The sequence below is a fragment of the Bombus terrestris genome, chromosome 4 (genome assembly GCF_910591885.1).
Source record: "Bombus terrestris chromosome 4, iyBomTerr1.2, whole genome shotgun sequence".
Classification (NCBI taxonomy): domain Eukaryota; kingdom Metazoa; phylum Arthropoda; class Insecta; order Hymenoptera; family Apidae; genus Bombus; species Bombus terrestris.
Window position 1 is genome coordinate 13,912,598 of NC_063272.1, and position 453,272 is coordinate 14,365,869.

General features: G+C 40.0%; 7 protein-coding genes across 17 annotated transcripts; 4 read left to right on the forward strand and 3 right to left on the reverse strand.

The window, feature by feature from the left end:
- Positions 1-261: 261 nt before the first annotated feature.
- On the forward strand, positions 262-200,356 carry LOC100651036 (glutamate receptor ionotropic, kainate 2). 8 transcript variants are annotated; one of them, XM_048405375.1, is made up of 21 exons: positions 262-1,338; positions 8,608-8,891; positions 77,328-77,489; positions 86,152-86,403; positions 91,234-91,409; positions 96,554-96,607; positions 100,805-100,969; positions 103,279-103,431; positions 176,505-176,708; positions 177,611-177,814; positions 179,681-179,785; positions 180,338-180,595; positions 181,997-182,176; positions 182,779-182,916; positions 186,647-186,844; positions 188,724-188,949; positions 190,214-190,378; positions 194,789-194,889; positions 196,030-196,237; positions 199,611-199,899; positions 200,214-200,356. In XM_048405375.1, the coding sequence occupies exons 2-21, from the start codon at positions 8,819-8,821 to the stop codon at positions 200,218-200,220; spliced, it is 3,318 nt and encodes a 1,105-aa protein (XP_048261332.1). In that variant the 5' UTR covers positions 262-1,338; positions 8,608-8,818; the 3' UTR covers positions 200,221-200,356. The 8 variants fall into 8 exon arrangements, with proteins under 8 accessions (XP_048261332.1, XP_048261325.1, XP_048261327.1 ...); XM_048405368.1 differs by lacking the exon at positions 180,338-180,595 and having other exon boundaries at positions 199,614-199,899; XM_048405367.1 differs by lacking the exon at positions 180,338-180,595 and having other exon boundaries at positions 263-1,338.
- Positions 200,357-203,923: 3,567 nt separating this feature from the next.
- LOC100645073 lies at positions 203,924-214,014 on the reverse strand. The gene is made up of 14 exons (XM_020862830.2): positions 212,922-214,014; positions 212,604-212,757; positions 212,424-212,517; positions 211,977-212,113; positions 211,766-211,906; positions 211,605-211,678; positions 211,408-211,528; positions 210,589-210,756; positions 210,301-210,521; positions 210,062-210,227; positions 209,846-209,982; positions 209,553-209,769; positions 209,286-209,479; positions 203,924-209,187 (listed from the first exon to the last, which is right to left on the reverse strand). Exons 1-14 carry the CDS (start codon positions 212,996-212,998, stop codon positions 209,097-209,099), a joined length of 1,992 nt encoding a protein of 663 aa, XP_020718489.2. The 5' UTR covers positions 212,999-214,014; the 3' UTR covers positions 203,924-209,096.
- Positions 214,015-214,229: 215 nt separating this feature from the next.
- On the forward strand, positions 214,230-229,028 carry LOC100644958 (sialin). 4 transcript variants are annotated; one of them, XM_012307919.3, is made up of 12 exons: positions 214,230-214,446; positions 220,168-220,236; positions 220,786-220,844; positions 221,023-221,234; positions 222,677-222,913; positions 223,055-223,139; positions 225,299-225,519; positions 225,764-225,913; positions 225,988-226,120; positions 226,206-226,361; positions 226,441-226,526; positions 226,818-229,028. In XM_012307919.3, exons 2-12 carry the CDS (start codon positions 220,214-220,216, stop codon positions 227,040-227,042), a joined length of 1,587 nt encoding a protein of 528 aa, XP_012163309.1. In that variant the 5' UTR covers positions 214,230-214,446; positions 220,168-220,213; the 3' UTR covers positions 227,043-229,028. The 4 variants fall into 4 exon arrangements, with proteins under 4 accessions (XP_012163309.1, XP_048261333.1, XP_012163308.1 ...); XM_012307918.3 differs by lacking the exon at positions 214,230-214,446 and adding an exon at positions 216,953-217,485; XM_048405376.1 differs by lacking the exon at positions 220,786-220,844.
- Positions 229,029-229,159: 131 nt separating this feature from the next.
- Positions 229,160-232,106, forward strand: LOC105665661 (cylicin-1). Its single transcript, XM_012307923.3, has 3 exons — positions 229,160-230,627; positions 230,713-230,844; positions 231,018-232,106. Exons 1-3 carry the CDS (start codon positions 230,623-230,625, stop codon positions 231,736-231,738), a joined length of 858 nt encoding a protein of 285 aa, XP_012163313.2. The 5' UTR covers positions 229,160-230,622; the 3' UTR covers positions 231,739-232,106.
- Positions 231,918-249,997, reverse strand: LOC100644841 (cubilin). Its single transcript, XM_020862831.2, has 52 exons — positions 249,843-249,997; positions 249,610-249,739; positions 249,333-249,518; positions 249,191-249,232; positions 248,967-249,107; positions 248,784-248,887; positions 248,545-248,692; positions 248,221-248,463; positions 247,777-248,089; positions 247,393-247,712; positions 246,945-247,301; positions 246,720-246,873; positions 246,460-246,641; positions 245,709-246,372; positions 245,104-245,326; positions 244,712-245,029; positions 244,466-244,626; positions 244,043-244,375; positions 243,318-243,811; positions 242,846-243,238; positions 242,495-242,768; positions 241,789-242,022; positions 240,692-241,197; positions 240,162-240,375; positions 239,738-240,103; positions 239,467-239,660; positions 239,237-239,388; positions 238,964-239,152; positions 238,691-238,872; positions 238,355-238,567; positions 238,126-238,272; positions 237,990-238,065; positions 237,815-237,923; positions 237,587-237,746; positions 237,275-237,505; positions 236,954-237,027; positions 236,648-236,877; positions 236,182-236,382; positions 235,964-236,099; positions 235,377-235,713; positions 235,112-235,297; positions 234,861-235,017; positions 234,607-234,784; positions 234,259-234,501; positions 234,028-234,190; positions 233,736-233,950; positions 233,583-233,660; positions 233,396-233,460; positions 233,078-233,318; positions 232,834-232,996; positions 232,347-232,597; positions 231,918-232,251 (listed from the first exon to the last, which is right to left on the reverse strand). The coding sequence occupies exons 1-52, from the start codon at positions 249,908-249,910 to the stop codon at positions 232,138-232,140; spliced, it is 11,253 nt and encodes a 3,750-aa protein (XP_020718490.2). The 5' UTR covers positions 249,911-249,997; the 3' UTR covers positions 231,918-232,137.
- Positions 249,998-251,797: 1,800 nt separating this feature from the next.
- On the forward strand, positions 251,798-448,868 carry LOC100644715 (polypeptide N-acetylgalactosaminyltransferase 2). The gene is made up of 10 exons (XM_003394894.4): positions 251,798-252,084; positions 402,439-402,608; positions 403,242-403,361; positions 440,412-440,510; positions 441,807-441,874; positions 442,096-442,347; positions 443,339-443,554; positions 443,632-443,851; positions 444,867-445,077; positions 445,613-448,868. The coding sequence occupies exons 1-10, from the start codon at positions 251,995-251,997 to the stop codon at positions 445,880-445,882; spliced, it is 1,716 nt and encodes a 571-aa protein (XP_003394942.1). The 5' UTR covers positions 251,798-251,994; the 3' UTR covers positions 445,883-448,868.
- A 12-nt stretch (positions 448,869-448,880) lies between these two features.
- LOC100644598 (KRR1 small subunit processome component homolog) lies at positions 448,881-450,298 on the reverse strand. The gene has a single exon (XM_003394893.4). The coding sequence runs from the start codon at positions 450,012-450,014 to the stop codon at positions 448,992-448,994; it is 1,023 nt and encodes a 340-aa protein (XP_003394941.1). The 5' UTR covers positions 450,015-450,298; the 3' UTR covers positions 448,881-448,991.
- Positions 450,299-453,272: the final 2,974 nt, after the last annotated feature.

A 453,272-nucleotide genomic window follows, 5' to 3' on the forward strand; every position in this document is an offset into this window, starting at 1 on the left:
TGGTTGGTTTAATTCGCAGCTTGGTCAGGGTCGACGTCGCGAGAGAGTCCAGTAACCCAGATAATACAGTCGACATAGGTTGTTCCTGTCAGGGTATCTTCGGCCCATGAAGCAAAGGGGCTAAAGATTCCGTGCGTTGCGTGCGCGCCAGCCTCCCCTTTCGCTTCCCGTCGCGCCGCGTATCCACCCTGTTGTCCCTCTTTCTCGCACGGCCACCCCTCGAAAGCCATCCACCACCTCCTCCGATAGCGGTCCGCGCACTCGTCCGGGGGTGGTAGATCGTCCTGGCGCAGCCAGTGCCCGCGCGTCTTTCGCGATCGTCGGACCGCGCGTACTAAAAACGGGGAGGTGTTCTCGATCGCGTGTCTGTTCGACCCTCGAGGATCGGATGCATTCACGAAGGTGCGCGTAGCTTTGTTTCGGGACCAGGGAAATTAATCTACCGAGTGTTACAAGAGTGTTTATGGAGAGAGTTGGAGGGAGATCGACGAAGGGGTTGAAGTGGTTGTAGCGGAGAATTCTAGGCGTGTTCTAATTAATAAATCTCGAGGCTGAAACTCATAGAGGGAAATTAGTCGGAAGGGTTATTTTATTTCATGTATTTTAATGTATTTTATGAAAAGGTGACGTATCAGAGGATGAATGGCGAACATGAGGGCACAATGAAGCTTGCTCGTCGATTAGACGTCAGAGATTAAACATCAAGTGAATAATATTTAGCTCCAAGTATCTCGAATATTTGAAAGATATCGCGTATCGGTTGCCCGCGTGTACCGCGATTATCGAAATCTACCGCTTTCCAATGGAAACTGCTATAATGTACGAGCGTTAAGGAAAGTCCTGCGAGATCTGAGAATTTTCGAGCCGATCCGCCAACCCGCTATGACAACCCGCAGGACAACGAGAATTCGCTGCAGATAATACTCAGCTACGGTTATCGGGATGAACATATCCGATGATCACGTACGACGAGGACGATAACGACCGGTGTAACTGGCCTATCGTATTGGATCGACGTGGTTCGATGGTACCATCTCGCGTTAATGAGAAAGAATTGACTAGATCGTCCTGATAAAATTACTTTGCCTCCCTCTTTCTCACCCTGTGGTTCGTTGCGAATCAGATTTCCGGCCTGACATCCGATCGCGGACCTTCGATTCCGGCGTGAAGCATGCTACGCAGGACAAGCCTCGTGCAGTGAACGTTGAAACGCGAGTGTCTAGTGGTTCAAAGCGTCGACAGGGTGCTTCCGTAGCAAAGTAGACGGACGAGTGAAGTGAGGACTCGTTACCTGCCTTAGATGAATATTTGACGGTGTCTGGCGCGAAGGGGAGAAATGTGAGTATTCGCGTATAAATGTTTGCAGACAAACATATTCGCGATAGTTTTTTTGTGGTTTTTGCAAAGTTCCGACAAGAATTTAAGAATAAAAACGAGGAGAACGTAGGAAATTTATGAACAAAAGGGATTCTACGCTGGCCTTGAACCAAAGGCAATTTGTTTACTCGACGATCGAAGCGATACTCTTTTTATTTTTTTCCGAACCGCTAGTAATCCAGGTGTTGATGTGTGATCGACGACTAACTATGCGTTAGTGCCATCAGTCGCGATTATCGATAGTTTTTCACGCGACGATCAGCAGTATTAGCCATGTTCGTGGTTTATGTACAGCTTCGGCTGAAACGCAGAGATACGCGTGAATTTCCAATGGTTTCCGACCGGTTAGGATTAATGGTCAATGAACCAGCCTCCCACCCTCTTTCCCTTCTCTTATCGCCTTCCTCTACTCGTCATTTTCATCGTCGTTTTCATGCAGATACAATTTCCGTTGGCAAAGTTTAATAAGACCTCCGCGAACGCTCTCGATAAGCACGATCGTTTGCAAAACTTCGATTTCTAGCGAAACGAGTTCGCTCAAGTTTCAATATGAATGTCGTTTATGTATCGATTTAGACGTTGACGGCGTTGAACGTTTTTCAATGGACGAGTCGATAGGCGTTCGTCGGTGCGCACAATTTGCAAAACAAAACGGATCGTAATTATAATTCATGGTTGATGGCGCCATGCTGTCTCTGGAAATTCGACGCTTGGCTTCCGCTAGTAAAATAACTATTATTGTTAACATTATAACGAGATAATCATATATATAAATTGACGCACGATCGATGTTTAGTAATTCGCAGATATTTCTCATGCTTTTGACGAAGCTCGAGAATCTTCCGCTTTCAACTTTGGCGACCTCGACACACAAGCTACGTATGTATATCTTTGGTAAATTTCTGGTCACTACCATCGAAGCAATCTGTGCGACTATTTACGAACAGGGTTGAATCGTTTCGAAATCGATTTCGGGTCAAAGGCACGGTACGAATGGAACCATTGCTCTAACTACCTTTCGTCTAATTTAATTACATCCAACGAATGCTTTAAGCGCGTACCTACTGTTCAACGTCTCTATCTGTGGATCAGCCTTACTTTCCTCAGAAAATTCATTATGAATCACGACGGTTGCACGGCCCTTTTCTCCCGCGGAGAATTAATTTCGAAATTATTCGAAAACCATCCACTCTGCTAACCAATCCCTCTTCGCACAATTCCGCTCGAATTACGATATTGTGTTACGGAATTTTGTTCGCGAGTGCAGGATCACGTGTCGAATGTGAATCGAATTAAATACCAAAGACTCGTAAAATGGCCCTCCAAAAATATAAAACAAAATTGTAGAACACGCGTTCGTGGCAACGATTCGATCGTTGTGATGGCATGTTCAATTCGTATGAACGAACGAGCGTGTTCGAACCGCACGATAGGAATGTAGTCTTTTTAACTTGTTTACTCTCTCCTTCCTCCTCTCCCTTTCTTTCTCTCTCTCTGTCTGTCTGTCTGTCTTTCTCCCTCTCTCGACAATTTCTCGGGCTTCCACGCAAGCAAAATGGGTTTCGCCGAGGACGAGACACCCGAAGAATAACGACAATTACCGTGCAACCGTGCTACGACGTTTCCAACTTTGCTTTCGTTTCGACAGTTTTAGAACTTCCTCCATCTGTATCTCGCTAGCCGCGACTTTTGCTCGCGAGGCTTGCCAGATATAGTTTTTCGCATTCTTCCGGAAAATATATACTTTTCAAATATATACGATAGAAGTTAATTGAAATATACTTCACTTTTGAAACATTTCCATGTCTCCTCTGAAGAATTGTATTCGATCGTTGTTAGAATTTCAAGAATCAGGAAACGAATGATAATTACAATTGAAATGAATACCTATATCGTGAGCGGGAAGTACGCGGATAATTTATAGCCTCGCGTGTCAATAAATTAATGCCAGAATCTATTAACTAGGTTCGGCTCGAAATGGAATTATCGAATGGAACTATTTTATTATCCCTTCTGACTTTGTATTTAGTGCGTACCGTAAATTAGCACAATTGCATTTGCGTTTCACGTGAAGGGATTGTGGTGCCTATAGTCGCCTGAAAAGAATCGCTTACTGTAACTAAAGTACATTTTCTATTATAATTAAATTCTAATATTTCATTACGCAACGATACAATTGTTCTTTTCAACGATCCTATACATATACAATACACTGGTATAACAAAATAAGGACGAAATTAATATACTTATTAAGCGTTCTATTTAACGGATATTTATATATAATTTTCTACATAATTAAGGAGTTAATCTATGCCACTGAAACGCTGCGCCACTCAAAAAGCTCAGTTCATATTCCATTATAACTTTTACGCATTGCACATCAAGTTCCATTTCTCTTTCGATATATACATACCTCCATTCTTCGCTTCCCTTTTCATGCCTCTAAATCCCAAACAATATCATAATATGAAAATAATTAAAATTCCGAACCGATCTGAAAAGGAAAAGAGAAGAAAAGTGAGCGTGTCAGAAAGGAGACGATCGACAAAAGGATATACAATTCCGTGGAAGCTTTGGAGGTGATAAAACGAGTCGAGCAAGTACATGTAACGTGTAGCCGAGTTTCGTAGCGACGACGATAAAGTTCACCGATCACGAGGATCGCTTACATAATAACTTTTGCGATTTCTCACTCCTTTTGTATCTGTCGATGACGCCCTGGAGATCTCGGAATTCTTCTGTCGGAATAACTTTAGTTTTGTTACAAAGCAAAAGAATATTGAAGTGCATGTTTATTAAGAAGAAAATTCTGTTTCTAACAAAGAATTTTTCAGTAGCAATATTAATTAAACCTTCTTGTACCTTCATTTTCCTTGCGAGAAGGTCACATGTTATATCCTGAAACTGTTTATTACGTCAGTAATTCACTGGATTCTTTATTTTACGAGCGAGAATTGCATAAGCCGGATGATGCTAATAAACTGCCTCGCAACAAAATTAATTAAACCATCTCCTCCTCCGCCTTTTTTTGCCCGGACGCCTTTGATAACGAAAGCCTCGTCTCATCGTTGCTCCTCTTTTCCTTGCCTTATCTCTTTTTCATGTTCACTTTTTTCAACCTGGAGCAAAACACAAGGACGATGAACCGTTACAATGTATCGTTACTGCTTACTGTCCGATCTTCGTTTACGAATCACTGCTTCGCTAGGTTAATTCTATGCGGAAGTAAAACGTTAGGCGAGCAACAAAAGAATATCGAAGTTTTTCTCAATCTTTATTCACCGTTTCGAATCAAAAGTGCCTTAGTTACATCTCCTCGAAACGTACAAAGGAAGTTAACTTTACGCTCCCCAATGATGTTCAGCGTTTTTTTTCCTTTTTTTTTTTTTGTCGAGGGAAACCATCAAACGTGGCTTTTTAGTTGCATTAAAAGGCTGTATTAAAAATCGTATATCAGGAAGGTTACAAAATATTAATGTCGAGGGGGAAACGTTAAGTAGACAGGTGTCTGGCAGCTGCCCAACACATATCTGTTAAGATACGTTTTTATTTCCCAGAAATCGTACGTTACAACCCTCGGAAATGGCAAGACTGTAGAACCGATACGTTCTCGTGGATTTGAAAAAATTCAATTGCTTCCTCGCTATTTTTCCTTGCCAGTCGAAGAATACTTTACGCGGCGGTCTTCGAAAATAAAAGAAATGTTTTTTACGTACAATATCCACCGATAATAATAAGAATGAAACTGAGAGTTGTAAGACAACGATCGAACTCACCAAGTTTCTTCGTTAACGTTGACAAACTTTCAACCCCCTCGATGAAATCCGATGGTAATTGGCGCAATCTTACTGCGTGATTTGCCGATCCCGAAGGAATGGGTCCGGCAAATATTTCGGATGATCACTGTTCGTCGGAGCGAGCCGATCAAATTTTCTAAATTACTATGAGCGATTTCATTTACTGGTGTCGCGTATTGTAACAAATGGTGATGGATTATCGATCGATTGAATTCACGAGCGACCAGAAATAAAACCGCAATAAATGATCGATTTCGTCGTTTACGTCGATCGTCGACGAAGCGTAATCCTCGGGCCTCTGCTATTTTGTCGGTAATATTCGCTGGGATACACCATGAAAAATCGCTAAAAAGAAGGAAATGACTTCGGTTGGTAAATGTCAGCGAGTGAGTCGTAAACCATGTGAAGTTTCGCGATGGCTGATAAAATCTAGCCGAATAGAGACAGAGGAGTCACCGAAAGGGAAGATAATGGCGGAGTTGACGTTTCTAAGGAAAAAGAAGAATGGAGAATAGGAAAACAAGGGCGATTCGGAGACAGACACGTAATCAAGCGACGCGCTTAAGGCCGGCCGTGGAGAAACGGCAAACAAACACAGCTAGGGGCAAAGTTACCCATCGCTAAATTGGGTTAGCTTAAATCCGTTTAGGTTAACTCTAATAGCGGAAGCGTGAGCTGCATGTGGCAACGACACCGAGCTCAGTACTCTGCTATGAAGGCCCTTTTATACGATCGGTGCGTTTCTATCGATCAACGCTGATCAGTGGAATCGAACAGCTGCGAGATTTTTATCCAGAGATGATCTTACGTGTCGTAGTCCGATGGTTTCCATGATCGAGACCGTGTAGACGTGATATATTAAAGTTCGAAATGTAATTGTATCTCGAATGACAGCTGCAAGACACTTTATCGAAATATCCGACAGATACGTTGAAGAAATTTCTTCTAAAAGTGTCAAGTTTCTCTGCAGACAAGTTCATTTTGTGATCTCAAAATGTCGAGGTGGAAACGTTATGTACAGTAGGTAGGCGCAAAACCTCTAAATCATAGACGATACTGATCTTATAACAACTGTATTTGAGAAAGTACTTCTACTTGCTGTTACATAAAATTTTATATAGAAATGAATCTTCAGAAATTCTTTACAGTGTTATTTGTCTGTTCTTTTTCCTGCTTTGTTAATTGTTTATAGATATTTCGACAAACGCCCCGATTAAATTAATGTTTTAACTGAAAACTTCCGAAGAAGTGACAACAAATTTAAAACAACGTTAAGCGTCATTATATTCATTTAAAAACACAGAACATCTTCATTTCTTAAATGGTTTAAGATCCTCGCACAGTACTGTAACTAGAAGTAAATATCACGAAGATAGAAATATAAAATTAAAACAAATTCCTTCTATAATTCCTACTCAAGTTCTCTACAGAAATAACAGCTAATTTCTAATTATCATATCGGAATATAAAAGAATCAATTTATGAATCCTATCGTGCCGAAATTGCATATTCTCGCGGCTGTTCCTACTGCGTCGTGTTTGCGGAAACGACTGAATATATAACTATTATTGTTGGCATAATTAAGCGTTCTGTTGGCACAGATTACATTTCACTGTTAACAACAAGACGCAGCAAGAGGACCGTGAGTTTAAACAAACGATAAATCCCTCCATTATCTCGCCGTAGGTATAACAACAGTTAACCTTAATAACGGCGGCGAAGCGTTTTCAATTACGTCAGGACAAGAGTACTTTTCCTATGGTCATTAAAACACTTTCAACGAAGCCTTTACGTTGGCCATTAGACGAATTATACAGGTTTGCTCGTTTTACATCGAACCGAACGCAATTATAATTGTTAATTGACACGTACCGAGTACATTCTCGCGATATTCGCGCGCCATTTTCATCGATAACTATCCCTACACGTGTCGCACGTTTGCAAATTGCACGCGTAATCGCGTTAACGTTTCACTTGACCCGCATGCAAATGAACCATGCACGGTCCACGTGACTTTTACGCCGCATGTGTACCACGCAACTTTTTACCTTATACGCTTCCATTGTGATTAACGCCTAAGCGAGTTAATTCGAGAAGATGGGAGCTCGTTTGCAATATAAACACCAAATGGCTGATTCCCGAATGGAAAAGAAGTCCCATTAGATTTGCTCATTATATAACTATCTTATTAAACATCGTACTCTATTATTCTCGAATGCACGAATAGTAAAAAAATAAGTGTTGCGGGAATTTCAAAGATTCAGTTATAGAAAGGAAGTACTCTTCCCCCCGATAATCTAGATTCTTCGATAGAATTATATAATCCTTCTTTCGCTAAAACGTATCCGCTGAATTATGAGATATATCTTCAAACAGACGAAAAAAAAAAAGAGAAACGAGGAGGAGGAATTCCTGGAAAGTTCAATTACCAGAAGATATTGCTCGACCACTTTCAACGAAAACGCCACTCAAACAAAACCGACCTTTTCCCAACGAATCAAATCGAACGGAACTCGCTAGTGACAATATCGCTTCAGGAACGTTTTGTATCGCGTTGAGTTGTGTTGTTTTTTCGAGCGTGAATTCAATTGACGCATCGTTGCTCCAAGATGCACATAGTGATTTATGCTCGTAGCTTACACACGCTGGGAAGCTTCCTATTAAACTGATGGCGTGCATTAGGTCTCATCGACGAACTTATACACATGCAGAAGATGGAGGTAAAGTTCATACGTGATGTCCGCGAAATTATACCGGATAGCCAATGATACCCGAGCGGTCTGGCCTGCATGATTCTACCAACACGATTCCCTGTGTGCACCTGGTCTCCCTTTCGCATAATGACGGATCATATGTACACGCGGCGATGCGGCCACCATTGAGGCTTCCAAAGAGACTTACTGATGTTTTTCGATAATCGATACCTACCTAATGAGAACGCCGGCTCGTCTGACATTGCCTCCTCGTTTTCCCGAAATTCTGCCCACTTTATCTAGAATTCGCGTTCTTTAATATCTCGGAATGAAAAGCAGATCGATAAAAAGTTGGATATGGATGACATGGACAGTACAGCTGTTTGTAAAGTTGGAATTAATGGAAATATTCATATTGGTAGATTTTATGCAGAGAAAATAAATTATTGGTAAATTGTAAATTCGTAAGCACATATTTCAACTGAAAAATTTAAAAGTACAAAGGTGCACCGAATACTCGTGATATGCAAATATATTTAAGATATTCAAACTGCATTAGTTGCGTCTATCGAATAGGCGAAACAAGTTTCTGTCGAGGGCCTAATTTTTTAAGTGCGCACATAACGGTAGAAATTTGAATGTATACTCGCAGTCCGATTATTAGGAATCAAGAACAAATAACTTAAAATAACTGGAACAGGCGAATTTCATTTTCAATAGAATATCTTGTATCGTTTCAGGTGTGGACAATGAAGGTCTTCTGAGGATTTGCATCGATGTGCGCGGCGAGGCTCCGACAATGTGCGGTTCCGTGTTAAAGTGTTCGTGAATAATCCTAGTTTTCGTGTATTCATATGATTCTTTCGGCTGCTGGTATCGCATTCTGCCCCGAAACGGAGTACGCAAGAACGATGTCATAGTGAGGTGCGAGTTGAGCTTACGTCGAGCACAATGGCACTGTTGTTCGCCATCATTGTCATCCTGGTCACCACTGCCATGTCGCTGCCACCGGTCATCAGAATCGGTGAGTCGAATCGATGGCTACATTTTTTAAACGTGTTATCAATAGCGATCAAATTAAAAATTACCGAAAAAAGTTGAAAATTAGTTGGCGAATGTTCGTCTCATGCAAATTTAAATAAATGCAAATTTACGTAATCCTTGTGTATCGCGTTAATTAGATATAAATCCTGAGAGATTTTTCGAGATTTACGCTCCTCTATAATTGACAGGAACGAAATAATTTACAATATACGTGGTGCGATGATTGGTCGCGAGATTGGGACGAATTTTATACGATTATCTATATATTGGACACGGTTACGCGAGTAAGGATGTTGTGGTGAGTAATTAAATTTATCTCGCGGCACCTTTTTCACGGTGGGTTCTGCTCGTTAGGGGCGAACGTAGGGAAAACAAAAAGAAGGAAAAAAATAAGGAAGAGAGAAGAAACGAAAAAAGAGAGAATGTTCCACGGTGAACATTTATTGAATGGGTCGAAGTTAATCTTTGATAGACGGATTGGAAGCAAACGAGTTTTAATTACTTCTACGACTAATTAACGAGCACGAGATTCTTTTCTCTTGTGCCGTACTTCTGATCCACGAAAATTTCGCACGGTGGCTGACGAAGGTACACATCTTCGCTCTGATACACCGAATTTAACAGCCTGACTAATTAACCGCCTCGCGAGTTAATTTAGCAACTAGTAGTGCTGCGAGTGCAAGTCTACGTGTTGCTTCGATACACATATGCACGCATATATGCCTTTTCACCCGCTCTGAAGACTGTTTAACCAACGAATTAATCTTGAAATATACATCTCGACGTGAGTAGAAAATTCATCAATCGCAAATATATGTATAATACATCCACACACAACGTTATATCCGAAATTTGCCCCTGGGCTTCCACGCCCGTTTCGTTATAATCTCTAGAATTGCCTTTAGCTTCCAGCTCCGCGTGCATTTATCAATTAATATACTCACTCAACTGATTAGTTACCCAATGTGGAAAGCTTGTTAAAAGCTTTTTCAGGAACAGAGATCTCGATTTGCATGCCGCATACGAAGCGGTCGGGTAGCAAGTAAACGATTCTCTTACAATGTGATTCATCCTTTAAACCGAGTACCTCTTACCGGTTAAGTCGCCTCCATGATCTCTAAGAGCTTTCCCGCTCAGGGGAAAGTTTCCATAATGGAGGACGTAACTCCTACGAAACAGGACACTGAAAAATTTAACTCGCTGGCTGGCCGCTACGTGACCGCACTCTCGAGCGTACGTTCTGCCACAGAGAGAATCAGGGAGGGCCCCGCAAGGTGACTACAGAGGATCGAATCTTCACCTGTTACCGGGATCCTACGACTTCATCAGTCCACCCTCTTTGCTATTCCGCGCACAGCTTCGACGAGAGGACCGTGCATCCGAAAACGTCGCCCCTCAGAGGTACACACGCTCACCCCTGACCATCGTCGCGTCCTGGCCACGCGACCAAAACTTTCCTCCCGGTGTAATTGCACGAATTTCAACGCGGTGAACCGCCCCGGGGAAACTTAGCCGCAATTTGAACCATACTATGTTGACGAGAGAGGCCAGACCGTGATTAAGAGGGTGCCAGCGTGGGGAAATCTAGAAATGGGGTTGCTGGAGTATTCTAATCATAGGAAGGATGGAATTTTAGGGAAATTCTGATTTGATTAATTCAATTTGGAAGAAATTAAGATAAGAGAGACTCTACAGAATAGTTCAGCAAAGTATTCGAATACTTTCGAAGACCAGAGAAGAAAAACACGATGAATCACGTTTTTCGTTTTATTGAGACAACATCTTTTTACTCAATTTTCAAATTACGTATTTTCACCAGCCTTCTTTTTTTTTTTATAAAACTTAGTGAATTTTTATATGTCGTGCCTATGCCAATTTTATGTTAACGAATATTTCGTAATATTTTATATGCAAGTTTTCTATGACAATTGTTCAAGTATTTACGTGAGCTAGTCGATATAGGGAAATTTCAGAATTAATTAATTAATTTGAAATAGCTCGGCTTTTGATCAAAGGGGAAGATTTCAAGGTAATATGAACATAGACCTGATATACAAGATACCTATCAATTAATGTACATTTATGCTATACAGTGCTAAGACTACTAGCTATTGTCACTATTGCAACATCCAGTATTATGGATTTGGGTATTGCAGAATACAATTCCAATATTGACAGTAATTAAAACTGGACATTAATTAATATTGGGTACATAGAAATTGTGTCTTTGATTTTACTATTCTGATATAATATAGCGAAAACTATAATTTTTATTAATAAATTATTTTTTGGGCCTACTTTGTATATTAATTAATCCTATAATTAATCTCACAAATAAACAAAAAGCATTTCCCCTAAAATGCATGATACAAAAAAAGATGTAGCAACGATTTTAAACTAATAAACTAGTTTTAACTGAGATAAAAGTTTAAACTAAACGCAATTAGGCCGTAGTTATCTTGGCAAAGAGTTAATAACATTTTCTCTAAGAAGTATCGCAAGTAAATAGGATTTCCTCCTTATTCGACTAGAGTAATCAGCTCGACGCTGATGTACGATCTCGGGGAGACAGTTTCTTCCAGCGGAGACAACATCGATCTTTTGATACATTGTCATTCGTGCACAAGCTTCGGGAATTCTATTCCCTCTCTAGCCGTCAAGTTGGAAGCGAATCTTATTCAGGATCTCGATGAGAAACAGCGGAACACTGTCGTGTTGCACCTGAAAAAGCTCATTCTCTACACGAATCGTGTGAATAGCTCATCGTGAGTCAACACACGGGACTTGCTTGGATATCGCATGACTTTCGTCGATGTCTCGAAACGTTTGATTCTTCGAGGAAAACTCACAGAATCAAAATTTCACGTGACCAGTCACTGCTCGAGGCGAATATTGTGGATTTCTTGGTGGGAATATATTTTTATTCAATAGTTTGGTTAAGATATCGTAAAAGTCAGGATTACGTACACTGTATTCTTCAGCAGATTAAATCGATACAACTGATACAAGATTTATAGATCATATATTTCCAGTTTGCTTTCGATTGATTTATCGAGACGATGAAACATATGTACAAAGTACGATACTTGGCAGATTTATTCGCTATTATAATTCATAGACACTCTTACTAATTCTCTGTTTAATAATTATCTCTTAAGTCTATCATAGAGCAGACTTCCTTTTGAAAACATCAAGTGAGCAAGATTCGTCAACATATTTATCCATACCAACCATAATAAATGTCTAGCGTAAAATAACATTATTTCCAAGTAAGTCTCAAACGACATTTTTGTATCCAACATTTTCTCATCGTTTTGATGTTCAGAACCGACTCTATAAATATCCCAAACATATTTTATGATATCCTGTGTAATACTCAGAGCCGGGTAAAAGCTTCGTCACATAGATCTGTGGAACCGTGTCACGTAGAACGAAAAGGGGCGAGCTTTCGCCTTCCATCCCCGGACGACGTTCGCGAGGCACGTTCCGCAAATATAAGTTGGTGAATTTCCGACGAGCACTCCCGCGACTTTAATTACCCTCGCGGCCGTGCGAATCAGTCGAGTTGCTAGCATTAGATTCGCGGATCGATATCGTTAACGACGAAGATGCGACGCGTCATCCTCCCTTTCCGACACTCGCGGAAGGTCTTTTCGAGAGGAGGCAGGGGGTCGCGGGTCGAAAAATGCACTCCTCCGTTAAGCCTGTGGATCTCTTCCTTCCTGCTGAATATTCCACGTCATAAAATAAACCCTAATGAAGTCCGGAACGAAGGCGCATCGCTGTGGTGCTAACAGTATTAAAGATTTATAACTCGACTACCGACTACGGGGAATTATAATGTGCTTAGAAGCTCTACGAAGGTGTGGTTGCTCAGTGTCAGAGAAGAAGCCGGTATTCTATGACGATCTTGCCGTATTTCCAACCAAGAAGCTCTGCTTTATGGGAGCATGGCTGGGTCGAAGGGTACAATTTAATTGGATGTATCTTTTTTAGAATCGAAGTACGTGTCACGACTCTCCTAAGTTTATAATCTGAGTATATTTCTGAGCGTTCAAATATTTAGTTTATTGTAAGTACTGTTCGCTTTAGGACAACGGAAGCGTCGGAACTTAATTGTTGTTTAAGCGTCCGTAATCTTATTCTCTTAGGGTTAAGGACTAAACTTTGGCAACTGTATGGACTTTATGGGAAGGAACATTTTGAAGCTTTTGGTTAATAGGTCCAGTAGTGATCCATACTGAACATCTCATTTCTATAATGACTATAAAAAGTAATAAAATCATGAAAATCTTTCTGGTCTCATCTTCTATACGCAATTATAACGTACCTTGCAATCTTTTATGGATCAAAGTTTTTTCTCTACGATAATATTTTTGTAATTTTCTAACCATCAGGGAGCACAATTCATTTAACAGATATGACACATATACCACGTAGATCATCGATGACATATCAATGACAAATCACATGAAATCGGTGCAACACGGAACATGTTAAAATCGTCGATCGAAGGATCGAGAATCGAAGTGATTCGAATCTGTTAATTCATGCAAAGAGCGAGATGATTACTCGAGTAGTCGATAAAGCATCTTTATCTATGCGAACGGCAAGGCGTCTCCATTAAAGTTTCGCGAAAATTGCTTGGAACGAGGCACTTAGATTTTATCATTCGGTTAAGTAGTTTTCTCGTGGCTCTGAAATTTAGTTCGTCCTTCTATCGTTATCCTACTCATTCAGATTTCTCTTCCTTTGAATCTAGCTGCTTCTCGATAATCGCGTAATACCCCGACGACGCTATCGAACTGTCCGTTATTTACGAGTATTTGACCCGTTTCTCTGTGTTTTCGATTGTGTTACATGAAAGTCGAATGAAAAGAAATAAATATATCGCCGTTCGATATTCGATTGAGCAGATGGAGTTTAAGCCGATTGTTTATTTTCGTGTTTATTCGAGCGTCTACACCAAAACTACGCGATATTACTTTATTACTGATTGGAGTTTGTTTTAACTTTGGAATTTACACAATCGCCGATCGGTGGATTGCATATTTTCTATCGAAATTAAGTTTCATGTTTGTATGTTTTTGTCTGGTTGTAAACGCGTTTTTTGGACACGACGAAAAATAGAATAGTTCGTAACAAAAGCTACGTAGATATCAGCAACAGACAAGATTCGGACGTTATTCCAGAGTCGGATAAAATCAATTTCGTAGCATATGTTCGACTATGAAACGCGTTGCGTGTGCTTTCCGAGAGGAGGAAATTATTCGTAATAACACCTTTCACTGGAACTTCCAGCCAACAGTTCGAGCGTTCCGCCTTAACGATATCTTATTCTCTTGACAATCCCTGAATACCAGCGACCCGATCCGGTACGAAAGAAATAATGATAAATGTCACGGGAAAAGTCTCAGGAATGGAAAATGATCGCTCGACTATTCGCGTTCCGCGAGATTCTTATCTCGAGCGACGAATAACTCTATAAATATCCCGAAAACCGGATCTAATTCCGTAACGTATTGTATAAAACGCAGGGCGAAAAGCGAAATCGTGAAACAAAAACCATGAGACCAGTTAAATCTTGCGAAATCCGTTAAATCGCTCCTCGACTTTTACATAGATATCAGCGAAATAGTCGAGAGATTAAAAACGATTCAAGACATCGTTTTGAATCTAGATAAAAGGTGTAAAAAGCGTGGAGCGCGATCATCAAAAAATTCCTCTTACTTCTCCAGTGTCCACGTGACACTGGAAGAGAGAAAAAACGGGCACACGATAAACAGCCACTCGCAGGTTCCATGAAACCACTTCATTCTCGGCGAGTGCTCGAGACAATGCGTCGTCACTTGCCTGGCATACACGGCTCCAAAGAACGCGCTTCGCCAACGAGATAATTCATCCGGGCGAGATTGCAATTCCCGTTCGAACCGACGCGCTCCGTTCCAGCGAAGTGGCCGTAATTGCGAGTGCAATCGCGCGACTTCGTTGCCTCGTGAAATTTATGCGTCCCCTTTCAGCGTCCACGCGAGCCACATCAAACCGAACGTTTTATTTCGTGCGTCGACGACGAGTCAACTTAGAGCAGAGATAGCTGCCAAGACAACGCAAAAGCTCCAGAGTATCCTTGGCTTTTAGTTCATAGGAGTTGCGACTTACGACGCATATAAAGAGCGTCTAGGGAACGCTCCGTTGTTCCGAGATCGTCAACGATCAAGCCACTCGTTTTCCCACCTTTGAAACAAATTACTAAAGAGACGCTCGTTATTTGTTGCGAAAAGTGGCCAGTCGATGAGGTTGTTTCTTTTAGCTGATGAATTTTAGCCAGCGAGAGAATGTTGGACGCAAGATCGATCGGGGAATTTTATTTGTCTTTATTGGAAAATGCTTCCCTCCCAACAGAACGTATTGGCTGAACGAGAAGGTAGGACGGTGGTTTGATTGGTTTCGTGTTTTTCGGCGGAAATGAGAACCCCACCAGATTTCGTGTTGCAGGAATGGGCAGCCAATTAATTTAATCCTTTAACTATTATTGAAACTATGTACAGAAGAACATGAAATTCAATCTGTTCTGCCCGACCATCGATTCATCTATCTAAGCCCCAACCACTTCCATAACGTTCAACCAAAATCATTCCTAGTCCTTGTAAATCCAAGGCTTTACAACAGCTCGCCTCGTGACAGTTAAACAGCCACCCCTCACGGTGCCATGAATAATTCAATTTTTAACCCAGAATCCGTTAATCGAACGCGATACCTTTCATGCAAATGGCAGGAACTTCGCTGCACGTCTCTCCCGGTCGCTTCGAACCGTTCGTCCGTCAAACTACTACTCGTTAGAACGTCCACTTCGTGTGTTCTCTCAGTCGTGTGTTACACAGGCTCACGAAAGCACTCGGACAATCGTAGTCATCTTCTACGAATATGTTACGTGTGTAACACGAAACATTTTGAAATTTCGTTAGTATTGTTATCACGACAATTGATTAACATGATTATATTGATAAAATATCAAACATATTCAAAGATATATATATATATATATATTATACCTCAGAAAGGTATTTGAATCGACTGTCTATTATATGTTAATACATTTAATGGGATCTAATTTAATAATATAATATAATTTAATATAATCATGACAGTCGAGTCTCGTTACACTGCTAATGGAATTTCGATATGCTTAACGAATCACATAAAGCGTACACATAAAATCGTTGTATGGTTAGTGTCCAAATACTTTGCTGAGGTGGTTTTCGTGTTTGCTTCGAAGTATTCATTCGATGTGTTAGATTCGGCGCGGCAGCGTGGCGTGTTCGCTTTTAGTCGAGTACTCGCTTTCGCCTGGCAGCACACATACATCGAGGACACATGCACCTAGTCGATTTCACGTGCATACGTATGTCCGCACCCAACGCGACACCGGCCATGGTAGACTGGGTGGGGAGGGAAGGGCGCGCTGGGTGAACAGGGTGAGCTCGCGCGCGAAACGCTGAGTTGCAATATCGGAATTCCTAGTAGGTAAGCATCGACACGGGCCTTGATCCAGATTGCGCACAGAGCCGAGTATCGCCGTGACTCGTACGCCAACCTGAAAGAGAAAGAGAAAGAGATCATGTTGAGGCGGCTTTTCAAACGACTGCCTCGTATTTTTCAAGAGCCTTCTGATTCAATGGTGATGCGCCTTCCAGTTCGCCCGGAACTCGCCTCGAATCAAGGAGTACGCTTTTCCTCTTGCCATCACATTCCTTGTACTCTTCCTGTTTTGCCTGACTTTCTCGCCGAAACCGTTTTTTTTTTTTCGGCTGAATACGCGTGAAACGACGAACACGTTTGTGTCAATGTTTCATGAGGATACTTGAATGGTCTGTTTGGATATATGGATAGTCTCTGTTTTCATACTGATTTCAAGGAATAATAAGGGATTCTGGAATATTGCGTGAGACATCTTATTTCGTAATTAGAACGTGATAAGTGATTTCTATTAGTATTAATTAATTTGGATTTGGGAAATTTGTATGACACGATCAAGCAGATTTAACACACTTCTATGATGAAATTTCTTGAAACTTTCTAAATAATTATAAACTTATTTATATAGTAACCTCCTTTCTTTTCTCTATATTTGTCGACGACGGTAATAACATTAATTTTCCATTTGTTCAAGAGTACCATATGTATACTAATATTTGACAATCAGAAAACTTCGCATCTATAGTTGACTCAATTTGCGTTCAATCTTATGAACCGGGCTTATTAAGAATATTACATTCATACGTGCAAAAACAAAATTGCGACGGGGCTTACGCGCTAAATAAATTGTAACAAAGCTTACGCGGGCAGATTCAATTAATGCGCGCGAACACTCTCCTTTCTCTTAATCCTCTTGGAATTTCACCGCAGAAAACAATTTTGCTCGCAATGTTCCGCGGAACTGATACAGCCTGAACAATAAGCGCAACGCTTACAACCTAGCAAAAGCGATCCTTGGCGAAATTATCAAAGCAAATGCGTATAAATTCAGGGATGCTCGAGAGAAGGGGGATGGAAGAGAGAGATAGAGAAAGAGAGGGAGAGGAAACCAGGAAGGGAACATTTGAAAAAAAAATACGAGCTTTCAACGGGACGACTAGGAGGATGTTCGTTTATCAACAAACAGAATTCGTATAACTCGCATATAAAAAACGTTGCGACGATTTATTTCGTCGAAAAATATTCATATATATTTGTCTCGGTAAATAATACATGTTATATCGTGTAACCTACAAACAATGTAGCAATTTATCGGGTTGGCTACTACTGCTATTTACATACAAATTTGTTTGGCCAGGCATGTGCGAGTTAGATAACGCGTCCTACAATAAATATCATCTAAGTGATATTAGATTGAAAATCTGTGATGCGTGTTCCTTCTCGATCACCGATGATAAATTTTAGAATTAGCAGGATAGTAAAAAAGTAACCAAGTTCTGAATAATTTTTTATAGGAATTCTATAGATTTTTGTAAATTCTAAAGAAATTTTAAAGAAAATTTTCGATTAAATCGACTCGTTACGCCTTAATTAGATATCCTACACTCTATATAGCTATCTGAAAATCCAAAATGTCCATTAAAATTAATATCGTTTTTTTATTTTTCGTTTAAGTATCAGAACTTGTTCCTATTTTCATCGCAAAAATTGTTCTCTCCATGGAACTGTATTTCTGTTTGTCTTCAGCTTGTTGAAACTGTCTGTTTTCGTATCTGAAGCACAGCGTCGCCGGCTGGGATATAACGAGCCGATATCGTGCGTCGTTCTATGCAACGATCGCACTTCGAGCGACTCTAGATTACTCGCGCGAAGTCGTAGCTAAGAACGGTGCTCGGAACTCGGCGAAGAATTCTCATATCGACGCGACGCGATGGTACAGTACAGGGGGTTTGAAGAATTTTTTGAATTGATCGCGCTGTTATGCGTTCCACGCAAGGAATTTCGGCACTCTCGCGTTCCATCGTTCGCCTCGGTTCGTTAGGCGAGATAATAAGGACAGAGATTATCAGACGACTGTGCGAGTTCTTTTGGGATTTCCTTTCTCTGTGAACGTTCGTCATAACGAGATGAACGAGACGAGACGAGACGAGACGTCGCGTCGCGTTGTATTTCGACGTGCGCGCACACGTAGTGAGTTCGTCATGCTGAAAACTGAGGGATCGTTTCTAAGAGAGGGATTTCTAAGGGAAATCTCCCAGCTCTCGTTTAGATCATGGTAGCGTAAACGAAATTGTTCCGCGATATTATTCAAAGCGTCAGTTTAATTAAATTTACTTAAACTTATTCACGATCCTTTTTCTGTAATCCGTGGAATAAATTTTTAAATAACTCAACCCTCGCTTGGAAATAGTGCAAGGAAAGATATGGAAATATTTGGAAAAAACCTAAAAACGAAGGGTTAGATTATACTTTTTTCTTGTACAAATAGCGATAATTTATATCCTGACGGAATATCCGCGATACGTGCTCTAGCGGTGGTCATAGTCAGGCATCGTGTTTTAACGCTATGACCCCTTGGAAAAGCCAAGCGATTTATTCGAGGCGCAGACCCAACTGGCGCCTCGAAATTCCGACGACGACCCGCTTATTTCATCAAGAATTCAATAAGAGAAATTTTTTATAAGAAAGGGTATGAAATATTTCGCCAGGTTTGAAAAGGGTGGTTGAACATGACTTCTTCTATCGCGTATTGATACGTTCGAGAATACCATTTTCATTCTACTATTAGAATTTCTATGATTCTTATATGTATAAAAAGAAAACTTCGTTTCGTGAAAGCCCAAGGTACCAGTAGATTCTTTTACTGAAAGTTTCATACGACTTTACTACGCTCTTGTAATCTCAGAGTTCTTAAAGCATTTTGTATAAAAAATGAAACTTTGTTTCCTGAAAAATCTGCATATCTCCTTTGGGTAGCGAAGACTTACAGTTCTATTAAACATTTTTCTACAGTTTCTAAGACGTTTTTCACGAGAATAAAATTTCGATCTTACAAGAAATAAGTATCGTGCAATTCTGTCATAACCACATAAGTTTGCTACGGTTCAAAGATTTTTTTTATGAGAATAAAACTTCGTTTCCCCTAAAATCGACGTACCAGCCGATGAAAATTTCATAAAATGCTACTACGACCCTATAATCTTCCCTACAAACTCTATGTATTTTCATAAATCACAAGCAAGTGATCGTACGATGTCACGATATCTATCTGCACCCAAGTGGGAAAGCTTTAATGGAGAAATTCTATCGTCGATACGTGAGGAGTGCGTTCCTGTAAAAAGGAGCTAACCGAAGCAGAGGGGATCGCCCAATCGTCAAATATTTGGCGATCGACGTCGAGCAATATTTTCCCTCGACTATACGCCGAGATTCCTGGTTAATCGATCCCTTTTTCATCCCATAAACGCGTGCTCGTACATGCGTAGGAGGTCGAGTTGATCGAACGACGTAACCTATTAAAAAGAGGAGAAACGATGAAAACGTCCCACGAGATAAAATATCGGAGCGAGTAGCTGCGATCCGAGTCAACGAGCTTATCCAGAAGCGATTGAACGTAATCCTGCTACGAGACAAATGATGTTTCGTGCGGGAGACATATCCGCCTGCCTAGAACTCCGGCTATCTCATTGACGGAAGTCAAAGAATAATCGTAGAAGTGGAGTTAATCGCTCCAATGGATTCGCGGTTTTGTTTCGCGATAGTAATTTGAGTTTTATAATAATATTTTAGAAATTAATATTAGCTCTTTCACTAAGAGAATTCCTTAATACAATTTTTTCAGGAAGCTCCTGTTTCAGATAAAAGTACGTAAATAGGATAAGAGGATCATGGAATAGAAAATGGGAATCAGGAATTAAAAATACACTTGGTATATACGTATGAAATACTGGATAGATATAGATGTAATCATTGATGTATAAACAGCAAACGCAACATAGGCTTTCAACTAAATTAAATATAAAGCAATTGCTCGCGCACAATTCCTTTCTCAATTCCACATTAATGCCTGTGTAAATCCTTCTGTTGTTCTACATCCTTCCTTGTTTACGTGTTCAATGCAAATCTCCAACAGGGTCGAAATTGATTCGCGCTTGCTGATTTAGAGCCGAAGATACATAGGAGTAAACATCCGGGTACTAAACAAGGGTAGATAAATTTCATTGAGAAATGCTTCTTTAAAGCGGACGATCTGACACTAGGAAAGTTTCTATCTGGGAACCTTTTAATTGGATTGGTTTTACTACTTAACAAATGAATTTCGTGAATTATTCTTCGTAAAATTGACATACTTAGCGCGCAATTAGGGACGGCTGTCAGTCAAATTAAGCAGCAAATTTAAAATGAAATTCGTCGTAATGATCAACTTGCATCCCTGTCTATGACCGAGATAGGAGAAAGACAGATATTCTCGATTAAATTTTTAATTCCGAACGACTTCCTCTTAATACCGAACATCGTTTGCTTTAATCCATCTCGGGAAAAATTGGACTCGTAATTATCCGAGCTTGTTTTAACATAAAAATGTGAGCTGATTGTGAAAATACAAGGAAAATATTTTTATCAGCAAAAAACTCAAGAAATTTAAACTATGATATTAAAAATATTTGTTTTAGTACGTTACAATATTAAGATTCAGAAAATATAGAAAAATATCGAGAAAATCACGAATAATAATAGAGAAAATCCTTGCAACATGAATAAACTGCGATAGAGCTATCAACAAACTGGTCCCTGTGTCCACTTCTTGAACATAAACGATACGGGTCGACAACCGTATAGATATATCGCGTTTCATTGTGAGCGAATAGAATCGACAATGCGATCGAAAAGCACAGAAGCTGGGATTTCCACCGAAGGGGCAGGGTTAGCAGGCTGATATTGTCGGGCGGGGTGTGGAACAAGTAGTCATTTCGGCGATGAGATCAGCCTGTCGAACCCTGCGCCGTGTTTTATTTGTTCGATTGGTCGAGCGTCCTGCGAGAGAATCCTTTTCCCATGTTCCACGTGGTTACGTGGCACTCTGCAATTCAGAGGGCTGTAGACAGTCTAGACTCCGTTAAATCCCTAACACATGTAGCAAAAGGACACCGGATTATCATGCGACTATTCATTTTCGTTTTCGATAGTCTGTATAACATTTGAAGCAAGATTCTAGCAAAGAAAAGAAAATATATTTAATAATAAAAATTCGCCGTTTTTAATCTTTTTGCTACAGTAATATCAACCGAATAAAATTACTATAAAAATTATTATACGTATACAGAGTTGCTTGATCTACTATACTGCAGGGATACTGGGTTGCATGCAGATTCCTGTTTGTCAAATATAAAATAAAATGATGAAAAGTATATTTAATAAAAGAAATTCCAACTCTCTGAAACTATGCTTCTCTGAGGATTCGCGGAGGATTCTCTTGCTTCTGAATCACATACACAATACACATTCCTGCCACGTGCTGCCTAATCTCTATATGACATCATGCACAGCTATTTTCACAGTAGAATCACAATGTGTGTTAGAATAGATACAAGCGCAAAACGTGTAAATGAAACAGTTACTGAACATGTGTTCACTGAATATGTAGCAATATAGTTTACATGACCATATTACCTAACCATGAAAAAAAACTCTGTTCATTAAACAAATAATAAAACTAAATCAAAGATGAACAGTATGTATAGTGGAGCTTGTTCCCAGTACATATCTGTAGGCCAATATAGTTTTTGAATGACGACTGAAGCAAAGTTAGTAACGCGAAAGTTAATGAAGCATCTAGCGTAACAACTTGCAACAACAAGCATAAATTCTAGAAATAGTCAAAGTTTATCGTAGACAATCCTCATTGTCTTCGGAGTTTCCTTCCGTGTCACTCAGGAATGTTCGTACCTTCCAGACGATTAACCCTGTACTTCCTCTCGAGTTAGCGTCTCTAGGTCGGTTTCCTTCCTGAGATCACAAAACCAACTAAACATCGTCGTACGCCGATTGTATTATCTCTCACCGTTTCAAAGCAATCCTCATCGTGTTTGTCGCAAGAAGTTTCGTCGGTCATGGCTCGCGGTCTTCGCACGTCTCTGATACACCGACGTCATTATGCGAGATTAGAAGTCAATTATAGAGTTGGCGCAGGTTCGTTCGACTGGCAAGAACCGGCGTGAACGTTCGCCGCGATAAGCGGCCCGCTTCATGCTTCGGAAACGACGTTGTCAGACACAAACTTCGCTCTTTGTGCGGGTTCATTCGGAAGTCGAGAGTTGTTGTATCTTCTACTTGCTGCGTTTGCGTTTCAAAGCGCGCGTGCAGATTTGCAGTTTGTCAATTATTCACTTTGCGTGTTAGTTCTCTTGATTTCTGGTAATTGCAGCCGAATTTCACGGTCTCATAATTTCGAAATTACGCATAGAAATATGCTATAGAAATACCGTAGCGAGTTACAATATGCCACATACTTTTGTCTCGAGATATGTATTTTCAAGAAGTATTTCTAAAAGAATTTTTTAAAGTATAATTTTAAGAGGTATTTTTAACTACATTGGCTAATTTCTAGAAGCTCCAAGCAATCTCTCAAATAATTCTCTCAGTTAACTACAAAGAATTTTAGTTTCCCAAGAGAAACTGAAATTGGTGTAGCAACATTCCTTGGTGCGACTGATTAGGTTTGTGTCATGAACGATCTTATAATTGATAAATATGTTGATTTTTTCTGCCAACAGCTGTATTATACTATCGAGCTATATATACCTAAATCCACTTATAGAACACGCTCAAATTATCCCTTATGCTAACTTTACAGTCAGTAAACCGTAACTCTATATCAACCCTATATCAGTTTTCAAACCTAAATTACATGAAGCTTCCGAGTCGCATTATTTAATTAATCTACAGTCAACTTGTTATACTTGTATTTGTTTCATGTTACAACACTTTTTTATATTCACATGTGCCTAGCGTCACCACCTGTGTGTGTACAAAAATAAAAAAGGGACTAAACCCGTTTAGATAAATAAATAAATAAGTACATAAATAAATAAATAAATAAATAAATAAATAAATAAATAAATATATACAAACATAAATAAATAAATAAATAAACATTGCCACGATAGTTGCGTGTCGCAATTCGCAACCTGCGGCGATGCAAAACAATCAGTGAACGACGAAGGAAGCGCGGTGTTGCAGCAGCGACAATGTAATACAGCGTTGCGACTGTCACCACGTGAACTGTTCGTTGTATTTCCACCGAATTAATACGATCTGCGATATTCGTGTTTCGTTAACAAGCGATTAATTCCTTCTTGGTAGTTGACATCTCATCCGCGTTCCCGCGAAATCCTCTGGTTTGTCATCAGCGATCAATCCGGAGTGAAATTAAACTGAGTGAAATTAAATTAGCCTTATATTATCGAGGAATAATAGGAAAATATTGAAAATAATAGAGCAAAAGCAAGAAGTTTCTGATTAATGAAATAACTTAACTTTTAACGCTAAGACGAACGATGAACTAGTTATTATTTCCAGGCGACTTCGAATCGTGTTTCGAATCGAGCTTTGACACGGACAAGTTTGGATTTCGACTCTTCTGCTTTTCACGTCGAGCTTTCGCTATTTGCTTCTCCATTGGAAATTGCTAAAAGCATCGTAATCGATACCTGATCGAAGTTGCGCCCGATACTTTTTAATTAGAGATACCAGCTGCAATTTAAATGACGGATGAGTTGAGTAACGTGGTTTGAGGATCGTCGTAACGAAAGCAGAGAAGGGCTTGCTCACCCTTCGTTAGTTTGAGCTTGGCTTCTGTTTGCCTTGCGTTTAACTGGATTGCAAACCGTAACTTAAGAGGCCAATGGAATTAAAGGAACAGTTACACAGAGTATATCGAAAGTAGCTCCATTAAAAGAACTTCACAGTACAATATCGATCGCCAGCCACTCGCAATTCTAAATTTCAATGCTTCTAATACAGGTCTATAGGCTTATAAATATGCATACGCATATACATAGATGTACATATACATTATGCGTAGCAAGGCTATAATAGAAATTAATCACGTTGCTATGGTGGTGGGTTCGTTAAAAGCGATGAATTATTATAATGGGGACGAATTTACGAGCATTCATAGATGAATTCGGTGGAAATCATTGTTTCAACTCGTGAATGATTCAAAGTTTAAATAGCTTGGTGCCCCAAGTGTTTAAAATTATCATATTATGATTGTGTGTGTCGCGTTGCTCGTGGAAACTGATATCAATCACGGAGAGAAGGGGAGAACGAAGTGATATCGGATGACGTGTTTCACTAAAATTTTGCGAAATATATAGCGGACAGACGCAAATTCGCGGCGAGATATTTGCATAAATGTCGTGGAAAATGCGGTGATAAGCGGTGTATTTGACAAAGCATGCCTCTTCGACCGCGTATGTTTATGCATGATCTAATGACCACGATAAATATTTATTACGGCGGCGGTTATGAGCGTAAATATCCGGGCAAAACTCGTTAAAATATGCATAAACGTATTTACACGCGGAATTAAATGTAAATAAAAAGTAAGGTCCATGCACGAGTACCCTCCGGTCGCGAGGGGTGAAAACGTTAAATTATGGTCTCGTTACCGCGTACACGGTCCAAAAGCTTGATCAAGTCGTTTCAGTTCTTGACTATGATTTTCCTTCGAAGAAAATCCGGCATATTTCCCGGAGGAAACTGCTATTTCTCTCTTTTATTGGGCTAGAAGAATAATTGAACGCCTCCATTACGAAATGGAATCTCTGTAACGGTGACTAATTCGACCAAGTAATCCCACGATGGATTTCGATTTATCTTCACGAGTTATTAACTCGTTCTCGCCGACGAATTCAATCATCAACTTATACCGTGATTTTAATCTATTCTGGTATTCAAATTTTACATTATAATCTAGTCGCAAATAATCTTATCCTTCGATTTAAATTCGTCAACTTGAAACTATGTATTCGATGTACCATCCAGAGAGTTGGAAACCACCGTTTTCTAATTATTATTCCACCAAAAGATCAGCAAAGGCTTTCATTTCCTTTTATGAAGTTCCTCGCTTCTCTTTCGAGTCATTATCGATGTTAAATCGGTGCCATTATCGCGAGACGCTGAATGCTGTTTCTATTGACACGATAAACCGACGAAGATCGTTGGTAGACGAGCAGATTTTCGAACTCTCCAAGAATCTTTGACTCTTCGTTGCGAGCTTTTATGTCCCGCGAGAGCAGGGAAAAAGGCAAAACCGTCGCGTTGAATATTTTACTCGGAACCATGCAGCGTTCGCGGTTAAGGGAATAATAAAACGGCGTGTCGTAAAGGAAAACAGTACTTTAAGCGTTTCGAGAAGCAACTCACAGGAATCCCTGGGGATAATGAATTCTTCGTAGAAAAGACCCTCGACGAAATTTTAGATTGTTTATACTCGACTGTGTATATTACTATTACCCGTGTGGAAATAGAAAGATTGAATTGGGAAACTGAAATATCAGCTCTGTACGAAAGGTCGGGATCTATCGATGCAATGATTTAAAGAAGCTGGCATTCGCGACATTTTCTAATAACAAAAGTAAAATACTTCCATCGTACGTCTTTATTTTCTATCTGATTATTCGATTGATTGAGTCGTTTGAAAGCCAGCGCCGATTAGTTTCATAAATTCCAATATAAAGAAATAATACAAAGAAAGTAAAGTAGGTCATTATCAGAAGTTGGAAATCTTAAAAAGCTCTTTACACGCAAAAGAAAACCCATCTCGCGTACACTTATCTCGCGGTTAGAATTTCAAGAAGAAACTTCTCCTATGTATACTCTTCTTTTCAAGAAATATCCTATTGACTCGGAGCAATCGTATTCTCTTTGTATCTCTCGGTTTAACCGTCTCTTCTCACATTCAAATTCCGCGCGTCTCACGCTCCCATCCACAACACCTAAAGTAATTACGCGAAACAAGACCTGGTTGGCGAAAAAGCGATAGATAGCCTTCGAACGAGTCTCCAAGGAAGAAAAAGTATGACGGAAGAACGTGTTTAGGTCTCTTCGAGTCTCAAACGAGAACTGCGGTCGAAGTCAGAAGGAAACGGAGTTTTTTCTTACTCTTAATCGCGACGACGTAAGAAGTTCATTAATCTTGGTCGCCTTTGAGACGTTCCTTCAACCTTCCGAATTACCTGCTATGGTTTCCTCCCGACTTTTCACCAGTCGTCCAATTTCTGAACTTCATCGTCTTATGGACGTCCCGTAATTACTTTCTCGGGTTCGCGTTATGCTAGTTGCGTTCCACGGAATAGGGGTTCCTGGTCCTATCCATCTTCATTCCAACGACGATTGTCTAAAAAGAACGAAGTTTGCTTCTAATCTAAAACCCTTTTATCTTTTAACGAGTAATTCGTGTTCCGTTCGTGTCACGACACTTCAGATTTTAAAGTCATTGTTGAATTACTTGAACCGCTAATTACTCTATACACCCTATATCCTTCTCAATTCACCATTTTCTTTTTCAAACTCATACACCTTTCTATCCCATTATCACGTACGCGAGCTACGAATTTTTAAATTCTTCAAGTTCCATTCAAGCGAACGCATTGAGCCTCGTTCAATGAAACCAGCCAAACTTCATTCGTTCGTTCGTGTATTACGAAAGGGCACAAAGGAGATCTTTTGACTGGCGTGAAACTACCCTCGGAATTCTCCGGCGTTTTTCTCAATCTCTTCAATTTCAACGCTCTGGTAGAGAAGGATCGCGATTCTCCGCGAGGAAAGGAATTACTCGTAGGAATTACCTCGGGAAACACGAGGAATTTGCGCTCCGTCTTGATACATGTGCTTAACAAACCGCTTTTAAGAATTCTCATCAGGCGTGCAAATGACGCCTTTTTTCCGGTGCTGCAAAGTAAACGACCAACGTTAACGAAGGCAGCAAAGATTCGCGTCAGTGAATGTGTTTTGAATGCACTTGTACCTGCCTGTGTGTACACCGAAGAACCTTCTAATTAGTCAGCTGGTTATCTTTCGAGTAACCGTTTCAAATAGCCATTTGCTACGTCAGCTAGCTCGTTATGTTTCGACTATTTTACTTGTAATTCGTGAGTCTTATCGATTCAAATGACGATAAGACTTTAATCGTGTAAGTGCTGCCTCTTTTTCCGAATCTTTTCGTACTTTGTAAGAAGTTTTCTTGTACAGTAAGCTGTAACTAAAAGAAATCGATGTTACGAGGCTTTCAGGACGACTGTTTGTAACAATATCAATTTATCTGATTGCATATACAATTGATTGCGAGCAGAGATAATAGGAGTTGGATGGATTTAGTTCTCACACAAAATAAGGAAGTAGTTGGGAGAAACGAAGAGATATAGGGTGTATAGATAGATGAAGAAAAGCATTAGATTTGCGTTGCCTCGTTTCGGAAGATACGGTTAATAAGATATTTAATAGCAAAGTTTCGTCATTTCCGTTGAATGATCCATCGCTGCCTGTATCGTAGATACTGTGGCGCCAATTTAGGAACAGATATTTCGTATATATAGAAGAGGGCTAACTCCGAAGATGCTGTGATTCAGAGAAAGAATATTCTGATCTGTATATTATACACCTGCTTAATCCTTTCTTACGCTTGAACTGCAGAAAATGCATTTGATCGATGCAGAAAGTTTCACACGAGTAAGAGCACTTACAAAATCTGTCCTTGACAGCCAAAGGCAACTATGAAGCCAGAATATCAAAGAAAGTTCGTGCAAAAATCCGACGAACTCTGTTCTGCGGTAAGCAGAATAGTGAAGGAGTTGGGTTTCGTGTCTAAGAGTTTAACGATCGTGGAAGAAGCGTTCGAAGGTCGATAGAGTGATCTGGAAGCCAGTTCAAGTTATTTTGGGCGCAGGTAAGAGGTTCTCTCGGAGCTAGCAGCTTCGACAGAAGCCGATAAAACCCACTCCGAATCTCTGGAAAATTCGATTTTCTCCCTTTGTTGACGATTTTTAATTCCTCGAGGATTTAACACGCGCAAAATTTATCTCTCTTTCTTCTTATGTAAGCAAACAGCTTTATCGAATAGGGAAAGTTAAATTTATTACAGAGGCGGATCCAAGTTTCTATTACTCCCTGGTCGTTTGGTTCGCGAGCGAACTCCATTCGGACGCCTCGAAAATCCAATCAATCTTTTCCTTACGAGGAGCGAAGTTAACCGAAAAGTTTCACTGTTCGCGATTCAGAACAGAATGTAGGACGTTCGATCGTTCGCAGAGGGATGAGACTGGGGGAGGATTGCATTCTTCTTTGAACGGATTATAGCGGAAAGAATTCTCGCCTGGAACTCGGAAAATCGTCGATAGAGATAAAGAGAGCGAACGAAGGAGACGAGGCGACTCCTTAAGTCCTAAACGCGCCGTGGTATTTGGCGGTGAACGCGCGCGCCAAGATATCGCAAGGGATCACGGTCATTTAGATAAAGACGGAGCTTTATTAAATTTACACCCTCGATTGTGGCGAGGGGCGAAAATTGCTGGGGGGAGGGAGAAGGGATTCGGAGCAGGACAATATTATCGACGAACTTCCAAGAAACCGTGTTCCAACAGGCTCAATATCAAACGTGAGGAAATTTACGAGGGTACAGAGTGTCTGAAAACTCATTCAACCGTTTCTTCCATTATTTTCTGATTATTTTTTAATCGGTCTTGTAACAATAGTTACATTAATCAAATATTGTTGCGGCTACAGAATTTTTGTATACTGTCGGAATTCCGTTGGAAATTCAGATTATTCACAGTATAGTTCCAATTCTAATAATTTGTATTTTGTGTAAACGTCGTTAGAGAAATAGAAACTTGAATATTTGACTGATCGAATTTGAACTTGGACTTTATTTTTGAGTATGATGTACGTTCTGTGTACGCACCTGTAAATCTCTCACAAACATTTTCGGTCTAATAATAATCTAATAATAATGCATAACACAAGAAATTTGTGGTGTCATGGTTGGAAGCTTACCTAACTCTCCTTCGTGCTACGGCTCTGTGAAATCCCTAATCCCAAAGGGTTAATTCCCCAATTAGTAAAAACCTAGAGACCTAATAATCAATTGATAAAGTGAAGCATTAAACGACTATGCGCGTTTAAGCTGCCTGAACGATTTGGATTCGAGACAAGAGGAGAGAAATGAACACTGTGGAAGATATTATGGCCGGGTAAGATCAACGGTATTAAGGATAAACGGCGATGATATTGCAAAAGTGTCGGCCAACGAGGGTTGTTTTAGTTAATGCAGTGGCGTTTTAATAGGGGAAGCTGGCAGAGTGGTCGGCGGAATTTGTACAATTGCACGCATTAAGGGATATTTACGTTACGAGCGCAAACATGATCACGATGAATGGGAAACAACAGCGTATTTATTACGGCAATAAAGATACCATATTTTCGCGATAGGGGAGCCGCGAGGACACGCTAATATCTTTTCCGCTCAAAGCAGGGCAGTTTGAGTTGCAGATTTGCTTGGTGCCAAGTGAATTTACAATGGCCATTCGGACGCAAGAACAGCCGAAAACCAGAGGAACAACTCGATTTTTCGAGTCTCACTTCAGATTTATCGGATCCTCTTTCGAATTCGAGAGTTTATTCAGTGTAAAACGTTGGAATGGAATCGCGAGCGTTTATGCTTTCGTAGCATCGATTTTCAATACACATTTAACTCAATAGTTGGAGAATTTTTCCATTTCTTCAACAGAAATAACTGTTACACGATGCTTTTACAAGGTTGATCAGGATTCTTCTCTTCAGCATGACTCTCTCGTTATTGTTCTTTGAAAAGAAAGAAGTCGATCGTTTTAATTGAAACTTTTATTAACTGTTCTGCCAGATATATTATTCATTGTTATTTATCTGACAATTGTTCATTATTTATTCCGTTACTGTTGATTCTCTCACTTTTTCATTAAAATATCCTTTCAGCTTCCTTACAACCTAATTCTCAGTATTGAATATTCTTCCTGTCAGTCTTTCTATACATTCTGAGTCGTTGTTTTCATTAGTTTGACAAAAAAAAGTTGCAACTAGGTTGTGTCTATCAAGATGCACTAACCAAATGCAGCAATTCCTTACAAATCCATAAAAATAATTGCGTCTTACAGTTGTTACTACTTCTCTAGAATCTTTCTATACGCATCGACAAAAGATCGCGAAACCCGGTGAAATTTACAAGAAGCCGATAATGAACGAGCGCGTTAATGACGCCCTTATCTGGTGGTGGCGTCGCGTACAAGTGGCTTCATAATTCACACCTTATCGCCAGCACTGGACGCGCCGCGGCCTTTTCACACGGCCGATTTTCCCCAATCCCCTGTCGGCTCGTAAAATTGTTTCAACTTTTCTTATAAACTGTACAATCGTTCTAGAAATCGTTCTAGAAAAATTGAAAACGCTCGAAACGCCGACGAGCTCGCGCACAATGCAAACATTCGACGCGTTTCATGATCCGTGCATCTTGCCTCTTCGTGTTTTCCGTAGATCGGAAACGCGAGTAATCCTCCACTGCGAGAGGATCGAGATTTATCGTGAAAAAAATAGAATTTCCTTGTGGAATGCTTTTAACGGGACGAAGATTAGCGAGAATCGATACGTGTTGCTCGTAGAAGAGGATGAAAGCGCCTCGATGACGATGCATCTGAAGCTTCTTTGTTCTTCGATGATCGTACTTTTACAGGGATATGGAAACATTAAAAATATTTCTCTACGATGCTGGAAAATCGTGGCTTCGTGCAGTATGCACTGGCGCAGTTTTAATTTTAATGTTGTCGAGTTAAAAGTGTTTGCCATTTACAGAGGAAATTGCAACAAAGAAATAAAAATTTTTATTCCTACATCTGAAAATTGTACTCTGACAGAGGCGTAGATATACGAGGACGTTATTACAAGCGTTTCTGAAATGAAGAAAATGCGCAACGTCTTGCGCGAGCCATTGTTAAGTAGTAACAGTCAGCAATAAAGCGTCGAAACCCTATATCCAAGTGGAAACGACCAGAATATAAAAGGCAGACGTATAACCGATGTAACTAACGAAACATAGTCAAACTTCAGTGCATAAAAATTCGTAAAATACCTCCAACTGATTTGCATTTGAGAAAGGAGGACCGACCAGCAATGGAAAGGGAATGAACTAATCCTCGCCGAAAGGACGACGAAAACATTACGTACGAACGAAATTGCGAATTTGCATAAGTTTCGCCTCGGCCTTTTCGTGTTCCGTTTTTCAGCAGTGCTTTGGCTGTTCCATCAGCTAGTCGATGGTAAAAGAAAGGAAAAACGAAGAAGCTTATATCTGCCTTTCGGGTGATTTTATTCCACGGAAATAGCTGGCAACTAATGGACTTCCGTGGTTCTCGTTCTGAGGCCATCTCGTCCAATTGTTCCATCGGTTCTTTGCTTCTCATAACTTCAATGAAGTTGCCGTACTCGCCAATAAGTAATTCGAGGAAGGGACAGAATCTGAAATGTTAGGAAATCTTCATCGGCCACGAGTAAGCGTTGGCATTCAATGCAGACCAATCTTGCCTGTTGTGTACAAGTTTTCTGGCTGAGTTTTATCTTAATATTCCGGACGCAGCAAGTTCAGATAGTCTTCCGCGAAACTAACTTTTCACGGTTAGTCTGGAATTTAAATTTCACGAATATAAAGCCGGTGTATTTAAATATTTTTTAATACCAGCCTCGGCTTATTGACGGCGATAAAAGCATAGATTGGCGTATTAATAAAAAAAAAAGAAAAAAAAATACCAGCGTTCCCATCTGTGAGTTATTAACCAATTTTGTTCGTTACACGGGAAAAATAATTTCGCCTTAATCTGAAAATTTTTTTGCGCATGAAAATATCACGCTTCTTCTTCCCATTGCGAATTGAATACCCGTCAAATTTGAATCAGGAACCGTATTGCACGCGCACGTAGAAGGATAAAACAATGCCTCGTCGCGTAATTAAACTGTGCAAACAGCGTCGCGACTCGAAAATTAATCGGACGACAAACCGAATGAGAGAAATTCTGCTACAATATTTCCTGAATCAATACATAATTGTTTTTCCAAATATTTTGTTCTTTTTTCATCACCCCTCTTGTCCGAAAACCTGTAACACCGAACAAGGGGAAACAAATTATTTCTTCATTCAAGTCACACACATCACTGTGAACAAAAAGGGGGAGAAAAATAAAGAAAAAAAGAAGAAGAAAGGGGAGAAGAAAATGAAAAAGAAAATGAAAAAAAAATGAAAAAAAGATGAAAAAAGAGGGAAATGAGACAAGGTATGACACTGAATATTCCAGAGTTGTTAAAATGGCTATTCTGTCTCACGCACACGACGCAGGAGAGTACGGATTCTTACATTTGGCAGTGTTCCATTACCGAGTGTCGGCGAGATGAAAAGGCTGCGAGAGAACAGCACTGGTGATAAAAAGTGCCCTGCCTGACTGTCCTTTTGTGAAAGAGAAGATCCTGTACGGCCTTTCAACCTGACACTCTCTGCCTAAAATCTGACTGGAAGGAGTTGAACCTGCAATTAATTATGCACGAAGGCTGAATCGGGGTATCTTATGTCCCCCAATTCGAATAGATGATTACTCGGTTCGTTAGGCTGTCCTTGATTCCCTCGTTTGATTATCGAGTTTATTGGGGATAAAACTAGACAGAGTTTCATTTGGAGAAAATGAGAATCACGGGGTAATGGTAAAAGGTTTTTGTAAAATCCGCTGCTTTCACATTCGCCAATGAAATGCGAACTGTTGATATACAGAGTCTGCGTGGATTTTTCGCCCGATTTTCTATGAAATACTGTTATTCGGGTATTTAACTAATACATTTAAGTACCAGATTATATGTTCAGAAATAAGAGCCCTAACTTTTAATGTTCTGGCCTGTTGTCGTTTTAGTTCCATCTTTTGTTTATTATTACAAAAGATTATGCTACGAAGATATTAAGACATAAATGTATTTTTTGCATAGACGAGGTATATGATATAAGCGAAATATTTATTAAACGTAAATTAAAAGACAACAAGATACGTATTCAAATTTACTCTTGCTTCAATTCGAGACTTTGTTCGTTATTACAACGAATGAATTTTTTTTTATAAACGAGGTACACGACGTAATCGCGGCTATTACTAAATATAAATGACAAAACAACGAAACTGTCTGAGCTCGGTGGCTTGTAAACTTCCCAGCCGACAAGAAATTAAATGTAAATCGTCGGACGAAGCGTTGTCGACCGGGGTAATTCGAGCCACGATAAAACTCGGCCTGCTCGATTTAATTAACAATTTAGTGGCCGCTAGATAGAAGCAGATGCCAGAGGGCTGACGCAAATGAATTTTCATAGAACACTTGCCTCGCAGGATTTACAATCGGTTTGATTAAACTCGGCCGCTAATCCATTCGACCTGGTCGCACATCGCTGAAGGAAAGTTATTTGCCAACAATTCTCCGACAGTTTCTCAAGCCTTCGATTTAATTTCACCGGCCAGTGCAATGCCAGAGGATCTCTGCATTCTGACCACATGAAATTATACGTCACAGAAACTCAATTGATCGATCGTAACGATTTTTACGCCGTAAAATTGGCAGTGCTCACTGGTAAAGTGGTTTTGGTCTGTTTCCCCGCCTTTTTCTCTTTCAACCCCTCTTTACAATTGTTCCGATTGCTTTGTTTCGCTGAGTTGTTCTCTTTCTGCTCGTTCAATGGACTTTCCTCTTTGTCCCGTTTCACTTCTCTGAAAGTGTACGTTGAGAAACTTCCAACTAAAAAATACTTTACACGTGTATCGCTCTTTCTTTTTTCCTTTCGTCTTTGCAGCATTATTTGATGAAATATTTCGATGGGATTGCCAATTTTGTTCTACAATAGCGTTAATGATATTATTCGATGCAGTTATGAAATGGGAGATGGTTGCTTGAAACAATTAATTAAACTGTGTTACAGAAACTTGTGACACTCTATATTAAACGGGAGGGGAAGCCGGAAATTATTGGAGAATCAGGGTCAATCAATGGTTTAAGCGTCACTCGATATTCCGTGGATGAATTTTCGTGGATAGATAACGTAAATCGGATCACGAAAATCCCTGTCTTATAGGTCATGATGGCCAATTAACGCGAGATCGTAGGAGAGATTGTTCGTGATCAATGGTTTGATCGACGACGGTTTCTTTCGTCAACTACACACAATTCGTATTGTACATTCTGTCGCGTACAATATTTCCACTCTAACATCGCAATTGTAAAGAGGATAAAAGTTTTTATCTGTTATGAATGAAATAAACTTCTTATTCTTTGTTTGTCAAATTTTCGACTCAACTCGATTATCAATTAATAGGCTCAATGTAATCATGACAGTAGTGTCTCATTATAAAACTAATTTCAAAATGTTCCACATAACATGTATAACAGATACAAGAAGTTGCCCATAACAAATGTTCAAATCACTATCGTGAGCTGATTCATATTATTATAATATGCTAGAGATCTCACAAACCTATTTTCGACAAATCCTATCGTTGATCTCACGGGTTTCACGGAAAGTCAATCACCACGTAGACGCGAAGTCATGAAACTAAATGTGGAGTCCCTAGAGAGACGTCTCCTAGAGCGGTGTTCCATGTCCTTGGGAATATACTCACCAGCGGCATAATCTACGGTTAAATCTACGGTATAACCTGGATTGTTCGACTAAATCAATCTTGATTAATCCCCATGGCTATCCTGCTGGGTCATTAAAACGTTCTGAAAGGCGCAACGATGTTTAATGATCGCCTGTTAAAGGGATTTTCGTTCACCACCGGTCATAATAGGACATTAATGGGTCTGTGGGTGAATGCGCCAGATATTTCATTTGCATACGACGAAGGACTGTGGAAGGTAGTCGTAAAGACCGGGCTCACTGCCGTCAGCTTAAGACTGCGCAGTCAGAAGATTCAAGTAGTAGCGGATGACACTAGTCAGGCAGCAGTACCACTCTATTTCGGCGGATGTTTCGAATAGTTCTTTGGATGATTAAACTTGAGACGTTCCGTGTTTAGTCACTTAATAATTTAAGAATGAATTCTGTACAACTAAGTAAGTTGAAACATCGTACATAGCATACATTGCATTCATTTTGCTATATACTTTGACTCATTTTCGAATGAATTGTCTTTATATCGTTATAACATTTTTCAAATTACGGGGATGATATTAATAATTTGTTACATTGTTTCAATTTTATATTGGAGTTTTTCTTCAAACACTGTGAATAAATTGAAACATGATTCGCGACACGATGAAGATATTCTAACGCCTCTTATGTTGCATGTTAGCGTAATTCATGGTAATTAATTATTGGTCAATTGGGCTCTACAAAAGCCAAGCGTTGAATTTTCTTTGAAAGTTCATTATCCAAACTAATCGTTTGTCTCTCGAAAAGATTCATCCTAAATTATTTAATCTCCAAAGGACATTAATATATCTCTCCGCTGACAGTTTCACGATGATCACGTTCCGCTTTAACACGGCGCAAGGAAAAATCACGAGTCGCCGAATAACAAAGCGGCACTTTGTTGCATTAAAAATAAAGCCGGCGGTGGCTCTGTAGCGAGCGAGGCTATTTTTTTCCCTCGGCCGGATTATGTAAATAATGCATAAGTCAGAGCACAGGGGTGAGGCGTGCGACACACGAAGAATCCACTTCGCCGTTGTAATTCAGCCCGTAATTAAAACGCATAACCTTATCTAACTGCGTGTAACGCGCGAACCGGAGACAACTCGAAATTACGAGAGGGTCCGTGACATATGAAAATTAGCCAACGTGCCACGGAAAAGGTGCTGGTGTCGTTCGTTGAAACGTTCGTCGAAATTCTCACCCCTCGCGAACTTTGTCGCCCAAGAACCGGAAAGCAAACCAAACCTCATTAAGCTACAGAAACACCGGTATATTAACTTTAATTGGAAACGTTAATCGACTACCGGTGTCGGTTCTTAAACTCCCTAAAATGTGACCAAAGGGACGAGAACATCAAAGCCTGGGTCGAAACGAATTAACATAGATCAACGGTTCGTTTCCCCTTTTTGTTTCATCGGTGGTTAGTCTCTGATACTTCTCAAAGTTAATTAAATGTTGAGATACGTTTGCTGAGCGATTCGCCGATAAAAACTGGTTGCATACGAATCGAGATGATTTCCTTGATAAAATACATTCCTGGTTATAAGTGTCAGAATACCTATATGGATATTAATATATTAAGTATCAATATACTTAGTTATCCAATTTATTTGGATATATCTTTCATTGCTTTTACTTTATCATAACATTATTATAAGGCTGTCATTTTATTAGCATCATTAGTCACGTATTTCAACTTTTAGTTGCTCTTCATCGAGATTTATTTATATTTTTCCCAGATTAATTATTCATTTCCTGTGTTTATATTGTGAAATTTCTGTGTGCCAGAAAATTGATTATCCCGTTTCGGCTGAGCACACGAGGTTCCTCATAAATTAATTACTAATCGTTCAAACGAAAGTTGAGTTCGGCCATGTGACAAATGCAGTTATCACAGGCGCGAAGTTGTTCTGGAACAAACGGCGAGATAATGCGCGTCGATACGCGAGATGAACGTGCTCGTTCACTCTCGAGGAGGCGAAAACTACAACTAAGCTCGACGCGTAAATCATGATTCTCGTTAGCCCGATTTGAGCCGATTACTGCTCAACGGAGAGAGAAAGATTTCACGACAACGGTGTTATAATCCGAATTGGATTAAAACACATAGGGTGTACCATTTTATCTCAGATCTAGAGATAAATCTGTTTAATTGTACACCGCAGAATCGTTTTAATTGTAAAGCTTTCTTCGCTTCTTATCTGATGAAGATATACAGGGTGGTCCATGCAGCTGTTCCATTTTTTAACTCTGTTACCAGTACAGTTACAGAAAAATGCCAAAGGAGAGAGATGAATGGTTCAAGGAGTACTACATCCATAGGATTATATTTTGTTTAGAAGTGCAATGGTGCATGTGCAATCAACAATTTCATTATTTTTTTAAATGGTAATGCATGCTTTTTTTACATAGATATATTTTTTTCGTCATTCTACGAAAGAGAATATTGATGTAACACGGTCGGTTCTTCGCCTTATTTCATTCAGTGTTTATCTTAGAGCTAAAGAAGTAGAGTATGATTTTATACTTATACCTTTCATTTAGTAGCATTTCTATCTACGTCATGCAGTTTACGATAGAATTCCACTTATACATACTTTGTTATTGAGTCAGTTAATGGGCTTAACAATTCTGTTTCAGGTATACGAACGATAGTTAAATTTCCAATATCCGAACGGCTACGATCGTTCGGAGCTACAGTTGTACGAATCTGAATGAAAATGTATCTTTATAATGGATTTATAATGTGTACGTTAATTTGTGTTCAGAATAAATTGCATGTACGTTGGAGAACAATTAATGAAATTTCAATACTTAGTATCGAAACTAATTACGATTAATGAGAAGAGATTGAGAGAATTGTATTCATTTAATACCAAAACATTTCTACAAGATAAAAATCTGATCCGGCCTTGATCAAGTTTTTCCACATCTCCTTTCGCAACACAAAGAACAGAATTAATTTAACAACTCTGCAAATTTAGCGCTATAAATTTTTAAATAATCTCTCTTGTGATCTGGAAGCCTTAACAAAAAGGAAAGGAAAGAAAGTTACGATCGCTTTCGAATATAAAGAAATGTTTCGTAGCACGCAAAGACAAAGCGCTGCAAGAACGTATTAGCCAGGAATACGCAGGCAATTAAACGGCAGGCCGCTTAACGCGACCAAGAACGCATGACGTGAAATAACGTACGTGCTGCCTAAGGACAGTGCCGGGTATCCGTCGTTCCAACGCGAATGGCCGGCCGTGTAATAACTGCTTGTATTACGTATTAATGCCAGGTCCCACGCTTTCCTCGTTTCCAACCTCGATCTCGTGACGCAATCGGTGAAAGTATATAATAAGCGAACGAACATAATCGATTAGTCAGGGTCCGAGTGTTGTTTCCTCAACTGTGTGTTGCGTCGACTATTCGTCTGTTTCGCGACGCTTTTCATTCCGTTACTAGAACGAAACCACACAGCTACAGCTTGTCGTCGAATTACAAGCAGGAAAATCGGACGTGACGATGATTACAAAGCCGTCGCGACACAGCAACGCATCTTCCCGTTGACGAGAGGAGACAGACTCGTTCCTCTGTTCTTTCAGTCGTGTAATTACTGCCATTTTCAACCGTTCATTCGTTCTGACGTGCCCCCTAATTTGATTGACCGAATCTTCTACTTCTCTAACGAAATTTCCTATTTTTGTCGCCGAATCCAGTTGCGCTGTTTCCTCCGGATAACACGAGAAAACTGTTCGCGTCAGAGAAAACTCTTCCGGATGTAGCGCGAGATCTATCAGAAAGAGAAATTATAAACTGTTATTCTGCGAAAGAAAGAAGTACGAAATGGAATTAACGGTTGATTACTTGGTAATTTTATAGACTAAGTAATATGAATTACTCTTCCATTAGTATTCGTATAGTTTCTTTACTCAGTTACCAAGACTTTCTTTTTACTCAGTTTCTCTTTGAATTACAATTTTAACCACCAATCTTCTGCCGCTTTTAATTAACTTTTATTCTATTGCAGTTAATACGATCAAGTTTAATCCTTCGTTACCTTAAATCAATCATACCTCGATATTATCAGCAAATTATAGCACTCCATAAGTTGCAAGTAACTCTGGATCCCCAAACTGAGCAGCCAACGTTGTATGCAACATCGCAACAAATACTGCAAGTAAATCGCTAGCTCGAACAAAATGTACTGACTCGTCGACTTGCAGCCGTCGGTCGGAAATTCTGCCTTCGTTTTCTATTTAACCAGACAATCCGTGAGAGGCTGAGTTTACGAACAGCGCAGCTGCTTCTTATCGGTGTGTAATTATTGTTGTCCGAGACACTGATGTATTACGGTGGTCAGCAGCCACGTGTTTTCCGCGCGGGCCTCGGTATTTCTTGCAGTTTCCGCAAACGTATGTTTTCGTGGACGGTTTACTTTTTCCCTCGGTGACCCGTTAGTGTGGAAAAATCGCTCGTTTCCATCTTTCTCGTCACACTGTTGCGCAATTTACTTTTTGGCGGAAGACGTTCTCGCGAGAACACCAGGAAACCAGGCGTTCTATACTCATTAAGAACCACCTGGCTTCTTGCATTTCTCTCCTCTTTATTCCCTAGGGAATACAGTTTAAGATTATAGCTTCCTGTTTCGTCCTTTTTGATTTCTACGTAGAAGGAGAAATTAGAGAATTCCGGGGATTCTAGAAATTCTATAATTACAGAGAATCGCTCGAACGATCGATATTTCTCGATTGCAAAATTATTAGAAAGTTAATAAAGACTTCGAACGAAACGAATGTCGTTCATTATTCCTGAATGTATGCAATTTTTCTTATTATTATTTGTTTATTAATAAACATAATCCCTTTGATATTAAAGACGAACAAGTACTGACTTTCTTCCCTTACTTTACATTACTTTAACCTTCCATTAATTTAAACAAATCTGATTTGTACAATTAAATATTATATTTTATATATTATATATTTTACGTATATTTTATATATTGATTACATCCTAAATGATGGTATAAGATCTATGTTTCCACTGAACATATATTTTATGTTTGAACGCAACTAATCTGTTATATAATATTGTACGATTGACAAAACTTTTGAATAACCCGCTTTCAGCTGCTATGCTCCAAATTAATTCAAACTTCGATAAACTGAAGTCCTTGTATCAAAATGCTTTGCAATAATTTAATCGTTTCAATCGTTTCAATCGATAAAATTCTCCGTGAAAAGCCGGTAAAAAGTTCTTGCAAACGACGTCGGTCCGTTAATCTGAAAAGTCGGCGAAAATTTAACAGCACTGGATTAAATGAGTGTGTTTAATTAAGAGGTTCCGGGAGCGAATAATGGCTGAATCATCGAATCCATGCGCAGTAGTAACGTCGAACGAGCTTCTAAGCCCGACATCGTTCTAATCACGCGTCATTATTTATGAAAATAATATCTCGGCTAATGGCCTAAATACGTACATGCTTATCGCGGCACGTCTATATTTCACGGTTAATGCGCTGTGACTGCGGTCGAATCAGTAGATTGCAGCCAGCTGACGCCTGCAACGCGACCTATTACCCCTACGAATCAATTGCCTCGCGTTCTTCGATAACCATCCGATGGAACGAGCCCATCGTGGTCTATCGGTGGTTCAATTTCGATTTACTGCGAACTTTGTCTCCTACACCGGTCATGTAATGTCCAATATTCTTCTTTCTTTCAATCTGTATATGAAACTTTGTCTAAAACGTAGATATTCTTGTTTTTCATTTGAAGGAATTCCCATTAAAATTCATATTTGGAATATTCATGTAAGAATTATGAATGTCCATTTAAAAGAACGCTTTTATCAATTATTTTAATTGAAGTCCCGAGGTTTGTATTCGAGATACAAGGATTATTGCTTTCTCTCAGAGAATGTATTAATCAATATCTGGAATTTTTATTTAAGACACAGGGATTATCGACCCTCTTCCGAAACCATTTCGATTAAGTTTAATACCCTCTATATCGAAACTAATGAGAATGCCTATCGATCCTTCTGTAATATTCTGTTAAACCTGTCAAACCATCGCCAATGTCGATGCTGTTAAATTCACCAATTTGCAAAGAGATCGTTCTCGTTAAACTGACGAAGAAACGCGTATTATCTTCTTCGTACATCTTCCAGCAAGCTTGAAATTGAAACAGGGGAAAGTTAAATCTAACTACTCGGAAAATTAGGTTAACAGGGATTGAGCTCTGTTAGAGCTCTATTCGGAAATACGTGTTCGTTGATCAACGCTAGTTCACCACTTCACTCTCTGCGGCCGGTAATAGGAATTAGAGCGTGTTCCGAGGTACGTCCACTAAATAATAAATAGGAAAGTTGGTCATAGGGAAGATCGAAGTATTGCAGAAGCCATGGGCCACTATTTATTCGCTAGTCTGCGGCAACTGCACACCTGTGGCAGCGGAAGTACATCAGCGAGCACGGATTTCGGTCGCACAGAGTTCCAGGAATGCCACTGGCGGATTAACTCTCGCGAACGAAATCGATTTTTCAGGTACCACAATTCCCTGTCCACAAGAAAATCTCTTAGAAATTTAAATTTAAAAACTTTTTAAAATTCCAGATGACAAGTCGTGGAATTTTTATTTTGAACATTATTCAGTTACGGAATGCAGCTTTTAATTGCGAACCAGTAGTTTCTACGAGAAATCTGAATTTCTGTTCCATTTTCCATTTTTCACAATCTACCGGGGGATTTTAGTACTTTTAATTATAAAAAGCTTTAATAAATTACATCATGATATCATTAAATGAAATGGGTATATGAGAATAAGTAATCTGAAAGATTAAACGTCGACAATTTTATGATAGAAGCTATGAGGAGAACGATCGTTTTAGATTTTTTTTTTTTTTTTTTTTTTTGTTTTAAAATACACTCGTGACGTTAAATCTCACACAAGAATGAAAGGAAAGGCAAAACTTGCTGAAAAGTCGTCGACAGTCTAAAACAAATGGTAAAAATTGACCTTGGCTTTATTTAAGGGGCTACTCCTAGGAGAGTTCCTCCAGAGACAGATCTTTAATTTACTACCTTTTTACGATCCTGGACTTAACCTTCATCTCCTCTAACTTTATCTCCCAGTGGTCTACCTCGATAAATTCTATCACGTCAAAGATCAGTTAAAGATAATGTCGTTTTCTAAAACAATCTTTTAAATCTTTCATTCTCCTTCAATAATAATGCAGCTTTAATCTCGCAACCCAGCCAGCACGCCTTCTATTGTTCGATTGGTTTTTTTATTTTTAATTTTTAAGGAATAAAAGTTCACGAGGCACAACAAAGGAAAGAAGAAGACGCATCTCAGCGTGAAACCAAGTTTCTTGAGGTGAAAACTGAAGAGTTGAGACGTTTTAAGTTGCTCAGAGAAAGTGCACAAAGGAAGAGCGGTTCCAGATGTCGTTCACACACGAAGAAACTCTGCTCCTTCGGGCTGAGACACTCGAACCTATTCGTCGTTTGGTCTTCCTTGGTGATGAGCGATTGGAGAACCACGTGAAAGAGCTTTTGTGCAATTGTCGCGTGAATCCAGGCTAGAAACGGCGCTCAATCGAGCCAATCGAATTATCGCGGACACGGCTGGTTTCTACAATTAGACCAACGCAGCGTGTAACGCAGTTTCTATTCGTTTGACAGGATCGATGATCGTCTCGGTTGCTTCTGATAAATTCAACTCATCGACAGGAATTCATCGATCCGCCTGAAAATAGTACAATGGACGTTCGTTGGCCGGATGCGGGTGGATTTGGTTGGAAGCGTCTGTGAAAAATGCCGTGTCATCGTGGAAACGATAATAAATCGACTTTTCTGGAAAGTCTTCAACGTCTTTGATCTTCTATCATAGGTCTATTCGAATCATCTTCTCGTCACTGATATTTCTTCTGGCTGAACCTTAAGTACGTGGTATTTTCTTATTCTTTCGTTATCGCGTTCAAGATTATTAGTATTTCATACTGTACAACAAGTTTAATTATTTTGTGCGTAGATTCATAAATCGAACTTTTCTATATATGTCGAAAATTATAATTGTAAATCAACTATCGAAACGCATTCTAATGCTGATTGAATTTCGTCGAAAATGATTGAGCTACCTGTAAACCTGAATGTCTGAGAAATTTAAAGAATCATACGCGCGGAATCATCCGTTAGGGATGTACAGGGCGGATACAGATTTCATTATCTCGATTCGGTCGTTATTTTATCGAACTGTTGAGGAGTTGACCGAAGACCGGCGCCTTTTGGGGACCGATTCAATTGATGGAACGCGGCCACGTAGAAACGGCAGTTTCTACTTGGTCGCAAATTTCATTAGATTCGGCGAAATCGATAAGGCAAATCCCACGGGGTATCGAGGACCTTATTGCGAGTGGCCGTGTCACGAACATTTATGGAGTTCTCGAGTACTTTCCGCTTTTCGGATAGAATAGCAAGCAACGTCTTATTCTGCTGCTCCTACATTCCAATATTTCTCGAATCGGTGCTCTCCGAAGTTACGAAATTAGACATCTCGATCGTAAATCGATATCACGAGGACGTGGACTACTACGAGGCCGAATGGAGTTCCTATTAAAACCAGGCCTATATACGTCAAATATAATGAAAATACTTCAAACAATAAATAAGAGCAATATTAAACTTTATTGGATTATCCCAATAAAGGAATATATGAAACTATCGTACAGAAAAATATCAAAGATCAAACTTGCTGCCAAATTAATGAGCAGTATTAATGTATCTGACTTCTTTCTTTTCGATGGATCTCAACTAATGTGTAGCGGGACTAGGTCGAAAAGAACAACTCTCTTTCCAACGGTTTCGTCGGTACATAATACAGCATCGCTGGAAGACTATTTATGAAAGAACGACGAAACATATACAAGGCCGCGATAAACCGTAAGTGCCGACAGGCCTAATGGACCATCGATATCCCTTTGGTCCTTCCGTCAAATACTCGGAAGAAGACGTACGTGACCACGATCGTGGACGCTTACGAACATGTGCGTAGAGGGAATATCGAAAGATGGCAAAAGGGAAGAAAGCGGATTAACAGTTCAGTTGTCAGTGAGTAATTGTCATTAAGCAATTGTCAGTAAGCAGACTTTAACATAAGTTGAGAGTTGAGAGTTGTAAAGAAGTTGCTAGTCGAGTTAATAAACAAATTGTTAAATAAAATACCGAGTATTCATTTGGCACCTTACACGTCCTATACCTCAAATGTATCCTTCTAGTTCCTTTGAAGAACGCAGGATGACGAAAATATTTGAAGATAGTAATTGTATAGAATTTCTAGTATGGCAATGCTTTCTTACTATTTGTTAAGCTACTTCGCATAAAGCTACACGAAAAATTGTAACCTCGATTTCAACACTAGAACTACAATACCAGTCAAATTGACTGGTTTTACAATTTTATTTTAAAATTCCTACTTCATGTTACATCTTTTTTCCGCTATGATGTAATGACTTTCGCAACGATAACTAAAAGAATAATATAATGAATTTTATTTTGTTTTTTATGTATTCAAACTGAAAACAATTTTGTATGAAGGCTACTTATACCAATACCAGTCAAAATGACTGATACTTATCGAAGCGTAAAAGAGCCCTGCAATCTATTTATCGAACCCCAATTAACCAGTTTCCTCGTTTCGTACAACTTCCCACACGTTTTTTAAATTTTTACTGGGTATCATTCAATATGACGATATAAGTTATCAGAAAAATTTTATAAATGTGTCAACCCTTAGATATCATGGTCCCAGCTGAATTAATAATACCAAAAATGTATTACATAACATGGAATTCCTTCTGTAGGAAAGTAATAAATCGAAAAATATAAAAATATTCTATCATTATGTATTTTTTAAAGACCAGTCACTTTGACTGGTTGTAGTAAAAACAGCTTCGTGTTAACTATCGGTAGTTCTAGTATTAATCATAATTATTGCTCGCTAATAAAAAGATTTTGAAGCATTTCGGCCCAGTTTCTTTCGTGCCTGCTAACATCCTCGATAAACCAGGTCAACCGAATCAGACATTGTTCGAATCAATAATCCTCGACGATCTTTACTCGTGAAATAATCACAATATGTCGACTCTGCCGAGGTACCCTTATCGGGTCCGTACGTCTCTGAATTAGGCGTGGTTCGCGAATTTTCCTTCATTCGCGTCAACTGATACCTGATACCGGAGCTGATATCCGTCGGCTGGTGACAATATACGCGAGAACGGTAGCAAGAATACAGGCGGATATTAAGCACGGCGCTGAAGTAAGTTTAATCCGCGCCGTCTCTTGACTCCCTTTCCAATGGCGGCACGTGAAAGGACCCGGAGTTTCGACCGAGCTCGCGTGAATCCCTTTCATCATCGTAATGTGCACCCGCCCCCATTTCTTCCTCTTCCTCCTTCTTGCTCCTTTTTTTCTTGCCATTCGTGTGCACCTTTGTGCACCGTGCCGGGCCGCACATCGAAACAAAGGGCTGCTCGAAGCGCGCCGTGACGTTTCTTCGTCTTCCTCAAACACACGAGACCGCTCGAAACGGATAGAGTTACAAAAGGGAGAAACTGTCGTGGACAGGTTAACCATCTTCTTGCGTTCTCCCGCGTAGCTATGCAATTAATCCAAGGTAGTAGCCGTTGAAATGTGATTTCCGTTCCGCAAGATTAAAGTACGTGTATCGCTCTTCCAAGAACCGAGGATGGCGTCTTAAGAGACTCAGAGAAAAGAAGCCTTCAAAGCGAGAGAACATTTTTGAAACTTAAAAATGTCTCGTCCTTATATTCTTGTGGGAGAATTGCGTTTAAAAAGTCGACTTGGCCGACGTTACACCGACTTATTCTACTTAAAATTCTTGCCTGCTTTTGTCAAAACGAGAATCTGACAAATCCGACATTCGCGAACAGGCCATGTAGTTCCAATGCTTCCTCGAGAGAAATTCCATTCCGCTCCGACGAATTTTAAAGAGACAGCTACGGATTTTCTTACCTGGATGCGTCGCTGAGCAGCGTAAACTAATTTCCAGCTTCTTGTGCGACTCGACTGCGACGTCATTCCAAGAATTCGATGCTCCTGATTAAATCTCGACGATTGCGAAGCCGACCGACGCCTCCCTACCAGATCGATAAATGTCGAGACGTGGGAATAAGTGATCGATCGAAGAATTCTTTGGTCGAATTTTTCTGGACTCGTCAGCTATTCACCACGAATTCAAGTCAACGAATTTATCGGTACCTGAGTAGTAACGCTCTGTGAGGATCTATAGAAATACGTTTTATTCCATGCGAATAAGTGCTGATCTCGTTAATTCGTGTCTTTAAAAGCCTCGGGCCTCGGTCGCTTAAAAGATGCAAATTAATCTTGTCTTTGATTAAATTGTAAATACTTTTCAATATTATTTGTTGACAGTCAAATAATTCTATCAAAGCGAATTATTTATTCGACGTCTAATCAGATACGCTCACAATCTGCTTGATAACTTCTTACAAAATTAATTATCTTCGAATTAAGTATCAACTACACTGTTCTTATAGCAAGTCAAATAACTAGCACTTTCGAATCAAGCCATTCATTTAGCGTCTTATCAGCTACCCCAACAATCTATTCCTCCAACGAAAACTACAACTTCCTCGACTCCTCCGGTTTCCCTTAGACACTTGCTAAATCGTTATTATCGCCTTATAAGCAATTCAAATCAGCTTAAGTACCCATCTATCCCAACCTGCACCAACTATGTCTATAATCTACTTTCCCGACACAAGACTTCGTAACAGTGGCGCAAGTTCACTTGGCCCGACTACGCGTCCAAAACTTGAACCCCGACCATGCGACGTCTAAACTCAGTTATTATTGCTTGGTAAGCGATTCCTGTCATCTCGGACGCTCGTCGAATGTCTTGCCAGGCACATCCATAATCTACTCCTCTCTCCAAGTGGAACACGCTAAACGATCAGGCTGGGAAAAGCATTGATCAACGTCACTGGCAGAAATCCGTTTCGCAACGGTTGACCGAACCGTCGACTGTTCCTTACAGTGAACATCGTCTCCATTCGCATTAAAAACTCCTAAACACCGTTTGGTGGAAATGGCAATAGGTCGAGTCGCGCACGACCATCGATGAATCGAAAGAGGAGTTCGCAGACCGTGAAAGATCGAGGACCGCGTTGTCGGTGGTGTAATGGACCGTTTTTTCCCAAACACGCTGGCAACGATCGTGTCGCCTTTCCACGGGACGATTTCGCTTTATCGAGCTCGCTTCGACGAATGCCTTTTCTCGCGATTTTTCTTCCCCACCCTGGAACCTATCCCATTTTCTATTGATTCACGCGCCGATGCTAGAATTGATAGGTAAAACTTTTCATCCATCCACTCACGGCGAATTATGTTCTTGTAGTATCCCTGTTTTCTGTCTGTTTCTCTTCTTTTAAAGTAGGCTAAATCCATCGACTGCACAAGATGTTTGCGAAGGTTTGTTAATGTTTCACCCTTTCATAATCACGATGTTAAGACACCTAAGTACGTACGAATATCGAACAATTGTGAATGATTTTCAAAAGCTTGAACTCTCATAGCAGTGTCAATAGATACACCGAGGAAAATTCGACGACAAATGCTCCCATATGGATTTTTGCTTCCAAGCATTTGTTTGTCCAAGAATACTTCACAAATGTTTCTCTGCAAACGTTCTCGAATATTTTCGAGCATTTGTTACAAATGTTCGGTGGGTAGGTGATTTAACAGAATAAACGTATTCTCGCGAGACTAACGATGATCGTAGCATACATTTTCCTATCTTTGACCGTAATTTCTACGATCCGGAAGCTACTGTCCTATTTTTCATCCCTCGCCGAGCCAGCAAAGAAAGGTGAAACACGAGTGGCTACCTAGCGTGTATCTCGAAGTGGTGCTATCGCGGGTCGGTGCTCTTTTGGTCTGGTCCGTGGTCACGGAACGGGTTCACGTTCACGCAGGAACCACGATCGTACGTCATTTCGAGGCGATAACCGTTGTGTTACGAAGACCGTGCGGCGCTGCTTGGTATAAAGCCAGTTTTCCATGAAGTTTGAAGATAAAAGGCTTGCGTAGAAAACTGGACGAAGAAATCGAGGATTTCTGAAGGACGAAATAAATGGATGAAATTGCTTCTTCTCTCGTTGGTAAAAGGGTCTATGATTGTTTCTCAGGAGAGAATTTCTTAGTGATCATTTCACCGATATTTCCGATATTAATACTTCTTTTACGGTTTATCGCGTGGAGTGGGAAGCTCTTTGGTTTATTGTACGTTCGATTCGATAAGGAACTTTTCAAAAATATTATTACATTGGGAATCACAAATACAAAAATCTGTGAGAAAAACGGTAAAATTTGGCTTTGAGAATATCAGATGAACCGCTACGAACACTGCACAGGTGGAATTATGCGTTAAGGGGAAACGTATTCCATGCACGAGTTCTCAAAGCACCCGCGGAGAAATCTGGCTTCAGAACTTCTGACCGGCAAACTTAAGCGGTATTCAAAACATTTAACGGTTTAAGTGTCAAAGCGCAACGATGAAACTTATCGTCTGCAGCTGGATAATATTCCTGCTTGAGAAAGTATATTGCGAAAGTAACTTTATTCTCTCTTAATATTCGAACCGTTTATTCTCTTCTACGAATGAGTTTCCGCTATATATGAAGGAAAAGTCGTGAAATAAACGGGAAAATTGTTTACGACATACAACCGGAGTATAATTAATCGACAATGGTACAAACTAGTCCGAAAGACAATATAAGAGAGAGAGAAAGAGAGAGAGAGAGAGAGACGAAGCTGAGATAACAGCAGAAAGTAAAGTCGAAGAGAAAAACGTGGAAAGAAACAAGACATGGGGGAGAGAGGAGATTGCGAAGAAAAGAAGTTGCCATGAGGAGAAATTGACGCAGTTGAGGGAAAAGTTGCAAGGTAACGGACGACGACGGCAACGTCGAGAGCAATGTGGGAGCTGAGTTAACACGTACACGGGTGTAGCCGAGGTATTTGTCTTACTTTCGAAGACACTTGCTCTTGGACACCAGCAGACAAAGGACAGAGCCAAGCCTCCACCTACGAAGCGTTAAAAAGAGTAAATAGCGGAAAGTTCCCCAGTACGTTACACGGGAAAGTAATTTGTTTCACCGATGAATTTCTCCTTTGTGCCAGTATCTGCCTTAAACGATCGCACCCGTGTGCCATAAATACCTGTAAGGAAAAGCATTAGTGCCGAGAATGTGACGACTCGGTGCATAAACGTATTTGCTTCCCTAATTCAGTGGCTTGAAATCGACTCCAACTTGGTGTGAGAATAATTTTTAGTGGGAAAATTTCACTTATCAATTACATCTCTGATGATCGACGTAACCCATGAATAACTAAAGCTTTAAAACGAATATATCCAGTAACTGCAGGACACAGAAATTTTGGACACAACGTAATTCGTATCTGCTCTTAAAATATCCAAAAATCCTTCAGTCTGAATTATTAAGTAAACTGAAATTAGCATCTGGAGATATCCAGATAAATACCAATCTTCTCTGAATATATCCACGCTAATGGAATATCCGAGAGTGAAGTATCCAATCTGTATAATTACATTAACCTGAATGGATATTCTTACGGGTCAAAGTAACATCAGATCAAGATATAATCAAATTCTCCGGCTCTATTCGCACCAATTAAAATCCCAAACGACCCAAATAACTTAAACCTGAATTACAATATATTTCATAAGGATCAATAATTTCGAGTAACCCCGCGAGCCAATTGAGTTAGCTTCCAACAATTATATATCAGCAGCGACTAGGCGCGATTACAATAGTCGCAAGCGTAACTGCATCAATCAGCGTCACCAATGAACCGCGCACGCACCAACTACGTAATTATACAGACTGAACAAGGACGAACAAGATAGATAGATAGATAGATAGATAGAGAGAGAGAGAGAGAAAGAGAGAGAGAACAGGCTCGCCAAGCCGCGCGTTAGCTACGTAGACGTAGAGACAGCAACCGTTGTCCTTGCCGTATTAGCCGTTGTTTAGTGACCGTAGTTAGTTCATTATTGCGCTCCAGGGACAACGGAACAACGGACGACCGGAGATGTCGAGGAGACGCTCGACGTCTCTAAGCGTCGTCAGCCTAAACAGAGAGGAGAGAGAATGCAGATCATGTAGCTAATTGGTCAGATAGCCAAAGTGGCGAACTGTCGGTGATGCGCGGCCAGCTTGTTCTATACTTGGAACATTCGCTTGGAACATTCTATACTTGTCCCCTACCGAAATTTGCGTCGTTCCATTAATTAATTTGCACGACTTGTCGAACGTGTGGTTCTAACAAAATGTCGGGGACAATGTTGCGGACATACCGAGGGAGAGATCGTCCATTTCTGCCCATCTGTACAGACACAATTTCCCCCGGTAATAATATGTGAAAGCTATAAATGAAGAAAACGAGAGATAGTATTTGCTATTTGTTACAGGGAAATAATTTTAAGATTCGATAGGTTGTCAATCAATTGTGTAATATGAAAATCGATTTTATGAGCGAACACGATAAATGAAATACTTGATAAGCGATTTTTAAATTGTCATCAAATATTCTTCGTCCTATTGATCGTTTCCAACATGATTCTTTGTTTAATCGTTTATAAAATTTCTTAAATTTGTCAGCTGTTTTCAGGAAACTTGTATCTGTGGATCTTGTAAGTTGTCCATGTGGCATCAAAGTTAAGAAATCAACGAAAATAGGTATCTTGTTTTTGTAATCTTCATATAGTATTCCTACAACAATTTCAGTCATAAAAGCCACGTGTAAAGTTCCTATCAAAGTTATTCTTCCAACGTAGGTATAATTCTCGAACCAAGAAGCTTTAAGTGTATCAAGGATAACGAATAATCTCCTTCCTTTTATGCAAACGACGATCTATCTCTTGAAATTAATTACAGTTAACTACATATATCCGAGCAAGAAAGTTTCTTCTCGTTAACAAGATTAATTGCGTTAATCGAGCTCGACGGAGGAACTTCGTTGAAGGGGAAAGGGATTTCAACTTAACACGATTCCAGGTCCGATTTCATCGTGGACCTACAAGTGTCCAAAATTCGAAACCTGTAGAACGGACGTGCAGTTAGGATTCCGGAGAGAGCTCGTTTGCAGAACCCAGACAAGCACTTCGGCTACGTCAACAAGAATGCTCTTAACTAGTCGCGCACACTGTTAGGCGGTGTCTTGTTCGAATCTTGGATCGTCGCCACAACCCGCTTTCAAGCTCTTCCAGAAATTGAAAGATGTCTGCCCGCGCAGATACTCATCACTTCCATTAGAACAAGTCGCGACTACGAGAGCTTTTACACCGCGTTAACGCTATACAGGACACGCTATACACGACTGGAATCAGAACTCTTGAGTAATTTATTTTTTACGGACAACTAAACAATGTTCTATCATATTTCTCTTTGCTTCTTTTTTATTAATAAACCTCACCAATTTTTTCTACAAATTTTTCAAATCTCAAAAATCGATTAAAAGCAATTTGGGAATCGTTACGCTGTTGAAAATTTAATCCTTGATAAAAATACGCTAGTGTAGCGTATAGATTTCGCGAATAATTGAAACGTCGAACAATCATCGATTAACGCTGACTGAATGTAAAATTCATGATTCATATTTTGGAAGATTGAAGGCGTGCTTTTCTTAGATTCATCGTTCTGCGGAAAAATCCCTGGTTGGAGAAGGCAGGTGTGACGAACCTTCAACGCAATGTGCATACAACCACAAATTAATGCTTTCTGTACACAGCTTACTAATAATGTAGTATCGTGGACAAAAGGCCTAAGAGATATCGAATAAACCATAAGCAATATCGCGAGAGCCGAGGCGCCGTCGAGCCCATCAATCAGTCGTCGGTCCTTCAATTGAATAGTTTCTATTCAGAAAGGCCTACGTGACCCTGGCCACAAGCAGTTACGGAATACGTGCGTGGTGGGCCTAAGAAAAGACAAAGGGATGCTAGAACAAGCACTGTCAGTGGAGAAGCCAGAAAGTGTGAATCGAGAAGTCAGAGAGTACGAGTTGAGTTGTCGAGAGAGTGTGGTCCACGTGACAGAGAGAGCGTTGGATCCGTGGTGACGAGAGTTGCGAATTAACTATTGAGTTGTCTAAATTATAGTACGTTATCGCGATTAGTTTATGTTAAACAACCATCGTTTTCTATTTAATCAACATCTGTACAATCCATTCATTGTAAATAAATAAATCATATATATTTGCGATACTACAATAATAAATTGATAATTACCACGAAACGGAAAAGAGCTTTGGTTGTAAGCACCTGCGGATAGATTACATAGGATCTCATAATATTTGTTGGATAGGTTTATATGTACATTTATGTATATTTTGCATGAATTTCCACTTGTAATCGTCGCAGAGATCAATTTCCTCGGATTGGATTGGTTACCAATATTTACCATAGCTGGAAACAACTTCCACATCAAAGCGAAATCCGGCTTCGCTTGACTCCGATATCAGCAAATTTTCCGTTAGAATATTCGTGATCACGGGCAAACATCGAGATCTGTGCGATAGCCTCAAAGGAAAGAAATAAGCAGCTGCCAGAAATCAAATTCTAACTGCAGAACACTCTCATAACTGAATCTCGAGTATGCTCGTAGAATTTATCTCTCGACTTCGCGAAACTAACGGAAAAATACAAAAGTGTGTGTATATATATACACGAATTTACAAATCTTTCACGAGAGAAATAAAGAGGCCTGTAATTAAACAAGCTTTCAGTTTCGAGTTGCCGGAACAAAAAATAAATCTTGAAACTGTCTGGAACGAAGAATAAAGAAATTCTAACTGTGCAGCTTCCCTCGTTAAAATGAGTCTCAATATCGAGTTTCTCAACTAAACATATGTTCAGCGTCTCTCGTTTCGTCGAGGAAAAAGAAGCTGAACCGACACGCGAGCAATAAACTTCGCAAGACGTATCTCGCGGTTGAGTCGACGAGATTGCAACTAGTGGCAAAGTAGAGAAACCTTCTTTTTGGTCGTGGAGTACTCTTAGACTGAATTCGAAAGGTATTTCGGGGCGCACTGGTCGTGCAACTTTGATTCTGCATAGCAAACGATCCTTAAATAACTGATGCGGCCCAAACACAGCCTAAGACCTGTCAGATGTCACGCTCTCGTGCATTTTATGCATCGAGCCACCGACCTTCCTGTCCGGGGGAATCGCTGAGATCAAGAAGCAACTTTGAGCATCGAACTCTCCGCAAACTGGCCTCTTTGTTGCTTCGTCGTTTGCACGTGCCTCGTTGCATGCATTATTCATTGTGGATCGATGACTGATATCGGCGACGTGGCATTTTTATCGAGATTCCGCTTGCGGCTCACAGCTTCAAGATCGTCGATTTTCAAGCGGTCAACCTCTTTGGGATTGACCGTATCTCGGTCTCTCCATACTCTTGCTGTTTCGAGGTGTCTTGAAAAGCTGGGATAAGAAATGGAAGATAATATTTCTATAAACAACGTTCTTATGGCAGTCAATGTTGAAGTTTTAGCTGCATAGTTTATGACACGATATGGTTTTGAATAGGAACGCTTTTGAACGTTTAGGAACGTTTCTGAGAATAGGTCTTGCATTAGAATCATCACGCATTTGGCAAATGCCGAAAATAGCTCGAAAAATTAAATACTTTGTGAGGAGTTTCCATATTTCTTGTCTTGGATAGCAAGTCGATAGCAAAAATGTTTCGCTTGGATATTTGTATCTTAATAGAACAACAATTATTTGTAGTATTCATTCGCATTAACATATACATTACTGCAATAGTCTTTTTCCAGAGACATATTAATTTTATATTTCTATAAAATAAATAACATATAACTTATGAACAATTCGTTATAATTTTCTCCCCATACCAAGAGGTTCTAAGAATACGAATTATACCATCTTACAATAAAATGAACGAAAAATTTTTGTGAACGTTGATAGTTTCACGAATGATTTAACGTGATTTCGTTTCTCGTCAGGACGCGTTTTACGAGCTTTTCGTCAGGATAATCCAAGCGGCTTCGATTTGGAAAATTCTAGAGCACCGCGACCTGGTTTACTAAGATTTGTTTGCTTCCACCGTTGAAAATTCGCTCGCGGGAACTGCCAACTGGTTGGATCTGGTTTAAACTGCGTTCTTGGTTTCTCGAAGTCGACTGCCGCGTCGCCGGATTGCCTCGCTGAAAAGGGAAGGCAACTGGCTTATCGCCTTTGACGAACAAACCAAATTGTATTCAACCGACGAACCGCGTTCGCATTCGAAAGCTGCCTCGCGGTTAAATCATTTAACCACTAGTTACACGTATCGTGCCTGTTCTATCGCGAAACTTTGCTAAATAGTTTCTCCCGTTTCCTTTGACTATATTGTATCCATTGGGAAGCCTCGTTCCCTTTCTAAAATTGATTTTGCTGTAAAATTTGTCAGTAGACATAAAGGGTTGAATTATCAGAGACGCCGGGTATCTAAATATCTATTTTATTTTATCGTTATATGCGGAATCTTGTCAAGATAATTGTATATAAAAATGAAAACTTACGAATGATTCGATATCCAAATTTCTGAAAGTAGTAGCTTCAACAAGTTTAGGATCGAAATGTTCGAATAATCCTATCGATCTTTGTAAAATCCTCATTTCAATAGCGGCATAAAATGATGGAGCGTGCGGATCGATGTTAGGTTTTTTCACAAGGCGTGCAGTGAACAATTGCCCCAATTAGCGGTTGAAGTGAAGCTCACTCGAGTAACGAGTCATACAAAAAGTTGGAATCAATGCCTTCCAAGTGAAGTATTCGCTAAAACGTCGTACAACGCGTGTGCACAACACGCCGCTGCTGTATACCTCGAGAAATCATTCACCAGATAATAGCTAAAACCAAACCGCGTGCACAATCCCATTATCGTAGTCTCGAAAAATTAAATTAATAATCTCGAACAGCAGCTGCTCCATTTCAACGGAAAAAATTAAAGATAAGGCAAAACACGCACGCGTCTTACGGTTGGACAAACCGAGCGATATTCTAGACGAAACAGATAAATAGCTGACATCAGAACGTCTCTGCAGGAAACGCTAAGTGATTATGAGGAACCAAGGGGGACGTAGATAAACGACACTAGCTCGCTAGAGAGGCAAACGACCGTCTTTCCTGGCGAAAACCTGATTCGTAGAAGAGGCTATGAGAAACGAGACAAAATCAGTTTTAGCGGCATAATCAAATTTCCAGACTGGTACGTGACCTATCCAAACGTGTTCAGTTCAGGACCTACCCGCATCGTGAAGTGTTTCGATCCACTCTCAGGTATTACGATCCACTGATTGTGAGTGGAGGACGATGGCGTTCACAAAGCCGCAAATTTACAAGCACCTGCTCTCAAAGCGTCTATAGTAGCAGCAGTGCCTTTGTTTGCATCCGTGCGAAAACGCCTCGCGAACGACGGCTGACAGTTACCTGGATTACCTCTGCCGATACTTCCACTCCACTGAACCTACATAACACATCAACCTGTCTTCCTAGAAGGAGAATAGGATCGAGTGCTCGATACAATAGCGATCCTTCCATGGCAGACGTGGCAGACGTGGCAGACGTAACTTCTCTTTAAGCACTTGTTTCGAGAAATTGTTACGAGAGCGTAACTTTGAAGTAAAGAGAAGAGAAAGGTGGGGACCATTGTCGTACCTGTTACGAGGTTGCAGTTAAATTTTCATTAGAAGCGTAGATACGATTTAGAGAGTAAAATCGTTAAGTATACTCCAGACAAGAAGTTCGCTTGGGAAACTCTTAAGTCATTGACGCGTGGAATTCCACTCGTCGGATAAGTAAATGAGACTTACATGGAATATATTGGACAAGTTTTAATTGCTTCTGTTAACTGAGGAACGAAGAAGCGGAAGGTAGTTTCTGCATGCAGGAGGATTAAGTTCCAATCGCGATCTTCCTCGATTCTACGGAGCACGGATATCGACTGTGTTCGATTCTGCTTTGGGATACCTTCTGGTCGGGTAGAAATTCCGATCGGACTTCCTTGATAGCATTTTACTTTGGGACGATTTTCCATCAATTTACGTGCATCCACGTTTAGAAGCACTAGATATGTTGGCCAAGGTAACTTTAGACTTCAGATTAAGAGATCCATATATGATCTCATCTATATCATACAATCAACATAACTTGCCAACATGTTACTTGCCATAAGTAATATTGTATCATGAATTTAAAATTATTTGATAATTCTAAACGTTAGATTAATTGGAACGTGTCATTTACACAAAAGTAACAAGCATCATAATATAGATAATTACGAACTCACGTGCATGTCACGGTTACTCCAAAAACTCATAGTATCTTTCAGCAACATCTTGTCATAATGGTTACTGTCATCTGTATTCCGAAAAAATTAATAACCGCAGAGATAGGGATCTGTATGGCGAATATATCTTTCAGAGGAGCCGGCACGTGTCTCGGGGCGAGGTAAATAACAGCCTAGACGAGAATCAGTCTCATCTCGCTGTGTCTGACTAGAGACCGCGCATTTTCCACTGCAAAGAATCCCTTTCAGAGCTTCATGACGATGATAACAGTCGACCAACGTTTTCCTCCTCATGAATTATTCCACGCACACGTGGCATTTGCTCCATACACCGTTGCCTGACATCTCCAATGGCAATCTCGATCCGGCGCAGTGCATTTGATTCCTTATGATTGCTGAATTTTACGGGGTAAACGTTCGTGTATTCCATCCACGAAATTCATCTGTTCTCGTCCATCTTTGTCACCAATGAGCTAAGTTGCTCCGGGTGACGAGGATTTCCTATTTAATCCACTTTTTACGCTGCCATGGAATTTCAATTCTGTGACACTCAACGCAATCGTTTCGAATATACTTAGTTTTATAGGAAGAAGAACGATCGTGGAACCGTAAATAAGCCTAAATTCAAATTCTTCTATTCATTTTTTAACTTTTTCTTCGTAAGAATTAAATTTACTTTTGTTTCGACTGAAACGATGAGAAAGTGTAAGTTCTTTTCCGTGTTCTTACCAATAGAGCCGCGGCGAAAATGGAGGTTCGTTATTAAACACTCTTCGAGGGCGTTGGTTTGCAGAAAAAGAGAAAACACTGAGGATCTGTATAGTAAAAATCGTAAATTTCTGCGAGTTCGTGCGAATGGTTTCAACGGATACGAAATGAGCGCAAAACCTTCTTTCGCGATCGCAGTAAACCACGCGACGAGTTTCTGGAAGCATGAAGTGCCCTTAAAAGTTTATAGACGCCTCGGTCTTTCTCTTTTTCCTTTGTTTCATTTTATTTTTTTTTATTTTTTTTAGTTTCTCCGCCCAGTACATGGGAAAGTCAGTCGAAAAACGTGCAGCGGCCGACGTAGGGAAATCGAGCACCGTTTCGTTGGTCGTTTAATGAAATCCAATACTTTCCGCATGGTAGAGTCGATTTGAAGGGCTTCGATCGACAATTGCAAAAGATCGAACAACGCTGTGACTCAACCATCTCTGTATATGCTCGGGAAATAAAATAAAAAATTACTTTATCGACGTGCAGCTATTGTACATCGTCAATGTTGACATTGTTATGTATGGAATTTGTGGTGTCGCCTGGTGACACCCTGAAAATTTATTCCCTTTAAATCACCGTTGTGTTGTAACTCGAGAAACTCCATTCGAAAGGGTACTTGAATCATCAACAGTGCGGTTTGAGTGGAGATCCATAGATTTCACGCGAGGTTGCATCGCTTCGACGGTTTCAGTCCACTATAACAACAAGAGGTTCGGTTCACGAGATTGAAGTTAAAAAGATAAGTTGTCGGTGCTTGGATAAGGCTGAGAGAAATATCGAATGCTCGCACAGGTGTCAAGAATAGCTGGCGAACACCGTCTATTCCTTCATGAATTTTGTTAGAATATATTCGATGGAAATGGCGACGATTGGAAAATATAAAAATTCCGTTCGTGGTGCCTTTTATTTCGATGAAAACTCTATTGGTTTATACGTTTCGCTTCGTATCTTTTACGACCCTGTTTATCAAACATTTATTAACATTAATTTTCTGCATGTTCATTAAATTTTTATTTAGTTCGTATATTTCTTATTGATTCTATCGCGGCCTTTATTAATAATATTTTATACAAATGTTTCAAACAGCCGTCGTAGTTATTCATAATTTCTACGAAAGTTCCACAGTTTTTAACAACAGATATATCTCAGTGATATATTTGTATCCAACGTGAAACTCTACACCCTGTATAACGCTTTATATAGGTGGACGTCGACTTAACTAATCGTGTAGCGTGGGGCTTCTCCGGCTTCGTTCGTGTCTGACCCTACGGACTCGTACAGCGCTGCAAGGTGCACGCCATTCTGTGTGACCACGACATATTTATTAACACTCGCCGTCAAACCTATCTCCACGCCTTTGAAACATTTAGCGTTCTTAATTGCACAGAGAGCATAATTTTCCTAACGTGCAACGGAATCGTGCATTTTTTTCCCTGACCATGGAATCCTTATAATTGGATTCGTAATTAAATTTTTATAATGAAAAATAGAAAAAAGAAAAGAAAAGATAGACATTCTCCGTTTACGATGCAGTACACATGAATATGACTACTTACTCTTTGAAATGGGATTCACCATTGAAATTTCTACAATCGCCTGACGTAAATAAAAGTCCCGAATCCAAGAGAACGAGAGAGTTCATGCGAGATGAATCAATAAATCCGCATTCATCGGTGATTTTAACGCGACCAGGTCGTTAGTAAAACGTGGTTGGCTGGATTCATAATTTCGTGTAATATTTTTGCGGTCCCTCGATCGCGTTGTACAAAACTGCAATAGCGAGCTGGTCGAATTACCGGCATAATCGAATGACAAATCCATATGCGGCTTGGCCGTCGAATTTCTGCTCGGGACCGCGTTTCAACCAGTAACTACGTTATTCCCGGCCATTGTGCAACCCCTCCCCACCGAATGAAATTAATTTTTTCAGGGAATATACGAATTATTTTCACCGGGATGCAACAAAGCAGCTGGTACTCCTATTGGTCGTAAGAGTATTATATCGCATACAATATTCCGGAATTCGTGTCCGGTAAATCTCGAATAACGGCGTGGATGAATATGTCAGCAGAATCGTAATACAGAGACAGTGTACGGTTAGAATAATCAACGCGGTTGCTTTTCAATGAGCGACCGTTTATATTTTATATCAATCGGTTTCAATTGTTTTTGAATGTATTAATCTATGTAAAAGTATGAAATACGTTTAAGGATTATTGAATTGTGGTAAAAATGTTTCAAGCGTTTTGTACACGGTATTACGGTTGCGATGATGGTATCTAACAGATAAAATATTAAAATAAAAATAATTCCATTTTATGCAAAAATGTACGGGCGTAAAAAATGTATATGTTTGTGAGGACAAATTATTCATTGCTATTCGAGGAAACACATATTATACTGGTAAAAGAAATTAGATACACACTGAAATACTATTTGGAACTTACAATTTTTTTGTAAAACTGGCACGAAGGATTTTCTACCTTCATTATCTTTGTATTATTTTGCAAAAAATGCATATTTCTTCGCCTGTATTCGTCAACGTGATTACAAGTGCCAAATTCGTGCTTTAAACTCCTCGTCAAAGGCGTAGGAAAATGAGGAAATGTCGCAGTTCTCGAGGATATGCGTCGACTTTTGGTCAAGGATGCGACTCACGTATTAAACGTTACGAAAAGCATTAAATGGTTCTTTTAACAGGAAAATTCCTCCCTCTAGTGGCATTTCGTCGCACTATAGGATGCAATTCCGAGAACGAAAACGCAGAGGAACAGAGAACAGAAATGTCGTTGTCGGAATAAAAGAGGAAAGGAAACGGGGAAAAAAAAACTACACGAACCAGCATTTCCAGAATTATCCGGAGTTTTGGATCCTCGTGGCTCGTATCTCTGACGTTATAAAGCCACCACAGGGACAGGAATGGGCGGATAACGTACGAAACGGGTGGAGCATTCGCGTTTCCGCCTCCAGTTGACTATCGTCGCGCCTTCACTGAATGCAACATCTTAACTTACGAGTACTTCCCTCGAAACCTGCTCGCTCCTGAATGAGACATCGAGGAGGAAGTTGTAACTCGTGAAGTTTGCCATAAGATCTGTATTACAATACAACTCTTAGAGGAATTGGAACATTTTTAAACAAATAAAGAACATCAATTTGTTATTTGTATTCTGAAGTAGCTGTAACTGAATTTAAAGCTTTAGAGAAAAGAAATTCTATTTTATCTCGATAAATCTTTGGATAAACGAAGAATATCAATTTATTATGTCTGTTCCCTTGTTGCAGTTCGTAAGGAAATAAATTCTACTTCATCCAGAATAGGTTCAACGACACGGTATTCCATTTAAAGATCGCCAAATGTTTCTATATTTGTTTCCCAAAATATACGCCGTCCCACTTACGTTTTTATTCGAAGGACGACCACTTAACCCAGCCAACGATTTTCATCGCGATGCATGTGGCGCCTCGTCGAAAGGACCGCGTTCAAACGAACGAAACAGAAGACGACGCCGAACAGCGTGCGGTTAAGTCTCCAAGACGCTTGGCAGCGATCGTTGCCAAGAAATGGTGCGGAAAGTAGCGCGGGTTAAAACCAGTCTATCGAATGAGAAATGTCCTAAGGATGAGTTTTGCGTCTGCTGCGCTTTTATGATGTGTTCGCGACAAGAATTTCTTAATATCGTTGACTTGACGCACTTCCTACAGTATCGCAGTACGCGTTGTGCAACGACGTGGCTTTCAAGCCTGGATAAAATCGATGCGCCGCTCGTGCTCTCTTTGGGATCGAGATTATACGATTTTTGTACGGGTCGTCTGGGCGATTCTCAGCCAATCGCTATTACATCCACGATAGTGGTGCAATAATAGCGGCTAGATATTTATCTTGGAGATTGCTAAGCTGGATATTGTTAATTTTCACGGTGAATGTATCGTTTCTCCCATGTAAAATTCAAGAGGCATCGTCTTTGCGCTAGAAAATGCATTGGAAGTCATCCTATTCCTACAGGATGAAGTAAAATTATAATAATATTCTATTATGGGATACGTTTCTTGTTAAATAAAATTTCAGTGTGTACATTTTTCATGTGTGTATTATTCACTTCCTAACTGTTTTCAATGTGCTCTATAATGTCGAATGCGGCGACAGTTATATCGAAAATCATACCGTGAAACGTTTCTTTCGAATAGCGTAATTAAAGAAAGATTTTTATTTAATGGAATATTTCTCTTGTAAATTAGCGCTTCAACGTTCAACAATTAAGCCAACAACGTTAACATCTTGCAGCATCCGGTGAATTATTCACCCGGAATGCTATTCGACGCGTTGCACTTCCGTGTGCCATTTTCTAGAACCATTCGCGAACAATCGTTGTCCGTGCTCCTAAAGCCGTTCCGTTATTGAATCTCTAAATTACAGCCATGAGAGGAAGCGGCGTAATCGGGGTGGCGCGTGCCACGATGCATTCGTAACCAGAAACGAGGAACGAGAGCGAGGAAAATGTAGAGAGAAAGAGGGCTCGGATTACGGGGGATGCTCGAATTGCGAATCAAAGGGGGCTACTTTAGCGTCGAATGCAATCACTTTGCTTGTGAAACGACGTGAACGATAATCGCACATAATTAACAAACCGGCCATTAGTAACTTCTGTTTAATTAGATTATCATATCCAAACATTCCATTAATTAAATTTCATAAAGCTGTTATAATAGCGAAACAATCGAATATAAATAGTGTCAAGCATAAAAGTAGTAGGGTCACGAGAATTCTTCCGGACCGTCTACTCTAGAGCTTACCATTTAAAATAATTGCCACTCGTGCACGTGGGTACTTCATATCCGGAGAAATTGTGTGTTTATACCATTCTGACAGCGTAGACGGTAGCTCCTTCACAAAATTGAAGTGAGCTCTGTGGCACGGTTAGCTAAAAAGTTCCTCCGTGTTTCTTTCGTTCACAAGGGCACTCGTGCAACCATTCAGAGTCTAATATCTGACTTGCTCGAAACGTGCATTTGACCGTTTTCCCGGAGCAATTCTCTTGCCGCAACGAAAATGAGAGTTTCGTCTCACAGCGCAGGATAGAATGCCGTTTGCTGCAATTGCAATCATCAGGAGCATCCCTTTTTGCCCAATTTCATTCTGATCATCGACTTCGAGTCGGTACGCTTCTTCAGGCGATACAACTGATTCAGCTTCGTCGCGTTAAAAATGGCGGAAAACGAATTGCGTCGCCCTCGTAGCAGCGAGCAATCAACCAATTAGCAATCAGCAACGTCTCGTTTCTCTTGGATTTTTCTTACTCAGCTTGTAGATAAAAACGAAGATAAAATCTTTGAAGAGGAAGGAACAACTAAACTGTCTGAACGTGAAATTTACTCGGATTCATATTTTAAGGCGAGCGATGATCTTTTTCAGCAATTCGCGATAATATATCGTCTCACTCTGTTCCGTCCTCTGTTATTTCTTGAGCAGTGGTTTAGTCCTCCGTTTAAAGAGTAAGTTACGAGCGAGCGTTGTCTCGTAAGAAACAACCGTAACGACTGGAATTTGTAAGATCAAATGCTTTCTAGGAAGATCTTTCTACGGTAGAGATGTCAGAGGAATTTCAAGAAGCTCTTGTATGTGAAGATGGTATGTAACAGAGGGTCGTAATGTTCATTTTAATTCTATGACTTTAAGACCATCATTGTGAGCTCGAGCGTCCAAGTACTGAAACAGAGTTGATTTATCCAGACAAACGTGTCTTAACAACATCCAAATCCGTGAGTTACAAAAGCTTCGAGCGACAGAAAGCATTAACGAGCTGCTATTTCCAACGCAAACAACATTTTTCAAAGCGCCGAGGGCCGAAACTTTGGCACCGACGCCAGTTTCACGCGCCGTTTGAAAAATGTACGTAAATCTGGTCTCTGGTCATTGTTTATTCTCTTCTGTCACAAAGTTTCATCAACTATTCTCTATACACGTTTCATGTCATGTTATTTTTCATTTAATATTTTTTAATTAGATATCGTTTTTTGGACTGTTTCGAGTTTCGGCTTCGTAGCACCAATGGACCGTGCTAGCGTAGAATATAGGACAAAATGTTCCTGAAGCAGTTCTTGATCGTTCACGGGCGCGCAGTTTGGTAGGATTCCATGGACGATGTGTCTCGCGCCACGATTTAAGTCACTTGGCCCTGTGCCAGTAAACCAACAAGGATCCTCGCTTTCCTTCTTCGTTAGTTTGCAACGGATCCCAGCCACTTTATCATCGGCCTCTGCACCGGACTTCGCCGGCCTCGGAACGTAATTCACAGTAACGTAAAAAGTTACGGTGGATAAAGTGTGATACCGCTCAGAGCTCACGAAATCGCCGTCAAAATTCTATTAACAAGCAAAGAGTGTTACTGATATATCGATGGTATATCGAACGTCTTTGGATCCGTGTTCTTGTGTTAAATGTAAGACGTAAAGCATAGATTATCGGATTATGAATGTCTGAATAATGTGATTAGATAGTAAAGTGGCTTAGTTATGGGTTGTAGTAATGTTAATTCTAGGTACGCTAACCAAGTGCCCACGTTAATTTAAATCTAACGAAAACTGGCTTAAGATTTGCTTTCCATTGTCGTCTACTTTTATTTTTTCATCCTGTAAATTCTTAGAATAGCTTGTTATTTGTCACCCCACTCGCGCGATCTTGTCATCTTTCATTGAACGTGCCTAGCTTCGAGGTACTGCCAAGTCTTTCCTTAGCCGTGTCAAGAACGCGGACCGGTGAATTTCGTGAGAGAACTGTAAAGATTCGAAGCTGAAGGAAAAGTTAGCAAGAAGCCGACTGAATCGCAAAGCGTTAAGAATAATGGCACACCTCAACGGTCGCGGTTTTTCTTGCCTTAATACCCTAGCGTCGCGTCGACGAGACGGTCGAAGCTAGAACTTCTTTGCCTTTATAGGGAGGGCCGTAAAAGAAGAGGAGAACCCAGGTCGGGGTGCTTTAAAAGTAGAACTCGTAGCCAGTTGTACATGCCTTCACCTCGAGTAAATGGATTGTAGCGACGTTCGTAAAATGTTGTTGCGTGCTTCAACATATTCAGCTGGTAATCGTGTCTTTTCACTATTTCCTGACACCACTTATTCAATTTCTGTTCACTTCTCTGGGAAACGAAATATCCCTTCGCGCTCAGTTTTTGACGTTACAAATCACCGCACTTTAGTAACGGTCGCATACATTGAACGCTATTGTGCAGGCGCGTATCGAATCGATAATGAACACTCCGAGGTACAGCTTTTATCGTACTACTTATTTATATAAATATAAATCAACGATAGAGCATCATGTTCAGCCTTCCTCATTTTATTGGCAAAACATCTTTCAAAAGTATCAACGCCTTGAGAATTCTTTATCCTACTCTAATCTCTCCTCGCTTGGAGTATTGTCTTATTATTTGATCGCTTTATCATTGCAATCTCCGCGATAGATTAGAAAACATTTAAGTCAACAGAAAACACTCAGAGCTACACACATTTTTATGTCCAGCTGTCTATTGTCTGGGCTATTGCACGTTGATTTATGTCCGTAAGTTTGCAGGGCTGATTGGCTTTTTCTTGCGGCCTGCCCATTTATCAGTGACTTTGACACATTTGTAATCCTTGTCTACGTATTTATCCATTTAATAAATAATAAATAATAAATATACCTCCGAAGTGGCAGAGGGCCAATATATTTCACCGTTACAGTCGGAAAGACAGGCGGAGAGGCGGGTGCGTAGGAAACGGATATTCGAGTTTGGCAGCGTAGCGGACGCGGAAGGAAGGGTAAAAAGCCCTCTGGCTGAAGGTATGAATTCCAAAGAAGCAGCAGAACGGGGTGAAGCCCGATAAAGCGTCGGTTCGTGCGCCTCGTACACGCCTTTGCGCGCGATTTTATCTTATTTCCTCGGCTATATCGAGCCTCTTTGAGGCGTAAGTGCGCGTTCTCGCGTGCAACACTCCGCAAGCGTAGTTTATCGTGTTTCCCGATGCTGCAGCGTTTAAGGCGCGCCCCCAGGGACCCACTGCCTTTTTCTTCTCGTTCGCGGCCCTGAAAGAAAGGCTGCCAACGCGATGATATCGCGAATAAATCGTTCAAGGGTCTTCTTACGCAATGCGAACGATCGAGATATTAAACGTTGTTGCTGACCAATTTTTCCACAAATATAATAAAGCAGAAATATTGTGATACGATCTTTTTAATCGCTGTTCAATCGATTAGACCGATTATCCTGGTTCCGTTGTTGGTTCTGGGTCAATTAAGGAGGAATTATATGGACAGGCATATTCAATAGGCTTTGATCATTTCCCTTCTCTTCTCTTCTATATTCAGACAATTAATTACGGGCTGAAATTATGCGCTTTATTCGCCAACATATTTTACCGACCGTCTATTATAGCGCGTATTATAAATTTCGAAGTGCATTCTTGCTCGAGCGAACCGATAACAATGATATTCTTTCTGAATATTTATTCAACCTTATCGATAAACCATCAAAGAGTATCTATTGCGGTAATTACACTTTCTAGAACATTTCTTTCTTCGACTCTGTATAGTCCCTGAGAAAATACAAACATAATGATCGTTTAGAATGGGATGGCAATAAATAAGTAGAAAGGGAAGAGAAGATAAGATCTAAGCGAGAGTAAACAAAAATAGAAACGGATCAAGGAGAACAGTAGGTGGTACACGGTATCATAAAATGGCGTTCTGAAAGCAACATTACGGACAGAATAGCATAGAACAGAATGAGTCTGTATGACAACGTCCGTTCCTCAGCCAGAGCGGGCACATCGTATCGTATAAACCGCCCACGTAATTGCTTTTCGGTTCAGCCCCGGAAAACCGTTGAGAAAGCTCGAGGCTTTCTCGATACCGACAAATACAGTCGTACAGGAAAGCTTTTGTCGCGAGAAACTTCTTTAGAAACGCGAACAAACTCGGATTATCGTTTCAAATTTAAATTCAAATTGAAACAAGAACAATGCACATTATTGGGCAAGTTTTGATTGGACAAATTATATATCTTGAATGACATTACATTGCGTTGATCGGAGAATTCTGCTGGCTTTTTTTTTAAAGAACCAGCTTTCTTAACTTCCCTCTATTAGTTATTAACAATTTATTCATTCTGTCTCTATAGAATTTTTCATTTTTGTTATTAAAATACCTTCGCGTGTCTGTAATATCAAAGATGCGCTTCATGTAACTTTGAGTAACAAAATAATGGCATAAATATATGAATAGAAATCTAGTGAAAGTATTTTTCTATCAATTTAATAATTAAAAACGTATGCATAGCGGATTGTACATTATGTGAACGAAATAATTTCGTTAAAAAATTTAACGATAAATTTTCTGCTCCGCCGTTTCAACGTTTCACATCGAAAAACTACATGTTGGAAGAAAAATTCAACCAAGTCTCATGACTGGAAACGTTCAACTGTCAGCCGCTTCCGGCTCGAGCGAAACGAGCACGGAAACGCGAACTGGCGGATGGGAGTGACGAAAAAAGAGGAAAAAAGAAGCTCTCGTTGCCGTGAAGTCTGAACACCGTTGAAATATAAGCTACTAACCGGTCGCGTTCGAGCAAATTCTCAATTTTACGAATAAATCTCGATTCCGCTGACCGGCTTTTCACGTAACTGCTGCATCCAATATTGCGGTGGTTCGCAGTTTCCGGACCGATATGCAAGTCCACGTGCACGTGGAATTGTTCCCTGAGTTCGACACCAATACCAATACCGCTAACTGGTAGTATTCATCATCGTACGTTCCTACAAAAGCTTCGAACGGAAACGTTCCACCGTTTCCGACGCGTCTGCTCCAAAACGAATATTTTTCTTAGGCACTGTTATTTAAGGACCTCGATGTGCAATATGTAAAAATATAAACCAACATTTTGTTAATTCGTAATACTCACTGACAGAAATGCAAAATATTGAATTTAACAAAAATCTTCTGAGAACAGTCTTTCTGATATCGTATCAATTTTGTATTGATTATGCACGTGAATTAAGAAAAATGGTATCAATTGATTCTGTATCGAAATAAAAGAAAGAAACTTTTTCATAACATGGTATACAATAGTAAAGCAAACAATTCCTTCCCTTATGATTGATTGACTTGTATTTTATCCAATTTTACATATCAATTTCATATCGGATGACATATTGACCGATGCAAAGTCAATAACTTGTATTGTACGAACAATAGATGAAGGAGACGACTGTTTTAAAAATTCAAACGAAACACGAGTACCAGTATCTACACAAAGCCACCGTAATTCGAAATAATTATCAAGTATATTTCCCTTTATACCATTTCATATTTAATTAGCAAAATACAGCAGCATATCAAGTTGCTAATTGAAACCAGAAATAAACGAAACGCTATCTGATTTTACGTCGTTCGACCGCGAAACAAGAAACTTCACGGTATGCTAGAATTTTCTCTGGCACAACGAGGTGTTTTTTACTCAACCGACACGTTATATTGTTGATTAACGAGCCGAGCGGAGGGTAATGAAGAGAAGGATCGCCCTGGTTCGTTCCGGGTGTAAGTATCCCTTTGATCGATGTGTCGTGGCATGGCGCGCAAAAATTCCACGATATTAACGAATAAGCGGAATTAACGTAGCCGCCGTATTTCCATAAGGACGCTGCGGCTTGTGAAACTTGGATGATTTATGTCGATGGATTATTTCGCCATGCATTAATCCACGGATGGACGTGGAACTTTTGGCATATTTCAGAGCATAACTTTTTCCGCGAATAATTGCTCGTTCTTCTCTCGTTAAAAATTCCTTCACTGATTTCATCCACTGTCGATCCTCTTTGTTTGCATTTCTGTCTGCCACGATTAAATCGTGAAAGATTTCAGTCTTTTCATTGAATACGGATTCCTCGATGAAATCGTTCCGCGAATCCAGCTCGCACTGCGAGAAACAATAGTGGTTTGTTTGAAGAAAAAGGCCAATGTCTTGCGAATTATTTTGGTGACAGAGTCAGGATAAGATTAAATTAGTAAGATGATGAAAAGATTCGTGAATGATATTTAAGCAACAGAGAGGGGAAACCACGGCTGGAAATAAAAGCGAGGATCTACAATTAAACACGACGATGAGTCGATGTTCCAATTAGCGAAATTGTCTGTTCGATGATACTTGGAAAGATTTGTCTTTTACTTTTGGAACACCTTCTTTTGTGCGTTGTCAAACAAGACAGTTGAAAGAAAAACGCCACCTTAATTCATCGACGTCGGAACGAATCGAAGGAAACGGTTCGAGAGGCTGCTTCAACGAGAAGGAAAATATTTTAGTTCCAATTAACACTCGGACCGACGTTGACGCTAAGCTTTGTGTGTTTTCGTGTAAGAATGCTGTAAACTCTTTTCACATTGTTGGTAGGTATATTCAATTAAAAAGACTGTAGAAAACGAAGACAAATATGAAGAAATAACTTTAAATACATAAATGGAACGAAAATAGGCTTTATCGTCAATACAATTTCTAGAACGTTTACGTCAAAGATGAGTCAAAGGCTAGGGAAGTTCGGTGACGTGGCGAACATCGACTGGGCTTCATCGATATCGAGGGTCTAGCGAATTTGACAAGATTGAAGTTGACAAGTTCGCGCGAACTCTAACCGCCTAGCCGCAATGGTCAAGTTTGTCGAAGGTGTATTCAGTCTAATTTGTCAAAGACAAAGTTACCTTCGGTGCTGAGCCGCGCCGAACCAAATGATGTGTCAGCTTGTCTGCTGCAATTCGTCATCCACCTCCCTAGGGCTTTAACTCGTTTAATTGGACGAGTCCCTTGTCCAAACGAGAAGTGCCATAATAATATACCAACAAGAAGAATTCATTGCAATTTATTTACGCAAATATTCAATATTTAGTTTACCATACATAAATCATTCAATTTTAATATCGAGTAATGTTTCGGAAAATTAATTCTTCGTAATTTTTCATAAACTCTTAGTCTTATTGATAGTTACTGAGTCTATAGATAAATGGAAAAATCTGGTACAAGATTTTGAGAGCCCAATTGGCGTTTCTAGCTGTCCATCAAGTACAGGAAGAAGAGGAAGAAGAAGAGGACGAAGAAGGGGAGAAAGAAGCTTAAACAGCTAGCCGTTTCCTCAGGACTGGCGTGGAACTCGAGAGCAAGTCCGCTAATTACGAGTCTGACTTATCATTGTCCGTTATACGGACTTCTTCTCTTTCAGCAGGTTCGTTTCTTCAGTGGCGAGTTCGCGTCGAGAAACTTCACCGCTCTTGATTATGTCGGTGGCGCGCGCCTCGCGAAACTTTTTCTTCGGAAATATCATTCGTATCGTTTGTTTCTCGGCTTGGAATCGCTCGTTTGTTTCATTCAAAGCCTCTGCCATGGTTCGTTACTGGCTCTCGAGACACTTTCGGACTTTTGACATGCAAAACTTGCTCGCTGCTACTTTATTAAATCGTGCTTCTTTGAAATTTTCGCGTGAATTCTCTCTTTAACTTTTTATTGCCTTTATCATATGGAGCGTTGGCCGTTGAAGTTGATAGAAGAGAGTGCAATATTGCGGTGTAATACACATAAACTTCCTACATACACGAAAAATATTGTACGCTCTTTGAAAATTTGGAATACATTATCAAAGTCGTCTGGTTAAAAGATATTATCTCGGACAAATTTGCAGCTTGGCGTTGCTAATGAGCTATTAAATTGTCCTGGCCCGACTTTCTGGTTAGAAGAAGCGACCAAGTTCGCTAAACAGCGGGAGCGACGATAAGAAGTTCCTCGTGCAAATCTCGCAACTTGTTATTATGGTATCGCGGTGAGCCGCGTAATTACGATTCTCGCTGGTTACGATTATGCCGACGATGTACCTCATCTTTCGGCTAATTATCCCCTCCCACGATAGTTTATCAACGGATCATGGTGATAACATTTCGGTTACACTCGAACCTACCAGATTTTTCCTTTTACTTTCACCTAAAACCGCGATAAGAATGCTCATTCCATTCGTATCCAACAAGTATCATCGCTCGCGCATCCAACTGTTACGTTAAACGCTCAACTCGACTGCAAATAAAATGTTTGAACAATCTACAAAGGATATTCTCGAGGGGATCGTTGAATGTTAACTGGACAAAGATCGCAATCGATCGCTAATCGAGTACAATATTGGGTTACGCTCCCCTGTCGATCGTTCAATCGCGATACGTCACAACTGTCTACGAGTAAATATCCTCCGACCTCTCGCATAACTGCCGTCATCTCGTGCGACGCCACACACTAATAAATTATTAATCCGTGGAATAATAGCGCGGCAGTTGATGATCCCGCGAAACTGTTCACGTATTCACATTTACATGAGGCTACGCCACTGATCCCTCCAGAAGCCACCAACGGTATTTCCCTTGGGCATTGCATCCTGGCTACAATAATTCCAGCGGTCGACCACCAACTCGTCGGAGAATTACTTCCATCGACGCATCCAACTCGATTTTCGACGCTTAAGTTGTCGTTCCGGCAGATTACGAGCGGCGCGGAGGACAAGCCTGAGTGGTTCTCACCGGAAACTCGGTCAAGTTGCGACAAATCGATCGGTTTCACCGAACCACCTATAGAACGTGCCCGTTTTCGTGCCTCTGGATCGATCAAATGCTCCTACGATGAGACAGTTATTTTCTTCGTTGCGTAGACGTGCTCGTTGCCTTCGTTTACTCTTTTCATTCACGTGCTTTTCATTGGAGTTAGTCTTTCCTTTCTGTTCACATTTACGCGTCATTTTTTACGTTAAAATAAAAGGAATAATTAACGAATACACGTCGTGATATATAACATAACAGCGCATCGTCATTGCATTGTGCACACTGCACGCTTGGAAAATCAGACGATCAAAAAAAGAATCCATTGCTCCAACAACATAATATACTTATTAATAAATTACGACGTACTAGTAGATGAAGATTCAGCGTATTTTCTGCCCATAAAATTTGCGAATTTTTGGACCCCACGAGGAACAAAATTCAATTACGTCAAACATCCTGAAATATTTCACGCCGAAAGCAATTTAGGCTTCCTTTCCCGTACACAGAGCGATCAATTTCTAAACGTCAAGATATTTACATAAATGGAGCTTCCCTTTGTCCCTTCGAGGCATTCCCTCGGAATGTTTTTATAGGCGACGCGTCTGCATGCATTCTTTTGGCGATTTTCGCGCTGGAACGAGAGCTCGAGCGCAGCTTTCGTCACGCGAAAAATTCTCACGGTGCTAATGATCATCAGAGTCACGATCACACCAGAGGTTTGTCTGGCAGACAACAATTAAGACGGACTTCTTCGTTTCTTCTTTTATGCTCTCCCTCCCCCCACTACTTTCCCCTCGAGACGATATTCTTGTTCCAAACGAGATCGCCCACAGCTGAACGCTTTTTCATAGGAAATTCAATGGAATCTCGCGAGGCATTTATGAATCTAACGCGTTCAGGATTTCCAGACTTATTCTTCAGCGTAAGATAAAGGATTTTCTCTATCGAACATCTTCTAGGGCCGGTTGTCTCTAAGCCAAAGATACTATCGAGAAATCACAGTTTTCGATCGGAGGGCTGGAAAATTTGAATAATACGAGGAATAAGGAGCTTTATTATCGCGAAGAAATTTCTTCTCCGTCCTTTTTTACCTCTTCCTTCGCTCCTTCTGCTGCTCTTTTCTTCTTCTTTACGCCTCAACGAGCCGTTTTCCATCCGCAGTCGAAGCTCGCGGCTAGAAGGATATTCTGAGAACATGTTCAATGAAAAATTCAATGGATCGGCTGAAAATGCTTATACATTTTACATGGCCGTAGAAAGAGAAAGAAGCTCGATGGAAGAATGGACTTCGATCGAAGATTTTCTCGGGAAACGACGGATAAACGCGAGAACCAAATTCCACGATCGAACTTCACCCTTAGGCCTCCTAACTGTGGATAAACGCACAATAGCTGCTTTTCCGCCGTTGTCTCATAAAAGCTCCCAGTGAATGACTTTTTCCCCCAGACTTTCAAATTTTTAACCCAGATTCAAAATAAAACGAGAGGCTTGTATTTTTTAAAACGTCCGAGCTGAGGCTCTGTCGAATAATTATGAAGCTTCTTAATCCCACTAGAAACGCATTACGTCTCAGCCATTAGGCCCATCAAAGTTTTTGACTCGAACTGCTCTTTCTCTCGCTCTTTCCCTTTACGCCATTCCCTTAGACGTATTTGAGAATTTCCACAACAGAAATATGTTGCTTGGCAGGATTGTCGTCGACCGTAAACGCCATGATTCTTCTTTATTCCTTTGAGATTACAAATACAGCAGCTCGTAAAAGTGCTTGTACTCTTATCACAAAAATCTTTTATGCATAGGTATATGTCATATAAAAAAATTTCGAGTTTCATTAGTATTATAGCGAAACAGAGCAGGCTGTTATGCTTTCGTTGGTAAAATTTAAACTACTCTTTATTATAATTTTCTTTCTCTCTTTTTTTTTTGTAAAAGAAGTGCGTGAGGGAATAGATAACTCCAGGCAACGTTTGGAAGTTCAATCTTCGTTAACCACACGTGTGTTCAGTAATTTGTATTTGCATGGAATGAGGACGCGTCGCGCAAAAGAACTCATTAATTATTCACACTCGTTAGAAAGCAGCGTGGCGAAACAGAGTAAAAAGCGTCAGTTCGCTTACGGTTAATTAAAAAGTACCGGCTACCGTGTACCTCTCACCTACCGTGACATCTTGACGAACTTTCTGAAACAGAGGCCTTTATGATTCCCTGAAAGAGCAATTTCATCAATTAAATTCTCCCTGGACGACATTACACCGCGTCGCCTCTGTGACGTAAAAACCTCAAAAGCCTTTGGAGTCTCCATAAAAAAACTTTTACGTGTACTAATATATTCTGCTTTTTGAAAAGTATAGGTGTCGATAATAACGCAAAGATAAACGTATTTAATACCATCATTGTTATCAACGCGTCATTGTTTTATCTCTATAAATTATTCAACAAAACATTCGACAGCAATCAAAATTGAAATTATACATGCGCGTAAACTATTGTATATTCGAATTGATAATCAGTTTCAACAAAGAGTGACCCGCATACGGGAATTACAACTGGTTTCATTTCATATCCCCTATCTTTTTTTTATTTTTGTTCTACGTCTCTTTTCCTATTTGTTGGCCATGTCGCTCCGAGTGAAATATTATGAGCAAAATCGTCCGGTCGAGCGCGGGTCGCATTTAAATGGCCGTGGGCGCGCAAACAAACGCGGTAACTCAATGTATCAGTTCCATATATCGCGGGTTAGCCAATATAATACCAGACTATTCGATGGACGAACACAATAGGGGAAGGAAACACTTTGGAATTCCGTCGCGAAATATTTATATTCCGATATCACTATCTATCTACAATCGAGGGGTTCATACGCAAGTACGTCTGAAACGCTAATGTTGTTCACGGAAGCACTCGTTTCAATACAAATCCGATAATCTGTCAGATATTGCCACGTTGACGTTGGGAATTTTGTGAACGTAGTTTAGACCAACTTAAACTGTATAATTATTCTGTTATTCGCGTAAATCCCTCCTAATATCTCGTAACAAATCCAACATCTTGATTTATACGTTTTCTGGAGTTCATCTGCATTTGATGGCAAAAACGTACAATCCCGCCTTATGGACATAATTCCTCGACTTCCTGGGACAATCAGTGGATATTCCGAATTTAGAGCCACGGAATTCTTGGCAAGACAAGCAGAGAAACTTGTTTGCTCGAATCCTGTTCAGCTGAAACACTATCGACGCTGTTGTAAGTCGGTAAACGGAAGCTTAGGCGCATTTTCCCGTTTCCTTATTGTTTGACATAAGTATATTTCCTGTCTATCAGAATTTTTCTTAATGTTATATTTACGAAAGATTACATTTTTTTTATAAATGAAAAGGAAATGTTTTCCTCCGTGTTCGACAAGATGAAAAAGTTTCAAACAGCAACGTTGATTTCTATCCGTGGCGTCGATGCGATGACGTACTCAATTTCAATAAGAGTTCTCCAAGGAAACGTCTTACTGCGTACACCGCTAGAACGATTTAGAAAGCACACGAATACAATCCTTCGACGAACACGACTTCTTCAACGTTCCCCTTGAGAGCGCGGCTGAAGCGAAGTTCACACCGAGCAAGTGGAAAGAGGCCGCACTGATCAGCCGTCGATTCCCCTAAGCGCAACTTTGCTGAATCAAACCGTATCGCCTTTTATGAATTTTTACTCATATCACAGCCATTTTTCCATTTGATTACAACCGCTACAAGATTCCCAAAATTATTCTCCTGACTATTAGAAATAAATATAAATAAAAAAATAAATATAATGAATATAAATGTATAAATGTATAAATTGAAATGAAATCATAAATGTATAAATTATACCTACAGATATAAATGGAAAAATAATCTCGATCCAGATTGTAGTGGAGTGCTATCGGTTTCTCATGTCTCATAGTAAAAAATTAGGAAAATTTTGTGTACGTACGATGTGAACAGGACTTCAAGCGAAGAATACAGAACACACAGATTGCATGGCACGTGCAAACAGGAAAGTGCATGAGTTTCTATCTATGGGATCTTTATCGAGACACCGGAATCCGAATATACTGAATCCAGGCTCCTCCACGTTTCCCTCTAGTCTCCGCTAGTATTCCTTAACGTGACTTTGAACGACAACCAGCGGAACGCAGAAGGGAAATATACACAGTACATTGAGACAATGGATCATCCTAATGGCTGTTGCGATCGTTAGCAACAACTTTATCAAAATCGACAAACTCCTTCAACAATCCCACGGCATAAACTTTTTACATTATCCGATTAGACTACCTCTATCCTTTTATCTTTCTTCTATGAGAAAATTTTAATATTGCGAAATAAATTTACTGTAATTTTTATATCGAAATCAATATGAAGGAAATATGAATAATTCAGAGGGCGCTATATTTTTGAAAACTTAATTAGGCGATGGAACTTTCGTAGATCGTGAAATAAATTTCCGAGAATATGCGACACTCTGTATTCATCTTCCATGCATATCATACATTTTTATTAGAATCGCGATGCTTTAAGCACCGACGCGATGGAAGGATCGTCAGTTTGAAAACTAGAAAATCGAATTAATCTTTTCAGCTAGCGATAATTAGACAGGCGAGGGTGTACTCCTGTCTAAGGATCGTTTAGAAACAATTAATTCAACTTGGTCAATTATCGTTGATGTCGTTTCGGAAGAGCGATGGAGATCGATTGGTTTGAAAGAAGTTCTCTGCTAGGGAAACTTTCGCCACTGACGTAGATAAATTCGACTACCGTCGATTACATTTCAGCCTACAATTTCACCGTGTAAATTAATACCTACAGGCCTTTCCAGCTTAGGGGCGGTTAATAAAGGAATTGTCCTTCGTGCTTTTAGTTATTTGAAACGAAAGAGAAACATGGAACGTGAGCAAAACTCACCGAAGGTACAAAATTGATGGAACGATGAAATAAAGTAACAAAGTAAAATAGAAGAGAATTAAAGTAGTCTGACTGGCAGACTGCTCGAAAATGGATCATTCTTAATAAATTCCTTAACGCACGCTACACGTAAAGTTTTAAAAATGAAATAGAAAAACAGAAAAAAATATAAAAATAAGAAATAGAACGAAGGACGAAGAACGAAACTTCATCTTTTATCCGTGTGGAAGCATGCAGGGATTGATATAACGAACCTCGGCAAATAAAATTGATTACCAGAGTTGTGAAAGTTGAAAGTTTCGGGCGCGTATAATATTATGACCAGGAAAATGACGCTTGGCTACAGAATCTCGTTTATATCTTCGCCTCGTTTGAAATCCCCCATCTGATCAAATTATATCCTGGATTACTCTGTCAGGCTCGACGTCGATCACAGCTCATAATCGTTATTTTTTCACTTAACATCTTAACAACTAATGATAGTGGACGAAATAAGGGCCATGGAGAGTCACTGAGACCACGAAACTGACACTTTAAATCATTTGAATGTCGCAAGGGATCGTAGAGATTGCGAAATGAAGTTGACAATGAGAATCATTTGAAGATTCTGAGGGGTTACAAAGATCATATCAATGATAGTCATATCAGAATTGCAGAAACCATGTCAACGACTTTAGACGCCTGTAATGCTCGTACAACGCGATACGTAAAGCAATCTATTAAATATCAACATGACTCTTTGTCGGAATTCTTAGTATTCTAGAGATACGACAGCTTTCCGAATAATCTATTGATTAATTCTTCGTCCAAAGTTTCTGCAGCCATTTACCGTGATTTTAATTTAATGGCTTCCCTCTCGCGAAATGTACGTCGTCGGTATTGGAAATGTTTCACTTTCTTTGTAAAAGAAACTTTTGTTGTTCCTCCCCAAAGTTTCGCGGATTATACGGCTCAATTAAGTAATTGTAAAGCAATGAAGCGCACATTTATTTTCAATCGTTGCTTTCAGTAGACGTTAGCTCGCGGGCAAACGCGATTATAAACGTTTCGCTCTTACGAAGGTGTAATCGATCGTCTGTAATTGCGTCCGTTCAACTTGTCAGGGGTCTAATTGATATAATGTAATTAAAAGGTTGGTGGAGAAATATACGGAACAGAGAGACGATGTTTCGAGTTAAACGTGTTGCTAACATCGAAACATTTTCTTGCCAGCGTTAGTTTCTTACGCGACCCTGCCATATTCGATCACCGGAATTTAATTAAAGATTGATTCTCCATGACTCTACTATAAACAACTCATTAAACTGAATACAAAACGATCAACTAATGACGAAGCGTACGTAAATGCTTCCGTCAAAGTATCTAAAGATATTATTTTGACCGCTGGTTATTTCGCCACAAAGTATTACTACAAACAACTTATACTACAAAAATTATTTTCCAAGTTTTCGAAGAATCCCAGCATCTCAGTTATTGATGGTTCGACTTTTCTCAATGTTACAGGTGCGATTTTTACGGAAGATCAAAAGGACAGCCCTTCGGAGCTGGCGTTCAAATATGCCATCTACAAGATCAACAAGGACAAAACTCTGTTAGCGAACACGACGTTGGTCTACGACATTCAATACGTTCCTAAGGACGATTCTTTCCGAACGTCGAAGAAAGGTAAATCTGCAGCATTGTCCTCGCTATTTCCACCATATTCTCCTTCACATTCTTCACAAAATTATACCAGAAATCTACGCACTTATATCTCACACATCCTGTAAGTCTTCTACATTCTCCATCATCCTAACACTGACACTGCACTAGTTCTCGTTTCAGTCGCAGCGGAACGTATTTAACACCTAGAAACGTCTAGGGCAAACATCTCGACACTGAAACGTTACAGCGCTGATAAGGCACGGATTTCGTATCTGATAAATGGGAGACGCACTCGAGTGCACGACTCTTACTATTTCAGAGCTTAATAAACTACAGAAGGTTCAAGGTGTGCCAGTCAGACGAACGTTTGTCGGATTTCCATTCTATCTACTATTTCGAGCTGATTTCTATCGTCGATGCCATCTTCGGTTCCATCGGCCTCGTAACTTTTCACACTCGTCGAGAAATCGGTATTCCGCGACGTGTATGGTGAAAGTTGGAACGTAGAGTCGGAAAAGAGATCGTCGTTCCCCATTCTCGAGACAATAATATCGATCGACAGACGCGGTAAGCCAGACACAGCTCGTATTTATTTCCATACGATCCCACGGACCGTGTGAATTTTATAGCAACTTTTTTTTATCAGAAATGATGGAAATCCTCGTTTTCAAAGGGATTATTCAGCGCACACTGCCACCACAAAGAAAAATCATGGATCTTCGAAGTGGTAGAATTAACTTCGTCGCATTAAGCGTGAAGAGCGAAAGTAGAACACCGAATGTAATTGTGGCTGCGGAAATCCTTAACTTAATCCCACCCATACGGACAAGCCGACCCCTCGAATCCTCCAATAGATTTCTCTGTAGAAACTTGCGTTACCAACCAATTTCATGTCGTAAAATATTGCCATTCCAAATTTAATTTCTAATATATTTTTTCTGTCAACCCAAAGTATTTCAAAACTTGTTTTTCAATCTCTAATTACTGCAATAGTAATTAATTTAATACGTTGAAATGAGGGAAAAATTACGAATAGCTTTTTCTAACATTTATAATTATCTTTATAGAAAAAACAAATTCGATTCTTTACAAATTCGATTCATCAAAGATGAGACTAAGTGATTTTTCTTTAAAGATATTAATTAATAATTATCCGTCTGGTTCGTGAAATTGAGAATTTCATGAAAAGTGGAATTGGCCAATTTATTATCATTATTATTAACATTACGAATAATGATTATGGATAATTGTAAACAAGAAAACAGATATCGTGCGCGCTACAGACTAATTCGTTTTCGACAATAGCTGGAAGTCGATATTTCAGTGATTTGATTTCAGAGAGCAGAACACGAAAACAGAGAGGATAGAGGGAGCGGGTGGGCGCAAAGTCATAAGATGAAATTTATGCAAAATAATTCCGTAGGCAAGTCGGGGTGAGCCGTCGCGAAACCATAACAATGTTTCTTGCTGGCCGATCGTAGGTGGCCGGCGAGCGTAAATTGCAAATCGTAAATCCGCACGGACATCGATAAATTTGCAACAAAGTTCTATCCGCTCCGAATATCTATTTCGTCGAGTACGCAGCTCGGATTATTGAGACTCAAAGACACTTCATTTCCCATCGCATCGCGTCCTTTTCACGCGAACGTATTTCACAGCTGGACAATGGGGAGAGTCGTATTTTCGAAAGGATGCTCTTCTGTTCAAGAAATCCCATCGCTCGGTTTGTAAGATACAGTGGAAATACGTAAAATACTGTTATTGTCTCCAATGGTCGTGGTCATTAAAGCTATATAATACCCAGATTACTTTTATTAAAATACGAAGTGTGGATGTAATCTCTTGCAACGCGATTTTTCATAGTAGCTACTTAACGTTAGAAATTAAAGGACCGAAATACAAATCAGCCATATTGATGATCTCGATCATCCATCTTGCTACTAAAATTCAGAAATTTTCAAAAATCAAGTTAATCAGTCTATCTTCTGAATGGTTGAAACATTTCTTCTTGAATGTTTCTTCGAACTAAATCCAAACAGCAGGCGCATCCTAATTAACGTTAACTCGTAAAACAAACAGCGCTCTGAAAACAATCACATCATAATTCCGCTACAGCGATTCTCCCACTCTCTACCTACATTAATCCCGAGTAAATTAACCCCAGAATCTACCCTTGTCCATGGAACAGGATCGGCTTAAAATACACTCGTTGGAACGACTTGGTAGACCGCATTTACTTACAATCAACCGCGTGTGGTTGCCGACACCCTTTCTAGGATCTCAATTTTACCAGGACGATTCTGCTCACGTCATAAATATGCTGGCGACGAGCCTTTGCAGTCTGACATCTCGTACCCACGTTAGCTTCCGCGTTTAAAGGTATTCCAGCCTCGTCTGAAAAGATTTTCCATTTTCAGTAGCCTGGCTGGATACCCAGAGCCACACCATCGTTCTCCATTTTCCTCAGTCCCTTAGCCTCTCCGTTTGCATCTCTTCTTCTCGTAATAAATCCACGACGCCACGGGACCACGAGTCGGTACGCACTTTTTTCCTCTTCGTCTTGTCAAGTCCTTCGCGACGCGGACTTAACGTCGTCTACCGACTGGCTTAAATCCCCATGAAAGCTAATGTCCTGATTTGCTGATGTAGATTTATGAAGAACGGGATCCAGGTGTTGACAATGCGACGTTTTGTTTGGATAGGAATTTTGAGAGTCGCCCTCCGTGAATGAATGGGGGAACTCGCTCGTGAAATTTCGTGAAATCGCAAGTCGGATTTGTGCTCTGACGTGGAGTTTTGTTCAAAATGAAACACATGGAAAGTACAAGCGTACAGTGAAATCTTATGACGCAGAATAGTATAAAGCAGAGAAAATATCGCGACAATATTCATGAAATACGATAAATTCCTCTATACGTCGCCTATTATTTAAATTCTCAAATTTCCTTATTATCAAATTTAGAACTTCAACTTTCTAATTTCCTAACTGTTTCATTTTCTAACTTTCAAATCTCCTAACTTTTTATTTTCCTAATTACCTAATTTTTAAGTTTAGTTACCCAAAATTCACGTTTCAAAGTCTCACAATTCTACAAAAGTATCAATTTTTATCTTTCCTTCTTTTCATTTTTCTCGCAATTAACTTCCGATGCTCGTATGCGATCAGGAAAAGTATGATTTCACGAATTGACCGGCGCGGCGTCGATGTTCCGTCTGACCAGAGCGATGTCAATCGCGCGACAAATTCAGATCAGATTTATTCACCGTTAAACGTCAAATTCTGGTCGTAGTTTCGACCCCTTTTACGATCTCAACCCGATTTAAAATGCAAAAAAAATCTGATGTAAAAATACAAAAAAAGAGAAAATGGTGCTCGTTCTACTGATTCCTTTCTTCAAAATTCATCATTCAGAAGCTCGTGTATGTGGGCAGAAAAATTGTCGTCCATGCCGGAAACTAGCCGTGTCTGCACGAACCACTGAAAGAGAAGACAAAGCCGACGAACATGGCGAAAATTGAATTCGCGAAGGAGGGAAATCAGCTTGGGAACGGCGCTCGATGAATTTCTGAGAACTGCCTGTTAGGATTATAGACGACGCGTATATTGGCGCCGCATTAGAGCGGAAAGGGAAATCGACCAGCGAGGAAAATTAGATTTTCAAGCGAAACTCGGTCGATCTTCCGCGGGAAAAGTTCCTTGTATCGCGAAATATAAGAAAAATTAAGTGAAAATAGTTTTTGTTTAGATTTCCATATCCTGCCGACAGACAGTAGAGCACTATGCAAAAACCATAGTCAACTTATGGTTTTGTAGTAATAACTGATTCCTTAAAAAATATTGTACATGATATTCTCTCCTTCATAAATTTTTTAAAAATATTCTCCTGAATAGATCCATAAATGAAATATTAATTGTTTCAATATTTATGGATGTTATTTAATAAGTTACCAATAATACCCAAATTAAATATTTTTAAAGAAAAGTAAAATATTTCCGCTTGGTAGATGGTCTATGGGATTTACAAAGCAGATATCGCAGCTGCACGTACTTTAAATTCGTCCATTTGTTTTCACTGACCAAATCGATAGTAATTGAAGCATTCTAATAATTATTTATATCTGTATCTGTTATTACTCTAATAATAACCTGTTTGATGTATATTTAATGACTATTGATCAAAACGTTGAAGTAGTTTTTGTATTAATAATCTATGATACGCGACATGTATACATAATAATGTGTCATGTAATCGTATTATATTTCCATTCAGTTCCGACAAATCTTTGATTTTGTTTCGCACAATGAGAAAGGCATTCGGTTTTATACAATACCATGTAATAATGATCATAGTTAATAGCAGAACCGTCCGTACGAGATCTTATAATACCAGTTCCATCTCAATAAGGAACTCTTTCGATGCTTTTATCAATATTTAGCGAGTCTTCGCAACTTCGTTTCAAGTGTATTCGATTATGCTCAAACTGGCATACAAGAAAGCGGAAGATACAAAGAACCGGAGAAGTAACAATTTCTCAAAATTCATTGAATAACTTACACCGAATCCCTTTGATCTCTCGAGGCGGAACATTTTAATGGAAGCTTTCGTTTATTACCGGCAAACTCTCTCTTTACGTTATAGCCATTTCTTTGTGGCTAGGATCCCCGTTCATCTGCAGCACTCACTGATTTGCCGGAAAATCTTCCCTCTCAGATGTTCAGCTTCTTATACACGTGCCTCTCTGCAAAATTCGTGTAACACCTACGACAATCGTTCCCTCGCGATAAAAATTTTTTTCGGTTGATATCACGCGAGAAATATACTACTTTCGGATAGAATAATTTAATAGAGCACTCGAGTCACGAATCCAACGGTCCTCGACGATCATTTTTTATCATCCCCTCTTGCGGAGAAGCCAAGAGAAAGGAGACACGGATGCGACCGATGTAATTCGTTTAAAACGGGGAAGTGCACTTGAAAGCGCTGATGGAGAACTTTTTTTCGGCAGACAGCTAAATGGGACCGTTTAAAATCCGGATGACACGCGAACACCCGTTGTATTTTTAATTTACTGCTTTCCCGTTGGACACTCTTTTACTCCCATTTCGTCTCGGTATTCCTATGCTCCGGACAAAACCTCTATACCTTTGTTCGCGCCTCTACAGAAGGACCGGTGATTCCGCAGAGAATTCAGGTCAACCGGAACGCAAGATTGCTAACATTTCGCTTTCTACTACGTCCGAACTTTCAACGAGATTTCCGCGTCGCAATTAAATCAGTATTCGTGATTCGGGAGAAGAAAAAACGAAAGAAACACAAGAAAAAAAGAAAAATATATCACAGCAGAAATGGTAAAATGTTGCGATTCGAGGGTTCCGATGCGGTTGGTCACTTTGTTAACCTTCCATTTTTCCCTGTCGATCTGTAGAGGTACGAGTTCCCATCCTCGAGATGACCAAGAAAACTGAAAAGGCGATATTTAACGCAGATTTAATCCCGTGTTTCCTCTCGTTACCATTTTGAAAGCGTTTGCGGATGAGAGCCACGATTTTGCTCGGTGAATTCATGCAACGTGAACGTTAACTCCACGTTGTTACGTAATCTTTGGCCCTGCATTCCCCGTGTACAAATGGTGACTGCGACGAACGAACGAACTACGGAAATTAGTGACGAAGCCATTTCTGGATGTCAATGCACTCGGTGACTATCGTCGATCGTCGCGACGCCGTTTCTCCATCGTTAAACGAAAACTAAACTACGGTGGGATTTTACTTCGCAGAGAGACGTATTTTTGTATGAAATTATCGTTGCTTATTTTCGATTAATAACTCGAAGGAAGCAATTTTAATGATCTGGGTGTAATAAAGATTCATGTTTAATCTGCTATTTAATTTTTTAATCCACTTTGTCTGCATTATTGATGACACTATAGTACATCTTGTGTACCGAGGTATTCTCTTTGGCATCTGATGTTGAACAACAATTGCAATGCAGATCCGATCATTACAGAATGTATAATATGTTAAATGCCACATCAATTTTGTAAACAATATCACAAACAATTTTGCAGAAATTTTACGCGAATTCAAAGCAATTGCTATGAAAGTAATGAAAAGTAATTGCTACACGAGAATATTTGATCTTTACGAAATTAGTTATTGGTGTTTTATTCGTGAAGGTAAACCTTCTCCAGACTTTCTGAAAACCGCACTCTGCTGGGAGTGCCTAGAGAGCGGAAGTGAGCGGCCTGATAACTGATCATTCGAAGCATTTCCGCATTTGGCGTGTTGAAACGGGGGGCAGTGTTGGTTCGTTAACCGGAAGAGCTTCGGAGAGACTTCGTAACGAAATAGCGAGACTTATTTAGCAACGTTGAGAATACGACTTAATCAAGAAGGGACGACGACGAGAGAGGAATTTCGAATTATTCGTGGTGGAGCAGTCAAAGAACCAACTGAGTCTTCTGTTTGTCAGACGCAGAGATCCAGGATTTTCGTTGCACCCTTGAGGATACAGATACCGGCGAATTCAAAGAAAATTACGGTCACTGGACAGCAAGAGATCGATCTTTATCGAAGAATAATAAAACGCCTCTTACTGGCTAATAAATCTTCTTAAATTAGTTTCTTCGATTAAATGGAAGATAGCGAAATTATATGAGCAGATACAATCTCGAATTAAACGACAATCCTCAAGAACGACATGGAAGCTATTCAGAAAAATTAAATTTCGAGTTTTACCGTTCCTATATCACTCAGCACCGATCAGGTACCCAGGCGCGATCGATTCAATTAAATTTCTTTCTCGAAAGGTATTACCTTCCGTGGCAAGAATTTCATTGCCTAACGAGTTTTCGATCGCGCGTTAAGTGAAACCGGCAACGTAAACGAAGAAACGATGAGTCAGATGTCTGACATGGCAGCCGATCGAAAGGCAATGGAAAAAAAGACGAAGTCACGTGAATAATTCAGCGAACACGTAGCAAACGAGAATACTTAGACACGCCGGAATCCCACTTTCGAAATCGAATTCATCCATCGTAGCGCGGAGTCGGCCGCTCTCTGCACGCGTGCCAGCCACGATCCTTTACGAAAGGAGAACAGCCGTTCTGAAGGTATATCGCGGATAATGGATCAGGAAGCCGTCGGTCTGATAACGTATCAATTTCCTGTCCATTTTCTACGATGCTCGTACGCGCGTACAGACATCGAACTCGTAAATCATACGGTCACGTCGCTTCTATCGGGTCCATGAATGCTCGATTAATACGCGAGCCGTGCGTCGAATATGTACGCAGTCGATGGAAAAGTATCACGAGACGGTATTGTCGCGAAAAACTAGCGGCTCGGTTAAAAATATCTGTTCCGATACACGCCTTTGATTGCACGTTATGATTCGTAAGTTGATACGGTGACATCCGGCCGTTTCGTTCGTACTGGCATCGTTAAACTTTCAACGTTTCAAAAATTTGTTCCGATCCACGATTCTGATACGTTGTGATTTGCTAGTTGATACAGTGACATCTGATCGTTTCATCCGAACCTACATCGTTCCGACAATTTTCACTAACTGCAATGGTACACGTGCACATGATCCTATACTGAAGGTAAAGACTATATAGTATTGTAAAAATAATAATATATTGGGCAATTAACTGTATCGAGTTTGCATATTTATCTCTAACTATATGTCTAACTTCCAGTGTTTCGACAATTATCTATTAACTTTGTAATGGTAACACATCATATATCATCCTATACTATACTAATACTATACTAAATTAATACTATTATATTAGGTAACTGACTGTCATATAGTAAAAGAGATTTTTACAAGTAATCCGGTGTGTCGGCACCCCGGATTGCAGTTCCGAACCAGAGATGCTGGTAATGACGGAATGAATGTCCATTGAAAAGTCGTAATGCAAATGTTTCGTCGTGGAACTGATTCTAGACGATGGGAACGCGATTACAGAAAGTAGTGGCGCAACTTGTTTACTGACGAGGAAAAGAGGAAGCGGCAAAGTTCCGCGCCAATCTCTTTCTCGCCTGATTCGCGCCGCGACCACGATGAAAGTTTACGAGAAGATTACCAGGAAATAGTGTAGCAACGACGCGGTAAGGGACAAAATCTTCAGCGCGGCACAGCTTTCCGCGATGTAAAGATCCCGAGTGTGTCTCGCCTGGAAATATGAAATCAGTGTGTCACTGGCACTCCTCCCCGTATTTCCATTTCAACACTTTTCTCTACCGCTTACCTGCTTACCTTCTAAACTCTTCTTCAACTCCATTTACGCAACACTAAAGTAACATGGAGGTGTTAACCTATATATGAGCCACTTAAAAGCCAAATGGAACGACTCTATTTTCTGAAATATTTGTTGCTTTCAATGGCAGAGTACATGATTTGTTTTTAATACTTCAAAACTTGTAGGATACATATGAGCGTTCAAATGTTGATCAACTTTATAAATGAAACGTAGAGAAAGATATCAATTAACAAAAAAATAATATTCAAAAGATAAATATCATGTCTCAAGATGTGTCTTGAAATTTTCAATTATTTATACTATGTGCATGGAAATAAATTCTTCGTATTTTGGTATACCAAATACTGATTGTAAACATTCGTATAATAATTGCTTCCGAGTAAATTTAATTAAGTTAGTGTATACTAACTTGCAGCGTGCAAGCAACTGTCCAGATCGGTGCAGGGGATCTTCGGACCGTCTGATCCTCTCCTCGGTGCCCACATCCAGAGTATCTGTGAAGCTCTCGATGTCCCGCATCTGGAGGCAAGAGTGGACTTCGAGCCAACGTTCAAGGAGTTTAGTATAAATCTCTATCCGTCGCAGGACCATTTGAACAAAGCCTTCAAAGATCTCATGTCCTTTCTAAACTGGACCAGGGTGGCCATAATTTACGAAGAAGATTACGGTAAATATCTAATCTTTTATATTTATTTTATTATACTTCTCATGCGATACCTAGTAAAAAATTTTCCTTTCCCTTGAAAGAATTTACGTATCACTTTAGGCTACCGCCGGAATTGTTCTACTCGGTCCAGGATTTAAATTTGTAACAATTAGATGACAATTGTCATAACCATGTTTCATTTGAGGATGGCTATTGCTTCAAGCTTGCTTGTACCCAATTTGTTTGTACACACTATTTTTGTGTAACCATCCAATCCTAAACCAGAAATTCACCATATACTTTACATTTATGTCCTTGTTACCGTTCAAAAATCGTGTTATTCAAAACACGTTGCTCGTAAGCATAGTTATACACATATTATGTTTCGTGGGACGATGGGAAATAAAAAGATACGACGAAAAGGAGAACCATACCATTGAAACAATGGAGCAAATACCCTAGGTGCTGGCAGATTTGCAAGCATATGAGTGGCGCTCTCCAAGGAGTCACGAAACAGCGCTTTCGCGGATATCGTGCCGTGGCGTGTCATACAGCCTAGTTATTACGCTGTTCCTCCTTTTTTCTCTGCTTTTGTTTTGTTTTGTTTTTCTTTTCTTCTTTTTCAACAGCTAACTCCACGTGTCGCGTCGCGTCGGCTGGCGCGATGCGTTCCTATGCAAATAGAACGTCGGAGTCAGCCGGCGGAAGTGGATGCCAACGCGACGCTGAAATGTACGCCTGTCACCTGCACGCACACGCAACCAACCTATTCCGCGTGTAAAATCACACGATTCGTCATTATCGTCGACATTTCTTCCATCTACTTTTCCTACAAGCGTCACTGAAAAATTTTCGATTTCTACAATTCGAAAGTCTCTAAATACAAATATATTTTTATATTAAATTTCAATATTTCGTGTCGGATACAGTGTTACAACAATGAGTATCTAAATATTAACTAAATAGCTATTAGAGAAATGATAAAAAAATGATTATATTTCTAGAACAATTAAATGTATAGTGAATCCTAAGAGACCAAAGGTTTTAGTTCTACTATCGTTGATATCGGAGTTTTTGCTTACGGGGTTACAGCTTGCTGGAATTTGAAGTTTCAATATTATTCCTTTTCGCGAATGAACTTCTTAGACTAGGACTTCTACTCTTGATATTTTTCCTCTGGCTTTGTTTTTCAACTTAAATATATAGGATATAATCTTGAGATCGGAGGAGGATTGTTTAATATTTGAAAATTAAATATCATTGACCCAGAGCTTTCAGAGCCCAAGCGTATCCAGTGTAACCTAAACCTGTCTGATCCTTGGTCTTCTTCTTGACCTCGTACTTTCGAAGGCCAAGGTTTATTAACCTTGTGTTTTCGAGGTCAAAGCGCTCCTTCACCTTGCTGCTCCAAAGTTACTCTCATTTAATTAACACCTTCTAAAGTCAACGTTCTCCTGTTCCCGAGCTCGCAAGTTTCCACTTCGAGCTTTTTGCTCAAGAATGGCAGAACATAATACGAAACAACTTAGCGAATGAATTATAGTCAAACATTCGTTGAAATTTATGCCATTCCTTCAGCGTGCTTCAAGTCTTTAATAACTTATGAAAGTAGTTTTTCCAAATTCCTGCATCGTTATGAAATTTTCATATTTTATATGAAACCAAGGCGTTTCCTAATATTTATAAAAAAAATGGTGGTTAAAATATCGTAGCATCGAAAGTAATCTCGTGTAGTCAATGAATTTCGCAAAAAAACTTTTACGTTAAACATTGATCGAGTGCGGGAAAAAATTGATTGCACGGCTCAGTTTTTTCGCCGAAAACGAAAACCATGTTTTATGGTGGTTTACATCGCTTTCATTTATATTTCGTTTGAAAAAAAAAACCAGTACAATATTACATTTTTAACTGGTTGGTAATTGGGCAAGGAAAAAAAGGTCTTGTTATCTTAAGTGAACTATTCAAACTTCGTTCAATTTTAAAAATTACACAATGGTCGAAGGAAAGGAGAGTGATCATTCTTCGAAATTACTTCTCCTGATTAGACGACGTAATCGCTTACGGAAGGGCGTGCAGGAAGCGGAACGTTTTCTGCTAAGACCAAGAAAAGACCTTAGGAAGGATGTCCCTTTTTTTACATCCTGTGACAGCCATAAATTTCCCGGCAGCGATTCCGAATAGAGACGTTTGAAAATTTCTTCTCGCTGAAGCATGTCACTGAGCATTTCCTCGATATTCTGTCTGATGGAATATATTTTTCAGCTCGGCTATTCATCGAAAATGCGGCAGAATTTTGCCTTCCGTAGCACGACAAAGCTTTCCCGCGGGTCGATCGTTTAAATGTGAATCAACGTTCTTCGCTCGAGCCGGCCGTGCTTCGCGAAGCAAAAGAAAATGATCTCTGCTTAAACTCTTGCATTATCCCAAGGATTTCGATCTTCGGACTTCTCTAAATCCAATTAAAATGTAATCTAAGAAGAAGCTCCATCTGCTATAGCAATGTCGCTTCTGTATAAACTCTTGGAAGAACCCTCGGTCTTCTTGAATCTTCCTCAAGGGTCCCACAAAGGCGGTTCAAAGCTTTCTATACCACAAAGCTCCTTTGCTCAAGACCCCTAATAATTCTCACCTGCTAAATGCAACGAGCAGAACAACTCTACGAGGTGACATGGTTACAGCAACAAGCCTTTATTAACGTTTCACCGTTGGTTCTCGCTGTTTGTTACGGAGAGAATATAGGCAACGCGAGGCCTACAGTTACAAATGTGCGCATGTATGTAAATCGGGACAGGCTAGACGTCTCTGTCGCGTTCATCGCGCTTTGTGCCAGACCCGCCAATTATTCTTCCACGGATTAATTACCCGAGCCATGCTTTGCCTTCGAACAGGATGACTCGGCTCTTTGGCTGTCGCGAATCGAGTCACGACACGGCGTTAAGCTCGCATGAATAGACGCTTGAATCTCCGCATCGAAAGCGCGCCATTGTGTCCATGTTTTCGTATAACAGTACTGCAATGGTTCTGCACGAAAATATTAAACCGCAATGGGAAACGGAGATGAATGGTTCTTTTCAACATTGGTTTGTTTTAACATTCATCGAGGTTGAACACTCGAAGAACTCCTTTCAGACCCATTCGAACATACGTACGAAGGAAGATGTTGATGATTCTTTGGTATGAATGAAGTGGACTTTGGCGGCCCTTGAGACGACGAAGTTACGTTTCAAATAGAAGGAGTGTTTCGATAGAAGTTTTATTTAGGTTCTTTGGAAATGGCAGGTTAATCGATTTGGAATTTAGTGAATTGAATAACTTAATGATCTATAGCGTTGCCATTTGAATATGTTTCTATCGGACGAGAAATCTGCATGATAGATGATAGACAATTTTATTAAATTTATTTAATATTTCATATTTTGTTTCATGACAAAAAAATTGTATGTATTATTCATACGTGTTCGTGTCTCCATCAAAAAAGTTTGACAAGGGAAAATATTTTTAATACATAGTTTAAATAAAAATACAATGTCATCTTCTGGTAATAAATGATCTCAGAGTTTCCGATATACATATATCAAAATACTGAAAATAAATAGTAATTTTATTCACATTAACACGAATTTTTGTGAGCAAGCTAAGTAATCATCAAATCGAATACTCGAACGAAGCAAATAAACTCATATTTAAAATGGCATTTGGAAAACGCAACGGAGAGGATGCAAGTTTTCTAAATTCTTGACTGTTTCATGTACTTTTTATATCGTGGAAAACCGCCATAAATTACCAGCCACGAAAATCGTAAAGGTCGCGGTACCACAGAGTCATTCCGCAAACTAGTCTCACCCCCATACGTTCGTTCTCCACCCTCATCTCCAGCCAACCCGTTGTTACTGGGTATGTATACATGAGTACAAAGGGTCGGCCGACGTGAACGCGTTGCACCACGTCAGGGCGGTGTGATAATTGAAAACCGCGTCTAAGAAGCGGTTTGTTATTTTTCAATTTTACGTTTCAAGCAAACCTGAGCCCATTACTTAAATGGCATTCTTTCACTTCGGTTACCTCGTATTTTGCTCAAAGGAGTTTTCTTTCATTTCTTCTCTCGAAATAAAATTCATTGCCCTCGAATGAAAATTATTGAAATACCTGTTTTGATTAAACGAATTTAATTAAACGTGGTATTTTATATAAATTCAATTTCGCTCTTTGAGTTATTCAAAACGCGCGATGTTTGGTATTAGTTTAATAACGGCGGAGCCATTGAGGAATTGTTTGCTGTAGAAGGAAGCTCTCGATATTCATAAAATAGAAAAAGCTGAAGGGATCAATTTTCGGAGTTCATTCAGTCGATAAATTTTATTTCCAACTCGATACACGAACGTATATGCCACGATTGAAACCGGTAAATGTCGCGAACCTATATTTTCTGAGAATTAATCAAATCGATTCTTACATTCGAAACTATATCACGGTGCTCGAAAGACTGCCGCTCGTTTCGTACTTTCGCGGATGATACGGGCGGAAAAATGTGACGACACAACGGCAAAGGATGAAACTGGAAGAGAGTCGAAATGAAAACCGACCGGCAATAAAACCGAGATCCGATTTTAAATAAAGTTTCCCATCCAACCCCTACGAGACCTGTAATTTTTCGCGAATTTCATTTCGAACCGTGTTCCCTGGCGACACACTGAAACGTTTGCCATCGAATCTGTTAGATTCGACGAATTTCGATTTTCTTTTGCTTGTGATATTCGGATCACTTTTCTCACCATACTCCACTTAAAGGTGAAACAAAAGGATGTAATTGATGGATGAAATATACACGTGCTTCTATCTGTTTCTTGGCAGGTCTGTTTAAGCTACAAGATCTCGTGAAATCACCGCCTTCGGCGAGGACCGAAATGTACATTCGCCAGGCAGGACCTGGTTCTTATAGACAGGTTCTTCGAGAAGTCAGACATAAGGAGATCTACAAGTTGATCGTCGATACGGATCCTGCGCACATGCAACAATTTTTTCGAGCGGTGAGTCAAGATGTTTTAATTACGAAGCTGTTGTCGTTTATGTAAATATGGGTTTTGATGAAACATGTAGCATAGATAGAAATTTATTTCACTCTTTAGATACTGTAACAAGTACTTCCTTTTAGACATTTGTTTAAATTGAACATTTATTCGCATTTAAATTTTTCATAGATACATGAACATTCGTAGCCTAATAATTACTTAATTTGAGGATACCGTGTTAAATTTTCTAAACCTGTCGTAGGCGTGAAGTTATAATCGTTATTGTATCCATTTCGATTACGATTTGCATATGATTGTATCCTCTAAGATTATATACTTTTACTTTAATATTCGCATCAGTACCTGTATCAGTTATCAGAATCAGAATCGATCAGTATTCACGTGAAAGATTCAACGAAACAAGTGGTGGAAGATTTAAAAGGTCGAGTTTCTCTACTGGATAGTTCCTTTATCGTAGCACGGGACTAGTAGCGTCTATACGAGGCGAAATATTATACCGTTACGTGCTGCATCAAGGAGCTCGCTACAGATCTCTGGTACGCAACCTAGGAACCCATAGAAGCTTACATCCTTACTCGTAGGAGCGGAAAAAGAGAACGACTGGTAGAAGGGGAGTGACGTCCATCGATCGATACCGCAACTACAATGTGTATAGCTTCGGGATAGACACAGAACGAAGACCCATAATACTTGCTCGCGGGGTATTTAATCTCCGAAGTCTCCGTAATGCTATCGAGGACGATACATCAGGGGAAAACGATTTATAATTCGTTTGCGGTCGGTGAAAAAATATTCTCCGACCGATCTAGTGTCCTGGCTTGTTCTATGAAACAATTGAATGAATTATGTCGATCGATGTTATTAGAATTCGCGTTTAGGACTACTGGGTAATTGTAGCTGATTTATCGATTAACAATAACGAGGAGGAAAAACATGATTATAGAATATTTCCTACTTTTTACAAGAAAGCAATTTTAAGAATCACTACGTTGGCAATTCTTTAAGTTCAAATATAAATATTTCCATGTTTCTCTACTTCATCTTAATCAAGACAGACAACGTTTCTATAACCAGAAATTTAATACAATCAGATTTAGCCGCAAATGAAATAACAGAGAAGTATGACACGGAGAAAATTTGAAAACCACAAGGCAAATCAGGTAAATCCTTCGCTGGTAATTAGAACACGTCTGCATCTCGAAACTGATTACAGCCGGAAGAAGCCGGACATTTATTTAGAGCGAGTGTCGGATGTCGGAACGAAAGGGGCGAGCAACGCGAATTCGTTTCGTTACTTACATCGTTATCCAATTGCCAAGGGATTTTCTTATTCATCCCGTGGCCGTAATTTTCACGAGAAATAATAAGATAACAGAGCCAAAAAAGATACCAGAGACGAAGAGAGATGCAATTTGCTCGGAGGAGCATTGCAATTAGATTTACCGATAGCCACCGCGATTCCCCAGCATCCAGTCGAACTCTAGTGTGATATTCAACGATACGAGTTGGCTCCGTTTACGAAACAACGCCGCCACCCCAAAAATATCAACTATTTAAACAATTCCTCTGGATGCGAAGTAAATTGCGCTTCGCTATCCGTTTCACTGGATTATAATCAAAATAGGAGAACTTTAATGCGATTAGTGAAGCCAACTTTGAACTGAACAGTAATACAAATGATTAATCGTTTTTATTCACGAAATTAGTATTCGCATGGCGAGAATTCTATTGAAAGTATTCGTTCAAAGAACAGTCACAGGACGCTGTTAAATAATATTCTCGATAAAACCATTATAGGAATAATGTATTGTACTGGCCAGGCACGGTATATTGAAATTTCTCTAAAACACTCGAGATTTGTATCGAACAGAAATAACAGTGTGGAAGGACATAGAGAAATATCTACACCGATCCATAAAATAATTCGCGAGTTTATCTCGTGAACAACGATAGACGTTCGGCCTGAACAAGCTCTGAATGTTTGAATTCTTGTTTGCAGCTGGCGAAAAAATGGTAACGTTGATCAAACAGGTTGAATTAGAGAGGCATAGGGGATGTTAGCCAGATGAAATTGCCTCGAATGCATCGCCATCGTTCGGGCTTGACCTCGAACTTTTTGGAACATGGCGAAGCGACGCGAGAATTCGAATACGCGGCAAACCGTTGCAAAGGGTAATTTGCTTGGTGGGAAATTTGTTACCGCGGTGACGTTGGTATTTCTGTTCCGTTTTTAATTTCCGCGCTGCACGCTATTGGTAACACGCGTTGTTTTGCGGTAACCTTTCAATTTTTATTCCAAAGTTTTTCTCGCTCTTTTTCCTCAATTTTTGTCGAGCAAAAGAGGAGAAGGAAGGGGAAGGACGTTTAGTTGTAGCAAGTTAATGGAATTTTTTATCGCGACAGCAGCAACCAGACCACCGGAAGGCCTTCGCGAAGATCCTCAATTTTTCAACGAATATATTAAGGCAACTTATACCGTCTTTCTATAAAATGCTGTTTAGTCGCTTTAAAAAGACATTACTCCTGCAAGCAACTCATCGTCCTACAGTGCACCGGCCCCGGTATTCCAACGAATTCATGAGTTTGTCCGTGGCTTTCGCTCGCCGGGGGACTCTTTTCTTTCAGCGTTACTTGCCATTGTGCGCTTTTTAAAAAATCTTACAAAGAAATCCCGTATGCTGGAAACCGTCATAAATATTCATTACAATAAAACAAGATGGACTTTTCATTTCAAAGATTGCGCACCACTGATGAAGATCTAAAAACTCTAAAAACCGTACAAACTAAAAATGTCATGAAACAACAGGTATATCCTAAAATATGTACTTGCTTTCTTTTTCGTCTGTTTCATAATACAATATGCAATACTTTTTTTTTAGCCACAGTAAGTAGCATAAAAGCTAACAATTTGACAAAAATGGATTCATCATATTTTCCCTGCGCGGTCTTTAAATATTGCAAATATTCATACGGCTGAAATATACCTCGCACAACGTTTCGAATGCTCAATAAAAAAAAGAAAAAGAAACAGTTTACCAGTACCGATGGAAACGAAACGAGCAACTAACAAATCCAACAACCAGTGCCACTATTTTTTTCTCGATTCCGTAATCAAAATCCTATAGACCAAAATCCTGTAAACTGAAATCACTGCGGTTGCAAGCTATCGATGAAACGACGCGCGAGATTTCGGTGCGTGTTCGACGGGACGTTCGTTGGAACAATGACGAATATCGTCGTTCTCGACGATGGTCTGTCAGTAGAATTTGCGGCGATATTTCCAGGGACAGGTTTGTCCCGTCGTCATTGACGCGATACCGTGCCGTCCATGTCGAGGAGACGGTGTTTTTCACAATTTTCGACCTTTTACCCGCGTGACCGAAGCGCTGTGCCGGGAAATAAGCCACGGAAGCATAGGCGTGGTGGAAATTGCACGGCATCGTACACCGTTTTGCGTCGAAACGGCCCCGGCCTGAAGTTCCACGTTTTTTTCGCGTGTTTCACGGGAAAATGATGAACAGAGTTTATACGCGGCAGCGAATTCACGCGACAAAAATTAGCGCGGCTGGTTTTTACGAGACTCGTAAATAAACGGATTACCGTGAGTGGTTTAGTGCTGACAGATTGACAGCTACGATAAAGAAATTGCTCTCGTAGTTAATTAATAGGCGATTTTATCTTGCCTTTCCCCCTTCCATTCTTGTGACGTCATTATAATAGCTTGTGGATTGTGGCTTGTCGTTGAACTGAGATAATGACGACGCGTCGATGAAAGCAGAGACTGGTTAATTGAATTGCCACGATATTCTTGGTTGTAGGATAGTCACGGATAATCACGTACGACGCGTTCGAGTATCCTAATGATCGAAACGTGATTCGTATTAAGGGTCGTCGATCGAAAGTGAGAGAAAAGAAATTCATTTCCCCCGTTGGAATGAGTTTCCGCCGGTGATATATTAAACTGAAAGATTATTCTTTTAAATGGACCTCTCCGTATCAACCGGATACAGTGTCTACGTATAAATAAAATAAAAAATAAGAGCATTAAAATTTGATATGGTACCTATCACCAATAAAAGCAAAAAACAAAAACCAGAAGTGCTACACAATACTTCAACTTTCAGTGTTCATTAAACGAAACCGAGATTACAATGATGTGTATGAAATTTCTTTTTAATTGCACATTTTTTGGTCCACTATTATAGAAAACCGATCGATAGAAACGATCGCGAAGTCGAATGCCACGCTCGATCCTCCTATCCCCTTGCCTTCGGTCGAGAGGCAATCTTAGTTCAAACGTGGTCGAAGGAAACTGGGTATTTGCATGCCCCGTCCCATAGGGATTCCTGCGGATATCCCTTCGTTGCTTGAGTAATCAAAAAACCTCCCAGCTTTCATACGGTCGTCTCCTCCCCCATCTTCCTCGCCTTGTCTCCTCCCTTTGTGCGTTCAGCTTTCTATCATGCTTGTTTTCCTTTCGTTTCTTCCCGTTTCTCCGCACGCCTTAATCTCCTGTCTCTCCTCCTCGAGGAAATCCGTGCACGTTTCCATTTCTGCGAATGCTCTCTGATTTCAAATCGTGACTTTGGTTGACGTGTGGGATTAAAGTTGGAAAAAAAGGGCAGAAGATAATTTAAGGATCATTACGATAAAATACTTCGCGCCTTTAGGCAGGCAGTTGATTTAACAGACAGAACTGGTTTGATGAGTAAAAGATTTCTTCTCGTTGAACGTATTAGATTAATACCATAGGTACGTTTTATGCGATTGTCCAAAATGGTTTAATAAAGAAAGGAATATTTTAGGATAGAATCCATAAAAAATATCGGAAAATCTTGACTCTTCCGTCAGGAAAACTTTATTTTTCATTTTCATGTAAAATTTATCTCATCAACATTCCTTTTTGAAGGGATCACAGACGTTTATCGTCTCACTACAAGAATTTACCAAAATAAATTTTCAAGAACTTTCCATGTTAAAGTAATTTACAATCTTTTCCCTATTTCTACAATAAATCCTTCACGAATATTAAATATTAAATAGGACTAAATGAAGACGCGGTATCCTCGAAAAGCGCGAACGTTTGCGCCCGAAATCGGTGGTAATCACGTATCTAATTGCCGTTTTTCTGCGTGTTACAGATTCTCCAACTGCAAATGAACGATTACAGATACCACTACATGTTCACCACGTTCGTAAGTATTGAACATTGCATCGATTTTCCATATCGCGTGTCCACGTGCAGCGATGAAAATTACAAACGAATCCTTTTAACCAAGTTCGTTTTAATACGGATTCGCGGAAATTGCTTTAGCTTCTTTGAAATGCCCAGCCTAAAGTACATGTAAATTCGTTGCTCTCGGTACTTCTCGACTTTTCTCAATGAAACGTCCAGTGGACCAGTGGACCGCCGCACCGATAAATGTATCATCGAGATCTGAATTACGATTTTAGTAATCTCAATGCAAACGCTTAATTGGCGTTCCTTGATGTTTTTATGGAAAAATAAATTTTTATAAAAATTAGTGAACGTTATCGAATACGTTAATTAGGTTTATCGTTAAATACACGAATGATCTCATTTTTCTCTTCTCTTTAAATCGAGCTGGTTCAAAGCTTGACAAACGTTGCAGAGTTTATTTAAGCGGAAGGTTTCAGTTTCAACGGCAAACCGAAGCAATCCTGAAATTAAACGTCAATTCGGTGTCAAAACGCACCAGTAGTTCACTCGATTTATGTTTTTTTTTTTCCAGAGCATCCTGTTTTCCCTTGTCCTCGTCCATGCTTCACTTGGAATTCGAGCATAGACTGTGTCCGACTGCCGCGCTGGAAAAACATTGCCGATAGATATTTCGAGCACTTTCACGAATAATTTCGAATGAAATTACAGGATTTTCGACAGTGACTCGGTACATCTGGTTTCGAAATGCCATTCATCGGAAACGTTCGGAATTTTTGAACACGCGCCGCTGCTCGTTAAAATCAATGAAAAGTATTATGAAAAAAAATATGTATCACGAATATTCAAAATGATACGCTGACAGTATCTTCCATGAATTAAAACAGATATAAAGAGAAGTCAAAAAAGAGTGTGATTTGGAAGTATCGTATTTGCAACGAATCTATAAAGCAAAGCAGACTTAAAAATATGTGTTTTTATAAACGTTTACATAAATATCGGATTGCATATTTAATTAGACCATCGTTAAACTGTCAGGATTCGAGAAACGTGACAGGGTATTAAATCGTGTAGCCACGTTCCACGATCGCGTACGAATCGACAAACATTTGAATGAGTTTCCCTATAAGATACGGAGCATCGGTATGTAATCCGCTTTAAGGGTCGGATCGTACATCCACAGGACGATTAATGATTGAAAATATGCAAGTTCGTGTCGAAGTTTAATGTTTAATGAGGAATCGAGACGTTACAATTTGATGCGTTTCCGTGTATCATCAATTACTGCTAATGGCCTTTTACCATAGCTAGAATTGGGCAATGTATCAGAAGACGAAGATAAACAAAAGTACTCAAACAATTTATGATTAAATTGAAAGATATACAATATTATATAACAAACAATTAGCGTAAAATGTTATGTGACAAATCCTTTCCACACACTTCTGTTTGATTTTTCAAAAGTCTGCGTTGCTTACATTTTCAATTTATTTATTTCTCTATTTTCGCTTATTTGTTTATACTCTTGCTTTTCTTAGACATTGTTTATTTACACGCTCGGTTTGTTTATATCTTGTTACCTGTTTATTTATCTTCTGTATAAGGTAGAACGTGTTTATCAAACTTTAACAAGAGTTCGCGAGTTTCCTACGAAAATAGGTATCGATGTGGAGATGTTTACTTGTATTCAGACGGGTGAAATAACGTCCTCGTTAGTTGACAAGTTGATCCGACAGGATGAAACTGGCTGATAATTATGACATTTATTAACAGGCAAACGTTGACCGAAATAATTATTCACGATCAAACATAGAACGTTCGAGCAAGGCGAGGACAGTGTAACAAAGGGTCGTCTATGAATTTCACACGAGTGACGGGGCGACCATTGTTAATGTTGCACGTGCCTCGCACAGTGGTTCGGTATTACCTTTATAATTGTCGATCATTGGAAACGCTACTCTGTGTCAGTCGTTCGAATTTGGAACATGGCGAGTCCATTAATATTATGTCGAATGAAACTTTTCGATAGCATGACACCAGAATCCAAGAATCATATTCTTGTGTAGCAAAATGGTGATAGGTTTATTTATTGAGGAAGTTAAGTAAGAAAGAACAAAAGATAAAATATTGAGAAATCTCTCTCATCAAACAATCTTTTCATATATCATGACGCTGTTTACTAATTTTAATAAGTCTGCGAAATTACTCAGAATATTAACTTGAATAGCATGCGTGTATTTCAAAATCATCGACGTCAGTGAAATATACCGTATTCTATGTAGAATCATTTTTATCAAAATGGATGTTAACATTAATTAGTCTTCACGTAGCTCCACATGAAATATTTTACTAATGTCGTAGTCCAAAGTGACGATTGCTTAGATAATAGTCTTTCGAATATATCGCAAATTCTCGAATAAACTGGTAGGTATTTGAAGCGTAGAATCAAAGAGATGAATCTTAATTGAGTTCTAGTTCAGTTTTGATTGAGAATTAAGCGTCTCGTATACGAGCAATGATTGCATTCTAATACGTTCTAGATTAAGTCAACTTAAATTCTGTTTGCGTCTCTGAGTACTGCTGTTTTTCATCAACATTGCCGTGATACTATTGATTCATCTATATTTTCTTCAAAGTAATTTAGTATCCTACTTTTTAATTGATTTATTTTGTAAAAAGATATCTTCCTGATAGTTCAGAGGAAGAAGCAGTTTCATTTTTCCTATCTGAATGATCCGTGGAATTTAATACATAGTAGACAATAAGCATCATATGTCAACGGAACTGTAATTGCTGATCACGTGTGACTCAGCTGCCGGAGGTTCTGACATCCAAGTTTAACGCAGGTTCTGTCTAATTGCCGTTAAACTATCTCGAAACTATTGTGCGCATGCCGCGTATTAGATATATTATGCGTGCATCCTATGTATATCATAACGCTATTAAACTAAGCAAATCAACGTTCAGCACGCGTCACGTGTCTGTAATTCTTCAAAATCCATCGTCGATGTGTTAACAAGATTTGCATACACATTCTGGATTCTGAATTCCCAAGTGGAGTTCGACTCTCGCTCTTATCATTCTCCCAGGACACGGAATCGCAATAGGAATTCTTCAACGTGTTCCATTTCGGAACACGTTACATAAACATAACCACGAGTCGTCGAATAAATCACTCACCCGGAACATTGATGGTTTACGACGACAGACTTGTTCACGATATTACGACTTGAAGCAAGAAAAACGTATTTGCAAGAGGAAAAGAAAGACGAAAATCGGTAAAAACGACATAGAAGATCAGTTGGGAGTCGACGGAAGTTCGTTGGATGCGGAAAGCAGCTTTGTCTGTCGGGTTTCTCGTCACAACATAGGTTTCCAACCTTTTTAGTTCACTTTGTTTACCTTAACGATTTTCCCGGAGCGATACACATCACTCTGTAATAATAATAATTATAAATCATATCCAACTGGATTCTTTCGCGAATTAAGTCTCGAAAAAGTTGGTCCAGTCGACAGGAATTGAAAGAGAAGCAACTAAGCTTCCGTAGACCCCGTAATAATTGTGCAGTTCGCAATAATGTTTTTCTTCAATTCAGAAACCATTTCATTCGGTCGGATAAGGTACCTCTGGCTGGAAAAAGTTCAATAGATTTTCGTTGACAAAGGAAACTCGCCCGATGTTGGACCGTATTCCTAAAAGAAACTGGGTTTCCCAAGTTATAGAAAGGATCGGTTGCAACAGGATGATTTTCAACGGAATCGTAATCGGTCGAACGCGTCCAATATTGGAGAATACAGTAGCAACTATATCAGAGTTTTATTAACAGAGTATATTACGTGAGTTTATCTAGTGCGGGCGTGACTGTTGCAGACAACGTTCCATTCTGGCGCAATAAAGTGCGTCGAACGAGGGTAACGCGTTATTGACGGTTTTGCTTTGATGTTCGATCCGTAAAAATAACGAATTGGAAGTATAATAAAAATGCGGTGAAAGTTGCGTGAAAACTAATCCTTCGATAATTAATTTCAGGTATAATAATTCGTGAAAGTATTCAAACACTTGCAGAAACCCTCTATGAATGTATTATGACACACTATAACACTTATAGGAAACATTAAAAAGTTTCATTGCCAATTAAGGTGATTGATCGAATACTTTCGCGAATCACTCCACATGCACTTGGACTAAGATGGGAAAAATATGGTTCTATAGGACATAGAGACGTTCGATTTGGAGGATTTCAAGTACAACAGTGTTAACATGACTGCGTTTCGTCTGGTGGACCTGGAGGAACCGAAGGTTGCCGAAGTTTTGCGGCAGATGGAACGCTTCCAACCGATTGGCCACGCGATCCTCAACAAAACCGGAGTTATACAGGTTGGTTGAAAGTTCAAGTAACTCTGTGGTATGCTCGCCACCGGAAATCGCTATCTATCGTCCCAGAACTCGTCTGTTCGTTGCTTTCTTGTCTGTCGAAACGGAAAACGGTTTTCTGGTTTCTCACAATACAATCGCGCGAAGTTTAAGAAATAAGAGCCGATGCCTCGGCATTCTTTCGCAGGGATGTTGACTTAAACCGCGTAACGCGAAAATATCGCGCATGACTGGACAAGAGACAGCGCCCACAGGCTAAAAGCAGTTTCGGGCGGAGAAATAATTTTTGTAGAAAAGAAAGAGTAGATATGGCGTAAGAAAAGTAGCGTGAAATCGACTCTGGATCTTTATCAGTGTTCCATTTAATCTTGCGATTAGGAAAATTGGGAAACTTTTCTTTGCGATCTACGTGAAATACACAAGGGATAAATTATGTATCTATGTACTTCTTCTTCACATATATCGATCCAACTATCAGTTATTAAAACATAATGTTACGGTAAACATTTTCTCACGAAATTACTCTCACTAAATAAAAATTCTACACGAAATTACGAGAAAGCTTCTCAAAGATTTTACAAGCTTCTCCGAAAATTCGAAGAATACAATAAAACATTAAAAACCCCCTGTCTTTCTCTACAAACGTGATACGTATCAACGAATAAAATATAATATTTCACACCATTTGCACTAAAAATTTGTCCATAAATGTACCCTTGGAACATAGAGGGAAGTGTCCCTCTTAAAACGTCGTACTTTGTGTGAAGTCGATACGACAACAAGTTGCCGAGATATAAACCTTCAAAGCAACCGTGTACGGCTAGATAAGATAGCGAATGGGGATGCTGCGCGAAATTCCAGGAAAGTGGCGTGACCTAGTTTCAGTTCTGGGAACTGCGTGCGTAGCGGGTATGTAGTGGTAATGAAAAGACACGCTGTGTCATTGTCCTGCATTGACCATCGCGCACGTGGCGCGCTTGAGATAGGTCAGTGTTTTTGGTGCGAGAGAGGCAGATACATCGAGCCATCAAAAATTACGGTGCGATTTGGACGATGATATCTCGGAAATGGATCGTCCGATTTGAATAAAACGAAAGCGATTTTAAAGAGGGAGATTTACAGATTCTAATGGCATCAGTTTCGATGATGGATAGCCATTTTCGAATGAGTTATAGAACAGAGAAAGAACGGCATAGTCTGAGTTTCTAATCGCCTCAGATTATTCTACTTCAAATTATTGATTAACCATGAATGAAACGCTATATCGCGGGTTAACACATCGTATAATGAGGAATATGCATGTATGCGAGTAAATTGAGATTTTATGCGGGATAAAGTCTAGAAAATTATTGAAATCGGCTCGTACACTCGGTAGAAAAACGAATACGTTTGCATTAAAAGTTCCATACAATAAGGCTATTTCGATCACGAAATTAATATGGTAAATCTATTTAATTAGTTCGATATTTATGGAAATTGGCCTGTATGTGTGTTCTATCATGCTCCGTTAATTCGCTAGCGTTTCGCTGCAATTTACGTCTTTATTGATATTACTTGTTAATATATAATTTTCGTTCAGTGAGCCAAACACTGTTTTCTCCCTACTCAGTGAAAATTAAAGTGTAACATAAAATCACAACGTATACTGTACACAGGAAGTATTAAACTGGTAGAAATGACGAAGGAAAAGAGCAGACAGAACTATCGACAAGTCAATTTCTAGCTGTTTTGTCAGCATTTTCAGTAATTAAATGAAACTCGTGGCGAAAATTGCAACGAAATTAAGACCGCTCGATCGACCGCGCTCGAAACACGGCCTAGTTTCCTCGTAAGAGCTTTAACAATCACGGATGGATTTTTTATTTGGAGTGTTCTTCGCATACAAAACAAAAGTTCTCGATCAAAAAAGTGTAATCGTTACCTAATTTTAACAAACTTTCTAACTCCATTGAGAATAAAGTTCCTGTGCTGCGGTAAACACTTACAACGAACAATTTGAATTCGTAGATTCAATAATTTTCGAACGATAGATTTGAAGTGTGATTCAAAAAGATCTCTAAACTCCTTTCGTCGTTCTGTCGAAATCTCGTGTACCACTTTTAGCGTTCATTATTCGATAAATTTACTTCACTGTAAATCGACAATGGAGTTTACAAAGTAAAGTAAACCTCTACTGTTAAGAGGAACTTTTACAGAGTTTTCCACTCATCTAACTAACTTTATCCAAAAACGATATACTGTATCTTAAGTCAAGGAAATCGAGATGCATGAACGCAAACAACTTTTCACAAGAGGGGAAACGTATGTTTCAGGCAGAACCAGCTTTAGTGTACGACAGCGTGCAGGTTTTCGCGCACGGTTTGGCAGCGTTGGATCGCAGCCACGACCTCAGGCCTGCCAATTTATCGTGCGAGAAAGAGGAGCCTTGGGACGACGGTCTGTCCCTTTACAACTACATTAACGCCGTACGTACGTTCTATAATTTTTCATTATCGAGTCAGCTCGCTTACCAGCGAGACCGCATTGCGCAACACGAGCAATTCGAGAAAGAAATACCAGTAATAATAAAACACAAAAAATGCGAATGAAAGAAATATAGTAGAGTAAAAAACAATACAACGTTATGAAGTAGGTTTATGACAATGTCGCCTGAGGAAATTCTTAAAGAACCTCTGAAAATAACTCGTTACAAATTCTTATTGCGAACATAAAAAATTAAATTCCAATCAATTTTACAGAATGATCTCGTAAAGTTTGACTTATGCAAAGTACGTAAGAACCATTACGTACGTAAGAACAAGGAAACTTATTCGCGGGAAATCGCGGGGCGTTTTCACGCGGTAATTGAAGGAAAACAGTGTTACATTCTTGTATTATTATTCGCTGAACTTCCATTTCAATATCATTGGCGATCATTCCCTTGAGATGTACCGTGCTTAATTCCATTTCCGCTAACAAAATCAATTAACAGATTGAAACGCGCGTTTTGACGATTCCGCAGAGAAATTCACAGATGGAATGTTTCTTGATTTTCCATCGACGCGACGCGACGGGACTCAAAACGGAAATTAAAAGCAGAAATGGAAGCTGTTACGAATGGACAGGCTGAAAGTTTCTATCAATTTATTGGCGTTTCATTCACGTGCTTATTCAATGTTACCTTCGTTCACATCTCTGGTTTGAGAAGCAACCAGTTTTAAACGCAGATTTGGCTAGTGAAATGCGTGTACATTGATATCTACGTACGATTATATAAACATTTCGCGAGCAATTTCTGCGAAATTCCTTCATTTTCAATTCTACAGGAGTTATTCTTATTATTTGCCATTTTTCAAAAGTAGCTGATATAAATTGTCAGTTACGGAATATTCTCGATACCGTAATATTATGACCAAAGATATTTTGAATATTTTTATTCGGATATTAAATTTTGAAACTGCTTTTTTATAAGCAATAGAAAATGTGATTTACCATGTTGTTGTACTGTAATCTGCAATTATTGGAGCCACAAACGATATATAATGTGCAGCATAATCTTTTATGAACTTCTCGAAGCTTTTTTTCATTAGCCATTGCATAGTATCCGAAAACGATTGGTACGTTTACAGTAGGAAGAATCCTGGAGCCGCAATAATTTTCTTCCGGCTCGATTCGTCGATCGACGACGTTATTGCCGATCCGGCGTATATCACGACGGAAGTCGGTTGTCAAACGGAGGGTGAACACAGGGAATCGAGTATATATCGCGAAAATTTGAACTATAGGCTGGCGCCGTATATCACAAGGTGCTTTACGAGTGAATCTCCTTTAACGAGCAGTCCACTCAAACAACAGAGCATGTTACGTAACACCTCGTGATTTTGCTTATTTATAGTTTACGGAGCAATTTTCTGAAGCCGTTAAATTTACCACCTGTTCTTTTTTCATCCACATCGATCTCGTGAACATCACCTTCACGATAGTTCGATGCTGAATTTCGAACGTCCTTTTATTTCGAATAAAAGCGTAAATTGGTCGTTAACGAGCCACGAGTTCGAAATCTGGTTTAACTAATGAGGAATTTATAGCATCGGTAAAGCGTTTAATTTCGTTTATGGACACTTCAAGACAGATTGTTGATCATGGTTCATTTAGTCCTCAAAGAAAATAGGAAACATGCATGTTGGGTAAACGCGTAAATTAGTGATTTAACATATTACGACCAGAAATAATTACAAGCCTTTGAGCCTTGCTAGTTACTGTGCTCATAGGAGATTTATGATGGCCTACGAACGTATTTGGACGCTTATCATAGAAAATCATTATGTATATACTGTATACGTTATATAAATTTTGATATTCCGAAACACGTAATGAGTATTAAAGATAATCCTACTGAATACCGAGGCTTATTAGTATAATGAATAATTAACTGTTTAAATAAATTTGTGACTCAATACCTTGCAACTTCTACATATGTACATTTACAGATTTGTTTTAAGGTATACCAATATAAATGGACATGAAATGAATACTTTCGTGAGCTACTGTATGCAGCTGCATCCCATTCTTGTTACGAGCTGTTAAATTTCACGTGGAACCAAGCATCCTAGACTACGCGTGAATTTTCCGAACCGCTCTTTACATTTTCCGAATCGGCCCTTGCGTTTTATTAATACTCCAACATAAATATTCACACAATTCTCGAAGTCTTATCTCCACAAATATCTCATGTTATTATGAGCTACAGTCCACTATATTCAAACTACATACACATTAATTCACGTACGTACGTTCGCTATTAAAACTATTTTTTTTTTTTTATTTGATAGACTTTTTACTATCAATTCTCATTGGAAATTATAAGTAAATTATAATTAAAACTATGAAAACATATTAAAGCTATGAAAATGTATCTAGTGAGAGCGTAGGAAATTAAAATGCTCTGTGACATCAGATTTCAGGACTGTCGTGTATATAAAAATATTTTAAGAACTAGCCGAAAAGTGATTTTGTTTCACTACTCGAGCAGCAGCAGCCAAAACTGCCATATAGAATATAAATGCAGACTGGAAGCTACAGCGTCGCCATTCGAGTGGGATATTTTTCGGGTCCAGCAGTATACTAGAGAATACGAGAATGATTTACGATCCGTTTAGGACACAGGGACAAAAGCCAAGCTTCGGCTCAGGTTCCGTTAACAATTCCATTCTCCTTAATTGCATCGTGCTGTATAAACAAGAAACGAGTCCTGGGTCACGCCTAGTACGTCTGGTATGAACAGAAGAGGGGAGTGCAAAGAAGTTTGGGAACTCTCTTGAGCATTTTCCGGGCGAGAAAAATGACTCTCGAGCACCCAGGCACTTTCTACGGTGTCGCAAAAGCACGTAACGCGATCAGGAAATAAATATCACCCTTTATTCGCACTCGAGTCAAGCGTCACGAAGAAACCGTGGACTGTATCCGTCTCTTGTTTACCGATCCCGACTGGATACGATGTTTACCGCTTCATAGTCCAGGAATACGCGAAACCCGAGGGAATTCAATCGATACGGGTGCCTCAACGAAATTTTTATTCGAGCAAGAATGAGAGGAATCGCGATTTCCTGAATAGCGAGATCCAGAGAAAACCTAAAAGCTTTCAGAAGTGGGTTCCGCTACGGATTGAAAGGAATATCGTTTCGTTGATCAAACGATGCGGAAATCAAGTTAATGAAAATTGTTTTTCACGCGATATGGTGCGCTCGCAGTAAGAGTGCAACGGATGCGTTAATCACAGAAAAATTGTTCGATAAAAATATATCCCTGCTTGTTTGCCAGCGGCATAACAATGAAAAACAAACGGCTATGGGAAGCAGTAAATAAAATTCTGTCTGTTTCGATTAAATCTCGAACGTGATATTAGAGCGTTCACAACACGGCGGTGTAATATTTGATATATAGGTAGTACACTGCTTAATCCGGATCCGGGACAATGAAGTACTTCATGTACAGGTAACACTAGCTGTCGCGCTTCTAATATACAGGTGTTCGGCTACAGGTGTCAGGAAATATAAGGAGTGATTCTTAAAGTCGAAATGAGAGGAAAATCAAAAATAAAAAAATTGCGTTTCAGCTACGTTTTTTAATTAATGACAATTAAAATCGGACAAAATATTCCTGCACGCGAGCAATCTTCCTTACACGAACGAAAAGAGGTCAGCCTAAGCAGCGGTGCGTAAAGTAATCCTCAAATCGAACGACACATGGGGTGGCAAGTAACCTCGTACAAGTCGTAGGGAAAAAAGCTATGATATTCACAAACATAAACGACCCCGCTCGACGTTTTGCAACAGGAATGACACACTAAACATTAAGCCAGCCTGCTCATGGAAATCCATAAAAGCATATCGAAAACCATTCTATGAAATTTCCGAGTAGAGGGAATTAATGTTTCCTTTAATCCCTTGCCTTCATAATTCACAGATAAAAAAGCACAACATGCCAATGTGCATATGCAATGATCATAAAATGCTCACATAGATGAATGAATATTGATATGAACACCTAGTCAGGATTGCAGCCAATTATCCCATATTACTTGCCATATAATTAATAATTATACCAGTAATACAGTTAATTGCTTTGTTGTGTAGTGATACAATTAGTAATTATATATCAAATAATACTGATTGCCCAGCTCTCACCGCGAGGAAGTGCTGCGAGTGGAGACCCACCCTTTCCCTTTTCTACCTACGTAATAATCTAAACGTAAAAAAAGAGAAAGTGAAAGGGAAGGGATATTGTATAGAGTATGAATTCTCTTCACTGGATGTCACAAAAAATCCTGAAACAATTAGAATAAAGTGATTAGTAAATTAGAATAAAAACGGAAAAAATGATAGGAAGGAGAATAAATCTTTGTATTTCGTTCCAAGTCAAATAAGTATCATTGTACAGAATGGACTCACGATGGACTTAACATAATTAAGACTTATCCCACGGTATCCGACAGTGTTCAGCGATGTCCCACGTTGCAATGCAGTTTAGATCATCCAAAATTCTATCCGTAACTTTTGCTGATCCAAACTTGACTGGTGCGTAGTTCTTAGCTTGGCATCGTTTACCAAAGATTAATCAACTGATTAATTTTTGGAAAACGATGCCAATTACCAGGTCTCACCACGAGGAGGTGACTACGCAAGAGACCCGCCCATGGGTTATTTAACTTTATACATTCATCTCGACATTCGACCCATTGGCAGAATGTCGAGTTCTGACTCTACTTGTCCATGGGCCTGCGTAAAGAAATAGTTGTTTCGTACCCTAACTGCGAAACACATATTTCCAACGCAGCGCTTACATGAATCTTTACAAACGTGGAGCAAAGCATACATAACGCCACAGCTATCTCCCACACACCGATTACATAGATCAGTACAAATATTGTACAATAATTGGTATCCCTACTGGCAGCATTCGGTATCAAAGACACATTTATCTAACTTGAAACGAGTGAAAGAAAATGAAGCTAAAGAACGTACTATCAAACCTACGCGACGTACCTCCGTGCACCGGATAACCCCAAGGATCAGCGGAAAGCCCAAGAATTGGCTCATAACTCTATTCCTGATTCGCCGTTCGGAACTTATACGAGTCGCGGTCGATGGCGCCGACCGATGATGCCAGTGATCCGCTGGTGATCCAGCCGTGGATCCAGCACATAGGCCGGCAACTTAACACACTCCAACTGAACATGTGGAACCCGGGGAGGGGCCGCTGAACAGGATTACGAAGGCATAGGCCTCAACTGAACAGTGGGGCCCACCCCTGTGGAGGGGCCGCTGAACAGGATTACGAAGGCATGATCTTCAACTGAACAGTGGAACCCACCCCCGCGGGGCCGAACAGGATTACGGAGGACGTGAAGTTGCGGGTCCATGACCGAGTACCGAAGTACCAATCGGTCAGGACTGCAGATCCACGACTGAATCCCCAACAGATTCGCAAGCATCACCGGCGCGACGACAACTCCCGCGATCCGATGCGAACGTCGAGCAGTCGTCGAGCAGTCACCAAGACTGAGGTGTGCTTGAGCCGCCTTACGAATCCAAAGAGTTGTCCAGTGCACGTTGACCCGCACGTACCCGGAATACGCACGAGCGAGTACGTCACGCGACAGTTTGAAAGAACTGAGTGATCGCGAACCGACAAATCGCGAGTACAATTTCTCCAGTGTGGTAAGCGACGGGAGAGAGACGAGATTTTTCTTTTTTCGTCCCAAGATGGATAAGTATCGTTGTACAGAATGAGCTCACAATGCACTTAACATAGGTATCTATCTTACGATTAATTAAGCCTAAAACGCACGCATTCTACGGTGTCCCCCGGTGTCCAACGATATCCAACGATGTCCAACGGTGTCCAACGGTGTCCAACGGTGTCCAACGGTGTCCAACGGCGTCCAACGATGTCCAACGGTGTCCAACGATGTCCAACGGTGTCCAACGACGTCCAACGGTGTCCAACGGTGTCCAACGATGTCCAACGGTGTCCAACGATGTCCAACGGTGTCCAACGATGTCCAACGGTGCAGTCCAGTGTAGATCATCCAAAATTCTTTTCGCGGCATTTGGAGATCCACACTGAACCAATGGTGTCCCACGTTGTCCCACGGTGTCCCACGGTGTCCCACGATGTCCCACGATGTCCCACGATATCCAACGGTGTCCCACGATGTCCAACGGTGTCCCACGATGTCCAACGGTGTCCCACGATGTCCAACGGTGTCCCACGATGTCCAACGGTGTCTCACGGTGTCCAACGGTGTCCAACGGTGTCCCACGGTGTCCCACGGTGTCCAACGGTGCAGTCCAGTGTAGATCATCCAAAATTCTTTTCGCGGCTTTTGGAGATCCATACTGGACCAATGGAATCCCACGGTGTCCCATGTTGCAGTCCAGTCTAGATCATCCAAAATTCTTTTCGCGTTTTTTGGTGATCTACACTGGACCAACGGTGTTCTACGGTTTCCAGCGTCGTCCCACGGTGTCCAGTGGCGTCCAATGTCGTCCCACGGTGTCCAATGTCGTCCCACGGTGTCCAATGTCGTCCCACGTTGCAGTCCAGTTTAGATTATCCAAAATTCTCTTCGTGGCTTTTCGTAATCCAAAATGGACTGTATTAGCGTGATTCTGAGCTTGGTATCGAATTATTGTGCAATGTTTGTACTTATCAATGTAGTCGTTTTCTGAAAATTAATCAACTGATTAATCTGCGAAAACAATTACATCGATCGGTAGAAACATTGTACAATATTTCGCAACCGTACTGGCAACATTCGGTATCAATGATACATATGTCTAACTTGGAACCACAGAAAGGAAATGAAAGTACTGACACTGTATATACAATTTAGAGTTTTGCAAAAGAGACATACGACTCGTTGTACTAAGCATATGAAGATATCGAAAAGTTATATACTCCAACGTGACCGCAATATTCTTCTTTTAAAAATGGGAAAACGGGAAGAAGCCTGAACAATCAGACGATGGAAGAAAAATCATTTGGGTATCTAGCATACATATTTAATATGCTATGAAATGTTCATATATGTAACTGAAACGTATTTTCTGTAAATTGATAAATCTGAGACAAACTCATTTACTGGATTTGGTATATAGAAGAAACAGACATCTTTAAAACGAGAACATTTTATGAAACATTTTATGAAAAATACACTATTAATAATGGTCAATTATAGATCAAATTACTATTGATTAAATTTTAGCAAATATAGAGAATCGTGTGTATCTTTTAATCGAAACTAGGGTTACGTTGGAAACAAGAATTTTAAGTAATTGAATTTAAACTGAATTAAAAATTGTAACGTTCATTTGGAATAACTAAGATGAGAGAAACCCCGGTTATTATAAAATCACTTGCTTTATCTTTTAACTTTTAACAGTATCTGTTAATTTCTACAACAACATAGTGATTTGCAACGTAATAAAACGAAAGGTATGTGCATAAGCCATTTTTTGCAGAACTTTTGCTACAAACGTGACGATGCCTTTGTTTCGTGACGAAACTTTTGTTTCATGCAAATGAAATTCGAATATTTATAAAATTCTACATTACTGTTAAAAGATTGAAGTGAAAATATCGCGGTCGAAAAAATTCTAAAAGTTATGGTTCTAAGAACGAACAATCACCAGCACTAATTCCAATTGCAATGAATTAAATTATAAAAAATATTTCAAGCCTTCATAGCAACATTAAGATATTTCGTTATAATACTTTGTTGCGCATGAAATCGCTCACAATTTCATACATGTAAATATATATATATATTATACATTCGTAATAAAGTTCTGTATTTTAGCAGTCATGGTAACGTTAACGCTGACAAAGGAATATGTCTTATAGCAGTATTTTCAGTAATAAACGTAGTAATAAGGGGCGCATTAATAAGGGGCGTTGAAAAAGAAACAAAGCAGTAGCCAGAAGGGCTACTAAAATTCGATTGTCTTCCACTCTATATAAACCCGATCAACACGCCGAGAGTGGAACTGAATATTCTTGTTTCGCAACGCTAATTTACTACTAATATTTATGAAGCAGAAAATTCTCAAAATCAAACGCGACGAGTGCTTCGTTATATTTGCAATATCAATTAATCTACCATTAAAAAGAAAAAGAAAAATCTGAAAATTCCCGATATCTAATACGCAACGCTAATAAGTATAAATCTACGCACTCGTATTTAAGCAATACGCAACACTAATAGCGAGAGATTGCAGTGCAACCATTTAGGAGGTTGCCGATGAACGATCACACTTGTACAGCTCTTTAGGCTGTACGTGTGATCCAGGAGCAGTGTCCGACAAATGCAGTCGGAGGGTTTGGGCAGTTTGTGAACGCAACACTACTTAACAAAACGCGAGCATTCATTATCGCAACGCTAATAGGAAAAATAAGTAGAACTCGCGATGGAACAATGTCGCAACGCTAATTCTTAAAGTGAATTTAATGAAAATTACTATTTACTATTTGAAAAAGCTACTTTAAATATCCTAGTATTGCTACTTAAACAGAAAAACAGAAAAAATTCTAAAAATTGCAAAAGACAATCGCGATATCGTAATTCGCAACTCTAAAACAAACGCGATTATCATTTTATCGCAACTCTAATTCAAACCGTAATCATTCTCTCGCCACACTAATGAAAAATAGCGATATTATTTCGTAACTCTAATACAACCCGTAATTAACTTGTCGCAACACTAATAAGAAAAATCGCGATTTGCCCAATGGGACGATGGACCGATATATACATCGGCCAAAAAAACAAAGACTACTACTACTACTACTACTACTACTAATACTAAAATCGAGCATAGTGACAAAGTAGTAACAATAATGACTTCCCATGCTCTGGATGACCCAGAGGATGGGGAGCCATTAGTAGTTGCCCTCTTGAGTGGCAGTTTGCCGGGCCTCTTCAGCATATAGCCTCTTCTTTCTTCGGGCGCAATGCCCGCTGAAACTTAAATCTAAGCTCGAGACTTCTACATCGCAAACAAAAAAAAAACTTATAAAATAAAAATATAAACCGCGGAAGCTGATGGAAGTGCATATGGACTGACCAACGATCACAACAGTGATCGTTGCTCACTCGCATGTGCGTGCTCGAGCAATAAACGTTCGTTTCGAGCCCATTCGCGACCGCGACCGCGAAATTCGAAAAATCGAAAGGCAAAACCAGAGACGAGTGCATGCTCTACTCGTGCCAGTTTCACCGTCGATTTTTCAAATTAGATTTCCAGAAACAGGTTGGTCACACGAAAACGCGCCTACCCGACCAGAGACTGTGCCAACCTGCCCGGCCCTACCTACTTATAATTAACAGTCATACCAGAAAGTATACTACCTATCCTACCTAACGCTATATTTAAAAAATGGCAAAACAGGCACACCAACACACTCACTCCACGGTTCTCACACATACCACTCGGGTGCAAAGGTCCTACACTAGAGAGGACGTCCCGGGACGCCTCCGACACCCGAGCTTAATACAACATTCACACTCTAAGGTACGTACCTTTTTCCTGAAATCGACTGACGAAGGCTAGTGACCATTGCGTAATACGTGATAAAACACGTTTGAGAAAATTATATTTTTAAAATAGATATAAGTAAACTTGGAATTATAATTGCGATTGATAGCGATATTAAGAGTATGAGTACACTTAGTCGCGTGGATGATATTATCAGAAATTCTAATTGTATCGAGACGTAAATTGAATCGATATATGTCTCGACATTTTTAATATTTCAAGTTTTAAGGAATGAGAAAAAGCGACGCAATTCCACGACCTAACAACACACACACACACATAATGTGGAAAATACGTCGTGCACGATACACTAACGCATGGTCAGTCGCTGAGAAATTATTACATTACTTAATTCTAGGTCATCGTGCCCAATGTCTTTCTCCCATTCAAGTAGCACCTGGGCACGTGAATGAGATCCTGACAATGGGCACGGAAAGGGTTAAACCTGAAAATCCTGATCTAAAAAGATGATTAGTTTGTGTAATTTTTATTTAACGGACTAACGTTCTTTGAGTTTATATTTTACTACTTTGCATCTGATTAAATTTACTTTATTAATTTAAAAGTAACTAAGTAACTCTACTTTATTAATTTAATAAATTAGAACAAAATTTTAATATTTCGAAAAAAGTAGCGTTAGTAGAAAAAGACTGAGACTCATGCAAATAGAATTATTGACTCTAAATATATTACTAAGAAAGAAATAATCTCAGGCGATCTCTTTATCAAAGCATATACTCGAAAGTGCAGAAGCAGTGTTCAAAATTATTGCTTTGATTAAAAAATCTGCCTGTCGCGAAGTGTCTTCTTGCACGTAAAATTTTGCACATTTTTGTACGGAAAAAAATGAATTTTGACTCATATTTTAGATTCTAACCGAAATGAAATAAACGATCGTGACTTAAGATTGTCACGATCAATTCATTGCTTAAGATCAAGTATATTCGTGTCATACAGATATATTCGTGTAGATATTTGCCATTTGCAAATATTCATACGGAATATTAACATGCGTATTTATAACTAACACGAATATATTCTCAAGTGTATATGTTTAACCTAATTATTAAAAAACTAATTATTATAATCGCGATGTGCAAGAAGACCTATCCTAAACTAATAAATTTCAAAAAATGAGTGTTACTACTCACGGGTATAAGAAATACCCGTGGTCACTATGCTCGCAAAAAAATTCTACGTAATACAACCGATCACCCGTGCCGATTCGGACCTTTCATCCTACGACATGATTGAGTGACCGGAGGAACAGAAATGCATGCGACTCACCGTTCGAAGCGGAGAAACAAAGGACGTATCGTGGATGCTGCGCCACCCCAGCGAATATCATCAGGAACTGTGTAGGGTCCAGTGGTGGAAATGGAGATTGCGAAAAATCTGTTACAGAACAAAACACGATGAGTGATTGCTGATTATTTAAAAAGTTGGAGATAATGAAAAATGAAAGTTTATTAACTTTAGTAACTTTGGTAATAATAAAGATTGAAATTCTAATAAATATGTATATTGGAAATCTAATATAAAAATTTGAAAACAAATATTCAGTGATTTTTTATGAGTATCAGACAGTTTTACTGTACTTTAATGTTAAGACTTCAAGACTTTATTTCAATTAAAAAGTGCATTTACAGCTTTCTAAATCATCGATCATTTTTATTTTGTAATTAACGACATTTCAAACAAAATATACTAAATAGAACAAATTGAAATACAATATATAAAACTACTTACATTCTTGAGCTCCTGGAGAGGCTTTATCCTCTTGAGGGAGGCACTGACTCTAATACCGAAACGAATATTCAAAAAAATAAATATATAAAAAAAGAAAAATAAAAGACTACGTTACCGCGACCGCTTAAATTATGATCGGCGAACAATAACTCTAATATCGCGTACAAATTTGATTGATAAAATTTTATTATTTTCGCGTGTGACTATTCGATCGAATTTGATCAAAACTATCGTGATTTTAAAATATTGAAAAGAAACTATTGCGTGGCAAACACTGACTCTACAACCGCATTGCGCGCGGTCACAAATATTTCCTGAAAATAAAGCAGTTTAGGGGCGGGGGTGGGGTGGGGGGTGGAAAAGAAGCGAAACGTTGTTTCGACAATTTTCTCCTTTTTCCTATTGAACGTTTATTTAGAAAATACTGCTATTTCTTTACACTTAAAAATTATTATTAAGAAACTGGAACAAGTATGAAACTATAAGTTGGAAATTGTGAGATATTTCTCGATCACAAACAAATGCTTACGAATACCGTGAATGCAATGCAATCGTTTTCAAGAATTATACTGTTCGCAATTAGAATATATACTGTGAATTTTCGTTATTAGAATACGAAATACACATTGCACTAATACACTATAGTCGCCTGTTATAAATATTGGAAAATATTTGCAAGAATTCAAAAGTTCGCCACTAAATATGTTTAAAGAATACTTGTTTCGAGGTATTTGAATCTAACTGTTACTATGTTGCAAGTTTATGACGTTAACTGTAGCAAATTCACATAATACAACAAAAAAAATTGAATTCCATAAGTGAATTATTGAGATATAACTCAATTTGAAACAATAAAATAACTTATCAAAAATTCGTTTGAAATAAGAGAATGATCTCATATATCGGAAATAGAACAATAATTTATTTAACCGAACCTATTGACACTGCATACACAATTTCGTGTTCTGAAAAAGGGACATTCGAGTCATTGTTCTAAACTGTTTAACATTCTATTTTCGCGGCTCAAAACTTTTGAATATATCGAAGAGTTATAAACTCTAACATGACCGCAATAATTTTCTCTTAAAAATGGGAAACTAAGAAGAAACCCGAACAAACAGACAATGAAAGAAAAATCTCGGCGCGAACTCGTTCGTTCGCGATCTTTCCAAAGAATCAGTGGACTTACGCAACGCACTCCCGTGCACAAAATAACCACAAGATTCAATGCAAAAGAAGAATCGATTTTTATACTACATTCCAAGTCAGATAAGTACCATCATACAGAATGGGCTCAGAATGGATTTGAGAGACAAGACATATCCCACGGTGTCCAACGGTGTCCCACATTGTCCCACGTTGTCCCACGTTGTCCCACGCTGTCCCACGTTGTCCCACGTTGTCCCACGGTGTCCAACGGTGTCCAACGATGTCCAACGGTGTCCCACGGTGTCCAACGGTGTCCAACGATGTCCCACGGTGTCCCACGGTGTCCCACGGTGTCCCACGGTGTCCAACGGTGTCCAACGATGTCCAACGGTGCAGTCCAGTGTAGATCATCCAAAATTCTTTTCGCGGCATTTGGAGATCCACACTGAACCAATGGTGTCCCACGGTGTCCCACTGTGTCCCACGGTGTCCAACGGTGTCCAACGATGTCCAACGGTGTCCCACGGTGTCCAACGGTGTCCAACGATGTCCCGCGGTGTCCCACGGTGTCTCACGGTGTCCCACGATGTCCAACGGTGTCCAACGATGTCCAACGGTGCAGTCCAGTGTAGATCATCCAAAATTCTTTTCGCGGCATTTGGAGATCCACACTGAACCAATGGTGTCCCACGGTGTCCCACGGTGTCCCACGGTGTCCCACGACGTCCCACGGTGTCCAACGTCGTCCCACGGTGTCCCACGGTGTCCCACTGTGTCCCACGGTGTCCAACGGTGTCCAACGATGTCCAACGGTGCAGTCCAGTGTAGATCATCCAAAATACTTTTCGCGGCATTTGGAGATCCACACTGAACCAATGGTATCCCACGTTGCAGTCCAGTGTAGATCATCCAAAATTCTTTTCGCGGCATTTGGAGATCCACACTGAACCAATGGTGTCCCACGGTGTCCCACGGTGTTCCACGGTGTCCCACGACGTCCCACGGTGTCCAACGTCGTCCCACGGTGTCCCACGGTGTCCCACGGTGTCCCACGGTATCCCACGGTGTCCCACGGTGTCCCACGATGTCCAACGGTGTCCCACGGTGTCCCTCGGTGTCCCACGACGTCCCACGGTGTCCAACGTCGTCCCACGGTGTCCCACTGTGTCCCACGGTGTCCAACGGTGTCCAACGATGTCCAACGATGCAGTCCAGTGTAGATCATCCAAAATACTTTTCGCGGCATTTGGAGATCCACACTGAACCAATGGTGTCCCACGGTGTCCCACGGTGTCCCACGGTGTCCCACGGTGTCCCACGGTGTCCAAAGGTGTCCCACGGTGTCCCACGGTGTACAACGGTGTCCCACGGTGTCCCACGGTGTCCCACGGTGTCCCACGGTGCAGTCCAGTGTAGATCGTCCAAAATTCTTTTCGCGGCATTTGGAGATGCACACTGAACCAATGGTGTCCCACGTTGCAGTCCAGTGTAGATCATCCAAAATTCTTTTGGCGGCATTTGGAGATCCACACTGAACCAATGGTGTCCCACGTTGTCCAAAGTCGTCCAACGGTGTCCCACGATGTCCAACGGTGTCCCACGGTGTCCAACGGTGTCCCACGGTGTCCCACGGTGTCCCACGGTGTCCCACGAAGTCCAACGGTGTCCAACGGTGTCCAACGATGTCCAACGATGTCCAACGATGTCCCACGGTGTCCCACGGTGTCCCACGGTGTCCCACGGTGTCCCACGGTGTCCCACGATGTCCCACGATGTCCCACGATGTCCAACGGTGTCCCACGATGTCCAACGGTGTCCCACGGTGTCCCACGGTGTCCAACAGTGCAGTCCAGTGTAGATCATCCAAAATTCTTTTCGCGGCTTTTGGAGATCCATACTGGACCAATGGAATCCCACGGTGTCCCACGTTGCAGTCCAGTCTAGATCATCCAAAATTCTTTTCGCGTTTTTTGGTGATCCACACTGGACCAACGGTGTTCTACGGTTTCCAGCGTCGTCCCACGTTGTCCAGCGGCGTCCAATGTCGTCCCACGGTGTCCAATGTCGTCCCACGGTGTCCAATGTCGTCCCACGTTGCAGTCCAGTTTAGATTATCCAAAATTCTCTTCGTGGCTTTTCGTAATCCAAAATGGACTGTATTAGCGTGATTCTGAGCTTGGTATCGAATTATTGTGCAATGTTTGTACTTATCAATGTAGTCGTTTTCTGAAAATTAATCAACTGATTAATCTGCGAAAACAATTACATCGATCGGTAGAAACATTGTACAATATTTCGCAACCGTACTGGCAACATTCGGTATCAATGATACATATGTCTAACTTGGAACCACAGAAAGGAAATGAAAGTACTGACACTGTATATACAATTTAGAGTTTTGCAAAAGAGATATACGACTCGTTGTACTAAGCTTATGAAGATATCGAAAAGTTATATACTCCAACGTGACCGCAATATTCTTCTTTTAAAAATGGGAAAACGGGAAGAAGCCTGAACAATCAGACGATGGAAGAAAAATCATTTGGGTATCTAGCATACATATTTAATATGCTATGAAATGTTCATATATGTAACTGAAACGTATTTTCTGTAAATTGATAAATCTGAGACAAACCCATTTACTGGATTTGGTATATAGAAGAAACAGACATCTTTAAAACGAGAACATTTTATGAAACATTTTATGAAAAATACACTATTAATAATGGTCAATTATAGATCAAATTACTATTGATTAAATTTTAGCAAATATAGAGAATCGTGTGTATCTTTTAATCGAAACTAGGGTTACGTTGGAAACAAGAATTTTAAGTAATTGAATTTAAACTGAATTAAAAATTGTAACGTTCATTTGGAATAACTAAGATGAGAGAAACCCCGGTTATTATAAAATCACTTGCTTTATCTTTTAACTTTTAACCGTATCTGTTAATTTCTACAGCAACATAGTGATTTGCAACGTAATAAAACGAAAGGTATGTGCATAAGCCATTTTTTGCAGAACTTTTGCTACAAACGTGACGATGCCTTTGTTTCGTGACGAAACTTTTGTTTCATGCAAATGAAATTCGAATATTTATAAAATTCTACATTACTGTTAAAAGATTGAAGTGAAAATATCGCGGTCGAAAAAATTCTAAAAGTTATGGTTCTAAGAACGAACAATCACCAGCACTAATTCCAATTGCAATGAATTAAATTATAAAAAATATTTCAAGCCTTCATAGCAACATTAAGATATTTCGTTATAATACTTTGTTGCGCATGAAATCGCTCACAATTTCATACATGTAAATATATATATATATTATACATTCGTAATAAAGTTCTGTATTTTAGCAGTCATGGTAACGTTAACGCTGACAAAGGAATATGTCTTATAGCAGTATTTTCAGTAATAAACGTAGTAATAAGGGGCGCATTAATAAGGGGCGCTGAAAAAGAAACAAAGCAGTAGCCAGAAGGGCTACTAAAATTCGATTGTCTTCCACTCTATATAAACCCGATCAACACGCCGAGAGTGGAACTGAATATTCTTGTTTCGCAACGCTAATTTACTACTAATATTTATGAAGCAGAAAATTCTCAAAATCAAACGCGACGAGTGCTTCGTTATATTTGCAATATCAATTAATCTACCATTAAAAAGAAAAAGAAAAATCTGAAAATTCCCGATATCTAATACGCAACGCTAATAAGTATAAATCTACGCACTCGTATTTAAGCAATACGCAACACTAATAGCGAGAGATTGCAGTGCAACCATTTAGGAGGTTGCCGATGAACGATCACACTTGTACAGCTCTTTAGGCTGTACGTGTGATCCAGGAGCAGTGTCCGACAAATGCAGTCGGAGGGTTTGGGCAGTTTGTGAACGCAACACTACTTAACAAAACGCGAGCATTCATTATCGCAACGCTAATAGGAAAAATAAGTAGAACTCGCGATGGAACAATGTCGCAACGCTAATTCTTAAAGTGAATTTAATGAAAATTACTATTTACTATTTGAAAAAGCTACTTTAAATATCCTAGTATTGCTACTTAAACAGAAAAACAGAAAAAATTCTAAAAATTGCAAAAGACAATCGCGATATCGTAATTCGCAACTCTAAAACAAACGCGATTATCATTTTATCGCAACTCTAATTCAAACCGTAATCATTCTCTCGCCACACTAATGAAAAATAGCGATATTATTTCGTAACTCTAATACAACCCGTAATTAACTTGTCGCAACACTAATAAGAAAAATCGCGATTTGCCCAATGGGACGATGGACCGATATATACATCGGCCAAAAAAACAAAGACTACTACTACTACTACTACTACTACTAATACTAAAATCGAGCATAGTGACAAAGTAGTAACAATAATGACTTCCCATGCTCTGGATGACCCAGAGGATGGGGAGCCATTAGTAGTTGCCCTCTTGAGTGGCAGTTTGCCGGGCCTCTTCAGCATATAGCCTCTTCTTTCTTCGGGCGCAATGCCCGCTGAAACTTAAATCTAAGCTCGAGACTTCTAAATCGCAAACAAAAAAAAAACTTATAAAATAAAAATATAAACCGCGGAAGCTGATGGAAGTGCATATGGACTGACCAACGATCACAACAGTGATCGTTGCTCACTCGCATGTGCGTGCTCGAGCAATAAACGTTCGTTTCGAGCCCATTCGCGACCGCGACCGCGAAATTCGAAAAATCGAAAGGCAAAACCAGAGACGAGTGCATGCTCTACTCGTGCCAGTTTCACCGTCGATTTTTCAAATTAGATTTCCAGAAACAGGTTGGTCACACGAAAACGCGCCTACCCGACCAGAGACTGTGCCAACCTGCCCGGCCCTACCTACTTATAATTAACAGTCATACCAGAAAGTATACTACCTATCCTACCTAACGCTATATTTAAAAAATGGCAAAACAGGCACACCAACACACTCACTCCACGGTTCTCACACATACCACTCGGGTGCAAAGGTCCTACACTAGAGAGGACGTCCCGGGACGCCTCCGACACCCGAGCTTAATACAACATTCACACTCTAAGGTACGTACCTTTTTCCTGAAATCGACTGACGAAGGCTAGTGACCATTGCGTAATACGTGATAAAACACGTTTGAGAAAATTATATTTTTAAAATAGATATAAGTAAACTTGGAATTATAATTGCGATTGATAGCGATATTAAGAGTATGAGTACACTTAGTCGCGTGGATGATATTATCAGAAATTCTAATTGTATCGAGACGTAAATTGAATCGATATATGTCTCGACATTTTTAATATTTCAAGTTTTAAGGAATGAGAAAAAGCGACGCAATTCCACGACCTAACAACACACACACACACATAATGTGGAAAATACGTCGTGCACGATACACTAACGCATGGTCAGTCGCTGAGAAATTATTACATTACTTAATTCTAGGTCATCGTGCCCAATGTCTTTCTCCCATTCAAGTAGCACCTGGGCACGTGAATGAGATCCTGACAATGGGCACGGAAAGGGTTAAACCTGAAAATCCTGATCTAAAAAGATGATTAGTTTGTGTAATTTTTATTTAACGGACTAACGTTCTTTGAGTTTATATTTTACTACTTTGCATCTGATTAAATTTACTTTATTAATTTAAAAGTAACTAAGTAACTCTACTTTATTAATTTAATAAATTAGAACAAAATTTTAATATTTCGAAAAAAGTAGCGTTAGTAGAAAAAGACTGAGACTCATGCAAATAGAATTATTGACTCTAAATATATTACTAAGAAAGAAATAATCTCAGGCGATCTCTTTATCAAAGCATATACTCGAAAGTGCAGAAGCAGTGTTCAAAATTATTGCTTTGATTAAAAAATCTGCCTGTCGCGAAGTGTCTTCTTGCACGTAAAATTTTGCACATTTTTGTACGGAAAAAAATGAATTTTGACTCATATTTTAGATTCTAACCGAAATGAAATAAACGATCGTGACTTAAGATTGTCACGATCAATTCATTGCTTAAGATCAAGTATATTCGTGTCATACAGATATATTCGTGTAGATATTTGCCATTTGCAAATATTCATACGGAATATTAACATGCGTATTTATAACTAACACGAATATATTCTCAAGTGTATATGTTTAACCTAATTATTAAAAAACTAATTATTATAATCGCGATGTGCAAGAAGACCTATCCTAAACTAATAAATTTCAAAAAATGAGTGTTACTACTCACGGGTATAAGAAATACCCGTGGTCACTATGCTCGCAAAAAAATTCTACGTAATACAACCGATCACCCGTGCCGATTCGGACCTTTCATCCTACGACATGATTGAGTGACCGGAGGAACAGAAATGCATGCGACTCACCGTTCGAAGCGGAGAAACAAAGGACGTATCGTGGATGCTGCGCCACCCCAGCGAATATCATCAGGAACTGTGTAGGGTCCAGTGGTGGAAATGGAGATTGCGAAAAATCTGTTACAGAACAAAACACGATGAGTGATTGCTGATTATTTAAAAAGTTGGAGATAATGAAAAATGAAAGTTTATTAACTTTAGTAACTTTGGTAATAATAAAGATTGAAATTCTAATAAATATGTATATTGGAAATCTAATATAAAAATTTGAAAACAAATATTCAGTGATTTTTTATGAGTATCAGACAGTTTTACTGTACCTTAATGTTAAGACTTCAAGACTTTATTTCAATTAAAAAGTGCATTTACAGCTTTCTAAATCATCGATCATTTTTATTTTGTAATTAACGACATTTCAAACAAAATATACTAAATAGAACAAATTGAAATACAATATATAAAACTACTTACATTCTTGAGCTCCTGGAGAGGCTTTATCCTCTTGAGGGAGGCACTGACTCTAATACCGAAACGAATATTCAAAAAAATAAATATATAAAAAAAGAAAAATAAAAGACTACGTTACCGCGACCGCTTAAATTATGATCGGCGAACAATAACTCTAATATCGCGTACAAATTTGATTGATAAAATTTTATTATTTTCGCGTGTGACTATTCGATCGAATTTGATCAAAACTATCGTGATTTTAAAATATTGAAAAGAAACTATTGCGTGGCAAACACTGACTCTACAACCGCATTGCGCGCGGTCACAAATATTTCCTGAAAATAAAGCAGTTTAGGGGCGGGGGTGGGGTGGGGGGTGGAAAAGAAGCGAAACGTTGTTTCGACAATTTTCTCCTTTTTCCTATTGAACGGTTATTTAGAAAATACTGCTATTTCTTTACACTTAAAAATTATTATTAAGAAACTGGAACAAGTATGAAACTATAAGTTGGAAATTGTGAGATATTTCTCGATCACAAACAAATGCTTACGAATACCGTGAATGCAATGCAATCGTTTTCAAGAATTATACTGTTCGCAATTAGAATATATACTGTGAATTTTCGTTATTAGAATACGAAATACACATTGCACTAATACACTATAGTCGCCTGTTATAAATATTGGAAAATATTTGCAAGAATTCAAAAGTTCGCCACTAAATATGTTTAAAGAATACTTGTTTCGAGGTATTTGAATCTAACTGTTACTATGTTGCAAGTTTATGACGTTAACTGTAGCAAATTCACATAATACAACAAAAAAAATTGAATTCCATAAGTGAATTATTGAGATATAACTCAATTTGAAACAATAAAATAACTTATTGAAAATTCGTTTGAAATAAGAGAATGATCTCATATATCGGAAATAGAACAATAATTTATTTAACCGAACCTATTGACACTGCATACACAATTTCGTGTTCTGAAAAAGGGACATTCGAGTCATTGTTCTAAACTGTTTAACATTCTATTTTCGCGGCTCAAAACTTTTGAATATATCGAAGAGTTATAAACTCTAACATGACCGCAATAATTTTCCCTTAAAAATGGGAAACTAAGAAGAAACCCGAACAAACAGACAATGAAAGAAAAATCTCGGCGCGAACTCGTTCGTTCGCGATCTTTCCAAAGAATCAGTGGACTTACGCAACGCACTCCCGTGCACAAAATAACCACAAGATTCAATGCAAAAGAAGAATCGATTTTTATACTAGATTCCAAGTCAGATAAGTACCATCATTCAGAATGGGCTCAGAATGGATTTGAGAGACAAGACATATCCCACGGTGTCCAACGGTGTCCCACATTGTCCCACGTTGTCCTACGTTGTCCCACGCTGTCCCACGTTGTCCCACGTTGTCCCACGGTGTCCCACGGTGTCCCACGGTATCCCACGGTGTCCCACGATGTCCCACGATGTCCCACGGTGTCCAACGGTGTCGCACGATGTCCAACGGTGTCGCACGATGTCCAACGGTGTCCCACGGTGCCCAACGGTGTCCAACGATGTCCCACGGTGTCCCACGGTATCCCACGGTGTCCCACGATATCCCACGATGTCCCACGGTGTCCAACGGTGTCCCACGATGTCCAACGGTGTCCAACGGTGCAGTCCAGTGTAGATCATCCAAAATTCTTTTCGCGGCATTTGGAGATCCACACTGAACCAATGGTGTCCCACGTTGCAGTCCAGTGTAGATCATGCAAAATTCTTCTCGCGGCATTAGGAGATCCACACTGAACCAATGGTGTCCCACGTTGTCCAACGGTGTCCCACGGTGTCCCACGTTGTCCAACGGTGTCCCACGGTGTCCCACGGTGTACAACGGTGTCCCACGGTGTCCCACGGTGTACAACGTCGTCCCACGGTGTCCGACGGTGTCCAACGGTGTCCAACGATGTCCAACGGTGTCCCACGGTGTCCAACGGTGTCCAACGATGTCCCACGGTGTCCCACGGTGTCCCACGGTGTCCAACGGTGTCAAACGATGTCCAACGGTGCAGTCCAGTGTAGATCATCCAAAATTCTTTTCGCGGCATTTGGAGATCCACACTGAACCAATGGTGTCCCACGGTGTCCCGCGATGTCCCACGATGTCCAACGGTGTCCCACGGTGTCCCACGGTGTCCCACGACGTCCCACGGTGTCCAACGTCGTCCCACGGTGTCCCACGATGTCCCACGATGTCCCACGGTGTCCAACGGTGTCCCACGATGTCCAACGGTGTCCCACGGTGTCCAACGGTGTCCAACGATGTCCCACGGTGTCCCACGGTGTCCAACGGTGTCCAACGATGTCCAACGGTGCAGTCCAGTGTAGATCATCCAAAATACTTTTCGCGGCATTTGGAGATCCACACTGAACCAATGGTGTCCCACGTTGCAGTCCAGTGTAGATCATCCAAAATTCTTTTCGCGGCATTTGGAGATCCACACTGAACCAATGGTGTCCCACGGTGTCCCACGGTGTTCCACGGTGTCCCACGACGTCCCACGGTGTCCAACGTCGTCCCACGGTGTCCCACGGCGTCCCACGGTGTCCCACGGTGTCCCACGGTGTCCCACGATGTCCAACGGTGTCCCACGGTGTCCCACGGTGTCCCACGGTGTCCCACGACGTCCCACGGTGTCCCACGACGTCCCACGGTGTCCCACGGTGTCCCACGACGTCCCACCGTGTCCAATGTCGTCCCACGGTGTCCCACGGTGTCCCACTGTGTCCCACGGTGTCCAACGGTGTCCAACGATGTCCAACGGTGCAGTCCAGTGTAGATCATCCAAAATACTTTTCGCGGCATTTGGAGATCCACACTGAACCAATGGCGTCCCACGGTGTCCCACGGTGTCCCACGGTGTCCCAAGATGTCCAACGGTGTCCCAAGATGTCCAACGGTGTCCCACGATGTCCAACGGTGTCCCACGGTGTCCCACGGTGTCCAAAGGTGTCCCACGGTGTCCCACGGTGTACAACGGTGTCCCACGGTGTCCCACGGTGTCCCACGGTGTCCCACGGTGCAGTCCAGTGTAGATCGTCCAAAATTCTTTTCGCGGCATTTGGAGATGCACACTGAACCAATGGTGTCCCACGTTGCAGTCCAGTGTAGATCATCCAAAATTCTTTTGGCGGCATTTGGAGATCCACACTGAACCAATGGTGTCCCACGTTGTCCAACGTCGTCCAACGGTGTCCCACGGTGTCCCACGAAGTCCAACGGTGTCCAACGGTGTCCAACGATGTCCAACGATGTCCAACGATGTCCCACGGTGTCCCACGGTGTCCCACGGTGTCCCACGGTGTCCCACGGTGTCCCACGATGTCCCACGATGTCCAACGGTGTCCCACGGTGTCCCACGGTGCAGTCCAGTGTAGATCATCCAAAATACTTTTCGCGGCATTTGGAGATCCACACTGAACCAATGGTATCCCACGTTGCAGTCCAGTGTAGATCATCCAAAATTCTTTTCGCGGCATTTGGAGATCCACACTGAACCAATGGTGTCCCACGGTGTCCCACGGTGTTCCACGGTGTCCCACGACGACCCACGGTGTCCAACGTCATCCCACGGTGTCCCACGGTGTCCCACGGTGTCCCACGGTGTCCCACGGTGTCCCACGGTGTCCCACGGTGTCCCACGGTGTCCCACGGGGTCCCACGATGTCCAACGGTGTCCCACGGTGTCCCACCGTGTCCCACGACGTCCCACGGTGTCCAACGTCGTCCCACGGTGTCCCACGGTGTCCCACTGTGTCCCACGGTGTCCAACGGTGTCCAACGATGTCCAACGGTGCAGTCCATTCTAGATCATCCAAAATACTTTTCGCGGCATTTGGAGATCCACACTGAACCAATGGTATCCCACGTTGCAGTCCAGTGTAGATCATCCAAAATTCTTTTCGCGGCATTTGGAGATCCACACTGAACCAATGGTGTCCCACGGTGTCCCACGGTGTTCCACGGTGTCCCACGACGTCCCACGGTGTCCAACGTCGTCCCACGGTGTCCCACGGTGTCCCACGGTGTCCCACGGTGTCCCACGGTGTCCCACGATGTCCAACGGTGTCCCACGGTGTCCCACGGTGTCCCACGACGTCCCACGGTGTCCAACGTCGTCCCACGGTGTCCCACTGTGTCCCACGGTGTCCAACGGTGTCCAACGATGTCCAACGGTGCAGTCCAGTATAGATCATCCAAAATACTTTTCGCGGCATTTGGAGATCCACACTGAACCAATGGTGTCCCACGGTGTCCCACGGTGTACAACGGTGTCCCACGGTGTCCCACGGTGTCCCACGGTGTCCCACGGTGCAGTCCAGTGTAGATCGTCCAAAATTCTTTTCGCGGCATTTGGAGATGCACACTGAACCAATGGTGTCCCACGTTGCAGTCCAGTGTAGATCATCCAAAATTCTTTTGGCGGCATTTGCAGATCCACACTGAACCAATGGTGTCCCACGTTGTCCAAAGTCGTCCAACGGTGTCCCACGATGTCCAACGGTGTCCCACGGTGTCCCACGGTGTCCCACGGTGTCCCACGGTGTCCCACGAAGTCCAACGGTGTCCAACAGTGTCCAACGATGTCCAACGATGTCCAACGATGTCCCACGGTGTCCCACGGTGTCCCACGGTGTCCCACGGTGTCCCACGGTGTCCCACGATGTCCCACGATGTCCCACGATGTCCAACGGTGTCACACGATGTCCAACGGTGTCCCACGGTGTCCCACGGTGTCCAACAGTGCAGTCCAGTGTAGATCATCCAAAATTCTTTTCGCGGCTTTTGGAGATCCATACTGGACCAATGGAATCCCACGGTGTCCCACGTTGCAGTCCAGTCTAGATCATCCAAAATTCTTTTCGCGTTTTTTGGTGATCCACACTGGACCAACGGTGTTCTACGGTTTCCAGCGTCGTCCCACGTTGTCCAGCGGCGTCCAATGTCGTCCCACGGTGTCCAATGTCGTCCCACGGTGTCCAATGTCGTCCCACGTTGCAGTCCAGTTTAGATTATCCAAAATTCTCTTCGTGGCTTTTCGTAATCCAAAATGGACTGTATTAGCGTGATTCTGAGCTTGGTATCGAATTATTGTGCAATGTTTGTACTTATCAATGTAGTCGTTTTCTGAAAATTAATCAACTGATTAATCTGCGAAAACAATTACATCGATCGGTAGAAACATTGTACAATATTTCGCAACCGTACTGGCAACATTCGGTATCAATGATACATATGTCTAACTTGGAACCACAGAAAGGAAATGAAAGTACTGACACTGTATATACAATTTAGAGTTTTGCAAAAGAGATATACGACTCGTTGTACTAAGCTTATGAAGATATCGAAAAGTTATATACTCCAACGTGACCGCAATATTCTTCTTTTAAAAATGGGAAAACGGGAAGAAGCCTGAACAATCAGACGATGGAAGAAAAATCATTTGGGTATCTAGCATACATATTTAATATGCTATGAAATGTTCATATATGTAACTGAAACGTATTTTCTGTAAATTGATAAATCTGAGACAAACCCATTTACTGGATTTGGTATATAGAAGAAACAGACATCTTTAAAACGAGAACATTTTATGAAACATTTTATGAAAAATACACTATTAATAATGGTCAATTATAGATCAAATTACTATTGATTAAATTTTAGCAAATATAGAGAATCGTGTGTATCTTTTAATCGAAACTAGGGTTACGTTGGAAACAAGAATTTTAAGTAATTGAATTTAAACTGAATTAAAAATTGTAACGTTCATTTGGAATAACTAAGATGAGAGAAACCCCGGTTATTATAAAATCACTTGCTTTATCTTTTAACTTTTAACCGTATCTGTTAATTTCTACAGCAACATAGTGATTTGCAACGTAATAAAACGAAAGGTATGTGCATAAGCCATTTTTTGCAGAACTTTTGCTACAAACGTGACGATGCCTTTGTTTCGTGACGAAACTTTTGTTTCATGCAAATGAAATTCGAATATTTATAAAATTCTACATTACTGTTAAAAGATTGAAGTGAAAATATCGCGGTCGAAAAAATTCTAAAAGTTATGGTTCTAAGAACGAACAATCACCAGCACTAATTCCAATTGCAATGAATTAAATTATAAAAAATATTTCAAGCCTTCATAGCAACATTAAGATATTTCGTTATAATACTTTGTTGCGCATGAAATCGCTCACAATTTCATACATGTAAATATATATATATATTATACATTCGTAATAAAGTTCTGTATTTTAGCAGTCATGGTAACGTTAACGCTGACAAAGGAATATGTCTTATAGCAGTATTTTCAGTAATAAACGTAGTAATAAGGGGCGCATTAATAAGGGGCGCTGAAAAAGAAACAAAGCAGTAGCCAGAAGGGCTACTAAAATTCGATTGTCTTCCACTCTATATAAACCCGATCAACACGCCGAGAGTGGAACTGAATATTCTTGTTTCGCAACGCTAATTTACTACTAATATTTATGAAGCAGAAAATTCTCAAAATCAAACGCGACGAGTGCTTCGTTATATTTGCAATATCAATTAATCTACCATTAAAAAGAAAAAGAAAAATCTGAAAATTCCCGATATCTAATACGCAACGCTAATAAGTATAAATCTACGCACTCGTATTTAAGCAATACGCAACACTAATAGCGAGAGATTGCAGTGCAACCATTTAGGAGGTTGCCGATGAACGATCACACTTGTACAGCTCTTTAGGCTGTACGTGTGATCCAGGAGCAGTGTCCGACAAATGCAGTCGGAGGGTTTGGGCAGTTTGTGAACGCAACACTACTTAACAAAACGCGAGCATTCATTATCGCAACGCTAATAGGAAAAATAAGTAGAACTCGCGATGGAACAATGTCGCAACGCTAATTCTTAAAGTGAATTTAATGAAAATTACTATTTACTATTTGAAAAAGCTACTTTAAATATCCTAGTATTGCTACTTAAACAGAAAAACAGAAAAAATTCTAAAAATTGCAAAAGACAATCGCGATATCGTAATTCGCAACTCTAAAACAAACGCGATTATCATTTTATCGCAACTCTAATTCAAACCGTAATCATTCTCTCGCCACACTAATGAAAAATAGCGATATTATTTCGTAACTCTAATACAACCCGTAATTAACTTGTCGCAACACTAATAAGAAAAATCGCGATTTGCCCAATGGGACGATGGACCGATATATACATCGGCCAAAAAAACAAAGACTACTACTACTACTACTACTACTACTAATACTAAAATCGAGCATAGTGACAAAGTAGTAACAATAATGACTTCCCATGCTCTGGATGACCCAGAGGATGGGGAGCCATTAGTAGTTGCCCTCTTGAGTGGCAGTTTGCCGGGCCTCTTCAGCATATAGCCTCTTCTTTCTTCGGGCGCAATGCCCGCTGAAACTTAAATCTAAGCTCGAGACTTCTAAATCGCAAACAAAAAAAAAACTTATAAAATAAAAATATAAACCGCGGAAGCTGATGGAAGTGCATATGGACTGACCAACGATCACAACAGTGATCGTTGCTCACTCGCATGTGCGTGCTCGAGCAATAAACGTTCGTTTCGAGCCCATTCGCGACCGCGACCGCGAAATTCGAAAAATCGAAAGGCAAAACCAGAGACGAGTGCATGCTCTACTCGTGCCAGTTTCACCGTCGATTTTTCAAATTAGATTTCCAGAAACAGGTTGGTCACACGAAAACGCGCCTACCCGACCAGAGACTGTGCCAACCTGCCCGGCCCTACCTACTTATAATTAACAGTCATACCAGAAAGTATACTACCTATCCTACCTAACGCTATATTTAAAAAATGGCAAAACAGGCACACCAACACACTCACTCCACGGTTCTCACACATACCACTCGGGTGCAAAGGTCCTACACTAGAGAGGACGTCCCGGGACGCCTCCGACACCCGAGCTTAATACAACATTCACACTCTAAGGTACGTACCTTTTTCCTGAAATCGACTGACGAAGGCTAGTGACCATTGCGTAATACGTGATAAAACACGTTTGAGAAAATTATATTTTTAAAATAGATATAAGTAAACTTGGAATTATAATTGCGATTGATAGCGATATTAAGAGTATGAGTACACTTAGTCGCGTGGATGATATTATCAGAAATTCTAATTGTATCGAGACGTAAATTGAATCGATATATGTCTCGACATTTTTAATATTTCAAGTTTTAAGGAATGAGAAAAAGCGACGCAATTCCACGACCTAACAACACACACACACACATAATGTGGAAAATACGTCGTGCACGATACACTAACGCATGGTCAGTCGCTGAGAAATTATTACATTACTTAATTCTAGGTCATCGTGCCCAATGTCTTTCTCCCATTCAAGTAGCACCTGGGCACGTGAATGAGATCCTGACAATGGGCACGGAAAGGGTTAAACCTGAAAATCCTGATCTAAAAAGATGATTAGTTTGTGTAATTTTTATTTAACGGACTAACGTTCTTTGAGTTTATATTTTACTACTTTGCATCTGATTAAATTTACTTTATTAATTTAAAAGTAACTAAGTAACTCTACTTTATTAATTTAATAAATTAGAACAAAATTTTAATATTTCGAAAAAAGTAGCGTTAGTAGAAAAAGACTGAGACTCATGCAAATAGAATTATTGACTCTAAATATATTACTAAGAAAGAAATAATCTCAGGCGATCTCTTTATCAAAGCATATACTCGAAAGTGCAGAAGCAGTGTTCAAAATTATTGCTTTGATTAAAAAATCTGCCTGTCGCGAAGTGTCTTCTTGCACGTAAAATTTTGCACATTTTTGTACGGAAAAAAATGAATTTTGACTCATATTTTAGATTCTAACCGAAATGAAATAAACGATCGTGACTTAAGATTGTCACGATCAATTCATTGCTTAAGATCAAGTATATTCGTGTCATACAGATATATTCGTGTAGATATTTGCCATTTGCAAATATTCATACGGAATATTAACATGCGTATTTATAACTAACACGAATATATTCTCAAGTGTATATGTTTAACCTAATTATTAAAAAACTAATTATTATAATCGCGATGTGCAAGAAGACCTATCCTAAACTAATAAATTTCAAAAAATGAGTGTTACTACTCACGGGTATAAGAAATACCCGTGGTCACTATGCTCGCAAAAAAATTCTACGTAATACAACCGATCACCCGTGCCGATTCGGACCTTTCATCCTACGACATGATTGAGTGACCGGAGGAACAGAAATGCATGCGACTCACCGTTCGAAGCGGAGAAACAAAGGACGTATCGTGGATGCTGCGCCACCCCAGCGAATATCATCAGGAACTGTGTAGGGTCCAGTGGTGGAAATGGAGATTGCGAAAAATCTGTTACAGAACAAAACACGATGAGTGATTGCTGATTATTTAAAAAGTTGGAGATAATGAAAAATGAAAGTTTATTAACTTTAGTAACTTTGGTAATAATAAAGATTGAAATTCTAATAAATATGTATATTGGAAATCTAATATAAAAATTTGAAAACAAATATTCAGTGATTTTTTATGAGTATCAGACAGTTTTACTGTACCTTAATGTTAAGACTTCAAGACTTTATTTCAATTAAAAAGTGCATTTACAGCTTTCTAAATCATCGATCATTTTTATTTTGTAATTAACGACATTTCAAACAAAATATACTAAATAGAACAAATTGAAATACAATATATAAAACTACTTACATTCTTGAGCTCCTGGAGAGGCTTTATCCTCTTGAGGGAGGCACTGACTCTAATACCGAAACGAATATTCAAAAAAATAAATATATAAAAAAAGAAAAATAAAAGACTACGTTACCGCGACCGCTTAAATTATGATCGGCGAACAATAACTCTAATATCGCGTACAAATTTGATTGATAAAATTTTATTATTTTCGCGTGTGACTATTCGATCGAATTTGATCAAAACTATCGTGATTTTAAAATATTGAAAAGAAACTATTGCGTGGCAAACACTGACTCTACAACCGCATTGCGCGCGGTCACAAATATTTCCTGAAAATAAAGCAGTTTAGGGGCGGGGGTGGGGTGGGGGGTGGAAAAGAAGCGAAACGTTGTTTCGACAATTTTCTCCTTTTTCCTATTGAACGGTTATTTAGAAAATACTGCTATTTCTTTACACTTAAAAATTATTATTAAGAAACTGGAACAAGTATGAAACTATAAGTTGGAAATTGTGAGATATTTCTCGATCACAAACAAATGCTTACGAATACCGTGAATGCAATGCAATCGTTTTCAAGAATTATACTGTTCGCAATTAGAATATATACTGTGAATTTTCGTTATTAGAATACGAAATACACATTGCACTAATACACTATAGTCGCCTGTTATAAATATTGGAAAATATTTGCAAGAATTCAAAAGTTCGCCACTAAATATGTTTAAAGAATACTTGTTTCGAGGTATTTGAATCTAACTGTTACTATGTTGCAAGTTTATGACGTTAACTGTAGCAAATTCACATAATACAACAAAAAAAATTGAATTCCATAAGTGAATTATTGAGATATAACTCAATTTGAAACAATAAAATAACTTATTGAAAATTCGTTTGAAATAAGAGAATGATCTCATATATCGGAAATAGAACAATAATTTATTTAACCGAACCTATTGACACTGCATACACAATTTCGTGTTCTGAAAAAGGGACATTCGAGTCATTGTTCTAAACTGTTTAACATTCTATTTTCGCGGCTCAAAACTTTTGAATATATCGAAGAGTTATAAACTCTAACATGACCGCAATAATTTTCCCTTAAAAATGGGAAACTAAGAAGAAACCCGAACAAACAGACAATGAAAGAAAAATCTCGGCGCGAACTCGTTCGTTCGCGATCTTTCCAAAGAATCAGTGGACTTACGCAACGCACTCCCGTGCACAAAATAACCACAAGATTCAATGCAAAAGAAGAATCGATTTTTATACTAGATTCCAAGTCAGATAAGTACCATCATTCAGAATGGGCTCAGAATGGATTTGAGAGACAAGACATATCCCACGGTGTCCAACGGTGTCCCACATTGTCCCACGTTGTCCTACGTTGTCCCACGCTGTCCCACGTTGTCCCACGTTGTCCCACGGTGTCCCACGGTGTCCCACGGTATCCCACGGTGTCCCACGATGTCCCACGATGTCCCACGGTGTCCAACGGTGTCGCACGATGTCCAACGGTGTCGCACGATGTCCAACGGTGTCCCACGGTGCCCAACGGTGTCCAACGATGTACCACGGTGTCCCACGGTATCCCACGGTGTCCCACGATATCCCACGATGTCCCACGGTGTCCAACGGTGTCCCACGATGTCCAACGGTGTCCAACGGTGCAGTCCAGTGTAGATCATCCAAAATTCTTTTCGCGGCATTTGGAGATCCACACTGAACCAATGGTGTCCCACGTTGCAGTCCAGTGTAGATCATGCAAAATTCTTCTCGCGGCATTAGGAGATCCACACTGAACCAATGGTGTCCCACGTTGTCCAACGGTGTCCCACGGTGTCCCACGTTGTCCAACGGTGTCCCACGGTGTCCCACGGTGTACAACGGTGTCCCACGGTGTCCCACGGTGTACAACGTCGTCCCACGGTGTCCGACGGTGTCCAACGGTGTCCAACGATGTCCAACGGTGTCCCACGGTGTCCAACGGTGTCCAACGATGTCCCACGGTGTCCCACGGTGTCCCACGGTGTCCAACGGTGTCAAACGATGTCCAACGGTGCAGTCCAGTGTAGATCATCCAAAATTCTTTTCGCGGCATTTGGAGATCCACACTGAACCAATGGTGTCCCACGGTGTCCCGCGATGTCCCACGATGTCCAACGGTGTCCCACGGTGTCCCACGGTGTCCCACGACGTCCCACGGTGTCCAACGTCGTCCCACGGTGTCCCACGATGTCCCACGATGTCCCACGGTGTCCAACGGTGTCCCACGATGTCCAACGGTGTCCCACGGTGTCCAACGGTGTCCAACGATGTCCCACGGTGTCCCACGGTGTCCAACGGTGTCCAACGATGTCCAACGGTGCAGTCCAGTGTAGATCATCCAAAATACTTTTCGCGGCATTTGGAGATCCACACTGAACCAATGGTGTCCCACGTTGCAGTCCAGTGTAGATCATCCAAAATTCTTTTCGCGGCATTTGGAGATCCACACTGAACCAATGGTGTCCCACGGTGTCCCACGGTGTTCCACGGTGTCCCACGACGTCCCACGGTGTCCAACGTCGTCCCACGGTGTCCCACGGCGTCCCACGGTGTCCCACGGTGTCCCACGGTGTCCCACGATGTCCAACGGTGTCCCACGGTGTCCCACGGTGTCCCACGGTGTCCCACGACGTCCCACGGTGTCCCACGACGTCCCACGGTGTCCCACGGTGTCCCACGACGTCCCACCGTGTCCAATGTCGTCCCACGGTGTCCCACGGTGTCCCACTGTGTCCCACGGTGTCCAACGGTGTCCAACGATGTCCAACGGTGCAGTCCAGTGTAGATCATCCAAAATACTTTTCGCGGCATTTGGAGATCCACACTGAACCAATGGCGTCCCACGGTGTCCCACGGTGTCCCACGGTGTCCCAAGATGTCCAACGGTGTCCCAAGATGTCCAACGGTGTCCCACGATGTCCAACGGTGTCCCACGGTGTCCCACGGTGTCCCACGGTGTCCCACGGTGTCCCACGGTGTACAACGGTGTCCCACGGTGTCCCACGGTGTCCCACGGTGTCCCACGGTGCAGTCCAGTGTAGATCGTCCAAAATTCTTTTCGCGGCATTTGGAGATGCACACTGAACCAATGGTGTCCCACGTTGCAGTCCAGTGTAGATCATCCAAAATTCTTTTGGCGGCATTTGGAGATCCACACTGAACCAATGGTGTCCCACGTTGTCCAACGTCGTCCAACGGTGTCCCACGGTGTCCCACGAAGTCCAACGGTGTCCAACGGTGTCCAACGATGTCCAACGATGTCCAACGATGTCCCACGGTGTCCCACGGTGTCCCACGGTGTCCCACGGTGTCCCACGGTGTCCCACGATGTCCCACGATGTCCAACGGTGTCCCACGGTGTCCCACGGTGCAGTCCAGTGTAGATCATCCAAAATACTTTTCGCGGCATTTGGAGATCCACACTGAACCAATGGTATCCCACGTTGCAGTCCAGTGTAGATCATCCAAAATTCTTTTCGCGGCATTTGGAGATCCACACTGAACCAATGGTGTCCCACGGTGTCCCACGGTGTTCCACGGTGTCCCACGACGACCCACGGTGTCCAACGTCATCCCACGGTGTCCCACGGTGTCCCACGGTGTCCCACGGTGTCCCACGGTGTCCCACGGTGTCCCACGAAGTCCAACGGTGTCCAACGGTGTCCAACGATGTCCAACGATGTCCAACGATGTCCCACGGTGTCCCACGGTGTCCCACGGTGTCCCACGGTGTCCCACGGTGTCCCACGATGTCCCACGATGTCCAACGGTGTCCCACGGTGTCCCACGGTGCAGTCCAGTGTAGATCATCCAAAATACTTTTCGCGGCATTTGGAGATCCACACTGAACCAATGGTATCCCACGTTGCAGTCCAGTGTAGATCATCCAAAATTCTTTTCGCGGCATTTGGAGATCCACACTGAACCAATGGTGTCCCACGGTGTCCCACGGTGTTCCACGGTGTCCCACGACGACCCACGGTGTCCAACGTCATCCCACGGTGTCCCACGGTGTCCCACGGTGTCCCACGGTGTCCCACGGTGTCCCACGGTGTCCCACGGTGTCCCACGGTGTCCCACGGGGTCCCACGATGTCCAACGGTGTCCCACGGTGTCCCACCGTGTCCCACGACGTCCCACGGTGTCCAACGTCGTCCCACGGTGTCCCACGGTGTCCCACTGTGTCCCACGGTGTCCAACGGTGTCCAACGATGTCCAACGGTGCAGTCCATTCTAGATCATCCAAAATACTTTTCGCGGCATTTGGAGATCCACACTGAACCAATGGTATCCCACGTTGCAGTCCAGTGTAGATCATCCAAAATTCTTTTCGCGGCATTTGGAGATCCACACTGAACCAATGGTGTCCCACGGTGTCCCACGGTGTTCCACGGTGTCCCACGACGTCCCACGGTGTCCAACGTCGTCCCACGGTGTCCCACGGTGTCCCACGGTGTCCCACGGTGTCCCACGGTGTCCCACGATGTCCAACGGTGTCCCACGGTGTCCCACGGTGTCCCACGACGTCCCACGGTGTCCAACGTCGTCCCACGGTGTCCCACTGTGTCCCACGGTGTCCAACGGTGTCCAACGATGTCCAACGGTGCAGTCCAGTATAGATCATCCAAAATACTTTTCGCGGCATTTGGAGATCCACACTGAACCAATGGTGTCCCACGGTGTCCCACGGTGTACAACGGTGTCCCACGGTGTCCCACGGTGTCCCACGGTGTCCCACGGTGCAGTCCAGTGTAGATCGTCCAAAATTCTTTTCGCGGCATTTGGAGATGCACACTGAACCAATGGTGTCCCACGTTGCAGTCCAGTGTAGATCATCCAAAATTCTTTTGGCGGCATTTGCAGATCCACACTGAACCAATGGTGTCCCACGTTGTCCAAAGTCGTCCAACGGTGTCCCACGATGTCCAACGGTGTCCCACGGTGTCCCACGGTGTCCCACGGTGTCCCACGGTGTCCCACGAAGTCCAACGGTGTCCAACAGTGTCCAACGATGTCCAACGATGTCCAACGATGTCCCACGGTGTCCCACGGTGTCCCACGGTGTCCCACGGTGTCCCACGGTGTCCCACGATGTCCCACGATGTCCCACGATGTCCAACGGTGTCCCACGATGTCCAACGGTGTCCCACGGTGTCCCACGGTGTCCAACAGTGCAGTCCAGTGTAGATCATCCAAAATTCTTTTCGCGGCTTTTGGAGATCCATACTGGACCAATGGAATCCCACGGTGTCCCACGTTGCAGTCCAGTCTAGATCATCCAAAATTCTTTTCGCGTTTTTTGGTGATCCACACTGGACCAACGGTGTTCTACGGTTTCCAGCGTCGTCCCACGTTGTCCAGCGGCGTCCAATGTCGTCCCACGGTGTCCAATGTCGTCCCACGGTGTCCAATGTCGTCCCACGTTGCAGTCCAGTTTAGATTATCCAAAATTCTCTTCGTGGCTTTTCGTAATCCAAAATGGACTGTATTAGCGTGATTCTGAGCTTGGTATCGAATTATTGTGCAATGTTTGTACTTATCAATGTAGTCGTTTTCTGAAAATTAATCAACTGATTAATCTGCGAAAACAATTACATCGATCGGTAGAAACATTGTACAATATTTCGCAACCGTACTGGCAACATTCGGTATCAATGATACATATGTCTAACTTGGAACCACAGAAAGGAAATGAAAGTACTGACACTGTATATACAATTTAGAGTTTTGCAAAAGAGATATACGACTCGTTGTACTAAGCTTATGAAGATATCGAAAAGTTATATACTCCAACGTGACCGCAATATTCTTCTTTTAAAAATGGGAAAACGGGAAGAAGCCTGAACAATCAGACGATGGAAGAAAAATCATTTGGGTATCTAGCATACATATTTAATATGCTATGAAATGTTCATATATGTAACTGAAACGTATTTTCTGTAAATTGATAAATCTGAGACAAACCCATTTACTGGATTTGGTATATAGAAGAAACAGACATCTTTAAAACGAGAACATTTTATGAAACATTTTATGAAAAATACACTATTAATAATGGTCAATTATAGATCAAATTACTATTGATTAAATTTTAGCAAATATAGAGAATCGTGTGTATCTTTTAATCGAAACTAGGGTTACGTTGGAAACAAGAATTTTAAGTAATTGAATTTAAACTGAATTAAAAATTGTAACGTTCATTTGGAATAACTAAGATGAGAGAAACCCCGGTTATTATAAAATCACTTGCTTTATCTTTTAACTTTTAACCGTATCTGTTAATTTCTACAGCAACATAGTGATTTGCAACGTAATAAAACGAAAGGTATGTGCATAAGCCATTTTTTGCAGAACTTTTGCTACAAACGTGACGATGCCTTTGTTTCGTGACGAAACTTTTGTTTCATGCAAATGAAATTCGAATATTTATAAAATTCTACATTACTGTTAAAAGATTGAAGTGAAAATATCGCGGTCGAAAAAATTCTAAAAGTTATGGTTCTAAGAACGAACAATCACCAGCACTAATTCCAATTGCAATGAATTAAATTATAAAAAATATTTCAAGCCTTCATAGCAACATTAAGATATTTCGTTATAATACTTTGTTGCGCATGAAATCGCTTACAATTTCATACATGTAAATATATATATATATTATACATTCGTAATAAAGTTCTGTATTTTAGCAGTCATGGTAACGTTAACGCTGACAAAGGAATATGTCTTATAGCAGTATTTTCAGTAATAAACGTAGTAATAAGGGGCGCATTAATAAGGGGCGCTGAAAAAGAAACAAAGCAGTAGCCAGAAGGGCTACTAAAATTCGATTGTCTTCCACTCTATATAAACCCGATCAACACGCCGAGAGTGGAACTGAATATTCTTGTTTCGCAACGCTAATTTACTACTAATATTTATGAAGCAGAAAATTCTCAAAATCAAACGCGACGAGTGCTTCGTTATATTTGCAATATCAATTAATCTACCATTAAAAAGAAAAAGAAAAATCTGAAAATTCCCGATATCTAATACGCAACGCTAATAAGTATAAATCTACGCACTCGTATTTAAGCAATACGCAACACTAATAGCGAGAGATTGCAGTGCAACCATTTAGGAGGTTGCCGATGAACGATCACACTTGTACAGCTCTTTAGGCTGTACGTGTGATCCAGGAGCAGTGTCCGACAAATGCAGTCGGAGGGTTTGGGCAGTTTGTGAACGCAACACTACTTAACAAAACGCGAGCATTCATTATCGCAACGCTAATAGGAAAAATAAGTAGAACTCGCGATGGAACAATGTCGCAACGCTAATTCTTAAAGTGAATTTAATGAAAATTACTATTTACTATTTGAAAAAGCTACTTTAAATATCCTAGTATTGCTACTTAAACAGAAAAACAGAAAAAATTCTAAAAATTGCAAAAGACAATCGCGATATCGTAATTCGCAACTCTAAAACAAACGCGATTATCATTTTATCGCAACTCTAATTCAAACCGTAATCATTCTCTCGCCACACTAATGAAAAATAGCGATATTATTTCGTAACTCTAATACAACCCGTAATTAACTTGTCGCAACACTAATAAGAAAAATCGCGATTTGCCCAATGGGACGATGGACCGATATATACATCGGCCAAAAAAACAAAGACTACTACTACTACTACTACTACTACTAATACTAAAATCGAGCATAGTGACAAAGTAGTAACAATAATGACTTCCCATGCTCTGGATGACCCAGAGGATGGGGAGCCATTAGTAGTTGCCCTCTTGAGTGGCAGTTTGCCGGGCCTCTTCAGCATATAGCCTCTTCTTTCTTCGGGCGCAATGCCCGCTGAAACTTAAATCTAAGCTCGAGACTTCTAAATCGCAAACAAAAAAAAAACTTATAAAATAAAAATATAAACCGCGGAAGCTGATGGAAGTGCATATGGACTGACCAACGATCACAACAGTGATCGTTGCTCACTCGCATGTGCGTGCTCGAGCAATAAACGTTCGTTTCGAGCCCATTCGCGACCGCGACCGCGAAATTCGAAAAATCGAAAGGCAAAACCAGAGACGAGTGCATGCTCTACTCGTGCCAGTTTCACCGTCGATTTTTCAAATTAGATTTCCAGAAACAGGTTGGTCACACGAAAACGCGCCTACCCGACCAGAGACTGTGCCAACCTGCCCGGCCCTACCTACTTATAATTAACAGTCATACCAGAAAGTATACTACCTATCCTACCTAACGCTATATTTAAAAAATGGCAAAACAGGCACACCAACACACTCACTCCACGGTTCTCACACATACCACTCGGGTGCAAAGGTCCTACACTAGAGAGGACGTCCCGGGACGCCTCCGACACCCGAGCTTAATACAACATTCACACTCTAAGGTACGTACCTTTTTCCTGAAATCGACTGACGAAGGCTAGTGACCATTGCGTAATACGTGATAAAACACGTTTGAGAAAATTATATTTTTAAAATAGATATAAGTAAACTTGGAATTATAATTGCGATTGATAGCGATATTAAGAGTATGAGTACACTTAGTCGCGTGGATGATATTATCAGAAATTCTAATTGTATCGAGACGTAAATTGAATCGATATATGTCTCGACATTTTTAATATTTCAAGTTTTAAGGAATGAGAAAAAGCGACGCAATTCCACGACCTAACAACACACACACACACATAATGTGGAAAATACGTCGTGCACGATACACTAACGCATGGTCAGTCGCTGAGAAATTATTACATTACTTAATTCTAGGTCATCGTGCCCAATGTCTTTCTCCCATTCAAGTAGCACCTGGGCACGTGAATGAGATCCTGACAATGGGCACGGAAAGGGTTAAACCTGAAAATCCTGATCTAAAAAGATGATTAGTTTGTGTAATTTTTATTTAACGGACTAACGTTCTTTGAGTTTATATTTTACTACTTTGCATCTGATTAAATTTACTTTATTAATTTAAAAGTAACTAAGTAACTCTACTTTATTAATTTAATAAATTAGAACAAAATTTTAATATTTCGAAAAAAGTAGCGTTAGTAGAAAAAGACTGAGACTCATGCAAATAGAATTATTGACTCTAAATATATTACTAAGAAAGAAATAATCTCAGGCGATCTCTTTATCAAAGCATATACTCGAAAGTGCAGAAGCAGTGTTCAAAATTATTGCTTTGATTAAAAAATCTGCCTGTCGCGAAGTGTCTTCTTGCACGTAAAATTTTGCACATTTTTGTACGGAAAAAAATGAATTTTGACTCATATTTTAGATTCTAACCGAAATGAAATAAACGATCGTGACTTAAGATTGTCACGATCAATTCATTGCTTAAGATCAAGTATATTCGTGTCATACAGATATATTCGTGTAGATATTTGCCATTTGCAAATATTCATACGGAATATTAACATGCGTATTTATAACTAACACGAATATATTCTCAAGTGTATATGTTTAACCTAATTATTAAAAAACTAATTATTATAATCGCGATGTGCAAGAAGACCTATCCTAAACTAATAAATTTCAAAAAATGAGTGTTACTACTCACGGGTATAAGAAATACCCGTGGTCACTATGCTCGCAAAAAAATTCTACGTAATACAACCGATCACCCGTGCCGATTCGGACCTTTCATCCTACGACATGATTGAGTGACCGGAGGAACAGAAATGCATGCGACTCACCGTTCGAAGCGGAGAAACAAAGGACGTATCGTGGATGCTGCGCCACCCCAGCGAATATCATCAGGAACTGTGTAGGGTCCAGTGGTGGAAATGGAGATTGCGAAAAATCTGTTACAGAACAAAACACGATGAGTGATTGCTGATTATTTAAAAAGTTGGAGATAATGAAAAATGAAAGTTTATTAACTTTAGTAACTTTGGTAATAATAAAGATTGAAATTCTAATAAATATGTATATTGGAAATCTAATATAAAAATTTGAAAACAAATATTCAGTGATTTTTTATGAGTATCAGACAGTTTTACTGTACTTTAATGTTAAGACTTCAAGACTTTATTTCAATTAAAAAGTGCATTTACAGCTTTCTAAATCATCGATCATTTTTATTTTGTAATTAACGACATTTCAAACAAAATATACTAAATAGAACAAATTGAAATACAATATATAAAACTACTTACATTCTTGAGCTCCTGGAGAGGCTTTATCCTCTTGAGGGAGGCACTGACTCTAATACCGAAACGAATATTCAAAAAAATAAATATATAAAAAAAGAAAAATAAAAGACTACGTTACCGCGACCGCTTAAATTATGATCGGCGAACAATAACTCTAATATCGCGTACAAATTTGATTGATAAAATTTTATTATTTTCGCGTGTGACTATTCGATCGAATTTGATCAAAACTATCGTGATTTTAAAATATTGAAAAGAAACTATTGCGTGGCAAACACTGACTCTACAACCGCATTGCGCGCGGTCACAAATATTTCCTGAAAATAAAGCAGTTTAGGGGCGGGGGTGGGGTGGGGGGTGGAAAAGAAGCGAAACGTTGTTTCGACAATTTTCTCCTTTTTCCTATTGAACGGTTATTTAGAAAATACTGCTATTTCTTTACACTTAAAAATTATTATTAAGAAACTGGAACAAGTATGAAACTATAAGTTGGAAATTGTGAGATATTTCTCGATCACAAACAAATGCTTACGAATACCGTGAATGCAATGCAATCGTTTTCAAGAATTATGCTGTTCGCAATTAGAATATATACTGTGAATTTTCGTTATTAGAATACGAAATATACATTGCACTAATACACTATAGTCGCCTGTTATAAATATTGGAAAATATTTGCAAGAATTCAAAAGTTCGCCACTAAATATGTTTAAAGAATACTTGTTTCGAGGTATTTGAATCTAACTGTTACTATGTTGCAAGTTTATGACGTTAACTGTAGCAAATTCACATAATACAACAAAAAAAATTGAATTCCATAAGTGAATTATTGAGATATAACTCAATTTGAAACAATAAAATAACTTATCAAAAATTCGTTTGAAATAAGAGAATGATCTCATATATCGGAAATAGAACAATAATTTATTTAACCGAACCTATTGACACTGCATACACAATTTCGTGTTCTGAAAAAGGGACATTCGAGTCATTGTTCTAAACTGTTTAACATTCTATTTTCGCGGCTCAAAACTTTTGAATATATCGAAGAGTTATAAACTCTAACATGACCGCAATAATTTTCTCTTAAAAATGGGAAACTAAGAAGAAACCCGAACAAACAGACAATGAAAGAAAAATCTCGGCGCGAACTCGTTCGTTCGCGATCTTTCCAAAGAATCAGTGGACTTACGCAACGCACTCCCGTGCACAAAATAACCACAAGATTCAATGCAAAAGAAGAATCGATTTTTATACTACATTCCAAGTCAGATAAGTACCATCATACAGAATGGGCTCAGAATGGATTTGAGAGACAAGACATATCCCACGGTGTCCAACGGTGTCCCACATTGTCCCACGTTGTCCCACGTTGTCCCACGCTGTCCCACGTTGTCCCACGTTGTCCCACGGTGTCCAACGGTGTCCAACGATGTCCAACGGTGTCCCACGGTGTCCAACGGTGTCCAACGATGTCCCACGGTGTCCCACGGTGTCCCACGGTGTCCCACGGTGTCCAACGGTGTCCAACGATGTCCAACGGTGCAGTCCAGTGTAGATCATCCAAAATTCTTTTCGCGGCATTTGGAGATCCACACTGAACCAATGGTGTCCCACGGTGTCCCACTGTGTCCCACGGTGTCCAACGGTGTCCAACGATGTCCAACGGTGTCCCACGGTGTCCAACGGTGTCCAACGATGTCCCGCGGTGTCCCACGGTGTCTCACGGTGTCCCACGATGTCCAACGGTGTCCAACGATGTCCAACGGTGCAGTCCAGTGTAGATCATCCAAAATTCTTTTCGCGGCATTTGGAGATCCACACTGAACCAATGGTGTCCCACGGTGTCCGACGGTGTTCCACGGTGTCCCACGACGTCCCACGGTGTCCAACGTCGTCCCACGGTGTCCCACGGTGTCCCACTGTGTCCCACGGTGTCCAACGGTGTCCAACGATGTCCAACGGTGCAGTCCAGTGTAGATCATCCAAAATACTTTTCGCGGCATTTGGAGATCCACACTGAACCAATGGTATCCCACGTTGCAGTCCAGTGTAGATCATCCAAAATTCTTTTCGCGGCATTTGGAGATCCACACTGAACCAATGGTGTCCCACGGTGTCCCACGGTGTTCCACGGTGTCCCACGACGTCCCACGGTGTCCAACGTCGTCCCACGGTGTCCCACGGTGTCCCACGGTGTCCCACGGTATCCCACGGTGTCCCACGGTGTCCCACGATGTCCAACGGTGTCCCACGGTGTCCCTCGGTGTCCCACGACGTCCCACGGTGTCCAACGTCGTCCCACGGTGTCCCACTGTGTCCCACGGTGTCCAACGGTGTCCAACGATGTCCAACGATGCAGTCCAGTGTAGATCATCCAAAATACTTTTCGCGGCATTTGGAGATCCACACTGAACCAATGGTGTCCCACGGTGTCCCACGGTGTCCCACGGTGTCCCACGGTGTCCCACGGTGTCCAAAGGTGTCCCACGGTGTCCCACGGTGTACAACGGTGTCCCACGGTGTCCCACGGTGTCCCACGGTGTCCCACGGTGCAGTCCAGTGTAGATCGTCCAAAATTCTTTTCGCGGCATTTGGAGATGCACACTGAACCAATGGTGTCCCACGTTGCAGTCCAGTGTAGATCATCCAAAATTCTTTTGGCGGCATTTGGAGATCCACACTGAACCAATGGTGTCCCACGTTGTCCAAAGTCGTCCAACGGTGTCCCACGATGTCCAACGGTGTCCCACGGTGTCCAACGGTGTCCCACGGTGTCCCACGGTGTCCCACGGTGTCCCACGAAGTCCAACGGTGTCCAACGGTGTCCAACGATGTCCAACGATGTCCAACGATGTCCCACGGTGTCCCACGGTGTCCCACGGTGTCCCACGGTGTCCCACGGTGTCCCACGATGTCCCAAGATGTCCAACGGTGTCCCACGATGTCCCACGATGTCCCACGGTGTCCAACGGTGTCCCACGATGTCCAACGGTGTCCCACGGTGTCCAACGGTGTCCAACGATGTCCCACGGTGTCCCACGGTGTCCAACGGTGTCCAACGATGTCCAACGGTGCAGTCCAGTGTAGATCATCCAAAATACTTTTCGCGGCATTTGGAGATCCACACTGAACCAATGGTGTCCCACGGTGTCCCACGGTGTCCCACGGTGTCCCACGGTGTCCCACGGTGTCCCACGGTGTCCCAAGATGTCCAACGGTGTCCCAAGATGTCCAACGGTGTCCCACGATGTCCAACGGTGTCCCACGATGTCCCACGACGTCCCACGGTGTCCAACGTCGTCCCACGGTGTCCCACGATGTCCTACGATGTCCCACGGTGTCCAACTGTGTCCCACGATGTCCAGCGGTGTCCCACGGTGTCCAACGGTGTCCAACGATGTCCCACGGTGTCCCACGGTGTCCAACGGTGTCCAACGATGTCCAACGGTGCAGTCCAGTGTAGATCATCCAAAATACTTTTCGCGGCATTTGGAGATCCACACTGAACCAATGGTATCCCACGTTGCAGTCCAGTGTAGATCATCCAAAATTCTTTTCGCGGCATTTGGAGATCCACACTGAACCAATGGTGTCCCACGGTGTCCCACGGTGTTCCACGGTGTCCCACGACGTCCCACGGTGTCCAACGTCGTCCCACGGTGTCCCACGATGTCCCACGATGTCCCACGGTGTCCAACGGTGTCCCACGATGTCCAACGGTGTCCCACGGTGTCCAACGGTGTCCAACGATGTCCCACGGTGTCCCACGGTGTCCAACGGTGTCCAACGATGTCCAACGGTGCAGTCCAGTGTAGATCATCCAAAATACTTTTCGCGGCATTTGGAGATCCACACTGAACCAATGGTGTCCCACGGTGTCCCACGGTGTCCCACGGTGTCCCACGGTGTCCCACGGTGTCCCACGGTGTCCCACGGTGTCCCAAGATGTCCAACGGTGTCCCACGATGTCCCACGATGTCCCACGGTGTCCAACGGTGTCCCACGATGTCCAACGGTGTCCCACGGTGTCCAACGGTGTCCAACGATGTCCCACGGTGTCCCACGGTGTCCAACGGTGTCCAACGATGTCCAACGGTGCAGTCCAGTGTAGATCATCCAAAATACTTTTCGCGGCATTTGGAGATCCACACTGAACCAATGGTGTCCCACGGTGTCCCACGGTGTCCCACGGTGTCCCACGGTGTCCCACGGTGTCCCACGGTGTCCCAAGATGTCCAACGGTGTCCCAAGATGTCCAACGGTGTCCCACGATGTCCAACGGTGTCCCACGATGTCCCACGACGTCCCACGGTGTCCAACGTCGTCCCACGGTGTCCCACGATGTCCTACGATGTCCCACGGTGTCCAACGGTGTCCCACGATGTCCAGCGGTGTCCCACGGTGTCCAACGGTGTCCAACGATGTCCCACGGTGTCCCACGGTGTCCAACGGTGTCCAACGATGTCCAACGGTGCAGTCCAGTGTAGATCATCCAAAATACTTTTCGCGGCATTTGGAGATCCACACTGAACCAATGGTATCCCACGTTGCAGTCCAGTGTAGATCATCCAAAATTCTTTTCGCGGCATTTGGAGATCCACACTGAACCAATGGTGTCCCACGGTGTCCCACGGTGTTCCACGGTGTCCCACGACGTCCCACGGTGTCCAACGTCGTCCCACGGTGTCCCACGGCGTCCCACTGTGTCCCACGATGTCCAACGGTGTCCCACGGTGTCCCACGGTGTCCCACGGTGTCCCACGACGTCCCACGGTGTCCCACGACGTCCCACGGTGTCCCACGGTGTCCCACGACGTCCCACGGTGTCCAATGTCGTCCCACGGTGTCCCACGGTGTCCCACTGTGTCCCACGGTGTCCAACGGTGTCCAACGATGTCCAACGGTGCAGTCCAGTGTAGATCATCCAAAATACTTTTCGCGGCATTTGGAGATCCACACTGAACCAATGGTGTCCCACGGTGTCCCACGGTGTCCCACGGTGTCCCACGGTGTCCCACGGTGTCCCAAGATGTCCAACGGTGTCCCAAGATGTCCAACGGTGTCCCACGATGTCCAACGGTGTCCCACGGTGTCCCACGGTGTCCAAAGGTGTCCCACGGTGTCCCACGGTGTACAACGGTGTCCCACGGTGTCCCACGGTGTCCCACGGTGCAGTCCAGTGTAGATCGTCCAAAATTCTTTTCGCGGCATTTGGAGATGCACACTGAACCAATGGTGTCCCACGTTGCAGTCCAGTGTAGGTCATCCAAAATTCTTTTGGCGGCATTTGCAGATCCACACTGAACCAATGGTGTCCCACGTTGTCCAACGTCGTCCAACGGTGTCCCACGATGTCCAACGGTGTCCCACGGTGTCCAACGGTGTCCCACGGTGTCCCACGGTGTCCCACGGTGTCCCACGGTGTCCCACGGTGTCCCACGAAGTCCAACGGTGTCCAACGGTGTCCAACGATGTCCAACGATGTCCAACGATGTCCCACGGTGTCCCACGGTGTCCCACGGTGTCCCACGGTGTCCCACGGTGTCCCACGGTGTCCCACGGTGTCCCACGATGTCCCACGATGTCCCACGATGTCCAACGGTGTCCCACGATGTCCAACGGTGTCCCACGGTGTCCCACGGTGTCCAACAGTGCAGTCCAGTGTAGATCATCCAAAATTCTTTTCGCGGCTTTTGGAGATCCATACTGGACCAATGGAATCCCACGGTGTCCCACGTTGCAGTCCAGTCTAGATCATCCAAAATTCTTTTCGCGTTTTTTGGTGATCCACACTGGACCAACGGTGTTCTACGGTTTCCAGCGTCGTCCCACGTTGTCCAGCGGCGTCCAATGTCGTCCCACGGTGTCCAATGTCGTCCCACGGTGTCCAATGTCGTCCCACGTTGCAGTCCAGTTTAGATTATCCAAAATTCTCTTCGTGGCTTTTCGTAATCCAAAATGGACTGTATTAGCGTGATTCTGAGCTTGGTATCGAATTATTGTGCAATGTTTGTACTTATCAATGTAGTCGTTTTCTGAAAATTAATCAACTGATTAATCTGCGAAAACAATTACATCGATCGGTAGAAACATTGTACAATATTTCGCAACCGTACTGGCAACATTCGGTATCAATGATACATATGTCTAACTTGGAACCACAGAAAGGAAATGAAAGTACTGACACTGTATATACAATTTAGAGTTTTGCAAAAGAGATATACGACTCGTTGTACTAAGCTTATGAAGATATCGAAAAGTTATATACTCCAACGTGACCGCAATATTCTTCTTTTAAAAATGGGAAAACGGGAAGAAGCCTGAACAATCAGACGATGGAAGAAAAATCATTTGGGTATCTAGCATACATATTTAATATGCTATGAAATGTTCATATATGTAACTGAAACGTATTTTCTGTAAATTGATAAATCTGAGACAAACTCATTTACTGGATTTGGTATATAGAAGAAACAGACATCTTTAAAACGAGAACATTTTATGAAACATTTTATGAAAAATACACTATTAATAATGGTCAATTATAGATCAAATTACTATTGATTAAATTTTAGCAAATATAGAGAATCGTGTGTATCTTTTAATCGAAACTAGGGTTACGTTGGAAACAAGAATTTTAAGTAATTGAATTTAAACTGAATTAAAAATTGTAACGTTCATTTGGAATAACTAAGATGAGAGAAACCCCGGTTATTATAAAATCACTTGCTTTATCTTTTAACTTTTAACCGTATCTGTTAATTTCTACAGCAACATAGTGATTTGCAACGTAATAAAACGAAAGGTATGTGCATAAGCCATTTTTTGCAGAACTTTTGCTACAAACGTGACGATGCCTTTGTTTCGTGACGAAACTTTTGTTTCATGCAAATGAAATTCGAATATTTATAAAATTCTACATTACTGTTAAAAGATTGAAGTGAAAATATCGCGGTCGAAAAAATTCTAAAAGTTATGGTTCTAAGAACGAACAATCACCAGCACTAATTCCAATTGCAATGAATTAAATTATAAAAAATATTTCAAGCCTTCATAGCAACATTAAGATATTTCGTTATAATACTTTGTTGCGCATGAAATCGCTCACAATTTCATACATGTAAATATATATATATATTATACATTCGTAATAAAGTTCTGTATTTTAGCAGTCATGGTAACGTTAACGCTGACAAAGGAATATGTCTTATAGCAGTATTTTCAGTAATAAACGTAGTAATAAGGGGCGCATTAATAAGGGGCGCTGAAAAAGAAACAAAGCAGTAGCCAGAAGGGCTACTAAAATTCGATTGTCTTCCACTCTATATAAACCCGATCAACACGCCGAGAGTGGAACTGAATATTCTTGTTTCGCAACGCTAATTTACTACTAATATTTATGAAGCAGAAAATTCTCAAAATCAAACGCGACGAGTGCTTCGTTATATTTGCAATATCAATTAATCTACCATTAAAAAGAAAAAGAAAAATCTGAAAATTCCCGATATCTAATACGCAACGCTAATAAGTATAAATCTACGCACTCGTATTTAAGCAATACGCAACACTAATAGCGAGAGATTGCAGTGCAACCATTTAGGAGGTTGCCGATGAACGATCACACTTGTACAGCTCTTTAGGCTGTACGTGTGATCCAGGAGCAGTGTCCGACAAATGCAGTCGGAGGGTTTGGGCAGTTTGTGAACGCAACACTACTTAACAAAACGCGAGCATTCATTATCGCAACGCTAATAGGAAAAATAAGTAGAACTCGCGATGGAACAATGTCGCAACGCTAATTCTTAAAGTGAATTTAATGAAAATTACTATTTACTATTTGAAAAAGCTACTTTAAATATCCTAGTATTGCTACTTAAACAGAAAAACAGAAAAAATTCTAAAAATTGCAAAAGACAATCGCGATATCGTAATTCGCAACTCTAAAACAAACGCGATTATCATTTTATCGCAACTCTAATTCAAACCGTAATCATTCTCTCGCCACACTAATGAAAAATAGCGATATTATTTCGTAACTCTAATACAACCCGTAATTAACTTGTCGCAACACTAATAAGAAAAATCGCGATTTGCCCAATGGGACGATGGACCGATATATACATCGGCCAAAAAAACAAAGACTACTACTACTACTACTACTACTACTAATACTAAAATCGAGCATAGTGACAAAGTAGTAACAATAATGACTTCCCATGCTCTGGATGACCCAGAGGATGGGGAGCCATTAGTAGTTGCCCTCTTGAGTGGCAGTTTGCCGGGCCTCTTCAGCATATAGCCTCTTCTTTCTTCGGGCGCAATGCCCGCTGAAACTTAAATCTAAGCTCGAGACTTCTAAATCGCAAACAAAAAAAAAACTTATAAAATAAAAATATAAACCGCGGAAGCTGATGGAAGTGCATATGGACTGACCAACGATCACAACAGTGATCGTTGCTCACTCGCATGTGCGTGCTCGAGCAATAAACGTTCGTTTCGAGCCCATTCGCGACCGCGACCGCGAAATTCGAAAAATCGAAAGGCAAAACCAGAGACGAGTGCATGCTCTACTCGTGCCAGTTTCACCGTCGATTTTTCAAATTAGATTTCCAGAAACAGGTTGGTCACACGAAAACGCGCCTACCCGACCAGAGACTGTGCCAACCTGCCCGGCCCTACCTACTTATAATTAACAGTCATACCAGAAAGTATACTACCTATCCTACCTAACGCTATATTTAAAAAATGGCAAAACAGGCACACCAACACACTCACTCCACGGTTCTCACACATACCACTCGGGTGCAAAGGTCCTACACTAGAGAGGACGTCCCGGGACGCCTCCGACACCCGAGCTTAATACAACATTCACACTCTAAGGTACGTACCTTTTTCCTGAAATCGACTGACGAAGGCTAGTGACCATTGCGTAATACGTGATAAAACACGTTTGAGAAAATTATATTTTTAAAATAGATATAAGTAAACTTGGAATTATAATTGCGATTGATAGCGATATTAAGAGTATGAGTACACTTAGTCGCGTGGATGATATTATCAGAAATTCTAATTGTATCGAGACGTAAATTGAATCGATATATGTCTCGACATTTTTAATATTTCAAGTTTTAAGGAATGAGAAAAAGCGACGCAATTCCACGACCTAACAACACACACACACACATAATGTGGAAAATACGTCGTGCACGATACACTAACGCATGGTCAGTCGCTGAGAAATTATTACATTACTTAATTCTAGGTCATCGTGCCCAATGTCTTTCTCCCATTCAAGTAGCACCTGGGCACGTGAATGAGATCCTGACAATGGGCACGGAAAGGGTTAAACCTGAAAATCCTGATCTAAAAAGATGATTAGTTTGTGTAATTTTTATTTAACGGACTAACGTTCTTTGAGTTTATATTTTACTACTTTGCATCTGATTAAATTTACTTTATTAATTTAAAAGTAACTAAGTAACTCTACTTTATTAATTTAATAAATTAGAACAAAATTTTAATATTTCGAAAAAAGTAGCGTTAGTAGAAAAAGACTGAGACTCATGCAAATAGAATTATTGACTCTAAATATATTACTAAGAAAGAAATAATCTCAGGCGATCTCTTTATCAAAGCATATACTCGAAAGTGCAGAAGCAGTGTTCAAAATTATTGCTTTGATTAAAAAATCTGCCTGTCGCGAAGTGTCTTCTTGCACGTAAAATTTTGCACATTTTTGTACGGAAAAAAATGAATTTTGACTCATATTTTAGATTCTAACCGAAATGAAATAAACGATCGTGACTTAAGATTGTCACGATCAATTCATTGCTTAAGATCAAGTATATTCGTGTCATACAGATATATTCGTGTAGATATTTGCCATTTGCAAATATTCATACGGAATATTAACATGCGTATTTATAACTAACACGAATATATTCTCAAGTGTATATGTTTAACCTAATTATTAAAAAACTAATTATTATAATCGCGATGTGCAAGAAGACCTATCCTAAACTAATAAATTTCAAAAAATGAGTGTTACTACTCACGGGTATAAGAAATACCCGTGGTCACTATGCTCGCAAAAAAATTCTACGTAATACAACCGATCACCCGTGCCGATTCGGACCTTTCATCCTACGACATGATTGAGTGACCGGAGGAACAGAAATGCATGCGACTCACCGTTCGAAGCGGAGAAACAAAGGACGTATCGTGGATGCTGCGCCACCCCAGCGAATATCATCAGGAACTGTGTAGGGTCCAGTGGTGGAAATGGAGATTGCGAAAAATCTGTTACAGAACAAAACACGATGAGTGATTGCTGATTATTTAAAAAGTTGGAGATAATGAAAAATGAAAGTTTATTAACTTTAGTAACTTTGGTAATAATAAAGATTGAAATTCTAATAAATATGTATATTGGAAATCTAATATAAAAATTTGAAAACAAATATTCAGTGATTTTTTATGAGTATCAGACAGTTTTACTGTACTTTAATGTTAAGACTTCAAGACTTTATTTCAATTAAAAAGTGCATTTACAGCTTTCTAAATCATCGATCATTTTTATTTTGTAATTAACGACATTTCAAACAAAATATACTAAATAGAACAAATTGAAATACAATATATAAAACTACTTACATTCTTGAGCTCCTGGAGAGGCTTTATCCTCTTGAGGGAGGCACTGACTCTAATACCGAAACGAATATTCAAAAAAATAAATATATAAAAAAAGAAAAATAAAAGACTACGTTACCGCGACCGCTTAAATTATGATCGGCGAACAATAACTCTAATATCGCGTACAAATTTGATTGATAAAATTTTATTATTTTCGCGTGTGACTATTCGATCGAATTTGATCAAAACTATCGTGATTTTAAAATATTGAAAAGAAACTATTGCGTGGCAAACACTGACTCTACAACCGCATTGCGCGCGGTCACAAATATTTCCTGAAAATAAAGCAGTTTAGGGGCGGGGGTGGGGTGGGGGGTGGAAAAGAAGCGAAACGTTGTTTCGACAATTTTCTCCTTTTTCCTATTGAACGGTTATTTAGAAAATACTGCTATTTCTTTACACTTAAAAATTATTATTAAGAAACTGGAACAAGTATGAAACTATAAGTTGGAAATTGTGAGATATTTCTCGATCACAAACAAATGCTTACGAATACCGTGAATGCAATGCAATCGTTTTCAAGAATTATGCTGTTCGCAATTAGAATATATACTGTGAATTTTCGTTATTAGAATACGAAATATACATTGCACTAATACACTATAGTCGCCTGTTATAAATATTGGAAAATATTTGCAAGAATTCAAAAGTTCGCCACTAAATATGTTTAAAGAATACTTGTTTCGAGGTATTTGAATCTAACTGTTACTATGTTGCAAGTTTATGACGTTAACTGTAGCAAATTCACATAATACAACAAAAAAAATTGAATTCCATAAGTGAATTATTGAGATATAACTCAATTTGAAACAATAAAATAACTTATTAAAAATTCGTTTGAAATAAGAGAATGATCTCATATATCGGAAATAGAACAATAATTTATTTAACCGAACCTATTGACACTGCATACACAATTTCGTGTTCTGAAAAAGGGACATTCGAGTCATTGTTCTAAACTGTTTAACATTCTATTTTCGCGGCTCAAAACTTTTGAATATATCGAAGAGTTATAAACTCTAACATGACCGCAATAATTTTCCCTTAAAAATGGGAAACTAAGAAGAAACCCGAACAAACAGACAATGAAAGAAAAATCTCGGCGCGAACTCGTTCGTTCGCGATCTTTCCAAAGAATCAGTGGACTTACGCAACGCACTCCCGTGCACAAAATAACCACAAGATTCAATGCAAAAGAAGAATCGATTTTTATACTAGATTCCAAGTCAGATAAGTACCATCATACAGAATGGGCTCAGAATGGATTTGAGAGACAAGACATATCCCACGGTGTCCAACGGTGTCCCACATTGTCCCACGTTGTCCTACGTTGTCCCACGCTGTCCCACGTTGTCCCACGTTGTCCCACGGTGTCCCACGGTGTCCCACGGTATCCCACGGTGTCCCACGATGTCCCACGATGTCCCACGGTGTCCAACGGTGTCGCACGATGTCCAACGGTGTCGCACGATGTCCAACGGTGTCCCACGGTGCCCAACGGTGTCCAACGATGTCCCACGGTGTCCCACGGTATCCCACGGTGTCCCACGATGTCCCACGATGTCCCACGGTGTCCAACGGTGTCCCACGATGTCCAACGGTGTCCAACGGTGCAGTCCAGTGTAGATCATCCAAAATTCTTTTCGCGGCATTTGGAGATCCACACTGAACCAATGGTGTCCCACGTTGCAGTCCAGTGTAGATCATGCAAAATTCTTCTCGCGGCATTTGGAGATCCACACTGAACCAATGGTGTCCCACGTTGTCCAACGGTGTCCCACGGTGTCCCACGGTGTCCAACGGTGTCCCACGGTGTCCCACGGTGTACAGCGGTGTCCCACGGTGTCCCACGGTGTACAACGGTGTCCCACGGTGTCCGACGGTGTACAACGTCGTCCCACGGTGTCCGACGGTGTCCAACGGTGTCCAACGATGTCCAACGGTGTCCCACGGTGTCCAACGGTGTCCAACGATGTCCCACGGTGTCCCACGGTGTCCCACGGTGTCCAACGGTGTCAAACGATGTCCAACGGTGCAGTCCAGTGTAGATCATCCAAAATTCTTTTCGCGGCATTTGGAGATCCACACTGAACCAATGGTGTCCCACGGTGTCCCGCGATGTCCCACGATGTCCAACGGTGTCCCACGGTGTCCCACGGTGTCCCACGACGTCCCACGGTGTCCAACGTCGTCCCACGGTGTCCCACGATGTCCCACGATGTCCCACGGTGTCCAACGGTGTCCCACGATGTCCAACGGTGTCCCACGGTGTCCCACGGTGTCCAACGGTGTCCAACGATGTCCCACGGTGTCCCACGGTGTCCAACGGTGTCCAACGATGTCCAACGGTGCAGTCCAGTGTAGATCATCCAAAATACTTTTCGCGGCATTTGGAGATCCACACTGAACCAATGGTATCCCACGTTGCAGTCCAGTGTAGATCATCCAAAATTCTTTTCGCGGCATTTGGAGATCCACACTGAACCAATGGTGTCCCACGGTGTCCCACGGTGTTCCACGGTGTCCCACGACGTCCCACGGTGTCCAACGTCGTCCCACGGTGTCCCACGGCGTCCCACGGAGTCCCACGGTGTCCCACGGTGTCCCACGATGTCCAACGGTGTCCCACGGTGTCCCACGGTGTCCCACGGTGTCCCACGACGTCCCACGGTGTCCCACGACGTCCCACGGTGTCCCACGGTGTCCCACGACGTCCCACCGTGTCCAATGTCGTCCCACGGTGTCCCACGGTGTCCCACTGTGTCCCACGGTGTCCAACGGTGTCCAACGATGTCCAACGGTGCAGTCCAGTGTAGATCATCCAAAATACTTTTCGCGGCATTTGGAGATCCACACTGAACCAATGGCGTCCCACGGTGTCCCACGGTGTCCCACGGTGTCCCAAGATGTCCAACGGTGTCCCAAGATGTCCAACGGTGTCCCACGATGTCCAACGGTGTCCCACGGTGTCCCACGGTGTCCAAAGGTGTCCCACGGTGTCCCACGGTGTACAACGGTGTCCCACGGTGTCCCACGGTGTCCCACGGTGTCCCACGGTGCAGTCCAGTGTAGATCGTCCAAAATTCTTTTCGCGGCATTTGGAGATGCACACTGAACCAATGGTGTCCCACGTTGCAGTCCAGTGTAGATCATCCAAAATTCTTTTGGCGGCATTTGGAGATCCACACTGAACCAATGGTGTCCCACGTTGTCCAACGTCGTCCAACGGTGTCCCACGGTGTCCCACGAAGTCCAACGGTGTCCAACGGTGTCCAACGATGTCCAACGATGTCCAACGATGTCCCACGGTGTCCCACGGTGTCCCACGGTGTCCCACGGTGTCCCACGGTGTCCCACGATGTCCCACGATGTCCAACGGTGTCCCACGGTGTCCCACGGTGCAGTCCAGTGTAGATCATCCAAAATACTTTTCGCGGCATTTGGAGATCCACACTGAACCAATGGTATCCCACGTTGCAGTCCAGTGTAGATCATCCAAAATTCTTTTCGCGGCATTTGGAGAACCACACTGAACCAATGGTGTCCCACGGTGTCCCACGGTGTTCCACGGTGTCCCACGACGACCCACGGTGTCCAACGTCATCCCACGGTGTCCCACGGTGTCCCACGGTGTCCCACGGTGTCCCACGGGGTCCCACGATGTCCAACGGTGTCCCACGGTGTCCCACCGTGTCCCACGACGTCCCACGGTGTCCAACGTCGTCCCACGGTGTCCCACGGTGTCCCACTGTGTCCCACGGTGTCCAACGGTGTCCAACGATGTCCAACGGTGCAGTCCATTCTAGATCATCCAAAATACTTTTCGCGGCATTTGGAGATCCACACTGAACCAATGGTATCCCACGTTGCAGTCCAGTGTAGATCATCCAAAATTCTTTTCGCGGCATTTGGAGATCCACACTGAACCAATGGTGTCCCACGGTGTCCCACGGTGTTCCACGGTGTCCCACGACGTCCCACGGTGTCCAACGTCGTCCCACGGTGTCCCACGGTGTCCCACGGTGTCCCACGGTGTCCCACGGTGTCCCACGATGTCCAACGGTGTCCCACGGTGTCCCACGGTGTCCCACGACGTCCCACGGTGTCCAACGTCGTCCCACGGTGTCCCACTGTGTCCCACTGTGTCCCACGGTGTCCAACGGTGTCCAACGATGTCCAACGGTGCAGTCCAGTGTAGATCATCCAAAATACTTTTCGCGGCATTTGGAGATCCACACTGAACCAATGGTGTCCCACGGTGTCCCACGGTGTCCCACGGTGTCCCACGGTGTCCCACGGTGTCCAAAGGTGTCCCACGGTGTCCCACGGTGTACAACGGTGTCCCACGGTGTCCCACGGTGTCCCACGGTGTCCCACGGTGCAGTCCAGTGTAGATCGTCCAAAATTCTTTTCGCGGCATTTGGAGATGCACACTGAACCAATGGTGTCCCACGTTGCAGTCCAGTGTAGATCATCCAAAATTCTTTTGGCGGCATTTGCAGATCCACACTGAACCAATGGTGTCCCACGTTGTCCAAAGTCGTCCAACGGTGTCCCACGATGTCCAACGGTGTCCCACGGTGTCCCACGGTGTCCCACGGTGTCCCACGGTGTCCCACGAAGTCCAACGGTGTCCAACAGTGTCCAACGATGTCCAACGATGTCCAACGATGTCCCACGGTGTCCCACGGTGTCCCACGGTGTCCCACGGTGTCCCACGGTGTCCCACGATGTCCCACGATGTCCCACGATGTCCAACGGTGTCCCACGATGTCCAACGGTGTCCCACGGTGTCCCACGGTGTCCAACAGTGCAGTCCAGTGTAGATCATCCAAAATTCTTTTCGCGGCTTTTGGAGATCCATACTGGACCAATGGAATCCCACGGTGTCCCACGTTGCAGTCCAGTCTAGATCATCCAAAATTCTTTTCGCGTTTTTTGGTGATCCACACTGGACCAACGGTGTTCTACGGTTTCCAGCGTCGTCCCACGTTGTCCAGCGGCGTCCAATGTCGTCCCACGGTGTCCAATGTCGTCCCACGGTGTCCAATGTCGTCCCACGGTGTCCAATGTCGTCCCACGTTGCAGTCCAGTTTAGATTATCCAAAATTCTCTTCGTGGCTTTTCGTAATCCAAAATGGACTGTATTAGCGTGATTCTGAGCTTGGTATCGAATTATTGTGCAATGTTTGTACTTATCAATGTAGTCGTTTTCTGAAAATTAATCAACTGATTAATCTGCGAAAACAATTACATCGATCGGTAGAAACATTGTACAATATTTCGCAACCGTACTGGCAACATTCGGTATCAATGATACATATGTCTAACTTGGAACCACAGAAAGGAAATGAAAGTACTGACACTGTATATACAATTTAGAGTTTTGCAAAAGAGATATACGACTCGTTGTACTAAGCTTATGAAGATATCGAAAAGTTATATACTCCAACGTGACCGCAATATTCTTCTTTTAAAAATGGGAAAACGGGAAGAAGCCTGAACAATCAGACGATGGAAGAAAAATCATTTGGGTATCTAGCATACATATTTAATATGCTATGAAATGTTCATATATGTAACTGAAACGTATTTTCTGTAAATTGATAAATCTGAGACAAACTCATTTACTGGATTTGGTATATAGAAGAAACAGACATCTTTAAAACGAGAACATTTTATGAAACATTTTATGAAAAATACACTATTAATAATGGTCAATTATAGATCAAATTACTATTGATTAAATTTTAGCAAATATAGAGAATCGTGTGTATCTTTTAATCGAAACTAGGGTTACGTTGGAAACAAGAATTTTAAGTAATTGAATTTAAACTGAATTAAAAATTGTAACGTTCATTTGGAATAACTAAGATGAGAGAAACCCCGGTTATTATAAAATCACTTGCTTTATCTTTTAACTTTTAACCGTATCTGTTAATTTCTACAGCAACATAGTGATTTGCAACGTAATAAAACGAAAGGTATGTGCATAAGCCATTTTTTGCAGAACTTTTGCTACAAACGTGACGATGCCTTTGTTTCGTGACGAAACTTTTGTTTCATGCAAATGAAATTCGAATATTTATAAAATTCTACATTACTGTTAAAAGATTGAAGTGAAAATATCGCGGTCGAAAAAATTCTAAAAGTTATGGTTCTAAGAACGAACAATCACCAGCACTAATTCCAATTGCAATGAATTAAATTATAAAAAATATTTCAAGCCTTCATAGCAACATTAAGATATTTCGTTATAATACTTTGTTGCGCATGAAATCGCTCACAATTTCATACATGTAAATATATATATATATTATACATTCGTAATAAAGTTCTGTATTTTAGCAGTCATGGTAACGTTAACGCTGACAAAGGAATATGTCTTATAGCAGTATTTTCAGTAATAAACGTAGTAATAAGGGGCGCATTAATAAGGGGCGCTGAAAAAGAAACAAAGCAGTAGCCAGAAGGGCTACTAAAATTCGATTGTCTTCCACTCTATATAAACCCGATCAACACGCCGAGAGTGGAACTGAATATTCTTGTTTCGCAACGCTAATTTACTACTAATATTTATGAAGCAGAAAATTCTCAAAATCAAACGCGACGAGTGCTTCGTTATATTTGCAATATCAATTAATCTACCATTAAAAAGAAAAAGAAAAATCTGAAAATTCCCGATATCTAATACGCAACGCTAATAAGTATAAATCTACGCACTCGTATTTAAGCAATACGCAACACTAATAGCGAGAGATTGCAGTGCAACCATTTAGGAGGTTGCCGATGAACGATCACACTTGTACAGCTCTTTAGGCTGTACGTGTGATCCAGGAGCAGTGTCCGACAAATGCAGTCGGAGGGTTTGGGCAGTTTGTGAACGCAACACTACTTAACAAAACGCGAGCATTCATTATCGCAACGCTAATAGGAAAAATAAGTAGAACTCGCGATGGAACAATGTCGCAACGCTAATTCTTAAAGTGAATTTAATGAAAATTACTATTTACTATTTGAAAAAGCTACTTTAAATATCCTAGTATTGCTACTTAAACAGAAAAACAGAAAAAATTCTAAAAATTGCAAAAGACAATCGCGATATCGTAATTCGCAACTCTAAAACAAACGCGATTATCATTTTATCGCAACTCTAATTCAAACCGTAATCATTCTCTCGCCACACTAATGAAAAATAGCGATATTATTTCGTAACTCTAATACAACCCGTAATTAACTTGTCGCAACACTAATAAGAAAAATCGCGATTTGCCCAATGGGACGATGGACCGATATATACATCGGCCAAAAAAACAAAGACTACTACTACTACTACTACTACTACTAATACTAAAATCGAGCATAGTGACAAAGTAGTAACAATAATGACTTCCCATGCTCTGGATGACCCAGAGGATGGGGAGCCATTAGTAGTTGCCCTCTTGAGTGGCAGTTTGCCGGGCCTCTTCAGCATATAGCCTCTTCTTTCTTCGGGCGCAATGCCCGCTGAAACTTAAATCTAAGCTCGAGACTTCTAAATCGCAAACAAAAAAAAAACTTATAAAATAAAAATATAAACCGCGGAAGCTGATGGAAGTGCATATGGACTGACCAACGATCACAACAGTGATCGTTGCTCACTCGCATGTGCGTGCTCGAGCAATAAACGTTCGTTTCGAGCCCATTCGCGACCGCGACCGCGAAATTCGAAAAATCGAAAGGCAAAACCAGAGACGAGTGCATGCTCTACTCGTGCCAGTTTCACCGTCGATTTTTCAAATTAGATTTCCAGAAACAGGTTGGTCACACGAAAACGCGCCTACCCGACCAGAGACTGTGCCAACCTGCCCGGCCCTACCTACTTATAATTAACAGTCATACCAGAAAGTATACTACCTATCCTACCTAACGCTATATTTAAAAAATGGCAAAACAGGCACACCAACACACTCACTCCACGGTTCTCACACATACCACTCGGGTGCAAAGGTCCTACACTAGAGAGGACGTCCCGGGACGCCTCCGACACCCGAGCTTAATACAACATTCACACTCTAAGGTACGTACCTTTTTCCTGAAATCGACTGACGAAGGCTAGTGACCATTGCGTAATACGTGATAAAACACGTTTGAGAAAATTATATTTTTAAAATAGATATAAGTAAACTTGGAATTATAATTGCGATTGATAGCGATATTAAGAGTATGAGTACACTTAGTCGCGTGGATGATATTATCAGAAATTCTAATTGTATCGAGACGTAAATTGAATCGATATATGTCTCGACATTTTTAATATTTCAAGTTTTAAGGAATGAGAAAAAGCGACGCAATTCCACGACCTAACAACACACACACACACATAATGTGGAAAATACGTCGTGCACGATACACTAACGCATGGTCAGTCGCTGAGAAATTATTACATTACTTAATTCTAGGTCATCGTGCCCAATGTCTTTCTCCCATTCAAGTAGCACCTGGGCACGTGAATGAGATCCTGACAATGGGCACGGAAAGGGTTAAACCTGAAAATCCTGATCTAAAAAGATGATTAGTTTGTGTAATTTTTATTTAACGGACTAACGTTCTTTGAGTTTATATTTTACTACTTTGCATCTGATTAAATTTACTTTATTAATTTAAAAGTAACTAAGTAACTCTACTTTATTAATTTAATAAATTAGAACAAAATTTTAATATTTCGAAAAAAGTAGCGTTAGTAGAAAAAGACTGAGACTCATGCAAATAGAATTATTGACTCTAAATATATTACTAAGAAAGAAATAATCTCAGGCGATCTCTTTATCAAAGCATATACTCGAAAGTGCAGAAGCAGTGTTCAAAATTATTGCTTTGATTAAAAAATCTGCCTGTCGCGAAGTGTCTTCTTGCACGTAAAATTTTGCACATTTTTGTACGGAAAAAAATGAATTTTGACTCATATTTTAGATTCTAACCGAAATGAAATAAACGATCGTGACTTAAGATTGTCACGATCAATTCATTGCTTAAGATCAAGTATATTCGTGTCATACAGATATATTCGTGTAGATATTTGCCATTTGCAAATATTCATACGGAATATTAACATGCGTATTTATAACTAACACGAATATATTCTCAAGTGTATATGTTTAACCTAATTATTAAAAAACTAATTATTATAATCGCGATGTGCAAGAAGACCTATCCTAAACTAATAAATTTCAAAAAATGAGTGTTACTACTCACGGGTATAAGAAATACCCGTGGTCACTATGCTCGCAAAAAAATTCTACGTAATACAACCGATCACCCGTGCCGATTCGGACCTTTCATCCTACGACATGATTGAGTGACCGGAGGAACAGAAATGCATGCGACTCACCGTTCGAAGCGGAGAAACAAAGGACGTATCGTGGATGCTGCGCCACCCCAGCGAATATCATCAGGAACTGTGTAGGGTCCAGTGGTGGAAATGGAGATTGCGAAAAATCTGTTACAGAACAAAACACGATGAGTGATTGCTGATTATTTAAAAAGTTGGAGATAATGAAAAATGAAAGTTTATTAACTTTAGTAACTTTGGTAATAATAAAGATTGAAATTCTAATAAATATGTATATTGGAAATCTAATATAAAAATTTGAAAACAAATATTCAGTGATTTTTTATGAGTATCAGACAGTTTTACTGTACTTTAATGTTAAGACTTCAAGACTTTATTTCAATTAAAAAGTGCATTTACAGCTTTCTAAATCATCGATCATTTTTATTTTGTAATTAACGACATTTCAAACAAAATATACTAAATAGAACAAATTGAAATACAATATATAAAACTACTTACATTCTTGAGCTCCTGGAGAGGCTTTATCCTCTTGAGGGAGGCACTGACTCTAATACCGAAACGAATATTCAAAAAAATAAATATATAAAAAAAGAAAAATAAAAGACTACGTTACCGCGACCGCTTAAATTATGATCGGCGAACAATAACTCTAATATCGCGTACAAATTTGATTGATAAAATTTTATTATTTTCGCGTGTGACTATTCGATCGAATTTGATCAAAACTATCGTGATTTTAAAATATTGAAAAGAAACTATTGCGTGGCAAACACTGACTCTACAACCGCATTGCGCGCGGTCACAAATATTTCCTGAAAATAAAGCAGTTTAGGGGCGGGGGTGGGGTGGGGGGTGGAAAAGAAGCGAAACGTTGTTTCGACAATTTTCTCCTTTTTCCTATTGAACGGTTATTTAGAAAATACTGCTATTTCTTTACACTTAAAAATTATTATTAAGAAACTGGAACAAGTATGAAACTATAAGTTGGAAATTGTGAGATATTTCTCGATCACAAACAAATGCTTACGAATACCGTGAATGCAATGCAATCGTTTTCAAGAATTATGCTGTTCGCAATTAGAATATATACTGTGAATTTTCGTTATTAGAATACGAAATATACATTGCACTAATACACTATAGTCGCCTGTTATAAATATTGGAAAATATTTGCAAGAATTCAAAAGTTCGCCACTAAATATGTTTAAAGAATACTTGTTTCGAGGTATTTGAATCTAACTGTTACTATGTTGCAAGTTTATGACGTTAACTGTAGCAAATTCACATAATACAACAAAAAAAATTGAATTCCATAAGTGAATTATTGAGATATAACTCAATTTGAAACAATAAAATAACTTATTAAAAATTCGTTTGAAATAAGAGAATGATCTCATATATCGGAAATAGAACAATAATTTATTTAACCGAACCTATTGACACTGCATACACAATTTCGTGTTCTGAAAAAGGGACATTCGAGTCATTGTTCTAAACTGTTTAACGTTCTATTTTCGCGGCTCAAAACTTTTGAATATATCGAAAAGTTATAAACTCTAACAGGACCGCAATAATTTTCTCTTATAAATGGGAAACTAAGAAGAAGCCCGAACAAACAGACAATGAAAGAAAAATCGCGGCGCGAACTCGTTCGTTCGCGATCTTTCCAAAGAATCAATGGACTTACGCAACGCACTCCCGTGCACAAAATAACCACAAGATTCAATGCAAAAAAAGAATCGATTTTTATACTAGATTCCAAGTCAGATAAGTACCATTATACAGAATGGGCTCAGAATGGATTTGAGAGACAAGACATATCCCACGGTGTCCCACGTTGTCCCACGTTGTCCCACGTTGTCCCACGTTGTCCCACGTTGTCCCACGTTGTCCCACGTTGTCCCACGTTGTCCCACGTTGTCCCACGTTGTCCCACGTTGTCCCACGTTGTCCCACGTTGTCCCACGTTGTCCCACGTTGTCCCACGTTGTCCCACGTTGTCCCACGTTGTCCCACGTTGTCCCACGTTGTCCCACGTTGTCCCACGTTGTCCCACGTTGTCCCACGTTGTCCCACGTTGTCCCACGTTGTCCCACGTTGTCCCACGTTGTCCCACGTTGTCCAACGTTGTCCAACGTTGTCCCACGTTGTCCCACGTTGTCCCACGTTGTCCCACGTTGTCCCACGTTGTCCAACGTTGTCCCACGGTGACCTACGGTGCAGCCCAGTCTGTATCATCCAAAATTCTGTTCGCGGCATTTGGAGATACAAACCGGACTGCTGCGTAGTTCTTAGCTTGGTATCGTTTTCCAAAGATTAATCAACTGATTAATTTTTTGGAAAACGATGCCAATTACCAGGTCTCACCACGAGGAGGTGACTACGCAAGAGACCCGCCCATAGGTTATTTAACATTACACATCGATCTCCACATTCAACCTAGTGGCAGAATGTCGAGTCCCCACTCTACTTGACCATGGACCTGCGTAAAGAAATAGTTGTTTCGTAGCCTAACTGCAAAATACATATCCGCAACGCAGCGCTTACATGATTCTTTACAAAGGTAAAACAAATCATACGATAGCAATCGAACTCTAATATTACTATTAATGTTGCATTAATTTTCTTTTATTGAGAATAGTGCTTTATGTATTATTATTTCGAAAACGATACCAATTACCGGGACCCACCAGGAGAAGGTAACTACACTCGTGTCCTATTTACGTAAAGAGTACGTAAAGCTTTTAAGCAACGGGAGTAGAAAACGTAAAATTATTTTACAGCAATAGAGCAATGCGTATTGATATTTATTAATTGTAATAGGTATAATATATGGTCCATATTTGAACATTGAACCTAACATCAAAAAAAGGAAACCACGCGACTTAGCAATTGTAGTACACATAAATGGGTGATGAGTTCTCGTTACCTTCTGTGAAATTGCACTTGTTTTTCTAGTCCCATAAATACGGTGTCGATTCCTTAGCTTAAGTGGAAACGAAGAATTACATTCCATTGGTAGGCGCCTAATAGTTACATTTTACATTTAAAATTCAAGAAAGGATTTGAATAAATATAAAATACTATATCAGGGACTTCAAAGATTTGGTTAATATTAAATAAAGTAAAATAAATAATTAATTTAGTCCCTACGAATTGACAGTATTAATTTAAATGAATGGTACAATTGCCACCGGTTAACGGTATAAAAGTTATAAATTAAGAGTTAAATATTGTTATAAATTATTGGTATTATTGTTAGAAGTTAATAAAGTAACAATTTTAGATAAATAATAAATTGTTATAAATTAACAGTGTAACTATTCTAAGTTGTTAGTTTATTTGTCATAGATTAGTGGTTTAAATATTCTAAATTAATAGCTTAAATGTTATAAATTAACAGCTTAAATGTTAAAAATTAATGGCTTAGATATTATAAATTAATAGTATAAATGTTGGAAATTAATGGCTTAGATGTTACAAATTAATAGCTTAAGTGTTATAAAGTAATAGTTGAAACGTTATAAATTGATAATTTAACTCACCAATGTTTATCTTCGATCTTAACTGTACGGTGGCGCACACACAAATGAGCTCGCGCGCGAGTCGCGTGTTTCCTATATACCTTTTGTTATACGTTTGACAAGGTTGCAGAAAATGAATCAAATGATAACGGTTTGTTGATGTCATCAAAGGTTCTTCCATTACAACGCAACCGAATTTAATAATTTTTTAATTTTTATTGTAAATTGACGCCTTCAACAATTTATTACAATAACCATTTATATAATTATAATAGTTTTTACAAGCTGAAATTAAATTCACACGTCTGTGATACTAGTTTTTGATTTAAAAATGTGTTAATTTATATTGAATGCCAGATTATGATAAAAATAACTGCACTATATATCAAATAATATATATATTGCATATCAAACGGTGTAACTATTATAAATTAAGAGCATAATTATTTTTAATTAATGAGAGCATATTGTTATAAATTAAAAGCATAATTGCAAAAAATTAATGATATAATTGTTTTAGATTAATAATAGATTGTTATAAATGAATAGCGTATTTAATATAAATTATTAGTTTAATTGTTACTAATTAAATGTTTAACTGTGAGGAATTAAGAGATCAAGAGTTGTAAATTAATAGCTTAGATGTTATAAATTAACAGCTTAAATGTTGTAAAGTAATAGTTTAAATTTTGTAAATTAATGGTTTAGATGTTGTAAATTAATGGTTTAGACGTTGTAAAGTAATAGTTTTTATGTTATAAATTAATAGTTTAATTGTTATAAATTAATGGCTTAAATGTTATAAAGTAATAGTTTAAATGTTGTAAATTAATGGCTTGGATGTTATAAATTAATAATTTTTATATTATAAATTAATAGTTTAAATGTTATAAATTGTTAGCTCAAATGTTATAAATTAATGGCTTAGATGTTAAAAATTAACAGCGTGAATGTTATCAAGTAATAGTTTAAATGTTGTAAATTAATGGTTTAGATGTTGTTAAGTAATAGTTTTTATATTATATATTAATAGTTTAAACGTTATAAATTGATAACTTACTTCACAAAGGTTCCTCTCCGATCTTTGCGGTACGGGGACGCACACACAAATGAGCTCGCGCGCGAATTGCGTGTTCCTTATATACCTTTTGTTATACGTTTGACAAGGTTGCAGAAAATGAATCAAATGATAACGGTTTGTTGATGTCATCAAAGGTTCTTCCATTACAACGCAACCGAATTTAATAATTTTTTAATTTTTATTGTAAATTGACGCCTTCAACAATTTATTACAATAACCATTTATATAATTATAATAGTTTTTACAAGCTGAAATTAAATTCACACGTCTGTGATACTAGTTTTTGATTTAAAAATGTGTTAATTTATATTGAATGCCAGATTATGATAAAAATAACTGCACTATATATCAAATAATATATATATTGCATATCAAACGGTGTAACTATTATAAATTAAGAGCATAATTATTTTTAATTAATGAGAGCATATTGTTATAAATTAAAAGCATAATTGCAAAAAATTAATGATATAATTGTTTTAGATTAATAATAGATTGTTATAAATGAATAGCGTATTTAATATAAATTATTAGTTTAATTGTTACTAATTAAATGTTTAACTGTGAGGAATTAAGAGATCAAGAGTTGTAAATTAATAGCTTAGATGTTATAAATTAACAGCTTAAATGTTGTAAAGTAATAGTTTAAATTTTGTAAATTAATGGTTTAGATGTTGTAAATTAATGGTTTAGACGTTGTAAAGTAATAGTTTTTATGTTATAAATTAATAGTTTAATTGTTATAAATTAATGGCTTAAATGTTATAAAGTAATAGTTTAAATGTTGTAAATTAATGGCTTGGATGTTATAAATTAATAATTTTTATATTATAAATTAATAGTTTAAATGTTATAAATTGTTAGCTCAAATGTTATAAATTAATGGCTTAGATGTTAAAAATTAACAGCGTGAATGTTATCAAGTAATAGTTTAAATGTTGTAAATTAATGGTTTAGATGTTGTTAAGTAATAGTTTTTATATTATATATTAATAGTTGAAACGTTATAAATTGATAATTTAACTCACCAATGTTTATCTTCGATCTTCACTGTACGGTGGCGCACACACAAATGAGCTCGCGCGCGAGTCGCGTGTTTCCTATATACCTTTTGTTATACGTTTGACAAGGTTGCAGAAAATGAATCAAATGATAACGGTTTGTTGATGTCATCAAAGGTTCTTCCATTACAACGCAACCGAATTTAATAATTTTTTAATTTTTATTGTAAATTGACGCCTTCAACAATTTATTACAATAACCATTTATATAATTATAATAGTTTTTACAAGCTGAAATTAAATTCACACGTCTGTGATACTAGTTTTTGATTTAAAAATGTGTTAATTTATATTGAATGCCAGATTATGATAAAAATAACTGCACTATATATCAAATAATATATATATTGCATATCAAACGGTGTAACTATTATAAATTAAGAGCATAATTATTTTTAATTAATGAGAGCATATTGTTATAAATTAAAAGCATAATTGCAAAAAATTAATGATATAATTGCTTTAGATTAATAATAGATTGTTATAAATGAATAGCGTATTTAATATAAATTATTAGTTTAATTGTTACTAATTAAATGTTTAACTGTGAGGAATTAAGAGATCAAGGGTTGTAAATTAATAGCTTAGATGTTATAAATTAACAGCTTAAATGTTGTAAAGTAATAGTTTAAATTTTGTAAATTAATGGTTTAGATGTTGTAAATTAATGGTTTAGACGTTGTAAAGTAATAGTTTTTATGTTATAAATTAATAGTTTAATTGTTATAAATTAATGGCTTAAATGTTATAAAGTAATAGTTTAAATGTTGTAAATTAATGGCTTGGATGTTATAAATTAATAATTTTTATATTATAAATTAATAGTTTAAATGTTATAAATTGTTAGCTCAAATGTTATAAATTAATGGCTTAGATGTTAAAAATTAACAGCGTGAATGTTATCAAGTAATAGTTTAAATGTTGTAAATTAATGGTTTAGATGTTGTTAAGTAATAGTTTTTATATTATATATTAATAGTTTAAACGTTATAAATTGATAACTTACTTCACAAAGGTTCCTCTCCGATCTTTGCGGTACGGGGACGCACACACAAATGAGCTCGCGCGCGAATTGCGTGTTCCTTATATACCTTTTGTTATACGTTTGACAAGGTTGCAGAAAATGAATCAAATGATAACGGTTTGTTGATGTCATCAAAGGTTCTTCCATTACAACGCAACCGAATTTAATAATTTTTTAATTTTTATTGTAAATTGACGCCTTCAACAATTTATTACAATAACCATTTATATAATTATAATAGTTTTTACAAGCTGAAATTAAATTCACACGTCTGTGATACTAGTTTTTGATTTAAAAATGTGTTAATTTATATTGAATGCCAGATTATGATAAAAATAACTGCACTATATATCAAATAATATATATATTGCATATCAAACGGTGTAACTATTATAAATTAAGGGCATAATTATTTTTAATTAATGAGAGCATATTGTTATAAATTAAAAGCATAATTGCAAAAAATTAATGATATAATTGTTTTAGATTAATAATAAATTGTTATAAATGAATAGCGTAATTGTTATAAATAATCAATTTAATTGCTATTAATAAATAGCCTAACTGTGAAGAATTAATATATCAAAAGTTGTAAATGAATATTTTAAATGTTACGAATTAATGGCTTTAATGTTGTAAAGTGACAGTTTAGGTGTTATAAAGTAATAATGTAAATGTTACAAATTAATGGTTTAAATGTTATAATAGTAGTTATTCAATAAAACACTGACCACTACGTTTATGGGAAATATCGTATACTATTGTTGACGAGATTTTGTTGCATTGTGAAATTGAGAAATAGCATACGCTTTGTGACCAGAAATTTGGAAAATTACTATTAATTATCAACGTTTACGCTGATTGGAAACCTGAAAATTAACAATAGCTACTACAATAATACAATAGTACAACGATAAGAAATTAAAATAAAATTTTAGGAATATTAAATATGAATAATTGCAGCAATATTGCAACTTTGGTCTTTCAAGGAAAATAAAACAATATCGATATCACCATGAAATTGCTCTCCCTGGAGGCTCAATTCCTCAAAATAGAAAATGTTCCTAAAAATCATACTCACGGACAATCATAACAGCTAACCTTGCACATCACGTACAGAATGTCAAAGTTAGCTAGACGCAACAGGGAATGACCGTCTAATGCAAATGCCGTGTCATACCGGAAGCTACGGGGAGCACAGTAAATTCTGCGCGGAAAAAACAATGCACCGAGCCTGAAGAATACGAGGAAATCGTGGATATCCCGACAAATGGCTGGAAGTGTTCCTCCAGCTGGAAGCAGCCGGATTGGTAGGCATCCAATGATAAGCCGCAAACGTGCGCGGAGAGACGGAGCAACGTTGACACATGAATAATTGAACAGCGTATTTAGTAAATAGCTACGGAGAATGGACCGTTCCTATCCCCCTGTGTCTTCCCTCTGTCTTTCCCTCGTAGCCCATACTCGAGTTTCTCTCTTACTCTGTTCCCTGTCCATCGTATATATATATTCCCCTTCCTTCCTTATCCGAACTATATCGCGTCGGGTAACTCGGCCCTCAAATTACCTCTTTTTTCTCTCTGTTCCTTGGACTCGGAGGATTTCCGGATATTTGTGCGATCGTTCGTATGGCATTTTAGGAAATGCAGAAATTGAATAATACGTTCGGGAATGCTTGCTTTAAAAGGAGATTGGGTTCATTAAAGGACAGGCAATCGATAGTAATTTCGGAGATTTTTTCCGGTAGAATCGTTTTTGATACGGTGTAATGTTTTATAATTCTGTTTGACATTCTGTTTGAGAGAGATACGGATTTCGTGTAATTCGTAAATTTTCAAATCATTTTTAACGATCGCGTTCACTGATAAGAACAAATCATTGCTATTTACTGGGGAGGGGAAGGGCCGTTTATTACGTTTTGTTTAACGAAATAATTGTTTGCAAATATAAAATAGTTTACGGTATACAGTTGCTGGTGAAAATATTCGAAACGCTTCGAAATTTTATTTCTTTCATTTTATGACACTCCACACTTGACTATATTTAATTATAAATTTGATTTAATAACAAAGTTTGTAATAACTATGAATATGTACATAGTCAAATATCCATTATATTACCAATATCGACCAACAGTCGTGTCTCGTTATACAGTGCTAATGAAATTTCAAAACGTTTTATTTTACAAATACGACATACTTAAAGGCTTTTTATGATAAGTGTTCAAATACTTTCGTAAGCTACATTATATAAAATTTCTGGTAGTATTTATTAATCTTGTTTGATGCTTTGTTCCTTTGATCAACCTTTCTTTCGACAAAACTTCCAGGAAGACTATATTTCTTATCAACCACGACACTGTTCTCCAATCATTTCTTTTTATACCCTTCCCTCCAACACATCTTTCTACAGCCCATTTCTCGCGATTCATTCGAACAATTCTGTTTCCTGGTTGCATCCTTCGACGTCCAAGTTCTGCACGACTGTCCTCTTGCCATGACACGAGTAACACGTGTTAGACCTCGTAAGGATCTCAGCTCACGTTCGCTTGGCCAACGCTCGTGGCCAGGTTTATTAAGTGAATATTGTTCCGACGTCAAATTTCCGGCAAGTTCAACCAACATAACGATCCAAATACTCACACATTTCTGGTCAATGAGCTCAGAATTAGATCTTATCTTCGCTTATTAAAGGAAATCTAATCAAAGGAAACACGCATTTCGGATGTTTTGATAAAGAAACGTTTGCAACAAATAATTCTCTGGTGGCTCGTTTTAATTTTGCTCGAATTACCTATTGCATTCTCGCGTTAAATTAAACGAGACCCAATTCACGAATTGGAGTCGTAAACAGATATATAAAGATAAAAAAATAAAATACGATCTTTAGGAAAGAATATAAATACTGTATGTATGTGAAATAGGATAAAAATCCGTTACAATAATTTATTTTAGCCTTTAAAAAATCAATTATCATACGTACCGACTGATCTATGGTTGAAAAAAACGAAAAAATATTTATTTATAAAATATTTATGAACTTAACATTCGTTTTCCCTTTAAATTCGTAAAAGCGGCAAACGTTGAAAATCCATAGTATATATAGATAATGTTGCTCTTAAAATTAGTAAAAATGCATTTGTCGTTTCCATCGAACTTAAATCGTTCCAGCTATTCAATTATTCAGTCGAAGAATAGCAACGGTATGGACAATGCGGTTGCTTCAATGGACTTCGGTAATAATGGAGAACTAATACAAAACTAATTGTTTAAACAGTGGCATTCAATCGCAAAGAATATGCTAATCAATCTGTAAAATCAAGTTGCGTGTATTATCTTTTCATGGTATATACAAATCTCATTGAGAAAAGACTGAAAACTGTCGCTGAAATACATTCATCGTCTCTTTCAGTAAAATTATTTCATTAAGTTTTAAAATTATTAAAAACGAAGTATTCGAATGGAGTTTGGTGCACGTTATGAAAGTTCATGACAAAGAGGAACGTGGCACACGTGGCACATGATTCATCGATGAAATCACAGAGCGGGTGTCGTTCGTTATACGGCTGAATATCGATTAATGAACTGCGCCAAACATATTCTGCGTAAATTAAACAGTTTCCTTGATAAATGAACAGGAAATTCAGTGCGCCGATACGCAGAAATAACTGGCGTGTCGTGCAACGAGACTCGAGCGCTTCCAAATCCGCCATAAGGGGATAAGTTGATTGTTCCCATAGCTGCTCGATAAATAACGCCATCAATGACGTTTAATCGTTCGATATTATTTACTTTCGCTCGTTGTTAACTCGGTGATAAATGTTGTTGCCTTGCGGCTCGATATCCTCGTTCTCCGAATTTCATTGGGATACTTTTTAAACGGAAGAAAAATCTCATGAAATATTTTTATTTGGGCTAAATTATTTTTGCTTAATCCAAATTCGGAAATTTTCGAGCACCAGATGTGAAAAATAGAAAATCAAGACGTCTGACAGAAAATCGAATTCGTCAGGTTGATCGGTTCACACAGGGGTTCTCGTCATCTACGATTCTAAAATTGAAATGCAAAACGACGCGGCTATTTTTGGAAGTGAACGACAGGATGAATGACCCCTTCGATCAGTCTGTACCTTTCCAATGGCATGAAAACCGTATTGACAGATGCCAGTGAAAGAAAACCGAAAACGCAACGACATCACGTCAGAAATAGGTTGCAGGTCCTCGAACCGGAGAACGTGTGCCATAGAATTCACAAAACTATACAATAGTAGTTTTTTGTATATTAGCCAGGTACTTTTTCTCTTTTCTTCTGCTCTTCCATTATAAAGTTTCTCTTTCTTCGACAAACTTTCGAGCGGAAGTTTCGGGAAAATTTGCTTCGTTCTGTCGTACAGCAGCGATCCTGGGAAGCGTGGTGACTTTTTTCAAAATATTTTTCTCATCCACACATTTTCCACCGCTATTTTGTAGACCTTTGTAAATTATCGATTCTTTTTTAATACAATCTAGTACGTTACACTGACTGACTTTTATCGAGTTAGTTAGTTCTATACGTGTTCCGCGTGGTCAAACTATAACCGGGCCCGTGCCACGTTACGATTTTTTCATTGGCTAAATTGCAATCGAACGAAGTTACGCGAAGCGGGTGATGACACCGAGCCAGTGATAAGCGAGATATTTTGAAATCTTTGCAAACGAATCTAAAACATGAAGTCTCTCTGTGAAATAGTGACGTTTGTGCCACAGGTAGAACTACACATTTCATGGTTAGCACATAGTACAAAAAATAGCAACCATGGTGTCATATTCAAGTACAGATTTGGTCAATGATACTAGTCTAAAGGTAAGGATTTACAGATCGCAATTTGGACAAAATCTTGAAGAAATTAAAGTTCTAAATTCATAAACTTAAAAATAAAACATAAAATATAAATATAAAACTACACAAAGATTCTAAGAACAGAGCAAATATTCGTTCCGAGCGTCAATAGGGAAGTGGACGTCTGTGGCCAGACATCCAGTGGTCAACGAGCTCTCAAAAAGACATTCTTGTGCAGCCTGGAAAAAAAGTCGAAAATCAAATTTTACGAGACTCGAAAGATTTTTGATAGCGATATTGCTTTTCCACTGCTCGGTATTCCTTCCACGCACCTGATTTTTCCTCGAGCAAACACGAAAGTGTTTACCTATAACCTCGACCTCGCCTAGCTCGCGAAGCTCGAGAGAAATTTACAGGGATGATATAACTTTGCAAGTTCTTGTTCACGTTTTCGTTGCTGTCTACAGTGAGGCGTTGCTAGGCGAGGATAAAAGACCGGATAGCTAAAATATAGCGCGCGATGCAGAAGATTTGCAACCAAATTTAGAGGAGCCGCAATGAAAGTATAAGTCCCCCTGTTAAAATTTATCTCTGGCTAAAGAATTAAAGATACAAATGGTCCGACGAAACTGCGTATGTTTATGCATATATGCATAATTCAAATGTTCAAAAATGTATAGAATATATTATAAATGCATGTTCACTATATAACCAAAGTACTCGTATAATATTTAGATAGTGTAACAAATTGAAATATGAATTTGCATAAATATTCCTAGTCTAGATATAATTGATCACGCACGAGGTATTTTGTATGCTAAGTAATATTAGAAAAGTGAGAAAACAGAAGCTGTAATATTTTTATCTGTCAAAAATATAACTTTTCCGAAACACCTTCTCATAAATCACTTTCCACAGCTTCGAATTACCTGTCACGCGTTATATACCTTCAAAAAGAAAAAAGAAAAAAAAAATGGAACATAAAATATTAAAATACCAATTTCGTTATGAAATACTTGTACCAGAAAATATAGTACCAATTTATTCGAGATTTATTCAAGTCGTCAATGTACCTTCGAAGTGAAGTTGCCCGAAGCATTCGACGAGGCGAAAACAGTCGAAAGATCGGCGTGTTCCTGTTTCCAGGACAGTTGGTACGTGAAAACGGGTTCACGATTTTACACCGGCATGGACGTAGATGCAAAAGCAATTAACAGACGAATCTGCTGGATGAGTAGCAGGGCGTGGGTTTGCGATATACGATGCTCGTTGTATAGGTCACTTCCGGTCGGTGTACTTTCCAATACGATTCGAGAAACAAGCGCGTCATATTACGGAAGACTTAGAATCGACCCCTTGTGATTATATAATTCCACGCCGCCTGGAAGAAAAAAAATAATCTGTAAAGAAGGGAATTAAAATTCATGAAACTACAATAGATACGAGTGATGACAAAAACCAGAAAAGAATAGAGATTAAATTCCCATTGTCTCCCACGAAGTTCGTGGAACCACGAAAACGATAGCTGGTCGAAACGACGAAGAAATTGGGTTACGCTGTTTCGTGAAACTCGAGCCATGAGCTCAATAAAAACACTGGTCGGAAAATATAATTGGTCGGAGTTTGGTCCGGGGAAATTCTGGCGATTCTACGAAAAAAAAACATCTCGTAAATTAAGCAGACTGCGATTACCGGGTGGTAATTAACGGAGAGGATTTCCAAAGTTCTTTCGCGTACCCGCATTGTAGACGATGATCGTTCGTGTGCAAAAGCAGAGAGCAGAAGATACGTTGAAGAGAGACTATCAGTAATTTGCTGGAACATTGAACAACGACACGTTGTCTCATTATCGAGTGATTATGCGCTGGAGAATTGGAGCGGTCGAGTCGCGATCCGACGATTAATTATGCCACACGAAACAAGTCCAAGCTTGGCTATCCATTGTTGCGGAAATGTTTGGTGAAATTCTCATCTGATGAGAATGGTGTTTCAATTCAGGAAAATGTGGGTCGCGAGAAATTTGCAGAAAAATTTTGAAAGATACAAAATTCTCGATTATAAGATATAAATTTCTTTATATAGGATTGTTTCGTACTTTCTTATACAATTTCTGAATGGTATCGAGTAAACTTATAGAGGAAAAGCTAATGGAAGGATCATTTCGGCGTGGAATTTAGGGTTACGAACATTTCTGTTCGCAGGCAGGTTTACACGGCCTAACCGGACATATCGAGTTCAACGAAGGGAAGCGTAATAACTTCAAACTCGACCTGCTGAAGCTGAAGAAGGAGGAGCTGGTGAAGGTGGGCGAATGGAAGCCCGGATCGGGCGTTAACGTGACCGACGTTGGTGCTTTTTACGAGACCAGCGCCACTAATATCACCCTGGTCGTTATGACGAGAGAGGTAATTAGTAGGATGCTCGTGTAAGCGCCTGTCACATTACGTTCCCCGTGAAACACTATCCGTACTACATCATCGAGTCAATATAGTACTTTGTACCAAACGTGAACAAGTTCGTAATAAGTTTTATTACATTGCACTATATAATTTCTATCGCCCTCTATTATTTTCTTTCACGTTTCATCAGTCTTTTAGTCCTGTCTTTATAGAATTTTTGTGGTCTGAACGAGACATAATCTTGAAGAACATTATTGGTCTTTACATACTTCTTTTCAATTCTTTAAAGAATTCTTCAATGATCTTAAATGGTAATTGTATGTTATTAAATCTGCAGTTAAGCGTTACTTTGATAAGAAATAACGAAATTAGCAACGCTCTTCAAAACTGTTTTTCATCTAAATTAATTATTCAACAGAATAATAATTTTCAAGACGTCGTTTCTCTCAATAATAAATATAACGACGTTACTATTTACCTTTCGAATATCCTTTCCTGCTGGTCAGAAGCAGAAAAGCCTGTTTCCTCGAAAGAAACTAATTTCACTCGGTTCCATGGACAGAAAGAAATCGTCGCGAAGATACGACGTAGTCCCGCCCTCTCCATTTTCCAAGATGAAAAGGACGAGAAAAGGAGAGAGAAAAGTAGAGTTGGAAGCTTCCATTCGAATCGTTCGAATTAGAACGCCGAATGACACCAAACGCTATACGTTTCATACCGTCGATGCTGGTTCTTATCGTTGAATAAGAATCTTCTTCTTGGGTAAAAGAAAGCCGAGTTCCATCCCCTAGACAAGTTTCGTAGCTGCCATTTTCCTTTTTCCATTTCGCTCTTCCCTTTCGTTTGTCTGTTTATCTTACGACACTCGCGTGCAGGTGATCCATCAAAGGAATCTTATCTTCTCGTAGGAGAAACCGTACGTCATGGTAAAGGAAGACAAGAATCTAACGGGAAACGCAAGGTTCGAGGGGTTCTGCATCGATTTGCTGAAGTGGATCGCAGGTCAGGTCGGGTTCCAATATGCCATACGACTGGTCCCCGATCATATGTATGGCGTTTACGACCCGAAAACCAAGGAATGGAACGGCATCGTTAGGGAACTTATGGAAAAGGTAAACTTCTCCCCACATTTGGAAAAAACATTATTTCTGTCTTGTCTGTGAATTGTGTTGACGTTGTGCGTTTCATGATCGATATTAAACAGAAACTGTGTATAAAGTTGTCAAAATGGTTCAATCATGGAATTGGTCTGAAACAGCAGTAGAAAGCAGAGAAGCAGAATATGAAGAATATTCTAAAAATTGGAAAATGTAAGTCAGAAATTAGATATTTAAATTTCTGGTTTCGATATATACTTGAATTCAACGCTAGAACCACCAAATCTTCCAAAATGACAGATTTTTAATATTTCTGGCGAAAAGAAAGCTTTCAGACTGACACAAAATATCTAAATACACAGTATACAAGCTGATTGTTCGACTGTCAATGCAAAGTTTATTACAGAAGAGGAAATATCTTACCATGTTTTCTCGAAGAGCGCATTCTGTTACCAATGTGATTCGATGAAATTGTATGTCTTCGCGAGCAAGGAAAGGAAAAAGTAACAGACGCGGGAGGAAGTGGTGCGGACAATTTTATATGTAAAGTAGCGGTCCGATGCTGTCGTAATAAATCCATCCCGTCTAGACTTTCATTATGCATGCTCGGAGCCTGAGAGGAGCATCTAATTTGGCGTTTTCTAACGGGCAGCCACGTATCGGATATTCCAATTCATAGAGACCATCGCATCGGGCAGATGTTACCAGATGACATCTGAATTGTAAAAGGACACGGTTATTAAGTTAGAATCTCATGTAGCCGACTGCTCTAACAGCCGTCGGATAATTTATAAAGGCATCTAGCCACGGCCGTTACTATCGATTGGTTCGACCAAGGATTTTCCTCGAATATTAATGTCCCGTTGCAAAAATTCGTCGAGTTTAATCTACGGCAAAGCTCTCCGTACACACGATATTATACTGAATTATTAAAGATCCAACAGAAATTAATTACATCGCCGTTAGTCGTTCGCTATTGCAACGCAATGTGCTTTATTAAACTGCTGCTGAATTCCCTGTAATTTCTATTACCTATAATTCCATCCTCTTAACGGTAATATCTAATACAGAATGATTCGATCGAAGCAATACCATATTTCATCTTACGGGCGAGCAAACGAAACTAGGAAGGTCTCGGACCTAAGTAGTATAACCCTGTATTTGGTCTGACATCGACCGAATGACGCACCACACAAAAGACATAACTTAAGGCGACAGAAACGCTCGTGTACAAAGTTGAAGATATAAAAGCGAGAATGCAAGATGAAAGGAGAGAAAAAGCTGAGTATTTTCTGTGGTGGGAAGATAAGCGTCGCGCCTTCGGGCGCCAAGGTTGCGGATGGCTCGTGGCCGTATTTCGTACGTCTAACCGCAACTGCGATACAAATAGACGGTGGATTTCAAAGATTGTCGGTTCGTAAAAGATGCAGGGCAATCTGTACACGATGAAAGCGCCTGCCGCCTTAACCTAGAAACCGGCGGGTCTGTAAGTAGATCGTCTTGAAGGAAAGACGTCATCGCCGGTGACCTCACTGTACCAGGTTTTGGTCTGCTTATAAAAGATGCATTCGCTATTTTGCAAGGCAAACGTTTGCCTAGGTGAACATTTGCCAGGCGAGTCTTTGTCGATGATTTTCGTCGAACGACAAACAACGACCCCGCTTTCCTTCTTTCTACTGCTGCTGGAAAATATTATGCCGAGAGTGATGCATATAAGAATCTTCGTTTTGAGTTGTAGTCACAGACAATACTGATGAGGTATCGTTCAATGAATTTCAATTTCGAGTATTTTCCATTTGAACTTTCGGACGGGTCGTGTTCGACGAAACGTAGACAGAGAACTCTCCGTTTTCATGCGAGAAATTTCCCTTTTGCCCACAGAGAGCGGACCTGGCTGTTGCGTCTATGACGATCAATTACGCTCGGGAGAGCGTGATAGATTTCACCAAGCCGTTCATGAATCTCGGTATCGGAATTCTGTTTAAGGTGAGTCGCTGTTATCGTTCGTGTATTCGATGATGATGAACTAACTTGTAACTTCCATTCACGATGCAATGTAGTATACATATACCAATCTTCGAGAATCTCGATCTCGTACGAGCCATTCAGAATCCAAACTGATCAATTCCACGACCCGTAAGCATCTTAATTTCATTAACTATATACAAGATCGGCGTTTCTAAGAAAAATTTTCAAAAACAGTATTTCTATCTCCACTTTGCCATAATTTTCAATTTTTATAGTTGATCGATACGGATTTTGAGCAGTTCATAAGTATATCACGCTTTGCAAAGATTCACAAAGATCTTGAAAATTATATTTTCTCTACGATCAATTCCATACGATTCCAAGCGATACGAATCATCGTAAAACTCTTTTGCACTCTTCGTACGGCATTGGATTGAGTCGTGATAGAGACGAGATTCTCGATGAAATCGATTCGCTGGCGTAGAACGTTGCTGAGAAAAAGGCCCGCCGTACGGCGGGAGAGTGGCATGGGATCCGTTTTAATTAAAATCGTAGCGTAACGTAATTTAGGTGCCCTCCAGCCAGCCAACGCGGTTGTTCTCCTTCATGAACCCGCTGGCCGTGGAGATCTGGCTGTACGTGCTGGCCGCGTACATGCTGGTGAGCTTCACCCTCTTCGTTATGGCTCGATTCAGCCCGTACGAGTGGAACAATCCACACCCGTGTCTGGCAGAGAGCGACATCGTCGAGAACCAGTTTAGCGTCAGCAACAGCTTCTGGTTTATCACTGGCACGTTCCTCAGACAGGGCAGCGGGCTCAACCCCAAGGTACATTCAACGAGATGCTCCGTCACTGGGCTATTTCTGCCGTTCAATTACTTCGTGTCACGAGGACCCCAGACTAAGCTCAGACCCTTGTCCCGCTCCTTTTATAACTGCTCCGAAGTTTGTGGATTCTTAGGGGATTTCTGTGGAGTGATGGTCGAATCGAAAGGAACAGATAAGAATGTCATACACAAGGTGTCTCAGTTGTATTCCGCTCTAAAGCTTTGAAAGGATGTTCTATGATTGTAGAAATGTAGGTCGTTTGAAGATTTATTGGAGAGCTATAAGAAAAGTAGAAAATACGATGCGGACCATATCTAGTCTTCAAACGTCGTTCGATTTCATATCTCTTGGTTTCATATCGTTTTATGTGTAAGTAACTTTAAAGAAAAGGATACAGAGTAAATATTAATATGTGTAACGAATTAATACGATCGGTTTATCAAGATAAAACAAAATCGAAATAAACGTGCTTGAATAATATATTAATATTTTACCGATATTAATATTCTGTCGATAATCTCGGGATCCATTAATATTCCCCTCCGAATTTCATATTTTTCTCGCAATTTTTCTAAATGACCTTATGCAGTATATTTTTCTTATTTATATCTCTGTATTACCCTGACGATGCTTGGCCAAGAAAACTGGCACACCCAACAGGAATACAATTTCTTTGTTCATACAAGATCGACAAATTCCTAAATATTCTACAGAATCCACAAACAATTTTGCGAATCCAGCTATCGATTTAGTTCCACCTGGTCCTTCGGATCCATCTTCCATTACTTATCGATGATCTTTCGTCGAGCGAATAACAGAAATCAGAAGCTGTCACGTCTGGGAGCACCGATTGTCGGCGGTTTCTGTGGACTCTCGATGGCATTCGAAAACGCTGGGCTAGAGACGAACCGTATTACGGTCCATATTCGCTCGAGTCGCAGCCCAAATCACGATGATTCGCGCTCCAGTTTCGTCTGATGGGTGAAACGACCGGAGAAAAAAGAGAAACGAGAGGATAAAGGAATCCGTCTACCGGTTAAACTTCTGCAGTATGCTGAGACCGGCTATTGTATTCCGTGGCTAGTGACGGGCCAAAGAATAGAAAACGGAATCTCCGATTTCTCAGCGAGATAAAGGATCGTCTTGCGTTACCATTCACGAGGCTGGCAGAGGAATGTAGCTGAAATAGTTATCCTCGAAAAAGTGATTTTTCGCGTGAAAAAATCGTGAATAAACGACACGGAAAAGACGTAGAATGGTTTCGCCTGGGGACCACGAAACGAGGGGAAAATCGGCAGATGAGAAAATGGATTGGGCTTTACCGGGCGATAAGTGGGTAGAGGGAGATATAGAGAGAAGAATCGGGGATTAGTAATCCGGAAATACGTGTAATTGCTGCAGGTTTCCGGGCGAATGCCGTCGAGGCTGTTCTCGTTCATGAATCCCCTCGCCGTGGAGATTTGGTTATCCATGCTGGGCGCTTACGTGATGGTGTCCCTAACGATTTGGATAGTGGCGAGATTCTCGCCTTACGAATGGATTGAACCGACACCCTGCCCAAGCTGCAAATGTCCGCTACAGGTAGGCTCTCGTCGAGTGGTGCTAATCGACTACGGAATTGAATCGAGTGAAACCGACGCAGAAAGGTGTCGTGAAAAAATAGACGAATTCAAATTTCAATCTCAATTTTTTTTTCAAAATTTAAAATTCAATGCCCTATAACTGCAAAATTTAATATTTGTGAGTTTTGTAGTGAATATCAAGTCTGTGGAAGAAATGATAACTAGATTGCGTATTGATCTATTAAATTTCAAGTTATATTCCCAGTCTTCGCAATATCTCAATGTATAATATATTTTTAAAAATTGTTTCAATCATTCAGGTTACCAAAATTAATTGTATAACGTTGCTATGAATTTCCAGAAGTATGCACGAGCAATTGGAAATTCTTTTGCATTACTGTTACAATACTGAAAATTATTCTAAAGCCATCATAGAGATTCTTAGTCAGCTGTAGCATGGTTGAAAGTATTTACACGATCAGAAACGTCGCATTGTTGAACAATCCTATTCGATACTCACGACCCTTTCGATCGCTCGAATAACCATTAACTACTTACGGACAGCTTGTGTAATTGTCCTTGAAATTTCGCACCACTTGGCGGGGGTCCCGATGTCATCAGGGTAGTCACGTGAGCGCGTTGGATCCTGACAGCGACGACATTCCTCTACTGAGAACGGTCAACGAGTTCACCCTGGCCAACAGCTTCTGGTTTACAGTCGGCACGCTTATGCAACAGGGCAGCGATCTCAACCCCAAGGTAAACGTGTCACCACAGAGTCCGGCAGTCGAGAACAATCACTCGTACAAATAAAACCTTCGTAACACACAATTGGAAGCTCGTTGGTTTCTATGAATCCATTCATCTCGAATGTATGAATATACAACCAACGTTATTCGACGAACAAACGACACATTCGCGTGAATTGTTAGAAGAACGATTCCTCGAAACGATTTATAAATTTTATAGGTTGTCAAACTCGCGATACATACAGTATAGATCCGACGAATGAAAAATCTCGGGCCGATTGATATAGAGTTGGCGATCAACGCGGTAATGCAAGTTCTCGTGATTTAAAATCGACTAAAAGTATCTGGAGACACATAACTGAGCTAACAACGATATCACGAGACTGTAAAGTAACTTGTATTTTGTAACGATATTATCCGCCATAAAGGTGACCATTTAAAACAACCTCGTGAAATTCGTAGTATTATCATAAAGGTAGCAAGTGTGGAGGCACAAGCCGCGTGCTCTTAACTGCGTGCTTAGGACCGGGCCACAGGAAAGCCCGGTTTTATTTGCCAAACAATTACGGAAACAACGCAGCTTTGCCCTCGCTCTGGCCTTTATTTTCTGGTTTCTTTGTTTCGTCTTATTCGGTCCGTTTTGAAGGGAGGGGGGAGGGGGCGAGGGAATGCAGTTTCTCTAATTTCTTCTCGCGTTTCTGAGGACACTAGTTTTCGTTGTTTTTAATCTCAGTGGAAGTGTTTTCATCCCTTTTGATGCGCTTTCTTTGGAGAAATTAGGTTTCTAATTCCGTTCGTTAAACTGGATTCCTGGAGAACTTAATGTATGTTATGTTTGAATTAAAGACACCCCATAGAGCATAATACAAAGACAGGGTATTTCGAATCTCGTGTTTATCTAATATTTCATTATATTTCCAAGACCGTGAAAGCGAGTGGTCTCATTTTTCGAAAAGTTTCAAAGGAAGATGATCCATCAAACTCGAGTCATAAAATGGGACGAAGTCTAACGAGCTTCCCTATTTAACAAACGAGAAACACCGTACAAAGCGCAGAAATGTTTCAAGCACCATATGAGTACATCGTGTGACTCTAAACGTAGACAAAACGAGACCAGGAAACAGATACGTTCGTTTACATAATCCGCGGATAAAATTGGAGGATCTATTCACCGTTCTATTTGTCTAGTCTGCCTTTTAACTTCACGTTGAGAATAGAAGAGCAAAGTGCCTTATTCACCCTAGTGATATCTCTTTTTGTTATCGATTACGCAGGATCTTAAGCAGACGAAAGATCTTTTCTCATTCAAGTAGCACGAATTGAAATAGCATGGATACTTTAGTTGCACCGACGAACACGACAGGAAATCTCGATAGAAACAGAACGATCGAGTATCGAGAGATCGCATGTCACCCCTGCATGCACATAGCAGCCAAGCACCTTACATTTCGTTCGCCTCACTTCGGTCGTATCGTTTCCGCTGACAGCTTCTCCTTCTTCCTGTTAGTCCGACTAAATCCAACGGAATTCCCGCTAGAGCAAATTTCTTACGATTTGAAAAGTTTTCATTCGCAGGCTTAAGAAAATTTCTGCACGTCATTCGGAAAAGTCAGTCCTCTTTGCGCGGGGAAAGTTCGAACGTGGAGCAAGTAGTTTCGCGTAGAACTCGACAACGAACTTCTCTGCTAGTCGAGATTACTATGGGAAATCTTCGTTTTTAATCTTTTCTAGTCCATGTGCGAAGTTTTATAGATTAGTAGGTTGCATAAATGGAGCGATAAATATTTGATGAAACAGCTGATAACTTCGAGAACAACATATTTTTGCAACAACATATTTTATAATCGCTATGTCCGTCGTAAGTGCTACGTCCGGCGATAAAAACTGCATGTAATAGCTGTTTATGAAGCTACATTCGCAGCAGGGGTTAAAATGCTTTATAGGGCGTAAGTTGAAAATTTGCCTCGAGCCTGATGTAATAACGTTACATGATCCACGATGCGGTTAATTCATCTTACACGCTTGGTAGCAGTTTCGAAACCCGCCACTAAGTAGTTGCAAAGCAATAAGAGCGCTCTAACTGCATAAGATTTATTTTAGAACCCCTTCTGATTAACACCATTTTCCAAGCAGATGAGAAATAGTCAAAAAGAAATCCAATTTGTACCGAATTACACACAGTTAGAAATTGTTCGTGAGCCAAGAGTTTACTATATACCCTTTTCCACTAAATTGAATCTTCCCTGTGGCCACAGACATAATACCCAGCGAGGTGAAAATGGTTTCTAACGAGACGAGAAACACCTGTACGACATATGGTGCTAGCCGGCTCTGGTGGCATGTGTGTACATGCGGGGTTGTCGTTGCGAAGTTCGAGGAGAATGGCGATTCGGCTGTGAGCTCGATGAATCCCAGACATCCGCGTAAAAAGGTCGGATTCGAGAGTGCTCGAGCGAGATCGCGATCCCCTCCTTTCATTGAAAATGCTGGAATAAACGGGAAAGCGCGGGAAGAAGCTCGCGCCGCGCGGGTACCGCGAGAATTCCTCTCGCTGGAAACTTATCGTTCGAGAGATTTTCCAAGTCGTATCGCCGATGTGACACGGCGAAAGAGAAAATAGAGCAGCGTAATCCTCGAGTCTGCGAGATATTTGCCTCGACACCGCTGGCGATATGAATAAATATCAAGAAACGGGCAATTTCTTTTCTACTGCGGTGGGTATAGCGAAACCAGCCACTTCTATTCCATTTCTTTCATTCTTTTCCTCGCGTTAACAGCCAAATGTCTTTATAAATATTTCTAGAGGAAAATTAAAGCAAGGAAAATTATACTTTATAGAAGATATTTGAAAGATCTATAGCGGCTGTAAAACACACACTGGCTCGTGAAGGTATTTGTATACTTACCACAAAGTAAGTATAATACTTACTTATATGGTAATTTGAATAACATCTTTCATATCGTAAAGTAGAAGGAATTACATATTAAGAAATGTTTCGAGTCACGGTAATCGTTAGCATGAACCACTTGGTACCACGGCTAATGGAACGAAATATGCCATTAGTGGGCTCAGAAGGGTGCAAATGAGACCGCATATTGCATTCTTCGAGTGGAACGTAGCAGAGACACGAAGCTCTTAAATCGTCTCCCGACCTCGATGCTCCACTGACGTGGTTTCAATTGATCGTCGAGGCTCTTTATGGGCTTCCAGGGCACGGAGATGCGATATCGAGGCGACATTCGCAAGAAAACCGATTGCCAGACGCACGCCAGTTATTTCGATACAATGTTTCGTTGTAAATATTTCATTACGTTATATGCGATAAATCTTCTTAATCTTTAATGTAAGTGAAAAATTTTATAAGCTTCAACGTTTGTACATTTTCCACTTTAATTAACAAAATTTAATAAATAAAATTATCAGGTAATTTGAAAATGTATATAGTGATAATAACGAAAATATGAACTTCACTTAAGAATTAATAAATATTTAACAATATGAAGAATTCATAGAATGACACAAATTTCATAATAGATATTGTGAAAAATTTATACGCACCCGATTTGGAAAAATAATGAAAGAAATTGGCTAATAACAACTTCTTGTTTCGTTATTCCACTTGGTCGGTAGTTAAAGGGTTGCAATTTCGAGGCGGCTCGAACGATTTCCGAGAAGGAATTGCTCGCGAGAGGGATGCAATTTTCCATTACGTAAGAGGCCTATCGATCGTCATTATCAGGCAACCAGCACGAGAATTGTTGGCGGAATCTGGTGGTTCTTCACGTTAATCATCATCTCCTCTTACACGGCGAACTTGGCTGCCTTCCTCACTGTCGAGAGGATGATCACGCCGATCGAGAACGCGGCAGATCTCGCGGAACAAACGCAGATTTCCTATGGAACTTTAGAGGGTGGAAGTACGATGACTTTCTTCAGAGTAAGTATCAAAGATTATCAAATTGTTTAAAATGAAATTTAAATAGGAAATCAATAGATGCGAGAAGTTGTGAGTGACGGATTTAATGAACATCTTCGTAGATACGCAAAAGTTTAGAACACGTTGTTAGCAACTAAAGCGAAGTTTAACACAGTTGTGTTGAAACTTACCTGCATGAAATTCTATACTCGAGGATCAAACTAGTTAAATCAAGCCAATTTTTCTAGAATTTGAGTGGTAGACTCGAAAAATGCCGAGTATAAGTAATGTAAGTCCATTGCTTTATAATTGTCCTCTTTCTTCTCGTATATCCGATAGAATCATAGGATTAACGTGGTCTCTTCGTTCGGCCTTCTTCTTCTCTAACACAGAGAAAGATATAAATTCATTGATATTAATTAACGTCACGTGGCTCATTGTCTACGTAGCAGCTAGCATTCTGCAAGAGCCACGATTTTCATTCGCATTCCAACCGTGTCATACGGATATTTTGTTGGACGTGAATCGCGCGTATATTCATAATTCGTTCGAAATATTAAAACCATAAACATACCGTTCATAATGCGAGACAAATTCGACTAATTATCACGAGAGGTGGCTTTCATACCAGCGAATTCGTCGAATATCCAACCTTTAACACCGACTTTTAACGTTATTAAATTCGAAACGACATTTTAACAACGCGTACCCGCTAAATTATATTAATATCGCGATATTGGAATAGCACTTTGCGCGCCACCATGGTCACTGATTTATTCTCAGGACGTACGTTATTACTAAACTCGGCACGCGCCGTATTCGAATGACTGGAAACACGGTCGGAGAAATTTGAAAAAAGCATCCTTTGTAGCGTTGATTGTATCCTCTTCGTTATTTCGTAACCAATACTCTTGAAAAAAATATGCACCGATACATATACAGCCTATCCGTTTTATCTGCAAACACGTAAATATCTCGAGAACTATGGATGATACAAAAACCTTGAAAAGTCTTATGCAAATTATGTTTTTTATCCTATATCCTTATAGTCTGCAACAAAATATTTTCAAAGCACCACATACTTGTATTTTTTGCATAAACCACTGTCGAGATATTAAATTCTAAATTTGATATGCCGGAGGCATTGGCGTTACTTGATGTACCTACCACCACAGGGCATATATATATATATATATATATATATATATATATATATTATGTATAGTATGAAAAAGAACCGATTACGTATGTGTGTGTGTATGTGTGTGTATGTGTGTGTATGCTAAATACTATTCCATCCTCCGGCAGAATTAATATCTCGGTAGTAGTTTATGCAAAAAATACGAGTAGTGTTTCGAAAATATTTCGATGTGGGTAACAAGAATATGGAATAAAAAGATATACTTCCCATTTAAAATATAACCGTGATTTCCATATGGCTTTTCAAGGTTATTGCAAAGTATAATAAATATCGGCATGATACGTATCTACCGTTCGAAAACGTGCGACATTTATTTCAAACATTTTTTCGTATTATTCGTAGTTTTCGAGATATCTGCGTGTTCCCAGATAAAACAGACACACTCTATATTTCTAAATGGCAGAAGACACACCGCGGATATACTATGCTTCACAAACGTGTTTGATTAATTCGAAATAGGGTAAAATTAAATTCCTTCTGCGCTTGTTTTAAACGAATATTCAAATGATAATGGAAATGAAAATAACCAGTTGCGGAACAATTAAACAGAAAACACGTCGCGATACTGGATCTCCTCTCATAAAAAAATTAGTATACGATTACAGTGTGCCAAATTACCTATAGTCCCGATATGATATACATTTTTAGGAGACGCACACGCAAACAGGCAAACGATAATTGTAATATTTGTAATAACAGGACTCGAAGATTGGAATATACAAAAAGATGTGGGAGTTCATGGAAACGAAATCGCCATCGGTATTCGTGAAAAGCTACGAGGACGGAGTGAAAAGAGTGCTCGAGGGTGACTACGCTTTCCTGATGGAATCCACCATGCTCGATTACGCTGTGCAACGAGATTGCAACCTCACGCAAATCGGCGGCCTGTTGGACAGCAAAGGTTACGGGATTGCCACTCCGAAAGGTAATATCGGAAAACAATCGAAGCCTATTTCTGCGGTTCGATCTAATCATAAAGAAATTTCCATCTTCTTTTTTTTTCGTTTTTTCATACTCGCAGAAAAATTCACTCTTCCCCGACATATCCATTCTGTGTAAAAAAGTTGAAAAATTCTTGATGAAGCCTGCCAGAAAATATGATTCTCTTTCCCGGTGAAGTAATAAATTCACGATTGTTTATTTAGAAAATATTTTGTAACCGCTCGGTTTGCAATGCAAGCAAGCTTCTTCGCGTTATAAAACATCCCTCAAAGTGTTTAGCTTCGTGAAAATTATGCTACCATTTTGCCGCGTTTTGTTCTCACGTTTAACGTTTTGCGGTCTTAATTAACACACATGCATTGTGAATAGAAACAACGAGCCTGGCAAGCGTACAAAAGCGTGTCGAACGCTTCACTTTCGCGATATAATGGCCGGCTTGGTACCGTTCGAGCGGTGTACCACGTAAGAAAACTTGCTACGCGGCGAAACAAACACGTAAATATCGTTCGCTGTTAATATCGCACGGCGGTAGTTTGCAGCGCGAGAAATTGCACCGGAATTTAGTGGCAAGCGGTGAGAAAGAAAGGCGTGAACAGCGTTCCGTGGCAAACACCGTAAAGTTCAAGGATTTGTAGCTCGCCCGAGTATAAAATCGCGCTTGAATGACTGTGAAACGGAAAGAAACACAACGACTAAGAGATCCGGCGTTTTCGTTGCGAAATTCGGCGAAGTTCGTCGCTCGCGCGCTCTTTCGTCGAAGGAGATTTAATTAACGCGGAGACGACACTGGGTCCGAGTTTTAAATCCGTGTAATTCGGTTTCTCAGCGGGCGGACACGAGCTGAAAGTTACGCGGAGCTGCTACATAGTCAGACGAGACTGGTCGCTAAGCAATTTCTTAATTGGAATAACGTGTCTGCGTTTTAACTCACTCTTTCGACGCCTTGTTTTGGGTCCGTTTTTAATAACGAATCGTCGGTCGCGTGACGAACATTCGCAAGTTTCCTCGCAAGCTTGCGAGCGAAAACTGTCGTACGTCTTTTGGCTTTGAATGAGCGATTCGTAAGAATTATGAGAGGAGAGAAGAGATCCAGTAGCTCTCCGTTCCGTTTCGTAGTCGCCTCGGGGAACTAAGAAGGACCAGTCGGAGCAATTTCACCTTCTCGAGACGCTTCTCTGAAGTCGGGACGTTTCAAAGACGGGATCACCGGTTCCTTGACCAGCCTAACGAAGTCGTTTTATATGCAGGCTCGCCCTGGAGGGATAAGATATCACTGGCGATTCTCGAGCTGCAGGAGAAGGGCGTGATCCAGATTCTATATGATAAATGGTGGAAAAATACCGGAGATGTGTGCAACCGGGACGAGAAGAGCAAGGAGAGCAAAGCGAACGCGCTGGGAGTCGAAAATATCGGTGAGCCCAACGAGAATTAGCAAATTTGACAATGTGTTTCCGCGTTTAGAAAGAAGGCCAAGATTGTGAGAAAGCTGTAATTTATCGCCAGGAGGAAAGAAGGTATGGAGATAACTTTGTCCAATTTTTAGGTAGCCAAATATCGTGTGAAGAGTTGGAATAATATTATTCCAAGTCATCGGTGATGTTTCTTAATGATAAAAAGTTTCGTTAGTTATCTTCATGTAAATTTAGTTAGGAAGACTGGAGAAGGGAGGATAAGGTTGAAATATCGGGTGAAGTGTTAAAATCTCTACTCGATATTATCAATAGTGTCCTTTGATGATAAAAAGTTTCGTTAGTTGTTTTTACTGCAGATTTTATTGGAAAGAATAGACAGAGAAGAACAGTATGGAACAATGCCTGCTGCGAATAGAGAAAACGATTTTATGCAGAACATAATTGGCACGGTGTGAAATGTTTGAGGTGGAGAATTTTCATATAACGAATGTTCCGTTAATTAAATTCGAAATACTGAAACAATGCCATCGATGTCACTGGCGTGAAACGGCTGTCTGTGTCGGAACGGGTCGATCCAAATGAATTCATTTCACCGAAATAATTTGGAAGCCCTATAAAACGTCCACGTCAAATAATAAACGTTGAAATAAAAACGTAATTATAAAATAATACGAATAAAATTGAATCTACTTGACGTCTCTCTATTAATGTATAATAATAGCGAAGATATTTCTCGATAATAATCACGATAACGATCATATCGGTAATTTGAGCCGTACAATATACATATAATGGCAGAGGTGCTATAGAATTTTCCTGAAAATTTGAATGACTGAGTATCGTTGATCTAGACTTGCTATAATTATACTCTGCAATTTACGAACGTAAATGAGGTCGATGAAACGTGTACGGAACAGTGGCGTCGAAATCATTAGGTTCGTTCCGATCGTTTCTGCATCCCGCGCAGTGTGTAACTAACTTAATTTGTGGGCTTTCGGCGAGCCTGTCAGGTTACATAATCAACTACGGATGGATTTCAATCGAATATAGTACAGTTACGTAACATGCCATTTCCAGACTGCCAAAACCCTTTTGCGAAACTCAAGGAAGGATATCGATCGAGAGATAAGAAAGGGAATAAAATATAATAAAATCCTAGCTATTTATTTCTATTTGTACGGAAGAAAGAAAAATCAAAATACGCTCTTTTGATTCGAAAAATCAGTTCATTAGTTGCGGACACTTCACACAACAAACGCCAACAAAGAGAGTAAAGTGTCGACACGGCGGAAGTGCAACACAAGACCTGGAATGCTTTCAAGCTCAGAGAAATCTCGTGAGATGTTCGTGGAGAATTTTTCTTGGATGTCCCGTGGAACCCTTTCCGGATTTTATGGAAGTCACAACAGATCCTCGCTTTTTATTTTCTCCTGCCGGTCCTTTGTATCCTTCTATTCTTTTTTTCCTACTAGCGGAGAATTCCTGCCATTCATTCTTTCTCTTCTTTTTCTCCTCTCGCTCCTTGTCGCTGACTGGCCTGCAACTTAGATAAGTACCCACTTTGCCACCAGCGCGAACGTACTCGTCGAGACAAGAAAAAGGACAAACGATTCTCGTACACCTCGTGAAATTTCAGTCGCACCATTGCTAATCGCCATTTTATAAGACACGCCGGTTATTTGTAAAACAAGGGATGAGAAGGAACGATAGGAATCTTCATCCGCAGGGACTTCAAATTTTACATTCTTACGTATTGTAACATATGAGTTTCGCATGTATCTACATTCAAATACCATGCCCTTTAATTTGATAAATCCCTAACTATAATACTCGTCTATGATGAGAGAATTCTAAATTTTTAATTTTTGTATTTTACGGAATAATTACATAGCGATTCCACATTTTCGTCTGGCAATGTTTAACCTTACCAAATATCTTCTCTCGCAAAATCAATATTAAAGCTAATACTGAATACTAATACAACACTGAAACGAACCGAGAATAATTAAGCTGTAGCCAAAATTACTCGAAATAATCAGAATTACTGAGCAAACGCAATCATTGGATAAACGTTCCTGCCCTATTCCTTCTAATTGCTTCATTAAACGACCTGAAATCGTGTTTCAATTTCGTGAAAGGCGTCGTCTACGCTGAAAGGTACTTTTCGACCTGACTCGGTGACGAATACAGAAGTTATCAACGCGAAACATGAATCGTAGCGTAATAGCCAGACGTTAAGACGTCAGCGTCGTCCCTCAATTTACCGCGAAATCGTGACGACAAGAGAAACTGGTTAGAAAATAGAAGCGCCGACCACGCGGGAGACTCTGCTATCTCCGGCGAATTGTCCTTTAAATCGCGACGTCAGCGTAGTTATGTAAATATGGCCGATCTGTTGAAGCCCATTACGTTCCTCCGCCAAATAATGCCGATGACGAAAGGACGCGTTCCTACTTAGCATACAGATGAACTTACACTGTGGACATCGAGCAAACTATTTTACACCGTCGTCTATTTCTATGTGGCGGATGCACCATTCTTTGTACTTATCGTATTGCGAAATGAAACGGTGGTTGAACTTGTACCGATTTACTTAGATCAATTGGAAAAAGTATCGTGAATTTTGTATACCAACCAGAGGAAATTGGACAAACTTTGGAGAAAAATACGAAACGCGGGTTAATTTAAGAAAAGGGCATAACAGCCGGAGAAATAGAAAAATCAAGGAATTTGTGTATAATTATCAGGTAAAATAGGAATTCATCAGTGAAAAAAACGTACAATTTTTCAAGAAAAGACGCGTGAAGTTGTTGGATGGTAGATTTTTGAACCTTTCTTGTTGCTGCAACGAATTTTCTAGACAATCTAACACTAATTCCTGAACTATCTCTGGAGAACATGAGGCAAAGCGAAGGAATTTTAATGGGAAATTGTTTTACATAATACTGCAATGCAACAGCGCACTGTAGCATATAGCGCTGAGAAACGAAGGTAAAAGTAGCAATACCCGTGCAACGATTAAGTAGAAAGTTAGGCGAGCCGATTCGAAAGCAAACAAACATAGCAAAGAACTGGCCTACGTGCAGAGATACGTAAAGTTTAAAGCATACATATGGATTTGAATTTCGGGAATCCCATCCAGTTAAAAGAGGAATGAGAAAACGCCTGGATTCGTATAAAGACGAAGTAGATATCCGATGTGACGAGGGAATTTTTCATAAAGCACACTAATTGAGTCGTAATGACGATTTATTAATTTATTTGAGACTCAAAGGTATTACCGAGTATCTTTATATTCAACGTTCCTTCCGCTGTGATATAAAAATTGACGAAAGGATGTTTCACGGCTGAACTGCTCCAGACGGACTTCGTAATTTACAGAGGATCGAAAGTTTTGGCGAGAAAACTTCGTTGGATCCAATATCGAGACGAGGTGCAACCGCGCGAACTATACAAAATGATCGGCATAGAGAATAAATTCCAATAGAATCCCGAAAACTCTGTAGGATTATTCTAACTTCACAACTTTATATCTAGCAAAATATAATCAGAATTTTTTGAACAGGAAATGAGATATAACTGTGTGAAAAATCACGCGATATGACACTGTTGAGTTAACTATCCAAATAAGCAATTATCAATGGTAAAAATAATAGAAACATATATATCTATTGAAAGATACAAAAAATGATAATACTCGGAACAGCAGTGACAATGAGAAAAACGCTACAATAGTAACAGAAGATCATATAATCTTTAATACCATAAAGTCATGTAATCTTTACACCATACAAGTGCGAATAAAGCTGTTCGCATGAAAATGATAATAAAACGAAGAAAAATTACATATTTTTTGATTCGTAATTATCTGATAATATAACAATACTTTCCCTTCCTAGTCGTATAATTTTCATGACGAAAAACTTTTCACTAAATTCAAGGGAAGCTCCCATTGAATTGTACATCCTTCAGACTATGTTTATGAGATCGCGATACACAAGCTTTCTTTCACAGCGTAAATCTTTTTCTTCTCGTGAAAGTTCCAGGCCAACATCGAAAGGAGAGTGACGAAAGGGAAGAAGAAAACGAGTAGATTCAGACAGGCTAACAAAAACGTTGGCCACGGGGGGGCGAAGAATGACGTAAGCGTAAATAACGATAGGGTCGTATAGATGGGAAGCTAGACAGATGGATAGATAAATAGATAAATACATAGGCGTGGAAAGGGCGACGAAGGATGAAAACGGTAGGTCAGAGGGTGATAAATAGGAGGACAGATCCCAGGGACTGGGTGAGTCCGTTGGTTGACAGCTACATTAACCGTGAAACGCGCACAGGGCAACACCAGAAAAGAAGCAGAGACAGCCTGCGGCGATAAAATAATGAGCTTCCGGTTTTCCTCGTTTCCAGGTGGTGTCTTTGTCGTGCTGGTTTGCGGGTTGGCCCTGGCTATCCTCGTCGCAGTCCTCGAGTTCTGCTGGAACTCCAAGAAGAACGCCCAATCGGACAGGGTAAGCGAACGAAGTACCGAGATACTTGCGTGCGATTTCGTGCTTCGCGTGTATGTGCTGCATGAGTGTATTTTCCTCTTCTTTGCGTGCAAGGCCGCTCGTCTCATCATCGGTGTGCTTTTTTTTATCATTTTCGCATTTTGTATTTTTCGCCTGTTATATCTCGAAACTTCGATGAAAAACGACTGCATGACATATCGATGATAAAAATGTACCGTTTGATTTTTAAGTTTTTGACCGAGCGATTTGCCTGTAGAACGACAGAATCACGTTACATTTATTTGATTACACGTGGTATAGCCGGCTCGTCTGAGCACGCACGTTCCCGTTCTACTTGTTTGATTTAAATGCGATACTGTTCCACATAGCGAGTTAAACACCAATCAAACAGCTTTCATATCAATCCGTTCGATGAATTTGCAAACAGATGAAGCATGCTAAACATTACACGCTTCCAAAAGCTGTGTCGTGTATCCTATGTAAAACCAGTCAAAGAATAAACGATTATGAAACGCGAAACTCACCAGAGATTCGATACACAAAGAATTATTTATATTATACGATAAGAAGGTTTTTTTGAAGCTTTTGTAGTATTTGGATCTCTTTGAATATCAACATAGGATAAGAAATGCAATATGAAACCATATCGCTGTTTGAAACGAAACCCAACTGTTTGGAAAAATTTCACTTCTCAATACGTATAAGATATATCAACGCGCAATAAAAAATATAAAGGCGCAAAAATTTTCGTTTTAATCGATGACAAAGTTGAGAGTATAAAACATCAAACACATTTACCTCTATATCTTGTCCTAACACAAAGTTCTGTAGAATTTTAACTTTACGTGACACAATGTTACTAATGAAACTGTTATTTAAATACCGTCTCTAACTCTTCCTCAATCCTATCGTCATTTACAATTTGTAAAGAAGCTCATCACAAGCATACCATGATTCACATTGAAAATTCACGATGAAAAGCGGCCTGGTACGCAAGAGGAATCGCATGGTATCGAGCTCGTCTGGTGCGATCGTCTTTCTGTATCATTTGTTGGTATTGTTGTGCCTGTTCTGCCGGTCCCTGTCCATGCATCGGTGGCAAAACGAAAAAAACGTCGACTCGACGCCGCGGCACGGCAGTCCCTGTGCGCCGAGATGGCCTCGGAATTGCGGTTCGCCGTGCGGTGCGGCTCGCGGCAGAGGCCAGCCGCGAAGGCGCGCAATTCCGACGCCGCGGTGCCGTGCGACCGTTGCAGCCCGCGTGCCACCAGGAGGAGAACGCGATATTGTTCAACCGGCCACGAAGAAACTACCTACATTCCGAGCATCGAGATACCACGGTTAAATGGTGTAAGTCTTGTCCCTCACGACGGGCTCGTGACGATGGCCTCTCTTCCAACTTTCCTTTCTCCCTCTTTCCATATCCTATTGTTATTTGAAAAGGTAGTTTACCCCTATATCTACTTGTTCTATACGTACACGTGTATCACACGTAAACGTGTTATATCGCTCCGTTCTATTCTAAATTCATCGAATTACAAAAGGTTTTGTCACAGCCGAGAAGAGAAGCCATCGGTTGAACGCGGAGCTGTGCCACTTTCACGGTAATTCGATCTCGAAGAGAATAACGTGTAACGAAGACACCCACGTGAATTATTATCAACGAACGATTTGACTCGGGAACGTACCTTGTTGGTATACCGACGCCAATTTTCCAGCGTAACAATCGAAAGATTCGATTACCGTGATATAGGGACAGTCCCCATGGAGCCTACCAACAGATCCGTGCGTTTCTTTCATCAAGCTTCGAAACACGTAAGAACGCACGGGAGAGAAAACGCGAGAGGCCACGAACGCGAGAAGGGAGTATTGCAAATAGGGAAGTGCTTGCGCGAGAATTGTCCCTTGATTGTCCTTTCGTGTATCTTTTGTATCTCGTTTTCGTACGTTTTTTTTTTTCTTCTTTGTATCTCTGTCTGTCTCTCTGATAATACTAGATTCAAATATACGTTCTGTTGTACATGGAGTAAATTTATTTATTTATTCGTCTCTGTACGTGAATACGTAAATACTGTATGTTCTGCATTTTGGCACGGTCCAATGTATCTTGCTACTACTAGCGAAACGAGCACCGCGCGTTTAATCACAACTGGCGCGGAGCTCTCAGTCACGCACGCTTACATTCGCAGTAATCGCTTCGACATACGCGCCCTTGTGTACGGGCGCGTGTATAAAACTTGGTTGCATGCCTCGTATTTCTGTTAAACGATCGTAAAACGATCCAACGCGACGACGACGTCACTTCAAATTCGTCGTCGTACAGTCGAACGCCTCTAGCCAACGTTTGTTCGCTGCCTCGCCGACATCTATCGTTTTGCCGTGCATGTTCGAATTTGTCGAATCGCCCGTTCCAAGTCGAGCAAACGAACAGTCGTGAAGGGAATCTAAGAACAGTGCCACGCTTGGTACTTTATATCGATACCGGAAAGGATAACGAAACGTTTTGAAATTGGAAGAGGAAGGAATACCATTTTCCAAATTATTTCTATTTTCGTTATTTCTTTATTCGAAATTATCTTTTCTCTGTGTGGTACGAGAAGGAACATTTGGTTTTAATAGGAAAATTCTCCGGGCCATTGGGATATCGATACGATACCATAGCGTTAAGTAACTCGTAAAATTTGATTTCGCGAAGTTGCTTGCCGTTACAGTACGGCGAATATCGGCTCTTCAACACGATAGAATAGAGTGTTCGTTAAACAGCGATCGGAAAAGGAACGTGGCCGACGCGAAACTATTCGCCGTGCTCGAAAGCTCACGTGAATGGTGCTTCTGATCGTGTCGGAAGTGATTTTTCCGAGCTACGTCACATTTTCCAAGCTCGTTTCCACGTAGCCAACCAGCAGGTCCTCGGAATATCTCGAAATGTGCGTAACTACGACTACGAAGAGAACACCGATCATCAATATTCTGTTAGAAAAAATAACAAACTAAACGAAAATTATCAAACTCGTTTCCCTCGTATCTTTGCTGTCGAACAAATTCCACGGACCCGGACGGAAATTTTCTCTGTTACCTGGCTTAAATCTCGGAAAGTTGTGTAACAGTGATTATTGGATTTAATTAGATCGCGATGAATTATACATTTGCAATGTTCAATTGAAAATTAATTATAGAACAATCGTAACCGGCTTCGTTATGTCGATTTTAAAATGAAGTAAAATTTCCCTTACTTGATAGAAATCAAATTCGAGATAGATTTTCACTTCGAGATCCGCTATTCAGACTAGAGTTTAATTGCAATTTAAACGAGACAGGATCAGCGGCTCGGTAGAATTTCGTTGGAAAATTCCACGGCTTAAAACTATGAACCAATCGGATTTCCAGTTTTGTAGGTTTCAGCGAGAACGAAAGGAAAGCTTGGGTCTCGAATTCCGAATTCCACTTTCGATACTTTAATCAGCGACACGATGCTTATCGATACGGCAAAATCCACGAAGAATATTTATTGCAATGCTTTAAACCTCTCGGAAGTTCGCTGACGATCTTGTTTTTCTATCGTCTCATCCGTTGATTCGTTTTGATAAAAGCAAACGAATTTCTCGTCATTCCATGAGGGATGGGTGTAGATCAATATTTCTCAATAGACATTGTACGATTTGTCTAGGCTAAGAGTGATTGGAAACTTAGAGAGCTCTCCCTCGATCATTTCTTATGGACTCTGCTTTATTCGTGTAGTTGAACTATTCCACTTCTATATGCAGTAAACAATTTTTCTAAAGTTCTAAAGAGATTTTAGGAATACCACTTTCGATTCGAAAGCTCGGAAACAACCTAAGTAAAAAATTTGGTGTCAATCTATTTTGCTCTACGTTGTTTTTTAGCTATTCGCGTAGTTTAATTACATCGTGTATCCAATAAAAAAATTTTCTGGACTTTCGAAGAGATTGAAAATCGGTGTTTCCGAGTCGAAAGTACCGAAATAGTGCCCAAAAATTCAAACCGAAAAATTTAGTATCAAACCGTTCTATATGCAAGTTTACTCTCTCGGACAAAACCGAAACGTTCGAAACACAACGCTTCCGCGCGGAAGCGCGGACCTCGCTTCCACCGAACTAGCGGTCTGCGTTTCGCACGGTTCATTCCCTCGTTCCGCAACAACATCGCTTTTTCTCTGGAACGGGAGGGGGGGAAGAAAGAGAATCTATGGTATATGCGACTACAGTTTCAGGAAAGTCCCTCTCGCCTTTGCTCGCCGATATTTTATTGAATTTCGATCCTCGCAAACGTATACATATTTTTATCACAAATAAGTTCTTTTTTCGGGAAGTCGCAGCTGGACGTTGGTCGTTCGAATCGATACGAGGCAGATTCCGTAAATCTCGGGAAAATTGAAGCGTCAGCCGATCTAGAGAAAAATAGAAAAAGAGCATGCACGGTAACGAATCTAGAGACGATTGCAGTAGAGACTCGTTGGAACGAGGCGAGGACGAGACCATAACGCGTAACGATTTCGATACGTAGGCCCACGCGAGGCGGAGAAAATTCCTTTAGGAGCTTGGAAAAAGTTATAACAAGTTTTAACGAGACCTGGCAACTTTTAATAACTCGCTCGCTCGCAGCTACGAGACGTAGAGAGGCCTCGGGGTGACCGAAAAGGATTACCCGCGACCAATCACCACCCCGATATAGCTAACACCTTGTGCTTCCTCTTTTCTCAGCAGGAGGGTGGTGCGTTGTCGATGACGGAGATGAAGAAATCATTGAGCTTCGATCAAGTGGGAGCGGCCCGTGGCGGGAACACCTAGCACAGGCCTCATCCTCATCTTCATCCTCAGCAGCAGCAACAGCAACAACAGCAACCACCACCGTGCAAAGCCACGCCCACGCACACACGTCACACACACTGCCACTCACATTCACACAGCCACAGTCACAGTCATACGCACAAGCACCAACCACCCCCACCGAGGCAGAGACGGGGCTCTTCAAGCATCGTCTTGGGTCAAGGTTAGTTACTTCCAGATGATTCCCTACGCGTGATACGAGTACCCGCACGAGTCCCAAAAGAACTAAAATCATTTTTTTTTCGTTAGATCTTGAAATTGCTCTCATATAAGAAACAGACATGTATCATACGTGATCTTCATTTCTAAAACTATAAATTTCGACGAAATATTCGATGAAAGAAACAGAACATTAATAATACGTTAAGATAAAAAATTTTTTAACGGAAAGAACAGTGAAGCGTCCATATTTAAATATGAAAGAGAAAAAGAACTACTTACGAAAAGAATATAGGAGAAAATGTCTTTAATGCGCAGGAGGTGACCATCCTGAGAGTATTCTCTGGAGATTCGACTGCGACCTGGCGGGTGAACCAGACGTGGTAATATCGCCGCCACCGCCACCGCCTCCGCCCTCGGCGGCTGTATCAAGGACCACGACCCTTTGACCAATACTCGAGGAGGTGCCGACAGGTGTGCCCGTCCAAAAGGAACTGCCCACCCAGGCCTCGGTAGTAGTGAACGTGGTCGACCAAAAGGAGACCTGCTTATAGCATATGTAGTCGCCGGGGCGGCTGAGTCGACCACAACGCGGCCCGGCTTTTGCCATCGGCGACGTTGGATCATCGATCGATCGACTATCCACGTGACGACACAACAATGTAGATTCGTTTAGTAAAATACAGAACGAACGTGGACAAGTTGCGACGTGTGCCAAAAAACCGGTCCATCGGTATGGATCATCTAGGACGAGAGATCGTGTCGAGGACCATGTTACCAATACACGAACAGAGACGTTGATAGAGATGGAACGCGATAGAGATACGTCGACCATTCTACAAAAAGATAAAAAACGAACGGTGGACATTGGACGAAGTTCGCCCGAAATAGCGAATGAAATTGTCGTGCTGATTGCAAATGAGAGATCGATCGTAGAACGAGGTGTTTGATACGAATAATCCGTATTGTTCGATGCCAGAGGTGGATGCTCCTCGAGCGGATGTTAATAAAACAGGATCGATTGCACGGCGACCGAAAGGCGTCACCGTCCAAACGACCGCGTTCCATCGACCTGACGAAGCTGAATAGCAAATGAAACACCGTGTGCAACGCCAATCAATCGGGTGAGCGAATCGTTCGCTACTCGAGGCGAGGACTTTCGAGGCTGGGGGGAAGGGGGGTCGAATAGTGGTTAAACGGCCGATTCAATTGCCCGGACTGCCCGACGCGATGGGTTCGGGCCGATTTCCAAGCTAAACATATCGATAATGGAGCCAGAAACGAGGTCGAGAACTCGGGCGGTGGGTTCTCTTTTGGCACGCTGAAGAAGTAGCCTCATACGCAGCCAATGATGGAAAAGAACCATGTTACTATCGATCAACGACCACGATACGTGTGATTAGACTCGGACCAAAACTCATAGTGATCACTGCCAGCAGTTAGCCTAACATAGTCAAACGATCTAGTACGATGTGAACAAAGAGGAAGCTTTAATCCGGCCGCGTGTTTATTCGAATTCACGGCCTAAAACCTGATCCTTGCGTTTACCTTCGCGAAAAATCGATTCTTGAGAGTCGACGTGACCAACGAAGATTTTTCGATTCGGAAGATCTCGATCGCAATGTTACACGAAACATGCACAATGAAGTACTATTTAAGAAGAATGGAACGAAGAATATACGTGGGATACGTTACAACGTTTAGAGAGCAAGATTTAGATAAACGACGTGTTTACGAACGAAGATTAATGGCCTAGGACGGGTGTACTGTCGTCATCTTTTCGACCAAACGACCAAGGCGATCAGAGATAACTAGGAAGAACGAAGATGAATTAAAATTTATCGTCTTATAGACAATTAGAAAAAAAGAGAATAAAAAGGAACAACTAGAGCAGCCTCGGCCGTTTCCTGCGAGAAGCGAGACGAATCGGAGGACGTAGTACAAAATTTCCAAAGCGTTACCTGAGTGTTTACGATTTTGCATCCTGAGCTTTGTTTCCACGCCGTTGTGTCCGCGAGCACAGTCGCCAACGATGGACTAACAACAACTTTGCGAGTCCTACTGCGCCGCGAAATAAAATTTTTCACGCGTTTTATACAACGGAAGGAAGGACGAGGAACAAATTCTGCGAATGAATTTCTCGGCGTGCCAGGCAGCCTCGGAAGATCGAATACAGGGATCGATCCTCGCTGTTACATGCATCGTACGAAAATATTGTAGAAAACGGACCAGAGCATCCTGTCGACGAAGGAAGCGTGCTTGGAGAAATAGTTCGTTGATTCGACGGCGTTCTGTATTATAATAGACACGGTTGTACATGATCGAATTTGTTCAGCGATTGGTGATTCACGATAGAACATACTTTTACCGGACGATTGTATAAAGGAAAAGATCACACGTATGGACGCGTACACGACCACGTTGGTACACTGTGTACGCGCGCATACCCGTGTCTTAAATTTAGTTTACATGTAATGCCATAGGTAAGTGCGTAGCCACGTAAGAAACCTAGTCATATTTTGACACGATCGACAGTTTATTATCGAGACGATACGATACGTTGTACAGTGACCGTTTTTTCACGAAATTCGAACAACTGACGCCGTTATCGAGAAGCGTATTCGATGGCGTTTTTAGTGTTGCGCACCGCGTCGTACACATACAAACAAACACAAACATACAAATAGATACACAAAACACATACGTACTGTGAATATACAAAAGGAACTATGTTTGTTGAAAGAAAAAGAGAAATGAACGTCGTTCGACGGTTTTATTAAAGCGTTATTAACGATATCAAAGGGAAGGGGATGTAAGGGTGTATGATTGAGCGCATGTGATAAGAAACAGGAGCGAATCGTGCCAGAAAAAAGGATAATCTATACTGATGTCATGGATGACAAACAGCAACGATGATTTTTAAGTTACGTCAGATTATCGATCGCGTGACGTTGCGTAATTGATAATGAGACGACCGATGCGACCACAAATTTCCTCGCGAACGTTTTCAAACGAAAACAGCGACGTATATTGTGATTGCGCTGCCAAAAAATAAGTATATTCTCATTTGCATAGATAATTTTAATGGGAGCGTAATTGAAAGTCGTGGATATTAATCAACACATTTGTCGAAACTTTATCACGTCGTTGATGAAGAGTTCATTTTGTCGGAAGAGAATGAAAAGACACGGCAAGAAATTTTCAATGGTTCCCGAAATAATCGAGTCTCTGGTATGAGATGCTCGCGTAATTGCCTTCGGAGGAACACTAATCCCAGCCTGCTGATAAATGAATTCTTCGTCCGCGTCGATTAATTAAGAGACTCACCCTCGTCAAAGTCGAGACACGTGGGTTTATCGAACCGACGTTCGTTCTTCTTTGTCTGTTCTCGTGTCTCTCATTTCGGCTCGTTCGTAGGTCGCGATCGGAATTTCGATTTGCCTACGCCGGAAGCGCATAAATTGCGGGCACGATTCGTTCTCGAAGAGAGGGCTGACTAGAAATCATCGTGATTGCGATATTTCGATGAAATAAAATTGAAGAGCGGAAGCGTTTGCGGAGATGAGGGGGATATTATTGCGACGAATATTACATTGCCGGGAGGGAATGAATTGAGGCGTGAAGTGCTGGTTGGGAGAGTGTTCAACAGTTCATAACTACATACTTGTCGCGTCATCACTGGTGTGCCACTATTCAATAAATAAATTTTATTTACTTAATCGATCTAGACATTTCTACATTTGGTGTAGCAATTGGAAATACGTTGACTTTCTTTTTGCGATGGAGGCTCTGAGAGCTCGAAAAGGAAATTTCATTTCGTCGATCAACGATTGCAAGAGTTTCTCCTCTCTCGATTCTCAGCTCCTCGATCGAGTGAATGTGATACGCAGTGAATCGTCAACTTAAACATATCTCTCCGAAATAAGACAGACAATTAAATGTTGTTATATACATGTTTTACTGAATATTATCACTTTTTCTATCTCCGTGCGAAATTCATCCATTCTTAGTCAAACCACGATTAAAACGATCCCATGTCCCAAACCCTCGTGAGACGAATTCCACCTATCACTCGCAAGTTTTACACGTAATCCTTGTATGTACCTTTCCCTTGACAGCTTCCTTTCTTTCGTAGCCGAGCGTTCGACGAAAACGATAATAAACGACTGGAGCAATGAACAGCGATTTCGTTTCTCTGCTAACAAATTCATTGATTTCATCGGAAGCAGGACAGAAGGCTTACAGAGGGACACAGCGATGTCATTGTGGACAAAATGACAAGTGAACCGATAGTTCATCAATCAACATCGCTTATTCCTCGATACATATTCAGATCGATCCTACGTTCCTTTGGCCAACGTAATTTCGTTTACCACCACCGCTACGTCAATTATGCAAATCTCATTTCCTGCACGGGACTATCAAGCCAGCCTATCGATGTCTCTCGAATATCACCGTCTTCCCACTTAATAGCGTGTTCGTTGACTTCAATCACCACTGACCCAATACGAGTTTCCATCTCGTACATCGAATCATGGAAATTAATGAGAATCGTTTCCAGGGAAAGTTTCGTTCGGTGTCGAAACGTTTATTGGTCAAACAACACTTGCGGCTTTATTTAATTCCGCGTCGCGTAAATTTCGATTATAATTAAGTGAATCCAAAGTGCAATTTAGGATTGAATTTGAAGCCTGCGTTTGACAACAGTGCGTTTCATAAATAATTTCAATTTGCTAAATGCTGCATTAAAATTAATTATTTTTTATTACTATTCAAGCACATTGATTATCAACGCTTTAATTTGCAATTCCATGTGACTTATACTACCATTAACATTAATCAAGAATTAGTTTTCCGCTTTTAACGAAGTAAAAGATTTAAATGATATAAGAAGATACATCAAGAACGCTTTACTTCCGGCAACTACGTCGAAATATCATTTCTACCAATGGAATTGGCTCGAGATTGTTCGAATATGCTCTCTTCTATTTATAGCGTTTCCGACTGTTCGCTCCTTCAGGATCTCAGGCGTGGAACTAAATTGTCACGACGAAGTGGCTGGCTTCCATCGCCCCATATTGAAAATTGCATTCATTTAACCGCGCCGCGTCAAAGGGAGCCCGTTAAAATCTGGGCCATTCGTCGTTCCTTGCGGAGGGCAAAAAGATAAAAAGGGAGAGAATCGTCGAAAGAGCGGCCTGCCGGAAAAGGAATAAGAATCGCCGTCGGTTATCGAGCCTCAGCCGGTTCCCAATCGACGCGTACTCGTTAATTCTTGCGATATCGTTACGCCATAAAATGAATCTTCTTCCCTTTCCATCCTTTCCTGCCGCTTCTTCGATCGTTAATGGGAATACGAACAAGTCGTCGAACGTTCTGCTTCGTCGTGAATGGAGAACACTAAGTCTTGTTATCCACGATGAAAGAAGAAACGCTGAATGGATCTTACGGTGGAATTTTGGAGCAGTAGATTTTTAGTAGAACAGAATAAATAGAGACAGATAGAGGACGAGACAAAATCAATCGCGTGTTCTTTTGATTAGCGACACGTTGCGACGTAAAGACCAGAAGACAAAATGTCTCGATTTTCAGGAACCTTCCTTTTGACAGAATTTCCCCATTTTCCTTCAATCCTTGTCTGTCACGTTTCGAAACGATAAAGCAAATTGAAAGCTCGTCTAATGTCCCGATGCTTCAAAGTATGCGTCACTATCTTCATCTACAATCTTCCGTGTCCGATCGTTTGGGTGGCTCGTTAGTAAATTACAAGGAGGAACGTGTTATTTAGCACGACGAATCGATCTTTCGCGTCTAATTTGCGAATAATGGAACGAAGGGAGTGGAATTGGTCTAAAAAGGGTTAAAAAATTGGACGTAAGGCAGATGCTTGTTAACGTAACGACGACAGCCGTTTGTATCGAACGATTATTTCTTAATAATTCATCTTCGAGTGGCGGCGATTTAATATATAGCTCGTTAACGTTTAACGGACGAAAGAGGAGCGACGAGGCGAGAAGAAAAATGAGAAATAACGAGACGGAAGATCCTGGCAATCGAACGATTCGCCCGTCAATTTCGAAATTTCCTCAAACACGAAATTTCATGTTCCGTCATTCTTTACGATTAGATTATAACGAGTGATTTATTATCGCTAAACTGGCACGTAAGTACTCATCGATATCCATACATTTTAAGAAACAAGAATGTCAGATTATTACGAAAAGGTATAATAACCTGTGTCAGTAACTTTTTTCAATGAATTTCTGTCATCGTTAACAGTTCGATGATCAGCCATAAAATCGCAGCTTCCAAAGTATAATTTACAGTCTTACATGGACCAATTTTACGTCCAATCTTACTATATCGCTTCGTTCAAGTATTATATATCCATAACTCCATTGAATCCCTGTTAGTGAATCGAGAATGTGGAATCTATTTCCTCGTTTGTTAAGCGCGAAGAGAACGGACAGAATCCTCATCGAGGGTTCCCGTGGAAAGCTTCTTTCGAGACGTTTAATCAGACCGGACGAGTAAAAGTTTCGTCCCTGGGGATTCGACCATTCTCGGCAACGTTGTGGTAATGAACAGAAACGAGACGGAGATAATACGCGAGGAAAATGCCGGCTGATTAAATTTAAAGATTCCCCAAGGGTGGCGTGGGAACTTTCGATTTGCATGTTGATTGACAAACGCAGTCTCTCTTTGGCCTCGTGATGGATCTGCACGGGTTGTGGTGACAGTTCCAGCAGCACCGTTTGGCCACGGATTGATGGAATTATCGATAAAAACGACAAAGACCGAAAGAGCAATCCCTGCTTTCTGCCTTCTGTATCGTTAAAAGTAAGAAAGTCGAATTGATTCAGCGATCGGTTATTCAGCGATTTAATCAGACGTCTCTTAATGAAAGGGGAATACGATGTTAACGGGAATGAATGGGTAAAGTGATTGAAAACTTCAACGTCACATAACTTGGAACAATCTTATAATTATAAGAGTTGGTTGTAATTTAATTGTTCCTTCCGCGTAATTAAAACCTAAATACGGTCGAGTTGCATCTTTATTCTCATTCTATTTGCGCTTCTTTGTCACTTCATCGAATTACGATGTTGTCGAGTAGAAGAATCAAATGGTAGGTTCGTTTCACGTGGCAACGAACTCGAAACAAACCGATAACCAACACCCAAAACGAAAAGCGATGGTTTTCGAGTCGTGTTTCATCCCGATCGTTCCTCATTCCAACCGTAGCAGATAGGTCTCACCTAACCTGCTTATCTCTGACCGAGTCCATTGCGAAATGTAAAGGATATCTATGTTTCTTTGAACTGCCGTTGGTCAAGTAAATCGAGCGTAACGTAACGTCCTGAGTTTTTACGTGGGTCGTTATCTCTCTGGCATTTACCTCACGAGACTATCAGCCTTTTTTCGGCGTTACCAGGAAGGAAAGGGGAGAGTAAAGAAGTCTCAATCGTACGAAATGAGCGGAACGTTTAAGGAGTGGTTCTTGGTCTGCTGTGTCTGTAGGCTACCATCGACGTGTACTTGAAAGAAACGGCACGCTTCTACAGCTTTAATCTTTGCTGAAGACAAGTGGTAGCCGATGAACTCTTTCCCGCTGCTCTGGTCGCAACCAGTAATCGTGACTTTCCGGAAGACTGCCGCGTTATCGCCTGGTAAAATACGAGGAACGACTGGGGCCATTGGTCAGAAGTTCTTCTTATCGTGAACATGTCGATGTTAAATATTCGTCGATCATTATTATCAGGTTTATGCTCAGATATAAGACGATCCATGACACCTTACGAATTTTGATACACATAAAATAAATAAATAAATTATTTTTAAAACAAATAGGCCAGATATTCTAAAAATAAATGCGCCAATCATTCTGGAAATAAGTGGACCAATAATTCTAAAAAGCAAGAATTTTAACAGTAAAAATAGTGTAAAAAACGCTGCAATAGGAATTTCCTGGAAACGTTGAAGGCTTATCTTTTCGGCGCAAGGAACAACTTCTAAAGTAGTAGGGAATTCGTCGTTGTCTCAGCGCGACGTTTCGCCTTCTAAACTTTTTGTAACGATTCAACTTTCGTCAGGCACAGTTTGCGTGGTTGAGTAACGAGTGGAAATTCTCTGGCACGACGAGACGCATGGAAAAGTTTGCAACGGCATCGCTGAATATTCCATTATCGGCACGCAAAGCTCGAAACGTTTCTAGAGCAGGAAACCATCGATATTTCTAGAGATTCGGATCTTGAAAACGAGTAACGAGATATCAACGTCACGAACAGTCGGCAGCTTCTTTAAAAGTCTATGTTGCGAATCATGGTATAGCTTTGCCTTTTCACATCAACCATCAGCGAAAGCACGAGGAATTCGCAATTAAATTTCTAAAAGTAGCTTTGTGAAAAGCGTCTTGATATTAAGCTTTGAAGCGCAGCTACGTTGAATTTTCTCTCCCTCCTTAATATTTCTACAAATTCCGCGTCATTAATCTCACCGTTTACTTAATCTAAAATTTAGAAAATTTATTATCTAATCTATCCCTAAAACGTTATCCTTTCTATCGCCTCTGGAAGCCTGGATCGATAAGAGTGAATTATCATCCTGAAGATCATAAATTTACATTGTAGCGTTATGAAAGATAAGCGTCTGAGGTTCCATTATTGTAAAGGTATGTACCTAGCATCTCAGGAAGGTACGTGTACACTTAAGTACATGACCAATAGGCTAAGCATAAATCAACGATCCTCCAAAACATGAGAAGACTAGTGTTCTGAAATTAATTGCTATACGCTAGTGCATCACCTTGTATTTATAGTCGTATATTTATGACACCGCTTTCAGGTGATAAATATTGATAAAGCAAACAATAAAGCATTGACTAAGTACAGGACATAACACTATATGAAACTTCATGTTTCACGTTCTGAAATACCGATCTTGAGAAGAATGAGAATATTTCTTACGCCCTCTGCGATTTACTACGGCGAATATAGGAATTATATCACATTATATCAATATCCAGCAATGGTAAAATGCCGTGAGATTCTTTTATCAACCATTGTAAACTAAGATCTCGCAACTTTACTTATCATGCAACGATAAAAATTGATTTTCCTATATTATAATATATTTTCTACAAACTTAATATTTTTACAATATTTTTTCCTTTTAAACGATACAAATATAAATGTTGCAAATTCAATCGTTCACTAAATGCAAAACGCTGTCTCTAGTGATGCCAATTTCTCTTAAAGTTGTCCCTAGATGTTCCAATCTTCTCGGTGAATAACTGAGAATATAAAAATATAAATAAACATATATATTCTGAAATTAAGAACTCTCGAAGGGAATAAAATTCTACGACGTAAATGGTGGACAAATCTTTACCCGCTGAGAACAATTTTATATCCTCGAGGGACAGTTCTTGCCATTGTTCTATCTAACAATTGATAAAGTCGAGCTATTGGTTCGTCGGCAGACACGTGTACCAGATAAACAGTACCGCCGTTCAAAGACCTGACTTTCAATCGGAATTCGCCTGGTTTTCCAGACGGTTCATTGATTTGATGTAGAATAGGAGGCTGAAAAGATTAAAAAGCCATCGAAAAGATTTACTATTTCAGTCACCCGATTACAAAAGAATTATATTCTTACTGCATTCCTTCCTGCATTCTTCCTAACTGGTGCAGCAGACCTTGGAGCACGTTGATTTTTTCTAGCCGTACTTTGCTGATGCACTTGAGAAAGTGAAAATTGCGAAGTATCGGCGTTCACCTTCGGTGCTGACCTTGACGTAATGGAAAATCGGGAGTTTGGTAGGCTGGCGGATCTTGATCGTTGCCTGAGAATCTCATCCGCGTTATCCAATCGACTAAATGAAAGATAACGTTGTAAAAATAGACTGATATCGATCAAAGTTATTATATGATTTAGTAATTAATTTTTACTTTGGCGATAATTTGGACGCTCTATCGGTGGAACTGTGATAACATCTACCAGAGCTTGGAAATCTCATAATACCTTTGGATTTTAATGAGATCTCCCGAACCGAAGTATCGAAGTCTCCGTTTTTAGCCGTGTCACGCTTACGAAACAAAATTGTAAATGAACCTTACGAACGTAGGAGGTTCGTTGATTCGTGAAAGAGATTCATGAAAAATTACTTTTTCTCTTCGAGTCGATTTCTTTTCGCCCAAACCGAGTTCCGCGTTAATATGCGACTGTAAATGAGTGTCGGAGCAAATATTGTTGTGAGATGCCAAAATTTGGGAACGAAGAACATACATCTCTAAAGGAGGAGCTTCTGAGGGAGTTTTTGGTTTCATGGACCTATCAACGAGTTTTGTAATCAATCGTAAATCACTAAAAGATTATGTATTTAGATTTAACCGAATCTTTATACCTAGCTGTGGCAGGCGTTAGTTCCCTAAAAAGATCAAAATTATATAGACTATCCTTTTCTCTTGTAAAGGTACCACGACGAGCCGATTTCTGATTATTAGTAAATCTACGAGTGGAAGGTCTAGACGACATCGATGTATTATCAGCCAATTCTTTTCCCAATCGATAACCTTGGCCAGGAAAGTCGGAGTTCAAGAATACTTGATTTCTCTGATCCTCTACCTAACAGAATACTTCTCAAAGTAACGCGTTCCTTTTTTCTTAATAGAAATTAAAATTGAAATTTCACCTTGAATGGCACACCCTCTGGATAAGTTTCTTGTAACTCAGAAGGAAAATAGCCGTCCAAGATATCCCGTAGAAACGATATCGTGGTTGGATCGTTGTAGGATCGTAATGGGCCGTCTTGAACTATCATTCCATTTTTGTAGAATTTTAATGACATGCAAGATGCGGTCTTCAAACAATTAAGGGACATATTATATTATTAAACTCTATCTTGATAATACACGTTATATGTATTTAATTCTTAATTTATCAGCAGAAAAACAAACGCTAAAAAATCGCTACTGACTCACAACAGCTGTAGGCCAGAATTGCACCGTAATTATTTGCCGAGCTCGTAACTCATATTCGATATTATTATTTGCACAGGTAACCGGTTCTGTCGATCAACATCAGCTTTCTGTGTTACATTAGAATATGTATAGTGTACATCCGGACCAAAGAATCGACGGTGAAAATTGATACCGACGTTACGAGTGCAAATATCGATGTAACATGCCTATTAGCGTCTCATAAAATGTTCAAAGTGAAAAACGATCACGTAACCCTGTTTTATGAGAACATGTAATATAAAACAGCATAGGAATTCATCTATCTTACCATTCCTGGCAAATTATATAAATATCTAGAATATACATGTGTGTACGTGTATATATATATATATATATATCTTGTTGTTTTATACTTTATAAATTGTGGGAACTTCAAAAATACAAGATAGGAAAAAATAGAATTCAAGGTAGATTCACGTTTAACTGGTCGTAAACTATTTTATACAAGATAAATTTTGCTGTGTGAAAATACTGCATAAATAAATATTTACTTTGAAGGTGGCCCCGTTTCCTTTTTCGTTATGCTGCACGTGAACTTCACCCTTCCCAGCGGCCAGGTTCAGCTGGTCAATATTCGCGATAATCTGCTCGTAACAAGTCTCGATGGTGTTGCTAAAAGGCACGGCTAACTGATCATTAATTCGATCGGGTGCCGATCGCTTGAAATAGTAACGTATACTCGATTTACTTGGCTATCGTTTCAGGATGCTTCGAACCGTTCGTATTGCCGACCCAGACCAAACCATAATCGGCCAGGAATTTCTGTACGAAAATGAAAACACGATGACGTTGAAAGAAATAAGAATGCAATTCTGGCAATAAAACGTTTTACGTGCACATATAATTAACCTCCATCTCGTAAATTCTTTGCTCGAGCATTAAACATCTTCTGTAGAGATATTCCGAATGATCGGCTTGCATGCGCCGCTGCTGCTGTTCCTTCTTTCGTAGTGTTTCTTGATTCTTGCTCTTTGTCTCCCACTCCTTGACCTGTAGCAATTCGTAAATCGTTATGAAAATGAAAGGATAACAACAACGAATAAAGGAAACAGCGAAGAACCTTCCGTTTCAATCGGGAAATTTCCTGGTCCTTTAACTTTATTTGCTCTTCGCTTCTCTTTAAGTTAGACTGCACCTTCTGCACCTGATTTTCGACCTTGTATAACTGCTTCGTTAATGTATCGATGAATTCGCTCTCTGAGATAATTAGTTTCTATGGTTAATCAAAAATTAGAAACATTCGACCTCGAAGCTAGAAACCTGTTCCCATCTTCGACAGGTTAGCAATGACGCGTCAATAACGAGTGTCTGCGGATCAGGATAGAATTTCCGATCGCAATCGTCGATTTCCACGACCAATTAAGTTTTTAATTAATCCAACAAAGAGCACGTGATTAGATGAATGAATACAACGATACACGCAATCAGTCACATGTCAACGCCAAACGAGACCAGCGTTTTTATTCTCTTCGCGTGTATTTAATTATCTCTGTTTGTAACAAATTACCTTCTTGAATTACGGAGTTTTCCGGTACGTAGATGTTTGTTGGTCTAGCGTGACAATTCCAAAATTTTCTGCCACTGAATGCTGTGTTGGAGGTCTAAAACGATGCGTAAAATAGGCCAGGTAAATTAAAGTTGGACGATGCCATTGAATAATGAAGGATATCGATGGTTGCGTAATTACCGTCCTATCGATTCTTCTGTTGATATGATTAATGTCTCTCTGACGATCCCTAGACGCCAGGATACTTGCGTTTTCTAACGACGCACTCTGCAGTCGATCTATACATTCATCGTCGTCGACTATGTAAGTTGCGGTCGAGGGGATTCGTTTTAGCCTACAAATAGTAAGGAAAATGTAAAGGCTTAACCTAGAGATTTCTGTCCGCTCGTTAAAATTATATTTATATCGCGTTAGAATGTTTGTTCTTCGATAAAAAACGGGAATATCATGAAGCATATTTCTTTAACTATGTTCGTAAGTGTACAATGTTAAAAATACTTGTGATGCGAAGTAGTAGTCGGAGAGCACTTTGCAGGTTTTTTTCGTGGATGGGCGAAATTATTCGATTGGCTCATCGTGTATGTGACGACATTTAAAACGAGTTTGTCATCATTCACATTGGAAATTTTTATATTGAATTTTCCGAAAGCGATTCCGGATGTTGTATTTAAAGTACACGAGGTGCAGGGAGGGATCGATCGTGAACTCCGCGGTTGGTGACAGTTTATGATCGAACGAACGATCGATGTGAAGTTAACATCAACCGTTGAAGCGTATCTACCACACACTTTGAATATTTTATTACTGCAAAATTCAGTACGCTGGATGGCCTCGTTCGGGGAATTTTAATTAATGGTAATGTTTATAGTTTATGTGGAATAAAAATCCCTGGAATCCGCCGTTAGAAAATACAGGCTGTAAAACAGGAAAAACACAGAACTCTCGATTAGTCAAGGTGAATCGATCAGTCGATAAATCTTCTGAAATAGTTCGAAGCAGTGAAAGTACGAAACCTTCGTGTCAAATAGACTTTGACCTATTTAATGTAAATATATGTGTAATTAATTCATTTCTGTGTGAACAAAGAAAAAATGCATTATCATAACGCTATTATAGTTTTTCAGTGAATTCATTAGCGTACAAAAAGATTACACAATACAAGTAAACATTTATTCTCACAGTTGTTTCACATTACACAGCATAAATTTTTGCAATATCATATCAAGAGTGCTAACTGTTTTAGCTACACTTTCCATTATCTATCAACTATTTCTATTAATTACTTATATCTAAAATTTAAAGTTTAACTTCAAAAAAATTGTTATTAAGTTTCATTTCATCCTAACGCTTTTCCACATTAACACATTCGCTACTGGCAACTGAATAGAAATATTAATGAACGAAATCATAAGATAAGAATTTGGATAATTTGTTTTTAATTATCATGCTTCGTATCACTTATTATTAATTCAATATCTTTTTCCCTCCTTTCCTTTGAGTTATTAATACCCAGTCATAATTTAAGCACGAAAGAAATATTACGTCATCGGTCGTTAGATGACAGAATGAAATTTCATTTTCAACCTTGTTCGCTCAAACACCTCCGCAACTACGTCATTCGAGCACAAAATCGATGATGGACGTTTCGTGATTCGATTTGAAGCAATAATAGCAAAGAAGGGAACGCAGCGTCGTGTGACGACGACGCAACGGTTTCAAATCGATCGCTGCGCGAGCGTATTCGCGCCTGCGTCACGTGACCATTACGCCTCGGTACAACGAGCTTTCCAGAAACGCCGTATCGTTGTACGCCGTGATTCTATGCTGTGTAAGTGAACGTGTGTTTCGTGTGTTCCGTTCGAATGTCAGTTCCAAGTTCTTGTGTTCACGATCTCTTCTGCCACCAAAGAAATGTTGGTGAATGCGTGAAGCTTGGCGGAACGTCCGCTCTCGGTTAAAAATGTGAATCAGAACGAGCACCGCGGAACTCAACAACTCTTGGCCGGAAGTAAACCTGACCGGGGTGAGTCACTATCACGATCGATTGTTTTCTTTCCCCTGTTCTCCTTTCTGACTACGAAGGCCATGGCCACGTGCCGCATCCGTCCCGAGAACACCGTTCTCGTACGGACATAACCTCGAAATCACGGACAAGCGTCAATACGAGGTTAGAATCCGTCGAACTATTGACACAGTAGTTATATTTCGAGAATTTTTATTTATATCAAACGATTAGTAGATGAAACGAAATTAGTTCCATGGTCATCGATATCTTGGATGATGTAACCTGTGGCACCTTCGTAGCAAACTAATTACGTGTCAATCGTCTTATGATTGCTGCGTTGATTATCGAGATTGCTGGTCTTGCTGTATACACGATGTTCTCGAATGTTTCAGTACCTATAAATTGTTCATTATGTATGTATGTATGTTATTGAAGCATAGGTTTTTATTTATAACTAGACAGAATGTTCCACAATCGATCCCAGTTTATATACATTTATAATTCCTAATCCTTCATTTTTCTTGCAGCATGAAATCCTTACGTCAGTTACAGGAACGAGATAACTGTGTGCGAAATTAACTAGGCAAGAAAAGTCGAAGATTGTGTTCCTGTTACGTTTCAATTATACAAGCTACACGTTGCATGTGTGCGTGTTTACTTTCCGTCACTTAGATAAGCAAATAGACATGTTGCTTTCTGGAAACCGATAAATCGGAGAATTGAGGTCAGTCAATAATGTCACGAGAACTAGTCACATGTCTAATTTGACGCCGCGCCGGCCGGTTCAAGAATTTCCATGCAGCAAATTGTGCGACTCGACTTACTCATACAGCTTAATAGGGTCAATTAAGAAATAATTAAGCTTAGTGCAACCGAGAACAAACTTTAGCGTATAAATATTTCTTCCACCTCATGCAATAATCGGGTTTGGTTTTCAAACAAATATTTAATTGACGAAGTTGAGGAACAATCCTATCTTTTCCCCTCTTCACGTTTCTTTATCATCGATAATTTTTTACATTTGCTTTTTTATTGCGACAGATTTTGTTAGTTATGAAGCGCTGTATTTCTAGAGCTTCCATTGATCCAGATCAATTATGGAAAACAGGAATATGTTAATAGAAAACAGAAAAGTTTTAAGGATAACGTGCACCTATAGACTTAGTGAAAATAAGTATTATTGTTACATCAATGAACACTTACACAAACACCCTTATTATGTAGTATTTGATAATAAACATATTACAGCATTTATCAAATGCTAATAGTGCATTTCTTATTAACCGTATATCGTTTGGCGATTATAACCGATTTCCGCATAAAGTTTCTGATGACATAGCGCATATGAAATGAAACATCAAGTGACACCTGTTGTACATAATGGTCTATGTATCCAATGCAGAAAGCGAACGAGTAGCACGCCTTCCACGTAGTCAGTTGGTTAGTTAATCGATCGGCGAAAATTGACCCGCTCCATAGTGACGACCTTGCGATTTCACGAACGCCGCTCGTGGCGTTCAAGCATGGCCGAAAAAGAACAAAATTTTTCATCTGAATCATGTCGATATCTCGAAAAATTCAAGGGTCGTGTTCCCTCCTTTTTCTTATGTTATCGTACCATTGATAACTTATTAGGAAACAGAATAAGTTTTATGAACTTGAACAGGTTTTGCCATAGTATAAATATATATACATATATGCACATTACATAATCGTAACGTTTCCTAATGCTTGATCTACGCCTCAACTTTTACCTTCATTTTCAACATTGTTATATTCCAAACATTTCCATACCGGAAGACTCATACATGCAAAATATATTTGATCAAAATCACACTCCCTTCGCTTCGTTAATCGCGTGTTTAGATCATGCACATTGCTACAACACACATGGACCTTTCAATTTCAAATTGTTCCAGTTCGAAAGCGAAACACGTGTTCGTGTAAAATTAGGAACGGTCGCTGCGACGAAGGCATGGATACAAATGTCAAACAAACTGATTTACTGACTACCCTTTTCATGTTTCATATATACTACCTTCTTTATACTTTACGAGTATTCCAAATGAAAGGAAGTTCATTGAAAGTTTCTATCGTGCGTTATTGTACGTCTAGTAATTCTCTAAACGCAAAAGGACTCGGGACAAGATCGGCCCCACGATGCGCGAGTGGCGACAAATTTCATCAAGTTTCATAATGAAAAGTAATAAGCAGCTGGAATGGTCGCATGGTTCGCCTTCGAACTCCAATTAACACCTATTATTCTTTGTCGTATTGGACATTGTTTACTTGATCACGTTGATACGACATCCGGGCAGGGAGCATCTCAACGTTATTTCGCTATGTAACAGTCGAGCTATCATATTATTGTCAGGTTTCCTCGCTCGCAGTGAGCTTGCAATCCTTGCGGACTTCCTACCCGACAGACAGTCGATTAAAACGAAACGGTGGTGGGGCCTGGAAGATAGTCAATGCCTCGTGGTCTGGTCGCCTTTCAGTGTCGGCTGTTCTTCTCGTCCGGGATGATTCCTTCGACTCTTCGAAGTCTCTAGTATTTCTGCTTCTTGACGCCAGTCATCGAGTATTGTGATTCGTATTTATCAGTCGGAGACTTTTGTTTCGACCTGACTCTTCGAACTGTAACTCGAAACCTCTATTGTTTCGCGTGTATTCTATTGTAGTGAATATTTATTATCGTTGTATAGATTTGCGTATTTCATCGCCAAGAATAGAATCTACGATAAAAAATTTAATTGGATAATCTTCCGACTTATTACATTTTGATTCGTTCAATAATCTGTTAGATTATTTCACTTGAGCAATGAGAGTGGGCAAATTGATAGTGTTGATTTATTTGCGCTCGCCTTCGTATCATTTGTAATAAGAGGTGAACTATTTAAAAGTATAAACGTTGCTGTGGAAAGTACAGGTGTGCTCGTGCCACCGACTCATTATTTCTTTGGAAATTGATTCGAGATTCGTCGTTTTGGTGTAAATACTGTCGGCAAGGGCGGACATTGATCAAGAAGACTTGAATTGGCCACGTGTTTCGACGCTGTAAGTAGTCTGTCTCTCGGTTCATCGAAGAACTAATATGAATTTAATTTCGCGATTAAAAATTCTTTGTAATTTATAATAGAAATAATTATTTCTTATTTCTATAATAAAAATAATTAAGAAATTTAGAATCGCGAAGTAGAAATAATTTATTTGTTTAAATAATAATTAATTTACTTTATATATGATAGATATAATTTATAATAAAAAGCTGTGTTAATCGAATTTGCGTCGCATTTGTGCTCATTGCTTGGTTCCCTAAAGAATAAACGTAGTAAAATACAGCCTGTATCCACCTGGAGAAAATGTACTTCTACAAATGTACGATTACAAGTCGACTTAATAATTTCTGAGATTACCTCAAACACAGACATACTTATGTACAGGTACAGACATTTACACTTCATAATGTTAGTATAGATCTGTAATGAAATTAGATTACGATGGACGCGATTACATATCTGTTTATTCAGTATTACGTTCGATTTCCTTTAATATTCTTTTATTTTTCGCAGACAGATGTGAAAACAGAAAAAGATTTCTACGAATAACAAAGTTTTATTTGATTAAATCTGCAAACTTTTTCGCCTCATCATTATCCTGCTTCGAATATCGGAGTCTCATGAATTTTTCAAATCAACTAGCCGAATGATGTTGTTCCAGCAGTTTTGACACAAAGATAATATAATATCAGAAGGAACCGCGATTAAGATTTTGATGACATTGCTTATTCACAGCTGTAGATAATTTTAAGAAACAAATATTTCATTTCGTTTACATCAGTATTTCAAATGAAAACAATTCTTAAAATTATAATCTGAATGTAAATTGAATATGATAAAAAGTGCAGCTAGAAATTCAAAGAACTATTCGTATTAATTAATCGTAACTCAGGATGTATAAATGATCCACGCGATGCAGGTTGATTCGATACCCAAGTTGCATGCTATATCGTGGATTGTCCCACCGTGAAATATAAAATATAATATCGTGATAATATGTAACGAAGGATTGTTGTCAATAATGCTCGATTGTGTAATATCAATAGAAGAGCAGAACCCATGCAAAACCAGATAACAGGACTATATCACTCGAGCATGTGTTATTAGACACTCTGTATAGGAACAAAGATATTATGAAAACTCGTCGCGATTTCAATACTATAGCTTATTACGTACGTAGTATACTTCCTGTGAGAATGTACTTGTGGAATGAATCACACGTGGAAATCTGATCGCCGAGAAAGGCACAAAAAATATACGACATTAAATGTTATTGCTTTCATTCTTTTCTAGCAAACAGAGCTAGTCGTAAACAAATAATAGATCACTGTGCTTGTGGATTAATCTAATGATATACTGTTATCGAAGTAATTATGCTAACATAGTAGTCAGTAATATATTTATAACACTTTAGTTATTATATATATAATATACTTATTGTTAATCAACTAATATATTTCATATAGTTGTCTTCGATCATCCTTCAATGCGATTTCAATTAAAATCGTTTCATCGCAAACAAGCTAAGTGCGAGAATGCTATGTACGCGATTGTTACATAGTCATTACAGAAAGCGCAATACAATTTGAGAAAACGTTCCCAGGAACACTGCGGCAACGTTTCCTCGAAAGGAATATTTCAACGCGGTCGGCCAATGCATAAGCTTTTCTGCCTTGTCTAGCGGTTCAACCTTCGATAATTCGCGAGGGCGGTGGATCTTGAATAGCGTTCATTGGATGCCGCGTATATGAGCTTCGTGTCGGAATTTCATCGTGCCCTAACAAGCACACTATTAAATTCTGAACGTTTCATTCCTTATCGATTCCATTTCTCTAATAAGGACGCGTGACATAAGCTAGTCAAGAAAACTAATCGTTACGTAAAAAGAAGTCGAAAACGGGCTTCGTTTGTCATCTCGCATATGTTTTGCAAAATACCATTTCCATATTCATTTTGTGTCGTATCTATTTTTATCTAGAAGATAGATAAATAGAGACAAGAAAAATAAACGCATATTGTTACCAGGTAACTTTGAAGCAATAATCGCGAAGTTAATTAGAGCCAGCAACTGCCACTATGTACAGCGTTTGTATAATTACAATCGAATTATGTATAATTGTTATGCGAATGGGACAAGGAATCTTGATGAATGTATAATTGTGAGGAAGTTACATAAAAATGTAATAAATCTTTATAGATCGATCCGTTGCGAAAAGTTGCTATATCATTGTATCGTGATCGCTGTAAAAGTGCGTAGATAAACGATTGCACAGTTTCACGTGAATCGATTATGTACGTTAATCGGTTAATAGACAGTCTGATTGTAGTATGATAATGAAGATATAGATAGAATGAATATAATGTCTAAATTGTCGAAGCGATTTAGCCGTAGTATAATGATGTCCATTAATTCTTACTAACATTCCAGTGATCTACCACTGTATAATTCTGTCTAACAACCGCCCAGGCGCTATTAACATATAATATAATTTGATTAAGATCTAATTTATCCAGACATCAGGAGATACCTTTGATTGATCTTTATTTAATCCTGCGGAATCACGCGGATATAATAAATCCAATTTCAATTTCGTGTCTGTTCATCGTTCTTTCTTTCTGTTTAATTAATCTTCTAAATATCAACGATTTAATTTTTTCACCTTCTCTTTCTGAATCGCAGGTGCCCCACGACCAGATACTTTTCAGTGGAACAGCTATCAACCGGCATGAAGATGGAAGATTCACAAAGGTAAGGATGCTGATATTTTTACTCATCGATGATTGATTGTAACTCGAGTAGACGAGTATGACGCTGTAATCATTAAATATCCACTGTCATTAAACTGGATTGTTTGCCGCGAGTCGTGTATCCTTACGTCACAGGAACAATAGCATAAAGAGAAAGGACGAGTTTGAACGAATCTATTTTAAGATCGAAGAATAAGTAGATTCGGACGGCCACCTGCCGGACACGGCAACTGAGAAAATATTTTCCTCCTTCGATTCACTTTGATCAATTCTCTTGGACTGGCATTCTTGCATGGACAGAAACGTCTCTTTCACACGATTCCGAGTATCCAAAAAGTTCGACAAAGAAACGAATGAAGGAACAGCTGCCTCGCTAGGACGTCTCGTTGTCGACAATCTGAATCTACTTTTTTTCCGATCCCATTTGCCATATAACCGTCGTCGTCGAGACACTTCTTTCTGTTCTTTTTTTGTCTCCTTCATTCGTTCTCTATAACTCAATTGATTCCTTGGTTTCCATATAAAAATATCAATTGTATCTATTACGCAGATACGAAGATCATACCATATATAAGACACGATCACCCTGCAGCCTGCGAAAACTGAGAGGTAAAGGACTCTTCAAACTATCAAACGTAAAAAAAAAGAAAAAAAAATTTTTGTGAAATACAGTAGGAATTTCGTGTGAGAAAAAATGTCGAATCGTTAAAAAAAGGGAAAGAGAGCATTTAAAAAGCTCGAGCTAGGGCGATGGTACATGGATCACAGAGCATGCTCGCGTTTCCAGACCTGGTGCCGGCACGGGTGGTGCTCTATATGCTGTCGTTCTCGGGATTCACGGTCTCGTTCATGATGAGGAACGATATCAACATCGCCATGGTGGCGATGGTGAAACCACCATCCACGACATCGGATACCAATGTTACGGTGACGTCCCAGTATTGTTACGTAACGCCGAACACATCGTTCACCAACAACAGCGCACCAATCAGACTTGAGGTAGTATCATTATGGATAAATGAGAAATCGTTTATCGTGTGGATTCTTGAGCCACTTGGCGCCACACGAATGTCTTTTTAATTGCAAAATCAACGAGGCAAAGTCAAGGTCGTATACGTCTATTACGAACGAGCATCGTTTCTTGAAATGTGCCTTCAAAGAGTACAGTTACACACAAAGGAACTCTTACAATATTAAAATTTATAAAGTTCTTCGTTTATTTTTGTCATGTCGAATCTTCGAAACATCATACATATAATTATAATGTTGATTTTTTTCTAAGAAGTCCATAGTTCGATAGATGCTTTGCTGTAATGGCGGCACGTAACATGATTGCGTTACGTAGATCGCATCGATTACGATTGATCTTAACCAGCAGATTAGAAATGTTGTCCACGTAATATTACGTGACCGATCCTCTTCGCGAAAAGCGTCGAAGTTTTATTAAAAACAAGACTTAACTGTCGTGGTAAATTCCGCCTTCGAGTTGTAATCGACATGGTGATTAAAACTGATATTATATTACACTTACTATATATCAAACGTAATTAGGCAGGTTGTTCACAAAGTACGTACCTTTTTACGTAATTGTGATAGTTTATCAAAGTTTATCAAATTCGGTGATAATTACAACCGGTTAGCGCTGTCATTTACAAAATGAGTCAGTAAAAGTGATCACCTTAAATAATTCATTACCTATTGGCTGTATACAAAAACTGTTCGAAATAGGACGTATTGTATTCAAGAGGCCTGACGAATTAAATAAAATCATAAAATAAATGTTTGAATAGATTTTCTAATATTTTCCTAATATATTTTTTGACATATTGAGATGACCATTATTTTTTTGGTGTTTATGGCGATTTAGATGGTGTTTTGGGACACTAGTTGATCCAGTTGATATTCTCTATAAAAGAGTATGAATCTATTTATACAGAAAGATCATTAATTTAGCATTCAAGTAATTGCATCAATTTGACAAATTTAGCGTATGAAAGACAAGGAAAGACGCGAAGCGGTATTCGTATTTTAACATTATCTTCATACATTAAATTTGAGAAATTGTAATAAAAATATCTGTTAAACTAATGGTCTTTCGGTATAAATAGGACTGCAAACTTTCTTGTAGAGAATGTCCAACTGGATCGACTAAGGTTAAAACAAATATACGGTACCGTTTAAAAAATTACAGGTTACCTTAATATCGCAAAAAACATAAGATATTGAAAAATCAAACTATATTCACCCGATTAGGTCCATCGAATACAATGAATTTTATTTCAAACATTTCTTGATAAAGCGAATAAGTTACGAGTTATATCAGGTGATCATTCTTACTGATTCACCCTATATAATGTCTAATCTTAGATGCAATTTTTTGCAGAAACAGTATTGAAAACTGTATTCATAAAATGAGAAACAGGTATTATCTTTTTACGCAGGATCAAGGGGAATTTGATTGGAGTCCAACCATACAGTCAGCCATTAGTAGCTCATTCTACTGGTGTTATATCCTGTCACAAGTAGTCGGTGGCGTGTTGACGCAGTACTTTGGCACGAAGACAGTTTTTGGTGGTTCGCAGCTGATCACGGCGATCTGTAGTTTACTGATGCCCTCTGCAGCGGGAATTCATTATGGAGTTATGATCGCGCTGCGTAGTATACAGGGCATTGCTAGTGTAAGTCTCCTTTTACGATAAAAAAGAAAAATAGATGGAGATATAAAGAATCTTGCATGAAGATGAAATTCGATCGAAGATCGATGATCGATGATCGGTGTTATTATGACCGTCCGAAACATGTATATTACGTGTGTACAGGGACTCACGTGGCCTGCGATGTACGCCATCGTCGGGCACTGGATTCCTCCAGTGGAACGGTCGCGTTTCATGTCTTCCTTCCAAGGTGAGTGCCATCGGCGCTAATAACCTTTCTTCTTGTGTATTGTAGCGAAATTCCAACACGCACGACGCCGGAATCACGCGGGTGTAATAAATCCAATTTCAATTTCGTGTCTGTTCGTCCTTCTTTCTTTCTGTTTTTGCTTTCAACGATAATGCACTAATATGATCTGACGCTTCTTTCAGAATACGAGAAGCGGAAGTTCGAATGAGAAACACATTTTATCCTGTTCGAAATGAAAAAAAAAAAAGAAAAAGAAAAAACACGAGAGAAATAAACGAAAGATTTTGTTCTTTTCAGTTAAAATTCACGGATCAACAGATATGCTTATGTGCGTGTCAGTCAAATTTTCTATTCAGAAATAAACGGTTCTTTCATTTTGTTGTCTGATTGCTTTTTAAGCTCCACGTGGTTGCATTCGCCGGACCGAGGTATACTCAACAGCAACCGCTCAACAGCATGAGAAAGGCCGAGTATACTTCCAGCTGGTTGAATCAGTCAGGCTCGGTGGCAACATGTTTTATGTACACGCTAATATTTCTCATCGTTATCCATTTTATTCTATGCTAGTTCTGCCGCCTCGGAGAATCTCGTACACGCCTCTGTTCACGATCGACCGATACAGTTATCATCCTTCTCACTCAAACTTTCCCGGAAACGATCGATAATGTTTTTTATGTAACGCAACGATATAACATATAGCGATGTTTCATGTCGTCTTCTTTATTTTTTCTTTCCGTTTGTTTTCATTCGCGTCTTAACGGCCTAGCCTTGGTGCGTGCAATATCTCTCTGCTGTTGTCGATTACACAAATCGCCCGTGTGGAATGTCTTTTATTTTGCTGATCGCACGTAATACAATCGTTATTTTTTGATTACAATTGATATATGCGAGTTAACGTATCAGCAGAGGGACGGAAGATCATATTATTTTCCATGAAACACTGTACCATGTTAATAATCAAGGCTGGATTTCAGATAAAGAAAATTATCTTGAAAAAGATTCAAGAGATCAGAACGATCCAGTTTCTATCGAATCTTGCACGATGAAAAGAGTAATATTTCGCAAATTTTATTGTTACTCGATAGCATATATATCTCAAAATATGTTATTCAGGTGTGGTTGAAACTGTGAAAGGACTGACTTTCCTCCTAATTTCGATGATCTTTTAATAGATTGTGGAAATCGATATTTTGAACAATTTCTTCCAGTGTATATAAGCGCTGGACTCGCTTGGATGACACGATCGCCAAATCGATGCTGACGCATATGCTGCTACAGACGCACAGTTACAGGCAGAATTCACTATAGTGATATCGGCAGTTTTTTGCAAATATCTCAGAAATTAAGAGAGTTCAGCGCTTATGTGTATAGGAAGAAATTTCTCGGAATATCCATTTCTACAACGTATCTAAAAATCATTGAAATCGGAGGAAGTCTTTCTACAGATTGATCCAGTACTGCGATAACATCAAAACCATCAAAGATAGATTTCAACAGTTAAGAATGTTCCTTGAATTCTTTTTCTTCTACAAACATTATGTGTTTATTGAATAGTTTTCTGTAACCTTTTAAATTGTTTCTCGGTTTACCAAAAAACTTGTTTAATTTGTGTCACTTTCGAAGTACATACGTGTGCAAAATGTTAAATGAAATCAACACTCGGTCTTACCTTATGGTTCTTTTCATTCTGCAAAATTGGACAAATATACTTTTCTATTTTAAAGAAAAGAAACATGGATCTACGTGAACTTCCTTGGCATATCAATTCGACATACTATTGATCGTTCCAATGAATCGAAATGTTATTGAAAATATACAGTGAGAAGAATGTCGGTATAATATGCGTATATGCGATATCGCGTAGGTTCGTTGCACTTTGCTCTTGGCTCTTGATATATTTTCAGGTATAGAAGTTTCATTGTCCCACTGTAGCCAGCATCGTCACGTGCGTTCATCCTCATCCTGTCATACTAAGTCTCTACTTGAATCGCTTTACAGGGTGAAACGCTGTATATGTATACGCCACCGCTGAAGAGCGATCGTCGCCACGCATGAATCGTACACGAGCCAAGGCGAAGCCATTCGACAAGCATCATGTTTCAGCTTCCTCCCGGGTCGTGGGGTGAGCTACTCCTAATATCTAGATTATCTATATTCAGGGTTCAGCTTCGGCATTGGCATAACCTATCCACTGTGCGGATTCATCATCGCGCATTTTGGATGGAGAGCGGTCTTCTATACGACCGGCACCATCGGTACCGTCTGGTGCCTTTTCTGGTACTTCTTCGCCTTCGACACGCCAGCTGCGCATCCCAGAATATCCCAGCAAGAGCTACGATACATACAAGGCAGCGTAGCAAATCAAGTTCACGCAAGCGAGGTAAGAGGTTGTTTTCGCCACTACGATATCCGAGTCTTTGTGCTACTGCGAAAAATTACTCTATTGGTTAAAAATTTGCTGTTACTTTTCCTACTGGACCTGCGATTAATTTTGTTGATTTTGGAAAACAGAGCTTTCTCTAATTGTAAGCTTACATTTTTCAAAATTCGTTAAGTTAAACGTAGATTCTATGCTAATGATTCCAAACATTTGTTTAATTAAACGAATTTTTTATTATTCGAAGAGCATGCCGGTTCCGTGGAGTTTCATTCTCAGATCCTGGCCAGCATGGTCTATTGGGATTACCACATTCGGAAGGATATGGGTGCATTACATCTTCATTATTTCTGGACCAATGTACATGAAGACAGTCCTAGGATTCAGTATCCAAGCGGTATATGTTTAAAACGCTTTTTTCACGCCTTGTTAAATATCATCTTCTTATTATGAATTTTGCTATTGTTTTAGAACGGAGTGCTGTCTGGTTTACCGTTTATCTGTAGCTACTTCAGCTCTGTTGCCTTCTGTTATATAGCTGATGTTCTCATGACGCGACAGATTTTGTCGTTGACGAATGTCAGGAAAGTTTTCACCGCCTCTTGTACGTATTCTATAAAGACCACTTCAAACTTTAAAAATTCTTGTTCACCACGAATCAATTAACACTGGAATTGTTTGTTCCGCAGCGCAAGTAATTCCCGGAATAATGTTAGTGTTAATCGGCTACCTGGGCTGCAACATTGTTCTCGTTTTAGTGGTGTGGTTCATAGCCGTTACTCTGATCACTGCTGCTTACGCAGGGGCGATGGCCAACATCGTCGATATCGCACCAAATTTTGCTGGTAAGTCACAAATTAAAAGTCAATCTTACGCATTATATCCTGTAAAACATCTCTTTATCGTATGACTTTTTGGTACCAGGTCCAGTATTAGCATTTGCACAGACAATTCACATGACCGCCAGTTTCTTATCTCCAGTAGTGGCTGGTCTTCTCACAGAAAAAAGCGTAAGTGAACATTTTATTTTAAGTCCCGCTCCCTTTCATTTTTTCCATATAAATTTCCCTCGCGTAAGATGAATAATCGTATTTAGATTTTCTACATATTCCTGGATTGTCTTAACTACTTCGCCTTATAATAATCCATGAACTCTTCGTTCGTAAGCTTTCAATCTATACATTTATCATATATCTATAAAGAAATCACCTGCTCATGAAGAGGTTAAGTCTAGTTTCCTCGCGCAATATCTGCAACAATTAGTCTCTGTATACAAAAATAACAGAGAATTCTCTTCACAGCAAACTCTCGACGCATGGAGGCAAGTGTTTGGGGTAACTGCATGCGTCGCATGTGGCACTTATATCGTTTACCAGATTTTCGGTACGGGTGACATTCAAGCATGGAACTATCCCGACCAAAAGTATCCACAATCCATTCAAGAGGATTCTCAGCCTTTAAACGAATCACCGGAAAAGAACGGGAAAATTGTCAAATCCCGATCAAATACTTCTGAGGAAGCGTAACGTAATCGGTATTCACTCGTTGAACAGAGGAAGAAAGCACACGAGTTATGTTTCAGATTTTGAACAGCTATAAATATGTACTCTTTTGGTTGGTTCTTGAATGAAAGGCAATTTAAGATTATATACATATATAGGTACATACGTACGTATATATATATATGGGAAATATGTCTATTTTTTTCGTAATATCTCTGTATCTATGTAAATAGAATTGGTAGTTGGTCCGTATCGAGAGAGAAATGATATAGCACTCAGGGTAATATACGTTGTAATGTTTCAAAGAATATTTTTATGAAAATGTGTCGAATAATGCGCAAACGCTTCGTTTCTCCTTGCTCCTTCTTGCGTTTCACTTTACGGAAAGTTGTATGCCAGAGTGAAAGCACAAAAACGATATGTTGATCCACATCAGCTTCAGTTCTCTCTCTGATCATTTTTTCTGCGCACCGTCTCTGTGATCAAATTTTTCCTTCGTATCTCACTTATCGGGTGAAATAGATCTCGTCTAAGCAACAGTTTCTAAAATCAAAACTGGCAAAAATGTAATATTCACTTGTCAGTCTCAAACTAAAATTTGTATATATAGAACAATGATTAAATTCAATTTGCAACTCTGAATTGAAGTTCTTGTGAACAGAAGACTGATGTTATTAGATTTTTTGATAATATACGAGCTTGCCTAATTGTTTGGAAACCGTTGCTCTTTACATTCGCACTTGTTGAAATAATTTTCTCTACTTGAGACTTGATGTTGATTTAACTGCGAGGTTCATAACTTTAACTTTCTTTTATCGTAAAGAATATTATCACATGCTCTAGTGGATTCTACATTATTCCGTCGTAAAATCGTTCAACTGTAATTAAGAAATTATCGTGATAAGTAATTTCGCTCTACAACTTTGCCGGTGATATTTTAGTAACCTGTTAGATATAAGGAAAGAAAATAAGCTGTTTCTAAAGATTTCTTGTGATTTGTACTTAGACAGTGTTCGCAGGAGCGTCACGAATGTTGAACGTTAGATACACCGTGAAATAAATGTAGTACAATATGTAAAATGAAAAAAGCGAAGACAGAAGAAATTATATACACTATACTAATCGATGCCTTGCAATCAGTACACGGTTCTCGTTTCCTTTTATTAAATGGATTTCAAAATGGTACTTACGTTTTATGATATATTAGTTTCATCACTTTATATCACTTAACGTTTTACTAGTCACATTTCACTGAAAAAATTCAACATTTAAAAAATGGATATGTATCCAAACAAGAACAAAGAAAGGAAAAAATGTTATATAAAAGAAAGAATTTGTCGTGCTCTCTTTTAACTCGACTCTTAATGATTCCATTCGTGTAATGTATATCTTATTAAGGGATGATATTTTGCAAGTATTGTAATTTTAATTACTTTTATATTGGCGTCGTTTAGATTACGATAAGCCATACTTTTCCCTTTCTTATTTATAAGTACATTAAGTTAAACGCGAGTACTTAATCTGTAGGGAACGAATAATTAAAAAATATATATTACATACTTTGCGCAAAATTTAAAGATTATATATTGCGCAGAAACTTAAAATGAAAGTGGCCCCTCGCATTAATACGTATACAAAATGGACACGAACGACACGTGTAGAAAAACAGTCGCTTTATCTTCTATTTGAGAAGTGAATAACCTACGTATACGTTTTCGTGTTTCTCGTGTGCTATTGGCGTGATCGGAAATTGTAATTCCAGAATTGTTTGTAATTTGAAATTGAGTCGACACACTGTCCGCATGAAACACAGCATGCATAAAATCTCGATAATTTTGGTCTTCAAAAGTTTTGATAATATCGATGGACCATAAGCGTCTTTTTTTTAAGCAAATCACATGTTATTTTGTAATGAGATCAATCGATCGCCACGAAATTCATGGCACGAATTATTGATACAGATATAAAAATAAATGATAAAAATATATGATTACATATAATTTCAGTAAACACCGCATTCTTAATTGTGAAACCTTGCTGACTCAGAATCATGAGATTATCAATCCAAAATTTCATATTAATTCTATTTACGTAAATTCTGTATAATTTTTGTCGTTGAGTCTGCGTCATATGGAATTATCGCACTCTGATTCTAAGATAAATCGGATAATAAACGAAGTCTTCAGATACATGTTGGCGTTGATAGCTTCGAAAAAAATGGAGCTTTTTCTAAAAAAACAAAAAGCAATCGAATGATAACAGCAATGCAAACGACCTGGTGAATACGACAAAAAACGAAAAAAAGGCCTTTATCTGCTCAAGATATCGCGATGATATTTGCTAGATGTACTCATTGAGAATAGATATCGTATTGCAGAAAGTAAATAGTTCGGTGACTCGTTTGTTACTAAAAACCGATCAACGAAAACTGGCGAGATTTATGGATCCTCGTAAAATGGGTATTTGCGTCTTTTAATAAGCAAAGACGTCTTCAGTTGCTTCGAAAAATGCACGAGAAATCATAAAACAAACGCATTAACACACAGACCTATGGTTTCACGATCTTTCACAATTTCAAAAATAGATATACGTGTTAAAAATAGCCAACACATTCTTCAATTTATATTTAAATTAGCTTTTAGCTCTTCAGTTTCTTGCTCCTAGAGTACTTAATATACATAACGCGGAATTTATTCAACGAAAATCAATTCCCGATTGCCACACCCGAATTCACGTTTAATCTACCAAAGATATCGTACCATCGTAATACGACGCAATCGTGAAATTTGGCTACTCGGGGGAATCACAATTGGATCAATCTCACTTCAGCTTGTTTATATTACCACCTATGGAAGCAGGAGCAAGAAGAATTGCGTGATGAGCCAAAATCTGCCTCTAGAAGCTGCATTCTGGACCTTTAATCCAGTGGCGTCATAACTCGATAAGAGTAACTGGGTCCAAACAAAAGACGTGAATGGTATAAGTCGCGTAATATTGAAAATTACCTGCCATACGAATGCTTGTTTGTCACAATGTAGAGCTTCCTTGAGTGGCCCCTGACGTCAGAGACCGTCAGTACGAAGATTAGATATGAACCGACCTAAATATCTCGTTTCGTGGTGGTGGAGAGACGGTAGCGGTTAAGCGAAATGTCGGAAACAGGACGAGAAAAATGTGGAAAACTCGCGAAAATATCAAGGATAGAAGATTGGTGCGTAGGATGTGAATAGTCGGTTTTGCTATTTCAGGCACAGGCTGTTCTAGGTCAAGAACGCACGATACGTTGAAGCGAGGAAGAGTTACATACTCGAACTTCGAACTTTCCGCGTTACGAATTCAGATCGCAATTATTCGTCCACGTATTGCCGATAGATTTTACACTGATATCGAGACCGATACCGTAAGAGCCATTCACTAACTGCGCGATCATCGAGCCGTGAGGCAAGCGTGTTTATCGAGATATGAATGAAGACACAGTATAAGATATAAGAGGACCGAAGAACAGCAGTCAGTATTGCGCTGAATCTTGATTTCGGTCGTACGCGATCTCCAGACTCGATACGTATCATTAGAGGATCAAGAGTGATTCAATCGCGGAGCAGATATGCGGTGAGGAGAATATTTTAGTTTTCACGCGGTTTGGCCGCGTTAACGTTAGAAAGCGATCATTTTAATTCGTGGAACATTTCTTCAGGATCTGGGTACTATTTACTATTTTGTTGATTGTCACGGTGCTCGTCTCCGATACGTTGGCGAAGAAACCTGGCAAGGAAGTGGAGTCGAAAAAAGGCCATGAAAGGAAAAAGAAGGATGTAGCGTATTCGAAGTGAGTTTGAAAAAGCGCAGTATGATGCATCGGATCGTATGCGTCGTGGCGTCAGTTACGCAATAATCGCTTTGCCCTCGGTAGCTTTTATCTGGTCACGGGTGACGGACGTTGCTTCTGCATCATTTTCTCGTGACTAAGTTCTGCCACGATGCTGATTTTCGTTGTTTTAGGGAAGGAAAATGGAAGGACAGAGAGGGCAAGAACTTACAGTCGAGGAAGAGGAAGAACAGCGCGTCGGAGGAAAAGAACGCGGAGAGCTATTCTGAAAACGTTGTTGAAAATGAGGAATCAGGAAAAGGGCACAAGTCGAAGAACAAGAAACTGAAAGGGAAGGAAAACGCCGACCCTCGAACCAATTCGAAGTATGAGTCTAAGAAGAAAACTAAATACTCTGGTGAGTCTCAAGAAGCGCACCAGAAAGATTCCAAGAGGTTGAAAGATAAGAAATCGAAAGATAAAAAAGTGGAAGAACAAAACAACTTGGAAAATGAAAAGAAGTCAAAGCAGAAAGTGGAAAGTGAAAATCTGGACAAATCCGAGAAGCTAACGAAGGAAGGTAAGAAGAAGAAGGTCCAGAAGAAAGAAAAACAAACGAAGATCGAGGAAGTAGAGGAAGCACCGTTGGAAGTGGAAGAAGAGGAGACTAAAGCGAAGTCGGTGTCGAAAAAAGACAAGAAGAAAGCTGAGAAGAACAAACGCGAGAAGAACAGGAAGAAACGAGAGATACAAAATGACGAAGAACTAGATACGGAAACTCTGCCAGTTGTGGAAGAAGATCCGAAGATAGAGGAAGCGAACGGAAAGACGAAGAGCTGTTCAGTGGCGGAACTTGAAGAAGCGGAGGACAATGATACGAACGAGAATTGCGTGGATGAATGCAACGAAGCGTGACGTTTGATTAGTTAAACCTGAACACATTCGAAAATATCATATTATATTATTCATGATTTATCGATAGGATATTGAGAAGATCGTTGAATTAATTTCGCACGAGTCAACAATGCTCGGCGGTATTGGTTCTAGCCAATACGATATCATAATGAATTATCGACCAATAACAATACGAAACGTTGTACGAAATCTGATTTATTTCATCTCTACCTATATCGCATAAACATTACGTTATTTACAAATAATAGTTGTCGTACAATCGCCTTAATTCGTTTACCTTTTCACAGCGCGCTACCATAAATATACTGCATTGTTAACAAGCGAAATATACATACACTTTGATAAAATAAATATATTTGTAAATCGTTCTCTGATGTTTACACTCAAACGTCTCTTCTCTTAATCCTCTCGGCCATCGAAATTCGCTCTCCAACCTGTTCCAATATTGTTCACCGATGAAATAAATTTCACAATCACCCGATTGCTGCTGGCTACGAACGGTGCCGGATCATCCTGCAAAGACAAATAAAAATTCGATGAAAAGATCATTATCACCTTGCTCTTCAAATAGACTCAGCAATTGTTCTTATATTCTGATATCGAATTACCCCTCCACAGTAAGTAGTGGAAAGAACTTCCTCTCCAGTCGATGTGATATCGTAGATTTTCACAACGTTGTATTCGTAAGAACAGCTCCTCTTCGTGCCGATGTCGAATACTGGGAAAGTCAAGGCGGCTTTCAGGCCATTTGGTACGGTAATGTCCCAGACACACACCGTGTTATTGCGATATTCGTTGGGGTACATAGGTGACGTAAACGATCCGGCGTAATTAAATATACGACCACCGCAGCCACGACCTGTATGTGATTAATTATTGCATACAACAAATAATTATTTTACGGTGCGTGGTTTCCTCACAGAATTATACACCATTTCCCACTGTTTTCACTTGTTTCATTCCTATTTGCCCTTCCCACGCATGATGCTTCCCACCTCCTACAAAATCTTTATCTATTTCCTAATACGCTCACGCAACAATTCTCAAACAACGCACTGATTTTCAGTATTAATATCGAACACACTCTGTTCTCACCTGCGTCCGTAGTGGTATATGTGATGTCGTAGAACTCAAAGCTAGATGACCATTCGGACCGAGAATGTAAACTCAGCTTGTTTCCGGTACTGAAAATAGGACTAGGCAGATCCATGGAGCACAACGACGCTACCAATTTATCAGTCAAATCACCATCGAACACCTAAGTGAACGCAACATGACCAAGTAGAAACAGAATCTTTGTCAGAGGATGTATAAATAGAAACGCGATTAGAACACTTGCTTGTAAGGAGCTCTTGGTGCACTCGTCCGGGTCGTAGAGCGAGAATTGGTTAAAATATAAAGAGATTGTGCGGTTTTTAGGCGCTGTTATCGTGATCCAACAATCAGTGATACCTTCGTGCACGATCCGACCTTGTTCCGCGGTGAAATTCCGATCGCACGTCGACTTGCTATATTCGAGTTTAAAACCTTTGTGACCAGTGCTAGAACCTTTGAACGTCACGTGCAGTTCGGTGCTGTAACTGTATCGACAAGGAAATTTAACTTTTTATGTTCAATTTTTGTACGTTTGGATTCTGTTTGACAACTCGTTACCTACCTGTAGAAATCATGAGGCAAATTGTTGCCACAGTATTTGTACGAAGTGGATGGCGCAAAACCGCCCTATAATTTATTAAACCATAAAAATTTGACAATATTAAATAATAATTTGGAAACAACAGTATACAAATATACATATAAAATTTTAAAACGTTATAGCTATTAAAAAAAATAAGTTTCATTACCGAATCATAAATTTCTGTTAGCATATTTCCATTCCAAATGAAGTTCTCGCCGTAGCCCTCCTCGATGTACTTTCGATTCTGTATGAACATCGTTTCATGACGATACGATAACGATATTTCTGAACTGGGTAAATAATACGTTAAGCAACTTACCCTGCTGTCTATGATTTCAACGTAGTCATCTTCGCACTGGCGAGAGTCAGCCAGATCGAAGTCTAAAAATTGTATCCTTAGTCTTTCGGTGTATATGTCTTCGGAACTTATCGTCCAATGACACCTTGTATTTGATTCGTAATTATTCGGATAATTCGGCGAAGTCAGTGTAAGTCTCGAGTTGTTCGCTATTGGGGCGGCATAGGCACATAACGCTGGAAAAATCGAAAAATCGAAACCATTAAGCATCGAGTATATTCTCATTAATTAGTCGATATTTAATTGATTTTACCATCTAATGTGTCAAACGTGCCATCGACGCCAGCTCCTTCGAGCGTACCATCGCTGACGAATCGTATCCAAAGAGTGTTGGAACCGGATAATATAGGAAGCGGAGGTTGGTTGCCACAGAATTTTCCTAAAAGCTGGCTAAAAGGTCCGGCACCGTCGCGAACCTAAACGACGTAACAAGAAGTTAAAGACATAACAATACAAAAATTAGTAGCGGGTGGGAAAATTGTACCTCAAGAAAATCGCCAGTGCATTCATTGTCGATAGTGTCATTTTTATTGATAGTTTTATTCTTGATATCCATGCTGTTGATAGTAAATTTGATAATTTTTCCCACTGATGTTACCACGTTCCAGTGACAGTCTTCTAGGCTATCGTACGTCGAATCTTTCTGTGTCTTGAACGTCTGACTATGAGGAGTAAGCAAATGAATGACTCCGCCGCAACCTGCTTCCACACTTTTCACAAAAAGTACCTGAGATAACCAAACGATTTGAAAATTAAGCGATTCTAGAAGAAAATGGTATGTAATACGATTAAAGAGACTGGAAATTCTAATTATAAACTACGTAGAAGTTACCTTTGCGGTAAAACCAGAATAGTGGCGGCTGTAATCCGCGTGGAACGAAACCCGCATGGAACTTGAGTTGGACTTTATGACTGGCAAATGTTCCGACAGATCTCCGCACAGTTTAGCTAGTCTATTCTGATCGTTTTCCTCCAGGCCTTCGTAGATTGTCACGACATCGTATAAACAGCTGCAAGATTTATAGTGTTATCGTAAAATACCACTGTCACTATAATTCCTTCGAACTTGAATATCGGATAAGGTACCTGTAGCTGGACTCGAGTACGAAACTTTCGAAACGGAGAACGACATTCTTGTCTGAGGGTGCTTGGATTTTCCAGACACAGTCCGTCCCTCCGAGGTATATGCCATCGCGTGTTAAGAGCTTAATGTCTCCAGGCTCTGTTATCGTTCCGCCACAGTCTTTCGAGATAGAAAGAGAAAAAGACATCATTAAAAGACGAATTCTATTGAAAGTTTCGAATTCTTATTGTTTATGATATGTGGCCATGAGTACCATTGAGATGATATTCGAATAGAAAACCGCTTCGTTGAATGAATCTATCGGTTCTAAAGATGATCTCTGCTTTGTTTGTCGCCTTTATTAAGGGTGGCTTATTCTCTCCGCAATAAACATTCTCCTCCATTACATACGTGTCTTCGTATAAAATCGTCACATTGTCGAGGTTACAGTCCCTGCGACCTATGATTAACGGAAACACCAAATGATGAATTTCAGTCGTATCTGTCACGTTCTCTTAGCAGTATTTATTCCTGCTTACTGTGTTCGATCTGGAATTCCTTGAAACTGATTATTATGCTTTCTTCTGGCGCCACGATAGTATAATTACAGAAGAAATTTGGCGGATAGAAATTCGGATACGATGGCGATGTGATAATCTTCCGGTGAGAGGTGGCTTCGAAAATTCCACCGCAGTTTTCCTGCCAAACGGCGCGAAATCCGTCACCCTGGATCGCCTCGTTCGAACGGAAGATAACTTTCATACGATTGCTGGTCGAATTGAATGTCAACGGCGTGTTTCTACCGCAGACTTTTCCAAGATCCTTCCACATTCCCGTGGAAGATTTATTCTTTACGTCTGTCACCCAGTCGAACATCTACATCAGACAAAATATTCGAAAGATAAAATCTTCGACTATCTCGAGTTTGCAACACGTCATATCCCTACTGGTTTCGTGTCTATCAACTGCTTCATTTCTTACCACGCTGGACAACGATAATAATAAGACCAAACATAACACACTGTCGTTACTTTTCATGCTAACATGGTGCGTCGACGAAGTTCGTCGTCCGGGTGCAACGGAAACCTATTGCACAATTTCATTACCATGCAAATTTCTCACGCACCTGTACGTAATCCTTCTCGCAGTTAGGGCTGCTCTCCAAATTGAAACGATCAACGAATACCAGGCCGACGTGATAGCCGTTGTCCGCTATTATTTCCCAGATGCACTCCGCGTTGTTGGGATATTTCGCTGGGAACCTGTAGATATACGAAGAATATGAATGAATCGCTCAATCAGATATTTCTCTGATTCATTTTGAATTATCGTGCTTTCATTTACTTAGGGGATGATATTTCGCGACTGTTGCCATGAAGTGTGCCTCCACATCCGTCGTTCTCTGGTTCTAGGACAAACTCGAAGTCACTGGGATCCTCTACTGCTGTGTATTCGATCCATAATTGATTAGATATGCTGGTGATGTTATTAGGTTGCACGTTACCGCAGAATTTGCCGATCTCTGGCGAAAGTGGACCACCGTTCCTAAGAAACAAGCACATTGAAGAATTTGGAAGACGTGTAATCTTGAAACTAGAAGTGTCGGAATGGTTTGGAATAACTCCAGTTCTCTTTAACGGACACTTACTATGGTGCATTTTGGAGGATTTTCGGAGACTTTTGTTTGTAAAATATAGGTACGTGGACAAAACTTTGTTTCTCGTACTAATATCTTTGATCCAAATTTCACATTTCAACTAGTTCTAGAGATTTACAGAGGTTTATAGTGAGTTATTTGTTTCCAAAGTACCTGATACTGATGTAATTCTTGTCACAACCACCCAAGTGTAGTCTGTTGAAGTGAAGCTTGATCATTTCTCCATTGTCTGGATAATTTGCGTGCCAAACGCAATTAATAGGATAGGATATATTTTTAGGCGCCTGTATCACGTGCGTCAATCCACTAAGAATGCCACCGCATGGTTGCCATTCGTACTCGAGGGTGAAGCGCATCGGTACACCGAAAGTACTGTTCACTATCTATAAATTTTAAACAGATATACGCTATGTGCAAAATGTATGTAACACCATCGTGTTTCCTTCGTTTGAGACTTACGGTCAACTCGTTCATCAGTTTGGGACTTCTCAAATACACCGGTTCCGAGAAGTTGCCGCAAATCATACCGATACCTTGGAAAACAAAAATATGTTCCACCACTTGTCGAATTTTAATGTATGTGATATAACGTGTATTTAAGTCTCACTTTCGTTCTAATCGTGCAAAAGATACTTTTAACGTTTGAAATTTTTCTACAAACTTTTGGAATAAACCTTTTAAATTCAAGAAAATTAACAACAATTCTTTCGTATTTTCCACGATTTTAAAAAATCGTCCAGCGATAGAAAGACACGATTCGGTTGACAATGACAATCTTACCACTCAAAGAGATGACCCGGTCCCGGAAGCAATTCTTGGTTAAGGTATATCCACGAATTCCGCCAATTAGGCCAATCGCCTTTATCGATAATGTCACTCCAAGATGACTGCTGTTTATTAGACTGTTCGGTGCTGCTATGTTCCAGAGACAGAAATAGGACGACTCGTTGAAGGGTCGATATTTTGGTGGTGACAGACTACCTTTGATTTCTTGTATCACTCCACCGCAGGCTGAAAGTTTGGATAACAATATTGTTCACCGGACGATTGGATCTTTGATCTATCAAAGAAATATTTCTTTCGCGAACGTACGAGGATTCGGTTCGGCATGGTAGCGCAATTTGAAACCACGATAGCCTGGTGACGAATAATAACCGATCATCATGGTATTACTAGAGCTTATTATTATTCGATCTGTTGAATTCGATCGTATTGTCTTGATCCTGGATTTGAAGCGGAAATCGTTATAAAACTGAAAAAAAGATCAGTTAACGGTTGAAATGGTAAAATGGTAAAAATTGTAAGGTTGTTGATAATTACCATTACTGTGTAACCCAGTCGTGACTGAATACCGGGCATGATATCCAAGTCCTGTAATTCAGCAACTACGTGATATCCTACTGGCAATTTAATTCTCCAGTCACAGTATCTGCGAAAGAATAGAAGTAGACAAAGTACAGAAGGTTTAATTTAACAGAAATTTTCAATTGCTTACTTTGAACGCGTTGCGATATTGGGATAACCATTCGGCTTGATCGTGCCCGTCATGTCAGTGATTTCACCTCCACAGACTGCAATAAACATTATTTATTATCGTTTCATTTCCATTTCGATTCTCATTTGGTACTCACTTTCTTGACTAGCGGTAAAGTTAAGATTGAAACCCCGGTAGGATACGTATTCGATATCATCGCTCATGAACGTCACTACCGCTTCGTTGGATGCCGTTTCGACGGCTTCGGGTTTCACGAAACCGCAATACTTGCCAATTTCTACATCTGATAAAAAGTAAAAAAAGGGGAAGATCATAGAAAGCGTTCATCCGCGTTGGGTCTAACCTGTAAGTCTGTTTCTACTTACTCGTTTTATTCGCCAGCATCACTTCCTGGATCTGCACGTAATCCTTGCAAGTATGGCGGTTAGGTAAGTTTATGTCTAAGAACGTGAATTTCAATGTGTGATCTGCTGGAGCAATTATTCGCCAAGTGCAATTATGATTTTTGGCGTAACCCAACGGATAATTCGGTGATGAGATGAAGCCACTGAGACCTCTGATGATCCCACCGCATAAATCTACAAGAAAAGCAGCAGACTTTAGACAATTATTTCAAAGGTTTGAATTTGTATGTATAACTCTGATTCACGAATGCAAAATATTTAGAACGAATTAAATTGCGATATTACATATCATCTAACCTTTGATAGAGAGCACAGCTTTGAAACCATTCTTGGGCTCGGGGACGTCCGTGTAAAAGTGAACGTACATCATATTTTCGGTACTGACCATGCTGCTGGGAGCTGTGTCTTTACAGTATCTTCCTAACAGTCTGGAGTTACTCGTTCCACCATCCCTGATTTCAACGTACTCCTTCTCACAGCTGAAAACCGTTTCCTCTCTTACTGTTCACGGAACTTGCGTGATTTAATATAGTAAGTTAGCTGCTCACTGTTGGTACATCCAAGACTCACTTTAGGGAGGAACTTAAATCGAATCTTTCGATGAAATGGACGAATATCCTTTCTCTGCCAGGTGCTATTGCCGTCCACGTGCACTCGGAATATGTTGGAGGGATGTTCGGGTAATTTGGGGTGGCGATTTCCCACTCCTTCTGCTTGCTCGTCAGGTAGAATTCACCTCCGCAATTCATGCTCACTTCGCTGAATAATTCATCAAATTTCTTCAGAAAATTTGACTTGACAGATATGGAACGTATTAATGGATAAAAAAATAGCCGTGATCACCTGTAGGTTAATTTAAAGTAGATATTGGGCTGAATACCGTGCGCCTTCACGTATAGGCGATTTCCGGTGGTTTGGAGAGGGGTTGGTGTCACGAAACCGCAGTATTTTCCAGCTCCAAGTAAAGGTGACGCAATCTCTCCACCATTTTTCAACTATAAAAACAGTTAATCACGTATTTCAAGGAATTAAAAGATTATCATTGACACATTTAATATTGAATGGAAATTTACCATAAGAAAATTATTACTGCACGTCGAACTGGGATTTTGTATGGACATCTCAACGATAGTCACTTCTATCGTTCGCCCAGGCCTCACTGTGACCACCCACTCGCACGAAATATCCCAACTATGCGACTGCAACCTCGATGTAACATTATTGATCTCGATCACTCCGTTTGGTCCAGATAGCTTACCACCGCAAGCTGAGTTACATCGACAATGAACACCCTATATCGTGAATAATGTCCTCGAATGCAAGAGTACTTGAAAATATTTTTACCTTGGTAGACGTATGCGCTGAAGCCTGTTTCGTTCAAGTAGCTATCTGATTCGAACTTCACCGTCATCACGTTATCCGTCTCTATTATCATCGACGTAGAATTCGATAGGCATAATTTGTGCAATAGATTCGCGTTACTCTCGTCTGTTAGGGCATTGCCGTTGTAAACCGTGATAAAATCTGCCACGCAATCGTTGCTTTCTTCCAGATCCATGTATAATATTCTAAAGACCAAGTGAGTTCCAGGTGGAGAAGTGAAAATCCATACGCAACGAAGATTATCGGCATAGCCGTGCGGCCAGCCGGGCGACGTGATATCGTATCTACTGCTGTTCTGTAGAGCCACTTCCATACTGCACTCTGACACTGTGGCAAGATACAATGTTACGTTTTAATCAACGACATTAACGATGTTCGAACTTACGTTTAACAGCTTCATTTTCCGTATTGCCATCATCGGTGTTTCTTGGTATTTGAAGCCAATTAAGGGAGAACCAGCCACCATGTCGAAATACAAGGTTGACATCGATCGAAAATTCTATATTGACTACATTACCAGTGGACGTGACGGACTGAGCTTGATCAAAATTGTGAATTTCCAACAAAACTGGCGCATTGTAATCGTAACCATCGTACACCTGTTCAAAACACGTAGTCGTTGTTATGGATTTAAAATTATACGTGTTAGTTATGATGTGTTCTTCAAATTGTTGAGGCCAAGGGTTGTTGCGCCATAGCTAGTGACTTGAAATCTTGTAGCTATGGCATTCCTTTAAAAAGGAGAAACATTGTTCTTAGAAGAACTAGCGACGGATTGAGGATGACAAGGGTGGTTCCTGATAAAAGGATAGTGAGGAACAGTACTTCTGGAATCGTATACGTGTTTGAACGATGCCGAGCAACACTTTTTCGTCTGCTATCAAATACTTGAAATATATATGTTCTTATATGTACCTTGAGAGAGTTGACGCCAGTATCGAAATTGTTAATGTATATATCCGTGATATCGATTCGAATCATCGACCCAAATTCGACTGTGATTCTCCACATGGTGTAACTCTGTTTATAAGGAATCGGATAAAGCGGAGAAGTGATTGTTCCTACTGGTCCACTTAGTTCGTCTCCACCTATCACTTGGAAATGAGCTCTGAACCCCTTCCCTGCGCCCTCGTCGTCGCTCTTGAACTTGATCCATAATTTTTTCGACGTTTGGACTGGTTCTGCGTTGGTTCCGCAGAAAGTATTGATCAGCTTCCCGATCCCACTGTCCTCGCGTATCTCCAAATAATCCATGTTACAATCGTCGCTTTGCTGCAGATCGAAGTCGATGAAATTCAGGCGAAGTCTATTTCCGGGCGAGTTGTCCAGGATCCAGATGCACTCGGCGTTTAAGGGGTAACTGTCGGGGTAGTTCGGCGATGCGATCTCTCCTTTATACGTCTTGTACGTTCCGCCGCATGCTGCAGTTCGATCAATAAGATTTAACGTTCGATAGAGTTAGATAAAGGAAACTCATATTTATTGATTTGACGAAATTGATCGATCTGTTTAGCATCGAAGCTCACGAAAGTATTCGAGCATTCGTGGACACATTTAACGAATATATTATATGCGTCATACAAAATATTTTGACATTTCATAAGCATCTATATTGGAAAAGCTTGAAACAAATCTGAAAATGAATTATAAACGACCAATTATATATTATATTAAGTCGCAAAATTCAGTGAAACTATCTGTTACACTTAATATTAACATGACTATTCATGTTGCGTACTAACTTCTTTTTCACTAAATGTATTTTTTTTTTATTTGTAGTAAATATCTTGTAACTTATATGCATTTGTAACATATGCATTTCCAGATTGGTATCAAATGTATAATCGTATCTCGTCACAGTGCATACAAAACCGCACAAAAATTCGCAGATTAGTTACTACGAATGCAGTATACATTAAATATTCAATGTGTCGCGTAATAAATCGTTTTCAGTATCGAAAGTTTGCCAAGAAGATGTCAGAAACGATAAAAAAAGCGGTCGCATCAATTACCTGAATCTAATACGGAATAGGTGAAGGAAAAGCGTGCTAACAATTCGTAGCTTGAGGTCACATGCACGGTAAGTGCATTGCCGTTACTGGTTATCGGCAAGGGTACAGTGTTGGTACCAGCATCCCAATGGCCTCGAGATGGCCCATCCAAACCTTCACCTTCGAACACCTCTAGATGAGTCCAGTCTGCCACGTCTAGATCCAAATACGTGAATGTCACGGTGACATGATCGGCTGTTTTAAAAAATTGAAAAAAGAATTAATAATTGGAATACTTATTACGTGAAAGTCACAGGGGAACAAATCTGATAATTCGTTTTTTTATAAAAACTTTATAACTTTATAATTGCTAAAGTAGCCTTTTAATATTTTGTAACAGAAAATGGAAAGAATCGGTTAGAACCAAAAATAGCTGATAGACTGACAAAATTTCGTAAAAACCTATCGCGAATCAATATTTTAATATCTTGCAATAAATTATGGAAAGATCATAAAAACTAAATGATAAGAAAATTTTGGTAACACAGGATTAATTGATAACGTACTGAATTTAAAAATTGTTCCCTTGTAAAAAAAAAAAAAAAATGGGAAACGTGACTTATCATCTTCTTTCTCTGCACGTTTCGTTAAAAATCTAAACAGATTATCTAAGAAAAAAGAAAGACTGCTTATGATGGGACGACTATCTAATATGACGAAACTTTACCTTGATCCTCAGCAACCAATATCCATGTACAGCTTCCATCGGAGAGAGCGTCGGTGGTGTAAGTTGAGTATGGAACGACGTACCCTTGATCACGTACAATGATACGTGCACCACAGTTTTTACGATATTGCGCTTGGAATCCTTTCGCTCCTAATATTCTGTCTGTTCTCATAACAACTAACATCTCATTGCTGGTTGATTCGTAAGAGGGTGGCAGTTCGTTTCCGCAGTGGGTGCCTAATAACGGCGACTCCGTTGTCGGTCCATCGTATATCTGTTGCAAAAGTCACAATTTTCTACAACTTGTCCCATTTACATCTACCAACTCCAAACAAATATTTAATGTATAACCTGAACATAATCGTCGGTGCAATTCCTACTGTCCTCGATATCAAAGTCCAAGAAGGTGATATTAACGATGTAATTTTGATCAACTTGTATCAACCATTTGCAATTTTGACTAGGCGGATAGTTTTTCGGGTAATTCTTGGAAAATATGATTCCTGTATCGGTGGTAAATCTGCCACCACAGGTGATGGGAACGCTTTTGTAACTGGCGTTAAATCCACGGGTCGCATACGAGACGTCGGAATGGAATTTGATGAACATCTGATTCCCGAAGCTGGTGTACACTACAGGTTTAGGCGAGTAGCAGATTTCGACTAATTTCGGTGCGCTCTCATCCTTGCCGCTGAAAATTTGAACCTTGTCGAAGTAGCAGTCCATCTGCTTCTCGGTGTTTATCTAGAAGAATAAGATTAAATACGCGAGAGATTTTTATTCGTCGTTGGCTGTCGGAGAACGTTCATCTCAAGATACCAACATCGTGGAGAGTGAGTTCGATGCTGTGCGAGAAATCGACCTCGATCAACCATTCACAGTCGACGTTCGACGGATAAGCGGACGGATATCCGGGTGACGTGAACGAGTCGAAGGGCCTTGTCAAATGTCCACCGCAACCATCGACAACCCATTCCAGTCGGAATCCGTTGGAATTGAGGAAACCGTCGGTGACGAATTTCAGGTGTACTTGGTGGTCCGACGAATGAATTTTGGGTGGAAGGACGTTGGAATCACAGAATTTCCCGAGCTGCGTATGAGGACCACCGTCGTAACCTTCGTACACCTCCAGATAGTCATAGTCGCACGAGTTGGTATAGCTCGTCCCTTCGAGGTCAAAATGAGAGAAGGTGATGTTGATCTTGTTACCTATGGGGGCGTCAATCGTCCAGCTGCAGTTCGCATTCTTCTCGTACGTGTACGGGAAATTGGGAGATTCTATCACGCCGTAGAAGCCGTGTAATGTGTTTTGGCATACTGTAAAAGGAATGCGTTTTGTTACATATAGATACATTCAATAATTACATAATGAATAATTAAGGTCCATTAGTTTACCACTAAACCTATACAAGTAAAGAATTGGCAACGTGTAGGAAGAAACAATTTGACATACAATACACGTACATCAACAGCACCGATGCAGATGGATCAATGCCAGATTCGTTTAAGGGGCAAATTTTTACGCAATCGCCGAGGAAAGCGACTCACCTGTTTCATATTTCAGATGGAAACCGCGACCAGAATTTGTAAAGTCGGAGCGGAATTCTATGTTTAGCATGTTACTCTTCGACATAATGATTTTTGGATAAGGATATTGGCAGTATCTCTGGCCGTTTCGACGATTGCTCCCCTCGTATATCTCGATATAGTCGTATCTACACTTCGTGTGCTCCTCCAGTTGCAGATCGACTACTAGCAACCGTATCAAACTGCCCGCCGCCACCGCGATCGTCCATTTACATTCCGCCCGGTGCATGTACGGTTCCGGATAATTCGGAGATATGATGTCGCCGGTGACGCCGTTCATAGTTCCACCACAGCCTGAAACATCGAAAAAAACGATCTCCGATCTCAGAAATATTCTTTAATCGGTCGTTAAAATTTGTATCTTTCGAAGAATTCATCTTGTACCTATGGTCGTGCTGTCCCATTCTATACGGAATCCGCTGAACGATATCGTTTGGTCAGACACGAATTTCAGGTACAATTGACTGGTCTGACTAATTATTTCCGTGGGGACATCGGTTTTACAAAATTTTCCGATCAATGGAGAAGTTGCATAGCCACCGTTCCTAAGTTAAGAAAATCGTTTGTTGCATTAATTTCTTTTCGGGGCATTTGAGTATATATTAGAACATTCAAAGTTCTAAAGTCTACCTGATTTCTAGATAATCGAAATCGCAATTTGGATGATTTTCCAAATGGAAGTTCGTCACATTGAGAATCACCTTTTGCTTGCTTGGAGCTTCGATCACCCATGTGCATTCCCTTCTGTTTGGATAATTTTTCGGATAATTTGGCGATTGAATAACGCCCGTTACCTTAACGAAATGACCACCACAACTTTTCCTGGCGTCGAGGAAGAGATACGTGGCAGTAAATCCTTCGCGGGTTATCGTCGAATCGGAACGGAAAATCAAAGTCAATTCGTTGCTTTGCGTCATTATTATCGGCGGTTTGGTATCGCCACAAAAGCTATGAAATTGAAGAACAACATTGTTATTGACAATTCCAAATCGTCCGATTGTCATATGAAAATTCAAACATACGTTCCTATCTCCTCTTTATTGGTCATGTAATTTTCGTATGCCTTGACATAGTCGTGTTGACAACGAATTTGTCTTTCCAAATCGAATGTCAACCAGGTGAGTTGCACGATATAACCTAGCGGGGCCTGTATCGTCCATATGCATGTTTCGCCGTTGCGGTAGTGACCGAACTCGGTGGTCGTCTGAATCGTTCCGCTGGTTTCTGTGTATAATCCTCCACAATCTTTGGAATAAATCATGTGTTAGGAATTCATCGGATAACTCACAATCCAGAAACAATTTAAGAAAGAAGCTATTCGTTTATTTTGGAAAATATCCAATTCGTTAAATCGTTAAACGCAAAGAAGTACTACCATTAAATTACGGATTTTCATGCATTTTCCGAAAATTTGAGGGTGCAAAAAATGCACTTAATATGCGAGAGTATGTAAAATATTCAAAGTATATCCAGTTATAGTGTTTAGTTATATAATTTAGATTCATTCGTTGAATGATTTTCATAAAAGTATAAATTTGCACAAAGATCTGCAGTTTCGTTATCATCTGCACAAAATTCTTAGAATTCCTCGGTATTCTTATATTTGCTCCTGCAATATTCCACTTACTGTTTGTAATCGTCGTGTAATTTGCCCGGAAATGGATTTGACTATGGACCCAAGACTTAGACTGATACTTGAGCAACATAACATTTTGTGTGGAATAGTAGTTTAAACCGTCGGAGGATGCGACAGCGTTACAAAGATGAGCGAGACGCGGAGCGTTCTCGTTGGGGCCGTCATACACATCGAGAAAACTTGTCAAACAAGAGGGTATCCTGTTTTCTCCGAGCATCGCGTCGTCTTCAAATGGCCAGCTGTATGTATCCTGCCAGTTATATCTCTCTGGCCAGCTGAAAGGGGAAAGTCCCCAGTGATTCCAATGATGAAATCTAATCGGCCTCAGGCTTCTATATGGAATCCTCGGCTGAGTACTAATATTCATCTCGAGTATATTTAATACGATTCTTTTGTTAGGCGGTTGCTTGATCTCGTAGACACAGTCAACGGTATTAATCCCGTCTGCAGTCGTGAATGATTCGATAATTGCTGAATCGTCGGTGAATAGCTTGCCACATACTGTGTTATAGGAGAGAGTGAAGCTGCCATCTGAATACATTTTTGATGTGAAGATGATTAGCAACACGTTCGTGCTCGACTTTATCGTGGGCGGAGTCATAGTACCACAGTATCGTTGGAGCAATGGAGATTCGCTGGTATCTCCATCGTAAATCTGATAAAAAAATGAATAATGTTAAAATATTTCTATCTTATAAAATTCATTTTAGAGTTCGAAAGTGAAGATCAGGAGAGAAAATACCTCGAGCTTTTGCATTCGACATTCGGTATCCGAGAGCTCTAACTTAGGCCAAGTAATTTCTATCCGTTTACCAACAGCCGTCTGGATTTTCCATTCGCATTCTATATCTCGAGTATTTGTGATCGTAGGACTACTAACGGTACCGGTAGGAGTGGTATATACGTCATTACAACCAGGAACGCCTGAAAAAATGGCGATTTACAATTTTGGATGACTTGAAGGAAGTAGAAGTTCGAATTTATTCTTGAAATTTCAATTACCTTCGATGGCAGAATAGTGGATTTGGAAGCCAGCATCTTGTCCAGCACTGTCAGAGTGGAAATAAATTACAGCTTTGGAAGCTGGCACAACAAGAGGCGGCGGATGAGTGTGATTACAATAAATCCCCAGTCGTTCGTTATGTATAGTGCTGATCTGTGAACAATCGACAGAAATACGAATATATTTATACGAACGTGGAGAGTGACTCGACAAATCACATTTACCTCGAGGAAATCGGCCTCGCAGGATGGATGCTCTTCGAGCATCAATTGCCCGAAATGAATCTGTATTCTCTTTGAGGATTTAACGGTAATCGTCCAGTAACAGTCTCTGTTCGGCGGATACCTTCCCGGCGATCCGGGAGAACTGATCGTACCGTAATCATTCGTCAAAGTGCCTCCGCAAACGGGCTCGATACTATTCCATTCAAACGCGAATCCGTCGTGAGATATGCTGTTATCCGAATGGAACCAAAAGTATAGAGAGTTGTGAGAGGACACGATATTTCCATTCTTGAGGGGGAAAGTGTTGCCGCAAAATCTGCCAATCATCTGACTACCGGCGTTCCTGCCGTCGTGTATCTAAAACGCGTCATCCAATTAACGGCTTGATCGACGATACGGGTAGAATATGACGAAAATAAATGGAAATATAGATCGATCGACGCGATACCTGTAAAAAGTCGTATTTACAGTCGGTCGAATGTTCTAGGTTGAAACGGGTGAATGTGACGTTCAACACGAGCGAACTGTTGGTGACTAGAACCCAGGCACAGCTCAGTCCGTGCTGATAAACATTTCCACCGATCGGGAACTCGAGATGTCCCAAGGGATTACGCGACACACCGCCGCAGGTCTGCCGTGGCGTTTCGCATCTGTTGCCAGTATATGTCGACGGACAATCGCAGGTTTGCACGCCGTTAGAAATCACGCAGACACCGCTATTTTTACAGGGATTCGGTACACATGGATCTCTGACGTCACACGTGCTCCCTGATATAATTCGAAATATTATTAATCGCTGGCTAAATGGCAATTAGGAATAATATATTCTTACCAGTGTATCCAGCATTACAGATGCAAGTATAGGTGGTGCCATGGATAGTGCACTTTCCATGCACACAAGGATTACTAGCGCAAGGTGAATGAGCAGATATCTCGGTCGATTGACAACCATTCGGGCCGAGTCCATCGCCCACCATACCGGCTGGACAACGACAGATCACGTAGGCGCTCGTGAGAGCTGGATTCTCGATGCATGTGGCTAACGGATGACAGCCGCCGTTGTTGATGGCGCAGCTACCAACGTAGACACAAGTGACACCGTCACCGCTGTACCCTCTGGGACAGGGACCGCACATTCTTGAACCCTGTTTAACATTCTAGCTCGTTCAAAAATTTCTTCAATTTATCCCGCTATACATTGATATATACGATATCTCAATATGTATTTTATTTGACAAATACTATTACTGGAACTGGCATGAATTTTCTAAATTACCATGGTATTGATGCATTGAACTCTGGGAGCTGTACTGCAACCTCCGTTGTCGATCATACATTCGTCGATATCAGTACAGTAATAACCATTCCCTGAGTATCCTTGAGGACAAGAATCACAGAAGAACGTTCCAGGAGCATTTCGACAAGCAACCCAAGGATTCACAGAACACGGTCTATGGTTTTCGGAGCATTCGTCCACGTCTTTGATACAAGCTGGATTAGTACCCTCGGATTGCCAACCCTGAAAGAATACAAAATTTTGATTGCATACCAGAAATGATGAAATCATGATAGATGAAATTAGATGTTTCGTGGTATATACTTGGTCGCAAATACAGGTGTAACCAAGTGGAGAACCTTCTTTGCTAACGCAAACACCGTGACCACATAGTTCGTTGGAGTTCTCCGGTTTGCAAATGGAAGACTTCTTCGTGCAGTGGAGACCGTACCATCCTGCTGTGCAATCGCAACTGAAGAATAAGTAAAATAAAGTTAGTAAACGTAGAATATCGTAAAACACTGGTATAACAGTTTCTCATGAGAAACAAACTGTTTAAGAACCTGTATGATCCTGGAAGATTGTGGCAGGTGGCTCCATTTTGACATCCAAGATCTGTTCCTAATAGTCGGACGCACTCATTTACATCCACGACGCAATTTGGACCCTATGGCGTGCACGCAAATAAATATTTATATAGAAAACTTAGAAAAATTAGTTAACTCCGTTAATATTTTACTATTTACCTCCCAATTTGATGGACAATGACACTGGTATCCTTCGTAAAGATCCTGACACGTACCACCATTCAGACAAGGATTGCTACTACATTCGTTTGTCTTCAGCTTCGATTCTATCGATTTTACTTTTTCTTCTATTCGCTTTACCTAGACATATTTCAACAGTTATTTGAATATTCTCTGCTAAATATACGTCATGCAAAATATTTAGTCGAAATTTTTGTACATACTCGAGCCATCATATGAATTCTTAAGTTCATTCCAGGTGTAGACTGCAAGTGATCAATTGAACGAAGTGTTAATTATTGAACATCGGTTAAGTTCAACGAAATGATTCGTCGTAAAGAGAACCTTATTTCAGGAGATACTTACTCGATTTGCTGATTGAGCTCCCGGCTGCAACGTGCTATTTCCTTCTCCAAATCCTCTCATCATGGCTATTCTTTTCTCCAAACCCTCGGGACCCTCCACAACCTGTATCAATCGTTGTAAATTCGATTCCACTTCGCTCAGGTATCCCATTCTCCATCTTTCGATTAAACGAGTCGCGCTTACCGCCTAAAAAAAAAAAAACGAGACGAATTACGTCATTAACGAGAAAATCATCCGTACCACTGTTCAGTTCTTGAGGAAAATAGTGTCTCCATACAGCGTTCGCGACTTCAAGCAAATTAATTTCGTTCACGTTTAAGTGGCCATCTCCCAAGATCTTTAGGGTGATGTTCTTGTCCTTCGCAGAGGAAATGAACAGATTTCCGTCCCGAGACTCCAACACAGGCCTGGAAAGCGTTAAAAATTACGTTTTATGCAATGTGGTACGAGCAGAAAGTTTTTTTTCTTTCGGATGAAGATCGGATCTGGCGGAAATTGTGTTCTCCAGACCTTTCGTCCATCCATGCCGCGCAGAATCCCAACCAAGTCAACAGCAGCCATTGCGATCTCGTAGCCATGTCGCTACGATGGTTTGAAGCATACGCGATCGAATTTTTATTATAGCATCTCTTGCCGGATGCTACACGTGATCTTTCTCGTTTTGAAGTTCGTCGAAGACTGCATCGAATGGTTAAAAACGATGCATATCGTGGATCGGATGTGGGCGTATTTCAGTACACTTATCGAAATCCACCCACTATCGGTTACATGTTCATTATTCGATTCGTTTCTTTTTTTTTATAATATATTTCGTTTTACTAAAAATGTTCGTTTAAAACCGCAGGTTTAAGAATTTTATTTGCCTAATTTAAGTTTGATAAGTTCCTTCTAACTGTCGCTAGGACACCGTCACTTTTCGGTTTCTTTCGTTTAAAACTTTCTTTATCTCGCAACGTATTTAAACGTATATGTTGTTTTTAACCGTACAAAGGATTTTTAAATATTTCTTTAACGTATCGAAATATAAATAAATTTAAAGCTTAGTTTATCACCGAAGCATTATTTCGACGAACTGATTTCATTTGAAAAATGGCTTATTAGAGGATATGAAATAATTAATGAAATATTATTTATACAATTATTTAATAAAAATATACAGCATTAAAAACATCATGAGAGGATTGCTTTATAGGTGTACGAACGTGTATAATATTGAAAATTAATGGTGATATTTAATTTCATCAATAACTTCGTGCCAATTAAAAGTTTAGTAACACGTTCACCGGCACATGGAAATCAAACATCGACCATGCAACATAATTTTTGATCACGTGCCAATCTTCTAGTTTAATTTTCCATTTCTTTGACATACGTGAAATGAGAAGGAAGCTGTGGTCACAGTGATTTCGATGATCGGTGAGTAGGCTGCTTTTGGTTTCCATCAATGTGCTTAAAATTTGGATCAGATTTTAATTTGGATCTGTAAAAATACATTTTCGCAACTTAAGCAAGACGATCCGAAAATATACAAAAATAAGCTTTGATAACGCAGTTGCTCAAGGACCGTATTGCGTATTTTCTCACATTTACATGATTCACCATGAAATCAAAATAACCAAAACATGCATAAAGAAGTTTTCAGAATAAACGAAGGAATTATAGTTGAAGGTCTAGAAAAGGCCTTTAAGCGAACTTGCTTTTCTCGAGATACGACCGTTAAATTATTCCTTCATTATGCGATACGATTTGCGTATACACTCGCATATAAATATTCCAGCATTTACTATAAAATACTTTTATGTACATATTGTATGTGATTATACGTAAAACATTAATACATGTAACGTGACATAACTGTCATGATTATAGTGATAAGATTTAAAACTAATCCGAAGATGTATATGGAAATTACAATATATTTATTTCAAACATATATATTTATAAAAATTAGTATACGGCATGATTACTCATAAATGTTAAATATGTTTCCACTGAATATTGAGACTTATTAATATAATAGATAATTTACTGCTTAAACACTTTTGTGATCTCTATATGTATATATATATGAATGAATATCTTAATTCTTACGTATATTTTCAGATTAGTTTCACACTTTATTAATATGTGAAATGTAGTAGTGCTCTATAATATTGCTCAAGGTATTTCCTATAATACACATAATATATTCATGAAAGATATCTATAAATGTTGGAATACTTTCGTGAATCAGTATATACGAAAAGATCTGTGAGCAGTTGCATCACATTGCATAGAGAGGTCAGCATGAAACCTATATAAGAATTCGGCGGGTCATACTGTGAGATTCGAAATTTCGCGCTAACGAGGCCAGTGGGCGTCATAGCCTACAAACTGCGCTTGAGGCGCCGCCTGGCGTGGGGATTGGGAAGCTTCGGCGCGTTCGCAGTGACCGCATAGCCGCCGTTCTCGTCGAAGCCGGACAGTATGGCTTCGGCTGCCGGTTCGTTCGCGTTAGTGGTGTTTGTCCACGGTGTTGCGGTGCGTACTCGGCGGCGGGTGTGCGTGGTCCGTTTTTTCCGAACGAAACACCGCGCGTGAAACGTGGACATACGAGGTGGTACAAGATCACCGACCGTAGACGAGGACGAGGGGCGAGATTGAACGAGATACACGACCAGAGATGCGGCGAAATGTGAAAATTGTATTGCTGCTGTCATGCGCCTGGATGTTCGCCTTTGTTTATTACTACCACACGTCGCGAGATACTAAGGTATGTCAATGAATTGTCTTTTGTCATGAGCGTAATTCCGGTTGCGTGATTTTGGCCGCCATGTGCGCGACGTTCGACGATCGGAGCGCAGCCCCACGCGAAAGCCACGCTCCCCTTTCATTGTAAGCACGCGCTACTCGAATTTCTGTGATTTGCGATGCATCAAGGAAAAAAGTCGTGACATTCCTCGAGAGAGGCTCTGTTATTTACAAACATCAAATGTCAGAAATTCGCATAGCCTAACAGTGTTTATGTTTATGTTTATGTTTATGTTTATGTCTATGTATATTTAAAAGTTACAGCTTTGTAATAGTATGTAATATGTTCAGTTTGTATACTATTATATTTATTATAGCGTTTATGCATGTTAAGCCCAAAGTTATATCAAGATTCGTATTATTTGGTAGTACTTTGATACGACTACATAAAATTAATGTTATGAAAAAGTAATGTGGATACTGATAAACGCTTCATCGAAAAACAGTAATATGTACAAATACTTTTTCTTGCCACTGTATATACTATATTTATGAGACGTTGAACTCTGTTTCATAATATCTTTCTATTTTCGCGTGGTGGATCGCGATATTTTAATAATGGAATCGGAAGCGATTCTGCGACGACGAAAATACGATTCTCCGTCCAAATGCTTTGTCGTCGTGTTCGTCGAGCCGTGAAACGTGGAACGTTGAATGTAGAAGATGTGAGCATTCGTAACGTTGTCTCAATTTTCTTCGTGATATAATACGAAAGTTATCTTTCGCGGTGTCATTTGAATCGATCTTGCGTTTGAATCTGGAACGGTTATCGTGTGACCCGTTTACGTGTCATGCGGAGGTTGGGAATTAAATGAGTTCACGGGGAATGTAACGCGAAGTATGGCAAATGGTTAACACGCGGCAAGTAACGACGGCGTTTGCAGCCGGATTCTGCCGCTTGTTATGCCTTTATTAGTAACATACAATCGTTCGTGCGGCTTTAGAAACAATACCAATGGTCTGTTCCAGCATCTCACCGATTCGAACCTACACTCACATTCGCAAATTTTATATGTTGATTATATATGTAATCAACATAGAAAATAAATAAATAAATAAATATATATATATATATATGTTTACGTCTCATGTCATACTTTATTTGATATTGTATGCATATATGTATTTGGTATATACAGAATGTTCCCTAAATTGTACAATTACTCAATAGGTTTTAATTGAGATTTCGTTTTCTAACTTGTTTCGTGCGCATCTTTCTTTCTATTCATATTTACGGTTCTAAGTGTGATTAACGTTGGATTTTGTTATCTATTAATTCCAATTTCTTAATAGTACGAGCTGTTCAGCGTATCAGTATCCCAGTTAATTACACACGTACTTGATACATTTTAAAAATTGTCTTCTTAAAAGCGGAGTCCTATTTAAAAAACTTTATTTATTTATTCTTTATTTTCGATTAATTTTTTCGTACAGTGATGTTACAGCGTAATAGTTATGATCATAGTAATTGCTTTATGTATATTACATATTATTATGAATTTCTATTGTTAACAAAATCTCTCAAACTCGTAATATGATAATATCAAAGAAACTCAACGTGATATTAATTACAAATGACAGAAAGTTTAGTATCCTTTGATCCTGAAACTCCTCTAAGTTTTCTTTTAGGAACGAAAATTAACTTCTGTCTACTGCACTTTAAATTGCTTTCCTACATCAAGGCATATTCATCATTCGAAAACCACGATTTTCCACGATTTTGTAACTCGCTCCCAGCCCGTTCTTATTACTTCTTCTCGTAAACACGTTAATTAGAGGCAATGCAGCGAGTAACCCGTGCGAGTCGCGGAAAAGAGAGTGAAAGTGATTCTCGATGCTATTCAGCCACTCTGGTAACAGATATTTATCTTACGCGGTGAATAAATCGCGAAGCCTTGCTTCACGAGCCGATGATTTCCGCGAACCATTAGGTGCGATACTTGAAAAGAAACGTGGCAAATTATAGCTCGTGCATTGCTATAGAAAGAATTTTATACGTCAAACAACGTGGCAAATGTTTTTCTTCCGTGCATTTTAAAAGCGTGTTAGCACTATAAAACCTTAATACTGTTTAAATTTATTTTGCATTTCAAATTTGACGCATAATAAATTTTGTATTTCAAATTTTCCCTTCGTAATTACAAATTCTTAATTTCCAAATTAATAGAACGAAGTTTGCTGGAAAATTTCCTGCATATTTCTGTATTTTAAACCTTTGAATTTTCATAGAAAAGCTTTTAAATACGTGTGCTTGTATATCATACGTACACACATAGATCTTCGAGAACGCGATTCAACGAGACGGTATCGGAAAATTTGCATTAGCTCTTGTAAAGACCGTTTACCCTGCATGCATTAGTGCGACTGCAGGCTTGAAAGATTGACTGATGTGTTTACGGCCTCGTGAATGGACCCAGCGAGCGTGGCACGTGCACGCGTCCCCGGTAGTAGTGTATTCAACTTCCAAGCAACTGGTGAATAAAGCACAGAAACCTTGCGCGAACTTATTTTTGACTCGCGTAACGCCACGTATGTCTGTCATGGTGTTTAAAAATTAATTATTTGAATCGTAATGGCGAAAGAAAGTGGAGGATACGTAAGTAGAAATGTAATTTTTACATTTTATAGCTGTTTTAATTATATCTCCGGATAGGTTGAAAGCCGATGTAAATTCACTTTTACGAACAATTTTGAATGAAAATTTTGATCGACTCGAATATTTCGTAATAGGATGCGTTTGGTACATGAAAAATTTTCGAATTTGTTGTACCCGAGTTATTTGCGTGCAATATCTCGTGAAATTAACGCGGATGTTCACCGAATTTTTCCGTGATTCGTGCTTCAACCATTTAGGAAAGATCGACAGCGAGGAACGCTGAAATATTATTCGATCTTTTATTTCAAACTTAATCATTCCTCGGTTATTTTGTACTCTTTCATTTTTATTATCGAAACAAAATGAAAGGAAGGAAGTCAATAATCATAATGATATTTTTGAGTGCAATATTAAAACGGTCTCGTGTATCGACGAACGGCATTTCATATACCGCAACATTTTCTGATTTATAGTCCTGTAATTTTCTGGTTTCGTTCGACCTGGAATGCGGTGCGTTGCGACTGCACCGTAGATGTATTAACGTTCTTTCTTCTGATAAAATATCGCCACGTTATTAAACCATCGTCCATATAAATCCAAATTCATCTACATCTGTGTCGTCAGATTTTCGATTATTTTTTCAATAAACGCTATTTGTTTTTTTCCTCTTGATCGAAATTCAGGTCATGCAATTTCACGGAAGAAAAAGGTAAAAAAGAAAGGAAAGTACAATTGCGTTGGAGGAATGCATAAAAAATTAACTCTCCTCCACTCTCGAGTATCGTATCGACTCTTCGTTTCCTCTTTCTGCGTAATTTCACTTTTCAACATTCTCATATCCATTCGCGTCCATGTCGCGTTGTCATCTCGATCCAGATTTCGAACGATCGAAAAATCTACCGTTACCAATGAGAAACGAACGTAATGGGCGATCCGTTACGCGTTGGGCAGCAAAGTGAAAGCGATCCCGACAGTTTCGGAGAAGTTCCAAATTATGGTGACCGTTATCGGGACGGTTTTTTGATTCACGAGTCACGAACTATTCGTCGAACGTTGTTTGTTTCCGAAACAACGACTGTCGTTAGCGGAAACATGTAACGCAAGATAATTTTCTCGTCCTTCGACAGATAGCTTTTACATTTTTCCACGAGTCGTTATCGTTAGAACAAATGACTCGGCTTTCCAGGATTATCTATAGGAAGTAATTAACCATTGAAAAGATACAACATTCCTTACAACGGCCAGAAATGATCATTCGTTCGAATAAAATTTTAAGCGACTTGCCATCCCAGTATCCTTGTTTCAAAGTAAAGTTCTTACTATTATTCGAAATAATGTAACGGATTGAATGGTTCGATAAAATGTGGTCGATCCGGTCGCAGCGATATTACTATTAAAATTGGAACGTGAAATTCGTATTTGAATTGGTAGCCAATACTAACTCGTTTTGATTTGACGTTGGAATTATTAGTTGCGTGAATTATGGAGCTTCAAATCGACACACTGTTAATCGTAGTAATCGAAGAAATTGAATTTTTCTATTAGGAACGACATTAAGTCCTGTTGTTGTAAAATCGCTAAAATCTGATCGGTCTCCATTGACGATGTGTAAGCGAGTAACGAAATCGCGGTTGATCCACTTTTACGACGAGGCTGAAAAGGCTGCCGCGTGACTGCGTTTTTTCCCCCCGGGCCTGGAAAACTACGTCGTCGATCCGGATCCATGCGAAGAACGATTCCTACCGTTCGACCACGATTTTCTATCGTCGGCAGCGCAGCGTTAATCGCTGACGCTCTAATGGAGCGGACTAATCGCGCGATCCTGCAGGAAACGATTCGGCCATTAAACTCGAAAGCCACGATAGAAACGTTTCCGCGCGTCTCTGTCGAGTTACGATGATTGCATCATCGAGCATTCGGGACACAAGCCTCGTGGATCCGCGAAAACCATTTTCCTTTCTCCGTTACCTTTCAAAAATCTCCATTCCATCCTTTTGTCTTCGTCTTTAATTCCATAAAGAACGATTCGGCCATTAAACTCGACAATCACCAAATTTCAATATTCACTATCTTTCGTCCAATTTATTCATCGATTACGATAAACCATTGAATTATAATTGCGCTACGTAGCTAGCTGTGAAATTATTAAAAAGAAGTCACCGATATTCGAACAAATACCCGAAGGAACGGCGACATGGCAAAACTCTTTACGAAATATCGACGTTACGCGTCCAACGTCTCGTAAAGCAACCGATGCTTTGATTGTGCACGTGGCATCGACGGCTGGTTAAAATTTCTGAGTAGTTTCCTTTTGACAAAATCATCGATAAAAATTAGAATAAAATAAAAAACGATGCGTAGAAGACGGTAGAGAACGTAACGAGTGCGAAGTACGTGTTGTTAGGAAATGGTCCGACGATGTGTTCGCGTTACCGGATCTCGCTAAACGGTGATGTTTATTCCCTTTGGCGTAAATCGTGTGGAATTCTCTCCGAAAGTTTGCAACGAAATCGTGTCTCACAGTATGTATTTCATCTTTCGTTTATTTCCTTGAATATATTTTCTTTTGTACGATACGCATTATCGTTGGATCCTTTTTATCGAAATTGAAATCCATATCAGCCGTTTTATGCAAGATTTATAAAGTTAAGTACGTTTATGATTCATCGAAATTTGATCGTTTCTAAAAGGTCTTTTGCAGCGTTTATTAACGTTTTAATAGATGGACAATAGGAAGACGGAGACTAGAGAGTTATGCAGATATAAAAGCGCATGAAAAAGGTTGAATAATGGACGCGGTTGTCCCGTTCCGTTGGCCGTGTATCGTTTTTATCGGCCCGTTCTGGACTTTAATTTCCGTCCATCGATTCCATCTAACCCATGTTATCGGACGATTGTAAGTATTTCTTTTTAAAGAATACCCTTTATTGGACGCAAAAGCGAGCAATTGGCTTTCAATATTATCTACCCAACGAGAATGCAATATGCGGTAAAGCGGATTTTTCAAAGGAAACTTTCGGTCTTAAAATCTTTCACTCGTTCTAGAATCAGGAGTAATAAAAATCTTTTTTTAAAAAAAAAACTTTGTACTTTCGATCGAATGCAATACAGACTATACTCCTTCGAAACTTCGAAACTCAAATGCTTCTACGTTGCTTTCTATTTAAAAACTCTCAGCATCCTTTCCACTCGTTTTAAAAATACGGTTCTCCCTTCAGAAAAGTCGCGCTTACATCCGTTATTCTAATTTAGCCACTCGTCTAGACGCATTTTTAAAACTTCTGCTAGACTTGTTCTTTATTTATCGATAACAGAGTATTGCGAAGGGTAAAACTGTCGGATGAAACAAATACAGCAGTATAAAACAGGATGTAAAGTAACAGAACGAATGAAATACGCGTCACACATACAAGATATCCCAGGATTTAGCAGATTCTGTCAGTTTATTCTATGGATATAAACAAACAGAAAATGTTATACAAATATAAGTTACTTAAAGCTTAATTTAAAAAAATATAGTTAAAGAGTTGAAGCGCATGGGGGACAGTGGATTTGTGGTTAAGCATCCTGTATATCTGTGCCAACTAAAAATGAAAAAAGGAATTAAAATAGCTGCTTCTTGTCTAAAAGCTTCCTCCTTACGTAACAATAGAAAAAAAGAAAATGTAACAAGTACAACATTTTGCCAACACTTTCCATGGATCGTATTTCAGTTTCTCTATCGAATATTTCAAATATCGTATTGTAGCTTAGTTTCGTTTATGTAATATCCATTCGCGAGCTATACATTTCCTCGAAATTTCGAAAAGCAATTTGCTGATTCGTCGCACACACGTTAACACGCGTGCTCACCTGGCGCTTGCTGCTCGCTAGTACGCATTTCGCCGTTGTTCATTAATCGGTGAAGCCATTAGAAAGCAACGCAAATTCATCAGCATGCCTGTGCGCACACAGTTTAGCGCGCTCTGCCTGTGGGTGTCGAATTACATCAAAGGGAGCGTATATGCATGCACTCAGAATCTGGAAAATAGGGTTGATCGTTGGAAGACCAGTTCTACATTTTGGTGACCCTGTTCTACCGTGATCGGTCGCCCACGCACGCGTGTGTCTGTGGCATGCGTGTATAGTCATAGAATGTACATCGTTGAATATGTCAGCTATTCATGTTCCATGAAACGACGTTCATGTCTGTTTTATGTGGCAAAAAAAAAAAAAAAGAAGAGAAAAAAGCGAAGGGAAACGAGGAGAATGAACCACGTTTCCGATCGTGTCTATTAATTAGCTAGTTGGTAAATCTCAGAGAAGGTTTTCATAGAGCAGAAGATAATGATTGGTTTCTCTGTTTGATACGCGTCTCGTTTCTGTTTTTTCGTTGCCGATCCGCTCTATTTACGAATTCGAGTAACAATGGGATTTGTGAAAGAGCGTCGAGTTTCGATTCAATTTCTAGAAGCTGAAAGTTGCACGGTAAAGTCAGAGTTTCGAATATTTCACTCCGCTGGAAATTCGTTTCGCTCGATCCACATATAAATCCGTTTCGCCTAAAAGCGGCTGGTGCAAACACGATACAGTTTCGAAGATGCGATGCAATTAAACGCAATAGGGTTCGCCAGGCGTGTGCATGAGTCGTGTTAAATAACCGGAACGCAGCGCGCATAATTGGTTACGTGTAATTGCCACTGAACGCGTTTGTCTACGGCCCAACCGTAGCTGGTCTCTGTATTATTTGTAACCGATGCGACAGAGCCCGTTTAAATTCGCTTTCTGCGCGGATTGTTACCATCCGTTCGCTACGAAACGAGCGGTCGCTGTAAATCCGGCATCGATTTGCCTTGTGAATTTTCTAATGAACAGTTTGTCACTAGATTGCATCGCAGCCGGAAACACCTGTCGATTTATCGATAGTTGTTCGCACCACGCGGATAGATTTTGTTCTGCTAAAGAAAACGTTAAGAAAGAGAATATTAATTTCGTCGCGCTTGTTAATAACGTAGCTTATTAATGACAAAGCCGCCTCTAACATTACCAATGATAGTTTGCTTGAACGCCGTTTCAGTATCGATTAGTTACTCCTCCAGTTTGTCACTATTTGGGGGAAACTTGGAGCTTCCGTGTATATGAACGGTCTCGTCCCTTTCAAACCGTTAATAGTCTTCCAGCTGCATTAGCCCCGTGAAAAGCTAAGTTTCGATAAACAGTTAATCGGTTTATTTGCCAGCTTGTCTCGGTCTTGGCAAACACGTTCAAAATTAATCTCGATCGCGCTCTGGGCTGGTACTTATGTACTTGGTCGAGCGTTCCGTGTAAATATTTAATCGACGGCTATGGTCTCGATCCGGGTCCCCCGGCCAGGAGGAAACCAAGACGGTTATCCTCGACGTCACGCGAATTTGCATATGCATGTAGCGCGCAGCCTCTTGCTTTTACTTAGCGTTCCTTCTATCGGACCTCGACTTGCCCTTTCGTTCAGCGCCGCGTCTCACGTGATACGCAAATACTTTTTACTCTGGCGAGAATATTCGGTCAGTATCCAACTATTTGTTCCACACGATTGTCCGCGTCCCAAGTTCCAACAGCGAATTTTTATCTGGCAACGAAATTTTCTGACGATTGACAAAATACATTCGACGCATAGTGGGTTATTTTCGTGGGTTTTAGTGAAGCGCAGGACGCAATTTACACGATAACAATCCTAAAAGCAGCAGAATCTTTCCGGAGACGGAATAATATCGCGAGCCGGGTTGCAATCGCGACGCGAATTGTTGGAATTACAATGCGGTTACGAGACTGTAATGTCGCACGTCAACTCATCTCCTCGTCGTCGCAAATGAACCATGAGCCGCTTTTTCACCTCTCCACGCCCGTACACGTTTTTACGCGCTTTAATTTCCGCGTGCTCGCAAGTACATCTACTGGCGGGAGAATGCTCCCGGAGATATGTACGACCGCGAGATGAAGCGTAATGTGTCCAGGATGAATGCTTTTTATCTCCGACAACGATCATCTTTGAACTATAAAATAGTTGAAACGCGACGTTAAACAGATGTCACACACCACATCGTTGGAATATTCACGTATTTTATTTACGGTATTTAGTCTACCTATAAGAACAAGAAAATTTACAAGGCGTTGTTGAATATTATTTAATTTACAAGGACATTTAACATGGAAAATTTATACGCCTATAAAACTTTTATGTTTCATATGACATACGTGATATATTCGTAAAAAGTTTCTGCGAGTATTCGAATATTTTCATGCGCCTGTTTATTTAAAACAGTGACTCGTATGAGAAATTAAAACGACTGAAAAAAATAATTCCATTCGTGTTCCAGCGAAACTTTCTCCGAGTCCAATTTTCTCCTACATTCGCGATAAACGCGCATAATTCTCTAAAGCTGAACGAATTCCTGTTTCCATTTCACCTTCCTTAAACATCCGTTCCGGTGTGTTTCGTTTCGCTTTATGCAAAACGTTCAGACACGGCGTGCTGACTTCCCAAGGATAACTGTGATTAATATCTTGACCTGGCTTGGTAATAAGTAATAGCTGGCCTGTAGACACGCGTGCATACATCGCACGTGTGTTTACACGAAGCTGTGCATTTCTGCCTGAACAATGTCGGACTAACGCGCTACGGCCGACACATATACGCGTACCCAGCCGAGACACGAGCCTGATGAAATTGCTCGCGTTCGTTCATCGGGAATCGCAGCGCCGTCGAAATAGGATTTTCCGCGTAGAATCTGCCGGCACGCGGCCGATTTCAACATGCTCCGGCTCAGGGATCACGCGTCAGTTCATTGGCGACCCCTCTTGATAGCTAAAACGAATGGCTGATTAGTTTTCCGGGTAATTAGAAATTCTGCGTTGATGGAGCTTTGATCTCCAGACAAGGAGCTTTGGTCTTTGTCTTGTTCTTTCATAAAGATGTACGTAGACCTCGTAAATTTGAAGCGATACGACAACTTTATTATTCGTAGCTACTTTTAAAAGTCTTATATTTTCAAATTTATTGAATTATTTCCCCTTTCAACTATTTCATGTTAGTGATACAGATGATAGAAAATTGAAAATGGACTTACCACGTCTTGTTGTTTTCTTTGTCATCTTCAACTGTATCTTAGCTCTTTTACGCAATTTTAAACAAGTATTATTAGCGAAGTTTTACTTTCTTCTATCTATAATAGTTGCCTTTATGATAGTTCCTAAATTACTAATAATCTGATTATTCTATTCGACGATAATTGAAAGAGAAGTTTATAACCTCTCTCTATATTCGCTAATATTATTATGTAGTTGGTAAATTATTATGCCCTGATATCACCGAGTACTCTGTATTTCATTTATTTCTCCGCGAGATTTTATTCATAATTTCATAGTTACAAAACGTGCAAAGTGCGCCATGAACTCGCACCGGGGAACGATAAACCGCGATATAAAGTCGCGCAAGCGGAAATTTTGGCGATTTGAAGGTTCAATAACAGTGCAGACAGGAACGTCGCCGATGAATAGAGCCCGTCGTCGAGTTGTCTTTTAACGGGTTTGCACACGACGTTACGGAAATTGGGTTCGCGGATCCCCGTTTCGCGCCTTTGCTCTTTATACTCGCTGCTCGTTTTTTCGCAAAGGATTACGCGTGGAAACGGAAGGCAAAGGCGCCGCATAAAAACGAAGAAAAATACTCGACGAGCTTCTCCTATTCCTCAGCAGGAAATGTGTCATTTCCTGGAAATTAAATTATTTTTCGCTCGATGAGTACCGGTTCCGTTTCTCTGTGGTTCCATGGGAGGTCATAGCGTTCTCTGATTATAAGATAACGTTCCACCAGTGCTAGAACACGACGTTTGATCCAGTTTCCCAGGCGGATCAGTCCCGTGTGATTTGCATGGCTGTAAGATCGGTGCCAATTATCAGTCTCGCGTGTTTTACTGCGCTGCGGCCACCAGAAAGAACCGGAACACCGGGGTACTTGACCTTTGTTCCATTTACGGTGCATCTGATAGATTCGTCCGCCTGGACTGACGGTGCAAAATGAGACGAAAAGCCTTTGAGCTTCGTCGAATTTCTTTAACGGATAAGACATGCTCATCCTTATATCACTTTTTCGATCAATATTTCGTTAGATGAATCTGTCAGAAACTAACCTCGTCAAATCTACTTTTGGGTAATTTTTTAATTTCGTTACATAAATTCCAAGATAAGTCTAAAAAATAGCTTTTGTAATATCATCACTTTTCTGTACTTCTCGATTTATGGAGTTGATTAAGGTGGTTCGCGACAGGCTAAAAATCACATTAGAAATAATGCGCGGTTTTAACCAGAATATTATTACTATCATCATTACGGGGATTCTACTGTGTGATTCACGACAGCTTTAAATAGAAACTACGGTTCTCACTCGCTATCTACGAGAGAATATTAAGCTGTGTGCAAGTTCTGCCAGCGACAAAGATTCATCTACGCTTTTCATTGGTTCGACGAATTCAGCAGATCCGCAAAATAAAACTTGGTTCCCGGTGTGGAGAGTCTTACGCGGAAAGAGGATGAACGTGCTGTGGATTTTATTAGGTCGTCGGACAGAGGAAAGGTCGGGGCGGTTTCGGTATTCTTCGTAGTCCAAGGAAAATCTGGACTAATTAAGGTGGCAGCGTGCACGACGGCGCACAGTTTAATCGTACTTTTCTAGCCATGGCCTCACCATCTGCCATGACTGCCGCCGGCGTTCGTTAATAGTGTTAATTCTTCCGTGGCTACGTATGAATCAGCTGACACTCGTTAATTCGCCCCCGTGGAATTGTCCGGCGACGTGTAATGGTTCTCTCGTGAATTCGGCTCCAACTATAACGAAATCGTTTTTTTCTCTGCATGAAAAAAATGAAAAAAAAAAAAAAGAAAGAAAAAGAACGAGAGAAAAAAGAGATCCTGAAACGCTGCTCTTGTTCGATCACGCATGAAGAGGGTTTAATTAAATATAATTAACGTGGGTCGTGGCGAACATTTTTCTGAAGCGCGGCAAACGAACCTGCGAGAAAAAAGGGAACATCACCCAAGGAAATATAATTTCGCGTTTTCATCCGTTTTCCTTTATTCGCTAATATCCGCGTGAATTCGGTAATTCGGTTAATCAGCTCTTTCGTTTTGCGAATCGTTACTCGCGCAACCATACAGAGCTGTATCAGAGCGCCCAAGGCTCGGAAGACGGCGACCCATCTTTTTCTCCCTCCTGTTTCTCGTCAACGTTACGACAACCCCGAGGGGAGACTTTCGACCGAACCAATTGGAGGACCCTCGTCATTCTCCATTCCTCTCCTATATATGTATGTATATATGTATACATACTGAATATGATTAAAAAACTGTTTAAGATTTTAAGCTGTTAGAAGCTGAGAGATTATACCTGTACGAACATTACAGTTATTCGAGAGCAGAGAGCCGCTAGTTTTTCGTTTTTATTGGCATTCCTGTGCCGATAGCTGTATGAAACACATCGCAGTTTGTAAGACATGTTAGTTAATAGAGTATGTTTGTATCGTGTATGTATTAGGTTGTCCAAAAAGTTTCTTTCGCTTTATAAGGAAATGATAGACGCACAATATTGTTTGTTTTATATTAGTTTATTGAATTATGCACGAATATAACAATAGAAATAGAACGAAATGAGTCTTACCTAATTCAATAAAATAATATAAAACAGAAATTGTTGTTCATCTATTATCACCTTATGAAACGAAAGAAACTTTTCGGACAACCTAATATAATCCAACTCTTTGCTTTTCTTATCTACCTTACATAGGTGAACTTCTGTCACTTTTCTTCTATCTATTCCATACAAAATTCTTTTAATGTGATTTGGATTACTGTTGTAGGGAATTATAGATGCTTACGTGTATGATCTTTAGTACATTACTCGTATGTTCCTCTTACTGTTGTAACTAATAAAAATTATTCTTATGAATTCTTGCATCGTTATCTTGCGCAAATGCAAAATCCCGGCCGATTAACGTTTTCCTTGATAGTTTAAACTTTAAATTATAGTGATTGAAAGCGTAAGGTGTCTCAATATTTACGAACAAGAGTGTACGTTTCGAACCTCGAATCCTCGATCTTCGCGTCCATAATTATGCTCGACTGTGAGCAGAACCGTTCGAGGAGACCTGGCCGGAAATCTAGCCAAATCCAACTTGACTGGCTTTAAATGTTCAACCCTGTAATTAATGAATGCAAATGCCGGCCGCCTCGCGGCGTTCCGAGTTTTCGGTTTTCAGACGAAAGACAATGGACGGCGTTTTCGCTCAACGAACTGGATAGCGATGGAAAACACCGCAGTTCCATTAGTTTGGAAATTGTATTTCGAAGAGTTCACTGGCGCGCGGTTGACGTGAAGCCTTCCCTTTTCCCGTTGCGCGAGCCGCCGCGCCGTTCAGTTTACGCGTCTCGTCGTATGCGACTCGTTTCGGTTCGTGAAATGCCCGTAAGCTTTCTCCCGGCGAGGTATTTGCGCTGAATTTTCCGTAATTCCGCGCCAGCGGTTTTTACAAACTCTTACCTGCTGCCTTAACCGGCTTGTTACTCGTCATACGAGTATGATCGCAGAACGAAATGGTTCCGTAAAAGATGATTATTCCGTCGAAGTATACGACCAAAGCGGATTCGCGTCGACTTTTCCGCAAACGATCTCGGAGGATATATTCCAGACGTTTCGAAATACCTACTTTACCTCTTGCTAGTTCCTCGCTGTAGTTGATGCTTGTTGAATTCCGCAAATTGCTGTCTAATTTCGCAATTATACGGCGGAGAGCTCAAGATTGTTCATAAATCGTTCGATATTCGAGAGGGAGCGATTCGACGAGGTTAATTGTCAAGATTTATTCGAGCCTCGGGTCCAACAATGAACTAGTTACACGGACACTCGATGCGTCGTTCGGCCACACGACAATGCCTTCCTAATGTACCCGATACCTGACATAATTTGTCCCACGGTGTGTTCCAGCCTGCAGCTTTCGCTGAGTGGTATTGTGTGCGGTAAGGTTTCGACGTAATTGACCCGGGTAACACGAGCGAGAATTGCACGGAATTGTGTGCCTTCGTGCTCTGCCCAAAAGAGCAGAATGCACCGGCTGCCGTAAAACGCTATTTTCGCGTTTATGGGAATGTAAACAAGCTCGTGTTTGAGGTTTTTCCAGTCTCGAGGACTGGGTCTTCGTCGGGGAATCGTGCTGGTTACAGCCGTTTCTGGAACGGCTTTCAGAACGGCAGCGGCAGATCTTAAAATTTTTTAACGATCCTCCGGTGACCTGTGCACACGATGTTCCTTTCCGGCTGTCGATGTTTTCGTGGAAGCGTTCGTTGGCCGATGAAGCCAGGTATACGGAATTACGAGGTTACTCCGAACTATCGATCGACTCTGAGTTGATCGGGTAAGCAGCTTGATGTTACGTTGAAATATCGAGATAGTTTAAACGAGCTTAAATAACCAATATGCCACCATGGTTTTTAAACCGCCATAAGAAGATCATCCTTGTTCGCAGTCGCAAGAAGTTTTTAATAAAAGAGCCTTTGTCGAGGACACTGGGACGAATGAGCAGAAAACACACACGTTAATCGAGCAAAAATGGGTGATGTAAAAACATTAATTGCTTTTCTCCGACTCCGTGCATCATTGTTGTTCAACGATTAACACGATAACGGATATGGCAAGGAAAGGACATGCTGACCGTAAAACAGATTGATTATGAAGATTTAATATCACGTCTCCTTACTTTTCGGGACTCGTATCATTAGGGAAATATTTTGTTTGGTGAAATGTTTTCTGGGCATTCGCGTGACCGTTGTCGGCGGTTACGACTCCGAATTCGACGACGACGACGACGACGACTAGAAGCGAGGAGGAGGAGCGTATTTCGTCGCATGAAAATATGAGGAGTGGTTTTCGTCATTGTGCATGGAGTCGAACGGGCGCGACAGAAAGGCGAAACGTAGGGAGGAAGAGCTAGGGTTAAAAAGGGACACGTACACATACATAGTGGGAAGGGGTTGTTCGGAGGTAAGCAGAGTGGTTTCAAGTGGGGAGAACGGGGTGGCGTGTGTGCAACCACCTCTGGGAACGCGGCGAATACCGCAGTGCGCAGTATTTATCTGTTTTAATTTTATTTCACCGGCTGTAGCCTCCTCGGTTGCACGTTAATCACAATTAAATAGGATCTCTCCTCCCGGCCGTCTGAGGCCCGAAGAAAAACAAAACAGCCGAATTTACCCCGACCTGCCTCCCGCTATTTGTTTAGCTCTTCTTCCCTCCCGCGGGATATTCGATAAAACCCGGGGATGGCTCGAGCTCTAATCACGAACTTTTCCCATTTTTATTTTATGAAACTTCGTTGGTCTAACCGTTATTCGTGTTTCCATTATCATAGGAACTTTCGGATGAATTTAAAATTCATTTTTAATACGTTTAATACGCTGTTAACTTCTTACGCAGGTGAAGTAACGATGGAAAATACGAAGGTTTCTCCTCTAGTTTTTAGCGTGCGATTCGTATTCCATACCAAATCGCACCACTCTTAGGGACGAATTTTCTTTTGCCAAGAATTTCTCTTGGAACAATAAACTGTAGATCGTGATAAATAACAGGGATACAGGGGGTTTGCGGCATCAACCGAGTTAATTTTTAACCCCCTCAGTAGCCTGGCGAGATTTATCGTGCGCTACCCTTTTGTTAAGCCGAGTCGCGTACGTGTGTGCAGGCTGCGTGCACGGTCGATGGTGTGCGACTACGTCGCGAAAAAAAGTCGCTATATTTCCACGGAAAGCCCCTTTATCCGGCCCCCGGTGCAGCTTACGCCGACATTCGATCTCGCAAATTGAACGATTGTTATCTTGCCACCTTCTCTACGTATTTTTTTTCACGTTCGAAAACATTCGTCGCATTGTTCATACTTGACAGTTTTTTTTTTATTTCCCATTTAATTATTGTTCTTCTATTTCAGTTGAATAGACTGACCACTATTTACTATAGTTAAAATTTTATTTTGACATGATTCATTGCTCGAATGTATTTTTTAATGAATTAAAGAGCAACAGGAACATAGGTGTTTTTTCATGACACACACGCGGCGTGACATGTACTTTTTAACGTTACAGTGCATGATCTCATGTTAGTATTAAACCAAGTCGCGTTACGACGGTGACCAGCAGGAATTTTATGGCAGTTTAAAAATTTGAACGGACGCCGAATGGTTGGAAGTTGGTCACGGCGAATTTTGTTTAATTAAAGCTAGCCCAGAAGTTCGGTCACCGTAGGCTTCCGCTAATTTTTCCACCGTTAATCGCAGACATTCCTATGACAAGCATTTACCTTTGCAGCAGGAAATTAATATTATTCCCACATGTAATTCATTTAATTTGATCATTTCATTTTACTCTTTATTTGCCTTGTGAAATGAAATATTAATAAGCAGCTTGAAAAAGGAATAGGAATATCACGAACGAATTTCGGAGATCGGTCATAGTTACGTTAAAAAATTCCGACATAGTGCAAGTTGTGAGTTACGCAAACGAAGGAAATTCAGTTCCATTCGGTTAGATATTCCGCCGCTGGGTGATGCATCGCCCCGTCAACAGGATACGGTAAATCACTCGCCTATGCTGTACGTGGCCCTGTTTCACTGATTTCCAATCGTTAGCGTGGTATTTGCAAAATAGGATGTACCCCACGCGTTCTCGGTATCACGCGGCTGACCTGAACCTGCAGGGCTACAAAAAGGGTGGAACAATGCACGCTTTACAAGTGTCATCTACGTCCTCTAAATCATAGCATCCACCGGCGGCCTGTCTTTTTACGCTCGGCTTACAGGGGCTCGCTTTTCACCCCTCGGAGGTTGAAACATTAAACGAACAAGGGGCCAACTCGATTTCACTCCGAAATTCAACTGCGTTCGTGTAATTGGCGTCAGTTACTGTGATTCGTCGTTTGTTCGGGGCAATTAATTTTTCAGAGTACTAACGAGAATTTATCGATGTCAAATTAATTTAAAATTTCATTCCATGAACTTCGTTAAAATGAATACAAATGAACAAATACTTTATAACAACGTGTGATTTAAAAGTTACATATTCACGTATCTGCGTATATTTTATAAATTTTATTTTATTTGCCAATTAATGTATTATCGCATTGTGACATTAAAACATTTATTTACGACAATCATGTAAATATTATTTCGTATTCTGTAAGCTGAGAGAGAAAAAGTGTAATCAATTGCGATCGTTCTTCTGAAAAGCAAACTACGAAATATGTTCGCTTCATAATTGCACTCATTGTTAAACAAGCGAGATTCATTTTGAAAGAATAATTGGTTGATTCATGCCTATCAAGGATTACGGTGCGTCAAAAAAAGATCTCATCGAAGACTAATTACATCCGATTGTCCATTTCTCTTCTGCGCGTGTTCCTTGCATGGCAGGCTAAACACCGCGGCTCGTTTATCCATCGCGCGAATAGTCTGCCTTAATTAGAACAAAATTACTCATTACACAGCTGCCGGGCTATAATTAATTTTCGGCCTGTTCAGCATGACTGTTTCGTCGTGATGCACGTGATTTCCACACGTTTCTTTCTATCCTCCATCTTTGCCAATCTTTCTCTCGTTCCTTCTCCTGGTCGTTCCTCTTATTTAAAGTAATTTCACATGGCACGAGCAACCTGGAATATCGAATATATCAAACCGAATTTTGGTGCAAGAACGAGTTAGAATCGCGTGTTCAATTTGATTATGAAATTTCCAAACACTACATCGCGATAAGTGTTCAATGGGCACACGATAATCCCATTATTTCGCTATGTCCTGTTCATTGCAGTCGGGCTATATGAATTTCACGATTTAAATGCATGCGTGCTTTTGTGCCAGTTACAAATGATACGATTATATTAATTTACCCGACCGATTAAATACGATTAAACCTAAGGCGAATCTTTTGACAGGCTTCGTTTAATTCGTTGTTTCATCTTTTATGTTCTTCTCCGTACTATTTCCATAATGCTCGTCAATAGATAAAAAGTCAGAGACACTGTTCGCGAGCATCTAAGTTCGTTTCTCGCTCGGTGGAAGAGAATCGGGCGACATTGTCGAGTCGATGGTTAACAAAACAACGAATCGGTGCAATTTCCTGGTGCGTTCGACCGACAGGAAACGCGAGCCAGAGTGCTCGTGAGTTGCTAGAGTCGTCTTCGATCTAGCGCAGTCTCATCTTGCGTCACTTTTCTTTCGCGGCCATCGCTTTTCCTCTTTCTCCAGACGCAGCTCTATTCGCCGTGAAATTCATCGCGACGCGCTGGAACAGCCGCATAGTCTCGCGTTTTACGCAACGACGACTCACTTTTCTTCTGCCGTGAGAAACGACACTGCGCCGGCCGGAAGAAACCGCGGTGCTCCAAACCGATCTCAGTTTTTGTCGTAGAATTTCTTGTAAACTCCTTTTTCTGTGCTCGTTAATAACGAGCTACCAGGAGTAATCGCGAGATCGTGGCGCAATTTTTCGCCTATTTGGCCGCTGGGTTGTCCAGCTTTGCCGAGATGGTGAGGTAGTATGAATTTTTATAACCTTGAACGTTGGCGTCATCGAGTTCCAAGAAAACGAGTATAAGTTTATTAAAAGAAAAAAAAAACTGTAATCCGTTTAATGCTGGGAATTTGTAACTCGAAGACACTTAAATTTGTCGAGTTGTCACTTTCACGACAGCGATGATAAAATGTAAATGTAAATCCATTAGCTGACGAACGTTCAGAATCCTCTCTCTTTCTCTCTGTCTCTCTTTAGAAGTTACTGAGTCATCGTAATCAAGAACCAAGACCAGTGGCAATTAGCACAGTGCTACGAATGAAATGTTGTAACGAGGTAATACTGATGCTGGGAAAATAGTATCATCGTCGTTTTATTTCTTGGCGAAACGGGTCGAACGAAAGACTGAAAAGGCGGAATGTTCGAAAACGCCCGTACTAACATTCGCCGCAGCCGAGATAGCGTTTTCGCGGTAGTCACGTAAGTTCCTAGTTAATTAAGGCAGTGGATATCTCCCACGATTTCTACTCCCCCGCCGTTAACGACGCTTTGTTCCTCGTGAAACGTTGTCACGTCGCGGCGAAGGTACGCGAATACCGATTTACTTTCCTCGCTGCGTAGAACGCGTGAAAACAATTACGTGAGATACCGACGCGGTGAACAATCGAACCATACGCGATTTCCACTGTTTTCGTCTCTTCCACATTTCCTTGTGGCACTTTCTTTCGTCGCGAAACATCGCGATTTGTTTGTCCGATTACAAGCGGAAAGGAAACCTTCTTGGGTTACTCGAGTACTCAGGAACATCAACATATTTTATTTTTCCGATGTTGGAATTTTCGAATTTTCGACTGTTGCAATTTTTCAAACTCTCAAATTTTTATGGATTTAGAATTCCAAATTTTTTAAATATTCAAATATTTAAATATTTAAATTTTCAAATGTTCGAATTGTACAATTCCAAATTTTTTAAATATTCAAATATTTAAATATTTAAATTTTCAAATGTTCGAATTGTACAATATGAAATATTGAAATTTTTAAATTTTCGAATTTTTTAATATTCAAATATTCATATCCGCGAAACTTGGAACGTCTCGGAGCGCGTAGTACGATTAGGTACCTAAGAAACGTCGAGCATCTCCGGCGCATTTCTTTATCCACGTTGCATGGTAGCTGTCGTAGCTCCTCCTCTCGTCGAGCTAGTCCATGAATATTCTATTCGCGTGCTTTCGCGGGCACGATTGCGCAACAGAGAACGTCGACGGGAACGCGACTTAAGGTTGGAAACGCCGAATCACTTTCATTCTCGGTTCCGGTTCAGGGTCGTTTAGCTGAGCTGTTTCAGGGTCACGAGGCTCAGGACGCAGGAAGCTCTACTTAAACGCGTTTGTCTCTCCACTTGAAACTGTTCTTAACTGCCGTGTATTATGATAAATTACTGCCAAAAGTTTCCGGCCGAACTATAAATCTATTTCAGTTTAAATTACATATAAATCGATAGAATCCCTCTTGCATAAATTCGGCATATATATTTCACCTATGCTTACGTAATACAATTTTGCTTCTTCAAAAAGAAGTTGTTACTATTGTTGATGCCATACTTCCAGCAGACGTTGTGTATTTTCGTTACTTGAAATAGTTCTGTTCGTTTAGCCTTTCGAAGCATTCTGGATAGGTTCGACCTTCTAAAATCTAAAACGTTCCTATACTACTATAGTGGATAAAACGTAGTGAAAGTAAAAGGAAACACGTAAAAGAAATACAGCGCGATACAAAAGCAACGTATTTTCAAGATACTACACTTGGAAGTATATATTACGAATAATAGAAAATTTCTGTAATTTGTAATAATAACAATGGTGTAATTGAAGATGAAGCACCTTTCTTTCTAATTAATCGCACAGTACGTCTGATGTACAGAAATTGTGAAAACAGCTATAGATGGTTAAAGCGAACGAACCTCAACTGTTGCGTCAAAAAATGTCGAGACGTATCTATTTATCTCGCAATTACAGAGAGCATGATCGATGAAGTCACCACGCTTCAGAGGCACTTGGCTGCTCGGCACTTTTTGCCGAGATTTCACGTGTCGTATTCGCGAGTCCCGCGGCCGCTTTAATTAAACGTACGGCTATCGATCGAGTTGCCGTTGCGTATATGGAATCGTGCGAGTGAAAACAGCAAAGTTAACCTGGAATGCGAACGCGGAGAAACCGCAGTCTACTCGGGCCGTGGTTGCTCGCAGCATTTACGTGGAAATGCGGACTGGATACGATAGACCGACGTCGTGTCACTGTGTTTAAAATATCCACTGGAAACGTGGCCCGAGCTGGAATCGTAAGAAGAAACGATTGCCGTACTTGTTAGACGATTCGGTGTTAGGATCGATTTGGTTGGTTTAATCGCGAGAACGAGCGGGAATTTAACGCCCCAGTAACCTGGTCACGCGCGTGAAATTCAATCGCGCACAATCGGGGCCGGGCGAAACGAGAACGCGAAGAACCGTTCGGAGATCCTCTCTGCTTCCTGATTGCCTCGTTGAAAATACAGCTTCGGGAGCAGCTCTTGAAATAAACGAAAGTACCTCGAACATACTTGATTAGATTTCACAAGAGAACCGCTGAGGCTTTTAAGATATCGGATATTTGATCGGTAGAGCGTTAACTTGTCTATTTACAAGTGGTCTTATTTTTACTTCTCTGCTGTATGCGTATCTTATTGAATAATCTGGTTATGATGACAATGTGAAATAGAAAAGAAGAAGTTTATTAATGTTTTCGGTATTACGTATGGTATATCTGTGGCACACGATATAGAGCGCAGAAAATGAAAATAAACAATGGTATAAATTGCTATAAATAACCAAATGCAAAATATGGAAATACGAATAAACATATGTAATAATTTGTTACGCGCGTTATTGCTAATAAGCGAATCGAGAATGTAAGCAAACAAACTGAGAACATAAATAAACTGTAATGTATTTAGAAATAAATTGAAAATTGTGCAACATCGATGTTACACGCGATCTGGCCAAATTATCTTCAATTTCAACATCGATACTTTGAAAGCGTATTTCAAGATACCTTTCGAGGCAGAATTAATGATGGTGTCGAGAGAAAATCCGTATCTGCTACGTAGAGATAATGCTATCCTCTATATGCGGATCCGATAGGTTCGCTGCAGTACTCGATGCTTTCCAACACTGCTCGAATTTGTTGGAGATTCTTTGATTTCATGAAATTGAACTCTAGTCGTTTCGTTCTCGAGTAAAGGTTGCAGGAGGGTAAGAAGGTTGGACTGGATCGTAAAGAACCGAGGTGCTACGTTTGATCGATTCCCTTCCGCGAATACACACCAAAGCAAAGGAAAGAGTCTATGAAATCGTAGTCGAGGGATTGATGTGTGATCTCCGCGTTCGCTGGATAATTTGCATGTCGCTTTGAAGATGATTCAATCTTCCACGTGTTAAGCACGACTACCTGAATTTCGAGTTTCAAGATAGAAGAAAATATTTTAGAGTAAAAATGTTTCGATCTCTGAAGCTAGATTTGACCGTTTCATGCATTTGGGTTGTGTTTCAAAGAAGGATTATGAAACGCTACTATCGTTATTCTATCTTTATTATAGTTATCAAATGGACATACGAAACTTGGCTGTATCATCATAAAATAAAATGCAATAAGGCGAAGACTCTTACGTCTTTGCGATAATTAAATGTGATCTTCCCGAGAACGATAATCCAACTTGTACAAGGATTAATTCAGTATACAAAGCTGAAAAGTTTCTAAAATTTCACAATAAATTACACGATCTTTCGAAAGTAACACAAAAGCTTAAACGTGACCGGTACAGGATTTTCAAGTACAAGGTAGATTTTCGATATTATATTCTGAGTATGATGTACAGGAAAATTACGTGTCCATTTTATGAAACGGACGTAGAGTATGTTCGCGCGAACTTTATGCCAGTCATAAAGAAGCGCGAACCGAGCTTATTAAACCGTTACTCGGTACCGTAAAGTAAAATGTCACGTTAGGGGAGTGGAAAGAAGCCAACCTCGAGAACTGTATCGTCGTAATTGCATGCAAATATCGAGGACACACGGAAGCACGAGTTTCCGTCTTATGTACCGTTCTGTCAATCTTCATCATTTCCCACTTAAAAATTGTTAAAGTGTATCTTTGTATCGGATCCTCTTTCGAAAAATTACTACTAATATTGCTAAAAGCTCTTACATATTTCCACTAACTACAGAAACAAACAATCTGAGATCCGTATCGTTTTAACCGTCTGTTTTCCCATTTCCAATGTAAACAATTCTCTTCTGTGATCCTTCAACTTTATTCCACGCTTCTTTCCAATGCACATGATTATATTTCAGTGAAAATCTATTATTCTAATTTCGTATAAGCTAGCTGATACCAGGACCGGTTTCAACAAGGTTTCGAAAATCCGCAATTCACGGGTGGCCGCGAGAGCTTTAATCGTTCCGCTACGCGTCATTAATTACGCGATCACGACACGCGATATATAATCGATCTTTCCGCTGTCCGCGCGGATCGATCGCAATGGCCGGCACCGCGGCTGGTTAATTGATTCTGTTGGACGTTCGAAACTGCTCACCAGCGATAATTATCGTGCGCTCGAGTTGCGCTGTCGCAGCACGGAAACACCGCGGAGGAACAGCTATGTCAAGCGGTTTTTCCGCTGGACATCGGCTACCTTTCGTCGGTTGAAAAATGATGGATCCGCTACGTCGTATCGCGTTCGCATTCCGTGTTTAATCGCACCGGATCAATTTCGTTCTTGCTTTAATTGCACGCGACGGTCGGACCCCGTTGGCTAAACAGATCTTTCGATTATTATTTTTATTGTAATATTTAGTGGACGATGCTGAATCTGCTGAATCACTGTTTTAACGTCTTCGTTTTATCAGAGTTGGATGTTAAGATTTTGCTAGAGAAATATGTAGGATTGGCTTGTGGAAATTTATTTAATTTTTTGTGTACTAATTTTTAAGTTTTCTTGGTGAATCGTATGTGACGTCTGTATAGTCAAAGTCTTTTCAATTCTTTATTGTTCCAGATATCCTCGAACTAGAGTCACGGATTTGTTTCAATCTTTTATCAATGGCAAAAAGATATGTCCTGAAAAATGTAAATGTCCGCTTTGCTAACAAACAAAATGGATATACTAGAGATACATATATATGTTTATCAATCTTATGGTCATTATTGCATAAAGTCTTCTATTTCGAACGTCAGTACATTTCAAATAAATATTAAATTATATTACACATTTCTCTACTTTCACGTATTTTGTGCAAGTTATATACTTGTTTGAAATTATTTCTATCTTTTGTGGATGTTATAATTGAAGAACGTTATTATAATTACTCGTTACTTGCGAAAATTACACGGTGACCAATATATATGTAGATAATTAGATTCATTTCGCACACATACAGCAGTGTTTTAAACACAGTATTAAATTTGCTATATCGAAACGAGAATCTGCCATATTATCTCACATTCGAGCTTACGCACATACATATTGTAGTATCGTGGACCTAAAGACCTAAGAGATATCGTCGAACTATAAACAATGTCGCGAGAAGGCCAAAGTACCGACAGGCTCAACAATGTATCGTCGGTCCTTCAATCGAATAGTTTCGCGGAAAAGACCTGCGTGATCCTGGCTACGAGCGGTTGCGGAACACGTGCGTTGTGAGGCTAAGACAAAAGACAAAGGGATGCTAAGGGACAAAAACGAATTAAGAGTCAGTGTCAGTCGAGAAGTCAGAGTGTAAATCGAGAAGTCAGAGAGTGCGAATTGCGTTGTCGACAGAGTGTGGTCTGCGTGAGAGAGAGAGAGAGAGAGTGTTGGATCCGTGGTGAGGAGAGTCGCAAATTAACTATCTAGTTGTCTTAATTACAATACGTTATTGTGATTAGTTCACGTTAAACAACCATCGTCTCCTGTTTAATCAACATCTGTTTAATCTATTTATCGTAAATAAAATAATTGTAGTAAAGATTCTACAATATGTTGAAAACATCGTTATCTGGTTTACGCCATTTATGCTAAATTTGCACAATTGATTTTAAGATTGTAACATCATTAACATGATTCGAAAAGTTTCGTGTGCAAGGATCAAGGAATCGATCGTCTGTAAAATCCAACAGCCCGTGGTATTATTTACAGCATTATGTAGCGTAGCACGTTTATTTCCCGGCACCGTTCGGTCAGTTTAGTTTCGCGCTGGTCGGTGTTGCGGCTTGCCACGCCGCGCCGCGGCGGAAACCGACGCGCGGAAAATGGATTTGCCGACTCGAACTTAATGCGTTTTCACAGGCAGCTGACTGACCCTTACAGTCGACTAACTTGAATTAACGGAGTAACGATTACCAACGACCCGGTGCATACCTGCTTGAATATATCTGTCCGCAGAATTCATCTCGCACGACTCCAAACCGACCACTTATCGCTTCTAATGAGTTTCTGTCGCTGCTCTGTTCCGAATGGATCTCATACGAACTAGACTGCGTTGAAAACTCGGCGTGCAATTCAAAATTGAACCGCTCGTTTCCATCGAAATGATATTCGTGCTTTATATTCCTGCGTTTTTGTTTTCAAATAGTAGCGAAAAAATATGAAACACGGATTTTTCAAAGTACCTTTGATGTTACGTCGCGTGAGATGGTCCGTACGACGTCCCTCATGGTCTGGCCGCCAAGGCACACGCATTGTTATACAGACCCTCGATAAACCTAAGGTCCCACCACAAACTAAATCTTATTAGCTTGCAGGAACCTTTAATCCTGCAAGTATTTTCGGTTTATGGATGGTCCTTAAAACAGTCCTTAGGATTATTGCACGTTCTTACAAATTACAGAGAAAGCGGATATTTGTCTATCGGAAAAGCAGGTTTCCCCATAAACAATGATACCCACCAGCCACGTTGGCAAGAGGCTTCATTAATTAACGTTGGTTATAACCAATGGACATCGCGAATCGTTACCCTCACTTTCCTAACTAAAAGTGTGAACAACGGACCCGCGTTCTTAGTTCAAAAGGCACACGCACACCGAGCTTTTCTTCGTAATAACACGAGAACGGACTTCGCTTCTTCTACGACACTAGGAGAGTCAACTCAACTGCTTCTACGACATTAGTTCAGTCAATACTCCGGCACCAAGCCGTCAGCTGACAAGTCACCGACGGATCAATCAACATCTCAGACTGCTTTTACTACATCACTACATTCAACTGCAAAGGGATTGTTCTACTACGACAGAATAGTCACTGTCTCTCTATCGGGTCTTCACCCGTCAAACACTCGTCTACGATATATATCGTATGAAACGGCGTAACTCTTTCTTGTACTAAGTTGTTGGAAATATAGAATTTATAACCTGCTAAACACCTGCAGTGTTATACCACATCAATCACCCCTATTATCCCAAAAGAAATAAGGGGATCGACCTGTTCGTGGTGTCGATTATTATAATCGTAACGGGTATTTACGACTCCCGTTGACGCGCTTCCTCGCGATCGCGTCTCCCCGCGATTGGTCGAAAATACATCGATAATAATCTGAGGTCTATAAATCACATTAAAGTGAGATGGATAATCTCCCTCGAAGGTGTTTCAATTAAATCCAACGATCCTTACATCAGTCCTTTAATTATACTAACTACGAAGCAATTTCCTCGCTACACGTTTAAAATTACAATTCCCTGGCTCATCGTTTCCTGTTCGCCAGTTCACCAGATTAAAAGATCCCGAGAAACCCGTATAGAAGGGAGCACGTGCTGCCACTATACGAGGCGGTCAATATCGGAGCTCGGGATGAACCGTTTCGTTTCGTCGGGGCGTCAGTCGGCTCGAGAAAATCGCGACTTCGAAGCGAGCCACGACATCTGCAGCAACTCGACAGCCTCCTGGCACGATTCTCCGAGCGAGCGAGCATCGAGTGATCGCTGATGCCGAAATAAAGAGAAATCTCCAGAGGGGAACCTTTTATTGGTAGCTACGGTACTGGCTGCCAGGCACGGAGTATGGGCGTCGAATGCATAGTGATCGCCTTATTTCGTCCCGGCCAGCTGAATTTTGTCCATTACCGTGTCGTTCCCCGCCCGAATCGGCTCAGCTCGAGTCGTCTGGTAAAAATGGCTAGGCAACAGGAAATTCTACCGCGTAGCTCGCGGACACAAAACGACCACCGTTATATGGCGGATCACGTATGCTACTCCGGAAAATACAAACGTTTCGCTTTTTTACTGTCCTCCTTTTGCCCCGGAGATTGCTTCCGGGGAAAATTCGCACGATACAGGGGCACGAGAAGCTGAAAGAATCACTTGGAAACAGCACCGAGAGGATATTAAGGTTGATAACGAACAGCGTTAGCCGAACTTTGCGCTCGTCAAATTTTCCTATCTATCCTCATACCTACACAAGGCTCCCGAACGTCTCGTCATAACCAGGAATACCAACAAATCTGCATCGAATTATTATCCTTGTCGCTTCTGTATATTTGATGGTTTTACGTGTATTCTATAGAAGAGTGACATCGCGCGACCTGTTACACCGATGTGCGTTTGATGAAGTCGCTTGTGGCGAAGTATTAATTCATTGAGAGTCCTCCATTTGGTAATTGCGCTTATGAACGAGTTTCATAATTCAGAGAGTCGCGTCGAAATAATATGTGCCGCTGCCTGGAACATACTGGGTCATTAAGAATTCATCCGGTCGTCAGGATTGCTCGTTACCGAACTCACGACTCCTCGTTGGTCTATCAACTATTCATAAGGTAATTCTACGTAGCAATATATTCATGCCTTTTGCTTCTTTCTTGCCTTGAAAAGCCTTGTATCATATATCGTGAAAAAAATCGAAGTTTCCGTGGATCCTAATTTTTCATTGATCGAATAGCGGTTCTGACTCACCCCCAGCGAGTTCAACGCAAAGACGAAGCACAAAAGCTTCTTCATGCCATGTCGTAAAACTTTATTCCACGTCTTTTTTGTTTTTTATGCCCTTGATATCGGAAACTGAAGACGGGAGGTCGCGTGAAATACGACAAAGCTCCATTCGTAGCCGGCGAGGCGAGAAGAATCACGCGCTGCGGGAAAATCGAATCACATCGATTTCATCGAGCAGACTGAGCGTGGAGTAACCAGTACGTCGCTTCTTTTATCATTCTTTTTCTTCCCCCTTTTCTTCTTTCTTCGCTCGCCAAACGCTCAAAGAAAGGAAGACACGTTTCACATGCGAACAGTCAATCACAGAAATTAGACGATACAGTTATGAGTGACGGAACATGCGAATCTAACCACAGTTTCGAGTACCGTTCCTTTCGAAAAATACAATGATTACGCGCTAGGTATACCGTTGCATCCTTCTACCTGTTTTCTAGTAACCACTCTTGCGAAAACTGTTGCTTCCTGCGTTCCTGGATACTTTGGTGTCACGCTACCTGTAATTTAAGAGGTTCCCGGTTGAAAGATGACGCGCAGGATAAAATCGATAGAATAGAACGCATTCTTCGCCTTTTCCATTTTCTTTTCCAGAAAACAGGAGACTCTTTATGCAACTTTCCAACGTTAAGATAGGCAGCCTCTTTACAACCGCGAAACACATAAATTTTCTACGCTGATAGTACAGCAAACCAAGCCCTGCTCGAGAAATGTACATTTCATCTCTCCACTTACATCTCGAAAACAAAGCCTCTCGGAGAAAGAATTATTCCCTAGTTTTCAACGCTCTTCTGCAAAACTCGTCATCCCTTTCTTCCGTAAGTTTTATCGCAGTTTCGACTACTTGTCTTGCGGTAAACGCGCAAACAGCGCCGCTTCACAGGACAATACATATGGCCAGCGTCGGCCGCATTAGAAATATTCTGATACTAGTTGGACAAGCAACGAGCGATACTCGCTTTTCACTCGTATGACGAGAGGGTAGCAGTCGTTATCGCCAACAAGGTCTTTAAATTTTCCCATCCCGTGTGTCCTCCATGGACAACGGTTAACGGTAAAATACGGGGTCGTTTGATTCACGGTCGATTGATCCACGCGATCGTAAATTTGTTCGGCGAATACCATGGCGGGTGCAAATTGCCTAATAGTTGCATACTTTTGACATCAACGGTACACACGGCCGAATTATCGCGCGGCAGTGAATTAATCTTTCGGTCGCTTCGGGGAGTTCGATAAACCGTTGTAAATTCATTGTGCAGTTATTTCGCGTTGGCGCTTTTATTTATTTTTCTTTTATTTTGCGTGGATTTCTCCGTTCTCTCTTTTTTTTCAATTTTCGTGCCCGGAGTCCCGGTGGAAATTGCTTTCAATAAATTCCTGGCGCCACGCGAAATTATTCGGCCCCCTCGAACCCGAAATCGCCGGGAAATTTTCCCGGGGAATATTATGCGGTCCGTGTTTTCGATTTTTCATTACCGGCTAGCATCGTTCGCGGTGAAACGTTATTGGGTGGTCTGCACGAGCATCGCATTATTATATCGGCCATGTAGCTTTTTACGATTTAAATTCGATTGTTTGGTCGAAGAGTTTACATTAACATCGTTTCGACATTCTACGCGAATAATGGAAGCCTCTAAAAATGAAATTAAATTACCCGATGAATCTTGTCGAGCGTAACGCGTTTTCAAATACAAAACTGTCTGACTATCCAACGTATCGTATCGATATATCGCCGAACACAGTGTCCTCAACCACCCTTATCATCGTTCAAGCCTTCTTCGTAAATTCTTCTGGAATATATACACGATATAATCCGAGTAGAGAATTCCATCAGGTCGAGAGAGCCGGGTATACGATAGATGGGAGCTTCGATCGATGGGATGGAGCTGATCTGAGTCAATAAAGAGGAGAAAAAAATCTTAGTTTAAGGGGTGGGGTAGTCATCAAGTGGTACACTGGGGTGTCGGAGATGCTGGTGGATTCGCCCAGAACCACTCTTTTGGAGGGTGGTGTCGGTACGGGTTAGAATCTCTCGAACAGGGCAGCTTATTGAATGCGATATTGGATTTTTGCCGACATTACGACCCTCCAGCTGATACCCAACCGCAAAACGACAAGGGAAATTTAAAACTCGTCACGCCACGGTCAACCACCCTACAAAGATGGACTTTGGTACTTTTTCTCGGAATAACTCTTGAAGCGAATTGCGTTCGTGGGAATTTCGAGCTTCATCGGGTGACAGTAGAGTCTCGTTTTCCTCCTTCGCGGTCCCATCACGCCGACGTAGAACTTTATCTCTTGTATCTTGAAACTTCGCCCGATGGTTATCGCCTCTGCTCAATAGAAGTCCTCTAGACGTCGAGCTTCAATGTTATTTTCCCTCCGTGAATCAAGTTACGTTATATCGATTCTCTTTGATCGTTTAGAAAACCAAAGGATCATGCTATCGACAGACGGCGTATCATGACGAGAAAGAATACGATCCCTGCTCGAACGGTATGATAGGTCGACCGACAACGCGAAACTGACGTTCGCCGTACTCGTCCCCATTTTAACGTTACAACCTGTCTAGACTGATATGATTAATAACGGACCATTCACGTACACGGTGTGACTCCTGCCGGTCTTGTCCGCATATAAATGATTATATAGGCGCGTCGAAGCCCTCATGTACATGTACATGGATATACGGAAAGGGAGACTGAACATTGTCAGATTGGCTGCCATTGACGAGACGCTGAATGCATTATCGAGTGACAGTAGTGGCAGATCGTCAACTCTGGGGAAAGGAAACACCCAGAGGAGGATGCACAGAGGTGCACGATTCTATGAAGGGGATGAGTTATGTTCCAACAACGGCGTCGAACCATCGGCAAACATAAAGATCAGTCCTCGATCTCGGTTAGCCCAATAACGGTCATTCGCGAATATCTCCCACTCGATAGGCCATTACAGAATAACGTTGTCGATTATATGGAATTTAGAACCGTATCGAAGATATGCGATTAAAACTATGATAATTCGAATGATCCAGATAACCTTTGCCTATACCTCTATGTCTCTTGCAACCATTTAGATAACCCGAAATCGTTTCTAGACGTGCAAGTTTCCAAAGATTGCCAGACAGAGAGTTGAAATTCCTCGACGCAACAGAAATAACCCCAATTCTTTCCTTCGTCCCCTTGTTTCGCGAGTCGCAGACAAGTATCTCGGCAATTTTTCGTAAGGATCTCATTTCCACGGTAAGACGAGACGGTAGACGAGAACGGGGGATGCGATGAATTGCACGATGAGCATCGAGAAGGGGTTAAGAATGAGAAACGACGTGTCGGGCCTAGTGGAAATTGCTAGCTCAAAGAGGGAACATCACCGCAATATTGTTCCTGGATCACGTTTTCTACTCGACGCAAGTGGGCGATTGATCATGTTGAACATCGACGCAGGGACCGTATTACGGGGACGTGTCGCCATTTTTCTTCGAGTCCGCTATCTGCCTGTCTGTCCGTCCGTCTGTTCGTGCTCTGTTATCTTCGCGTCAACCCTCTCTGCTCGCGTGTTTGGTTTTGTCAACAAGAATGCTCGCTGTTATATATGTATATATTATACATGTCCCTGCTTATCTGCGTGGAACGTGAATTTTTAGGCGTAAACGAGGGCTACGTTTGATCGATGGTCGGGGAAATTAGCTTTGTGAAATTGATCGAGTTGTTCCAGACAGAGTAGGATATTACATTGTCAATATTTCTTTTACTTTTCTTTCTTTGTTGAAAGACTTTGTTTGATTAAAGAATAGAGCTGGAACCCTGATAGATTCGTGGAACAATTTCGTATTCCTATGAGAATCGGACGCAGTGAAGTATTTCCATGAAGTTTCAGCGAAAAATTCATCACGTTCATTCCCGTGGCGGATGGCGATTTGGGATTTACTTCCGTGGTTACTTTCAGTCGACTTTAAGTTTTAACGAGATCAGTGGTAAACTCTGCGTGACGAGGATTGTCGTAGTCGTCGTCGAGAGACCATGCCTGGGACAGTTTTGCACCCCTTCCTTCATTTTCCGCATTTCAAACATTCTTGCAGCAAAAAAAAAAAAGACAAAATAAAACAGAAGAAGAAAATCCACTGTCATAGCCATCAGAGGCACTCCAAAAGTTTCCTCGACAGACACGTCACTTTTATAATACTGAACAAACATAGCATATACTTTATTACACTAAAGAAACATTTTGTATGACCATTTTACATTTCTTCGTATCTTTGAAATACGTTTCCAGTTTGATACAAAATTTATTACAATATTACGCGTCCCATTTTCTTTTCTCCCTGATTTTTCTTCGTTTTTATTTGTGTGTACCGTTCCGTTTCGTGGTAACGCTACTTTTATGCCATTTATTACGCCATAGTCTCTCGCACTCGCTCACGTTAAGAAAAACAGACTGCTACCGTATGGTAACGCGAGATGCAGCGGCTTTTATGCGAACCTGGACAAGAATTAAAGGCCGTAGAACAAGAGTGGCGAACACGGGGCGCTAACCCTTTAATGGCTCGTTAAAATGATTTCGCGCGGCATAAAGCGAGAATCGCGCACGCGCGCGCAAATGGAAACGTAATAGCGGACACGCGATAACCCGAAGCGGCGTGCGTGTTTTGCGGCCGCGCCTCGTTATCGCGCCACCAATAATCGCGATTGATTTTGCCCCGCGACGACTTGTAGTTTCATGTTCCGCGACCACAACCAGCTCGCTTGTAACCACACGACAGATTAACGATTCCTCATTCGTTTGTCCACCTTCTTGCATTTTGCAGCGTGGCATTGTTATCTAAATTTGTGGAATTTGCGAGATTGTTTGGGAAACAAACCAAGTATCTGTTAAAGAACTTGGAAAAGAAGTTAAGAATTTTTCCTGCATAGGAAAACTATGATGGGGTGTGTCTAAGGACACGAGATCATCGGATTCGTTGAGGAAAGCGTTGGTTCGGAAAGTGAGGGAAATGGACGTCGCTGTTAATCGGCTAATTTTGAGTTGGTGGTTGGAAAAGGATGCTAACCATTCTCGAAAGAAAGTTGCTAGGGGGAAGCGTCGTACGTAAGGAAAGCAGGTGTCCAGTATCTTTCCCTAATTGGTGGTAGGTATAGATACTGTTAGGACAAAGACTATTTGTCCCTTTGGAGGACCTTAGCTAAATAAATCCTAAGATTTATGACGGGTCCTTAAGCTAGCTGAAAATATTCTGTAAGAATGTATCGACATCTGGCAATCGTCTTGTCCGAAGGATAGGGTGACGGGACAGAAACCGTTGGAAAGTTTGCTGTCGAGTGCCGTTACATACTTGTCGATCATACTGTCCTATATTTAGTGAAAAATGGGAAAAAATACGATATGATAAGGATTTGAAGGAAATCATTTAAATCTATCTGAAGATTCTTTTTAAATAAAGCTACCTTGACCTTCCTAGCTAGAATAATGTTATAGAAAGAAACAACGAATATATTATTCCGCTATGAATTTCTCAAACAACTTGATATTAACATCTTGGTTGGTTTTCTTTAATATGAAAACAAGATTTGGAAAAATACAGTAGAACATTTTTGAATATATGGAAACCTTTCACAAACACGTAATCTTAACAATATCTATATGTTAGGAAAAAAATTATTATCTTCCTGTTCTTAAAAGTCTCCGAAAAGAGTAAAAGATTCTATATATGTAGCTAAAATGCAGCTACTCCGTGAAATTATTCTGCGACGGTACAATATTTTTATTACAAATATAACGAAACGTAAATATAGAAAAGAAAAATCCATGGACGATTAGTTCTGGCGGAGAACCCCATCAGACCGTAACGATACGCTGGCAAAACAGCGCGGAACGTCGCACAGTGTCGCGTGACTATCCGGTCACGAGGATAAATTTACACGCTGGTGTCCATTCATAAAGCCATTTCCAGGTGCGCCACTGGTTACCACCACTATCACGTCGGTCGCCTACAGTGCAATGGGACAGCGCGTGAAACCGGCGCTAATAGTAGTAAAACGAAACGCCTTTGGCACTGTGAATGAAAGACGTGTGTTTAACTCTAATCACTCACGGCAAACTCTATCCGGCTAATCGACTGTGTACACAGTCGGCGATGTTCGTGTCGCTGGGCGATTGTTCAACCAATTCGATACCCTGGCCGATGCGTGCGTGCACGTTAATGACGACGTTGCCACGAGATTGATGACGCCGGATCGTCAGGCATGCGAAATGATTAGGATTATCTTAACCAACACGAATCCGTTCCGCTATTTGCGATTCGCCTCTGTTTTCACATTTACGTTATACGGTGAACGAACTAATTCATCGTTTTTCTTACACGTAGACCTTGAGTCCCGTTTTCATTTCTGTTGGACTAATTAAAGACGAGGGGAAGTTTTGCTTGCAAATCTCATGGGCGTAGTTCAGTTCGAGAAGTCATTGGATGTAGTACGTACAAGAAGTACATACACATTTGAAAATTATAGTGTTCTTACTTTAACTATAATTGTCACTTTACAAGGTAAACTAGTATTGTCTTACATATATTGTATTTATCGTAATATTTTTCGTCCCCATTCTTTCTGTTCGTTAAAACTCGTCTCTTCTTGTTGCGGATTGTTTAACTGCTAAACAATTATAACGAAAAATTCTAACAAGGTGAACGAATCGATCCATGAATGTTTGCACATGGCCAGGTTTCTGCAAACTAATTTTACGTTGCAATTAAAAACGCGAAACATTCGACGCTTTAATTGCCCGACATTCAATTACACATAACCTCAGCGTTTCGTTAACTGATTTTACGAGGTTGTCATAGTCTTTGCCCGAGTAAAGAGTAATTCTCTTTCGGTCGTGGCCGTCTCTTCCAACGATTGGTCGCTGATGAGACCACGTAGAAGAAGGAAATAGCTCCTTGTCGCTGGGAGAATTGCAACATTGACGTTAGCCTTATGGCTCCATCGATGTTGCGTTTTCTCTCAGCATCCAGTTTTATAGATTCGTCTTCCATTTGCTGCTTTGGCACAGATTGCACCATACGATCGATTCTGTTTTTTTACGAACGATTCCGTCGCGACATCGATCTTGCTGGATCGAGGAAAACGTATTCCTATCTTCCTCGTAAATCATTGGTTTTCCGAGTAGTTCCGATATAGAGTTCGTTGCTCGTAATGGGATGAAACTTGTACGTTTTCCTATCGGTCTTGATCTGTTGCTGATTCTTGGATACTCCATCTCGAAGCCCTGCTAATCTATTCCCCCGTGGGGATTTCTATTTCAGAAAGTCGGTTTCCGATGTATTTGATTACAGGTTAATAGAATCGTTCGGTAATCCTTTTACCATATACTAATACGCGAATTAAAAATAGATTTGGCTTCGTAAATATGGTGTATTAGTTTTGAGATTTACGACTTTCATCATTTTCTTCGTGGATATATATGAGTCTGTCAGAAGTCTACTGGTTAACTTCATGTTATTCTAAACGACAATTAGCAACATCATTTTTAAGAATTCACCTTATTTTGAGACTTAAGGCTGGTTATGCTACTTGTGGTAATTAAATTCATTTTTTTTTTTTAGAAATGTTAAACAGTAATTCTGCAGCTGATCGTGAGTAATGAGAGACTAAAGAAACATTATTTATAATAGCTTTCATAGTAAAGCGAAGTGTAAAAATATTAAACAAACAATAGAAACGAAATATTAAAATATTTTACGTAATCCATAGTCTTATAATCTTTCATTAAAAATTATAATTTAAAAACTTAAAATTCAACTTCGTTATATTTGATCCTTAATACATATTCTGTTGTGACTCGATATTGTAAGTGAAGATGGATTAATATAGGAGAGACGAGGGATCAACATAGATTTGCTCATAAAGTATATAAAATCGTCGTTCCTTCCGGAGAAATGCTAACAACTTGGAATACCGATTTTAAGTCAGCGTTCCCGGGCGCAAACATGCATCGAATATGCGCATAATAAAAGATTAAAGTATACATCGGCTGTGAATCCGACGCGAACTCCGGCGGGTGGCATCTTGCAAGCGTGTCACGCGTCGCCGAGAAAAATGTGTACCATAGGCGAACCGTTCCGGGGCCAAGCGTTTCTGCACTTTACATATTTACCTGTACGTGGGAAATACACGTGCCAAGAGGTCGCTCGGCTTCATTGAATACCGTAATGCCTTTAACCGATTTAATATCATCTTTCAAACATTCAGAGACCGGCTTCTGCTGGTTAGGACACAGATTCTTCAAAAAAATTACTCTTTCTTATACAAGCAAAGATCGTAATCTGTCGAATGAGACATAAAGTTTATCGATTCAAAAGTCTGGTGTCTGGAGTCCTGAGTATTCCAGAATGAATGGATTATTGGTATCCTAAGTAAAAGGGAACGGTACTGAAACCAAAAGCTTCCGAATAACACAGAAATCCATGACACGAACTCACTATTGTAGAAATCACTGATTAGTGATCTCTATAGAGTTATTTATTATAATTTAAACAGGAAGCGATGGTTATTTAACGTGAACTTAATACAGTAATCTGATATAACTAAGGTAATTAAATTAATAATTCAAAATCAAACTCACAACTTACAATTAACAACTCATAACGACTCAGCAACTTACAACTACTCGCTATTGCAACTAGTCGCAACTGACTAACGGCTTCCCTTCATACCACGATTTCGGCATGACTAACACGGAACATATGTTCCACAGATGTGGATGATCCATGGTCAAGTACATCCTTTTTAATTACCTGATGTCGTAAACGGCCACAGGCATATGGTCCACCGGGATTTCCCATCTTTCCCAGCCCGTCAGCATTTTTATTGTTTTTTTACCTATAGTTCATTGGGATTTTCCCCGATACCACACTATTCTAATAAAAAACCATAAAGCTACCACGACGAAAGATTGAAAATTTATAAGCCAAACTGGCAAAACTTCACTTCGAGTTACTTTGTATCTTCAACATCCGAAAGACTAATCCAATTTCTTCGAAGAAAACCAAGCACATTGGCACGTTTGATATAATTTCGGACTGTTGTAAAACGATACAATCCGTTAGACCAACCGTACTTACACTTCCACGAGTCCACAGGTATACGCTGATACACACGTTCTCTTTATCCTTGTGTTCGTTTCACCGTGTCTCGGGTCGGTCGAGATACGCGAAGGACTATGCATTTACACGGAGCCGCGCATAGATTCGCATAGGCTGCGTGTGTACACAGCAAAGGGGTGAATATATTTCGACGGCCACTCTCGATAGTCTCGTTTGTCACTTTCGTTTCGCCTGGTCCAAGCCGGCTGCGCCAGATAGCCTGCGTGAAATTCTGCTCTTGTATGTTAACGGGGCGTTAACGCTGTTTGCCAGGACGTTGGCGGGTCTTGCGATATCCTCGGCGGTTAAATACGAGCAGGCATCTCGCAGGCGTAAATTCACAGGCGCATCGAGCTGTTCGGAAGTGGCTCTCGAACCGACCTGCAATATGCAAACGAAGGGAGAAGTTCCCTTGGTCAGGAGAATATGAGGAATTAATCGTTAAATTAATCCTAAAATTGGCAAGTCGGCAAGTTCCGTAATGGAGTTTGAAGTTTCATGAGCTTGTTGAATTAATTGGGAAACGAAACAGGTGCCTTCGAGGTATGTTGTGAAAGGTATTTCAAACAAGGAATTTTAACGACGAAGAGAAGAAACGTCCAATAAAAATCAATACAAGCGTCGTAAGTTCGTCTCTGTTGCAATCGATTTTTTATGGTTAGATCGCCAACTATCCTGGACACGTATCTACAGTGAATTGTATTTTGTTAACCATGTGGCATAGTTCTTTTTTGATGAATATATTCGTTCTTCGATTGGGAAACTTCGTTCGCTATTTTCTCTATAAACTAGACTCTTCAGGGTTGTTATACATTACTTTAAATCGGCTCAACTGTAATATTGTGGGTTCCGTCTTCAGCTATTTTGATCCAGGAACGTACATCGAAAATCTTCTTCCAAGTTAATTCTTGGCGACTACGTTTCGACCACGACTGCCTGTAATCATGTACGCGATTTAAGGAGTTCCTTGTTAGCACTCTTAGCGAAGTTTGTTAACAGTCATCCACTGACATCCGAGCTTGTTCGTTTTGCTCTGTACTCGACTATGTGCGTCATCTTGAACTATTTGATCTTCCAGCTGAGCAATTATTTATTCTGTCTCGCAGAGTAGCCCGTGGCGCGCGTACGAGCCCAGCCAAGCTACTAGCGGGAAAACTACGACGGAACCGAGTCATACTTCCTTCGACTTGGACATTAACTTCCGGCGTAAACGGCACCCGCTACGAGGGCCATGCTCGAGGACAATTGTTCTGTTTCTCTCCAAGAGCTTCCTAAAGTACCAACGTTTTTTGCTGTAAAAGCTGCGAAGGAAATGTTACGCGAGACCTTCCTGCTCGTGAAATGGCGCTCTCGATGCTGCAGTTCATTCGCAAACTTTCTGCGTTGCGCTATATTGGCGAATCTTATGGTTTTACTGAAATTCGAGAGCCGTGGAATTTATTAAATGAAGGGTGTGGTGGAGAAGAGAGGTGAGTTAATTTATGAAGGGTGGGTTTATGGAAAATTTCACAGATCTATAATAAACTGTCAGTAATTATCAAAAGACAGGATGTTTCTGCAAATTCATATCATTATGAATACACGCAAAGAATTCCACAGATGTATAATAAGCTGTCAGTAATTATCAGAAGACAAGATGTTTCTGCAAATTCATATTTTTATGAATACGTGTAAAGAAATAGTTGAGATCTTTTCGCCCGGTAAATATTACAAAGAATTTCGCATATTTTATATATTTTCATATACCATGTGCACTTCGTGCATTTTAAATTGCTCACAAACAATAAAATATTATTAAGTCTTTAATAAATAACGAAGCAGTGACGATTCATAATTATTTCAATGTGTTTCGTTCAATCGTAAATTTTCAAACTACAATACCTATATAAATAGCAATGTCGTTTGTCGTGGAAGGTTTTCGATCGTCAAACACGCGACTGTTCACCGAAAAGCGTCCCATTCAGATTCTCCGGCACTTTTGCTGCAGAATTGTAAACGCGGACGAGTTCGTTCGCGCGTGCAAATAATAAAGTCCGGCGTTTCTGGTTAGCAAGGGGGCACGGAACTCGGCGCGGGCTCGTTAAGGCTTTTAAAAGAAAGCAACGTCGAGAAACTTTGCAGACCTCTCGGCGAGGAGGAAAGACGACGACGAGGAGGATGGTCCAGCGAGCTTCCTCCGCTTCACAGACCTCGTTATGATATTATGAGGGAAACGCGCATTTAAAGGGGCGAGTCAGAAGGGTAAAGCACGAAGAAGAGCAATTGGAGAGAAAGAAAGGAAGGAAGAAGAAGAATCGGAGCACCTTACGGTCTAAGTGACGCCACTGCCAGGCGAAATGTAAAGATTTTTATCGTCAGTCGTCGAACTTTAAAAGCGTGCTCCGATTAGGCGTCGTTTAGTTTCCCTTCTCCGTCGATACGTCGCTCGTGTATTGTTTGAATTGCACAGAAGCTATTTTGACGAAGTCATCCGAACGTTGATTCGATTTCGGGATTCATGAAAAATCAGTAATGTCTTTGCAGCTCCAATCTCTTATTCAGATACGACGGAGAAACAAACGACGTCTTTAACCATTTCGCTATCAGAGGTTATAAATTATCGTTCATAAGTTACGAAACGATTGGCATGCTTGACGCAAACATAAGTTATAATTACAGAATGAAGTGGCGAATGAAAAATTTGCGCATCTCCGGTAACTTATGAATGAGAGTATTTATTATTCCAACATCCAGAACTGGGAGGAGTTTTCAACGTTGAGAACTCGATCGAGGAGCGATGGATCAATATAGATTAAACGTTCGATTAATGTTTCAATAGTTTGGAACGGCTGAGAGACTGGAACTCATCAGGTTTAAACGTGATCCTCCCAGTGATGTTTAGTCATTAGGAATTTATAGTGAAAATGAAAAATTGGAAACTGCGTTCTCGTTCTGGTTAATGAAAAATTGATGAAGTTACGACACAGATATACTGAATGCTCGCTGTATTCGTTGCGTCCGGTGAATAGTTTATTAGAGAACGAACATTTATTTGTTCGTCACCAAAATCGAATACAAGCACGAAAAGGAAACAAATTGCATGTGGTTTGCCAACTGAATATAGGCTGAATTTATCGTCCTTTGAGTGTTGTAACACGTACTATTTTAATCTCTTCGAGAATGGAATAATTTTGACCTCATTTTTTTCGGAGAAATAGAAAGTATATGTGAGAAGTTATTGGCCGTTGAACGGGTTTTTTCATAATAATATTAGTTACAGTAGAACTCTATTTAGCTGAATGAAACTATTCATATGAGTGAAATTCATATAATAGAAGTTAACGATAACATATAAGTGAATTCCAATCGATAGAAGTTCACTTAATCGAGTATACTTCGTTCCAAAATTTCGTTTCAGTAAATGGCATTTCAACGCATATCTTTTGGAAATATCTTTCAATTAAAAGACACTTAAACGTATTTATATGCTACAAATACATATGCTACAAGATTTTGAAAGTAACTATAGATGATAATTTCAATTTCTTTTTCTCTATCATCTTGATCCTCTAAATTCTGCTATAATCTCGTCGAAAAGCAACAAGATGGACGTTAACTTAGAGCGTTGCGAACGGTGAGCAGTTTTCAGGCAGATCGCTAGGCGGTTAATTCCATTGAGGATTCAGCGAGGCACGATTTCCGTGGAAAGGCGTTGTCGGTCACGCTTACCCTGGACTGGCTAACGAGATTCATTGCAGACGCGTTGTCGGAGGAACACGAATCAATGGCCGTTGATTCCTGCAGAATTACCAGCATCCCTGGAGAGGTCGTCGGCCGGTAGGTAGGTTCGATCTGGCTACGAATTGAAACCGTAACGGTCGTATCTAATCGTCTTCCCTAGAGTAGCGTTAAACGTGATTGCTTGTAGAAACACGCGAGAGAAACGCGGCTGAAAAATGGGCAGGATCGGCTAACTCGTAAAACGTTCCCCCGACAGGGACAGCCAGGCACAGTCGACGCTTTTCCTCTTTTTCTATCGTCGACATGATATCTCGTTTTGCTCTGTTTTCGCAGCTGCGTGAGATAAAGCGATTTCTTAATCTGTTCCTCGAGGAAGGAGTTCCCGTCGACGAGTTTGTGGAATTCCTCTTTAGGGATAGGAAGTATAAAGGTAGTCAAAGATGGAGTTAGCGATGTGCTTGATGGAACCGGTAATGGAAAGTTCGGAATTGCAATTTCCCCCGCCAAGGGGAGAGGCTGTATCGCTTTGGAGTTTGAAAATCGGTGCTCGTTAAACCGTCATTTGCACCCTTCCAACTCTGGCAGTCACCCTTCGATCGATTCATTATCGGAAAGTAAATTACAAGCGAGCGGACCGCGGTGGAGTTCGTCATTTGAATATTACTGGCTGATGGGATGGGTCTAAAGAATTATGAATTCCTCCTCAGAAGGGTGTAATTGATTACCAATGCAAACTATAATTTACTAAGGTCATTCTATTTTTATCTGTTCGATCCGAAACTCGAATGCTCATTACTTTACCGCGTTGCTGGAAATGTTCAGAAATTTACAAAGCTTTCCTCTGTGATAACACGAGACCGAACTTCACTTGATCTCTAGACTTGTCACAAACAGTAACATTCTAGTAACAGTCAAAGCTCATCAGTAACAATTAAAACACAGTTCGAGGAACAGAGGGAGTCAGAAGTCAAGTTAGCAGAATCGCCAAGTCGAAAACAGTCAATCGACAAAAGATACATCATCACAGTCGCCAACACGAAACGAGTCTCGGGTCGTACTCATTCTTAGTTTAGCATTCCACATACGCAACAAGTTGAAGTTGTTGGATTGTTGAAAATATATTAACCTGTTAATATCAGCGTTATATTCATTCAACCACCCTTATTATCTGAACCGAAATAAGGGATCGCACGATTCGTGGCGTCGATTATTCAAATCGTAACTTACGATTTACGAAATTTACGACTCCCGTTCGCGCGCTTCTTCGAGATCGCGTCTCGCCGCGAACGGTCGAAAACACAATATGTTAATTAACACTATAACAGCACATACTAGACGCGTTTCTACATTATCGCATAGGTGGAAATTTTCTTAGAAATCAATTATGGATTGTATGAAGTTTCCATGCGAAATCGAATTTCGAAACTATTTTATTGTCGCAATTTTATTGTCGAAGGTCAGCGAAGCCCAGGTCTTGTCTGTTCCTTTACGACGAGAAAATTGGAAAGAAAATATGTGTATACAGTAGCCAGTCAGAAAGTGTCTCAACGATGCACAGTATGCGTTGAGTGTTTAATCGCGTTATCGGTATTTGTTTGCCGTCCATCTATAGATATTCCTCTGCGATCAGCGTTAGAACGTTTGCGTGTGCGCGCCACTGTTTACCAGGTAACACAGCTTCGAGCACGCACGCTTCCTAACCAGCGCGTTGCGGCTAATTGCACCTGTCAGCCAGACATAATCGATCCCATGCAAAGAGGGGACGACGAAGGGGTGGAAGGAACCGAGTGAAACATTGGCCGCACATGATGAATGATGAACCAAGTCGTTGATATCGTGGGCAGACAATGGATGACGTTGGGGTAGATGTTTGTCTGTTATTTGGGTTACGTCTACTGTTTTCAAGGGTGGAAATTAATCTTGCGTGCGAACTGGCGAACTATGATGGAATCGAGAGGAAAGGCAAAGCAACTGTGGAATCTCATATATCATAGAAATCTAATATCTTTTATTGAACATAATTACATGTCTTTTTATTCAATGCAGTTGCTATAGAGGTGAAAGTCGTTTTTTTTCTTCAGTTGATCCTCTGTGACCATTTTTATATAAATAATAATCCTTCCTCTCGTTCCTCTTGTATAATAATTTATTAACTAATAATATTGTTGAACGAACAAGTAACAAGTTACAGGTTACAAACTTCCAATTTATAATCTTCCAATTTCTTCTCGAACTACATTGTTAGAGGGTTAAATGAAGAACATTCGTTGTGTTAAATCTTCATTGAAGTTACGGGACTACTTTCTAGTCAATCGATTTTCTCTTTCAAGGAGTAGCCGGAAGAAAAGTGCAAATATTGTTCTAAAATTTTCAAACAGTTTTTCCGCAACAGTGGTTTGTCCATCGTTTGTCTATCTTGTGTCCAAGTTTTTATTTTCAAGTTCTCGCGCGCAAGCACGCGGTCAATATATCAAAGCGCGACCGTGTACGTGTAGATTTTTCTGTGAATCAGTGAAAATATCGCCGGAATCCCTGGGGGTAAAAATTGAAGTTTGCCGTTGCTCTCGTATCGGCAAATTCACGAGTCGTCGGTATTCCTCTCGAACGCGCCCGCGTTTGTCCGCCGAGAGAGCTTGACTCTCCAGTCCCATACAAAAGCGTAATCGGGCAGAAAATATCGGAGAACTTTCGAATGTAGGGGAGGTTACCGATGTATTTGAAAACTTTATACTGCTTTTACACTCCACTATTTCGGCCGAGCCGCGACAACGCGGCGCGCGAACTTGCCCATTTCGACGCCGATCGAAGTTTCGCCTTCTATATCCCCGAAAACATGATCGTCCCGTTTCGAGTGCATTGCATTCATAAAAGAGATCAGACTTTGGTATCCGTTTGAAATCGTACAAAATGACGAAAGATCAACTTCCGACTTTAGAAATCTTTTCCTTCGAACGTTTTGTCCTTGGACTCTTCTTCGATTTTTTAACTTTACTAGTTGGCTGGAAATGGCACCCTCATGGTGTGGCGAGTTTTTACAAAAATTCGTTTGCCTACCATTTGTCTACATTTGTCCAACCAAAATTTTCGTTTGTACACCTTTCGAAAAAAAGTTACGTCCAACTGAAAATTTAAAAAATTGTACATCAACGGCCCATGAACTATTCCATCCATTTTTAAGGGAGACTCGATTGTCCACGAGTTGTCCACGTTCATCCATTCTTCAAAAAAAAAAGTTATGACCAAACGAAAATTTGAAAACATGTTACATAAGCTGCGCATAAACTTTTTCATTGTTTCGACTTGACATGAAATAGCAAAATGGAGATTATGAAACATACTCGTAATCTGAGAATGTATTTACGCATGTATGAGTAATTCGTACGCGCAGAATGCTACGTAACATGCAAAAATACGCGAAATGTCTAAAACAAAGTAGGTATTCGTTACGTTATTTAGCGGATGAAAGAAATCTGTAATTCTTTGGTTGCGTTCTACAGAGGAATATTTTACTCATCTTTTCCTTTTCAAACATTTCACCTTAAATTTTTCTTCAATCTTTCATCGTTTCATTGATTCTAACTCAAACATCTACCTTACTTCTCGCCATTCAGAGATGGATATTCTCAAGTAATTGTTTCCATTTTCTTCTCGGATTGAAGGTTTCTATTACAGAATTCGTCTTTAATACAGATATTGAGATATGTATAATTTTATGTGCTGGACTAGGTCAGATGCGTAGTAGAGATACTTGCATGTGAGTATCAGTGTGTGGAAGTATGTGTGTGCGTGGCGTCTCGAAAACAGATGAATGCAAACAGTTCAGTCGGTTAACAGTCGGGTATGGAAGAAAGTGCTGAGACGCGTGCAAGTGTGTATCGATGAATATCTCAGAAATCATCCATAAAATAAATATATAATTATTCTAATATTAATTCCAATTGTAAATTTAATGTTCCTATACCATTATTTCGGCTATCAAGATTCACAATTCTCAACAACAGAATCTTGCACAAATTGCATATCAGCAAAAGGATTGATGGAACACGTGAAAAATACAGGGAATGCAGGGCGTCGTGTCGTATGGAGAACCGTGGCGTGGATCATTAGGAACTAATGCAGCTGCTCGAACACGTGTTCTGAGGGCAAGCGTAGAATGACCGTAGTAAAGGCACTCGGTAAACTGCAATATTGAGTGAGTTATTCCATAATGGGTATTTACTGGGCAGAGCCCGTGCATCGTCCGGCTGGCCGATGCAGAGAACACATATACGACATTATGTGCATCGACGAAGCATACGCGCTATGTATGCGCGGTTTATAAAGAGAACCGGCTGGCGAGCCACATTTGCCAGACTTGCTGGTACTTCTATATCGTCCTATATCGTTTTTGTTTGCACTGAATTTTATGCGCATTATCGAGCTTCGTAATGTTGTTTTCCGAGTAGTTGTGAAAACTGCAAATCCTGGTTCTGCTAGAATTTGAAATTTAACGTTGCAATCTTTTTTTCTTTCCTCCCGTGGATTTTCCCATTTCTAAAGGTTTTGTTGAATAATTCAATTTCGACGACGATTTATGAGGAAACTAGACAATATTGTCCTGTTGCAAGAGAAATTCGATTTACGATCGAAAATCTAAATAAATCTATCTAGAGTATTTTCTTGCTTGTAGATTTTCGTTTTAAATCTTTCATCTCTTTTTAAATTGTATATGAAAATTTGCAATTAGAAGAATTTAAGAATATCTTCTACCAGGAAAGTTCGATTAAAAATACATATTTTAATCGCGTATAATATACTTGGGATATTTTTTTTATACTGAATAGACCGCGAAAGTCTTCCTACGCTCATTCATTGACTAACTATGTTTTATAGAATAAAGATCATAGAAGGTTAACAAACCGGCTCCGTCTGTAGCCGACGGAGAGGAATGGCGGACAGCTGCAACCTCTGGTTATCGAACGTTTTTTGGTCAAATTACTTATTTACCGGTGACTAATAGCGAACATTCCACGGTGGAAGTAACGCCAAGCTGTGACTCGACGGTCCTATCGTGGGCAAGCGCGCGTCTGTTCGATCCAACGATCTCGAATCCGTGAAACGATCCTTCTTCGTTCGTCCTCGTTGGTTTCCACCTGTTCGCAACATTCTGTCGACATTTGTCACGCAAAAACGTCCATTCTGACGAATGTGTGTCATGGAATTAACAAATATTTCGACGCGTGGGCTACGTAGAATCGCGACGTGCTCGTTCCGCCGGATGGAAACGAATATACATACAAAGTATCCGTTACACAGAAGTTCGACTTCCTCTGGTTGCCGCTCCAGTTTAACGACTGGCGTGGTTATAGCATAGCAAGTAATAACGCCATACGGTAATAACCGTAACTGATACACGCTGCATGTCGTGCATTCGCGCAATTATATTGTTTCCTTGATATCGCGGTATTTGGATTCTCGTTTTCTTTGTTCGAATCATTTTTTTTTTTTTTGCATCTTCCTCCTAATTAAACTAAACTTTCTTCAAATACGATTTTAAGAAGATAGTGTAAATATAAAGCAAGACAATAAATGGTTCGCATAATTAACAAACTTTTTCGTGAAACTTCAACGATAGTAGCAATATCGTCTTTCATAGTGTATCAAGTTTCCCTACACCTGTTGTGAAAAGCACCACGTTTTTGTTACAACCTAGAACATGTTATAGCCTGATACACCGACTATGCACAGCTCTTGTACATTTTCTATTTTCCGCATAGGAAATCTGTAATCTGAGAATAAACTCATAGACCATACTTTTATCTTTCGTATTCTTGTTGTCTGCGAGCGAACGAATCCATTGAGTTGAATTCTCGTAGCTCGTGTATATGAACTCGGCCTTTCCCTCAGCTTCTTCGATGCAAATGAGGGAACGTAATTTTCAAATACGCGTTTCACGTGGTTGTGGCTCAAAGGAGAAATTGCATTTCGCACCGAGTCGACGAATAATCACGAAAGGGAAATCGAAGGGTAATTCGAACGAAATTCGATTGATTAGACGATGTCTGAAATTTTTTCGCTCAATTTCACACAACATTTCAAACGAATGTATTTTCTTCGAGAAACGATCGATCCTCGTGGTACGCAGTTACGTTGTCTCGCAGGATCTGAGCCAAGAGGAAGGAAATTACAACAAGCTCCAAATTATCGAGTCATATCAACAAATTAGCTAGTTCGTAACCACCGCTTACGTTCCGGATCCTTAAGCTTCCGCCCCGTTACAAACTCCGATGTATTTTGCCTCGATCTCTAGTGCGTGTAGCACGGTGAATCAATACTTTGCGCAAAGCAGCGTGTGCAATCCAATTAAAAGTTGCCGCTGGCATCTCTGCGTCAGACAATGATAAACTTTCCTATCCACTCGGAAATGCGTGCGACTTTTTCGCATAAACTTTGACAGCTTTCTCCTTAAAGTGGATCACCGTCGGGTAAATTGGATCATTTGACCATTTTTGTGACTCTTCGGTGACGGAAGCTGATAAAAGTTTAGTTAATTTCTCTCGATTGCTTTTAATACGCTGGATGAAATAAATACCTTCGAACGATTGATGTGAATGTGACTAATTATTGTAAATTTAATTATACTGTCAAAACTTGTATAAATTGAGAGGAATAAATATTTTTGATAGGTTCGCGGGTTTTCCCTAAACGAATAACAGCCAATGTTTGGACAAAGGATCGATTGTTGTTTTATAACGATGAGTATTTGCACTGTAATCGATCTGCATTTCCAAACTTTTTGTATAAATATAGCACGGTAAGTTTTAACCGGCCGCAGTGGAATGGCCGGGTTGTGGTCAGACGCCTGGCAACCGGGCGAGTGTTTCAGGATTACTCGAGGCACTCTGCTTATACAATCAATTCCACACTTTTGTACTCGAAGAGAACTTTGAAACCTAACATTTATTTTCTTTTCATTCCAATAATATTACTTTATTAATTAATAATATTATCGCCACCCGATACTGTAATACTATCTATTTATAATACAATTATAATACAACCCATGCTTTCATAATATTACGCGTATAATATGGATAAGTTTTAAGCAGAAATTAAAGTAGATGAACAAATCAAACATTAGTTGTTCACACGCCGTGAGTTTTCGCTCTTCTAAGAACGTTGTTTAGTAATTGATACACGTTACGAGATGATTATCGGGAGGAAGATAAAAATTGAAATTACTAATAATTAAGCAAGTTCCGCATGACGGAACAGAATTGCCAAAATACTGTTTCGGTGAATCTCACGTTGTAACGTCGCGAAAGTTAACCGGTTCGCGTGCATTCGGCAATTAGGTGCCTGCGAACAGGTTCGCGTGTTTCCGGTTCTCCGTAACAGCTACCGAGTCCTGATAAGTTTCGACGACGTTCAAGTTGTCCGGAGATTTCGCCGCCTCAGCTGGAGCTGACGTTTACTTCCGCCACGGGAATTAAAATCCACTTAACTTGGCCCTGTTTCGGAACATAGATGTACATCGCGACTCTGAAGAACTTGCCGCGAGTTTATTTCAACACGAAATGACGCGTAAACTGGAATTTATACAACATATTCGGCATCTAATATGATTAGGTGCATGTTTCTGTATTTATTGGAAATTTTATTACATGCGAGACAAGTGCTTGAATTAATCGTTGAGTGATAATCTTGGAAATCAGTTTAAATTTTTTTATTTTATATCGTGTTGTATTTTATACTTCAAAGTTGTTTGAAATATATCCAATTACAGATTCAGTTGATTATCTTCGCCGTTTCATCTATCTCGTTCCTATTTTTTATTTTTTCATATCTTAGTCATATTTAATATCAACAAATTTTGAAAATAGATTTCACCAGCAATCGTACATTTACCAAGAGTTTCGATTTTCAGAAGATTACTTTATCCTCAAAATGAGCAAACTGTTGCAACCCTTAATCGCGATCTACCGATGTCTTCTCATTCTCAATTCTACCACAACGGCTAACAAATTCTATCACCATCATCAGAGAACGTTTGAACTTTTTCCGCTAGAAAAACTTGATAAATCCTCGCCATCGGAAACAGGTTGCGCATTAATTAAATCCAACTGTAACGAGAACCGAAGTCGGGAACGATCATCTAATTTATGGATGTTGGATTTTCATTAAGACCTGGCGACGCGAACGGTACGATCGATCGAATGGATCGATTAGGTTTTCCGGAAATCTTTCTCAAGCGGGTTCAACGGCGTCGTCGTTAAGAAGACGAATTACCTTCCACGGAGACGGAATCTTCAATAAACGTGGTTGGCTCGCGGAGTAACTCATTTCTGCCTGCGACGGCTATTAGTCTTCTTATTCGTTAAGCTGAGTCAGGTTTTATTGACCGAGTGGAGACAGATTCGTCTAGTCACCGGAGAAATTGTCGCCGTGACGAATCCCTGTTTTCTCCGTTGACAGACCAGTAAATAGCGTCTTCATCCATCGTCCTCTTCGTCCATTAACCTGACGCTATTGAACGCTCCGGGCGGACGTATTTTTACGGCGATTCTTCCCTGTAGAATGCACCAACTTGTTGCTGCCGCCGCTTTTCGAATTGCGTGTACACTCGTCTGTCCTGCCTTTCAATTGATTCTCCACGGAATCCTCCACTTTGTGAATGTTACATCTAACTTCACGGGTACTGGAGTAAATCACTATTATTAGATTGTTCGAAAACTACATAAGAAAACTTAAGAAAAATTTTACATATCGTATTCTCATAGGAAGATTTTCCTTTCCTTCTGAAAGCGATGCACATTTTATTAAATAATGTCAGACTTTTTCTTTAACTGCTATATTTGACGATCAATCGAAACCAACATTTGTTAGGCAGCTTTTTTCTTTTCGTTAAAATGCATAATACAAATCGATCGATCAGAAACGCTAGGAACTTTTTGCACAAGCCAATCAGTTCTAGAAGACAATCTCGAAACTTAGATTTCCGTTGTCCAGATATTTCTGGAAATTTCAAAGGGAGTTATCATAGGAACGCGTATGAATATTCGAACCAACGCGATAGAATTAGCGTAGACTCGTTAATTGCTCGAGCGGTTCGCGGCTAGGCAAGTTCCCCAGGGGAATTATCGAAAAATTTAATATGCAAACGAGCGGAATGCGTACGAGTCGAGCTGCGAGGAATCGACGGAATCGAAATTTTCGTTTTCGCGAAAAATCGAGCTTCCCGATCCCCTACTTTGTTCCCTGGTATCCGCCGTGCTGGCAGGTTTGTAAAATACAGGCGCGCGCGTCATCCAGCCGCAATCTGAAGGGAAAATTTTAAATTCCGCATTATTTTGCATAGTTACGAGGCTACCGGCCGCTTTCGTCCACACAATCTTTATGCATAAGGCGGCTGCGAGTCGATTAATAAGAACGTTAAGAATGGAATTATTGTTAGGAATTCTTCAGGGAATTATTAACCTCGCGGCTCTATCGGAAGTTCCGTGTTATAGTTCCGATCGATATAATCGCGTTAAGAGTATCGTTGCTTGCCGGAAACGTACATCAGGTATTAAAAACTTGAGTCATTTTGAAGTTATCGTGGACAAGAGGTCTAAGAGATACCGGCGAACCATAAACGAACCATGGCCAGAAAGCCTAAGTGCCGATAGGCCCAACAATGTATCGTCGGTCCATCAATCGAATAGTTTCGCGCAAAAGGCCTGCGTGACCCTGGCCATGAGCGGTTGCGGGACACGCGCGCAGTGGGGCTAAGAGAAAAGACAAAGGGATGCTAAGGGAGAAAGACGAATTAACAGTCAGTGTTAGTTGAGAAGTCAGAGAGTGTGAATCGAGAAGTCAGGGAGTGCGAATTGCGTTGTCAAGATAGTGTTGCTAGCATTGTCGAGGTAATGTTACTAGTGTTGTCCAGAGAGTGTGGTCCGCGTGACAGAGAGCGTTGGACCGTGGTGACGAGAGTTGCAAATTAACTATTTAGTTGTCTAAATTATAGTATGTTATTGTATTTAGTTCACGTTAAACAACCATCGTTTCCTGTTTAACCAACACCTGTTTAATCCATTGAAAATAAACTAATAAATAAAGATCCTACATATTCGAATAAAAATTACACACATTATTATTATTACCGCCTTTAGCAACATTGTTGCATTTTGGTAAACTTCTGATATATGTAACTGTGGCGGCACTCGACAAGAAATACCGCCACTCGACACTAACACCGACCAAATTAGCGCCTTAGGTTACGAACGTTCGGGACCCGGGTTCTTCAAATCCCGGCGCCCGTAGTCCGATTTTTCTTCCACGCATCTAAATTAGAAGAAAAACAGCAGTACCCCAGCAGCGACATCTACAGCCAGCAGCTACAATTACCACGGACAGCACTTACACCTCATAACTATACAAGCATATACAAGGTGATCCAGTTTTTTCTCGGTAAACATTATTAGTATATTTTATAGGTCAAGATAAGAAAAAACTAACATGTCTCATTGAAAGCGTTTGAGATTTATAACAAGGAAATGACATACGCAATGAGCGGCTACGAACCAAAGTACAAAGTATGAACAGATCAGGAATATTTACATCTATAATTGGTTTATTGAGTCGAGATGCGTAGTCGTGTTTCTTAATTATCGTAATTATTACTCTTCACGTAAGCTGACTACGGATTTAGGGGACTGACAAATTAGTCCCTGATGTAAACAAATGACTAACGTTTGACAATAAGTGTGAACCAATAATTAGGTCTATTTGTCTCATTCATGTGCCTCAGAATGTGAGTATTTTCTTTGTAGCTGGTATCTCGAATCTTTGAATGGACTTTAATAGTAATCAAAGGGTGTCATAATACGTACTTCTACAACTTCGTTTCAAAATGTTTACGTTTCAAAATGATTGGCAGCGGCAAAAAAAATGAATTTATTACTCTTTGATGTTCTTGTTTATTACTCGTTGAACTTGGAATCGTAGTAGAAGTATTATGATACTTTTTGACTAATACCAAATATTCCTGATCTATTCATACTTTGTGCTTTATATCATAGTAACGCACGTTTGTCGCCGCTCATTTCGTATGACGTTCTTTTTGTTGTAATTTTGTTAACGCGTCCAATGACATCTTTCTCTTATCCTGAACTACAGAATACACCGAAAATGTTTGGCGTGAAAAAGCTGAGACACCATGCGTTATATCGGAAAAAGTTATCGATTAAAAATCAATTTTGCAAACTTCGTCGTTTGTACCACTACTAACTCCTCTCGAAAATTATAGCTGTTTCAACAAGACAAGTCAGGCAGTATAAATAAAATGACCGCGCGATATTCACGTGATCGATACTGCGGCTGCAGTTATTGGCTGTCAAGGGCCTGCCGAGGGCCTTTAGCCCGGTCGAATAACATTTTTTCCAGAACAAACTGGAGCTGGCTTTGTTCTGTCAATGCATCGAGTACGTGCACTTGTTTGTATCTATTGACTTGCCTCGTTGAGTCGACTATAGGCATCGTATATAATATAATAAAAGAATTTAACAAGCATATCATGCGCTATGAAACACTCTGAAATACGAGTGTTCCTATTGAGATATGTATAATTTTATGTGCTAGACTAGGTTAGCTGCGCACTAGTAATACTCGTATGTGAATATCGGTGTGTGGAAGTAAGTGCACGACGTTTCGAGAACAAATGAATGTAAACTGTTCAGTTGGTTAACAGTCGGGTATGGAAGAAAGTGCTGAGACGCGTGCAAGTGTGTATCGATGATTATCTTTGAAATCGCTTATCAAATAAATATACAACCATTCTAATATGAATTCTAAGTGTGAATTTAGTGTTTCTATACCATTATTTCGGCTATTAAGATCCAAAATTCTCAATAGTTCCAACTTTCCTATCTCAAGGTGGTTACAAAAAAAAATTACTCAGTCGAATAGTATCGTATGTCCATGGAACAGCGTCTGCTGCTGAAGCAGGAAATAGATCGGTTGCTAGTAATTGTCAATCGCTGAGAATGTTGGTGAAAAGTTTTTCCAGTCGGGTTATTATCGCTCGGATGTTTTCTACGAGAGATCTTTTACTGTGCCTTTATTTCGTGGTCGAACGATGTAAAAGAACTTGGTAATGATGTTTAAAATCTTTTCAACTTAACGTCAACTTAACGAGCGGCTTCTTGTTTCGCGTTTCGTATTGTTGAGACTTCCTCGTTGAATGAGAAGCGTCAGATAGAAACGATCCACGAGAGCTGGAATAACGTTCCCTGGTTTCCTTTATTCGTCTTCCGTAACCGGCAGACGATAAAAAATATGGTTCGTTGAAATTGTGTCGAAGAACGACGCATCCCGTTGAACAGCGGTAGAATAATGACGAAGACCGCTGCTATTAGCAGAGACTGCGCGCGGTTTATGACACGCTGCTGAACGTTCTAAATCGCAATCGCGGAACTGGAAGTCGTTTTCGGGAGAGAGATCGCGGTTTATTACGTAGAGCTTATGTTGTTGCCTTTTGTGTTGCGACTGGTGCGCGTAAACGTTGGAATTTTTTAAGCATATGCTCTCTTTCAAGTATGTTACTCTAAATATACAGATTGTCTAGGTTAATAAATATCTCATACCTAAGAAAAACAAATAGTTCTTTATCGTCAATCGAATAACATCAATGATAAGATCAAATAGAAAGCGAGGTCAAGATGATGATAACATCGAGTAAGAACTTATCATCAGACTTAGAATGGTTGGTTTTAGAAGAAATGAAAGGTAAGAGGAAAAGAGGGAAAGAAGGATGAACGACGTAAAAGCTGGAAAAAGGTGGAAGGATTATGGCATAAAAACTGGTGGTTCAATTTACAGTATAAAAAATGCCGGTTTCCTCAATACCGTAGCGCAGAACAAACAGAAGGTGATGACAGAAAGTGGTGGGTATGGATTCGTAAAATATCCATGAAAATTTATCGCCGATGTCTGCGCAACGATCGTTGGAACACACGGTTTTATCGTGTAACATCAACAATGTTGTCGAGTAGTGGACGAAACGCGAAGAAAGCAAGAAAAAAAGCACGACCGTAAAGCGTAAGTCGCCATTGGCAACTGTGAAAATCTGTAATTCAATAACGGCTAGTACTCCGTCGACGTTTTTCTGCCGACAATTCGAACGGAGTTCGTTCGGCAAACGTTCGATAAGCCGTTTGGTTATAAAATTTTCTGTCAGAGCCAAACGGGTAGGTAGTGTAGCTTACAAAATTTATGAAAAATACAGACTTCATCAAGAGTGATTTCTGGAAAAAGTGAAATAATCGCTTAATTGCCACGATAACAGACAAGCTATGATAGATACTTGAATCAAATAACAATTCTATGAAACTTCTATTACAGTACTTCGGTCTCTATTTCCTTGTTAGCACATCTTTTTATTTTTTATTGATCCTCTGTGAACATACAATACCTGATTGATGATAAATCCCGTAATATAAACTCGTTACTCTTCGCGGATAACCCACAATCGCGCGTCAACTGTTCGTCAATCAATTTCTTTCATGTTGACGCCTCTTGTATTCCAGGCTTAATTCATCTCGACAATTATTATACGCGCCTTTATCAAATATCGCCCACGTTGACCCAAATACTCGACTCACTTTTCCCCTTTTTCTTCCTAGTTTTCATTTTCTCTCTCCGTTTTCTGTTCTCCTAGGTCGGTATCCTGTTCCCCTCTCGTTCCTGTGTACACCTCTTTGACCCAGGCGAATAGCCGCGAACAAACAAAATCGTTGAACCGACGTTAAATATTCCACGATTGCCAAACCGAGCGCATAATTTTTCGGCAAATCGTTTTCCCATGCGCGAGAAATAAACGAGCCATCCGGTACAGTCGGCCTAAATGGAACACCCGGTACACACGGCGCTTGTCCGCAATTATTTTTTCAGCACGATCATTTGACTATACGGATAAAATATTAATAATCGCTTTTGCAAGCTTTGAAATCCGGACCCTGAGCCGCGTTTCAAATCTGGTTCGCGCCATTTCTCTTCCTTTGTTTTCTCGCTCGTGCTCTCCCGCCCCTTCTTTTTCCTCGTTGCTCTCGACCGAGCAATCGTTTCTAACGAGAGGTAACGGCTCGTTTTCGAAGCCATGTCCCGCGGAATTCCAGTCGAATTGAAATTAATTAGCGATAAATTCTCGAGGCACGACGCGTCGATGGTTCTCACCCTCTCGCCCCGCCCCATCCTCACGTCCCCGGTGTTCGACAATGAAAAAACGAATCTCCACCCGTCCCTCCCCCGCTGTAGCTAAATAATCGCGAGCAAACGATCGCGCCGATGAGTACGCGAATTTTACAGGGGCCAATTGGATACTGGACGCAGCTCGCCTCTCACATTAGATTTATCGTCGCTGGATTTTAAAAGTTCGATCGATTTTCGTAGGTTGTCGTCGTTCGGAGAAATTATTACAGTGAATACGAGAAGTCATTGGTAAAACATAATATTTATTGTAGCATTTACATATTAATTAATTACGTTGAAATAAATTAAATTTGTTGTTATTTGGTAATATTTTCAAGATTATAACAATTTGGTACCACGAGAAATGAAATGTAGCACCTGATAAAAAAAGTGTTTCACGGGGAATAAGGATATGTGCCTAGGAATAGTCTACCTACATTCAAATTTAATTTTTCTTTGAATTTTAACCCTTTGATCCACCGAGAAACGATTTTTTTTTTAAGTTTTAGTATACCAAGATCAGTAGAATGATAAGCAACGATAAAGTGCAGAGTAACAATAGGGTAACAGAATCTTTGAGAATGATTCCTAACAATGAAGCTTTCGCGTTCCCGTTGTAGGTTGTCCCGGAAGTTTCTTTCGTTTTATAACAAAATATTAGATGCACAATACACACAATGCACAGATACATTTTGTTCCAATAGAATAATTCAATAAAATAATATAAAACGAGAAATGTCGCGCATCTATTATTTCCTTGCAAAACGAAAGAAACTTTTTACTAAGAGACCTATTACTTTATCGCCAGTGTTAAATAGTCGAAGGCGAGTAAATCTCGTGATCTGAAAGTGGATTAATGAATTATATCTGCAGACGTCGACATAAATCGTGGAAAGTTATAAGTGCAGTGGCCGAATATTCATAAAAGGTCGAAGTTCGCACCGAGGAGACAGCCAAAGCGAAGTGATTTTTGCCGCGGCTCGATAAATTATTTAACGAGATGGTGAAGTATCGTACGATGTTCACCGATCGATAAATTATTTATCGCATCGCTTTCTGCCCGTCAGACTTTCGCCAATTCGACTTCCGCGGGCCCGTGTTCTCAGATTTTCTGGCACGATGCCGCGGCTTCCTTCTCCGAACGCGGAACTGCATCAGCGCATGCAATATTTGTAAGCAAACTGCCTACGAATGATGCAATGCCACGCTGTTCGCGAAAGTTTTCGCTCTCCTTTTCTTCGAACTCGAAGATTTAGGCTAAATTCTTGCACTTCTTCCAACTTCTGAGCTAGGCTTTGCGCGACCCTCATATTGCGTCCAGGCAGTTTATTAATTTGAGCTTCTGTTTCAATGTGTTTCATGTAGATTTCAATGTAAAGATTTTGTGTTTCTGTAGAGTAGAGTACCAGCAGAGATAAGTTCAGTAGATGCTCCTAGTAGTTTATTATTTAGAATATTCCGTTCCTGAGTTAGATTCCTTTACTACAGTTGCTACTTTTGTAATGTAATCTTGTACAATAATGCACTGTACCTAACAAAAGCACCAACAAATTTAGTAGATCCGTCTACTGGTTCTTTCTGTAGGATATTCTGTTATTCTCGTGACAAAGTCTTCAGTTGTGTCCCTTTGCTGTATCTGCTATCTTTTTGATCCAATTCTGTGCGGTATTCTATATCTGGTGTCAAATTGCTTATATTTTGCATCTTTTGTAGACTCTACGCAAAGAAACACTGTACAAATCAAGAATATTTTATTTCTTACGTGAAATCAATCTCTTGCCTTGTGATTTTTTTACTAGTTACGTGAGTCAGTGTTACTTCGTCCCTGCCGCGACATCATATTAAAGTATTTGTGGCACGCTTTGATTTTCTTAGAATCTCTTTGACGATATCTTATTTAGTGTATTACCTATACATGATTCCTAGAGAGCCTTTACCAAAATGGAGATATTAATTAATTCAGTTGTTCTTCAACAAAGCTGACAGTTTTAACATCGTTAAAATCGTTCGTACAAAGTTGTTAAGAAATTAATATGGTGTAAAACGGTTAGAGAAATCCTTTAAAAAAATCAGCTGCAACCTTGCTGTTTTCGAATAAAAGTGTGAAATGCTCAGTAATCTAAGTGCCGAAAGTGCAGTGTGTATTATGTTAGCGTGATCGCGTAGAAAGTGTGGACAGTCAAGAAATTGACAAGACCCTCAATGTGTTTTACTTTCGTGGAATATCGTCGCGCTATAAATATGTTAAATGACACGTTATTGAAATACGATAATTAATTTTTGTATTCGATAATTTCTAGCCACGATTAATATTTATCTTCTTAAATGTTCGGTCAATCAGAAATAAATGGCATAAATTAATCGTTCATTTCAAGGCAGATTTTAATAAATCATATTTGTAACATCATCATGTTTCTTCCCTTCTGACTAATGGAGTAGATCAATGTAACTTCTGAGTGGTGCAAGTGAAGCTGTAATTCGAACTAAAACTAAACTTTCCTAGAAATCGAACCTGCTTTTAATGAATTAGTGCTATGAACCATAGCACGAATGGTATTCGATGTTATAAGAAATTGAAATAATTCTCTGAATAAATCATCTAAGAAGGCACCAAGAGACAGAAATTGCTAATTAACTCGAATGTTCGCTTTCTACCAACACGTTTATTGGACTTCGTGAAACCGAACACCTTGCAGCGCGTTGTGCAAGTATACCCTATGCATTTCACGGACGAGAGGAAACGCGAGGCACTTCATCGGAAGAGACGATCATATAGCAGCGTGGTGTAGCGTTTCCAATTGACTCGCACTCGACTCCATGCCTTCATTCCGCGTATCTTCGCTTCTCTTTTTCTGCACGAGTCCTCAGATTCGTCGCGAATGCCTTGCAGAATACTTCCTCGATATCGACTTTCCGTTCAAGGCGAATGCAAATATACCACACGAGCAAACACTCGATGTTCCTCCTTGTACATCATTTTAGCCCAATTTCGTCGCGAATTCTAAACAATTTTCGATGCCTCGTTCTCTGTAATTTATCGATCCAATGTTTGCAAGTTTGAGATCACCGGTTCTTCGAAAGTTCTTTCTCCCGAGTAACATTTGTCTTTGGAATATAACAGTTGGAATCGTCGGAATTCTTGAGATGACAAAAGATGCATTCGCTGTGTGAATTAAGGCCCTGAAATTTATACTTCCTTTAAGAATATATACGATAGACGCGAGTTTACACTTTGTCGTATACTCTGGGGGTTGACTGTCTTGCGACGCAATAAAGTACGAGTTCCTCTCTGTCCCTTGGCGCTTTAGAGAAAAGGGAACGAATGTTCTAGGCCAGTGACTTGCACATCTTTTCGGTCGATATCGAAATCCTGATTCAGAATTACAAGTCTTCTATCCACCTACTACCATACACGAAGAGCAATTATTCTTTTGTAAATCTTGGAAATTCCACGATTAGCTTGAAAATGTTTAAAACGAGTTTTTCAATCTTCCATATGTTATGTAGCGGTATGATTCATATTCACTAATATATTCATATTCACACAAATTCATATTCACTAATAGTACATCATATATTCCCAGACATACAAAATTCAATAGTTCGTAGTAACCAGCCCAAACTAATTTCAAACCACACCCTCGCCAATATAGAACTATAGCATACAAACAGCGCAACACCGACCATCATCATCAATTTGAAACAGATCATATCTTCGCAAATAGGTTACGTTGAATCTGTGTTATTTGTTGTCGAAATAACAACATTTATCTACTAAACAAACGAAGCACGTCCCATTAAATTCACACGAATCGCCGTTTGAAAATTGTCGTGTCACAGTTGCATGTTCACAAAATCGAATAAGCTAGAATTTCAAGTAATGCAATCCGTATGTATATACCGTATATATCCGTATACATATACTGTATGTATATATGCGTGTATATATATATTAAAAATTGGAGAATGAGGCTAACTTAGAATTCTGTAATCTCGGGAAACTCTCTGCTTAATAATCTGGCGAAAGAAAGAAAATTTCTTTTTATATTTCGATATGGCAACACCAACTTTTTAATTCGATTTCTGTACATAGCATAGAACAGAATCTCCAGTGAGCGTTTCTATGTTCAGGCTAATTCCGAGAACTACTGCATGGGTTTGATGTTATTTTCACCATTTTAAAGAGCATTACTCGAGCAAGGTTTTGGGCATATGACTTTGGGAAGCTTCTAAAATATGGATCTCTACGATATAACCATAGGGGATTGAGCAGGAACAGAGAATATGAACAACAGACACTTCACGGATATCCACATGAACATCCTCCTTCGCTATGATCATGTTTTGTTTATAATCTCTGTATAGCGAGGCAATATGATCCCCCTTCGAGCGATGCCCCTCTGTTTCCGGCGTACAGCATGTCAAAAGCTTCACGACTTCGCTGTCTCACGGTGTCGTTTCACAGAGTAGAGAACGTTTACCCAGCCAACAGAAATTTCACAAAATCGTTAGTCATATTGTTAGAACAGATGTATATATAAGGTCTTGGGAAAAGATCGGGTACATCAACTACTACATAAATACAGTTGAAAAAGTGATTAAACAATTCTTGTATATTGCGTCTCTGTCTGCAAGAAATACATTGATGAATGAATAGATGATAATCCCAATTCAGGTTAGATTATCTTAGACACGCATCTAGCGTTCAGCTCACGCAGCAGGCCATTAGATAACACGATCGTGCGAATCGCGACACTTTGAGAGCTGTTTAGAACAGTTAGCAGGCTGCCGCGTACGTGCGTCGCCGGTTGCACGTGTCGAATTGCATATTCGTCCTACAGGCACGCTCCAGCGTCTGGCCGGACATCGCGGAAGTTGCTACTGATTTATAATCGCGGTTCACCGACCTGTCACGATTCGAAGTTGCCGCGAAACAAACGCCTTCGAGTACGTGACTTTCGCGCGCCAACAACTATGCGAAACTTTCATCCGTTGCTCTTCGGCCCGATACGACGCGATATTCTTCTCCCAGTTTCCACTCCATTTTTAACATTCACCGGTGCGTTCTTGAAATATGGAACGACTTTTCGGGGACGGAGCATGAACTCTCAGTCGTGGTATTCGGTTGTTGGTCTACGGAGTTTACGTGAAAGGAACTGGAACAGACTTCTAGACGACAGGAATGAGCGCATTTTTCTGTTACTTATTTGACTTTGTTACGATCTTCAAATTTTTATTATACGTTCCAGTCTTGTTCTCGTTTCGATGATTAAAGGAGCTTCTAATTTGAAAAAGAATCGAGCAAAATTTAAAAACTCTTCTTTCATATAACTGTTAAGTATAACACATTTTGTATTGAGCGAAAAATATAATCAAGTCGAAGCAGCAGGATTAAAGAAATGAAAGATTTGAGAAACTGTGAACTTATTTTACAAAAAGCTTCAACATCATTGATCATTTGTGAAGCATCCTAAGTATATACAAAAATAATTATCGCAATAATCGAATGTTACATAATATTCACATGAGCAGATAACTGAGAACCTACACTACTCGCCACGTGATCGTACGCCGCAGTAGAATAAGCCAGCGCTCGGTCAGACGACGAAGTCAGACGCTGCGAATATTTCAATGTTTTAGGGTACAAATAGCATATTACCATGAAAATTGGGTTCAGTGTTATCGTAAATAAATAAAACCGACATACTAAGCAAAAATCAAAATTTGTAATTTCGGAAGTAGGTCTTGTCTCGGTCCTCTTTGTTTGCCTATTTCTCTTTCTCAAAAGACCGCGAAACTTTTTTCTTTTTGTCTTCCCTATTCCTTTTTCTTTTTCTCGTTTCCTGCAGCTCTGGAAGAGAATGGCAAGGTGAGAACGGTAAGACCGTCGAGATTCTCTTGAATCTTCTTTGGCACGCTCTTGGTCGAGTGTCAAGAGAATAGACACGGGCAACCACCGAGAGACAGGGTTGCGAGAAAAAGCAAGATAGAATGGAAGAAAGGAAGACCGCAGAGAGGAAACGGAAAAATGGGTGGTGGAACGTATTCGTTATTTTCTTCCAGGCTGTAGCAACTCGACGGGAAAAATAAGTTGTGCCTGGTTGGCGATATCTTATCGCAATTCAGATGCAAGATAAAGCGGCGGTCTTCTGATAAATTCTATAGAGATCATGTTAACGGCGTATTTAACGATATATAGTCGTCCGTCTGGAGGAATTCCGATAAATCGATAGAAGTCACGGAAACTTTTCGAACGAGAATGTCTCACTCTCTCATGCATTTGATCTCCGCTCTAATAAATATTTCTTTCATACTAGAAACATTCTATCCGTGGTGAAACTTTGTGAAACTCGATAAAACTTGGCTTTTTTAATATACAGTTGCGGCTTGTGAAAGTATTTGGACAGTTGCCATACAACATTTGTATATATTATATAAAAGATTCTGAAACTTCACTAGTACTACGTGAGACGCAATTGCCATGATTATATCGACAAAACTTGAATAAATACTTGGTTTAAATACTTTCGTGATCTCTGCGAAATATACATTTCTGTCAAATATGTTATATTTTCTACATGTATCTTCAGATTTGTTTCGAACTTTACCAACGTTATCACGACAATCGTGCCTCGTTGCAATGCTAATGAAATTTCAAAATGTTTCACGTAACACGCACGATACATTCAAACAAGAAACACCTTCAAATACATTTATTCGTTATTGTATCTTCAACTTCTCCTTATGTTATATAGAGAATTACATTATAGTGGAAATATCTCGTAGAAATAATCCTTTTATTCCAAAATTCGAGTTTCAGCGGACGATCTAAGCCCAGCTGGTAATAGCGTTTCATTTGTCTCGAGAATAGAATAGATGCTTCCAGTGGAGACGACGATCGTTCTATTCATAAGCTCCACGAGCTCCTTCCGGCTCGTGGTTTCGATCATCGGAGGACAATCGTGTCCGACAGCCACATAAAAGTCCATCTGTGGTAAATCATCCGTTCGAAACGTCAGCTAAATCCCGCTTACTTAATTGCCGGCCAATTTCTCGCGATCGCATTAGAGCCTGACATTCATCTCGTTTAATGTTCAGCAGCCGAATTCGAGGAGCGTGTTTGCTCGCACGGGACACGTTAAACTTTAGCTGCCTGTACAGATTCGACTAACCAGTTGAAATATGCAAGGATGGTCTTGGTACATGCTCATATCGGAGCGGTGCGATGCTTCGAGGTGACTTGCAGAGTTGCTCGAGGATTTCTCACCCTCTTCGAGGCTCGAAGTTTCAACTCGCGTAGGAATTAGTTACACTCGAGCGATCGACGTGTGCAAAGCTAATTTATTTTACTTGTTGGCAAATAAAATGTCCTAGTTCTTTGACGGAGATGTTTCTGAAGCTGTAGCACCGAAGAATATTTGGAATATTTAAGTGTGTCAGATCGTGTCGTAAATCGTGCAGTACATAAAATGTGGATGATACGCTCCTTAGAACTGGGTGAAAAAGATCAGTAAATTCTTGTTGAAGTATTGTTTTCGAATGGAAGAATCATTAAACAGAAATACGTATGGAAATGTGGATACGATAGTAGGACACAGAAAAATTGTGCGAGGTTTTCAAGAGCACGATTGCAAATATACGATTGGAAAGAGAAATGGCTATTGGACCTTGTACAAATCGCTGTGTTTAAATAAAATTCATAACCATTCGTATTCGACATTTCGGATTTTCCATACTTTACCCTTCGTTTTGGTATAAAATCGCTTTTTTGACCAATCTGCTAGCTGATCATTTTCCTATTGCGAAAGCGGCCGACATATCGATTTATCACTGCCTAAGTGTCGCCTGGTAATCGCTAGGCCGATAAACCGACGGCCGCTGCGACATGGAAACGATCTTTCTTAGCAGAGACTCATAAGCTGCGGTTACCACTTATCGCGTCGAGAGAACGCCGCGATTTAACGATAATGGCGTGTTCTGCTCGCGTCCGGGTACGAGGACGAGGTACATTCCAGATGAGGTCTTCGGTAACTCGGAGGAGGAAGGTCGCGGAACGACGTCCTGTCGTCGTCCGCCTCGTAGCTGACAGTCATTGTCCTTACTTATCGCTTAATGGACTCCTTATTTCGCTGCATCTCGAGATAATCGTGAACCCGCGACATCTGACGAGGCTAGGGGAATTCTGACGGCGGTAGACGTTGGGCTTTCTGGGGGATTATTTCGAAAAGGGTTCGGAGGACCGCCTAGTGATTAATGGCCGGGTCTAATTGGAATTTCGTGTTGTGCCGTCTGCCAGATGTCTGGAATAAAAAAAAAAGAGTACAACGCGGCATCAATTGTAGAATAAATAACTTTTTCATCGTTAAGTTTTTCTAATTTATTTTAAGAGAGTTGGATAACTTCGTGTCACGAAATTGTTAAAGAATAATCGCAACATCTGTGGTTATGACTAACGTACTATTGTATCGTCATTCTATTTATTTGTTCAAGAATGTAGCCAGACCTGATTATCCTTATCGTATTGGTAGTTTAAAACAAATCTGGAAATATGTACAGAAGTTACAAAATATTTGTTGTAGGCATACATTCCACAGAAATCATCAGAGTAAGTATTTAAACAGTTAATTAATAATGAGACTATTTGTAGTACTAATAATGTTTAAGACCACTATTTACACTGTGTAAAAATCATTTGCGCGATCTCTCGTGCGAGTTGATCTTTTCTGTTCGTGCTTTGATACGTGTAATTTTATTTCATGTTCCAGTTATATAATTAATAAATTGAAATTTATTAATAAATAGTTGATGTTAATAAATAAATGATATTAATATATTAATATCAATATATGTGCAATCAATAGGTATCTTGTAACTTCTATTGTAGAGGAAATTCAATCCATGATAGTCAGATATCCCTTTCAAATAGGGTAGAATCAAATCGAATTTTATTAGAATTCATCGATTGCTTTAAAGTTGAAGAGTCCATTTCCTAAGAAACTTTCTGAGCCACTGTGCAGGAGAAGTCGAATTCCCGAGCAAGATTATACAAACGAGTCAGCCTTTAAAGCAAATTGAAAACCACCAAGGTAACTCGATTAACCGTTTCCCACAGAGATTGTCCAAGCTCGAAGGATGGAAATCGAAAATTCAATAGGAAATCGCGACGAAGCTTGGCTATTCGGCTATTGGTTATCGGGCTAGACATTCAAGATTCTCTACTTCTAAATGAACGCCATCCTTGACCTATTTTGGTTTTCTCAGCGTATGAAACGTTTCTAAGAATCACGTCCCTGTTAAAGGGATTCAACAGTTCCTCGTTGAAACTTCTCACGGAATGGCACGAAAAATTTGCGCAACATCTGGTGGAATTGGTATCATTGGAAGGCAAGTTCGACAATTGGTGTGCCATGATCGCTTCACTGGCGCTGGTTATTGTCCGGTTGCAAATAGAAAAGTTCTCGTTATGAAATTTTCCAACGACCGGGTATATGGTTTCTTGGCGAATTCACCATTTGCAGGTTTCATCTGTGTGTAAGTTAAAGATACGAGGCTATGATGATCTCAGCAACGTGAAATTACATCATAAACTGATTTTGCATAGCTGCGTGTTATGTTAGTTAGCGTCTGACCTAGAGAGGCCTTAATCCCCTTAGCCGCTGTATGCTGATTTCCAAGATTCTCGGGGTAATTCTGCAAAAGAGAAATTATGCGAATTTCATTCTTCGATCGGTTAGACCGATTATACACAGAGCAACATAGTTGCAACGAGTATTGCAGATGTTTAGTAGAATGTTGCGGTTTTTACTGTAAAGTGCAGCGTAATATTAGAGAGCGTAATCGCGTGATATGAAATACAGGCTTTCGGATGACATTCGACTTACGGCGGCTCATTTACGAAATTCTGATTTTTTCTTGGATAAATTTATCGGTTTTTGCTAGGAGGATTGAAACGTTGCCGAGACAGGTAATGGCAGGATAAGTTGTGTAACTACTTTTCAGGTGCTAGATTGGCGAGGTGATAAATGGTCATAAGCATGATAAGATGGGATAGGAACGTGTTAATCACGAAATCTGAATATTCATTAAGAAATTTCAACGTCTCTTAATAAAATTTGAACAGTCGAGCTTGAATTTAAAAATTTGAATTTGTATTAAAAGAATTTTAATTTTAATTGAGAAACTTAAACCTGGATTTGAATTAAAAAATTTAAGATTATTTAATTTATTAATATTCGGTGATCGGTGTATTTATCTCGAATGGGAAGAATAGAGAAAATTGCAAGAACGTGCACGGACTCTGCTAAACAATGGAATAACAGTGACGATATTTGAAGAAAATTTCTAGAAGAGCCAAGCGCTTATCGCTAGCAATATAAAAATTCCATACGTCGCGTAGCCAATTTTGCGCGTTTCGTTCGTTTGCATGCCAACTCTTATAGCCGGCTTTTCGGTCGCCCAGTGTAACTCAAGGAGCACGTAAACTCGCAGTCATAAGATAGAGTCTGCTCGTCTTTCTGGCTGCATCTGTTTCATGAAGCTTTAACACGATGCAATTTTACGCGACTTTAGATATTATTAAAATTCAAGTGGACCGTCTGGGTGAAATAGTTCTCTGGTTATTCTTTCCCTTTGAATTCGCATCGTGTCCTTTACAAAATTCGTATTATAAATCTCTATGTATTTCAACTAATGAAACGTTCGAACAAACACTCTTATTTGGATAAATTTCAATATGTTGAATTTCATATAACTGAGAAATTGTGAATCTCAATTGGAATGTAATTTTGTCGTGTTTTTTTTATAAAACAGTCGAAAGACACAGGGAAGAAATGAAATGCTCTAAAAATTGGTAAAAGCTATTCGAAGGAATTCATTATCGAAGAAGACGAATTACTTTTCAAGAGGAAGCTCTTGAAGTTATAAATGACAAAACGTTTAATTCTACTTAAATCTTTCTCAACTTTAGCTACGAATGTTCCGAACAGTTCAATAGTATTTCGGTATTTTGTTAGCGTCTTTGAGTGTTTAACCGAAGTTTGGACATCTTCTGTCATCCGTGGAAGGGATCTGTACTACTATTACAAATCATTGATCCATCGAATACCCTTTGAGGAGAGGAGACTTTGAAAGTGCATGCCGGTATTTGCGAAACTTGGTGTACCTGATGATCCTACTTGCAAGTGAAACCTTTACAGGAAATGTAAATCATACAAACACCTTCGTACCTACAGAAGCATCTCTAGGAAAGGGTTCTAACCTTTAACGTTGGTACCAGTTATCGGACAAGCGCTGGTAAACACGAACGAATTGAAAGATCTGACGTCAAAGTATCAATGTTGAGCAGCTTTAAAAGTCTCTGAAATGAAAAGACGGTAGCCTTAAGTAGAAAAGGAAAAACGGCGGAGAAACGTAGTGGATTTAAACTTTCTCGCATGCTGTTCATTACGAATGCAAAAAGAAAGGATTGTTGAGAAGTTCCGAGTGGTTTTCCTTTGCGTGTAACGCGATCACGTGTGAAGGAACAGGTCCCATTTCGAGGACAAGTTCTCGTTAATGCCGTTTACGAAAGAGGTGCTTGGCCAAGGAGCGCTGATTGGTTCCCCGGTGATCGTCCGTGCCACGAATCTGCGGCACGACAAGTAACAGGATTCAACGATTATTCTCGATCGCGACGATTTTCTGTCGCTATGTGTCTGAAAATTGAAAATGCGTGAAGGAATTGCGAGATTTTACCACGAGAACTAGACTTCCCTGACCGGTATGTGGAAAACAGGAATTTGCGAGAAAGTATTCGAATATCTATGTTATACGAAACTCTTTGAAATTTCATGAGATATTTAGATAGATATTTAGTATAAGTATACTAATCTTCTACTGGATATACATGTTTATAGCAAGTATCTCGTAACTTCTCTCTGTACATTTTCAAATTGGTTTTAAATTTGACCAATATGATTATGACAGTCGAGCCTCGTGACAGTGCTAATGAAATTTCTAAATGTCTTAAATTTCACTCACATATACGCGCGCGTAATACTCAACGCGCTGAATATATGTATACGAATCTTCTATGGTAAGTATTTGAATACTTTCATCAACCACCGTGTGTCTGTGATTTGTGCGATAAGAGACAGTATTGTGGAATAATACATTCGTTAATTTTCGACATGCGGGTCCTTTGATACTTTCAAAGAAGCCGGAACTGGAATAATGAGGTGCAGAGAGATGACTTGTACTCCATTCAGGATGCTTTGAAACAGTTTAGTTCCAGTTCTTGGTACGGAAATTCTTGCGATTCCAGCGGATTTCATACAAGGGACTTCCGACTTTGTTTTCGGTTGCGCCACAAATTTCTTCACACGCGGAACATAACACGTTGACGAAACAATTGTGCGCTACTCTCTGTATCTCTCTCTCGCTTGAAATTCTCCTCACTGTTTGTCTGCTCCTTGTTTAACCTCGGTAGTGCATACGATCCGGACTCTGAGCCACGATGCATTCCTGAAAAAAAAAGAAATCTCGTTCTCACCTGTACGCGTGAAACCAAGCGGATAAAAAGGCGAAAGCTTGTTGGCGAAGTCGAGGATTAGGACGCGAAATCACGGCTACGTTAAAGGGCAAAAGAGTTTGGAAATTAGAAGTTAAATTAATGAATCCGAGTCAAGAGCGAGAAAGAGAATGGCGGAGAAAAGGAGGAGGAGTGAAGTTCTGGAAGCACTCTAGATGCGACGAGGGTCGACGATATAATTATTTCAAAATCCGGAGCTCGGTTAAGCGACGCGATTACATTTCAAAGCGTCTACGGAATTATCTGTTTATCGGAAACGACTTTATTTCAAGCTTGTTCTATCCACTGACTGCACGCATCAAAAATACCGTGTAACGAATATCTTACAAGCAAAGTATGCTCTTTACAACAAGATCGAATAAATGGTAATCATCGTAACTACGTTTGCAAAGCCGGAAGCCGATGGTCACGAACGTACTCCATTACCTTGTCGGCTATTTTCTCTGCGATGTAGTTGGAATCGAATCCCAGGACTCCTGCATTTTACCTGGAACTAATAACAAACCTCAACAACGAATCTATTGCAATTTTCCGCAGAATGTATCTCAGAATTGTTCAAGAATCCCACGATGATCATAATAAATATTCCTATAACGGAAAACATCTGCTTTTACGATCTTTCCTCGCGTGATCTTTTCAGGCCGTATCAGAGGAGTCGGAGTGTCGTAAGCTGCGCGAAAGTAATCTAACTTTAGATGACCAGAAGTTGCCGCGTCCAGCATTCCGCGCGGTTTGTACGGTGTGCAGTCGAACGTGCTCGTCGATTTCTCTTCTCGGAGAACGGTCGAGTCCGAAAGTGGGCCGATCGCGCAGCGACCTTAATGCTACGCGATCTCCCGTTCCTTTTGCGTACCATTAACTTTCTAAAAAGGCCAAACGATCCCAGGTTGCGCTGGGATACTGGACTGGATTACGCGCGATCGCTGCTCAATTGTCCAATCGAAATCCGAGAACCTAGTCCTTTGTGTCGGTTCGTCGAGTTGGTCGATCTGTCCAGGATATACGTGAATATCCTTTCTTTAAGCTCCCTGTTCCTCGTATGATTTGTACTTCGATTGTCTGGAAGCTGACTCGAGCATCTAACCTAGATATTATATAACATGTCCTTTTATTTGATCCAAGTTGAGGATATAGTCGAGTAAAATTGTATATCGAATAGAAATTATATTATTCAAAAACTCATCATTGGATATTCCTTAGAAGTAAACCCTTCTATGATTCTGTATTGCAACGATAAAGGTGCGCTAATGGACGGAAGAAACGCTAAAATATATTTAACGCTAAAATATAGATTACAGGACACTTAAAGTTAGCTTGATTTTCTAAATATATAGGTGCATAAAAAATAACTATAACATGGATAAAAATGAGGCGTATTTACTAAAAGATACACAGTAATTGTATCATATTATGATTAATTATCCCTTGTCCGACGTCGCCCCCTTAGTAGTATAATACTTAGCTGAAAAATTGCCTATATTCTTAATGGACCATTATTCAACACGATGCATCAAGATATTCCGACAAAAGGCGTTATATGTTCAAAAATATGAAAAGTATAAAACCGAGAGTTAACATGGAAGAGGAATGACAGAAGAAGAGTGGTTGCACTAATGCAGTAGCACTAATTTCGTATAAGAAGCTTAAGTGACTGGTTGTCGGATCGAAACACAAGTCGACACACGGAACGGTGCCTGGTCGGACTGGTTTGGAGGACCATCGGAAGTTTCAACGCCAGCCGTAAGGCAAGACTTACCCTGTAACACCACAAAGCTTGACCGCTTGTGAAAGTAGTTTTGCTCCTACGGGAGAAACTGGGACGTACAGGAGGAGTTTATTCGTGCGCCTCGATCTTGTGTACAGAGGCTTTCCCATTTGACGAGTGCAGTTATAGCCCTTTCGAAGACTGAGAGCAATGAGAGGACCTTTTATCCGGGGATCACGGATTGCCAAGCGAAATAGCTGTAATGGATGTTTGTACAGACGGTCGGCGCGTTTCGTGGAAGACCTCGAGGAAGATTGATCGGCTAAAGATCAAACGATTCGAAGTGATGGATCTCGTTGGCATCGCGTCGGTATCGAACGAGAGCGTTCGTGGGAAATGAAGGGGACAATTAATGGAGGAATAGCGTGGGAGGGAGAGGCAAGGATAGAGAAGAGATACGAGAGCAATTGATGAAGTTTGAGTCATCTTCGAGCAGGAGTTGCTGAACGTGAATTCGAGATGTCGTTGGTTGTGGTAGGGTGGGTAACCTTGACAAACAAACGGATTTCGTACGCGCTATATCTATCTAGAAATGCAAGATGTCGTCGGGCGATGTTTCTTAGAACGGTGGAATTAGAACAACGCATCCCTTATCTAACAGCATTTGCAATTCCATTTAGCTCCCTTTCATTTACATGCGTGCTTGATGAAGATACATCGTTCCAGCTCGCGTGCAAAGTGAACTTACATCATCAGCATCGAACCACGTCGATAAAATACCGTGGAGTCCCCGCGAGATTGCCATAATGATGACTTTGTCTTGACAGGCGAGGATTATTATTTCCTCTGTATTTGCAATCGCTACGAGTGTCCGCAGATCTGTTTTTAATAATTTTGGATGGAAATTCTTCGAGAACAGTTTCTGTGACACAGCTGCGTGAGAAAATATTGTAGTCGTTCAAAGCGAGTAAAAAGGTAAGCATCATTTCTTTTTTCCCTCTTTTCGTCGTCCCCGTTCGTGCTGACGCACAGAAGCGTCGCACGAACGCGCTAGATAGCGAATAATTAGCGCGGCACTCGTGGTGAATACATTAGCATGCATCAATTTAAAATAAGCGGAGTATCCGGCGTCGAGACGCATCAATAATCCCCGCATCCTTTATCCTGCCGTTTATATGTCGCTGTGGACGCATTTTCTTACGTAGTAGCGCCACCAAGGGTACATACCTCGATAACGCGATTAAAGCTATAATCGAGTTTCATAGTCTGTTAAATGATGCTACAACGATCGAAATCGAACTCGTTTGTTCGTTATCTTCTTTCCATGTTCACTCAAGCTTTTTGTCCGAGATTCTCAGATGCACTGGTAATTCATATATAAAAGACAAACTTTATACTTTCAAATCTTCTAAATTTTTTATATTTTTCAATAATATCACTTTCACATTGCATACATAGGCAAGGGACAAGTATCGTATTTCCAAGGAGAAAGCTAAAGAATTGGAAATTCTGTTAAATTCGTGTAATATCGTCTCAACTTCATCGACTCGTACCCTCTCTCAATTTTCCCCAAATCTCCCATCGAACCTAGAAAATCCAAAAATCCTACTCCTAAGCAAACCACCCCAATAACGTCTCAACCCCCAGCTATCCAATAATTCCTTACAACTCAAGACCCATATTGGTGCAGCTCCAGCAACAAAGTGGCGAAGCAGTCAGGTTAAGTTCCTCAGTCAAACATCCAGGTTGCCGAACGGTTTCTTAATCAGCACCAGACCTAGTACCCAATGAGTGCAGTCAACTTGTCCATTTCCAGAGCGTTTAACCCGAGCGCGACTGAACAGAGAAAACTGAGCGCAGCTAGCAACGAAACTTTCCGAAGACTTTTCGCGTTGGAAACTCTGACTATGGAGGGTCGTAAGAAAGAGCAAGAGAGAAAGAGAGGAAGGATGGAATGGCGCTGTGGGTGAAGTGGCTGAAGGGGCGCACGACGACTCTCCGAGGCGCACACTCAATTTTCCGAGGCTTAGCCGGTCCGGTGTTTCTTCCCTTTGGACCGATCGAGTTGCGAGACGCAAAGACTTTCTCGTTCTCTTCGTTTAGTTCGCGCCACGACGGATTTCCGCAGTGTCGAAAGAAAGAGGCGACGCTCTGCTCTCGCGATGAACAGAGCGTGGGTGGAGGTAATACTCCGATTCGTTTTATCCGGTCGCTCCATCGATTACGTGGTATTTTCTGAAGATTAGTCTTCTTGGGACAAGTTCACCATAGTTTTGCCATTCCTTTTGACAGTTGGACTACGCTTCTTCCTCTTTCGACGCGCGGACGATTCCTTCGAGGGTGAATAAGTTTTTTTTATGAAGTTTTATGAAGTTTGACTCGAGGACGTTGTTCGAGCGAAAGCATGTCGATCCTTCTTGTTCCTCGAGATATAGAGAAAGTGTTTCGTATCGTATAGAATCGTGTATATGGAGGAAAGTGGATAGAAGGTTTTAGAAATGTGGAATATTCCGAGTCAACTTCGTGACGGAAGTTCAGCACATGGTTTGAATGTAAAATTCAGCGGATTTTCTTGCGAGAGGTACGCGAACTCTTGAATTTTCCCTGTTCCATCGTATTCCCTGACATTCCCCGAGTCGCGCAGGATGATCTGGGACAACTGGCTACAGCTGCCTTCAATTTGCACTTGTATTTTCAACTTTATATTTAATCCACTTGCGATAATATCTTCGAAATGTGGTTTTGCTGCAATACGACTAATATTTGTTTAAGAAATCACATTTGTGATACAAGTTCTTACCCTTCTTAATCTAAATTCTACAATTTTAAGAGTGCTTGGCGGTTTTACTGGTAAACGTTGATTTCTCAGCGAGATTCGTTTAACTCGAGCCATGGCGTTCTATGGGGGAAATCGTAACGTTTAATTCTGAGCTGGAAATTTTGTTACTTTTACATTTATTTCCATCACTGCACGGAAAGAGCTCGAGTATGTTCAAGACATGCATCGCCGTGATCGATTAAATGACGCCCTAGAGACACTGAATTTAGGAGGTGAAACTTTCCTTTCCAGGATTTTTACACCGAGGACGGAAGTACTGCGTTACCTCTGATCAAGGTTACTCGTTTAAATAAAAGTTCCTTATGTTAGCCATTCAGGCTAAGTCGTGAAAACGCCTGCTACTGAACCAGGAATCTTTTATATCTGATCAACATTTGTAATTTAATAGCCGAGAAGATTAGTTCCAGCACTTCTATTTTCCGGAGCAAGCAGTTGTCCATTAATCTTTTCCCCTGTGGTAACAAAATCTTTTCTTAGCACAAACAAAAAAGTGCACAATAAAACAAGAATGATCTCCTAGTTGTTTTGACTAGCGTAGCGAAAATAATACTAAAAAAGTACCAGCTTTTCTATTAATCTAAAGTATATTTCCTCCAACTGGACTACCCGATATTCCTATTTTCAATTTTTTGCTCCCCGGCAAGAATCTTCCTAATATACTAGAACCCTAAAAATCTTCTTTTACCGATAAAAAGACACAAAAAGAAAGAAGAAAAATCCAAGTGTATTGGTCAGCCAAGCAGCCTGCGGCAACCCGTTAAATCATCCCTCGAGTCTCATCGACAAATAAGTCCGCCAGGAGCGGAGTTTTTTGAATAAAGCCGCGGTATGCTCGTGGAATTGGCTATTCACCGGCTTTCAAGGAGCAGTCTGGAGATTTCTCTACGGGGCGAGCCGCGACAGTGCGCGTGTATACATATATCCACCCCCCGTCCAGGGAAGAAAGGGTGGATTAGGTAGGTTTAACGTGCGATCCGGTGGAGACGTCCCAATCGCAAAACGCGTCAAGGGGGATCTGTTGGTTGAACGTTGCTCTTGAAGGCTCTGTTCAGATGGAGGCGACGATTAATCGAAGAACGACGAGGGACTGACTCTGCACCACCCCTGGCCGAATTTACACGCCACCCTCGACCGTCTTATCCTCCGTGGCTTTAGCCGTCGTCATTCTTCTTCGCTGTCGCTGCGCTTCGATTCCGTGTCCTTTCGGCGTCGCTGCAGTCTGAGCGGATTTACCTTGATGTCGCGACGGTGAATCTTGGTTTTATGATGAACAAGCTGGCGTCAGGAATCTAAACCTGTTTCTGAGGTTAAGAGTCCTTATTGATAGATTTGGGGATTCGAGAGACGAAGTTTATATTTGTAACTGGAAAGAATTAAGACTAATTTGTATATGAAAATTTGTTGGAACATTCTTAAGGGTTGGATAGATTCTCAGATTTGTTTCTTTGAATGAGAAAAGTTTAATAAAATTATTGTATCAATTATAGAATTGGTATGAGGTGAGTGGAGAGCATTTAGGTTAGATAAAAATAAAGAGAAAATAGTGTTTCGTGTAGGTTATTAGAGATGTGGGAAAAGAGTGTTTGAATCAACTAGATGTTTTCTTAGAAATGCCTTAGAAATTGGTTGAAAAGGTATCTGTGCAAAAATAAATAGTTGTAAAAAATGCGTAAGTTGGTACAGAATGAAGCTCAGTCAGAATCATCTGATCATGCAATCATTTCTGAAACAGAAGGTATTTCCAATATTTTGAAGGAATATCCAATATTTTGTTATATCAATATATTTTAGTCCATTAATATATCATTATTTCATGAAATATAATAATCCACTTTCTAAACATGTCTAAACCAAACATCTCCAAACTACTCAAACAGCAATCGATATTAACCTAAACTTGGTTGTTTGCAGGTGAGCCCATTAAACTATGTCAGACGAAATTTCCCGGGTGATCAACGTAACAGTAAGTGACTCCATGAATACGGGTTCACGCGGTAATTCATTAATCATCGACGGTGCAATCGTGCCGTTTACCTGCAGCTGATATTATTTATGTGCTTAATAGCGATCGTATGCAACGCGCTAGTTAATACGGGGATCTATACGACAGTTGAAAGCCGTGCAAACAAAACGCGGGCCTCGACCAATCGGAATGTCGGTTCTCTCGCGTAATTACGCACGCCTGCGCACGCTCCACGGCGTCTTGTCACCGCAACACCGTGGAAACATCGATGCTGGAAACGCGCCAATACCATCATCGATGGCTTTGTTGCGTGTGGCAATTACGCGAGCTTCCCAGCTCGCTTTGTTGCCACGACTTTTGCACCGACAGATATAATACGTCACCGTCCACACCGTACTGGTTTCCCCTTTGTTCGGTTCACCGCCTCCTATATTTCCCTATCGCCCACAGGCAAAGATGGTTTCCAGGTGAACCGAATGAACCATATAGAGAAAGTTTAAATAATCCTTGATTTCCGATTTGCATCGTGACGATCGACAAATGGAAGATTAGAGATCAAAAGGATAAAAAAGATTCTAATGTGCGTGGGTATATACATTTCGATTTTTAGATATGTAACTTGTCAAAACAAATGTATTTACTCTAATCATAGTTTATGTACATGTAATCATAGTTTACGAAGATTACGGAACAATTAACATTGCTATACGTAGCATTGTTGGCGATGCATCGGTGTGTCCTTTTATCGCTGATAGAACTGCAGTGTTAACGAAAAGTTGGAAATCTTGGACACGACTTACACCCCATAGCGTTAAGCGGTATTAAACGTAGCTATATTATCGATAAGACTGACAAGCGTAACAGTGTGATTGTGACCGCAAAAGTCTTAGGACTCTAAAAATATTAAGAGAAAGATATTTCGATCCATAAATCCACCAATACCGATGCTTTTATATGTATGAGAACAAGAATCGTGTACAAAGGTAATTCCAATCAACGTCTTGTCGCCTCAACACGGGTATTTGCAGCCCTCGAGAAGTAAAATAGCACAAAGCAAGGTGCACGTCGCTCGAGGAGACCAGAAACACCCATCTCGTTACACGGGCGCGCATAGAGAAAAGAGTACAAGAGGGGTTGTGCAGGAAATTCCGTATCGAGCCACGAATTGGAGACGCGCCAGTTTTTCCATTCTGTCGTATATTTTTCACCTGCGCGACCAGCCTTTTGTTCCCAGCCAGGCAATTACACCGGGTTCTGTGCCGCGTTACGGTCGCGCGGAGAACGCGAGCGGAGCACAGCCGACGGGGCTATGGTTTTGTTTCGCCTGGTGCGTCCCGAAAATTTCACGAGCCTGGATACAGCCTCTCCGCGTTCCACAGGCCTCTTTGTACGCTTCGCTTTTCGAGAAAGGGGATCGTCGATATATTCTTTCCGCGTCACCCTCGCGAACGAGAACGTTCTCTTTTTTCTTTTTTTCGGCAATTTCTCGTCACCACGAAAGACTCCTCCCTTTGACGAGGTCTTGTTTGTCCGCGAATTTATTTCGATTTCTCTGCACTTCTCACCGCTTTGGAAAATTCCATCGCGCTTTCGACCGGTCTAACCAACGATTGGTCTCTATTCGCGGCCAACCAAACGGAAAGGAATTTGTTTAGCGGCGAATTTATTGCCTTGCGACTGATACCGATATTGAAAGGTGCAAGGGTGCAAGGGTTGCACACGATAGCGGTGATTGTAAATTAGTTCGATATTTTTGTATAGGAGCTATCGAAAATTATTTCTTTCTTTTTTTTTTTTTTTTTTGGTTTGGACCGAGGATTCACTTTTGAGAGAGAAAATGGAAGTAAATGGAATGTGATAGCAGAATGACTGTTACAGATTGAAGCTTAGCAAGAAACTATTTGTTTCCAAATATACGATTATAATATAATAGTGTTCCTTGATTTATCATGACCAAGGATCTGATCAGCTATTATGTGTGATCCACTGGTATTGCAAATTGAACGATGATGGTCAATTAACTGTCTAAAGATCCATTTACATGAATTTTGATGTCTTAAATTTATCAAAGAGGTTCAAGTAGCTGATTGTAATTTGGTCAGCAATCTGACAAATTTCATCTTGCGTCAGTTTCACCATTTAACGATTGGAATAAACTACCTAAACTTTTGCGACATGTTTGATTCGTCTGTGAAACGATGAAAGGAAATTGCACGCTTTACATAAGTAACGTCTCGCGTTCCATTTTCCGCGCGAAAGTCGTGATTCGCATTTCACTTTCAAACAGATATCGCGGCCAGCGTGGCTCGTGTCTGGTTAGAACGCGTTAAAGTATGAAAATCACTATAATCTACCGACAGATCATATCTGGTGGCTGGTGTGATTATTATATATAGACGATATTTCGTCACGAGTTCACAATGAATTGTCGAGGACATTTGTACTACCTAACATCTTCTCGGTTAAATCTCATGCGCACTACGTTACTTGTGTACTATATGTTACCTAACGTAGTTATTCGTGCAAAATAGATCAAGCTTCTGATAAATGAGAGGTTTGCACTTAGTGTAACTACTACTTACTGTAATGTCGGTAGAACTGATGAAGTGGCGATAAATGTTGGATTCACACGACGATGACGTTTCAAGAATATAACATACTGGGAAGTTTAAAGTTGAGAAATGAAACAAATTGGGAATTTTTAAATGATGAGATGGAACATTCAAAATTACGACGTTAAAATTTAAGAAGCTCGGACATATAATATGAAACATTACGTAATTTAGAAATGATTTGTTATCGATAACATCTCATGAAACTTATGAAGTATACTAATATTCCTTTCTTTGATTAAGATAATTAAAGGAAATTATCAAAGGAAAAGAAGACGAACAAATTGAGAAAGAAAGCAAAGATAAGATCAATTCCAAATTATTTAGCATTAAAACCACCAAATAGGTTTCATCAAGATACTCTCATTGTTCGACATTGTATCGTGCAGCGTGGCTCCATTAAAGTCAAAGTAAATCTTATCGAAAATTGTTAAGACGCCGATGCAACGTAATGCCTACTGATTAGGTTCCATCTGAGCCAGACCATCGACTGGATGCGACTTTCCCGATAAAAAGGTATCGTCTGGTCCGATCGAGGCAAAGAAGGAGAAAAGAGGGTGGTTCATGAACCAATAATCCCGCGGAAATCCTCGATCGCTTTCGAGATGCTGCTACTATGGAGAATGAAATGAATTCTATCTGCAGACTGTGGATAAGAGGACGAAGGCATGACGGGCTGGAAAGCAGTCGAAAGAACAGAAGAGAAAGGGTCTTAATAGAAAAAGGGTGCGTAAAAACGGCACATTGAGGGTGTACGTGTTAGCTACGTCGCGTTTCAATCATCTTTGGAGGAGATGGAATGTTTAATTTAGTCGATAGACGATTGTCGATTTGAGAATGAGATAACGCGACGAGGAAGATCGATGCAGCGATGAATTGAATACTAATATTTATTTCCTGCTCGACTACTTCCATTAATTGCATAACCTGCTAAAAATAATTATTAGAGACGGATGTGCATGATTATTGAATTAATATTAAATTTTATCGGAAAGAAAGAAAGAAAGAAACTTCGGTTCGTTTGGTATTAAACATTTGTAGAATAATAATTATGGAGATATATTACGTATATAATGTGAGTAAAAGTAAAATATTACAGAACAAGCAATCGTGTTGTAACCCATTGTACCAACGTTGACTTGTTAAAGTCGGTAGGTAGTAACTTCGTAAAATTTCGAAGTTTCGTAGTCGAAAAATTTCCAAGTTTCGTAGTCTGACACGGACGACTCTGACTCGACAATTTACCGCTATAGCCAACCATTTTGTATCTCAGACGACTCAAACTTTCGGGCATCTTATATCAGTATCCATACGAGAAATTTTACCAAGTACTTCTATTCGGAAGCTGCTTTCCAGTGTAACTTTTCTCCCCCATATTCACCACGTGCTACGTTTTACGAGATCCTTAGAAATTTCCGAAGTTAGATATTACAAACTTAGGCCACTCTCGGTAACCACTAGAAAATCGACTTTGATGCGACGACGAGTTTCGGCATGTAAGGAGAAAAAATTTCCCTCATCGTGTCTGGATAGTTTCATTGCTTTAATGCAACCGCGTAGGAAGCTGGAAAGATACGACCTACAATCCCGGATCGATGATCCCCTCGTCGATTCTTTTATTCGCTGTGTCCTTAAATGTATAAATCTACACTTTCCAGCAACGAGAATTCGATGGCTTCGTTCAAAGAAATTAACTCATCCTTTTCGACGACGAAAAGCCTTTTTGCTCCTCCGACTGGAGTTACACTTTGAATTAGTTTCCTTGTGGACGACTGCATAAACAGAATCCCGCCTTTCGCTCGAAATTAACACCAGATCCATACCTTCGACACTGTCGTGACTGTCTCCTGCCTAGCTTCATCTTTTTAAGATACTGTTATACTATTAAGCATTTCTAATCGTCATCTTGCTTCTCGTTTCCATGACGAAGATATAAAGAATAGATAAATCTGCCTGTCTTTAAATTTATTGCGCAATTTGCAAGTCACGAAACTATTGGATAGGAAGCAAAGATTGAGTATACGATATTGTCCGCTTAAATACACACTGTCCACAGCATAGAACTGAATAGTTAGTTAGTGGAATGGTGACTTTCCATGAATGGGATTCCATGAATTGCACTTAGATTTGATGAATCGAAGATAAAAGAGGATTCTACTCATCCTACAGAATTCATCATACAGTTGAAGAGTTATATATAAAAATAGAAATTAATTTATGTGTGTTAAAGACTCGTCATAATCATCTGGCTGAGTTCAAAAATCCATCAGAAATTTTCATATGGAATTTGAAAGTTTTGCTTTGAAATCTTATATGGACTATATCGATAAGAATAATATCAATGTTTCAAGTATACATATCTACCGAAGGAACACACAGACTTACTATTGGAGAATCACTATGAATTTCTTCGTGTGCATCCGCTTGAAACTTTGAAATTTTTGACGACGTCCCTGAATTTTCGAATCGCGACAGAAACCACGCAAGCGACAGACACCAAAGACGAATCGAAACTAAGGTTGAAACAGCGAGGATCAGTGTTTAACTCGGAGACGAACGCGTGACGCGAATAATTGCGAGAAGCAGACGATTCCATCCTTCGTTCGCGACGTTCTTCGTGTGTCGCGGCTCGCAGCGGTAAGTGCTTTTCTAACTAATTAGCAAACTCCCGGACAAGTTATAATTATTATTTATCGCGCGTCTGTACCCGGCATCGCCCGGTATCGTCCAATTTAGCACTGATTAATGTCAGTGGGTCGAAGAAGTTGCTGGCGCGGTGAAAATCGCATTAATTAGCGGTAGCCTCGAGGTTGCGACTCGTTGGGCGCCAAATGCACCGAAATATTAGTCCGTGAAAAATTCTTCGATTATGATTCCTCCAACACTGGCGCAAGAGTAGAATTTTCATTAACCTCGAAGTATTACAATGATTCTTCCATTAACTGTTTCTAACAGATGGTAGTCTTTCCTTGTTCCAAGGTGGTAAGACCAAGTTTAAACTAGTTTGAAGTGTTTGCTGAGTTAGTGAAATTATATTTCTCACTCATTAGAAATCTGCTTTTACTTACTTTCGTGGTATATAGATATAACATCGCAGTATTAAAACGAAAGATATTTTCTTTACGTTTTTGTTAAGAACCAGAGATACAATTAAATGGAGTGAATTGAAACGAACTATTTCAGCGGATTAACTCCTTTGTTCCCATTATCTTTGACGTCCGAGTCATTTAATGGCAGTGTTAACGATCATCGTTAACACGGTTTATTTTACGGCTGTGGTGTTTAGAGTTTCTGGGCAATTTGAATGAGAGGGCACTTCCAGCTTACAAAAGATAGTTTCATTCCTTGCCACGCACAGCCGTGCCATAAATTAAATAGCCTGAAGTGTCTCGACTGGCGTCAAGCACTGGCTTCCATTGTTGGAGCTCGCTGGAAAATTCTCACAGTAACCGAATCGGCTATTTTCAGTAACCGTAGCCGGCTATTTTCGATCATCCCTCGAATCATTTCACTTTCGCTCTAGAAGGAACAGATTTTTCGGCCCTTGTTTTTTGGGAAGCAGACCAATCAGCAGCCTTGAAGATTCTCGATCAGGAGGATGTCTGCTATCGGGTGTGATCAGGAAGACAGTTTTAGTTTTCCGAATCAGTTAAAAAGTAAAAAGCCATCAACAAGAATGAAAAGAATCATCGTCAAAGTAACATCCAGTGAAGTTCGATCAGTTCAGCAAAGTCCATTACATCTCATAGTTCAATCAGTCTCATTTAAGAGACAGACGATTTTCAAGTATAGAAACTGTCACGAGAAACTTGAACTATCGTCGAGCAACTTCCTGATTCCAATAGATGGAATTAATTTATGCAATCACGCTTCCTGCACGTAGCACCTGTTAAAACAATCGCTTTCGGCTGCGTTTTAATCGCAAATGATCCGGTTGTGTTATCGTCGGCGTTAAGCTCGCAATGAAATTTTACGAAGATGAACTTAATAATCCGCGATAATCCTGTCTATCCATTTTTTCCCTGGAAAAAGAAATCGACGAATATGAACGAACAGCTAATAGATTAATGGAGGTAGAATAAATTATTTGAAAGTAATGATTTTTTTCTCCGTGGTATTCGACGACGTCAGGCATGGCCAATTGCGGTTAAGCCAAACGACAGAGATTAAATTAATTCGGCTGATTTAATTGATTCGAGCGGCGGAGTTGATTCAGCTGGTTCAACACTTCAGGAAGCATTAAGGGAATCGAGTAGGCAAACGAGCGTATTTGTGGGAACTGACCGAAATCCATCGATCCACGTTTCCATAATTGTGGCAGATGATTCTTCACTTACGCTCTTTCAAACTATATATCCTTCTTAAAAGAGATAGCAGGAAATTCGAAGCTTCGATCACTATCGCTCAATATACTCTTCAATAGATGAACCGTGTGACAGTATCTATGTAGCCCAAATATTTTCTGAAATTTATTGATTATTTTTGAAGAAGAATTGTTCGAAATTTTCACAAATAAAAATTAACGCGTCGAAATTTTACGTTGGTTATATGTCAGTCGAACTTTGCAAATCTTTGCACTGTCTTTTTAATTAATTGCATCATTCTTTGAGGAAAAATATTAAGAACTTCTAAATTCTGGCAATTATTACTTTTAATAGAAGATTACTAGCTAAGAATGAAAGTCTACGCGTGGAAATTTCATATAGTCTATAGGTTTATTCACGATCGATTAATCAAGGTTAGTCGACAGACCGGTTACGTGAGTCGCATCTATTCGATCTGCGACATTATCGCAGCATCCATAACTGAGAGGGCTGATTAAACGTGATCAACGCCATTTCGCTTGGTTCCACCCCGCCAGTACCGCGTCAATTTCATCCACCTTATTTCCCTTCCGCCGTGGCTAATGATCCGTAAACAGGATTCTTTACAAAGAAGATTTAACTGGCGGCGAATGTGATTATTTCCTTTGATCGTTATTTCGGTCACCGTGATCCATTTTGAAATATTGCCGGATATTTTCTAAGATTTTTAGAGGCAATTAGGAGGGGAATGTCTTACTTCGCTTGATCCCTAAAAGACAGGAAAGTTAAATTAAAGTTCACTTTTTGGCAAAACAAAAGTTTAATTAAATAAGTTTAACTCGGGACGAGTTAAATTCATGCTGCCAAAGGAGCCAAAGTCAGAATTTGGGCTTTTCCTTCTTTGCTTGAAACAGTAGATAGATACGCTGCTACAGCTGCGACCAATTATCGTTTCAAGCGTAATTATCGCGACTCGGCTCGTTCTGTCGTGCGCTCTGTGTTACGACGTGTTACGAACGAATCGCGATAATTAGTGAAAGCGTTAACCATTTTTGTTCAACTGTTCACGCGTGCATCCAATTAGTTACGTCTCATGAGAAGTTTGTTAGTAATCCAACGATTAGGTGATAAATTGAATACAAAATGTGATACAATCTTCTCTCGACAGAAATGAAACGACATATAAATAAAGCGTCGGATTCCTAAGGCAAAGAAATTATATTTCCAGAGATTTGCAAATCGAGTGACGAGTTGGTTAACGGATTAATTCCTTTTCACTTCCGAATCGGCATGATGGGAAATTCGAAAGGAATTTCAGGGTGTACGCGCTGATGAAAATTATTATTACAAGAACACGTAAATGCGACGTTCAATTTTAATCCACTCGAAAAGGCGCAGCAACACCTCCTAAGAATTCATTAAACGTTCCACGAGAATTTTGTTAGCCGCCATAGCGACGGCTAGTCTCTTAATTTGCGAATCTAATGCAATCCAATTCCAATCCCCGTGCTTAGAATTTAAACAGCCTGATTTGGATCTATTATCTTTCTGACCTGTCTCTTTCTCCAAATTCGTTCGCTTCGAACGATCGAAGATCCTTTCAGCGGCGAATCGCTGCGAAGAATCGGAAAAAGCTGCTTTTCCAGCCCGCGAGTCACATCAGGAATTAGAGCTGAACAGCCGAACCCTTCGCGTTCGACTTAATCGTAAGTCCGTGTAAAATCGTTTACGCGGCAATAGCCATGCGTGAAGCGATTCCCACAATTCTTTACGCGCTCTGAATATTTCATTTCCGCGAGTAATCACGGATAACGATCTCTACATGGATATTTCGTTTTACTCTTTTAGCAAATTAGCATCTTTCAGAGGTTCGTTAAATACAGGCAAGCTATGGTGCTTTTCTTGTATAAGCTACAGTAGAACCTCGATAACTCAAATTCCAAGAGAAGCGTTACGAAGATTTCGACTTAACGAAGTTTTCGAGTGAGAGAGGTTTGACGAACGAAAATTCGATTTACAGAGGAGAAGCTTTACGCATGACTTAGGTTTATCGATCTATAGATATTCAAAGACGTAAGGGTACATAATAAATCTTGTGGTAGAAATTACATATAAGGATTTTGACTTGGCTAGCACAAGATAAACAGTTTGCAGGGGAGAAGCAAGGGTACGACGAAAGACAATGGCTTCCGTACAAGAACAACAGTGATAAAACTTTAACTTATAGAGATGAGGTTTAATTTGCAAAGGTTGAGCTTCTCTGGGTACGAGTTACAGAGGTAAAATAACCTGTCTAAACGCTGAGAAAATAATTCGAGTTAGAGAAAGTTTATGAATACAGATGTATTTTTACAACGAAGCGGAAGGAAATGAACAGAATTCTAGTCTTACGTATAGAGGTTTTCGAATCATAGAGAGTCGAGCTATCGAGTTACGTTTTAAATTAGGAGAAGTTAGAGAACAGTTTCATAGCAAGCGCTTTAATTCTAATTAGCTATATATAACCTACCTAATCGCAAATACTATAATAAAAAGTCGGTAATGTTCTAATGTTAGAAACGAATCAGAGTGGAGTTGGATGGAATGGCATTAGAATGAAATTGAATCTGGATGCGATTTCAATCTACGAAAACTTTGAATCGAAATTCTCCATTGTTAGCTTTGCAAGAATATTCTACGCTTAAGGAACTTTAAAGTCGTGTGATGGATGGTCATATAGTCGAGTTTCGATTCTTTGCTCGATACACCATATAACCTATGCTTCGTATAAAACTAAAGTCGTAAATGGCATGAAATGACGATGATCGTACGATGTTTAAAGGGAGTGGCCTGCGTTCATGGCGATATCCGCAGTGCAGCGACGCGTTCGAGGTCTCGGAATCCCTGGAAAAGCTCACGCAGCCGTTAGTTATCGGCGATCGTAGTTTCGCGTGTGCGAACGTAGTCTTACGTGGAAATATTTTCTGGAACAATGCGTCGTTTCGCCTCCCGATTATTCCTGGCACTGGAATTAATCGTCACCTTTGTTCGGTCACCTTCGAGTTTACGGAGGCCTGGCCACGGGCCTCCATCCCGCAATTACCGGGCGCAATTTCGCTGAAAATGGAGCTGCGTTCCATGTTCAACCGCGTAATGTTTCGCAAAATAGTGGTAAATTATGCGACGTGTTACGACTTTGTAAACATTCCTGTCTTTTTCTCCTTCATGTATGATGCAACGTCGACGAGCTGAAACGCCTGTCTCGTCGCAATTCTGTTAGGGTGCACGAGTTTCAAGGAATTACGTTGCGTCAGAATGATCTTGCTCATTCGTGAAATATGAGAACAGCATTTTGCGAATTGACAGATATAATTTATGCCATAAGATTTGTCCATTTATTTAGAGAAATTTTCTATAATACCTAAGATTAGATGCTTCCAGCATATCTTGATGAATTTTATACTTCAAACATAAACAAAAATGAAGTCAGGTGTATGACACAAATGTTATTAATTACTTGCGATTTTTCATTCCTATAACTGGAGTTCATGTTGGGATAATTAGATTCACTCGGCTGATGTTCATTTAATCAGTCACTAAACTTCTGTTCGAATAAACGAACTTCTACTCGTATTTCGTATCTACTCGCATTATGCCTAGGTGTTTAACTAAAAACTTTTCCGAGATAATTGTCCCTTACTAAGTGGATATAAGCAATGATACTACGAGCTTAGTCTCTATCCTCGTTATTACGTTCTGGCGACCATTAATCCGTCAACAAAGGGGGACTAAGTACCGTGTTTAATAATAGCAGAAACATAATGCAGTGAAACTAGCTTGCCACAACAGAGCATCTTTAATCACCGATGAAATAGCGCAACGGTCTCAGAAGCCGTGGATTAACGTGGAAATCGTAGAAATGCTGGACGTGGAACAATTTCGAGCGTTTTAACGCGCGTTGCACACGAAAATAGCACGCTGATGACGATTTGTCTATGGTTCTCGTAGTTATGTCTGCTCGGTTCATCGTTCTTCCCCTCCTGGTTTTTCCGCTCGTTGTCACTGCATCGCGAAAATCGCCGATTGTTCGAGCAGAAATTGGAAATTTCACGAACGATCGAGCACGTTTCGCGGTTTCGACGAGGAGGAAAAAATTCGAGGACCAGGCCTCGCGACAATGGCCTACATTCAGCTGTATGGAGATTGCAATAATGAAACGCATAGATAATTAGAAATTATACGTGGAGCGGCCCTCGTGAACGATCCGTGCATAATTGAGATCCTTAATTATATGGCTCTCGACTACCTTTTTATACTCCCGCTGTAGAGATATCGCGCTAAAATTTGGCTGCGAGCAGATCTCGCTACTTGTCGAACTGAGATTTCGTTCATTCCAATTTAGCTGCACATTTTTATCGAATTCTATTTCGATTTGTTAAATAATTACAAATTGATGGAAATGTTATTAGTCCAAGTTTATCGCAATAAGACTCTATGAGTTACAAGTTTTAAAAGTTATTAAATCATTGTGCAAATCTTTTCCAACTAATAAGATTACACACATGAGAGATAAGGTACTCAAGATAATTGACAAATTATTTACTACGTTAATTGGCAAATTTGATTACTAGTTTCTGATAAGACACTCAAGATAAATGATATATCTACTGTGTCATTAATTGATAAATCTGATTACTAGTCTTTTGCAATAACAAGAAGCGTGATAAAATTTGCCTTACGTGAGTTTCAAATAATCCTCCATAGAAATTTCAAACCACCGTCCCGGCTATCACACGCAATCCCAAGCATTTTGCAGCGTAATGCCCAACTTTTCAGCGACATTTCGCGACTGTAGCGGCGTTGGCACGCGCGCGTATCGAGCCGTGCCGTATATTTATACACGTTACTCGTGTAACCTTCTGCGTATCGGAGTCGGCAACGCGTCTTAAAGCATAACATATTTGCCCTCAGTTTTTGATTAATGGTCCTTGACGCAACCAGGCCATTAGCAGGGCGGAGTCGCGGTAAAAAGTTCCTGGTTGACGATAATTATGCGTTCGCCGTGGCGAAGTTCGGATACGAACCGAGACAAGAACCGAAGCGAAGTACGCTGCACCCCATGGTGATTCGTTGTGCCGCGTAATCCTCCTGGCTTTGTACTCCAACTTTGCCGCCAACGGGGATTCTGTCTCATCGTGTTTTCCTTGCGTAAGGGTGTTATGTTAATGTTTCATGCGAATGGTTTCATAGAGAAACGTTGGCACATCGCCTATGCTAAAAAGAATTTCAATTCTTTCACGATAGTAGCTTTTAATGGACTGTGCTGAAAATTCCGCTGGTTTATGATTAATCATTTAAGTTTTGAATTATGTCATGGTTATTCTATCAGAATCATTATTTATTTATTATATTATTGTGTTAGAAATTCTACTTTAAATACTATTTGAATAATATGTGTAGCGGCACAGGAGCAAATGGAAGATTTGATTAAGAGGAGACTCAAATTATTGTGCCTTAGAATATCAACGTTATTTTAGTTTGCGAAACGAACTCCGGACAAAATATTATCGCTGTTATTTGTAATCGTCAACCGAAGTTACATTTGAGCTTTTTATAATAACAATTGTAATTATAAGTAGACTAACGTGTTCTATAGGACAGTAATAGAGTAATTAGCGAGTAGAGGAATTGAATTGTTTTAAGCGATCGACGATTACGACCAGTGTACATTATTTCTGTACTTGTACTTACAATGATTTTAATATAATCGACTATTATAATTTTATCACTCGTCTCTTTATTAAACGACACATTTAATATTACGCCTCATATGTATTTCCAATATAATTTTTCTATGTGAACAGGTAGATCTTTATTACAAATATTTTTTTACAAATGATAATGAGAAACATGAAATTCAGATAATTCAAAAATTAATTATGATACTAAATACCACCACAAACTAAAGAATAAGAAAATCTCTACCATGTGTAATTTCTTCTTTATCTGGTTATATATAGCACGTTCGATGTTGTAGTGTTTCGAAAGATTTGAGAGAATTGTTATAATTTTATAGAGTTCTAAACACATCATTAGCTCACGATTTAATAGATATAACAGATTCTACAAACTACCGTCAGGATGTAAAAAGTGGAGAAGGTTATTCGGGGACCGTGCATAGATCGGTACCGTAAACTATTGTATTTTATACAGAACTGGGGCCGTGTGACATTTTGAAGTAACACATGATGCCTATCCACGCATGGGAATTATAATTGTAGATGAAGCTGTGTGTCAGGGTCGGGATTGAAAGTAGCGTATCTTACCATCGCCGATTCTTATCCATATTCGCATCCGTGATAGACTCTCGTTGTTAATCTAATGTCACTGGTTCTCCCAGAAACGAAGGCTAAACGCCTAATTTTAATAATACTGGAGATCCAACAGAGAAATAATCGCACGTTTGTATGGAAGAATTTATATTCAAATGATTAGCGAATACCGTGATAATAAATTTTCCTGTTAACATTACTTTGCCAAAGGTATAGTTCCCAAGGATCCGAGCTCCTTATCTCTCGACCATTGCACGTTTTAACCGAGTGATGAGCGACGCAATAACTCTTACCGCGAAACAACACGGAGGAAAGTGTCGCAAGTTGAAAGCGAGACATCCTACAGGGCACGCGATTTGCATATTGTTTCGTCGAGCAGCGAATAAATTCCACGTTGTCATCGCGTTTTATTTTTCACTTTTAGGAAATGTGTAAAAAGTCACGTGCGCTTAATCACACATCCTTTGGGAATTATTTAATATTTAATAGATAATCGTGTGCATGGTTGTGGTAAAATGTCGATAAAGATATTAGCAAGTATTTCAGTTAGTTTTTAACAGAGGCTCCCATTGGGACACGTTTTTACGTGATATGGAGAAAGGAAAAATCGAAGTGCTTTTAATTACGATTATCCGGCCAATTAGCCCGGTCCGCATCGCGCCATGCATTATTAATGACGGCTTAATGGACCGATAAATTGTTTACGATGCCTAACCATTTTTTGAGTCAGTCGGTTCGTGATAATTGCAAACAAAAGAACTCTACAATTCTCTTAATTGATACCTGATGAAAAAAAGAAAAAAATAGAGCTGAGCTTTATGTGAAAAAATTTAATTCCATTAACAGGCGCTCCCTATAAAATCCTCGAATAGCAGCCAATCGAGGTTAGCAGAGTTCAGAGAAAAATGATCGAGTCGAACCTCGTTCTTCTTCCGTTTCTAATCAGGTGGAACTTCGACCTTTCTCGTTAATCTCTCCTCGTAATCAAGGGAATGGTTTTTCTCTTCCGCAGCATATATGTCGGGTTCGTTGCAGTAAAAGACCAGCCAGGTAGGCAACAATTACGCACACGTTTGTTATGTTAATTTTACAAGCATTTCTCCAGTGGTTGGTTGCAAGTTGCAATTCAAGGACGACGAGTCTGGAACAAGGCCACGAGCGCAATCGTGCTAACTATCAAACATATTCAACCGGGAAACCGTTATGTATCGCTGTCGTTGCACCGCAGAAACGTTCCTCGATGATAGACACGCGTTTCACTCTCTGGTACTAGGTTGTAAAAGAACGATGAACGAGTTTCGAATGTTTTCAATTTGTCAGTGATTGTTTCGAAGAATTTTTAGAGAGGATATGGCACTTTATGAAACATAATGAAATCAGTATCGAATATAACGTGGAAGAGTTTCGAATCGTAGAACTGTCGACTCTATTTAGACATTATCAATGACCCATTTAATGTTTTCGATCGTCGATATGTTAAAGCTGAGAAAATATATCTCCGTGATTGATGAGATATACTTCGAAATCAACACTTTTGAGATATTGCTAGCCATAAATTCTACTAAGAGCGAATTACCATACTGGGATAGAAATGTGCGAATCACTCTGTCAGATAATATTTAACATGGAACAGTTCGAAACGTAGTTCTAATTCTTTTTCTAGTAATAAACAATACCATTATTAACGAAATTGTAAGAGGAGCAGAATTTTCTCATTGCTAAGCAGTCGAGTAATTAGTAACTTTCTACTTTAAGCTTTCTATTTCAAATTGATTTCCTGAAACTTACAGTGACTACAAAAGGTATTTACACGATTGTTCGCAACCTTCATAAAGACAGAAAAAATATGTTCAGGCCATTAATTTACCTGTTTATACGTCGACGATATTATATGACATAAAAACAATTTCCGTAATCAGAAAAGAAAGAGTTAACAGAAGTACGCGGTCGGAATTTACTCGGAAACAATCGAACCAACATTAATGGCCGCGTTCTCCTAACTTCGCGTCAGCGTTGAACACCGTCAATGACTATTCTTCCTAACGCGAGTCGCGTGATTAAATTCAGCTCGGCTACGTGGACGAAATTGCAATTATGCGATACTCTGGCAGCGAACGTGTTAATAAAACAGTAGAAGCTATGGACGAAATGAGGTTGCCAACAACACGGTAAAATGGAAGGATAGAGATCGCTCTAACGTAAAATCGTTTTAATAAATTCAATCGATCGGGTCGCGGATCGCCGCGCTTCAATTTCCAAACGGTCGAATGCGTCGCGAGCCAACCGTCCTTCGTGTTTCTGCGAAACGTATATTCCTATATTTCCGTATATTCCTAGCCATTGTGTCGGATTAAGCGCGCGGCCCATTTAACTTCCGGAAAGGAGATGACTCGCGGCTGTGTTCGCAAGAACGAGCAACAATCGCTGACTCCCCGTTATTCCTGCAAGACCAGACATTGTACCCGTTGAATCCTCGCCATTCTCCATACAGACAAATTTTTGGAATTTCAAGGAATTTGAATTCAAAGAATCTTGCGACTGAATACAATGCGCTCCTCGTGCGTTCAAACACCGCTGTTTGATGAAAGCAAAATTGTCCGTGTTCCAAAAGAGTTCCGCCCCTTTCAAGCTCTAAAGAACGAAATTTAAAGGACAGTAATTGGTCGTAGTACGTTGTGATTTAACGTAACGGCGTTTTTTAAGGTACAAAGTATAAAGTCGAGTTAACTGGAAACTATAAAGAGTTTTTATCGAATCGAATTTTGGAATTCCACTTTCTCTTTATTTCCCAATCTCTAAAAATCTATCGAGGTAAAGAAAATTATTATTGGTATTATTACGACATTCATTTCCAATTAGTAACAAAATTAGAAGAGAAATCGGTTATAAAAATAATTGGCTAACCGGTTTCAAATTTTTTAGCGGTAGTGTATATTTCCATTTCAAAAGGGTCTACGCTACAAACTCGTATCACGCACTGAAATTCGGATTGATCTGATCTCTGAAACAATTAGAAGCTATCGCAGTATGAGTGGAGCCGTTGCAAAGTTTTATCTGGCGTCGACACGAGCCAGAGTATCTCGATAGAGTTCTAGCACGCCAGCATGGGGTCATTTGGTCTTGACACGCATTAGAAACACTGGAATCGGTAGGGGAATCGTGTTGTCGGCCATAATTTTTCACTCTTCTTGTCCGTTCCAATCTTCATCGATGAGACTCAAGGAATTCGGCCGCGGAGGCTGGCTATTGATTAGTCAAAGGATGCCATCGCTGACGAATAGCTGGCCTCGTTTTAATGGAGATTAATCAAGGCGCCCTGCAATTAACGCCGCCGCCTCATTTAATTAAATTTCACTCGTGCGTGCGTGCACACGTTGCACGCAAAATCCAAAAATACATCGTCTACTCTTTAAACTCGTTTAGTTTTGCAATCGTTAAAATACATGTTTGAACAATACATGTATTTACGCTTTATTTCTTGCGCTTTGTCAAAGCTTCTGTAGTGAACTTTTATTAAGAGCCTCGAAGTTCATGCAATATTATATTTTCTTTGAACGAAGTTTTTGTTTTTCGGATAATAGAAATAAGATTAGCATTTAATCCATTAACTGGTTCATCCTTTAAACCAAAATGCCTATAATTATGAAATTTGTACCGTCTGAAGTATAAGAAAAGATCCTCTTCTTTTCATTGACGAATTGCAAAACGAAACAGGTTCGGCGCTAGATATCAGCGAGTTTCACTTTCTTCTCGATGGCGGCGAGCGCGATTCCATTGCGAGAGGAAACGAAGCAACATACGCCCAACATTCTCGCATGATCCTGCTGCATTCTGCGGATAAATTGCAAACGCTTTTTCTCTGGGAACTTTCACCGGCGAGCGACGGATACTCGTTTCGCGTGCACATAATTTCGATTCTTCCCTCGATTCTTATCGAAATCCCATTCGTTCAGATTTTACGGTCTTGATCGGCCATCGTTTAATATTCATCCAAGAGATAGAAAAATACTTCCGGCCATCAGTATCGTCAATAGACTGCAAATATTTGCGAAAGTTCATAGCTTCACGAAAATAGACAAAAACATTATTCCTAAACTAATTATATCGCAACGAGTGGTTTGAATTTGAAAAATTTTCTATTATTATTATATATTAACATTAATAGATATTTTATATTTCCACGATTATTATTATTACATAAAAGTTCACATTAAACTGTAACTATTATTACATCAAAATCTCGAATCGAATCCGGAAGTTAATACCATTCGTGTCACAGACTACGCTTGGCAATTTAAACGATTACTCATTTCGTCATTGTAACGTTGTTATCCTGTCTGATGTGATCGAAACGATCGCATCGCGGAACGATTTCCCTGCACAGAGGAGAGAAATGCGGAGTTACTTTCTCCGAGCTCCAAATTATCGTCTAGCTATGCGGGATCGATTCGTACGGCCAGGGAAAAAAAGCGGTAGGTGAACTCGCGTTATTACCTTTCACCGGGGATCCTCGGTTACATTGTGGCCGAGCTTTCGGTTGGATCGCCGCGTTAGACCGATCCTTTCACTGTGGACGAGCAACTCGCGAGTCTCACGTCCGCGATTCGATTAACCGTCAGACAATATTGTTCCTGGTAGATGCCACATACAGAGAATCCGTTTCTTGAGCCAGAAAGTGTGTACGTATTTCTTAGAAACGATAAAATTTCAATTCTCGTTCAATTTCTATTTTAGTTCGCTACAATTTTCATTCTTTTGTCGTATTTTCTTGTACAGAGGGTTGAAGAACGAGATTTAGATTTGAAGGCGTTATTACAATTAGATTTGAACGTGTTATATTATCTATTGAAGAGATTTAGAAAATTCATAATTAATACAATAATACTTAATTTAATACTTAATTAATAACAACAAGTTATATAATGCAAGCTAGAATCAATCTTCGTGTAGTAAAATTTAGTTTTCTATAAGTACATCTCTCCGCGTAGACCTTTATTACTTTTAATGAGTACTAAAGTTCTTAAAATTTAAAGCCTCTTTGTTTAACAACCTCCACTTTCTTGTCTTACTTAAATTCTCTTTTCTCGGATAATGATTTTCTTCCAAACTTTCTTGCATACATTATGCAGTATACTAGATCTTTTCTTTCTCCACGAGATTTACCTAATTTCCTTGCGACTTTTACTATCTCGTTTTTTTATTACTACTTCACCCTGTTGTTCTTACATTAATCCATGAGATTAGATTTCGTAGTATCCATAAAGAAATCCTTTCCGCTCTGTTGTCCGTCGTAAATAATAAACTTATCAATGGTAATAAATAATAATCATCTAATGAAAGTTTCGTATAGCAGCAGCTTGTAATAAAACCGGTAAGTCGAGGGGCTCGCGTTTAATCCACTTTTAATAATTACTCTACGAAAGGAAGCGCTACCGTGTTTTGGACGCCAGCCAAATCTCATGTCTCTTCAACCAACCACCAAGCTTCAACTTCGATCGAGTTATCCACCGTGTCGATAATGACGACGTTATAAAACCGTCAGTTCCTTACTGTTCTTGAAAACAAGCACGTATGTTTAATTCAAATATTCAGAATTAGCGAAAAAAGTTAGAAATCTTACGAAAGATGTAAGGAAAACATCGACGAGCATATTTGATAAACTGAGTTGTTCGCGTTACGGTGATTGATTATGATTTATCGGATTGAAAGAGATCGTGGTAATTACGTGGCTGGGTTAGCTCAGCGGCGAGTTATAAATGAGTTCATTATACACCAATTCCGTGTAATGGTTAAGGCGCTTGAAAGCAGGTTAGAAAAGCGAGCCAGGTAAATGTAATTACAAAAGATTATATCTGAGCCCACCTAATCTCGTGACTCTGTGCAATATTTGCCAGTGGAACCACAGCAGAATTACAGCCAGTGAAGTGACGTAATTAACTGCAAATTGTTTACTCATGTTATAACACACCGCCTGATAAATCACAATTTTTACTCTCTTTTACGTGTCTAACATACGAATATTTTTTTATAGTTTATTAATCTTTTGCGGTCGTATCGAGCACAGATATGAATATCGTGCTGGACAAAACTAATTAATAATATAATTAGAAGAAATGTTCAAAGCATCAAAATGAAATTCGCTATACTTTCACAGTATACATTTATGATTAACTCTCTCATTACCATTTTATAGTACTCCTTATTAAGTAATCATACAAGTTTAATTAAGTATTAAGAAGAATCCAATTGTAAGAAACTCGTGAAATCTTATGAGAAACGTTAGAAGGGAAACTAGATTTCGAATTCCATGAAATAACCAAACCGATTTATATATCTTTTCCTTTTATTTATTTATTTTTTGTTTGTTTATTAAATATAACGCCGAAGGCGATTTATCAAACTCTGGGTAAATCGATTAATCGCTGGAGGGTCACTGGTTCGAAAACCGCCGACACAAATAAACGAATTTTCACAATTGCCACGTGTTTCGCTGGTATCTAGCGATCAAATTCGCGAGAATGTTCGAAAGATGATTCATAATCGACGATCGATTCCGTCATCGGGCAGACGCGAATTCGCGAACCAAGCCGATAACGACATCGTGATAGAGGTTAGGTTGGATTAGGATAGGGGTTGTCTAAATGACTGGCTCGTTAGTATTTCCATGAATACGCAAGTTTGACGAAACTCGCTAATTCTGCCAGCTGGAATTTCCAAGTAGCTATGTCTGACGAGAATTGGCTAATGGTAGTCCGTGTAATATAACACGTGCGATTGTAACATTGTGCAAGTTGAAGAAGAATAACATTGTACTACTCAGCTACATAATTGCTACGAAGATATCGAGAAACGAAGGATTCGATAATCTGGATAATTTAATAATTAGCAGATATATTAAACTGTCATTTTAATTGAGAAATCTGTTCAGCTGATTATACCTTTACGTTAACTATTTAGGATATTGATTGATCACTAGATGTATCTTTAATTTTCGATTTCCTTTTTCATAAAATTGTGTCTTAACTTAAAGCTGCATCTATTTAAAATATCGCTGATAGAAGAAAGTTACTAAAAAATTTCTAGAGAATTCCTAATTTCGAATTTCTAATTTCGAAAGCAAATAGAAAGCACGGAGGAAGAAAAAAGAAAGCGATGCTCTGCAAAATCTCTAATTTTAAATTACGGCCGAAACGTGGAAACGAAGCAAACCTGATCGACGATCGTTGAGCGAGATTCGCGAACCCGATTCTCAACCGCATTACCGGATTCCTCGGCAGTTGCAGCGTAATCGCGGTTTCGAGAGCGAACGAGAATCCAGAGGATGATTCGTGAAAGGTGACCGTCGATACGGTCTGTCCGTTCCCTTTCCAGATTACTTAACAAGCCTGGTTGCGACACACGCATCGAATGGACATTTCCATTCGCGCTTCTCTCACGCCGTTCACCACGTCTACCTGATTCGAAGAATAATCGGGGAATGCTCGGCCACAAACTGGGTTTCATCAATAATCTGGAATTCAGGTTTCATTTATGTTGAGCTCAATAAGAAGATACAATTCTTCAGGAATGACGAGTTTCTATGGTAAAAAGGGATATCGAATGCAATGATGTTAGAAGTAAACTGTAGCGACGAAATAACGTGGAAGGATTTCAATGATAAAATAAAATCAATATATTGTATATTAGGTAATGAAATTCGGAAAAGTATCAAAGAAATACGCGAACAGTAGAGAAACAAGGTAACACAAGGATATCGAAATCGAAAGAAACTAGCGATGAAAGGTAAAGAAGCACAAAGATATTAAAAAATAAGATTCCAGAGGTAAGAAGACTACCGACGATACACCTAAGAAAGAATTTTAACGACTTTGGAAGACATCAAACGAGATAAGAAGAAAGCAATTCGAGAATACCCAAAGAAGGATTTTAGCGATAAAAAAGTTACGCCATAGAGTGAAAGATTTCTAGACTTCTATGAAGATATATCTGACACTGCCAAGGAAGTGTGAAACGAATAACCTTCCAATGAATCACACTCGACATAACAGAAACGGGATCAACGAGCGGTAGCGAGGCGAGTTGGAGATATCATTTTAATAAATCACCAACTCGAGGATGTCAAAATTGAAACGGAGACGGGTAGCTCTTTCACCGAACGGGCAAGTAAAACTCATTAACGTTAGCGACCGACGTCGGGGCAATAATATCATCGTACCGAGGCCCAATGTAACTCGACGTTTAATTAAACTCTCGAATCTCGGCCGCGTCTTTCTCGCGATCCATGTAATACGCTCGCGATCACTGCCATGAATTCTTTGCCAAACAAAGATCCAACCAATTAATTCTGCTCCTCGTTTCTCTCTCTCTCTTTCTCTGTCTGTCTGTCTGTCTGTCTGTCTGTCTCTTAACGGAGAGAGGATTTTATCAAGAATGTGCACGTTCGTCCCGAGACAAGCTAATTGATTCGATTAGGCGAACATTAACATAGAAAATCAGTTCTGAAACACGTACCGAATTTCCTCCGCGGTTCCAATTAACGACATCAGGCGCAGCATAGACTGACACCTTCTCAAATTTTCCGCCGCTGATAAGAAGCTCCAGGTGCGAACGTTTAAGAGTTCCTGTAAATGTTCACACCGGGTGCAGGTTTATGGGATTTCTCAGACGTTCTTGGTGCGAGGCATCGATTCGTTGACGCCCTTCAGTCCTCGTTCTCCATCCCTTTCATCGCGACCGCAAATTCGAAGCGCCGTGCACGCGTTTCGAGTTGAAATTAAGTCGCGGCACGTTCTGTCTCGAAGCTGCAGATAAAGCAGCTCCAGTGACATGTGTGCACGTCCGTTTCCCTTCCTTGCGTTTCGTTTGCAAAGAAAGAGCTTAAAAGGATAGGCAGCGCACACTTTCCTTATACGTATTGACATACCTGGGAATTTCAATTGGATTACTTTTGGCAAGATGAAAAAGTAGAGATTGAAGAAAAATTTTAACAGGAAGATTAATTATAAGATTAAAAGATAAAATTATAGATAGACACTTTAAAAATAACTGTGAAATGTAAAGTTCGAGAAAACGACTCTAGATAGAATATATACATGTGAAATATACTGCGAGTAAAGTGCTGTACCCGACTTAATTTCCGAATAGCCTTTCTTTCGTCATTTTACTGTTTCTTTAATTCACCTCGCGTAAACTATGCACTTTCAAGGAACATACAATTCCGGCCATCCGAAACTTTCATGGCCATAAATCCTTCGTTCACACCCAAATCTCAAACGCTCAATTCGTCCACGCACCTCTAGCATTTAAAATTCAATCACGCTCAACGAACAATTTTTTTGAATTCTCGTTGCCACAGCACGTAAGCAAAACTTTTATATCATTGTGATAAGCCACTTACGATAAACGATTAAAATACGGCACGTTTAATCTTGAAAAGAATTCCAATCTAATTTCGAGATTTCCGTGAATACATTCTCTAAAGACCAGTAGGACTTCTATTAATTTCGCTGTTTCCACTATCTTCGAGGGAGCTATGCAAATGCTCGGGATAACCGGACAGTTTCACGGAGGCTTAGCGTTTAATAATTTGCATGACGCATTACATACGTAAAGATGCATTCCGCGAGCCACACTTATGTATAATGCATGTGCTCTTTAGCATTTTATCGCGCCGCTACTTCTGGCAGCAATTTACGTTCAAAAGGACCCGGCAAAAGGACGAACCTTCTACGGTGTCGTTCATTTACATACCCCCTAATTAAATTTCGTCTACGTACAAAAATGAAAGCCAAGGATCGATCTGAGTTCGTTGTTCAATCGTGATACTTCGCTTTGTTGCGCGAAAGAAGCAGCAAGGGGTGAAAAGTTACGATGATTTTTACAGACCTCTCGGAAAACTCTAGCCGAGCGTGAAAAGACGATTTTTTCGATAAGATTACGTCTCCGTTTGCCCTCGCTCTTTCGTTCTCTTCTACTTTTCTCTCCTCCGTCCTTCTCATCTAGAATAAAACGATCGTTTCTTTTCTCCGACCTTATGAAAAACTTTGTGTCCCTTTTTCACTTTATTAAAAGTCCCGGTTTCTCTGTTGCTGCGCCCCCGATGCTCAATTACCTCTATTTCACTCTTTATCCTTCCTTCTTTTTTTAAAGAACTCGCAGGAACTTCCCTGCTAGCCAACGACCGTTATTATACATTCCGAAGAATATAAATAGGAAGGTTATTGCCACACCTGTATAAACAGCGATAATTCTATCTTTACGTAATACGCCACACGAAGCCAGAAAATACACGCAAGATAACCTATTCCTTATGCTTGCGTTCGATTTCATGAAACTCTCGTGCTTCGTGCAAAACGTTTCCTCGGTTCAAAATTAATCACGAAAATTCTACAAAATCTACAAACAAATAACAAAAGTATTACTATATCATACACATCACTATAATCATGCATACGGATGTCGAATATGCATGGAGAGATAGGAAAAGAGCGTTTTCTGCTTTTCCTCCGACAGAAAGCGCGCGAATGGCGTTGAAACGCGGAAACGGGCGATTACCACGTTTGCAGTCGAAAATTCACAGTGAAAACGGACGCTCGGTGTTCAGCCAGAGTGGAATCGGATGATCGTGCTCACGTTTACGCTGCGCGCCAGTTGACAAATCATTACCGCGGTTTGATGCCGGTGTATGCGATGTAGTTCGTATCTGTAATTCCAGCGCGAGTTTCGGGAAAGTTACTGAACTGGTATCCTGGGAAAGATGGGCATCTGTGGATAAGGCAAAGAACTACTAACTGTTAGCATTCTGGCAAACTAATGACAAAGTTCTTACTCAATTAAAAGAAATTGCAAGAAATATCAAATTATTCATCACGTTTCATGCAAAATATTTTACATTTTTATACGAAGGATAAGAATCCAGTGTTATCTGTATTACTATTATACACGGTAGTCCACCTAAGTTTATCATCCGGACTATCTCGCTTGTTTTTATATTTGAGGTGCAAGATGAATGGTTTCGGGGAGTAAATAATTATACATGATTAGTTTTTTCATAGATGAATGCGTAGAGGCGATGTGGAGGACACCGATATTTTTTCTAATGGGAGCATATACTTTTTAATATTATATACATTAATCAATCCCTCGGCATTCCCTATAAAAAAGTCTTAATTTATATCAGCAAGCTATTAGCTTAGCAGATATTTTAATTTTAATTTGTAAAATTTAACGTACGAAGAACAAAGGCAACGTATATATAAGAATACTGTCTCGCGCATTTCCTTGTGCTTCTCTTGTAAATTTGGCAAATTAAAATATCTGTTAAATTAATAATTTGAAGTTAGCTTTAATCATAAACCTAGATTGAACAAGGATAAGCATCGCATAGACGATAAAAGATTGAAAGTCAAGAGTTAAAATTAATACAAATTAACGTAAGAAACTTTAAGTATATATTTATCTAGTCTTTCAAGGATTTTATAATTTCTCTCGTCGCAATCCAGCTATCTTATATTCCCATATCCAAGAGACCGCATATCAGATCCATTCTACTGTTAAATTACTTCCTCATTCGTCCAAGATAAATTCATGAGACGAACTCTGCTTCTGAAAAACAGACCATTAGGCCTAACAACTTCAGAACATGGAACATTTTGAACGTTTATGCCTGCTTTAAAATTCCTATCTCCCCCTTATCGCGCCGAAATAAACCCTTTCCTTGTTCTTAATAAAAATAGAAGTGTCTCTATCAGCTTGTAATCTAACTCAAGCCGCAATAGGATTCGTGACAGTGTTCGACGATCTACCGAAAGACTACATCGATTATCTTGCATGGTAGGATCGCAAACGAATTCGTTTCAAGCAGGAAGAAGATCTCGAGGAAGCGTCGCGTATGTAAGAAGCTGCACCGAGAGAGTGGCGCGTGAAAGGAGTTACCGGTAAAGCCTCGCAGTATCTTTGAGTTGAACAACTGGTCCATTTTGTCGCTCAACGGATAAGATTCAAAGAACCGAGTGAAAGGATGTCGCGGCTTATTCAGTGTCCCGCCATTATTTAACATTAATTCGTGGCCAGTGTCGCAATCTTAATGCACTCTTAAGATTTGCATCGTATGAATTTAATACGACTTGAGCAATTTGATAGCCGGTTGGCCAACAGGCTTGTATTAATCGTCGATCAAGGATTCGATTGTGGGAGAGGTACTGATACGGTGCCGATGCGAGTTCTTTGTTATTATTCACAACTCCGATAATCCTCCTCTTTCTCTTCCCTTTCACTCGAGCCTCTTCCCTGAGAAAGGGAGAATTTCTTGTTGAATATGGAATGGGGAATTCGTGATCGGTTTTCGAAAGTTTGCTCGAGAGCTTTGTGTCGTAACATGTTAATCTCGTGGTTCACGTGTCTTTAATTTAAATTCTTGGAACTACTTGGGAAAATAATCCAACGGATACTTTCATTCAAGAAAATTATTCTAGAAATTATGGGAATTATTGTGGTATAACTTGGTGATATCATATAATTATTGTGTTAGGTCATTGTTTATCGATTCTAAGTCTGCTACGAGGTATTACCAAACATATACTACGATAACTTGCCGGCAATCTCGACAAATTATTTGAAATTGGCACGTCTTCTTAGTAATTTAATTTCTTGGTAAACACACTTTAGAAAATATTCTAAAAAAGACGCCCTGATTGAAATGAAAATTCATCAGAGGAATTACTGTCATAGAATTCGAACGATCGGTAGATCTTCGTCTATGATCGATTCTGCACCTCCTACGAAGGATTTAAATTACAATGACTTCGCGTAGGCCATCAGGTCGCATAAATCATCGGCTCATGTCACCGTGCCATTTAGAATTTCCACGTGGAATTTTGCTACTGCCGTGTATCAGCGCCACGGTAAGGGTATGCAGTTTCAGAATTTCATAAACCCGCCACGAGGACGCACGAAGATCGATTGTACGATGTTATTAAATCGAAAAATTACAATCCTATATTTACTCTCTTTATAATTCATCTGTCACATTAGAAGTTTCTTCGTGTAAGGCGTTTATGAGTTTCACGGAAAAGCAGAAGGAGCCAATGACGAGTTAGGTTCGCCTAAATTTAGGTAACCAGAGAATTCACGAGAACGTTGTTTCTTTCTGACAGCGAGTAAGAAAGGCGTGACCGATATTACGGACCTTGGTGTCAACGTTTCAACCATAATTTATGTTGCTCTATGTCGAGATTGTTCTACGTTTCCCCTCTGTTCGCGGAACGACGTTTTACTGCGTGCGAAACGTGGACATAATACAACAGCGAGTTTCGAAGCCGGGGTCTGTTCATCGCGTTGGATTTATAGAGCTGCCGGGTAGAAACTCGCGAAGAAAAAAATATTCTATTGTATTTATCTCGAGCCGTCGAGCTTCTAAATCGCCCTGCCGAGTAATTTGGTTCCGAGTTCCCTCTCGTCGCTAGGAAAGTGCTGTTGTCCTTTGCCGGCGGAGATTTTTGTCTAATACAAAATTTTCGTTCGATCAAAAGTACTGATTGTGATTCTATGGTCTTTATATTTTTTTATAGAGACGCAATATTCACAGAATGAATCGAACAATGCTGCTAAAAATAAGACATTTTCTTAGAAATCACTGGGAATATCGAATTTATTTTTTTTTTTTTAATCACATCAGAGTATAGGTATATTTTGAGGGATTTCTACTTTTATTTTAGTTGATTAGAAGGAATTAATTTTTTATCATTCAGTGGCTCTTATCGAAATGAATAATATTAACTTATTTATTGCTAAGTATCTATTTATCTTTTATTACTTGTACCTTAAAGTGCCTCTTTTTTATTCTTCGTAGTTAAAGAGTTATGATACTAGTACTATTATCGTTTGAATAGGCATCGCAAAGTAATAAAAATACACATGTATAGGTGGTAGTATTGCTTTCGAGAGAAAGGAGTTTCAGTGAGGTATAAATACAAGGTTGGAATGTTTGACTCTGTAAGTCTTGTGAAATATGTCCTGTAGGTTGAGATGATTTACATCAGCGTAAGCTAGTTTAATATCGCGTATGTGGAATTATATGTATATATATATATGTATATATGTATGTATGTACTACAGTGTGCTGGGGTCGCAATTACTGGAGAAGTTTCTCAAATTTCGCGACTCTCTGTGTTATACGTGTATATTTGTATATTGGATTGCACTTTCTTGAAGAACTCATTATGTTGCCTCCAATATTTTTGACTAATTTTGACTAATTGACTTTATTTTTGACTAATAAAGGACATAAACGTCACAGATTTTAATGAAACTTTGCGTGCAGGTAATGTATTAAAGATAATAAACACATGCATGTACTTTTTTTAAAACTTTTTTACCAAATATTTGAGAATCTGACTAACTAGAATTTAACTAATAAAGGAAATTTAAAAAATGATGAAATTCTATATTACAAAGAGAATAATTCATCTATAGTGTGACTCTATGAGGTGAAATTACCCTTTGAAAGACGTATAAGATTTTCATCCTCATAAGATATTTCGAGAAGGTTGAAAGATATTTGTAAGAGGAAGTTTTGACGAAAATTATACTATTCTGTTCTTTTTGGTGTTCACAAAACTGCTGAAAAATGAATTTTCAAATGAAACCCACAATTTTTCGTTAAATCTCAATTCCATAAATTCCATTTCAATAAATTTCATGTCAGAGTCAGAAATTTGAATCGTTGCACGTTTCTACAAATTCATCGATCGATGGACCAGCTCGATAAGATCAACGATCGCGCGACTGGCGAACAGTCAACCGACTACCAAAATAATTAAGCGTCACACGCGCAATAAATCCTGGGAAGCAACGAAGCTGCATCCGACCGGGTTTGTCGCGTTCATTACCCAACTACGAAACTATTCGACGTGGTTCGAGACTTGTCACCCCTGGAACCGCTCGCAGCCATCCGAACAATGTCCGGACTCGGTTTCGACCCTCGTCCCGGGACGTCCGGACACGCCGCGTGCATCGCGTTTAATGTTCCAGCGGATGCGCGCAGTCATTAGGGGCCATAATCATCGGCGACGTCTAATTGTATCGCACAATGATCGATGCTGTTCTATTCCGACATTACTAACTACTCCTCAGGGCTTCCCAAGCTGCTAAACTTGGTAGTCTCGCCAATATCTCGCTCAATGGTAATTAATGCATCGTTACATTAAAATAGCTTATGTATCTGTTTAATATTAAAATTACCAGAATGATCAAAATAATCCATTCGTGATTTTTCATAGAAATTTTATAGTTAGTAACGGTGCGTTTTAGGGATTTAAATAACTTTTATAATAAGTAATAATAATAGTAATAATGAATAATAATAAATTTTTAAAATAATATTTTTTAAAATTCATCTTGGTTTCTTAGTAGTCGAGTTCTAATGTTAATACTAAGTATGTTTCTTTAATAATTAAACAATCGTTCAATTACCGCAAGAAACGTAAAATTAATGTCGAAGAAACGAAGGATATATGAGACAGAATCATTTAACGAATGATGAATGCCTGCTCTGGAACGTGATATTTCAATATCGTTACTTACATAAGTAGCTACTAAAGAAATCATAAGCCCTGAAAAAACCTGTCTGTCAACTCAACATACATCGCAATTCTTTTCATTCTAAATGGATCGCGTTTCTTTCACCATAGAATCTTCGTTCTCTTAATCACGTAAAGTAGTGCACGATATACAATACAGTGATCCGGATAGAACAGCTTGATAAATATATCGATAATGATCAGACTCTTCGTAGAAGGTCAGCGTTGGAATTTCCAAGGGAGGAGATTTCAATTGGAACGCGTAATCTCCGAATTGTTTTGTCGTGGATAATTGGACGAACATTCGCCGATCGTTCGTTACAGCCGGATATTTAATTAGATACAGACACGATGGAACGTCTACCGGCGTTGACCTCGTAAAATATCCGGTGTCTGATTGCAACTACCAGGCGTGCGGATAATCGGATTAACTAAATAATAATCGTGCACATCCTCACCCTCCTCATCTCGTTTTGCCCCTAGTCCCGCGTACGCATCATACCCTGTAATTAATTACGGGCGGTTTTGTATCGCGGAATCCACTTACTTTCTAATCTGACGCAATGCGATTTCATCCGGTTGATGGACCCGGCGATTAATTAGACCCGGACGTGACCGAAGAATCGTTCTCCGACGCACTGGTTTGTTCCGCGAGTAGTAAAATTACGGCCCCGCGAGAAAGTGACGCTCCGCGTCGAGCATAATGAACAATCTCGCGCTTTGAATGGCTCGCCTTAATGGCTCGATGAGAATTGGATTTGTTGTAACAAATTGCTTTCGAGAAATTATTCAAGCTTCCACGAGAAAAGGTAGCACCTGCGGGGAATTTTGATACTTAACGATACCGAATTCCCGGCTGCGGAAATTTCTACGAAATTATTTCGAAATGAAAGAACGCGAGACGAGGAATTCGACTCGATGCAGGATTTTCTTCTGTCCTGTGAAAATTTCCATTCAAATTCTAAATGAAAGGCAAAGGACATTTGGAATTCGAAGTGTACAGGCGATGGTCGGTCAAAAGACGAGTCGCTAGGAGAAATCCACTAACCTATCGCTATAGAATTTTTAATTAAAAGAGCATCTTGTAGTTTGTGTGAGCACACTCGTGTGCTTTTGAATCAGCGTCCAAGCGGCTCAGCTCGACAATCAGAAAGGTTCTGGCGCGGCGAAAACACCGAGTCACGGATGTAATTTGATTAAAGTTGGATCCAGAGTTATCCGAGCGTCGAATGCAACCGTTCACATCCGTCGGGAATCTACTAGATGTTCAATTAACGGAATTCCAACCGTTCTCTTCGCGACTGACACATTCTCTCGTCCTCGTTCCACCGTCTTTCTACTTCCTACTCTTTTCTCTTTCTATGATCTTCATCGTTTGACTTTTAAACATTCCCAGTTCGTTCCTTCTTATATTTCATGACCTGTGCGCGTCCGCGTTTCTTCAGGGTTCTTCAAACGAATTTCATAAATTTTGCATTGACTCGATATGGAGCCGCGTTCCCTTCACATTTCTAGTTCACCGCCAAACTGAGAGCATCAAGAATTTATTCGAAGCAACACACATAAATTAAACAATTATTGGAAGTTAAACAACTTACTCGCTGTTCTCCTGGAACACAAGCACGAAGTATCTCTACGAAACTTTCCCCTACTCAACAACTTTTCACACCCCACACTGCAAACATCTAACATCAACAGCTATTCTTAAATAAAACACAGAAGAATTCTCGATGTAGTACAGCGCAAGAGCATCCACATAGTCAGCTAGAAGTGGAAACCAAAGGCACCGGCAACTTTGTTACCGGTGGTTTTCTCGAAATTCGAGTCTTAGTCTCTATTGGAGAAGTTGCCTTCACGTTAATACAGTCTGGCGGCTTAACCAAGTTACTCCAGCTGGAAGCTCCACTGCCACTGCCCTTCTACTTCCTCTACCTCTTCCTTAACCTTCCTCCTGTGTTTTCTTCTATTTTTTTCTTTTCTTCTTCTTTTCCTTTCATCTCCATCTTGTAACCCTCTACAGGGTTGTACATTGGTCGCGCTTAAAGCAACGAGCAGAACGCCGTGAAACTAGCGACCAAGAGGAGAAAAAAGGAAGTAGGGACAGCGCCAACGGCACCACGACGTCGTTTTCGTGGAGCACGAACGACAGGATTTCGTTAGAGCACGCGCGGCATCGGTAACCTTTCGCGTTGAACGAAGGGGTGGATTTTAACTAAGCCAATTGTCCTTAGCGGTTTTGAGAAACGAGAGACTTTTTGAACTCCACCGGGTCGACGAAAATTGCGAAAGACGAGGGGATTACGAAGTTTTTGCGACACCGTTCTTCGTTACCCCTTCGGTATAGTGGGAGGGGGGAGGGGAAAATTCTTAACACTTGGATCCAGTTTCGTTGAAAGGGTGAGCGTAATGGAGAACGACTGTAATTAAAGGCGTCGACCATTTTCAAGGAAAAATTGAGCAGAGAAGGAGGATTAAACGTGTACTTTCGTTAAAAAATCTTATTGCTTTTAGGAATACTCGTTTACTCTTCTCTAAGCACCACACAAATTTTTATTTATTAAAGGCTCGAAGTTGAACAGAAAGGATATTAAATGGGGTATATATCTTTTACATTTTTAACAAAATTTATTTATTTATTTTTTTGGGGGTGGCGGTAAGTGATCCGGATACTCAACAATCCGTCTTATTGCTAGTTTAAAATTAATTTTTAATGAAAGAATTTTGTCTGATGTTTTTTTAAATTCTTGGTCTCAACGAAACACATAGAGATTCCAAATTTCAAATAGTGATTTCAAATCCAGAAAGGAAAATACATTTTCACATTGTCCATACTTTGCCTTAGTAAACAGAAAGAATAACTCTTACCATTTGCGAAAGAATTAACAGTAAGAAAATTTGGAGTCTGTTAGAATCCGAAATTCATGTCACAGAGTATGTCGACAATTAAATATCTATCGATCCGTTACGTGGACGAACGGGAACAAGTAATCAGCGCGATGGGGATGCTCGCAATCCGGTTGTCGTCGACCAGTAAACAGCATTAGGAACTAACATCGCGCGAATGTATCATTTCCCTGTCATCCTTCTGACCGATTGAATCTGAAATTGGAAAGCAGATGATCAGCGGCCGGATGAAACCGATCGAACAAATCCGTGCCAACGTCAAGTCGGTTCCGTTCCAAACATTCAGTTTATTTGATGTAGCTTTTGATCTTTCTGAGTGCGAATACAATATCATAATTGAATTTTAATAAGAATACAATACTAGCATCTGCGTGAAAAAGATATATACATGAATCATTCATTTATTTTTCATGAAGAATTCTCAAGATTCACAGGTGAATTTTTAAATATATGATTTCCCATGATGTTATTCTTTAATGGGGTTTCTCAGTTGACAAATTATTTAGAAATCTCGTTGAAATTTAGATAGATCTTTGTTCTAAATATTGTGAAACCTATAGAGAACTGTTCAAGGAATAAATGAGAAGCTGAACAAGACCAAAATTATAAATACAAAGCTTTGTGGTAGTTATACTACTATACGTACTTTTGAATGTACTATATTGCTTTCAGAATAGCGAAGAAGATCCTACAAAATGTAATTAATCGATATCCTTTATAGCAATTATTAATGCTAAAATTTATAACGTTACTTAAACGTGACGATAGGATTAAAATCATATCAATATATTATTCATATCCATCCATAAAATTATGACATTTCCATTTAACGAATGATCTAAATCCGCTTCCACTTATGCTTTCCCATACAGAACATCTGTAAATACCATGAAGATCCATCAGAAAGCGTCGACCTGGTTTTTCAACGATTGCGAAACCAGTGTCGGGAGACTTACCGTGCAGTTGCACGACTAATTAGCGATCGTTACGAGATTGTTCGATGGAGCAACATCATTAACGCAGTTAAAAATCATAGAAAGAATTCCATGCTCGCTAATTTATACCTCTCCAATCCAGGGATAAATTCACTCTCTTTTCTATTTTATCTCAAAAAGATCTCTCGTAAACATCTACGATTTAGATCCAACATGTAACTAAACGCTATGATGTATATGAACAATTGCAATGATTTATTCGATAATCAACCGCGTTATTGATAATGCCTGCTCACCACAGCGTTTCGAAGAAACGATAATTTTACGAACGAGTGCGGAGTTGTCTACCGTAATTCACGACTCGAAAGCACACAGAAAGACGACTGTTTCGAGTGAGATCGTAATTGATACTTTCACTGTAGTACCTGTTGATCGAAGACGATTCGTGCGTGCTCCAGCAGCGTTGCATCTGGATTCCTCTTCTCTTCTTTGACGACAAATTGCCGTGTTTCGTATTTCGCTGTGCTTCAGGCTCCTCTCACCGATACCGAGCAAAGCAATCAATTCTCTCTATTCGTTTGACGCAATTTCGATATGTTGCTCGATCCTTTACGTATCGCTACTTATAACGAAAACGAGGCTACTCTTGAGCGATTGTGATTTCCTTATCAATCATCGTTCATCGTTCAATCGAGAAAAGATTGAAATTGAGGTTGCAAATGTCAAACTGGGGTCAGGAATATCGAATCTTTGAAATTTTGATCGATGTAATCGCATATCAAAGTACATATTTTTTTTGTGTAGAGAATTGAAGTTTGATTGAAGACTTTTTTAAGTAATTAATTGCACGAATAGATTAAAAGCCTTCATTTCTTTTCTCTTTTTAATCTTCCTTGACAAGGGTTTTACGTTGCATCGATGTATGGCTTGGTCATATAATTGTTTAACAAAAAATTGCAAATATACGGTATACATTTTTACCACATGCAGCTAAATCATTACATGGTTCAATGCATGTCAATTCTCACATAAATTCAAAGAATCATTTTTCATTCACGATCGATATTCTACATTGAAGATTCAAAGTCGCAATAATATGAAATATATATATATATATATATAAAATATGTAAAGGATTATATTCGCTATTTGTGAGTATTTTTAGATGTATTTAATGAGTGAAACAAATCTCAGATATAAAATAAGAAGATTCATAGTGCTCATACTTGATGGAGGTATCGTAGTAGAAATATTTAAAGATAATAATTACAGATGAAGTTGCTGGAATAGTCGCGACTGCCTTCCAAATCCGTCGGCGCAGAACCAACATCCAGCTATTTTCCGGCCGCACTTGCCGGTGTCAATAACACGCGAGCGGATAAGCCATTGACATCGCAAGCAGACTGCATCGAGATACGCGCGCGCATGTATCGCAGCTGTATACGCTCGTGACAGCTCGACGAAGCGGATCGGATCGTTTGCAATGATCGAATACTCGGGAAATCTCTTTTATCCCTTTTCGTTGCGCGAACGATGACAACGAATGGCCGTCTGCTAATTCTTTAATACGTATAAATAACCACGGAAGGATTAATGGCGAATATCGGATGTCTTGCAGATGAATAATGGGAAGTTCAACAGGGTTATACTTTATCATAACCGAAGTTTTATAAAATTCTATGAAATTGTAAATTTGTGCAAAATTCGAAATTAATTCCTCCGGTTTTCCAATAAATTCGCCGCCACGCGCGAAATTAGAATCTAAAAATAAAATGGGAATTTTCAGGAAACGCATGCAAAATTTAAAATACAATTCCTTTCAAACTGGAAATGTCACAAATCAGAGATATTTACGTTTCTTTAGAATTTTAACAAATTTTTCTCTACGCGATGAATGAAATTTTCCAACCAGAAAAAAGTGAAATTGCAGGCGATTTATCAAGATTAAAATACAATTTTCTCCAAACTCGAAACGTCACGAATCAAAAATTCATTCTAAATTAAACTACATACCTATTCTTGGCTGTGAGTTTCTGAACGTTCGACGAGTAGAACTAGCAACGAATGAGGGCTGGTGCATCGAAACATCGTAGCTTGAAAATCGCGAAAATGCCGGGACCGAGGGACGAACTCGTCACAGGACTGCAACAAAGTCGATTGTGCCGGTGGCGTAATTCGAATTGCCGATTGAACGGGCAACGGCAGCATGTAGGTTAAAAGCGTGCTTCCTCGACTACGTTTTCGTCCCTTTCTCTCACTCTTTTGTTGAATAAAAAAAGAAAGAAAACGAAAGAAAGGAAAAAATACACATACTCACTGGTGAAAAAAGAAGAAAAAACAAGAGAGAGAAAAAAGGGACGCGCGGCTCGACCTGTCCTGGCCCATTGAAAAGTTTCGTAGCGTCGATGTTCGCTCCTCCATTCCCCTTTATTCGGCTTGTTCCCGGCTGCTCCCGTTTTTCTTCGTTGCCACGCGTGCGTCCAACCTGGATTATCCCGTTTTCTCCGGATTCGGGAGTTGCAAAAAGTCGAATCGCTCGACATTGTCCAATTTATTAATACCTTGGGTGTTTCGTAGAACTGCCAACAAAATTTTAGGCCGTGTCGCGACAAAACAAGTCAGAAATAGATTCGTTTTGAAGCGAAATTGGTGTTGCGTTGTTATTGATCTTTACATTTAAACATATTATAGTCGGTTGGTTAATTTACTTTACGTATAACTTGTTCTATTCAGATTTTATACGTTAGACTGTTTCCATTTGTTTGCTGAATAACAGCGTTGCGTGTCGGAAGCCTGTAAGTAGTACAAGACACGCAAGACGGGCGGATCTTGAGGAGCAAGTAGAACAAGATACGTAATGTCTGGTTTGAGACTCCTCGCGTCGTATTATTATTATTAATACACACTTGTGCATTTAAAAAGATCAATTTATAAAAAAGTGAAACAAGGTATATTATAATTCCCTGTTCCTAAATCTAGCTCCAACTTCATCTTCAAACTACTACTACACAAATTTCAATTTTATATACGATATAATACACGGTAGTTCCAAAGTTCCCTTATAAAATTACTTGCTCAACAACCGTAGTTCGATCACGAAAATCCTATATTGATTAGAGTTGGCTGTATAGTCAACGCTATAATCATCAAAATTCTATACGAAATTTTATTAAAGTGGTGATATAAGAAAATCCCAAGATTCCGCCAAAAAACCATTTCCACGACAAGTTTACCAAAATTCAATCAGATAGAAAGTTTTGTAAGGGTGAAAGGCATGTTTAACCCTAGATCGAATAAAACAGTACCGCGTGCGACGAGTATCCGTTGGTTGTTGGGACACAATGGACAGCCGTTGTCCGTTCCGTTCAATCTGAAACGACAACTAGCCCTCCATCCTGGACGCGTGTTTCACGCGGGCGGACAGAAGCCTCTGCTCGACCACTAAACGCCCCGTGGACCGAGCGAAGCGTCGTTTGACATCGTCCACCGCGACATCGCGAAGAAGGGTTGCGGCGTGAAAAGTTTCCAGCCGGGATTGACGTGACACGGGACCTGGAAAGCGGACGCGAGCCACACACCGACGTCCTTTAATTAATGGAAGTTGATCGCCGCTTTGGAACCCGTTCAGCATCGAGCATGCGGCCGGAAACCCCGTGTTCTCCGCTTCGTAGCGGCCGCTCGCATGATTAGCGGTTGATTCGCTTCGAAGGTTTTCAGTTATCCCGCTGTTCGATCGCAGCTCGGCATCTTAATAATTATGCGTACCCGAGTCATGTAAGACATAACAAATTTTGTATCGGTATTTTTGTATGAAATTTTTGAGGAATTATAATTTTTGTATTTTTTTCTTTTTATCGTGTGTAATAATTACATTGTGGATATCCACGCCAATTTATAATTTTGCGAATATAATTGTAAAAAGAACATCGTTTTGTCTATTAAATATCGTGACAGAGTATTGTTTCGATATTTTATATAACTTTGCATAGTTTGTATATTTGGGCTTTTTTACATCTTCACATTTCTCAAATAAATAAAAGTCCACAATCTGGTAATAATAATATTCGAAAGTTCTCGTAAATAACATCTGAATATTTCTCGTATAGTGACGAATTTTTATAACGTGATAATCATCGTGATTATTTTTATTTGATACATGAAATTATCTATTTACTTGTATGTGTAATAGTCCAATCATAATTGGAGCGTTTCATTTCTCTAAATTATAGAATCCATAAAATATTTCTAACTACGAAATTTTCTCGAAAATTGCTTCTATTATTTTATTATTGGACAGAACAAAAGCGAAGGTTATTAATGTGACTGAAAGATTTGCGAGGCTACGATTTAACGATTGTCTTCGTCCTCGTTCCTCCCGGCAAAGTTGGTGGAATTGGCGGAACGTGTAGAGTGGCTCTTAAAAAATTGAATTACGGCGTTCGAAATCGTATCACGTGGGACGAGACGCATAAAGGGCTGTGCGCGGCATAATGCATAGCGGGGCCAAGCCACGTTCTAATAAGAATTTCCGTCGCCTTCTCCACAGCCTCGTTCATTCTCCCCTCCAAGGGAAACTTAAAAATGCGGCAATTCACGTCTGCCGGATTCTTCGTCCCACCGCAATCACGATCTCTCATCATACGTTTTATAACGAAAACCTGAATTTATTGGAGGAGGATTATTGGGCAGCGTGTAATTTATGCGCGTTATTATTCTTCCAAAAGTTAGAAAACTTCTTACCACACATTTTCACTAAAAGAATCATATTTTCCGGGAAAAAAATTTCTCTTATGAAACTGAACGTATTAAAATGCAAAAGAATTGGGCAGAATTGAGGAATTCTGGAGATCCGCGAATATCCGTCGAACTATAGTAATTCATCGAGCACGGTAATCGAACAAGATTTCAAAACCAGTCAAATTCAGATTCGCGTTTAATCCAGGCACGAATGAGGAAATCGTGTGGAGGCAAATGAAGCGACACGTAATATCTCGTACGTTTCCGCGCGTATAAATACGACGTTCCGCACGGACGTGAATACGATGGCGAAATACCAAGGAACACGGGGCTGTTATCTTCATAGCTGTAACCCGGCATCGCCTCGTCTCTGCTGGTCCATGTAACTTGCCAGATAGCGACGCACGCGTGCTGTTAACGATGGTTACGCTGAACAAATACCAGCTGTTAACCCGAGAATGGAAACCCTTTGCCTTGACATGCAACTTTCTAAACTATTAGAACCAAATAGTCGTATCTGACAATTTTCATCGCGTATGGAACAAGGAAAATTTTTAATCAAAATGAAGACCACGTTGCATTAAACAATAAGAATTCAGGAATGATAAAAATAGTGTCATCTCTTATGTAGAGTAGTTTAGTATTGGAAGAACCGCCAGGAAGATAAAATCGAATAGAAGTATTCCAGAGTACATTGTTTCAGGATAAAGAAGAAGATGGGTATTGTTATAGCAGGAACATAAAGATTTCGAGATGTGGAAACAAATTACAAAATCTTGGCGTCTGCGTTTTATCTTGTTGCAGTTCAATTTCCAACGTATCAATACATGCATCGTCCTTAGGTCCATGTATGAACCATTCGATGGTCGCATTGATCGGGTCCATTAATTGAGAAATAGGGAAGGATGTTGATATTGCGAGCACTGTCTGTTATTATCTTGAAATTTCCTATTATGTATGTCATCTTCTTGTAACGAATAAAATTGAGAAATTGATAAAACGTGGAGTAAAGCTATATTCAATAAGCTTGGCTTGTGAAGGTGTTAAGAACGCCATCATGACCCAGAAGAATACATCTCAGTTTTCTTCAACTTCCATCAACATTTTGACGTTGTTCGCTACTTGAACGTGTTTGCAATAACCACGAGAAGTATCCAGAGCGATCGTAAACGCGAAGATCGACGTTAAGAAGCCGCGCAGAAACTGTAATTCGACTATAAAAACGCCTATTCGCGGTATTCCGAAAGTGGGAACGAAACAGGGAATAAAATCCAGCGGCTGGTTTACAGGAGCGAGCCAAGATCCTGACAATAAACGCGTTGCGCGAACTTTACCCCATGGTGGTGCTGGTGTAACAGAGATTAAAGAGGCAGCTTTATACTCGTATCCTGGATGAAACGAGTGCGACGGGTTACCGCAAGAAGCAATGTCGTCTGTTTTTCCATGAAGCCTTAGCCTGCACGCTGTGGACATTCCGACGATTAACCATGCTCCGCACGAAAACCAAGCCAGCGAATTAGTTAGCTCTATATCTGTCGCCAGACTCTTCCGAGTCGTATTTGTGCTGTCGTTCTTTGTCCGGTGCTACGTTCTTCCGTTCCGAAATCTTGACATTTTCTTAAAAAATTGCGCTAATTTTCTATTTGTCTGGAATAGTATTCTTCTTTAACCTCGTTACTTCAAGAGAATCTTTCATGTTTTTTTGAGAAAGCAAAAGCTTCCGTAACGGTGGAAAAATACGGTTGGGTTGGAACTTGTCTAAAAGAACGATTAATTAGACTTGGACCACGATTAAGGCTATAGTTACAGCGTATGCGTGTCCTAACAAGCGATACTTGTAGATGTTTATGCATTGCGATCGTCGGACGTTTCGTTTAAACTTTACCGAGTCGTCTTTAGACATCAGATTTAATAAATCCTGGTGGAAATTTATTGACAAGGTGTCTTTGATATTTTCTCAGTCTTAAGAAATTTCTGAACGTTACATTATGGAAAATTGCTCAAAGGACGTGGCAGGATTGACAACGAAAGCGAATATCGGAAATTAGGTCTTTTGTCGGTAGCTCTTCGTTATTGCATTACGTTGCACGGAATAAAACGCGCCTGCCTTCTTTCATGTACTTACAACACAATGGTAGAGAACACTCGCAATTTATTGCAACATGTTACGCTCATTAGAGCGGTTAAAGGAATTTTATACCGAAGATTAACTCCAGAAAGCCCCTAATGGTTCCTTGAAGATTGCTGAAACAATCTCGAATCGTAATAAAAAGAGAAACGAAGACGTTTGAAAACAATAAAATCTAGGAAACCAATTTCCACTCTCAACGTTCTTATTTTTCCTGTTCTTGCTCCTTTCGCTTTGCAATCCTTTCTTGTTCGCCTCGTCCGCGTTAATCTCGCTGGTGTATTAATTAAACGGATCTACACTGTTCTTCGTTCGAGCAACGGGCGGATGCAACCGGAAACATTAACGTCAAGATAGATTTTACGTTGGAGAAAAGTTTCGCACGAAAGAAAAGGTGGATAATCCAATCACGTTTACGTTTTCGCCGGTGCCGTTTTAAATTTCGCCGAAGCCCGATTCCTGAAAGCCATCGGCCAGGATTTTCTTTTGGAGAAGCAAATCCTAGCGGCGGTATTTCCTCCAACGTTTCTTAGTCGTCGTTCGAGCTTCTTCCTCTCAAACAGATTGAAGAAAAAAGGGAGAATCTTTAATTCTATAAAGCCTTGCCATTCTTTACTTGCTATGAATATCAAGAAGGAAGTGCACAGTACTCGAGTACGTTAAACACGTTCCCCTGTTACCGGAAAAATTGGATGATTTTACTTTTCGAGCTTCTTCAAGCGGATTTCCCTCAGAGTACTCGAGATTTTTGTTAGCACGAGTCAAGAGTCAAAGGAATCTGCGACGCAAGTCAGGATTCCAAAAGGAACGAGTCGGGAAGAGCCGGTAGAAGATGGGGGAAAAGCAAAGACATCCAGAAACGGCCGCGAGCCGCTCGTCTCCATAGCAATTTAACCTCTAGAAACCAAGTGAACTCGGAAGTGGTCCTTTGGATATCCCGCGTTCGCTATGTGACGCGTGGCTTCGCGACGCATATACGAGCAAAAATCGTTCACAAAGGGTGAAACGTTTGCGTAGATCGTTGCAGAATAAATGGTGTACTCGATAGCATGCTGTTTGGGCGTTGCCTGCCGCGAATGCATATCTTTATTCGTTGCTTTATTTTCTTTTTCCCTCTTATTTTTCCCTTCACTTTTGGCGGGGCGGTTCGCTTTGAACGGTTCAAGACGATGGATAGAAGCCGAAAGAAAAAACGTCGGTTGAAACGCGGAGGAACCGCGGCTTCAAAGGGCTCGAAGAAACTCTTTCCGGTTGTAAAATAGCGAGGCGTACGTTCTACAATCCGTCAGCGTATTTTTCCGCCGCTGCCTGGCTGGATCGCCGGGCGAGCTCGAGGAACCGGCCCATTATGCGAACACGATGGCCCCGGCGTTCTTTCAGACTGTGAAAAGAAAAATTAAACAGGAACAGCTGGAAAGGAAGCTCCGGTAATGTTATTGATCCACCATCGCGTTGCAGCGAAAGAGAAAAGGACGGTGGAAAATAATCTAAAATGAACGAATAAATTTTCTCTCGCGAATGGAATGAATTTGGCGAATTTTTGTGCGACACGTCGCGTCGAATAAAATTCTTCTCGCTTGACGAGCCGTTGAAACAACACGAGGAACCGTCCTCGTAATAATAAGAAATTTCATCGTGCATATTGCAACAATTTCCATCTTTTTTATGAATTCACAGCGGGACGACCCGACATATTGCCTCGCCAAAGTGTTTTTCATTTTCCCGCGATATCCATAGGGACTTGAGAAACGCTACTCAAAGCGAAAGCGTCGTTCGACCAGTCTGAAAGGAAGAATCCTTTTCAGTATTTCTTTCTGTGCACGATTTTCGTGAACCGGCTTAAATCGGGCTTTCGATGGCTCGTGGAAATCTTAGGGCTTCGTTAAGACTTCAAAGCTTTGCCTGCTGGCCATTGGTTTCGAATTAGCAGATTTTCCCGGTCGTCGTTCGTGATACCAGACTCTGCCAGTTGATTGCGCCACGCTATTATTCTTTTCTATCCCCCTTGGCCTTTAATTCCATGCGGAAAATTCTTCGTAACGTGGGAAAAAAAGGAAGGAACGAGTGAATAGCATTGGACGCGTTTTAAATAAGACTTTTACTGAAGTATGAACCATTAAGAAAATAGAATAAATAGAAAGAAATAATTGTGCATTTGCTCTTAATTATGCATGAAAATACTTTACTTGAATATTTGGACTGATATTTGACAGTAGTAATTATAGGATAATCGATCGGTACGAGGAAAGTAAACGAAATAAACCGTGAAAGTCAGACGATAGAAGTTTGATAATAATGATTGTAAAGTTATTAAATCGTTAAATCGGAGCAGTGAGTAGAATAAGCCAGGAAAGTCGGACTGGTGAAGTAGCCACTAGACTTCAAATCGTGAAGTTTCAGGACTCGATACGATCGATTTCAAAAGGATTTCTTTTTTTTTTTATTTTTTCGTTGGGTCTCGTTCTTGTTCGTAGTTGATATGTATATCTATGATTACTTCCTCATAAGTTTCGTATAAAATATTTGGAATAGAAAGCCTTCTTTATATTGTACAACAATATTTCCCAAACTTTTATTAGTTACGGTGCACTTTAGAAAATGTACAAACATTTTGACTCACTTTGTATACAAATTCTACGATTTACAACAATGGATACAACGGCGCGATTAAAAAAGGGGAGAAAAATAACTTGCACTTTCGCAGCGGCTCGTCTGGTTTTATTCCAGGACGTACCAGTATACCGCGAACCCTTTGAGAATCACCGTTTTACACGTTCCTTGCATCAAGTGATTCAGGTTATTATGGAACATTTCTTCTAAGTACACCTATAAGGTCCAAATTCCAAAATTTATAGGAAAAGAGATTTTTAAACAAAATTCTTTATAATGTTCGTAGAAAATAATATTTCGAAAGGAACCATCTGAAAAAGTTGATTTAAGGTACACTTAAAAAATGCACTTCCCAGTGCTTAAAAAAATCCGTTTCATGTCATTTAGTGTTTTCACAGGTTTTAGTGGAATTAAAAAATCCAACTAGAAAGAGCTTAAAGAGCTTTTAAAAAGATACCTGCTATAAAAAGAATTACAAAATTAATTAAAAGAGAGAAAGAGTACAAAAGGCTGGCAACAATATAAATTCGATAGTATCTGCAAAAAAACCAAGACTAAGTACAATTAAGGAGGAAAAACACGCAGGAAGCGAAAAAACCTTTAAAAAAAAACTCAAAGGGAAAAAGGGAAAAAGAGAGTACTTGAGTAACACAAGTGCCCTTTCCTTCGTTTGAGACCACTAGCAGCAGTATGTAACTGTAACAATAGAATTTAAATGATCTTCTAAAAAATGTAAAAAATCATCTTACCGACAAAAAAAGCGGGAAAGATCTAAATTCCACGTTTTGCAGAGAATTATTACATCGTTAAAATATTATAGGAAAATCTTAACGGTTAAAAAGGAATTTGAGAGCGACGAATGGACGTAATTAATTTGATTCGGTAGCCAGGAGTCAGTAGTTGGAGTTGAAAGCTCTCTCTCTCTCTCTCTCTCTCTCTCTCTCTGCACACACAGCTGCGGTAGTTGGTATTTATTTCACGTTGTGGAATCGCAGCGAAAAGTGATCCTCGCCGAAAGAGAAGGATCCGGCTCGTTTCTGCGGGCTTTTTAATATCCTTGCAGCAATTATTCCGCGGAAGCGTACAAGGAATTAAACCACGGACGCCCCGGGGTTAATTAAATCCCGCAACGCAGTATTATTGCACACATACACACGGCGCGTGCAGTTCCTCAAATTCGAGTAGTTTCGCGTCGTTGCTTGGTCGCGTGCATATGTACGTACGGGAACAAAACCCGTTTTCTTGTTCCCTCGTTTCGTTTAAACACGGCTGTGGCGAGCGTTATTACGCCGTTGGAATCTGCGTTCGAGTATGCTACGTTTGCCTCCAGAGTTACACCATCGATTCGCTACAAAATTCAAAATCTACAAAGGATGTGAATCTACCATGAATCTACCATAGAGCGGAGTTTCTACAGTTTCCGCAGTGGTATTTATGGTATATACCTTGCTTGTAACAGAAACTTCGACACGACGAATTTCTCTTCGATGGTTAAGCTGCAGAGAAAGCTTGGAAAAACATAGGAATCATTTCGTCTGATAAAGTAAAGCCATACACGATATCCTCTCGATAGGAAACATTTCATCGTTTAAACATTTACCCTAATTGTTTCTACGTTTGCGTGAAACAGTTTCAGCTGACAGAGGAAATTTTGTGGAAACAAAGTGCCTAATGAGCCATCAATTTCCCAACGGTCCTTCCGCCGAATGTTCGAGAAAAAGGCGTGCGTGGCAACGGTCGTGGACGCCTAACAAACGCGTGGATAGTGGCGATATTGAGGGGCGACAAAAAGAAAGAAATCGAATTCGATCGACAGTCGAGTTTGAACCAGGAAGCGATAAAAGTCGAGTTGTAACCAGGCAGCGAGATCGACTAGCGAAACCGACGCAATCAAAAGAAGACACCTGTTAATAAATACGTTATTAACCTAAACATCGAGTGATTATTTAACGCACTACACCCAATATCACCTGAATTTTCTTTCTTGAACAATCGTGGAACCACAAACCTTCGACAGCAAGAAAAATTAACGTAATTGTTGGTTTCTGTTGCAGGTAAGAATTGTGCCATCTTCATCTCTAATTGTCTAATCTCGAATAGCAATGACCCGTAAGTACTAATTATGGAGACGTTAACGTCATCAGCAGGATGAAGATAGATTTTCAGCGTGGTATCAGTTAAGAAGCCATATCGATTCGACATCACCTATACGTTCGACGATTTAAAATCTGCGACAACCCTTTCTCGAGGAGATCGACCACCTTTTCCCGTTTAGTTGACCATTATTCCGACATCGATCGATGAAAGATTCGCGAAAATGACAGAGAAAGAAACGTAGAAGGTGGTGACGGAGAGAAACAAAGAATTTCGAGACGCGGTGTCATCGAGATTTCATAACTTTAACTTCACCCGGTGCAGTTTCTCGATTCGAGGTTAATTAAGCTCGACAACGATAGAAAGAAAATCCTAGAACTTGGAAAGGGCCGGAGCGAGTGAAAGATGGCTCCACGGTCCTGAACGAATAATTAATAATCCTCTTCTCGAGCTTCCTCTCGGAACGTACGCGGTTTCTTCAGTTTCTCTTGTGCCTTTTTTCATTCGCGAAATCGCCTCGTTCGCGTACGAGTCCGTCAGAAGTCTCGTAAAAGGATTTTCAAGATGTCGGGACGAGCTGATCGACGCGTACATGCTTGTGTTTACGAGCGCCTGTAATTGGTTGAATGCAGGGCCACGAGATTCGGCGGCCAAGAAAGTTTCCGCGAAGGTAAATGTTGCCGCCGACGAGACAAATATTGGCACATGATTTACGGATACAAATATTGGCGCTCGTTAGTGTCCGCGGCGGAACGAATTGTCGAATCAGAATGGCTGGAACCGGATGCTGGGAAATACGTGCCCCCTCTTCTACTTCCATTTTCTTCCCTTTTCTCAGCGACCGTTTGCCACGAGATTTTCTTACTCTGGTTTCAGAAATTTCGTGAATTTCATCTTCGAACGAGGTAATCGAGAAACTTCTGTAAAATTCATACGATTCCAGTATCGTTTATTACGTTATATTTTACTATTTTTGAATATTTCTATCCTTCAAATACTCATATACAGGGTATTTCGTAGGGGTATTTGTAGAATACCTCACGAATGATTAAACTTATCAAAAGAACATTTTGACATTTGGTTCGATGGGTGGGCCATCATATGCTACGAATTATTGTTTAGCAGATTTAGCGCTTGGCGAGATTTTGAGATCAATCTATTGTTTAAACAGAATTATACATTTCTTAATAGTCGACCTATCTCAGCATTCCCTGTCAAACATTATTAACCTATTTAAGTCGATACTTTAACTTAATTATGTGGATTTTTTAACTTCAATTTGTCGTATGTAAGACAAGGAAAAAAGCGAAGCGATATTTTTATGTTTACGTTGTCTTTGTCTCTCATACGATAAATTGAAATTAAAATTTCTACTAGATTAACAGTTTCCCCATATAAATAAGTCAACATTTTTTGACAAGGAATGTCGAGATGGATCGATAAATGTACTAAAAAATATATAGTTCCATGTTAAAAAATGAGGTTGACTTTGGACTATTCTCCGCTATTGGATCTATAAAAGAATAATTTGCACCGTATGGTGCCCCCCTACGAACCAAACAACTTTTGTTATCAACATTTTGTTGACAACTATAATCCTTCGTGAGATATTCTATCGTTTCCAATTAAACAAAATACCCTGTATACGTATAGTGAGATACGTTCTTCGCGAATATCGCAGGAAAGATCGCGAAACGAAGGGAACGATCGTGTGGCTTTGAAGGGGATTGCAGCATACGAAACCCTCGTTTTGTTGGAATGGAATTAAGAGGAGCTTACGCATTTTACTATTTGGAAACAGGCGGCGAAGCGACGAGGCGTATAAGCGAAGTCGCGAGTATCGTGCAACTACGTCGCGTGGCTAAATCATGCTAAGCCTTGTTTATGCAGCTGCAAATTATGTTATTGCTCGAAGCGGGATGGCAAACGGTGCACGCAGTTAACGGCACCCCGATATTAATGATTAATTGGGCATTCAGTGCGGCCTGGCACGAACGGGCTTCTCATAAATTCGCGATCGAGCGAATCGTATTAACTTTTACTCGGCCATACGTGTCCCTTTGCGACATTTACACTCTTTCTCTGCTACGATTAATCTTGGAACGTGGATTCCTCCTTCTCGGTCTACTTTTTCCTCTGGCGAAATATCACGATGAAATTCACCTCGCGCGAACCCGTAATTGCGGTTACGTAAGCGGTCGAGTTTCGAGTAAAAGTGATTTAAGAGACGTTAGAAGATTCAAAGAAGTTTGTTATTAAAAAATATTAAGGAATTAGCAGGTTACTGCGTGCTGTTCCTTCCCCCCTCCCCTTTCCCCCCATAAAAGTAATACGTTTTAAGACAAGTTTGAGATTCTTTTCTCTTAGGATTTTAATGGTTGCTCGCTGTAAAGAATTCATTTCAGTCACGAGACGGTAACGTTTTCCTTAAGCAGACCGTAAGGATCGTAGCTATAAAGGGAAAAACCGGTAGAAACTCGGGACACAGAGGAGATTTTAATTCCACCCTTAGTCTCGCCGGCCGACAAATAATTGCCGCATAAATTCCGCTGCATGTTCTTGATAAAATGAATCTTAATTCGTCCACGGGGGAAGCCGTAATCGGCGAGATTGGGGGAATCCGAAACTGAAATTTCATTTCCCTGACCCTGAAGCCCTCTTCAGTCAAGCCAATTCTCTGTCTCAACCAAACCTATTATATCATCAAGAAGGTCCTTCAGTTTAATCCTGGTGAAATTTATTTCACCTCGTTCAAAGATCAAATGCACATTTCTATAATTTCCCATATCGTTGACGTTGGACCTATCGAACTTTATTAATAAATGAATGAAAGAATAATTGATTTTCCTTCTCAGTCGTCAATTGCACGAACGAAAGATCTGATATTAGCTATTTGAATTACTGTATTTTCTCTGTAATTTATCGTCATTATGTTCCTCAGAATTAATGAATTGTCATCCCCACTACTGGGAGCAGATCTCCCCAGACCCTAATTTTCCCTTTGACACGCCGTTCGTGTTCGACGGCTGAGCAGTATAATCTAATACGAATTCAATCGTGTGTGATAAAATACTAATTATCCATGAGACAATGATTGAACTTTCTTATTTCTGGTTTTTTTAAAAAAAATGTAGTTTTTGCTAAATTTTGTATATTTGTGAGATTTGATTGAAATGAAATCAAACACGATATAGTTTGAATCATATTTACATGCATATATAACAGGCGAAAGTAAAATTAATTAATGTCACTAAATAAGTAAATTTGCTTTAAATTATATCGTGTTTGGTCTTGTTTTAATCAGAAAAATTTGAAAATCGCATCAATAAAAATGGAAAATAAACAGGTTCCGTTGTTGCATTAACAGTGTCTAACCGGTATGTTTCTTTTCATCAATCCTGTCTTTCTCTAGATTCGACAAAATAACGGGTCGTATTTATTACATACAATCGAGTCCTGTATACGATAATTCATCGCCGAGGAGTCCCGATTTTCGACCAATTATGGAGAAAATACTGTAATTCGATAGTTCTAGTATTAAGATTTCCCATTTAGTTGCACAATGTGATGACTAACAACCTAATGTATTCTGTTCTGGTTATAAATTTCCAAATCTTATCATGAAACAAATATTATAGCCGCCTAACATAATTAACGAAACAAACTCTCTGGATTCCCTGGAATTTCTATTCCCTCGGCACCAAGAAGTAACCACAGCTACCCTAATCAAGCATTTCTATAGACGATCAAAGATGTACCCGGCTATCGATTCTCTTGAATCCGATTCATCGAGATTCCCCAGGCAACCGACGGTGGTGGTCTCATAAGCAACTCCACGGTGCAAACAAACATTCGACGACCGAATAACGCCGTTTCCTCGACTCTTCCTGTATCGCAGTCAAGTGTGCCAGCTCGATCGTTTTCGAGGGTGAACGCCTTCCAGGAAAAGACGGAGAGTCTGGAAGGCATAATAGAACTTCGTGACATTCGGTAGGACCAACGGTGTGCCCGTCCTTTGTTCCAGACGTAAGGGAATGTCATCCCTTATTGCTACCACCCACGACCGCCAACTCCATGGACCAAAGACGAGGGTGTGCTGTTCAACGTCTGTTCGATAGGACGATCGACCTCTTTCGACCGCTCGTGGAATGCGAGAATTTATTCCACCAACATTCTGTCGGCTGGTTGTCGGACGTTTTCTACTCTTCGAACGAGAATATTCGTTTTTTAATCGGTTCTTTGGTTCTTCTGTTGGCTGACGCCTTCAACAACGTTGGTTCGCATTCCACGAATACTTCTCATCTTTCAGTAACAGATCTCCTGGATTTTTCTGTCTTTTTTCTCATTGAATTATTTATGATCAATTTTGCGAAATATAATAATACTCTTTTCCGATTTCTCTCTCTTTCTCTGGAAAAGTTTGCAAGTAGCACTTCGATCTAGCAGTATCTTTCCACGTCAGATTTCTTAACATTTTTGTTATGGTACCAAAATATAGTCCCAAAATTGAAGATGGACAAATTTCGGTATATTAATGCAAAGTTTTTGTCGCAATAACTTACAGATGCAACTTCTTGTTAATAGGGAAAAGTATACACATGTACATTCATATATTTATAACGTAACATGTATAAATGAAAATAAAAATGACAAACGTACTTCGAAGAACGTATATATATATATATATATATCCTTCTGACAATTGATTATTTTATATTTGAACATGGATATACACGAGAGGATTAATAACAGACTTGTCTCGTATTATCCTATAAAAACTAAAGTCGGGAGTAAATGTCCGAAAAGAACGTAGTTTCAGCATGACGAAGAATTAGCGGAAATTACGAGGTTCGCGACTTAAATTGCAGCAATTTTTCGTGCGGGGAATTACTTACAGCTCGGTCGGCAAACGTATGCGGTCGTCGCTCGAACTTCTGGTTCGTCGTACCGTAAATAGCAGAAAATTCCAGGATGGCGAATTTTCTGCCAGTTTCAGGTTATCCTTCGCGCACCGATTTGTTCGTGAAAAAATGTTTAAACCGCTATAACGCCTGAAAGATACGAAAAGACACCTCTAACTCCGCGTTTCCTAGCTCCGCGGCTTTGGGGATATTCGTTAAGCGATCGCACGAGCCACCTCTCTGAAGAAATCCTCGTTTTTTCATGTCGTGCAATGTGTCGGAGAAAAATTGTGGGCAACGCGAACGAAAAAAAGAATCTTAAGGTGAAAAGCTCTGGGATCGCGTGCCGCTGAAAATTAGCGCGAAACGAATGAGCAAAATCGTGTTTGCAACACAGATGTCTACTCGTGTTCTTGAGTGTGTGATTTATAATATGCGTGATGTTAGCTGAGCGTAAGCATAGGTATGTTTCTAAACTGATGCATCTGATTTTTGTGCAGTTCTACTCTGTTTTTTTCTGATACAATTGGGATTACTAAGAACGGTCTTTTATCTTGAAGTCCATTTTACATGAATGTTACAGGAGAAAAATATGACAAGTGCAATTTTCTTGGCTTTCTGATTATAGTGTTACTTAATGATCGAAAGGATGACGTTAAAATATAACATAGCTGGAAAGAGAGGCAACGTCATTTGGCCCGAAAATATAAGAATACAAATCTTGCCATGATAATATGTCCATGTTTTGTGGGAAATTAATCGTAGATATGATAACCAATACTTTAGAAAACCGTATTCTTCATGTGGAAATTTTTTAAAAGAATCCCCTTTTAAATCACGTTTTACTAGTACGTATATCCTTTCTCGATAAAATAGTATCTTACGAAACAACTATCTTACTAACAAAATCAATGGAAACAGTCGAAACTAAATCTAAACTAACGACCAGTGGACATTCGTTAAATGACCGCTTCAGGGTACAGCGTACGATCGTAAGCAGTACGTGGCTGTCTGTTATACTTGACCCTCACAAAATTTAGACATCGATTCAAACGAGATAAATGGATACAACTTGTTCACTTGAAACGTAGAAACCAAGGTCTATAAATTTTAAGCATCTTTCTGCACTGAAATTTACGTGTTTGGTTGGTGAATGGTTTTCGTGGATATCTCCATGAAATTGGTAGTAATTTTGTCGAAAGAAATTCGATCTTTTGGAATAAAGAGAACTTTGATATTCTGCTGACATTAATCACATGGAGACCGTATAAATGTCCGATACTATGCAGTCTCTGCAGAACTTTATCCGCAGTCTTTTCTATTAATTTTACGAGACTGGAAAGAACGTAGAAACTATAATTGGATTTTACAATCCCAGTAGCATGAATTCCCTCCGTAAATTTGCATTTTGAAGTTGCTTGTGGAAGCGGAACTTCAATAGTTTCTTTGTCGTCGTAAGGACGACACAACGGCGAGTAAAGAAAATTCATAATTCTCTTGTTCCTCCTTTTTCATCACAGTTACGCGCCCCCTCTTGAAAGAAACATATTATTGATGCGTTAGAATAGCCTATGAAAACTTACCTACGAACGCGTCTCACGCGAGTAAGAAACTATAAATTCGCATACGATAGTAGAATAAAAGAATATGAAGTAACCGAGTAGCATTCGTGTGTCTAATGCGAAAGAGCGTAACGTTCATAGGACGAAAGGAGAGTCTGGAATTTACTGTCGCGACTTCCACTTGAGGGAACAGGCCAGCTTATATTTACTGGCGGAAGAGGTAGAACTTCAATTATTTTCCTGGCCGCAATAGTCATGCGTCTTGCGGAAATTCCACGGGAAGAAACACGTCGACTGAAAAGAATTTTGCCCGTTGCAAAGGTGCCGTGATGCTCACCGGAAGAGGAATTACGGCTCGCCTCGTTCCATGCTCTAACCGTCGCTCTGATCATTTTTTTCTTAAACCACTGTAAATGTTCTCTTCCTCGTAAACGTGATCACTTATCCACCTTATAATACTATATTTACGAAACCTCCGTTTTATGTTTTAATTCTGTTCCTTCCATTCTTTTTTTCTTTTTTTTTCCTTTCAGATCAATTAAAACATTTTAACATTCATTTTAACAAAGACAACAGATACTTTCTGACAAAGCAGAAGATAGTTTCGTCGTATGTTCCAAGCTTTCGGATTTCCAAGTAATGATTCACGTACGTCAAGTAATTCACGAACCACGACGAGAAAGGGAATATCTTTGCACTAAAACTTTAGGAGTAGTTGGAACCAGCATCTAGAAGGATGGTGCGACCAATACTGGAAAGGCCGAGTCCTTGTGCCGATCGTTGGGGTCAGATTCGCGGCGGCAGTGGTATAGCCCCTGTCGTTGGTTAAACACATCTCCAAGAGAATTGCGGTCTGAACTCGAACGCTGACCTACTAAGCTGATGAATACATAGAAAAGTCTCGTACCTTCCTAATAACCGTTCGAAGTGCCGTATCTTCCTTTGAATTAGACAATTATTGGACTACACTTGATCAAAATATCCTCCACTCGTCGATTCATTCCATAATGTGCGAATCGTACGTCTCATCCGGGGAATCGATTATCAATATTTTGTGTCCATCTTCTTTCCAATCACGGAGGGTAGATTTCAACGACTGCATAAAATAGCAGTTAGATTCTCGGATTGGATCGTCGATCTCTCATTGCTCGAAGTGCTCGAATTGAAATCGAAGAAAGAGGCAGATAGCGCAGCTTGAGAGCCGAATGAGCGAAAAGAAAAAAGAAAGAGAGAAAGAGGAGTGAAATTTTTCTAGAAGGCAGCTGGTAGCACGGTCTCTCACGGCGGCGTATATTTACAGGCGTGGAGTTTCAATTATTCCCCCTGGTCGTGTCGCAATACGTCACGCGTTGGCTGTGTATTAAGAAAATGCCGAGACGTGTGGCCCATGAATCGAATCGGGTCCTCGTTTCTTCGACTTTTCTCTCGGCACACAGTTGCAACAACGTACAAAGACTGGAGTATACGTGTACACACAAAGGAAGAGAGGCGGTGGAGAGTTTTCGTTTCACGACACCGGATTTATCTTCCCCGAGGAAATTAGAAAAGGCATCCTTCGTGACGCCTCTCGCGAGCTCTGACCTACTGTTCCCGCCTCTTCTCGTTATCCCTTTTCGTCTATACTCGTGGAATTATATATTATATATCCGGAAACGATATATCACAGACGATTTCGAAGGCACAAAAATATCACGGGGCAAACAAAAAATTTAATACGTCATTAGAGATGGTTAATAGTATTGGATGCACACAGAGGTGAAATATTGGAAAAAGAAATTGTACTGGAAACGATATAGCGCGACCAAAAAATAGAAAGAAGCTAAAGTTTAGTCGTTCCGAGTATCTTCTAAAGCGCCGCTTAATACTTTAATTTACTTAGTATATGTAATTTCGCGTGGAATATTTATGTCTGGTTTTAAAGAGAGATTTCATAACAGAGCTCGGAGCGTATTATTTACATGGAAATTGCGATGAACGAGTTAGGAATATATACTATTCTAAAAAAGGGAGAGTTCCATCGCGTAGCTGTACCACGAACAATCCACGAAGTAGGAAGAAGTTTATTCCTAAACGAGTTGGCGCGAATTTCCCGACCCCTCCTTCCCACTCGAGCATTCAGTTCGAAACTAAAGTCCTCGCAGCAGCGATCTTAACACAATGATCGATCGGAAGCCTTAATTACACCGAAAAACGTGAATTTTAATTGAGCACGAGGAGTCCATTAAACGCAGAATCGAGGCGGTCTCGATCAAGTTCACAAACTAGTCCCATTTTCTTGAACAGCCCACTTCTCTATTCTAATTCCCCGTCATTATTTCTTTCGTGAACGAATTCGAAACTTTCTTCGCGGATTTCTCCACTCAGGAATATTCTCCTTCAGATTTCACGAAAGCACGCGTTAACCGTAAATTAAAAAGCCTTTAAGCCGGAAACTCGCGACAGATGTTCCGCATCCACGCCATAAACTTTGTCACTGTCGAGCGTTAACAATACAAAAATAGCCGGTACCACGTGTCAACTGTCGGCTAGCCATTAATCACGGACAACATTAGGCCGTGGAATAAGGGTGGCCGCGACAGACCCATGGCGATCTTCCAAAACCTGTTCCTAGCACGGATTGCTGATGTGGCCGAAGATGAATTCCCTCTCACGGAGCAAATAAGACGTCAGTCGGCTGACGTGCAACGATATTCGTCCTCGTACGGAAACCAAGAAACGAGCAGACGACGATTTCTGGTTCCACCGTCGACGTTACTACCTTCTTGTCTTCCTGGCGCATCCGTGTCGCCTATTAGCTCGAGGAATTCACGTTGGAGGTTTATTCGTATGGGGAGATCTCCTGGATGTGATTCTCCTACTACACGTGAAATTTGAGTTTTAGGAAGGAAAAGCGTCACGAACGTCGTGATTCGAAGTAAAGATTTCGGACGTCTGAATATTCTACTTTCCTTACTTCTCTTACGCTGGATATTCCAATCCTTTTAAACATTGCCAGGATATTATGGAATTACATAAATATAGTTGGTGTAAAATTTTATTTAAAGATTCGAGTAAAAATAGAAATATGAGGAGAAGGATTTGTAAACGTCAAATAGTGATTTTTACAGTACACCGAACAAATAATATTTCGATGCAAATATGCTAGTATGCATCCTTCTCACAGAACTTGTTCATTAGCCAACATTCACGAATCTTCTACTCACGTAAAGTAACCACTCGTTTTACTTACATATTGTTTAAAATTGTGGACCTTAATGGCCGAAATAAAAGTAAAGGAACACTAAGGTTACACTTAGAATTCATATTAAAATAGTTTTAGATTTATTTAATAAATGATATCCAGGATCTTCGTCGATATACATTTGCATCTGCGTCTCAGCACTCTCTTCGTCTCACCATTTTCCGCACCACGTTGTCAACGGAACAGTTGCATTTATTTGTTTTGCGAGACGCTGTGCATACACATACTTCCATACACTCATACTCACATACGTGTGTCACTACTACGCGGCTAATCTAGCACACAAAATTATACATATCTCAATACATATAAATTGTGTTCCTAATTCATATCGTATATAAAGGGCATTCATCTGTTAGATAAAAAAAAATAAAAACATAAAGAACTAAATATAGAAATCTAGAACAGACATAAAGAATCGATAGATTCTCTATAATAAAACTCACAGCATAGTCCGATTGGAAATCTCATCGTACTTGTAAACACCGTACTTGTGTGCGACATAAACGAGTGCTTCAAAGTCTAAAAGAAACGAGAAACTCTAGATTTTATGTACCGAACACTCAAAGTGTCCGTAATCGAAACACCTGGAACATTTCGACATTATGACTCATCGATGGGAATACTCTCTGTCATTTATTAGCAAAGAGAATCAACGCGGTTCGTTCTTCGCTTTTGAAAAGCCACTCGTGCAGTCGCATCGTGGCAAGTGGCCGTGGAAACAGGAGAGCATTGCAAAGGAGGAAAAATCAAACAGCGATATAAATTCCATTGGAAACGAGGATAAGGGAGAAGGTGAGGGTGGGGCGCGAGCTGATTCGAGTAGCTTCAGGCAGACGCTGCTGATCGAACCCTCTACAACTCGTCCCTCTACAACGGCAACGTCACCGACCGACCTCCGTCGCTTGTTGAATATTTGATAACGTCCTGCATGCCGGAAGTGCACTCCATATCGGCGCATACGGGCAGAGATACGTATCGGGTGGTGCTGTCTACATCGACCTACGGTGATACGCGTATGCGCCGTGATGCGCATCCAGATGCGGCGTACGTGTCCCGAAGGGAGAAAGCCCTGCTACGGGGGACAAGACATTTCGACTGAAATCACGCGCGATCGGAATACTAATTAATTCACCCTTGTGGCTACATCGCCGCGTCTCTTCTTCCCATAGGGTCTGTTGCTCGCCTGAATATGTTCTCAAAGGAATACAATCTTGTGAAAAGTTCGACACAATGCGGCATACGAGAATAGGAATATATAGTTGAACCTCGGATACAGCAATCTCTGTGCTGTAGTACAGAGACGATCTCGTTGTGAGATTTAAGATTATGAAAATGCAGTAGAATCTCTATTTTTCGAACATCTTTTATGCAAACACTCTACAAATTTGATTTGAAAATATTTCTTATAGTCGTTCACAGGTAATGCGTCTATTACCGGCATTGTCCCTTTAACACGACTACGATCTGACTAAAATCCAACTTTTAGCCGAAAATACCGTGCGCTGCAGAGTACATGAGGCGCAGACAGACGTGGCATCTGCTTAGAGGCTTGCACCGTCTCTGCAAGCTTAAGAGAAATTGAATTTTAAAAATTCACCTAGAAGTTCGGATGTATCTTTTCATATAGCGGTGCGCGAATCAAGAGATTGCCACGTTAACAGAAAAATTGAATTCGTCGCTCTCTGCGCGGGATTCTCCGGATCTGATAAAGAATATACTCCTCGGTCATCCTTCCTAGAAGCTACCAATTACCAAACCGATATACGATTAAACTACAGATTCCTTCTAAAAGCAACGAAGGAAATCTTCACGGAAATCTTCGCGAAAATCCTCTTGGACGAAATCAATGACCCAACGAAACACCCATGCGTCTCGTAATTTTCACGAAAGAGCCAGCGCTGAGAAAGGAAGATACGGCTCTTCCATCAGGATCCTCCGATTTGTTCCATCGACCTCGTCTTCTTTTACCTGAACGCACGCTATTCTCGTAACTAGACTGCGTCCTATTTGCGGTAATTTATATTTTTACTAACATAATTATAAAGATAGAACCTAGGTAAAAGATGGTTTAATCTATTAAATATTACACAGAATATTCTACGTTCGATACAAAAGGTATTTCCACACCGTTGTATTTATTATAACATTCTCATATTAATTAATTAATACATTGGATCTCCAAGTATATTAAATTTCGCATGATTTAATAGTGCTTGCTTTCATATATCCAGAGAAATTTGATATCGTGAAAATGAAATGTAGTATGTGATGAAAAATGTTTCATTTGAAAATAAGATACCTGCAAATACCCTTTATCGCTACTTACTATGTATTTTCGCAGATTATACGCATTCTGTGTATTTCTCCTCCAAATTCTCCATAAATCCATAAAAATCCACAATCCACTTGTAACGATCACGAAACGCAGTAATTGACACGAATACAACCAGGATGATCGAAGAGGGTTAAACGGGGAGTGTTCGAAGCGGAAATCACTCTGGGGAGCGGTTTGAGTCCGATTCTCTCGACATTCCTTGCTATAACTGAATATTCATCTATCCGCTCCGATTAGTACGTCCTCGACCGCGTAGTAGCGATCTGTTATTAATGCAGGCAACAAACGAGCGCGAAAGAGTGAGAGAAGAAGGCGGCTGAACGAAGACCGGCTTGCTGGAATTCATTATACCGCGTCCTATAGAGCGTTAGGTTCTTCAGCGTTGCACCTCGCCTCAAAGAAGCGAAGAGTGTACCGAGCCACTTGTTATAGCGAGGAATAAAGTGCCTCGACATAACAATCTCTTCTGGGTAATTTATCGCGCGCTCGCCGCGAGCAAAGATAAAGGACGGAACTCGGTTATCTGCTGCGCGAGCTTTCTCATTTTTTCTTTTCCCTTTCTTCGTTTTTTTTTTTTTTTTTTTTTTTTTGTTCCTCTTATCGATCTCGCCTTTCCTTCGCAAGAACATAGACATGAATGTATGAATCTCTGTCAGTTCGCGTGAATATAACAGAAGGGAGCGTGACAGTGGTAATCTTATTCGTCGATGATTTTAAAATAGCGCGGTCTGATAGATAAGGTGGAGGGTTAGGTGGCTGTTAAGCAGTAAGTTCGCGATAGCAAAAGGTTTACTGTCCCGGATTCAGGCCTTGAACTATGGCTGGTTGGTTCCAAAGTCCCGGAATCGAGCTACCGACTTAGGTGGCTATAAATTTTCAAGCACTGCGACTGTAAAATCCTTGACTCTTAATCGCGCAGCAATTCCAAAGTCTTCGAGGTTTCGCGACGCCGTGTTGTCGCCTTCGGATTTCGGAATAATAATGCGTGTTACAGTTCCAGAATCTCAGAATTCCAAAATACTACACTTCCTTTTTAAAGTTAAATAATCACGGAGTGTCTTGTAACTCGTATGGAAACTGGAAGAGAGTTGTCAAAACAGTTGAGAGTTGTCTTGCTGTAGATTACCAGGTATGTAAATATGAAACCGGAATTTTTGTATAGGAAATACACGTTTATTGTATGAAAATGATTAAACATATTTTATTCGAAGTATTGCCCATCGCTAGCTATACATTCTTCCCACCTGTCTGTCAATTGGTGGATGCCTCCGGTATAAATCCGGCACAATTCCGGTACTATTCCGGTACAATTCCGGTACTATTCCGGTACAATTCCGGTACAATTCCGGTACTATTCCGGTATTATTCCGATATTATTCCGGTACCATTCCGGTATTTTCCCGGTGCTATTCCGGTATTTTTCCGGTACCATTCCGGTATTTTTCCGGTACCATTCCGGTATTTTTCCGGTACCATTCCGGTATTTTTCCGGTACCATTCCGGTATTTTTCCGGTACCATTCCGGTATTTTTCCGGTACCATTCCGGTATTTTTCCGGTGCTATTCCGATGGTAACATCAAAAACACACAGAATATTCACTACGAATATTCTCTTCGACGGACTATCCTAATAAATTATAAATCAATTGGAAGGGAACAAAAATGTAATCTGCACGTTTTCAACAAATTCTAATATAATAAAATTTATCTTGCCCAGTTTCACCAGTCACAAGATACTCTACATAAATATTAGCAAAAATTAAGTCAACTACGTAAGCTACAGTATCATGAAAATGTCAAACACCTTTTCATAAAATTATCCTGGCAACCGAACCAGATTACCGCCCCTCTTTTTCCCCATGGAGAATCGCTTAGCGCGTCAACGTCAATTTCCCGTGGATCGATTCGACGTCGAAGTAACGATAAGCCGGAAAGCGGAAACGTTGGATGGAGCTCACCGCCGGGAAGATTCTTTGCTCTTGGTAACTGATATAAACGAGGGCGGTGGGATTCGGGGCGACGACTATAATTCTCGATCAAGCTTGAAACGCGTTCGCTCGTCTTAGTTGGCCATCCTAGACTATCCGATGCATCCATTCATTTCCAAGTGCCGCTCCAGCTGTGGATAAACGAGGGAAAAGCGGAACGACTCTCGTTTCTACTCTGGGAACAGCGTCTTGTATATCGATGAATCCACAAAGTGCCGTCGAATGCATTTCGTTTGCATTCATTTCCCGGGCACTTTGAATAAATAACTCTTCCGGTATCCCGGTTCCGAGGGTTGTTCGAATCGAGTCGAACTGTTGAATGTCGCCGAGTGCCGACAGGATCTCGCTTCTCGACTAGAAACGTCTCTCAGTCGGAGTTTCATCTTTTCAGAACCACCAAATGAATTCGATGTTAGGACTTTGAGATCGTTGTTGGAAGAAGCTGATAATTAAAGAAAATTTCATCGAGAGACAGTGTTAGAGTGTTGCCTTCAAGAAATTATACCTTCACTTTGTAAATTCGTGAAATTTGTTCAAGATATCTCATATAGTTAAAGGAATAAAAAATATATTAATAACTACTTTTGACGTTCTCTCGATATCTCGTACGATTCTGACGAGATGTTTTTATTTCTAGAACCTTTCTTTCCTTGGAAGATTTCTTCCGTGAAGATGGTTTCCTTAACATTGCTTAACCTATATTGTTGCAAAGTTTCAAAGTGCTAAAGAATTTTCGAATTGTCGTTCCTCTCTCGCGAGTTAAGAATGTAAACGGAGAACATCAAAGAAATTATTCTTCCTATAAACCAGTGAATGCTTCGAACAGTTTGAAGCAATTTCTACTTTAACCTTTAATACAGTTTCTGTTTTAATACTCGTACGGCCATCGATGAGTTATTTTAGAGACAAAGACCAATTAATTTCATTCATTTCCCCTTTTTATTTTTTCCGAAACTAAGGTTTTTGATATTCTTTGTACATTTCATGAATCACTACGTTCCATTGATGTTTCACGAGGCGAAGATTTTCTGTATTCTTCGCATATTCCGTGGCCAATCATATTTCATTGTGTTTTCAAAATTGTCGACGCTAAATTAGCAAACTAAGACTGATTTACATTTCTGTTAAAATTATTAGACGATAATTATACATGTTACGAAAAATCTGCAGAGCAACGAAGGAGAACCAGGAATTTCCAAAGTTCTTCGTCGGATCTAATTCGGAAAAATCCGTGCTTTAGTAACGAGACGCTCGTTTCTCGTTAAGCGACGTTGGAAGCCCTTGGAGGAAAGCAGAGATCGGAGAACTCGAAACGAAAGACGTTCGAGAACGATACGAGAGGAAAACTCGCTTGTGGAACTTCCGCGTCGGCGTCGAACTCGCTAAAAACTAGTTGCGAGAACTGAACTGCCATCAGTTCGGTACGGTTTGCTAGCCCGCCGCTCCAACTTCCGAATTCTTTTAGCAGTGGATGTGTAGCGTTTATCGATGCTTCGATAAAGTAGCCGGAGCCTGGGCAACTTTCGCGCCTTACCAACTTTACAACATCCCTATGCTGTCTGAATAACTCGCGATTGTACCCGACTTCCAAGTGTTAAGGGTTGCTGCTGGAACCATGCGACTGTGAATATTTTTGCAAAAGTGCATCGATAAGGATTCACGAACGTCGTTTTGTTCGAGAGAGTGACTTTTCGACGAATGAACTTTAAGATATCGTAAAAGAAGTGGATGAAATATGAATCTTTGATCTAATTGATATGAATGTCATGCTACAGCAAGTACAATGGTGTGCAAATGCATTCTGGTGTTACCGTACAGAAGTGAAACCTAAATGGAATTGTGTAACACTCAAGTTTGGATATTTTCTGTATCTTTGTATATTATGAATATTCAGTATATTTTCCACACATGGATAAAAGTCCGCAATTTTCCAATTATCTTTCGCTTCTGCGTCAATTCGGATTAAATTTCTCCGATTATCTGTACAGTTAAGTATTTTCTTACAATTGAAGGTACTATCCTCGGTATCATTTTTGGAAATTATTAACGACAAACCATCCGAAGGGTGTTTAGTGATTGTAGGAGAGGATGGCGAATGCTCGACGGCAGGTAACCGAGGCTGTTCGCAAATCCGAGTTGGAAATGTTCGCAGGAAGTGAACGTAACTTGGAATCAGATCGAAAGTTACGAATCTATGGACTCGTTCCTCCGTTTCTCCGTCGTCCCTGTCTTTAACTAGCGGTGAAAGTCGGCGCGTTTCCAAGGACGACTACCGCTTCGTCCGCAGTTTCCGTTGGCGGGGCTCCTGATAGCAGGGGTCGAAAATAGCGCAAGGAAGCGAAAACTCGTTCATCCACGGCCGTTCTTGCCTTCTCATCCCATCGCGCCCCCCTTCTTCTCCCGTAATTACGCATTCCACTAATTAAGGATGCAGGAAATTGCGCCGCTTAATTATTTTCTAATTAACGTCGACAGAGATAGCTAGTCCAACTATGTGACACTTCAGGTAACTTTAAGTGGAACGCGCCAGCCAGGAGTGGTCGACTACGAAACTCCCACTTCCGTTCGGGAGCAATTGCATGAAAATACTCGCATCTTTTAGTGCCTGCTAGAGTTTACGTTTTTCGTTTCGAAAAGGAAGGTATTTCCCCCTTGAAGTTTAACTCGACCGAAACGACGATGCCTCTTAAAAGACCAACTCGTGTCGATTATTTTTTTAACGAAAGACAACGATATTCGAAGAACAATCTGAAATATATCTAGAATCTGAGTAAGAGTACATTCCAGTGGAACGAAAGGGGATACTAACAAAGCATAGAATTCCTCCGGAATTGCAACAGAAATATCGTTTCCCATCGATAGTTCCCGGAATTGAACCGATGTTACGAGAATAATGGCGGAGATTCTCGGCCCCTTGGGCTTTTCTCCGCATATCGAGCGTAGTATCGCGAGGTGACGACACAAGACAACCCTTTGCATAGGTGTCACGTCGGGAATGACAGTGGCAACGCGTACGAGAACAATGGAGAAAATGGGCTTGCGAGAGGACTCGTATGGTCGATCAGTCGAACGATATGCAATCGCCCACACCTGAGACCGGCGACCAATTGCCACCCTCTGCTACACTATGCAACGCGGTTCAGCTCCTTGGAGCCTGATAAATGCACGGATTCAAGGGGAGGATGAGACGCGTCCGTTTAGCAAGCAGCAGATGCATAGGAGCGCGTACACGAGGAACGCCGGAGACAGGCTTGCGGGAATAGACACGTATGGCGGGATGTAGATACCAAGGTCTGGCGACAATTAAACGTTTCGAGCAATTAGAAGGTGAGACAGCGAATTCCGTATTCCCATTTGTCCACGTTGAATAGTTTGCCAGGCTATTGGGAATGTGTTTATTTAAAATAATTATTAATTTTGAAATATAAAACTTTGTATAGTTATCAGGATTCCGATTGTCTCGTTTGTATACTATTATTTATGATTCTTAATATGATATATCATCCCTCTTATGCCAAAATCATGAATGTATAACTCTTTACGTTTCGAGTAAAAAACTATACTGAATGTCCGTTTTTTTTTTTTTTGCTCTTAACTACCCTGTTAAATTAGATTATAATGATGAACGTTAGTTGAAAGTCGTAGTATGATAAGAATAATTATATTCTAATCTCGATTTGTTATCTCTAGAATGATCTGATTATTTTACATTCAATTGTGAATTTTTATAACCTATATAATCGTACATTTATGACATTAGCATAGGAAGAATGATATTATTCATAGTGTGTACTGCCTTAATTGCCCCAACGTTGACACGCGAACGACTTATTGTACCTGCGAACGCTTAGACGAAAGCCAGTCGAAGCAGCAATACGCGCTGCAGTAGTACGAACTCGTACGTGGTCAGGCGCGCCGCCGTGATTTAACCATACGGTTCTCTTTAACTTTTTAAACTCGTGCAACACGACAGTGGTTTCATTTATCTCGTATTTTTCTTTTTTTTTTTTTTTTCCTACATGACGAAGTACATTCTGTCTCCCGTGACGGTTAATTCTGTATTCCAGAAAGAATATCACTAGACACGACATTGTTGTTTCGCATTAACGTTACAGTGACATTAACAAGTCTCGTCGAAAAATTCACCGCGTCACTGGACGTCCGAATCCATTGATGCTCGGCAATCTAATCCCTCGTGAAAATCCTCCGACGCCACGGCATTATTTCTCTAATGGAAGGCATTTCCGAGAACGAGCGGCACAGGCGTAATCGACGCTTATGTTGTTCAACGTGACACTGTCGAAGCCACTTATCGACCACATTTTCTAATTCCTAGCAATCCTGTTTCCATGGGTACTTAGCCCGCCAGGAACGGCTCGTGGAACCCTCGCTTCGTTGGTATAATTACATGAAACAATCTCCTTGAATTTCGATAGTACCGGATTCAATGCTGTTGTGGAAATTTCTGCGAGGATCCTCAAGAATTTCCAACGCGAAAACACGCAAGAACCAACCAAGCTTTAAAAACCAACATTTTTCTTGCCAGCACGAATAATGGCCTGTACAAATATATTTTCTTACAGTCTGAAATTTTTCCTCCTCCTGTGTTGTTCATCCTTAGAAACAACAGTCCACAAAGCTGGCGACCAAAGAGAATTACACAAAACGTATTAACAAATGCGAAATCGGGTTTCCAAGCCGGACAAAAGCACAAGAATTTTTAGTTTATCCGTGCATCGTAGCCATATTTTCTATTTCATTAGTTAGCCGTACGTTTGGCTGTTCTCTCGAAAATCACAGGCGCGTTTTTCCAGAAATATGAAATGCGCATATTTCTGTGTGATGCGATCGTGGTATTCGCGCGCTCGGAAAATAGAGATAAAATGCCTGAAAACAGCGCTGCCCTCCGATTCGTGTGGCCAACCAGTATGAATCTATTAATGTTTTCCTCGTCCGGTTTATCTGTCAACGATTCCTGGTTTATTCGCGTGCCACCTCGTCGATGATGGTTTGTTTCGAACTGGTGAATTTTCGAAAAGGGACTTGGCTCCGACTGTTCGGTGACACTCGTGTCGATACATCATCGAGAAACGAGAACGCTCATCGATTCGCGTGAAGCTTAATGTTGTCGCGTTCGCAGACAATGTAACTGTACAAATTTCGGCCGTAAGAAATTAAGTTTTTTACCTATATATATCTTTTTTTTATTCCTTTGTAAAATGTTAAAGACATTCTCTATTCCACCTGGACACTTTTTAAATGTATAAATTACTTTAAAACAGACAGCTAGATGAAAAAGCTGTAACAATTCCATAATGAGAATTTTTGAATTCTAGGACTGCTAATTCTTATAAATCTGGACTAATGAAATCAATTAGTCAGTGGGGAAGTGCATTGAATGATAAAAAAATTGCTTTAATTAAGCGCAGAATATTATTGAGAGACTGCACGTGCTCGAAAAAGGATATTACATAAATAAACCAATGTAATGCTTAGCGCTTCTCTTTGGAAGCTTATCTTGGATCGTCGAATAATTTCGTTACTCATTCATGGATACTCGAAGAATGAAAACGAATTTATTTATTAACCACAAAGAACACGCCGAACGGCTGCAAGCCAACCACGATTCACGAAATTTATAAACGCTTTATGTCCTCGTAAAACGAACAGGACGAAATTGTAAATCGAGAAAAAACCATTCTCGTCGGAGGCGTATGAACGGCGTCACATATCCACCGCAGCGTGGTGGAAAAAGCGCGCGTTCCGTATACGGGTCTCGTGAAATTTTCATGGGGAAATATCGCCTCCGTTGGAAGCATGTCGCGATACGGCGATACCTGTCCGACGTCCTTTTTCCATTAATTAAAACCGACGTGACTCTCCATCCAGAACGCGCACCAAATAAAACCAGGAGGAGAACTGGTGCTTTTTGTGTTTCCGAAATGCGCGTGTTCTTTAATACTTTATCATTTTTATCTTTCCGTATTGGCGATTCAACTTACATTTAATTTATTCATCTATTTTTCTTGTTTTTTCATCCTTTATAATTCCTACTTTTTGAAATCAGTAATTATCGATTTGTTGAATTCAACGAGGAATTTTCCTTGAACTTATTATTTTCAAAAGTATTCCCCAGATATCGTGTTTAATATTCAGAAAATTCTATTACTCTTTCCCCGTTGATTACATAAAAGATTCATACACTTAAGTTTCTAATTTTTTTCTTAATCGAGTTGTTTAATTTACAATAAATGTATTCTGTTTTTATGTTTAAAATACCCATTTCCCTTGACCACTTGGTGTGTCAGTTTCTCGCGTGTTTCTAATTCTTAAAAAATTCTATTACATCTTTTCCATTAATACCACAGAAAATGCCCAATCACGTGCTCATAGATCACATTCTGACGTACGAAGAACCTGAAAGTGGGCTAAAATCTCAGGCAGAAGCTCCGTGAAACGTTCGACTATGCACATCTCATTGACCCGACGTTGCTCCCTTGATCGAGTTTGAAACAATCGGAGGGCAGCTGGCGTGGATCACCGGAAAAATTAAAAAGAGGGTAGCACTCAGAACGTGGGATGAGTTGGAAGAAAACCACGTTCGGCCGAGTCTTCATCCATCAAAATCAATCTGGACTGGCGAATGCGCTTGTGAGCCTGGATGTTCGACGATACCTCTTTTGTTGATAACCGTACCGGAAGACCAAGGAGCTTGATCAGTCATCCCATCGAGCGCTGAAGCGACACCATTAAAGTTTCCGAGGTTCCTAGTGTTATAGGACAACGAAGGTTTCAGCGCTACGTTGGCTATTATTTCTGATAATCCGACAGTTCGATTAATTCGAGATCCCGGATTATGCCAATCCTTCGATTTGAACGTCTCCCCGAGGGTATGATAGAAGTTTTCGAGGCGCAAGTTTCTCTTTCGGCCGATGTTCCGTTCGAAATAATTGGGAGATCGCACGCCGCACTAAGGTAAGAAGTTTTCCGGCGGATACAATACGCTGGTACGAGTGAAATTTGACGTGCGTTTCGCCGTTTTGATTTACGTTCACTAAAATCGAAGTCACGCCGCGGTGCAATGACCGAGCCTCCCGAATGCACAATCCCCGCGGTGCAATACTGTCCGACATTACCACAGAAACAATCGACGATTAAAGCGCGTAGAACGCGAGCTGAATATTAAATTCCTTTTTCAAAGAAGGCCGAGCCAGGCCTCGAGTAAGAGAGTTTCAAAACGTGTTACAATTTTATGCGGCGACGTCCATATTACACTCGACGTAACATTGTCCATCGACCTCTCGAACCTTTCTCGACCCGTTTCACTGCCATTGTTACGCAAATACGTCTTCTTTATACACAGAGAGGAATTTTCCTTCAACGACCATTCGATACTTGCCCGTTCTTTCCCAATAAAATTCGAACTTGCTGCTTATGCCGGCCACAAAAAGAACATTGGAACTGTAGGGTGCTGTTCAACGTGGAAAAAAGCAGGTAGCAACGACGGGCAGACAGTAAATTTACATTAGAGACCAAGCAGCGGGGACACAGGAAAGCTCTCTTCCTGTTTCCAACCCGACGTATTGACTTACATCGTGATCTATCTCCGTGCACGTCATAGATCCCAGGCTGGACGATTCTTCACCGCGAGACGTCCAACTCGAAGTTTCTCTTAACGTTTCGGCGTGAGTTTGCAACCAGTGACGTGGAACGGAAAGCCCGGTCTGAAGTAAGAAAATCTACGAGAGTAGTATTTGTATGATATTGTTGAGCCGAGGCAAGGAAAATATGCGGCGAAGTGAATTCAAAGGGAGCACTACGACGTGAATAAGGCTTGATCCGACTTTGGCTACTCGAGGCAAACCCGAATCCTCTGTAAGCTTCGTCGTTCAATTGTGACGTCTTGTGAAATTTAAGAGTAGAGGTCGCTGTGCGTGTAATTCTTGAAAAACTTTGATTTCGATGAAATACGCGTATGCGCGATTTTATTTTATGGCGTGAAACTGGTTTTATTGCTTCTTTCTCTCGCTCTCTATTTGTAGATAAACAATTCTTTATTTCCGGAAAGTTTTTACTTCAGGTATAGTACCATGGAGTATAAAAATGTTCTATTTCCGGTTTCGCCTCTGGAAAAATTTGTTTCGAAATTCATTGAATAAACATGTTCCTGTTTAACACGTTACATGGTACACTTTTATTACATTTAACTATAATGAAAGGTATACAACAACATGACAGAATATATAGGTTTTATGTAGTTAATTTAATTACGTTATAAAATATGAAACGCATCAAGTGTAGAAACAGTCGATCAACCACACCTATTTAATGAATATATTCAGCAACAAATTCTGGTATGAAAAATGTTGCTCTGTAATATATTCCGATATATATTGGCAATCAATATACGTTGACCGAACCTATAATAATTCACTTTACGAGGCATTGTGGCTGAACAAACGAGATTAAGCGATTTAATCAAACTAAAACGGAAGACAATTGTCCATCATGCCTGGAAGCGATCCATTTCGACGAATCTTTGACGGGAAGCAATCGAACAGCGACGATGGAGACCGTAGTTGAACTGAAACTGCATGGTTTTTGGAATAAAATTGGGTCGTTGTTGGACAAACCGAAGTTGATCCTTTTTTACCCGGCAATCCTCGCGAGAAAAATAACTGTGTTTTTGCGGGTGCACAGGTGCGACGCGTTTTAATAAAGTCGCCCGTTTAATTGTCAAGCTTTCTTATCGCATCCGCGTCTCGCATTGGAAACGCGAAGTGAGTTGCTGGCGCGGAGCCAAAGCGATTTCGCGGCGTACGTACGTTTAAGAAGAAATTTAAACGTCGTCCGTGAACGAGATTCTCTTCGTCGGTCGAAAGAGGAAAGTTCGTCGATCTGGCGTAATCTTCGCGGCGATAAACCGGCGAAATTCCATTAAGAAGCGTCGCATAAGTTACACAACGAAGTTCGAATCCCCGTTTCAACTTAACGTATTGACACGCGCGATGTTTTTTAAAAGCTTGGTTAACTTGAAGACGGCGAGAGCTTTGGCGAGCGGGTAAGCTCGTCAAGGATGTAATTAACTAATGTTAGCGCACCGTACACCTTTTGTGAACAGACCGGGGAAAAAGCTCGAGAAAGGGAAAGGGAAATGGGAGAGAGGGAGAGGAGATGGGAAAGTTTAAAAATCAATTTTAATAGGAAGCTTGTCCGTGCTCCGGGGAAGTTCGAAAAGAAGTTGCGTTGAGATAAGAACCGTCTTAAAAACCGTCTTCGCTCGTTGCAAAAATTCCTCCAGCCACTCTTTGGCCGACCCTTGATGCGAACACGATCGACCCTGCGATTCAATGAAAAAGACAGAGACGCTATTAACGAGCGAAACGGGCGTGCGAAATGGGTCAAGCGCTCGTCAGCTTTCCGTTACCAAGTAGCCCGGCCGAATCCTCCGTTCTATCGATAATCTATGGAAATTATCGAAGGGACGAACGTATAATTCCCTGTCGTTTTCGTCCGTCGAAATTTCTGGGAATAATCGAACGAAACTTTCGCTAACAAAGGACTTAAAGAAGCTATTTGAAAGCTCGAGAAAGTGCCTTGGAAACTTTGGAACGACAAAGTTAAAGGAATTTATTTCGACAAGAGGAAGATTATAGGAAATCAAAAGAAAATAGGAAAAAAGACATCTTCCAGGCAACCTGTCCCGGTGAAGAGCGATTCAAACACGCTTCGATGACAAACTTTCACCCTTTATTTACACCGTATCACGCACAGTGGACGAAGCCCATCTTCGGCAGATCCTCCAGCGGAGCATCGTTCCCCGACTACAAAGGATAGTAGGAGCAGTCGCTTGCATCTGGCCAGGAAACATCCCCCTAAGGGTTCTTTCACAGGACTGGCTCTGGCTGCGACGTCCGATTTCAACGGCTGCAATATGTCCTGGAAGAGAGTCTCTGATAGCTCGCGGAGAGACTCGAGTTCCGCAGAAAGATCGAACGAGCGGACGACGGTCTATTGTTGCCGGTTAATTAAAGGAATTGATGAAAGATTAAAGAGTTCCTCCTGATCACTGTAGTCTTCGTTGTCGTCGTCGTCGTTATCGTTCGCTGTTCGACATACATCCCCTTGGTCTTTTAAGTAAAGAGAGAAGTACCTGGAACTCGATCGATGACGTATTGTGCTTCAAATATCGAGTTTTCTTTTCATTTTACCTTTTTTACGCGTGTCTATATATCTATATGTGGAAGAAGAAGAAGCGGACAGAACAACGTAGAGAATAGACTGTAAAACTGAGAGAGTAAGAATCACCTAGACAGCTCGGTGATCTTGTCTCGGGATAAAAATTTCATCGTCCGATCGTCGTCGACTCGCATACAGATTCTCGTCTCCGGGTAATTAATTACGACCTGGTCTCGTCTCGAGGAAGATCAGGGCAAAAAACTTTCTCCCCTCCCCCATACTGGTATCCGTATTTCATTCGCTTCACTTCCCAATGATTTTTGCATTTTTTTTCTTTCCTCCCTTTTTCTCCCTTGATTTTTGCTCCTCGTTTTTCTTCATCGATGCGGGTTAATTGAGTTGGGAAATTAATCTTGTTTAGCTGACTCGGTGAAACGGTTTGGTTCCGCTCGATCAAATTTATATTCTTCTTTTCGGACAGACGAACCAGAGGAAGGCGTGACTTTCACCCTATGCCCGTTATGTAAGTATCGATCTTCCACCCTTGAAGTCTGTTAGCCACCGAACAAGTAACGCGGGCTGGTTACCGTTTGATGTACAGTTACACGAAACTTGGAGTCTCGTTTATAATTGGAATTAAACGAACCGGATCTTTCGCTCGACGAAGCGGCCCAACGATCTTCTTCTTCTAAGTCACCCTCTAGGGAACTAAAATCTTTCACTTTAATGTTACCGATGGTAGTTGATTCGTGTAAGATTTGGAATAGATGATGCCGCCTGAAAATTTAATCGCACGTGGTAAAACTTTGTACCGTGTATATGGGATCTCTGAAAGTGTGACATGATTGGAAAGCAAGGGAATTATAAATAAATTGTTAAAGAATTGTAAAAAAAAATGAAAGTTCAAAGAAATGGAATTTAAAAGAATCGAGTCGTGTTGAGTGCATTGTTCTTTTCTAATCGTTAAATTTAAAATATTATTATTTTATTTTATATTTAAATAGTACCGATTATATATAATATTTAGCAAACAGCTTTCTGCAACCAGTACTTTTAAATTACTTCTGTAGATATCCTTATAAATCAACTGCAACAATCCCAAAGGTAGGAATAGAGTCAGACATCAATCCACGTCAGCTGAGGAACCGCGCGTGGCCAACAATTCCGGCATCCACAGCAATTACCCCGGCCGTAACATAGAAATAGTCAACCCACGTCCACCAAATACGTTCGTAGAAGGACAGACTTGTGGCCAAGGAAGCTGTGTTGGGATCCTAAGTGGATTGCCGTGGAGACATTAAATTAGCCAAAATCCGATGGTGATCCGACCAGCAATGGTTGAAAACCGCGCTGGCTAATACGTCAGGAATTAACCGCGGCAATCTTGTGCACACGAGGCGATGTCGGCTCTCCTCGAGAGGTCGATCAGATTCGCGAGTCCGCTCGAAATACCCGGCCGATTAATCCCCTCGCGAAACGACAACGGCCGCCAATGGCGGTCCTGTTTAATTAACCGACGAACGAGACCGTTCCCCTCCGTGTAGCGTTGTGATTTCGTTTGTTTACGGCTTTTACAACCGGGCACAGATTGTTACAGGTTAGTAATCGCGAGGATCACAAAACTATACCATTAATTTGCGCCACGTTTCGTAATTCGTACGGGGACCACGTTAATTACGTCGGTAGAATGTAATAAACGTTTCGTTTCGTCGTCGGTTATTCCACGAGTGTAATTTCACGGTTAATTGGAGGTATGGACGTTGATTGCTCGCGGTACTTCGCGCTGGGAAATCGCGGCTCACCGTTTCGAAACGCGCCGATAATCCAAAATTTTCACGGATAAATTAGAGATTAACTCGTCTGTTTTTTAGGTTCGCAGAAATTAACGGTAGATAGAGCTTGGAGGAAGGGACAGCACTCGAGAATCGAAGTGGTCGATTTATCTGAACGCGTAGAAAAAATGACAGCCAAGAATAAATCGAGTGAGATTTACTCGAACGGGTATAAGGCGCTTTCGTCGAATTTTCTGATTCTCCCTTCGGCAGACATCGCGCCGATTTTTCGGGATAAGTTTAGCCGATTTATGTCGGCTAAAAGCTCTTTACCCCTGATTCTGATATACGCGCCGTGCTGTCACTGATCGTCGAATAAAAACATTTGTACGATCAGTTTCAATTCTGTCTCATTCAAAATGTAATACTTTACTTGTATATTTACTCATCTGATTCACAAGATTTCATCATTTCGAAGGAAAAAGACAAAAATCCAAGCTACCAAGAAAAGAATTCTCTTGAAATGTATTATATATATAACATAATATGTATAAAAATCAAATATAGGGAATTTCCGTTCTCGTGTTCGCTAGAGTGTGCATCATGTGACGAATCGATCAGAATGTGTAAACAAACCAACTGAGAATGTAAACAAACAGATGCAGAATATAAACAAACCGATAATGTAAATAAACAAAGCGGGAAGGTAAATAAACAAATAGCTTGTAACACAGGCGATATGTGTAGTCCACACAGCAGATATTGACTAGAAAGTGGAAAGCGTTAGCAGTGGAATATTAAGCACGTAGCAGGAGCCACAACGTAGTAAAGTCTTAAAATTAGTCAAAAAATTAAAATAAGTACCACCTGACGTCTTGGTTCGACGAACCAAACAGTGCGAACCAATTTCTAATACGCAAACTATTTTATAAAATACATTGCGACTGAAACTTATACCTACGTTAGAATTTTCTCTCCGTCTTCTAATTTATTGTGTATTGTCAATTTCGTATTTGTATGTGAAATAGGGTTAATTATAATCAGATTGATATCTATGCAAATTTATATTTTTATCAACACAACTGAAGGAATAAAAACTAAGTAGAGCTTCACCTTCAGTTATAATGGCCACTTTTCTTTGTATATTTTTGCATATTATTTACATGTAAATTTTCCATAAATGCATAAACTTTTATAATTCAGCTATAAATCGACATTTTTTTTATTATACGGAATCTTAAAAGAGAATGTAATTACTTTAATGTGATCCTAGCTTTAAAGTATCAGTCAGTGTTTTCTTCTGGATAGTTTAATTTCTTCACTATATTTTGGCTACCATACTACACGATAAAACGCATGGAAGACAATTACACGGGTGACTTAAGCTATGGCCATTCAAGAAATCGGTTTCAGGCGATTTCCTAAATCCTTGGCGGGTTGACTTAATCCACGCGGGACACCAGGACGAATTTAAGCGTCCAAGTGTCAGCTGTCTACTTTGTCCGACGAACGTATCCTGGCAAATCCGCGGCATGTAGTTTCTATATGCAAATCTACTCATAACTCACCAGAAACGTATCTGACCACGCTAGCGGCGCTAGTAGTAACCCTCCCTCGTTCTTCTCGTTTCTCGGCTTTCGCGTACTTTTCAGGACGTTCCCCGTCTCCGAAGTTCTTCTCGAAATGTAAATCGCTAGGGAATCGCTGAAGAACCGCCTAGGGTGGAAAAACAGGGGCTGGAATATGCCTCTTCAACCTAATGTTGAGATTCAGAGGAGTGGATCTCGTACAATGCCCAATATATCTGAGAATTTGTTCTATTCTTTATTACGGTTTTATTATCTTGAATTTTTCATTCCGGTTATATCGTATCGTGATATACTCCGAAATTTGATATTAAATATGTAACACGAGTACTTGGATAATTGTATAACCCCGAGGGTTCAATTGTCCCGATAGTTTCGATAATACGACCATTCTAACTATCCGATAGTTGTAATAGTCCGTTGATTGACTTGATACATCGATAATCCCAATTGTCTCGTGATCCCGATCGCTTGATAACTACGCTCCACTGATAGTTTAGCTAATCTAAAGTTTAATAATCTGGTAACCTTGGCAGTCTCGATTGTAACATCAACTTGATCATGTGATAATTCTAATTAATCAGCTGCTCTAGTTCTCTAACTATCGCAATTATAATCTTCGTCGTTTACATTCTATTATGAATGCGTATTATGCATAATTTGTGCGAAACGTGCATTAATGATTCCGATGTATTAACATATTAATGTATGTAAGGCCGCTGGCATAATAATTACATTTCTTTATGTAAATTGATGCTAAATTATGGTAATGTAGAGAAAAGAATTAATAATAATTAGTCATATAAATTTAGTCATATAACTTCTCAGATTATTGTCTTTGCTTCAATTACAGAAACTTTCAACTTTCTATTCCAGGATTACCATAATAGCTTTCTATTTATCTTCATAATCTTCTAATTTTTCTAATTCATAATCAACTAAATTTTTCTATTTTTACATACCATTTGATCAAGTCAATTTTTCTATCCTTACGTATCACTTAATCCCAATAAATTTTCAATACCAGCGACCTAAGTTTCAAACATTTGTAGGGGAATCGAATTTTCGGACTTCTGGTTAAGCTTATTTACCAACAAGTACCGATATTTTTAAGTTGCAAACTTCGTAGATCTACGATCTTTCTTCCTATCATGGTAGAACAAGTAGAGGAAATTTAGTTGGAAGGTGAAGCGCTCACATTTGGATAGGCAGACAATCAGGGATCGTATTAGCGGCGGTGTAGTGTACGTGACGATTACGGTTCACCCTGTGACACAACGCTTCCAGTGACGGATGACGGCGTCATCATAATTTACTCGGGGAAAATGTATTCTCGCGCGGCGCTATCGAAACAGGCCAATATCGTTAACTCTAATTCGCTTACGTTTGCGCAGGTATTGTTGAGCGGCAATAACGAGATTAATAATGCGACCCTCGTCGATAATAATCGTGGAATCACGCGCCATGCCAATATCGGCCCGCTCGATTTTGGTTAGCCAAGGCTAAAATAAAGAAATACACAGTTACAAGATAGATTTCATGTGTTCCATTAATCTTAATCCACCTTTGCTATGTTCCTTCTTTTTTATTTCTTTTTTTCTTTTTTTATTCTTCTTTTCTGAGTAAAGGTTTAACGAAATGATTGAAGGCATAGAATCGTTGTTACAACTACGAACGTCGATGATCGATTACTAGCGCAGGTTCGGGAAATTCTACGCTACGTTACTCTGTAATTAACACAATGAGAAACGAGAAACTGCCAGTTCGTTGAACGTTATTGATCCATAGGAAGAAAACGCTTTTACTCCACTACGTTGTTTGGTTTCGAACCAATATTGTTCTTCTATGGTTAAAATTTCTTTTAAATTTGAGACAGATATGAGTAAATGGTCGATACACGTGATTTTATGCTGGGAAAGTTGAAACGAGAGTGAAATTGACGTATAAACATTTGAGAATTGCGATTCTAATGCAAAAGTGATTTATAACACCAGCAATATAAACATGTACGATGCAAGTAAACAACTATGTATCAGTTTATATTTGTTCATAAAAATCGGTATTAAATTTATCGATAGCACCTGGATATATTCAGTAATTTTAAAATTAAAAAGAATTTCACTATAAATTCAAATAAAAATCCATATCTGACAATTAATCGAAGCACAAAATATTTCAACGTCAGTTTATTAGAACTGAACACTACTTGTAAAATTCCATTCTTTTCAACGATAGATTTGGAATTTCATACATACGGGAAACACGATACATTTGATTTTGATAGAATTATACGATTCCACTCGATTCGGCAAACGGTACGTGAATCAAAAGGAGGACAAAGGAATATCAGCTATTTGGACTGGTTTGCACGTGATTGTACGTGGTTCCTGTAGCGGTAGCGGTGCCTTTTTTCATGTTTCCGTTTTCGTCGTGTCGCTGCAGCACACTGGTCCTGCGACCACAGCCACGGTCATTGTTCAAGTCTATCACGATAAGCTCGTGCTGCTGCATTTCCGGGGGCTTCGCGTAATCGTTGCACGCGCAATGAATTTTATGACGGATACGTGCGGCGAATTTGTCAAGCGAAAAGAGATAATGCGACGAACCCGCGATCGTGTCGCGGATTGCACCATGCAACTCCGACGAACGATCGATTGCCAGACACGTGAAAATGTACTTTTCTCGACGTGTCATGGACAATAAGAACAAAGGAAACGACAACAGTAGCATCCTAAATACAGTGGAACTCCATTTATCGGAATTTGTTAGCAAACAATTCATGTAACTGGAATTCGTATAATAGGAATTCGATAGAAATTAGATTATGAGCATGAATTCAAGTACTTAACATGATTAATACGAACATAAGCTTGGAATCAAGTAACTTATTTGGGATGAACATAAGCTTGAATTTAAGTAACTTGGTTAATCGAAATGACGCTTTAGTAAACTTTCGTTTCGATAAATGCAGTTCCATTGTATGTACTCCATTCGTAGTAAAATTTTATTGACTGTTTGAAAGAACAGATAATTATTGGACATTCTCACTGACAGAATATCAATAATTAGTTTTAGACCAAGGAAAATTATGAAACATTAAAGAAGCAGGCGGATATGTCGTCAAAATATCATTCAACTCTCGAGTATATCAGGTTTATTTCAAACGTCACGTTTCGATGTCACGTGGTTCGCGGGGGAACCGGATGCAACAGCTTGCCGCGCTGTGGCTAGCCGACTGCACTTCCGGTTTAATGCAGCCCCTGACCCGTGAATTAATATTTCATCGCGGCTACGTTTTGCCGCGTTTCTCTCTTCCCTCTTTCCATTTGCTCTCTCTTTCTCTCTCTTTCTCTCTCCAACTCAGCTTTCACGGTTCGTTTTTCATCGACTGCTCGACTCGCCCCTTTGTTCTCGTTCGAGTCATTTACTTTCCTCTGCATCTTTGACCGTGAATCCGAGCCACGCCATTTACCACCCTCGTAGAAAGTATCGCTATTTACAGCTCACTCCCGGGACGCTGGGATTGTTTGCGCTCGCCCTTTTGTTCCTGCGATCGATCAACGATGTCGTTGCCCCCCCTTCTCCCCCGTTTCGTCCCGATCTTAACGCAGCGTGACATTGCCCGATGCAACACGACGAAGCCTCCCAGGATTTTATGCTCATCGCCCCGTCCATGACAATTCGATCCCTCGTTCGAGATCTCTATGATTCTTTCATTGAATCTTAACTATTTCCTGTCGCAGATGAAAATTTTTTCCATCTAGCTGCATGTGAGTCTCAAATCCTTCGGTACATATTTTGCAAAATGTATAATTCTATAAAATTGGTGAACGATCGATTGTGAAATAGATACGTCTCGACCTGACGTTCGTTGCAGTCTATTCTATTCGTAATTTTCATCATTCCACTGTAAGGCACACATCATGGGCACAATGTTCGAAGTCAAAGTGACATCCGCGGTTAATAGACACATCTGCACAGCAGGTCGGTTCTGTCGTGGCTCCTATTGCTGACACGAATCTATGCTAGGCAAACAGAGAGGTCGAGATCCAGGATGGAAGCCGATGAGCAAAATTCGATGACCTATATATTGGATGCACAATGTGTCCTCCCGGGTACAAAGGGCATACGGCGGAAATACGAAGTGCGCGACTCTCCATATCGATTCAAAATCAATACGGCGCGGTGTATCTCGATGATGTGTCAATACAAAGAGCCCCGGAGCGTGCAGCCAGACCTGGCCAGCCTTACAATTGGTTCTTGTACCGAAGCCAACTAAAGGCCTCGAGAGCCGCGAAGGCCGACGGTTCTTGCATCGATTTCGTGCTGTTGAAAACTCCGGGCCATTCGGGGATAGCCTACGCTGCGACTGGCCGACGAGTTTGCGAATCGAATATTTCGAAGTGTCGGTCGATACTTCGAGGAACGTTCGATGTTATCCAACGTGGAACAGAAACGTGCTTCGAATTCTTGGCTGCGTTTTAGTCGAGAGATTGTTGATTAGTTTGTCAGATAGTTTCTTTCATAATGTGAGAAGAACTTTTTGATTTGTTACACTTTGCGTGTGAAGCTTTGCCTGTTCCTGTAGACGAAAATGGATTAGAAATGTATAAGATAACAGAAGAAGATTACGACAAGTTATAAAATTGTCATAAACTTGTCGGGATAGAAAAATTATCTCGCTACAACTTGTACAACATAAATTTACTTAAAAGACAAAGAAAGATCCAGAGAGAACTTCAAGGCTTTAAACGTATGTAGAATAGTGAAAAATACTAAATAGGACATTTTTACTGAGCTGGATAGAATAGTTCGACGGTGGCTGCTTGCTGGCTTATCAAAGTATCGTTAGAATGGATGGCAGAACTTAGAAATGTTCACGAAGTGCTAAGCATCGACTTCGACGAACGGTGTTCCAATATAGATACCAAGTATGCGTCTGGAATATCGGCGTCGCACGAGTTATAGTACAATCGTGTATGATGCCAACTTGCAATGGCAGAACATCCAATACTTCGAATGGGACTTTTACAGCTTTTATTACACTTACTGAAATTTATTACTGGTTAACGTGCCGTTTTTACTAGAAGCGTTTTGCTATCTTGAATCTCGTTTATGAGAAGTTTTAAATATTTTTTTAACAGATGCTTTTATCAAATCGGTCTTTTATCGTTGCAATGTCTTGCGAATGAAATATTTGTGCTCGAAATTTCGAAACTTGATAAAACTAAACTTTATACAATTTTTGTTTGCTCGCAGAACGAGAACAGAGCCCTACGATTGAAGGAGCCTGCGTCGCTGGCCCTTTCTGCCGCAAATTCTGGCAACTACGTGGACCCTGATGGCACTGCCATTGTGATGTCTTCCGAATTACTGCCTGCACCCACTCCGGACCCAAGGGTGACATGGAACTACTTCGACGAACAGGGGTAAAATCGACTGACAATACTGTCAGTTGTATTCCATTTTTAAACATGTTCTAGCAATTATTTCCTATTTGTAAAACGAACTCCGATTGATGAATTATTGTCTCTTGTCTACAACTTCCAAGTATTTACACACTTAATGGTTCTTGAAATCATTCGAATAAAGTCGATTTTAATTTCATTTCAATTAAATGAATGAATATTTATTTATCATAAAATATAAAATTCGATTTCACCATCGAAACACGCTGCACAATTTCAATATACGCTGGGTAGCGGACACGAAGATGCAGTGCGATAGAAAGTATTATTTGGAAAGTGGCCGGAGTGCAATCTCGATGCGAGGCGCAAGAACTGAATACTAATCGGCACTCATAACAGTCGTATGCATTGTTAAACGCCCGAAAAACCATTGCAAGATCCGCTATTTATGTACCTGCAACGAAACTGCGGACATTCCTTTCTCTGTTCCTTTCTCAGCTTGACGAATTGAAACTAATTATTTCACTGGTCAAAATATATAGTTCGTGAGACAAACCATCCATAAACGAAAACTTTCACGTGGAATTCTCTTACAAAATACAAAGATTTCTGCTCGTTTAATTAATAATATTTGCATATCGATAATGTTTCTAGATATGTGTCGAGAGGAGGATTACGAGCAGGAGAAGACCCATATGCTAGGAACAAATTCAATCAGGAAGCTTCCGATGGACTTCCCAGCAATCGTGATATACCTGATACACGCAGTGCAATGTGAGTAAATTATTCTCTTGTTATAAATTATATTTTAGGATGTTCTCGTTCAATCGAGCCGGTATTATTAATTGATAAAGTATTGCTCAAAGAGGTCTTTCTTAATTTTCTTTAATTTTCTTTAACAATCTTTCTACTTATTTATTAACTTCGATTGATTCAGATACAACCTTTTATATAAGTTTAAATACATCTGTTTAAATGGCCATGTGAAATTGAAATTATTATTGATTTTTCAAAATTTATGAAAACGTTTTCTAAGAGTCTGAGGATCTAAAGACGTAAACTTCGGACCTAAGTAATTAGAATGAAACTCTTCTTGTTTTAAATGAACGCAGTCTTTAAAAGAGAAGTTCGTTCGCGATGAAATAAAAACGAGGCAATAACGTCGATCGAGTGTCATCCAGCTGGATATCGCGACGATCTTCAAGTTGATGAACTGACACAAGGGAGAACGTCGATGTCCGAAGCGGCAAAGGTGAGAAAATTTCACGGTGAATATCCACGAACGAGAGCCGGTCGTTATAAATCGAAGCGATGCAGTTAACCGAGTGGAGGCGACCGATGGAAATCGCGACGAACGATCGTCCAACGAGAAAAAATAAAAGGAATAGAAACTCGGCCTGTCGATCGATCAATCCTTTTATACATTACTATCGGATCCTTCGAGAACAGCTCCATAGGAATTATCCGTCACAGGTGATTGCGAAAATCGCGGCTGATCGTTGGAAGTTCATGGACGTATCCAGAAAGCGATTCTACATTCGATCCGCCGATGCTCAACGAAAACGACGATTGAGAGGCCTCTCTAGAAGACACAGGTTCTCCTAATTACGCAATTCCTAAATTTCAATCATTCGATTAGCAATTCAATTAGAATTTCTTTTAAATTTTAGAGAATTCGATTACTTTCGATTATTCAATATATCTGTCTTTCTATTTTTTATACAGATTCTCCTAAATATACGAACACCACTTGTATCAAGAAATAAATTACAAATTCGTATCTCTACGACGAAATTTCGATTGACACGCTTGAAAATTTCACGTTTTTCTATGTCCTTGGGGAACCATCGTTGGAATATCCCAGCTGGAAGAATACGTATTCGTTTCATGGAACAAGAAAATCGGCAATAATCATAGAGGAATCATCGATTAGAGAAGGACGAGCATACATCAACGTACGATTGCATTGTACCTTGTATTTCCCTTGATATTTTGTTGTATCTATCGTGCCGTGAATCATGTACCGTATATATATCGAATCTCCATATTGACAACATTCCTGTTATTCGTCGCGCACGTTTTTAACTTCTGCCTTCGTGGAAGCGCTCTAGGTTCTATTACTCTGAGCTCTGACGAAACGATTGACTCTTTCGATTAAATACGGCCGTTTTCGGGCTTCCCACGTATCATGGGATACGCATGAATTAAAGATGAGGGATTCGTCGAAAGGAACCGAGAGGTTTTAATCGAGAAACATCGACGTTTCGCATTTTTAAAAATCGCCTATTCCATACGAAACGACACGCAAAATGTAAATATTTTATCTTTGTCTCTGTTTTTTTTTATTCCGATGAATTAAAGCAACTCTGCCAGAGAAGAGAGAAAAGTGCGTCTTTTTTTTCTTGTTTTTTTCCCCCAGCTCGAGTCGAGTCGAGTTACAGGCTTGATCAGACCTCGGAAACTGACCTGGAAATCACGATGCCAGGAGGCAACGGGAGAATTGAGTTCGCGAAGTTTAGGGATCCACCAGGGTTAATGGTATTGCCTGGTTACTACGGGCTGTGCCTGTCTCGTGCTAATAAAAACGTACCTCCTCGAAATTCTCGTCTCTCCTTTCGCGTTGTCCATGAAAATCACGATGTAAAACGAGTCGGTTTTCCGCTGTTTACAGAGGAGAGAACGAATAACGGAAAGAGGCAGTAGATGGGCGAACGCGCGTTGCTCGTGAAATTTCACGCGAAACGGAACGAATTAATTATCGAGCGACGTCGGAAATAAATTTGAAGCTGGGATCGTTGTCCATTCAGCCGCTGGGTAATCAATGGTTAATGGAAGCAATCTAATTTCGGTAGGGTCTGGCTACTTTTATGGACTCGTAATTTATTCGCTGTTTGCACGGAAATAAAGCTTCCTCCCTTCGTGTTGTTTGTATCGCTGCGCCGCTGAATTTACGATGCATTTTATTAATTGAAACGCTTTCGAAATCGGTTTTGATGCCGGTCTGCGTATCATTGAAAGGAAGAGACACGCGAGCGAGAGCCTATTTCGTTCGGGACGTGTCACGATCGATACCACTTTCAAATCGAATCGCTCTCCCCTTCTGTTCGGAATGCATTTTCCGGCGGCACAAGCCTTTCCGACTGTCTCCGCCGAAGCAGGAGGACCCTTCAATCTTCCAACCTGATCTAATTTCCTGGCCGTTCCACCTACGCTCGACCGTATCCTGTTTCACGCGAACAGACGCGTTCAACAAGTACTCCGGACCGCGAACCATTTAGCAGACCAATCGAGACCGGTCCGAAGAAGATTTCGACAAATTCTTACTGCATTTGATGAGCCCCTAGAAATATTTCTACGACCTCTATCTCGAAGATTGGAATATCTGGTTTCGTATGAAGGTCTTTCGGTAAGAAAAGTGAGACTTTGCATGATTTCGCTATGTATGCTTCTTTGAATTACAGAGAGTTGTAAAAGTACCCAAGTTCTGAACGAAGATTTTATCAAAATCGTAGTGTATTTTGCGAAGCTCTGTGGAAACGTATTCGCGGTTGAAGACTGAATACCTAACGTGATACAGAAGCTTTTTATTGAGAAAAGTGGAAAGCTTCTGACCGTTTTACTTACTTCTTGCTTCTATAAACTACGGGACGATGCAGAAATAACGAAATTTTAAGCTCTGATATGTGTGAGAAAAATTACGTTCTCAAAGGTATCGACTATGGGTAACACGTGTGTTAAAACTCGATAGATTTGTTCGGGGAAACGAACGAATGTTACGGGATTGCAATAAAACGAATGGAAATACACGAAGACCAGACTCGTAAAGAATGTCGAACGCAATGTGCGAAATTGCGAACCCGTTAATATTCGTTACAACACGAGCTGCAAGGAGAATTGTTGTTTAAACCTGATTTGCATTCGGACGCCGTTTGTAACATTTAGCAAACGTCGATTGCTGAAAATCCGGTGGCCCGAATGTTATGTAAATGTCGCACAACTTCATTGAAAATATCTACGAACTGAACTGCTGCATAGATTTCCACTATTACTGTTATCAGTCTCTCGTGCTTTGACTTCGCACAAATTTGCAGAAAGATCGAAGATCGCTTCTCTCAAAATTCTATCTTCCAAATTACGTTTCCTCTGCAAACTTGGACGACTGTCATAAAAAAATCCATCCCAACGATTAAAGAAACTTTTAATCTTTTCAGAAAATCGATATACATAAAATTCCAATCTGAATACTGATTCTCTCAATTTATTTTTACATTGAAGAATTTTTTAAACGAAAAAAAAAATTCTAGCCACCGCTAAACGCGCTGTGGAATGCGTGTTACTTTAGCAGCGTTGATTTAAATTCATTTTACAATGGCGAAATGAAAAATACCGATAAATAAAGGACGATGCAGTGACGAACTTGTGAATTCAACTGTAAGTTTCAGCCACTGAGTACTATTTTCACGAGTTAATAGTCAAAAGATAATATTTCTCTTAACATCTGTCCCTTTCTCTCTAGTGATTTGCTAGCGGAAATACTATTCTTTTGTCATGATTTTCCGTTTCCTCTGGCGAATATAATTAAAGAAGAAACACTGTTATAAGTATCATTGTAGCAAGTTCAAAAAGTACCCGACCCCTCATGAATTATTCACACGTGGCGTTTCATCTCCTTGCTCGCGATTCTTGTCTCGATGTTCCTTAGACCGCGCGACCGGCTGTTTCCGATAATGGAATAGTTGTATCACTTATACGCAACGTTGGAACTTAAATATTTATGCGGCTGAATGCACACCAGCCGTTGCATTAAACATGTCAACGCGACCCGGAGACATCGTGGCCGGAAGTCGCGGTGGAAACTCCGTCGTTCCGCCACGTTCCTTACTTCTAACCTTCGATTTTAACAACACCATTGAAAACTTTGCCAGTGCCAGATACTGCGGACTAAGTTAAGAGTTGAAATTTCGCTGTTGATTTTCAGTTTGTAATTATTAAATTGAGAATATTTCTGCAAATTCATATTTCTACGAATATAATTAAAACAACGGAATCGAGGTAGAAAATTGTTTTACTTTCTAGGTATTATAGAGAGTATTGTGCTTTAAACATTTTACACCTGTTTTCTTGCATATTATGTGCATTCTGTGGATTTTTGAACTTTCACATTTCCTATGAATGCATAAAAATTCCCAGTCTAGTAGCTATGATGGCAAGTTGCAATTATAGCGAATTATTTTTTATCGGTACTGAAATTAAATTGTGTGCGTTTACGCATTTACGGGAAATTTAAATTAATTCTCGGTTTTCCGACTTTTCCATTTCTTGATTGATTCTTTCAAATAATAAAATTAACATTCTTCTTGGAAACTTTGGAAACGTTAAAAAGTGAATCCATAGAGGGGAAACTCGCTCGATATCCGGTAATTATTCGCAAACTAAGTTGAAATGACACTAACACGAAAGTTCAAAGGTCGTAAAATTGATTGAACGTCAAAGTTTAGAAAATGATAGAGAACGAGAGAATCGAAAGGAGCTTTGAAGATAAGGATTCGAAACTTCAACCAGAGTGGTTGAAATGAACGAATGAAATATACCTTATTTGTGGCTTTTAGTTCTGGTTTCTAGCATTGGTATTCTTTCTGCAGTTGTTGCGGTACCTGTTTTATTGCTCAAATTCCTTTTAGCGTTTGTATTGCTTTCTATTTTTCTTGTTTTGCTTTCTACAACTATTTTAGACGTGTTCCGTCTTCTTTTAGCGCTACAACCTTTTCGCCGGAAACTCTCATCTTGTTATCCATATGTGTGATGTGCATTAATATTTGCTGTGATCGTGTTATCTTTATATCAACGAGATAATTAATAAATGAGTAAATATACCATAATAATTATTCTAATGAATTTTGCATGCAATACGGACTATCACTGAATTAAACAACGCTAGATGTTATTTAATTCATAGTTTTGTCATATCATTGAAATTACTATACGCTTCTTGTTTCTCTTCGTTTGCTCTCGTTTGTCTGGCTATCGTGGCAAGACCCCAAAGTAGCTCGATGAAATATTCAAGCGTCGATGGTAAGTTACCCGGGCGATAATCCGGAAGAATATCTCATAAAAGACGGTACAGAATATTTTTTTTCAGAAGCCGCAAGAAGTTTCGCGCCGTAGCGAATCAATATTCGGACAAGGAGTTTTCGAGTTGCCCCTGGGAGGTGTCCTTTGTTGCATAAAACATCGGAGGGCTTGGATTTTCATTTCGCTCGATCTCGTGTACCCATTCGATTTCTCTAGTCCTCGTTTCTCTCAGAGTTCTTCTTCCCAGAATTGATCCCCGTCCATCCTTTTTCTTTTACGAACGTGATCACGTCGCAAACCTCCGAAGATATTGATCGTCCAATCGAGGAATCCGCTTGATCGATCAGTGACATTTGCTCGCGTCTGAACCAACTCGTCTTATACTACTTGCACGAATTAATTACGCGTCATTTAGCCTACATTCCAATTACACTTCGAGATAAATAGACTGAGAAAGTTATTCAAACACTTGTAGACATGTTTTATGAACCTATATTATACGCGTTGTACGAGACACGTTCGTTAACAGTGTTAATGCGACATAAAAGTTTACCATCAGAAGCGTTTAAAAATATCTGAGAAAACGCAATTTCTTGTGTTACAACAGAGATACAGCATTTCGCAAACACTAAGTAATTCTCTCTTATCGATGGCTGAGAAGTAGATCGTGCCAGATACTCGAAGACGTGACTAAGGAGGATGTCTTGCACGATGTACTCGACCGACAGAATCTGCTCGTGATACGTTCATACTCTCCAGTTACTGTTTACTATAGCTGACAATCTTCGGAGTGTGGGGTACACGCTACAATTCCAAGTAGCCCTTTAAGTTGTATCGACATGTACGTAATACGTTCACTGAATTTCATCCATATAAACAATACATATACGTATGTGATAGACCATAGTTACAGCCGATATTATCAAACCAAAACGGGAACCCCTAAAAACCGTCTACCTCAAAACACATCTCCTTGAACGGAGTTCCCTTTACTTTTCTCGAAAACTCGGAACATCAATTTTACGTGGCATGGCCAGGAGCAAACATGCAAGAAGCCTCGTAAAAGATGGTATCTTGTACACGTGGCGGTCGCAATAAAGTCACGTTGCGAGCGGTACTAAACATCGACACACGTACGTATAAACGTACGAGGTTGCAGAGACTCCAATAGCGTGTGCCGGAGGAATAACATTGCTGCTCACTCCGGAACAGAGAGCACGCTCGTACTCCGTTCGATAAGGCTTGGGGATCGCGGGCAAACTGATTTCTCTCGGTCGGAAAACGCGGAGGACGCTCTAGGAAACTGGTCGTTCCGCGATATCGGCCACGATGGGATCTGCTTCCAATGATGATACGCGAATCTTTCCTGCACCCGTGAGATTCGCCCGTATGCTTTTTTCATCTCTCTCTCTCTCTCTCTCTCTCCGTCTGTCGAGGGCCATTATTTTCCTCGGATTCCCGGAGCTGGAGAAGGTACGGTTATTGTGAAATATAATAGCGTACAATAACGACGGTACGCGGTCGCGGATTCGGCGATTGTTGACGGTTCAAGTGGCGCGTGGATTTAGGATATCGAATTGAACGCTGATCGATTTCGAGAGGCAGCAGATATTCCAGTGTGGTTGCCTCTTAATTGAACAAAATTGGCTTGCACGTGGCTACCCTTGTTTTGGAAATTCTGACTTCGAGATCCAATGATCGGTTTGTCGAATCATACGTACATTATGCGTTTGTATTTAATATTAATCGTGGTTATTTAATTGTATTTTGTTAAAATCTTCCTCGTTGTCATCATCGACGTGTATATAGTTGGATTGTTCAGAAAAATCAAATTACGATTATTTAATCGTATCGGATTAGGGTCTCATCAGTCTCATAATCCTCGATATTGACGCGTGATGTTATTTCAAGAATATTCTTTAGAGATTCAATGAATGAATTATAATTGTTTAATTATATCTCGTTGGGATCGTCCTTATTCTCATTATCCTTAACATTGACGTACAATATCGTTTCGAAAATATTGTTCAGCGGTTTGGTAATAAGAATTTTCTTAACGAGATAGAAATAAATAGTCCTAATTAATTATAAACAATTACAATTTTAGTAAAACAGTATATTTATGCGAGAGAAAAACGAGGAGAAAGACGCGCTCTAGTATCCCAGTTTCCATAGAATGGGTCATTGAATCTTCTCCTTTCTGATATACGAGATTAAGTGTGCATTCCCAGTGCACAGCCTCAGGGTGGCAACAAAAGAATCCACAGCTTTAAAAAGCGAGCTGCGACCTCTTATCCTCCTCCGCTACCTGATCACCGCCACTTCGTATGCAACGCAAGCATCGATGTTATTTTTACGTGCACCTTTTGCAGCCGATTATGCGTCGCTTTTTCTTCTCCCTCCGGACTCCGGACAGTTCCACACCAGCAAACTTGCATACACTCACCCACGGTCATTTGATCGTAAAGTAGGGTAAAAGTTGATCACCCTAGCTACCTTTCGACCCATCGAATTCTGGATGAGAGAAGCGACATTTTTGCAAAAGGGATAATCCTTTTTTTTGAAAAACAAGGATGTCCTTTTTATGGAGAAGGCAATTTTTCGAAGCGGAGGGAAGAAATGATAATAATCCCAGGACGTACCTACTCCCCAAGAACAGAATAATGAAACACGAAAAGCACGACGAGGTCGTAAAGTTTATTAACCGGCAAAAGGAGATCCCGGTGTATAGCGGTAGCTCTTCGGTTCTTTGGATTCTCATTTTTTTCTTTTTTTATCGTTCCACCTGCTGACGCGAAATTGCGCTCTTTTGTCGTGGCAGGGTGACTTCTTCGTCAGACCATCGACGACCGTTTTGCTCATCCTCCCTGTTCGCGAACCATGCTGGAAAGTTAATTTCGTTCACCGCGATGAACGGTTCCCATTGTTTCACCCGTCGTTATATTCGTATCGAGTTCTGCCTAATAAAATTTACGAGCGGCCACGTGACGTTTCATATTGTCGAACGTGAACACCGAGGGCAGATTCATTATGACAAGCTTTGTTCCCGATTCTCTTTTCACTTTTCCATAAATACCCTCGTTTTTTTATCCGAATATCAAGCATGTTGAATAGCTGACTGTACTATATTGTTATTGTTTCTTCGAAACGAAAAAATCTGAAATTACAGCGAATTGACTTTTACAAATTTTTTTCTTTTTTTTTTTGTACATGTCAAGCACAAAAGGTTTTTTCATCGCGTTGCTAGCGGATATAGAATCGATTGCGAATAAACAGGCTAGATCGATACAATTACACGTTATTAACGATCCAGTGTATTGCACGATTAACGACGGCGATGCTCCATAATTAATAAAACCATCGTGAATAGCAATATTGAATTTACAATATTGATTCCCATTTCGAACCTACCGTATCTATTTTCGGCGGCATCTATTTATGGCGGCGATTAAAACGTTTGGCCGGCAGATTAATTCGAATGAAACCATGACAACCTTCTGTTCGAAAAGGGGCAAAAAGTGCAAGAAGACCCGATCCACCAAGAAAAGTCGTTAAAGCGCGGGCTCTCTGTTAGAAACTACGGGTAATTAAGGAGTTACTGGGGAATAGTTGTTTTAGTAGAACAAAAGGTAGAAAGAGAAACCACGAGGAAGAAAAGCGAAGACGTTTTTGGTCACTTGAATTACTCGAAGTACATCGTATTTTTTTTTATCTCGTTCAAGGGGCTCTTTGGGTGATGACTTCTGCGGATGTGGAATCTTCGAGGGTCTAGAGACCCCAGATAAGAAGGGGCCAAGTTTTCGCGAATTTATGCGCCGCTAAGCAAGTCGACGATGTTTCGAATACATGCGATAACATTTTTCAAGATCTAGATCTAGCTTGCAATATAAGATTGAGTTGGAATCGTAGATGTACATAGTTATTGGTTGAAAGGAAAATAGAACATTGCTTGAGAAAAAGTATTAATTTGAATAACCAAGACCAACTTGCCATTCGTGACACACTATTAGTAGAAAACTGGAATATCCGTAAAAGTTTGTAATCCAACGAGGAGTTTCGACAGAACATCGATTCTATCATTTGTATCTCAGATCTGCAAAAGATAGACCGCAGAGTGACAAGCAACCGAAACTCGGTCCATTTGGAACTAATTGCAGAACTCGAAAAAAGATTGTTCCCTCGTCAAAAAGACATAAGAGGATGACTATTACAAAAGAGATAGAGACCACAGCGCGGCATTTTTTTACAGTTTCCACGTAAGCTTGGAACGTCATCTAAGCGACGGGTCTAAGCACACTTGGCAGCCAGCTTTGAAGCGGCTGCTGTGCAAATGTGCTTCTACCAGCAAGTTTCCTATTCTACGTTGGAGCCAATAGGCAAGCCGACAGAGGCGTTTTATTCGCTTCTACCGTTCCTCCTTTGTGCGTTTCGTCGGCGCTGGCGAAAATTGAAAAATGTCATTCGCCATTTTGTTCGAGATGCTGCGCTGGCGCGAATAATGCGACGAAACGCTGATAAAACGAGGAGAACGAGCATCGTAAATTGAGCCTTTCGGGGGCCAACACACGCACGTCTCCTGCATACACATGTTACACCTCGACTTTATGAATTGATATTACCATACGTGGTAGGCGAAATACGTACGCGTATGTGTATTCAGCGCGTTTACACCGAGTTTGTACGGCGAAACGAGGAAAAATATTAATGAGAACGTCAACGCGGTGTCGCGTCGTGCGAATCTGCTGAGCGTGGACACACGCGGAAACATCACAATTTCTCATTGAAAATGTATAAGAAGCGATTAATTTGACTCAATGGTATAGAAACTGTGCATTTTAAATAGACCAGGCCTGTCTTCTACAATACTAAACCCGTTCAACTTCATTTCCCACATAGATCGGTACACACCGAAGAAAATTCGATTTTCTCAAAAGTGAGGCTCCCAACGCAATTCCGTTATTCTCAATTTTCATCTTATTTCGAGTCATAGAATCTCTCTGACTTCGCTTATGCGACAAGTAGAGGATCACGGCGTATTAGATGTGACTTTTAATCGAAAGAAATGGAGGAGAAGCTCCCAGGGGGTAACAGAATCAAAAAAATACATCGTTTTTTCGTCGGGATGAATCGATTCGTGCGCGTGCCGGAAAGTAAATGCACGCATTCTCAGATGCAGTGGTTTGCACCTGGAAAACTAATCCTCCGGCTTACTGGCGACGGTATAATTGTGTTTGCTTTCCATTTAAGTTGTTTGCACTTCTGTTTACCTCGTCGCCTCTTCCGCTCTCGAGCAAGACGCGTCTACGAGCTCAACTTTCCGTCGCTTAGTTGCTAGCTGTTTCTCCATTCTTCGCCGTTTCTCCTTGTCTTCCCACGCCCCCGTTCTCTCACTGTTTTTCACCCTTTCTTGCATAGTCGCGTTAAGAAATACCCACGCTGCAGTTAATTACGCGATCGAATTTCGTACGCTTGCTTATTGGCCTCGTGACAAACTTGAAGCCCGCGTATGCTTAGTATCGTTAACGTTTCTTAGGGAAATTGTGGTAATATTAATGAGAAATATATGCTTATTCGGGAAATTCGTCAAAAGAGAAAGGAATTTTTTATGGTACAGTAAGAATGTTAGATCATTGACAGCTTTCTATTAAAAAAGAGAAGGTTCCTTATTGATAAAAAAAAAAACAAAGGAATTAAATGGGAATAAAACATTCGCAACGATAATACAACTGCAATTTCTTCTACCCTTTCCGTGTCGATAAAAAAATCTCCGATCTATTTTCCGCCAGTAGAAAATCCGTTGTAAGGTATTAAATCTCGATCTCGCTGGAGCACTGTCTCCATGCATCTTCAGAGAGATGAATCACGAGATAAGTGCATGTATTACTGCATCGCAAAACGGGTTTATAAATTAACTTTCCTCTTCACTCTCCGATCGTCTTTAACAGTGCGATCGACCACTTTCCCTGGAGTCTCTCGGTACAGTCACTCGCGGCTTCAGGAAGTGGAACCGTGTCGAGACTGTGAGAAACACGATTTAGAAAACGAAATTCCCTTCTCTTATAGCCGATGTACATAACGGTAATTATACTAACCGCATGGTTTCTCCTTATCAAGATCGTCGTATGTAAGGAAACGATCAAGATGTATAAAACATTGTGCAGAAAATTTGAAATGAAACTAGTTCGGAGGAACGAGTGCGTGCGTGCGTGCATGCGTTAAATAAATCAATCGATTGCCGTTATATTAGATGCAGAATTGTTAGCTGAAAGCAAATTGGAAAACACGAGAAACCCTTCTCTGCCACGTTATGGGGTATTCCTCGCTACCAATGATAGGTGAGTATGCGATGGAAATTGGAAATGGCCTAAATTGGAGCCGCGTATGGCGTGTATTTCCTCGACGATGACACACGGAAATCGTCTCCGAGCGCGGACATCGGGTCAGACTTGCGTAAGCTATTTAATCGACGAATGTATCGGTTGTTTCGATGGGGATCGTTGCGGCACATTGTTGCGCTTGGCCCAATGACGACGGTTGGCTGATCGTCGGAAACGCTGCAAACTCGTTACATCCATTAATCATAGTGCGCTATACTATAACGACGTTACAGGATGCAATACAACAGTGCTGCAACGATTTAGGTAGGATATTCTTCCTTCCATCCACCTGTCTGCGTTCACACTAATAATTTACTCGAATAATTTCATAACGGAGAATTATCGAATTGAAAATTTTTAACTAAAAACATAATGGATAATAACGCTACATTTAAACTGAAATAAGTTTCATGTTTGTACACCACACTCGTTCTATATTTATCTGTGATAAATACAATCTGTATAAATGTCTAAAACGTGACTACGAACACATATTTCGATATCTAAAATCACAAAGATCTTAAAATTGAACAGACGTAGATACTCATCAGGTCGCGTCACTTAATTCACACCTAAATTAAGTTACCAATCCATAGAATCGATTCTCATTCGTCTTCAATTACTGTTCTTTTATTTATATCGATTGATATTAACTATCATTTCCATTAATATCCACTAACCGTGTATGCTTGCTTAAGGAAAGATCAGAGTCCAAAATTGAGGCTAAAAAGTTTTATCGGAAGTATGTTTCATCTACGAGGTAATAACGCACAGAATGGCAGTTCCATTGAAAATTTTCAGGAGAGTTAATGCTAATTAATTGTTCTCACTCAGCACTCTCGCAACGTTCATTTTTCCCTCTTGAAGCACGCGGAAATAGAGGCCGGTTCTCCGCAGAACTGACCCAGCTAATCCATACCGTGGAAAGACAGTTTTAGTTTTCGCTGAATAATACATAAACCGCTTTCAAAATCAAAAAGTTACACGCGGCCCGTTCCCCACCCTTCGCGTCTCTTTCCTCGCCACGTTTTTCGTTTCTCGGTGCGAGTACTTAAAACGCGTACAGCTGCCGCTTCCGTGCTCCAACGTCCATCCCTCTGAGGACATACCGTGTTTTTCCACTCTTGCCCTGCCGTTTTTGCCTAACGACCGGGGTTATTCTCTGCAATGTTCGCTCCCCGTCACGCTAACTCAATTGTTTCGAGTTTATTCGCCGGTAACATCATCCTTTGCTACGTAAAATAAATACAGGCTCATTTGCACGTTGTTCCTCATCGCTTTGAAAACTAATACTCTGCTGGTTTTCACGTCACGTCGATACCAAAGGCGTATCGTGTAGCGTTATTAATAACTTTTTGTTGTAAATTATAATCCAGTGGCATTCGAATTATCGAGTTCAGTTGTTAGAATCTATATGGATTAAAAGTACGCCGATACTTCGATTTTTCGAAAGTAGGATTTCGCTCTGACCGAAAGGTTGCCAGATAATAGGCATTGGAAAATTTTTGGGATTATACGATTTCACCTTTCGTTATTTTCACCCCCGTAGATGCTCTTCTGTGGACACCGGCACCCCCAGTAGGAAAAAGACGCATAACTATATGAATTAAGTACTCATCAACGACAAAACATAAGTAAAATAAGGGAAAATTTCCAGATCGATGAGATACGTAGATACGTATATATGTATAACATAATTACAGATAAATTGGTCATTTTGGTAATACACAAGACAATACATGAACAATTCATTATTAAGTAGACGAAAGACAATAGGGCGTATGACATTTCAGATAAATGGAACACAGAGAGGAACCCAATCTGTCTAATGCGGATGACATCAATATAACGTTAAATCATTATCACGCATATAATTATTTCCTTACTGTATTTACCGTGCGACGTTTCATTTCGACAATCATTAATTCCATTTTATTAGAATTCAAAATTAATTCCATTGAATTGCATCAGAACGTCAAATCACATCACGTATGCATCGTGAAATTATCATAAACGTCGACATCGCTCTCCGGAGAAGATTCATCTGTAAATCACTCGATATTCATAGCGGTGCGGTTCACGATCCATGAAAACGATCGACTACCACTCCGTCTCGAGTCATCGATGACGGCGAGCGCTGGTCCGTGGAGAAAGTTCGCGCTAATCGATCAACTTTGCTCGTTCAACAGTTCGTGCGTCATCGTGACTGGGAGATACCCTCGTGGACCAATTAAGAGCCGAAGGATTCCGCGCAGATCCACGGGGAAAGTTCTTCCTTTCTCGTTGATGTACGTGTTCGGTTCTCACGCACTCGTTTCTTGCGAAACCTCGTTTATTTCGATCCCTCTTCGTGAAACGTGACTCAATCTCTTCCCAGTTGGAAATGTTCTTTCGTTGCCTGTCTCTCTGTCCTTGTATGTTTACTTTTTCCGTTTTTCCGCGGCGATTACGATCCACACTTGACTCTCAGTGGTTGCTTCACTCGTAAAATAGCAATTTATAAATTTTTGTGTATCGGACGTTACAAATCGAAGATATTTTATTTACACCGTATGGATGTTTTAGAAGCAAAATTGATCCAGTTTTTATTAATCTCTTCATTTCATTACATAAACATACGATCAATATTTAATTCTGAAGAAACAAATGATTGAATCCGTAAATTCTAAGATATGTTTAAGAAAAACAGTGTAACATCGTTTTCTGTTCTTTTTAACTTACGGATCACATTCGCTGCCCTTTATAGAAAAGCAAATTTTTAAATTCAGTAAATTGCCAATCAAATTGGCACTAAAGCTTTTCAAAGTAAAGCTCAAGCATTTTTCTAATAACATTTGAATTAATAATATTCTATATAATTATAATATCTCTGATATTTCTACGTTAATTTATTGTCTAGGATCACATCTTACAAATGTCTATATATTTAACACCTCATCAATAATCTTTGTATTACGGAGAAGCCATTCATTTGTGAGTGGTTCAAGCTGCCACCGAATTACGTCGACGATTTCGTGTCACGATAAGAGCTGCTGCTAAAAACGTGTCTTTCACCGGGAGGGAAAAATAGCAGCGGCTGTGAAGTACAACGATGTCGAGAAGATAGCGGTTGAAAGAAGGGAACGAGGGAAGAAAGGGAGGCAATTGCTGGAACTCGCGAGAAATTACATCGCGGAGAGTGGCGAAAGATGTCGAAGAGCAGAGGGATAGATCCAGGCTGCGATCTTCTAAAAAATTATGCGAAATTAGATTTTAAATTCCTAGGGAAGCAGCGTTGCTAGCATCCGCCACAACCCTCTCCGGCCCGAATTATGGGGAAAGTAGAGAAAGCCAGGCCGTGGCGCGCCTTAAGCAGATGCAATTCTCCGTGGCGTTATGGCACCCGGATGTCGGTCAGAGGGTGAGAAAAGAAAGGACAGGGGAAGGAAATCGGGGCTATGGAGAAAATCGACCATGGCCTCTCGATTTTATTTCAAGGATATTCTTCGATTTCCGCGCGTTATCCTCGTAATGCTTGCAAATAGAAATCAGCAGAGAAGGTTCGGGAGCTGGAAATGATTCGGCACCCTCCGATCCCGAGGATTTTACCCCGTGATCGGCATCTCCTTAGCGATCTCGGGAGTTTCATTTGAATTTTCGAGCAGATTTACATCGAAAGTACCGCCGTTAAATGCGTGGAAACGTTGCACGTTAGTAAGAACGTATTTCTTTATACATATTACTTTTTATCATAATAAAATTTGGTAAATGTTGATTAACGTAGAATGATGTTAATATAGGAAGAAATCACGGCGCAGAAATAAGTTTAAGAGACGAGTATAAGTCTCAACATTCCAAAAAATGTCTCGTGCTTTCTTTTCTTTCCATCATACAACCACATACACCTGAGCATGGTCAAAGCATTGGCAGCTACGTAAGTCACCAAGGGTTTCCCCAATAGTGCTATATTCCACCCCTGTCGAACCTCGCTTCCCTTTCGCAATCCTCTTTCCGCCATCTCTCTTAAATCTACGTGACAAAATAACGAACACGTTCTTCCTACAAACAAAATATAAAGCTACAAACACGAAACACTAATTCACAGCAATTAAACCCGAGCAAAGCTTAGTCAATTACAACGTGCGACTAACTGAATGTTATCGATCAGAGCACGATCCCGGAACGCAACACCTAGTTGGAAAACTCGTCACACTCGACGGTTATTCTTCGTCCACGAGCAAATTCCAACGAGATAGAAAAAAGTTTACCAAAATTTCAACCGATCGACGAAGCGATACAACATCGTTCTGACAAAATTACCGGTCGATGCGCACTTAATTGAGCATCAACGATTACGCTCGGCCGTGGAGTCATCGTTTCGAGCGTAACAGCGAGCATTTCAGGCACGTGATAGCCACGATAATGTGTCGCAGCTGCAAATTAGACAGTGGCACGAGCGAGTGCGATCCAATTTGTTTGCTAACGGTCTGCAGTGGCTGTAAACGAGGAGGATGAAGCAAAAGAGGGGTTGAAATCGTGCGCAATTTCGCGAATTCGAGCCTCTGTGAATCCGGCTTAACGAGATTATCGGCCGGGTACAAATTCGCGCAGCTCGGCCTGCGAGACGCGTCTGGAAAAACTAAATTTTCGATTTCCGAGCCGGAAGCGGGCGATTAACAGCGCCGCCGGAGCGCACGCGAGATCGCGGTTCGCTTTCACGTGCGAACGCGCCATAATTGTCGCGGTCAAACAGAGGGACGTCCATAATGCGCGCGTCCACTAGGCCACGTGCTTCCATGACGAAATCGTTTGCCTCTGATTTGCATAATTCACCAGGGGTCGGCCGTGTACGCGTGAATACTGCACATTCCGCCAACACGAATTCAACGTCCAACTGTGTATGTGCAATCACGCGCGTGCGAGTAGTGGGACGCGAGCTTTCCCGGAACAGGTTGAATTACGATCCGCTGAAGAATTTATGGGTTGGACGGAGGAGCCACGCAAATGCACGCGATTCGCGGTAAACACGAGAAACTTCGTTCTTTTCGTGGGTAGAGGGAGTTTCGTTTTCTTTTTTTATACTTTCTGTTCCTTTCGTTCCTGTTAGAGTTCTTTTTGTGAAGTCGAGGGAATTTCGAAGAGGGGAAGAGGGGCAGGGGTGAGAAGGGACGAAGGGTAACCGTAAGACAGAGTTATCGTCGATATAAATCAAACGACGCAATAAAAGTTTGGAAGTAAATCTCGGAAGCAAGGGCGAGGCGTGAGGGATCCCAAAATTTTTGGGTCGAATGAAGTGGATTTTAGGCTTGATCACTAACGAAGGTAAAACAAAATAAGCTGAGAAAGTATTCAGTCGTACTTCCTTTATTTCTAATACAGTCATATTGATCATTCATCTGGAAAAATTTCGGTACACCTTATGGAAAGGCTATTTTTACCGAAATAAAATATTACAAGACTTAATTGCAAAATTTACACTTTCTATGTAAAGATGATTAACAATAAATTAATGTATTATTATTCGACGTATATGATTTCTTAGTAAAAAAAATTATCTTTTTATAAGGTGAAGGCTTGTAGGTGTTTGTATTCGAGGAAATATAAACAGATTAGATGAATAAGTACAGCATGTTAAATTAAACATTCCGTAGTTGCGATATTCTCTACAATCCTCATTGAACGAATCAAAGTTCAGTAGTTCGTGTATCTAATTGTAACATCAACAAATGTCGAAACTCGCCTGAGGGATGTATAGTTGTTTCACGTAAAACTTACAGGGCATTGTACCCCTTTCATCTATCTTGCGCGAACGTTCACGATAAAATGGATCGAGGCGGATTGTTCCGAACAAACACCAATCCCTGACCTACCTCGACTGGCTAGACGTTGCCAACTCAAATGTTTGCCACGTGGGACCGGTGCCGTGAACAAGGACTATCTCTTCGCCCTATGAAATGTTGCCACTCGTCCTGGTCATGTCGTAAACCAAACCGCAATCGCGTACGACGCTGACAACGCGAAACATCGTTTGCTTCTCCGCTCTAACGACCGATTCGACCCAATTAATTCAGCGCCTTGCCGATTAGTTAACGCTGTCTTCCTATGAATAGCGTCTATCTATCTGGGAATTGTTGCTGAACGGTCTTCATCGTTGATTCTCCCTATATATTAGGTCATCCGAAAAGTTTCTTTCGTTTTATAAGAAAATAATGGATGCGCAACATTTTTCGTTTTATATTATTTTATCGAATTGCGTATGATCCATTTTGTTCTATCAAAATAAAGATCACAACGTTCGATAGATTAGGTTTCATGTTTCATAGGTTATAACATAAGATGCATCGTTGTAAAAGACGTGTCTGTAAAAGAAAGATACTTTTCGGACAACCTAATATTACTCTATTCAGAAATTTTTATCTTTGAATTGTCTTCTTTTTTTTTTAGCTTTGAATACGTACAGTGGCCACAGCACTATATGGTACCTAATTAATTTGGTCCAAGTATATTAAATTTTGTATCAGTTATTGTTACTTACTTAAAGTACTTAAATATAATTACAAAAATTTAGTACCGTGGAGATGAAATATGAAATCTGATAAAAGGACACATTAGAAAATAATGATATGCGTAAATAAATTTTGCAGCCACTGTATTTACCTGTTGATGATAAATCTTCTACGGCGTTAAAGTTAAAAGAAATTAATTATTACAGTGTTCTTCAAAATTGGTAGGTTCGAACGCGAGGTTTCAAATACGGCGAATAAAACAGGTTGCACGCAAACCATTTCTCGAGGACGGTGGGAATCGGGAAAATTACATTGTCAGACGGCGGTTATTTCCACGAGTCATGATATTGATATACCACCGTGGATTTATGCACGCGACTTTCGGTATTTTTATTGCCGCCGCGAGACTACGACGAATGGGAGTATAAGTCAGGCATTACGAGACAGCCGTAGCATAATCTGCGGGACGAGACAAACTGTGGGACGAACCGAGACAAATGACAGACCTCGCACACGATCGACCATTAACCGTGTAAACGTTGCTTCGCATGATTAATGAAACCATCACGCGAAACGAAGAAGAATTTCCAAACGTAGTCACACCGCTACGATTAAATATCGTTGGCGTGATTGTTGTAAATTCTCATAATCAGACGAATGGAACCTAAAGTGTTTCAAACATGATTCTTGTCCCGGTTTTTCTCTTTTCGTTTCTTCGTTCAGAGGTTTGGCGCGCGAAAACCATATACATAAATTGCACGGGTCAGTTGCTGCTATCCTAGTCTCTCGTTTTGACGAGCGGTTTCACGGCATTCCTGACAAGACCGTTTACCGAACAGTAGCGAGATTAAATCTCTGATGCTCGACTCCGGACATTTCCTCTGGAATTCCAATGAATTCGACGTGATATTTAACCTTTGCCGGGCCAGCTGTACGGTCTTCGATCCGCATTCCTAATCCGCTAATCCGCGACGTAATAAAATCTTTTTTACGCCTGTTTTTCTCTTTTAAGTTGGAATTTTTCATGCGGAAAAATGTTCATCTCGAAGGTCGCAAGAACTTTCCATTTCAAACCGGATATTTCTATTCACTTTTACATCATATTTATTTATAGTACAACTATTCAAAACGCTCAGCACTAAAACACTGAAACTATAAGAGCTATAAGATCGTGTAAGTACTCTTCGAATCTACGAGAAGATTTAAGCGCGCGTGAAAGAACGTGGAGTTAAAACAAGTGAGAAGAAAAAGCAGAGGAAAAAGAGGACGACATTCGGTGATACCTGATGGCTGCATCATGAATGCGAATAACCAGTCGAATGTCATAAGTTATAGACGCATTATTTTTGCAACAGAAGCACCCTGGATACAAGGGTTTTTCTACTTTTCGTCGTGTTCCGCCTCTCTTCTCTTTATTTCACGCGTATATTTCCTGCAATGGAGAGATTCTTTTGTTTATCCTGGTGTACACTGACAACGGGCTGTCTTCGATTTCCTCGCTTTTCTTCTCAGTGGCTGGTTTTTCTGCACGATGTGCCGGATCGTAACTATGACCAGCTTCAGATTGTTTCCCCTTCCAGGTGAAAAACGATAAATGGCAACTCCACCGTGACAGAAGAAGCGCTCGAGAATCCCTTGAATATCAAGTCCACTCGAAATTAAATTGATTAAGCGGTCGACAATAAATCTTTGCTTATTTTTCGGTATTTTATGCGAGTAAAAAGTCTGAATTTAATTGTTTCGTTCTTTTTGTATTTCTTTTAGAATGAGAGAGGGAAGGAGAGAGAAAGAGGGAGAGAGAGATTGATTAAACGCTGCAGGAATTCAAAATATTTTTCTTGATTACACCGTTGCTGGTATAAAAGTTGGAGTTTCACGGAAAACAAAAGATAGTACGACAAATAGAGTATTTTTCGCGACAGTCTTGGATTTTCAGCAGATATTTCAACGTCGAGAAAAACGTGTAAATAAGTTGCGACACAGCGAGCAGAGATTTAAATCCTGCTTTTTATTAATTCCTCGATATTGCACCGATAAAACGAGGAACATGAAGAACAAATAAAGTGAGCTTCGAATCAGAATAGCCAAACAGACGTGGAGGAGCAATCATGGGATAAATAGAGGCTGCGAGGGCTTACAAACCAATGTTAGTTTACCGAAGGAGGTTCGGTAATTTGCATAACATCGCGAATATATACAGGATAATCCCTGATAACTTCCCCTTAAAGCGTTTTGCCTAACGTTAAGTAACAACGTGATAAGACAGTTTGCTCTTGCGGCATAGACGCTGATGGGAAAATAATTTCTGCGGCGAGTGTCCGGATGCATTAGCGTCGTCGTTGAAAGAATTATAGAAACTTAATGGTAGTCGGTTAATTTTTCCACGGGGCAAATAATCTCGAATAAATCCATCAAACTTTCCGATAAAAAGGAATAACGTTTCTTCCGTAAGAAGAATTGTGTGAAAATGCAGAAACGTAATCGGAAAGCAGTCCGAAATAGAAAAAGAAAAGGAAGAATTTAGTAACGATTCGAGCAACTTCGAAATGCTTTCCAGCTGTGAAACTTCTTTTTGTAATCCAAATTTTCCAAGCGAAGAAGCGGATAACCAGATAACGTGCTTGTTTGCACCTCGAAGCATAGGGAACGTGAAGTTTTTCAGATGGGAAAGAATAGAACGGGGGAGACTGTTTCACATAGCGAATATATAATTCGATTTGGAAACCTGGAAGGTGCACTTACCGCCTGCAACTTCTTCTTTCGCCGATGTTTACGTCGCGTGAATCGATATACGTCAACGCTACATCTGCACGAGGACTTCCGGCCAGTGCATCGTCTGCGAGACGTAAGAGAAAAGTTTCTTCGAGCGGCAAGGACGAACTTAGGGACATCGGTGGACTAGAGCCACAAACTGGTAATTTTCCTGCTTTCGAGAATCGTGAAGAGTAAGACCGTAAAGAGGACGATCGGTCAATTTGATGAAACTGACGCGAATAGTCTTTCTGAACAGCTCACTGTAGTGAATGAGAATCAATCGTGAATTGTTTGCGATACTTTCAATATTTCGGGTGAAAAATTCTTAAATAACGTGAGAAGAAACTGTCCAACTGGGGTAATCGGATGTTCATAGTATTATACTATATCGATTTGATTAAAAGGACCTTCGTCCTAAGTAGATTGGATTTTTTTATTACTTTGGTAATTTTGCTCTACGAGTTGGAAAGTATCTTGGTCTTGTCAATTTTTTAGATATACGTGGAGAGGAATCGTTTTTATTATAATCTCTTTAATTTCCACAGAAGAAAAAGAATGAGAATGAATGAAGCATTCAAGAAATTAATATAGATCATAATCTTACAATTAATAAACTATTGTGGTTGTGTAATAGATGGTACATTGTAATGTTTCATGTGGAAAGCAGTAGATAGGCGATCAAAAACCGTGTTGGAACGACATACAGTGGTTGGTCCGACACATGGTATCGATATCGCTTCCGGTCTTCCTTTATGCGTCCACCGTTTCACTACAAACGTTCGCGACCAACAATGTCGTTACGCCGGTCTTTTGACCCTTCCTCATTATTTTCCGGTACGTTCTCCAGCTGCACGCCAACAAAGACACTTAAAAATGTACACGACAAACGCGTTAATTAATTCCAAAATGTAATTTTCACTTGAATTAAGTTCATCCGGTTGGCACGCTTACATCGCAACTGACTATTCGTTCTTTCATTGTAATCCCCTCCCAATAGAACCTCTGATATCACATTAAATGCTCTTTAAATTGCTAAATAATATAGGAGATACAGAGAATATTTTTCAAATCTCGTTGTGAAAGTTCTTTACAACGTGTGTGTATATTAAATATCATAATGGATACTCTCGCAAAGTGTATTGAAAAGGTACGAAAGGATAAGGATTAGGATTTTACGCTTCGTAGTATGATTTGACAACGAAAGATTTAGGATTACCAAGGATTTACATAGCGTGACCAAATCTTTGACCAACTTGCTGCAAAGGAAAATATTTGACTGGGTAAAGAAGTCGAAGATTACAACGCTATGAATATTAGTTCAATGCCCGATATTTGTTTAAAAACTTTGTTCAATCGGCAAATTTTCAAATAAATCGTTATTGGCCCAGCGAAATCTTTTTATACAAATTTTTAGAATAAAAGAATAACTATTATACAATCTATTGAATCTATCAAATACGTTCTTTATACATGAATTATATGTATTGCGTAATATATTTACCGATGGATAATTCTGAATAATTTATTTCCTCTCATTTTCACACTGGACATATATATCGACCTGTCACAAAGGGATATTGATATTTAACTCGTGTTTATTTTAATAAATCTAAATATTATTCGTACGACTGTATACATCTTTTACGCAAAAATTGTCACAGTAGCGTGAATTAAAGGAGATTAAAGTTCGATCGTTAAACTTCGTAGGGTTTATCGCCCGCGTCTGATCGTGACGTTCCTTATCTACTGCCTATTATTCTTCGACACAGACAATCTTACGCCTTTCTCCGTGCATCATTAATGTTTGTCTTGTATGAAAATAACTTGTTTCTACAATGTGATCGCCAGGAGATACGACATAATTAAGTATAGCTACAAATTTAGAAAAGACTTTCATTCATTGCTTCCATAATCAAACGACTTCCCTGTCGCTTATTCTATTTTTATGTATCCTTTCCCCTTATACACATCGGTCAACCGTGCACGATAATTACACGTTATAAACACAGGAGGTAGCTCGACTTTGCACAGGAAATGGCAACAATTTTGACGTGTTTAACTTATCGCGACGAAACCACGCGCTATTAATCATAGCTTTCAGCGTAGTCTCGCAGTTGTAATTAAAAGAAAACTTTAATTAGACGATGAGTAACGGAATTCCAGCTCCGTTTACTGGCGGCGAGCATTATACGTTGTTTTCCAGTGAATCAGAAAGACGCGACAATTAGAGGCAGGTGAAGAAGAGAAAAACGAGAGAAACGTGGCGTGCACAGAGAAACTGAACGAGGAAACGAAAATTCGATCGAGATCCCGTTACACTGTACGAGTCGACCTTAATCCATCGATTTGTCCTACCGCTAGCGTCTCGACTTCGACTCTTCAGCTGCCCAGAGAAAATACCGACGGCAATCTCTTGACCTTCCAGACAGGAACAAACTGGCGAAACGAAGCTACGTTTCCGACCAACGATACGTCTACTGACTTTGCTCGTTATGTATGTTCTTTTTCTCCTTTTTTCCCTTTTTTTTTCTTTTTTTTTTTTTTTTAATTGAAACTCAACGACTACTACGGTCGATTGAGAAGCAATTAAGGAGCACTCGTGCACGAGAAATGAATCACAAGTGTTCGATGTATGATCCAATGAACTAATATTTGAAATAGCGATAAAGTAGAAAAATATTCGATTTCAAATAAAGCTCATTTATTTTTCATTCGCTCGGTAATTCTCTCTCGACAATAGCCTAATCTTTGAAGCGAGATTCTGAAGGGAAATCACAATGTCCCGTGGAATAGACAAAGCTGCAGGGATGCTGGAAAGGCAGAGGAACGATATTGACGTACCGCGATGACAACCGCACGCAATGCAATTCGTATAACACGGCAGAGAATTCAGACCTGTTTTGAAAGTTGGATCGCGTTGATCCTCGGTGGATCGTCTGGCTTGAGCCCCGCGTTGGCTTAAGTGGCTGCTTCCGAAACGGCCAGAACGAGGAAACTTCCGAGTTCGCTTCGAGAACAAATGCAGAACGCCATCCAACAAGCGTTCCTGCCTACCTGCCTCTTCCACTTCCGTTTCCACTGCTTTCGTACTTCGTTTTCCATTTTGACCTCTCGCCTTCCGTTCCGTCTCTGTGGTTTCTTGAGTCGATCCTTTCGGAGCGACAAGTTCAAAGACGGTGCAAGCTCTGAATCTATGTTTGCTGATTACTCCCATGAGTTTCCAGATTTTTATCTTTTTTGTTCCCTGTTCCTTTGCTTGGATAAACTTCCAAAGCTTAATCTTCAAAGGGATTACGAACATTTTACGTTAAACTTACATAGTCGGAAAAGAAAACTTGTTTCAGATATACCGCAAGAGACAGGAATAAATGCTACGTTACGACTCTAATCACAGAAGGAATATTTTCCAGTTTAAGAACATTCCATCGGTTCGTTCGATTGAAATGAACGCCATAATCGGTTCCATCGACGAGGATCAGTGGAAGGGCTGTTTCACTTTTCCAACCAACGTTTCATCCATCTCCGTGGGCTTCGTCCCTTCTTTCATCCATTTTATCCTCGGCTTCGATACCGTGGCATCCTCGATTTACTTTCATCGTGGCTAAGCTGCAACACACACAATACCTTGCACCGCGTAATAAAGATCCATCTATTTCTGTCATTTCTCGCTCCTTTCCACCTTTCCTCATCTCATTTTCATCCTTCCAAGCTCTCCTTCTATCATTTCTCACTCGCCACCAACGCTCGCTTCCAAGCGTTCTTCCTTCCTTTCGTTGTCTACTCCAATAACCCTTGTTCCGTTCCCTCTTCATGGACATACTGCGCGCTCCCGGAAGGAACAGGGCTTGAATAATGATTCAGGAAAGTCCGAATGGACAGCTTTAGAGATGACTCGCGCGCGAGCTTACACGGCCAGCCAATTCGAGAAGCGAGACGCGCCTCGTCGCGGGTTCATTAACCAAACCGGAGGATGGCTCGAACCCCGTCGTTAATTAGTCATTAGCTCGAGTACAATTGCTCGTCGTGCCCGTTTTATGCAACGTGATGCTCGTGTCCTCGAAAATTCCTTCGTCCTTCGTGTCCATAGGATCATCGGATTTTATAGAGAATCTGGTTCTGTCCGCGAGACTCAATTATGGTTTGATTATTGTCTTATTGGAATTCTGATAAACAGAATCGATACATTCTACAGTGATGAGTATAAAAAAATCCCGATAATCAATTTGGTTATGGGAAATGGGGAATAAGGGATATTTCCTATTGGAGGAATAGCGAAAAAGATGTCATAGGTTGTTAAACTTTCGGTTCGTTTAAAGATGGAAGACCTTTGCACACTGATAAATAGTTTGTAGACTTGATAATCTTTGAAATAATTGCAGCAGCAATCAGACAGGATCTACAATACACATGGACTATTATGTCGTTGGACAGTCAAATTGCATGCGATCAGCAATTATGATTTTATCTTCGAGTTATGTTTATTGTCCGTCGTTAAGTGTCAGACACGTAATTCAGAAGAAATAAGCTTTCTCTTTCTTCTTCCACTCACGTAATAAAAATTTATCATGAAAGGCATCGGTGAAAAAACATCAACGACAAAATCTCTGAATATGAAAACTCATATACTCGTATCAATCAGTATACTCGCTAACAAAATATTCAATCGAAACCTAATCAAAATTCGATCAATTATTATAAATATGTGACAAATTTTATCATCTTCGGATATTAATTTATTCGAAGACTCACAATGTATGCAAAAGATAATCATCCGACTTGCTGCAACATGAATAGTTGTAAGAGGACGGTGAATTAATTTGAAGCGATTTTAGAAAATCACCGAACCGAAGTTCCAGAGGAGAGATTCTAATTTGAGTAGAATCCGATCGACTCAAGGGAGAGGTTGCAATTTAGTTTGATGGAACGAACGATGGTGAATATTCGCGCGAGTCGCTAGTCGCTTCGATGAAATAATTACGGGGCTGACCGATGTAAATTGAAATAGTCACGCCAGTGTCGTTTACGTTTGGTCGACGACGCAAAGGGAAATTAATTAAAGCAGCCCGATGTGTCTACCCTTCCTCTCCTCTGGCGTTTCCCCACGAAACACACGCTGGCTGCCTCTGAATTCGGCGAACCATCGATTCGCGGCTTTCACTGGGCCAAGACTGCGGATAGATCGATAACGACGATGAATTTTTAATGATGCTTGAGTGGATTGGTTTTTGGGCGGGGGAACTTTCTGTACACGAACTAGTCTCTTTGATTTTCCAGTAAACCGAACCAATTTGCCATCTTAATTGCTATTTGAAATTTTAAGGAAAGCAATTTTATATGTTCGGACGAATTGTTCTGATAATTTGCGAAGGTTTTTGTCAATTATATATTTTTTTTCTAATGATTTGCAACTAGATTTGAATAAAATATAATTACAAGTGATTGCAGTATTTTTCTTTTGATCTAAGAATTAACATCGCTTCATAGAAATAATGTGATGTGCATATGTATGATCTTCATGCATTTATAAGAAATTTTAAAACGTAAAAATGTACATATGAAATATCCAAAATATAGTACTCCTTACAATAGTAGCTAAAATAATATTTCAGTTAACTTCCATTCTTTTAATTATATTCGTGAGATATGGATTTGCATAAATATCTACAGTCTACTAATATGTAATGTAATACGATATAGTACAGAGATGAAATACACCAAAGTGGTGGTAATATTTTAACAATATAAACGCATACATATATAATTTCCAAACCATACGACGTTCTAGAGAATTATAATAGTGGTGAACAATGATAACGAAAATGACGCGGAATACAGATGGTTTAAGAATTCATTTATTTGTTAATGTTTTCCTTAAGACACGCATTAACATACGTGTTGAGATACGTGATTCAGTTACTGCGATAATAAAATTTATAATTAAGATCGTGTATTCGCGAATGGAGCGAATCGTCAACTTTTTACACAGTTTTATACGCCATAAAATGTTGAGTTGACGACAGTGACGCTGTTCGCATATTTTATCTGGCCGCTAAGAATATCCGCAAATATTCATACACATAAACATGCGTCTTCGTTCGACGCGTCGGTTTTACGGTGTCTCTAAATTTTCGCCGATAAAATCCAGAAAATTTACAGCCGAACCGGAGCTAAAGCACCTGCCACGCTCTTATTCTGCGGGAAACCTTTTCCCCTTGGTCAATGCGGCGCGAGGGTCGGCGCGTCGAATCGATGAAAACCATCGGGAAATATATTTCGCGTATAAAATATTAGGGAAACATTCCTGCGTTGCGTCGCGACGATTCTACTTAAAAAGAATCCCGCGTCAAACTTTTCACTTTCAAAATCATCCGCCAAAAGAGGAATTTCTAGTTTCGAAACATATTTACTTTCCAGATACATATGCTGGTAAATGCGACGTGAGAAGTTCTCCTCATAAAGATTCCTAAATTTATAGAAAAATTCACAAACCAAAAAAAAAAATTTAGATAAGAAAAAACAGCGCACAACGTATAATTTCGATTGTGTTTGAAATAAATTTGAGCCCACCGTATTTTCTGATTCACCGAAATCCGATTACTACTGAAATCGCATCGAACATAATAATTATCGTAAAATGATAAAATGGTAAGAATTCATCGAAATTAATGATAAAAAGCCACACCGAGCATATACTTGATTTTGTTATACCAATCTGATAAAATTATTATTAAAATATGAAATATACATACATAGGCTCACGAAATTATTTGGACACTTATCATAGAAATCCTGTATATTTATAGTATACGATTTCTTTATATTCTAACGTTTCAAATAATTCTTAAACGTTTTTCTTAAACGATTTTCTGATGATTTCTCAGATTTATTTAAGTGTTCGTAAATGCCCTAAAACTTACGAATCGGTGTGAACATATCGCACGTGTTTCATTAGTCCACGTACAGAAGGAACAACGCCGCGTGGTTGAATAGGGATTCTTATCGGCTAGAAGAGAGGGAAATGTCGATTTGACGAGAAATAATCATCGAGAGTGGAACGATGTCGGTCACGATATTCAGCTGTTTCGGTATTGTTGTCGCACGATTCAACGACGGCATCATCCAGTGCGCGGCGTTATTAAGAAGACATCGATTCGAATCCCTGGAAATTTGTTCCCGATTCTGCCTGCGAGTCCACGACCTCGTTTCCGATTCGTTTCGACTCGTAACGTGTCATACTAATCGCACTCCATGAATGTGTTTCCGGCTCGCATGCATCGGTAGAACGCGTACCTTGTTAATAGCGATCTGGCTATACGCGATTAATCGGATTTATTTGACGCTTTCGAACGGACGATTGATAATACGCGTTACGTTTTGCGATTCCACCTGATAACAGGGATTTCGAGGGGTGGCAGAGTGAAAACAGGGAAATTATTGGCTTGTGGTCGCGGCGTAGATTGGAGACGCATTAACAGGATTTTGTTATGTACATTTTACTATACCATAAAATTTGAACTATTCGTGTTTGTTCGAAATATCTCATAACATGGTGTTTTTTGACGGTTTGCACCGAATATAAAAATGCATAATGTTTTCTTCCTTACTCTTTTTTAATACATTTATAATACAGTCTTTTAGTACCAGAATTGCGCGACGTAATATTATTACATTCTGTTGTACATATATATATATTTTCCATTCACAGAAACATATTTTCTAAATATCATCATTCATGATGCTAATAATATTCTCTGTGATCGTTTCATTCGCTTTTAAAATTTCCGATCTCCTCTTTTTATTATGCGATTCGATCGATGTTTTCCACAGCAAATGAACCATGCACTACAAACCTATTATTGAAATTCGTGTGTTTAGTCAAGTGGCTATTGTTCGTTGTAGTCCTTTTTCGTTTAAACTATTGACCGGTTTAGCGCACGAAATCACGAAAGAAATTAACAGCAGTGATTTTCAAGTCAATATTGCGTGTCTAATGATTGAATTTCGAAACAATGTTGTTCCGCTGTTTATCCGATCGCCAGTTAATCGAAGGTTTTCGTAATTGGTTAAATAAAGCTGATTACCTTCGGAGCACCATGATTAAATCGCGTAAATAATTAAACATATGAACTACATGATCTAAATTAAATTTTTCCATCGATTAATCGAGATGCAGTACCGTGAGAAACGATTGTTGTCAATAAAGGTTCATGACGATCCAATAGGAGCCAATAATCTTACGATCGGCTAAGAACTCTCTCAAGACTAGGAACGCAACAAGGAACAGAAGTATTATTTCGTTTTCTCTCGAAAGAAGCATTGTGCTCGCTGAAATTCTTCCTCTTTTGGCTGAACATATAGACAATCTACCGAGATATCGAACTTCTTCTCGTTTCGATCGACAGATAACGCTCCATTGAAACCAAAGTCTCACAAAAGTGGAAAGTACATACAATAGAAAGATACAATAAGAATATTTCTCCTTTGTGTCTGGATCTTTTGATCTGTCAAAATGTATTTCTTTCGCCGTGTTCCTCGAAAAATAGCTTGGCAAAATAAATGTGTAACAAAAGGAAGAAAGTTGTATTACGTGGTATCGTAATTTTGAGTAAATATGGTATGTAGAATTCGCATGAAAGATTCGTGCGAAGCGATAATGAACTGAATGTATATTTATGCTAAGGTGTCGGAAGCGAGGATTCATTCAGAGAACTGACTGTACGCGTACATTGAAATCTATAGTGCAACGTGAAAATCTCACTACGCGTGACATTTACGTATGGAGCCTTTGAAAGTGCAGCGTGCTTGAAATAAGTAGAGTTCGCAATGAATCATTCAGTTTCGAGAATCATTCAAGTCGTTTAACTCTGTTGCATTTTTTTCTTTTTTATCGTTAAAATCGTATATCAGATCTAAAACTATGTAATCCTTATATTTCTAATTTTTGGTAGTAATTTGTCCGCGTGGTCCACATATACATAAATTTATCTTTATTCATATGTATAATACATATATTTCATAAGCTGTTGAGAAGTGGCCAATTTGGCTCGATATCGCTGCAACAACGAAGACACAATTTCGCGAGTATATTCCTTTCGAGTTTCAGCACGCAGCGGAGTTTCTACGAGAGAGATCAAAGCCGATATGCTCTATTTCTGAATGTTGTTCTATCGGTTTCTAAAGCGAGACGGTATGTTTCTAATAAGGATCGAGTTTCGTGCGACTCGCCAAGTGAGAAACGGGAATTACTTTATTGGCTGTGGAGTTCTCTATTAGCCATTCACAAAAGGATGCGAAACCGTTGATGAAGAACAACGAGTCGCAATTTAAAACTACGACGAACTTTCATTCCGGGTGGGCGGAAAGGGGAAAATCAATAGGAAGTCTCGCACGACGCATTCTGTACGACCTGGATCCTTGATGAAACGAAATTTGACCAATGAACTCGGCTTTCCATTTCCTATGTAAAATCGTTGAAATACTTAGCGAATTAGTTTCTTCAACAAAAGTGCCAACGTTGGCTACAGTTCTCAATAAAATCCAAAATTAATCCTGTTTTGTTCCTTTTAAGCTCTGCAAAGGTAGAAGAATTTCAAGCACTCGAGGATAATAAAGTAATCTTAATGGATTTTAAAGGAAAAATGAACTTGGATCGTGGATGTTTATGTGAATTTATATTTCTATATACAGAAAGAAATGGAAATTTCAGAGAAAATCTGGATATGTATTAGGTTGTCCGAAAAGTTTCTTTCGTTTTCTAAGGAAATAATAGACGCACAATGTTCTTTGTTTTATATTAGTTTATTGAATTACGCACGAACATAATAATAGAAATATACCGAAATGGATCATATCTAATTCAATAAAATAATATAAAACAGAAATTCTTCATCATCTATTGTCACCTTATGAAACGAAAGAAACTTTTCGGACAACCTAATATAATTTCTTCTGGATAATTTCGGAGTGGATAACTGGAATTTCATATATTTTTGCATTTTACGTATATTTCCATAAATATGTAAACATCCGTAGTCAAATAATAATCAAGATATTGAATTTAACACTAGTACTACTGACGACTACAATACGAGGCCGGCTTGCAAGGCAGGTATACGGAGAAATATAAACAGCATGAGAAAATGATAAGTCTTCGTCCATATATAAAGAGTCATTCAAATACCGCGCGTTCATAAATCTATAACATTCCTATGAAATATCGTATCCCGATTTTTTCCACTTTTGAACTAACATACGCATTTCCAATGGAACACACGAGGAAGACTCTTGAACAGCAGAATACAAACATCGTATCAACGAGTTAGTCAATGCTCATAGTCGTCGTGAACATCACGCGTAACTCCTTAAGGCTGAGTAGCTCGTCGCGAATAGGAATTTAGTAGCGCAAACAGACCCTGTACCAGGCAAGTTTCGAAACAGCGAGTTTAATACGAGTCGTGTTAAAATCCTCGATCCTCTTCCTTCTTCTCAAAATACCACGTTCCGACCCTCTAATTCGTAGCGCTTGAAAAATCTGTCCACCTTTCTCGCGATTTTAGAGCTTCGTGGTCCTCGTTCCCGCGCTCTGATCCGTGTAGTACGATCCAAATCCGCGTTTACAGCGTCACAGACAGCGTGGAATTTATGTCTCCCGCTGGGAAGCTCGCTGCTTCGCTCCCTAGACTCGAAAGGCCGCGAGGCAATCCGGTTCGTCCCGAGCAAAAGAGTTGAACAAAAGGTCCGCGTTAGTTTTCGACCTTTTGCTCTTCGGATCAACTGCCAGCGAAGCTACGTTGATCTCATAAAGGCCATACACTGGTTTACGAAAGTATTCGAACGCTTGTCGACACGTTTTCTGAAAATATGTATCATACGAAATATTTTAAAATGATCCTACATAACAATTTCATAAAAGGTGAGTAGAAATGTTCGAATGCTTTCGCGAATCTGAGTATTTTCATGGTACGTGTTTGGATCATGCAAAAGTTGGAACATCTAACAAGAGTTTTTAAACGGAGAATCAAATTTTGCGAGTTCTCGAATATATTTCGTTGAAAATGCATGTTCTACAATTATTTTGGACGTTTTTCTTTGTCATCCTGTTAGTTGATGGATTCTCTCTGTGTAGAAGAGGAACGCAGTCGATACGTTCAGGCGGTCCGTATTAAAACCGCTTTGACAAAATTATTTTTTACTGGGAACACGAGTTTCCGGTGACGCCGGATTCTGAAAAATCCGTTCAGCTGGGATTTACGCTGACGGCTGCGAACGCAGTTTTGAAATGCTCGCACATGGGAATATGAGAATTAATTAACGTGAAAGGCTGGAAAATAGTCTTTGGATCGACTGCTGGCGTGTTACCGATTGTACGAATTACACGGCGAACAGACATTTCTACGAATGAAAGATTCGCTGACAAATTGGACACTTCCGACATATCAGAATACTATTTCCAATTCCTCGAACCAAGACAACTTTAAATATACAGTATTCTAGATATTAATTTTATTTTAATTACGTTAAATGTCCACTTGAACTTTAATTATTCGAATCCAATTTATTCAAAGCGACATAACTGATCAAGCGAATAATCTGAACAAGACTCTGCACTCGAAATACATTGCCTGTTATTTGTTGTAAACGTATGCACCAAAATTTCCATTCCCATAGCAGAGCAAAATTATTGTATAACGATAGTCCGGAATTCAGGGATCCCGGGTTTATTCATCAGTAGATTTATTTCCCGTGTCGCAAACAGCCCGATTTCAGGTTTCTCTTGGGTCACGTTGATCCGTTGTAACCACTTGGTCGTATCCACAAGTGCATTTCGATGTGAGATCGGAAGCAGCATCAGCGCAGGATTAATCCGAAACTCGTTCGGATCGCGTGCAGGGTGCTGCCGTTCATCCTCGTTTTCCCGGCGCGTGTAACGTTTCCGTGCAAGGGTAAATTTATACATCGTCCCCGAATTCGCTTTATTCTCCTTCGTTCCGTCCTTTCTGCTCTTCGACGCTAACTCACTTCTCTTCTTTTTCTTCTATTTTTCTATATGGAACGCTGTGCCCTTCCGCGTTACCCGCGATAATTTCTCCTCGCGTAGATTCGGATTATTTAATGGCTTAAATATACATATACTTCGTATGAAATTTTGAAGCAATATTTTATCATCTGGATATATAGACGAGTAATATAGAGGATGGACGATATAGGGAATTTGTAGATTTTTTATTGCAACGAGGATAAATCGTAACGATTTTAGAAAAAGTCCGATGTCATCTCTCAGAAAAATGAATACTTTTGATAAAACCGTAGTCTCGTTAGAATTAAAATATATGAAAATATAAGGGAAAACGTAAAAGAGGGATGTTGTATTTTTCTACGAAATAGTTCGGTATGACCGAACAAAGTCCAATTTTAAATACGAATCTATCCGGCAAATTTTTTCTATAAATCTGTTAACTTATAGATGAATTTTAGAAAATGAATTATTTCTTAATGTAACTATTACATTGCTATAAGAGTTCGAAGATTCGTAATAAGATTTTCTAAATAACATTTCCTATGTTTATCTTTTGCAGAAAAGCTTGTAATACTCGAATGATTGATCCATCACATCCCACGCATTCTGTAAAACTACCCGTTGTTTACTGCGTTAAAATTCTCAGCCCGTATAGTCACAAGCATTTTCACCAAATTTCATCGATACAGGAGTCGATCGATTTGATCATCGAATTCGCGAATACACAGAGAGATCGCTCGTACAAACACGATTTCAAGTGTTCCTCTCGAAACACGCGCGAGTGCCGCTCCAGTTCTGGACGCGCGTTGTCGCGTGTAAACGCGAGTGGTACACGCGCGCGTGCACGTGTCCCGAGAATTCGATGGGGTCGTCCGGCGTCGACCGTGCGTTATCCACTTTAACGTCGGGACCAAAGCCCGAATTGCAGTTTCGAATTAAACCGTCCGGATGATCCGTGCCGTCTAGCCCGCTTTAAGGCTCGTTTGCAATTTCGTTGTCGGCAAATATGTCCCCGACAGTCGACGTTGCTTCGTTGCCTTGCTTGCGAAATTACGCTCCCATGAATTAGAAGATACGATCCGTGTCTCTGAACGTCTAAGACGGATTGGAAGTGGATAAACTGCTTGTAATCAGTGTCTAACTAGGAGATCGCGCTATTAATATCGTTATACGGAATTTGCAGAATGACCAGGACAGAGTGAGGTAAACTGTATTTAGTTTTAAGAAGAGAAGTCAGACGAGAGAAATCAAAGACATTTGAATTTTCGAATATTTTAATAGAAAAAAATTTATTTGAAATTTTTATGATTACATAGGTGTTAGGTTGTCCGAAAAGTTTCTTTCGTTTTATGAGGAAATAATAGAAGGAAATAATAGTTATTTATTTTATATTTTTTTACCGAATTACGTACGATCTATTTTGTTCTGTTGAGATAAACACCGTGACATTTCACAGACTTGGTTTCACGTTTGTGTGAAGATGCAGTGTTGTAAAAAACACGTTTGCGAAAGAAAGACACTTTTCGGACAACCTAATATATACAGACCGATTTCTCCTCCTCTTCCGCAATTTCTTATATCGATAATCAAACTTTCATCGTGCCAAAAATTAAACTCGCAGTCTCATATCTTACTTCACAAGTCCACTAAGCCCTACAAAACCCGACACTGGACTACTATTATACAATATGATAGCGTTACATGATTGTCACAAACTTCGAACGACCAGATTCCAGTGCTAATAAGCCACATATTAGAAAATACACCCTGTTGACAGTCTTCTTTACGAGTAACCCTCTCTTCAACTTATCGTGCAACCTTGGTTCTGCGTCTAATATATGTGTAAGTATATTCGTGCAAACTTTGAATACAAGAATTATCAACTATGAATTTCAACTTTACAAGATCCAAGTCATATTGAGCTTCGTCAGTCGATAAAAGATATTCAGAATTGTAAATCTTCCATAAGAGTAGCTGGATGAAATTGCACTGGGTTCGGTTAGCATTACAAACGATCACAGTATAGCGATATGGCGCCGGCTTTCCGGACGATCGTTCGTTGCCTATAAAGAAGGCGATGGCAAGAAGCATCAAGCGAATGTCTAGTCTTCGATTTTAATTCTAAAGTACTCCTGTTCTAAAAGTTTCCTGTTGTGTCCGCTTATTCACTGTTCAATCGAAAAAATGTTCATTCTGTAGATACCAAATGCACGCCAAGTTTACATACTTAATCTCAATTTTCTATTCAGAAAGTATACCCAATATCTTCCAACAGATTTAAACGAAAAATACGCGTTTCTCATTACCAAGAAGTTAATCCTGCCATCTCAATTTATTGCGGCGATACGAACCGCTTTTCTCTCGACAAAGGAGCCAGTCCCCAAGTCTTACCCAGTGCATAAAGCACCTCGTCCATTTTCTTATAGCGCGTCTGCCACGTTTTATTGCGTTTCAAAGTAATTTTTCCCCCTCTCACACCACGCCTATTCGCTCCTTTGTTCCTAACGTTATTAATTTAACGTCGTCTCGACGCGGCTTTAATTCGGTCATTTCCGTCGATAGAGCGTCATCGAGTTGAGACGAACAGAGAAACGTGAGGAGCTTGCTTACTAATGTCACCCGGGAACGAAAGGAAACAGGTAGAATGAGAGAAAATGGTGAATTTTCCGAGCGGCTGCATCCTCAAGTCGGTAATAATTCCCACGACCTCATCAGTGAACTTTTACAATTTCGCTTGGTGCACGATGATCGGACCTTGAAGGAGGTGGCGTAGTAAAGAGGTGGGATCACGAGACGGTTGAAAGCGCAACGGTACACGTAGGCGCATTCCGTACACGTTCCTCGAGTTTATCTCGGGAAAGTGGGACTGACATATTGGAATCGTTCTGGCCGTCTAGTCGCATTTATGTACCTCCCTCGTGTTGGCGTGCCGCGCCAAAATGATCCTCCTCCTTTTTCTTGCCATCTCTTCTATTTACTTTCCACCACCCTTCGAGACTTCGCTTTTTCAAGCCGCAGGGAACGCGGAAATTCTACGAAATTCGTGGCCGTCCTTTCGTTTTCGACTCGAGAAGATAAACTGCACTGAGAATTTATCTCTTACCAAGGAATTCTTTCACAGGAATAGAAACATAAAGAGGAGGAGTTAAGATATTGAGGACCAAAGAGGGAAAGTAACGTGTGCATGTTGCGTGAATGTGGCATTATTGGAAAACGTCAATAAAGTGACCTACATAATTTTCATTTCAAAGGAATTTAAAGATGAAGACAGTTTATTAAAAAGAAAATGATTTATTGTACCGAGTGCTATAAATTTTTTAATTTCTTTGAAAGATATTAAACCATTCTTGGACTTCCCTTATACAGTATTAAAAAGCGGAATTCAATAACGTAAATCGCCTAAAAAAGGGAAAAAGAGGAATTGCAAGTGGTATTACATTAACACAACTTCTGCTCTAAAAGGAAAGAATTTCCATCGAATAAAGTCATAAAGAAAAAGTTAGTATAGATAAAGTTGAAAAGTGAAATTTAAAAAATGATAAAATATCTACGAGGAATATTACCAAAGTAAATGGTACATTTCGAATAATCAATATAATAAGTAGGAAAATGACTATTCGAAAATAAATCGCTAATAATTCAGGATACATTTAACCATAAACGAAGTAGTACTTCACTACATCCACTCGCGCGGAATGAAACTGCGGATCCTATTAGGATAAACTGACGAGCATATTAACGGACGTTACGACAGATAACGTCAGGAAGAACCGCAATGAAGTTTCTATCGATCCTATTCGTGGCAGGTTGATGACCCAATTATATCGTGCCCAGTGTCTCATTGTGAAGCTCATTAGACGAGTCTGGGTTCTAAGTTACTCTAGCTAATTAAGTCACCGTGCTTTTCATTCCTTTTAACACGTCCACGAATCGTGTAATTTTCGAACGACGTTTCATTTAGGTCATGCTTACCACCGATAACGAGGCTCTTCTGTTTATTTACATGTAGTTTGTTTATTTAGATTTCTGGTTTGTTTATATTTAAATATATTCTGGATTTATTTATTCGCATTTCTGGCTTATTTACTAACCTAAAGAGCAATTCCATTTCTGTTTACAGGTGTCGAATGAAACAATGGAGAAGAGACCTGCCTCCAACCTCCGTAATAATTACTTTTCACAATGAGGCGCGGTCGACGCTGCTCAGGACTGTCGTCAGGTACTTTTGATCTTATAATATTTTTACGCGCTTTGTAATGTTAAAACGATGCGTTAAAAAAATAAAAATAGAAGATAATAAAAAAAAAAAGATATCAGATAATGATCGATTTCGTTGAAAAATGGAAAACCGTCAACAGCGGGGAATGCGTGGATGAAACGAAACGAGATTAATATTTCCTGGTTGATAGCGTTCGGCTAAATTCCCACGCGTAGAGCGTGCAACGCGATCGAGTTTCACGGAAAACGCGAGAAAACTTTCAACTCGGGTCCAGAGGCCGAGGTCCGATGGAATTTCCTAATCGTCGTTCCATCATCCCACACCCATTACCTCGTGGTATGATAAATCACGCGTGAAATTCGAAGAGTCGATGTAAAAAAATTTGATCCTCCTTACATTTGACTCGATTGCGGCAATTTTTTCGTTTTACGTCGAAATACGAAGAACACATCGAGATAAATTAATTACCAACAATACTAGCTAGTTTATTCAATACTATTTGCTTATTTACGCAAGAATTTATTTAAGATACATTTGCAAGTCGAAACAATAAACGATTACACATCTTCGCGCATAGTATTGTTGCATCTTTTTAAATAAATAATGGTTCGTCAACGCGATAGAACACAAAAATATCCGCATACATATTCTTTTTACGCGACAACTATCAATAAAGAATAATCTAGACAAAACATGACAAAAATACTTACCTATCTTTAAAGTTCTTTTAAAGTTGAGAACTTGCGGATAATTATACTTGTTCGTGAAACTAATTATTTTTCTCGTTAATAACGAGTGGGTCAAAATGATTGATCTATGTTCGCGATATTCAGTAAGGCGCTTACATCATTACGTTATTCCGGAATCATCACCGGTGTTTTAAAATAATACAAAGAATCGTTTCTTTCATTTTCTCGCGGCGCGATCGCCCGAACCATAGAGTTGCCTCGCGGACTTAACTAAAACATAACTGAATTGCCAATTTAATTGAAACATTTTTCCACGGTATAATGTCACGCGACTGAAACGGGATTACTTTCGCCGCGAAAGAAATATTTTTCCCTCTCGTTGAAGAGAATTTCTTCGCGAGAAGAGGACGAGCGAGACTATGAAGAAACTTATTTAGGGAAACTTATTTAAAAGAGGATTCGTTGCCGCATTCAGGCTACATCTTGAGGCTGGATTACTCCCCTAGATGGAATTAGAACAGTTTAATTTCTACGCGGAAATTTCATTTGCTACTATCGCATGGCTAGTCTTTCGTAGAATATCGTGAACATTTATTTTTGATTTCAGCGTGCTGAACAGAAGTCCAGAGCACTTGATAAAGGAGATTATATTGGTGGATGACTTCAGTGATCATCGTAAGCAATTCTAATCCTTTTCATAATTGTTGTTTCTTATGAAATGTAAATTAGACTGTCTAATATTAAAATATTAGGCTATTTTTCTTTCGTTCGAATTTTCTGACGCTTTTTAACGATACAAAAATACTGTTTCTTTAGATATCATGTCTTATAACTTGACTATTTTCCCGAAGAGTGCATCGAACAACACTGTAACAATTCATTTACTTCTTTTGCAGCGGAGGACGGTGAAGAGCTATCGAGGATACACAAAGTGCGAGTGATACGCAACGAAAAGAGGGAGGGCTTGATGAGATCGAGGGTGCGAGGCGCGGATGCAGCCACCGCCAGCGTGTTAACGTTCCTCGACTCGCATTGTGAATGCAACGCCGACTGGTTGGAGCCCCTTTTAGAAAGGGTGGCTGAGGATCCTACGAGGGTCGTCTGCCCTGTCATTGACGTCATAAGCATGGACACCTTCCAATATATTGGTATTATTATAGCCTCTCAACTTCGTTTAACCCTTTTCTTTGTGAATTTTCAAATAGTACTGGTCGAGAAATTCAAAGAATAATTAAAGTGATTTGAATTGAATTCATATAAGAATAATTCAAAAATTGAACATATTACTCTCAATTTTCTCTTAATTCTCTGTTCTGGACTAATTTGGTATCAACTGATTCTTAAATATTTCTCCACAAACACCACTTTACAGCAAGTTAAAGTAGCTCTATTCCTAAACATATTTCACTCGTTTAACACTAGAATTACCACACTAGTCAAATTGACCAGTTTTACAATTTTATTTTAAAATTCCTACTTCATGTTATATCTTTTTCGACAATGATGTAATGACTTTCGCAACAATAACTAAAAGAATAATATAATGAATTTTATTTTGTTTTTTATGTATTTAAACTCAAAATAATTTTGTATCAAGGCTACTTATACCAACACCAGTCAAAATGGCTGGTACCTGTCAAAGTGTAAAAGGGTCCTGCAATCTGTTTATCGAACTTTAATTAACCAGTTTCCTCGTTTTGTACAACTTCCCATACGTTTTTAAAATTTTCACTGCGTATCATTCAATATGATGATATCAGATATCAGGAAAATTCCGGATCGATTGCTAGATCGCTAGATGCTAATACTAGAAATATCACACCAGTCAAAACGACTGGTTCTACGATTTTATAAATTTGTCAAGTCTCGTTTAGGGATCATGATCCAAGCTGGATCAATAATATCAAAAATGTACTACATAGCATGGAATTCTTTCTGTAAGAAAGTAATAAATCAATAAATATAAAAATATTCTATTATTACGTATTTTTTAAAGACCAATCATTTTGACTGGTTTTTGGTAATAAATAACTTCGTGTTAACTATCGGTAGTTCTAGTATTAGAAAAAATCTTGCCACTTCGAAAATTGAAATCATATTTATTGATCATTAACTAATAATAATTAATCTATTTTTCAGGAGCATCGGCTGATCTAAGGGGCGGCTTCGATTGGAGTCTAGTCTTCAAATGGGAATATCTGAGTCAAACCGAAAGGCAAGCGAGACAAAAGGACCCTACGCAGGCGATTAGGACGCCTATGATTGCCGGCGGTTTGTTCGTAATCAACAAGGCGTACTTCGAGAAACTGGGCAAGTACGACACTCAGATGGACGTGTGGGGCGGCGAGAATCTCGGTGAGAATACTCGATCTGTCTGTCGTCCGCAGAAATTTACCGAACGTGATTCGAGTTCTCGACCACGCCGCTTTCAGAGATATCGTTCCGAGTGTGGCAATGCGGCGGCAGCTTGGAGATTATTCCGTGCTCGCGCGTCGGCCACGTGTTTCGAAAACGTCATCCGTACTCGTTCCCCGGGGGCAGTGGAAACGTTTTCGCCCGGAACACCAGACGAGCTGCTGAAGTGTGGATGGACGATTACAAACAGTTCTACTACAACGCGGTGCCTCTGGCACGCAACATCCCTTACGGAAAGTAAGTACGCTTGCTCTATCTCGATTATTTCGTGTTTACGAGACGGAGAAACGCAGAACTGCTGTGTAGAATTCGAGGAAATTAACGCTAGAACTACCAGTTCCCTTTTTTCTTTTTTGTAATTGTATTACAAGCAACGCATGAGTGACTTTATTAAATTGGCTACTTTTTAATGGTATATTTTTCATATCCAACTACTGACATGCCTATGTTTCTTAATGGCCACGCTAAAACCCATAGCGTTTCTTTACATTTGCGTTGTAATTTATAGTCATCCGTTACTTTAATATCGTTAATCTTGTTTGAATGTAATTCTCCAACGTTTGTTATTCGTTATGAAATAACAGTAAATAAATATTTTAAGTCTTATTTAGGATATATGCAACGGTAAATTATAGATATTTTGTTACGATTATAAGAGAGATGAGATAATTACGATAGAGGGAAATATTTTGTATGAAGTAATTTCTATTTGCAAATTAAGATCGAGGAAAGAATGAAGATAAAAATATATTGCAAGATTAATTTGCCTCTGTCTAACTTAACCAGAAATATAGCGCAATATCATAAGCGAAGGAGTCGAATAACCGAGCCCAGGTGATTTACACACGGATCCACGAAACGGAGAACGTGTTAAGCTTCCAAATATCGGCGGGTCGGAGAAAAAACAAGACAACGAAAGTACGTTCCTCCTCTGGGAAGGAACATAAATTACTCGGCCGCAACTGCAATTCCCGCTACCAAGAACAACATCGATACCCTCGCAACAATCGCACGACACACTCTGTACACAATCTATTCATTGGGCAAAGTTTCGCGAGAAGCAAGTTTCTTTCCTCCTGGTTTGGATCGTTTATCACGAGCTAATTTCTGTGCCGTCTCGCGTGCGGCACACAGAGAAAGGAGGAAGCTCGATTTACGAGCCGAAATACCCGATAGTCGATTTCATTAAAACGCGTCAGCGCACGTGAGCCGTATTAATAAAACGGCCCCGGTGTCGTTTCCCTTGTTTCAGTATTCAAGACAGGATGGAGCTGAAACGGAAATTGCATTGCAAGCCCTTCAGCTGGTATCTGAAAAACGTGTATCCCGAGCTAGTTATACCAACGAGCGAGGGTGGTCCTGGTGGATCGTTGAAGCAGGGTACAGCGTGTCTGGACAGTATGGGCCACCTTCTCGATGGGAATGTGGGTCTTTACCCGTGTCATGACACCGGCGGTAACCAAGTAAGTACGCCTGCCCTCGTTATTCATCGCTCTCCGCTGTGTCCTGAGTAAACTGGACCAGGCATACTCTCGTAGAAATAACTCTTCGTCACGCTGTTAATATTAATCCGAGTATTCAATTTTACGTTTCAATTATCGCGGTGAGGATTCCGTTCTGTGCCGGTAGATTAACGGGTCGACCGGACTGCTTCGCGGTTCTTCCATAGAAGCTTCCAAAGGAAAAGAAAATACTCTTTTGAAGATTATTTTTCAATCTTTCGAGATCCTTTGTTTTAATGTACGAGTGCTGAATTTGCGAAAACATCGGTCAATACTATCGAATTACTAGGATATTTCATGTGACGCAGTGAAAATATTACTAAAATTTGAAACCTATTTTTCCCTAGGTGATTAGCAGAGAATCACTTCCACTTTCTAATTTGCGCTAAAAAAAAATCTTTAAAAATTCCTCTTAAATTTGTCTACAAATCCACTCCTTAAACTGATAAGCCTCTAAATATACTCTGTTTAACCTCACCTAAACAATTTCTTACAGGAATGGGGTCTGACGAAGGACGGTCTCATCAAGCACCACGATCTCTGTCTAACTTTGCCAATGTACGCGAAAGGCACGACGCTATTAATGCAAATCTGCGACGGTAGCGAGAATCAGAAATGGAGGCACCTGGAGGGTGGCTTGATCCGTCATTCGAGGATCCCAGTGTGCGTTGATTCGAGATACCATGCACAAAGAGGCATCACGGCGGAGAAGTGCGACTCCAGTGCCGAGACACAAAGGTGGCATCTATACAATCACAATCACTAGCTCCAAAGGACGACCAGTGTTTCGTGAAGACCGCGGTGCCGTCGTCATTCACGAAGGGCCGAACGAGTGCAGTATTTGATCAGAAGAAGGAAGGTCGATTTAATCAGGGAGAGCAATCTGATCGATACAAGATCGAGATTGCTCAAACGAACCCGATGATGATTGACACAGGGTTCGTTGCTTTGAGAGAAAAGAAAGGACCTTCTTGACGAGGCGTGAAGATGAAGAACTATCTGAATTAGAAGAGTGATATATCAGTCTGATATACTCACTAGATTTAATGAGACTGTTTGGAGAGATGTTTAAGAAGAGATTACGGAGAACATGGAATTGAATTCATGTTTCATAGCGGAGAAACAGATTGTCTTTTTGTTCTATCTTAAGTAGAGAATGATATGAAGATTCGACGAGAAGTTCACCCTTTGTGAGATTGATTTGTGATGAATGAAGAATATCTCTACGCTTTCTTTTTTTTTTTTTTTTTTATTTTAATTGATCGATGATATCTGATTGCAAAATAAGAGTTTGTCCTAGTCGGTAAAGGGTTAATTTCGAATGGCTGCTTCGAAGCGTATTCATTCCAGTGCATTTACGTTAACCTCGATGATCTCAAATGGAATCATTTTGAAACTTCATCGTGTAGAATAAAAGTCAAAAGGAACAAAAGTATGGACGAATTACAACATCGTAATTTTAAGCGGACTCTCGACTCATTGACCGTTTGAATATCGTTTAGACAAACATTGAAACGCTTATAAATTTTCATTCAATCGGCGTGCGATTTACTATTACATGGCGATTCATTCTCCAGCGTTGTTTCCGCGAAAATAAAACGAAGTAACGGCAAACTGTATCTTTTACCAATTTCCCTATTTCCACGGCCTTAAACAATAAATATAAAGGCAAAAACGCTATTTCTAGATCGATTATTAGTTTCTTAGCCGACCACACGACACACGCATGTACACACGGTATACGTGGCGCGTCGATATCGGTTTGCGTCTCCGATCCAACTGCAGATCGCGACGCGAATCGGGTGCTTCTCGATCCAAAGACATGCGCTACCATTCTCACAAAGAGATTTATTTTTCTATAAGAAAATTGTATACTTACTTGGTTGTGCGAATAGCTGGGAATTATAGTGTGCTCGCCTCACGGAGATTCGACGTGTTACGAAATCGATTTACGTTATTCGTTTTGCTGTTGTGTCAGATGATGCTTGGTTCTTTTAAATTTCTTCCGCTACTTGAATGCTAGTGACAAAATTTGTCTCGTTAAAAAAAGAAATAAATTTGTGAGTAAAAGAATAAGTTGAATAACCATCAACACGTCGAGTTGTTCAAAGGCGAGAAAATGGAGCGACTATTATACAGCAAGATGCAAAGAAAGAACAATCTTTCGTACACTGATACTTTCACGGCGACAATGATACGACTGCCGTCATCTCGCATCCAACCTCTGACACACGTATACATATATGTACACAGAAGTTACGCTATCGAATTATTGTAAGCTTTTGTATGATACGAGCGCGTCCCAAATCACTTACGCGTGTAGCTACGTTCGTAGGTTTACAAAACCAGTGTTTCACATTCGGAAAAAGATTGTTTTTACTCTTAAAACACGTTAAGCTAAGCTATCGGACAATATGATTGAAATTTCATTGATTCTGAATTGATGCATTGTATATATGTATGTGTTTAAAAGATCTCGTTTATTGAACGATTCATCTAAACTCGCATATTTTGAGCCGTCGATTTGGCTCAAATTTTATGTATAATTGAAGCACTAGGCGCATAATAATTTTCCGAATACATGATAGAATACATGAATAATGTATCATGTACATTTGGAATGTTATTGCACGCGATGTACTCTTACTACATACTTTCCTCGTCAGAATTTTAATTCAGGCGCATTCGCTTGAATCTTTTCATTCAATCGCTAAATTAATTAAACGCTGCGAACGATAACACGTTTAAACCTAAGAATTTTTCCAACTTCCTCGTAAAAGATCCTTCGGATTTACGAAATGTCATAAACGAACAGACAAAAATGTCAAAAAGGTACTAATCGCGCAGAATAATGAAGAGATTCCTTTCGAACTTCCGTTTTTTCTCGATCAACTCACTGTATCGACGCGCTGTAAATACTTCGACGCGATCGATCAATCGTCTGTTTCCCGTCCTAAGGCGTCTCTGAGTGAATTTACGAATGATGTCATTCGTACTTTTTCGTTAGCGAGTAACGAGGCAACCATAATCCCGCGCTAAATTGTACATAACGTGTCTACAATATAAGTTAAATAAAAGCGTCGTACTTCCACGAATCTGTAAGATGTAAGATAAACGAGCGACTTAACATTTAAGATTAAGGTATAGGGCACTTGATCCCCGTGCTCGATTAACAATAAGAAATACGCTGTACATTGTCACGAATATTTCTGACTTCTCTATTGTATGTACGATACGTTGAATTCTTTATTAGCCTCGTGTTTATTAAGATAACGCGCTGTTGCAAGGGAAGGATCCTATTTAAGTCCTGTTTATTCCGTTTAAGAAGCTCCTCGATGCATTGAAGATTCGGTATGTGAAAGCAACGTTTCTATATTTAAAGATAGCTATTAAGGGATAAAGCTTTTGTTTTATATTTAATTTATACATATAACTATGCCATCCCTTGGATATTGAAACTATATCGAAATTGTAACGAAACTACAAAAGTAATCCTGAAAAAGAACAATATATATATATGCGTATATGGACGTTCGTTTTCGACACCGAATACCTGTCTTCAAGGTGTACACGTTGTATTTCTACGACTCTGTATTTTGCAAATGTATCATACTAAAAAACTAGAAATATATATAAGTATATACGAGTGGTAAATGCTTATATATATTTGCATCTCGTACATTAAGAACGCGTTAATATAATACTTATAGGAACAAGGTTTTTTTTAATAAAATATTGGAGTTATTCCAGAAGTTACACGAGTATTTCTTAAACTGAAATTTATTAATAATAATTCATTTTATTAAAAACATCATCTCCAAATAATTTAGCAAGTTAACTTACTAAATTTGAATCTGTTAATTTATAAGCAAGTACTATGACCGGCCACCACGTTTTTTCAGCGCCTTTTTAACTTTCTTCTTAAACTCATCCAAATTTATCTCATTATTCTGTTCCTTCTTTTCTTTTGATTGTTCTTCGGGAGGTACAAATGCTTCTGCTCTGCGTTCTTGTCTCTTCTTCTCAGCCTCCTGGTGCCTGATGTCCTGTTCTCTCTTTCTCTTGGCTATCTTTTGCTCCTCCTTCAAGAAGTATTCTCCGGAAGCTATCATCTTGTCTACCTTGCTCTCCTGTTGTGGGGGTGGGAACGGAGTATAAGGTTTCTTTTCTTTCCTATTCTTAGGTTGCTTCCTCTTGCTAATATTCTTACTGTTGAATTTAGGCAAAAATCTTTCCCAATTTTCATTTTTCAGTTTTGGATCTTTTGCCAACTCTCTCTTAATCATCAATGCTTTAATGTTGTAAATAGGATGAATATTTTTCATAGTATCTTCCACAATACGCCTTACTTGAATAAGACCTTTGTAAGGACCCAACGCAGCCACTGTCTGTCCCTGTACAACGACATAACAATTTGTTAACAATTCAATGGATTTCAAGGTACATCCTTTTGGTCCTATGAGCCTCTGCCGTCTCTTGACAAACTTTTCCCTGTTTCTTACAAAAGATGATATCTTTATGATATCTGAGCCAATATCGTCCTGAAGTACTCTCATTGCTTGCTCAAAAGGAACAGATCTGGACATGAGTTTGAGCATGTCACGAGCTTTAATTATGATATATGGATCCCAAGTTTTTCTGGTGGTCTTCACAGACATACTACCTTCGATGAGGTCCAATTCGGCTTTGATTGCATGTTCCTCTAACGATTTTTGAATTAATGGCCAATGTTCCTTTAAATATTGTTCTCTATATTTTGGAAACAAAGTTGCGAACGAGCTTTCTTCGAGTAAACGATGTGGATTATCCTCGGGCTTAAAAGATGGTATTTTTAACGACCAGGCATTGTCCACTGGCCCTGTTATTTTAGGGCCATGTTCTTTTTCGAAATCGCTCATCTTTCACGCAATATTTTAATGTTTTAACATTACACTAAACGATTGAACTTCATATATATAACCTCGCGTCAAGAATGGTTTCACAGATTATATTTTCTTCGCGAGAATGGAATTAATGTTTTTAATATCACAATAAACTTTTCAAACGACACGCACAAAAAGGTACTTCAATATTTGTTTACTTGATAATTGCACGTGATGATTAAATGTGTCGACCTCGAATTAAGGTTATGTTATTGATTTTCACTACCGTACGAAGTATGAGTCGCGCAAACGCAAGATGGCATACCTATCCAATATGGGACATTCAAATGGAATGTTCATAAAAGATGAAACAAATTTACGCTATACTTAATAAAAATTGAATTTTATATGTCATTCAGGCTACAAAACGTTTAGGCAATAAAATGTGTATAAGAATTTGGTGAATTGTTAATAATAATTTAATATAATTAAGAACTTAACACGAGTAACAACAGATTCGAAGTATCTGGTGCGCGAAAATCGTAAGACTACTGCCACCTTGCGGCGTACTTAGATTTACGTCTAATTTTGGCGCCATTTATGTTAGCTATCTTTCATAAATTGACTAAGATAATACAAACTATGAATACATATTTATCTTTATCTATCGTAGTTAATTAAACTTGGAATTACGATGTAATTAATATAGACTTAAAGTATTCATTAAGTTATCTTTCAGCTAGCATTATTTGCAAGAAGGGATTGCATTCAATGATAGAACGAACGCATGAGGTATCTATGACGCAGTTTATTATACAATTACAATACTCTTACTAATCATATTATGATAATGATCGTAGTAATAGTATATCCTAGATAACATGAACTATTCCAGATTGATATGACTTTATTTATACAGCTCCATTAGCACACGCGCACACACCCATTTCCTTTCTCTCTTCCTTTCACTCTAATTTCCGGTAAGTCTTGAGAGACTAACGCGGAATATCGAGGGCGGACATCAGAAACACGCTTCGCAATTAATTAATTCCTAATCGTAGTGCGTTCCGTGGCATGAGATTTTATGGTCACGAATACGCCGATGAACGCCTTAAAAAGATCGCAAATTTCACGATCACGTCACTAATTCTCAGTACAAAATAGTTTAGACGACTTTGTCACCGAACAAGGACTTCTCCCATTCTCATGACTCTAATATTATTTCACTTAATCTTTTAAGAACTGTCATACCGTGCTCTTGTCATTTCTTCTCTTCTTCTTTTTTTTTTCCTTTTTTTTTTGCTTCTTAATTAATTATCCTCTAAACCTTTACTTTTGTGTCATCTGTTACAGTGTTACCGTTTAAGGGTACTCCGTTCTTATTATTTAACGTTACTTCTAGGCATTGAAGTCGAACGACGCTCGCGTCCCAATATTTACGAGTTACACATCGAATTGTTTAATAGGCTTCTATATAACGCTAGATTTCTCTCAGAAGACAATTATACACTGCTACTGATTGAGATTAATCAACTAATTCTCGATATACCAACCGTTTTGGCTTTCGTTCCGAAGCGCGTGCTGCCATCTCGAAAAGTTGCGCGCATCCTGCGCGCCTTTTTAGAAACGCGCCACTTTTTCACGCGACTTTTATGCTATTTCGCATCATGTATTTACAGAAAAAACGCGATGGGACGGTAGGAGCAAAATCTTATGCTTTTTCACGCTAAAACTTCGACGAACCTTCGTTTCGAATGTTTAACGAAATATCGGTTTGAATATTTAAAATCAGATCAATAAGTTCTACGCCGCGAAACCGTAGCTTCCCGGCCGAAGCTTATTAAAAGGAAAAGTTTACACTGTTTGTAAAAGACAAGTGGCTACTTATAAAATGTTATCAGATATTAACAATTCACGTGGTACATAACGTGTTAACGACAACTGATACTTGATCTTCTTAACCCTCGATTGGTAAGCATGCGGTAATATCGCGTGAACGTGTCCCGAGATCTTGAAAAATCAATGAAAGAATAAAAAAGTGGATTCTAGAAATACAACGATGTAATTTGTTTCGTGTTTACTCTATCGGTTGAGAGTTATCAGGTGGATTAGAAAATAATCTAGGATTATTTAAGTACTCTGTACAAAAAAAAAAAAAAAACTAAAACAGGAAACAACAAAGGATAGACAGAAAGAAAATGAAAAACAAAAAGTAACTAAAGTCTGTCTAGCACTTTTATTTTCAAATAATAAAAGTTAAAATATAATGAAATAATAATAATAATAATAATTAATAATAATAATAATTAATAATAATAATGATAACCATTGTAGTAATGCGTTCATCGCTCAGTGGAATGCGCCGGCTCATCGAAGCCCACGAAAAAAAAAAAGTGAACCAGTGACACGTCGATCAGAGGGTGCGGCAATCGTGGGTTCGACTCTAATTATCTCTATTCTATCTACAAAAAAGTAAAACGCTGTACACTCCCGACGAACAAGGAGAAGAGGAAGAAAAAAGAAAAAAGATAAGGGAAACGCAAACGTGTCCCTAACTCACACTCTGTCATTCACACTAATTTTTTTTTCGTTCTTCGGCTGCAATGGGCTGCTCGTTATGTATCAATTTGTCTCCCGTTTCTATCGTTTACACATCCGTTCGCCGTATTTAATTTATAAAACGTCTACGTAATGCACTCAAAACTGGTGCTCTAGGAACTCTTTTTTTTTGTATTTCTCTTCGCTATATTTTCTTTCATTCTTTATCACTCTCATTCACATTTTTGTTTCGCTACAGTTTGGTCCACGACTCTGGTAGTGAATGATTCGAAGTAAAACGAAGTAGAAGATCGATTCAAGAGATGAAAACCCGAAGTTGTGTGGAATTATGACGGGTAGTTATGTGAAAAAAGATGGGGGATGATCGTGTGTGTGTGTGCGTGTGTGTGTGTGTGTGTATGTATATGTGCGTGTGTTTGTGTGTGTTCGAGTGATCTAAGAACGAAAAGACGCGCGTGATCGATATGAGATCTCGTCTCGTACTCGTTTACATACATACATACATACACATGTTATATTATATTATACATAATTACGCGTACACGATATATCAGAATATCGAAAATATATTGTGATGTATCGCGTTGCGTTCACATAATTTCCGTAGAAAATTACATATAATATAATATCAAATATATATATACATACATTATGATAGTAGTACGCATATACACCTTCGGTTAACGCACGCTCGTGCTTCGTTACAAGAAAAGCTCTTGCAACAAATGTACATAC

What these genes read in the sequence shown, in the direction of transcription:
- LOC100644958 (XM_012307919.3), top strand. Translation starts at nt 220,214, where the DNA reads ATGAAGATGGAAGATTCACAAAG. An exon ending in AAGATGGAAGATTCACAAAG is followed by an intron (nt 220,237 to 220,785) that starts GTAAGGATGCTG and finishes TCTATTACGCAG; the next exon opens with ATACGAAGATCATACCATAT. An exon ending in CAGCCTGCGAAAACTGAGAG is followed by an intron (nt 220,845 to 221,022) that starts GTAAAGGACTCT and finishes TCGCGTTTCCAG; the next exon opens with ACCTGGTGCCGGCACGGGTG.
- LOC105665661 (XM_012307923.3), top strand. An exon ending in AAGGATGTAGCGTATTCGAA is followed by an intron (nt 230,845 to 231,017) that starts GTGAGTTTGAAA and finishes TCGTTGTTTTAG; the next exon opens with GGAAGGAAAATGGAAGGACA.
- LOC100644841 (XM_020862831.2), bottom strand. Translation starts at nt 249,910, where the DNA reads ATGGCTACGAGATCGCAATGGCTGCTGTTGACTTGGTTGGGATTCTGC. An exon ending in AATAAAGAGGAGATAGGAAC is followed by an intron (nt 245,030 to 245,103) that starts GTATGTTTGAAT and finishes TCAATTTCATAG; the next exon opens with CTTTTGTGGCGATACCAAAC. An exon ending in AACTGATGAACGAGTTGACC is followed by an intron (nt 236,878 to 236,953) that starts GTAAGTCTCAAA and finishes TAAAATTTATAG; the next exon opens with ATAGTGAACAGTACTTTCGG.
- LOC100644598 (XM_003394893.4), bottom strand. Translation starts at nt 450,014, where the DNA reads ATGAGCGATTTCGAAAAAGAACATGGCCCTAAAATAACAGGGCCAGTG.
- LOC100644715 (XM_003394894.4), top strand. Translation starts at nt 251,995, where the DNA reads ATGCGGCGAAATGTGAAAATTGTATTGCTGCTGTCATGCGCCTGGATG. An exon ending in CCTGATACACGCAGTGCAAT is followed by an intron (nt 403,362 to 440,411) that starts GTGAGTAAATTA and finishes TTCTGTTTACAG; the next exon opens with GTGTCGAATGAAACAATGGA. An exon ending in GTGGGGCGGCGAGAATCTCG is followed by an intron (nt 443,555 to 443,631) that starts GTGAGAATACTC and finishes CGCCGCTTTCAG; the next exon opens with AGATATCGTTCCGAGTGTGG.
- LOC100651036 (XM_048405375.1), top strand. Translation starts at nt 8,819, where the DNA reads ATGGCACTGTTGTTCGCCATCATTGTCATCCTGGTCACCACTGCCATG. An exon ending in TTTACAACTACATTAACGCC is followed by an intron (nt 103,432 to 176,504) that starts GTACGTACGTTC and finishes TTCTGTTCGCAG; the next exon opens with GCAGGTTTACACGGCCTAAC. An exon ending in GCTGGGAGTCGAAAATATCG is followed by an intron (nt 190,379 to 194,788) that starts GTGAGCCCAACG and finishes CCTCGTTTCCAG; the next exon opens with GTGGTGTCTTTGTCGTGCTG.
- LOC100645073 (XM_020862830.2), bottom strand. Translation starts at nt 212,998, where the DNA reads ATGAGCCAATCGAATAATTTCGCCCATCCACGAAAAAAACCTGCAAAG. An exon ending in AAACTCCGTAATTCAAGAAG is followed by an intron (nt 212,114 to 212,423) that starts GTAATTTGTTAC and finishes TAATTATCTCAG; the next exon opens with AGAGCGAATTCATCGATACA. An exon ending in AATCGACTCGAAGAGAAAAA is followed by an intron (nt 209,983 to 210,061) that starts GTAATTTTTCAT and finishes TTGTTTCGTAAG; the next exon opens with CGTGACACGGCTAAAAACGG.